General features: G+C 37.3%; 6 protein-coding genes and 2 long non-coding RNA genes across 20 annotated transcripts; 4 read left to right on the forward strand and 4 right to left on the reverse strand.

The window, feature by feature from the left end:
* Positions 1 to 33,452: 33,452 nt before the first annotated feature.
* On the forward strand, positions 33,453 to 251,164 carry RYR3 (ryanodine receptor 3). Of its 12 annotated transcripts, none has more exons than XM_061380161.1 (103): positions 33,453 to 33,708; positions 78,828 to 78,947; positions 82,698 to 82,805; positions 91,229 to 91,303; positions 92,098 to 92,176; positions 96,209 to 96,321; positions 96,796 to 96,895; positions 101,008 to 101,101; positions 103,207 to 103,284; positions 104,108 to 104,264; positions 109,320 to 109,493; positions 112,473 to 112,594; positions 114,733 to 114,901; positions 115,619 to 115,754; positions 117,312 to 117,407; positions 117,639 to 117,757; positions 120,226 to 120,359; positions 120,977 to 121,218; positions 124,962 to 125,154; positions 126,789 to 127,005; positions 127,215 to 127,319; positions 128,254 to 128,357; positions 128,807 to 128,890; positions 130,582 to 130,741; positions 131,020 to 131,167; positions 132,102 to 132,307; positions 133,016 to 133,190; positions 134,748 to 134,956; positions 136,244 to 136,428; positions 137,129 to 137,165; positions 137,540 to 137,700; positions 138,250 to 138,415; positions 141,230 to 141,316; positions 141,674 to 141,900; positions 142,759 to 143,560; positions 144,072 to 144,272; positions 144,830 to 144,932; positions 147,712 to 147,849; positions 153,173 to 153,446; positions 154,611 to 154,725; positions 158,071 to 158,203; positions 161,081 to 161,184; positions 164,498 to 164,633; positions 169,214 to 169,394; positions 169,851 to 169,959; positions 171,103 to 171,223; positions 174,315 to 174,484; positions 175,188 to 175,408; positions 176,633 to 176,723; positions 177,335 to 177,475; positions 179,086 to 179,267; positions 180,252 to 180,330; positions 181,689 to 181,778; positions 183,219 to 183,368; positions 184,715 to 184,777; positions 185,322 to 185,397; positions 185,583 to 185,706; positions 189,101 to 189,216; positions 189,499 to 189,566; positions 190,378 to 190,499; positions 192,472 to 192,521; positions 193,217 to 193,277; positions 194,314 to 194,552; positions 195,430 to 195,511; positions 199,748 to 199,878; positions 201,263 to 201,583; positions 203,131 to 203,371; positions 204,803 to 204,890; positions 204,996 to 205,088; positions 212,656 to 212,826; positions 213,277 to 213,336; positions 214,481 to 214,612; positions 216,131 to 216,243; positions 218,699 to 218,798; positions 221,532 to 221,641; positions 222,485 to 222,536; positions 223,211 to 223,264; positions 223,538 to 223,637; positions 223,877 to 223,956; positions 224,204 to 224,280; positions 225,756 to 225,829; positions 226,072 to 226,089; positions 226,571 to 226,651; positions 227,073 to 227,161; positions 227,557 to 227,685; positions 228,047 to 228,151; positions 229,293 to 229,374; positions 229,691 to 231,015; positions 233,070 to 233,125; positions 235,006 to 235,174; positions 235,817 to 235,903; positions 237,223 to 237,420; positions 237,967 to 238,097; positions 240,255 to 240,297; positions 240,873 to 241,000; positions 241,951 to 242,011; positions 243,025 to 243,171; positions 244,656 to 244,790; positions 246,203 to 246,359; positions 247,470 to 247,534; positions 247,646 to 247,746; positions 249,343 to 249,394; positions 250,220 to 251,164. In XM_061380161.1, exons 1-103 carry the CDS (start codon positions 33,658 to 33,660, stop codon positions 250,313 to 250,315), a joined length of 14,625 nt encoding a protein of 4,874 aa, XP_061236145.1. In that variant the 5' UTR covers positions 33,453 to 33,657; the 3' UTR covers positions 250,316 to 251,164. The 12 variants fall into 12 exon arrangements, with proteins under 12 accessions (XP_061236145.1, XP_061236146.1, XP_061236149.1 ...); XM_061380162.1 differs by lacking the exon at positions 218,699 to 218,798 and adding an exon at positions 219,866 to 219,962; XM_061380165.1 differs by having other exon boundaries at positions 179,104 to 179,267.
* A 77-nt stretch (positions 251,165 to 251,241) lies between these two features.
* On the reverse strand, positions 251,242 to 348,937 carry AVEN (apoptosis and caspase activation inhibitor). The gene is made up of 6 exons (XM_061380175.1): positions 348,589 to 348,937; positions 327,815 to 327,995; positions 258,083 to 258,153; positions 254,819 to 254,914; positions 252,448 to 252,802; positions 251,242 to 251,700 (listed from the first exon to the last, which is right to left on the reverse strand). The coding sequence occupies exons 1-6, from the start codon at positions 348,829 to 348,831 to the stop codon at positions 251,582 to 251,584; spliced, it is 1,065 nt and encodes a 354-aa protein (XP_061236159.1). The 5' UTR covers positions 348,832 to 348,937; the 3' UTR covers positions 251,242 to 251,581.
* Positions 282,054 to 370,978, forward strand: LOC133226519 (uncharacterized). The gene is made up of 2 exons (XR_009729529.1): positions 282,054 to 282,124; positions 368,674 to 370,978. It is a non-coding gene; the product is annotated as an uncharacterized LOC133226519 (long non-coding RNA).
* CHRM5 (cholinergic receptor muscarinic 5) lies at positions 308,818 to 355,075 on the forward strand. Its single transcript, XM_061380173.1, has 3 exons — positions 308,818 to 309,281; positions 309,394 to 309,630; positions 352,260 to 355,075. Exon 3 carries the CDS (start codon positions 352,343 to 352,345, stop codon positions 353,924 to 353,926), a length of 1,584 nt encoding a protein of 527 aa, XP_061236157.1. The 5' UTR covers positions 308,818 to 309,281; positions 309,394 to 309,630; positions 352,260 to 352,342; the 3' UTR covers positions 353,927 to 355,075.
* LOC133226517 (fibrinogen-like protein 1-like protein) lies at positions 360,276 to 366,188 on the reverse strand. The gene is made up of 2 exons (XM_061380177.1): positions 365,538 to 366,188; positions 360,276 to 360,976 (listed from the first exon to the last, which is right to left on the reverse strand). Exons 1-2 carry the CDS (start codon positions 365,683 to 365,685, stop codon positions 360,276 to 360,278), a joined length of 849 nt encoding a protein of 282 aa, XP_061236161.1. The 5' UTR covers positions 365,686 to 366,188.
* Positions 370,979 to 384,958: 13,980 nt separating the features above from the next.
* Positions 384,959 to 393,445, reverse strand: EMC7 (ER membrane protein complex subunit 7). Its single transcript, XM_061380178.1, has 5 exons — positions 393,198 to 393,445; positions 390,318 to 390,437; positions 388,122 to 388,260; positions 387,505 to 387,585; positions 384,959 to 385,423 (listed from the first exon to the last, which is right to left on the reverse strand). Exons 1-5 carry the CDS (start codon positions 393,431 to 393,433, stop codon positions 385,271 to 385,273), a joined length of 729 nt encoding a protein of 242 aa, XP_061236162.1. The 5' UTR covers positions 393,434 to 393,445; the 3' UTR covers positions 384,959 to 385,270.
* Positions 393,446 to 410,583: 17,138 nt separating this feature from the next.
* KATNBL1 (katanin regulatory subunit B1 like 1) lies at positions 410,584 to 428,592 on the reverse strand. The gene is made up of 10 exons (XM_061380176.1): positions 428,347 to 428,592; positions 420,364 to 420,491; positions 416,776 to 416,816; positions 416,135 to 416,414; positions 414,630 to 414,748; positions 414,396 to 414,446; positions 414,220 to 414,309; positions 413,575 to 413,664; positions 413,081 to 413,174; positions 410,584 to 411,493 (listed from the first exon to the last, which is right to left on the reverse strand). Exons 2-10 carry the CDS (start codon positions 420,475 to 420,477, stop codon positions 411,461 to 411,463), a joined length of 912 nt encoding a protein of 303 aa, XP_061236160.1. The 5' UTR covers positions 420,478 to 420,491; positions 428,347 to 428,592; the 3' UTR covers positions 410,584 to 411,460.
* Positions 428,593 to 429,150: 558 nt separating this feature from the next.
* On the forward strand, positions 429,151 to 432,548 carry LOC133226550 (uncharacterized). Of its 2 annotated transcripts, none has more exons than XR_009729548.1 (3): positions 429,151 to 429,221; positions 430,165 to 430,260; positions 432,377 to 432,548. It is a non-coding gene; the product is annotated as an uncharacterized LOC133226550 (long non-coding RNA). The 2 variants fall into 2 exon arrangements; XR_009729547.1 differs by having other exon boundaries at positions 429,157 to 429,350.
* Positions 432,549 to 576,716: the final 144,168 nt, after the last annotated feature.

Raw genomic sequence — 576,716 nt, forward strand, 5'->3', positions numbered from 1 at the left:
CAACTTAAAATTAATACTCTGAATTCTGAAGAAATTCAACAATTCATTGTCTATTCATATTTGCATGGCCAGTTTTGAGCCCAAAAGAACTGATTTTTTTTTTTCCCTGACTTGTTTAGATACATGAATTGAATCTGTTTATGGCACAATATATATGCCCAGATCCCCCCAGCTCTGTATTCTTCAAATCCAACTCCCACACTCCCTCAGATCCCCCTTGTGTCATCATCCCATATTCTTTAATCCACACTGCCCTATGCCTTGGAACAGCAGTGCTTATTAGCTTCATAATTCCAGAGATTCCATGCTCTAATTGCTACTTAAGATCATGATGCCTTCTCTGTCCCCCCACCAGTTTTCTTCTCATGTCTCAAGCTTAGTAGAAATTCTTCTCAATAATACTGAGAATAAATTGTGACATTTTATGGAGTCCTTAACAGGATCAATTACAATGCTGGTTTAATTGATAGACAAAAAAAAGAAATCACCTAGTTAAGTGTTAAGACACCAACTGTTTCCTGGAATATTATTAAAATAAGTAAAAATTGACCTGTAGGACCTACATTGTGTCTTCATGTAGAAAAAAAAGTCAATAGCACTACTTATGAACAACCTGAATGCAAATATATGATCAGGGCACTGGAGCACCTCCCATATGAAGACAGGCTGAGAAAGTTGGGGTTGTTCAGCCTGGAGAAGAGAAGGCTGCATGGAGACCTCATAGCAGCCTTCCAGTATCTGAAGGGGGCCTATAAGGATGCTGGGGAGGGACTATTCATTAGGGACTGTAGTGACAGGACAAGGGGTAACAGGTTGAAACTTAAACAGGAGAAGTTTAGATTGGATATAAGGAGGAAGTTCTTTACCGTAAGGGTGGTGAGGCACTGGAATGGGTTGCCCAGGGAAGTTGTGAATGCTCCATCCCTGGCAGTGTTCAAGGCCAGGTTGGAGAGAGCCTTGGGTGGCATGGTTTAATGTGAGGTGTCCCTGCCCATGGCAGGGGGGTTGGAACTTGATGATCTTAAGGTCCTTTCCAACCGTAACTATTCTACGATACTATGATTCTATATTAGAATGTGTTTATAAAATTGATTGGATGGAGTTTTTTTGAGCAGAGTGGGGGTTTTGTCTCTGCAACATGTATTATACCACATTGTGTTAATTTGGTTTATACATAAATCTTGACCTCAAAAAAGCTGATACAGTTTACATTAGCAATCCATTTGTCATACATCAATATAAAATATTTTATTTTAATCAGAAATACAAATTTGCCAGCTTCAAATTTTACCAAGTCTAATTTTTCAGTTCACCCAAACAATGAACTTTGGCCAAAATAGCTTTCTGTCTGATTAAATAATACAGAACTTCAAAGGGCATGGAGAAGCTTTGTAATTTTCAAAATTCTGAATGCATAAAGCTTCACAGTGCTGCCAACTCTTGCTATTAAATGACCTGATTTTCAACAGGAAGGAAGCTAATCTTACAACAAAAGTGTGTGTTAAGCACATTTCTGAGAACAGGGTGAAAAATTACTTATCTTTAGGAGAAGGGAACGTGATCAGGACTCTTGCAAAAAGCAGACAAGGTGTTACAAAAAAATTAGTGCAGATGATCTCTCTGGAAATGAACATGCATTTACATGACTTAAACACTGCTAATGCTAAGGGTGTTAGTAGGATCAGTTTTGTCAGTATGTTGAAACTGGGGTTCTCTTTCAGGCTGGAGTACAAGAAGGGAATTAAAGAAGCTCTGGCAATTAAAATTTGAAAATAAGGAATACAAAGAAAAATATCACTTGATTCACATACTGTAGTATGAAAACACGAACATGCATATTTCAAGCATTCTCCAATGCTTATAAATACAGACCATTTATTTGTGATGATATTTTAAAAAGTTTACTGTTTGGCATATACTACATGTTAACAGATTTATGTGAAGCTATTACACCACCAAGCCCTTATGAAGAAAATAAAATTAGCATGACTGCTTATGCAAGCTAAACATTCAGATTGTGAGAAGAGTGTGTGCGTGTATGGTATTAAATACTATTATAAGACTAATAACAACTGTAGATACAGCCATTTATTTAAGTGAGGCTACTAGTAGAGTGCTGTGACAAAAAAAAAAAAAAAAGTAATGTCCTGGGTTTAGCAGTAGCAGTCTTTTTCTCTTTCTTGGTAGCTGGTGCAGTGCTGTGTTTTGACTCTTGGCCTGGGAACAGAGCTGAAAACAATGATGTTTTGGTTTGACCAAGGACTTCGTGAGCCTCATGCTCTGACAGGGAGGAGGGAAGCCGGGAGGTAGCAGAGACAGGACACCTGACCCAAACTGACCAAAGAGGTATTCCATACCACAGCACGTTATGCCCAGGAGGTAACTGGGAGTTACCCGGAAGGACAGGAGGTCTGCTGGGTTGGAGGAGGTATCAGTCGGTGCTTGGTTGGGCTGGGGGGGGGCGAGTTATCGGTTGGCAGGTGGTAAGGTGTTGTATTCTCTTCCCTTGTTATTTCCTTCATCATTACTATTATTGGTGGTAGCAGTAGTGATTTGTGTTATATCTTAGTTACTAAACTGTTCTTATCTCAACCCGTGGGAGTTGCATTCTTTTCGATTCTCCTCTCCATCCCTCCGGGAGTAGGGGGAGGGCAAGAAGCGGGGGGGTGTGTGGGGTGTGTGGGGGTGTGTGAGTGAACAAGCTGTCTGGCTGGGTTTAAACCATGACAAGTATATAATGACATGATGTATGTATCTGTATATAACAGTTATACAGGGTGAAAGATTGCAGAGACACTGAATGCATACCTGAAGAATCAAAATAAACAGTTACTAGCAGATGCACTGCTTCTATAGGCAGACAGAACCCCTTCGAAGTCAAGAGAGCTTAGCCCTCACACAGTATGTTTCCAATACTTAGCCAAATTATTCCACCAACACACCATCAAAGACACTGTGCATAAGACTACTGCCTCTGCATGCCTGTGGTTGTTTCTCTTTGGCTCATCAGCCTGCCAGAATGATAGAGCTTCAGATAAGAAATTTCAGAGAGCTCAGAATTTTCTCCTGCTTTGTACAACAGCTATTTGCAGCCACAATTAACTCATTTTCATTTTATGCCACACCATTATTCATAAAATCACTTGTTACAACCAACACTCAACAATTGTGTGGACAGTGTTTTTCTATTTTTTCTTTCAATCTCATTGTGCCCTCAGAAATTATTTTAAGTTAAAAAGAAAGGTCTTAGGACAGCAGAAACTCAACACCACTCCTACCTCTTTTACCTCTCTTTCTTTCAGATACATTTGCTATTTTGCAGCCTTAGTCAATAAAGAATCAAACATTACAGGTGAATTTCCCGAAGAAGAAATGGATTCAGTCTGCATAGAGATGTTTAAAAAAAGGGTATAACTAAAAGCCCATTTATTGTGTACATTCAAAATAAAGGCTAAATGAAAAACAGTGCAGAACACTGATGGAGTGTGTCTTGGTTTCCATGTCACTTTCAGCATACTAAACTACATACAGATAAAAGTAGCTATAAAGCAGTCCAGACGTCTGTCTCCATTATGCCACTGTAGCATTTTTGTACTTGATGTATATGCTAAAGTTTAATATTTAAAAAGTCAAGAGAGGATCTAAAGAGACTAAAATAACAAAAGAATACTCAATAGATATATTGTCACAAATGCTTGCTTAAGAAAAAACCAAAACCAACCTCAATGAAACAATGTTAATACCAAACAGCAGCAGTTCTTCATAATAAATAAAAATATGGGAAAACATGTCATATTCTTTCTACCTGTATCAAAGGTTTTAAGCACATTTTAATCAAATGCAGTTTAGCAACAGTCACAATTAAGTAGAATTAACTAGATGTAAAACTAGTATTTCTCAGAGCTAGCAGTCTGAAATAAAAGGCGGGGGAGAAGAAGAAAAGTAATACATGAAAAAAAAAAAAACAACAACAAAAAAAAAAAAAAACAACAACCAACCAACCAAACAGTTGCAGCTTTTCAAACTGTTTTGGTTTCGGATTTTTTTGGTTGTTTGGTTTTTTTTCCTTCAATTTATTCTGATTATAAAAAAGAAATCACACATTCAGCTGTTCTGCAAACACTATAAATATTTGGAAGGGGAAAAACACAGATTTAATCACATGAGCTGCTTCATAAATTGATCATGTGTATTTGACATATTTCTTTTAAGGACAGCTAGCTAGAATAAAAGTCGCTTTATTTACTGAAAGTTACTAAGAAATATTTTATTGACAACAAACATTTATGCAACCTCACCAAAATAAAATCTCAGTTCAAACTCTTCAGATGTTGAACAACAGTATTTCTTAAAATTCTGTCCCTATCTAACTTGAACTTCTTGTAATTGCCTGATGCTGGCCAGACTTGGCATCTACACTGTCTACAAAACAGCAGAGCATGTCAAGTCTAAGACAACCAAAAGGAAAGCAGTTAATACTCCCAGTTGTTCCAGAAAGAAGACTGATATTTAACAGTGGTACAAGAATCAGAAATACTGTTTTACCTTCAAATTCTAAGCAGTAGGAAGCTTTATAATCCTAACATTGACCATAACAGATTTTAATTCAGTGGTCACTACATTAAATAGGATAATCATCTGATTAGTCATCAGACTGACTTTGTTAAAAATGTAAATTGAACTTTAGTTTGTTGCTGTCATATAGGCTGATACTATATGATCGCTCTTCTGCTGATTGTGGTAAACCTAGCTCCATTTTATCTATTTTAAACCTACCTCAGTTTTTAGTTAGCCTCAAGGGAAGCTATTCAAGACCTTCACTGGTGTCAAGGCCCAAATTATTTTCACCTTTGGCATAGCATTTTGTTCCAGAGTGCAGAAAAATTTTACACACCCCAAGAAGAGACAGCTTCGTTTCTGTTTTCAAGACGAAAGATAGTTAACATTCACTAAACTTTCTTCTGTAGGAATGTGATTGCTCCTGATTTCAAAACGTGCTGATGTTGTGAAGTACTAAACATATCACTTTTCTGGGAGATGGCAAAGCAGTTGATTCTGAAAAAAAATGGTAAAAAGATGTAGTCCTGGGTTTAGCAGTAGCCTTCATTTTCCTCCTTCCTAGTAGCTGGTGCAGGGCTGTGCTTTTGACTTTCAGCCTGGGAACAGCGCTCACAACACCGATGCTTTTAGAATCATGGAACAGAATCATAGAATAGTTAGGGTTAGAAACGACCTTAAGATCATCAAGTTCCAACCGCCCTGCCATGGGCAGAGACACCTTGCTCTAAACCATATCACCCAAGGCCTTGTCCAGCCTGGCCTTGAACACTGCCAGGGATGAAGCATTCACAACCTCCTTAGGCAACATATTCCAGTGCCTCACCACCCTAACAGGAAAGAATTTCCTCCTTATATCCAATCTAAACTTCCCCTGTTTAAGTTTTAACCTGTTGCCCCTTTGTCCTATCACTACAGTCCTTAATGAATAGTCCATCCCCAGCACCCCTATAGGCCCCCTTCAGATACTGGAAGGCTGCTATGAGGTCTCCACGCAGCCTTTTAGTTGCTGCTCAGTAATGTACACTCTGACCAAGGACTTTCTTGAGTCTCATGCTCTGCCAGGAAGGAGGGGAAGCTGAGAGGAAACAGGGACAAGACACCTGACCCAAACTAGCCAAAGGGGTATTCCATACCACAGCACATCATGCCCAGTATAGAAACTGGGGGGAGTTACCTGGCACAGCTAGATCACTGCTTGGGTAGGGCTGGGTATCGGGCAGCAAGTGGTGAGCGGTTGTATTCTCTTCCCTTGTTATTTCCCTTATTATTATTATTGGTGTTAGCAGCAGTGATTTGTGTTATACCTTAGTTACTGGACTGTTCTTATCTGAACCCGTGGGAGTTACATTCTTTTGATTCTCCTTCCCATCCCTCTGGGAGCAGGGTAAGGAAGGAGGGGAGTGAGCAAGTGGCTGCATGGGTCTGGGTTGCAGGCTGGGCTTAAACTACGACAGTTCTTTTTGGTGCCCAGTGTGGGGCATGAAGGGTTGACATACTGCCCAATCTTGTCCGATTTTGGAAGCTAAGCAGGGTCTGGCTTGAGTCTTGTCTAGGATTAGATGATGATATCGGATGACCACCAAGAGATTTTCCCCAAGGATGGACAGCCATGAGTGGCATGGCATGTAGGACAGTATGGGCAAGTATCTAGTTCAGTGGGTCCCTCCAGTGTTTTGGAAGTGTCAGAGATGGAAAGCAGCTGTATGGAGTCCCCAGTGACAAGTTGCAGAAACTGCTGAAGGAGAGGGTGAATCAAGTCAGTTTGATGAGGTGAAAGCCATCCAGCTGGCCTTGGACATTGCTGAACGAGAAAAGTGGCCAGTAATTTATCTCTACACTGACTCATGGATGGTGGCAAATGCCCTGTGGGGGTGGTTGCAGCAATGGAAGCAGAGCAACTGGCAACACAGAGGTAAACTCGTCTGGGCTTTGCACTGTGCAAGATATTTCTGCCCAGGTGCAGAACCTGGTGGTGAAGGTACACCATGTAGATGCTCATGTACCCAGGAGTCGGGCCACTGAGCAACACCAGAATAACCAACAAGTGGATAAAGCTGCTAAGACTGAGGTGGCTCAGATGGACTTAGATTTGCAACATAAGGGTGAATTATTTTTGGTCTGGTGGGCCCATGACACTTCAGGCCATCAGGGCAGAGATGCAGCATACAGATGGGCTCGTGATGGAGGGGTGGATTTAACAATGGACACTATCACCCAGGTTATTCACGAGTGTGAAACATGTGCTGCAATTAAGCAAGCTAAACAGTTAAAGCCTCTTTGGTATGGAGGACGATGGCTGAAGTACGCATATGGGGAGGCCTGGTAGATTGATTATACCACACTCCCACCAACCTGCCAGGGCAAGCACCATGTGCTTACCATGGTGGAAGCAACCACCGTATGGCTGGAAACATGCGCTGTGCCCCACGCCACTGCCCAGAACACTATCCTGGGCCTTGAGAAACATATTTTATGGTGACACAGCATCCCAGAGAGAACTGAGTCAGACAATGGGACTCATTTCTGGAACAACCTTATAGACACTGGGGCCAAAAAGCATGGCATTGAGTGGGTATATCACATCCCCTACCATGCACCAGCCTCTGGGAAAATCGAACAGTACAATGGGCTGTTAAAAACTACACTGAGAGCAATGGGTGGTGGGACTTTCAAACATTGGGATACACACTTACCAAAAGCCACCTGGTTGGTCAACACCAGAGGACTTGCCAACAGGGCTGGCCCAGCCCAGTCAGAACTTTTACATACTGTAGAAGGGGATAAAGTTCTGGTGGTACACATAATGAATTTGCTGGGGAAGACAGTCTGGGTTATTCCTGCTTCAGGTAAAGGCAAACCCACTCGTGGGATTGCTTTTGCTCAAGGACCCGTATATACATGGTGGGTAATGCAAGAAGATGAGGAAGTCTGATGTGTATCTCAAGGGGATTTGATTTTAAGGGAAAACAGCCAATGAACTGAACTGTATGTTGTTGCCTGCTGTGTAGCACTTTTATAGCCCACCAACTAGATGTCTTCAGGTCACCAGCAACTGGCCCTGACTTCCCTCCGACCATCATTCCAATAAAGAATGAACTTTGATGAAACCAGACAAGCTCAGCAGTGACCAGATGAGTTCTGCAGTGTCATCAGCAGGCAACAATCCAGCACTGCACACTGTCTCCTGCTCTGGAAGACTGTTACAAGAGATGGAGCCCGACATCATGGATCGGATGAACTCAGCAGCTTTATAGGGATTGATCCATGCACTAAGGAATAATATCCCTCTCTTTGTGTGTGTATGTATACACGAGACAAGAGTGATGGTGTATTGAAAAATGTGGGATCTGAGGAAGAAGTGAATGCCTGTACACCAATGCACGCAGCATGGGGAATAAACAGGAGGAGTTAGAAGTCTGTGTGCAGTCTAAAGGCTATGATCTAGTGGCAATTACAGAGACATGGTGGGACAGCTCACATGACTGGAATGTGATCATGGATGGCTATGTCCTTTTTAGGAAAGATAGGTCAGCAAAGCGAGGTGGTGGAGTTGCTCTTTATGTGAGAGAGCAACTAGATTGTATTGAGTTCTGCCCGGGGCCAGATGAGGAGCAAGTGGAATGTCTGTGGGTACGAATTAAGGGACAGACTAGTACGGGTGATACAGTTCTGGGGGTCTATTATAGATCTCCTGATCAGGATGAAGGAGTTGATGAGGCTTTGTATAGGCAACTGGAAGTAGCCTCGCGACTACATGCCTTAGTCCTCATGGGGGATTTTAACTATCCCGATATTTGCTGGAAGACTCACAGAGCCAATCATTCACAGTCTAGGAGGTTCCTCCAGTGCATTGATGATAACTTCTTAATGCAAATGGTGGACAAACCAACTAGGAAAGGAGCACTGCTAGATTTAGTACTCACCAGCAAGGAGGGTTTGGTTGAAGGGGTGGTGATCAATGGCAGCCTTGGCTGCAGTGACCATGAGATGGTGGAGTTTAGGATCCTGTGTGGGAGGAATAGAATACCTAGCAAGGCCACAGTTCTGGATTTCCGAAGGGCCAACTTTGGCCTGTTCAATCAACTGCTAAGAGAAGTCTCATGGGAAAGGGTACTAGGCTGTAAAGGGGCTCAAGATATTTGGTCAGTATTCAAGGACCGCTTCTTCCAAGCTCAGGATCTGAGCGTCCCAATGGTCAGGAAATCAAGTAAGGGAGCTAGGAGACCAGCGTGGTTAAACAAGGAGCTGCTGGGCAAACTCAAGCAGAAAAGGAGAATCTATGGATTATGGAAAGAGGGGCTGGCCACTTGGGAGGAATATAGAACAGTTGTTAGAGGATGTAGGGAGGCAATTAGGACAGCTAAGGCCTCCTTGGAACTTAATCTTCCTAGTCGGGTTAAGGACAATAGAAAGGGCTTCTTCAAATACATAGCAAATAAAACTAACACAAGAGGCAATATAGGCCCACTGCTGAACGAGGTGGGTGTCCTGGAGACAGAGGATATAAAGAAGGCAAAGGTGCTGAATGACTTCTTTGCCTCTGTCTTTACTCCTGCAGACTCTCCCCGGGGGCCCCAGATTCCTATTGCCCCAGAAGGAGTCAGGACAAAGGAGGAGTTTGCTTTGGTAGATGAGGATTGGGTTAGGGATCAGCTATGCAATCTGGACATCTATAAATCGATGGGTCCGGATGGAATACACCCACGGATTCTGAGGGAGCTGGTGGAGGTCATTGCTCAGCCACTCTCCATCATCTTTGGTAAGTCATGGGAAATGGGAGAGGTGCCTGAGGATTGGAGGATGGCAAATGTCACACCGGTCTATAAGAAGGGTAAGAAGGAGGACCCGGGTAATTATAGACCGGTCAGCCTTACCTCCGTCCCTGGAAAGGTGATGGAACAACTTATTCTTGACTCCATTTCTAGGCATATCGAGGATGAGGGGGTTATTAAGAGCAGCCAACATGGTTTTATGAGGGGGAAGTCATGTTTGACCAACCTTATAGCCTTCTATGAGGAAGTGACTAGGTGGAGGGATGATGGTAGAGCAGTAGATGTGGTTTTTCTTGATTTCAGTAAGGCATTTGATACTGTCTCCCACAGCATTCTCATAGATAAGCTAAGGAAGTGTGGGATTGACGATCAGGTAGTGAGGTGGATCAAGAACTGGTTGGAAGGAAGAAGGCAGAGAGTTGTGGTCAATGGTGCAGAATCTAGCTGGAGGTCTGTGACTAGTGGAGTGCCTCAGGGGTCGGTGCTGGGACCAGTGCTGTTTAATATTTTCATCAACGACCTGGATGAGGGAACTGAGTGTACTCTCAGCAAGTTCGCTGATGACACTAAACTGGGAGGAATGGCTGACACACCAGAAGGCTGTGCTGCCATTCAGCGAGACCTGGACAAGCTGGAGAGTTGGGCGGGGAGAAGTTTGATGAAATTCAACAAGGGCAAGTGTAGAGTCTTGCATCTGGGGAAGAACAACCCCATGTACCAGTACAGGTTGGGGACTGACCTGCTGGAAAGTAGCAAAGGGGAAAGGGACCTGGGGGTCCTGGTGGATAGAAAGATGAACATGAGCCAGCAGTGTGCCCTTGTGGCCAAGAAGGCAAATGGCATCCTGGGGTGCATTAGAAAGGGTGTGGTTAGTAGGTCAAGAGAGGTTCTCCCCCTCTATTCTGCCTTGGTTAGGCCGCATCTGGAATATTGCGTCCAGTTCTGGGCCCCTCAGTTCAAGAAGGACAGGGAGCTGCTTGAAAGAGTCCAGCGCAGAGCCACAAAGATGATTAAGGGAGTGGAACACCTCCCTTATGAGGAGAGGCTGAAAGAGCTGGGTCTCTTCAGCTTGGAGAAGAGGAGACTGAGGGGTGACCTCATCAGTGTTTACCAATATGCAACGGGTGGGTGTCAGGATGATGGAGCTAGGCTTTTTTCAGTGATATCCAGTGACAGGACAAGGGGCAATGGGTGTAAACTGGAGCATAGAAGGTTCCACGTTAACATCAGGAAGAACTTCTTTACTGTGAGAGTGACAGAGCACTGGAACAGGTTGCCCAGGGGGGTTGTGGAGTCTCCCACATTGAAGATATTCAAGGCCCGCCTGGACAAGTTCCTGTGTGATGTACTCTAGGTTACCCTGCTCTTGCAGGGGAGTTGGACCAGATGATCTCTTGAGGTCCCTTCCAACCCTTGGGATTCTGTGATTCTGTGGTATGGAATAAGGGGTTAATACTGCCCTGGGTTCAGCAGTAGCAGTAATTTTTCTCCTTTTTAGTAGCTGGTTCAGTGCTGTGTCTTTGACTTTCAGCCTGAGCACATCACTGATAACAGCGATGTTTTTAGTTGTTACTGTGGTGGTTTAAGCTCAACCATAAATCACACAGTTGCTCTCACTCCCTCCCCTTTCCTTACCCCTCTGCCAGAGGGATGGGGAGGAGAATTGAAAGAATGCAACTTCCACGGGTTGAGATAAGAACAGTCCAGTAACTAAGGTATAACACAAACCACTGCTGCTACCACCAGTCATAATAATGATAAGGGAAATAACAAGGGAAGAGAATACAACCACTCACCACCTGCTGACCAATAATACCCAGCCTGACCTCGGCAGTGATCTAGCCCTTCTGGGTAACTGACCCCAGTTTCTATACTGGGCATGATGTGCTGTGGTATGGAATATCTCTTTGGTCAGTTTGGGTCAGGTGTCCTGCCTCTGCTTCCTCTCGGTTTCCCCTCCTTCCTGGCAGAGCATGAGACTCAGAAAGTCTTTGGTCAGAGTAAACATTACTGAGCAACCACTAAAAACATCGGTGTTATCAATGTTGCGCCCAGGCTGAAAGTCAAAAGCACAGCACTGTACTATCTACTAAGAGAAAAATGACTGCTACTGCTGAATCCAGGACAGTTATTAAGTAATATACACTCTGACCAAAGACTTGCTTGAGTCTCATGCTCTGCCAGGGAGGAGGGGAATCTGGAAGGAAGCAGAGACAGGACAACTGACCCAAACTAGCCAAAGGGGTATTCCATACCACAGCACATCATGCCCCGTATATAAACTGGGGGGCAGTTACCCAGAATGGCCAGATCGCTGCTTGGGTCTGGCTGTGTATCTGTCAGTGAGTGGTGAGCAGTTGTATTCTCTTCCCTTGTTATTTCCCTTATCCGTATTATTATTATTGGTGGTAGCAGCAGTGGTTTGTGCTATACCTTAGTTACTGGACTGTTCTTATCTCAACTCGTGGGAGTTACGTTCTTTTGATTCTCCTCCCTATCCCTCAGGGAGCAGGGTGAGGAAGGATGGGAGTGAGCAAATAGCTGTGTGGTTCTGGGTTGCTGGCTGGGCTTAGACTATGACAGATGTTGGATGTTTTCATAGAATCATAGAATGCCTTGGGTTGGAAGGGACCTTAAGGATCACCTAGTTCAAACTCCCCTGCTATGGCCAGGGACACCTTCCCCTCGACTGGGTTGCTGAAAGCCCCATCCAGCCTGGACTTGAACATGGATGGGAGGGGGCATCCAAAGCTTCTCAGGACAACCTTTCCAGTGCCTCACCACCCTCACAGTAAAGAACTTCTTCCCTGTATCTGATCTAAATCTATAATTTTTCAGTTTAAAGCCATTTCCCCTTTTCGTATCACTACTTGCCCTTGTGAAAAGTCCCTCTCCAGATTTCTTGTAGGCCCCTTTTCGGTACTGGAATACTGATCCTCCTGGATCCTTCTCTCGTGCAGGCTGAAAAACCCAAACTCTTTTGGTCTGTCTTCATAGGAGAGGTGCTCCAGATCATGTTTGTGGCCCTCCTCTGGACTTGCTCAAGCAGGTCCACATGATCCTTATGTTGGAGGCCCCAGAGCTGGACAGAGGTGCGGTCTCACAAGAGTGGAGTAGAGGGGCAGAATCACTTCCCTCAACCTGCTGGTCATCCTCTTTTGATGCAACTCAGCATATGATTTGATTTCTGGGTCACGTTGAGCTTCTCATCAATCAATACCCCTTCTACAGCCTTTTCCTCAAGGCTGCTCTCAATCCAGCCTCTGCCCAGCCTGTATGATGTTTGTATGGGCCCATCTCTCAAGCCTGCCAAGGTCCCTCTGGATGGCATCCCTTCCCTTCAGTGTGTTGACCACACCACACAGCTTGGTGTTGTCGGCAAACTTGCTGAGGGTGCATTCAACCTCACTGTCACCGATAAAGATGTTTAACAGCGTTGGTCCCAGTACTGCCTCCTGAGGGACACCGCTTGCCACTGATCTCCATGTGGACACTGAGCCGTAGACCATCCAACCAATTCCGTATGCACTGAGTGGGCCATCTATCAAAACCATGCCTCTCCAATTTAGAGACTAGGATGTCATGAGGGACAGTGTCAAATGCCTTGGAAATTGCCCTTCCAATAACATTAACAAAAAAGCAATCTAAATATTTCACTTGCCAGAAAAGCCTATGTCTACCTGGAGAAGAGAAGGCTCCGTGAAGACTTCATAGCAGCCTTTCCAGTATCTGAAGGGAGCCTACATGGATGCTGGAGAGGGACTCTTCATTAGGGACTGCAGTGATAGGACAAGGGGTAAAGGGTTCAAACTTAAACGGGGGAAGTTCAGGTTAGATACAAGGAAGAAGTTCTTTACTGTAAGGGTGGTGAGGCACTGGAACAGGTTGCCCAAAGAAGTTGTGAATGCTCTATCCCTGGCAGTGTTCAAGGGCAGGTTCGATGGAGCCTTGAGTGACACAGTTTAGTGTGTGGTGTCCCTGCCTATGGCAGGGGGGTTGGAACTAAATGATCTTAAGGTCCTTTCCAACCCTAACTACTCTATGATTCTATGAATGAATTAGTTTGCAAGAAAGAGGAATATAATGTCTCAGTAAGCTGCAAAATTTCAGTGTATATATTTATTACACTCCACACTTTGCTATAGTGTTTTCTTCCTTCATAATGAAGTGAAAAAAGTGTGGATTTTTTAAAGTCAAGGAAATTCTTTCCAAAATAACTTTATTACTACCTTTAATTACATTCTGTTTGAGTGACAAAGCATGTGAGTCCATGCTACAAGAAATGCTAGAATCTGAAACAGATTTTAATTGTTCTACAGTTCAAATGTTTCACAGATGGATCACACATTAGTCACTGAAGCTACTAACGAATCTGAATACCTATAATTTTCCAACACTGCTCTACAATTGAATAACCCATTTCATTCCATTATATCAGCTACATCTACAATTCTTTTATCTGTATGCCAAGATGGATGCCAACAACAGAGCATTCCAGTTCTAATGAATATTTCTAATGAAATCTTAATTTGGTGGTATTAATAATTTCCTAATTATTATGTGGAAAAAATGTTTGGTAGTATAAAATTTCCTGATTATTATGTGCATAAAAAATGTTTGGTAGCATTAATTAGATATTTTTAAAATAAGCAACTTTCTAATTTCTATTATTTCAATCTAGACTAATTTTACAATATGTTTTAATCTGAGTAATGTAAGCTGTATGGCATCCTTTCAGGACATTAAAAACAAAAAGAGCATATGTCTTCACAATGTCATTATTTCATTATGCTACTGTCAATTGCATTGATCAAGAACAGACTAACAGGTTGTGGGTTTTTTTTTGTAGCAAGTTCTTCATATTTGTTGGATTTTTCAGTTTAAAAAGAAAATGGCAAAACTATCATTAGCTGACAATAACTAACTGCATCAAGAGTAAAAGACCTGATGTACAATGTACATTTTATAAACTACTAATATTCTTCTTCCAAAACATCTTCAGATTTTCCTAAAGCAGACTGACTTTGAATACATTGTCACCAGCTGTTCAGTGTAAAGCATGACAATTTAATATGAAAATTTTGCTCTGCAGTCTGTAGCCACTTCAGGTACTTGTGTGCAGATGCAGCAAGAGAAGTATGAACTGCCTTGTGTTTGGAACACTACTCTCAAAATATTATCCTTAACTTGTGAAAGGCAATGTTCTGTAGAGACAATGGTCTGGCCTCTCCATTCCATGGAAAGCTTTCTGTTCCTCAGTGGAAATTAACAAAATGGATTATCCCACACTCCTTGTGCTCTTTGATGCTGGACAATCGTATTAATTATTTTCCATTCCCTTAGTTATTCCTTTAAATCTTTCTTTGATGCTTTTCTTCATAGAATCATAGTATAGTTTGGGTTGGAAGGGGCCTTCAAAGGTCATCTAGCTCAACACCCCTGCAATGAGCAGAGACATCTTCAATGAGATCAGATTGCCCAGATCCACTTCCAGCTCGGTCTTGAATGCCTTTTTAAAAGCTTGTTCTATTTCTTAGCCCATTTATCCCACTTAATATCTGCAACTACTAAACTGCATCTGCTGTTCTAATTTTATCCAAAATAGCTATTTCGGAATTCTCTTCGTATAAACAGATTTTCTCATCTTACACACAGCCTTAGCAGTTTCTATGTTTTCCTCAGGGAAAATAATTTAAAATTTAAAATTTAGTTTTAATATATTTCTGTTAATGCCATGCATGATGCCAGTGCCTTGATGTCCTATCATCATAAGGAGTTATGATCTGAAGTATGTGTCATAATCAGATTTATAGAATTTACCTACTACTTCTATTGTTTGTGGCACCTTCACTTTCCAAGTAGTAGTGAATAAATGAAATAATATAGTGGAAAATAGAAATGAAAACCCGATAACTAGTTTAAAGTACATTCCCTTTAAAGGAAGGCTGAGCATAGAGCTCAGATGACATACTGGGTTTTTAACACTTATTCCCATTCCCTGTTTTATTGTAAGAAATATTTCTACTAAGCAGAAGATAAATAGTTAAAAATAACCCATCTTTTAAAAGGAAGGAATTATAAAGTATAAAACACAAACTTGCCTGTGCAAGGGATTTCAGCATTTGCAAATCATTCTATTATACATAGAATCCTAACATCATAGAATGCTTTCGGTTAGAAAGGACTTTAAAGATCATTTTGTTCCAACTCCCCTGCATGGGCAGGGACACCTTCCACTAGACCAGGTTGCTTAAAGCCCCACCCAACCTGGCCTTGAACATTTCCAGGTATTCTATGATTATAGCATACCCTTATCGACAGGCATAGAATAATCCTGAAAAAATAATAAAATTTATTTCAGTTTAAGATATTAGGTCATCACCTTTTTTCATCTGACATGCAAATCTGGATATCAGACCTTCTACAGCATTGTCTCATATATTAAAAGTTCCATAGGGAAAGTATAGCAAATATAACCTTCCAATAGCCTTCTATTATATAAAGTATGATGGATCTAATTCCAGTAGCACTGATAATTCTATTGAGCAAGAGGTAATGACTAATATCTAGGTCTTCAGTCATTTAGGATTTTATGGATTAAAACTAACTGCATAAGCTCAGCCATAACTGATACAGGAAACAAGTGCAGATGGTGTACTACTCAGGCTGTAAACCTGTTAGAAAGTGGGTATTTACCACAATATCTCTTATTCAAATGATGTACTGAAGGGTATTGTAAAAGAACTAGATGTACAGAGACATAAATATTACTTACTCTTTCATTTGTTGTGGGACAGATTTGTTAATAAATTGCTGTAGGTAGAAATGAGGTATCCTGTTCATATAACTATTTCTAATGATCCATGACCTTGGAAGAACTTTAACATGTAAGAAAAGCAATACTAAGCAGGTGGTGCTGTCAGTGTCAGAACAGAATAATTACAGTCAGTCTCACTTTATCTCCTGCCTTGTCTGGAAGGTAAAAAGACGCAATTCCACTCTAATAGTTTTGCCAATTACCATTATAAATCAGTATTCTGGGGTCAAAGTTAACAGATTCCAGAAAGTGAGATGGCTAAAATATGAGAGAAAGCAAAACAGAGAAATGGAGAAACCACCATGATAGATTCCCATGTGGTAGCTCGTACACCTAACTACTTTTCTCAATTTGTTAATGTAGTACGGAATTTCTTAATAGGTAGCTGTGGAATGCAGATAGGTTAAAATAATAATATTAATCTGTTAAAATAATTATTCAGTAAGTCTTTATTCTTGTATAAGCTATATTTCAGTGCAACTGGCCACCAAGGTATAAATTCTATAAATAAAGATGTACTGTAACAAAAAACTAACTGAAAACTTGTAATTGAAATGGAAACATTTTCAAATTACACTTGTTCAAATTTCCTTGAGAAACACAGGTCACAGGTGTCAACACTAGCAATTTTGGAGTAATTAGTAATATTCAACAATATTGCAGTTTAAAATGTAGTTTGATAGGGCCAAGGTAGATTTTATTTTTGATTGTTTCTAAATTGGGTGGGGGGGGATATTTTTACAGTATAAGGGGCTAAAACTTTCAATCTTTTATAAAAATAAATTTGAAATTATCACGCAATATGAAGCAGGGATATCAATGTAGAAATGGGGAAATGAAAACAAATCAGTCTTAGGCCATTAATTAAAAAACATATCATGGTGCTAAACTGAAATACGTATAAATCTAGCATCAATGTAATCAAGAAAAGAAAAAAAAGCAAGTATTAATATTAGGATATATTAGACAAAGGCAAAACAGTATAAATGCAGAAATCTTGATGTTCAAATTCACAGCTTCATGTGTATGTAATGTCACCAAAACATGCCAAAAGTTCTCAGATGGTTTGTAAATTTCAAGAGATATGCATATTCAGGTCAAGAAGCAACAAGATGATGTCTGCATTTTTTAAAATTCAAGTCTCTTGAACATAGATATTGAAAAATTAATAATTAAAAATATTAGGACCAATACTTTGTGGCTCTTTCTTTCACTGGGGACTTAATGAGGTTCAAATGACAGTTTACAGTATTTAGCCATCACTTTAATTAACTCAAGAATGAAATTAATGTTTAATGTCTAGGTAAAACATTATCCTTTTTTACTACTGTGGCGTTTTTTTGCTTTTGAAGAAACCTGCTACTGATTTCCCTTTCTCAAGTTTTATCCTTTCACAGCATGTTTTTAACCACCCACCATACTTCAAATGGTATGATAATTTGAACTACGAGGAAAAAAGGCAATAGGACTGTAAAATTTTCCTAATATTTATGAAGTAGTTTTTTATGACTACGCTTGCTATCAATTGACTACCATCAGACTCCTAATTGTTTGAATTCTGTGGTTAACTTCCTTTCACCAGAAAACAGAATTCTTGTTTGTTACTGCCTTGTGAAGCATTGAAGTGCTAATTGCATTAGAACAGATACACAGCTGGGATTAATTTTTTTTTCAGAACTTGTAGCTGGAAGCAAGTGCTTTCACCATTTAATAGAACGTTTAATGAATTTCATTGTAACTGCTTTCCTTTCTAGAGTCATACTATGTTTACACTTGGAATATTTTTTTTGTACATTTTTTAGAATTATTTGTTGGAAACACTGTCTAGGGAAGAAAAGGTATTTATTATAAAGTTCTACCCACACTTTACAGCATCATGACTCATACACAATTCATAAAAAACCACAAGATTAACTCAGTACTAGTTTGTAGAATTTCATGTAACTTCAGTACCTGCTAGTTAAGGTACTGAAGTGCTATGAAGGTAAACACAGAGCTATAAAATTAATTCTTCAAGCCTAATCACTCAATCACTCATCTTAAATAATTTCCTTATTTTACATATGAAGGAGGCCAGTCCATAATAACTTTAAAAAATGCAAATCAAGTTCAATCAAAATTTAGAATAATATTCTCATTCCTTAACTTACATTATAATAAGCCTTAACATATTTTTTTTGCAAAAGAAGTTATAAAATATTTGTGTTAATGACTGCTGTTATCTGCTGTGTATATCCTTTATGAAGACTCTACTTTGAAGACATACCAATAACCTTACTGCTACTCACACCTTTCCAGAAGTTATGTCAAAAGTAATAATTTATCTTTAATTTGCTCTTTCTCCTTAAGGTCCTCCTCTCTAAATGGACTGTTTAGCAGTGGAAAATACATTCTTGTGCCTCCATCAGCCTCCTGTTCTCCTGTTTTATTTTCATTTAATAACAATAAATATTTATTGTCAGCGTTTCATGGGACACTGAAGATTCAAGACAGGCCTGCAAGAGCTTGCCATCTTAAGGTTTGGTTTTTTTTCACTTTCCTAGTAAGAAGACACTCTGTACTAAGAAGGTTTAATACTGAGAGTGACACCTTACAATCACAATTTTCTGGACAGGAAGGTATATATGAATAGTGGACATGGAGGCTCTATGATACCAGAAGGAAACAGTGTACCTTTGCTAGTACAAAGTACAGATATGTTCAGATTTCACAGTGATTAGACACCTTATTCATATAATCAAGATCCACACAACAGAAATATGTAGCTACATTTTGCTTCTACTTTGTATGATATATTCACATAGAAAATTATTATGTGTTTTTCAGTGATAGCACATGCTTTATAATAGGGTTCTTGGCAATGCAAGACCAAATGAGAACAATCAGGTAAAAAAGACCTCTTTTACCTAAAGGTACAAAGTTATCTCAGTTTCATACACAATTACATATTAAATAAAAGGTTTCAAAATCAACCGGCTGAGAGTTTGTTTTGGTTGCATCCAAAGCAAAGGGCAATTTGTCAAATCAAGTGGGCCATTCAAAATCCACATATTTTGGGAGAAAATTCCATTTGAACCGCTCTAAGCAGGGTTCAGAAGGACTCTGAAGCAAATTTGAAAAGAGTGAGGACTTCTGTCCACTAAGGCCTAAATTTGCTTCCTATGTTCCCTTAGACAATTTACTGGGGAGGTACTTGGTCTGCGTGGCAAGTTTTTGGTAGCAGGGAACTACAGATGTGGCTTTTGTGAGAAGCTTCTAGAAGCTTCCTCTATGTCCAACAGAGCTAATGCTGGCCATCTCCAAGATGCCGCCCACCACTGACCAAGACTGAGCCCATCAGCGATGGTATTATCACCCCTGGGATAACATATCTAAGAAGGAGAAAAAAACCCAGTGCAATGGCAACTGCAGCCAGAGAGGAGTGAGACCATGTGAGGGAATCAACTCTGTAGACAACACGGTGAGTGCAGAAGGAGAGGAGAAGGTGCTCCAGGTGCCAGAGCAGGGTGTGGTGCAGCCTGTGGTGCAGACCATAGTGGGTCAGGCTGGCCCCCTACAGCCCATGGAGGTCCACAGTGGAGCAGATGTCAATCTGCAGCCCGTGGAGGACCCCATTCCAGAGTAGAGGGGTGCCCCAAGGAGGTCCACAGTGGGGTAGATCTCCACCTGCAGTCCATGAAGGACCCCATACCAAAGCAGGGGGATGCCCAATAAGGCTGTGATTCTGTGGGAAGCCCGCTCTGGAGCAGGCTGCTGGAAGGACTTGTGGCCCCATGAAGAATGGAGCCTGCACTGGAGCAGGTTTGCTGCAGGACTTGTGACCCCATGGGGGACCCACGCTGGAAGAGTGTGAGGAGTTCCCTTCCTGCAGAAGAAGGAGCAGCAGAGACAATGTGTGTTGAATTGACTGCAACCCCCATTCCTCATTCCCTGAACTTGGGGGAAGAAGGTAAAGAACTTGGGAGTGAAGTTAAGCACAGGAAGAAGGGAGTGATGAGAAGTGTGGGTTTTTTTTTTCCTTAAGATTTGGTTTTATTTCTCATTATCCTACTTCTGAACTGACTGGTAATAAATTAAATTAATTTTCCCAAGTTGAGTCTGTTTTGCCCATGACAGTAGTTGCCAAGTGATCCCTCCCCATCCTTATCTTGACACACGAGCTTTTTGTCATCTTTTCTCCCCCCTGTCCAGCTGAGGAGGGGGAGTGATAAAGCAGCTTGGTGAGCATCTGGTGTCTAGCCAAGGTCAACCCAGCACAGTGGCATTTAAATATTCTCATACGAGTGAAGTGAGCAAGAATTTTTTTGTTTGTTTGTTTTACTATTAAACATTTGTGGATGGCAGGTCAGGATACCTCCTGTGAAGCCACAGTGCCTGGACCAGTTTGGCCTGGCAGTCTTTCCTTCAGCAAGTGGAGCCTGCCTGGCTCTGCAGCTGGGAGGTCACCCACAGAATGGGACCCCGCCAGCACCACTGCTGGACCTCTGACAGCCCAGAACACCATTATTGTTTCTCTGTGCAATTAGGACTAAGTTGGCAACAGCAAGGCTGTCTAATAGCAAAGAGACTTCACAAACGTTAATTTAATTGCGTATATGCTTCTTAAGTATTTCTTCAGGGACCCGTTTGGACCTGCCTGTGGCCAGTGCAGCCACCACTGGCAGCCTCGCCTTGTGCTGGGTAGAGTAGGATGATCCTGAGCCTCCTTAAATCCTGCCGGCCCATCAGAGCACTCTGGCCAGCAGCTGCTGTCTCTCTGTGGCAGTGGAGTCAGGGGAGAGCAAGACCAGGCTCTCGGCTCCCTCGACACCTCTGCCACTCTGTTCCCGGGAAAGTGCTGTGCCTTCCCTCTTGACTCCTTCCTTTGAAACCCTTTCTGCTTGGGCAAGGGGATGGGATCTCTGTGTGCTTGATCTAGGATTTGTGGGTGATTCTGCTTTCCTGGAAAGAAGCAGAGGAGAAGAAAAAATACAGGGCAGTTTCTTTCAGCAGTGCCACAAGTCTCATTACTCTGTTCAGATCACTGGAGTATCCATGCAGTTCCCTCTGCATGACCACTGCAAAACCAGTTGGTTATGTTTGCTTGTAACTCACTACAGGACCTGCTGAAATCGAGGGAAACAGAAAAGCAGAACAAAGTTCAGCTGTTGAAGCTGTGGGAGTTAAAGGGCAGGTAGTGTGCAGGAAGGCTGTGTTCTGTACTTATGAATGTCTTCTTAAAACAAATAAATACATATATAAGCTTCTTAAAACAGGCTTCTTCAAGGGTCATATAAGAGCACTATGCGTTTCATGAGGAGAGACAAAAATGAACTAGAAAATGTAGCAAAGGAAAGGTGTGTGCAGTACTGAAACAGAAGTTGCAGACCTATGCAGAGCTCAGGGTCTCCAAAAACGCAGAGAAAAGGTGGGGAGAAAAGCAATCAAAGTTTGCCTATACTATTTAGAAAAATAACCTCTTGGCTGTTATGTTTTTTTCTGTGAGTCACTAGATTTAGGTAATAATACTGTAAAGTTAGGTGAGATTATTTCACTTACATGTCTCATATCCAATATATGAGTGCAAATAAGCAAAGTACACATTTGGACCTAAACTAATCCCAAATAGTTGATGAAAGTAGATTTATTTTTATTTTATTTATTTTTTTTTAGCATCTTTATGTCTGATCTTGAATCCTGTATCTCAGGAATATTTGGAAGAGTTAATTGCATAATTGGCTTCTATACTTTCCCAAGAGGTCCTATCAAATACTGTCAGAATCTTGTTAGAAAAGTTAATTAAAGAATCTCCAGCACATTATCATTTGCTGCAATGGAAGTAAGATTAATACATTTAAAATGTCTAAGATACAGCTGACAAAACAAATGATTAACAACTTGTGACTAAAGCTTTATATTTGGCTATTAAACCATCTACTTAACGCTGTAGAAAATTAACAAAACTTGAAAATAAACCCAAGTAAACAAAAGAGGTGACATAAATTGGAATATGTGAAGAGAAGTGAGAAAGATTACTTTATAAAATACGCATCAAAAGTTTGTGCTGCACCAAAAGGCACTCAGTATAACACAAGTCACTTTCTCTATGGGAGAAACTTTTTAGGTTCTTGGTTTTTATAAATAAGGTATGAGGGAGAGTTTCCATGAACACTTTACAGGTAATATATAATTGAAGTAAAGGAAAGCATGGAAGAAGCACAGCAATTTTGGATTAAAATAGTTAGGAAATGTTATTACAAAATTGGTTTGTTTGTTTTTTTTTTTGGTTGGTTGTTTTTTGTTTTGTTTTGTTTTTTAAGGAGAAAGAATGGGAAAAAAATAGACACAAGGATTAATTTGTTCTTAAAGGAGCTGTAAAACACAATCAGGATTTTGCATTCATTAATAAATTTTTTCTCTGCCACATATTTTAACTTTTTGTATTTGCTGAGCAGAATCTATGAGGCCTGCACAGATCAAATAGTGTAACTATGGGGTTTTTTTTGTACAACTGAAGTAAGAAGAAGAATCTGCGCAGGCAGTTCAAAGCTTGTATGCACTTGTTGAAGAAATGTTGCCAGCAGAGAGATCCTTTCATATGTAATTATGGAAATACAAGACATGTAGAGGAGACCTCTGGTGGAGGAAAAATACTGAAGAACAGGTTTCTTGCACTGGAAAATAAGGAGATGAAAAACAATAACGTAGGAGAAGCTGGATATTTTACAAGCCACAGATATCACTAATTTCAAAATGCAGCTTTTAATCTTAGCTCCGATTAGCATTCCCTGAGCTACCGTCAAGCTTACCGTGTTTTTGTTGCTCTCTTGAAATGAAACTGTCAAGAATTCTGATCCTGGAAGTCCAGAACAAGTTGAGACATGGAAGAAAAGTATGCTTAGGAGACAAATTTGGTTTAGATAGTATTACTATAAGGCTTCATAATACTGAGACCTAAATATGAATTCATTTAAATTTCTTTACCAGTATTATCATATTATTTGCAATTCTTTTCTCAAATGCCAGGTCAAGTCATTTGTTACGTAGACATACATTTGCTGCTGGCAATTTGACCAGTATGTGGAGATTTGTAGTGTAAATAAATGAAAATGTTTGAAGGCACAGGAAGAAATGGCAAAACAAGGTTAAAACAATGGCCTGAAATAATAATAATACAACAGTAGTAAGGAACACTGTTCCCAGTGGTCCACTGATTTCAGAATAGAATTTTGTATCAAGACCAGAAAATCTGCTTTCTTGTAAAAGAAAGTTTTGCCAGCAGGACCCTGCAGTCTAACAAGAGGGGCATGGTAACAAGGTTGCAAAATAAAGCATATATTCCTCCTTGTTCTGTTTGCCTACCAGGAAAACAGACATTCAAACCCTCTTTCCAGACAAACAGAAGAAAACACATAATAAGAAGCAATCTCGCTTAAAATTCAGAATCTACAGCATTGTTGATGATAAAGAACTTCAGGGATGTGATGGAGACTCGACAACTGGCATCTCTCGTACTCAGCTATGTATGTAACCCCAGGCTGCATGTGCACACTCACCTTTGAGCTTGTGTGTGAGTGTGGGTGAATGAAACCTACAAGAGAATAAGTGTGAGTTTATGAAAGAAACTCTACAGATTGCTGTAAATAAATAACACTAAGTGAAAACTTGCCCTGAATGTCGTTACACATTTTTTTCTGTGAGGTAGACAACCTCAAACCATTAGCACAAATATGAAGTGAATAGGAAATGGTTCAAAAATTGTGTATCATAACTACATTTACTATTTTTACAAAACTTCTCCTTTAGAAATATTAGGGTTCCTATGTCTTGTGAATGATGGTTGGTTGTAAAATTATTAATTCACACAGTCATTTTCATCCTTAACACCTGAATGGTCACCCCATTCAGATTCTTCAATTAAGATCTCCCCAGTTAAGGTACAAATAGAAACAGGTTTGCTGTTTAACAAAGACAGAAGGAGTGTCGCGCAGAATGCCCAATACTTCTAGCTGCATTTCCAGTCTCTGCTACTGCCTCACACATATGTAGTGTGCATTCCCAGTGTTAGAAAATAGCTTGCGGAAAGAAGCATAATACTGTTGAATCATCACGACAACTGGTGGGTGCAAACAGACTTCCACTCTGTGACTACACTTTTAGAATTTATCATGAATGCTCTATCTGATTAGCAGTGCCAGTGGGGTCTAACTTCTTTGATGGAAGTCCATCTCTAAATTGTAAAAATAGCAAAGCTGGGTGTTTATGCGAAGCTTCGTAAAGAAATGCGACGGCATGTGTAAAAGTACCCCTTATTTCTAAGGGTAACATTTTTACAAACAAGCATTGTATCTTTCAGGAGCTATTCTGTAACCTTTGCATGTATATTCAGCGTGTGTGTGAAGTGGGCCATAAATACCCCGATAATTTTAACCTAGCTCCTAACTCCTCGGCCTGCGTATCCCGACCTGCTGCAGCTGGAGACGGGCGTTCCCTCAATTTGGGTGGGTTTGCAATCGGACTTTCAGGTACACTACCTCGAAAGTAGCGGCTTTGCTTAAGACATCTCATTTCCCTACGCACCTGGGTACAAACCTGAGAACACTCTTAGAAACAAACGCAAGATGAGGGAGTAACCCTCCCTGCAGCACAGCACTGGGGTGGTTTTTCCCGTTTCTCCTATGTAGAAAAGTTCGGAGGAGCGGCCGCTGAACGCAGGTGCTCAAGATGGCTGCCAGGTTTGCACCGGCCACACGGAGCGGCGTGAGGCTGCTCCGCCGGCAGGGGCCCTCGGCGCTGCTCGGCCGCAGGGGGGCCGCCGAGGAGGTAGCGGTGCTGGGTTGGACAGCGGGAGTCGTGGCACGTCTCCAAACACGATGTAAACTGAAGGAAAGGGAAGGTGATACAGCGAGGAAGGTGAGTAGGAGATGGCGGGAACAGCTGAGGCACACGAGGCAGGGGCTGGCTGACTTGTGCTGGCTGGGGCAAGTGGCAGAGGGGAGCTGCGCACAAATACGGGCTTGCCACGTGAAAGTCACAAGAGAAAAGATCAAGTGTGGAAGTGAAGGGCTGTGCAGGCTCACAGGTGCTACAAACTTCCACTTGGTTTTGGAAAACAAAAATGGCAAAAGGAGGCTCGGAGAAGTTTGTGTTGATGCCTCATAGGTGTACCATGTCTGTTCTGCCAGTTAGTAGCTAGCAATTCAGTGTATCCTGTGAGAACAGATATGAGATCCTTTGCATCCCAGAAAGCCAGCTGTATCCTGGGCTGCATCAAAAGGAGTGTGACCAGCAGGTCGAAGGAGGAGATCCTGCCCCTCTACTCTGCTTTTGTGAGACCTCACCTGGAGTATTGTGTGCAGTTCTGGTGTCCTCAACATAAAAAGGACATGAAACTGTTGGAACAAGTCCAGAGGAGGGCCACGAGGAGAATGATCAGGGGACTGGAGCACCTCCTGTATGAAGACAGCCGTAGAAAAGTGGGACTGTTCAGCCTGGAGAAGGCTGCGTGGAGACCTCATAGCAGCCTTCCAGTATCTGAAGGGGGCCTATAGGGATGCTGGGGAGGGACTCTTCATTAGGGACTGTAGCAATAGAACAAGGGTTAACAGGTTCAAATTTAAACAGGGGAAGTTTAGATTGGATATAAGGAAGAAGTTCTTTACTGTGAGGGTGGTGAGGCACTGGAATGGGTTGCCCATGGAAGGTGTGAATGCTCCATCCCTGGTGGTATTCAAGGCCAGGTTGGAGAGAGCCTTGGGTGACATTGTTTAGTGTGAGGTGTCCCTGCCCATGGCAAGGGGGTTGGAACTAGGTGACCTTAAGTTCCTTTCCAACTCTAATTATGCTGTGATTCTATGAACAGGCTCAGGACCTGGAAACAAGGGCATGTGAAAATAGCAGAAAATGAGATTTGGGGTGGAATTGCTGATGAATTAGGTAAGCCAGAGTAGGTAGTAAATGGATTACCGACAGTTGTGTGAGGGTGGGGAGAGGAGAGTGGGTGTTACACCTCAAACTAGCTTCACAGCACTTGTAATGCTGAAGGGGTGCAATGGTGGAGAAGAGGTATTACTCCCTTATGGGAATGAAGAGGTGGGAAAAAAGAAAGTTTGAGCAAGGTTGGATTGGGAGTGTGATAGTTTCAGCTGGGTTAATTTTCTTCATGGTATCTAGTATGGGGCAGTGTTTTGGATTGATGCTGAAAACAATGTTGATGATTGAGATGTTCTCCTTACTGCTGAGCAGTTGCTTACACAGGGTCAGGGCTTTTTCTGTTCTGTACTCCACCCCACTAGCAAGTAGGCTAGGAGTGCACAAGAGATTGGGATGGGACACAGTGGGGATAGTTGACCTCAAATGACTGAGGAGATATTACATACTATGATGCATCATGGTCATCTTATAAATCTGGGGGAAGAAAAAGGAATGGGGTGGGGGGATGTTTGGAGTGATGCTGTTTGTCTTCACAATTAACCATTATGCAGATGGAGCCCTGCTTTCCTGGAGATGGGAGGTGCTGAATTAGTTCCTTGTTTTGTTTTGCTGACATGCACAGCTTTTGCTGTACCTATTAACCTGTCTTCATCTCAACCCATGAGTTTTCTCACTTTTATCCTTCTGATTCTCTCCCCCATCTTGATACAGAGGGAGGGAGTGAATGGCTGTGTGTGGGGTAGTTGCTGGCTGGCTTTAAACCACACAACAAAGGGTGTGGGTTAGTGGGAACTAAAAGCCCTTGTTTGTGGGTTGGGAAATTTATCTAAAAAGGGAAAGTAATCAGGAGAATAGAGTGTTTATGTTAGTTCACAAATGAAGGAGAATGATACTTCAAAAATTACGGGAAGCTTCCATGTGGATGATGTTGAAGACCTGGTTATGTAAAGTTTACGTGTATACTGTATTACTATGTATAGTACTTTATGCCATTTCCTTAGAATAACTCTATAGTACTTGAATTTAATTGCAGACATGTAGTAAGATTAAAAATACTGCACCATGGCTTTAGAAGAAATAATTTACTGCACCAAACTTAAAATCACAATCCTTTAGTGCCCTGTGTGTAAAGTATTTTTTGAAGTCACGGTGTTGTATAACAGTTGGTTTAGTTCAGTTGTTTTTTATAGGCAATGCTGTATGAATTCTTATTTATTTTATTATAGGTTGTTTTACTCGTGCATGTTAAAGATGTGTTTTTTAATTCGGCGTCTTAAAAGGTAGAATGTGGAATTCTGTATTGAAGATATAAGTTTTGCTAAATTTATTTATGTATTTTAACATCTTTATTAGTAATGCCAAATTTGAAAAGACTGGCTGCTTTCTACAACTGAATGTTGTTCAGATGTTCAAATACAACTTTCAGGTTTTGAAATCCCATATTTGTAGCTTAGCAGGAAGTGTAAGATTTTGTGAGGAGACTATTACAGCAGATTTACTCTGTTTTATTACTTTCTTTCTGAAGTATTCACAAATGAGAAGTGCCAGAAACAGACAGCTGGGCTAAACTGCTCTTTAACTTGACTTAGTGCTTATGTAACTTTCTAATTTTATTTGCAAATGTAATGTAAATGTTTATATACATTTTGAAACTATGTAGCTGTCCAATTTGAGTTTAGTCTTACTAGAACTGGCAAGATAAAGACTGTAATGGTTTGAATAAATAATGGTTGTATGTTTCCTATTCCCAGAAGTTATACTTTTTATGTATTGTGCAGTCCAATTACTATATGCCTAATAAGCAGAAGTGAGGTTATGGACACTTTGTAAGACCCTACTGTCAGCAAGATATATAAGGCAATCTTGGTTCTATAGTAATACTCAGGATCTTTCTGACAGGAATGAGAGTTCAATATCCCATATATTCAAAATTGGTTCTGACTGTTAGTCTCTTCCTATGACCTTCCTGAAGAACCACTGAACAAAGCTGGTGAATTGTCATTCACAGACATTTTTCATTTTAAAATTACACATAGGTGATTTTAATTCACTTTGGGACCTGGTTCCAGAAAAGTAAATTAATCTGACCTTGGAGTAATGGTATGTCAGTTTGGCCTAACTTCAGTCATTGATTTTAGCATTTGTTATATAAATGAACACTGAGAATGCAGTCTTGCAGCTGGCTGCTTTCTGAAACATGCTTTTTTTTTTTTTTTTTTTTTTAATTACTGAAAATGTATTTTTTTCATGTAATTTCCTTTAATATTTATGCGTCAGTTACTGTGTCCATCAGTACCAGCTCATAATCATCCAAATCTGTGGTAGTTTAATCAAATGTGAAAATAATTTAAACAGTAAGAATTCTGAGGCCACTTTTACAGAATTTTGCTATTGATATCAAGGTTTTCATTATTGTAGAAGGTGCTGTGCTTACTGAGTGTATCTACAGCTTATTTTGGGCTTGTGTGTCTGTTGCATGATTGTTTGCAGTTATGGTGAACTTGACTTCATAAGCGTAAAAGCACACCTCCCTTTATATTTAAGCAATTTATTTAGCATGGTTTGGGTCAGAGCAACTTATCTGCAGTGATGTGTGGTTCTAGGATATCTTATGGGTGAGTGGACAGGTTTTTTTTTCTTTGTTTTAACCCCCTCACAGCATCCCATCCAGTAAAATTGTCTGATGACAAAATAGATATTGTGAGTGCTACTGGTGACAGGCTGTATAGTTAGTATTCTCCTTGTTTTTAAGAATTTAAATCTAGGGTGGGTTTTTTTTTTGATGCAAAATGTTTTCCTTCCAGATACTCTGTCACTCTGCTTTATAAAATAAGGATGATACTTTTTCCATTTTTCTTTTTTAATTTAAGTAAGATTTTGTAGGTAAGGAGTAATGTTTTTGGAGCTATCTTTACTTGGAGTTTCTGGAAAATTAAAACAGAAAAAGCTTTTGATAGTTATCAAATAATGCCTTGTGCATATTTTTCTACTGTAGATAAGATTTTCTTCAGAAATATTCTTCTTCAGTGTGTATTGCTGTTTACAAAAAAGTGAAGTCTTGTGCTTTTCAATAAATGACCATAAGTCATAGTCTCTAAGAGTATTTATTGTTATTAATACTGTTTTTGTCTTTAAAGAATTATTGAGTATTAAAATATCCTGTGGAGTTGAACACTAATTTCAATATCTCCAATAATTTTTATATCATCATTTTATATACAGTAATTCAGTATTTATGTAGGAAGGCACTGCGAAAAGGAAGGTATATCAGAAACCATGGTAAGTGCAAGGGTGAGTTCTTGCACAGTTTCTCAGAGGAGGTCCAAAACTGGTATTGGGAGATTTACTTTACCAGTCATAACTGAACAACACAGCTGAATACAAAGCGCTGTGCATTTACAACCTATTAACATTTGGCCATCTGAATTGGAATATTGACAGCAAATACAATGGTTTTGAAGGTAGTTAGCAGCTACAAATCATTGAGAGTTGTAGAGAAATCAAAGTTATTTTTATAGTAGTTGCTCTATAACTAGCTGGTATGGTCTTGGCATTTTTTTGGTGATAATTCTTCAGCTATGTGTTAGTTGCAAGAGAAAGTTAAGTACATGCTAACTCTTAATTCTGTCATGTTTTGATAATTTATTGTTTGACTTACATCAGTACTCTGTGTTTAGGATAGTCAGCTACTCAACATTGATACTTTAGAACTTCTTTTTGTCTCAGTTCTTCTGAAATGGTTAGTCACACTTTTATTGCCACCAAACTGAATTAGTGCAATTCTCTGTTGGCTGGTAGGCTGATTCTTTTTGCATAAACTTCAGGTTGTTCGTGATGTGTTGCCATAGGCAATTCTTTGAAACCATAATTTAGTTTCAGTGGACTCTTTTGAAAACATTGAAAATCCCTCATTACAATTTCCTAATTGCTCATAAAGGCAATCTATATTCAGATACTTACAGGAGGTTAGTGCTAAACTGTCACGCTTGATCTCTGCCAGATAGAAAAGATTTTGTGAATATATGACAGAAAAATTCAGTCATTTAAAGAAAAAAGGAAGCTTGAAAATACAACTTTGTCCATATAATATAGACAGAAAAAGCTTGGTAGTTTGGAGCAGAGATAGTAAATTCAGTATTAGTGTCATTCTTAGATTAGGAATGGCTTTTGTTTTCTCAGACATAACCTCATAATATCTTGTAACTTTTTATAAGATACAGAGCCAGCATTTGTTCTTACTCAGTCTGAATAAATTCTTATTTTGCTTAACCAGAATTCACTATCCTGGTGTCTTCCACCATGTAAGTTCTAATTTATTTGCTCTTCCAAATGGTGGCTTGAAGGACCTAGTCCGAATTAAAACTACGACCTTCAAGTGAAGTATATGTTCCTGCTCATACGCTGAGTCCCAGTTTCAAAGAGAAATACACTGCGCTGAAAGAGTTTGTTTTTTTTCAAGTGTTGTTATTTGGTGTGGGAATAGTGCCTTGTGTACAAAAATGTGGTGGTGTATTATAATGGGGAACAGAGTTGGAAATTATGAGCAAACAGTGAAATATGCCTGCTAGTGTTTGTGAACTCTGCCTGGGTCATCTAAAACTGGAGATTTAGATGCAGAAAATCTTTGTTTTGGCAAATTTAAGTCACTGGTATTGGAGTCACTGTGTTTTTGGAAGCAAGAGAAAGCCCTACTCCTGTAACAGTGTTCTGGTTTAGGAAGAAACTTGTTAGCTTTTTGTTGTTGCTGAAATGTCAAAGTTCATAGCACTGTAGACTATAGAAAAAATGTGTTAAATAATCTATACTGAAATTGGAAACGAAACTCGCATCTTAAGCGAAAATAATGTGAATCACGCCTACCAAGGTCACAGATTTTGTTTGTTTCTAACTTATACCACCAGATGGCAATCTAGCATATACTTTTGGTCACTGGTGAAAGTGAATTTCGAGCATGTTATATTGTCCTTTCCTCATTTTGAATTAAATAGTGTTGAAGTTGCTTGGAACGTCACTGATTTGGGCCTTACGAGCAGTACTTATGATATGCAAGGGATTCTACAATGCTGTAATAAACTTTCTTTTCTGTATTCATAAAGACTTGCATCAAATATTGCCTCAACTTTTAAAAACAAAATGAAACTTTCTGGTATGTAACAAATCATTGCCATAGGCTATGTGTAAAACCCCAGTAAAAGTAATTTTTAAAATGTCAGGAAGAAATTTTGATGAAAATTTATTATATGTATTTCCAAACCATTCTCTGTTTTAAATAAGTAGTATTCCGATGGAGGTTTTCTTCATCTTGAGTAAGATCCTACATTTTCAACTGTAAATTGTAATGGGATTCCTCTAGAATAAATAAATAAATGAAAACCCCAACCCAAACAGAATAAAACTTGATTTTAAATTCACAGGAGTCCTTTTCTGTGAATGGAATGTTAACTTGTGCTAAGTGCCTAGTGTTTGTAAACTAGGCAGGTAGTTGACTGACTTAATGTAGGGCTGAAAATATCCAGTTTGGATAATTTTGTGAAGTTTTTGTTAAGGAAGCAATGTGTTTCTTTCAGTGGCTTTTTAAAAACTTTATATACACATTTTTTGTACTTCAGTGGAAAATAGGAATGCAGAGGCATGTCCATCTTTTAAGCCACATCTAAGTTTTAGTATTTAAGCCTGTAGTTATCCCTGGAGAATAACATTTTGACTCCTTACCCAACAGACACTTAGGTCATTGTTATTGCCCATGCTTTTGAAACTGGTGGCATGCGTTTACCATTACAGGCTTTGTAGACATCTTCTACTAGGTATTTGATCTATCTCTGGTGGTGTAAGTCTAGCTTCAGAAAGGTAAAATACCCACATCAAAAAGTGGTTTAGATTTAGATTTTTTTTTTTTTTTTTTTTTTTTTTACAGCAGGATGATTATTTAGTTCCTTCTGTAAAATTCATGTTATTATTTTATTGCCAGGCTGCTACCACTATAAAAATTCTGAGTTATTGTTTGGCAGCAGCAGCTGTGAAGCCTGCCAAAAGCTAACCTAGAATCAAGAACTCATGTCAGCCTGAATCCTTTAGTAAGAGGGAAGAGCTTATTTTGGAGAATAAGCAAGTATCATCTTGTTTGTGCTAAAAGCAGAAAAGTTTTCCTTATATTGAATTTGTAGACAAATTCTTTTGATACCTTTAAAATACCAGAGTCTGTCTAGAATGTATTTAGAAGCAAAAGCATAAAATTGTAGATTTACGATTAAGTGGCTTGAATAGGGTTTCATAAAACACATAGTGGTCCCAATTCAGATTATTTGAGCTGTGCGACTCTCACAGCAAGATGCTGCACCTTGCAGTCATCTCCAGTAAAGCAGAGTCACGTGTGTGTATATATACACTGTGTGTTGTATGTGATCATTTTGGATAGATTTACTGCAGTGACCTGATGTCATTTTCTTTCAATCATAGATTAAGTAAATTAAAAAAAAAAAAAATCAAGACAGCTTTGTGTTAAAAAATTAGAAATACAAGGCATTAAACTTTGTGTAGATGAAACTTTTGATTAAGCGTGGTTCCATAAACAGCCAAATCTTGATCTTGGAGCAGTGAGGGAGTCCTGGAAAAAACCTAGCTATGTCCTGAGAAGATATTCATTTCATTATGCTGTAGCAGTTAAATATGTTTCTCATTAAATATATGGGCATAATACCTAGCAAAGCAAAACTCTAAGGTATAGAAGTGCTATGAAAAGGTGTTGCAAGTTCGCTTGACAATTTAAAAAGATGAACTCTAACTAAAATATTTTGCTTATTAGGGAAGGGAACTGTGTCCCAAAACAATGCACAGGCTACTTTGTAAAGCTGAATATCAAACAAAGAAAAATGGAGAGACTTACAGGTGCAGTTCTAAAAAGGTACAAATGAAAGCCCTGCAGTCCTTAGCATATATATATATATATATATATATATATATAACATTTATAAAAGGATAGCAGAAATAACTATACATAGTAGGTTCAGATGACTAAGTCATCTTGGAAATCAGATTTGCAGCTGCTTATGCAGAGAAGCAAGCAATGGAAGTTATTGTAAGCAGGCTGAAAATATCTTCTGACAGAATCAGCTTGTTCTGTGATCATCTGATTTACATCCCCCTGCTGCACAAATCAGGAGGTTCAGAGTTGCTGAATTTGATACATTTCAGTGCAAAATTGGGTACCTTGATCTGTGAAAATGGAAGTGGGAGCTCCGTTTTCATTAACACTTCACCACTATTGCTGTTTTGACGAGACAGTATCTGGGGAAAAATCAACACCTAGTGATGCATATAATGCTTCCTGCAGTACCTTAACAGTAGGGTTTTTTTTGCCTCCAGGATAGAGAGAAAAGGAAAAGAATTGCTTCTTAGGAGCCTGGAAAGCAGCGCAGTTGGCTCTGGCAGTGAGGGGGTTGACTGACAGTCTGCAGTGCAGTGGAGTTAGCTGAGCTCCCTATATGGCTGTGGATTAGCTATATGCTAATACTGATAGGAGAAGAGGAGCTGTACAGAGCGCAGTGAGCTGACGGTGGAGGCGATCAGAGTCACAGCAGAGCTGACTCCTCAAGAGCCATGGCTGAAGGGGGTGAAGGAGGAGAGGATGAAATACAGTTCCTACGAACTGTAAGTATCTGCTTTTTATAGGTCATGTTATACATGATTTTATGTCTCATGTCTATTCCTTTCCTGTTGTATTAAAAATGAAGTGTTATTTCTGTGCTGAGCTTTGCCAAATGGGAGAATTGATTTAGTCAGTGGGAAAAAATAAGCAAGAATATGAGCTTTAATAGCATCAAGCAGTCTCAGTGTGTTCTTCCCTGAATTTGCTCAATAGCCAGTTTGGTATAAGGAGACCTATTTCCGCTGTAATCCCTTGTGTTTGAAGCGTCCTCGTCAACTTTGTACTTGGGTTTCTAAATGTAGCATGCCAAATATCTGACCTCTGAAACTTCTGTCTAGGTTAGATTTCACTGGCATTAACAGAAGCTTTGCAGATAGGAGTGCCTTAAAATGATGAATAAACCAAGCAAGCCTTTGATGACCTCTTCTGATAAACACAGAATGCACACTTGTGTGTAGGGAATACCAACAGATGTTGAAATTGAGGCTTTGCAAATGTTTGGGGTCTCTTCTGTGCTTAAAAGAAGCTCATTTTAAAAGGAGATGAGGATTTCTTTGGGAGGGGGTGTTAATTAGTGAAATAGTCTTTGCCTAGTGTAACTTGCTATAAAGAGCCCTCGCACCATTCTTTCCTAAAGCTTCACGCAAATCTAGTATAACAACTGATTTGGACTTTTAAGCAAGTAGTGGTCATGCATTAATTTTTGGGAAGAGGATAAGATCTTTTTCATCTTGTGTCTCTCATTATTTTTACCCTGCATGACTAAGAGTTTGTTGTTGTGTAACTAGCATGAAAAATCTGCTGATGTGTGTATTCCATGCTCTTTCCATGCTACCTTTACTTTTCATTTATTACAAATAATGTTCCAGAAGCAGAATTCTCTAGAGTTGATACAAGTTCAAAAGGATGAGTCTCTAAAATACAACATGCTAAGTATCCAAAATAGAAAATTACAAGGCTCATTTCTGGAAGGCTGGGAGTATATATTTCTGGGAATTAAAGGTTAGAGAGTGGTGATGGTTGCTGCTGCTTATGTAGATTATTTAGGTGTGATGAAGTGTCATTAGCACCTTTAAGCCTAGGAGAATTTCAGGGAGGGGAGAGAAATGGATAATTACAACAAAGTGTTCTTTCCAACATTCCTTAACTTCACTTTTTAGAGGTACCTGTCTTACATAATTTAGTAGGTTACTCAGCCTTTAGGAGGCAAGAGCTTTAAATGTCCTTCATCCTTTCACTTTTTAAGATTTGCCTTGACTGAACAGTATTCCTCGGTGATGAAGGGATAAGCTTTGCCTATTTGTAGATAGCCTGTGTGTGCTACATGAGATGGCAATTTCTGCTGCTGTGACCCATTCTTTCTAGAAGAACTCTATAGCACTTCTTCCCAATGGGTGAAATAAAGCGCTAAATAAGAGGGGATCAAACATGGGAACAGCAAAAGTGAGACTATGCAGATGTGTTCCTTCTACTTGGGGCTAGCAAATCTTTTAGAGGGGAAAAAAAATGACTAGATTTCTGTCACTGAAGTCCCAACTTCTCCTTCCTGTGAACAATCATATCAATTACTGCTGTCTCTTTCCCATTATAAGTTCTTTCACCTTTGTGAAGAAGGGATCAATTGTTGTTCTGCAAAATATGGAGAAAGGAATGATTTATTAGGTCTTGAGAACTACAGTGATGTTAAACTTTCAGTAATTAGTACTTAGAGCTTTTATTGTTGCTTAAAAAGTTTGTACATACAAATATGAAGTACAGTATATTTTTATATCTTTACAACTTTTTCAGTGAAATTGTTGATCAGTCAGGATCTTCTCCAGATAAAATGTTTCCTGGGAATTTGGCTTGCTAGTGAATGTGTCCCAGACTTGTGTAGGAGAATATTCCTTTGAAATTGTTGATCTCCATACTCCTTATTTGTGTGTGTGTAGACTGAAGATTGTTTTAGGCTCTTAGAGATAACTCTTTCTTGGTGAGATATAAAATAAGATCCAAAAATATCCTTCAGTATTTTTTGAAGGAGCAAGACAATTAACTCTTAAAAGCCTAGTAAAATTAATTTTTGCTTCCTTAAAGGGAAACTGCATTTGTCCCCCATTTTTTGTTGGTTATGAAGTGTTTTTTCTTCTGGATTTAAATTGCTATTTGGTTTTGTACATCATTTTTAGGCTCTCTGCTTATATAGAAAGGCCGGAAGCTCAGCAGTGCATGAAAGTGGTACCTGTATTTGCTTTTAGGAAGCAGCAAACTATAAACTGATGGAAGGCTTTTCACTATATCACTGTCTGTTCCCAAGGCATTCCTCACATTTGATTAATTTGGCAGCAATGAAAAATACAAAGACCTTAAGAATGAATTACTGAGAGAAGACACCACTTCCATTGTCATCATTTTTGTAGTAGTAGTATGTCTTCAGTGATCATTTCAAGTAAGTCTTAGTTCTTGTGTGAAGTCTTTATGAACAATGATAGCATTTAAAAGGTGTTACTAATGAAGTGTAATTTCCTTTATTAATTTTTACCTGACTTTGTAAGTTCAGCATGAATACAAATAAACAGTTTTTACTTACAGCTACCTTGCTGCTGTGTCTTAGTTATGAAATCTTGATTATTTTGTTTCTGTGGTAATGTTTGAATTGTTTCTCTATTTTTTTGGTTGATGGTTTTCATTTGGATTCGACCCTGGATATTCAGTGTATGTGTTCCCACTTGCATATTGTGTATGGAAGGGAGAAGCAAAGCACTTGTTATATGCGTGTAATATGCACTACTGTTATCTTTTATTTCCTGCCCTGGTAATGTTTCTTGTACTTTTAGTAATCGGCTACTTCGCCCTATCATTTGTTTGTTACCCCTTCCTAAGGTATGAATACATGAGAAATTAATGAAGGTAATGTTTATGCAGATTCAGGTGAGAACACGTAAGTTAACCTTTGCTGTTTTGAGATAACATGTTGAGGGATATAGAGAGGGCCCTGTTACCCTTGGCAATGTGGCTATATGAGTGTAAAGCATTCTCATTCAAGCCTTTCCTAGCTACTGGGACTCTACTACTGGGACGAGTTGACAAAGTCCTTGTCTCTCTGGAACTTATTCCCAAGACCTCTGTCATTCTGACTACTGCTGAATTAATAAAAAATTAGGCAATGCCTTAGAGCAGATAGCTTTTGTCTTCCTTCATCAGAAATACCTATATATTCACTTGCTATTAGAGAGCATGAATGGAGGCCGGGGGAGGTCACACCCAGCTCAAAGCATGGAATCAGTTTAAATGTTCTTGTAAGAAAGCATGTCAAAGTTGTTTACCATCTTAAGAGTCCAAATTATGATGGTAACGTTAGTTAATAGGTGTATTGCTTTGCTACTTTTTTTGAAATGTATTGTATTAATGGAAAGTATTTCCACTTATTTTAATACTTTTTTTTTTTGAGATGGCTCATAACACATTAGTCAAAGTTTTGTCTTGTTTTCTATGGATCTGAACAGCGTGTGTTGGTGTGCATGGGTATTAGTGTGTGTGAGCATGTGTCTGTATGACTCCCCAGCTGGTTACAAATTCATTTCCCTGAATGCCAAAGGCCTCTAACAATTGATTCTTCTTTGACTTTTGCTCATTTAACTCACTGGTGGTGTATCCCTAGTGACATAACAAAGAATGTGTGAAGTGGAGACATTAACATAAGTAGCCCTTAGTAGTCCAACTTAATATCTAATAGTTATGCAACTAACTGCACACTGATATTCTGTAGCAGAGATCTTTACGGCTTGATTCAGTAAAGTCCAAATATCTGCTAAGTAATGCTCACCAGATAAAATACTTGAGAACAATTACATTGGACAAATGTCCAAATGTCAGAAAATAATGGATGATATTTTGAGGAAGAAGGTTTTAGCTGTAGTAAATTAAAACCTGGGAAAGTATGGAAAATGTTCTCAGTGAGTTGTGTATGAGATTATATAAAGAGATACAGAAATTTGTATATAGTGAAAGTCACAAAGGCTGAGGAATGCCTTAAGATTAAATGAGTGGAATTTTCCTGAAGCCTCTTTTAAGGGAGCTGGCACAAGTTCTTCATGCTTCTTGAACAGCTGAGTGTGATCCATGGTATTGTTTTCAAATTAATTAGGACATTTTGTCTTTTGTTACTGAAATGACTGTATCATGAAATTCATGATACAGTAGTTGTACATTAGTCAGTGAATTTCTTTTAGGAAAAGGGTAAAAATAAAGGAAGAATAATGTTATATAAAACTTGAGTTGCTTCTGAGAACTGGTTGTACTGGGAGTTGATTAAGTGTTGATTTTTATGTATTTTTTTAATTTATTAAATGTTTATCTGTGTATCGTATGATGCACTAGAAAATTTGAGATATTGTAAATCTAATTTAGAATATTACACAGACCTTCAGCAGGGAAGTAGTCCTAGGCAAAGTCTGAGCATGAGCTCCCTGTTTTGCGTGTAGTGACAAACTGGGCAAACCTATTCACAAAGTTGAGAACACATGCAGGGAGTAAAAGCTGGCAATACAATGGGTGAAATGAAATAAAGCAACGTTATTTACAAAAAAGGACACTACAAGTTCTAAGCAACTTACAATAAATTCATAAAATTAAGTATGACTTACATGGTAGAAACTGAAGGGTAATAAGGCACAAAGTGCTATATATTAAAAAGTAGCTATATACTAAAAAGACTGGGAAAAAAGCATTTGCTAGGTGATAGTGTCTTGAAAGGCTATATCAGGTAAGGGTGGCAGAAAGGAGAAAAGACAAATAGAGTTTTACAGGTATAGCAGGTGGACAGTGAAGACTTAAATCATTATTAGTCAGAGGAGAAAGCTGATTTCTCCCTATCAAAATGGAGATAGCTGACTTAGGGACGCACTTCTAAAGGTCTTGACATTATAGGCTGCTGCTGTTGGAGATCATATGTTGTTTGGGCTGTTTCCGTGATACCTTCCTTACGTTTTGTAAGGAATGGTATTCCTTACGCATGGATTTATAGAATAAACTGTAGATCTATTTTTTTCCTTCAAGGACACAGAGCATGTTCATAGATACATTGTACAACATTGTATGTTGTATTATAGCTAATGATAGTACATATATATGATGTATGTACAAACATATATACATATACATGAGGTATATACAAGACATGTGATTATATGTAATGAGTTCTGTTTTTGCAAGCTGCTTCATATTAGCCCAGTCTACACCAGTTATACAAAGCAACATGGCACTACATGAACTCAGCATCGTGCTTTACCCCTGTTTCTTTCTAGAGTTTAAACTAAAAAAAAAAAAAAAAAAAAAAGCTATTTCAGAAAGAAATCACGGCATGTATCACAATAGTATACTGTGTATTGTTACAAAACAATTGCAAGATTGAATATAGTCATGATCCCTTTAACTAGTAAAATAGGTATAACTAACTCTTTGTCAGTTTATTTTTCTTTATTTTTTCTTTTTCATTTTTGGGGTTTTTTTGGTTATTGGTGTCAGTGCAGGTCTGGTGAAATAATATCAAATTTGTTACAATCAAGCAAAGTACTTCAAGTCTTCAACCTTTTTAATAGGATTTGAGATCAAGCAATAATAATACAAGCATACATTTCCCTGTTTTCTCTTAGCCCTACTGGTGGCTGTTGTGGGGATCCGTCCTCTGCTCAAGCTCTGCCTTGTGGTGTCTGAAGAGGGATTAGTATCTTTGGTAATAAACAGCAAGTTTGCTAGTAATGTTCCAACATTTTTGTGGAATGCAGCAAGCGGGTTGCCTGATCTCTGTGCCTTATTTCTAATCCCCTGCCATGCTAACTGGGTATGATTCATATTGAAATCCAGCTGTGAATATTGCTGCTTTTTCAGTTCCCATGGCAGTGCTGTGACCAGAGAGCCAAATGTGGCCAGGTGCATTAGATACAGATTCCAAAAACTAAAACAGAGTGGTGGGCAGAGAGGATAAGAAAAGGAAATTTGCTATGCAGTTATTTAGAATATATTTAATTCAATCACAGGACACTAATTTTAAAGTCATATGTTTATTGACCTCTTTCATGAAATAAGGACTTTGCAAATGGCACTTCATAATAGTGCAGATATATAATAAACACAGACTTCTGTAGACCGTAAAATTATCATCTCAGTGGCTGTGCTTGTCAGCCATTGTGCACCTGCTGTCAGTCAAGCTCTGTCTTAACAGATGTGGTTCAGCTGTAAATAGGAGCTGACGGCCAGTCTGTCAGTCAGGCAAGCTCAAGTTTCCAGTGCCCTTTTCTGGCACTTCATGTCTGTAGTGGGGGGTGGCAGGTTCAGTCAGTACAAGCAATGGCAGAGACAACAACAACATAAGGTGAAAGATTCAGTAGTAACATCAGGTTTGCTCCTTCTACTGGGCTTTTATCCAAATAAGCAAGTGCTAGTTCCTCAGTAAGATGAGTAGTCAGCACACGCCTGAGCTGTTTTTAGTCCACAGCAAACATCTCTGTCAGTCTTGAGCATTTCAGCTACTTTGGCATTTAACTGGGTTCTCCAATACCTTGTACCAGAAAATCAACTTCCCTTTACCCAACTGAAACAGCTTTAATTCTCTCCAATAACAATATAAGATGAAAGAACTGTAACTGAAATAAAATCCTTTATAAATCATTTGTACAAACAATAGAGTTTCACCTTGGTGACTTTAAACAACTGTTTAACAGCAGATGCAGAACTAATTTAAACACTAAAGATTTAACATGCTTTCAAATTGCATCAGCAGTACCATGTACAAGCAGGAGTGCAAGGATAATCAAGCTTAGAATATACACTAAAATGCCTTTGATGAGTCACTAAAATGCTTAAGGCCAAATGACTTCCACCTCCCAAGACTCCTCCTGAAGTTCACCTGTATGTCTCATCTTTTCTGCATATAGAGGATGCCCAGAAGACCTATACACGGCACATATAAGGATATTTAATGTCAGTAGAATTCAGAAGCTGTTTGATAGTGTGTAAAAAAACAAACAAACAAACGAACAAAACGTTGATACAGTCAGTGCAGTCACTTAACATTTTGATTAAAAAAAAAAACTAAAAAAGAAAAACCAAACCAACCAACCAGTTAAACAAAAATCCTTCCCAAGCTGTCAGTATTACATACTCCATGCTACTAGCATAACCTTCTTCTGAAATGCATATCCATTTCTATTGCAGTTTCCAAAAGATCAAAATCAATAGACTTTATAGTTCATGTGTAGCCAAAGGTGGAAAAGGTAGACTGTACAGTTTGGAAGACCTCGGTCTGGTCATGCATGACATGCCTGCATTTGTTGCCATCAGAAAAATTTTTTGTGAAGAACGTTTACAGGACGAAAGATTCTTTGCTGCATATATGTTGACCATCACAGGATAAAGTGTTAATGGGGATTAATAAGATTTGATTTCCTGATCAGTTACTATGTATGGGAAGTGATTCTATTTATAATGTATGTCAAACCTTCGTTTAAAATTTTGCATTTTTATCTTATGTGCATTTATGTACATTGCAATTAATAAGGAGTGTGTTTTTTAAAATGCATAGAATAATAGTAACTTTCAAATTTGCAGACCCTAAACATTTTCTGTGTGAGTTGCCATAGACTGTATTTGAAGCTCCTTTATTGCTTTCCTTTTAAGGTTGTGCAGATCTCTTGGAAATAGTCCTGCCTGAATAATTTATAGTTCATCCTTCATCATCTTCATTTATTTTAGTTACTTTATTACTATCCCTAGAAATAGCTGTAGGTAATGTGGTATAGGTGAAATTACAGGGAATGGCTCATGGTGACTAGTGCTTCTGATAGCTGAATAGCTAAGGTGTTTCAACTACATACATGCATATTTATCTATTTATTTATTTTTACACAATAACAAAAAATGAGCTTTCAAAAATGTTGAGAGTTTACTTACTATACTGCATTTATACATGTCTGTTTATAATGGTTGTACTTCTAGCACTTCTTAAAACTCTTCAATACTTCGATTTTTATACAGATGGAAGATTTGGTTGCCTTTTACATACATAATGAAATCAACTATGATAGGACATACACAAAGAAGTTTCAGTAATATGTGTTAATATAATGTGTTTTACAAGAGAAGGAAAATTCAGCAACTACTATAGGACTGATTTTCTACTCTTGTAGTTTTGAAGCAGCACTTGTATGCAGCACTGAAAAGATAAACTTATGGGGCTGGCCAAAGTTTGTTTCATAGAAGTGAATATAATGGTATTACTGGAGAAGGGTGTAGGATGTGTGATTATATAATTTTTACCAGTGATGTGAACATTCTCCCATCATTACTTCAGTTTAATGTGTGAAATAGTAAGAGCTTAGTATATCAAACTTGGCTTGTTGAAGAGCTTCTTTACTTCACTCGTGCAAATCAGCCTGAGTTTCAGAATTGTTTCAGTTAGGTATTTTGGCCCTGTTCTCCTCTATGCGCAGGTCTTCTCTATGGTATGCTCTTAGGATTGTTTAAGAGTAGCACATAGCAGCTACTAAACCAGCTAGACAGAAACTAATGGTGAGGTCTAAAACAACTTGGTGTGTTGTTTGTTGTAAATATTGCTTAAACAGCCAGATTGTTCTTCCAGGATAAAACACATTCTAATCATTAAGTTGTTACAAAATCTGGAGTTTCCTCGAGGTAAAAAGTAAATTATCACCTGCAAATATAGGTTTCCACCTAAGAAATTATACTGATCATGTTAAATATTTTCCTTTATTAAGGAAGAGAATTTTATCAGAAGATGAAATAGTTTTCTTATTCTGGCTTTTAGTCAATTTTGCTTTGAAACGCCACAGTTTGATGAGTCATGTGAATGCCCTAGGTAGACTAACTGAAGGTAAGTTACAGAAGCTGTCATTAATGACCTTTTAATGTTAACCAGAGTATAGTTCCTATTTCTTGTCATACAGCTGCATAAGCAATAAGCTGTAAAGCTGTATCCACTGGTGCCTTGTTGAGAAAACTCCTTTGAGAGCAGCTGAAATAGGAAGTACAGTCTTTGTGATTAAAGTGAAATTCAAGAAGCTTGATGGTACGGAAGATTCTAGATTCATTTTGAGCATCTAATTTTCATTTCATGATCAAAGTTTGGTTTTGTTAGAAAGACTTACATATTTTTATTTGCTAGGGAACTTCCCAAGTCAGCCTCTCTCAAGGTTGACCTTAGGCTTAAATAACATCATTGTCTAAATAGGGGCCTGTATATAAGGCTTAACTTGCCAATTAGAGTGGTAATATGACCTTTCCTGTCCTTGCCAATATGAAGAACATTTAGAATCATAAATCGGAACAGTCTAAAAAGGTGAAATATGTCCACTACAACATTAAAAAAAGGCTGGGGGGGGGGGGGGAAGGGTCCCAAAATCTTCAAGGAAAAAAAATGGCCAAAAGATGGTAGTGGTGGTATCCTGTTATAGGTAATGTGTGACATCAGTAGAATTTTTCTAGTATTGTTTAGAAAATTAAACACACAATTGCATAACTGTGTCATGTGTTCATGAAGTCTAATTTTATCCTAATCCGTTGACTACTTTTATCTTTCACATCAGTTTTTCTTTTCTTTGATTATCTAAGAAAAACAGAGCAGTAATAACAGTAGCCAATAATAACATGGGAGCTGCTGGAAGATTATCTTGGACTTGGGCTACTTCCAGGCAACATAAGTTAGCAGTATCCTACCTCTTTATTTTTGTGCATCCCTTAAATCTTCAGCACCTATTGCTGTAGGGAAACACCCTATAAACTATCTGTGTAATTTAGCTGTCTCAAAACACCAGATACTGACTTCTGTGTACTGTTTTCATATAATTTCTTGAACCAGACATTTTCACAGTAAACTGGAGACTACAGTTTTTACAACAGGAGTTACTTAGCTATTCCTCTCAAGTGCAGCTGCAGAGGACAAAAGCAAAGACAAAGCTGTTATTTACTGAAAAGTAGGTATATTCTATAAGCAAAAGTATATGTGAGGTTTTAGCAGTGCTGAGTTGGCCCCCATCAGATCATGTTGCTGCCCAGGTGCTTTTTTCTTTGGTGGTTGTTGTGGCATCTCGAAGGTAACATATCCTTTTTTGTTCTAGCAGAATGAAATGCAGTCAGGGTTCTTAGTACACAACCTTCATTTGATTTCTTTAAATGGTTGTAGGTTCTGTACTTATACTGATCAGGTGCAAGGTTACTGGTTTGATTGTAGGATAACTGTGCATTGATTGTATAAGCATTCTGGGGGGATACACAAGGTGAAGAGTTACAATGCAGAAATGCTGTCTTATACAATGTTGGGCAATGTGCTGATGTCCTAAAATAGAGGTATGAAGCAATGGCAACACCTGCTTCTTCCCAAGTATTTCTTCTCCTGTTACAATATTATACGTGTATAGCAATTGCTGGTTACTTTCTGTCTAGTACATGCATGGTTTTCATGGCTCTTGAGATTACTAGGTGTGCTTGGATCTCTGGCTGCAGGCCTTGGCTTCAGTTATTTGTAAATTAGTGTAATAGTAGCCTGTAGAACTTGATAAAATGTTACAGCTATGTGTAAGGGTCAGTCCTTGGTAGGTACATGTGATGAAAGTGTACTGTTGCTAAACAGTACTTAGTTGGAAGGCAAATGTGCTAGATGTGAAAGCTTGCAAATTAAAAAAGGGGGAACTGACTTTGTTGAGCAACCAAAAGTAATCAGAAATTTAGTTTATATGTTTATAGCAATATTTGATTGTGAGAAAATGAAAGAACATTAATGAAGTAGAGCAACCACTTCTTATGTTACACTGAGCAGTATTAATTTCAGTCCAATGATCTAATGATGGCTGGACTTGAGAGAATTACCTCAGACCATCTCAAGTGAACTGTGATTAAAACCTGGGATTCAGCCTAAGCAATACACTCTGAAGGACTCTGTTGTGCTTACTTACATAAACATGACAGCTTGAAGAAGAACAGCTGCAAATGTTAATGTCTAGTACCTGTGACTGAACGGTGGTTGAGCATAAATATATAGACTATCGTGGCAACCAACTTTTTTTTTTTAATATATAAAAATATACATACATATATATATGTATTTGAATAATTTTCAGTTAAAAATTGGCAATACTGTTGCATCCAGGCAAGGGCTAGGGTTTACAAGGTGCTGTACAACAAACACAAGAAAACAGTACAGACAAAGAATCTTTATATTCATTCACTGTGACTGTGCATTAGCAGTAAATATTTACAAAGAGAGATTGGAAAGATGGAAAGAGAGAGAAGCTGAGACGCCAGTTTAATACTCCTTTCTGCTTCAGCTCTACTTGAAGCTGTAGAAGCCAGAGCGAGAACAGCTGTCCTCCTATCTCTTGTTCCTTGAGCACATAAAAACATTTAAAGAAATTGTAAGAAATGGCAAGATTTTCATTCATTTTGACAGGAATAACTTGCCAAAATTGAGGGTCTTAAAAGGCATTTGCTTGCTCTTGATGGAAAATTATATATAAGTAGGCGTTTTTTGTGGAAAAGAAAAACTTCAAAGTGGAATTTACATTAAAAAATGAGCAAGGCCCCATCTCCTTGATTACAGAAGAATGTAGCAAATGGATAAAGATACTTTGCTGAGAACACTGACATACTGTGTACAGTTCTGGTGTCCTCAACATAAAAAGGACAAGGATCTGTTGGAACAAGTCCAGAGGAGGGCCATGAGGATGATCAGGGGACTGGAGCACCTCCCATATGAAGATAGGCTGAGAAAGTTGGGGCTGTTGAGCCTGGAGAAGAGAAGGCTGCATGGAGACCTCATAGCAGCCTTCCAGTATCTGAAGGGGGCCTATAGGGATGCTGGGGATGGACTCTTCATTAGGGACTGTAGTGGTAGGACAATGGGAAATGGGTTAAAACTTAAACAGGGGAAGTTTAGATTGGATATGAGGAGGAAATTCTTTACTGTTAGGGTAGTGAGGCACTGGAATAGGTTGCCCAGGGAGGTTGTGAATGCTTCATCCCTGGCAGTGTTCAAGGCTAGGTTGGACGAGGCCTTGGGTAATATGGTTTAGAGCAAGGTGTCCCTGCCCGTGGCAGGGGGTTTGGAACTTGATGATCTTAAGGTCCTTTCCAACCCTAACTATTCTATGATTCTATGATTCTTCTGTCATTACTCCTCCAAGTTCATCTTCATAGGTTATTTTTCAGACTTGTGAAGTCACTAAGACTTTCCAGTCATTCTGTTTATTTGCTGTCTCTGCCTTATTTATACCTCACAGCATACATCTGAAATATCTTTGCTGATATTAGTCTTGCATTTGCTTTCATTTCATGTGGAAATATTTATTTATGTGTCACAGCAACATAGAACTGGAAAGAACTTTTAAAGTCATTGAATCATTTTGGACTGATGTTCAATTGAAAACCTAAATTGGCTACTGTTTTTGTCAAAGTACAAACCCATTGATCTAGTAATCTTTCTTCAATTTTTCATCTTTAATCTATTTATGTATTTCTAAGTTTATTTTTTTAATGTGTACAAACAGTATCACCTATCATTATAGCTACAAGAAAGAATTCTGTTCCCTCTCCAGTTTTGCCTTTTCTTAAATAAATAACCTGAGTTTGTTTAGATAAATATGACTGGATTTTTTATTTCCTCACAATTTTGTTTTTTCTTGTTTAGACTCCTGCTGATGAGTCTCCCTTACTCACAGGTGACAAACAGTTCTTGGACAGTGAACTGTTTTCCTACTGAAAACAGGAACTGAACAGGAATATTTTCCTATTTCCTTGGTCAGGACTTGCTCACCTTTCATAGCAAGGCCATACTGACATATTTTGAAGAATATAAATTCAACCTAGAAATCAACCTAAAAAGAGACAATATACACTTTTTAAAATCCTTTTCTGATAGCTGCAAAGTCTATGACTATGCTAGTAAATGGTATAGCTGCAGTCAATTCTCCAGCCTTGAGGCAAAGTGGAAGCATTCAGCTTTATGTGCATGTAACTCAACTAATTCCACAGGGTGACCTTATTTGTACTGCCTTTTGAGAACAGTCCCTAACTTTGGTACCCCAAGTCATGCAGTCACTCTCTGTACTGTTTTAGAGAAAGTAGTGAAATGTCACGTACCTAAGTAGTCATTAGTATATATATTGGTATGAGTTAGAGGTGCATCATACTGCTTTTGATTTTCTTATATGTATTCTTTTTTTATGGTTACATTTCTCTGCAGTATCACATTTTAGTTTTGAAGGAAGTAGAATTTTAATTGAGAAAGAAGGAATATCCTTATAACATCATAGAGAAGAAACATAGAAGCATTTAGGTTGGAAAAGACCTTTAAGTCTGTGCCCTTAACTGCCACATCTACACCTCTTAAATACATCCAGGGATGGCCACACAACTACTTCCCTGGGCATCCTGTTCCAATGCTTGACAACCCTTTCAGAGAAGAAATGTTTCCTAATATCCAGTCTAAGCCTTCCCCAGTAGAACTTGAGGCTGTTTTCTCTTGTCTTATCACTTGTTACTTAGGAGAAGAGACCAACAACCACTTTGCTACAACCTGTTGTAAACAGTAATAAGGTCTTCCCTGAGCTTCATTTTCTCCAGGCTGAACAGCTCCAGTCCTCTGAGATGCTCCTTGTAAAGCTTGTTCTCCAGACCCTTCACCAGCTTCTTTGCCATTCTTTGGACATGCTCCAGCACCTCAATGTTTCTCTTGTAGCAAGGGGCCCAGAACTGAACACAGTATTCTAGGTGCAACCTCACTAGTGCTGAGTATAAGGGGCACAATCACTTTCTTAGTCCTGCTGCCCATGCTATTTCTGATACAAGCCAGGATGCTGTTGGCCTTTTTGGCCACCTGGGAGCATTGCCAGCTCATATTCAGCTGGCTGTCAACCAGCACCCCCAGGTTCTTTTTCACTGGGCAGGTTTCCAGCCATTCTGTCCCAAGCCTGTAGTGTTGCATGGGGTTGTTGTGGACCAAGTGCACTTAGCCTTGTTGATCCTTATAAAACTAGCTCTGACCCATCAATCCACCCTGTCGTATCCTGCTCTAGAACCTTCCTATCCTCCAGCAGATCAACACTCCCACCCAACGTGGAGTTGTCTGCAAATTTAGTAAGGGTTAACTCAGTCCCGTCATCCAGATCATGGATAAGGATATCAAATGGGGCTGAGCCCTGGGAAACAACACTAGTGATCAGCCACCAACTGGATTTAACTCCATTCATCATGGCTCTTTGGGCTAAGTCATCCAGACAGTTTTTTACCCAGTTAAGTGTATACCAGTCCAGGCATGTACCAGTATACCCTCTGAGATTGAATTTGATGGCAGAAAGTCTTTAGTGACAAGTCAGGAAGAAGAATTTAGGAATAGTGCTGTAGCTTGACTGTAGGCTAGAACTCTCCAAATCAGACTTATAGTCTTAGCTGGATTTCTACCACTGAGAGTGCTGTCCTGAGGTAGAGCAGGAAGGGCATTCCCGACCATTGAGTATTTAGCATGGAGTCACAGAATAGTTAGGGTTGGAAAGGACCTTAAGATCATCAAGTTCCAACTCCCCTGCCTCACACTAAACCATGTCACTCAAGGCTCTGTCCAACCTGGCTTTGAATACTGCTAGGGATGGAGCATTCACAACTTCCCTGGTCAACCCATTTCAGTGTCTCACCACCCTCACAATAAAGAACTTCTTTATATCTAACCTAAAATTCCCCAGTTTCAGTTTTAACCGATTACCCCTTGTCCTGTCACTGCAGTCCCTAAGGAAGGGTCCCTCTCCAGCATCCTTATAGGCCCCCTTCAGATACTGGAAGGCTTCTATAAGGTCTCCATGCAGCCTTCTCTTCTCCAGGCTGAACAGCCCCAACTTTCTCAGCCTACCTTCGTATGGAAGGTGCTCCCCCCCTCTCCTCTGGACTTGTTCCAACAGTTCCATGTACTTCTTATGCTGAGGACACCAGAACTGCATACAATACTCCAAGTGAGGTCTCACAAGAGCGGATTAGAGGGGCAGGAACTCCTCCTTCAACCTGGTCACGCTCCTTTTGATGCAGCCCAGGATATGGTTGGCTTTCTGGGCTGCGAGCACACATTGAAGCCAGCTCATATTCATTTTCTCTTCAATCAACACCCCCAAGTCCTTCTCCTCCCAATCTGTAGCTGTGAATTAGAACTAGCAGAACTAGAGCTAACTGCTATACTGTTTTTTCCATGACTGATAGCTTTCTTCTGCAATTATAAAATAGGTTATACTAAAGATTTCCCAGAAAACTTGACTGTGTCCTTACCACCATGGCATTAGAGCTGACAAATCCTCATTTCTTGGAGTATGTATTAATGTTATGAATGAATACATTTTACGAAAGTGTCTTGCCCACCTACTGAGAAGTAATTTTTATAGCTGTAATTCTTTTGGGCATGGGATGCCATTCATATTACCAAATTCAACAGTACAAATGCAGTCCCTAAAATGAAGGGGAAAGATTGACGTCAGAGTTCCTTTGTCTTTCTTTGTTGTTTTTTTTTTTTTTTAAATATATTACAGTTAAACCATGCCCCTCAATTTACTTGGAACCATTGTTGACGTTAAGTAATTATGTTAATATTGTGAAGTCTTATATTGCACAAGAAACTTATCTGCAGTTCTCAGGCAAAGATTTCTAAATTAGAAAAGCTGTGGCTGGAATACTTGGTTAAAGCCTATAAAAATCCCTCCCCTGAGATTCCACTTAGAGGTAGAATTTAAGTGACCTAATAAAGCCTGAAAGTGGTGCAGTGTCATTTATTTGGCTGCCTGTGTGCTTCCAACAAATGTTTCAAAATGCTGTATTTTTTTTTTTTTTTCTGTGGGAGTCTTAGCTCCATGGTAACCATATCCAGTTTAACTCTTACAGAATCTTGTCACTGCAGAGAAACCCTCTTATCTAATGATTAAATGAACTCCAGTTTCCTTTCAACAGGCTGCCTTTCCTTCCCACCTTTTCCCCTAAGCAAAGTTTTGTCAAGTATGAATGCAAATGATACTCGATTTTATGATATTATCTTTTCAGAATAATTCTTCTCTTCCTGAACAAGCAGAGAAAAAATGGTGAGGACAAAGGAATGCTAAGATGATGAGTCAGACTGTATTCTCACAATTTGCAGGACCAGTACCATTGCCACGTTTGGAGGTCAGGACATAGGAAACAAAGTATAATGAGTATGGAAATGTTCTTGCATGAAATAATGCTGAAATAATTGTGACCTTTAGAAAAGAAACAGTGCTGTAACAGAGGTAATCTGTAAATTACATAGGATTACATTGGATCTGTTTCATAGCATAAGATAAATTTTGAAGGTGAAAGATGACAAATTCCATTCTAAAAATTGTATTGATTTTGAAGTCTCATGTTCAGAATGAATTAAACACTAGAGGATATGGGTTTTATATTAAGAAATGTACAAAGGTTTTGCAAGGAGTTCTGCACCCTAGTACACGAGAAATAAAGTAGCCTCTATACATTCGAAGATATAGGAGGAAGTTTCCAGAAGAATGTTTTTCAGATTTGCATGGTAATTTGTGGAGTGTACAAGGAAGGAGAAGGTTGTTTGTGAATGTTTTTTATGTCCCTCAGAACAGGGTTCAGAATTAGTGACATGGCAGTAGCTAGACCAGCAATCCAACTGCTGCTGAAATGATTTGATCCAAAACCTAATGATACATATTTTTGTGAATTTCAGTTATTTTCAGTTAGCTGTCTGTGTATAACCATGGAGAGAAAGTTGTGTGTGGTCTTGAAGTCTGATGCCTGGTGCATATTGAATAAAGATGTGATTTTTTTTTTTTCCTATATACCTCTTCTCTCATAAGCAGATAGCATTTTGGCAATCTACAAGGGCATTAAATTCTAATTGGTCCTTCTGTCTACACTTCCAGGTTACGATCATTGTCCTATTGCTTAGTCATAATGGAGCCATACTGAAATACTAATGACGTGCCTTGAGACCTTCTCGTCTGTGTCGAAATGAACTTATGTGCTACTGCTTTGATAGGAGTCACAATGGATATATTTTTTTTTTACTTTTTTTTTTTGTTGTTGTTATTCAGGTTTACTTTTTTTTTTCTGCTTAGTTGAAGGCATAGCTATGAAAACAATAGCACAGCTTGAAAACTATACGTTTTATTATAGCTGAAGTTGTTTTGTTACTTGCTTGTATCTTCAGAGAGTTTAATGGTACTACTACATATATTACTCTGCATCCAGCAATTCTAGGAATGTCTCATTTCTGTGGACCTGAATCTTACTAAACCCCAAAATTATTTCTTTAAATTATTGGTTGTCTTTGTCCCATGTTGCATGCACAATACTGTCAGAAATCATCGCTTCCCTTCTAGCTGAAATTTTTAGCTAGGAAAACGTGGTGTATAATTTCTACAATGGTAACATCATTCTGTCAGTAAAGTCAAATCAACGTAGCTTGTCTTGTAGGACTTGAAATAAACTGATGAACAGAGTAGGAGTCAGGAATAACACTTTTGAGGGAAGTTGTGGTTACAGCCTTAGGACCATGTGCATATGTTTTTCACACTTAACATATGAATTAAATTTATTCTATATTCTCTGTGGCTACCACTCGCCAAAAGTGTGCAGATTAACTTCACAGAAGCAAGCTATAGTTTATTTTTATTATTTTTGAAAATCTTGTAGGGTCTTGTGTTTCATTAACTAAATGAAAAAGTAATTTTATTAACTAAACCATTATTTTTTTAACTAAATATGTAGTTTTATTAACTAAAATATTTTTGTCCTAAATACTCGGAGTACACTCTCTAAAACAGGGGGAAGCACAATTTTAAAGGCTGGTAATGTTTGGAAAGGATCTATTTTCAGGTGATCCAAGAGAGTCTTTTTGTTGTTTTTATTATGCAGTTATGTGATAAATGCTAATTACTTTTTAAACAAAACAAAAAAAAAAGAAAGGAAAGAAAGTTTAATAGCTGTGATCTTTCTGTTTTTTAGCGTGCTAAATTGTTTTTTAAGCTATCCTTTCAGACCTTTTCAAAAACTTTTCTCTGGATTAAAATTTCAGTGTGACATGCAAAATCAAATTTCCCTACCTCTTTTAGGAAAACTTACTGTCATTTCTACTGATGATATACATTAGTTTGACTCTTTTTTTCATTTCTTTTTTATTTTTTGTGTAGTGTTGCTAATCAGAGTTCATTGGTTAAAAAATTAACATAATCAGAAATTTCTTCTGAGCCACTGTCTTTGTTCAGTCTTTTACCTGAGAGTGATGAGTTCTTCATGTTTTAATGTGTGTGAAAAAAAAATTATTAAAGCATCAAAGAAAAGGAGGAAAGAAAAGGAAAATATTAAGTCTTCTGAGTAATAATTTTTTAATTCCTGTTAAAAAAACCACAAACATGCCTTTAAGAGATTCTGCTTAAATAAGACAGCTTTGCTCAGTTTTTTTCTTTCACAATAACTGAAGCAATAACTAACTATCTAGCTACATATCTGGTTTTATAGAGATTAGTATTAGGTGATTTCTTCTTCTGTCTCAGATGACCCATAATCCACAACAGATTTGCAAGTCATATCACTTCCTGCCTCAACCCTAATTCACCAACTAATCTGTCTAATTCAGAACAGAAAATTCAGTTCATTTACAGATGTATTTTGTCCTGTGCTTATTTCTTCTTTCATGTTTGTTTTTCCATGTAATGGTATCAAAGAGTTATAGCCTTGAACCAACGTTTGATTATAGTTGGTGTGCTAGAATCTCAGACCGTGAAGGTGATCTTAATTCAGGTCACTAATCTCACATCTGTCTCATAAATAGTTCTTGTAACATTAATCAAACATTACATGATAACATTTAACATAATTCAAATAATACAATATCTTGATTATGAAATTGTATTGAATATTATCTGTTTTGTGCTTTATTTAGACAAGGAGTCTGAGGTCTAGGAAATACATCACTTAGAAGATAGGAAGCTGAAAAGAGTAGAACATTAACATCCTTGACCAGTTCAAATCTAGAAAAGAGTTTTATTAAGGAAAAGTACTGAATAAAAACATAGTTAAGAAAAAGCATTGAAATTAAAATATGAGATTAGCACTTAAACTGTGGAGAGACACAAAATTATGTACTTTCTGTTCAAAAAGCTGAAAAGTGCCAATCATGTCACTGAATTTGTGCTTAGGTAAATAAAAGTAATGTGTATTGGCAAGTTTCTCTGCAAGGAAGAAGACACAGAGAAACAAAAGCTTGTGGGAACAAGGGAGGCAGGAGTCTCTTCAAATGCAAACCAGTTCTGGCCTCTTTTTGCCAAGTTTGTTTGTCATATTGAGAATAGCCAGTTCAGTTTTGAGATGCTGAAGTTGAGGTGTTTAATCAAAACCATGAGGAGAAGCACTTCATTTGGGAGGTGGGCTTTATTTTAAGTTCTCAGCATATGTTATCCAGTGCAGGGTGAAATGCATCTTGGGAGAAAGCATTTTACACTTTTTTTTTTTTTAATGAAGAAAGATTAACAGGAAGGCAGCTAGAGTAATGAATGACTGATTCATCTGAATATGCTAAGATCTATTAAATGCACATTTTTCCCAGATGTAGGGTTTAGATGTAGCTTACGTGAGCAAAGTAGCTGTGAATGTTTATCTTAATAATCATATAATGTTCACCAGAGATACATATAGAATACTTGAACTGTAGATTGTGCTCATGCTAATGGTGTAATTAGTCTCCCAAAAGCATGCTATGCTACTGCAAGTGTTTAAATAAAATGTATAGCAAGGTCTCCTCAGCAATTTCAGGCTTCACAAATCTAAATGATGATTTTTCACTGTTGTCCTAAACTCTGTCCAGTTAATGTGATGCATTTAAAAATAAAACCCATTTTAGAAATTTGAGTTATTTATATAAATGACATAATCACCATGAAGTTGTAGTGCTAGCTATAGGCTCTATGGCCACAGGAGACCTTGTAGTTAGTTAATTTTTTCATATTTTTTCAATGCTGAGAGTTGTTCCTTTAATTTAAAATTAGTTTTGTTTGGAGTTATTAATTCTGAAATTATTATACTTAGAAAATACAACTTTTTCTAGTATGTTATAGAATCATCAAAGAGTCTTTTTACACTTGATGTTAAACAAGTGACAAGGTAGTCATGTGAAAAGAAATCTGATGTCCCAACTACTGTTACATGGAATTGGAAAGATCAGCAAGTCTCTGTAAGGAAGTTTTCTCAGGCTTGCATTAGAAGATTAGTCTAGATCTTTCCAACATTCACAGCTGCATTTTGTTTGTGCTGATTTTTACATGTTAATCCATGTCCAACCTTAATGGAACTTACAGAAGTATTTACACATTCTTAGTGTCTGAGTGGCTGTGTAACCCTTTACATTTTTCTGTGCATAAAGAATGGTTTATGTAATTCATTTAGTAAATTTTATTGCATTTTGACTCACAGTTGGCTAAAAAGCTTTAGCAGCAATTTAATGTTAACAATATTATTTTCTGCAGTAAACTTTTATTTGTACTTTACTATGTAATTTGGAGCATCATGTGCAGAACTGCTGCTTTCTGTACTTTGTTCTGATTTCTCTTGGTGGCTTACAAAAGCTAGTGCTAATAAAATTAGTTTGATGTGAAAATAATGCAACAGTGTATTAACTAATGGGTATCCTAGCTATTCTTGCGCTATAACCAGAAATGCTTGAGGGTTTTGTGTTTATATGCTGTATAGGATTTCTACTAAGGGTAGGGAAAAGACTCAATTTTGCACCAACTGATAATCATCAAGTCTGTGATTGGTTTCATTGTAAGCTAGCAATACATGTCCATCATATGATGAAGGTATATGATGTCTGGTCACCATATACCATAGTCTTTAGTGATAATATGCTATATGATGCAAAATTGTTATATACCATAGTGTTTCAGGGTGTCACAACTCAGCTATGGAGAAAACATTAAGAACTAGGAAGCTCTAATACAGTAGCATCTTAACAGTATTCCTTATTTCTACAGGTGGCTACAAATAAAATCTGCTGTTTTAGAGAGCTGGATTTGTTAACAATTTCAAAGATCATTATTTCAATGCAGGCTATTTGTACAGTTGTGTATAATCTTAAATTTATTATAATGCTATGTATAACAGCCTTCCTCAATTATTATTTATAATAAATTTTAAATGAGCCTACTGATAAACAATACAAGGCACTGATATTATGTGTGAGCTCTACTCTTCACTGTTTTGTGTGATTTGGGGAAAAAGTAAGTATATTTTGGGAGGTTAGTTTAGGTTTTTCAATAAGTTGCTCTAATGTTTTTGAGTGAGGATTTTGATACTGCCCCTATAATGTTCGGTCATATTCCAGTAGTCTTTTCACTTAGCAAGGTATTGTGTATGATATTCTGTAATCTGAGAGAAACATTTCATACTGTGTGGACCGTAAGACAGGAAGAGATAGTACTTACCTCTGAAATTAATGTGCAGAGTCTCACAGATATGCTAGAAGCTTTCTCTGGGAAATTTTCATATACTGACAAAAGAAGTATGATATCTGGTTTACTGCATAGGTGATGTGACTGCTAATATTTTCTGATGTCCTGCTAAGACTGGAAATGAGATCTCAATTATTTGTGCACTGGAAACGCATAGAATGAAAAAGTTTGGTGGTACAAACCCTCGCAATTTAGTTGAACCCCTTCTCTGTCCTATACATGTAGTGAAAAAACTACTTAAGAATACTTCTGTTTAATGACATGCTTTGTTGCCTATCAGGTTCTGTTATCTACTTTTCTGCTTCTTATTTCTCATAAGTTGAGGTGGAATTTTGTCTTTTCAGATTTTTTTTAGATGGAATAAATTGGAATCACAGAATGTTGAGGCAGGAGCTAATATCTTGGTAAAGTAGCAGGGTAGGAAGTGCTAGTGTGAGAAGTGACTTGATGAGGAAGGAGATAGTTACATAGCTTTTGAGATACAAAAACGAAGGCTGCTTCTCTCTTGTGAATAGATCATATTCACACATTTGTGCTTCCTGTTCAGAACTGGGAATATAAGAGAGATTGAAATAAAGATCCTGCTAAGCAGTAAGGGACTGTATAATATGGTAGACGGAGGAACATTGACATGTTAAGTAAACTGTGACATTTTCTTCTTCTTGTCATGCAAGGGGCGGTAAAAGTCCCTGACCTTCTTTGTCACTGTTGGCCATGAGAATACACAGGCTGTTTGTGTTTGGACGTATTTGTATGACATGGTGGTCTTTGATTGGTGTCTGCCTCTTAAAGAGATGTTCCCAGACTCTTGTAGGTGAACTGAGATAAGCTTGTGATAAACAAGTGTCTAACCTGTTGTACTGACCATAACAATCCATGATTGAACAGCTGTCTGTGTGGAGTGAACTTTGAATAGAATATTTATGATGGCATACCTCAAAGAAGAGACTTAGTTTAGGGATAGAGATATCTTTGTCTTATATTTAGGACTGCTTACAAATAAGGAACAGATTAATTCAAGTAATGGCACTACCTAGAACAGCACATAGTTACGTATTTCTCAGTAGAGACTCGGCTTAGAAACAGATCAGCATTTTTCCCCATGATTAAAAAAGTGTTTATAACTCTATTGTGTAAATTGTCCATATTATTTATATTCTGTACTGGGTTGGTTGGGAGATTTGGCAACAAAACAGTGATTTAGAGTTTGCAGCAACTTCTTTATGTACTTTAAAACAATTTGGCTGTGTGGTTTTTGTTTTGGAGGGGGGAGGTGGGGGGGAGGTTGTTGTTTCATGTTTTTTTTGGTTTTGGGTTATTTTTTGTTTGTTTTTTTCCTCCTGGGCATAAAATTATCATGCACAATGTGTCTTTTTACATCATGAAATACAACTTAAATTTTAAAAACAATGGTTGGGCATTTGCTGTGCCCATGAACATCAGAAGTAGCCAGAACTCTCCTTTAACTAAAATAGAAACATGAGGTGTGGGATGGAGCAGGCAAACAGAATAAAAAACCAGGGAGAAGCAGTTATAAGGTTGATGTAGAAAATGAATAGTGAAGAAAATCAATTTGTGACAAAGTCTGAGATGAGAGATGGTGCAAGGAATGGTCATGAGAGATGCACTGAGAAACTGAAAAAGAGGACTTGATGGCTAGGTTAGGTGGGTTCAACTTTTTGAAAGCTTGCTTTTAAGATCTTCATGTAGAAGAGCAGCTGTTAAAAACACATCTAAACCCATAAAGATTTTGCATATTTTGTAGAGAATATAATTTATAATAATATAGTATCAGATAGGTTACTGTGAATCTTTGGAGGCACCTTTTGAGTTCCCATTAAAACAAAGACCATGAAAAAGTGATGGGTATAGGCCCTAAGCTGATGTTCTGTGAGCTTTGCAACTGGTGATGTAACTTTTAGAAAGAGAAGGAATGGCTGAGGTTAGCAGTAATGCAGAAAACTTCATCTATAAATAAGAGGATACTTTAGAAGCTTTATAGTTCACATAAGCATATTTTTCTTTAGTGAACATGCTTGAAAATACAAGAACAGACTAATTTTATCGGAGCTTCAGACAGCTTTGAGCCCTGTACTAATGAACAGATACAAAACTAAATGTAGAAGTGAAGGTTTTGCTAAGTTTGCGAGTAGTAGGTTGTAGGTTTTCTATTATTCCAGCCAATTTTAGCTTGAACTAATAAAACTGTACTCTGTTGAAGATGGAGGAGAGGGTGAGAGAAAACTTGAACATGGCAGAGAGCCCTTTTCCACTGTGATGGCAATATAAAATGCTTCATAGTTAATATCATTGTTTTAATATCTGCCTTTCTGCAAGCATGTAACTCTTCATACTTCAGCATATCACATTTTAGGGGACTAAGACAATTAGGCTTCAAAAAGGTTAAAATAGTTGTACATGGGGCAGTGTTATTTGAAACAGCTTTTTCTCTGTTACTATAATTAAAATCTGCAGTTTCATCTGAATATCTAAAAAATATAGTGAATGGTGCCTTTGCAATTCAGTTGCTTTTTCCACATTATAATTGTGTGTAATTTATTTACAGTATGTCTACAAATAATACATTATCCAATTGCATTAATAAACTGCAGACGCCCTTAAAGTATGAGAAATGAAACCTTGTGATTTCTGACTTCTTTAGAAGAGGTGTTAGTTGGTAATTTAATTGTGCAGTAGATTTAGAAACTGCCTGACCATAAAATCTGATTTTATAGGTCAGTAATAACTGTTGAAACATCTCTGTATTATTTTAATTACAAAGTCAAATTTTTGTGCCTTTGCACAAAGAAAAAAGTTATATACTAATTTGGTTTTGAGATAGCATGGTGTTTGAAATAACACACCAATGTTTGAGTTGCAAATTTCTCAGCATTATTCTCAGACTAAAGCCAAAACACAGTGCTGCACCAACTAGTAGGATGAGAATGAACTGAATTTTGAATGAAATTATATGTTGCAGCTGAAACTAGGACTATGAGTATCTAAAAAACCTCAAAAAATTATGCGGCTGCAAACATTAGCTGGTGGTAAAGTGTAGGTCAGCATTGAATCTGTAGAACTGATACCAGAAGATATATGTGCAGGTCTTATTAAAAAAAATAAAAATAAAAATCTGATAATCTAATTTTGAAGATCCATGCTTTGTACTTCATGCTAATGATTTCTGGACTTTTACAAGAATTACAGTTACTCTTTTCACCTCTACTTTGTGATACCATTTTAAGTCATCTTCAACCTCCTCGTTTATTAATGGCTCTAGAGTAGTAATTTGAGATGATGTTTGTATGGAGATTATAATTTTTTAGCAGAGCCAGATTATTTGTTAATCAGGGAAAGATATGAAAGGAAGCGAGTACCAGATTTTACAGATGGGGGGAGGGGGTATCAGCTATGTTAGTTTGAAGAGATTTTTCTCTAAGTACTGTTATGTAATTGTCTTCATTGTTTAAGTCAGTGTCTTGAAGTCCTACTAGCTTGTTTGTGTTTAGGAAATTGTTGCGTTCTTTTTTGTGTAATTTCTCAACAAATGGATAATTTGTTTGTACTCAAGTTTTTTCCCCCTCAGTTCGTTCCCATTGCGTAAGGTCTCTGACAGATATTTTAAAGCACACTAATCTCTACATGAAATAGAAGCCCTAGAAATAGAAAAACAGTATCCAAGTATGTGTAGAAACACTGAGAGCAAAGCAGCTGTGATTTTTGCAGATTTCCGATCCTAGATTTAGTAACATCTCAGTGTTGCAAATGAGTCTCAAGTGAGAGAGCTCTCTCGAGAATCACACTAGTTGCAGTAGTTTTTTATTTCCAAGCTTAGTCTTGTCTGAACTCATACAAAAGTTGGTTCTCATCTATTCTGTTGATTTCAGACACCTGTTTTGTAACTGATTTTCAATCTGAAATGGGTAAAATTATTGTAATCAATGATCTGCTGCATGTTTCTCCACTAGCTTCCCTGATGTGAATCTTAAACAAGACTAGTAGCAAAACTGACTGTGCTAGCCCAGCTTTTTTAGAACATAGTTATTTTCTTAAAGCAATCTTTGATAGGCTGTATTTGTTCACAGTTATTTCCTGTTACAAGTGGCTGAGTTGGGCCTGAACTGGACAGACTGGGAAGGGATGGATGGTTTCTTTCCTGCTGCTGAGCTTGGGAGCAGTGCAGGCTGGGAAGATTCTATTGTGGTGTAGCAGTAAATTGGAGGTAACATGAAAGTGGGAGGCTACAGCCTCTGAAGACAGAAAGAATTTTATGGACAGTCTACATTTCCAATCAGCCAAAAAGTAATTGATCTTTGTAAAACCAAATTTTGAAGAAAGAACCTGTATGAGGGGGCAAAATGGGCAGTTTATGCTCCTCTGTTTATACTGTTGGATTTTCCCTCCTAACATTATTTTTTTCCTATTTAAACTAGAATATACTAGACTAGATCAGTTGGAAGGGACCTACAGTGATCATCTAGTCCAATTTCCTGACTATTTCAGGGCCAGCCAAAAGTTAAAACATGTTAAGGGTATTTTTCAAATGCCTCTTCTTAAAAACTGACAGGCCTGCGGCATTGACCACCTCTCTAGGAAGTCTGTTCCACTCTTTGATCACGCTCTCAGTAAAGACATATTCCTAATGTAAAGTCCGAACCTCCCCTGGCACAGCTTTGAACCATTCCCATGTGTCCTGTCACTGGATACCAGGGAGAAGAGATCAGTACCTCCCCCTCCTCAAGAAGATGTAGAGAAAAAAAGCAGCTGTATGGAGTCCCCAGTGACAAGTTGCAGAAACTTGCTGGAGGGTGAATCGAGTCAGTTTGCAGAGGTGAAAGCCATCCAGATGGCCTTGGACATTGCTGAATGAGAAAAGTGGCCAGTAATTTATCTCTACACTGACTCATGGATGGTGGCAAATGCCCTGTGGGGGTGGTTGCAGTAATGGAAGCAGAGCAACCGGCAACACAGAGGTAAACCCATCTGGGCTCTGCACTGTGCAAGATATTTCTGCCCAGGTGCAGAGCCTGGTGGTGAAGGTACACCATGTAGATGCTCATGTACCCAGGAGTCGGGCCACTAAGGAACACCAGAACAACCAACAAGTGGATAAAGCTGCTAAGATTGAAGTGTCTCAGATGGACTTAGATTTGCAGCATAAGGGTTGAATTATTTTTGGCCTGGTGGGCCCATGACACTTCAGGCCATCAGGGCAGAGATGCAGCATACAGATGGGCTCGTGATGGAGGGGTGGACTTAACAATGGACACTATCACCCAGGTTATTCACGAGTGTGAAACATGTGCTGCAATTAAGGAAGCTAAACAGTTAAAGCCTCTTTGGTATGGAGGACGATGGCTGAAGTACACATATGGGGAGGCCTGGTAGATTGATTATATCACACTCCCACCAACCTGCCAGGGCAAAGAGCACACTTGGGCCAAAGAGCATGGCATTGAGTGGGTATATCACATCCCCTACCATGCACCAGCCTCTGGGAAAATCGAACAGTACAATGGGCTGTTACAACTACACTGAGAGCAATGGGTGGTGGGATTTTCAAACATTGGGATTACTTCAGCCACCCTGACATCTGTTGGAATGACGGTACGGCCCGGCACAAGCAATCCAGGAGGTTCCTCGATTGTGTGGAAGACAACTTCTTTCTGCAAGTAATAGAGGAGCCTACAAGGAGAGGTGCTGTGCTTGACCTTGTGCTCACCAACAGGGAAGGGCTTGTTGGGAATGTGACGCCCCAGGGCAGACTTGGATGCAGCGACCACGAGATGGTGGAATCTGAGATCCTCAGGACAGTGAGAAGGGCAAACAGCATGCTCACTGCCCTGGACTTCAAGAGAGCAGACTCTGGCCTCTTCAGGAACCTGCTTAGTAAGGTTCCATGGGATATAGCCCTAGAGGGCAGGGGGCCCAAGACTGTTGGTTGATATTCAAAGATCACCTGCTACAAGCTCAGGAGTGTTGCATCCCAACTAGAAGGAAGTGCAGCAGGAGGGCCAGGAGACCTCCTTGGATAGATAAGGAGCTGCTGAGGAAAATTCAAATGGAAAAAGAGTCTTATAGAAAGTGGAAGCAAGGACAGGCAGCCTGGGAAGAGTACAGGGATGTTGTCTGGGAAGCTAGGGACCAGGTTAGGAAAGCTAAGGCCCAGTTAGAATTAAACTTGGCTAGGGATATTAAGGATAACAGGAAGGGATTCTACAGGTACATAGCAAATAAACAACAGACTAGGGAGAACGTAGGCCCCCTCAGGAAGCTCTTGGGAGAACTGGCTACACAGGATTTGGAGAAGGCTGAGGTTCTGAATGACTTCTTTGCCTCGGTCTTCTCTAGCAAAGGCTCTGACGGCACCACCCAAGTCTTGGAAGGCAGACGCAGGGGCTGTGAGAATGAAGACCCTAGGCCCACTGTAGGAGAGGAACAGGTTCGAGACCATCTTAAAAATCTGAATGTGCACAAGTCCATAGGTCCTCATGAAATCCATCCGTGGGTCCTGAAGGGGCTGGCAAATGGAGTTGCTAAGCCGCTGTCCATCGTATTTGAAAAATCATGGAAGTCAGGTGAAGTTCCTGATGACTGGAAAAAGGGAAATATAACCCCCATTTTCAAGAAGAGGAAAATGGATGACCCAGGCCATTACAGACCAGTCAGTCTCACCTCTGTGCCTGGCAAAATCTTGGAGCAGATTCTCCTGGAAGGCATGCTAAGGCACATGAAAATCAAGGTGCTTGGTGACAGCCAGCATGGCTTCACTAAGGGGAAATCCTGCCTGACCAATTTGGTGGCCTTTTATGGTGGGGCTACAGAACTGATGGACAGCGGTTGAGCAGTTGATGTCATCTCCCTCTGTTCGACCCTGTCCCACATGACATCCTTGTCTCTAAATTGGAGAGGCATCAATTTGATGAATGGACCACTCGGTGGATAAGGAGCTGGATGGATGGCTGCACAGAAAGAGTTGTGGTCAATGGCTCAATGTCTGGCTGGAGACCAGTTACAAGTGGTGTCCCTCAGGGATAGGTGTTGGGACTGGTCTGGTTTAAAATCTTCATCGCTGACATGGACAGTGGGATTGAGTGCACCCTCAGCAAGTTTGCTTATGACACCAAGCTGTGTGGTTCGGTTGATACGCTGGAGGGAAGGAATGCCATCCAGAGGGACCTTGACATGCTTGTGAGGTGGGCTGATGCCAACCTCATGAAGTTTAGCTGTGACAAGTGCAAGGTCCTACACCTGGGTCAGAGCAATCCCAGGCACAGCTACAGGTTGGGCAAGGAAGAGATTCAGAGCAGCCCTGCGGAGAAGGACTTGGGGGTGCTGGTCAATGAGAAAAAGAACATGACCTGGCTTCAGTGTGCGCTTGCAGCCCAGAAAGCCAACCGTATCCTGGGCTGCATCAAAAGGAGTGTGACCAGCAGGTCGAAGGAGGAGATCCTGCCCCTCTACTCTGCTCTTGTGAGACCTCACCTGGAGTATTGTGTGCAGTCCTGGTGTCCTCAACATAAAAAGGACATGGATCTGTTGGAACAAGTCCAGAGGAGGGCCATGAGGATGATCAGGCGATTGGAGTACCTCCCATATGAAGATAGGCTGAGAAAGTTGAATCTGTCCAGCCTGGAGAAGAGAAGGCTGCATGGAGACCTCCTAGCAGCCTTCCAGTATCTCAAGGGGGCATATAGGGATGCTGGGGAGGGACTCTTCATTAGGGACTGTAGTGATAGGACAATGGGTAATGGGTTAAAACTTAAACAGGGGAAGTTTAGATTGGATATAAGGAAGAAATTCTTTCCTGTTAGGATGGTGAGGTACTGGAATAGGTTGCTCAGGGAAGTTGTGAATGCTCCATCCCTCGCAGTGTTCATGACCAGGTTGAACGAAGCCTTGGGTGATATGATTTAGTGTGAGGTGTCCCAGCCCATGGCAGGGGGGTTGGAACTTGATGATCTTAAGGTCCTTTCCAACCCTAACTATTCTATGATTCTATACACATTTACTCGTGGGATTGCTTTTGCTCAGTGACCCGGATATACATGTTGGGTAATGCTGGAAGATGGGGAAGTCTGATGTGTACTTCAAGGGGATTTGATTTTAGGGGAAAATAGCCAGTGAACTCAATTGTATGCTGTTGCCTGCTGTGTAGCAATTTTGTAGCCCACAACCTAGGTCACCAGCAACTGGCCCTGACTTCCCTCCAACCATCATCCCAACAAAGAATGAACTTTGATAAAACCAGAGAAGCTCAGCAGTGTCCCAACGAGTTCTGCAGTGTCATCAGCAGGCAACAATCCAGCACTGCACACTGTCTCTCCTTCTCTTAAAGACCATTACAAGAGATGGAGACCGACATCATGGACTGGATGAACTCATCAGCATTATAGGGATTGGCCCATGCACTAAGGAATGATATTTCTCTCTTTGTGTGTGTGTGTGCATGTATATCTATATACCTCTCTATATATAGATATGTGTGTATATATATATGTGTATGAGACCAGAGTGATGGTGTATTGAAAAATGTGGGATCTGAGGAAGAAGTGAATGATATGGAGTAAGGGGTGGATACTGTCCTGGGTTCAGCGCTAGCAGTCGTTTTACTCCTTCTGAGTAGCTGGTGCAGTGCGGTACTTTTGACTTTCAGCCTGGGAAAACACTTATAACACCGATGTTTTTAGTTGTGGCTCAGTAATGTTCACTCTGGCCAAGGACTTTCTGAGTCTCATGTTCTGCCAGGGAGGAGGGGAAGCCAAGAGGAAGCAGAGACAGGACACCTGACCCAAACTAGCCAAAGAGGTATTCCATACCACAGCACATCGTGCCCAGTATATCAACTGGGGGGTAGTTACCCAGAAGGGCTAGGTCACTGCTTGGGTCAGGTTGGGTATCGATCAGCGGGTGATAAGCAGTTATATTTTCTTCCCTTGTTATTTCCCTTATTATTGTTATTGGTGGTAGCAGCAGTGGGTTTGCGTTATACCTTAGTTACTGGACTGTTCTTATCTCAGCCCGTGGGAGTTACATTCTTTCAATCCTCCTCCTCATCCCTCTGGAAGTGGGGGGAAAAAAGGGGAAGTGGTGGAGGGAGCAAGCAAGCAGCTGCATGGTTCTGAGTTGCCAGCTGAGCTTAAACAATGACAGGGAGGTGTTCCAGTGGCCTTCCTCTGGTCTTGTTCCAACAGTTCCATGTCCATTTTATGTTGAGGGCACCAGAACTGTACACAATACTTCAAGTGAGGTCTCGCAAGAGAGTAGAAATGAACAGAAAGCTATAGAATCTATATGAAGCAAAATGTGGATCTAGATTTGGAGTCATGGAATATATGAAGGGTCATACTCTAATTGTCTTGCCAAAAATGAATTTCATATACATTAGCATATTGACAGTATGGATGTCAAGCAGGAGTTTCTGTGGAAGAAACCAACAGTGGTAATATAACAGTTCCGCTGCAAGACAGTTTGAAGTGGTGATAGATTTTGTAGTTTCCTTTTTTTTCATATGTTAAGAAGGATACAAATCTAACTTAGCACATGCAAGTATAAAATCAGCCCCAGTATTCCTCATAAGAAAATCTAATTTAGTTCTCCAGTGATAAATAAGCTTTCATGGAAGCAGGTAGTATGATTGTGAATTTTGAAAGTTCAGGCACATATTAACTTGTAAACTTGAGGAAGAAATTTTGTAACTCTGAAACAGAAGAGTGTCTGCCTCTGAAATGGGATATCAAAAGTAAAGCTTTCTTCTGTTTTATCGCTTACAACTGTATGCTGCATTGTAGACTCACATTCTTTGTGCTTAGGATTGCCCTGGTCAATGTGTAGGACCTTGCAATTGGCTGTTTTGAACCTCATGAGGTTCACATAGACTCACTTCTCAAGCCTGTCAAGGTCCTTCTGCATGGCATCTCTTCCCTCCAGCATGCTGACAGCACCACACAGCTTAGTGTCCTTGGCAAACTTGCGGAGTGTGCGCTCAACCCCACTGTCCATGTCACTGACAAAGATGTTCTGGTACTGACCACTGAGGAACGCCACTTGTCACTGGTCTCCACATGACATTGAAGGGTCCATCTGTCATATCCATGCCTCTCCAGTTTAGAGACAAGGATGTCATGTGGGGCAATCTTAAATGCTTTGTGTAACATCAATTTGGTAGACACTGAGAAGTAATTATCTTAATTTTGTGGGAAATTATTCTCATTAATTGTAGTTGTTGTCAGTTTGTAGATCCAATGAAATGAGAGTATGGCTGAGATGGGTCATCTGTGGCAGACCTTTCAGGTAGCTCTCATATTCCCACTCAGTTTGCTTGAGGGTACTGATTGATATGTCACTTTTTAAAATACTGCTACTGCTTGCAGATTTGTGGGTATCTCCTACTGGAACAGCGATAACTGTAAGACACCTGTAAAATCACTGTGCAGGGAAAACTGCCATGCAACTGTTGAATTTTTCACTTTTGAAGATATATGTGGTAGATATGATTCATTTATGCTCTGTCAGTATTTATCCCTGCCAGTTCTTGTTGAAACCTGGAGTATATTCCACTGTCTGTAGTCCAGCTTGAGTAATATGTGTAAACACTTGATATGGGGTGGACAGCAGTTGAATATACTTCAATTTTCATGTTTTGTTTGTGTCATCTTTTCTTATTTATTCTAACCTTTTTCATATATTTTGTATGAAGGCTGTTAAAATATCTGCTGTGTTTTTCAAATCCTATTTGAAAGATTTCTGTGGGTATTTTCACTGCATTTGATGCCTTTTCTCTTTTAAACTGTAACATATGTGAATGATTTCTTAGTATAGGGAGCTTTTTGTTTTAAAGAATTGCTAAAAGTATCAGAGACCTTACTTCTGAAATAAATCTCCAGCAAGTCATAATTCAGGACTGTAACAGATAGTTAAGTTTAAATATATATGACAGTAATTTATGATTTTCAGACATTTTTATCAAAATAGGAGTGTAATTCATCTTAGCAAGCTCTTGTTTGAAGAGTTTTACTGATAGAAAACAGTAAACTAACAGGTATGTGTGTATACATAGTGCAATAACAGCATAGTAGAGTATGGACTAAGAAATGGAAGATGTAGCTGTTGTATGTATTATAGCTCCCTTTCAAAAGATTCTTTCAATTCTACAATAGAGGAGCACTGTGTATAAAAGCTCATTAATGTTTTCCACATCCCTTAATATATATACTTTGTCTGGATATACCCATATATACCTTAATATATCTGTGCATTCACTTGTATAGAATAACCATTCTTTCCTTTAGAATTGTTCTGCTTTATAGTTTATGATAATTTTGAGTAAATATGAACAATTGAGCCTGATTCATGCCTGTTCCTTTCTTAACCAACCCGTGCAAGCCTTATTGAACTATTATCTATTTGCAGGCCTGCTGTGGTTCTGAGACCTGGGTCAAAGACCCGAGTCTTGCAAGCACTCAGTAAATGTTTAAATGCTACTGCACATTTTTCTGTAGTGGTTCTGCCTATACCTGACAAGTACAGGACTTAAATTCAGGTGACTGTGACACCATAAAATCCTCTCTCAGAGTACTATTTTTAAAATATATTTAAAAAGGTTTCCCCTGTTTTCATGTAGAAAGCAGCTACCTTGTAACTTGATACACTGAGCTAATATCTGCTTTGTTTCATCTTTTTGTAGAACCTTTTCCAATTTGTTTTGAGTTCCTGAAACTTAAGATAGATAACAGTTTTTCCTGTTGTAAGTCCCTAATTTTCAAATCTGTACTCTTAAGTATCCCTCTTGCCAACAGTTGGTATAGTCAATGCATAAAACCCTGAATGGTATTGGGTACTTAAAGATCCACAGTTTTTGTCAAAGTTGCATTTAAGATTCCTAGCAAAAAACACTAGTCCAAAAGGGAAATCTTACATTCTTTCAGAAACCGCAATGTTAAATAAACATCTGAAATATTTATACTTGCTAATTCAGGGACTTAATCTTGTATACAGTATATATGATTGAAAAAATATGCTAAATACTTTGCACATTCATTCTTATTTGAAACAGATATGACCTAATGTCTGTTGCTATTGGTATCTTTACTAATCTGGTAGTGGGCATGCACTAGGATTCCAAAAGGCTGACAGCTTCTATTTGGATTACTTCTTGCTGTCATATGCCAAGATTTTTAAACTGGTTCATCTGTAATTGAGACAAGACACTGGCTATTCCATTAATATTTCTGCTCCTCTGTTAAGGAGTAAAAACTTATAAGTTAAACCATGCAGGTTGAGTTTATTATGCTAAAAATTTTCTCTTACATTTGTGAACTCCAGTTACCAGTTAATGACTAAAATGAAAATGAATTTGTTGTTATGGCTATCCTATATTATAGCTTTCTGTTGCTAACTGCTTGGTCTGCCAGTATATCCCTTGCATCAAATGTAAAAGAAATGAGGAAGCAAAAATATATGCAAGAATGTGTATATGTAGTAATGTTTTTTGCATTCATTTCTCTCTCCAAAAGGATGCTCCATTAAAGTGAACTATAATGGCCCCCTTTCCTAATAAATCTCATAATTTCTTCATTTCCTCATATAATTTTATGCCAGAAGTCATGAATGTCAGAGGTGCTTGCCAGTACTGACACCGCAATTCATAGAATCATAGAATGGTTTGGGCCGGAAGGGGACCTTTAAAGATCATGTAGTCCAACCCATGCTGCAGGCAGGGTCATTTTTCACTAGATCAGGTTGCTCAGAGCCCTGTCCAACCTGACTTTGAACAGTTCCAATGATGGGGCATCCACAGCTCTGGACAACATGTTCCAGTTACCATCTTCACACTAAAAAAGTTCTTCCTTGTGTCCAACCTAATTTTTCCCTCAGTCATTACAGGCCCTTGAAAAAGTCTCTCTCCACCTTTCTTATAAGCCCTCTTTAAGTATTCAAAGGCCCTAATAAGGTCTCCAGAGCCTTCTTTTCTCCAGGCTGAACTCCAACTCTCTCACTCTTTCACCATTTTCATGACAGTCCTTGGGACCCACTGTAACAGATTCATTCCGTAGGTAATGAAAAGTACTTATGTAGAATGCACCTTTCTTGGGTGATTCCACTTCCTTGATCAGCATGGGATATGTTTTGATTCTTTTAATCGATCTACCATTCTGAGAATCAACATGTGTACTTAAAGTCTCTTCATTTCTTCAAGCAAGACAGGACTTTCCCTGATTGGAGATGACATATTTATTTTGCCACTGGTATGCATCAAGCTGGTGTGTGTGGCTAGTTCAGCTCAGATCCGTGAATAACAGTAGGGTTAAAACTACCATTAAATATCAAAAAGCGAGATTGAAGTCTAGAGATAGGTTGCATTCACATGCTGGATCCTCAGTCTCATGTAATAATTCATCCTCAACTAGATTCTTCCCAGTTAGGAGATAAATTGCCTGAGATTCATGAGCTTGGTATGCTAATGGGATTGTATAAAATATGTGTGTACATTCAATCCTGACTGAAAAATACATGATTTTACTGACACTCATTTGTCAGAAACTATTAATCAGGAAGTTTCATCAAGGACTTGGAAATATCTAACGCCAGCCAAATTTTGGCCCAAGAGTATTTCTTATTTTCCAGTCCATGCTGGAGTGAAAGTTAAGATTTTCTCCTTCCTTACAGTTTGAAATCAAAGGAGTGATTTTAAAGAATATTTAGTACCCAGCTTTTCTAACAGATAATAAGTATTTTGGATGTTACTTTTGGTCTTGATATTTGGTGTTTGTTCTTTTGTTGTCACTATCTTATTTCCATAAAGGAATTGGGTGAGGAGGGAGGCAGAGAAAGCTATAATACAGAAAACAGCAGACTATGTTAATGCTTCAATGGCAAGCCTGCAGCCTGGAACCTCTATTGAAAAGAAGCAAAATGGTCAATATTGATATACTTACTTTCTGAAGTAATTTTTAATTCAGAAGTATTAATGTGTGTGAAAAGGACTGACTACATTTTGATACTGTCTAATGATTTGCTTATTCTGTCTTGCTGATGACCTGATATAAGATATGGAAGTATGTTCCAGAGTTGTGATTACACTTTGATTCAACCACTGCTGAAGGAGTAAACTGACAACAGAAACCCCAACTCTATTTTTAAAATCTGCTGAGAACTGTCAGATGGTGGTGTGTGAATTTCCATCAAATAACTCTGCTGTCATCGTAAGGATCCATTTGCAGGGAACTGGCTGTGTTTACTGGGAAAAATTTGTGTTCTTACTGAGGAAAGAAAGGCCTCAGTATGTTACTACCAAATAAATAAAGACTTTTAATTTATACAAAGATGTTAAAGATCTGCTCTGGATGTCATTTGTTTGTGGTTTTTTTGTTTATACAGCTGTGCTGCAGTACTATAAAGTTTATTTTAGGATGTCCACACAGAAGTGCACACTACACAAATATTTTGATCCCAAAATACAAACATCTCAGTCATGCAATTGAACTAGGAAGAGGTCACATGAATCTATCCTCTTATGCTTTCCTTTGCTTTAAATGTCTATAAATAAATCTTCTGGCAGGCAGTAAGTGTTAATTTCTAAAACAAAAGTGTGCTTAAACCCAACTGTCATGTTGTAAGTCATCATAAAACCCACAAACAAATGAAGGAAATGAATATCGAGAGCAGATCTTAAATCAGTGGTTGTAGTGGGAAGTGAATCCTCAGCAGATTTAGCTTTACTTTCATTACTTGTTATCAGGTGTTTTTTTTAAATCAAAAGCCAATAATAATTACTGAAGTAATGCTAATAGCAACATATGAGATTATAGGTTTGAAAAGTTTGTTCCTTTCAAATGTGGAAGTGGTGTTCTTTTAAAGTAGCTTTCTATGAAGCTTCTGGTATAGAATGAGTAGAATTAATTACTATATCCACTAAGAAGCTGGAAACAAAGTTAATTATGGACTCTTTTTTGTTTGTTTTAAAAAATGGATTATTTATTTAACAAACACATAAGTAACTCATTCTTATACTAGTATTTAGGAAGTCTTGGTACGCTTCACCAACTTGCTAACTTGAGTCACCTTTCTTCATCTTTCTTCTTTACTGTAGCAAACTGAGGGATGTGTTTCACAGTTTCAAATACATTGTTAGCCTTATACCAGAAGGTGTGAAAGTCAACTGCAGCAAAGTGTTTTATCACTCTCTGAAAAAGAAAAAGAGTTCTGTTAGATCAAGTGAAAAGTACTTTGACTACACTGTTTAGAAGTTTTATTAAAGATGATGTATTATCTATGATGAAGATGGATATTGACTATATCTGATAAGCTATACGATCTTCCTTTTTAATTAAAATCTGGCTAAGATACTTTGGATTTTTTTTGAAAATGATACTTAAATGTTTTATGTAATTTTAATGGGCATAATTCGTACTTTTTTAAACAGTTTTTCTATATTTAAGTGAACCTTCCATACATTTTCTAACAGAAAAAAAATACGGTTCCTCACATTAATTTTAACATTTATGATTTTACTGATTTAGGAGTTCTACATAGTTTTTAGTACTATCCATGAGACTAGAATTAGACTCAGTTTTTGCTTACCCAACTTTAGAAGGCTATAGTAAATCTATTTGAAAACAAATATATATTTTTTTATTCACAGTTATTTGCTATTTTATGGTCTTATAGGTGAAAAGTGCTGGGCAAAAAGTGTGTGTATATATATATTTTGCCTTATAGATCTTAAAATCTATAATCAGAATTGCAAAAGGACCTGAACAAAATATTTACACTTGTGAACATCAGAGTTAAGTTACCAGCAAATGTTTGACATGGAATACCTCTATGAACATACATTATTTTTTAATGTATATTTACTGTGTTTTAATTGTGGTGTTGCACTTAATTTCCTCGTTGGAATGAACAGTTGTCTTGGTTTGTTTTCCTAGACTTTGTCTTGTTCTGTTCAAGAAGTCACTTTCAGATTAGGGCTAGGTTTTGCTGCTAAAAGTGCTTTATGTGTAACAAAGAAGAAATTAAAAAAGATTTGTTATAAAGACATTCAAACCTTAGCATGTGCAAAGTTTTAAAGTAAAAACTTGAGTTTTGTATGCGCATTTTGTAATGGAGTATATAAAGCCAGGATGTTTGTTCTCTGGAACTTAACAGTATGAAATTAGTGTGATTTCTGTTTTGTTAGCATCCTGACTGACAGTAATAGAGAAGCTACTTGTGAGGTGTAATGGTAATCTTTTTGAGAATATTTATTATAATTTGATTGATAATTTGTTGGTGGATAAAAGAGTCTGAGCACTAATGACAAGGCAGTTAAATTTGGATGCCTTGTTTCTTGTGTGCTCAAGTATTGTAGGAATAAAATCATATAAATAAAACTTTCAGGAAAAGAAAGTGAGAAGACAGAACACTAAAGTACATTTCCTGTTCTAGTATCTTTCTTCAGGTTGTGCATTTCTTCTAATGAGACAAGACGAAAACATGTAGATAGAAAACAGAGTGCAACATTACCTTTTTGAGTCAGGTTCAACCCAGCATGAAGGTCTGTTGGAGAGCTAAGTTGTGGATACTCCAATGTATATTACAAATCATGTTCTAGCATACAGTAACCATTAAGGATTATGTATCAATTATGGGATCTTGAAAAAACAGAGATTTAAGTGACCTGATGGTCTCTTAATGAAACTGAATAAACCAGACAGTCACTGAGATTTGAAGTGATCTCTGGAGCAGGTTGCTTATGACATATTCCCATTGGGTTTTGAGGCCTCTAAAGATGGATACTCCACAACCCATCACTGTGTTTGACCATTATCATGGGGAGGTTGAAAGGGAGGGGGGAGATTGGGGTGGGGAAGAGAGACACAGAGAGAGCCAACCTTGAAAATGGGGTATGTAGGTAGAGCACTGATGGTAGGAGGTTTTTTAGGGTTGCAAGTATGTGAGCAAGCTGTGGACCATTGTAGAAGGGCCTTCTGAAATTAAGTAACTGCAGTAACTTAGTAAAATGGCAGATGAAATTCAGGCTAAATATGACATTATAGACATGAGGAAAGAATATAGAACTCCAGCTTCATGTTTAAAATGATTGGCTCAGAACCGAAAAGTAAGATCATGGTGTTACAATAGTTCAGTGAAAACACCCACCTGGTACTCATTCATGGCCTAAAATGGCAATCAAATGTTAGAAATTACTGAGAACGGAATAAAGAACACAACAGAGAACATCTTTTTGCTATTGCATAAATATGTAAAGTTTTTTATACTTTGAATAGTATGTGGAATTCTCGTTACCTCATTTCAAGAAGAAACCATTAGACCCAAAAATATTCAGGGAAAGGTCAGATGAGGATCAGGATTGTGATCAGATGAGGAACAACTTAGTGGTTCATGATGAGGATTGGCAGTAATCTTTACTGACGCTGTGATGCAGGAACTTGGAAATATTAAATGGAGCATGTGGAAAACAGGTTCAAGACAAACACAAGATTTGGTTTTCCTGTAGCTGAGCTTTATCAGTGAGGAGTGAAAGAGACTGGGTTAAAAATCTTAGCTGGATTCAAAAGGAAAATGGATGGGGAGGGGATGGATGGAAGGCATTTCCACTCCTTGTTTAAAAACTATGCCTGGATCTGAAAATTTCCTGATCTGAAAATAATGGTGCTTGTCCACCTTGAATGCTGGATAGCTGGGAAGAAATCATAGGCAGTGTAAGGAAGTCTCTTCTGTACTTTGAAGTCAAGATCTTTGCAGAGCTAAGTCACCAAATTAGCACATGTAAGACTCTGGCAAGGACTTGTGTGTTCGTCTACTATGATTTGCATCATACTCTCATATCCCACTTCAAATTTTTCTAATGGGCTCAGATTTAGGAGAGATTTATTTTTTTTTTCCCCCCTTAAAAGGAAGACTATCCAGTTCCATGTCCCAGGGAAGCACTTGGTCAAACTCCAGCTTTCAAGTAGAAATACTTTTCTATTTCTCAATTAAAAGACCATAGTATAATTTTAAAAATGGATCAAAGACTGTATGTTAGAAATGACTGAAAATATTTTGTGACATTATCCATGTCATAACCTGTGCATTTTTTAAAAATTCTGCAAAAATTGCAAGTACACTGCTTTGCAGAGACACCATTCCCCTTGTGAAGGAAAGTGATGGGAGCCCGCAAATTTACTGAAACAGTTGCTAGCTAGAGCATTGAAAATTCTGCCTAGAATTTCTTGTTTTGCTAAAAAGAATGCAGCCACTGTAGCAATTTCTGGTGAATTTTCACTTGTTCCCATGTTTTGTCCAAAAACCATGAAAGGAATACTGTCATGTGGAAGAATTGGTTTGTAGCTGGTGTTCAAATGCTAATAAAGATGTTTTCTTATGTTCTGTGCTTCGTGATACAGTAAGATACATGAGTGGGTTGTTGTCTATCAAAGAGTAAAGGTGGCTGTGGATTTTTACTTCCTTTGCAATGCTGATCTATATTCAGAAAGTGTCACAGTCTCACAGTAATTAGGCCTGTAAAGAGGATCAACTTGATACGCCTGCTTGTTTTGCCATCAAAAACAGGAGTTCTGAGTTTCTTTGTTTAGCTGATACACTCTGTTTTTTAAAAGTAAGATACATTTCTTCATGGAAGGGATATTTTATCAAATAAAACTTCTACTTTGTGTTGCATAAGTACACACTTTCAAAACAATTTTGTTGGTTTACATGAAAGTTATTCATGTGCAAGCACCCAGGTGCATGTTTATATGCAGTTGTAAAATATAAGCAAAATATGCACGCCTTTTTGAGGAAACAGATTCTGCTTATAATCTACAGATTTAATAACAAAGTGACTGATTTACTAAAACTGATTAAGTTTTGGTGTCATACTAATTTTATCAGTTCATTTTCAGTACTGAATATGATAGAGAATATAGAGATTTGGTAGATGATAAATTGATAGGTAACAAACAAAATCTAATGTGTCATTTTCCAGCTAATTTTGAATATTTTATATGTATGTTATAACAGTATTAGTGTATTGATGGTTTTGTACTTTTTAATATGAAACATATGGAAGCGTGTCTACTGCTGAATGCAACCTCTAAACAGAATTAAATGTATTGTATGAATGACTGTATTTCTGAATTCTGGGATATATATGCAACATAAATGAAGAAGGAGTTTCATTAGCTCTTGGAATTTCAGTATTCTGAAATTCTGAGTTGAGAAACTAGTGAGCTGAGCAGAAGCAAGTTCATATCTGCAATAAGTCAGTTCACCTTGGTAACTGACTCACCTTGCAGCAAGTCAAGTCATTGACTAATTAAAACCGATCTTGTTTTGGTTTATTACTCCATCACAGGAATTTCATTTTCAGTTCACCACATTTTATGAAACATATGAAACCTGAGGAGGAAGACAGTCTGAAGACCAAGGCTAAATACTGTCTGGTAATAAACCACTGAACTGTGGCTCATTAAAAACTTTTCAAAATTAGATAAACTTTTTAAATATTAGATAGTATGCTGCTTAATGCTATATGACTGAAGGCTAGAAATCACAGTTTTCAATGAAGGAATTTTTTTGTTGTTAGACATACTTTTGCAAAGAGCAATGTTCTATTTTGGTAACTTGTTCTGTCTTAAAAGAAGGTACTGAGTGAGTGACTTGTTTAGAAACACCTTTGTTTCTCAGCCTGTGCAAGTGTCACTGGAGAGTGCAATTCAGATTGCAGCTTCAGCTCTGGCCAAAGCAACAAAAAAGTTATGTTTACAGTACACACAGTTATGCATTTAACTTAAAAAAAAAAAAAAAAAGAAGAAAACAAATCTCCAAAGCTGTCCTTTTCTCTTTTTGCAGAGTCATGCATTCAAGTGGATAGATTCATATGGGACACTTAGTAGATTCTACAGGATTTCAGACCACCTGAAATACATTTTAGTAACATCTATGTGTTTCTGTGTATAAACATTCTTAGAATTGGGGTTGCAGTTATCCGGTCTGAGTCCTTTTGCTAAAGGGCTGATGTATGAATCCTAACCAGGTAAGAGATTCCTGGTCAGAAGAGGAGAATTTTCACTTGCTCTTCATTCAGGAAAAAAAGTGTAACACTGCTATTCATCTATATTTGCGAATAGATATCAATTATGATGGTACAAAATGGATCTCATGGTTAACTTTATGTACTTATTGATGGTGCTACTGGTGGAAACCAGATATTAGTAATTAACAGTTAGAATGTGTGTGCTTTTAGAAGTTAAGTAAATCGTGGAAGTATTTTGATCAACCTGAAATTATATCCTTGAAGCAAAATACTCACTGAAGCAAAACCTTGAAAAGTTTGATATGATTGTATCATATTACACTTTTGATCTGAAGAGATGTAATGTGTGGTGGAGACAGGTGTTAATCTGTAACAGTACTTCAAGCTGATAAGAAATTTGAAGTGGACTTTTTTCTTAAATTAAGCACATTAGATCATCTGAGAAACATGATCTAGATTAGCATTTCTCTAGTGAGGTGTCAGACCATTGCTTACAGAGGTCCTTTTCAGGCTGCTATTCCGTTCACTGTTAAACCTGTTCTATTGAAAAACAATAACAAAACCTACCAAAGCTAAACTGACAAGGTTAAATAAAATTTCTAATCAGGGAAATATCACATTTAAATACTTTAGATTTGCTACATTCTTCATTGGCAGACTGAATCTCAAGGAATTTGTGTGGTTTGTGGTGGTTTGTTTTGTTTTTTTTTTTTTGTTATCCTTAACAACTTGTCTCTGCTCATCAAGAGCCTCCACATCTCATTGGGCATGCAGCCTTCTCCTCATAGAATTATAGAATGCTAAATTTTAGCATCATGCTGAAAAAGGTATATGGAAGTAAATAGATGAAATTATGTGTAAGTGAAGATCAAGGTTAAGTAAGTTTTTGAATACCAGTATTTGTGTGACAAGACTCAAGAAAACAAGGTACTGTTGAGGCACGATCTGAAATTTCATTATAGAATATCAACTCCATAAAACCCATTTCTATTAGTGCCTTCAGGCCAGAAAAGGAATTTCAGACCTCAGCTAGAATGATCTTACTTCAGTAAATTCACTGTAATACTGAGTCATCTTAACAGCGAATTGTCTTATTTGCAGATTGTATGGCTTCCACTAGTTCCTTATGCTCAGTCCACCTACACCTGAATGATAAACTCTTTTACATGCTGAAATACACTATTATTGCCACTTTTTAGAAACTTTAGTAACATTGTTCATCCTATGTCGTACATACATAGTTTGTTAAATGTTGTAGCACAAATTAAAAGGGTACATTGGAAATTTAGGGGAATAATGTAAAACATCAATGTTGAGTGCTGTCCTCACTTAAGACATCAGCAGTGTTTGTACTTGGGGGTTATGGAATTTAATGATTGATAAAGACTTTGTGATTCCAGTGTATGTTCTAAAAAAAAATGCTGATTTTTTGAATTCTAGAAAATGAAAACATTCATTTCATTATGATAGCAACTGTAGGTCTTTTATGCATGTGGAAGTAAAAAGAAAATAGTTCATTTATTTGAGTAATTCTCATTTTAAGCAATTTTTATGTATGTTGTCATGCATAATTTTATTTCTTTGAAAACTGTGAAATACAATAGGTACTATGTATATGCTTCTGTGCAATGATCGATTCTTTAATGTAGTAAAGAGAATAAATATAATTTCAGCTATGTATAAGTAATCTAATGTAATCCACTGATAAATGCAAGATAAGTGGCAAATCTCTATTTTATTCTAAATCTTGGTATTTATAAATTCGTATTTCGGTATTTTAATCTTTTAAAATGTCTGAAATATATAAGTTCAAGGATTTATCCAGAAATCAGATGATAAAAAGTGTTTTAAAAATATTTAATTTTTATCTTACGTGCTCTGATTTATTTTTTTTGCCCCTTAATAAATATGCTTCTGATGCCAGAGGTTTTTTTAAATTCATTAACAGAGGGATATAGTAATGAGTGTTTCATTGTACTGTTTAGATTTTTCAACTTATTACACTGAAATTTAAGAAGTAGAAGTGTTTTTAACTAATGAGCTTGAAAGCTGAGTCTTTCAGAGACCATTTTACAGAAGCAGAGAAGATAAAGGAAAATTGTTTAGCATTAATTGGCTAATTCGGTTTACCTCCTAACTGACTGTACATTTTAGAATTGTTTATAAAATTTTTTTAAATTCCCATTCTGTACTGTTAAAAATGCTACTGGTTGTTATGCAAGGATAGATAAGGAAAATGCTGCCTGTAACTGCTGATTAGTCTGTGTCATGGGTGAATAGCTGTCCGTTTTTGCAGTAGCAGATAGGCAGCGAAATGTCAACTGAAAGAAAGGCATATAACTTGCACACATTTGCGCAATCACACAAGTGAGAAACCTGCTTTTGAATTCCCATTTTAAAAGACATGTTAAATAAAGTTAATCCCTTTGGTGAAAATCACATTGTCAATCCCAGCTTTTATTTCAAGCGCCTGTAACTGTCTACTGTCATAGTACTGCAGTTGCATAAGGGAACTGGAAAAAGCAGCACTGCTTTTAGAACATAATTGTTCAAGTGATCCGAGTTCAGTACAGGCAGCTGTTGTGTATCTTCTTTGACAATAATAATTGACACCAGTGTAACTTCATAGCTGGATGGGACACTGCCATATCATATTGCTCTTGTTTTATCAGCTTCTGCCCCCTAGGAAACTTCTATGGAAGGTCTTTTGGTGAACAGTTTACATACTTGTATAAAAATAAATTTTTCTGTGCGCTAGTCTGCAAGTGATGTTTTCCTTTGTTAGTGGACAAGTTTTGGAAGGTAAAACAACTTTTAATTCTGTATATACCTTTGACACAGTTGAGTACTAAAAATAATCTCTTTTGGCTCGCTTATATCAGCTTATATCACATGTTAAGAGGTGAATAAGTGCTTGGCACTTTATAAGTAAGTGTGTCTCTGGCATTGCATTATGTAACAATTTGTAAAAAAGCATTTAAAATAATTAGGATAACCAAACAATAGGGCTGTTTTATGTAACTTTTCCTGAATGTTCTTATTCTTGGAATATGTCTTTGGAGGAGTACTTATGAGTTACTTGAATCATTGCTTGAAAGTGACTTTTTGATCTTTGGTCATCATGTCAAAATTAAACAAGGTCTTAAAAGTGAAGATTGTGCATTCAGAGGACCTGTGATAAGGGCTTACTGTGCTAACAAAATTGTTTATATTTAGGTTACTGTTGTTTGCAAAATCACAGCAACAGGTTTTTATTATTAACTTTAAACATGTTTTACTGAGTAAAACTGAGTAACAACGTACCAACTGTTTTTATGGCATTGTACCAAGCCACTGCTAAGGAGCATACAGCACTTGTGAAAGTCCTGGAGACAGTACATAGTCTTTGACACTTTGATGTGGTCTATACATAAATATCTGTTCACATACACTTCAAAGGAATCTCTGCATGTGTACATGATATCAGCTGTAAAAGTATGTGTTCATTTTAAATGGATTCCATTTTCTAGAATTTCTGAGCATGATAATGTGTATGTAACTTCCAAATATTTACTTTTTTTTTTTTTGCTTGTACCTTGTTTTGTAACAGGATGACGAAGTAGTACTTCAGTGTGTTGCCAGTATCCACAAAGAACAAAGGAAGTTTTGCTTGGCAGCTGAGGGACTTGGGAATCGCCTGTGCTTTTTGGAACCAACATCAGAAGCTAAAGTAAGAAGTCAAGACTTCCAGCTGGTGTAATGAATCAGTGAAATTTAACCTACTTATTATTCACAAATACATTTAACTACAGATTCTTTAATGTGATGCTAAATGCACCTTCTGTATGCTTTTATTTTGTGACTGCAACATGAGATTTCTTGGAGATTCTAAGTATACTTTGAGATATACCTATTAATAGTCAAAAGCCACTATTCTTTATCTAAAATAATTCCTGTAACTGAAATACTTCATATTTTCAAGATAAGGTCTCCAGACTATTATTAAGTTCACAAAAAAACTTATTCCTATTACTGCTGTAGGTTCAAATATCTTGATATACTGGATTGATAATTTTAGCAGCATTGTCACCTATTAGTTTCTGGCTTTAAGCTTTTCTTCTGTGTTATTAATCAGAAAGTTGAGAGTACAGGGAACAGGATTATCAAGTAATTCATAAGCTTTAAAGAAAACTGGCCAATGGAAAAAAGAAGCTAGAGATCTGTGAAGAAAAAACTAAAACAGAGTAATAAGAGAAGCTTCAGAGAAGACATGAAACTTTAGACTCATGCTAGAGCAAAATATTAACGTGTAAATGCAGAGAAAGTCCTCTTCATTCTCTGTTTTCTCTGCATCATTTACTTCTCCTTTATATCTCTTTATGTCTTTTCTGATAAATTATTTCTTCTGTTTGTTTTTGTTTTTTTTTGGGGGGGGTGTTTTTTTTTGTTTGGTTGGTTGGTTTTTTAGTAGGGTCTTTCTATCTTTTCTTTTGAAATGTTGGTATGTGGTCCTATTTTTAGTCTGGATATTATGACCGTGCCACATCCACAGTTTTATTTATACAGTATGAGAGGTCCTTGTTTATCTCTAGGGTGAAAAATTATGCTGCACCTAAATTTGCATTTCTTTGCATTCCAAGAGTTCAGCCAGAGGAATGATATATATTACTGTAGAATGGCATAGATCTACTTACATTTCATAAATGTCTTAGATAGCACTACAGAAACTTCTGAAATTTGTTTACAATCAAGAAATTCAGAAAACTTGTATGTAACTGTTTTAAAAGAGCTTACAGTGAAGCTTTTTGAACTGCTGGTCTTGACTGAGAACAGTAAAGAATTTTGGAAAGGGCCATTTAAATACATCTGTATGAAGGGAAGTATATACAGTTAATCTGGATGATTAGAGAGTACAATACTTGCCAACAACCCTCAGTGATGACACTTACTTTCATTTAAATTTGGATGAAATTTTGGTTATGAAATAAAAAAGAGAAAACCAAAATGACACATATCCAGTGCAGTAAAATAAAGTTGTTGAATAGGTGTGGTTCTGATTAAATCCTACATGGTTATGCTCTCACTAGTATGCTATTGAGTATTTTTGTCAATTAAGACATCTTTTGAACTAACATATGCAATTTTTTCAGACGATAAAAACTGAGGAACTAGCAATTGGTGAAGTCATGCCACATGTGCAAGATCTGCAGTGCCTCATGTATTGTTAGAAAGTAGAGGTATATTTAAGGGCTGGCAGGCTAAATTCTAATAACTGAATGCATAAACATGCTTATAAAATGGAAAATTATTCTTGCCTCTTGTAAAGAATGTGGAGGTCATGATGGATGTTACACAGCCGTAGTTCACTGAATGCTTAATGATGATGTGCTCAAGAGATCTAGCGTAGTTTTTAGAATTACAATCAAAAGAATCTTACTAGGTGAAAGATAGTTATACTATCTCTGCATCTATCTATCTATCTATCTATCTATCTATCTATCTATCTACATACCTACCTACCTACCTACCTACCTACCTACCTACCTGTTTCCTGTGTGGCAATGCTGCTGAAATACAGGGTACAGTCATGGCATTCAAATTCATATTAATGTCAATAAAATTGAGATTGCTCCAGGAAGTGTTGTGAGAATAATGATTGGAGGAGGACACAGTCTGCTCAAACAAGGAAAGCTTCCTGCCTGTAAGCTTCCAAAATAGGAACATTGATAATAGAAGTCCTTTTATTTTACACAGCAGAACACTATCCTTCCTGTTACAATGGTATTTTTTACCTGAGATGGATTCCTTATGCCTTTCTGATCCCTGAGAATTACTTTCTACAGTTATATTTCTTCTTTTTATTAAGAAGAAATTGCATTGAAGAAGATTAAAGGTGTGTTTACCAAGAAAAGTCCACAGCAGAAAATCACAGTTACCTTCTACTGTCTTCCCCAGTTGATCACTTTACCAAAGCCAAAATCTGTTTGCAGATGTGACAGCTTCTACACTCATTGAACATTGGCTAAGTATTGTTAAATCAAGAAAGGAAATGTTTTTCCATTCAAGTAATTCTGGAAAACAGAAGGTAGACAAGAAATAACATATCTGTTCCTTCTAGAATGAAAAGATGTAACTTTAATTTTTTAATCTGAGCTCTCAGTAATCAGAAGATAGAAGTCGCTAAGAGTAAAGGGAGGCAAAAAAAGAGGACAAAAAATTTCATAGAACCTTACAGAGGAAAAAATGGGGTTTCTATGGTTAGCTGTTAGCTGATTTTGGTAATTTTTATGACATGCTGAAGGAAATAACAACTACAACATACTTCTGTTTGAATTTTAATATAGATCCATATGCAACTTGCATATTATTTCTTTACAGTAAAAACTATCGCAGTGTTGGTTAGCTAATAATTTATCTTTATTTTATTAATTCATTGCTGTTTTCTTTGTTTTTAAAGTGATGCTTTAAAAATTGATGTATTTCAAAGCTGATAGTCTAGTGCAGCAATGTTAACTTCTATTGATAACTAAGAAGAATATACCTCAAAAATAATAGCAATATACTAACATCAATTTTAGTAGCAGAATTGTCAAATAAACTCAAATGCCTGAAAAGAATTATAACTAACATAAGATTTCTGTCCTAAGGACAGAATGTAATCATTTACAGGTCTGGTAAAAGTAAAAAAAAAAAAACCAAACCAAAACTCTCACTGACTTTGAAGAACTATTCCAAATTTCTGCTTTCTTTTATTGTATAACATATCAGCTTATTAATTCTGCTACATAAATCTACTTACAGTGCTTTCCCCCTTTCACTGGGTACCACTGCACAGAGTCTGGCTTTTTCTTATTTATACTTTCCTGTCACATATTTATATACATTTATGATTCCCTTTGAGACTTTCTTCTTGGACACATCTTACTTTGACACGTGAATGCCAAGAAATAAAAAAAAAATAAAAAAAAAATCTGCTCTTGAAGTGGATGTAAGTTTTGTGTTTCAAATCTAGCAGATTGATCCAACAATTGAGAGGATGTAAAATAGTTAATATTGTTATATCTCAAGATTCTGAACCTTTGCTATTTAGTGACAGCTATAAATATGTTCAGAGTGTTGACCTGATATGTCACATAAGATCATATACCTTCTCTTCTGTTTTGTCAATGACACTGGCGAACAAATACAGTGTTAATGGTGTGATTCTAAAAGACAGGTAAGCAGTAATACGTACTTTTGGATCTGAAGATGTTTTGGTCTACTGTGAGAAATACAACTCTAGGAAAAATTGCACTGACAAGTTATGAAGAACGGATTTATATTATTTTGATAAAGGAATTAGCATGTATCTCAGTAGCAAAGGAGTGATCATTAAGTATGTTTTTTAAAATTAAATATAGGTATGTTCAAACACACTTTTCATCCTGCTCTGCTGATCAAAAGATCAGCACTTTTTATTTTAAACTTTTTGTTTTTACAGTATGTTCCTCCAGACCTTTGCGTCTGTAATTTTGTCCTTGAACAGTCCCTATCCGTCAGAGCCCTTCAAGAAATGCTGGCCAGCACAGGGGATAATGCTAGTGATGGGGTAAGTAAATTGACATCAAAGAATATTAAATTTCTGAATATGGATTGTTGTTCTCATTTCTTTCTTATCGCCAGAGTTTTCCAGGAGAGGGGCCTCATGTCATAGCAGATTCTTCATTTTTCTTGTTTTTCTGGGGCATTACTGCTCAACTACTGTAATCGTATCAATTTCTCTTTAGCATTGAGGGGCAGGTGCAATTAGTCTTTTGAAATATTTACAACAGCCAGAAACATCTTCAGATATCATTTATTACTGTCAGTTCTTACCTAGATACTGAGGAGTAAGAGAACCCTTGTCTGAGTTTGGCTTTTATGAACCTGAGGAGACTGTATGAGATTTTTTTTGTCTGGAACATATATACTTGCCATAAAAGCATTATTGTATTACAGTGCTCTTTATTAATGGAGAAAGCAAAATAATTTTCTCATCATGTAAGTATTCTATCTCACTTCACTGAGCTAAGAGAGTATTTCAGGTATTTGGGTTTACTTTGATTTATCCTCACATGAAGTTAACAGCTAGAAATTAAGTCCTGTCAATGAAATGAAGTGACAAATTTAAATCTATTTTAGTTCATATAGAAATATACATTTGTCTTTGTAGTTGCGTAACCAAATTGTTTCAGTATAATTTCAAGTTATTTAATCTGTGGTAGCAAGTAAGACTGCTGGATAGAAATAATTATTTCAAAATTCTCTTCTTTGGGTTTCTTAATCTTTTACTGTATTAGCACAAGCATAGTTACTGGAATGCTTACAATATGGTGTAATGTTGTAACTACACTTGCATTTCATATTACTAATGTTTCAATGGAATTATTTCAAATCTAAGATATATTAAGAATGACTGAAAAAGGACTTCCACACTAGAGTGATCAGGATGCCAAAAGGCTTTATTCTACATTATATATTATTGACCAGATTTCTTAAGAACTGTACTCTTCATAGAACTTTTGAGGTATTTGGCAAAAACGTGATGGTGTTGTAAGTAAAAATTAAGCCTAATCCAAACCCAAGATACAGATTTGCCTTTATTTTCAGTGGTCTGTATGAACAATGATAATTTTTCAGTGACTGGATGAACCTCATTGCTGGTGGTGGAGGTGAAACAGACTTAGCTCACATCTATGCATTAATACTTCTGGAAGTTTATAGGTAACACTTGTTGCATCTGTGAATGGCTTTCCAGAGGTAATTTAGGTAAATTATCTAGTTCTATATCCTTAGGTAGAGCTTGTGTTTCTCTAAAAGGAAATAAAATTGACCTATAATCCCCACTCCCATGGTCTTACTCTCAGTTGATTGCTGTTTTGTTATACTCGTGTGTAAATTTTAGGAATTTAAAATGTGACATCACCTTTATTGTTTTCTTCTATTCAATGAACAACTGAAATCTGAAATAAAAAAAAAAACCAAGCACCACCACTTCTTAATTCATTATTAGCAAATGAATAATAAGACTTTACAATGTTTATTTGCTATGACAGATTCCATATTTGCTATCTGGCACCATGAAAATGACAAAACTTGTATGAACAAAAATCCTTTGCATTTCACTCTCACTTAAATTACTTGTAGTTACATGTAGATCTCTTAAACTTAAGCCTTGACTTTGTTGTGTGCAACCTGAGTGAATCAATATTTACTGTACCTGTTAGATTTCTGCTTCCTGATCAGACCAGCTTCCTGTTATTTTCCATGATGCTGGACTTGAATTGATTTTCCAGCATAGTCCAAAAGCCTGGGTGGAAGACTTACCTTAATTTCTTGCTTTGACCCTAACTCTCCAATTTCGTCTGAACTGAATCAAATTTTTGCAGTCTTCTAAACCAAATATGACAAAACTCTATGGCTTTCCTTCTCTTATGAAATTAAATGGCAACTAATTATGATGCATATAGTCTGCAGAGCTGGAGAGTCTGTCAGTTTTCATTTTTATTTTATGTAGAACCAGAAAATTCCTATTTTCTCTTGAGCTGAAGTTTGATTTCTCTCTGGGATTCATACACTGTGCATTCTGTTTCAGTGTTTTCTTCCTTTTTGTAGTACAACCCTAGAAAATAATGTGTGGGAGGAGTGGAATTTTAGTAAATATCTTAGAATGGAGAATGAGAAGGGTGTTTTATTTACTTGAGGCTAATTTTTTGAATGTCATCTCCGTCTATGCAAAAGTGATACATTCAAAATGCGTTATTTTTCTAAAGATAAAAAATGTCTATAGTATCAATTTTTAATAATTCCTTTCTCTTTAAATTGCCAATCAGCCTGCAGTCTTTCATTGTTGCAGAGCAATTCACCAGTTTAAAACACTCATAAATTTTATTTATTTGTAAATAAAAAGCATTAAAGCACTGCTTAAGCATTTGTTACACAATAGTGAGTCTTGTTTTTTGCAGGAAATCCAAGTGTAACTCTAGCAATGACTGGCTGTGAATGCTCCATTCCCAGCAGTGTTCAAGGCAAGGTTGAACATGGCCTTGAGCAACCTGGTCTAGTGGGAGGTGGCCCTGTCCGTGGCTGGGGGATTGGAACTAGATGATCTGAAAGTCCTCTCCAACCCTAGCCATTCTATGATTATATGATTCCGTGATTGTTTGTTATATGCTTTAGATAATACCAAAGGAAGCAAATATTTTTTTATAAATGCTTTTGTTTTTCAAAAAGATAAGTGTTAAGATGGTCAAATATATCTCTTAATTTTTTAAATTTTCATTTAAAAACAAGTTGCCAAAGCTTTATATCATGCCAAAAAGTAAGGCACTAATGATCTAAATTAGTCTTTTTTGAAAAAATGAATGGCTGCAAGCAGCCAAATGGAACTGTGGAGTTTCTTACTATGGAGTGAAAGAACTTCTAGACTAAAACTCCTCATGACTTCATGCACATCTTAATGGCTCAAAGTTAGGATTTTTTTTTTTTAATCTGAATTTAAAAAAAGGGAACAGGTTGTAATTTAAAATTATTGACAGAGTGAAACTTTAGTTTTATGCTTTCACAATTTTATAATGCTAAGTAATAATACTGCAGTACCTACCTTTCATTCTATTAAAGAATATTCTTTTTTTTTCTCTTTGTAAGCTTGTTTCTGTTGTACTTAATGCATGGAAATCATATCAGTTCAGTTAGGAGAGAAATACATATTCAGGACATGTAACAGCAAGATATGTAAACCATATTCATATAGAAGTGTGTGTATGCACTCATATGGGGAGCATTGCTACTGTGTGGTTTATGCTTTTTTAATTCTCTAAGTTAGGTGTAGTTCCGCAGGCTAAAATATTGAGATGAATTTTGTATTTAATCTATGTATAGTGGCCATAGGTCTACAAGAGTAGTTTAGGATAAACTACAGACAGTGTCTTGAAACACCCTAAGGTATTATATAGATTGTGAACGCTGTTTGCATAGTACATTTGGTGGAATAAAGTAATTTCTAATGAGAAATCATCTTTCTTGTTGAGAGAATATCGTGGTTTAAGCCCAACTGGCAACTCAGAACCATGCAGCCGCTGGTTCACTCCCTCCCTTCTTCTTACCCTGTTTCTGGAGGGATGGGAGGGAGAATAGAAAGAATGTAACTACCACTGGTTGAGATAAGAACAGTCCAGTAACTAAGGTATAACACAAGCCACTGATGCTACCACCAATAATAATAATGATAAGGGAAATAACAAGGGAAGAGAATACAACTGCTCACCACCTGCTGACCGATACCCAGCCTGACCCAAGCAGTGGTCTAGCCCTTCTGGGTAACTACCCCCAGTTTATATACTGGTCATGACGTGCTGCTGCATGGAATGCCTCTTTGGCTAGTTTGGGTCAGGTGTCCTGTCTCTGCTTCCTCTTGGCTTCCCCTCCTCCCTGGCAGAAGATGAGACTCAGAAAGTCCTTGGTCAGAGTAAACATTACTGAGCAACAACTAAAAACATTGGTGTTATCAGTGCTGTTCACAGGCTGAAAGTCAATAACACAGCACTGCACCAGCTACTGAGAAGGAGAAAAATGACTGCTATGGCTGAACTCAGGACAGAGAATTATTGCAGATTCATACACTGACCTCATCTGCTATGACAAGGTGACCTGACTGCTTGATGAGGGAAAAGCTGTAGACATTGTCTATTTATACCTTAAAGAAGTGTTTTACACTGTCTCCCACAGTGTTGTCCTAGAGAAACTGGCTGCCTGTGGCCTGGAGAGATGGATTCTTCACTGGGATAAAAACTGGCTGCATGGTAGTGACCAAAGAGTGGTGGTAAATGGTGTCACATCTGGTTGCAACTGGTCACTGCTGGTGTCCCTCAGGGTTCAGTACTGGGGCTAGTCTTGATTCATATCTTTGTTGACGATCTGGATGAGTAGGTTGAGTGCAACCTCAGTAAATTTGCAGACAACACCAAATTGGATGGGAGTGCTGATGTGCTTGGGGGTAGGAAGGCTCTGCAGAGGGATCTGGACAGACTGGATTGATGGACTGAGGTCAACTGTATGAGGTTCAACAAGCCAAATTGCCAGGTCACGCAGTTGCGCCACAACAACCCCATGCAATGCCACAGGCTTGGGGAAGAGCGGCTGGAAAGCTGCTTGGTGGAAAGGACTGTGGAAAAGCTGATTGACAGCCAGCTGAACATGAGCCAGCTTGTGCCCAGGCAGTCAAGGTGGCCAATAGCATCCCACCCTCTATCAGAAATACTCAAATACTGTGTTCAGTTCTGGGCCCCTCATTACAAGAGAGATACTGAGTTGCTGGAGTGGGTCCAGAGAAGGACCAGAAGCTTAAAGCACAAGTCTTATGAGGAATGTCTGGAGAAGAGAAGGCCCAGTGGGGACCTTATCGCTTTCTACAACCATCTGAAAGGAAGATGGAGTGGGGAGGTGGCTGGTCTCTTCTCCCAAGTAACAAGTGACAGGACAAGAGTCAATAGCCTCAAGCTGTGCCAGGGGAAGTTCAGGTTTGGTAGTTGGAAATATTTCTTCACCAAAAGGGTAGTCAGGCATTGGTTCTACCAGTCTATCATTCGATTGGATTGCTTTCCATATTAAACTTAGTTTGGAAGAGTTCTGCTGTTTCAGATTTTTCTAGAGGAAGAATGTAGCTTATTAGATTTGGGGTTTTTGTTGTTGGGGTTTGTTACTTTGTTGTTGTTTTTTTGGTGTTTTTCTGTTTGGTTTTTGCTTGGTTTTTTTTTTTTTTTTTAGTGAGTCAGCCTTAAAAATACTAGTGGTTCACTTAAAAGCTTTCAGTAAAAAAAATAGCATGAGGTGCTTTATTGCTTGCTCTCAGTATGCCTATATTTGTTACATATTGAATACATGTAATTTTCTTCTGAGAACCTGTTTGTAATTACAGTTGATTTTGCTGTTAAGGTTTTCCTTATTGATTAAAAAAGTGTTGTAAGTTATGGAGAAGTATTGTATACTCTGTTACATAATGTTTTTCTGGTTTTCTTTCCCAAGCTGGGGTAAATTCCTGCAGGATATATTGTTAAAACAATTTTTTAATGGATGACATATTTTGGAGTAGCTTTTGGATTTTTTTTTATTTACTGTTTCTAATCAGCCTTTTACAAGCTCAGGAGTGTTGCATCCCAACTAGAAGGAAGTGCAGCAGGAGGGCCAGGAGACCTCCTTGGATGGATAAGGAGCTGCTGAGGAAAATTTGAGGGAAAAAAAGGCTTATAGAAGGTGGAAGCAAGGACAGGTGGCCTGGGAAGAATACAGGGATGTTGTCCGGGAAGCTAGGGACCCGGTTAGGAAAGCTGAGGCGCAACTGGAATTAAACTTGGCTAGGGATGTTAAGGATAACAGGAAGGGATTCTATAGGTACATAATGAATAAAAGACAGAGTAGGGACAATGTAGGCTCCCTCCAGAAGCTATTGGAAGAACTGGGTACCCTGGATTTGGAGAAGGCTGAGGTTCTTAATGGCTTCTTTACCTCAGTCTTCACTGGCAAATGCTCTAACCGTACCACTCAAGTCTCGGAAGGGAGACACAGGGACTGTGAGAATGAAGACCCTAGGCCCACTGTAGGAGAAGATCTGGTTCGAGACCATCTTAAAAATCTGAACGTGCACAAGTCCATGGGTCCTGATGAAATCCATCTGTGGGTCCTGAAGGAGCTGGCAGTTGTGGTTGCTCAGCCACTGTCCATCATATTTGAAAAATCATGGCAGTCAGGTGAAGTTCCCGACGAGTGGAAAAAGGGTAATATAACCCCCATTTTCAAGAAGGGGAAATGGATGACTCAGGGAATTACAGACCACTCAGTCTCACTTCTGTGCCTGACAAAATCTTGGAGCAGATTCTCCTGGAACGTATGGTAAAGCACATGAAAATCAACAAGGTGCTTGGTGACAGCCAGCATGGCTTCACTGAGGGGAAATCCTGCTTGACCAGTTGGGTGGCCTTTTATGATGGGGCTACAGAACTGATGGACAGGGGTAGAGGAGTTGATGTCATCTACCTGGATTTGTGTAAAGCTTTTGACACTGTCCTGCACAACATCCCTGTCTCTAAATTGAAGAGACATCAATTTGATGAATGCACCACTCGGTGGATAAGGAGCTGGATGGATGGCTGCACGCAAAGAGTTGTGGTCAATGGCTCAGTGTCCAGCTGGATGCCAGTAACGAGTGGTGTCCCTCAGGGATCGGTGTTGGGACCAGTCTTCTTCAACATCTTCATCACTGACATGGAGAGTGGGATTGAGTGCACCCTCAGCAAGTTTGCCGATGGCACTAAGCTGTGTGATTCGGTTGATACGCTGGAGGGAAGGAATGCCATTCAGAGGGACCTCGACACACTTGTGAGGTGGGCTGATGCCAACCTCATGAAGTTTAACCATGCCAAGTGCAAGGTCCTACACCTGGGTCGGAGCAATCCCAGAACAGCAACAGGTTGTGGAAAGATGAGATTCAGAGCAGCCCTGTGGAGAAGGACTTGGGGGTGTTAGTCGATGAGAAAATTAAGATGAGCCGGCTTCAGTGTGCATTCACAGCCCAGAAAGCCAACCATATCCTGGCCTGCATCAAAAGGAGCATGACCAGCAGGTCGAAGGAGGTGATCCTGCCCCTCTACTCTGCTCTTGTGAGACCTCACCTGGAGTATCGTGTGCAGTCCTGGTGTCCTCAACATAAAAAGGACATGGAACTGTTGGAACAAGTCCGGAGGAGGGCCATGAGGGTGATCAGGGGATTGAAGCACCTCCTGTATGAAGATAGGCTGAGAAAGTGCAGACTGGAGAAGAGAAGGCTGCATGGAGACCTCCTAGAGCAGCCTTCCAGTATCTGAAGGGGGCCTATAGGGATGCTGAGGAGGGACTCTTCATTAGGGACTGTAGTGATAGGATCAGGGGTAACAGGTTGAAACTTAAACAGGGGAAGTTTAGATTGGATACGAGGAGGAAATTCTTTATTGTGAGAGTGGTGAGGCAGTGGAATGTGTTGCCCAGGGAAGCTGTGAATGCTCCATCCCTGTCAGTGTTCAAGACCAGGTTGGATTAGGCTTTGTGTGATATGGTTTAGTGTGAGGTGTCCCTGCCCATGGCAGGGGGTTTGGAACTTGATGATCTTAAGGTCCTTTCCAACCCTAACTATTCTATGATTCTATGATTTAATTTCTTGGTCATATTGTTCATTTAAGTTTGAATGGGCTTTTTATGTATAAATAAGTAGGAAACAAGATAGTAGATGCAGAAAAAAGCTGAGAGATTCAGACTTGAAAAGGTGTAAAGCTTGTTGTCTGTTGTTCCATAGCTAACATTCTTGTTAAGATTCTTTCCTTGGGATTTATTTTCTTCTGGTCACCAAAAGGAACTGAAAAGATGGTGGCGAATTCTCTAAAGGAAGCATATGGAAAATCTAGTTTTGCCTCTCCCTGATCTAGTAATATATTGCCATATTCGAAACTATTAACTGTGCTTGGTTGAAATTATGGATGTAGTTGCTCTAATTAATCTGGCAAATGCTTAAGATAGCGTTAATCTTAGCAAGAAGATATCCTTCATATGTGCTAAAACTATTCTGGCCAGTGGGTGCTTTTTTCCTCTTTCAGATTTCAATTTGTGTATGTATGTATATTTATTTTGCTACTTTTCTTTTTTTAATGCCTCTGAGAAGTTTATAAGAAAGGTAAGTAGCATCTTTATTTGAATTTTTTTTTTTTTTTTAATGCTGTGGTTTTACTTATAGTAAAGATATAGGTCACAATAAGAGTCTTTGACCAAATATTTGCTCCCTTAGCAGATATTTGGCTAATGCTGTAGCTACTTCCTAATTATGTTTTTTTGCCCAGCATATCCATTTCATAATTTGCTTTATCTATTTGCAGTTATTACTTGAACTACGGTAGTTCCTTGTACTATTACGTAATTGTGATCATAGTCCACACAGTGCAGTGTTATGACATTTTCTGTCATGTTCTGTAGGCAGCTCAAGGGGGTGGACACAGAACCCTGCTGTATGGCCATGCTATACTACTTCGACATTCGTTTAGTGAAATGGTAAGTGAATGAACACTTGCAGAGAATGAGTAACATGAAATTTAAATAAACATATTTTTATCTATGTCAAAAATACATAAAATTTGGAAGAAAGTTGTTTCTAAGTTCTCTTCTGCACTAGATAAGAAAATAGGTTATTGTGTTTCAGCACAATGGAAGTAGCCCTCATATTTTAAATTCAGATTTTTCAATCCATTTCACACAGAAATCTAGCTGAAAAGCTCCTTTACCCAAGGATTATTTCTGTGTCATTAAAGAATCCATTTTAATGATAATTCCATAAGCAAATTGCTGCTATCACAAATGAATTCATTGCATTGTGTTATTTTTTCCATCATATTTTGTAAGTTGTTTCTTTTAACATCCCATAGTTCCCAGAGACTATGCCCACAAACGTGCTATCTTCAGGCTACTTTTATATAAATTTTGTTTCACTACGTTGTACAATGGGAAATTTTTTACTGTTGTGGACCTTCGACTTACTAGGGCCCATGTAATTATACCTAAGTGAAGTTTTCATGAAGAAAACCTATTACAGTAATTCTGAACTATTTGAAACTTTGGAAAGTAGAAGCTGAACTGCACAGAGAAATACTGCTGAAGAGGAAAAGTGTTTTGATGTTTTAAAGTAAGGAAGAGCTTATATATATTAAGCGTCATGCTTAATTTTAAAAAGTTGAGTACAGGCTGATCGTAAGATAGAGCCATGTGACTCCACGTGAATGTACTGATTTGGCATGTGCATTAGTGTATATTGATGGGGTTTTGTTTTCAATAATTTTACTCTTTTGCAGTATTTGACATGTTTAACATCATCAAGATCCCAGACAGATAAACTTGCATTTGATGTGGGACTGCGAGAAAATGCAGCAGGTATGGCAAGTTATTTTTGATGGAAAACGTGTCACACATTTCTTGTTTTAGAAGAGGTGTTGAAATTGGTGACACTGTAAGCTTATGAATGTCATGTCTGTGTTCATTAGAGAAAGTGATGACTGTTAATACTGATGACTTTTGATAATTTAACAGGGGAAGTTCAGGTTAGATATAAGGAAAAAGTCCTTTATTGTGAGGGTGGTGAGGCACTGGAATGGGTTGCCCAGGGAGGTTGTGAATGCTTCATCCCTGTCGGTGTTCAAGGCCAGGTTGGACAGTTCCTCGGGCAACACAGTTTAGTGTGAGGTGTCCCTGCCCATGGCAGGGGGGGTGGAACTTGATGATCTTAAGGTCCTTTCCAACCTTAACTATTCTATGATTCTATGAGTACTGACTTTGTGTAAGAATATGAGAGTCCCTTTGAGTTACCACAACTGGAATGATACTGGTGATAATGGTCAACGTAAAAAAATGCAATTGGATAAATTTGATGTGTTTGTTTTCTGATGTGTGTGGTTCAGCACTTTCAATATAATTAGAGTACGGAAAAGCCATATTTGGGTGCATTCAGCATGTATATGTAACCATACAGCAAAGGAAGTATGAAATTTAAAATGCAGGAAACCAGAAATAATGTAATCAACGCATTGCTAAAAAAGCTGAAGAAAAACAGAAGCATAAAATGGAGCAAAATAATAATGAGTCAGAGTGGAAGAGATACGTTACAAACAAGAAATGATGAGAAGGTTTTAAAATCTAATTAGTAGATTTCCAGGAGCACTGCCAGTAACAGTGCTGCTGACAGAAATATAGTAAAAATGATTGTGCATCCATGAAATCCCATATAAATTATGAGATGCCACTGGGAGCTATGTTAAATGAATTTAAACGCAACCCGGCCACAAAGAACGCAAATAGGTTTACATGCTGCTGTATATACATAGTGTTAATGGTTACTGAAAGAAATGGGTGCTCATCAGAAAGTGACAAGTTACCCTGTAGTACCCAGGCCTAGACATGTACCTTGAAGGGAAAATCTAAGTACCTGTATAGAGATCCCACTGTATACAGACTTCCAATAAAGAAATGCCAGTTGTATTAATATAAACTTGTGCTTTCAATTGCAATTCATTATTTTGAAAAGAAATTAAAATCAAAATAGACCAATGGATGATGAAAGGGTATTGCTAATGTAGGTGTCAAAATGTTTGTGGACCATGATTTTTGAAACTTTTCAGGTGGTTTTGACTATCTATATGACCTTCTGTTATGAATGAGTGAAATTTGTCTTTCAGTTATTTGTAGCCATAGATTATTATATTATATATGTCTCAGATCTTAGCAGCTTGTTACTTGACTATATCTTTAGTTGTTGCCTTAGATGGAGACAATTTTCTTTAGGCACATTGCTAAACGGAATGTATGTGTTCTGTTTCTCTGAGAATAGGTTCAGTGAAATCTGTCTTTATAATTTTATAGGGTTTTTTTCAGAGTTATTGTGCATGTGTCCAGAGGTTTTGTGATGAGTATCTGTAGTTGTCTCATATAGAATCATAGAATAGTTAGCTTTGGAAAGGACCTTAAGATCATCAAGTTCCAACCCCCCTGCCATGGGCAGGGACACCTCACACTGGACCATATCACACAAAGCCTAATCCAACCTGGTCTTGAACACTGACAGGGATGGAGCATTCACAGCTTCCCTGGGCAACACATTCCACTGCCTCACCACTCTCACAATAAAGAATTTCCTCCTCGTATCCAATCTAAACTTCCCCTGTTTAAGTTTCAACCCGTTACCTCTGATCCTATCACTACAGTCCCTAATGAAGAGTCCCTCCTCAGCATCCCTATAGGCCCCCTTCAGATACTGGAAGGCTGCTCTAGGAGGTCTCCACGCAGCCTTCTCTTCTCCAGTCTGCACTTTCTCAGCCTGTCTTCATAGAGGAGGTGCTTCAATCCCCTGATCACCCTCATGGCCCTCCTCCGGACTTGTTCCAACAGTTCCATGTCCTTTTTATGTTGAGGACACCAGAACTGCACACGATACTCCAGGTGAGGTCTCACAAGAGCAGAGTAGAGGGGCAGGATCACCTCCTTCGACCTGCTGGTCATGCTCCTTTTGATGCAGGCCAGGATATGGTTGGCTTTCTGGGCTGCGAGCACACAGTGAAGCCAGCTCATCTTAATTTTCTCATTGACCAACACCCCCAAGTCCTTTTCCCTAGGGCTGCTCTGAATCTCTTCTCTGCTCAACCTGTAGCTGTGTCTGGGATTGCTCTGACCCAGGTGTAGGACCTTGCACTTGGCATGGTTAAACTTCATGAGGTTGGCATCAGCCCACCTCACAAGTGTGTCGAGGTCCCTCTGAATGGCATTCCTTCCCTCCAGCGTATCAATCGAACCACACAGCTTAATGTCATCGGCAAACTTGCTGAGGGCGCACTCAATCCCACTGTACATGTCAGTGACAAAGATGTTGAAGAAGACCAGTCCCAGCACCGATCCCTGAGGGACACCACTCGTTACTGGCATCCAGCTGGACATTGAGCCATTGACCACAACTCTTTGTGTGCGGCCATCCATTCAGTTCTTTATCCACTGAGTGGTCCATCCATCAAATTGATATCTCTCCAATTTAGAGACAAGGATGTCGTGTGGGACAGCGTTGAACGGTTTACACAAATCCAGGTAGATGACATCAACTGCTCTACTGCTGTCCATCAGTTCTGTAGCCCCATCATAGAAGGCCACCCAACTGGTCAGGCAGGATTTCCCCTTAGTGAAGCCATGCTGGCTGGCACCAACCACCTTGTTGGTTTTTTTTTTACAGTTAAGCAGTTAAGCAAATATTGGCATTTGCTTAACTGTACATATACAAAAAAGCCTTGTACACATAGGTAAGATATGAAAAGCAACATATGAAAGGAATACTTAATTCTGGTTCTGTACAGAGGCTTTTGGTAACTACTGCATGCTTGTAAACTGAACACTATACAGTCACTTCCCCTTGCCCTACTTCCCCCACCATGAAACTGTCCTATTGAATCAATTTCAGCTGAAGGAGGTATTCTTCACCTAACAGGTGTTGAGTGAAAAGCCAGTAGATATTTAAAATTACTTTTTTTTAAAGATTTAGCACTTCATACTTAAGGGATGTAAAATTTATTTATTGTCTTCTTTATAATTAGGTTCATAACCTTCAAATTTTGAGAAGGTATTACATGAAATTTTTTAGTTGATCAAACAGATTTTTGTCTTATGCTACCAATTTTACCTTTTTTCATTTTCTCCCACTGCATTGCCCAGTAGGAAAGCTGTATTTAACTTTTCTTCAGGGTCTTAACTAAACCCTGAAGGGTGTGAAATTGTGGAATGAATTAGGTAATCTTCCCAGACGTGGTGTGTGCATGGGTGTATGTGTAAAGTAATCTGGAATGTTAAAGTTAATGTGTAAGAAATGTTCTGTGGTTATCACCCTTAGCTTTATCTATCCTGTAGTTATAAGGTCTCTATTGCTAATGGAACTGCTCCCAGAACTGATATTTGTAGTATAGTAATACTGTAAAGTTACGGAGTATTTGTTTCAAAATTCTGTATTCTACAGCATAAATGTAGCTTAGAGTGGAAATGATAAAGAAGATGCTGAATTAAATATGAACATTAAGCAAAAGATGAGATACAAGGTGATAATTAAGACTGAGGTAACTGTAAGCAATTTACTGGCAGTGAGAGCCTGGACGTGAGGGCAGTTCTGAGCAATGTTTTATAAGTGGTTAGTTGCTTTAAAAAAAAAAACATGCAAAGAGAAATATTAACTTCAATGATGGCAAAGAGTGGTTGACAGAATGTTTCAAGGAAAGAAAAAAAATAGTAATGGATTGAAAAGAGGAATGAGGTGGTATTAGAAGGTGAATGTCTTATAAAACAATTCTTTACTGCAGTATTTTAATGTTGTATAAAGATAGCCTTAAGTTTCCTGAGAGTTGTCTGTTTTGTATACACTCAGTAAGTATCTCTGTCCTTTAGGTGAGGCATGCTGGTGGACAATACACCCTGCTTCTAAACAAAGGTCAGAAGGAGAAAAAGTTCGAATAGGTGATGATCTTATCTTGGTCAGTGTGTCCTCGGAAAGATACCTGGTAGGTTTGTTCGTTTAGCAAGTGGACATGTGGTGGGAAGAAAGTGCTATGAGGAGTTGGGGAAAATTGTTGGGATTCCTATGAATGATATGTTTTTCTCATATGGGAAATAATGCCCAGTTGTAATGAGCGCATTTTTTAATTATTATTATTTATTTATTTATTTTTCCTGAGGGAAAGGTTTTCCCCTTCCCCAAAACAAGACTGCTTCCATGCCTTTACCCCAAGGCATACTTCAGCATTTTCTGTTTTGGGAAGTTTTTCCTTTCATAACTGTGGAAGATTTCTAAGATGCAGCTGGAGCCTGCTGGTTAGATTTAGAAGAGTTAATTTTAAGAGCAAGCGACTACTCTTTTTAAAGAATATTAGTATATTTACTTGATTATATATTTATATTTTGTTGAGAAATCAATATACTAAATATTTTTAAGTGAATAAATTTCACCATTTCTTGTTACTGTTGCCTTATTTCAGCATCTCTCTATATCAAATGGAAGTATTCAGGTTGATGCCTCCTTTATGCAGACGCTATGGAATGTACATCCTACATGCTCAGGAAGCAACATTACAGAAGGTTTGTCATTTTGCTTATTTAGAAATGTATTTTCTTTAGATTACTTTGTAGTGCTTTTCATAAGGAGTCATAATTAAAAAAACCAACCAAACAAAAGACAAAAAAACCCAAACCAAGCCAAAAAAACCTCCCCAAAAACACAACCAACCCACCAAAAAAACCCCAAAACCAGTACAAAAAAAAACCCTTAAAACTACAACACCCTTAAAATATCAAACCAGAGAGCTTAATGCAAATAAAATAAGCATTGGAGAATAATGAAAGGGAAAATGAAGAAATACAGCTACATCAGCCAAGTTAACTGTAGAAAAGCTAAATAAGTGCTGCAACTTTAGAATAGGAAAGGATAAAAAGCTGCATGAGAAATTAGGATGGAGAGTGCAACTGTGTTAGTGTGACCCTGGTTGGACCAGGTATCCACAAAAGCCATTCTGTCACTCTCCTGTTCAGCTGGTCAGGGGAGAGAAAATGTAACAAAAGGCAAAAGACTCGTGTGTTGAGGTAGGGATAGGGCAGACTTTCACCATTTACCATCATGAGTAAAACAGACTTGACTTGGCAAAATTAGCTTAATTTATTACCAGTCATATCTGACTAGAATAACAGGAAATAAACCCAATCTTAAAACACTTTCACCCCAGCCCTTCCTTCTTCCAGGGCTTAACTTCACGCATGTGTTGTCTCTCATCCCTGACAGTGCCTCAGGGGGATGGGGAACAGGAGTTATGGTCAGTTCACGGCACATTGTCTTTGCTGCTTCTTTCTCCTGAGGGGGAGAACTCACACTCTTCCATGCCTTCAGTGTGGGTCTCTCCAGTTGGGTGCAGTCCTTCAGGAACAGGCTGCTCCAGTGTGGGTTTCCTGTGGTGTCACAAGTCCTGCAGCAAACCTGCTCTAGTGCAGGCTCCATTCTTCATGGGGCCACAAGTCCTGCCAGGAGCTTGCTCCAGAGCGGGCTTCCCACAGAATCACAGCCTTATTTGGGCATCCCCCTGCTTTGGTATGGTGTCCTTCATGGACTGCAGGTGGAGATCTACTCCACTGTGGACCTCCATGGCTGCAGGGGCACAGCCTGCCTCACCACAGTCTGCACCACAGGCTGCAGGTGAATCTGTTCCAGCACCTGGAGAAGCTTCTCCTCTCCTTCACCGACTTTTGTGTCTGCAGAGCTGTTGCTCTCATTCTCATTCCTCTGGCTGCTGTTTCACAGCAGATTATTTCCGGTTCTTAAATATGTTATCCTACGGGTGCTTCCACCATTGCTGATGGACTCAGTCTTGGCCAGTGGCAGTTCTGTCTTGGAGCCAGCCAGCACTGGCTCTGTTGGACATAGGGGAAGCTTCTAGAAACTACTCATAGAAGCTACACCAGTAGCCCCCTCCTTCCCCTCTCTCCCCCCTGCAATCAAAACTTTGTCACACAAACCCTACACAGCAACAGATGACTTTATTCAGTTTAATTTTGGGGAGTAGGAGCTGCACAATAACTAAAGCCAAAAAATGTTGATTTTGTATAGTGTTAACAGTCAGTAGGCTTATGTGAGCTGTGGTTGGGTCCTTTTAACCCCAGGTGGTTTAAATCAGCATCCCACAGTATGTCTGTTCACTGGCCCATAAAAAAAATTGTCTCAAAGTGTTTGTAAGTTTTCATTTTAAAAGCGTATGTGATATGGTTTTTCCTTGTTATACTTTCTGATTGCTTCTGCAAGAACTGTGTTATGCTGGAGCTGTATATTTATAAATGGCTATCTGGTCCCCTGCCAGCATGCATCATAAATAGAGTAGAGGTTAACTCTGGAAAAGTCCTTCTATTCTCAGGTTTCACAGGCAAAAAAAAAAATAAAAAAATCAAGCAAATAGAAAATATAGTATAGTAAAATCTACAGTAAGTAATCTGATAGTGAAAATAAAAATTTGTAACAGGTGACAAGCATAATGAGCTACACAGAGGTTATGGAAGATCAGTGGTATATGTTAGATTTCTGTATCAGGAAGGATTTGGCAGCTAAATTTCATGATTACAGGATCACACAGTGGTTGAGGTTGGAAGGGACCTGCTCAAGCAGGGCCACCAGGAGCAAATTGTCCAGGGCTATGTCCAGGTAGCTTTTAAACACCTCTAAGGAGGGAGACTCCACAACCTCTCTGGGCAACCTGTGCCAGTGCCAAGCACCCTTGATAAAGTGGTTCCTGTTGTTCAGACAGACCCTCCTGTGTTTCAGTTTGTATCTGTGACCTCTTGGCCTGTCACTGGGCACCACTGAAGAGAGTCTGGCTCTCTTCTCTCTACAGGTCAAACAGTCCCAGTTCTCTAAGCCTATCCTCATGTGTGAGATGCCCAAGTCTCTTAATCATCATAGTGGTCCTTTGCTGTACTTGCAGCTCCTGTACTGTGTAGCTCACAATCAGAAACATAATTAAAAATTTCGTAATAATAATTAAAAAGAAAAAAAAGGTAGAGTGGGGTAAGCTGAGAATTAGGTCTTCGGTGTCAGTTTTTTTATCAAAGTAATACCTTATATCACAAGACTTAGTAGCCTATCTCAGGTTCAATGGACAGACAGAGAAAGTGGTATTTCCTGTCTAAAACTGGACTGGAAATTGGACAACATACTTTTTGTGTGTCAAGTACCTGTGATGGAAGAGTAAGATCAGAAATGTTTCTGTGGGGTTTTGTTGTTTTCTACATACTTTCATTGCTTTGACCTTTGTATTACTCACCAACAGGATAATTGCCAGTTACTGTTTTCCTAATTTACTAATTTATATTGAATCAGCCGTACAGTATGAAGTTTTCCTTCTACCCTTCCTCCTTTATGTGTGTTTGTTATTTTAAAAGGCATCAATTTCACTTACAAGGTCAGAACAATTTGGACTGAGGGGCTGATGAATCATTCTCCTCCTACACCATTTTTTTCTTTTCTTTTCCTTTTTTCTCTGATGCTAAGTGCCTGGTTTTGACCTGTAGTCATTGTGTTAAATGGATTGTAAAGTTTGCTTCCATTAAACTTCAGAACTGCTAAGTGATTTTTTGTCCTCTGTCTCCTGCCGCTGCTGCTGTGCAGTTTAAATTTTGACACAAATTATGAATGTCAGAACAAACCGATGAACTCACCAAATTACTTTGTATTGAGAACATTTAAATTGTATTAAGAGGGAGGAAACTGTAGTATACATTTGATTTAACTTTTACCTAAAGCATCCAGTTTTTTGTTGCAGAAGTTGCAGGAGTTTTTATTTTCTTTTTCTGTTCCAGAATCCTGATTTTAAAATGTTGAAGTAGAATCGTAGAATCATAGAATAGTTAGGGTTGGAAAGGACCTTAAGATCATCAAGTTCCAACTCCCCTGCCATGGGCAGGGACACCTTGCTCTAAACCACATCACCCAAGGCCTCATCCAACCTGGCCTTGAACACTGCCAGGGATGCAGCATTCATAGCTTCCCTGGGCAACCCATTCCAGTGCCTCACCACTCTCACAATAAAGAATTTCCTCCTTATATCCAATCTAAACTTCCCTTAAGTTTTAAGCCATTACCCCTGATCCTATCACTACAGTCCCTAATGAAGAGTTCCTCCCCAGCATCCCTATAGGCCCCCTTCAGATACTGGAAAGCTGCTATGAGGTCTCCACGCAGCCTTCCCTTCTCCAGGCTTAACAGCCCGCACTTTCTTAGCCTATCTTCATATGGGAGGTGCTCCATTCCCCTGATCATCCTCGTGGCCCTCCTCTGGACTTCTTCCAAAAGTTCCATGTCCTTTTTATGATGAGGACACCAGAACTGCACACAATACTCCAGGTGAGGTCTCACAAGAGCAGAGTAGAGGGGCAGGATCACCTCCTTCGACCTGCTGGTCATGCTCCTTTTGATGCAGCCCAGGATACGGTTGGCTTTCTTTTTGTTTTAATTTTCAGAAGTATTTTCAATTGGAAAAAATACTAAAAAATAGTTTTGTTATACTAAGATTTTTGTTCTTATTTAATTTCAGTTATGAGAGAAAATTCACAGTATAGATTTCACCTCAGCCTTTTGAGTTTTTTTTAATTTTTTGAGGGTGTTATTTTTATATTGTCAGTATCAAAGCTAATGAGTAAATGTGCTGCTTCTACAGGATATCTTCTTGGTGGGCATGTAGTACGTCTTTTCCATGGCCATGATGAGTGTTTGACTATTCCATCTACAGATCAGAATGATTCACAGCACAAGTAAGTAGTTGTGCAGTGATGCATTATTATACATTTCCTTCTCTCAAAAAAGTAGATTGTTGATTGTCAGTTGAATTTGAGATTAGATACATTAAACAGTCTTTACAGCTGTTTATAATTAGGCAGTGACATTGTTACAAGAAGTTGAGACCTACTAAGCAGAAAATTAGTCATGATTTCTTTTATTATTGAAATTCAAATAGTTGATTTCCAGTGAGATTTCAGCCTGTTATGTTATTTATCTTTAATGTGCACTACTGTAAGCAAGCATTAGCAGGGAAGGTGGCAATTAAATAAATAAATAAAAGGCCTAAGCAGTATTTTATATATTTTGCACCTTTTTGCAAGTTCTTGCTCTTTCAAATTTGTTTAATATGTGAAGATAATTAAATTACCTAGACTAAATCACTTCTGTGTTAAACTTAGGTCTACAGTCATTATATTTTATCATTTGAACTTAAATTTTCATTTTGCTGATAATCAAAAACACAACAAGATAATAATTTTGATACACAAAACCCCCAGCATTAAAAATCATATTCAACAAGTAAGATCATATTCAGCTGTACCACTTGTGGTAAAGAAGTGGTGCTTTAGTTAGTATGATAGCACAAGTAACATTCAGTTATGGGAAGTAAAGTTTTCAGCTCTAAATTTTCCATGTTTACGTTTCTGTAGTGCAAAAACGTCTCCAAAGCCAAAATAAAACCCAAACCGAATGTCAGAGAACTTCACTGGTGATTTTTTTCTTTTGCTGTTCTTTTCCATATGTGTATAGAAAAAAAGATAAAAAGTTTGTGCTGAATGTGAAAATGTGAACAGCAAGTATAAAAGTACTAGTGAAAGTATTAAGATCTAGATACCTTGTGTTGAATAGATTTCATATTCAAGAATATTATAAACAACCAGTCTTAATAAGGTTAAAACAGGTATTGATCCTTTTCAAAATACGTTCAGAAATGCTGTACCATGTTATTGCTGTTACTTATCTAGAAGTCAGCTAAAGTTAAAGCCAAAAACAGTTGTATACTCCTATTGCCTGTATGTTCTTTTAGATATATATTTAGTGTTACTGCCTTAAGCTCTGCTCTATGTTTTTAAAACTAAATACATAAAAGGGTAACATTAAAAAAGTTTATTTTTTCCTTAATGAAATCTATGTATTTATATTCCTAAAATAAGAAAATATGAATTCAGCATTTTCAAATACTCATTTGTTGCAGAAGTTGCAGGAGTTTTTATTTTCTTAGTGATAGTGATAACAGTGTGCTAAGATTAATGATTTGGAGTTGTAAGATCTTTTGGATTTGTGAGCTTCATAATATACATAAGACCAGCTTTGTACTGTATCATAGTCGTAGGAGTCACTCTCACATTATACAAACCAAGATGAATACATGAAAAAATAACATAGCAAAAGGAGCAGGACAAAGAGCTGTAGAAAATGGTTGTGTTTATTTCTATCTCTTTGTTTAATCAGTTCTATACATTCTATTAGGGTTATTAAATAAGCTAAGTAAGACAACAGTGATAGTTTCTCTGTTCTAGAACAGACATTTAATTTTCTGAAGGGTTTTGTAGAGAATAGTCCTTAACAACTCACACAAGAGAGTATTCTCTGTCAAGAATCTTAAGGTCTTTTTTTGTAGGTCAAGTGAAAATACAAAGGGTGGACTTACTGAACATCAAAAAGACAGGCTTGGCAAAAACTCAGAAAAAGATGGGTGTATTGATAGAATCAAGAAGAAGATGAAGAAAAATGTCACATGGATGCCATTGTGAATAAGCAGCAATTCTTTTACTTGCAGTTTCATTACTGTAAAAGCAGGTCACTAATGCTAGTACAGTGTTGCGTATAGAAAAGGGTTAGAGAATTTAGGTAGTACAGGAATTTAAGAAGTGTAAAAGGTGAACAGAGATCTAGCTATGGTATTCCTTCACAGAAGTAATGGTTGATTTGGGCCAAGGAGAAATGAAGGAGGTCAAATAGAGGAAATTAATTATTACTTTTGAGCCAGAGAGGAGTCCTACACAGTTTAAAGAGGTTTAAGTTTTAAATGTATGTAGCACAAATAAACACAAGATGATCTTTTAAATCTTTTCAGTAGGAAAGTACTTTATGAAACCGGAGGAGCTTGCATTCGAGCAAGGTCTTTGTGGAGAGTAGAACCCCTGCGAATAAGGTACTGATATTTTTTGAACTTTTTTGTTACCAACTCTTGCTGTGTTAACAGCAATTTGATTGCTACAGACCCATAAGGCAGGACATGAGTGATATGCTTGTCCTGTTATATATGTAGTATGCTCATGGTGAATAATGAAAAGTAATCTGTCATGATATAGTCATATGGGGAATGTCAGTATTTTAAGATTTCTCATCTGTGTCCCATATTAAAAGCAGTGATGCCTGTAAGATTCGTTTGCCTCAGACATTACTTCTGTCCAAAAGTAAAATGCTTTCCTAATTTTCACTTGGAATTTCAGAAGCATGGGTGGAAATTAGAACAGTAATATTCTATGTAGGTGTTTATTGTTTTTTGTGGGGTATTTTTAGACTTGTGTCTCCCTCTTGGGTGATCTGTTAACTCGTTGAAAGTGAAATTTCAATATACACAATAAGGTAAAATAGTTCTTTGGAATGTTCTCACTTAGGTTTAATTGGTTTATTTAGACAGTCAAATAAAATAACTGAAATATAGTAGTTAATTTACACGTCAGTATTTTTCAGAAACAAGTAGGATTTTTTTATGGATACCATAGGTAACACCCTACTAAAGCAGAGAGAGGGTATTTGAAACAAGAATATTAAAGCTATACTCCTTCCCAGAGTGCCTTTTGAAAATGTATTAACAGTTTTGCATCTGTTACACTGCAGATATTGAAAACAAAAGCAAAAAAGGGGAATGTATATAACACATTCTGTTTTCTGAATCTCCTTTTGGGCCCAAATAGAAATACTAGTTATGCTTATTTCATCAATTATGTTTTGATGTCTCATACATTTAGCTGGAGTGGAAGTAACATCAGATGGGGACAGCCTTTCCGCCTTCGACATATTACGACAGGAAAGTACTTGGCTTTGAGTGAAGATGAAGGACTTGCAATGTTAGACAGAGAAAAGTCGGACACAACGTCTACTGCCTTTTGTTTTAGAGTATCGAAGGTAAATAATGTCAATGCAAGTTTGTATTAAATGTGGAGGACTCAGATACTAGATCTGTATTTGTTCATCTGTTCAATGACTTTCTAAATTACTTTTAATTTCTAAATTGAAGTAATTGACAGGGATTATGTATTTAAATACAAAGATAAATAACCTGAATCAAGAGTAAGAGAGGTTTCCTTTAGAGAAAAAAGGGATAATGAATAAATTTTAGAGTAAACTAAACAGTTAACAGGTTAAAAAAACAAGATTGAGTACTAATACAATGCAAGATACAGTGGTTTAATATGAATGCTTTAATCACTACAGAACCATTTTAGTTGAAATGTCATTAGAATGTTATTCATTCCAGCTGTACCTGTCATAATTGAATTCAACTGAATTCAGTTCAATTGGACAAAACTCTGCCTTAGCTGTTCTTTGTGCAGTGTGCTGATAGGTGAATTGCAAGGAAAATTTATTCAGTGATTTCTAAGCCATATGTTTTTAGACTGTACTCCTTAGTGAGCTGCTAATTGCATGCTACTAGCTTTTTCATCATTTCCAGCTGAGAAAAACTGCAAGTGAGAGAGGATGAAGAATGATTATGGAGGTAGGCAAGCTTAATGACTTTTTTCCAAAAAATGAAAGGTTTTTACAACAAAGATGATGCAAATTTTTTACATGATTTCATATTACTTCTAAATAGTTGCCATAGCTGCTACAGTACGGGTTTTTATCAAGTATGAGAAGTTAAATGTTCCATGCAATTCTGAATGCTCTATGGTCCCTGAAAAGCAGTGAAAATGAATCTTTAAAGTTAGGTATATGGTAGGTAAGATTTAGTATTCAGAGTCTAAATCACCAAAATGCTTAAGGTGCCCTCACTAGCAATTAATTATGCAGAAATCAGTAATGACTGTGTAATGCATCATCTCTTCTACTGTGTTTGTACATAAAATAGTTGTTATACATTTTTATATGAAATGCGAATTCAGCACCTCTTCATCCTAGGACTTGTGCTATGAAATGCGAATTCAGCACCTCTTCATCCTAGGACTTGTGCTGTCCTCTATAGGAAAGAGTAATTTTTATCTCACAATAGGTTATAAACTTGCTTTTTCCTGTGCCAAGAATAAGAATAATTGCTTATTATCTGGGCAGGTGAGAGCTGCACAGGCCCATGAGTAGAAACGTTAGTGTTTCCAAAGTCGAGGTGAACAAGCAGTGATAACTCTTCCTGAAAAAACAAAGGTGGGGTTTTGGAAACAAAAGAACCTCAGAGGTTGATTTGGACTGTAAGAAGGAAATCAGTCTTAAAATCAAGTGCTGATTGTATACAGATTGTGAGGAAAAGAACTGTAGAACTGATAGCTAGGCTACATATATGCAAGTGTGATTATCTTAATTTCTGCATATTTGTACTTGTAAACCTTTGTTTTCTCCTCTTCATTTTTTCAATTAAGAAATGTTTTCGCTTTCCTGGACTTTAACATGGCATGAACTAAGGGGAATTTCAAGATAACTGTCTAATATCTTCCTATCCAGCTATGTACAAATCTTTAAAAATAGGGTTCTGGAATATGTGTCTGTTTACAGCACTCCCGTCCTTTATAATCATGGAATAATTCTGATTAGAAAGAAATCTTTCTAAACCTTGGGAATTCATCTAGTCCAGCCCCCAGGTGGGGTCAACACTGAATTCAGATAACTGTGAATATACATTGCTGTGGAGTATCCAAAAGGAAATGAAACATTTCGCCATTGAGGTATTCTCTCCAGTTTGGAAGCCAGCAAAAGGGGTTTTGTGGGAAAAAAAAAAAAAGAGAAAAAAAAAAGAAAAAAAAAAAAAGAAAGGCAAAGTATATGTGCCAGTAGGCAGAGCTATCTGGAGTATTCAGGAGCCTGTAACACATGACTTAAAGCCTTATTTTTCAAGTAGTTGTTACAGAGACTCCTTTTGTTGAAAAAAAAAATACATTCATTCTCAGCATTGTTGCATACCAGTTCAGCAGTTGATGTGTTCCTTGCATTTCAAAACCTGTGATTGCATTCCTATTGCATTTACTTTCACTGCTGTTTTTTGGTTTGGGTTTTTTTTCTTTCTTTTTACTGGGTAATACTAGAAATTGAAACAAATATTTTAAATTATGAAATTCAGATTAGTAATTTCCTTAATATATTCTTACACAAATAAAAGTAGAAGGGAGCTTTTAAAAAAGTGAAAGAGTATGCTAATGAACCCCCCAAATTATGCCTTTTGTTGGGTTTAATGTAGATCTTACTTTCCATAAAGTTTTAAAATGTTAACCTTTATATTTTAAGGCAGTGGTTCCATAATGCCTTGTGACCACAGAGGCAGCAGTTTCCCTACAGCAGATGGAATCCTGCTTTGAAATGGGGTGTTCTCATTCCAGCACAGTACTTGGCTCAGTATACTCTGCAGAACCTTGATTCTGCTTATAAATTTCTTGGGGAATAAATACAGTGAAAAACAAGAGCATATTTAAAAATACTTGTTTGGTTTTAAATTATTATAGCCTAGAATTAATATTTGAGGTTTCATATCTTATTTTCCTGATGGTATATACAATTGACAATGAAGAAGTTATTGCTGTAGTCTGAGTAAGTAACATTCTGACACATTGAAAAGTCACGGATGACTCATGCAGAAGGATTTGATATTTTAATATTACTGCCAGCATGTAGCTATCTTAGGGGCTCAACATGACATTAGGATGTCGTAATAGTTGAGTAGTAATCATAAAGTTTAATATTATAGATATTACAGAATCCTTCACTTACAATCGTCTCTAGCAGTTCAAGTATTTATTTGTAAGTTTATATTTTACAATTATCATTTCCCAGTAAGCACTGCATTTTAAACACAGTTTTAAAGCTTTCTTTCCCTACTTATTTTATATGGGAGGAGAATTGAGAAAGCAAAATCATATTTTCTTTTTTTTTTTTCCCTTGCCTACTGGTTGTAGAAGTGTATACAACAAAATACACAAAGTTTAGTAAGCCCACTATCAGGATAGGTAAATGTATTAGTCCTCTTCTCTTACATTTGTAGAACTTTTATCTTTTTTCTATTGTTAAATTGGGGTAGCTATGGCAGTACTTTTAATGCAATACCAGTGTGCAACACCAAAAGATACAATTTTAGTTAGCTCAGGTAGGTTAGATATAATAAGAGTTCAGCAGTTGGGTTGTCTTACTCTTCTTAGGGGTACATAGAAAACACTTGAGATTTCAAGAATTTTTACAAGAGGACCGTTGAAAAAATGTTATAAAGTTGGGTTTATTTGTCCTGTTCACACTGCTGTTCCTTACTTTCCTTCTATCACATAGGAATCTATGACTGTTAATTTTCTCATCTTCTAAAACTTGCCTGCCTTCTAGTACATTACCTTGGGAAATATGCAAGTTTTGACAGCTTTGACCTCAAGTTCCTGTATTCATTCCTTCTTCTGTGTTGTTTTGGGTTTTTTTTATTACTGTTATTTTTCGTTTGCCATCTTCCAGACCCAAGATGTGATTTGTTTTCTTTGAATTGATTAATTTTCTTCAACTTGATTCATCATGGCCTGAGGGAGTTAAACTGAGAATAGATTGTGAAGAGAGAGTTTTGAAGGAGAAAGTGTTTGGATATTTTGCTGCTAAAATATGTACAAATATCCAAATAACAGATTTTTTTTTTTCCTTCTCTGCTGATAATCTTTCGCTGATTATACTTCTCAGCTGTTTGAAAATACACCCTGTCTTTACACACTGCTATCAAATGACTTGGCTGAAATCCTAGACAAACTGGACAGAGTACAGGGAGCAGAACATCATGAAGAAGAATTTATGCTGTATTGCTTAAAGGGAAGACAGCCTTCAGGCTCCCAAAATAATTCTAAAATTTTGTTTCTGAAATTAAGATATCTTGGTTTTTCTTTGCTTAGTGTTGTCCAAAAGGGGCAGGGTGGCTCAGTTTTTTTAAACGTAACTTAGTTCGTATCACTTGTTGATTTCTTTCATTGAGATTTTCCTTCATGCTTGATTCTTGATGCAGATGTAATATTTCAGAAAACTGTTTTAATCTTCAGGGTGCTATGCAAACCCAAATAATTAATTGCTGTCAGTTAATGAGTTTTTATGCTATTTTATTGCATTTCATTTAACAGCTTCACAGTAAGTATGTATTGAAAGAGTTCATCCCTATCTGTATGTGATAGTGTAAATATGATTTCCCAATAGTCTTGATATTGTAATGGTATCCCCAAGGAATGTTTTGTAATTTCATTCTACTTCATCTTGACATTATAATGCTGTCTGTTTCAACTGTTAAAATGTGACAGCTACATTCCATATAAATGAAAGTAGATTAGTGTAGTTAAAATAGAACTTCTCTTTACTCCGCAGATGTTGAACATTCAGTAAACTGAAATGAAGTAAGAAAACCCATATAAAAATTTAAACTGTGTCTCAATGTCTATCACATTTTGTGTACTTAACAACAAATGAGCAACTACCAACACTTAAGTCCATCAGCATTTGAAATCATACAAAAAGATTTATAATCTAATTACTCAGAATTGTCAGCTTAATCACACATATGTGCATGCATCCATAATTTGCTATTACAGAAATTGCTGCATAATTCTGTTCTTATTCCTGAATTCAGTTTGGAAAGGAAAACTATTTTGCTAAAAAATAACCCCCAAAATGACAACTTGCTTTTGTGCTGGAGACTTAAGATCCTCTGGTTGTACATGATGAAGTATGGGATTAAGTAATAGATTGGGCTTAAAAATTTTACTGGATATTCCAGCTGAGCGTAGAGCAATGTCTTTAAAGATATTTGAAAGAATCTAATTCCTCTTAAAAATGGATACATGGAAAATAAAATACATAGGGAAATAAAAAGTTAAAATTAAAATAAATGTAAAAGCTAAACTGTATGTATTTAAAAAGCTTCATCTTTGTTGGTTGTTGCAATACAGAGGCATTATTCCTCTGTGTAGAATTCCATGGTTTATCCTGTTCTGGTACAGAAATTAAACGCCAGCTTTTATTTTATCTTTTTAGGAGCTAAAAGAAAAGCAGGACTCTAGTCTTAAACGTGACATTGATGGAATGGGAGTCCCAGAAATAAAGTATGGTGATTCAATCTGTTTTGTCCAACATGTGGCTAGTGCTTTATGGTTGACTTACAAAGCGCAAGATGCTAAATCAGCACGTTTAGGTCCCTTGAAAAGAAAGGTAACGTTTAAGGCTTTTTTTCAGTCACTTGTAAAATGAATGTTAGTTGCATAACATTTTCTGTCTGTCCTGTTTTTTACCATTCTACCAATATAGCAATTGTGGGTTTAATTGTTCTGTGCTTTATGGAAAATGGTGTATTGAGAATGGTGTAAATGTTTCCTTCTAAAATGATAAACAGTGGTGGCTATTAACATAGCTATGTAACTGAAGAAAAATTTTGCCAGTAAAAAATGCATCTATCTATTTATCTTGCCAGAAGAAATTATTAATTTGGGCTCAATTTTTATTTTTGATACTGCAGTAAAATACTGAAATTCCTGATTTGGATGGTGAAAATCATTGTTTTGAAAATCTGTACTGTTTAACAATGTAAACTTGTAAGTGATCTTATTTTCATTGGTATTTTAGATTTTTTTAATACAGTATACAGTATGAAGTAAGAATTGGAGGCTAGAACCTTCTCAAGTTTCTTAAGGGTGTATTAATGAAAAATTTCCTGTCAAAATGTTAGATAGAATTTTGTGGCATCAAGAAGGTCTTTTTCTCAGCCTTTTGATTATAAGGTATTAGTATATTTTGAATGTAATGTTATATTCTTAAGGATCATGTGGCCTGTTATCTCTTCAAATTATGTTTAAGTTTCATTCACTATTAGCAGGTTTAGTACTCCCTTTGCATAATTGCATCATTGCCAAATGATTGCTTATATACACAGATTTTTTTTCAATTTTAGTCTAACATTAGAACATGAAAAAGAAAAAAATTCATTACTGAACATGTCGGGACATTTTCTTTAATGGCTTGTATGTACATTGCCAAGAGGATACCTGTACACAAGCACTGTAATATTAAAAATGAGGTCCTCAGCACACTCCTGACACAATCTCATTTATTTGTGCAACACATGTGGTCATAAATGGGCAGTAAGTGTCTCTGTTAGCAACCTTGCTGTCAGAGAAGTTCTTCTTTGTCTGCCTGTCACTCAGTATTTTCTTCATAAGAGAATTACTCACACAAGGTTATCTCTTCCTTTCCCATGACAGTGTTGGGTATGGGATTCTGTTTCCTCAGAGGGTCTGATTTTCCTTCTTGAAAAGGCAGCATGTAGATTCTTCCTCTGTATTCAACTGAAGAATTTTATACTAGCTTCCTGTAAAGCTTAGGGTTTTTTTTTTTCCCCCAATTTTCTGCTCAACAGCAAAGGACTAAAACAACTTCCATGATTGCCTGTCACTTTTATTCTCCTTTCAAACTGTTTCATTCATGTTCAAAGATGCCAAATCTTTTGTTGCCCTCTCACCTGGACAATTGTCTCCTGTTAAGCACCTTCAAACAGAAGAAAACCCAAACCTTATTGCTTCCTGTAGTTGTATTTCCATGGAGGCAATAAATAGTTTTTTATCCTCTGCAAAATATAGTACTAGACTATAATTTTATAAAGAATTTGTACATCCCTTGGGGTAAAATGATGGGTCCTTCATCATCATTTTTGTCAGGAGATTTTTCACTTTCAGTCACTGTAATCCTTTTCAAGCTGACTGCAAAAGGGTCTGCCTTTGGTGGGGGTGGGGAGAGGGCTGGGGTTCCAGGTAAAAATTTCTGTTGATTGGCTTTGGTGTAGTTTCATGTATCTAGTTATTGTGTTATCTTTGCAAGACACAAATAGGTAAGAAATTCTGGCTTCATTTGTGAGGCTCATGTTGCACGATTTCTGCCAGAATTTTTATCTCTTGCATCTCTCTCTGAGATCGTGGTAACCAGGGGTTCAAGTCTTTGCCAGGTAGACCCATGGATCCTTCTGTATGTGGTATTTAAGCTGATGAAGTCATCCACAGTGTGACTCTATACAAAGTACTTGAACGAAGAGGAAAGATGAGAAATACGTAAACTGGTCTCCTTAAAGATAATATTATCAATACACTCATTCAGAAATGTCTTCCTAATCTTCTCTACCATATTTGTGTGGATTTTGGGGTTCGGATGAACTAATAGGGTGAAGTTTGTCTCTTTTAAAAGCACTACCTCAGCATGTTGGAAGGGACGGAGCACATGTGTACTTTGAATTCTTTCACATATAGAAAAACATAACTGTGTATATGCCTAATTGCCAGTATGTGAAAAAAGCTGTTGGTAAATAATCTTCCCACATGGGGCAGTAACAACTTGTATAGCATTATTAGTTTCTTTGTTAATTATTCAGTGCCTCCAGAATTCCTGAACTAATTGAGAAGTTGGGCAGAAAATTTTTACCATCTCAGACTTAAAAAAAATACATTCTTCAAGTGAAGGATTCAATAGATTACATATTGGGCAAAGAAACAGGATAACTCACACTTAATTCTTACAAAAAAGCTATAATATTTTAATGACTTGTTTCATGCTAGCTTTTGGTGAAATTCAGCTTTTATTTAAGGGGAAAAATTAAAACCCACTGAAGGATCTCTGTAATTGCTTGAGTTTCATATGATGTTCGCATATGGTTCTGATAAGAATCAAACATAATGTGCAGAGAATAGTTAAATGGTTCAGAAGTTGCTCGCAAATGTGGTTGCTCCTTTAGCTGCATTGTAATTTTTATAATGTTTGTTGTTCCTGCTTGATTTTCTTGTCAGTAGTCTTTTCATGCATGAATCTTTTGTAAAGTGTGCTTAAGATAGTGAAGATCCTCTTTACCTGACAGCCAGAATATAGAAAGAATGACAGTTTTTGTTTCAGTTGGAAAATATTTGATAAGCATGTTTAATGAATTATAAGAGAATAAAGGCACATTAAAATATGTCTCTGAATAACTTTTATGTAAGACTGGCAGATTTGTAATTAGTTCATAAACAAGTATCCAGATAAAGTGATAGACAGGTAGCAGCTCAGCCTGTATGCAGTCACTGTTTTCAGTGTGATATTGAACTAAGTTACAAAATACTGAAAAGCACACAAGTTATTAACATAACTATTCTGATAATTACTGACTTTTAATAGGTTATATTACACCAAGAAGGCCATATGGATGATGGTCTAACTTTACAAAGATGTCAGCATGAGGAATCCCAGGCTGCTCGAATCATTCGCAATACTACAAGCTTATTCAGCCAGTTTATAAGGTAGCTGTTACTATCTTTTATAATATCTTTTTTATACTTGGCTTTTGAAGTATTCTGAAATTATAAGAATTACCCTAACAGAATCCTTATTTCATGCTTTTTTTTTGTATTTAAAAGTTATTAGCCATATATTTTTACTGACTTAATTTTGCAATTTTGGTGAGTAATGCCATTAAGTAGATAACATAGCTTATTTAAGTTTATTTATGTGAAGCCAGAACAAACTGGACCATAATCCAGATTAAAGAAAACATGCTAAATGATTTTAGTGTTACACCATTAGTAAGTATTCCATAGTAGCTAGAACTTCACAGTATTCATAAAAGAAATCTTTTTCCTTTTTTGAGTGTGAAAGTTCCATGTTTACTTCACTAGAGCTCTTTCATGATATGTTTTTGCCAAATTTTACAGTAAAATACAGTTCTGTGTCAAAGCATATTCATTTATAGTTGTTGAGATCAACATATGAGTATGTATACACAGTGAAATTAGTAGTAATGTATATAGTACTGAAGAATTTTTTTTTCATAGGCTTGGCAGAAGTTTTATTAAGATGACAAGTGGCCATTCTTGTATTACTGCCTAATAGAATTAAAATAAAGAAAAATGAGTTTATAATTAAGACTTTGCTTTCAGGGAACCCACCATTGAAAACATTACTTCTTCAGTATGACAGTAGTATACACTGCTCGTTTGTATTTCTTGTGCTGAGGATATAAAACCAGAACCACTTCAGCCAGCAATCAGCTCCTCCTAGATTAAATTGTTTCTAATAGTGAGTCAGACTGAAAAATTCGGTTGTCACCCAAGACTGAGCAAATGTTGGGACAGGAAAGAGACATGCGCCTGGTCCTGCACCTGGTATCAATATGGGCTGGGGTATGGAGGGATTGAGAGTACCTCTGACGAGAAGGACATGGGGGTACTGGTGGATGAAAGATTGAATATAAGACAGCAATGTATGCTTGCATCCCAGAAGGCCAACTGTATCTTGGTCTGCTTCAAAGAAGTGTGTGCAGCAGGTCAAAACAGGTGATTCTGCCCCTCTGCTCTGGTGAGACCTTAGCTGGAGTACTGTGTCTGACTCTGGAGTCCTCAGTACAGGAAAGATACAGACCTATTGGAGTGTGTCCAGAGGAGGAACACAAAAATGATCAGAGGGATGGAGCATGTCTCCTGTGAGGAAGGGCCTAGAGTTGGGGAGAAGACTCCAGGGAGATCTTATTGCAGCCTTTCGGTACTTAAAAAAGGACCTATAAAAAAGATGGGAAGATACTTTTTAGCAGGGCCTGTTGCGATAGGATGAGGGGCAATGGTTTTAAATTAAAAGAAGGGAATTTCAGGCTGGACATGAAGATGACTTTTTTTTACAATGAGGGTAGTAACATACTGAAACAGGTTGCCCAGAGAGGTGGTAGATGCTTCAGTCCTGGAGGCATTCAAGGCCAGGCTGAATGTAGTTCTGAGCAACCTGTCCCTGCTTATTGCATGGGGGTTGGACTAGATGACCTTTAAAAGTCCCTTCCAACACAAACCGCTCTATGATTTTATGATTCTATGGCCCATTATGCTACTGATAACTGGGACCCGTTGAAATGCTTTATATTTTTAAATACACCCTTCTTCATTTCTTATATAGAGTTCATACAGTAGATGTAATTAAAGGTTAGAATTACCTGTTACTTTTGTGTTCTTTGTCTAGAAGACTGGGAGTGTACAGCCTCAATAACTGCTACGGTTTTAGTCCATCTGCATATTATACCTATATTATCAATAGGATTTAAAAGTATCTAAATTAATTACTGTCAGAAAGGACTTTGGTAGATCTTTCATCTCTGTTTCATTTTTTTTTTTTTTTTTTTTATCCATTTATTTTAGTCATTCTGTCTCTTTACATCAGTTCAGAAAGGGAAATGTGATTCCACTTCAGGATGTTGAAGTAGAATCTGAGCGTTGGACACCTAGACAATAGGTATTTGAATGATTTGCAATTCAGATCAGGCATTGATCATACACATATTTCATGTGTTAAACAAGACTTTATTTAGATGCCAACAGAATATAGGCTGCTTCATAATACTGTAAATTACAGTGGGAAAATGAATAATGCTGCCAGTCTTTCTCATTGTTTTCCATAGTGGAAACAACAGAACATTATCATCCACTGCCCTGCCTGTTGAGGAGATGGCTCAGACTCTGCAAGACCTGATTACTTATTTTAAGCTTCCCGAAGAAGACCTGGAACATGAAGATAAGCAAAACATGCTTCGGTCACTCAAAAACAGACAAAATCTGTTCAAAGAGGAGGTACAGAGAGAGGATTTGTCACATTATTTTAGTTTTAAGTTTATTGTGTCACAAACATTCAGAAGAACCTGTATATTATCATCTAGATGTATGCATATGATTTATAATGCAAAGTTCCACGGCTGGTTATATATAATTAATATAATATGTATGTTATATATAATAGACGAATGCAGTATGTTAACTTGCTGCTGCATATTTTTTGCTTTCACACTTGCCATAGGCTACAAGCTCTCTCAGAAAATTTGGTCTTAGTACTTCTGAGCATCTTTCAACAGATGTCATTTTTAAAAGAAACCATTGTGACAGGAAGTTTCTTTTTCTGTCTATGAAGTTTTACATTCTGGATACTCCAAACAAATACTAAAAAGATAGATGTTACTTCTGATGTAAAGATTTTATGTAAAAAACAGTCTGTTTACAAAAATTATAAAAGGCTTTATTGTTGTCTTCATTTATTCTTTACTTTCTATAATGCTCAGCTGAGTAAGGAAGTGTGTAGAATCATTTTATAAAATAGATGATTCTATGATATTGAAAAATACATATTCAAATCTTGTATGCACAATTATTTGGTTGGTTTTGTTGTTTTGGTTTGTTTTTTTTAATCTAAGATGATGCAACTTTTAAATATGTGCAGGAAGAAATCTTTTAAAAGGACAACAACAAATGCTCATTTATATGCAGTTCACTTTCCTTTCTGTCATATGTGCTTAGGGAATGCTGGCAATAGTTTTGAATTGCATTGATCGCTTAAATGACTACAACAGCGCAGCTCATTTTGCAGGATTTGCAAGAGAAGAACATGGTACAGCATGGAAAGAAATTTTGAATCTACTTTACAAATTATTAGGTAAGGTCTTCAGTAGTCTACTGATGCAAAAAGCAGGATATGTATTCTTATATTGAACTTCCTTCTTCACCACCAAAGAATACTTCAAATACTATTCATGCTGTCATGTAAATTACAGAATTTCTTCCATATTCTTACTGATAGTTATTGCAGAGAATAGAGTTTCTTGAACAGTGGTACAGAAGAAAAATAAATCTCAGCTAGGAAAATTATTGGTGAAGCCTGCAAGTGTGGTGTTTTGGTTTGTTTGCTTTGTTGGTTTTAATTTAAATGTACCTGTGGTATGCAAATAGGTGTGAATTATTATTTAAAAAAGCAGAAAAACTAGAAAGCTGTCTTTGAAGCTGAAGAGAAGCCTAAAAGCATTAATTGGAGCTTGCAGGTCTACTGAATCTGTTTGTCATCTGAGGCCCAGATTTAAATGTTAATAAAAATAATTATATAAATCAAAAGATTTTTTTCGATTTCAACACAATACTTCCTAGAGCAAACTGCTTCTGTGTTGTAGTAGGATCAAAATTATACAGTAGAAGTATGTATATATGTATTTCTTCAAACCATTGATTTGATACCCAAGTTGCATAATTATATAGAAGAATCTTGTCTTCTGATGGAGTTTAAATACATTCTGATGTCATTATAAAGAAAATTTGTCCTGAACCATAGTAATATATGCAAATTGAGAGTTAGAACAAGAATAAAACAAACTAGGGTGTGTACTTTGAAGAGTGAGGTTATTCACATAGCACAGACATGCAAATGATTCTGGTGGAATCTTCTCGCTTTAGAAAGTAATGAGATACCAATGCGTTACTGAAGTCTTCTGCGTTTAAAGGAAAGCAAGATGAAAAAACCCTCTTTAGTGATATTTAGGCCTTTTCAGATTTTGTCGTGATTTTCTTCTGCAGATACATCTTGAACACACTTGTTCTGATGTAATAAATATTAAGTTAATGTTTCATAATAAAAATCCTTGACAATTGTAAACAAAAGCTTTTTTTTATGATAAGTAATGACTTTTTTAACTTGAATGATGGTGAACTTTCAAAATGCAGTCAAATAACATTATGTTCTGTGCTGCTGAAGACTGCAAGCTATCCATTCTATAACATTCTACATATAAAAGTAGAGCTAAAGAGGAGTAAACCTGACCTGCACTTGAGCTTAAACTTCTGCATATGATCTTCTCACTCACTGTTGGAAGAGAAAAAGTATTTCAGTCTCTCTATTATGACGGTGCTTGACTTTTGCTTTAAACAAGGCTGGTAGATAGTTTCTATTTAAGTTTAACAATAAAATAAAACATAAATAAAATAATTTTTTTTCTTAACATTCTTGTTCATCCTGTAAACCCCTGTCAACTTCAAAACCAGCATGCTCTTCAGAAGTTATGTCAGTGGCTGATATTATTACCTTAACATATATATGTGTAGGATTTGCCTGCTTATTATTTTGTGAAGTTGTTATAAAAATGGTATTAAAATATATATGATTAACATTGGTGACTTAAAGAGGAAATATCCTGTTATAACATTGTACCTTGTGTTTTTTTTCCAGCTGCTCTTATTCGTGGCAACAGAAACAATTGTACCCAGTTTTCCAGTAACCTTGATTGGCTAATAAGTAAATTGGACAGATTAGAATCTTCCTCAGGTGAGATGCATTTAAATCAATATAAATTAATTATCAGCACACCACACCCAGCTGTTTTACCTTATAAATATCAGGGCAATTTTCCTTGAAACAGCATGTGTTAGAAATCAAAAGCTTTTTTTTTTTTTTTAGCAAAGTATTGCAGATACTCTGTAATTTATCAAGCTTTTAGATTGTGTCCAGTTGCACAGATGATTTAATGACAACATTATTTCTGTGGCCTTCATATAGGTATTTTGGAAGTGTTGCACTGTATCTTGATTGAAAGCCCAGAAGCTTTAAATGTAATAGCTGAGGATCACATCAAATCCATTATTTCACTGTTGGATAAGCATGGGCGCAATTACAAGGTATGTTTGGAAAAGCTGAGGATGTACTAATAACCTTACAGTGATTTCTGGAAAACAAACAAACAAAGCAACCAAAAACCAAAATCCCAACCCATAAAAACATAACCAAACCAAACAACAAAAAACCCCAACCAACCAACCAACAAACAAAGAAACCACCCACCCAAATAAACAAAAATCCCAACCCTGAAATTACATGATTCTAGTACTTTGAAAGGAATAAATAACCTTGAAGTACATCTGCAAAATTGCTTTGTTGAGATTAAAAAAATGTGTAATATACAATCGCTTTTCAGTTCCAAATACAACAAATAGGTAGGAAAAGCATAGTTGAGAAATACTGACATTATGAGCTTTGGATTTGCTGAGAAAATGAAGCATTCTGGTGGCTGTAAGCATGTGGACAGAGTAGCTTGGTTTTTGATGCAGGGTCTGCATTGTTATATCAGAAGACAGAACTGAATCCTGCAAACTCATTCCTAACTTGAGTAATAATAATAGTAGCAGAAAAGAACAAAATAAAGTGAGAAATCGGAAAAATAATCCAAATATCTGAAAACACAGGTGTTCAGAAGAAAGAAAAACCCCAGAGTTATACCAGAAGAAATAATGGTGGAAAGTAATTTAGACATCAATGTGCAATTTAATATGACAGAAGAAGGTGAACAGAGTTTCTGGCTGCAAGCAGGATGACATCACAACACAGAGGAGGATATAGTTTTATGTGTGATTTTCTGATGTGAGTTTCCTTCCTCAATTTAAATTTTATTTGAAAAACTGATAACCTGGAGGAAGAACAAAAAACATTTTAGTGAGCTGAAATTACTGATTTATAGGAAAAAGTAATATAGAGAACCTAACCAACTATAGATATTGTTTTTAATCATGGTTAAGGGGTACAAACTGATATAAGCAGGCATAAGAAAAAGGTTGAAATTACAGTGGGAAATTTAAGTTACTGTTTTAGCTGTTAGCAAGATTATTGTGCCATGCCAGTCACCTGCAAAGAGAACTTTTCAGCTGAGCATCTTAATGTAGACTTCATAGAACTTAAAGTAGAAATGTTGTACACACAAGAATTAGACTTGTTAATGTATTTGTGCATTTCCATCTGTTATATACTTGACTAAACATCATTAAGTAATGTGAATTAATTAATGTATTTGTAGCTCCAGAAACAGTATATCTTGTTCTCCTACTAGATTAGAAATTCTGTTGTGATTTAGGAAGTAAGAAACAGTAACATTATTAACCAAAACTGGTTTGGAAATTATTGATTTGATGGATTTTTAAAATGAAAAGCCTTGTGTCAGAAATATGGTCAGTGAGGGCATGCAGATTATTTAAACAGTTATATTTGAGGTTACTGATGATCGTTAATGTTACTAAGATGCTTTCCAGCTGACTACTGGTCAGAGTTTCTGCAGTTATTTAAGTTACTACCTCTATCCCTCTGCTGGAGGTTTCTGCCCAGCAGCAGAGATGATAGAAAAATGCACGGTCCTAGGTCATAGCGAAGTTTGCTGTATGTTTGCTTAAGCTGTTGTTGAGGGTAGTTTTCTGATCTCTGCATTGTAAAGGAGTTTCCAAAATGGTAATCAACAGTGTGAAAGTAGTTCTGTCTTGGAGACAGTCTGTAAGAGTTTAGACCGTTTGAGCTCATTGCTTTAATGATTGCTTGTCTGAGCTCAACTGCATCTTTAAGCTTCCCTGTTTTTTGCAAAAGTGTGCAGCTTCCTCCCTCAGCTTCAAACAGCACTGTATTACTGTGTTTTCTCTTCCAAAACCTTTTGCTCCAGTAATCTGTGGGAGAACTATGTCAATCTCTTTCAGTTTTCAGACTGGGGAGTGGGGGGGCGGGGGGGGGGGAAGGCAAGCTGAAATTTCAGAATCTTTCTGAAATTCTGTTTTGCTTTATAAGAAATTCTTTTAAATGTTTTTAAGTTTAAGAATAAATGACTTCTCTTATTGAAAATGTGCTTTCAGAACAGATTCATAAGAAGTCTGAGAATTGCATTTGAGATTTATCCTCTAATTTTGCCAGAAAGTTTCTTGGGCTGCAGTGAATTTCTCAAATTTCATTTTATATTTCAACTTTTTAATGAGATTCAATTAAAAAAGATATTAAAGATTTGGCATACAGCTGTTCTAGCTTTGCTTTTTTCCTAATCAAAATTGGAATAAGGAATCTTGGAGGAAGGGGTTTTGAGTAATTTTGCAAACTCTTTGTTCTGAATTTGTGGTCCATCTATGTTTGATATCCTCTTTCATTAGTACAGACTACACTGTTCCCTATATGTGAAAACTATTTAGAAAGCAATGATGGTAATGTGTACTATATTCCTTCCTTTAGATCTATTCTGACTGTAAATTAAGCAGACAACTTAATAATAGTATATGCCTTTACCTGAGTTTCTTCTGATATATGCCTTTACCTGAGTTTCTTCTGATATATATATTTTTTTAAGGTTCTTGATGTGCTTTGCTCTCTCTGTGTCTGTAACGGAGTTGCAGTTCGTGCCAATCAAAACCTGATTTGTGACAATCTACTGCCTAGAAGAGACTTACTCTTGCAAACACGCTTGATTAATGATGTGACAAGGTATAGTGACATCTTTTATTGTTATATTAGAAAAAATGGGACTTACGTGTCTTTAATAATTAATTGAAGAAAATACTGTAACCGAAGAGATCTTCCACAGCTTTCAATATTAAGACGTACACCTTAGGAATTATTTAACTATCAACTTCTGAAAAACTAATGCCATTTGTAATGGAAACTGTGCTCAGATAGTGCTACTATATAGTAATGTCTGTTCTGAAATGAAAGATGAAAGTTCTTTTTTTCTTATTCAAAATAGAACATGTTTTTACCTAATAATTATTATGGAGAATGTAAACATAATGTGAGGTACTTGCGTGTTTTAAGAGGGATTCGATTTCCTTACAACCTCACTCTGTTTTTTTTATTTTAGGGAATGATCCTGTTATTCCTCTTTTGACTATAAGGTTTCCAAAGCATGAAGCCTATACCTTAAAAGATGATTATACAGCAGATTTGTAAAGTTATAAAATGGCTCACTGTTTTAAATATTATAAGCAAAATGTGGACATCTATACTCTTACATATTTACAAAGTAAATTTGACAATTATACAGCAGTATAATTCATACGTTGCTTTTTATGTTTACACTAACTGATTTCCATTTTCTTTCTTAGCATAAGGCCAAATATATTTTTGGGTGTTGCTGAGGGCTCTGCACAATACAAGAAGTGGTACTTTGAGTTAATAATTGATCAGGTTGATCCATTCTTAACGGCAGAACCCACACATTTACGAGTTGGATGGGCCTCTACTTCAGGTTATGCCCCCTATCCTGGAGGTGGTGAAGGATGGGGAGGCAATGGTGTTGGTGATGACCTGTACTCTTATGGTTTTGATGGCCTTCATCTGTGGTCTGGTAGGTACTTTGTTCACTTCTCCTTATTCTTACATTTAGGAGTTACCTACCTTTACCTTCAGTACTTGTTTGTACATAGCATGCGTCTTTATAGTGAGGTACATTCAGAACTCTGGGATGTGGTGAAGTTATTTAGAATTTCAGATCAGATTTTAGTCGATATTGAATTATACTAATTAGGCTTTTCAGCAGATAGCTTCTGTTTTCATGATTTTGATCAACAAAAAAGGTATTTTCCAGATCTAGATGAATACTGGCTGAAGTCTATCTGTTAAAAATCACTGAATGCCTTGATCTCAGACAGATTAATCATATATGTATGTTAATATACATTTGTATTATTCTTTCCCCTGAGTATGTACAGGTGAAGTAAATTGTCATTATTATCCTCACATCTGTTGATAGATTTAATAAATTGAATAAATTGAATTTAAATTTTGATAGTTTTAGGCAACTGGAAGTAAGAATTGCTATGCTATTACCAACCTCTGTTGGTTTTAAAGCATAAATTTGTGTGGTGTGATAGCAAAATGAAAACCTGCAGTTGCTATGCTGTTTGAAAATATATTTTTCATATCATCTAAAATATGCTTAGCAGAAAAATTAGAATTTTTCTAAGAAGTGTGTCTAGTTATCTAAGAGACTGTCAATTAGTATTGCAGTGAAGTTCTTACACTTGCAGTTTATAAAGAAGGGAGTTAATGGATGCCAGCAAATGTGTATCTTGTGGTCAGTTAAGCATCAGTGATGGTAAATTTGTGGTATTATTAGCCATTCTTTGTTCAAGTGAATTGAAGATGTTAGTGGGCTAACAAAAAAGTGGATGTCACTGCCTATGCACTCTGTATATTTGAGTAAAGAGCTCTAGAAGAATAAAAGGAGTTTAAAGGAGGGCTCATCTGAAGTGTTGCAGTTCAAATAATTTTTGTAGTACTGTGTTACAAAGAATAACCACTGAAGAGAAAAGGAGAAAACAAGAATCTGCTTTGGGGAAGAATTAGGGAGAGCTCTCTGGGGTGCATAGTTAGCTGGAAAGTGGCTTTGAGCAAGGCTGTTGCGTTTTTGCATGGTTATACCTCACCCAATACTATATCCAGGGAATGGGAACTAGAAAGGGAAAACTGTCTGGTTTTGTAAACAGACAACTTTGTCACAACTGAAGACTTTTTGACCATGTCAATATATGTAGCTGTAGAAAAAAAACAGCAGTGTTATGGCAAATTGTAAGAATCAAATAGCATCACAGGAAATGCTGATGGTTGTTTTTGCCTTCCTAAAGTTCCTAAACACTCTCTAAATCAGGAACATTGCAGAGAAGAAATAATGCATAAAGCTATAAGATAAAATATTTCAGTAATTAGCTACATACCCTTAATTACATCATCTGATATTTTTGTAATATACTTAATTGAACTATTAATAAGGAATGAAGGAGAAAGAAAAGCAGTAGGAAACTAAACAGACGCTAAAATGTCTAGATTTTACATATGCATTATATTTTCATATTTAAAACAGAGGTCGGGCAATTAGGTTTTGTGCCTAAAATGTATAATGGTCTGCCTTAATTGGTAAAGGTCTTTTGTTCATATAGATATTTTTTTAAGAATATAAAGGATTGCTTTTTATTAACATGGTATTAATATTATCTAAAATTGTATTTTCTTTTGCTTACATCCTTGTTAATCATAAATTGTTTGAGAGCAAATTTTATTGGCTGGATCTCTGCCTCAAGGTAGAATTGAATTGAAAACTGAGTTAATTTTCCAGAATGAGATGTGGACTTTTTTTTTTTGTTGTTTTTCAAAGTTAGACAATTCTGCCTACCTTTCCTCTGAAATGTTCAAACACTGACTTGGAAGTGTAACATTTTGTAATAAAGGACATTTTGTAACAGTTTTTTTCACCAGAAATTTAGCTTTCTACATTTCCTGTGAAAGTCTTTTAAAGTTTGTTCAGAAGACTTGGAAAAAACTTCAGTATAGCACACTCTGTAGATCTGTCTATATTGAATGGGTTTGTTTCTTGGGTGTGTAGCCATTCATGAGCATTTAGAAGTTTGGAGGGAAAAAATAGACATTATGTTCTCTGTACAATATTTAATGATGAAGTAGCATGTATTTTTCCTTCCAGATCTCTCCTGCGTATACAGTAAATTATGGTTATTTTTTAAATTGACTTGTGGCTTGTGCTGTATTTACTGTATGCTATTCAAGGCTTGTAGGCAAAATCATTTATTTCCCCATATTTTTAGTGCCTTGAAATGCCATGTACAGACAATTTCTCTTTAATTGTTCAGAAAAGAATATGTGGACCATGCAGTTAAAAGGTGTGTCATAAATACAGTGTACATAACTATGCTGAATTTGATTTTTATGTCCTTAATTCTAACTTTTTCTAATTTGAGTGTGTTTGACTTTCAGTTATATTGGCATTGTTCTAGCACAGGATTTTGTATATCAAATATTTCTGTGTGTGTCTGCACATACATAGTTAAATTTATTTTTTTTTCAGCACTACTGAACAATTCCCAAATGATAGAAAAAATGATTTTTTGGGGCAGGTTGGGAGACAACTGTAACATACTCCATTAGAAAGAGGTGCATAAATCATTAATAAAAAAATAAACTAACTGAACATCAGAAATACAGTGCTGGAAGGTCTCTTAAAGCTCATATCCTGCAGTAAAGGAAAATTCAGAGTATTTAAACTGTCCTGAAACATTGACTTGATTTGTTCACAAGAAGTTCCAAACACAGTGATTTGGAATAGTGCATAACTGCTTTGTTAGGCTTGCTTTGCACTTAAAATACAATGTTTTCAATTGAATTGTTTTGAAAGGAATTCCGAAGAGATATTCCTTAACTAAAAATATAATCATACTCAAGTGCAATTGAAAAAACGCAGTTTTATGTAAATGTGTATAGTTATATTACTTCAGATGTATTATCTCTAGTTATCATTATTATTGCTGAGTGCTTTTAATGGCTGTCTGGTTCCACCTTCCCAGGTAGGGAAAATGAAACTCCCTCTGTTTAGTGAATGGCTTGTAGCTGAAAAAGAAAACCTGGCCCATTAAATTATTAATCTTTTTTTTTGATAATTCAGTATAATATTCTGCCTCTTCATACTGTATACCTCGATATTGGTTATAATCACAGCTCCAGCTAGAATTATAGAAGCATAGAATGGTTTGAGTTGGAAGGGATCTTTAAAGAACCTCTAGTCCAACCCCTGTGCTGTGGGCAGGGACACATTCCACTAGACTAGGATACTCAAAGCTCCATCCAGCCTGACCTTGAACAATTCCAGTGACAAGGCTTCCACAGCTTCTCTGGGAATCCTTTTCCAGTGTCTCACCACTGAATATTCACAGATATGTGACTCTGATATTTCACAAATAGCAACAACAACAAAAGGATATATCAATGTTAGCTTTATAAAGAGGACATCATTTACTGTCCCTCAGTACTCTTGCATCAGGCTACTGTGTGAACTTGTGTGATTTCCGCTGAGCACATTCTGTCTTGTGAACAGTGTCAGAGGTCTCAGTTTATGCACTTTTCTGCTCTATATCAGTTTGAAGAATGACTCATTGTCTTTAATAGCAGAATCATTCATAAAATAGACAAAGGTAAGATTATGTCTACATGACTGCAAACATAAAACTTGATGTTTTTGTGGAAATAATTTAAACTCATGAGAGTCTGCCTAAAGCTTCTGATTACTAAACATTTTTATTTCAGGTCGAGTACCCAGAGCTGTAGCATCTGTCAATCAGCATTTACTAGCATCTGATGATGTGGTTAGCTGCTGCTTGGACTTAGGTGTACCCAGCATTTCATTCCGTATTAATGGACAGCCTGTACAAGGAATGTTTGAGAACTTCAGCATAGAAGGGTTTTTCTTCCCGGTTGTAAGCTTATCAGCAGGTGTAAAGTAAGTAAAACTTAATTTTACTTGTTTTCTTTGCTGTCTTTTCACACAAAATATCATCAGGGAGACAGGAGACTACTGATTTCTTTAGTGATGACTTCATTTAAGGGTGAAACGTCAGCCTGTTAACAATTTGACCAAGTCACAGTGTCTGAAAATTACTATTTTAGTTGGTGACCTATGGGAAGTTGATTTTGTCTCATTCCAATTATCAGTGAAAAAAAACCCACATTAGGAACACAGCACCGTGTTTGGCACTAATTAAATTCTCACTGGCTGTCTCAGCAAGAAGTAAAATACTTGAGTCATCATGAAAACTGATACTTTATTCACAGTAGGAAACACAAAGGACTGATGAGAAGCAGTTTTGGAATCTTGTTACTAATATTGCCCATTTGTACCTGTTTTGCAGCTAAAATACTGAGATTAGAATTTACCATTTTCAAGCTTTGATTGTTCTCTTTAATTCATTCAGAAAAGCTTCTGCAAATGTGAATCTCCTTAAGTGACCAAAATACTTGTGTTAAGATTAGAAAGTCAACACAACAACAGACTCTTCGCTGTTGTTATGACGAGTTTCTGTTTAGTTCATCTTAGAGCATCTTCTTATTTCTAGTATTGACAGGTAACAATTTTAGGAAGAAAAGGCGTAAGAATAATTAAAGAAAATTATTCAGTAAGAATGGTTGAGTTTTTTGTTTTTTGTAGGCTGAGCATGATTTCTGCAAAAAATCTTGGAGAAGTATAAAATTTTTTCACTATGAAAAGACGTTAATAATCTAGATGTCAGTAGCTGCCAGAAACTGCCAAACTTAGAAGAAATAATCAGGATCTGAGTAAGAGATCGTGGTGAAGGAGTGAAAAAATGCCAAGGGCTGACTTTTATTTAAAGGAGTGTTTCTCTTATAAATGGTAATTTTTGAGAAATGAAGGTTTGATATGGCTAGAATAGCCAGTATACAGCTTTCATAAGTGAAAGAGAACTCAGGTTATAACCAGATCATATATTTAGCAATTGGGGAAAAAAGAAAAAGAAAGATTTCTTTCTTTCTCTGAGGCAAAGTAAATCAAATAATTGGTCGACTTTGAGCTCTTCCTTCTCTTACCAGTACATAAGTACTTTAAGCATCTCATGCTTAAGAGAACCTACCAGGTGAGAATACTAACAGAGACCAAACAGAATAAAAGAGGCTGGGGAAGGGCTTAATAAATCAATTTTCCTTTATTCTCTGAGAGTGTCCTTACTATGCAGCTGCATTTGTACAAGGGCTTTTGAAAATGTTCATTACCTTTTTCTGTAAAAAATATGTCTGAACTTGTGTAATTATTTTTCTTCATTCTTATTTGATGTTTGTGTATTTTGTGAGAAGATTTTCCCTTGTAATTAATAGTAGCTGATGGTAGTAGCAAGTTATAATGTCACCTTCTTTGTCTGAAACAGTGGATGTGGGTAGGTGATGGTGTTATTGATGTGCTGAACTGAATGCTTGGTAACACTTTGGTGTTTATCAATGCTTGAAATATGTATCTTTGTAAATGCTGTTGAAATAAATGTTTAATTTTCTAAACTATTTCTTTATAATGGCAGTATATGTTGACTATTTAAGAGTATAATTTCTTGGCTTGAAATTTCACAGAGTTCGTTTCTTATTTGGTGGGCGTCATGGAGAGTTTAAATTTCTGCCTCCTGCTGGTTATGCTCCCTGTTATGAAGCATTGCTTCCAAAAGAGAAGATGAAACTGGAACCAGTGAAAGAATATAAGAGAGATTCTGATGGAGTGAGGGATTTGCTGGGTACAACACAATTCCTCTCCCAGGCTTCATTTATCCCTTGTCCAATAGACACCAGTCAGGTATGTTAAATATGCAATAACAGGATTGTAAAATATGTCTTAACAAAATTTAAATAAAAAACATGAAATCTAAGCTTGCTTGCCCCCTTTCTAAGCAATTCTTTGTTTGTGTGTTGTGGTGTATTTAACTGAAGTAGTTGAACTTGGATCTATGAGGTTGGTAACTGGAACCTTTTCTTATTTGTGGAATTGTTATGCTTTTTCCTTAGATTGCTCTTCCTTTTCATCTTGAAAAGATCAGGGACAAACTAGCTGAAAATATTCATGAACTGTGGGGAATGAATAAAATAGAATTGGGCTGGACATATGGCAAGGTATGTTTTGGATGTCCTGTGTAGGTATAGTCACCTCTATTAGGTCGTCTCCTACTAGAAAACCTGGACTTGAAAGTTGAATGGACTATTTAAGGGTGGTCTACATGTTACTAACAAAAGGTGAACATGTAAGATAGCAGGAGACAATGATATTAACTAGTGATTAGAAGGCAAATATGGAATATAAATAAGGTACATATTTTAGCAGTATTTATAATTAACCATTTGAAAAAAATATCTTAATTGAAAACCATACTAGGTATACCAAGATGGAATTCTACTAAAAGTCATATGAACAGTGAGTAAACCCTCAACTACCTTTTTGGTTACTCTAGTACTGGGGATCAGAGTGATAACAAGCAAAAAGTCTGTTGTGGAAATTTGCTTGTGTTGATAAGAGAGGCAGGGTTTTGGTGACTTTAATAAACATTCAAATTCCTCAAAGCTTAAGTTTCTTACTTAATAAGTTACAGTTAAAGCTTATCGTTATGATGATCCCTTATAATATGGTATCACCTAACAGCTTGGAGAGTAAGTCCATGTAGTCAACTCAACATCATTTAAATGCATATCACAGGGCGTTCCCTTCCCATGGATGTCACCGAATGAAAAAAGTTAAAAGGCTAGGCCAAGAATATTAAATACAGAATACTATATTAAATTCAACAATTAAAGTTGGTATATAAAATTATGCAGAACACATGAAATAACTATGTTTTTTCTGACTTTACTGGTTATGAAGGAGCATTATGAAGTGCATTATAAATGAATCATGGGAAAGTTCATTTAGATAATGATGGTTAACTGTCAATGAGCAATATAAATTATATTATTTACAAGGTCCTCATAATTGCAAAATATAACTTATTTTTTAATGTGATTCTGGCTTCAATCTGATATAATTAAAGTACTCTTTTCTGTTCCTTTGTTGCAGATACGGGATGATAATAAAAGACATCATCCTTGTCTTGTGGAATTTTCAAAATTACCTGAGACAGAGAAGAATTATAATCTACAAATGTCAACTGAAACTCTAAAGTGAGCTTGAAATTTAAAAGAAAATAAAATTGTTGGGTTTTTTTTTTAATTATTATCTTTATTCAAGCACTTCATACTGTTGTAAGATATAAAAACATTAGAATATCTCTTTCAAATTGTGTTTTGCTAACTTTGCTAGAAGTTCCAGGGATACATTCAGAACAACTTAAGTCTTGTCTGTACAGAGACAGAAATGAAGAAACACCAAATCCTGTTGGTTTTAGTAGAGTGCAGTAACTCTGAAACCACAGATTTGCACCTTTTTAGACTTTGAAGGTTTTTATTTAGTATTGTTAATAAGTCAAAATATTTGGGCTTTGTAATTCCATTATTTTCAATTGCTTCCCTGGTTTTAAATATCTTTAGTTCTGTAAACCGAAAGAAATGTACAAAATTGGTGAGCACTCTAATGTTGTGTTTCACTACTGCCATTTTGTTTGTGTTAGCAGAACCCTGTTGGCCCTTGGATGTCACATTGTTCATGCTCATCCAGCAGCTGAAGAAGATCTTAAAAAAGTCAAACTTCCTAAAAAGTATGTACTTTACGATAACTATTATATATTTTTTGCAACTAAAGTATATTAATTAAACAAGAACATGGTAAGGTCATCTAAAAAATACTTGATATGAACCACATACTTCATACAGATTTACTGAACACATGGTTGGTCCATTACCTTGCCTGTGGTGACGGTCGACTGTGACTACTCTGCCTTAACATCACATGGAGTGATTCACAGAGACGCAAATAGTCATACACTTAAACCATATGTAAATATATCTGAGTTACATGATCTTAGAATATATACTGCAGAGTTAAAAGCAACATTTCTCTGCTTTTCTATCACTTAGCAAAGAACAGTACATGTATGAGATGGTAAATTGATCTACTTGAAAAAGGATATACCATTTTCCCATTGCTCCTTCTTTGCACCTCTTCTTACCACCTCTCCAAGAAAATGCTTGTCCAACATATACACATTTCCAGAGATATTATTGATGAATTTTTTAAAGATGAGAAAAAAAAACCTAAACCAAAACAAAAAAACTGTTCTTATAATGTTTCACATTTCTAGGAAATGTGCATAAGTAGATTATTGCATAAAATACAGTCGGGGTTTTGGTTTAATTTGGTAGCTAAACTATGGCTATTTACCTGTAAGCCAAATTAGGTGGATGATACTTTTCCTTTAAACATCTTTAAGTTATCAGTAATAATAATCCCCAAAGTGAGAAAGATTATTCAAGGATTACATTTGTATTTTTGTGTTTTCTGTGAGGATTCTGTGGTTTCCTTGGGACAGACTGAAGCCCTGTCCTGCAACAAAACTTGAAGACAGAAACAGTGATTTGGATATCTGCTATTTCACATCAGTTTATCAGCCCATAAGATGGATTTTTCCTGAAACAGCTTTATCCACAAGAAACAAAAGTTTCTAAAGAGAGCAGTAAAATAGATAGTTCTGTGATATGGAGATGCTAATCTTGATTCAGTTGATGACATTAAGAAAAAAAAAACAGGTCCATCATAATACTCTTTTGATACTATTGTCTTCAATAACAGAACAAGTCAATCTTCATTTCTGACTCTTGTTAAAATAGCTACTGCCCACATGAATCATCCTAACAAATGGAAATTATCTGTTTTGAGCAAGAGTCTGAATATGTAGTCTTAATACTATGTGAAAGTATTGTAGAGAGTAATACCTGCTAATGAAAAAATAACCAAACTTACTATTCAATGAAAAAGTAGGAAGAACAATAGTTAAAATGTTTTCTTCTGCTGGAAAAATGGTAAGCCAATTTTTATAGACTCATATATTGAAAATATCATACTTAAGAATGCATGTAAAATAATTTCATAAGAAGTCATCATGCAGATCTTTAAAATAGCTATTATTTGAAAGACTTAAAATGGCAAATACGAAATTAGAAAAAGAGTACTCAATTCATAAAAACCTGGATTCTTTGTAGCAACTGTTTGGAGATGCACATGCAGATCAGGGTCACATTTAATTAGATAGGATGCAAGCAGGTGGAAAATGAGTCTCTGCTAGAACACAATTTATCCTTGTCAATGACCAAAGACAAGGCAGGATTTTGCAAAGGAAAGGGAGAATAGGAGATTGAAAAGTGGAGAAAGTGAACCCTACGGATGCCACATAGAACACTTTAATGCCATCAGTGGAGTATCTTTACTCTGTTTTCCTTCGTTGACTTACAGTTACATGATGTCAAATGGATATAAACCTGCCCCTCTTGATCTTTCTGAAGTGAAATTGTTACCTTCTCAAGAATTTCTAGTTGACAAACTAGCAGAAAATGCACATAACGTCTGGGCAAAAGATAGAATAAAGCAAGGATGGACCTATGGCATACAGCAGGTAAGGACTTCTTTAGCTACATTGCATTAGTCTGGTACATTGTTGGACCTGCATGGCTGCAGCTGCAGGAATTATGACACCGTATTTCCATGCTTCTTTTTCATTCTTATCTTTAGATTTTTTATATTAACAATTTGGGCTTGCATTCGTAGAACTGTTATTCATCAATATTGTTTTTTTTCTCCTGCAATCTTAACATTATTTCAGAACATAATCTCTCATCATATGTGATGTTTAAACAGTTTTCTTCTTGTTCTTTTTTTAATAACTTCTTTTAGGATCTTAAGAACAAACGTAATCCTCGGCTAGTGCCATATGCGTTATTAGATGAACGTACTAAAAAATCAAACAGAGATAGCCTCCGTGAAGCTGTTAGAACATTTGCAGGCTATGGTTATAATATTGAACCACCTGACCAAGAGATAGGTAAGTATTTTCAATGAGAATCATGCCTTTTTTTTTTTTTTTGGCTCAGTGCTGGGAAAAAATAATAAACCACTGAAATAGGTGGGGAAAACATAAGATATGAATAAATAATACCATATTTTTGCAGTGGACTTTAATGAAAGGTACAAATATACTTTGTATTTTACTTGTATATTACTTAGATATATTTTTTAAAGGATAGATTGTAGTTAATGATATGGTAATTCTGATTTCCATGATTTTTAGATTGAAAAAAATCTGGAATGCGAGTGGACATAGTTTTTCATTGGATCTAAGAAAAGAAAGAAAAAAATGTGGGATTAATTTAAAACAATTTTTTATAGTGGTATGCGGATTCGGTTTGACTACTTCAAGTCAGACTCAGTTCTTAAGAAGTTATCAAAGAAGTACACCAGCTTCAAGAGTTTTTCTTTATTGATATCAGGAGTAGAAATTTGTTTAGACTTTTTTTTCATATTTGCTCTATACCACTGTAATTTTTGCCGAAAACACAAAATTGAAACAAAACTTACTTGATTTTTTTTTTTTTTTGTCTAAATGTATTAACTTGTGTAAAAGTATTTTGTTGTACTGGAATACTGCATTATTGCATTAGATTGTAATGCATGTAGTTGTCTTAAACTTCTATGGTTTTCTGTAGTTTGGAGCCCTGTGTTGAGTGATACTTTGAAATATTCTGATTCTAAATAGCAGAAAACCACCCATCCTGTATAGGATGTGCTAGCCTCTGTATTCTTATTACTGTTAATCCTTTTGTAGCATTTACTATGGAGTTTCTTAAACATGCAATGGTAGATAATGGCTGTTTTCAGAGATAGAAAATACTGAGTACAGATTAAAACCTGAACAGTGGCATTTATAGTTTCTTCTGATTATAAAAGGTGTGATTTTTTTTCTCTGTTTATTTTTGCAGCTGACCAAACGGTGGAAAAAGTCAGTATTGACAAGATACGATTTTTCAGAGTAGAACAGTCTTATGCAGTGAAGTCTGGAAAGTGGTACTTTGAATTTGAAGCTGTGACAGGTGGAGATATGCGTGTTGGCTGGGCCAGGCCAGGCTGTCGACCTGACGTTGAGTTGGGAGCTGATGACCAAGCATTCGTATTTGAAGGAAGCAAAGTCAGTACATCTCTACCTTTTTTGACCTATGAAAAGGCTAGGCAGAGAACTACAGTATAGGTTTTGTCTTATACTCCAGCTCAAATACTCAAATATTTCTGAGTTAAATAAATATGTCTGAGCTCTGTTTCATGCTGGATAGTATCTGCTTTTTTGTTTCAATCACTGAAATTATGCTGAAAGAGGTGGGTTGGTTTATATCTATCTTCCTAAGATATACCCAACCAAGTAAAGAATTCTGTTGTAAGCATAATCATGATGCATCATTCATTTCCTTTTTCTTTTTTATTCTTTTATTTTTTAATTTAAATGGTGTTTACAAAAATAAATCAATTTCTTCAATGACTGGAAGAGATAACTACAGTTCTGTATTCCCTTTTCTGTCTTTTCTGCTTTCTGCACATTCTTTCTTCCCGAGCGTGACTCCTAAAGGACTGGAAGGATGATAATGACATTGCGTGTGAGAAGTGGAATCCAGTGAATAGTGGTTATCATTCATGTTCTAAATTGCTCTTTGTATATTAGAGTGCCTTAGTCTTTCTATGTGAAATAACTAAGATAATTACCCTAAAGCCATGATCAGTACTTTTTGTATTACTTTGAGATCCAGGAAGGTGAAATATTTGTTTGACATTTTGTATTTTATTTTTTAATTTTAGCACAGTGTTTGTTTGCTATTTTATTTTATTTATTTATTTATTCCTTTAGGGCCAGCGTTGGCATCAAGGCAGTGGATTCTTTGGACGAAGCTGGCAATCGGGAGATGTGGTTGGTTGTATGATAAACTTGGATGACAAATCAATTATCTTTACTCTGAATGGAGAGTTGCTTATAACCAGTAAAGGTTCAGAGCTTGCGTTTGCTGACTTTGGAATAGAAAGTGGTAATTTTCTTGTTATACTTACACGGTTATGAGAAGACAAAGCAAATCAAAACACAGAAAAAACTAATCTCTCATGATGGTTTAGTGAACTGAGAAATAATATTTTACTGATGTAGTGCAGTCTGAAAGCTCACATTAACTTAAAAAAATATTTTAAAAGTGCTTGTGGCACAAATTACTTTTCTTTTTTTCCTTTAACCACAAGTAGATATGAATGGGATTTCAGCAATCAGAATCTTTGAGCCTTGCTAGGCTTATTCACAGGACTGAACTTCAGCATTAAGAAGTGGTAGTAAGAAGCACCTTGAAAAAATCCCAAAAGCTGAACATGTAGTCTCAGATTATTTTACTGGAGCATACACATATTATATTCTTGTCTGTGAAGGACAAAATTGAGTAGTATGTGGCAGCAGTCTGTACCAAAAGAATAAAACTTTGCAACATAAATTGAGCCTGATTTGTGACTTGTTTTGCTTGTTTGGTTTGATTTTTTTTTCTTTTTTCAAGAGTAATATCTACTTGACTGCATTGAAGGAGGCAGGGAATATTTTCAAGCTGCTTTATTTTTTAGTTGACATTTTCTTCTGAATCGTATTTCCTCCAACCAGTAGTATCTTCGTGCCCATCAGTAATTGTCAGAAGACTTTGCAATTTGTCTGACCACTGATACAGTTTTTCTAATGGTAGATACTGATGGACTGCCTTAAGGGAGTTTTTCTGAAGGACTGAAGTGTAGCAGAGAAAAAAATTTCTCCTTTAGAGGCTGAACTGTTGGCTTTTCCCTGAAGTTGCTCCAAGTTCCATTTCTAGAGAGACAGAAAATAATTAAACAGCCTGTCATCCCTGTGTATTGGCTGCTAAAGGTTTATGGAGACCAAAAAAGTTCAGTGATAAAAAATGCAGGCATTAAAAAAAGTGTGCATTTGTCCATCATGAATGATAGTAGGATAAAGGCTGGAAACAAATTTATAGTTACTGATGGCAAACTATGTTTTAAACAGATGTACTGAGATACCTGAACCTCCTTTTGAAATTTCAGTGTCCTCAGAGAGCATACTTAGTATTTGTTAATAATTTTAATCTAGCCAAGGATTTTTTCTAGCATCTAACTCAATGTATAAAGGCATGTTTAGTAGTCTAAAAATTAAGATAACTGATTCTTCTAGTACATAAATAACTGACTTGAGCAAAATCTTATTGTTTCAAATCTGATTGTCCACAAAACTACTTCTTGACTTGACTTTTTTTTTGTCTTCCACACAATTTCTACTACTAATTACTAATAACAGTTGTTAAACTGGTTTAATGTTTCAATAAATTGAATGGTATGTTTAATGTCCCTTCATTGCCTAAGTCCTCAGGGCTTTTTGTAGCAATTATATTTAACTTAGACATTAGTATTGAAGGTGGCTTTAAAACCTTGCTACTGTCATCACTTCATGTGCATTACTTGTAGGAGCTAAAGTTTAACTTGCATTAGATGGATCCAAAATAGAATGCTTATGTTCTCCAAATAAACTACTGTTGGGTTTTTTTTGTTGTTGTATTGTTTTTTAGGTTTTGTTCCAATTTGTGCACTGGGACTATCTCAGATTGGTCGTATGAACCTTGGAATGGATGCCAGTACATTCAAGTATTATACAATGTGTGGCCTTCAAGAAGGTTTTGAACCTTTTGCTGTCAACATGAACAGAGATGTTGCTATGTGGTTTAGTAAACGCTTACCAACATTTGTCAATGTGCCAAAAAATCATCCTCACATTGAGGTAACATTACATGTTAGGGAGACACCTGTTTGTCAACTGTTTGTTTAGCAAGCTGAGACATTAGACCCTTACTAATACTTACTGTCATCAGATAGTTTGTCATATAAATCTATTAAGTCATTCATAGATAATTCCAGATGATCTTGTCTATCTTCAACTTCATTTATGCTAGTACTAGTATCTATGTGGATATACCTATCCATTCTATTATGTCTTATTTATGTTGTGATTAGGTACTTGAAACATGCTGATTGTGATTTCTTTGAACCATTATTTATATTCTATCTTACATTTGCTTTCAGCTTTTAAACCTCCTCTATTATAAATTTTTTCTAAATATCTAAAAATTCTTCAACTGAATTCCACATCACTTAAAGTAATAGAAGTGTGAGCTAAACAGAGACTGATTTAGTCCACTTCTCTAAAATGAGGGACATTTAAGTATAACTGTGTTGTCCCTGAGTGATACCCGTTTCATTCATTCTTATGATGCAACAGTGATAGGAATTCCACAACTCCCTAACTAATCTACTTTAGAGCAGAATAATATAACCTAAGTTTTGTGTAAAATATTCTACATTGACATATTCCACAATTATATGTTTGAATTCCTGATCAGTTTTTATCTTTACTGTAATCCCTAGGCTATTTACTACAATTTAGGAGTTTAGCCAATTATTCCATAATACTTTGAACATTTCCTTCTCAAACAAAATACACTTCACTGAATTTCAACTAAATTATCTCAGGATTTTTCTCAGTTTATCAGGATCATTTCAACTGTATTTCTCCCTTTAAAAGTTTTTGAAATGTTCCTATCACTGAGATTAAAACATACTAAATTTTTCAGCACAAACAAACAAACAAAAAAAATATCAGCCTCAAACTTCATAACAATCATTTGAAGGATTAAAACTAATATTTCCTTTCATTGTAGTGGAAAAATGACTTGTTCATTTTTTTTCTGAAAAAACAAAACAAAACAAAACATTTTTTCAGTTATTTTTGCCCTCAGTGAATTAATAAATTCTGTGCTTTTTTTTTTTTTTAATGCTGTTTGGAACAACTTCCAGAGATTTACTGTAGACAGGAAGTACTGCATCTATTGCTTCCATTGCTCTTCAGGCTAGTTTCAATGTCAAAGAAGGAAGTTTGAAATAGCTTCATTGTGAAAAAATTGACAGTTTCAGTTGCCTCATCCTCTAGTTAATGAAAAAGTGCTTAATGAAAATTTTCAGCATTTTTCTTGGAATAGTATTATTTTAAAACTCTTTCTATTATTTTTAGGTATGGAGAATTGACGGAACCATTGAGAGTCCACCTCGGTTAAAAGTTATTCACAAAACATTTGGCACACAGAACAGCAATTCAGATATGATATATTGTCGTTTGAGTATGCCCATTGAGTTCCACTCATCATTCAACTTCAGCATGAGTGTGGAAAATGCCTCATCTGATATTTTCCAAAAACGGTTAGGCTTGGTTTTAGTTACCCCTATTTCCTGCTCTTGATGTAAATGTAAAATGTTCTATTATTGTACACTCAGGATTTCATATTTGGTTTTGCGCTAAGCAGACAGTAGCACAGAATGCATGTTACTGAGATTTTTTTTGTTCTTGGTGGTTTTAATAAATTTAGAGCTCTGCAGGATGCTATATGTAGATAATACAGAACCGTTTTCTGAAAAGGTACATCACAAAGTTTAGAGTTATTCATTGCTAGGGAGTTACCATCCTTTTAAAATCACTGGGACTTGTAAAGCTCTTCAGCCAGGCTGGAAAACCAGCTCAAGAGGTTTTGCCCACTGGATTAATGCTTATCTGCAGTATTTTCCAGTAGCTCATTGTTACCGGAAAAGTGACTAATTAATGCAAAGAAGAAAAGATGGTGGGACAGATTTTTCAAGTTACCAGGCACTACTAAGTTCAGCACCTTCCAATGTTGCCTGCATCTGAAGTGAATTGATATAAATTTCTTGTCACCATCTCTCTGCACTTTAACTGAAATCAGTTATGTTGGGTGTATATTTGTATCCTGTACAGTCTTTGTGTATTTAATTTACTAATGCATGGTCAGTACCCAGCAAGCATGTGTACACTCAGTTTAATATTGAGTACTTTTTCCACTACTATTTTTTTAAAACTAATTTACTGATGTTTCTTTATCTTTAGAAAACATAGCCAAGAAATTGCTGCTCCTTCTACTACAGTAAGTAAATACATTTTGATGGTTAGTTCTTCTTCCTTTATGAAGTAGGTTTAGTTGTGGCAACATGTTCATTAGAAAATGATCTGGTGAAAGAAGCCTTTTTAATAATTTGCAGTGAAATAACAATTTGTATAAATAAAAATTCCCAGAACTCTATGACTTGTGGCGTAAACCTCACAGTCTTAAACCACTAGTGTAGTTTTGTTGTTTTGTTTTTTTTTTTCATTTATAAGCATTTTAAATTACTTACTAAAAAAAGAGGTAATTTTTATTATTTTTCTGATATATAGAAGATATTTTTAATCAGTATTTGAGTATTCCTTGATACAGTAATTTAGATTTCCATTACTAATATGTTCTTTTCCTCTTTTCAGTATTTTTATTCACTACGGATATTTGCTGGCCAAGACCCATCCTCTGTCTGGGTTGGCTGGGTAACACCAGATTATCATTTTTACAGTGAGAATTTTGACCTAAATAAAAATTGTACAGTGACAGTTACTTTAGGTGATGAGAGAGGAAGGGTTCATGAAAGGTATGGGTTTATTTATCACTTACTAAGAATGTATTTACTACAGTTGTTTAAAAGTGAATTATTCACAAGCTTGATGATGTTTTAAACACTAATTTAAACTAATGAGAAAATTGATTATGGAGTAGGAGTGTTCTTTGCTCATTTATACATGAATGTGTTTTACATAGATTCATTAAAATGAGTATATTTATTATTAATGTTCTGTTTGAAATAATGATTTGTGTTGCTGCTTTCTTTTAACATACATATTTGGTAACTGTGGATGAACCTGTTACTTGTTTCAGTGTCTTTTATTAGCACATGTAAGCATGTCAAATTGTTCCATAAATATAAAAAGGAAACATAAATAAAAGTGCTCATAGTCTGATCCCTTACCCATGATGGTTACATTATTAAAAAAAAGGAGTTTGTTAATGAGGAAGCATAAAAATAATAGGGGCACAAGCACCTTTGAGGATGTCTACCTGCTATTCCATTCAAAAGTACATCTTTACTGAATACTTAGTCAAATTCAATATGACCTATGATTTGTTCTTGCTGTTCTTTCAGTGTGAAGCGCAACAATTGCTATATGGTTTGGGGAGGAGATGTAATTGCCAATTCCCAGAGATCAGGTCGCAGTAATGTTGATTTAGAAATTGGATGCTTTGTTGACCTGGCTACTGGAATGTTGTCGTTCACAGCCAATGGAAAAGAGCTTGGCACTTGTTATCAGGTATTATCGGATTTTCAGGAAGCTATCTACTAAGCTGGTCATTTTGATGCTGTTACAATTTTTTTTTTCTTGTTCAGAAATGTAACTGAGCATGGTTTATGTGACAATAACGTTTTACTTTTTTATCCTGTTTTATCCCCCCTTTTCTCTCTCTTTTTTATAAGGCTACATTTTTCTAACTTCTTACAGTTGTCTCAACTGTCAGGGGAGGACTATTGGTAGATCTGCTCAGAAAACTAGAACTAGATCATAGAATCATAGAATGATTTGAGTTGGGACCTTAAAAATTATTGAGTTCCACCCCCTGTGCCATGAGCAGGGACACTTTCCATTTGACCAGGTTGCTCAAAGCCCCATCCAGCCTGGCCCTGAACACTGCCGGTGATGGATCAGCCACAACTTTTCTGGGCAACCTGTTCCAGTGTCCCACTGATGTCACAGTAAATGTCACCCTCATAGTTCTAGGGCAACAACCCCCCACAAATCTGCAATGCAGATAAAACCTTAGTGTTATTTAACTGCATTTAATGGAACATTGTATACTAACTCTATTGAAAACTAACTGTTGAAAAAAAATATAGACAACACTTCATGTAAAGACTCAATGGTATATTGCAACAGGAGTGTTACATGAGTGGGTGAAATATTTCCCAACTTTTCATTATTTCAAGTAATTTAAATATTTTCTATGTTTTTCAGAGTAGTGAAAATAGTTTTTTTGTAGTTTTCATATGCATTTCTTGAATATTCTTACCATAAAATAAAATCTTTAAAATACCTAATCTCTTACCCAGAGTACACCAAACGACTGATATTTGGCTGGTAGAGGCTGAAAGATAATTGTTATAACCTCATAACCATTTGTACCTTTTTGTTTTCTTAACTGAAGTAGAGGGACAATGTTTGTATGCTGTTTTCATTCTAAAATGCCTACAGGTCAACATACTGAGGACAATAAATTTTGTGTAGTTCTTGATCTAACTATTGAATACTAAGGTGATATATGGAAAAAAAATTCAACCCCTCTATAATAGAAAAGTAAATGAAAGATAGTGTGTGTGTGTGTGTGTGTGTGTGTGTGTGTGTGTATATATATTTGAGATTTTGTCATTAATTGTCAGGGCAATGCTAAGGTATGTGTAGCAGAAAGGAGATACTAAATATTGTTTTGCAAGATGTTTGGTTTTATTCTGAGTTAGTAATGGTTTTCTGACCTTCAAACAAGATGAGAAATTACAAATTCTATTATTATTACTAGGAAATGTCTATCTTTGATCAGAGTCTGAGACTTACATTGTCTCAGTTCGGTAGTTTGAGGCTTTAATGAAATAAACCCCACATTTTATTAGTAGTGTCTTTCAGTCCAGGATACCTTTTGTTTCTGGGTTTGGGTTTTATTACTTGTAAAAAAAATAAATTAGAATGTACATACCTGTCCTTAAATTATTTTGTCTATCCTGATAGTCAAAGCTCTGAAAAATACACCCCAAACACCAAAAACAAGCAAACAAAAAAAAAAAACAAACCCAAAAACCACAAACCTATTCTGCATACATATTTTTTTGGTATGTGGTTTTATTTTATATTCATTTAAGTTATATTGTATTTTGGAGCTGTTTTCTCATCTAAAAGTTACAGATTTTTTTATTTCTTCTTCATGACTGTTTATTATTTTTCAATTCTTTTTAGTTTGCTGTCCTCAAAGTTAGAAGTTGCACTCCTTCAAAGCACAAGTATTGTAATTGTACTTAGTGTGCAGAATGTATATGCATAGTACACAAAAGACACAATGATATGAATAAAATATTTAATTGAACTCCTGAAATCCTGAATTGTTTGTATAGAATATACCTTTTTTTTTGCCACCCTGGAGCATTGAAATCTTTTTCACAGCATACCATTTTATAAGTATCTTTTTAATTCTTCTTTTCCTGGCAGTGGGGGGTGGGTGATCTTGTAGAGAATTCTTCAGAATAAACTGGTATTACTACTCTCATATGTACTTTGAGTCCAGCTATGGGAAAATCAGGATATAATAGGTGTCAAAAAAACCCCAAACTTGACCAGACACTTCAAAATGCAGCACAGTGATTCAGTGTGATTCACTGTAATTTTCCCAAGACTGGAGACAAATGATGAGCCTGAAAATAAAGAGATCTTTGAAAAATTTGCATGCTTGTACTTTTCGAATATGGATCAGAAGTTCACTTACCTTCATAGGAAGTAAAGATTTGCACTATCCTTACCAAATGATGCTCTCTCACGCTCATCTTACTCCCTTCTCATTCCATCTTTCAGATTATTTTTTTTTTATTACATTTTTTGGGGAGTGAAATATTTTGTCCAGCATAAAATGTAAAAAAAAAATCATCTAAATAATGTGTGTTGGTCTGAAAAGCTGTATTCTACTCTCAGGCCATGTTGAGGGTGCTTTTTCTATAAAAGAGTCAAAGGATGTAGCTGTAAAGTGGCTAGATTTTTAAGGAGCTTCTCTAGAGTTAGAATCAGTGTTGAGAGCACATAAAGCAGTAGGCACATGTGCCTGAAAGTTAGGTGAGCCTGTAAAGATAATTAAATGCAAGATAATTCAGCAAACGGTTTACTATATTAGAGGTGAGCAGGTAGATGCTAATCAGGTAGATGCTAATCAGATGCTAATACAGTAGATGGTAATCAACACTTTAATACAATGTCTGCAGTTACTTGATGCTGAAGTGTAAGCTGTGTAGTATTATATATCTCATAACATTCTGGGAGGAGATTCTTGTTGCTTTTTTTAATTTCTTAAATTTTTTAATCTCATTTCTCTTTTAGGTTGAACCAAACACAAAGCTTTTTCCAGCAACTTTTGTACAGCCCACAAGCACTAACTTGATTCAGTTTGAACTTGGTAAATTAAAGGTACAAAATATTTTCTATGAAGGTGCTTTTTTTAATGTTTATTTCCACAGAAATTCCTGTTCAGTTGAATTTGTTTAGGAAGGTTAGATCAAAGGTGTGACTTTTAATTTGACTTCTACATTTACTTGCATAAATGTAATTATTATATGAAATTAATTGCTCAACAAATCTAAACTGCATTTGTCAAACTAATGCTATTTGGGGAGAATGTTGTAAATGTCAGGTTTTTAACGGATTATTACAATAACATATTTCTATGAGTTCTTTGCTATCACTAAATTATACTTTCTTTGGGTATTATAGGTTTATTCATGATCAGATGTATGAAAATGATTTTAATACACTTGTTTGTTTCAGAATACCATGCCTTTATCAGCAGCAATTTTTAAAAGTGAAGAAAGAAATCCTGTTCCTCAGTGTCCCCCTCGTCTTGACGTGCAAACAATTACACCTGTTTTATGGAGCAGGATGCCAAACAGCTTTCTAAAAGTAGAAACTGAGCGTGTCAGTGAACGTCATGGGTGGGTTGTACAGTGTCTGGAACCTTTGCAGATGATGGCACTACATATCCCAGAAGAAAACAGGTACATTAGGAAGAAGCTACAGTGACTTGATGTGGACCAAATGTATTGAAAGCTGATATCTGGGTGTTAGTTAAGCCTGCCTTGGAGAGTATTTATGCTGGAGCTGATGAACATTTATCTGCTGTAATATCCTATTTGTGAAATTCAAGTACATACAGGAGACTGAATAACTCTAATGCCATGTGATAACGTTTGCATATACAAAATGACTGATTTTATTTACCTTATAAAATAATATTTTAAACCTCTAGGTTTTTAAACATACAGATTTTCTCAGCTTGAACCCCCCCCCCAATAAAAAGAACATGCGAGTACAGCTTTGCTGTTTATTTTTTCTGTAATAAAAACATGTAATCTGTTCCTGTTTCATCTTCTCTGAATTAACATGAACTAAGTTTTTATGTTCTTATTGACAAGATCCTGACTTTCTTAGACTTTCATTAGGTTTTATCCTCAGACTGAGGATAATAAAAATGTATCTAAATATCAAATATTGTAACCAGTGACAAATAAAGTATAAGCAAAATCATGGCAGAAAGGTAATTTATCTGCTATACTTTCATCAACTATTTACAAATATTTGGTACAAAACCAGGCCCTAATTTACCATAGCTTCCAAAGAAGCTTCTCTGTCTTACATTTTTCTTTTCTTTTTCTATAGAACACTAATTGTAGATAATCTCATCAAATTATTTCCACCATTTACTGTGGTTTAATGATGCACGTTAAGATTGTCGGTATCAACTTTAATGGTTTAAAGTGGAACTGACCAAAATGTGCAGACGTTATAAAACTTTTCTTTTACAAAACTGTTATTAATGGAATTGACTGGTGTTCTGTTTCTTTATTTCATAACAGATGTGTTGATATTTTGGAACTATGCGAACAAGAAGATTTGATGATGTTTCACTACCATACTTTAAAACTCTATTGTTCAGTTAGTGCTCTAGGTAACACTAGAGTTGCTTATGCACTTTGTAGCCATGTGGACATATCTCAGCTGTTTTATACAATAGATAATCAATACTTACCTGGACTCCTACGTTCTGGATTCTATGACTTGCTAATTAGTATTCATTTGGAGTACGCAAAGCAAGCCAAGCTTATGATGAACAATGAATTTATCATTCCAGTTACAGATGAAACTCGAACTATTAAATTATATCCTGATGAAACAAAGAAACACGGATTACCTGGAGTGGGACTTAGCACTTGTCTGAAACCAAGCTTTAATTTTTCTACTCCATGCTTTATTGTGACCACTGAAGAACGTCAGACATCCAGCCCAGAGATACCGCTTGATACACTCAAATCCAAGGCCATAAGTATGCTAACAGAGGCAGTACAATGTAGTGGTACTCATATACGAGATCCTGTTGGAGGACAGGTTGCATTCCAGTTCGTTCCTGTCCTTAAACTGATAGCAACGTTGCTCATAATGGGTGTTTTTGATGATGATGATGTGAAGCAGGTACTGCTCCTTATTGATCCCACTGTATTTGGAGATCACAAGGAACAAACAGAAGAGAGGACAGAGAAGGAAGAAGTTACACAAGTTGAAGAAAAAGCTGTAGAAGCTGGGGAGAAAGCAATGAAAGAAACAAAAGCTCCCATGAAGGGCTTATTGCAGACAAGATTGCCAGAATCTGTTAAGCTTCAGGTGACCATTTAATTAAATGTATCACAAATGTTCTACTGTTGATGAAAGAAAGGTAGTGCTTTCTGTCTGTACTATAGTTTGTTAAATTTGAAACCTGAAGATTTTTATTCCTCTTTGACTTGTTACCTAACATTAATAACGAATTTTTCTGTCAATGCAGTTCTTTCTATATGTATCTACACTCAAAATAGATATGCAAATACTTATTTTGTAGGTGTATTTTAAAAGAGGGAGGGTTGGACCAGGGGATCATTAATGGACCCTTCCAGCCCTAAATATTCTATGATTCTGTGAATTATACGTGTTTTGGAGTGAAAGACTGAATGCTATATAGCATTACTGATCAGATAAAAAAAACTGCATAAATTTGTCACCTTTACAGTGTTAAAAAAAAATGGGGAAAAAAAGTCGTCATTTTTGAAGTCTGTTGCAGTGTATATTATCCACTGCAGTTCTTCTTCAATTAGAGTTTGTTAAACTGTTGAACTTAAGTCTGTTTTTTCTATCCTAGATGTGTCATTTGCTCAATTATTTCTGTGACTGTGAGCTACAACACAGAGTGGAAGCAATTGTATCATTTGCAGACCGTTATGTATCAAAATTGCAATATAATCAAAAATTCAGGTACAATGAACTCATGCAAGCCTTGAACATGTCTGCTGCTTTGACTGCCAAGAAAACTAAAGAATTTCGGTCTCCTCCTCAAGAACAGGTAATATTAAACAAATGGTTAAGCTAAAGATTAAAGAAAATTCCTTGTGATGATAGTTCTGACTTCTGAGCTACCATTGGAACTGCTAGGGAACCAAAATTGATTGTGAAGTAAATTTATTAAGATGCCCCAAAATACTGAATGTCAGAATGCTTATACCTATACTCCAGAATTCAAGCTCTAAGATGACTTAGGATTTCCCGGCAGTATTACTGCCCAGTGCTGAGGAGCTGATATACATTCAGTTCTGCAAAACGATAATTTGATAAATTCGGTTGCTAAAGGTTAGCACAAAGTAGGTGTTGTGCTGACATCTGTATGATGAGAATAGTCTTTTCTACCTCCAGGAAATAGCTTTATTATTAAGTGTAACTGTATTTTGATGTTAAAGCTTACCAAGTACCATTGCTTTAGTATTTCCTTTAGTCTGTGTTAGAAAGCTGTGCTTTATTTCAATTTAACTATAAAATTGATCATAAATAGGTAAGGTATGGCTACATATTAGAATATGTCTTAGGCCATCTCAGTGTTTTAAGTATGTTTTAATTCCTTTAAAGATTAATATGTTGCTGAATTTTCAACTGGGAGAGGATTGTCCCTGTCCAGAGGAGATCCGGGATGAGTTATATGAATTTCATGATGATCTTCTAAGTCACTGTGGTGAGTAGCAAGCTTTTTGCTTTATCCAGTTCATGCAACTGCATTCTTTTAGTGACCTGTAATTAACAGCTTGTGGTTTGTGTTTGGGTTCATGGTGCTTCCGATATCGTCTTATGCTTGTATTGTTAAGGGTTCTGCTATCATCTTATGCTACTATTTCTGAGTACCCTATTAGAATCTCCAGCAGCTATCCAGCTTTGATTTTATAAGCCAGTTTTTAAACTTCCTTAAGGAAGTTTTTAACTTTCCTTAACCTTAGCTTCAGCCAAGGATGGGTTTCTGGGCGTGGTTCAGTGGGTCAGTGAGTATCTGGGTTGTGTGAGCAAGTATCATAAGTTCTTAAAATCAAGATTTGTATCAGTAAGGTTAGCTATGTTAAAGATGGTAATTTAGTTGTTTTAACATAATTTGGTGATGACAATCCTGTGTTGACTGTTATTCATCCTTGCTTCAGGTGCTCACCAATAACTTTTTTTCATTTCAGCATTTTTATTCCGTGCATTAAAGTGAATAGTTAACATTGTTGTATGTACTCCTCTTTCTCCCCATTTTAATTAAGAAAGATATCATCATCTCCATTGTTCAGTGACTTAACATTTGATCTGACCTCTGTTTTTCAAATATATTGCCTATTTGGCATTAGCGAGTTCTCTGAGACTCCAGGATGAAGATTATAGAAAACCTTCAGCTTGCTTGGAAATGTTGTAACTCTAAAATGTATTTATTTTACCTTGAAATCTTGTTGCTGCTATTATTGATTTGGCTTAGCTCCTTATCACTCTTCATCTTCTCTACTGATAGTGGTGGTGAGGTTTTTTTTGTCTTTTTAGTGGTGTACTTTTATTATTGTTTACTGCATTATAAATGTGTATGCTGAATAAGAGAAAGGATTGAAGATAGAGAAAGAACAGTCTCATGATTAAAATAGTTAGCCATCCTCTGGATTCTAAACAAATTCCTATTCATTATGTTGTACAGTTTTATTACTGGTGGCCACTGTGGATAAATGCTCCTCATTAGCTGTGTCCTGACATAGTCCTGAAAATCAGTACTAAGTGATCACAGCTGCAGTTAAAGTGAATAGGAGTTGTGCTTGGAATATTTAATCATCTTTTTAATACTAAGCATTCTTGGTGGTCTAAGTGGAAAAATATGTATGCAATCAAGTAATTAAAGGATGCTTCATAATGAATATAAGCAAATAGCCTGAATTAAAATTACTCAGGCAGCCTTAATCCTAGGATGTCCTAACTGTGAGTGGTTAATTTTGCCAGCAAATGGTAGTCCTTTATCATAATTTTTGTGTGTAATTTCTTAGTTGTAAACAAAACAAATTTTCAACAGATTTCATTGCATAATATCAAATTGACATTTATCTGGGTTGGAACCATCTGTTCCAGTGCACAGACCTCTGCCACTTGAATTAAGCAATTAGCCAATAGCAACATGAGACGGTCAGCTTCTGAATGAATTGCAACTCTGAGAGAATGCAGAATGAATAATAAACAATACGGAGCAGTCACAGACCCCATCTCCTCCAATTCAACACTGTCTTACCTCATCATTGGCCATTTCAGCCTCTTAAAAGTTCTCCCCCTTGCTGTCTCTCTTGCTTCTAGGTCCTAGCTTTTTTTTCCAATGCCAGGTATGATCTTGCTTTCTGTAACATCCTTGTCTGCTTTCTCTTTCCTCTCATAGGCTATATTTCCTGTTCTTACTTTATTTTATTTTGTCCAGCCAGTCTCACTTTTCCAATTCCTTAAATTACATATGTAGTCTTCAATTTCAGTTTCTAATTCACTCATTCTTTCCCTCTGAATTTTCTTCTTCCTAGTCAGTCACTCCTAGTCATAACTTTAGCTCTTTCCTCTTGGTAGCTGCCAGTGGCAAAGTTTCTCCAACTACATTATTTATTTTCCTTTCTTAGCTTTTTTTAAAATTCCAGTTTTAGCCTCTGCAATTTATAATTTTCCATCTGCTCCAGCTTGTATCTCTTCAGTATTCTGTCTGGAAATCTTTTCCTTTTTTCAGTTTCACTTTGACCGTCAGCCAAATAGCAAAAGCTTGCTTCTTAGCACAGCACAATTAGCTCTGTTCTGAAGAGACCCTACTTACATGTTCTGTACTTTTGCACATAACACACATGGTATCTGATCATCACTAAAAGGTGTGAAAAATCTGAAAATGCTTTAAATGGTTGTGAAGCAATGTAGTGAACTGAACTGTATTAAATGTAAACTAACATCCCATCTCATCATTTACATTTTCATGAATAACATATCACTGGTACAGTCTCTGAACATCTCCCTTCTTACAGTTTTAAATCCAGTTAATATATTTGTTTATGACTGCTAAATATCTCAACTGAAAAAATGTACTATTTTGTGAGATACAGCCATGCAGTTTTTTAGCTTACATTCTGCAATATGAAATCAAGGATCACATGTTTCATCAAATATGGCTTGAATCCAAATTAGTTGCCATACTAGAATCCTAGAAAAAACAAAACAAAACAAAACAAACCACCTCTCTGGTCATAATACTAGAAAAAATACTACAAGTCTGTATGTAAGAAGTATGTGTACTAAAATAAGCATAATTTGAGGTGCGCTACTGTAGCTAACATCTTAAAGCTACTGGCATTACTATAGACATTTTTTCTGTAGAAATTTGCTGGTCAAAAAAATTTTCCTGTAGATATTTAGTATTGGTTAAATATTGAAGGAGTTAATCTTCAAAGGTTTAGTTTTGTTTCTAAACAGTTTTATTATCTGCTAAGGTATACCACTAGAAGAGGAGGAAGAGGAAGAAGAAGATTCCTCCTTTACTGGAAAACTCCGTTCTTTAATGTACAAAATCAAAGGTCCACCAAAAGCAGAAAAAGTAGAACCTAAGGAAGAAGAAGAGAAATATCCTAGTAAGTTTTCTTTCAACATAAATACTTCCGTGATGCAAGTGTTAAAGATGTACTCTGTCAACAAGAGTGTATTTTCTGGTGAAACTTCATAGCAGACTGAAGGAGACCAACTGCTTAAGTTCCTTCTGCCTCTTAGAGCAATCATCCTACATACTGAACATAGATCCAATTGTTACAAAGAAGTTAAAATTGGTGGAAGATTTTGGATCCAGATCATTAACTCTGGGGTTGAAAATTTGCATATTCTTTACAAAGAAATGCAAAAAGTTATTTATGGCACAGTAATATAGACTCAACCATTCTGAACTTGAGAAGTTTCCATTTATATGGTTTGTTTTTTTCTAAATACAAAACTTTCTTCTTTACAGCTTTAGCCCCATTTCATTTTTCTTTGCTGCATGAGAAGCTTTATGCATCCCAGTACCAAGATATTTGTGACAAAATGGTTTTACAGTTCTGTGTTTTTTGTATTAAAAGGGATGGCTTTCATGTATGATAATGGTGACTATATGCATTCATTAAAACTAATAACTTGTTCTGATTTATCTCAGGCATCACATACGTGTACATATATATTCCATACCATATCCTTTCTGAATTTAATGAAATATTCAATCTCTTTCACTAATTAAACAAGGAAGTAATATATTTATTTTCACAAAGTACAAATTCTGTATTCCTAAATGCTTAACAGAATTTTCCAGAATTCAGTATTGACATTCTTTATTCTGCTCTTTGATTTTATAAATCTTTCAGATGTGTCTCTAAAGGGCAGAGAAAAATACTGATTAGATGTCATCAGTCTGCTTGAAAACTTTTCACTATAGTTTATAAATTTCATATCCCTTCACAGTGAGCTTTCCTGCTGCCTAAATATACATAAGGAGACTCAATTTATCATCATTTTTTTTTTTAATGTGCCTTTCTGCAGCAGAATATTATAGGGGAAGAGGACTGGAATATCACCATGTTTGCTGAGTAATACTAACATGTCTTTAAAGTAGAAATACGTCACTCAAAACATTTGAGAAGTTTGTGTATATGTTTTGAAAATAATGAGATGAGAGGCAATTTAATCCATAAAACTAAAAACAGGATATACATGGGATAATGTATTTTACATCAGTGAAAACAGTCCTTCCACCTTGCACAGCTGAGTAAACACAGCAGAGAACTGAGAACAACTGTTGAAACAATACAAGAATTTATTTAACATTAATTAGTTTAATAGTGTTTAAGAGTAAGCTGATAGAATGTTGCTATTCCTTTGTTTTCAGATCTGTACTGCCCTGAGGCAGTGATTTATAGAATCACGTAATGGCTAAATGGCTGAGGCTGGAAGGAACCTCTAGAGGTCATGCGGTCCAGTCTGCCTGCTCAAGCAGGGCCACCTAGAACAGGTTATATAGGACCATGTCCACACAACTTTTGAGTATCTCCAAGAGTGGAGAGTCCACTACCGATGGTCAGTGTGTGCCAGTGCTTAGTCACCCTCACAGCAAAAACATTCCTTTTGTTCAGCTGGACTGTCCTGTGTTTCAGAGTGTGCCCATTGCCTCTTGTCCTGTCACTGAACTCTGAAAAGAGACTGTCCCTGTTTTCTTTATACCTTCCATTCAGGTATTTATATAGATTGACAAGATTGCCCCTGAGCCTTCTTTTCTTTAGACCAAACAGTCCAAGCTCTGTCTTGGTTGATGCTGAGCAAATAGATTGATGAGCTTTCTGCTTAAAAAAGCCTGACACTCCATATCGCAAGGCACTGGCAGTTTGTTGGGTTTGATTTATATAATGTATGTATCATCTGATAACATGTATATCCATTTTGTATATTGTATTAAGATAAAGCTGTGCAAAGTTTGACAAGTGTTAATCAACGAAAGTGTTACTTTTGAATTAAAGTTAATTGTTGCAAGAAACAGATGTATGAATCCTCTGCACACAGAGGAATGATGGATAAACTTCACACTGTAAGTCAGTTTTTGTAATACAAATAGATGGAAAGTTTGTATTTTCTGTAGAAGAGTAAATTAAAGTTACATTTGCTTATATGCAAATGTGCTTGTGATATTTCACGTCTTCTTACTACTTTACCATGCCTAATGGTGTAAAGTAAGCAGAAGACTGAGAATTTGTTTCAGCATGTTTTCTTCATATTCCTACAACCATATTTAAAAACATTATCCAACAAGTATTTGAACACTTACAGGCTATAATATGTTTTGTTATATACCTTTATCCAGAGGAAATAAAATAAATTCTCCTTTCCTTTTTTTTTTTTTTTTTTACTGCATTCAATCAGTTTTAACTTGTAAGTACTACCAGAGCTTATAATGAATGTTATACTGTACGTGAACTATTTTTGGTTCTCTGAAATGCTGGATTTTTAGAGAAACCAGGCATGCTCATAACCACAGAAGGATGTCATATATAGCACCTGGTCATTTCTTCATAATGCTTTGAAGAATATTATTTAGTTGCTTAACCGATTTAAGAAATAATGCACATGCATTAAGTATTTGATAAGTGCATGTAGTCATTTTTGCAATGAAAGGTGAAAATACATAACTGCACGTATTACTGGTGTCTTGAAGATACACTAAGGAAGCATTGAAATAAAAATGTTACAGATACTTATATATAGTGTTTTTTATAGAGGTTCGTTCAACCCCTTTGCTGCTTGAGAGCAAATTAGACCTTGTTTGTAAATGGAAGTTATCTCAAGTTGTGTCTTCTTCGGTTGAGTAGCAATTTGTCATTATTATTTCATCTCTGCAATATTTCATGTTGCATTTTGAATGTATGTTGCTATTTTGGCTCTACTTTCTCCAATAAATTATTTACTGGTTCTCTTACCAGCAGGGAAAGGCTAGTAGCAAAACAAACCTTGTACAGGTCCAAAGCAGTTAATCTTATTTCAGATTTGATCATTTCATCAAGAGTTGTGTGAGATTAGACACTAATGCTATATTACGATTCAGGGCATTTCTTACATGATCTATTTGTTCTGTAGAGCACCAGAGAGGGTTTGTCCTGCCCTGAAAGCATATTTTGGTCTGTTAAGCTTGATATTAATTTTTAAATACATCAAGTCTTATAACAATCTCATGTGCTGCATGAAAAAGGGTTTTATTCCCCTGTGACTCATCTGTTAACATCTGATTTTGCTTTAATGGCAGTAGGATCTACTCTGTATCTGGGTAGTATCATTTCTTCTCTAAGGCTTCATGTGGGTTCTGTTGTCATGAGTCAGGAAACATTCACTCCTAACCCCTTGGGGCACACGATGTTTGGTCCTTGGAACAGAGCATTTTACATATTTCATATCCTGAAGCTTTGGGTCACAAGAAATGCAGGTTGGACAAGTTTCAACATGTCTGTTTTTCTAGAAATTTCAGATAAGTTTTCTGGCTTGGGCTTCTCCTTGGAGTGCTTTCTCCTTGAAATGAAGTAGTACAAATACGCATATGGATGAAGTCATTCAAAGAGCAATGAAAAATTATGTATTCTATTCTATTCTTGACCGTAGCTGGAGACTGTGATATGTAGTGCATATGTGCAGTTCCACTTTACCCCCAGGAATTCTGGAATTCAGAGAGTGAAAGGCAATGTATGCCTGAGGTACCTCCATCCTCTTATATCCATGAAGAGGGGTGGTGGTGTGCATGATATGTATTTATTGCCAAGACGAAAGTCTCTGGCCTCGATCATCTGGTTATACATACTCAGGCTGCGAATATCTGTAGGAAGGAACTATTTTCTACAAGGTAACCTTCCTTTCCTCTAAGCATGAGTTCATATTTATTAAAATGGACTTTTATCTTAGGAAAGGAATTTACACTAGTGCTAATGATGAATTGGTAGTTAAAAACGAATAAACAACCCCCCCAAGCCCCCCCCCCCAAAAAAAAAACAACAATAAACCACCAACAACAAAAAAGCACTGCAATTTCTTGTTAAAACTTGTTAAAATTAGCAACTATTTATTAGCAACTATTTTAGCTGGTTATTGATCACCATGCCCAGTATTCAGATTTCTCCTAGCTTCTGTTACAAGTTAATCTGCTGGCACTAACGCTACTCCTTAATGCATTTGCATCATCATACAATTCTGAGATACTTCCAGGTAAATCATATTTTCGAAGACAGTGTAGATCCTTTGTTTGAACAGCAAAATAGCTCAATATTCAGCAAGTGAGTAAGGAGCAAAAGCTGCTCAAATCACCCTGGCTAGGCCCTTAATTGGATATTTGGTTTAAAAAGGCTATCTCATCCTCCTTGCTGGCAGTTTTATAAGTTTAGAACAGATTTTTATTTCCTCCTCACCCTAACAAAACTGATTGGCAAGCTGAGCTCACATTCATGAATATTTCTGGGGTAACTGAACTCATCCTTAGCCAATAAACTGTTTACTGAAAACTTAATTAGCAATTTCTGTATTCCAAACCTAGGCTGATGATCATCAAAAACATGATATTTCTTTAGCATTATAAAATTATGTTTCTGTCTTTCCTAATGAACAGATGTTTGTGCTGCATGTAGTGTTATTTTATAAATCTTAATGTAGAAATGAAGGATAAATTAAAAGGTTAAATATAGCATTTAACTTACAAGGATGATTCTTAAAGTCATGATCAACTAAGAAGTCTTTATTGCCAAGTGTTGGTATTGACTTGAATGCTAAGTAGATGTTTCTTATTTTCCAGCTCTCAAGGATCACACTTACCTTGGAAGATCTAAAAATTAATTTTCCAGTTGAAAAACCCTGCACAGTCTGCTTGTGTTCTCTTGCTTTCTTACAACTGCCTCATAGAATCATAGAATAGTTAGGGTTGGAAAGGACCTTAAGATCATCTGGTTCTAGCCCCCCTGCCATGGGCAGGGACACCTCGCACTAAATCATCTCACCCAAGGCTCTGTCCAACCTGGCCTTGAACACTGCCAGGGATGGAGCATCCACAACTTCCCTGGGCAACCCGTTCCACTGCCTCACCACCCTAACAGGAAAGAATTTCTTCCTTATATCCAATCTAAACTTCCCCTGTTTAAGTTTTAACCCGTTACCCGTTGTCCTATCACTAGAGTCCCTTATGAAGAGTCCTTCCCCAGCATCCTTATAGAACCCCTTCAGATACTGGAAGGCTGCTATGAGGTCTCCATGCAGCCTTCTCTTCTCCAGGCTGAACAGCCCCAAATTTCTCAGCCTATCTTCATAGGGGAGGTGCTCCAATCCCCTGATCATCTGATATTTTACAATACATTTTACAAGACCTTTTTTGTTGTGGTAATAGATAGTAACATTTTATGTATTTTATTCTTCTAGCTACACTGAAAGAACTCATATCCCAGACTATGGTGCGCTGGTCCCAGGAAGATCAAATTCAAGATCCAGAATTAGTTCGGATTATGTACACCCTCCTTCGTAGACAATATGACAGCATTGGTGAGCTACTGCAAGCTCTGAGGAAAGCGTATACTATTAGTGCTGTCTCTGTGAAGGATACCATTAATCTGCTTGCAGCACTGGGCCAGATTCGTTCACTTCTCAGTGTCAGGATGGGAAAAGAGGAAGAATTGCTAATGATTAATGGATTAGGGTATGGAATTTGCTTTTTTTTTCTAAATTTGTGTAAAGTTTTTGTTCTGTTAGTAAATGCTTTCATTTTAGATCCTGGATGAAAATTACTGCGCTATTAAAATGCAGATATGTACCAGAAATTTTCATTTTCACAGGTATTTCCAAGATGGCTCCAATTGATCAGTTTCTGTCCTTTACAATGGTTGTAAGGAATCTCCATTATTCTTAATGTTTCACCATAAAAATACTTTTGTTTTTATAGAAATTCTGAAAACTAATCAGTTGAATTCAGCAAGTAATGGTTAATAAGTCATTAGTTAGTATGTGACTGTATTACTTTATTTGTCCCTGATGCTGGGTTTTTAAAGCTGTTGAGAATTCCAGGGAGGATAAAGAGTAGGTTTTGTCTAAACTCAGCATGTGTGTTAGCCACCTTCCTGGAGGTGCTGTGTTGAGAGTCATCTTCAATTCCCAACTTTCTGTACTTCTGTAAAGCAGGCAAGATGTCTGTTATATGCCATTTGTTTTTCAGGTTGACCTAAAATGGTAGAAATGACTGGATTCCCTATTGAAACACATGAAATGTTTTCTGGATTATGAAATGCAGCAAATTCTAGAACATGAGGAGGGTGGGCATAGTGAAAATGTTAAAATATTCCTATTTAAGAGGACTGTATGCCATTTTATATCTTCTGACAGATGGTCTTAATTCTGGAAATATTGATGAAGCACATTTAACAGATAACCTTGAATATTAAGTCTGTCTGTTGTCTTGTATGTTGTGAACTAAAAAAACATTAATTAAGGGATGTTACTGTACAGGCAACATTAGATTCAGATTTCTTGATCCCCATTCTACCTAAAACAACAGAATATATTCTTTTCCACTTAGATCATCATAGAATATATTTTTTCTTTAAACAGAACAGATGGTAAGAGTAATTTAAAGATGAAGAAATGCCTTTTTGAAATAATTTAAAAGTTTAGATTCTTAGTGAAATGACAGCATATTGAAATATGAAGCATTTAGTTGTTACGTGTTCTTGTATTATGCTGAAATCTAAGAATTTAAAATGATGTTACTACAGTGAATGCATATTTCTGACATCTCTAATAATGCACCATTGATTTAAATTAAAATGGAGTTTCTTAAAACACATGGTTGCCTTTTCTTTCATTTTAGGGATATAATGAACAACAAGGTGTTTTATCAGCATCCTAACTTAATGAGAGTCTTGGGCATGCATGAGACTGTTATGGATGTGATGGTGAATGTGCTTGGAGGAGATAAATCTCAGGTAATTCCACCATAATTTTATTGTGCATTTTGCATTTTGAACCTTTCTAAAAATATATTAGGATGTTTAAAAAGCATTCAAACAAAAATATACCTTTCTCATGTAAGATAGGTTTTGTCTACCCTAATTGAAATGATAATGTTAAAGGTAGAACAGTTTTTATAGTACTAGAGGGAAAAGCCCAGCATTCTAGGACTTAATTTTTTTAAAGTGAGTGAGAGGTTATAGGTGTTTCATTTGTCTTTTAATAGGACTTTAAAAGATTTTGTTCTTATTTTATATTAAATGTATATGTTAGCTGCATTTATGGGGTGTTATTACCAATAAACTATAATAAGAGACTAACACCAGCTCAATTTTGGAAATATTTTGAGCTTATTTTACTCTCTTGTGCTTATCTTGTCTCTGGCAACTTTTCATTATTTGAGCGCCTTCTATGTGCATTTCCACCCCTACTTTTTTGCCTCCTTGGTCACATAGCACATATACTTCTGTAAAATAGTTACACATTGTGTCTGGCTATACCATCACAGTGTTACAAAGTCTTCATATACAGGGTTTGGTTATTCTGTCATAATGCGCTCATATGTGAGTCCAAGCCAAGTTACAATTAATTATTAGATGATTAATATTTTGCTAATTTATAGGTGTTACAACCCTCAGTTTTGCTACAACATGTACATATAGTAAAAGTTGACAAAAAGAACACAGCCAAAACAACAACCCCACACTGCCTTTGAGTAAATATTTAAATGTTAAAAAATATTTTTCATACAAAATTTTTGTAACACAGGTACATGTTTGTGCATGCTGCAGATCTTTCACTCTGCCAGGTAAGGTGTTCTGAATAAAAAGGAGTAGGGCTGGAAATGGAGCATTCCTTGTCAGCTATGATTTTATGTACTCATGCCCAGTGAGTCGCTTATATACAGTTGAAGCGTAGCCATGGCATCAGCAACTAGAACACTGTTCTTCCTGCTCTCAGGCAAGGTCCTCACAGCTAGATTGTTCTATATTTCCTTTTTTTTTTTCTCTTTCCAGTTTGACTGACATTTCTTTCTGTACAATGTTATAGTTTCAAGACATGGAATGAGCAACTTGCAATGTAGTCTCTGATTTTAGGGATTGGCCATTTTCCTAGGTTGTGGCCACAGATATTTAAGCTAGATCACCAGCTTCTTGAATTAAGTGATTTTATTATGAGACTGTATTGAGAGATGTGGTAAGAGTGTTACAGCTCATACTTCTCTGAATGAATGGTAGGAAGGTAAAAACTTGGCAGTTCAAACTGAAGAAAACATATTTGGCTTCTTTCCAGCTGTGCTATTAATAAATGATTCAGAAACAGGTGAGAAGATCAGTGGAGTATGATGATGTGGCTGAAGGTATCGCACTACTTTAGGAGTATTTTGCTACTGCAGGCTTACAAAATCCTGAAAAGGCGCTTAATGGTGAAGTGTATATCCCAGAAAATAACTGGATCAGCTTTGAGCGTTTCCATAATAGTTAGGGTTTGGTATGTTATTTTCAAGACTAAAATAGTTATTTTAAGACTGTCTTTAGATCTTGTAATTCTGGAATCTCAATGTCATGTTGATTTCTGATGTTGGTTGTTCATCCATTTTCAGAGAATCCTGAACAATACCCTTTTTGGCTGTCAGAATTCAATCATTTTACTTAAAAATTGTTTCTTACTGATTGAAAGTTTTTAGAATTATGTATTCCTGATGAATTTCTAAAATGACAATTTTTAACAGAGTTGCTGTTACTGTAATTTTCTAAACAAATTATTTCATACATTCTGTGAAAATCCCCGTAAATTTAGGGGGGGTGTCAAAACTTTGTTAAATGTTTTCATGAATGAATGATTTATTTTTATTTTTTTTCAGTAAATCTCATCTACCCTATATTTAAGAACAGAAATAATATTTAATGCTGCTTGTACATAGTAGTTCCCTCATGACTGAAATAGACAAATGAGCTGCATATATTAGCAAGAAAACTGTCCCAAAAAACCCCAGAATTTAACCAAGTCTCTGAAAGTTAGTAGTGCACCTGATGTATTGAAAAGATAATACCATATAGCTTTTAATTAGGTAGTTACTTTTTTGTAAAGATTGTTGTCTCATAAGTGAAAAGCTTGCACTTCTCAGAATGAGTTAGAGTTGTGTTGATAATGAAGTGAGCATTTACTACACTTTGTTATAATAAAGTTATAAGCAATTTGAAAGATATGAAGTGAAGGAGGCAGGATGTCATAGGAAGAAGAAAATTAAAACCAACCGTGATATTGTGATTAAAATGCTCAGATATCACCTTGCATATTGTAGAATATGTATATATATTATATAGAATATGTATATATATTATATAGAATATATTCCTGCTTGTGCCTGAAGGGTCACAGACAGATTATTCAAAAAAATTTCTCCTTGATGGTAATGCATTTTCTTATTGATTTTATAAGTATCCTTAGGACATAGATCTGCAACTGAATTTGACACTTTTTAAAAAATCCTATTTAATGGTAAATTAAATAAATCAGATAGAAAAACCTTCAAACAAGCACTAAAAATCTGTCCCATAATTTTTTATCTTGTTCTTTCAGCTCATTTCAGTAATACGTGAGAATGACATAAGTTTTCTTCCCAGATGCTATGGATAATTTCAACTCATGAAACATTCTTTCATGAATGCTACAGATGAAAACATTTTATTTTCAGAGGAGAAATCCTTGCATGTAATGTGCAGCAATTGAAGTGTTGGATTTCTTTTTTTTTAGGGTTTTTTTTTTGGTGTTGTGTTTTGTTTTTTGTTTGCTTGTTTGTTTTAAAAGCATTGGATAGTTGCAATTTAAAGTTTTGGTTTGTTTTATCAGGCTTACGCATTATGCAACATAGGGGTCTGGTAGAAAAGTCTTACATGTGTATACCTATTACAAAATGGGAGAATAAACTAAAGCTCTTGAATCCTCTTTATGCTGTTATGACCTCATATTAGAGATTGAGCTTGTTATAATGCTGCTAAACCAGAGATTTTGTATAACTTCATTTTGTGGTCTGTAGATTGCTTTCTGAGAATTACTTCTCCATTTTTCCCCTTATATGACCCCTATAGTTCTCTGCAAAATGATTTTTTCAATGTTTGTGTAAACTAATGACCTAATGGATACAAAACTTAAAAGGAAACACAAGCCCTGTTTTCTTAAGTTAGAAGCAAAGCAACTGTTAGCTGCTCATCACCTTGGTAACTTCACTATAATTTCCTTGTTAGGCACACAGGAAGAAGAATTGGAACAGATTGGTAATTACCATATTTCACTGCTTTGTCAACTTTCTTCTTCAGCAGATCGTTTTTCCGAAGATGGTGGCAAGCTGTTGTCGATTCCTGTGCTACTTTTGTCGTATCAGTCGACAAAATCAAAAGGCCATGTTTGAGCATCTTAGTTACTTACTGGAAAACAGCAGTGTTGGACTGGGTACGTCATGTAACTATAACAGCTAAAAGCAAGACCAGGATATCACAAGACTAGTATACAATTTCTAAAGCAAGTTGAAGTATGTGATGAAGCCCCTCTGAATCTTAATCCACTTTGTTTTCATCTCTAACTCAAATTTGTTTTCCATTTTCCTTTCATCCTTATGTGTCTTTGAATTGTGTTAGAAACAGAATAGTCTAAGCCTGTGTTTTTAAATACCTTGAAAAATTTAGGATTAAACCCATAGTTTTGCATTCTTTCCATTCAAAATAGTTACGATTGAAGTGAGCTATAAACTTAAGGACCTGGGGGCAGGGTTCGAAGTGGCAATGCTCGCACCATCACATCCAACTGAGGAATAAGCCAGGCCAACCAGAGAAGTGATAAATGCTCCTTAGCTGCCCACCAAGAAGAGAACCAGAAGACCAACGACCTCACAAGTGTGTATGGATATGGTGAATCCTCTTGCACCTCTCTTGGGAGATCTGCATCCTTGATTACCTCTCTGAAATGCCTGTACAACAACATATACACTATGGGGAATGAATTGGAACAATTAGAGATATGTGTGTGTGGTCACAGGACCGTGATCTCATTGCAGTTACAGAGACACGATAGATCACCTGACCAGAATGCTCTCATGGATGGCTGCATACCTTTTAGGAAAGTCAGGCCAGTAAGGTGAGCTGGTGGAGCTGCTGTTTACATGAGAGAGCAACTAGAATGTATTGAGCTCTGCCTAGAGGAGGATGAAGAACAAGTTGAAAGCTTATGGGTAAGAATTAAGAAACATTCTAACATGGGTGACACTGTTGTGGGTGTTTACTACAGGCCACCTGATCAGGAGGAGCAAGTCAATGAGGCTTTCTACAGTCAGCTGGAAGTAGCCTCATTACCACAGGCCCTAGTTCTTGTAGGGGACTTGACCCACCCTGATACTTGCTGGAAAGACAACACAGCTAGGCACACACAGTGCAGAAGGCTCCTGCAAAGCACTGTTGATACCTTTTTGACACAAGTGGTGGAGGAGCCAAAAAGCAGAGGTGTGCTGTTGCACCTTCTGTTAAGAAACAAAGAAGCTTTGGTTGGAAATGTGAAGACTGGGGGCAGCCTTGGCTGCAGTGGCCGTGAGATGGTGGAGTTCATGGTCCTCTGTGGGGGAAGCTGGGCAATAAGTAGGTTTGCAACCCCAGTCTTTAGGAGAGCTAATTTTGTCCTCTTCAAGGACCTACTGAGGGGAATCCCATGGGTTAGGGCTCTGGAAGATGGGGGGAGTCAAAGACAACTGATGAATACTCAAGTATCACTTCCTCCAAGCTCATGATAAGTGCATCCATATGAGGAAGAGACCAAGCAAAGGAGGCAGGAGACTTGCACAGATGAGCAAGAGGCTTCTGGCAAAACTCAAACAAGCAAGTTTACAGAATGTGGAAAAAGGGACAAGCCACTTGGGAGGAATATAGCAATGCTGTCAGAGTATGCAGGGATGCTACAAGGAAGGCTAAGGTCCATTTGGAATTAAAACTGACAAGGGATGTCAAGGACAACAGGAAGGGCTAGTTCAAGTACATCAGCAGCAAAAGAAAGACTAGAGAAAATGTGGACCTGCTGCTGAATGAGGTGGCTGCCCTAGTGACAGAGGATGTAGAGAAGGTGGAGTTACAGAATCCCTTCTTTGCTTCAGTCTTTACTGCTGAGTCCAGTTCTGGGCTCCCCAGTTGAAGAAAGACGAAGAACTACTGGAGAGGATCCCGTGGAGGGCTATGAAGATGATCAGGGGATTGGAGCATCTGTCTCATGAGGAAAGGCTTAAAGAGCTGGTCCTATTTAGCATGGAGGAGAGATGATGAATACCTTAAGGAAGGAGGTCAAGAGGCAGGTATCAGACTCTTTACGTGGTGCCCAGCAACAGGATTAGGGGTAATGGGCACAAACTGAAACACAGGAAGTTCCATTTGAATGAGGAAAATCTTTACTTTGAGGGTGACAGAGCACTGGAACAGACTGCCCAGAGAGGTTGTGGAATCTCCTCTGGAGATATTAAAAAAATGGCTGGGTGTAATCCTGTGCAACCTGCTCTTTGGGAACCTGCTTTAGCAAGGGGGTTGGACTAAAAGGTCTCCAGAGGTCCCTTCGAACCCTAACCATTCTGTGATTCTGTGAAATCTAAGTTTAAATTAACCCTTTATGTTGGTTGTATGTTTTATCTGGCTTCACTTTTCTTTATTCTAATATTTAGGCCACTGATAGTAATTTCATATTTTTCCTTTAAAGCCTGAGTATATGCTTCTTTATGTGTGCACATTAGATTTTATAACAGAAGGAAAAATATCTTAGATAGATAGACAGTTATATTATTAAGGTATATCAAGGCAAGATAGCATGTGATTACACAGTGCTTTAGCTGTTCATTGAGATCATTTCAATGACTGCATTTGCCCATGTTGAACACAGAAGATGGGATAAGACTAGAAGAAAGAAAACAGGTGACACTGAAGCTTGAAAATGTCTCTTTTGGATGAATATTTTAAAATAAATTTTAAAACCCTGAATTGGTAAGGTTGTGCAGGATTACATAGTGAATATATTGCTCTGCTAAATAAATAGTATAATATCGCTCTGATTTTCTATGTTGCTGATACTGATTTCTTCTCTGCATTTAAAACCAGTGTGATTGAATAGACAAGTCAAATTAGGAAAACGAAATCAATCAGCAATTTATTTTAACATTGTTCAAAGCAGTTAACCATATTCTTGACTGCAAAACAGCCATACTATATTAATGTATTTATGTTCAAATCCCAGTGTGATTGCTGCCCTCTGCTGCATGACTGTAATTACTGCAAACTGTATTTAAGTACTAACTTTTTTCTGCAGCATTTCCTTCAATGAGAGGTTCAACACCACTAGATGTTGCAGCAGCCTCTGTAATGGACAACAATGAGCTTGCACTAGCACTGGAGGAGCCAGATCTCGATAAGGTAAACCACTCAGAGGTCTATTCACCTATTTATTAAATAATGTACTTGTGCTAGAAGGGAAAGTGTAAGTTTGATCATAGTAATTTTTTAATGATCTCCTCAGAAATACTTGCTCTAGGTATGTTCCTTCTCAAGGTAGGATTGACTGAGCAGTACTTTCCATGATTTGCTTTATGTTTAGTAGGAATCACAGCAAAAGAGCTTGATTTCTAGCTTCTGCATTCTTTCACTATTGTTATCAGGTAGAAAAGGATGACAAAAAAAAAAGGCATGTAACAGGAGAAAGGCATATCAAGAAACATTTTTTGGGGAAGAGCAAATTTGAGAACAAAGAGATGATTGTGAAGAAATTAAGCAGGTCTTTTGGCTTAAATAAAACAGAAAGATTGATGGGAATGTAGGTAAGAGCTAAGGGAATGGAATGGCAGGTATTTGAAAAGAGTTGGAACAGGAATTTAGGATAGTTGCAGTAGGAAACTGAATCCAGGTCTCAGATCATTGGCAATAGGAATAAAGGGAAGTATGAGGAGAGGCAGGATGAACTAGAAATTGTGGATAAAAGGATACAAAAAAAAAAAAAAAAAAAAAAAAAAAAAGAAGCATAAAAGTTCTTTGTATATCCTGGAAAGAAAACAGATTAAGAGATGGAAGATGGGTTCACAGTCAGAAGGAAAAGGGGGAAATCTGGGAATGGAAGTGATATGTGCTAGCACAGCATCTGAGGAACAGAAAATGAAAGGCAGGGTTTAATATGAATGGAAGGGAACAGGTAAGCACCTAAATGATAGCTTGGCACAGTGAAAGTCTCTGTGGAGTATGGGAAAATTCTGTGATGAGAGTGGAATGCGTTGTGGGGTGATTGTAATCAGCATATGCTGTGGGAGAGGAAAAGTTGGGAAATAAATGGGAGTGTGAAGGGGATAGCTGGAAGGCAGAGACAAGAATTTTAATGGGGAGGGTGTGAGAGAGCACAGGAACATACTAATTAGATAAAAGTATGTTAAGAACAATTACCAGTTTTGTATCACCTGCAAAATTGCTGAGAGTGCACTCTGTTCTGCCATTAATAAAGATATTAAACAGCACTGGCCCCAGTGTTAATCTTTGGGATACACCACTAGTGACTGGAATGCCACCAATGAGTGTCTTAAATTTTCATGAAAAGTAAATTACACATAGACAACTTCTGAACTTTTGTTACTGCAAATTTGATCGATCTCTCTTTACTGCAAATGCATGAATGTGTAGAAGGTAGAGGACTGGCCAGATGACATACTGCAGTAAACTGAATAGGATTAAAATTGTGGGATTTGGTGGAAAGATTATGAAATCTAAAAAAAGATATTGAGAAGAGATGTATTCTCATGATTTTCTTATATTTTATATGAGCTGTACCTCTAGACTCCTACAGACGTGTTCACTTACACCTTCTAAATGGACACTAGAAAGTTATCATGTCTGTTAGGCATTGTGTACTTTTCCCACCAAGTGGACTGAGTAATTTCCTTACTGTATACTGTAATAAGCAAATTTTTCACATCAGCCCATTTTTCTTCTGTTGCGGTCTTTTGGAGACAACTTACATACTGTATCAGCAGAAGCATAATTCCTCTTCGTGAATTCTTAACTAGTTTCTCTGTTAGGGCATTAGGTAATGATACTAAATGTGATCTCATGAATGGTGGAATTGCTATAGGGTGATTAAACAGAATAATGTACCTCCCTTTTCCAAATAGCAAAACTGATCTCCCTTTTGCCACCCATTTTTGACTGCCTTCCATTCTAAGAATTTATAATTTGCATCTCTTTTTACAGGTTCATGAAAGGTCCTGGTGTTCATTACCTATTGCAGAATATATTTAAGGACTATAATCATGTTCACATGTTGTCCTTTGTGTATTTTCAATAAAACCAAAAATCACGTTTGTGCAGTTATCTGCTAATTTTCATTTAAATGATTGAGAAAATATTCTGTAAATGATTGAGAAATTTAGTTTATTATAATTAATTAGATTTGTCATCATATTGCAAAGATTTCTCTTAGTTAAAGATATTTCTCTTAATAAGAAATGTTGTGTTAGGAATTTACATATTACCAAAAATGTTAGTCTTTTTAAATTTGAGAACTGAACACGAGCCGGCAGTGTGAACTCACAGCCCAGAAAGCCAACTGTATACTGGACTTCATCAAAACAAGCATGACCAGTAGGTCACATGAAATGATCCTGCCCCTCTACTCTGCTCTTCTGAGATCCCACTGAGAGTACTGTGTGCAGTTCTGGTGTCAATATAAGAACACGGAGCTGGTAGAGCAAGTCCAGAGGAGGGCCACAAGGAAGATCAGGGGGCTGGATCACCTCCCATATGAAGACAGGCTGAGAAAGTTGGAGCTGTTCAGCCTTTAGAAGAGAAGGCTGCATGGAGACCTCATAGCAGCCTTCCAGTATCTGAAGGGGGCCTACAAGGATGTTAGAGAAGGACACTTTATCGGGGATTGTAGTGATAGGACAAGGGCTAATGGGCTCAAACTTAAACAGGGAAAGTTTAAATATAAGGAAGAAGTTCTTTACTGTTAGGGTGGTGAGACACTGGAATGGGTTGCCCAGGGAAGTGGTAAATTCTCCATCCGTGGCAGTGTTCAAGGCCAGGTTGGACAGAGCCTTAGGTGACATGGTCTAGTGCGAGATGTCCCTGCCAACCTTAGGGGGGTTGGCACTAAATGATCTTAAGGTCCTTTCCAACCCTAACAATTATATGATTCTGTGATTCTATGATTCTATTTTCAGCCTCTTAAAACTGTTCACTGATACTTATCAGTCTTTGAAAAACGTATTTTTTTGCATATCTGTTGGAATTACAGTAAATAAACTTATAACACTATATTTATTGTTTATAGCAATTTAGCCATACATGGCTATAAATGTGTTTTTTGAAATTGCATTTTGACTGTTGTTTATGTAATGTAAAAAAAAAAAAATATATCAGAATTCCACAATATATTGTTCTGCTTTTCACGTTCCACATTTCGTCTTGCTCTTGTATTGTTGTGTCATCATATAATAAGGTAACTTCAGAAATGAAAGTGCTTGACTTTGACATCATCACCAAAAGCAAGAACTAGAAACTAAGACTGATGCAGTTATGAACTATGTTGGTAGTTTCTCAGGTGAAACACCTTCTATGTAAAAATCTTATATTAAAAAAATTACTATGTTCATTTTGTTATTGTTTTATATTTATTGTGATTGGTTTATATTTATGTTGAAAAATGTATTTCTAAGCTGATGAATAAGTCATTGCTTCTGTATTGTAGGTTGTTACCTACCTGGCGGGTTGTGGCCTGCAGAGTTGTCCAGTATTGCTCGCTAAAGGATATCCAGACATTGGATGGAATCCAATAGAGGGTGAACGTTACCTGTCATTCTTAAGATTTGCAGTTTTTGTTAATAGTAAGTGTGATTTCTCATCATCCAAATTCTATCAAAAGTTTTCCTTAAAATTACGTTTCTAACCAGAAAATATATTAATATATGGAGAGAGGTTAATGCATACTGTTCTCACTACAAATACAAGATTATTGGTATATGTTGCTTATTGTAATTTTTTGAATCTTCATAGTTGCATTTTTTCTTACTCTTTTTGCAACTTGCATAATTTAATAATCTGTTGAAGTAGCAAATGATATTAGGAATTAAATAAGTAAACTGTGGTATTTACATCTACTAGATATGTTGGTTATAAACATAACTGGTGAGCAGTAATTTTAGACCTTTCTTGGCCGCTTATAGCACTGGAAGATTTAGAGATTTGTAATTAAGCCATTTTGCACTGCAAAAAGCAAATTTCCAGTAGGTCCCATGTTTGCATAGTTGTGAGGGATTGGTGTTTGTAAAGCACCCTGACTGTGTACCTTTAATCTGATGTATTGAAAAAAAGATAAAAGTCTTCTCCTTTGATAACTGTCTTATACTCGCTTCTGTGGGCAATTTCCTTTTGAAATTTGTGAAATAAATACGCTAAAATCAAATTTAGGTTAATCTGAACGCCACTGAACAAAAAGCATTCTCCAATTTGTGTGGATTTTCTTTTCATCAAACTAGCTGTCATGGTTTAAGCCCAGCTGCCATGCAGCCGCTCGCTCACTCCACCCCCCTTCCTCCCTCTGCTCCCGGAGGGATGGGAAGGAGAATCAAAAGAATGTAACTTCCACGGGTTGAGATAAGAACATTCCAGTAACTAAGGTATAACACAAACCACTACTGCTACCACCAATAATAATAATGATAAGGGAAATAACAAGGAAAGAGAATATAACCGCTCACCACCCACTGACCGATACCCACCCCGACCCAGCAGTGATCTAGCCCTTCCGGGTAACTGCCCTCAGTTTATACACTGGGCATTATGTGCTGTGGTATGGAATATCTCTTTGGCTAGTTTGGGTCACGTGTCCTGTCTCTGCTTCTTCCCAGCTTCCCCTCTTTTCTGGCAGAGCATGAAATTCAGAAAGACCTTGGCCAGAGTAAACATTACTGAGCAACAACTAAAAACATCATTATCAGCGCTGTTCGCAGGCTGCAAGTCAAAACCACAGCACTGCACCAGCTACTATGAAGGAGAAAAATGACTGCTGCTGCTGAACCCAGGACACTAGTGATTTAGATTAGGGATTAGGTGAGATCAAATGATTTGCCTTCTCACTGCCCATCTGGTCTGCCAATATAGAAAGTGTTGGACAGCTAGAGACGGACAGAAGTGAAACAACTTTAAACAATCTAATTTTTAGATTTTGGCTGTTCGAGTCATATATAATTAGTCTGAAATTAGCAAATAATACCTTAAACAGAAACAATAAGTATGTTTACTGTTCAGTTTCTCAGTTGATAAGCCTTTAGCTATTGAATTGCTAAACTAAGTTGATAAATTGCTATAAGAAGTCTAGAACACATAACCATTGAGTTAATAAAGTGTGTGTTTCTCGTTGCTGATTTTCTAAATAAATGTCAACAGCACCCTGTAAAATTATATGAAGATAGCTTTGATCTTACTTGTAATAGTTTATGTTAGACTAGATATTAGGAAAATGTTCTGTACTGTGATAGTGGTGAGGCACCAGAATGAGTTGCCCAGAGAAGTGAATGCTCCATCCCTGGAATTGTTCAAGGCCAGGTTGGACAGGGCTTTGAGCAACCTGGTCTAGTGGAATGTGGCCCTGCCAGAGGACGCAAACCCCTGCAGGGTGTTGGAACTACATTATCTCTGTGGTCCCTTCTAAGCCAATCCATTCTATAACTCTATGGTGAATAAACTTTGATGGATGGTCCACTAGTAGAATGAAGTTTTAGTTTCAAGTGTTTCAGCTGCTTTTTATCTGAAAAACAGGTATGGTTGGGGTTTTGAATCTTATTACGACAGTTTTAGAGGCAGCAGTTTCAAAAATCAGGTGACTAATTTCTCTGCGTCTCCTGCTTTAGAGGACAATTACAAATATAGATTAGTAAAGATTAGTAAAATATTTGGGTTGTTGAGATAAAAGCAAACACACTTCTAAACAGATTAATGGATTTTGACTCTGGTCAATGTGTCCTTGGAATAAGCAAAACTTCTTGGCCTCTGAAGTACATTAGAGCAGGCTTCAGGATATTAAAGCTGTTTTCAGCAGTTCAGTATCCCATCAGAAGGGGCATGGAGAAGAAATACAAATATAGAGAAGGTCAGAATAAGATTCTAGTGGCAAATGCAGGGTACAAGAGATTGTAAACTGAAAATGTAGACTAATTCTTGATAAACTTCTGTTGACTTTAGTAGAGCAGCATTAAAGATTAATTTGATCTCTGCTTAAAAAAAGTTTCTTCCTGCACATTCTAAATTAAAACTATCTGCAAGGGGCTCATGCTGATATATGCTTTCTTTTACTCTAAATAGCACTCCTCACAAAGCATATTTTTCATGTGCCAAAAACTGCCCAAACTAAAATAAATTTTTACATCTAGATCTAAAATGTATTGGAAACGAACCACTCAAAACAATATTTGGTAGTGCTTTTATTAAACTAAAAATTAGTTGCATGATATAATTTTTATTTGTATTTGTTTGATTCTGCACTATGGATTCAAATGGCCCCTTACAATTTTTAAGGGCATTTTGTATTTGCCTCCTCAAAAGATATAGGAAACATGCAAGGATTCAGGAGCATCTGGTAGCTGTAGCTGAATGTTGTATATGTTTGGAAGATTGTTTGTAGAACTACAGAGGTATATGGTGAACTTTGAGATTATATTTTACTTACTGCATTGTTTTAAAAATCTTCATTTAAAAGGTTTTATCTAAATGAAAGTAAAATTGTCAAATTCAAGATTTAAAATCCTGCTTTTTCCCTGCTGTATGGAAGGAAGGTGAGTGAAAGAGAGTGAGGGGCGGAAAGAGTGCAAAGTCAGTAAGCAGGACACCAAATCACAGCATTATTTCTATTGGAAAAGACCCTTAAGATCATTGCATACATCCATACACACCATCAAGTTCACTACTAAGCCCTGTCCTTAAGTGCCACATCTACAAGTCTTCTCAAATACCTCCAGGGATGGTGGCTCAACCACTTCCCTGGGCAGCCTGTTCCAATGGCTGACAACCCTTTCAGTGAAGAAATTCTTCCTAGTATCCAGTCAACCTCCCCAGGCACACCTGAGGCTGTTTTCTCTCATCCTATGTTTCATATTAAGATTGTACCAGTGTTTTAACTGTGGAAAATACAAAGCTTTAGATATAAGTAAGTATTTAGCTGCTCTTTCTCGAGCCAGTCAGTCCCAGTTACCCCATCAGTCATTGCCTTCTGTTGATTGTGACTTCCTGGTAACACCACTGCTGCTCTAAGTTAAACCAGTTTCTCATGATACTTTTCTGGTGGCTGCTAAAACTGCAACATTCAGTTTAGTGTAAACTTACTAGTTGAGTTGGTTTAGTATTGTAACTTGCATGTAGAATATAGGTACTGATGATCTGAGCTACTGACAGCACAAGTTCATTGACTGAACTGTTTATTTTCCTGTAATTTGCTTTCTTCCTAACATCCCATTAATTTCATATGGATTATCAGTATTCTTATAAGGTACTCACTGAATTTCTGAACAGTTGTATTTAACCATAAGCTGCATTTGACCCTATTATTATTCCTGTCTTGCTTCCATGACACTTCCATGTGCCACTAACAGCAGCCCATGAAGCAGTTACATGAAAAGAGTTTATTTATATGAAGGTTCCTTTTCCTAAAGACTTTTATTCAGCAAGCATCTAGATCAAAACCTGTCTGCCTGTACTTATACAATAGTTAAACCCACTCTTTTCCCTTTTCAAATATACATACCTTTTTCCACACAAAGCTGTTATAAATTGTGTTGTTTCAGGCAAACCATGACCTTTAAACTATAAAACTATATAAACTATAGAAAAGATGAAGTATTCAATTTCAGGCATTAAATACCAAGCAGAGGGTTTAACAGGTATTTAAACATGAAGTAAAAAAACATCAGGAGATTTTAGTCTAGGTATATTTAACCTAAAATAGAATTTGGCATACTTTAGTTATATTGAGAAGATTAAACTCTGAGATGAGTTTTCTACTGATGAAGTACTAAGAACAGAATGTTAAACAACATTCCGTGCTTCAGCTGGCCCTTTAAAAGTCAAATAACTCTCATGCCCTGTACTAGGTCTGACTGGGATGGAGTTAAGCTTCTTCATAACAATCTGTATTGTCTCCCCATTCAGCTCCTTCTCCTCCTTCCTGGTCCAGGGTAGGAAAGAGGTTGGGAGGAGGCACAGCTAGGACAGCTGACCCCAAATGACCCAAGGGGTATTCCATATCATGATTTTGTGCTCAGCAATAAAAGCTCATGGAAACATTCTTGTTTTCAAAAATAAGGAGGGGGACTTTTTTTCTCCTTTCTAAAATTTAGGGGGAAAACATGGTTGTCTTCTGACTAAAGGATACCTTTCAGGAGAAAGTAAGTATAGTTCTTTTTTTGGTCCTCAGGTGAAAGTGTTGAGGAAAACGCAAGTGTTGTTGTGAAGCTCCTTATTCGACGTCCAGAGTGCTTTGGACCAGACCTTAGGGGAGAAGGAGGAAATGGTTTGCTGGCAGCTATGCAGGAAGCTATCAGGATCTCAGAAAATCCTTCTCGTGACCTTCCCTCTCAGGCATATAAAAGAGAAGGGTAAGTAAATGTGAATGCTTGTTTGGCAAATGATGATTTAATAGCTGTTTTACTCAAGCTTGGAATATATGGATAATAGGCTTTGTTATTCAATATTATACAAACATAGAGTATTAGAGATTTACACCCACAAGCAGTTGTCAGATGGAATTTGTAAAATGTGAGCTAGATAAAAGTGGAATAAGAGTTACAGAAGAAGCCTGAAGGGCAAAGCAAAGAAGAGAATGCTGTTGTGGAATGAAGCTAAGGTAAAGTGAAAGAGGAAGATAGAAGGCTCATGTGAAGTCATTTATTACTGTTCAATTGCATGCTTACTCTAAGGATACCCCTGTAATCCAGAGCCAGGGAAAATTAATATATCTAATTAATAGTCTCTGGATCATGAACATAGCTCCAGAGAGGAGCTATAAAATTTCATTAGCAAAAATGCTCTGGATTTTTTTGTTTATCTTTTAGGGATGATGATGATGATGAGGAGGAGGAGATTGTGCATATGGGCAATGCAATCATGTCATTTTACTCAGCTCTTATAGATTTACTTGGACGCTGTGCACCAGAATTGCATGTAAGCTCATTTTGTCACTTGCTCAGAAAATGTAGATTTGTAAACAGAACTGTACATGTCTAACTAAACTGTTCTCTGTTCAAAGGTATCTTCCCTTCAGAAGGTGGACTTTATTGCATTCCTCTCTGTATCTAGACAGATATGTTTCCTGCAAACTGTTTATAAGGAATCGTGGTCTTCTGATTACTTATGTTTTTATATATCTGAAATTTTGGGGACTTTTTATATGAATGTGGAATCAAAGCAAAGATGAACTACTAGTGTTGCACATTTACGCTACCATCAAAATTTCTGGAAGTCATAAAATACTTTTGTGATACAGACCAGCTTTTGTGTGCACTGATGAAATATGGTATCTGCACCGCATGGATGCACAGAAAAATATGTAAAATTACTGTTTTGACTGTAATGCCCATAACAGCAACATGCAAGACTTCGTTTTAAGTTAGACAGACTTCTGCTTGTCAGTATTTAAAATTTGTTATAGTATAAATCCAGCTGAAAATGCAGTATGTATCTCAAAACAAGAAGCAAGAAATTTGACTAACAGCTTCTGGCTACCTGTTAGCAAAGGTATTAGCTTTATTTTCTGTAAAGCTGTGTGTAGGAGTCTGTTGCCAGGTATAGCAGTTTCATGTTAAGAAAATTACTGGAAGAGATTTTCAGAGACAGAGGTTGTGAATATCTAATTTCTGCTAGAAGTTGAAAGGAGTTGGTCACCTCTTTGTTGTTAATGCCTTCTGAAATTTTCACGGCATAGAAATAATAGAAAAATGCATAGATGCATCAGACAGGTTTGCATCTGTAAGGTAGAGAGGCAAGCTCAAAACCCGGTACTATAGGTTCTGTAAGTAACAAGTCTTTCAAAAATTTCCAGTTTTATCACTTTGTCTGATTGCTTAAGGAATCTTATCCATATTTTGTGTGTTATTGGGAATTTATAATAATGTGAAATTAGCCAAATTAGGACAGATTCAAAATTAGGCTTAGGTGAAAATCAGCAACTGCTTTACAGTTCTGTGGGAAGTTAAATTTCTGTGCATTTTTTTTCACCAGTGTTTGAAAAAAGCATATTAAGATCTGTATTTTGATGACATTTTTCTGATGTAATAAATTTCTTAATTGATTAACTTTCTCTAACAGCTTATTCAAAGTGGAAAGGGGGAAGCTATTCGAATCAGGTCAATCCTTCGATCTCTAGTGCCAACTGAAGATTTGGTTGGGATTATAAGCATACCACTAAAGCTGTCAACAGTTAACAAAGGTAACTTTAGTACTTCTATTGGACGAGTTCACCTTATATAAAAATCTTCTGGCACATAAGACTTCTGGTGTAAAATAGAGAAGTTTTTTAGAGCTGAGTACAGACAGAGCACTTTTCTTCAGATTTTAATTAGATAGCTATCAGTTAGAGCAGCTTTAGTAGAACAAATACTCCTGTGGAGCACAGAATATAAGGACATAGTAATACTTTACAGGATTGCACTGTAATGGGCTGCCCATCTCAGTGCTTGGTCTCCAACAGTGGCTGTAGAGGTGCTATTTTTTTGGGTAGGATAAATAAGTCTGCACAGAGTTCCTTTGTACTTCCACATTATCCAGTTATTTGATTAGAAAGATTAGAGTGTACCTCCCTGCCCATTAGTATCTGCTTCTGGACCTGGTGTGCAAGAATGCATCTAATCCCTTTGGAATAATGTCTGTACCCACAAATTCCTGTGGCAGTAAGTTCCAGAAATTCACTATTTGCTACATGAAAAAGTGTTTTAAGCATTTCTGTCCATCATATTTGAAAAATCATGGCAGTCAGGTGAAGTTCCTGACGACTGGAAAAAGGGAAATATAACCCCCATTTTCAGAAGGGGAAAATGGATGACCCAGGGGATTACAGACCAGTCAGTCTCACCTCTGTGCCTGGCAAAATCTTGGAGCAGATTCTCCTGGAAGGCATACTAAGGCACATAAAAAAACCCGAGTTGGCTGGTGACATTCACTAAGGGGAAATCCTGTCTGACCAATTTGGTGGCCTTCTATGGTGGGATTACAGAACTGATGGAAAGGGGCAAAGCAGTTTACGTCATCCACCTGCACTTTTGCAAAGCTTTCGACACTGTCCTGCACAACATCCTTGTCTCTAAATTGGAGAGACATCAGTTTGATAGATGGACCACCCTGTGGATAAAGAACTGGATGGATAGCCGCATGCAAAGAGTTGTGGTCAATGGCTCAATGTCCAACTGGAGACCAGTAATGAGTGGTGTCCCTCAGGGATCAGTGTTTGGACCAGTCTTGTTCAACGTCTTTGTCCGTGACATAGACAGTGGGATTGAGTGCGCCCTCAGCAAGTTTGCCGATGACACCAAGCTGTGTGGTTCAGTTGATACACTGGAGGGAAGGAATGCCATCCAGAGGGACGTCAACACGCTTGTGAGGTGGGCTAACACCAGCCTTATGAAGTTCAACCAAGCCAAGTGCAAGGTGCTACACCTGGGTCGAAGCAGTCCCAGGCACAGCTACAGGTTGGGTGGAGAAGAGATTCAGAGCAGCCCTGTGGGGAAGGACTTGGGGGTGTCGGTTGATGAGAAACTTAACATGAGCTGGCTTCAGTATGTGCTGGCAGCCCAGAAATCCAACAGTCTCCTGGGCTGCATCAAAAGGAGTGTGACTAGCAGGTCGAAGGAGGTGACCTGCCCCTCTGCTCTTCTGAGACCTCACTTAGAGTATTGTGTACAGTTCTGCTGTCCTCAACATAAGAAGGACATGGAGCTGTTGGAAGTCCAGAGGAAGGCCACAAGGATGATCAGGGGACTGGATCACCTCTTGTATGAAGACAGGCTGAGAAAGTTTGGGCTTTCAGGGGAACAGCCTGGAGAAGAGCAGGCTGAGTGAAGACCTCAGAGCATCCTTCCAGTGTCTGAAGGGGGCCTATAAGAATGCTGGAGAGGGACTCTGTATAAGGGACTACAGTGATATAGGACAAGGGGCAATGGGTTCAAACTGAAACAGAAGTTTAGGTTAGGTATAAGGCAGAAGTTCTTCACTGTTAGTGTGGTGAGGCACTGGAATGGGTTGCCAAAGGAAGTTGTAAATGCTCCAGGTTGGGCAGAGCCTTGGATGACAAGGTTTAGTGTGAGGTGTCCCTTCCCATGGCATGGGAGCTGGATCTAGATGATCTTAAGGTCCTTTCCAACCCTAACTATTCTATGATTCTATGATTGTATTTTTTATTATGCTCAGCTGGTATTAATTAGGACCCTTGTATTGTAGTATTTTGCGATTTCTGGTATAGCAGTTCTTCATTCATCTTGTCAGCTATCTGTAATTTTTGACGTCCCATTCATATTCTTTCTCAGTCCTCATTTTGCCAAATTGAAGAATCTCAAGTTTTCTTAGTTTCTCATCATAAATACTCCATTAACTGAATCATTTTAGTTGCCCTTCTGTGTACCTTAGCTATCTCTATTCTGCACTCCCAAGAAACAGAAAACAGCTGTGGAATGCACACAAGACGCAAATATTTTTGTACTAGTAATGTGGGCACACCACATTACCAACTGAGTTCAGAGTGCAGAAGTGTATTGATCATTGTGTTCTTGCTTGTTGTGCAACTGTTGATTCTTTCCTTAAAGTAGTCAGTGTGGTTATCCAGGGTGGATTTATATCCACAAAATAACTTCCAAGATAACCATACAAATTGAAATTTTCTATGAAGCATAAACTCAACAGAGGATGACATTGTTATGGCTTATCATCTTCATGTTTCCTATTAATTTCTCCATATTTATGGGATATAAATTACCAGTCTGTCATTTTTTTATACGGCAAAATAATTTTAGCTTCCTTCCCCTCCTGTTGTACTTCCTGTTTAACAGGAATTGTCTATTCCACTTTACAGTCAGAGATGGTTTTTCTGATGCACAGTTAACTTCTGTGTAATTGTCGTCTTCCCCTTAGGTTCTATGCTTTTTTAGTCTAGCTTACATGAGACAAAAAAGAAAATTCTTAACATTTTTTGCCTTCACAGTTGCTATATATTTTTAATATTTGCAGTATTATTTATCTTTAATTATACCATATAAACATTCTCCATATTTCTAATGAAACAAGTAGATTACCAGTCATTCTTAAGCTTTCATTTAAGAGTGAAGTAACAGTAAATTGCAAAATAATAAGGTGTTTTGAAATAATAGAAACCTAGTAATCTTTTTCAGCACACAAGAAAACAGAACAATAATATAATTTTCATTGAACATGTGATTTTACACATTAAATGTAGTTTTAGTGTCTTTCACTGTGTTGCTTTTCCTTGTTTATCAGTTATCTACTATTAAAAATTAAATTATATATTTATGTAGATGGAACAGTAAATGAGCCAGATATGTCTGCAAATTTCTGTCCTGATCATAAAGCACCCATGGTACTCTTCTTGGACCGTGTCTATGGTATTAAGGACCAAAGTTTTCTCCTTCACCTACTGGAAGTTGGATTTTTACCAGATTTAAGAGCCTCTGCTTCTTTGGATACAGTAAGTATTTTACTATGGAGTTCAGGCGTAGTGGCTGAACACAGTGGCTTCATAAGTGTAAAAAATGGAATTTCAAGTCAAAACAGCTATTAAAAAAAAAAAAAGATAGTGTAGGCTCGCTGTAAAGACAACAGTAATAATTCTGTTACTATTAATTTAGGTTGTTTAATTACAACCTAATTAATAATTAAATAATGCTTATGATCTTAAGCATTCAGTGCCACTTTATGAATCAGTAGTGCAATATAGTTTAGAAACTTTTAATACAGGCTTACATTAATTATACGGTAAGTACATTTCGCATACTGTAATAGGTCTACTGATTACTTTTACTGTGTCCTTCCAAGAGTTACACTGAAAACTCATATATGTGTAGATACGAAGAAATTAAGTGAGGTCAAAGTGCTACTTAATGCTTTGTGGTTTTGTTAACCTGTTTAAAGAAAAAGATGCCTTTCTTTTTTTTTTTTTCCTCCTTTTGGTTCAGAGTACAGTGGGCCAAGAGATGGACGGCAAGTGGATTACTTGGATTTTATCAATTGAAAAAAAAGCGCTTTTGTCCTCATGTGTTATGAATGGATATAATTTTAGCACTCAGTCATTAAGGGGACTTAAGGAGTATTTAATTATTCTGTTTTATAGACTTCATATCTAGTAACCTTTATTCCATCTGATACTAACAGTCATTTACTACTTCACACAGGTTTCTCTAAGTACCACAGAGGCAGCTCTTGCGCTAAATAGATATATTTGCTCAGCTGTGTTTCCATTACTTAAGAGATGTGCTCCCCTCTTTTCTGGAACAGAGCATCACGCCTCTCTTGTTGACTCCATGCTTCACACAATATATAGGTTATCCAAAGGACGTTCCCTTACAAAAGCACAGAGAGACACTATTGAAGAATGCCTGCTTGCTATTTGCCAGTATGTATTATACCTTGTGTACAAATTGATTTCTTTTGTGCAGTATATGTATTTTAGGAATTTCTTACTTTGGTTATAAAGTAGAACTATGATTATTTTATTCTTGTGTGAAATAAATTGCCAGAATGCGTGATAAGATTTGTTTTTTCCTAAGAGAAAATAGATTTGATTTTTCCATTATGGGTACTGCATTACACAAACTGTCATGTTGATATGAGCTTTATGGTGATACAGGATAAATTCTGATTATTTGTAAAAACAACACCCCAGTAATACCAAAAGTGTTATTGCAAGTCTGACAGTAAGTATGTGTCAGGGAATTAAGGGATTGATGTCTGTGGTTCTGATTGGGGTGTGAAGAACCTTCACTGTAGTTGGAAAAAAAAAAAAAAAAAAGACAAAATTACCTCCCACTCTTCAAATCCTAAAACTGAACTGAGCACTGAAGACATACCAAGAATTGAAATGTCGATTTGCCAACTGAATCATAATTCTTGATCTTTGTTATAAACTGTAGTGCTACTTGTCTGGGCAGTGGACTGTGAAATTAGTAATGCAGTGTGCATTTTCAGTTTGTGCATAGCACAAAAAGAGGATAGAGTGGAAATGAAGATTTGGAAAAGCCAAAAGAAAAGGGATCAACATAAGGAATAATTTTGCTCTTTTGGAAACAGCTTAGGAGACCAGGAATCTTCAGCCTGAAAAAGTGATGACTGAAAGGGAGATATGAAAACAGTGTTTTTATCTTGATTTTGAGTCTATTGATCACTGAAATTAAATAGCTAGAAAAAAATGCTGAGTAATTTATTCAGTCTTCTAGTTGAGATTTATTTCTTACAAGAATAATCATAATGTATTTTCCTGATCAGTTAGGAATGTGTTGTTGCTTTTTTGTTTCATATCAGAAACCATTCTGTTAGGTCATATTCTGTTTCTTTTGCTCAGATTGTTCTCTCTGTGTATTCTGAAAAATATCCAGCACCCCTCCCTCTGCTGTTGTCTGATACAGTCATACACATTGTCTGTTCACCTAAGAGAGCTCACAAGTAACACATCTTTCTGTGCTACATTCTTCTATATGTAGATGAGGCATAAGGGTTCCTTAAGCACATACCATTGTTTTTTCAAAACACATTTATAGTGATTTGAACTCTAATATGCAAATTTTTACTGGACTGTATGAACTTCACAAAGAACTTATTTTTTTTTTTTTTTTAATTACAGCCACTTGCGTCCCTCTATGCTACAACAGCTGTTGAGAAGGCTAGTTTTTGATGTGCCCCTACTCAATGAATACTGTAAAATGCCTCTTAAGGTAAATGCTTTACTTTCTGTATATATAGTCCATGTAAAACTTACTTCATGATAATCTGCCATTGTTATGTTTTTAAAAACCAGAATGGGGTGGGGTGAAGCCCAGGTTTTTTCCAGAGAGAGATGGTTTAAAGGGTGTACTGCAGGTGACTTTTGCAATGTTTTGAATAATACTGAGGCCACCAACTACAAATGACAAAAATAAAATCAATTTGATTTTGTAAAAGGTTTTTTACCAGAATCTGTCATGTCCTGCTTTATACCTTTTCATTGACTCTGTTTTTATCCTCTGAGCTAATCTGTATTCACATGGTGACAATCCTGAAATATTGTAATTTTGCTACTCACTGTCATCTCTGAGAATCCCACAGCAGCAGCTGGGAATAATACACACTTTATATTTTCAGAGTATGGGCTCTACTGCTCTCCCAGAAAACAAAAGAAGAAAAAGAGACCATTTTTATGAGCCATTAGAAATGAAGAAACAGAAATAAATAATGATACTTGTGTAACTGTTTAAATAGATACTGGCAATTCGGAGTTCACTAACCAGTATGTTATTTTGTTAAGTACTGATGTTTTATGTGCATTTCTTTTTCTTGAAAATTCTAGCTTCTGACAAATCATTATGAGCAGTGCTGGAAATATTATTGTCTGCCTTCAGGAATGGGAAGCTATGGAATTGCAGCAGAGGAAGAATTACATTTAACTGAAAAATTATTCTGGGGAATATTTGATTCCTTGTCTCATAAGGTAATGACTTTAATACACATTACAGTATGGGGTGACTAAAAAAGCATTACAATGATAATTTGTTGTGACAAGTGCCTATTTATCAGTTCATTCACCTAATATAGGGCATATGGCAATTAATGTTTTTAATGAAATAACTTTCTAATGAAAAATTGAATGCTGAATCTTGAAAGATTCTCTCCAAACTAATGAAATATAACACATTTGTCTTGATGCACCCATATAGCTTTACACTAGTAATAAGGCAGATTGGTTTCTGCACTAACAAGTTGGTGATGTCACCTGTCCTGTTTTGGCTCTACTAAACTTTTAAAAATTCTTTTTACTGGCAGAAAATTAATTTTAAGAAATGTATGTATATGCTTGTCAAATAGTTGGTGTATGCACAGTAAATCTACATTGTTTGCAAACATAAACTTGTTTGGGATTTTTTGGGGGGGACTTGTTTTGTTTTTTGTGGGTTTTTTTTGTTCCTTTGTTTGCTTTCTGGGCTTTTTTTAAATTTAGTTTTCTGGTTATTGCCCAGCTTGCGAAATATAATGCAACATTCTTTGAAATATTTTTTTTTCCATTTTCCTGTTCCAGAGTGTGATCCTGGGATTATTTTTTTTACTTATTTTTGGTCTGAGTAATTCTAATAATGAAGCAAGAGAAATATTTTTGAAGTGGATTTGTTTGTTTGTTGTTTGCTTTCTAGAAATGGTTGGCGTCTGTGTTGTAACATCAAAAAGATGCCTGAGCTATCTGAGTAAAATTTATGAAAAAATTATAATAGCATCAAACTCTTGCACTTTAGTGTTCATCCGTAGCTCTTAAAGCCTTTTAAAACTATACCATTATGTGCATTTTACAGCTAGGGAATCTGAAAGATAGAGAAGTGATTTTTATTTATCCTAAGCATACAATAATGTTGTTTCAAAGCTGGAAGGAGAACCATGGCCTACTGTGATGTGCTGCCACTTCTTCTAGCACATGTTTTTTTATGATTTAGTGTGTAACAGTTTACCTTGAATATGTTTGATGGCGAGTTGCTAAAGATATTTTCTTCAAATGTAATTCTACCTCATATTTTTATATATCAAGTACATCTGTGCTTTCTAGAGCTAAAATGACTATTCAGAAGACCAAATGCACCTCTTAGCAGGACAATATTTGAAAAATAATGAACTGCCTTTGCTAAACACAACTTTCTTTAACCAATATGATTTAAACTGAAACAGATTACAGGAAAAGAGGGAGAAATTACAATGGCTTCTGCAGCTAACATAGCAATTAGTCATTTTAGAACTGAAGCTGTATTTCATAGATGGGTGTACTTCTATAACTAGGCAAACAGTAAGGCCCCTTACTAGCCCAAAGAAAGCTTAAGAGTCATACTTGTATGGTATATACTTATAAAAGTGCCAGCATCCTTTCATGTTAATTTGAGTAGTCTTTAAAATGTATCAAGTTAGCATCAAAAAAAATAGATGTCGTGCAGGAATAATTTTGCTCTATGCTTAATTTTTAAATGTGCTTTACAGTTTGTTTGCATCTTCTAATATTTGGACATATGGCTGCTTGGTTTTCACTAACATTTTGCATGTTTTTCTGTTGGATTTTCCAACCAGTTCCTATCTCTCCTGCAGAAGTATGATCCAGAGCTCTTTCGAATGGCTTTGCCTTGTCTAAGTGCTATTGCTGGTGCCTTGCCCCCTGATTATTTAGACACACGAATTAAATCAACTTTGGAAAAGCAGACTTCACTGGATCCAGAAGGAAATTTTGATCCCAAGCCTGTCAATACAGCAAAGTGAGTCATATAAATCATAGTAATATCCTTTCCTTAAATATTGTTGTACTATTCCTTATCAACAGTTTTTTTCTCCTGTGTAGGAAAAGTTGGCTAGTCACTGGCTTTTTAATGTTACTAGTACTTTTCAGAAGTAGTGTAGGGATTTTTGCTTCCTCCTGCCAAATACTTCACTGTGACATATTCTGTTTACTCGATATAAAACGTCTATAAAACGTCTTCTTCTCAGCACTGTATGGACATTAAGTATTTCCCTGTTATTAGGTGCAGACTACATAACAAATTCTATACTTCTTATCTACTTTATGCCTAATAATTCAAATGTTTGAGATATGTACACTTGTAATAGGTTTGATGTTATTATTTAGATTGTGTTTATGACAAATGGTACAAGATCACCCAAATCTGGTGATTCAGTTGGCCTATTGCCCAATTTTTATAAAATCCCCAGTTTTGAGAATTGATCTGATCTGATCTGATACAGAAAGGTAAGCAGGTTATGTGTGGTGATTTAATAGAGACTTGGCCTTCCTAGTAATCTTGTGCTTTTAAAAATCAGATTTCTTATAAGTTTATATTCAGGAACTGAGGTTCACTAGTTAATTCTTGCTATTAAAGTCTTGCCTTTGCATCATTATGCAATGTGAAACATCCATACAGGTATTATCTTGTATTAAGAATTGTCAAGAAAAATACCTGTAGGTTATGGTGAAGCAGTCTTTTTTTCTTGTGATTTCAGTGCAGCTAATTCTAATTCTACTTCTAATAAGTGCAGCTGTTACATATTTGAAGAATCCCTGTAAATGCCATTATAGCTCTTTGTTTTGCAGCATTTTTCTAAAGAAAATGAAATGGCAAAGCCAAATGTCTTGCCTTTGTGTGGAAGTGAAGCATTCTGATTAGTGCTATATTATACTGGCATTTTTTAATAAATCAGACTGCAGTGACTTATGATTGAATGACCATACTCTCCTTTGTTTACAGCCTTGTACTTCCTGAAAAGTTGGAGTACATTGTCAGCAAGTATGCTGAACATTCCCATGATAAATGGGCCTTTGATAAGGTAGGAATTATTTTAATACTGGCAACTGTCAGGAAAAGACTAGTTAATAATACCTGGTATGAATATTGTAAGAAAATGGGACAGTTTAACTGAGGGGCCCTTGGTCAGAATGCGTTAATGTCTGTGTATTTACGAGCATGTGGAAGAAATCTTTTGCTCAAGAAAAAGAACTGAAATTTATCAGTTTTTCAAAGTGAACAGAATTTATTAGACAAATATCTGAAGGAAATGAAAAGGGGCACTGGCTTTTGTTTTGTTTGCTTGTTTTTATTAATAAAATTGTATAGATCTTACCTTCATTTTGCTTGATAATGATATTTTTTGACTGGGAGGCAGAGAATCAATTTTACTGCAGCAGCTCTGTGATCTAATAGTGTATCTGGGAAGTCTAATGTCCTTCTTTTATTTCAGAAAATGCAGCTTTAAGAAGTCTCTTCCTCTAATTTTCCAAGTGCTCTGTTACTGTGTTGTGTTTTTGTTTCACTACTTCAAAATAGCTACAAGAGGAGACAATATATACTAAGTCATACATCTTTTTAATGTTTCAGTGTAACATTTAAAAAGGCCTTAATAATGTTACATTTGCAAATATATTTTATTGTTAATAAATATAACTTTCAGAGTTAAAGTTGAGCAACATGAAGTTTGGGGGAGTTGACAATTGTTTTTGATAACTGTGTTGGAAATTTTCTGACATTGAACTAATTAATTCAACCCAAGCAGGAATTTTAAATCTCTTTCATTCAAAGAAAAAAATAGAATTCGGGTTAAGTAACTTATTGTAACTATTAATAAAAAATTGATAACAATTTTATAGAACACTTACATAGAAATAACAATTCTATTGTTGTGTGGGGCCATGTATGCAAATTTGTAGAGAAAGATGTATATATACAGAAGGGTATAAATATGCACACATTTATCTCAACCCATAAATTTCAAGGAGTATTGTTTGAGGTAAAAGATTCATTAAAGTTACATTCTTTAGTGCTTGAGCTGTTAACGTTACATTTTCTTCTCTGTGTTGCTGACTTTAACCTCTCAGAGAACAGATGCTTTCTTTACCTTAGCTAGTACCGTCTTCACGCTTGAGTCCTTTTCAAAGAGGCTAGTGTGTATTGGGCTCAGACCTTGTTTCATGAGACCTACTACTTATAGGTGGCATCTAATTTGTCAGGACTATGTTTTACTCCAATGTATCTACAAATGGATGCACATTCTTATAACAGAAATTTCTGTGGCACTGAATAGCTATTAGAATAGCTTAGCAGTTCAATACAACAAAGTAAACTGGACAGTTTCCCATTACTCATCTATGTTGTTCTCATCTTATTTCAGTATATTTATTTTGATTTCAGACTAATAGTGGGTGGAAGTATGGTGTTTCACTTGATGAAAATATGAAGACACACCCATTAATAAGACCTTTCAAGACTTTAACTGAAAAGGTAATAGAGGAAATTTCAGCTGCATTAACAGAAAGTAGATTGATATATGTACTTTTTAAAGTCTATTTAAAATATATGCTGTAAGAGACAAATTAGAATTATTGCAAATTATTCTTACAAGAATTCATGGAATTCTTGTGGCTGTTAAGAACAGAAACTTTTATATGCTTAAGTAGTTGGCTGGATAATCTTACACAGAGTCTTGTATAATTTGCTTCTGTTACGGACTGTTCCTCAGCCTGAACCAATTTGTATTCAGAGTATCAATAGCACAGGATTTTCAGGTCTTTATGGATGAGGAATGACTGGCAGAAACTCCTGGGTTTTCAGATAAAAGTGTAATTTAACATAGCTGAAGGCAATTTTGTCTTCAAGAAAGATGGTAAAAAAATTTAAAGAAAGTATAGAAGATGCTTCAGTAGAAAATGGGGAAACTTATTCAAACTATTTTGAATAAACTTTCATTTGAATTTTTTTACTAGACATTAGTATCTTCTAGTTGTCAGAACAATGGACTGATTTGAATTCTGTTACATATTTTTCAGTGAAACCTCGGGTGAGTCATAAGTCAAATATTTGTCCCTTTTTACCAAACTTTTCCTGTTCAGAATATGAAAATGATAAAAAAAACAAGAGGGATTCAAAAGGTTTAATTTCCCAAGGTTTGTAAATTACTTTGAAGTCTTTGGAGAGGAGCTGAGGAATTGGTGGTTATTATTAAACCAGTTCAAAGAGATTGTTCTGAATTGTCTCAGATTAGACATTTTGAACATAAAAATCAGGTCTTTCCATGAAAAGTGTCATGTTAAGTAATTGTCATAAAAATTCTTATTCATGGTATGACCTGAAATACTTTTATTAGGTTGATTTGAGAGGTCTTAATATGACATATTCAGAATTTTCTTTGCCACAACTTTTCAGATTTTCTGTAACACCTTTACTTTTCAAAAGAATGTTGGAATAAAGGCTATTCCCTAACTTTTTATCAATGGCTGTATTTATATGAAAAGGTACATAGATCAGCGACATTCTATGAGTGGATATAAATATAGAAAGACTAAAAAAAGGCCTTGTGCTGATGCATTCAAATGTACATACTTGCCTAACTCTTTTCATAGTACTTGTAATGCCATCAATTTTATATTATTTTGGGCTAGAGGAATTAATGAAAAAGTTTCCAAATACAAACGACATCATGGCAGTAGAGCTCACTTGAATGCTGTTACTGTGTAACAGATATTCCAGAAATAAATGCTACTAGGAATAAAATGAACAAAAAAAGTAAGTATTTTAAAGTTTTTCTCATGTGTTCTCAGATATAATATTCAAATTTTGTTTGCCTTTGCGGCATGTGACAATTTATAAAGAAAGACAGAATATTTTTGTTGCGTGTTTGTTACTGGGTAAATACAGAGAAATTTTACATTATTTTCTTCAAAGGAAAAGGAAATTTATCGTTGGCCTGCCAGAGAATCACTGAAAACCATGTTGGCCATGGGATGGAGTCTAGAAAGGACCAAGGAAGGAGGAGAAGCAATAATACATCAGCGTGAAAATGAAAAGCTCCGCAGTATATCTCAGTCCAGCCAGGTAAGGTGGAATTGCTTAAATTTAGAAAGCAAAAGACTTGTTTGTTAATCTACTAAGAAATTATAAAAAACTAAGTTAATTTTATACACTTCTAATGAAAATAAACATTTAACGTTAGAATTCTGAGATTGGAAGTCATGTCACTGTAATAAAAACTGTGAAGCAACACTAAAGAGGGGATTGCAAAAAAGACAACTTTAAAATGATAAGGCTGTCACTGTATCCATTTTCTCAGAAGACATGGAGACAGTTTTCATATACTCATTTAATAACTGCATGCTGAGACTGCTGCTCACTATGTGTCTTGGAGGTGGGCAACTATTTAAAACTATGACGTGTTGGAGAATTTTTATTGTAGCCTTTGAGGTGAATTAAACATATATTTGTGCTCAAATATAGTAAGATTTAATGATAAATGCCTTGGAGCTCTACTACTTATGGTGGAAGGAGCACACAAAAGATGTGCCAGAAGCTGATCCCTTACATACACTTGCACCACCACTGATTCTCTGTGAGCATTAGGCACCTTAAGCATATCTTGGGTTCATTCCTCAGCAGCAGTTTTGCTCACCACAGTGGCCCCTGAGCATTCTTTTTACAAGACAGCATTTCTTATCTCTTCAGGAAACCTTACTCCTTACAGGGAGTCCTCCTGTTTCTGGTAATCATATTTCCAGCAAGCTGAGCCTTTTCTGCAGTGGGCCTTCTTGCCCAAGAAAATACATGATAAAGACATGACGAGTAGGGGATTTGAGCACATGTTTAACTTCAATACATTATTGGAATCACTGTTATATATGTGATCAGTTACATTTAACATAGTTAAATAATGCTTAATTTAAGCACTTAAGGCTTGTTGCACTGCAGCTCTCATACTTTAAGCATTTAAAGATTCCATAAATATACCACACTCCTCCTTTTTCTTAGTCTGTAAATTGCATGAGACAATAACCTATTTTAACTTTATGTTGTGATGTCTTGTCTTTAGTTCTTTCACAGTCTTGCCACACTGTTCTGTCATGTATTGAAGGCACATCTTGTATGCCTCATGATTGGTCTCCTCTCAGGCTGAAAAAGCATAGATCTTAGCAGGTTGCCATTTGTTGCAAATAGGGAGATCTAAGTATCTTCAGTAACCTTCTTATTTCTGCAGATGTATTCTGTTAATCATCCTGTGTATCTTCAGCACATTGCAAATAAAAGGTGAACACAGGTTCTACAAGAAAGTTAAAAAATGTGAATGGTGTTGCTCTAATCAGATCAACAACAGAGATGATGTATTTCAGTATTTGATTCTTTTATCTGAAATACTTTTACCTGAAAATAATTCCTTTTCTTTCCTGCAGGGAAATGGATATAGCCCAGCACCACTTGATCTCTCTAACGTGATGCTTTCTAGGGAGCTTCAGGTTTGTGTTTGTGTTTTGGATACATTGTGCTGAAAAGAATTAATATATTTGTTCTTTTATAACTAATGACTTGAATTTTGTCAGGTTTTATGAGCCTATGTGTCACTGTGTTTGTCATATGCTTTTATAAAAAGGTGCAAGCCATACTATTTATATATATATATATATATATATATAAGAAAGAGAGTTCTACTGTTGATGCTGTTGGTGCTTTCTGAGTTCATAGAAAAAGTTATCATGTAACTATGGAAGAGGCTGTAAGCAGCATGTGATATATCACACAGTATCACAGCATGCTAGAGATTGGAAGGGACTTCAAAAGATCATCTAGTCCAATCCCCCTGCCGGAGCAGGAACACCTAAATAAGCTTACACAGGAAGGATATATATGTACCCTGTGCCTATGCTGACTTCAAAGAACAGCTGAGTGTAGAAATGATACTTAACTGTGAAGTTTCTTTATCACAATAGTGTAAAATTACAAAAAATTGCAAGTTTTGTCACCTCCTAATTTTGCATCTTGTGTTTTCTGGTGGCAATGTAGGGAATGACTGAGGTAATGGCAGAAAACTACCATAATATATGGGCCAAAAAGAAGAAAATGGAGTTGGAAAGCAAAGGTAAGCCAGAATCCTGTAAACCACACACACAAAAAAAGACCAAAAAAAAAGGAAAAAAATGAGGGAGAAGAAACAGTCTGAAAGAAGACAGTGTAAGACAATCAAAATTGAATGATTCCCTTTTGTTCTTGAAGCAAAATAAATCTTACAGTAGAAAAACTTACAGTTCTTTCAACTTACTAAAGGTGGTGGTAGTCATCCTTTATTGGTACCTTACGACACATTGACAGCTAAGGAGAAATCGCGAGACCGTGAAAAGGCACAAGAGCTGTTTAAATTCCTTCAAGTCAATGGTATAATCATATCTCGGTAAGTTGCACTTTTTTTTTTTTTGAGATCCTTGCTTACATTCTGTGCAGGAATCATGATGATTGTCCTTATTTTACTGCAGTCTGTTAGTAACATAATTGCCATTTGACATATCTTACGTAAATCAGAATCTTTGTTATTTTTATGTTTAGAAAGTCCTTTCTGAAACAGTGTAGACAGGTAATATTTTTAATAAGTATGTGATCACAGTAGATACAAAATGCAACAGTAGTTTAATTAACCAAGCATATGACTGAAAACTTCCAAATTACCAGCCATCAGTGTCAGTAAGTGTAGTGGGAAAATAAATCTGAGGTCTGATACTGAAACACATCTATGTAAAAGTGCTTTTAAATCCAGTTTTTAAGAAAAATGTTGGTTTGAATTCTGTGGAGCAGTAAGACAAAGTGGCTATTTTATGGGCATTTCATACTTCTGCTCAAGCAGAACTGCAGACTTTTAAATTGAATTGCTGTGTCCGGAAGTCAGCTCTCCTGTGGGGACATACACTGTCAATGAAATTAAAATAACTTATTATACTGTATTTTTTGCTTTATATGATGGAATTGTAAGTTAATATACTGTAACTATCATCCTTTTTTTTCATGTGAAACACCTGAGGACTTAGGAAACTGCAGTTTTGCTGGCATTTTTGTAAAATAAACTATATTCATGAACAAATTTTTTCTGTATATGGAGAGTCAGATGATTTCATTTATTTCTGTTTTTCAAGTCTGTGTCTATAGTGAAAGTATACACTCAGAAATTTATACTAATTGATTATTAGGGTCTTCTAAAGGTAACTTTGTTGGCTTCAGCAATTAATAACATTTTTAAAGATATTAAAAGACAGCTCTAAATATATATTTATGCTTTACTAGAAGAAAAATTCCCTCCTGCCACATATGTAGGCTCTCATCCTGAAACCAAAATGTTGGTATGCTGGCAGACATTTTTATATCCTCTATAATTGCTTTAGAGCCATTGAATAGGAAAAGCAGGTTTAGTTCCTGTAAATGAGTGATCCTTTGAAATACCAATGGAATTGCTCAAATACAGGTTTTAATATCTTTGTGGCTGTATCTGTTCAGGTTAAGAAGTGTTTCCAGTGTTAACTAATTGAAAAAGCCTGCTCAAACTCCATATGGGGTAGGGGCTGAGAGTTTTCAGCAATTGTCTATATAAGGGTGAATCACAGTTATCATCTTCTCAGTGTTTTCTCATGATGACTATGTGAATATTTCAAATATATACAAATTTTCTTTTTTGAAGTACTGATTGTAATTATCACATTTCCAGAATGTCAGTCTTGAAAATGTTGGGCTAATCGTTAAAACATGGAAATTCTTTTTAACTGGAAACATATAGGCGGCATAGTGTGTGTACGTTACATACACCATCTGCCTCTGTTTTGATTTTTGCTTCTCTCTTTGTCAAGAATACTTTTGAACTACTTTCAGGTGCTTATGAGATACAGAGAAATCTCTCAGGCCTTAATCAAGTATAACTTAGAAAAAACATGGTATTCTGTTAAGCATTTTTATTTTAAATCTCTAAATCTCTTTTGATACCAGGTTTGTTATTTAACAGAGCTACCGATGTCTTTCAATTTTCAGGAAAGTACATGTAATCTCTCAGCTACCATGACTTATTATAAACAAATAAAGATAATATTTTCAGTGATCTCACTGAAAATACACATAAATGCTTAGATAAACTGTGCACTCCAAAAGTGAGGTAGCAGGAGATGCCAGCCAACCTGTTAATACCCCTGATTTTCCCTAATTTACTCCTATACCAGGATGTATGCTAAGGAATCTCAGGACAAATGATCATTTCCTCCGTAACACAACAATGAATCCAGCAACTTTCCTGTTTTCTTGTTCCTTTCTTGCTTTTGCCTCAGTGCCACACACTACCAGTTCCTCACTTAAGGTCATTTTGTCTAATTGAGAAAGGGAATTCCTATCTGCTATTTGAAGAGTCTGAAGTAGCAAATGAATTAGCCATTTTGGGTAACAAGGTTTCCCTTAATGTTAGTTCTGCACTTGGCAAGCCATTTAGATGTATCCTGGGCATAGGCTACCATATATGAACTGAAAGTTTCAAGTACAGTTTATTCTTTTTAATGTTGGAATAAAGAGACCATGAAAAAGTTGCAAATTAAACAAATATACAAGAAAGCTTCATGGAAATGAAGAAGAAAGAATTAATAACTTGTAACAACAAGTATGTTTGAAAGCAGACTAAATTCAAAATCTATGAAGTTATGTCACCAAGATGCTTCAGGGATTGGCATACATGTCATGCCAGGAGAGGCTCTGAGGAGAGGCTAGGTTTTTTCAGTATTAAAAGGCCACAATGAGGTTTTAATACTGTCTTCAAATACTTAATGCAAGGTTACAGAGATAAGGAAGTCAAACATTCTCTCTTCAAATTAACAAGTTGTTACAAGGGAAATTCCAGTTTGATGTAGAAAGGTATTTTGCCCTTATTTTTTTGCACAGTGAGGGTGGCCAAACATTACAGTAGGGTCTCCAGCATATATTATGAGATTTCAGTGCATGAAGATACTCTATGCATTGGACAGGGTTCTGAACAACCTCATCTAACTTTGGATTTAGCTTTGACTGAAGATGAGACTTGGATCAGATGACTTTCAGAGGTTCCTTCCAAGCTTTCTGTGATCCTAAAAAATTTTAGAATTTCAGTAGGTTTTATTTGTAGCTGAAGTAAAATCTAATATTTGAAATCTAGGCACAGCCAGCCATACATGTTTTTGTTTGTATTTTATATATTTGAACGTACTAGTCATGATTTAGGTCATTAATTTATCTCAAAGAATACATAATACATGCATCTTCCTAAAGTATCACATACCATTGCAATTTTTCAATTACTTTGAATAGTATAGTAGTTTGTTATTTACATTTGGGTTTTCGTTTAGTAGTTTAAGTCATTTTGACTTCACAAAATTCAAGGACAAAAATGTGAATAATGAAAGGAAGTGTAGTACTTAAACTGATTGTGTAAAAATGCAATTGCTGACTTCCTAAACATTTGGCACTTTGATTCGTGAGCAGTAGAAATTGAGTGGCCAGTGCATTGCTTTGTTGGATTAAAATGATGGCTTCATTTGTGCAATAAGGTAGCTCTCTGAAGTCCCTATTAGAAAACACATATATTTTGGAAATTTTAATCCAAAGCTGTTATTCCACTTAGAGAAACATGAACTTATTTTAACATTTCTGGCTATGTAGATGACAACTAAGAGTTGCTGTGGAAGGTCATTTTCTTCTTCTTTTGAAAATCTAACATCAAAAATAATAAGGAATGAAATGTTACATAGTACTGTCATCATCAATGCTACTTATCTTAATGTTTTCTAAAACAGGGGTCTGAATGACATGGAGTTGGATGCTTCATCCATGGAAAAGAGGTTTGCCTTTAAGTTCCTGAAGAAAATTTTAAAGTATGTTGATTCTGCTCAAGAGTTTATTGCACATTTGGGTAAGCCGCAGATTTTAATTTGAAAATAATTAAAACTGTTTATAGCTAAATATCTGGATATTGGTATGTTTAAATTTGTAGCAACCACTTCTTTCATTTAAGAAACTTAAATTATGTCTTTTAATTTGAAGATTAAATTCTTGGGCATCTTTAGCTAGCTAAACTGTTTCTGCTGTTTTATTTGTATTTTAGTAAATAAGATTGCAAGGTTATATCAAAGAGCTATTATGTTATTTATTTTTAGACAACTTATTTGTGTCTGCATTGATTGTGTCCTTGCAGAAGCTATTGTAACCAGTGGAAAAACTGAAAAATCTCCACATGACCAAGAAATAAAATTCTTTGCCAAAGTGAGTGATTCAGTATTTCAAGTAATGTACATATACATTCCATTATAGAGAACATGGAAATTTTTAACGTTAGACTGCTTTTCAGGTAATAGAAATATATCTATCCCATTTTTTTTCATGGTAAGTAATAAATTAAATGCTATCAAATATTTCAAAATACTTTCAAAATTATTTCAATGCATTTGGTAGATACAAATATTTCAAAATATCTGATTCAACACAAGAAGGAACATAGAAATTAAAAGGCAGCTTATTTATTATATGAAATTAAATACTCTCACTGAATATATAAATTATTTCTGAAAAATTTTGCCCTGGTATATCACTGAAGCGCATAGTATCATTTAATTAACATGAAGAAATACTTCTATGCATAGTGTTGTTATACACATTTGTGTACCTAGTAAGAAAATGTTGTCAATAATCAGATTTGAAGTAAGGAACACTCAGAATTTAATTTAGGCTCTTAAAAAGAAGAAAAGCCCTCTCCCTTTATATATGTACTGGAGATTTATGTAAATAGTGGAGAGGAAGGGTCCTCTTAGTTCAGTGTTACTTTATTGAATGTGAGAAGGTAAGCCTGCAGTATAGGATCCAAAATAGATTTGTGTAATTCTGTTTATTATTTATATCAATTTTAAGTAACATTTTAAGACTTAAGATTTTAATTTTTATATTTTGTGTCTGAAATGAGAAAATACAGCTGCTACAGAACTTGAAAATTCTTTGAATAAACTCACCAATCAGAGCATTGTTGCAACATTTACCATTTTGCTCTGTGAAAAATACATTTTGTATCTGTATTTCTTAGGTTCTTTTACCATTAGTTGATCAGTACTTTACAAATCACTGCCTCTACTTCCTGTCTTCTCCAACAAAAACACTCAGTAGCAGTGGATATGCATCAAATAAGGAAAAGGAAATGGTAGCAAGGTAAGTAGAAAATTAAGATGTATACAGGAGGGTTCTATACTGATAATTAAACAACTCTTAGATTAAAAGGAATGACAGTTCAAAAGCTCAGTTTCCTCAGATAGAAAGTAAATAAATTTATTCTCTATCAGAATGGCAGTGAGTGAATAGAATTCCTCATTTTAGTATTCTTAAATACATAATTAAAAAATTAAGTATGCGTAATAATACTAACAATACCTAATTGTCAATAATATCAAAACCAATGAATGGTTCTGTGAGCAACAGAACTAATAAAACTTAGTTTCTGATTGGTTTGCATGTCATTGTTGATGGCAGTTTCTGGTTGAAGCTTATCCCACAGTTATTTAAATAGATTCACATTTAAATTTTCAGATATAAAAAAATATGAAAATACCATGATGCAGCTTTTTAGGTGTCATTATGGATTCTCCCTTCTCTACAAATTTACTTCTGCCCCCAAAGAAAAATTGCTGGAATTTAATAACTTAGATGTCTGTACTGTTTTATATTTGACTCAAAGTCAGCCATTTGGCTCAAAGTTATTCTAGAAAACTCAATTAAAAAGAGACAGTTGCCTTTTAATTTATAATGTGTTGCCTTTACAAAAATATGGATTTCATTTTTCTGCAATTAACATTTAAAAATCAGTACTTAATTTATTTTTAGCGATGACTGTCATCTAATATTTTTGTTGCCAATTTTTTATTCCATTTAGGGTTATGGCACCAGTTATTTTGTTTAGGAAATTTTGTATCATAATCTCTGAAACTGTATTTTATGCTCATGCTTTCTCATATTAACTGTCAGATTCTTAAATTTATTTTGCTTTCCTTCACTAAGTTGAACAGAGTTTACTTTTCCAGTGGAAGACTAGATATAAAATTTTAAAGTAAAGGTAACTTACTTGTTGTTACATAACATCAGACCTAACACTGAACTTCCTAGATTCTGTTCTTCATTTTATCTTCCAGTGTCTCTTTGCATTTCTCTAAATTATTATTACCCTTTTGTTTCTATCTTCTAGATCGGCGGTAGTCATTATAAAGCAGTTGCCCATAAGAGTGAGTGGACATAATGTCCCTAAAATTCTGCTTTACTGAGCTTTCAGATATATTATATACAAATATACAAGATAGTCCCCCATTACCTGCGGAAGCCAGCTCAGGTTCAGGAGGATTGAAGCTTTGTTTATTTAATTTCATTTCATTTGAATTCAATTTCATACTCTCTTTCTGAATACTCCATTGCTTCGCTGAAGTCAGTCAGGTCAGCTTAATAAAGCTAGAAAGATGCTCACTGGTGCTGTACAAAACACCTTCACAAAAGCTCATACATGAAGGAAGTTAGACCTCTAGTCTGCGTATCTGCTATTATAAATTCAGAAATATAATTCTTTTTCCATTTGTCACTGAGCAAAGTGACTATCAGTTGTGTTCATCTTATAGGAAGTATAATATTTTCTTACTATTGTGAAGATAACAATGACAATCTCTTGTTAGTAGGACACCATAGCAATTCCTAAGGTATATTTTCTTCATTTTTTGTTGCACCCTAATTCCATTTGTAATGTATAGCACAGACAATAAAAAAGTTTGCCTATCTGTCTTTACTTTTCAGAAGTTGAAGTAGAGTTGGTGATTTTTGCTTTCTCTTAATTATCCTATTATTTTGACAAACAGGTTATATATGCAAGTTTCTGACATACTTGCCAGAAGCTCTTCTCATTTGTTTACATTTCAGGATTCATCTTATCAGCAATGGCTAAACACGGATTTATTTATTTACAAAGGATATCTTCACAAATTGCTTTAAATAGTGTGTTATCATCATGCATGATTCAGGATGTGCATATTCAGGAATTATGCTGTGTGTTCTCTTTCATATCCCTACTACTCTTTACCTCACATTCTAAACAAATCTTAATCTTTGTCTTGTCTTGTATTGCTCTTTCTGTTCTTTTCTACTTTAGCCTGTTCTGCAAACTAGCTGCTCTTGTTAGACATAGGATCTCGCTTTTTGGTAAGTTGCTAAGAAAGATCTTTATGATAAAGTTAAAAACATAAAGAATGCATAACCACTGCTTCTATCTTACCTCAACTTCTTCACAAGCTACAGGAAAAAAATCTAAAAAATGATGCATAAACTTCCAGTACAATTAGTGATTTCATTGAATGTGCCTCTGAAGCTAACAAATAACAGAATATGTAAAGTGTTGGAGAAGGCACAGATAGCAGCTTCTAGAATTTTCAGACTCCTTTTCAAAAATCTCATGCCTTTGCATTTACTTTTAGATTTTGAAAGCTATCTTACATCTTTTCGATTTCTGTCATCCAACTGTTGAATCCAATAGATAAATTTCTTAATATGCTAGGGGGGTGTAGAGAAAAAATCATACCTTTTTTCAAAGGTAAAGGTAAGAAAATTTAAAAAGAAATGTGGATACTACAAGATAGAAAGTTCAGAATGTTGCAGCATCAAGTAATGAAAATGAACCATAAGTAGCCACTAGTTATTCTTTTAAGCTGCTGCATGGAAACGGACTTAAGAAATTGAAAGTTAGTTCTAGAATGAGACCTAACTCTCCCTCCAGTGACTTAAGGTGGTAGACTTATGTCTTGTTTAACCTCTGCATCTCCAATAACAACATTTTGGATTGTTAGATTATCCTACATTTTCTATACTGTTGTGCTCTCATAGTATCCCTTTCTAACCAGGGAGTGATTCTGCTACAATGGTGAACTGCCTGCACATCTTAGCTCAGTCTCTTGACACACGGTAAGTTTGCAACACTTGTACCAGCTACAAAGCACATAGACGTCCCCAAGCTTTTCAGGGGCAGCTGGATTATTTCCATATTTTTTATTCCTTACTTTTAATTAATGATATCAGCAGTATCAGTAATTCAGATATTGACCTCCATATTAACAGATTTCATCTAAAGGGTTTCATCTCATTTTTCTGTTCAGTGCCTTTCGTTAAAACATCGAAATTTTTGTCACCATTTCCAAGGGCATTTGAAGACTTTATTGGGAGATATAAATAACACAAACTTTGTAACTGCAAGTATTGATACCTGTAGAGTATGTTGAGACCGTTTAGTACATACTGAAAAATTTGGCTTTAGAAGTGTGAAGAATGTTTTGATATTTGAGCACAGTTATATTTGCAGAATTCTACTGTTTACAACTGAAATACTTGAGTATGTTAAAACACAGGCTGGAATAGTTTTCTAACATGAACTGTTTTCTGGCCTAGTTATGTTATACAGGAGCCTGACAGTGAACTCATTGTGAATAATAACACTGGAAAGCTTCATTAAGGGCTTGGAGAAGAGTGCAAAAACATTAAAGAATGGGACGGTGATGGTGGTATTGCAGTAGTATTTTCTAGATTTAATGTGCTTTGAAGATGCATCTAAACATGCATCCTGACTTGCATATCTATTTGCTGTAGCTCCCATAAAAATTTAGGAATTAAGAGTTACTTTTCTTGAGCATATTGTACAGAGGAACTCTCTCACCACCTATGATGTCTGCTGAGAAGGCATTGTCTTATTGGAAAGCAGATAACAAAAACTGGAAAGCCAAGACTGAGAAGCAAGCTCTTTCTTCTTACTAATTTGTAGGAAATGCTCCAAGCTAATTGCTGCTTATACTACTATGTAGACATAACTGTCCTTGCAGTTCATAATGTAAAGTTCTTTGATATATGTGTATGTTTTCAAAGATTGATAGAATGTAACGTGCATACATATCTATAAAACTACTAAAGATCAATGCAGAGTTAATATTTTTCATTCATTATTTTTCAGAACTGTTATGAAATCAGGATCTGAGCTTGTTAAAGCTGGATTGCGTGCCTTTTTTGAAAATGCAGCTGAAGACCTGGAAAAAACTTCAGAAAATCTTAAGCTTGGAAAATTTACACATTCACGAACACAAATCAAGGGTGTTTCACAGAATATCAATTATACTACAGTAGCATTGTTACCCATTTTGACATCAATTTTTGAACATATTGCACAATATCAGTTTGGAATTGATTTACTTTGTAAGTTTTTTATTTCATTTTTGAAGTTTATTGTGTTATAATACAAATGCTTTTTAGTAATGATTGCATGAATTCAAAGGATGAAATTCTGTTTTCACTAACATGCGTATTTCCAGAATTAAATCACGTATTAGCTGCATAGTACCTTATTTCTATTTCATGTTTAAAAATAATACTTAGTAAGTTTCAAGTTACTTATGTACAATATTCTGCAAGCATTGAGAGAAAGAAATTAGTTTCCTCTAAATTGCTCTCTTACCAGCTGTGTGGATGAGACTAGTTTCCTACAGAAAATTAAATTATCCTTACTTTTGTTGCATATTTTTACGTCATTAGATTGAAGGAGACAACTCACTATTAATTTCTTGTATTTTTTTTCTTACAGTTGAAGACCACTGTAGATATTCTAATCTAAATTTTCTTTATTTTTAACATCATTCAGTTTAAAATTACTGAAATGCTTCAAGATTCAGCAATATGCTGTTCCAGCATTTTGTATATATTTGCATGATCACAGTTTCAAAGCAGAAGATAATTGAGAAAATGATAGCCCACTTTCTTTTAAAATGTGGGGAGCCTTTAGATCGTGTTCGTGGAAGTTAAACATACAGACTGATATTGTTTAGATTAAAACTGTACTCTGCAAGTGTGATAATCTGCAATATCTAATTAGCAAGTATTTGCTGGCCTCTTGAAACGTCTGCTCTGTTAGGTTTTGGCATGAATGTGTATTTAAGATAAATAACAACAGAATGTTCAGCCATACATACACTAGAAGTTTTAGACACTTTTTCAGATTATGTAAAACATTTTTTATATTTAGAAAGTAGTCTTTATTTGAATAAATATTAATAATCTACCTCTTGTTTTCCTCCAGTGGGTGATGTACAAGTTTCATGTTACAGAATTCTTTGTAGCCTGTATTCCCTTGGGACCGGGAAAAACATCTATGTTGAAAGGTATTGAATGAAAAACAGCATGTAAAATCTTTTCATTAGGAGTGTGTTGTTTAGGTAATAAAGCAATTCAAATGAAAGGTGAATTTGAAACAGTGCGAGCATGTTTAGAATATGCTTGAGCGTAGTTGCCTATACCTTAGAATTCAATTCCACTCCAGAAAAGAAAACAACAACCAAGCAAAAACCAGCCAAAACTAAATAAAAGCAAACAATTTGTCCTGCATATGGGAGCATATCTGCAGGGAGTTTGTTTTTCCCATAGGGAAAGCTAACTTTTTCCATGAGTTGCCAGCAAGCTTCTCAAATTTTGGCTACCACATGTTGCTGTGGTAAGCAGGCTGAGTACTAAGTTGGCTGTGTCTGTCTCACACCCAAGGCTACGCAGAGTTCTTAAAATAGTTGTCCCAAGCACAAAATCTTGAGCATATTTGGAGCATTCTAAGAGATTTTAACTCTATAAAGGAAAATGCCAGTTACTTGGAATTTAAAAAGAGTAGAGTCTACAATTCCTTTAAGCACTGGTTGCATCACCTTTTCCTACTGCAGTTGTCTTTTTTGAAGGGAAGAATGATCAGGTCAGATATAACCAGGGAAATGAATTAGTTGCCAAAGGCTCTGTGAGAAGTTTCCACCTGTGAATTTCAGTTAGTTTGATTTTCACTACTCTCATTCAGGCTGTTAGACTGTAGGTAGACATGCACTGTTCAGTTTTTCAGCAAAACTTAAATGTTTGAGCTGATGAGCAGTTATTCAAGTTAAACAGTGCTCAAATTTAGGATCAAAGTGCATTTTTTTTTTTCTCTCCTACTGAATTTTGGCAGGGATATTAAGATATTTTACCTTTCATTGCAGGATGGGTCATAGTTCATTATTCATAGGTGAATATCACTTTTCATGGCTGAAAGAGTTGAGATGATTCTACAAGCCTCCTGACTGCTGGGGCTCAGGACTAATACAAAGTTGGATTGCTGTTGCTGCCTTGTTGTGACAAACTTCTGTTGTGCAAGGTTTTTGTCCATTGTACAAAGAGTGCTTAGCTTGTTTAGGATATTGGATATATTTCTGCTTTCTCTGTGAACCTTTCTTCTCTAAACGTCTCTGTGGTTCATAAATGTTGAGAACCAGATGCAAAATATAGTAGTCCTTGACCTCTGAGGCCTAATGCTCTACTGGCAAGTGTGGTATTATTACTGTAGTCATTCTGACTATGAATTCTATACCTGGGTACCCATTTCACCGCATCAGGAATTTAGATTGTAAAGTTGAAAATTCCCTTTTCATATCCAATACCCAAAAGTTTTATGTCCCTTTATGGCATCTTGTTCTCTTCCTAGTTGGTTTATAGAAACATATTTCTGATGGATTTTTAGAACAACTGATGAAATATCTGTATCACTAATAAGAGATACAAACTTCTGCGCAAGTTAAGGAATCGTAGCACTTTAAAAAACAGCATGTAGTTTAATATGACATTAACTGCTGTATTTAGGCATACATACATATCCAGATTGTTCAGTTTAAGACTTCGTTTTGACCTGTTTGAGGCTTCTCAAAATGAAGAATGTGAAAGATGCAAGTCTGTTGTAACAATGGTGTAATAGTAAGTGCTTCTTCATGATTATTAGTCAGTGGTCTTTTATCCTGGTTGGTTTCTCAAAGACTAGATTGATTTCATTATATTTCAAGTGTTTTTCACTTCCTTCAAGACTTGCATTTCAGTCTCTGACAGTTTTTTCTCATTCTTTGGAGCAAATTTTTCCAGTTAGTTGTCTTCCTAAAATATTTTGTCTGAATGGTTAATTTGGCTTTAAGTATCTTTTACTCTGTTAAGTCTATTGAACCACTCAGTCTCCTAAGTGATTTATTTTACATTCATTGCTTTTTATGTCAGTGACTCTGAAATTATTTTTATCCTTTTTAGTTTCTGTCCTGCAAAATTATAGGCTTTTCCTCAATTTCTCATATTTAGGAAATTCATATGACATAAAGTAGCTGTGTACTTAAACAGTAATTTTCTTAGCCTTTTTGTGTAATTGTTCACCTTCTTTTGGCTTCTTGGAATCCTCTTTTCATATGGAAAGATGGGTGCGCATTATGACATTGTCATGCATGTGATTAAATAGCCTTAGTGAATTTGATGTTAGTCTTTTCAAATTACTTTTTAATATGTGTTTGTGTACATATATATTTATATGTGCACACACCCCCAAGTTTTTTCCTTGATCCAAAAGAAGGCAAAGATGTAATAATGTTTCCTTTTTAGGAAAATTTATGAAATCTCCTATATATATATATATATATATAACACTGTAACTTTCCACATGATTTAAATTGGAAGAGAACTTTGCTGTGCTTTTAAATTTAGTAGGAATTCTAAAATTATCAAAAATTTGATTTTTAATGAAATGTTCTGTGGTTGCTATGATACTAATGTATCATGTATTCTGTTGCAAAATGTACACAATACAAAAAACAAAACAAAACAACAACAAACCACCACACAAAAACAAAAAACAAAAAACAAAAAACACACCCAAACAAAAACAACACAAAACCCAAAACAAACCAAAAAACACCACCCAACCCAAACAAAAAAAGTAGAAACTTGCAAAACTTTTCACATCCCGGCATGGTTATGAAGTAAACATTGACATAGGCAGTTGAAGATGAGGTACTAGATGGAACACAATTTTTTTACTTTAGGTTATAAAATGAGGAAGGCTTTGTTGACACAAATGAATCTTAAAAATATTGTAGTTAGCCCTGAAAGCTGAATGATTATAGAATCATAGAATAGTTTGGGTTGGAAGGGACTTCTAAATGTTTGACTCCTCTCAATGAACAGGAACATCTTTAACTTGATCAGGTAGCTCAGAGCCTTGTCCAACCTGACCTTGAATGTTTCCAGGAATGAGGCATCTACCACCTCTCTGGGCAACCTGTTCCACTGTTTCACCACCCTCATTGTAAGAAAAATTCTTCCTTATATCTAGTTGAAATGCACCCTCTTTCAGTTTAAAACCATTACCACTTGTCCTATCACAGCAGGCCCTCCTGAAAAGTCTCCTCATCTTTTTTATATTTCCTCCAAGTACAGAAAGGCAACAATAATGTCTCCCTGGAGTCTTCTCCAGGCTGAACAATCCCAACTCTCTCAGCCCTTCTCCATAGGAGATGTGTTCCATCCCACTGATCTTTTCTGTGTCCCTTCTTTGGACCTGCTCCAACAGGTCCATGTCCATTCCAAAAAAAATGCCATGAAGCTTCAAGGGATGAAAGGTTGTACTATCTTTATCCAATCTGTTTCTCAAGCATAACAAAATCTGTGAGCCATCTTGTAGAAACAGTCTTCAGAAATTCGGAACTTCAGAAGGGTACCTTAGCCAGTGTGTGTCTAGTCTTATGCTGAAAGGGACTGTTTCAGAATCTCTTGCACCTTCATCTGTACATTTCCACCTCTTTTTATTTTACTTTTTTTCTGGTATGTAGTATGTATGCAGGCAGATGATAAGCACATTTTGTTGCTGTTGGTTTGGCTTGGTTAGGTTTCTTTTTATGGTGAGGTTGATTTTTGAGATCATTTCCTTCATCCAGCTTATCAAGATGCTGAGTTCTATTGCTAGTACAGAACAAATAGGAACATACAAAGGTTTGGGGGGGGAATGCTGTATTGCCTCTTTCAGAACATGCCACACAGAAACCCAGAAAGTCATAAAATCGGTTTTCAGTGAGTGGCAGTAGTGTTTCTCGTAATTTAACTATGTAAATGGTAAATGTGTGAAGCAAAATAAATATATATTTATATATATATGTATACATATATATAGAAAAGTAGTAAAATCTTGAAAAAGGGTATGACTGCCAAAACAAATTCTGTGCATTTGCTCCTTGTTCAGGCAAACTGCAGCTATAATAATATGCAGTTACTAATCTATTTTTTGTGCATATTCTAGATGTGTTTTGTGTTGTTTGTAGTTGCACAGTTGCACTATGAAGCAGTTTACCTTTTAACATGAAATTTTTGGTACAGGCTGATTTGTTTTAAAACTCTGTTTCTTATGCCAACATAATTTCCAGAAATTTTGTCATGTGAAAAATACAATTTTTCAAAAATGTCAAATAGTATTAAAAACATAAACTACATGAGAGTAAATATTGGTGCTTTATAATGCATGCTAGACATTGAAAGCCTGTGAAAGACTTTTCCTCTCAGGTAAATTTTGGTGTTTCATACAGGCAGCGTCCCGCACTTGGTGAGTGCTTAGCATCTCTTGCAGCAGCCATTCCAGTAGCATTCCTTGAACCTTCTCTCAACCATTACAACCCATTGTCTGTCTTCAACACAAAAAGTGCAAGAGAAAGAGCAAGTAAGTACTGTTCCTCATGAAAAAATGAAACAAAACAAAAACACACACCTGTTTGCTCCTCTCTAACTAATAGTAATAGAAATTGTAATGATGTAAAGGACCTGAATGTACACCTCAGTAGAGAACTCCTACTGTTGCTCTTTCATTACTTGTCATTTTAGCCTTGCTCTGCTTTATTGAGACTGTGTTAACATTTTTGTCTTTCTCCTAGCATATTTGGATTATTTGGATGTATTTCTGAATGTGGTGTTTGAATTCATTTCTGAAGCTGCATACTGTAGAACTTGAAGCTTAGTCAAAGATCATACCTACATTACAAAACTTCATAGCAGTTTGTATGCTTATCTTCTCACTAGCAACATGCAAGAGGTGCAATATCTTATTTGTGTGAACAGGGCGATTATCTATGTATTTGTTGTTGTCTTACCAGTACTCCACTGCATTTCAGTATAGGGAACTCCTGACAGAATATGACTTTGATTCCATGAAACTTTAATCAAAGGAACATGAGTCTTTTACATTGATTTTCTTCATTTGTTTCTCTCCCCCCTTACTCTTAATGGACTCAAAAGTTTTTCGTTTTTTTCCTCATTGATCCACTGTACGAGTCATTACATGCCAAAACCATTGTTCCTTTGTGGGAAAGGAGGGTGGAAGTAGGTAGATCAATTCCATATGCTTCCTTTTTTTTTTTTTTTATGTAAAAGCAGTTAATGAAAAGCTTGTGCTAGCTCTTTGTTCCTTTCAGCTTTACCTTATAGAAGCAACACTAGTGGAAGAAGAATTTTACTAGAGTGACTGGCATTAGGTCATGATGGGTTGTTAATTGCTGAATAAGCACTAAGCACCCTTCAATTTCTAATACAAGTGCCTGGCAAACTGAATTCTTTCCTGTCATTTTTGTTGGGAGATAGATGTGAGGAGTTTTTGAATTAGATACATTTTCATTTTAATCTCACCTATGATTTTGAGCTGCCTTTTTTCTCCTTTTCCCTGAAGTGGATTTAATCTTTTGCAAATTGACATGAAAGTTTTGAAAGGTTATGAAAACAATGGCCGGAGTTTACTCAATATAAGCTCTCAGTTCTGCACTTTTACATAGCTGGGCTTCCCACCAGATAATTGCAGGACACCCTATGGTAAAGCCGTATCTTTGTAGCATTGATTGCCTACATCAATGCTATATGCACATTATCAGAAAGGCATCATTTATGAGATGAGATCCTCATGTATGCTCCAAAGTTTTAATACATCTGCCCAAGATGGTGAAAGAAAAAAACCTGAGTGACAATGTAATTTGTACTTAGGGTTTAAACATAGATGAACATATATGTTCCCTTTTATTTTGTTAATTAATATTTTTCTTTTCTACCCTTACTTGCAGTTTTAGGTATGCCTGATACAGTGGAAGACATGTGTCCAGAAATCCCTCAGTTGGATGGACTAATAAAGGAAATTAATGATTTAGCAGAGTCTGGAGCAAGGTACACTGAAATGCCTCATGTAATTGAGGTTATCTTACCCATGCTATGCAACTATTTATCCTACTGGTGGGAAAGAGGGCCAGAGAATGTTCCTCAAAGCTCTGTGCCTTGCTGTACAATGATAACATCTGAGCATCTGAGCATCGTCCTTGGAAACATTCTGAAAATCATTAACAACAATCTGGGAATAGATGAAGCATCCTGGATGAAAAGAATTGCAGGTACTCTAAATATTTGTAAAGAGTAATTGTACCTAATCAATTCTTTGTTTTGCTACACTTTACCATATTAGTCAGTGATATCGTAATAATAAATTGTAATTCAAAAAAAACAGAAAGGAAAAATAAAGAATAGATAAATAACAATAAGAGAAAGATATTTTAATTTTTAAAAGTTTTTTTAATTTTTATTTTTATGCATGCATTGTAGTATCACTATAAGCAGAGTGCTTTCTGTACACCATAATAGACTCTTAAAATCTTACCTTCTCTATGCACTGTATAAGAGCCTTAGCATTTAATTTGGAGTTGGATCAATGGATCAAAATCCAATTATTTTCAAGACACCCAAGAACTGACTATTGTAGTAGGGGGTATAAATCTATTCATGAAGTATCAGGTCAAAAGGGAAAGAAAAAGTGTGAGGTGAAATAATCACAGAAGTAATCCAAGTTCAGAATTAGTTGCTTTGCCTAAGTAACTTCCAGCTATTAAATGAGCAGAAAGATTTCACAAAATGTCCTGTAACGTTTACTAGCTAGCTATCTAAAGAGATATACTCTATCCAGATTTTATCAGCTGTCTTAGAAACAAAGAAAATCTATGTAAAAGTAATAATTTCCTCTGAAATTGTAATGCCCATTGGCACTGGGTTTTCAGTATTATTTTGCATACTAAAAGTTCTTTAATAATAATAATGATTCCATTAAAATTTAGTAAGAGGTCTGCTTCTTAACTGTAGAGACCACTGCTTGTAGTTTTGTAGTGGCTGCTTATCTATGTAAGGAGGTTGTGAATGCTCCATCCCTGGCAGTGTTCAAGGCCAGGCTGGACAAGGCCTTGGGTGATATGGTTTAGAGCGAGGTGTCCCTGCCCATGGCAGGGGGGTTGGAACTTGATGATCTTAAGGTCCTTTCCAACCCTAACTATTCTATGATTCTATGATTCTAATGTACTAGTGAGGTTCTTACAAGGAATTTTGGCTTAAGTGATCTGCATTTTATCACAAATGCTTGTAGAAAATCATAGAATCATAGAATATAAATAGAATATATATATATATATATATCTACAAGCATTTGTGATGCCCAGAACACCATCTTATGACTATTTCTATGCATTTTAGCTTGCCCAAGGCAAAATAGGTACAGGAATTCTTCCAGAACACCATCTTCTGACTATTTTCTGACATGGTATACAAAAAAATCACACTCAAAACCCACCAAACAAACAAAAAATCCCAGTATTTTTTGAGGACTTTGTGTCTCAATTCCTGCATTGTGTATGTTCTGAGTTAGAGATGTGTGACTTGCCAAAACCATGGTAGTTTATTTGACTTACAACTGAAATACTTGCAATCTGAGGTCTCAGTAACTAGCTTTTAATCTCTTAATATACACAAAAGCTATATTTGCGGTTTTATTAATAATTTTATGATAGTCCAAAAATATGTGAAGTGTTATGACCTTTATGTTTTCTAGAACTCCAGAGTTCATATTAACATCAATTGCACATTAATCATAAGATTGTCTATATTTTTCTATGTATAGTTTATGCTCAACCCATCATCAGCAAAGCTAGGCCTGATCTGCTGAAAACTCACTTTATTCCAACACTGGAGAAATTGAAGAAGAAAGCTATAAAGATTGTGATGGAAGAGGAGCAACTGAGAGCAGATAGTAAAACTGACACCCAAGAAGCGGAGCTCCTCATTCTTGATGAGTTTGCTGTTCTTTGTAGAGACCTTTACGCCTTCTATCCAATGTTGATACGTTATGTAGACAACAACAGGTAAATAAAAAACAATAATTAAATTCATATTTATTAGTTAATGTACTGGACTCCATGATCAGATAATCAGAAATCTATTTAATGTTATGCTGAGAATCGGATACCCCGAGTATTTTAAGATTCTTAATTTATGGAATGATGTACTTGAATACACAACATTTTCTCATATGCATTAGGCTTATTTAGTTGTATTGTGACTACAGTATTAAGAATGCTTATCCTGACTAGACTTGCTACTGCAGTTCAGTGGCATTACAAATGAATATGCCTGTCACAAACTAAAAGATGGCTAAAACCCTTAACTATTAATGAAAGGGTAATAAACCATTTTGCCTCACTGAACCATTCTGTTTGTAGATAATACCACAAAGATGTTAATCCTTTGTGTTGTTTTTTTAAGATGGAAATAGAAAGTGGACAACATTATATTGCCTTTAGAATTACCAGAACTTTTTCTCCTCAACTATTTACAGAAGTATTATTCTGTGCCTACACTTTCCCTTTCTTTTGTCCCAGAACATGACCCAAAGATGCTCTTCTGAAGAGTATCAATAGCATATCAGTATCTACAATATCTTAATTATATCCTTAACAACATTGTTCTTTACACAGTCATTGTCCACGTACATCTTTTAGATGTTGGTACATACTGGGCTAGTTAGAAGCATTTTCATTGCATGCATGTGTCATGTGAACCAATTTATTGAGAATTATTTGCTTTTTCTAGATGAACTCAAGGCTTTACTATTTCATACCTTGTTGGCAAGGAAAAACTTCAAATTCTTTAAAACCACAGTTTTAACTGGGCTGTGGAGAAATCAAACTAGAGAGATAGAATTAATGCGCATAAGTTATAACATAGTAATTCCTTTCATGTCTGCATGGTCATATTAATGCATTTCAATTTGGACATCTTTAAGAGGGCTGCATCTGTTAGTCCATTTGCCCAAGTTTTCTGAGCATCCTTCTGCAGACAGACCCAGACAAAAATTGTATTAGGTCCTGGATTACGAAAATAAATCAAGTGAAGCACTCATACGTTATAGGTTTACCCACTCATTCATTTCCTTCACACCCTTACAGTGTTCTTTTTTAGATCAATAATTGGAGGGAAGGGGATAGAGAAATAGTCAGGGAAATATTTTTCCTTTTCAGCCAGGTCTGTATTTTAGTCTAGTTCACATAATAGGCACAAAACTGTGTGTAGATACCATGGGAAGTAGGAGCATGAAGAATTAAGGAGAGAAGAATTAGGAGTTTTGTTGGAGCCTAAACTGCCATGAAAAATGGTCTCTTTAACCATGGTCATGGAAAATTGAGGTGATTCTCATTCAATTCCAAGATTAACTACACAAATGAGACCTGATCTGTTAAATAGAGATTATTATATTTGGTTGTCTTACTTTAAATTTCTCTTGTTTTTGTAATTAGAGCAAATTGGCTAAAGAAACCAGATGCAGATTCCGATGAACTCTTTCGAATGGTAGCTGAAGTTTTTATCTTGTGGTGTAAATCACATGTAAGGCAATGTATACTTTTTATTCCATTTAATTCTATTTTTCAATTTAAATGTGGTAACTGCAGATGGATTAAACTTCTGGTGATTTCCCTCCCCCATTTTCAGAATTTCAAAAGAGAAGAACAAAATTTTGTGATTCAAAATGAAATCAACAATTTAGCGTTTTTAACAGGAGACACCAAGAGCAAGATGTCTAAAGTAAGTTAATAAAAATTTCTGGATCAATTAAGTCTTCAGCACGTGTTTAGTATGTTATGAAAAGGCTCTGAAAATCTACTCAGATTGCAGGTGTTGTGCTGTTAGAAGAAACTAAAAATAGTATTGTTTCTTGATGATAGACATGACAACTACTATACAAACTGTAGGCTATATACCTTAGAGTTACTTGTATAATGTCTGCTATGTAGTCAAAGAGAGAAGATTAAAATTAGAAAAAAAGTAATGTATAAGAAATTATGGGTTGTAACATATTGTTGATTTTTCAGAAAAAAAAAAAGAGAAGGGTAAATTCTTGTATAAAAGGTAGTGAAGAAACATTGGTGGCCTAATCTTTTTCTTGTCAAAGTCAATCAGTATTGTTCTGTCAACACTGATAGAGGAATACTGTCTTTGCATATGCCTCTTTATTCATATAGTGTGACACGTGCACTGTTTCTCTTGCTTCGTATTAATGATCACATTAATTTCTTTTTTGATTATTTTCAATATATAAGGTGCCAACATAATGTCTGGGAAGTACATTTGTTACCTGTATAATAGAGAAAATGCATGTTGTCAAGGTAAAAAAACGTCACTTTGACATTACCTGAGGAAGACTGCCTTACTCACCTAAACTAGATGAAGCCTAATTCCAAATTAGTGTTGGTGAATATAACAAAGAACCCTTTGTTTTATTCATATTTGTAATGTGTTTGGTGTAATCCTATTTTGAAAGTGTTCCAGAGAAGTGGTGGAGTTTACGCTTTTGTATTTCACTGTATTATGATTGTAACCTAGCTACTGTAAGTCCAGCTTTAGACAACATAGAAAATACGCTATTACATTTCTCAATTCTCTTAAAAAGCATTTGCTTAATTTCTGTTATATATTGTTGGTTCTGAAGTATAGTTAAGCCAGACCCTGATATTGGAAAGTTTACAAGCAAAAAATAACAGATTTTCTGCTTATCATTATTTCATGGCTGGTACTGAACAGCAATTCAGGCTATATAGAGAAAGGAAATTTTTAATGTGTTTTTTTGTTTTCAAGATGCACCTCCTTGAAATTGTGTGATAGAATTGAAATGTTTGCATAGTCCTCATTAGTGAGATGCGTAGTAGGCACAGTCCAGGCTGTTTGCTGATCACTGGCACTATAACAGTCTATCACGTAGTTCTGTACTTTTATCCTATTGCAATCGCTACACATACATTTAATTACATATACTTCAACTCCTATACATTAGAATTGGCCTGAGGAGGAAACAGTTAGGTGTACTTTATTTTCAAGCACGGTAGGTTAGAATCAGGTGATTCATGCTTAATCAAAATTGTGTCTCACTGCAGTGTTGATAAAGGGATAATCTGATATAAACTGCTAGTGTCAGTCAGTCTGGAATGACAGGAATGACAAAACAAGTCTTTACAAAATGAAGCTTAGGTATCCTTCATACTGCTCCAGTTATTACAAGATCACAGGAATTTAACATCAAGAATCTATATGCCCCAACTTTGAAAGAGTTTGGTTTTGAGATTGCATTTTCAAACTCCTGTTGTGCATATTTAAATATAGAGATCCATTTGTAAAAGTATTCATAGTGTATTTGTATATAACATGGGAGTAGATGCATCTGTAAATGTACTTTCCTTCATTTGGATATACAGTACATAACATTATATATAAAGATTAAACTTTTTTATATGCACATAAATTTTGTAAGCATATTAATAAAAACATAGTGCTTCAGGGCACTGTGCATGGTTATTGTTAATATAGGAAGAAATAAAAGATTTTTTAATGTATTTTTCATTACTATTTTATTAACACAACACAATTTTATTCACAACTTCCCTGAGGCACTGGAATGGGTTGCCCAGGGAGGTTGTGAATGCTCCATCCCTGGCAGTGTTCAAGACCAGGTTGGACAAGGCCTCGGGTGATATGGTTTAGTGTGAGGTGTCCTTGCCCATGGCAGGGGGGTTGGAACTTGATGATCTTAAGGTCCTTTCCAACCCTAACTATTCTATGATTCTAATATATTACGATACCTGCAGGAGTGATTGCAGAACAGCTGATAGTCATTTGTTTCATGATGAATTAAATATCGTGATACAATACATGAGACATCTTTTAGAAGCAGAGGGCATTACATCAGGGAATATTGTTTTTATAATTTCTTGCTTTAATATTAAGATTCAGCTCAGGCAGTAGTATGCTAACAGAATAATTAGCACTTTTCTGTTTATCACCACTTCCTCTATACTTGTATTACTTTTTTTGGAAGTAATCATATCCAATATTTATCCAGCATGAGATTGTGTAGATAACTGTGATTATGACCATTGCCTATGAACAGTTGGCCTGAGGCAGAACAGTCTGGGGTCTCTTAAAGGAGGAAGGCCCCATGCTGATCTTGGGCTGCTTTAGACAACTGTCTGTCTTAGAACAGACCGTTTTTCCTAAGATGCTAAATACTCTGATAGAACAAGTGTGTAAGGTGTGATATACCATGTTTTGTATCTTCACATGCCATATCCAGAGAAAAACCATGCAGAGGATGAAGGATTTTATTATTTATCAGTAACTAATAGTAGCGGTAACAAATGATTCATCATTACATTCAGTAAATTGATAACATACCCATTGTATTTGGATTATACAATATTACCATTGTTAATATTTTCTCAAATAAATGTATTAACAGCTGAGCAAGTTTTTAATTTTTCTTTTCTGAAAAAATGGCAGCAGATTGCTCGGAGGGGAACGGTAAGTTAGAGAACTGAGAGAGACTGGTAACTGAGATTGCACTGAAATAACAGATTTGTAATAGGAGTGTTGAAATGGAGAATTTAAACATATTCAACTTCACTGATCTGTCATTTTTGAACTTTTCATAGGTTTTTACTAAGATTCAGTGTTGTCTTATTGTAGTTTACAGTTAATTGATATAAAAGACTAAATATGTACATTCACATGTACATAATAAATGTCTAATACATATGTGGGCAATTTTTCTTGTGTAACTTTTGCATCTAAAGGAATGTACGGTTGGATATATAACCCCAGTTGCTAAAAATCTGCATAGCCTACTGAAGCTTATTTGACTGTCTCTCATTCTTAATTTTTTTCTAAATCTGTTTTTTAAAAGCATTTGGATAGACCTATTATAGAAGTTTGAGGCAGACGTAAGATCCAAGTTGTATTATAAAACTACATTGTGGCATGTGTCCATTTGCAATATGTAATGCATATTATTTGCAAATGTATGATAATTAGAGCATTTCATGTTAGTATTTTCTGCAAGAGGTTTAGATCTTTTCTTTGAGACTATTTCAATTGCATACAATAAGTTTCCTTTAGATATACTATTGTAAATCATGAGTGCATTACTTTTATGGCATCACCAATAGATGAAATATAATTAACATATCACCTTTACTTACCTTTGGTGCATATAAGCTGAGCCATGTCTGTGCAGCATTTGCATATTTCATGCAATTGAAATTTTCAATTAAAATTTGCTATTTGTCTGAGTAAGGTATTGAAGATTTTAAGATGCTAAACGCTTAATTTGATGATTAGTCTTTCAGTCTTTTTGTAGCTGGTTTACTTCACTATGTGATATAAATATAGTAGAATATAAAAAGATATTTTAATAATATCTTGGCTTTAACATTTTGAGGCTAATTCAAGCATCATAAGAAAACAAAGTTACTATTAGACCAATCAGAGAAGTGGGGGTTCTTGTGTTTCTGTTTTTTTGGTGGGTTTTGGTGTTGGGTTTTTTTTTTCTAATGTTTATTTTAAACCATCAGTTTTCTATAGTATTTTCCCATGCCTGGTCAAGGATTCCTATAAGTAGCAGTTGAACTTTTTTTGCTGTTTTACCATAACTATATGACTGAATTTATCTTCTTAAGATTGCCTGACACAATGATAATGTTGTGTTGACTATGGTATGCATGTTTATTTAAGTGTATTTATGGTATTAACATCATAAACAGGAATAAAAACTGTGTATGTATGAGAGTTCCAGTTGAGTATATAATAGTGGTCTCAGAATGGGTACTGCTGAGAGATAGGAGCTTTAAGTTTTCTCTCATGCTGTCTTCAAAATAGTAATGAGATATGCAATGGGAAAATACATCCATAAATGAAATGCATCTTCACAGTGGTAGTTCAATTTCCATTTCTAAACATAATTTTTTGCGATCATATTTTGTGGGGAAAAGAGGTAGAAAGAGCTATTTTCATGAAAATGTGAATATTTCTTATTATTGGACTATCCAGAGTTCCAGACACCTTTCTCTTTTTAATAATCTTGGGAAAAGATGCAGTAATTAATCATATTGATGTGCTTACTTATTAGATGTACTTTCTTGTGAGCTGAAGCAACAAATGGTAGTGCTGAATAGCAATAAATTTAGAAGTTCAATCATTTCATAAGGATTAAGCTGAATAATTTTTTTCACTAAAATATCATTTGATTATACACTTACAGGCTATTATTATAGCTAAAACTTATAATGTTTTAATAATTATCCTAGTAAAGCTGAGTCAGTTTATTACTAACTTGTAAAATTTTCATCTTTTCATCTCTTTTACTTATGATTTTTTCCCTTTATTTTTCTTTCATACAGGCCATGCAAGTAAAGGTACAGGTCAAAGTGCATGATGTGTCTTTGTTTTAGATTTAGAGATAATCAGGCTCCAAGCATTCTTTCCATTGATCATAGCAGTGGCGTCACAAAGTGAAAGCCCAGGTTCCACCTCCTATAAATTTTCTGCAAGTTAAAGGGGCACTATTTGACCAGAGCAGCTGAAATTCCCTTTCGAACTCCCACATGTTGCTTAATGTGCAAATGTTGTAAAGTTGTCTTTTATAATTATTTTAGGTGCATATTCTGCCTATGCTGTCTTTCTGCATTCTGAATTTTTTTGCTAATATATTAAAGCAGATGTAAAAGCAGTACCTAAGTAGAGTCATCAGAAACATGTATTTGGCTTCTGATATTCAAGAAAAGTGTGCGAGAGAAATGCATTAAAACCTGTACTCTGACAGTAAATGAATAAAGATTTTAATAGAACCAATAAGTTTAAATAAGATACAGAGTTCAAATCCCACCTTTTTACAAAATTAAAATAGTCTTTACTAAAGTTGCAAGGTGTGACAAAGCCTTTGAACAATTCTTGTTTCTTTAATGTTTCTTTTATTCAAAGCTTGCTTTGTCCCCAGTGAACCACAGTTCACCTTCTTTTCCATCATTCATATTATCTTTTTTTAATATGAACTTCTGATATAGATGAGTACTTCACAACCTATGGTATGTTCTTCACTGGTGAAGCAAAATGGAGTGTAAAATCCTTTCATCTTTCCCTTCACCCTGTGTGTGGAGCAGCTCCCAAGGTGATGTGAAGAATTTTTAATGAATTACATTGGAGGAATAAGTTAAAAAGTGAGCAGTTGTATTAATCGAATAGTTCTGATTTCATACTTTGCTACTGTCAAATTTCCCCAGGTATATAGAGTAGGATTTAACAAATGCTGTCTGGATAATCTCAGAGAATTGAAGGTTTAAGGAGGGTTTGGAGTACTACAAATACTAATTCCATCATATTAACTGGTTTTAGCTGATTTTTTAATAAATACTTTGTTTATGATTGTATTTTTAGATCCTCAAACAAGTAAGATCATTATTTGCTGTTAGACAACCAAATTATCTCATTCTTCCTGCCGAGGTCCTTTTAGCACAGTTAATTTTTTAGGCAAAATCTACCCACTTTAATGAAATCAAGTTATTGTATTTACTCCTAGAGTTGCTTATTAGAACTGCAAGAGACATAATTTGATGGCCATTTAGGTTTCTGTTCTGTGACTCTACTTATATATTTATCAGCAGGACTCGTGAATTCACAGGTAGAAGAATTTGATGGCAAAGGCAGAATGGTTCTTCTTTTCAGATTTTAAAACTGTTCAGGTTTTAAGGTTTACCTATCCTGTTCATACCTTGTTATTAATCTCAAATTTAAATAAAATTGGATGTGTAAAATGTCCTCAAGCCTGAAAGCATAAAGATGCAGAAAAGTAAATCAGTATCTCTCCTTTTCTTTTTTCTTTTTTCTTTTTTCTTTTTTCTTTTTTTAATATATTGATTATATATTTTGGCCTTCCTTATTTAAGATGCACAGTGACGCCACTGGAATACAGTGATACATTGTGGGATTTGTTTGTCTGCTGTCAATGTAGAGTACAAATAATATCATTATTATAGCCATTACATCACTGCTACTTCTAAGGCACTTCCAAAAGCAAAGCTTTGAGGCAAAGTACTCTCTTGCAATTGTTAGTTCCTTAAGAAAGGAAGCCACATCCATTGTGTGTTCCCTCTGACCTGCAAAATGCTCAACACTAGCTACATTCTCAGAGCTTCACCATCTAGAAAACTGAATTTGCCAAAATTTACCACTGAGCACAATATGTATGGCTGCCTTTTTTTTTCTTCCACTGATTACTGTGATAATTATGTGGTAGTAATTGGTAAATAATGAATTGCAGTGGATTCTGTTGCATCCTTATGTCACACTACACAATGTATTATAAAAGCAGTAGTCAGTCAAACTTTATTGACAGAGGGAAAAGGATGTGGAGGGTTAAATGCAAGCCTTTGCTGTTTTGTAGTGTTGTGTAAGTCTGGAGGCCTAGTCCTGAAATCTTATCTTAGGCAAAACTCTTCTTGAGTGTAGTAGGAGTTTAATCTAGATACAGAATTCAGAACTGGGCTACTTTTATGTTATTGTTTTTCATACGTTCATTAAATATATGGGTCTAGTCTAAAGATTTTGATTTGTTGTCTCATAAATGAAAAAGTGTGTGAAATACTGTTATACAGTGTGTCTTGTAAGATGATAGGGCAGATGTTATTCTGTTGTGCTGTTTACTTCTCTGTCTCTGTTTTCCTTTTCCTACTACTTATGATCTCCAAAGATGCAAAAGACTTAATTTTTCATCCCAGACTTGATTATATTAACCAAAGCCAATGGGCAAGTGGCTTTTTCCCAAAGGCACTAATTCATTAAATGCAATAAGATTGGCATTTTATTGCATTGAATAAGTCTTTTAGATGCTGGTATTTTTCAGTTGAGATAAATCAGACAATATTCATTCATTCAAACCCTGGATAACTCTGTAAGTTTCTAACAAAAACTAAACATCCTGAATTTTCCACTGCAACATGGAGAACTAATAGTGTCCCCTGAGACTGACTCAGCTTTGAACTTTAAGGTTGTTTCTCATTTGAGAGGCAGTATCCAGAAAACATAGGTTCCTATGTGTGAATGCACACTCAAGGATGTTACTGATATTAAAATATTAGTTATTACAATTTCTGCATTGGCACACACCAAATTATTCCTTTACATTTCCTGCATAAGACTGTACACCATTCCTTTAATGCAGCATTTTTCATTAGTTGTACAGGAACATAGTTTCCTTGGACCATTAGGGGAAGAGCATATTAGAAAAGTTTAAGAATTGCAGTAATTTACTTTTCTATTTTTTTAATTGTAGTCTGGAGGACAAGATCAAGAGAGAAAGAAATCAAAACGCAGAGGGGATTTGTACTCCATACAAACATCCTTGATTGTAGCTGCACTTAAAAAGATGCTTCCCATTGGTTTGAATATGTGTACTCCTGGAGATCAAGAACTCATCTCTCTGGCTAAGACTCGATACAGTCATGTAAGTGTACACTTTCTTGAAGTTTTTAATGCAAAATAAGCAGTACTTTATAAACTGAACTTTGAGGCAGAGATATCTAAGCAGTCAATATAATTGGATGTATCAATGTGCTGTAAGCAATTACAGCTGCTAATTGCGCTTTCACAAGAAAAAGTGCATCGACAGCTGCCATCATTTCCATGTCATTTTCCATTTGTATACAATGTACATTTTTACGTGTGCAATTTCATTTGGATCAAATACTGAAATAGCGTTAGTTAGCTTTAATTCTCTCTTCAAAGTTTAATCCTTGTTTTGTGGTCAAAATTTAAAAAGGCTCTTCTGTTAACCTTTAGTGTATTTGGAAAAGAAGACAGTTTAAGGTTCAATATGAAAATGATAGCTGCTCTAGGTTGTATGTGGTCTTATGAGTCATAATCTGAATTCAGACATATTTCTGCTTTTCTACAGAGGGATACTGATGATGAAGTCAAAGAACATTTACGTAACAACTTACATTTGCAGGAAAAGGTAATGTAAAAAAAAATCTGTCTTGAAGATGCTGGTGTGTACTTTTAAAACACAGAAGTCACAATTGTTTTATCATGAAATGTAAAAGTAATTTTTAAAAAGAATCTGAAAACTTATTAGAAAAATTGCCCCTTTTTCCCCATTTTCTTTCTGTAAGTATAATTGGTTTATTTGTAGCTTTGGCTGTTATTTTCAAATTTCAGGAATTCTTCTAGAGTGGAACAAGCGTAAAAAATTGAGATATTGGTAGTTTTAAACCTATAATTACTTAGAATCAACTTGATCTGAAAATAAAATAAAATTAAAACTACATTATTTAAGTTTATCTTCTTGAACTTAACTTGCAGTAATGCTTAAATACTATTTCTAAGAACAGATACATTTTAAAGTAACTATGATAAAATAAGAAACACGTCTGTCATCTTCAGATTTTTTTCAATATCATTTATGTTCCTACTATTTATATACCGAATACACTGTCAAAGGTGATATCCAAATGGAGTCCTCAGCATTCTGTAAATAGTAAATAATTTAGAGCATTGCCTACAGTCTTTGAACATAATAGGAGTAGCTCTTATCTGTCATGGGAGATGACTGTCTGGTTGCTGTAAGTCTGTACTTACATAATTTAAACTGGAGACAGTAAGTAATTCTACTGTGTTTTTTCTATTTCTGTCTTGCAAAAAAAACTAAACCTTTGGCTGCAATTTCAGCTACTGAAATTCCAGTTGTCTTTTATAGATTCCATTGAACAGCTTTCCACCTGTTAGTACAGAAGTTCAGCAAGGAGTTAAATTCAGTCCCAGTACTAAATGTTCTTATTCATTTTTAATGCTTTTGAATGGTATACAGATGTCCTGGTGTGCTTTATTTGGTCTCATTAAATAAAAACACAGAACCTTGCTTAAGGATTGAGTTCAGCTACCCAACAGTATACATATACTCTCATATATATATATATACACATATGAGAATCTAATGCCATTTTCCTGAGCAGCTAGCAGATATTAATTTTGACTAAAGGGGAACACATGAAGTGGGAATATCTGCAGCATTCTTTATTATACTATGAGAATAACAGTGGTGGTGATCAAATTCAGTATATTCATTCAGCAGCTTATGTACAAAATACGTTGATTTTTAGTCTGATGATCCAGCTGTGAAATGGCAGTTAAATTTATACAAAGACATTTTGAAGAGTGATGAACCTACTGACCCTGAGAGAAATGTGGAACGTGTGCAGAGGATATCAGCTGCTTTGTATCACCTGGAACAGGTAAAAAGTTAAATGTCTGTACTGTGTTGGTTTTAAAATAACTTTTTTTTCTTTTTTTACCTTCTAGAGATTATTTTGACTTCAGTGAGTACCGTTATTAAAGTTTCCAGATAAAAATTACTTTTGTGCATGCATGCAGACACACACACATACAGATGCATATATGCAGTTTTTAACATAATCTGCTGTGCCTCAATTTAGCTTCACAGAAAACTCAGGATATACTTGCCTCTGACTTTGTGAACAGCCATAAAAAGTATAGTATACAAATAGTCACCATTCAGTGGCTGAAAACTCTGTAACTTTAGGAAAATATGTTTGCAAGTGCACTTTCTGTTTCTGGGTTTAGCCTGTCTCCTGTATCTGCACCTGAGGATGCTGTAGCAGCTTTTGAATAGGTTGCCTGTCTATTGAAATGATGCGCTTTAATTACAAAAAGGTATTTGTACGCTTCCAAAATAAAGTTAATCCACCTCATTCACAAGTGCGATGGCACAGAAATTCGCTCACATAAAAAATTGAATATGCATAGTTAGAAACAGACAAAATAACCATTTTGGAGTTTTACTGTAGAGTCCCACATGAGGTACTCTGACATCTTGAGCTTTTATGTATAAACTGAGAGGTACTGTACATAAGACCTCCAGTATTTTTCCTTATAGAATCATAGAATAGTTACGGTTGGAAAGGACCTTGAGATTATGTAGTTCCAACCCCCCTGCCATGGGCACGGGCACCTCACACTAAACAATGTCACCCAAGGCTCTGTTCCAGCCTGGCCTTGAACACTGCTAGGGATGAAGCATTCACAACTTCCCTGGGCAACACATTCCACTGCCTCACCACAGTCGCAGTAAAGAACTTCTTCCTTATATTTAAATTTTCCCTGTTGAAGTTTGAGCCCATTACCCCCCTGTCCTGTCACTGCAGTCTCTAATGAGCAGTCCATCCCCAGCATTCCTGTAGGCCCCCTTCAGATACTGGAAGGCTCCTATGAGGTCTCCATGCAGCCTTCTCGTCTCCAGGCTGAACAGCCCCAACTTTCTCAGCCTATCTTCATATGGGAGGTGCTCCAGTCCACTGATCATTCTCGTGGCCCTCCTCTGGACTCTTTCCAACAGTTCCATGTCCTTTTTATGTTGAGGACACCAGAACTGCACACAATACTCCAAGTGAGGTCTCACAAGAGAAGAACAAAGGGGCAGGATCACCTCCTTCGACCTGCTGGTCACACTCCTTCTGATGCAGCCCAGGATATGGTTGGCTTTCTGGGCTGCAAGCACACACTGCCAGCTCATGTTCATTTTCTCATCGACCAACACCCCCAAGTCCTTCTCCGCAGGGCTGCTCTGAATCTCTTCTCTGCCCAGCCTGTAGCTGTGCCTGAGATTGCTTTTTTTCAGATGATGGGGAGCGTTTGTAACATTTTCTAACTACATTAACCACTAGCTAAACAGTAAAATTTGAATGAAAGTTGAAGAGTTTCCACTATATGTGCTAGAAGATATTTTTCCATAGGTTGAACAACCACTGAGATCAAAGAAAGCTGTTTGGCACAAGCTCCTGTCAAAACAACGCAAAAGGGCTGTTGTTGCATGTTTCCGAATGGCACCATTATACAACCTGCCAAGGTAAATGGCATAAAGGTGGTTTTGGTTTGGTGTTTTTTGTAACTTTTCTTTACATTTCTGAGTGGAAATATGACTTGTGTTTCTTGTGTGTATACATTCAAGTTTGTTGACTGTGATTTTGTTTAAGAGACTAAAGAATTGGTTGTCTGCTAATTCCTCGCAGCAACAAAATACTTGTCTCCTAACAAATAACCAGAGGGGAAAAAGACCATAGGAATTACATTGCTTCAAAACCAAAATGCTTCATTTTTGTCAGCTGTTACTCTGTATAGTTCCTCAAGTTATCTGTGTAAATTAAGATGTTGCTGTTTCTGTCCTCTTTTTGCCTCTGCTTGCCAGTTTTACTCTTTATTTTCCTGTGTTTGTATTCTTTTTTCTTTTTTAAACTTCATATGGCTATTCCTCTCCTACGGCATGAATGCTTCATTGTCTGAGACAACTTTTAGCTACTACAACTGAATGGTACATGCATTAGAGAGGCTAGTGGTGCAGAGCAGTGCAGAATTATATTATGTACTTGTGTTTTGCTCTACTTCTTACTACAGTTGCATGTAAATACCACAAAGTCTGAGATAAAGTGCATCCTGTGCTTGATTCTATCTCCTGCTCTAAACAGGGTATTAAGACCGTGAGGCACTGGGGTCATTTCCTTTATCTTGTTCTTTTTCAACATCTCTGCTTTTTATTCAGATACAGCCTACGTACATCTTTAAGTTTGCTTCTCACCTTCTGCATTTTTTCACCTTTCGTGTTTAATATATTTGTTCAGAGATTGTAAAGTATTTAACAGAAGAGTTGTATTGCATTTTTAAATGCCAGTCTACATGCTTAACGTTGACTTAAGGTCTCTAACTGTGCCACTAACATACAGGAAGAGTATTAGGTTTGTACAAGACAAAAAATCAGTTATAGCATAAAACCCGCAACCTTCTGTTACAAAAAGTAGTTGTTCTAGACTATAACTTCTCTAAGTTGTCATAGTACCTTCAGGCAACCTTCAAAGAACAAGAGTAATTTATATATATATATATAAAAATTTATAAATTTATTAATTAATAATTAAATTAATACATTTATGGATTTATAAAGTCTTAAAAATGTTAGGAATATATGTGAGCACCAAATTGATAAAAATTGTTTGTCCTATTGTTTTCCTTTTGATAAAAACACATTTATTACCTTTGAGGTTGGTGTAATACTTGTCAAAAGACAAAATGGGTTATGAATCTGTATTTTCATTTTCAATAAAATATGGAGTAATACTCATTGAAGTAGAACATTCATCTTTCATTTTCATTAAAAACCTTTCTGTGTTAAAAAGATTGATGTTGATTCATAAACTTTCTGGTAGATTTTTGAGGTGGGGTTTATTCCTAATATGAGTGTGAAGCAAATCTTTGCAGTTATCTCGTCTTGTAGATTTTCATCTTGTAGATTCTATAAATGAACTGTCATGAAACTGTTTTAGCCAATTAATTGTGGCATCGCAGGCAAGACTTAGAATTGTAAAATCAAAGTGGTTTGGGTCGGAAGGAACTTTTAAAGGTCATTTAGTCCAACCCCCCAGCAATGAGCAGAAACTTTTAGGTATATCACTCAATTGATAGGTACAGAGCAAAGTTTTAAAATTCACTAGTTTATGAACACACATTTTTTTCTAGTTTAATCATAGGAGTTATGACAGGAAAATAAGGCTGTCACTATTATGCACCTCTGTCTCCATCATTTAAATTGATTGTAGTGTTAAGACATCTCTGAACCCTAGGGAGATTATTTCAAGTGGGGTGTGATTAATTCTAGGAGCTATATAAATCCCTTTGAACCAGAGTTTAATTTTTCCTCATTTTAGTTGCAGCTTTCTGTTGGAAATTTGAAAATTTCTGGAGATTTAGTTGGCTTTAGTATAATTTAATGTTGATTTCATACTTTAATTTTCTTCAAACTTTATTCTTATATGTACCATTTTTTACTAATTCCAGGATAATACTTCAGGAATTAAAATGTTTATTGATGTACAGGTGTTTGTTAAATCGTAGAATATTTATGCTAGAAGTTAAAGTAATTTTTCTCAGTACTCCCTTTTCTAGAAGTGCCTGAAGAAACAAAATAAATAATTATATTTTAAAATATTTTTCTTTTTATCAAGAAAAAAAATCAGTTAAGTTAGGAAATACTAGTTCCTCATGTTCTGTGTTTAATTGATGTTATGTGGCTTTGAAAAAGTGTCTTATGTGATAAATGTTTTCTCTGAGATGTATGTATGTATGTTTGATGTTTTAAGGAAATTAATTTGTAAAAAAATTGTCTTACTGTCTGTCTTCTGTATATGCCCATAGATACAGCAAAGTTGTACATGGCAATTTTTCATACAGTTTACAAATTATATTCTTTCTGACTACTTTGTTGAATTTAACTTGTGCCTTTCTTCAATGAAAACCTATATGCTTTTCTTCAGACACAAAATTAGCAATTTCTTCCTGAGCACCTTTCAACGTGTTTGGCTGGAAAAAGTACATGAAAAAACTCAGTATGACAGGCTTATACTCAATTTAATGGTAATGTAACTTGTGGAGAGCCTCTTGCTTACGCACACACTTATTCCTTCCCAGCCATGATTTGATGTTATCATAAAACATGAATTTGTACAATTTTCAGAGGGATTCTGATTGGTCAGTTTTTGGAATTTCATAATAAAATGCCACCAGTAAAAATAAAATGCAGGAGAGCACAGAAGGTTGGCTCAGTAGCTATTCCATTATAAAATAGTATTTCATGTGCACAGTATTTCATGTGCACAGACAATTTGTACAGCTTTTCTTTGTGTTGCAGGATAAAAGTAAATGAAAAGGCTGCGTGAAACATCATTTGTAACTTCATGTACTGTGCCTCAAAACAGAATTGTCCCCTAAATGTAACATAAAGATGGAATGGTTTGGCCATTAATGTATGTAGCCTTATTGCCAGGAGCTGTATTTTCTGTGGATGTTAGTTAAATGGGTACTGTGTAGTAGTAATTAATACGCCTAGGAGTTTTCTAAAATTGGTCATTTTCTAGAACAGGTTTTGTTTATTTCTAATCAGTATCTTTGAGGACATATTAATACTGCCTTTATTTGGAACTGAAAGAAAAGGAGCTGAGGTTAGTCTTCTCTATGTGGAAGAAGGCAATGACTGTCTGCAGATAACATGCTGGAAAGCATTTGATACTTATTTTGTTGTTTGTGGCCAGCTTCTGCTCAGTGTCATAAATCTAGTAAACAAGATTTACATCTCCTAGGTGTAAATCCCATCCATCTTTAAATAAGTCTGTTCAAGTGTGTATTTTTCTCATGCTTGCATTAACGTTCCAGTCCTGCAGTTTCATATATAATGTATGTTAGCACTCTCAAAGCTTTAAAACCAAAAAGTAACATATATACACATGTATAGAAAAATAGTAAGAATATTCAAAGGTACATGCTGGTTTGTCACTAAATGTTAGTTATGTTTTGCATTTAGTTTCACTGACCAATCAGAGGATCAGAATTGTACAAATATGTATCCTTACTAATCATTAACCACCTGAGCTGTTATACTATGTTCTGTTACCCCTCTTGATCTCACTTTCACACCCCCCCCCCAGGCACCGTTCTATTAACCTCTTCCTCCATGGCTATCAGAACTATTGGATAGAAACAGAGGAATATTCATTTGAGGAGAAACTAGTTCAGGATTTGGCTGTAAGTACTGATATAATTGGGCATATTTTTCAGTGCCCACTTCAGTGTATATTTCATGTTTCTGTTATAACCTATATTTAATTTTTGTGTACTGTATGCATATAAATTAAAAAATATTGTTCCTTATGCTTCATGGCGTAAGGCAATTTTCTGCTGTGGTCAAAAAGGCATTCATCCTGTGATGCACACTGCATTAAGGTGGTTTATGCCTTCAGATGAACTATGTGATATTCGTTCTTGGGAAGAGAAATGGATTAGATGAACAGCCAGACTATTTTTGTCAGTATGGTAATTCCTATGTTCCTATATTTTATTTACTGTTTTTTTAAGCTTGACAAAGTTGATCCTTTTCCCCTTTCTAAATTTTCTGTTGATGCATAATATTTAATTTTAACATTTTCAGCTTTGATCCAAATTAATTTTGCTTTTTCCTTTTTGATACATCATAAGGAGAAGTAAACATATATAGCCGTATTCAGCAAAAATTTATTTATGTGTTTACTTGATACAAGTGATCAGTACATTTCAGCATTTTGTTACTGAATATTGATTCAGAAAGCCTACTACTTTTTTTCTCTTCCTCCTCTGTAGTTAGTTTGTCTAAAATACTTCCAAAGGGCCTATAGTATCTAAATACCATGAAAATGAATATATGGCTTCATGGATCATATGAAGACATACCAGGAGATGCTTCGGCATTAGCAAAACCAGTCATGTTGTGTTTATAAAGACCCATTGGTATAGATGGTTGTATGATATCTTAAAAATCAAAACTAATATATTCTTCTCATAGTCATGTGGTCAGTCTTTGTTGGTTTTTTTTTCCTAAAGGAAGAAATGAAGCCGTTAATCAAAACAGTGATTACAATTATTTGTAATTTTTTATTAATTAAAATTAAGATTTACTAAAGCAGTAAATTGAACTCCTGTAACCACAGTTATTACTATAATTGCAATAATTCCACAATAATTACAAACCTTGCAAAGGGGTGATACACAAGTAAGGTAAAGGTGATATGCTGTTCTTCTGCCTGGCTCTTTTATATATCAAACTGCCCCAAAATGTTCAAAATTGACAATAAAAGCAGTCATTACATTTGTTGAATCAATGTTACCTAAATATCATGTATGTAAGTACTGTAGCAAAGAGTAGTCTAATTAGGATGTATCTGATGATATTATTATAACAGTTCCATTTACCAGTAATACTTCTGCTAAATAATTGAGCTGGGATTTTCTTTCAAGTCTGGTCCAGTGGAAAGACATAATTTCTGCTGAATAAGGCTTCCCTAAGATTTTCACTGTCTCATTCTCAATACCTTGCAAATGAGAAACTTATAAAATTAGCATGAATTATGAATAGCAATCAGATATTCTTAACTCCTCCTGATACATACAGTCACATAATGTTGCAGGTTACGCTATAAGCTATTGAGTAAGATGAATACTGGAAGTTAATACAAATTGGAGAGAATAAAATTACTGAAATCCTTTCTCAGCTTAATTACTCAATTTTTTTTCTTACTCATGAAGCTTAATTTGTATGTTCTGATATAAATCTTGAGACAGACACTTCCAAAAAAAGATGAAGAGGAAGAGGAAGAGACTGAGAAAAAGCAGCCTGATCCACTTCATCAGATTATCCTCTATTTTAGTCACAGTGCTCTCACAGAGAGAAGGTAAAAAAAGCTGTCTTGAAAAGCACATTGAGTAAAAGCACCAGTAATTGAATTTCTAGTAACATTAAAGAAGTGATTTAGCACAACTTCAGTTCCTTAGTGTGCATGGTAAATACTTTTTTGCCTCTCAGTTTCATTAAAGTTTTCATGTATTTAAATTCGATATAACCTCTTTATTGAGATAAATATTGACTGGTTTTGAAATTTTAAAAGCTTGGTAAATACCCAATACAGAAATAACTGAGCCTGAGTTCTTATAAAAACATAAAGTCTACAGGAACTACTGGTTTATTCACAGTACCTTCCCCTGGTCTCTGCTGCTTATAGATGTGTGGTGATGGTGCTGGTATTCATTACATTTTATTAAGTATATCAGAAAAGGTTTCATTGATGATCAGCATGAATCTCTTTCAGCAACAGTTTCTGCTTTGAATTTAGACTATTGATTGGAATATGTATTTTTTATGAGTAGGGTACTTCATATGCTTTTTATGTATGGCTAATGTAATCTTGCCATCTGACTGTTATAATTACTCTAACTTATATCTCCATTATACTTTTCTGTGCCTACAACAGCCAGTCATCCTTACATATCCAACATAAGTCCAAAAGTCCATGATGTCCAAATATACCTCTAAACTGTTTAATTAAAAATTAGACTTCGTTTGAGATAAGAAAATGCATTCATAACATGATTTTCAAGTATAATTGTTTTCTAAGTAGATGTGTGTTTCTGTTTTAATAAAATACCCTTTAATAAAATGGCATTTGAATGTTAGTAGGAGTATGACTTCTTTTTTTACTATATAATAAATAATTTTGCTTATTCTTTACTCTTTATAGCAAACTAGAAGATGATCCTTTATACATTGCCTATTCTGCTATGATGGCAAAGGTAAATATAGTATTTCAAGCTCCAACCCTCACTCCTCTCAGGTGCTTCCTATTCATTTTAGATGCTTCCCTCTGTTTTAAGTGTAAATTCTACTTGTAATTTCTATATTTTTAATGAAGCAAATGCTGTTCAGTTATATATATATATAAAATGAGAAATTTCCTACATTAATAGTATAAAATACCAGTAGGTGCAATCCTATTGATATCACTTGGCACTTTGTCTTGTATGGGATTAACTCATGAGCAGTTGTAACATGTTGGTTATTTTTATTCTTTGGACAATTAATTGGAGTTAAAATTTTAAGTCTGTCAGAAATCAGTTGACAGGTTTTGCAACATACTGATCATAGCTGACACGTTAGGAGAGTTTGACTGTGAAGAAAAATATTATGGGTATAAATGGAGATATGAAATAAGAACACATAGCCTGCAGTTACAGGGTGTATGTGTAGTTGAATGAATACAGTGAAGTACTCACACATTAGGGAATATCAGTTCCTTACGTGGATGAGAACAAATATTTATAATTACAGGGATTTTAAATCTTCCTAGTGCCTATAATTGTTGCTTGAAAAAAGAATTATTTGGTCATATTTGTAGAAATACTATAGTAAAAATAGACATATTTTATAATAAGAAAAATCTTGTGCTTTCTCTTTCTAACATAAAAAGAGCTGTCAGGAAGCAGAAGAGGAGGAAGAAGAAGAAAAGGAAAAGACGTTTGAGGTAAGAGTTTAAATAACATTTCTTTCTCATTGCCTAATGTGCAAGTGTTTTGACTATTTCTTCTAGAATAAATGCAAGAATAACATAGTTGAGCTGATTTACTAGGTTGTTCGTATAAAACAAATACGGTGTGTTCTGAAGTTTTGGAATCAAACAATCCATATGGATTATGGAGGCAGATGGCCTTCAACAACTTCAGATTGCTTACAATTCTGTTTCTTTCTGAACCAGTTCCACTCTGTATTGTGTTCTCATTTTTATTTCCAAACCCAGGAGAAAGAAATGGAAAAACAGAGAACTCTCTATCAGCAAGCTCGCTTACATGATCGTGGAGCTGCTGAGATGGTCCTTCAGATGATTAGTGCAAGTAAAGGTAATATCCTGTGCAGCATTAAAAGTATACATGATCTACATATCATAGGTATAATGCTATACATATATAGAATGTATTATGTCATTATACCTATGATGTGTATGTCACATACAACTTGTATATGGCAATGAGGCAAAATAAATATCCATTGCAACGATACTAGGTAAAATATCCAGACTGCTTTTCTGGTTGAATAGTTCATAATTGCAAGTTCTAATGACTGCACCCTTGTTTGACAGGTCATACAGGACCCATGGTTATTGAAACCCTGAAACTTGGTATTGCTATTCTAAATGGTGGGAACACCATAGTTCAACAGGTAATGCTTTCCTAATGACTGTGAATCTTGCTTGTGGAAAGAAGCAAAGTAATTTTGAGAATTTTAGTGTGATAGTGCCTTTAATTTTAAGCTAAACAGTGAAGAAATATTAGGGTATTTTTAGTACAATAACAATGATACTATTGCTTGCCCATGACTTGAATTTCAAATGGTAATTCAGAAAGTTGTTATTTCATATAATTCTAATATAGATTTTATTTTTCCTCCCAAAATGTACACCTTCTAGAAAATGCTAGACTACCTGAAGGAGAAAAAGGATGCTGGATTTTTTCAGAGTCTCTCTGGCTTGATGCAGTCCTGCAGGTAAAAGCATAAATGATGTTACAGTTCCAGTTTTATTCAAGTTGGTGGCTTATCACTCAGTGCAGGTGGATTTGTTAGATTTAAATTACAGGAGTCACAGACTGTAGAATTCTTGTTGAAATTTTCTGTGAATAGAGGAATGGTATGTTAATCTTTTAGAGTATTCTTCCAAAGGAGAAAATAAAGCAAAGACTGTGTATGCCTTTGAAGGCTTAGTTTGGAGAGGCAGAAAAGTAAACTGTAAAGGCTCCTTTACTGGCCCAAGATCCATCAAATTTTCCACCTGGGTGGTTCTAAGGATAGAGAAAAGCCATGACTGAAGGAGAGACAGGCCAGTGGAGCTTTATCAAGCTTTCAGTTTCTCCACATCTCTGATGAGTTACATAATCTCTGTTTCTTCATTTGAATCCTTTCCAACTATATGTCAGGTTTGTTAGAAACGGCACATCACCAGTGAGACTACAGTAGCCCATTCCCTTGATAAACCAGAAGTTCAAGTTAGTTAAGCTGAAGGTCTCATATAAAGAATCTGGGAAACTGTTGGTGTTTCTGATTACACTTACAGTAGAGAACCTCCTTGTTTTAGTCTTTTAAAGCAACAGAAGAGTTCTGAAGTAGACTGGAAATTAGAATTGGAGGAGCTGTGTGGAAGGAATGTGGAAGGAATGGTGGCCTGCACTGCATAAATTATTGCTGAGTAGTTGCAACCTAATTAAATAACATCTGGCTTCTAATTTTTACATTTATATAGAACAATTTAGCAAGGATTTGCTCAAACAGGACCTACAGCAATCATATTACCAATTGTGTATGTGTACTCTTCAGGACCTCATTAAAAATGGTTTTGATCAAATGACTTGAACACTGACAAGAGAATGAAAATGATGCTTTAAAAATGCTTTTAGTTTTAATGATGTTGCTATATAGAAGAATATGTTGACTGCATTGCTTTTAACTGAAAAGAAAAATAGATAATCATAGAATTGTATTTGAACTATCTGAATGAAAGTATTCTGACTCAAGAGAGATTCCATATGTCTTCTGAATAACATAATAATGCATAATATATGCAGTAACAATATAATAGAAACAGTAGTGATAACTTAGTGGAAAAGAGTGTGATGAAGAAAAGTCCTTTTGGCAGGCAAGTTAAATCAATATAGAGAGTAATATTTCAGGTTCCTTTTCCACTTCTCATTTCTTTATGAAACCATGAATGACTGAAAGTGAGGTTAGGTAAGTTGTGAGACCTAACTTGAGACTCATTTCTTTCCAGAAATCAACAGTGGACCCTTATTTTCATCACAAGCTATTTTATTTAATGTTCATATTAAATAAAATAAGAGGCAATGCATGTCACAGTGGGTCAAAGCTAGTTGTTGAAGACCTCCAGAGATTTCCTAGATGAAAATAATTTTCAACTGTGTACTACAGTGGTTGTTTCTGTTTTTGTTTTTGCTTTTTTTCTATGAAAGTGTTCTGGACTTGAATGCGTTTGAGAGACAAAATAAAGCAGAAGGCCTGGGAATGGTTACTGAAGAAGGAACTCGTAAGTAGCATGAAATAGATTCCAGTAGTGCTTCAAACATTATTTGTGCTTCCTTCTTTAACTAGAACTGTTATTTACTGTGGCTTGAGTTTTCTGTTGATAAACTTACTTTAAGTAATTCTAGGCTTTGAGTTCTGAGTATGATTTATATTTACAACATCTTTAGCAATAATTTTTAAGAAAAACATTGTAACTTCCAATATTCTTATCTTGTATTCTTGTTATTTTTCTTTGATCCACAGTCATCGTTCGTGAGCGTGGTATGTTTGGGTTTACAGTTTTTGATACTATTGTTGCAAAACTGTGTTGCAAATACAGAGAGAAATATTTCATTGCATCTTCCAGATATATTTAGGTTTAGCTTTATGGTCTGCAGCAGGTTGTGTGCTCAGCTTGGATAAACAGTTTGATGCTTATTTAATAAATGTCATTCATATTTAAGGCATGATTTTAGTTATGACTAACAATTTATTTCTTAGATATATATCCTGTTGTGCTTTTTAAAATTATTTTTTAATTTTTTTAACCATGGATGCATTGGAGTGCTAAATATTTTGGCTTTGCTTTTTCTGTCTCAGTTTTTCTTTTCATTATTATCAGTTTGTTTCTTTCTAATTGCTTTACGCTTTTATGATACTGTCTTTTACGAGAATTCCAGTTGTAAAGGTTGCTGTAAGATTGTGTTCTGCATATGTAATCATAACAGTTGTCACATAATCATTGTACTTATATATTTTAAAGGTGAAAAAGTGTTGCAGCATCATGAATTTACTCGAGATCTATTTAGATTTTTACAACTCCTCTGTGAAGGGCATAACAATGGTAAGTGAACTGAATTAATTTTGGGGAAAATGTATGATGAGTCCCTGTTCTTCAACAGAGTTGAACAGAACTGAATAAATTCCAATGGCTTATTCCTTCTAACTCATTTAGTGTCCTGAGCGGAAACTGATATGCCAAGAACTTGAATTGTGGGATTCAGTTTGAATTTTTAAGTCTTAACATAGTTTCAGGTTTTAGGCCAATTATTAATAGTAAAGTTTTTTACAAGTCATGTGGGTAACAATTCTTCAGTTGCATTTACTTTATGATCTACTATACTTCAATTTCCACCAGATAAACATCTGTACCTAGAAAGCTACTTAAAAGTAATACATTCTGCATGTCTCCATGAGACCATGAAAACAACCTTGTATTTGTTAATTCCTATATATACTAACCAGTCACAAATCACTTATTTCAGATTTTCAAAATTACCTACGTACTCAGATGGGCAACACCACAACAGTGAATATCATCATTAGTACAGTTGACTACCTCTTGCGTCTTCAGGTGAGGCAAACCAGAGAAAAATGGAATACGACATATTTGCCTTTTCTTCGTTTTTCTAAAATCACATTTTACTAGAATCAAATGTGAAAATCCTCTCTTCATGTATATCTAAAATAAAGAATTCTGATTTAATTTATTTCATTTCTTGTTTCCTTTTAAAATAGATGAGCTTTCAGAATTCTGTGTGAAACCAGGTGTTTGTTAATTTACTTCATTTTTCACTTCTTCAAGGAGCAGTTAGATAAAAACCACAGAAAGTTATTTTCATAAGAAATATATCGATACAAAATGCTAAATTTCATCTGCTGCTGATTCAACTTTTGGTAATACAAATGCAAGCATACTACATATAGAATCCAAAATTAGACAATATATCATTGTTGATTTTTTCTTAGGAATCAATCAGCGACTTCTATTGGTACTATTCAGGAAAGGATGTTATTGATGAATCAGGACAACGTAACTTCTCTAAAGCTTTGGCTGTCACCAAACAAATATTCAATTCCCTTACAGAATATATCCAGGTAAACAAAATGTTTTACTCACAGTATCAACAATGAAGTTCTATGGCCTGATAACATCCTATCACAAATCTGTAAATACTTTGGCTTTATTTTTCTTAAATTTGATAAAGTTACATAGCATCACTGGTCCAGTGTAAAGTCAATACTAAAACATGTGAATGGCTACATATTTAATATGATACGATTGAGTATTCATACACCAGATAGCAGAGACCTTGGGAAGCTTTCTCTTGTAGCTTCATGGAAACCTGAAGTTTCTTTTTTTTTACTTTTTTTTTCAGGGAGAAATCTTATGGAATAATTAGTTTTATTTGTTTTTATTTATTTTATATAAATGTGCTTTTTTTCTTAAATTTTTCAGGGTCCTTGCATAGGTAATCAACAGAGTCTGGCTCATAGTAGGCTGTGGGATGCAGTTGTTGGCTTTCTTCATGTTTTTGCCAATATGCAGATGAAACTTTCACAGGTATTTTCAGTAGTCAAATAATCTCTTTCATATGTTAGTCAAGTGAATGTTGAATGCTGTAAAGCAGTTAATGTGCTGCTGCTCACTGGTTGTGCACGGGCTTAATGTAATGTAGAGGCCCAAGACTAAATATCAGGAGTCGCATCTTCATATCACTCCTTTCAACATTAATCATCACAGTGCACTCACTTTTTTGAATATCAAACTCACTGCTTTCAGCTCCATTATACCTTTCTGATAATGAATGTGGCAGTTTATTCAGTTACCAAAACCTGATGATCTGTCAGAGCAGAAACACAATAAAAGCATTTTAATAGGCTCCCATGCTACAGATAAGTAAGACAAGAGAAAAGCTGTGAAAAATTTAAAGAGGGAGGGAATATGGCCGGCAGTCCACTTGTCCCATTAATCCATCACAGGCATGGAGCAACAGGGCAATAAGCATTGTTCATTTCACTGTGCAGAGCATTGTGGAATCCCAGCCCTCCTCACAGTTTCAGGCTTCTGTGTCCTTTTGCAACTGCTGCTTAATGTACCCATACAGTCAGGCCACTGGGAACTGAAGGCAACAGTGCAGTAATTTTCCCACTCTTGTTCATTGCTCTGCGACACTCTTGACTTACTCATAAGATTCCTACCCACCTTACAGAAGTATATCTGAATTTTCAGGGTACTTAACAGTTTTAGGTCCTTCATCTTAGTCACAAACGCATGTTAGACTTACATTCTGTAGTTAAACTAAACAGTTGTAGTTCAGTTTGAGTGGTAATGCATCCTGCCACTAAATATTCCCTGTGAAGTGAGAAACGGTGACTTCTTTCTGAGATGAATACTGCCAGATGTGCTGAATAATCAATCTTCTGATTTTTTTGCTGTACCTTATCTGCCCTTTTGTACTCCTTAATGCTTTATTAAAGCTTATCTTTATGGTATTAATACCTCTGCTGTAGTGAATTACCCTCATATTATATAAGATCCCTGATAGTAATCATAATAAAATGACAGTGAAATCTTGAGGAATATGAACTACATTTAGATGATCATCCCGCATACTGCTTTTTTTCCAGATGTATTTAGTTTTCCAGATAAATGCAAATTAAAAACAACCTTATACTTTTGTTGGTTGTTTTTTTTTTTACAGGACTCTGCTCAGATTGAATTACTCAAAGAACTGTTAGATCTATTAAAGGATATGGTAGTGATGCTCTTGTCACTGCTTGAAGGTTGGACCTGTTTTTGTTTATGGTTGATTATGATTTTCCCAGCTTCATAATGTAAACTGTAATAGCTCTGTTAATCTTTCTACACTGTTTTTAAATTGCCTTTATGTAATGTCCAGAAAAAACTTATTTCACATTTATTTAATAATTATTGTGGAATATACTTAGTCTTGAAAAGAGGGCTGCTACAAAAAAGCATATAGAAAGAAACATTAAAACATTTGAGAACATTTTTGTTCTGTTCTCAGAATAAATATGAGAATTTTTTTTTTTAAATCTAGCTATGACAAATAACTCCCTGTTTTCACTCACTGTTTAGGCAATGTTGTAAATGGAACTATTGGAAAACAAATGGTTGACACACTTGTAGAATCATCTAGCAATGTAGAAATGATTTTGAAGTTCTTTGACATGTTCCTTAAGTTAAAAGATCTGACTAACTCAGATGCTTTCAAAGAGCACGACCCAGATGGTAAAGGCATCATTTCAAAGAAGGAATTTCAAAAATCAATGGAGGCTCAAAAACAATACATACAGTCAGAGATTGAATTCCTGCTGTCCTGTGCAGAAGCTGATGAAAATGATATGTTTAACTATGTTGATTTTGTGGAAAGATTCCATGAACCAGCTAAAGACATTGGATTTAATGTAGCTGTATTGCTAACAAACCTTTCGGAGCACATGCCTAATGACTCACGCCTTCAGAGCTTACTTGAACCTGCGGAAAGCGTTCTTAATTACTTTGAACCATACCTTGGCCGCATTGAAATAATAGGTGGAGCCAAGAAAATAGAAAGAGTTTACTTTGAAATCAGTGAGTCCAGTAGAATGCAGTGGGAGAAGCCACAGGTGAAGGAATCTAAAAGGCAGTTTATATTTGATGTTGTAAATGAAGGTGGAGAGCAAGAAAAAATGGAACTGTTTGTGAATTTCTGTGAAGATACAATCTTTGAAATGCAGTTAGCATCCCAGATCTCTGAAACGGATTCATCCGAGAGGCCTGAGGAAGAGGAAGAGACAGAGTCTTGTTATGTAATGGATATTGGAGATGATGAGGAAGAAGAAAAATCCCTGGAATCTGCTTCAGCTTTTGCAATGGCCTGTGTTGCGGTGAAGAAGAATGTTGCCAACTTTTTTAAAACAATCACTGTGAAGAACCTAAGGAAACAATACAGAAAAGTTAGAAAGATGACAGTAAAAGAGATGGTGAAACTGTTTTTCTCTTTTTTCTGGCTCCTATTTGTAGGGATGTTCCAGCTGTTCTTTACTTTAGTGTGGGGGATTTTCCAGATTCTTTGGAGCACTGTATTTGGGGGTGGCCTAGTTGAGGGAGCAAAAAATATTAAAGTGACTAAAATACTAGGGGACATGCCTGACCCAACACAGTTTGGAATTCATGATGATGTTATGGAAGCAGAAAAAGCTGAAGGTGCTGAGCATGGCATCAGAGCTGACCTTGTGCAGTTTGCAAAGGGTGAAAAGGGAGAAGCTGACATCATAACAGATATTTTTGGCATTCATACAAAGAAAGAAGGTGGCTCAAAACATGGTCATGATGCTGGGCTTGGAGATATTGCAGAAATCCTTGGTACTGATATCCAGTCATCTTTGGAAAACACAGTTCGTAAGAAAAAGGGACCACAGGTATGTTAAAGAGATTTTGTATTTCTTTGCAGAAAATAATAATAAGACCAATATATTACTGAATTTTCTATTAGTAACTGAATTATTTGGCAGTTAGCTTATTAATAAATGTTCTTGGTGAGTACATACTTTATAATCTGTATTCTTAAAAAAGTCTTACAAACAAGACAGCAGAGTTTACATGCCCAGTGTGTTTAGATTTCACTGCAGTAAATTGTTATTGTTCATTTGCATTCAAAACAAAAATTGCTAGCAGCTTTCTAGGCATGGATTTTGCTTTAAATGGGTTATAGTTTTGTTTATTTTGCATACCCCATTTTCCCACAGTATATTTCAATTATTTTTACAATCTGCTTTCTCAGTAATGCTTTGTCATTATCATCTTTCTTGTACACACTTTACTGGTCACTTTTTCCTATTATTTGAAATAATTTTTCCTGAATTTGTTGTTACTATGTTTACCATGTAATCATTCTTTCCTCATAATCTGCTGTATGAACAGTATATTTTGTTCTACTCAGCTGAGCTAAATATAACTTATCATTCTGTTTGAAAATGGATTGAACTGAATGTCAAAACCAAAATGCATTTGTCATATTTGGAAGGCATTATGTTTCACTCTACACTTTAGATCTGTTTCTACTTGTTATTCAAATATATCTTTCCTTTCATTAATCCACCTCTTTAAAGTATGCTTTCCAAATATTTTCAGGATGAGCCTGCATTGTAGAACTTTTTAGTTCATTATGTCCTCTTCATTTATATGCTTTTCTTCAAGCTTTATGCCTAGATCAGATTATATATGTCTATTTATTTTTATTATTTATTTATTTATTTATTTTTATGTGTGTACTTAAAAGTTACAGTCTTTTAAAAAAGGGATTTATTCATTTTTCTCCTACCCCTTTGAAGAACTAGGCATTATCAAACGATCACTGAATTACCCTCCACCAACTTGAGATCTTAGGGGAAACTATTTGGGGGAGTTACACATGCTTGCATCACATGTACTAGAGGAGGTTCCCAGATAAGAGGTGATATAAGGGAAGCAAGACTGATTTTTTGCAAATTCTTTCTCTATTTATGTGTGAGGCAGACATGCAGGTGATTAGTGGGGGAAAAGCACAGATAACTAACTTTAGAGTCCTTTGTGAATCTGGGACTTTGGGGCCTGCATGTTTTTCATTTCCAGTGAAGCTTAGTTATTCAAACTACATTTAAAAATGAGTTTACTTTGGTCTTGCAACACTAAGCCTAAGCATGTTTGAAATCCAGGCTCCGGCTTCTTTGCTGCAGTTAGCCATCTGTAAAACTGTATATTGTTTTTTCCTTATCTCAAGGGGCTGTTATAAACACACACTTAGGTGGTTTTGAGGGGTGCAGGTAAAGGTTTAATCAACCATCAACCTCCCTAAGACAAATAGTTTGAAGAAAATATTGCGTAAGTAAAAGTTGTTTAAGTAATTGTCTGGTTTCGGCTGGATCAGTTGATCTTGGCAAAATTATTGGGTTTTGTAGTATTTGATAATTACACAGGTCTTTTTCAGATTTTTTACGCTATCACTGGTACACTGTTCTTTGTTTTATATTTGGAATGTGGCAAACTGATGCTCATTTTCTGCATAATCAGTAACTGCAGTAACTGAGTCTTCATGAGTGAGTATTGTATTATGGTATGATCTAGAGGTAGTTAATTACCTTCATCCTCAACTGGTCACATGATCTGTCTGATAACGATGTATAATCGCTTTACATTCTTAAAGGTCTTTTCCACCTTAGTTGGTTCTATGATTCTAAGTTGTTCAGTCAACTGGGCTAGTTACAATAGTGATAACACTATGCTGAAAAAGCCTATCAGAACAATTTCTGTAATTTTCACTGTTTACATCCAGTCTGAGCTGTCTATTTTTTCAAATCAAATACTTTAAAAGTACAAACTGGTATAAAAAATATAATGTGGTAATTATTTTATTTGTATCTTAGAAAGCAATAACTAAAGTTACCAAAATTTTATTTGATTGGATCCATTTTGAGAGTTAAAATACTTTTTGCAGATATCTGAAATTGCAAAATCTGAAGCAGAAAGAAAAGCAGAAGCTGAGAAGGCTGAGTAAGTTATGCAATTCCTGTTTGATTCCTTGCTAATTCCTAATGCTAGATAATTTGTCCAGAAAGAATCCAAGCAATGCTCAGTATTCAAAGCACTTTATGTACACTTTGTCTCATCAGTATATTGAAAGCCAGTAGTCCCTAAGAGGTGGCAAAACCATCTCAATAGGCAACATTAGGTAATCTGATTTTTGTGGCCTTTGATAATTCTGCATACATAAACCTGTGGCCATTGTCTTTTTAAGGATTCCACTAACCACCTTTAAAAATGAGTACCAGTCTTGGAAAAAAATGCAACTTGTCATTGCTATTTACACTTCCACTACTACCCACTATAATTTTCAGGCAGTAGTAGTTTAAATACATATTATTAATGCTGTTTATCTGTTTTCAAGTCCCTTCTTGCATTTTATTGTTACAGAATTGTTTTGATATGATCTCTCTCTCTTCAATCCCTGCAGGGATGTTAAACATCGTTTTCACTGTTTAGAGCACTTCCAGTAATTAAAAAGTGCACTTCAAAACTTCTATGGCTTTTTTGGTACCATGTATCCAAAGAAACTGTTGATGAGTGCTACTCAGTATGAAGACAATAACTAAGATAATAAATAAGCAATTTCTGAAGCTGTTGTTTCATCTAGGGAGTGTTACATTATAATATTAAGTTGATTAATCTTTAAATTGCTCATCTTTTAAAAGTTTTGTTAAAAAGATATCACTGCTGGGCTTTTTTCTTTTTTGACTGATTTTGGTCTCCTGATTTAGACGCTTGTGGCATATTCAGCAGAGCTTCAGTGAAGCAATTTCTAAGTATCTAGGAATTTTCCCAAAATCTCCTGTGCCACTCATTTTTTCTTATTTTTGACTTGTTCACCTCTTTTTTTCATAAGCATGATCTCTTTCTATTTCTATTATTTTATTGGACTTGTTTTCCTGATTCCCCGTTGCCTTCTCTTGTCTGCCATGCTTAATTCTGCTCTCAAGTAATTTTGCAGCATATTCAAATTGCCTTCAGCTTAAAAATCTGAGTTTAATGGCTTACATTCTGAGGCCGCAAGAGAGACCTTTTTTGGCAGAAGATAAATACATTCTTGAACACCCATCATGACTCCTACTGCAGTGGTAGTGCGATAAGGTGAACTACATCCTGCATTTCTTTATCCTCACGCCTTAAAACTTTCAATCACCTCAGTGCCTCAGCATTATTTTACATATATGCAAATTCAGCTGGTTTTTTTCTTTTTATTTTTTTTAGTTCTGTAACTAAATTCCCCTATTACTATACACACTCTTGATACTTAATTTTCATAAAGGCAATTCAGTGTTACAGGAGGAATGATTGTAATCTACATACTTCGTAAGGTTTGACCTTCTGAAGTAAACTTCCTTCTTGTTAGTCATTCATCTCTGTAAGAACAGTGATGGCCTTGACTGAAATTAATTCATTTTATGATTACTGTGATTCAGCTATGATCCTGTGTACCAAATCCCAAAGACTTTATTTCTCTTTTTCAGCTGCAGGCTCAAAAATTACGTGTGAACTCTCAAATTTTTTATGTTACTTGTATTGGGTACATATGTACATCAATGGTTTTGGCAAACATTATCCACTTCACACTTGATGCAGTAATTTCTGTCTGGTTTTTGGCGGTTTACCACATTGATCTCTCCTCAACAATTCTATCTGTACATATCATTTGAAAGTAAGGTCACTTTTTTACTCTGGTTTACTCTCTACCTCAAATCTTAGAACCATTTTTCTCACAGTATCAAAACTAGCTTTCAAAGCCAAACTTTCTGAATTGGGATTCTTTCTAAAGGAATGCATTTAAAGTACAGAAGTTTGGCTAGGTATTTTTGTTTTGATTGCCTTTCTTCTAGCATGGAAGATGGTGAAAAACAAGACAAAGCAAAGGAAGTACAATCCGAGCAGCTAGAAGAGGGAAAAATAAAGAAAAAGAAGCGAAGGCATGGACAAAAGATTGAGAAACCAGAGGCTGTAATGGCTAACTTCTTCAAAGCCTTGGAAATCTATCAAACAAAAATGCTTGTAAGTTTTTCCTAAATTATTTTAGTCATTGAATTTTTATTTATGTACTATAGAACTCTGATATTGAAGGGAGAGACATCATCGTAAAAGGAACATTGGCATGAGTTTTCAAATGACTGGCTGTATTCAGTCAATTGTGATTTTTATAATACTTTAGAGAGTTATATACATAAAGTCTTTATGTGTGTGATATCCCTTATTTTAGTCTAACAGGACAGATTAACCTCCTGAGCTCGTTGTTGGGAACTCCCTATTTTCCCTAATCCAACTTCTAGAATCTGTAATTCTAATTTCTGCGAGATATTTCTTTATTCTTAATGAACTCTATGACATAATCTGTCTCACGTAGTTTATTGCAGTATTTCAGCATTCCTGTGCTGGACTTCCTTCTAGAAAGTTTTCCTTATTATCTCAGTATATCAGTCACCCCTGTTGCAATTGCAAGGTGCTTTTTAATCCCATTTACCATGAAATGGCAGAATAGGCTGCCAAGAAATTTCTTTCCTTGTTATAACTGGTGAATGAAGGCAACACAATTATGTGTTTATTTTCTTAGAAACTTTCTTACCTTGGTATTAGCTAAAGGCTGCTTCTAATTTTCTGTTTTTTTGTTTTTTTTTTTTTTTTTTTTTTTACTTTCAGCACTACTTGGCAAGAAATTTTTATAACTTAAGGTTTCTTGCTCTGTTTGTTGCATTTGCCATCAACTTTATTCTTCTATTTTACAAGGTAAGATTACACATTGTTCTTTAAATGTTTTTTTGTTACTTTCAGAGGCATATTTAGTGATGGTTTCAGCGCTTGTTTAATAAAGTCCTTCAACATGAACTAAAGCATTTAGATATGAAATAGTTAATATTTTAAATTTTTAAAATAAAATTTGTAATATTAAATCTCCTCAGTTTTTATTTTGTTCAGGCTAAATGAAAACATTTATTTCATTCCTCCATTATAGTTGAGCTTGTTTCTAGGCGTTTTTTTCATTTACTCACAGAGATCTGTTACTGTTTGAATTGTTAATCTTGTCATGGGAAATTTGAAATCCAACTAAAATAACTCAAACGCCAAAACTGTTGCATTTTTTTTTCTGTCATTTGTTTTAAAGATCCTGAGAGACTTCATCTGATTATTCTCAGTGGCTATATTTCTGCTTTTTCTTAAGAACCCTACTGACTTCAGTCGGGTTTGACTGATCAGAATAAGATTAACAACTCAGTTTAACTAGATCAGCTCATATGTTTTAGTCATACTTAATTATAATTTTTTTGTCATGTGTTTCAGGCTCAGGGGCATGTTTGCTTCGGTTTATTTTTCTGTGAATTTATAAACCCATAGTGAACATGAAATGTTTGGTTTTTTTTTGTTGTTGTTGTTGCCATATTCCCCCTTCTCCCATTTCCATGTGGGAGTATAATTCAGCTTTCATACTTATTTGTTCCATTTTCTTTGTTGTCATTGCCAGTATGGTTGTCAGTGACTTTTGATTATGGTATTTCTATACTGGGATTGAGACTTTAACTGATGGGTATGAGCAGGCACAACAAATGTAAACCAAGAGAGGCCTTTTCAGAGTGTTTTTTAATATCACCAATGAAGAAGGCTATATATCCATACTTTAAAATTAATCTCAGGTTTTTTTCCTGAATGTCATGAGTTGCTCCAGGTTCTGGTGTATAACCCAGTGATACAAAATAGAACATCTTTACTAATTTTATTACAGAATCTTCACAACCTCTGTCCGTGAAAAGGAGTAGAATTCACTAAACAGAACTCCCATCCATAAAAGCCTCAGGTTTCTTTCCTTTCCTTACACATTTGAAGTCCAAAAGAAAAGTCCTCTAAGCTAAATCATGAAATATATTACAGACAATATACATGTCAATATGAGAACTTGGTTAAATTTTAGACTCTAGTATTCAGGAACAGTATAGATTACAAAACACACCCTAAATTCAGTCATATTAGATAACCCTGTCATTGCCTGGTTCTTTGAAGAAAATATTTTGCATAACTTTTTCATTGGTGGTTTGTGCTTGAATTTCTCTCAGGTGACAGAAGAACCACTTGATGAAGTAGATGAAGACTCTAATCTCTGGAACTCTTTTGATGAAGAGGAGGAGGACGAGGGCATGGTGTTTTTTGTTTTAGAAGAAAGTACAGGTTACATGGCACCTGCTCTCAGAGCACTGGCAGTTATTCATACTATCATCTCGTTTGTCTGTGTGATTGGATACTATTGCTTAAAGGCAAGTTCTGAATCTTATTTTTCTAATGTATTATTTGTTGAGGAACATTGTCAATGTACTTAAGTGATTTTTGAGCTAATACTGGAATACCTGTTTGTACCTAGTTGTCTTACAAATGCTCACTATTCAATATGCAGTTGTTTGTTTTCCTTGTTTACTCAGTCTGGCAGAGACTTTAGAGTTAGCTTTCTTCATACCAGAGCATGTTTTGGATTTGTGGTTAAATCAGTGTTGCCGACACACCCACTTTTTGGTTATTACTGAACAGTGCTTGCACAGTGTGAAAGCTTTCTCCTCATTAGCCACTCTGTTCATCCTCCAGCAAGTACGCTGGGAGGAGGAAAAGGCGCTGGGGTTAGGGGGTTGACTTCCAATGTTGCCAGTGGTCAGAGACTCTCTAGGCCTTGATTTGCTTGCCTGTGGGAGATGTTAGTGTGATGTTTGGTCTTACATGGTATTATAAAGAGTATTTAATACTGTAGGTAGATACCATGGTTTCTAAAGATATGTAAGCCATGACAAAGGTGTCCACTGCCATTTTCATAGGTCCCGCTGGTTGTATTCAAGAGAGAAAAGGAGGTAGCTAGAAAGCTGGAATTTGACGGACTGTACATAACTGAACAGCCATCTGAAGATGATATTAAAGGACAGTGGGATCGCCTAGTTATAAATACTCCGTATGTAACATTAAATTGTTATATGTAAGCTGCTTATAAACATAGCTCATAAAGCCATTGATCTAGAACTTTTGCTGTCCACCTGTCACTTAGTTCATCTAAAAGAAAGGCATTTTTTACCTTAGTTTTGATGCTACAGCAGTAGATTCTGGTGTGAAATCCTGCATTATCTGTTTATTTAACAAATATCATCCTAGCATGTATATTCCACCTCCTTTTTAATTTTTCTAGGATTTGCAATGATTGTGCACCTTACCTTACGAGCTCTCTTCAAGACATTTCACATATTAGTCACTACTGAGAAAGCTTTAAGAAGATCACTTCCTTTTCAGTGACTCAAGTTCACGTTCATATTGTAGAGCAGCATTCTCCTGCTTTTCTTTCCCACTTATTTGTAACAAAATTTTTGGATGAAAAGAGAAATAACTAGTGGAAAATATCAATCACAGAATTTGAACAGGTCTGAAAGGAATTACTGTCAGGTTGTACACACAAGCGAGTACAGTAGCAGCTATACACTGATTCTAGGACACTCACCTGCTCTGTGAGTGAACGATCCAAGTATAGGCACAAAAAACATCAGTAAGCTCCAGCAGTCTGTAGAAGCAACACAGACAACTACAGCAACTCTCTTCTCTTGAAACAATGCCTTATCTACAGGCTATTTACCCTTTCAAAACAAACAGAATCACGTTTCGGTACCAGTATACCTAGGCTTAGATTACAGTCATTCCCTAGTAACTGGGTAACTGGAGAGCTTTGCTTCATTTCCAACTTGTTTCTTTAGTGATTAATGGCAAGCTATCTAACCATCCATTAAGTTTATTCTCAGCAAAACCAAGCGTGAATTAATGAGATATATTGTTAGCTTATCCCAAAGACATGCTGTACAGCTTGTTCTCCACTAATCAGACTAATCCTTTCTTCTCATGTGAACTGACTTGAGGTTCAGTGCAGGTATTGTACCATCAGGATAACAACTGCTGGGCAGTGCCCAGTACTGTGTATATACTGAAATGTGCATTCCAGAACTGAATAAAAGAAGTAATTAAAAAGGCAAAAGAGGTACCCTGATAAATGCAGCACCATTAAATGTTTTTGGTGAGAGAGATAGATGCAAGCTGGCTACATTAGAGACATATTTTGCTTAAAAGTCAGAGAAATGACGGAAGGAAATAACACAGATCATTGTACCAGGAAATACCATCTGAGTCACTGGAACCATTTGCCTTTATCTGGAGTATCTTCATTCAGAACTGAACTTTTTTATCCTTCTGCATATTTGCTGACCTTCGTGTTACATCTAGGAAGTAAGGAGAGAAAAACTTTAAATTTTGTAGTGTTTCTTGCTAATTGGCGTTCTTCAAAATGGACATGATATACAGTAAGACTGTCAGAATGAGGAATTCCTGGGAACTGCTGTTCATAAGACAGTTTAAGCAAAATGGTTTTTATGATCATGTTAAAGATCCGGGAAATGTCACTGACAAGAGAGAACACTATCTTTGTTCTTGCAGGTCAAAGCTGATGTATTTCCTAGTGCTGTTACTGTTAGCTCTACCTTGTCTTGTTCTGGGACATCAGGTCCAGTAATGACAACATGATACACCTGAATTACCGCTAACCCTGTGTTTGCCAAATGATCTTAGCAATTTTATAGAGTTATTTATTTAATTTTACTTTATGTTGGCAAACTATCTACTGGTTCCCAGGAGTTCAGCCTCTATTTGAAATGTAATCCAGTGAATTTAAGTTAGTTATGCTACAAGACTTTGCCTCCATATTGATTGTATTGCTAGAAGCAATGATGTGTTTATTTAGGAGATGAATTATATTACACTGACTACCCTGCTATTACGGAGTTGTTAGGCTCACTAGGTGATAATATTTAGCCTACTGTCCTCTTGTGGCCAGTTGTGTTTATGGACGGGAAAAAGAAAAGGAGATGTTAGGGGGAAGGATATTGCAGTAACTGGTAACTAGTAACAGCTGTTGTCCATGTAGAAAGAAATTGTTCTTGTAATTTGAAGCACAGTGTGTGAGTGAATGAAATTGTATCAGAATCTGCAGCAATCAGGGACATAGTGTTTTCTCTTTTTTGGGGGGTTGTTTTTCCTCTAACAAGTTAAATAACTTGAAATATCTTTGCCTGTGCAGGTCCTTTCCTAATAATTACTGGGACAAATTTGTAAAACGGAAGGTAGGTTTTTTGTATTTCTATTACGTTAATCATGGCAATAATCTATTATTCAGTTAGCTGAAATACCTATGTGTAATACACTTCTGTAAACATATATATACAAATAATTGAGAACTGAAATTTGTTTTATGGAATTCGTTGTGGTGGCAAATGTCTCAGTGAACAGGCAGCTGCAGCGTAGGTGGTAGGAGGGAGGAAGACAGAAGGCTGTGGTTTCCTTCCTAGACTCAGGCATTCAAAATAACTTTGTGCTGTCAGTCAGCCACACAGGTCTAATTTAAAGTCATTGTCATCTTTAGGATACAAAGCCTCCTCATCCCCCTGAAAAAAGAAAAACATGCCAGCTTAAATGATGGCAAATTATACATAAGCTTTCAGATAACAGCCTTTAATGCTTCTGTTTTTCTTTTGTATGCTCCCCTGCCTGGCTTCCCTGGAGTTCTGACTGTTCTAGTAGTTAATTGTGAAAGACTATTTTTTTTAATTATTTAATTTCTGATAACTGCTGGCTTAAAGCGGGGTGAATGTCACTGAGGACTTCCCCTAAGCAAAAGCTTCTCTTATTCCATTTTTAGGTTATTAACAAATATGGAGACTTATATGGAGCAGAGCGCATCGCAGAACTTCTGGGTTTGGAAAAAAGTGCCCTTGATTTTAGTCCAGTGGAAGAGAGCGAACCAGAAGAGGCATCTCTTGTGTCCTGGTATAATTTTTGAACTTTGCAGACGCATTCTGTGTTGGCACAACTTCCCTGTCAAAGATTTAAACCAGATTTTATATTGAAACTGTAGTGATGTTTTCCTTGGCATGGAAAATTCAAATGGACAAGTCTTCCTAGTGTGGAAGTAAAACAAAAAAGCTTTTTTGTTTGTTTGTTTGTTCTAAAATGTGTATACTTACTGATATAAGAGTTAGAAAAAAATCGTTAATATGATGCTGACTGATATAGTTGGCCAGTCTTTTAGTTTAAACAATAATCAGTGCAGTATTTAAAAGTTCCTTAGGTGTTAAAACAGAGTTAGTTTATAAATCAAAGGACTGGAAAAGTATTGATTAAAAAAAAATACCTCTATGCCAGGTATCTAGAAAAAAGGTTGAGAGATGTTTTCCTGAACAAATCCATGAGTGAAGATCAGAATTTGAAAGTATCCAAGTCCCAAATGAATTAGGCTTCTGCAAGAGTTTGATTTCCTCGATACTCAAGGCACACAAGAATAAAGATTTCCATTTGCATGCCATCTAATGGCTAATAAAATATTTAGAATTGTGCAGAAGGCATTACCTTTTCTCTTGGTAATTCTGGCAACATTTTACACTAGACAGATCACTTACCTCTTAAATTCAAACAAATCAGGCTCCACATTTCACTACTTTTAAGACACGTTTTAATTTTTGTAAGTGGAATACTGTAGTATTGCTCTACTGGAATTGTTCCACCAGTTTCAGTGGTTTAGAGACTGTGTATGGGTGCTCAGTCAATGAATACTCTCTGAAAAATGAAGTGCCTACATCCCTCGAAAAATAACAGCTAACGTATATCACTACCTTCAGCAAACAAATGTGACATGCCAAGGACAGTTTGTTGTTTATCCCTATAGAATTCAATACTTAATTTTAACATTGATGCGTATCAAAACCTTTGTTATTTCCTAGGTTAAGCTCCATTGATACAAAGTACCACATTTGGAAGCTCGGAGTTGTTTTCACTGATAATGTGAGTACGCTTTGATTTACTCTAAACATGATTGTGTCTTGCACCATCTGCTTTTATTTTAAACAAATATACACAAATAATACCGCATTACAGAGCCATTTTAAAATAGTGGTTTCTGTGTTGTAGCAAACTGCTTTAATTTATGCTATATTTTTCTTTTTTATTCAAATGGTATTAAGCACTTCCTCACCATTAATACAGTGTCACCATTCTGAAAGTTAATTGTACATTCATTTAATTTCATAGAAATCAATCTAGCAACCAAAGGTGCCTTTCCTAAATCAAGCACCATCTATAGGATTTATAGTCTTCAATCATCTGTTTGCTGTGGTTGGTTCTTTTCTTTCATACCTTCTCCTTTGGAAGGACCACACTTCAATTAAAATCCCCATTTTAAATGAACCCTCTTTTTGCATCCTCTTGAATATTCCAAAACAAACAAGAAGGCCAAGGTGAATCAAGAAAAGATGCATAAATTCACTGTGCACTAAAAGCACACTGAGCCATTGTCCTTCAGTAAAAGCTTTCACACCAAAGAGGCTTCAGGTTCATTGCTTGTTAAAACAATAAGCTGTATTATGTGCTTTAGGTTTTCTGGGTGTCTTGGTTGATGTGGTCTTGAGACTTAGAGTACAGTGTCTTATGAGTAATACAATGCATTTTCTCTCCTCCAGAATCAGTATTAAAAATTAAAGTTCTGTATAACAAGCTCCCCAACCAAAGTTTTAAGGTAGAGGATTCTGATGTTAATAACATACATACTGAAGACTGCATTTAAATATGAAAAGACAGAGGTCTCAGTTAAGCAATAAACACAGTGGAGATGGTAAGAGACACGAGTCAGACAGTGTTTTTGAACATGTAAAATAGAGGTATTACATTCAGACCATGATTCAAATCAGAATGATAATGGTGCTTTCTTTCATAAACTGAGTGACTAAAAGCAGTATTCTGCATCCAGTAATGCACATTAGGACCTGCTAACATTCTACTGCTTTTCACTTTCTCTGCAGTCATTTCTATACTTAGCTTGGTACACAACTATGTCTATCCTTGGGCACTACAACAACTTCTTCTTTGCTGCTCACCTGCTGGATATCGCTATGGGTTTCAAGACATTGCGTACCATTTTGTCTTCAGTTACTCACAATGGCAAACAGGTTGGTCCTACATGCAAAAGTCTGAAAATAAATGTTTTTGGTAACAGTACTGGAAAAAAAATCTTGTGGTACCTAGGAAATACTGGAATTTAATCCATATTAATCGTGATTGCATTAAAGAATGTATCCCATTATGTCTTGTGCAGCACACCTAATACATGTTAAATCTTATGAAATTATAATAATCTATACCCACGGAGTGCTGACAGCTAAAGAAGTTTTGTACACAATAGAGAAACGCATCATTTTAGAAAAATACAAGAGTATGAGTTAGTGTCTCCCCAGCTCCTTCTCTGTGCTCAGTGATGAACTGATTAGTGATAACTAATAAGAATTCACAATCTCTCCTTAGCTACAGCAGTAATAATGATCTGGGCACTGAGATTTCAATACTTAGCTAGTAAGAATGTACTTGCAGGCGGGGGCATTCTGCACTGTGGAATATATTTATATGTCACTTCATCATGCAAAAATCAGATTTTCCTTCAGCAGAAATGGAACAATGGAAGTTTCTTCCCTTATCAGGAAAGCAGTTTCTAAAATAGTGCATTTTTTGGATGGTTTTATCTCCTCTTTTTTGCTCCAGGATGGCCAAAAGTAGTATTATTTTAAATGTACTGATTTATATATTTGCTTTATGAATAAATGTAACACTCAAAACCTGGCATAATTGACAAAACTTTCAACTCAAGAGAGCTTTTAGTATACATTCTGAACAAGGTAAGATTAGTTTTTCTAATCCTGTTGCTTTTCTTGCTAGCAGATATAAACACTGAAAGCTGCAGATTTTTCAGTTGAAATGCTCACACTGGGAGCATACTGACAGATCTGCAGAAAGAGATAAACTGAGGTGTTCAATAACATTTCTTTTAAAGGAGTAATGGTAATTGTTGTATTTTTAAAAGATGTAGCCTTCATTAACTCCACTCCAGGGCTGCATCTTCTAATGCTGCATCATCTAACTTCAACAATAATCTAGTCTTATTAACTGCTAAACTTTTTCACCCAAGACTTTTATTTGCTTAAACTTAAATTACTTACTCTTTGGTTATCTAGTTTATTGATGGCTTAGCTAACCAGCTTTGGAATAGAAAATAGATGATGCATAATGTAAGTTAAAATTATTTATTGCTTATCAAATTAACTGAAGTTTTTTTCAAGCGAGTAGAATTTAACTCTTAAAGTAAGCAGTGGAAATATTGCTTCAGTGATACATAGTTTTTATGCATATAGCTCAGGAAGATGGAAACAACTTCAATTTCTTGATACAAAATCCCTTTGATTTTCATGTGAGAGCAGGGTAAAGTAACACACCTCCAAGCAACAGGGAGACCCCAAAGCTATTGTAACTCCGGTCTTTATAGTTTCCTTATTGGGAAAGGTACAATATGATACATTTTCAATACTTAAGGCAATAACTGAGCTAGCATATCTCTTCTGACAGAATGAAATTGAAACTAACATTGTCATATCTCCATACACAGCTTGTGCTTACTGTAGGACTCCTCGCTGTAGTAGTGTATCTTTACACTGTTGTGGCATTCAACTTCTTCCGCAAATTCTACAACAAAAGTGAAGATGAAGATGAACCAGACATGAAATGTGATGACATGATGACGGTAACTAAAATATTATTGGCATGCTTCAAATTTCATCCTGAATTTTCAAATGGATACTTAAGATAAAATGATAAGCAAGCAGGGATGCCTCTCATGTTAAATCCATGAGTTTGTTCTTCTAAACTCAGCAGTAGATAGGTGACACTTAAAAGCATAGGAAGATATTCTGGATTTTTGTCCCGTATTCTGTGGTCTATGATTTGCTGCAACACCTTCTACATTTGAAGACGGCAAATCCTTGAGGTACAGGGGAGAAATTTCATGACAAACTGGTCAACTCTGCAAGAAGAAGCTGTGTTGTACAGCACAAATAAACCCAATCTCTTCTTAATGTTTGCAAGTGTGCAAGCTCTTCCTATTCTTATTTCAGTTATATAAAGTATATGATGTTATTAGCACTAATTATAAAAGCCTGCTCCAAACCACTTACAACTAATAATTTAGTCAAGAAGTAAGAAGTCATGGGTGATTAGAGAAGGGAGAAATTAAAAGTTATTTATTACCACTGATAATATGATGCGAATAATTTCCCTTCTGGCTTCCACCTGTTACCACAATGTTATTTATGTCATATTAAGAGTTATTCTACAGATACATATTACAGTTTGAAGAGGTTTTGATTTTCTTACTGTCAACAGAAAACAGAACAAATTAGGTATTAAAAATGTAATATTCAGAGTTTGAGGCCAGCTAATTTCTTCCATGGAAAAGTCAATCTCTGCCCTGTGCTATAAGCCAAAGATAGAATAAAGCCCCTCAGAACAGAGGTGTGTCACAGACTTCACAGAATGATCTTCCCTATTCTTGGGCTTTCTTTCAAGCACTGAGTGCTAAGTCAGATGCGCAAACGAAAGAAATTATGAAAAATGCCCAATCAGTATTATTTAACCGGGCCCCTCCAAGTTGGATACAATCATCTGGTCATAAAATAAATGTAGGAGTATTTGGAATAATGAAACCTTATTACATCTATATTACATTTTAAACCACTCTACCAAGTGAGGTAAATAAATTCCAAGTTATGTTTTTAAATATGATTAAACTTGTAACAGCATCTTACATCAACACTAAAGTTGCATTATAGAAATGGATGTATACTTCTGTTTAGTGTTTGCTTAAGTAAGACCAGATTTCTGAGGTTTTATGCTGATTATTTAGTACCAGCACTGATTTCTAATGTGACTTCAGAACACAGGCTGGGCTTAAAGACTTCCTGTTGGTTTTAACTCACTGTGTGACTGAAGGTGGTTTACAAGATTCGGTAGCTGACTGATACATGAGGAATGATAGTATGTGTTCTTTTTTTACTGTAACTTGTGAAAAGACTCAGCAGAGCAGGATCATTTTTCAATAAGGAAACAAACAAAATCATTCACAGTAAATATATCTGTAATTTTCCTCTTTTTTTTTAGTGTTACCTGTTCCACATGTATGTGGGTGTAAGGGCTGGTGGTGGCATTGGAGATGAAATTGAGGATCCCGCAGGAGACCCTTATGAAATGTATCGAATTGTCTTTGACATCACATTTTTCTTCTTCGTCATTGTCATCCTACTGGCCATTATTCAAGGTACTGTCACTCTACCTTAGTAGAGACTGTTGGGATTTAGTTTCCTCAAGTTCTGCAATGTATTTAAACCATATTTGTGTTTGAGGTAAATTTATCAGTATATTGCTGTAAGGAGTTATTTCTGAGCTGATAAAATCATTAATTCTGAAAGTAATATTTTTTTACTTAATCCATAAATAATGCATTGTCTCAGGTTCTACAAAATGACAAAGCACAAGAAACATAACTCAACTGGGTTACAGTGTTTATGACCACTGTGACAGCTATCCAGAAGTGATGAAGTTTGTGCAGGATCACTGTTCTTCCATTGGTAATAACCATTTAAACTTGGAGAGCCTTTCTGTAGACACTCTTCAACACCTTTAGCTTGGAACCACTACAGCTGGCTGGGGAATGGAGACTTTTCCCTTGAAAAAGGGAAAGGACATGGAGAAAGTCACCATGGCCACATACCCATTTCCTCCTTTCTTTAGAGGACAATTTACAGTTTCAATTGGTTTGAAGCTGTGGTTTACAGAGAATGAGACCTTCCTTCAATGACTTTGGTATGCAACACTCATTGTATAACCTGACCTAAGGCTGCTCAGAAGAAACACCAGTTTATGGCTATCTGGTGGCAAAGAAAAATGCAATACATCAATACTGAGAAAAAATTAGGAATGTCACAGTTCCAAAATGATCCAACTCTATTCGTAGCATGTTGGAAGTGGCAGAATGCTGCTCTGAACTGGCTGTGGGGGGCTTGTGGGAGCAAAGTTTTGTGTGCAACAAAAGCTGAGAGACAAGAGTTCCAAGAGAAGGCGAATGAAAATTAAATTCTTTCATAGGAACAAAAGAGATGAGGTTATGGAAGCTTAAACTGACCAAAATGTAAGACCAGAAAAGCCTTTTCACTCTGAGTATTGTACCTCTATGTAAGAGAAATTGTTACTGCTAGGAGCATTGCATAAACACTTAAAATGTCTGGAAACTGATAATTGTACCTTGTACTTTTCAACATAGACATAAGTAGGCTAAACTCCAAAGACAATGGAGGATATCTGGCAGATGTTACTTGAAATATGAAAATTGCCAAGTGCTGAAGTGTTGCTACTTTTCTATTTGAAATAGGTCTGATCATTGATGCTTTTGGTGAATTAAGAGACCAGCAAGAACAAGTGAGGGAAGACATGGAGGTATGAGGACGCACCCTACAGTTGTCATTATTCTTACTCATCCAAATTGTAAATAGTTAAAATAGTGTCTTTGAGATAAAATTGATTTGTAACCACAACTTGTGTTTCTAGACCAAATGTTTTATTTGTGGAATCGGCAACGACTATTTTGACACAACCCCACATGGCTTTGAGACACATACTTTGCAGGAACACAACTTGGCAAACTATCTGTAAGTATATTTTACTACTGGAATTACAATAAGGAGACCTTTCAGCTCCAGAGTAATTTAGATGCATACATTGCTGCCAAAAAGACAGAATTCGGTAGAACTGGGGAGTATCTCCATTCTTTCCTGATCTCCCCTCCTCTACTCCATACCAATGATTACCTTAGACATGCTCCTCTTATACAAGTGTTGCCTTAGTGGAATGATGCCTGAAGGCACATTAACTCCTCATTCCTCTCAAAAGAAACCCAGGTATGTGGAATGACAGGGAACAAGAGTTTAATAATTTGGGTTAGTTTGGAACTGAGGACTTGGTAACATTGGTGACACCACTGAAAATAACTTCAATTTGACAGAAAGAAAACCCAAACAAAAGCATTTTGAGAAGATTCATGAAAGATAAGCTACAAAACAATGTATAAGTCTACCCTATAGTTCTTTAGTGATAGTGCACCTTTGTGAAACCCCTAAGCAATCAGGAGTTGTAGCTGATTAGACTATTGCCCAATCTCTCAACACAGTGATCTTCTACTTTCATTAGTAAATACAGAGCAGATCAAAGAGGATATTTAAAAAGTTAACTTGGTGGCATTAGTCATGCAACAATGCTAATTACATGAGCATTGTGCCAGCAGAACTGAAGGAGCTGAACTGGTTGTATCTTATAGACGTCTGGCTTTGGAAGGCTGCATTTGAACTTTTTAAATTAAAAAATAATAAAACCTACTTGAGCCTCCTGGCATGGAGGCTGCATTACTCCTTGCACAGCAGCTGACACTGCAAAAACCAATGTGCATTACTTTTGTGAGGCAAATTTCCATTAACATCCAGTTTTACCAGCCAACAACCTCCAAGCTTTTCTTACTATACTGAAATGGTTAATTGGTATATGGGAACCTGCAATTCACAGTAAATTAGAAATGGCCATTTCCTTAATATTATATATAGTGGATGATCTTTTTAACCAGGTTGCCCTTTAATTATACAAATGCTAGTCAGTGTACATTCCTTTCTTTACAACGAAAGCACATACCAAGTTTAACTAACTTGAAAGGCACGGCATGAAAAGTGGCCAGCTCCAAGTTTTGTTACGCAGAAACAGAGCATTGTTAGTACTCTGCAGCCTTCCTAATTAATTGAAGCTTTCTACATTTGAGTAAGCACAGGGATCTGAGATAGCCAGGTTCAGCTTATGAGCTGCATGGCCAGGTTGAGCTTACGAGCTGCATGGCATCAGTGTTTGGAAATCTTGGTGCAGCTGAGGATTTGCCACACTTCTAAACTTCTTGCATAGTAGCCAACTTCCAAAGTGAAATGGTGGAACATATGTGTATAGGAGTTGGTGTACGGCTAATTCAGGTATTGCATCTAGAACTGAGATGAAGAAAATGCTAAACCTCATTTTTCCACTTCTATATATTTTACATCTTTAGCACTTTTAAAAGGAGATGTGCTGGAGGATAGAATTTTCTCCTTTAGCATAAACAATATCATTACTTCACTGATAGGCATAATCTCCTTCACATACCACAGGCTAGGAAAGGTTAGGCAGAGATGTTTTCTGCATTAATACCTGCTTTTTTCATGTGCTTCTTTCAGATTCTTTTTCATGTACCTCATTAACAAGGATGAAACTGAGCATACTGGCCAGGTGAGTAGAAAAGAAATTACGCTGTAGCTTGTAGCAGCCTTGTAGCAGCCTTGTAGCAGCCTTGTAGCTCAGTACCACCAGGTGGAACTGATGTACCACCACGGAGTGGGGATGATGCCACCCTCCCTGATTGTTTTCTGCAAGTGAAATAAAAGGAAGGGTTAAAAAAAAAAAAAAAAAAAGAGGGTAGAGGAGAGGGCTGCAGCCCTGTGCTATTCTACCCAGCACTGTGGTAGCACTGACCCAGAACTGGGTCAGAACTCTACTAGTTACCTTACTGTCATCTTACCTCTGAAATGAAAGCCTGAAATACCCAGTTGTAATTTATCCCCAAAAGATTAAGTAGTTAAGTTACTATAGTCTAAATCAATCTATATGTATATATAGATAGGTACATGGATGTGTACATGTGTGTTCAGTGCTGTTAGGCCCTAAATGTAAATAAGAGATAATTAAATCCTATTTATTTTCTTGTTTATCTCAAATGAGAAGCTGTTTACGCAAACACTACAAATGAATTGTACACTTCAATGTTTTCCAAGCAAACTAAACCACATTCTGTCTATACAAATTGTGTGCAGGTTTGCTCTGGTATAACTAAAAATGATTAATTTACATGTATCCAGTTTTTTTCTAATAGGGCTTAAATTTCAGTAGTACTGAAGAGAAGTGCAGAACAATCCTTTTACAAAGATTTTTGATATACAAGTTTTGAGTTTTAATGTCTTCACAGTTCTACCCCATGGTCATAGGCATAGTACCTTCTTATTGTCAAACAGCACTAACTGCAGCAAGTCTGTTAAAACAAAAACTATCTTTTTTCAGGAGTCATTTGTGTGGAAGATGTACCAAGAAAGATGTTGGGATTTTTTCCCAGCAGGGGACTGCTTCCGGAAACAGTATGAGGATCAACTTGGCTAACATCACAAAACAAATTATTTATTCATTAGTTAAGATCCAAGATACAAAAAAAAAACCCTTATTTTCTTTTCATGATGTAATTTCACATCTTGTATTTACTTTAAATGCCTTTAAACTTCAAGACATACATAAAATGTGATACTACTTCATAGGCTTTTTGTACCTACCACATATGAAACAGGTCTTTTGTTGGAATTTTCACTGGAAGAGAGAAAGCTATGCCGAGTTAAGCCTTCCAGTTCAAACATGATCTGAAATCATAGCATTTTTTTAACCACGTCATTAACCTAATGCTTTGGCAGTGCAGTTGAAAGGGCTACAAGGTGTCTTAATTGCATATTTCACATTTAAGAACTTGAACACCAGAGGCCATGCCTCAGAAAAAAATACTAATTTTAACTAACTGCTGTCCATTTATTCCCCCCAGTATTTGCTAGCGAATGTATTTTAAGATACAGCTTGAAAAGCTTTAAGCAGTTAAAAAGAAAACATTTTCAAACACTTTGTCAACCTTGAAACATTAAGTGCCTTAAACCCTCTGTAGACATAGCTATGCAAACTTTTTATTTATGTTAGTGTTCTAGGTGAACAGATCCATTAACTGTATTGCTTTTCTGTCTTTCTGTATGAAATTGCACTTAAAGTTTGTTTATACACTACCTTCAATGACAGCTTATTAAATGCTGCTGTTAAAAGACATACACTGTATCACAATGAATACAATTTAAATCTTAGGCCAAAATAAAACAATGATCAATGGTCACCTGCAAGTAGAAGCTGCTAGAATTATGCATTTTTTTTCCTTCTAATAAAAAGTGCCCACTGCAATAAAGTATTATGAACCAAATACTATGTTTGCTATTGTCTTTCTCATTTCCGTACAATATGAAGATGTGAAGTGAGGATGGTGACTAAAAACACATGTATTCATTCATCATTCATAGTTTTATTTTTAAGGACTACATGGAGCGAGTACAAGCTGAAATAACTGTTCTCTTGGATATACCGTAGCCTGTCTCTTTAGCAAATCCTAATTTCATCACAAATTTTAGACCCTTCTAAGAATATTACACAATTTCCAATCACATCTAGATTAATTTTGGTTGCACAGAACTTAAGGTACCAGCAAAGAAAGCTGGACCTTTGGCAGACTGAAAAAAAAAAAAAAAAGCGAAACATAAAGGAAATAACAAGGAGATCAAAGAAGATTCAACTTTCTACCTAATGTTTGCTATATTCAGTTATTCACAGAAGAAAATCTGAGCTTCAGGAAATCATGCTGTCCAGCCACTCTTCAAGCTCTTCCTCAGTAACAGTTTTAGATGTACTTTGCTGTTGCTGTGATGCTGTACTCTTCTCTTCAGCCATATCTAGTTTTAAAGGGTCTAAAAAGTGAAAAGAACACACTTTAAAATCTGGAAGCAATTCCATACCAGCTCTTCATCCCAGATAATTTTGCTTTTTTAATGTTTTCAGTAACAGCGCTTGCTATATATCCTACATGTTCAGCCATCTTGGACTTAATTTTAAGATAGCAAGAATATCACACACAAAAAATCAAAGATGCTAAAGATTCTTTTAAAGCATGGTGGACTGGGGATGAGTAGTAAACCACCTCCATCAAAACAAACAGCAGTATAGCTTCCAACAATCCAAACAAAAGAAAGGGGTTGCTGATTTTTCTGAAATTGAAACTTTTGCATATGTTTTGTTTCCATACTAAACAATTTTATAAAATCGATGCTAGTACAGTTTGAAAAGAGCATTTATAACAAGCCATCAGAAATAGCTGTCAATTCTTCTGTATGCTAGCAGCGCAGTGAACCAAGGGCCGATAATGTTACAAAAAAGCTTTACCATCCTCTCATTAAAATTCTCTAGTAGTGCTTTATTTTTGTTTTTTTTTTATTTTAAATTTTTCTGATTCACAAGACCAGTGCTGCTCTGCAGAAGGAACTTTAGTGGAGAGATAGAATTCAAAAGAAACAAATGTGTCAGAACATATCCTCAGGTAAATGCAGTATGACAGAGATGATGACAGCAGTACTTTGGCCAATCACAAATTCAAAACATCCAAAAGAGAGAGCAATGGAAATTAAGTAAGGGCATGCTGAGGAGAAAAGATATCTTACCTTTTTCCTTACAATCCATTTTCAGATTTTTCTCAGTCGATACGTTGTAGGATAATGCTTCTGACACGGATCTGTTTTCTTTATCAATGGGGGCATCTAGATTCAGGAGAAGATCTAGTTCTTCATCCAAATGGTCAGTCTCTTGCTTTGATAGTGGATGACCCCTCTGAAAGGGTTCTGCAGTTGTCCTATGACCATTTTTACTTCCAGGCTCTGAAGGAGCATCAGAATTGCCAGTGGCATGGGACACCAACACTGTTTCACTTTGAGCTGGAGCCTGTCGGAACTGAAGCTCTTTCTTGCCATCTTTGATAATTTTAGATTTCATCTGTGGGAGCTCTTCAGGTGTTGATGCCTAAGAGTACAAGAAAGTACTTGAGTCTTCCTCATGATTAACTCCCTTTTTACTATTCTGCTTTGAAATGTAGTTCGTTCTTCCTCCATCTGACCCCTCACAAAGGTACAATGGATTTCAGCAAAATTGAATTCAGAAGTAAAATTACCTTGATGCTACTTTCACTAAAGCAATACAAACTCTTTTTATCACTCATATCGGAATATGAGATTGTATGCTAAATTAGCAACTTCTATAGTGTCACAAATAAATACTTCCTGGAGAGTTACTCTTTAATTCTTCTCTACTGAAATCCTATTGATACTCAGAGTTTGGCTAGAAATACTATCCTGTGTTAGGCCTTCCCTCCAAAATTCCAGTCTTGAAAGCAAACCATACTACAGGTTGCTGAAAATCATTTAGCAAAAGTCACAAGTTATAGCTGTGTATTTTTAAAATGAAACCAAATTACAAAACATTATCACATAGTGAAACAAGAAGTGGCAAGTCATCAAGAAGTGGCAAGTCATTATTTAACCATGGAACACAGATTCTGCTTTTATCAGGATGTCTTGGCATTAATAACACTGCGCTGTATCTCATGACCACATCACCAGTCACAATGCCAAGACAAAAGATAAATGTCATAGCACACACTTTATAACCCTGACAGGAGTCAAAAACAATGACCAGAACTCTTAAGAAGAAAACTGTATTTGAAAGTAGCATTTATTTGCAGATTCCCTTAGACATCACATCTGCAGATTTGTTTGAGCACCCTTAAGAAAAAGCACTGTTGTGCCAGTCACAGAAGCATTTCACGTAACTACAAACAAGCAAAATTTACTCTGTAAGGGTCACCTTGCTTGAGCAGACAGTTTTTTTGTTTTTTTTTTTTATAATAGGAATTTTGGTTTAATTTTGAAGTCTCATTGGTTCTCTGTCCTGGGTGCAGCAGTAGCAGTCATTTTTCTCCTTCTTAGTAGCTGGTGCAGTCCTGTTTCTGACTTTCAGTCTGGGAACAGCACTGATAACACCGATGTTTTTAGTTGCTGCTCAGTAATGTTCACTCTGACCAAGGACTTTCTGAGTCTCATGCTCTGCCAGGGAAGAGGGGAAGACAGGAGGAGGCAGAGATAGGATACCTGACCCAAACTAGTCAAAGAGGTATTCCATACCACAGCACATCACACCCAGTATATCAACTGGGGGCAGTTACCCGGAAGGTCTAGATCACTGCTGGGTTGGGCTGGGTATCGGTCAGTGGGTGGTGAGCAGTTGTATTCTCTCCCCTTGTTATTTCCCTTATCATTATCACTGGTGGTAGCAGCAGTGGTTTGTGTTATACCTTAGTTACTGGACTGTTCTTTTCTCAACCTGTGGGACTTACATTCTTTTGATTCTCCTCCGCATCCCTCTGGGAGTGGGGGTATTAAGGGGGGGAGTGAGTGAGCGGCTGCATGGTTCTGGGTTGCCGGTTGGGCTTAAACCACAACATTCTCTTATTTTTAGCTCACAGCCTGAAGAAACTTTTTCTCTTAATATTGTTGCTCATTTTTTCCACCAGAGCATAAATGACATTTTGTTCACCTGTTTGATTGACAGTTCTATCTACTCTAAGCCAGATGTAAGTTTGAATTTTGGAACAAACATGTATGTTGATATTAGCTGTGTAGAAGTGTAAATCACAAATAATTATGAGGAAAGAATATGAAAGCAATTTCAAAGTTTTGGTGCAAGGTTTTAACAGCTGCTAACAAAGGAAGCAAATAAAAAAACAGTGCAAACATTCCATGTCAAACACTCTAATACCTGGCTTCAAATCTAATGTGCTTCACATCAAAGCATTTTGTTTACACAAAGCATAAGCGCTGACAGAAGAGTAGCATGCATTACCTGCCATGTGACATGCCAGTCTTAATAAATGTACTTACTTATAAAACGCATTGTACTTATGTTTGAAGACAAGTTATCATTCTTGCACAGATTGTTTCACTTAAAATATTTACATTTTCTTGTGAAAATTCACAGTATTACCTGCACAAGTTCAGCAGCTACATTCAAACGCAGATGTAGAGGTAATTCCTGAAGGGCCTGGGCCAAAGACTGGCAGTCAACAGAAAGTGCCGATAACTGAAATATAATTAAACACATAGTATGGCTGTATTAAAATAAAAATGAACTAATAATGACTTAAATCATAGTTTTAAATGACACGTGTACCTAAATTACCATATAAACACCTACAATGAAAATAATCATTTAAAGGTATATATGGAATGCTCCTTGGGCAATGCTTCAAAATCCAAAGCAGGAAATAGTTCTGCAAGTTGACAGTGAAATAGGAGGCTTTTCCAGCTGAAACATCTTTTAATCTGTGAAGCTTGCTATACCATGGGAATCACCATTCTTTAATGAGTTGCTACTATTTTCCAAGCAATAGAACCATGTTACTTGTATGTAGCTCTACTGGTTTTACTGCCTAAACAATATGGCCCTTTTTGTACTTCCCCATCTTCTAAAATGTTTCAAAGCTTGAAAAAGCAACCAACTATAACTACATACACTTCTAAAATAGTATTCAAGACAGATGCTCTAATGCTGCCTGGTTTTGTACAGGTGGAAATGCTACTTACTAACATGACAGGTATTGAAGTTACTTGGTCTCTTGGCCCTTTTCTTTTTTGGCTGTAAAGTATTAAAAACAAATTTACAGAAAATGGATCAGCAGTATTTGAGGCTTTTAAAGGACACCTTGGACTTTGATAGGCTTAAATAGATTTCAAGCTCACATACAGCAGAACATTCTGAGCATGTTAACCATTAATGAAAAAGATCATTTGATATCCATTACATGTTTCAAAATCTGAAAACAAAATGCTCAAGTTCAGTCCATACTCTCATTTTCATGGAAGCAGGAAAGCTGCTACCAAATCTAAAGAGACAAAAAACTGTCCCTCTCAATATGGTATAGACTAGCACAGACATTCAGACTTCCAAATACTCATAAATTAGTAGAGAGTGTTTTGTGCCATATCCTAAGAGATTTGTCAAAGGAATTCACACTGCTCCTTCCCAAAGCCAGTCAACAGGATGCCTTCTGACACCTGTACGCACAGCAAGAATGAACATCAAAGACACAGTATGTTCTCATAGCATATTTACAAAGCTAAAAAATGACACAATGCAGTTGGTTTAACATTTCTTGTATGCAAATTCTGCTTCTGGCATCCAGTAATGGATAAAAGGTCCAAACAACTTAACTATCTGATGGTTAGAATTTTTTTCTTTCACAACTTTATTTTACAGTGGATATGTCAACACCATCAAAGATGATTCACTAGTACAAGTAACCTCAAAAACTCTTTAACAAGCAATTCTTGTTGCCCAGCAATGACCTTGAATTTCAGGAAAAAAACACCAGTTCTTTTGACAGATACTGAAGATCAAATATGGCTTCTACATATTTGCAAAGGGCAAGGATACTGTATGAACCCAGTAACATAAAAAAAACTGTAAATAGTCAAGTATCACTGAATAATATTTAAGTCCATTTGGGAAGAGCTAAGTATACTTGCCAAAAGATTAATGTGAATGAACATTGCGAGTGAAGGTGGAAACGAAGATGGGGGAAAGGAGGAAAGGGTGAGGATGAAGGTAAAGAGGAATTCTGAGAAATAACACAATGGAAGAAGAAATTCAATATCCAATTCATTAGAACTGGTGCTTCAATAAAAAGCAAACAAACAAATAAGAAATAAACCCCAAAGGGATCAAAGCAGCATTTAACAAATTATAAATGCTTCATGGCACATGTAATTACTTGTTCGAGAAAATAAGCAGAGGCATATTTTGTTGCTATAACTGTCATTTTCTTCTGAAAAATACAAATTACTATTACCTGATCGAGTTTTCATGGAAAAGAAAGATGGGGCAGAAAGAAAAAGGGGATAATAGGCTGATGATAAGAGACAATGTGAAAAAATAGTGTTACGAAATCATTTGTGCCAGGATTCTGATCTAACATAAGAAATCAAATGAAGGGTAATTGTGACTCGTGCAGTAAACTATTTCAAACTGGTGCAAGAACAGTGAAAGACATGAAACAGTTTGAAACAGTTAATTTGAATGGGGCAGGATAAGTAACACCAATTTGTTAGGGACAGACGCAGAAGAATGTGCCCACCACAGCACACTTCACAATGAGCCAGAGTGTGAGAACAGCTCCAGAACTGTGCAGTCTCATTAGTGGCAGCCAGAAAAACGTTGTGAAAACCATGGGCAATTTGCAACTTCACTCTGCTCACAATGGTGTTAGCCATTCAGAAATGAATTTATGAGTTCAAATCACTTAAATACTCTAATGCAAAGCCTATGAGGAAATTATGAAGAAATTAATATTCTGGACACTGACATCCTACATATGAAGAGCAGGAAGAACTGGGAAGAAAAAAAAACAAACCCCAGTCACTGAAAGACTGCATCCCACTGAACAAATACATGATGGTTTAAAAAACTGCATTTGGATTTTTTTCTTGATTTTAATTTGACTTTGTGACTTTAATGTACCTTTAAATATCACTTCCCAGGCAATAATTATTGTTAATATTTTAGGAAATAAATAGCAAACACTCAAGCACAGTTTTGCAGCAATTTTAAGAAAAGCTTGGAAGATAAAAGCATTTATCTTGCAATAATTTAGGTGACTTACATGAGGAAGGAAGCTGAAGAAATTAAGACACTTCCTAGTATCCTGATCTAGAAAACAGCTGACTCTCTTGCTTTGTCTCTTTTTTATTCCAACATAAATAATCTGCATCCAAATAATCTACAATACAGTTGCACCCATAGTAATTTTGGAGATTATGTTGCAACCAGAGGATATGAACTGTTAATTTCAAATAACTAGAAGAAGCTTCATAATCAAACATGACTACATTCATAGGTAATTTTTCTAAACCATTTTCTCTTTAATACCACTGAAAAAGGCAGGCTGACTTGATACATTAGTAAAGCAAAGCAAGTTCCTTATTCTCCTTTCATTGTATGGATTTGCTTCTTTTCCTCCAATGGCACTCAAAAACCTTGCCTGCTGCTTTGATTAGTCTTCAATAGGAAATAAATAAATAAATAAATAAATAAGGACAAGACCCAAGAGCCTCCAGCATCAGGGAAAAATTAATAAAAATATACAGACTGCTATTACTGTATTAAACTACTGGTTGCTGAAAACACAACTGCCTAGGTATTCTCTGCCAGGCGCCTATCCATACAAACTCATTCGAATGATAATTCTGTTACCTGCTTATGGCACATGCTTTCTCTATCCCATTCCTTCTCATCAGCGAATCGGAACTGTGAAAGGAAATTTCCTACAGAAAATAAATAAAACACACATTCACTTTTTTAATAACAAGTCTCTCCAAAGTTCCCAACCTTGCAGAAGTAAATTCAATCAATGTCTTGTCTTCAACAAATCGGCATATAATTTTCATGCTGCATGCATTCACAATATTAAGCTTCTTTAAGCCAAAATTCTGTAGAAAGATCTTTTCAACTCTTACTTGCAAAACAGTACTGAAAGGTGCAACAAGTTCAAAACTGAATGAGGAGACGCTAGATGTCATGTCAACAAGCAAGATTTTAATTGAAAAGTCCAATCTGGCAACATACTAGGAACACGTACAGTATTCACAAAGTGCATGTTTTAAGAATATCTTTGAAAGTGCTGTAGACAGGTTTTCACTTATCAACATGCAGATCTCTTTTAAAATTGATAAAAATTGTCCTAAAAATCAGTTTGTACACACCAAGTAAAGACTTCTTGTTGTCTGATAGCTAAATTCTCCAGACTCTCTCTTCCTTGAACTTGTCCCTACTCAGGCATGTCATCAAAAAAAAGGCACTGAACCCTGAACTCCAGCTCATATGCACAAGGGACTGAATTAAAAGACACCTTAGATAGGGCTAGTTAAGATACACATATAATCTTAGTTATAGGATCTCCTAACCTCTTACCACATTCCTCCAAGACAGTAGGAACTTCCTTTTACTACAGGGGAGCTTGGGTTATTATTCTGGCTTCGATGCAGTATTTCTATTGCAGTACCATGAGAGGTTGCAAAAGACAGTCCTATAAATTTATTCACTGAATAAAAAATGGACAAAAATTCTAGGAACTCAAAAAAGATAGTAAGGTCTGTGACAGAGGAAACATGGAAGATTAGTGTTGCAAGATAATGGCTAAAAATTGAGAGTAACAGAAAGCAAAGATGGTGCTGATGCAGAGTATGGGACATATATCTTCCTAGACTATGCAGTTCAAGAACAAACAAGTGTTTCAGTTCTATGGGAAAAACAAAATAAAAATAACAACAAACAAACCCCCTGTTGAATTTTTGCTTGAAGGAGATGAAATTTTATCCTGAGAATTGCAGCTCACCTATGAGTCAGTAGGATTTAGCCCAGCAGTTAGTTGAGAAACAACAGCTCATTTTTCCCAAGTTCTAACAGAGAATGAATGTGCTAGAGGAAGTTTTCAATGACATTAGCAACAACTGAGCATCTAACTTCCATTTAGCTCTCAACATTGAATTGCCATTCATAACTTCAGCAATTCCTGAATCATGCCCTTAATCCTGCATATGGAATTTGAACATGTAATGTGCTGTCCCCAAAATCGGCTTCTTTTCCACTGTTTGCCTGCCCCAAAACTTAACCACAATTCAGCCTTTCAACAATGTTAACTCAATAGCACAACCATCACCCAGCTTCTGTTTTGCAAACAGAATGAATAAGCAGCAAAAAGGCATAGAGATTTCCATATTTCTTTACCAACAATAAAAGAAGGGAAACTAACTATCCCCCAGCTGGCATGTAAAATCTACTGTCCACAGCTTTTTCTATATCTGAAGTGCTTTTCTAATTTATTGCATTTTATGTATGATCATGAGGTATGCAGTGTACTTGTATTCTAAGCACACTGTGTACCTGGCATGTCCATCACTGTCATCTTAAAAACCATTCCAGCAGAAGTTCTCAGTTGAGTATTTATATAGATATTTATGACCATTACCATGTCCAACTTGAATCTGCATCTCCCTGTCTTCGTTAGGTTTATCCAACATTGGCCAGCATTTATGGGTTGACATACAACCCTGCCTGGTCAGCGAGGCTTTAATTTACATTCAATACAGACAGATATTACTATTTTGAAAATAACCAGTATCAAACAGTACATATGCAAATAATTAATCACTGAAATTAACAATTAGATATCCAAGAAGACACCTAATTTTACAAATATTTAGCTCATATAATTCACAAACACCATGTTCCATGATAGCTAGCTCTGCTACAGAAAAATAAGATCCTGTCTTTATGTATCTATCTGAAGATGCAAAGACTTAACTTGAGCACTCACAGTTGACTCACTGCTGACAAAAGTGCCTCCCTCTTCATTGCACACAGCACAAGAAATAAATCCCTCTGTTTTATAATATCTAGAATACTAACAAGTAGTAACTAATGCTGAAAATTAAAAAAATTCATTATTCAGTCTCATGACTTTAAAATGGGTATGAAAATGTGGAAATTAATTTCTATCTTAACAGCTCATATTTTAAAGGCTCAATTTAGATACATATATAAAGAAGTTTTATTGAAAAATAGTGAAACCAAGTGATCCACAGAGTCTTCATACTATCAGAACAAAGGCGTAAGTATTTTCTTCTGATATCCCCAAGACTCCTTCAGTTCTTTCTCATGCTGAGTCACAGGGGAAATAAAGTTTCCTCTGTTCTTACAAAGGAGTAAAATTTAACTGAAGAATTAGTCAAATGCTCGCATTATCTGAGAATGACCAGATCTAAGGCAACTAAACAAACCTACTTCATCAGGAAAATCCAGTGGGATCAAGAACTGGTTTATGAATCTCCACACTCAAAAAGCTGGTAATAACAGATCCTCAATTTGATATTGTATTGCTGAATTAAAGGGTATTACTTAAATGTACTTTAACTGGGCTCTTTAAGTAAATTAACAAAGCATGCCTTTCAAATGGAAAAGCAATAACTACAATTCACAGAAGCACATTTAATGCAAATTAGGTTAATGAGAATGTTGGTCTAACCAATTATCTTTTCACAAATTCCTCTACCCTGAAAATAACTTCCTTTTATGCCATGAATACTAATCACATCTTGCGGTGACTACAGCTCCTTCCAGCATAAGAAAATACTGTGAATAGCTTTTGTTACTTACAAATATCACTTGGCCTTCAAATACAGAGCAGCTAAAAATAATGCATTTAAGTAAACCCCACACAGCGTCTTCAGTAACATTCACAGTAAGCCTTAATATTGTTTATTGTGTAAAATGTAACTTTATTATGAAGGAACAGCAGATCTAAACCACCATGCTTTCCTACCACTTCAATTTATTTTGAAGCTCAATTAATTTAAACAGAACATATTTCATAGTCTCAGTAGCAGAATTATCTCTTCATTTAAATATTCACTAAATAGCAGAATCAAACAAATCCTACCTGTAATTTAATCAAATCTAATCTGTGAAATTATGAGACTAAGAGTTGAACATTTTTAAGAAAAACTAATTTCAGTGGAAAAATTTACATATCAGTGGAATCATTTTGTTCATCTTAACTCTCTAATTCATTAAAAACAGAAGACATAAAACATTACTGGAGACAGACAAGAAGTATTCCGTATTCAGAAATTTTTCAAATTAGAGGGAGGGATCAATGTAACAGGATCCTTCTAAGACTACTGTGATTCTAAAGCAGCACTGAAAGGGCAAATATAAGACTCAAACCCAATTTTTTCAATCAGAATTTAAATTCTCCTAAATAAGCACCAATTATTTTGATAAATTTATTTGGGGTTTTCCAGCCTTTATTCACCTCTCATTGATTATATTTTGGGAGCTCAATCCTGTCTTCAAATGTGTTTAGTCAGCTAAACAAAATGCAGCAAATTTAAGACAGCATTATGCAGGTGAACCAAATAAACCACAATAGAAAACTACAACTTTGCTCTGTTTGAAAAATGACATAATATATCTCAAAAAGCACCCTCTACTACACTAGTCGAAGTTCTTCCGGAGCTACTAAATTGATAATATCCTCTCAAAGGAAGTCCATCTTCAGAACAGATCTTAAGTAACTTTGCAAGTTTTACTTGCAAGAGATCCTTTTTTCTCTATATTGATCCCCAATTCATCACTAATGATATAATATCAAAATAAGCTCTGACTCCACCAGTATTCATGGGTTGCAATAATGCAGGATGAAGTAGATGTTATTTTAAGGTGGGAAAAAAAAAGAACCAGATCTTCCAGTCTAACACTTTTCTGCAGGAAAAAACAATGAATTGCAGAATTTAGGCATGAATGAAGCTTGAAATCTGATCCAACATCACGGGTTCATAAAAGATTAATCAACTTCTCCTCAGAAATTGGAGGAAGATAAGCAGCATATTCTTTGCCTTTTAATAGTGCAAGACTTCATGCGGAAGGTCCAAGAGATGAGAGAAATCTATAGATACAAGAAAAGGTGGGCAACTACTAAGTCATGAATTTTGAGCTAAATTATGAGCACAAAAACTCATTAACAAGCCTTTGGGATTAATTAGGTATGAGTGAACCTTTCTCAAGCTAGAAGAAAAAGCATGAGGAAGAACTCTCACCCATCCATCCATCCATCCATCCACCCACCCACGCCTTGGCCTGCTCTAACTAGAAGATTCTAAAAGCAGCACACAAAGAGCAAGAACCACAGACTAGGCAATTTGGAACATCATCAGAATGAAAAGATTTCATTCTTCTTACACAGTGTTTCTACACAGTGCGATTTTCATATATATATTATAGGTATATTTATATTTTTATGTATATACATAAATTGTCTATCTAAAATTAATCCTAATTTCATATAAAAATCTCTTTGGATAAATTCTATGAAGACTTCCTTTTATAGGACACCTAATGGTTTTTCCTATTTTTCTCCAACAAAAGGAGACTTACATATATACAAATTCATAATATTCTTCCAACACTATGAATGTATGTTCTGCAAAAGTTTTATATGAATAATTTTATACACATAAACAGATAATCATCCACGTATGATCGTTTTCCCACAATGAGGTAACATACAGTATTGAAAACAGACTTCTCAAAGACACATAGCTTCCAAAGTCTGTTCATGCAAGTTCTAATAACATCACTAATTTTCTATTTCTGCTTTTAATTTCTCCACTAGAGCACACATTGTAACTATTGCCATTTACTGTGACTGAGAGTGCAATGTGCTACTTATGCATAGAGTAATAGCAATTTTCAGAATGTGAGAACACAAAAACTATAGATAAATACCCTGTAAGAACTCAACATTCATTAAGATTTCTTCAGAAGTTATTAAGATCTGTAATACTGCCTCTCACTGCAAAGTCCATCTTTTATATAAGAACATGACAAGTATTTCCAAGCAACATGCTTTCACCACAAATACAACCCGGTATTTTCCCTGGTTCTGCCATTTGCCAGTAGTGCACAGTCATGTGTTACAGACTCCAGAAGGCTTATGCAATGGCTCAGCATAAAAATTCTAACTACAAGCAGAATACATACCACAAAGAACATATTTTTAATAACATTCTTCTACTGTTACCAGCAGAAGTTTTTGAGCTCTCTGCAAACATACTGGTGTCAAGGATTTCTGTAGCCTTCACTGCAAAATATAAAGCGTATTTGTAACCAGATTCAGAAAGAAAAATATTCAAATTAATTCCCTGGCACAGCTACACAGTACTACAAGTCACAATTTAAAAAAAAATAATATGTAAATTTGACCTAAGAGCAGGCTCATCTGATCTAGGCTAAATGAGGTCCTCAAAATTTAACATGTCACAGATAAAGGAGTAAGGAGGAAGGGCCTTTGGAAACTAATGCTGCTTTGGGAACAGAGAGTGTCTATTCAGGAAGAACAGAACTACTTTAACATACAGTGAAACTGCAGCCTCTTGAAATCAAGGTTGGATGCCAGTTTTTCAAATGAAAAGGAGACTAAAGCCAACAAACTGCAAACACAAAAGTTTGGGAGGGAGAAAGGGGAAGAGAATAGGCAAAGCCAAAACAAAACAACAAAAAACCCAACACCTCTTTTTATTAAATGGGAGTGCAGAGGCTGACAAGAGTCAAAACAGGAAAACAGAACAAATAAAATGATATCCGAAAAGGTTCAGAAAAACAAACAGCTGTACACACGCTTCTGCATGAACACTAGGTGACTAAGAAGTAAGGTAGATGAAACTGGAATGCCTGTAAAGCATTCAAAAACTAAATGACAACACAAGAATACTGGAAGCAGTGAAAGGAAGACTGAGAAGGCCAGTGCAAAGGAAGCCAGAAATTTATATAAAAATCTTTCTGGATAAATGCTACTCAAACAAAACAGAAAGTGGCAAATTTGTAAGTTGAAGCTCGGTTGTGGAACTCCATGCTATCAGGAGGTGCAGATGTCACAAGTTTCCACAGATGCAAGGAGGCATATATCTATTGTTAACTACAAAGATTTTATACCTGACTCAGGAAGTGTCTGGGACATAAATTGGTGCAGGTTAAGAAAGTGTTTGGGAAAATAGCAGATGGGAAAGTTCTGTGTCATATCACATGCTCAGGTGCCTTACAAGAGGTATCTCTGGATGGACACTGGGTCTAATTAAATTGGGTTTTAATTCAAACCTTAAGTTTCAGCAAAAAGGTACTTTAAAAAATAATCACAACAAATAATTGTAAAACTCTACCTTTCTGTTAATAAGTTTTCTTTCTGCAGGAAAAACGGGAAGGAAAAGCAGATGATCTACAAATTTATTTTTAACCTGTAGCTATGTGTTCCTTCAAGACAATGCACATTTTAGATCTGCAGGGTGTATAAGCAGACAAGACAACACTGACATGGGAAACTATAAACAGCATCAGACTCTCTCTGCTTTCTAATTAACTTTTCCACATTTTCTTAAATGTATCACTATTTTTCATACAAAATTTTTATTAAATATTTAACAATTATAGCTTCTACAATGTTACCAAAAAAAAATCCCCAATATTAAAAAAAAAAAAAAAGAATTGAGCAAAAAAGTATATTTAAAATTTAACCTGATGTGGTTATTCATAAGTACCAACCCCGTCATCTCAGTCTTTCTCTTTTTTATTGAATAAACAGTAAAATGATATTTAAGTGTGAAGTTACTGATTTCCCCATAGGTTAAGCTTAAACCTTTCATTAAGTTTAAGGTAGTCACCTTAAATATTTATATTTTTTCCTGGTGCTTCATGACATTTCTAAGTGTCATTTTTTTTCAGGTCACTAATTTACAACATACTTGGTGATTCTTTAAATGTCACTGCAACCAGCCTGCTAGATTAGACAATGTATAAAAATCCACTGAGCTCACTGTGTTTTGAACAACACCATTCAAGAGAAAGGCTGAAAAAAAAGATCAGAGATTGCTGCATAACGTAATGAATAAATACTGAGGACTAAAGACTTTTTTTTGCATAGCGTCAGCATGACAGCAGGCAATAAAATCTGTGATTCTCCCCATTATACACCCATCCAAAAAATTTCTACTTAAAAAAAAAACACACCACAAAACATTATTTTAGAGCACGTGAAGAAACTTAAGAAATGCTTTGTTTTAAGCAGTTTGCTATCTGTATTCCAATAATAGCCGCTAAGTTGACACAAGAAAAAGGTCTATCTGTAGCTCTTACGTGCCACATACACACACAAGAAAACTTCCCTTTCTCCCACCCCCTTCCCTCCAATTTTCATAGCAGAGAAGTCATCACAGTTTACAATAGTTTTGACAGTTGTCTATTCAAGCTTCCATTTTAAGCATTTAAAGCCGGTCTTAATTTTAGATGATGGTACACACAGGATTTGACAGTCTTTGCACTATTAGAATTTTATAGCCCAAAAACCCCACCTAATTTTTTCTTAGTGCTACATTTTCATTCCTTACTCTGTATTGATAGAACACTTACAGCAAAGAATGAAGTTATGTAATCAATAAAGGGGTTTTTTTAATCCTGTTGTATTTTTAATATTATCACATCCAAATTAGTACCATTCTTCCTTAAAGCAGAATTCGCTATTCATGCAGTCAGTACCGTATGCCATGCCCATGGGACTATCTTTCATAAATGATCAATAAAGGTGCAGGCCTAAACATATTCAAGTGGTTTGATAAAGCGAGTACAGGGCTTGGCTTTCTTGCATTTATGAAGGGTTCTGGAAGATCTGACAAGTCACAGTACTAACACAAGCTTCTAAAATTTATTTTTTTTGTTTAATGTAATGACACAGAAGTACCTTCAGAAAACAAGACAAGATTATCTTCTGATATGTTAATAAAATAACAAGGATTATAATTAGCAAAGAGTAAATCTAGTAAAGCTCTAATTTTATAAGCATGCAAAAGTATTTCTTTGCATATGCAAGTTACTCATAAATCTCCAAAGACAGTAGTGTAATGGCTTATCAGTGAGTCTGAACATCAACTTAAAAGTTAACAACAGATTGGTAAGCATTCGTTTCAGATCAAAAATAGAAGCAAGTATATTCATTTTACCAAAGGCACAGAAAGCCACTACATTCTTGCCCAGTTTACATTTGTAAGAAAAAATAATCAATGAGCTGGAAGCTCATGATAATTTTTCAAGAAATGTGCTTCCTAAAAGGTTACAGTATCTAAAGTAGAGTTTTCCCATTGCTGCAATTAAATGATCAAGGCAAAGTTTCAAAACTTGTATTAACAGAAATTATAAAAGGAGAAAAAACCCACTTAGTATCTACAGTTATTTGGGTCATGTGAAAAAGCAAGTTGTAGCCGCATACAAGCTTCTGCTAATCTTTTGTATCAGGTACCTTGAGGGTTTTTTCTAACAAATTTATCATAAGTAAATCAAGTTCAGGTTAGCTCAAGTGAACAGTATCCCCTGTGTTGACCCCGTGCTTGCTCCTTTGGGATGAACACACTACAACATTCCACATTCTATACCTTACAATATCTCTTAGCAACACATCCTGCAGCCTTATTAACACAAGTTCTTCTTGCATGGTAGTGACAGCTCTTCCACAAGAATTACAGCTCTTCCACAAACTAAATTCTATGAAGAGATCATAGAAAATGAAGAATTACAGTTTTCTGTAGACAAACACCACCTGGACTATGTATTTACCACTGATACACAAGTGTTTTCCAGGTCTGAATGGTGCAAAAGTATTGATCTTTATTTAATTACCTTCTGAATTCAAACAGAACAGGAGTGGAATGTGCACTCTAGTGTTAATTTTTAAATATTGATTTTGATAATTTATTTTCTATCACAATATTGGCATACCATTAAATAGCATGATAGCAATATCAAAGTTCAGGTTTTAGATATTGAAGACAGTGACATTGGTAAAAATAAAAAGGCTAAAATGAAAAATCATCTATACCATGGCTATTCATTAGACAAATTTACTTCCTGTTGTTTACTTGTAGATTTTCTATGATCTTGCCCTCTATAGTCAAAAAAAAAAAAAAAAAAAAAAAGGCTCACACAATTTTGTTCCAGTGAGACGTTACTACACGGTGCATTTTAATGTTGTGCTAAAGCCTTCCCTGCCTCTCCATTCATTCATCACCCTGCTTGTCCTACCTCTGCTTATTAGGTTTATTTTAGCTTTTTACCTTGTTTGGAACAATTCTTTCAAATTTCTGACCATGATTATAGTACTTAAAGTCCCTCTAGCCTACTTAGAACATAATATGCAGGTGCTGATGAATGATTTATTTATTTGTTTGTTTATTTATTTATTCTGGCAGAATTTTTCTGAGCAGATCAAACTGATTCTTATCTACTGAAAGTTTATTTTAAAAGCAGCATCAAAGACACTGAGATTGTAGCAAGTTGTTAGTTTATCATTTCTATCTTCCATAAAATAAACAACTCCCCTTCTACAACCACTCTCCGGCAATCAAATAGGAATGGATTTCACAACACATCTTTCCCATTAAGCCAGCACACAGTGAAAACATGCTTAGAACAAGTAAAAGATTCTCGAGTTAACAGTTATAAATCTTAGTGTGAAAAGGAAAAATAATAGTCTTCATAGTATTATAAGAGAAAAAAAAGCGTTCACCAAGATGCTGCTCTGTAGATGAAAAATGGATGACCTCTAAACACACATTCAGGGTGGTTTTCAACAGCTTGTCTAGTTTTGGTCAGCGCTTTATCTTTTTTTTTTTTTTAATTAGTGTTTGTAAAAGTAACATTCATTTTGGTTTTAAGCTTCAGAGACTTAGAAAATAATCAGAATCTACCAAAAGTTTTAGGATGACAAGAAGGCAACCCATGATTCTACTGATAGCTTAATATCAGAGACACCATTTCTTCTTCTGAGCCAGATGATTTTGTTAACAGGCTGCAGTTGACAAACAGTTTTGTTGTACATCTGAAGGTCAACCCAAAAATGGAACACTCACTGGCAAGGAATGTAGTGGGAGAGGATGGAAGGGGAAAAAAACACCTCTCTCAATTGTTACAAAGAAAACAGTAACATGGTACTACAGTGCCAGTTTTCACATTTGTAAAATACAGCCTGTTCACAGACTTAAATTACTCTTTGTAATGCACCCTAAAATCTACACACAAGGGTAAGGTTAACACAGGTATTTTTTGCCAGTCCCACTACCATCAAAATAGCATCATCCTTCTACTGAAGCTTAGTTATAATTTCAAAATTACTTAAAAATTAAGATTATGGCTAATGCAGAAGCAAGAGAGATAAAATACTTGGGCAAATGACAATGTTAATAAACTAAAATAAATTAATCTGAAGAACAGTTAGTTAATAAACTAACCAAATTCTAACAAATGAAGCAACTGAACTCAACTTTAAAAACCTCTCTGCTTTTCTAGTATCCAACAGATCGCAATGGGGGGAAGTCAGCTCTGGTGGTTTTCACATCACATCACTTGCTTTTTGCTAAATGCAAATACACAATGCAGGTGTTCTACTAATGATTCCAATTTTTTCTAAAATTGAGTCTGAATAGCAAAACTAGGCTTTCAGGTCTTCTGGAAGTGAATTAAGAGACTGATCCTATCTTCAGATAAATGACAAACTACAGTATCTTCCAGAGTACTGCATACCACTGATTATCTCAGTTTTCAAGGGACAGGCTTCAAAGTATTCAGAGGTTCAACACAAATCTACAGTAATACCATGCAGAGGTTTACAGGAGAACCAGCCTCCAATGTGTATTCTCTTCCACATTACTTTTTTTAATGTGTTTTCAAAGTCACAAAAATGACAGTAAAACAAGCACTTCCCTTGCATACTTCTACAGATACTTCAATTTGAAAATACAAAACAACAGACATGAGAACCTGCAGAGTTAGGATTCTGAGCCTTCTCAGGAGAGAGCTCTTCCCCACACTGACTAGGAAATACTCAGAATACAGCAGAAGTTCAATTCATTAACCAAAAGTGACAAAGGTTAGAATGATACATCAATTATATATATAAAAGATTTAAACTTAAGAAAACAAAATGAAATTTCAGGGGCATCTAGGGTTCTCTGAAAGCCAAATTAAAAATACACTTGAATAGTAAAAGCTCACTTGCACTTTATTCATATATGGGTTGAGAGATGAACTGCACTAACCTGTCAGCTGCAGCTTCCTTACCTACATCAAACGAGTCATTGCAGAAACTATACTATGAGGCCAGTTTTGATGGATGACTTAGAACTAGGAATTGGCAGCCACTGGAGGGAAATGAAAACCAAGGGAAATTTGGGAAGCTCACGTATTTCTAGTCAAATACACATTTCAAACTGAAACTTAAATATCCCAATAATCCCAAATATCATGGTGGTGAAATCTCTCAAAGGATTCCTGGACTAAAGTTGGGAGGAAATACAGGACAATGGTTTGTCATCCTATTGTACTATAGCAAAAAAAGAATAGATTTCTGTGCTCTTATCTCTTCTGCATTATATTGTACAGAAGCACAACATCCAAGATTAGATTTATATTTTTTAATGATAAATAAATGTTAACATAAACACCCTTCAACACTGAAAAGCAATGCACGTCTCTGGTTCTACAGAGATTAAGACACAGCAGCTGAAAATGACTCACATTCAAAATACACTTACAGAAAACATTTGCAGCCTCAACTGAATTTATTAAGTTCAGAAAAATGAAAAACAGTTTGGCAATTGATAATCTTAGAAACAAGCTTTCTTTCTATGACTGTCAAAATGCACACCAGGAAATTTTGGGAAATGACACCAACTGAATTAATGAGCAATCTTTCTGTTTATCACATCTGCATTTCACTGTTAAGAGTTTCCAAGCTGGGTAATGAAAAAGAGTTGGAAGTCAACAGCCTACTGTGTAAATCTAGGCTTGCCCTCACTATTGGTTGAACCTGCAAATGGGAAAGCAGCAGCCACATCCATCGGCCTGAAGTACAGACACCCCTAGGGTCTCTGGGCTGAGCAGAAGGAACCCCCAGGAGCTGTTGGAGGTATGGCTGCTTGTAACACCCCTTAACAAAACAACAATCAAGGAACTCCTGCACAATATCCTTGTCTCTAAATTGGAGAGGCATGGATTTGATGGATGGAGCACTCAGTGGATAAGGAACTGGCTGGTTGCACTTAAATAGTTGCAGTCAACAGCTCAACATTCAAATAGAAACCAGTGACAAGTGGCATTCCTCAGAGGTTGGTATTAGGACCAGCACTGTTTAACATCTTGGTCAGCGACACAGAAAGGGGGAACAAGTGCACCTTCAGCAAGTCTGCCAATGACACAAAGCTGTATGGTGCAGTTGACATGCCATATTAAAGGGATGCCATCCAGAGGGACCTAAACAGGCTTGAGAGGTGGGCAAGCACAAACCTCATAAAGTTCAACAAGGCCAAATACAAGGTCCTGCACCTGGGTCAGAACAATCCCAAGCACAAATACAAGTGTGGCAAAGAACAGTTTAAGCACAGTACTGAGGAGAAGGCCTAGGGAGTGTTGGCTGATGGGAAGCTCAACACTATTCAGCAATGTGTGCCTGCAGTCCAGAAAGCTGACCACATGCTGAGCTCCACCAAAAGGAGCACATCCAGAAGGTTCAGTGAGGTGATTCTGCCCCTCTAACTCTACTCTCATGAGACGCCTGCCTGGAGTACTGCATTCAGCTCGGGCACCCAAAATAAGACAGATGTAGATCTGTTGGAGAAAATACAGAGGAGGGCCATGAAGATTACCCGAGGGCTGGAGCACCTCTCCTATGAAGACAGGCTGAGAGACTTGGGCTTAAGCCTGGAGAGAGCTATAGGGAGACCTTAGAGCAGCCTTCCAGGGAGGCTACAAAAAAAATGGAGAGGGACTTTATACAAGGGTGTGAGGGAGGAGAAGGGGTAATGGCTTTAAACTGGAAGAGGGTTTGCATTAGCTATTAGGAAGAAATCCTTTACTGTGAAGGTCGTGAAGCACCGGAACAGGTTGCCCAGGGAAATTCTGGATGTCCCATCCCTGGAAGTGTTCAAGGCATGGTAGTTGGACCTAAATGATCTTTAAGGTCCCTTCCAACCCAAACTCACTCTAAAATTTTTGTTCTGAATAAAAATGGCAAATCTCTTTGTAATCAGAACAGAATGGAAAAACCTAAGTTATAGCTCAGTAATTCCATAAACACTAATTTCTTTCAGTAGATGAGTTCACTGTGGTTGACAAAGATTTTCCCCCACCCAGCAACAGGGAAGGAAAACACCCTTCATGAAAAGGTGTGTAAGCAAACACGGCTACCAGATGAATGAGATGTCATTAGAAAAGAGATTCATGACTTCTATCACTTCGGTATAATGAGAAAAGTTATATATTCTGTACAATGTTGCTGTAAGTGGACATGAACATTTTAAGAGACTGTTACCTGGAGACTACTATACACACATGCTAGATGACAAACCGTAAAAGAGGTTCACCGACTACGTGGAGAAAGCATAATACAGTGTATTTGACACTGTTAAGTACAAAGAGAAATGTGATGCTGATTACATTATTATTTAAATCTTTTTATTTGAAAACATGTCTTCTTGCATGATTTCTGTGTACAATTGGAGAGATCAGTTTAAAAACTGCAATATAATCTTTCCAATTCAGACAGTCATTAACATTTTATTGGGTACAGTAAATCGACTTACTTCCCAGCTTTTGTCATCAGGTGTGTCCTGAGATTCAAGCATATAGATTATACATATTTCAAATAATTAGGAAAGACAAGACTGATAGGCCTAGTTGGAATTATTAGTTATTCTGTGTTACTTGACAGTAATAGCTCAAGGCAGAAAAGCATCAGCTGATTCCCTTGTAAAAACATGAATTTATTCTAAGACTATCTTCCAAAATTCTAGAAAGTTTTGCTCCCTCAAAAAAACCCAACCAAACTACACCACCACCACCACCAACACCACAAACAAGCAAACAAAAACTAAAACAAAAAACACCCCAAATCCCTCTACACAGTTTCTCTACGGTGCACTTATCTGGACTGTAGATTCATTTAGCTTCTTCCATGTCATAAATAAATAACAAAAAAAGCTATTTCATGAGGTGCTACATGTCTGTAAGAGATCACATGACCTAAAAGGTGAACAAGTTCATACTGGAAACTGCAAACTTGATTTCACAGTGCAAACTGGCATCCATTAACAGTGCATTTATTCACGCTTCTATGAGCCCAGAACCGTGACCCTAAATTTTACAGGGCAGACATAGTAAAAAGGTCTGTTGTGTACTTTTTCAGGGGTAAACTTCATAGGAGACTACTCAAAAAGAGAAGCCCTCTTCTTGAGCTACATATTGTTTGCAGGCTTCCTTTGACACCTTTCATATTCTTGCACCAGACCAATGACTGCGTCTTTGAATTTGTTCACAGGAAATGTCTTTCATAAGTCAGGTATGTTCATATATGAGCAGCTGCACAGCCTGGCAGCACACATAGGCCATTACCACTGCAGTGATTTCCTAAATGTTCCTGCTACTACTGAAAGTTCAAAGCAGCAGCCTTTACAGGTGCTTAATACAGGAATATAATATATTCCAAGTGAGGATCTCAGAAGCTTTATGTTGGCTGGTAGGTACCTTTGCCATTACTTTTAATCTGGTAATGGAAGTAAATCCCTATTTGAATACAACACAGCAGTTGAAATCATTCAATTCCCTCAGCAGAATTCACCTCCTTTCTTTTTTGGAAGCAGGAAGTAATAAAGTCTCCTCCTCTGCGATAACAAGATACAAATCCCATTCCTCCAGTGATAAGTGTCTGTTTGAATAGCTTTTCAATGAGACACATTCCTAAGAGTAGAAAAAGGACAGCTGGAAACAGACAGCATGTGCATTTTGTGGATTGTTTACCTCCTCGGTCTTCATCAGTGTTCTCTATGATACAAAAACTTAATAGAGGCACTTTTCTTATGAATAGAGGACTACGAAAACCAGATACAGTCAAGATCAAACATCCAGTCATGAAGTGTGCCTACTTGGGTGAACAATGTGTCAACTGATCTGCTGTCATCTTCCTGGGTTTCTTCATAGGTTTTAAACACTTACAGAACGTAGTCCCAAAAGTCTGATAATGAATGTCCCTGTAGTAAAGGATCATCAGCTAATTTTATACTGATACACTTTAAATTTGTTTCCCTGGACTGGTATTATTGAATTTTGGAGTTATGGGAGAGTGAGAAATACCACTGTTCTATCATAGCTTCCTACAAATATAATGCTTAAGATTTTAATAAGAGTAGCTAATGTTTTATTCCACCAACACCCGAATAAGACTTCTACATATACAGATGCTATAGTTTTGCAAAAATAGAAGGAACAATGGGCTGTGTAAATATTCTCAATGCATTTTTCATTCTATCAGTTGGTGAATGCAACATTAGTGGCTTCTGTTATACTGAAGAAAGACAGTGGTGGCTCTGTTTTACTGAAAAAATATTTCCGGCTGTTAAATAGATCCTGGTGGAATCAAAAGTTTTAATAGCATGTATTTCTATTTTTGAAGCATCTGACATCTAAGTGTAAGCTGTAACTTTCATCTAAATTCTAGCCATAACATAAAGAATTAGTGTATCTGGTAAAATAGGAGGTTTGATCTCAGGGTATCATGTCCTCAGAGAGGAACATGAAAAATGAAAGAGGGATCAGAGAATTTAGGTCACATGCTGTTGTCACTGAAGTAACAGGCAAAGAGAAGTTGATTTTCAGAAAGGAATCTGAACTTCATGGTCTGAGAATATGATAACTAACCATATGATGACACTTGGCTTCTTCTCCCTGAGGGCCACTAGCTCTTAGCTCCTAAGGTCTGACCCTCTAAGCAGCTATAAAAGGGGGTTTTATGTATGGAAAACATCACATAATATTCTAGTTCTTTCTTATAAGAGTTTTGAAAATCATCTAAGACAAAATGCAAACACAATTTCTTTTAAAGCCTGAAAAAAAAAAAAAGCTTTATTATTACATTCTCTTTAAAATACCTTGTACAGAAATCTAAGATCAATAAGTATGCATTAACCTATTTGGTAATGCGTACTTATTGGTACCCGTTTTTCTGCTGTAAACTACTACACTTTTTAGCAGATATTAAAAAAACAAAAAAAAAGGTATCCTTGAACTTATAAACAGACTAATGATGAAAGATGACACTAACTAGTCTTAATGGAAAACGTGACGATCCAAACCCAGAAGCTGTTGTGCTCTAATGTCTACTCCCAGAAAAGTACATACTTTCCTCTTCAAGTTTTCAGAGAAAAGGAAAATAATGGTCATACAGTGCACGAATGAAATCAAATCACAAGTTTTAAGCTTCCATAAGATGTTTTTTTAAAACAATCTCTTAAAACAAGATTCAATTATTACTGAAGACTTACGAAGTACAGACAAAGCAAAAGTATTCCCTGCACTCAGAACTTAAGGACCAGAGTAAAACTGTCAATTATATGCCAGAATCTTTTGACATTTCTCCCCTCTCCTTTCAACTCCTTATCTTGCAATACCTGGCTCAAATTAATATAAAAATGAAAACTTTTGCTAATATTCTTTTGTATCTTTTCAAACACCCACTTAACTGCAGAAGTAAATGAAAGTTTTAATGAAGGTTAAGGAACAACAAAACAGAAACAGAGAAACACATATAAAACAGAGACACAAAATAAAATCTGGAATTTAGAGTAACATTCCATACAAACACACTAGTTAAAAGCAAGAACAGACTGTTTCAGAAACTGCAATTAACAAACAATAAAAAAAAATCTTAACTTAAAATTAGATGTTTCTGCGAGACAGCTGCATTTAAAAGCACACAAAAATTTACAATTACCTACTTCCATTAAAACAGTACTCAATGAGTCCAGAAGTTTCACTTCCACAACTAAACAAATCCCTAACAATCTGTATTCTGACCAACTTCTACCCTTCATATCCATTACCTTTAGATAACATTCTGAGGCAGATAAAAAAGAAATGTGTTTAGCATAATATGAAGCAAGTAATCAGACAATACAAACTATTTAGGCAATTTTTGCTTCAAGCTACCAGCAAAAATCAGAACACTTCTAGGAAGTGTTCTCTTTCTATTCTAGAAGGACACAGTCGTATGTATAACTACATTTTCTGTCCTAAAAAATACCAGGTAACTCCCCATATCTCAAATATTTACTACGTGAAGTTTATAGATGGTAAAGAAGGACTCTCTAACTCCATTCAAGATCAGATCATGACTTGAGTCCCTACAATTGTATGCCTAAAACTGAAGAAATAAAATTGCAAAAAGCTCAGTTAGTTAGAAATGAATATAACATTAATTGCCAACATTAAAAAATCCATTTGCTTTGCAACTGAGCATGTTATTCAGAATGAAAAATATTTTCCCAAGAAAGTATGTACAATGTTTACAAAGCTGAAGATGTAACAGAAAAGCACAATAAATGGGCTTGCATATATCCTCCATGTGATGAAGTCAGCATAACACGTTTTGTTTAAAGGACACTCATGCATTTTAGCATGAAAATGCAGCATGTCTTTGCTAACAAAACTTTCAGGAAATCGCTTGGTTAGAGCCTTTTCATTTCTTTGCAAACTAGGATTATATAGTCACTGTATTACAGAAGATATAAATACATATCTGTGGTATCAGTTTGCTGCTAGGGAGATCTATACCGTAGAAAGAACAAAGAAAACACCTCTTAGTCTCACTAATGCTCATTTTCAATTTAAAGAATAAAACACTTTAACCCATGCAAAAATTACTTTGCAAAAAAGTGCTGTTCTGATGAATTTCAGATAAATGCACATACAACTTTTGTTTCCAGCACATGCGCAACTGATACGTATATGGAGCTAATGTCTGGAATGCCATCTAACTTGTTTTGCGTGTTAATCCTCCATTATGAAAAAATCTTTTTCCCTTTTCAATTAAACCTTCTCAACAGCTTTCTGTCCCCAAAACCAACTTAAGGAGCTCCATGGCTCAATCAAAACAATTAATTATTAAAGAACAACTATCTCATACTTTTTTAGAAATTCACCTAGAACACCCTCACTTTATTATTATTATCCTATCAAAAATCAATACTGATGAAGTATGTCTTATCTTTACAACTCAAAATACAGTAAAAGATCATCATATGAAAATGACTGGAACTCCCACATAAAGTCAGCAAAGTCATTAGTACACAGTTTAGAACTGAAACAGAAAACAATATTAAAAAGTTTACTATGAAACCTGAACTCTTTTGATATCTAGCAACTAAAAATCATTTCAAATATACTCCATCAATTGGTCTATCCTTCTGCAATTATCTTTATGATGCCTCCTACATTTTTATGATGCTAAACTGCTTAATTTTTTTTATTTATAAGAATTTTCCACTATAAAATAAAGCAATAAACTGCCAGTCACTATGAAAATAAATAATAAAAACCATTTAGGCAGGCATCCTAGTATAGTCAAGAGAATGTTATTTTTTAAAGAGAACCATCTTTTAAAAAATCCAGCTTGAAGTGTCAGGTAGGCTGAAAATCCACTTCTAGAAAAGGATAGATTTAAGCAAACTGTCTACATGTGGAAGAGTCATGCAGCTTTGGTTTAAAAATAATGCAGTCGAAGAGAGGAAACATCATATCCACAACTTGGTAACTAGCAAAAGTAGAGTAATTATAGGTAAGTTTCATACAAAACCAAAACAAAGCACAAACTTCCCGAGATATGCAAATAAATACATTAAACCTGTTGAAATGAGTACATCCTGAAACTGATAAGCAAGTACATGAGATTTGGAAACAGCATGCCTCCACCAATTTTTCTCACTAATAGTTTCTGTCTGTTAAGCTAAACACAGTAGAAATAAAAGGTTCATAACTTTCAAAACTTTACTAAGTTTTCTTCAGAAGTCTACAGTGAAGTACCATGAAGGGTTCTCTATGAAGAGGGGAATATTTTTAAACGGGGAAAAAAAGAAAAAAGTCTGCATTAACCAAACAATCATGTGGTATGAACCAAATCACAGTAAGGTGGAATGACAGTGAGATTCACTTCAAAACTGCATTTCTTTTCCCAGGCTAAACACCAGCACAGACCCTGTAAATAAGAGAGCTCAGAGATCTTTTTCTGCACATTTCTGCAGTAATGTAGTGTGATCATACGAACCCTCTCCACAGTATTAAAAAGCAGGTTTATCTTTTAAACTGAAATCATCTAAGTAAAACTCATTATCAAACATAATTTGGCTTTGTTTACTGTAGGTATTTTTATTTCTCTGTTATTCCTCTAATTTAACTCTCAGATTAAAATAAACAATCTATTAGATTCAGTGTTACCCGAAGTTAAAATTCAGATGAACAGTCAAGTACCAACAAAGTTGACAACAATGCAACAACATTCACAATGAACATAGGGTCAACATATTGCATTTGCTTACATGGCTTCTGAAGGGCAGCCGCCTCACACCTGTACCACTTGAAGCTTGTCCATAGGCAACTACATGGACAGGTGCAACCATCTCCAACACCTGCCTTTTCCTCTTGTTGCTTTAATTAAGATGCCTGCAGTTTACATGTTTCCTGCTTTGTATATATTAAGAGGTAGACTGCAATTCTACTTCACAAGAAGCACTGCTCTTGAAGTTAACAAGACTTAGACTTATGAAAGTACTCAACATTATTCTTTTAAGTACTTTACAGAGAAAAGTATTTTTATTTTCAAAATCTATGGGTCAAATTTGAGATTTAAATTGACATCCTAAAATAAGATGAAAGCTTATATATTTTGAGAAATACAAGGTGAATAAATTGTCTATCAAAAAACCCCCTGGCATTTTATATAATTTAATGAAGTAGAGAATCTTTCTAGTCTATTAAATTACAGCAGCCTTTCAATAATTGAACACTTTCCTTAATAGCATGAAGCAGAATGATTAAAAGGAAGTTTTTCATTTTAGTAAGAAATTAATCTATTTGTTTTAATGAGGGTTAAGCATGCTAGTTCTTATTTCAGAGCCAAAAGAGCCCCATGGGAGAAAGCAGTTATTAAACAGCTCTAAGTATCTGTGTGTAGGCTGGCATAGATACTTGTTCTAGAAGGAAAATACGTTCTAAAAAAACACTTTATACTGAAGACTTCAACTTCCATAGTACAAACACTCCATACCTGGAAAAATCAAAGGCCTTATTAAAATATGTTCTTTAGTAGGTAAATTAAATATCATTCTATCACCAATCGTGCTGAAGTTACATGGCTATGCATGCATAAAACTACTTATAACTCAAAGTACTGTAAAGCATTTGTGCTGTCACACAGTAGTTTTGCCCTAATACATACAAAGCCCAATGAATACAGGCTATAAGGCCTACCAAATCTTAAAATACCAGCAGCTCTATAAAACATCCCTCATTGCTGTATCCTCATTTGTTCTCCAGTAGTAACAAAACAACAAAAGCTTTTAGCAATTTAGAAATGTTATTCTATTAAATCATCAAAAGACAATCTTTTAAATGCCCTTCTAGTTCAGACAGAAAAATTCCAACACAGCCATTCATTTGGGGCCTTTTCCAAAGTTTTGTTTCCTTTCCTCTCTGCCCCAACGCCCCACATCTTCACTGGATGAATCAAGAGTAAGCCAGAAAAAAAGGAAGCCAGTCCAGCATTTGGACAGAACATGGCCATGATATGCAGATGCCTCATATAACATGGCTATCTCAGTATCTTGAGTCTTTGCAGAGAATTTCAATAAATGGGTTCTTTTCTCTCAGATGAGCCTGTGTATTATTTCTAGGGTGACTTACAGTAGCAGTCGTTTTTCTCCTTCTTAGTAGCTGGCGCAGTCCTGTGTTTCTGACTTTCAGCCTAGGAACAGCACTGATAACACCGATGTTTTTAGTTGTTGCTCAGTAATGCACACTCTGACCAAGGTCTTTCTGAGTCTCATGCTCTGCCAGGGAGGAGGGGAAGCCGGAAGGAAGCAGAGACAGGACACCTGACCCAAACTAGCCAAAGAGATATTCCATACCACAGCATGTCATGCCCATTATATAAACTGGGGGGTAGTTACCTGGCAGGGCTAGATCACTGCTTGGGTCCAGCTGGGCATCAGTCGGAAGGTGGTGAGTGGTTGCATTCTCTTCCCTTGTTATCTCCCTTATCATTATTATTACTGGTGGTAGCAGCAGTGGTTTGTGTTATACCTTAGTTACTGGACTGTTCCTACCTCAAACTGGGGGAGTTACATTCTTTCGATTCTCCTCCTCATACCTCTGGGAGTGAGGGAAGGGTGGGGAGTGAGTGAGCAGCTGCATGGTTCTGGGTTGCCAGATGGGCTCAAACCATGATAGTTCTTTTTGGTGCCCAACATGGGGCACGAAGGGTTAAGATAGTGACAATCTTACCAGAGTATGTCTAATCATATTTGTGGAGCATTTATTGTTTCAGATTAACAGTCACTCATCACAATGCTGATTTATTGGCTCTCAAAGTTGTTGCTCTTGATCTTGGAGTTTCAGCAGGTCGTACCTTACTTACAGTCGGTATTTCATGTGTTAGTGTTTATCGGCTGGGGTGCTTGGGCTAAAGCTCTTGTTTCACTGTACTTTATGGTATTGACTTGTAATACAATAGACTCATTGATCATGAAACTGATCTGGCTTACGTTCCCAGTGTGGTCACCATTTCTATACTTTGGGAGATACATAATAGAAGTGTATAGCAATTACACATCTTCTTTTTCCTCCTTGGGTGGTCAGCCTATAAGGGAGACATTCCCACACACGCTAGTGACAAGTACAGCAGCTACTCAAACTCTGTCTACAACAGACAACGCAGCTACTCCAACTCCAAGCACAGCAGCTACACCAACTCCAGCAACAAGTACAGCAGCTACTCAAACTCTGACTGCAGCAGACAGTGCAGCTATCCAGCCCCAGCGACAAGTACAGCAGCACCATTTGAGAGTTCTGAAGGTTTTGAATGCCTTTGGGTACCCTTGAGACCTGCCTGCTGATTGTGATGGGGATCACCATGTTGGCACACATACAGACTGTGTTTTATCCACAACCTTTTCCTCTGATCTTGAAAATTAAGTGAAGTCATGTTTGGGTCTTGTCCAGGATTAGATGACGATATAGGAGGACAAAAAGATTTCCCCAAGACTGGACAACCATGAGTGGCAGGGTGTGTGGGACAGTATGGGCAAATATCTAGTCCGCTGGGCCCCTCCATAGCTTTGGAAGCGTCAGAGATGGAAGGCAGCTGTATGGAGTCTCCAGTGACAAGTTGCAAAAACTGCTGAAGGGGAGGGTGAATTATTTTGAGTCTGGTGGGCCCATGACACCTCGGGCCACCAGGGCAGAGATGCAATATACAGATGGGCTCGTGATCGAGGGGTGGACTTAAGAAATGGACACTATTGCCCAGGTGATTCACAACTGTGAAACGTGCTGCAATTAAGCAAGCCAAGTGGTTAAAGCCTCTTTGGTATGGGGGACGATGGCCAAAGTACAAATTCTCACGCTCTGCCAGGGAAGAGGGGAAGCCAGGAGGAAGCAGAGACAGGACACCTGACCCAAACTATCCAAAGAGGTATTCCATACCACAGCACATCATGCCCAGTATATCAACTGGGGGCAGTTACCCAGAAGGACTAGATTATTGCTGGGTCGGGCTGGGTATCGGTTGGCGGGTGGTGAGCGGTTGTATTCTCTTCCCTTGTTATTTCCCTTATCATTATTATTACTGGGGGCAGCAGTAGTGGTTTGTGTTGTACCTTAGTTACTGGACTGTTCTTATCTCAACCCGTCGAAGTTATGTTCTTTTGATTCTCCTTTCCCACCCTCTGGGAGCAGGGAGAGGAAGGGGCAGGGGGGAGTGAGCGAGTGGCTGCGTGTTTATGGGTTACCAGCTGGGCTCAAACCACGACAATAAGTTAATGAGTGTGAAAAATACATATGACTGACATACTCCTAAGTTTATTCTCATATGAAAGAATGAAAAGAACCTTGGAATCTATAAGCAAACAGAAAAGTTGAAATTATTAAATAACTGAAGTGGAAAAAAGGGGGAGTATTTTCTACCAATCCCAGATAAAAGTACCTTTTGCTGTTATTAACTGCATACATGGCTGAAATAGCTCCCTCTACTAATTATACGATTAAGACCATACTCCCTACTATTCCTAAAATACTTGTGAATGTTTACTTCCTTAGAACCTCTGGGATAGATTAGGTAACTAAAGAATTCACACTGCCTTCAAAAAGCAATAAGCAATTTATACAAAGACTTCTTTTCAGAGGATACTGACCTTTCACCAAGAAATTGAAGGAATATGACAAATACCATACTAAAAATGTACATGCAATGTGTTTATCAACCACACAAAAATGTCACAGAAAAAAAACATCAGATGAATAAAAGCATACGCTCAGTTAGCTCATTTTGGGACATATTTAGTTACTTAAAATAATAATTCTTAAGGAAACATGTTTTTTAAATTATACCTTTTGTTACCCACCCATAACTTCTTAATCTTTTTAGCAAATTTCCACTAAATATGACAGCGGGTGAAGCTTTTGAACATATAAAGGTCCAAGTTTTGTCATCAACACTCATCAGTGTCCTGGGTTCAGCAGGTTCCCAGACTGGAAGTCAAAAACACAGCACTGAACCAGCTACCAAGGAGGAGAAAAATGACTGCTACTGCTGAACCCAGGACAGTCAGATAAAGAAGAGCCCTTGAATGTCTTGTCAAAGGAATGACAATTCAAGCTCATTTTCTTACTCATTCAAAAAAAAATGCACCAACCAGCAGGGTAGTCAGCAAATCTGTAAGTCTAAACCAGTAACAGCATGGACTGTTACTGGTTTAGTTGGTTTTGTTTTGTCCAGGCAAAAAAGCTAGGAACAGACAAAACAGCATACAGAAGCAAACTAAAAGAAAATAAACTTACTAATGCTCTTGCCCATCGGAAAACCTGCTTTTAAGGAAAGCTTTCAGAAAATACCTTTTTTGTTATCAGGGCATTATCTCATGGCGTTATTAAATATTTCCTTGTCACTGTCAAATCTTGGGCTGACTACACAGTCTTCTACTTACTGATTCCTGTTAATGATTTCCCACATTGAAATCATTAAGATATGACAGACAGAAGGCCATAACCTTCACAAAAAGAATCACTTAAATCACAAAAAAACAACTGAATTTTTCTGACACCTTAATGCCTGTTTACTTTCAAATTTAATTGTTATACTTTGTGTTTCCTAGTTATTAGCTGAGTTTGGTAGGAACTTTAACATAATACATTTCTGAAAACCTAAGTTTATAATGTCTTCAGAGAAAGGAATTTTATCTTCCAGTGAACTGTACTGTGAAGAATATGGATGTTACAGTAAAAAAATCATGAATAAAATATGGGGAGAAGGGCTACAAAATGTGTGGTTATCGCCTTGTCTGTTTTACAATGCATACCTGACTATTTAATAGCCCTCTTTTACCTCCTTCAGATTTTTTTAATTTTAAGGCTTTTTGACACACACAATGAAGAAACAGAGCATCTGTGGGGGAGAAAGAGAATGGGAGCAAGATGAAAGGCAATGTCATAAAATTAGATTATTGTATTTTCAAAGAAAAAGCTCTCCCATTAATTATACACAGCCACTTATATCAGAAAGCATAAAATGGTACAACATATTTAAAACTATACAACTAAATCCTATGGGAAACAAACAGTTCTGCTTCAGTGGATTCCTACCCTTACAGTATCTTATTAAAACCCAAAAGCATTGCTTCCAAAGTAGAGCATAACAATATATACAAAGGTGGCAGAATCTGTCCTTTTATCTATAGTGCTATTTAAATTATTATTTGTACTACTGCATCTACTAAATTAGTTTGCAAAATGCGTGATATAAACAAATTAGTGACATAGATTTTTCCTAAGCTTGTAAATGGGACAGAGGAAATAGCACTGATTATTTCCGCTATTACCATCATTAACATTGAAATTAATGGCTGCAGAAGGGAGCATTTCATTTATGTATCTCTAATTCAGTCTTTAAAAGGAGCCTCTGATAGATATAAGCCATCTTAGAAATAGAAAACTAAATCTATACCAGGGGAATTTCACTGATACCTGGTTAGACATAAAATATACCAAGTGCAAGTAATAAAAATTTGGACTGATAAGGAAACATTTTTAAAATAACACAGTAGCATAGACAAAGCTTGTTCTATGTTTATCTTTAGGATATAGTCATTCAAAAGCATGATCAGCCATGCAAAAATGTTCCAAAACCTGAAGTTAAAGCTAGCATTAAAAATTAATACCAGAACTACAATGTGAATTTCCTGTTTCTCCAGTTTCATTAAAATCAAAATTTCAGTTAACTGTTTACTTGAGTAAATATGACAACACTGAAACTAAACTGAGGAACTGAGGTAAGAAAAAGCCTGTATGTTCACTTCAGCCTCTCCCCTGCCTTCAGGCTAACTGCTCTTAACTCTGCTGAGTTAGCATTTTTTAAAGCAACATTCCGCTTCTGCTGTTGAAAACCACTGGAGGTAGCAGTTTGAGACCTCCAAGAACTGCAAAGTAAGGAACTGTAAATAAAATAAATTCAACTCAAGCTTTTGCACGGGTTTTCTCTTATTGCCGTTATTATACAGGCTTAACTTTGTTCCTTTAGAAAATCACACCTTTTTCTTGAGCAAATCCCCCTCAAAATTTAATATACCAATAGTATACTAGAATAGGATTAGTTTTAAGCAATCATTTTGTTTGTAATTGAATAAGCAACAGCAGTTAAAGAAGAGCAGATGTCAGTATATGTATAGATGGCCATAAAGACCAAATAGCCATAAAGATCAAATCAACACCTGCCTTCAGTTCCATCATTTAAGAAACATTCACGTTCCCTAATGGCCACTGAAAGTGACAGAAGAGAAATACTTGCAATTTTTGTAGAAATTTTCAACTATTGGACTTCATACTACTAAATTACTTTATGAACGAAGAGGATTCCAAAAGAAAAATGAGATTATTAATGTTTTAAGATTAAAAGTAACACAGCCTCTTCGGCATAATTTTTACATAGCCCATGATCCTGGGAAAAGAACATGCTCTCCATTACTGCTTCTTGTATTGGGGTGACAGGCAGTGGCAGCCAACGGCTTCTCTTCAGGCCTGCACGGAAACTACTGAAATACTTCCGATCTCCTCTGGAAAAACATACAAATTAAAGAATTTTTATTTTTTAAGCATCATCTTGAAACAGTTTGTGTCATCTGACATGCATATAAACACATCACAGGTTTGTAAACTGTTTATTTAGACTACCAGGGAAACCATCAGAAGCCAGTAACAAGAAACCCTCTGGTATGGAGAGACTTGGAAGATGACAGGATTCAAACTTGAAAGTGAAGGTTTCACCTCCAGATTTCTCATGACTCTAGATGCAAGACCAGACACCCCACAGCTGCAACCCAAATTCATACAAAAACATAAACTTAAAGCCAGAGGGTCCCGGTCCAATCCACAAGAAGACAACTCCAACACAGGAACAACCAAGCGACAGCTGTCAGTCTTACAATGAGACAGACCCTAGCAAAAAAGCTTACCTAAACTGAATAGTATTAGGAAGAGGCTGAATAACCTAACAACCTATGCTATAGCAAAATTCTGCTAGGTAACTGTCACATTACATGCACAAATCTGAAAGGAAAAGAAGTCACTTTATAAAAAAATTAATTACTTCACAAAGGAGAATTTTAAACATTAACCTGCATATTTATCTACATTAGGCTTCTATAGGTATGGCATTAACAAAAGACAGACTAGGAATAATGTGGGTCCTCTCCAGAAGGAGACAGGAGAACTGGCTAACCTGGACCTGGAGAAGGCTGAGGTTCTCAAGTTACTTCTTTGCCTCAGTCTTCACCAGCAAGTGCTCTGACCACACTGCTCAAGTCTCAGGAGGCAGATGCAGGGACTGAGAATGAAGACCTGAGGCCTACTGTAGGAGACGATCAGGTCCAAGACCATCTTAAGAACCTGAATGTGTGCAAGTCCATGGGACTTGCTGAAATCCATCTGTGGGTCCTGAAGGAGCTGGTGAATGAAATGGCTAAGCCACTGTCCATCATATTTGAAAATCCATCGTAGTGAGGTGAAGTTTCCAACAACTAGAAAAAAGGAAATATAACCCCATTTTCAAGAAGGAGAAATGGAAGACCTGGGAAACTAAAGACCAGACAGTCTCACCTCTGCGTCTGACAGGATCATGGAGCAGCTTCTCCTGGAAACCATGCTAAGGCACATGAAAAACAACAAGGTTGTTGGTGACAGCCAACATGGCTTCACTAAGAGCAAGTCATGCCTGACCGATTTTGTGGCCTTATACGATGAATAGGGGCAAAACAGCTGACATCATCCACCTGGACTTCTGCAAAGAATTCGACACTGTCCCACACAACATCCTTGTCTCTGGAGAGACATCAATTTGATGGATGGACCACCAGGTGGATAAAGAATTGGCTGGATGGCCATACACAGTTGCGGTCAACAGCTCAATGTTCAACTGGAGACAGGTAACAAGTGGTGTCCCGCAGGGGTTGCTTGCTGGGACCAACCCTGTTCAACATTCTTATCGGCAACATGGACAGTGGGATTAAGTGCACCCTCAGCAAGTTTCCCAACAACACCAAGCTGTGTGGTTCGGTTGATACGCTGGAGGGAAGGAATGCCATCCAGAGGGACCTTGACACACTTGAGAGGTGACCTAATGCCAACCTCATGAAGTTCAACCAAGCCAAGTGCAAGGTCCTACACCTTGGTAGGGGCAATCCCAGGCACAGGTACAGGTTGGGCAAAGAGATTCAGAGCAGCCCTGTGGAGAAGGCTATGTGGGTGTTGGCTGAAAAGAAACTTAACATGAGCCAGCTTCAGCCAAAAAAGCCAAATGTATACTGGGCTGCATAAAAAGGAGCATGACCAGCAGGTCAAAGGAGGTGATCCTGCCCCTCTACTCTTCTCTTGTGAGACTTCACTTAGAGTACTGTGTACAGTTCTGGTATCCTCAACATAAAAAGGACATGGAACTGTTGGAATAAGTCCAGAGAAGGGCCACGAGGATGATCAGTGGACTGGAGCACCTCCTGTATGAGGATAGGCTGAGAAAGTTGGGGCTGTTCAGCCTGGAGAAGAGAAGGCTATGTAGAGATCTCACAGCCGCTTTCCAGTATCTGAAGGGGGCCTACAAGGATGCTGGGGAGGGACTCTTAATTAGGGACTACATGACAGGACAAGGGGTAACGGGTTAAAACTTTAACAGGGGAAGTTCAGGGTGGATACAAGGAAGAAGTTCCTCACTGTGAGTGTGGTGAGGCACTGGAATAGGTTGCCCAAAGAAGTGGTAAATGCTTCATCCCTGGCAGTTTTCAAGGCCAGGTTGGACAGAGCCTTGGGTGACATGGTTTAGTGTGAGGTGTCCCTGCCTATGGGAGGAGAGTTGGAACTAGAAGATCTTAAGGTCCTTTCCAACACAGACCATTCTATGATCAGACTTTTCAGTGCTAGCATTAAAGCAGATGACTAATACATGGGGGGGGGTGGAAGTAGAAGGAACCAGAATCTGAACACCTGAACACCTAAACTCACTTTTTATTCTCTTTTTCTGAAAATATAATACCTAAATCTAAAACTGTCAGAGCTATCAATACAATTAATTTTATTGTTGCCTCATACGTACTGGGAAGAGTATTTTTTATTCAGTTTAATGTTTTAGTATGATGAAGAGGAATTAACAATATGAATAGTGTTTTTCAGAGTTACGTAATAGCCATCTTTTCAGTCTAAAAAATGTTCTACTGTCCTTTCCCCTAGAAGAAAGTCTAGAAAGGTACTTAGATACCATTTATATTTTAGATAATTTCTTAATTTTCATGATCAACTTTAAACAGAAAGAAGTTAACCTGCTGTGTTACATGGCAATGAAACTTCATAACCCCAAACCACTTGTGCATTCTATAATATCTGGTTTCTTGAATGCATACCATTTCTCAAAAAAAGATAAACAGAAGACCCAAGAAAAGAAGTTTGTCTGCTGGGCAAGCACTGTTTGTGATAAACTGTCTTCCATCCTAGAAGTCCTAAGCAGGGATTATTTTTCATGGTACTAGCCTAATACGTGTAACCAATAAGAAAAGTAGAACAGTGACAGTATATAAATTTAGGCTAAGAAAAATTAAAATTGTTTTAGCTGTTGACCATTTTTTCTTTCCAGGGAGAAAGAAGAAAAATGAAAGAAAACAGAAGAAGATGCACTTAATAGAAATTTCTTGTATTCTGTTTCTCCTAAAACGATTAGCAACCTATTGCAGACATTTTTTCAAGCACTTTACAGCTGCAGATTTTTTGCTGTCTAGTGTGTATTAAAGCATCCTGCAGATGTAGCAATAAGTGCACCTTTTCAGAAGATACTTTGAGAATTTGACAAGGTTTTTTTCCCTGCATTTGCCATTCCGCTGTCTTTAATTCAGTATCTCTAACTATTTAGGGGATGAAAGATGAGGGGAAACACACCTTTGAAAATGGTATTTGGAAAAGAAAAAAAAAAATTGGAGATGAGACTAATTTTTGAAAGCAGTGTCATAAACACATCTGCATTAAAACCTTCAAAAGAAGATCATTATGAAATTAGGGAGCTCTTAAAGCTTTTAAGTTGGAAAGAAAAATCACAGGTCTAATACCCATTGGCAAGTAAAGTGTTCAGCTTTTAAATATTTTTACATATACCCATGTGCATGTACATAATTTTAACTAGCTGTAGATAAATAAATAACGACATATAGTAACCTGCATTCTTTAACCTCTTACACTTAGAATCATAGAATTATAGAATAGTTTGGGTTGGAAGGGACCATCAAAAATCATCTAGTCTGACCCCCCTTCAAGCAATCAGGGACACCTTCAACTCGATCATGTTACCCAGAACCCCAGAACCACATCCAGCTTTCAATGTCTCCGGGGATGGCACATCCACCACCTCTGTGGGCAACCTGCTCCAGTATTTTAACACCTTTGTAAAGAATTTTTTCCTGACATCCAAACTGAGTATCTCCTCTTTCAGTTTAAAACTAAAACCCCTTATATACTACCGCAACAGGCTCTGCTAAAAAATCTCTCCCCATCTTTTTTACAGGCACCTTTTAAGAACTGAAAGGCCACAATAAGGTGTCCCTGTAGTCTTCTCTTCTTCAGGCTGAACAACCGCAGCTCTCTCTGCTTTTCCTCATAGAAGGGGTGTTTCAGCCCACTGATCATTTTTGTGGCCCTTCTCTGGACCCTCTCCAAGAGGTCCAAATCTTTCCTGTACTGAGGACTCCAGAGCTGGATGCAGTACTCCAGGTGGGGTCTCATCAAAGCAGAGCGAAGGGGCAGAACCACCTCCCTCAACCTGCTGGCCATGCTCCTTTGGATGCAGACCAAGATACAACTGGCCTTCTGGACTGCAAGCACATATTGCCAGCTCATATCCAATCTTTCATCCACCAGTACCCTCCCTCTGGGGTACACTCAGTTGAAAGCTAGAAAGCTAAGTATCATGGTGACAGATATGATAGAAACACCTAAAATACTACATGTCATTCTGTAGTGATCCTGACACTAACATTTACTACGGATAAGTTAGAGGAGGTGCCGCCATTAGAAAGGGTAATGATAACAGTTTACAGTAAGCAATTACAATTTTCAACTGCAACTGCTAAAGAATGGTTATAGGTAAAATAAAAGAAGGGTGCATAGGCTGCATCAGGATAGTTACAAGAAACGTAGTCAAATCTTTGCAAACAACAGAATTTCAAAAGCACAGAATCTCAATGTAGTTCTCTGCATAGCTTTTGAAGACTCTAGGACATGGGACATGACTCTGCAAACTTCTGGGCGTGATCCACCAAACCAGCAAATACTCCTAACTAGGAAATTAATGCAGTGTCTAGCCATCTTGCACAGATTCAACTCAGCACGAACATATGCTTTCAAACAAGCACAGAAATATGAAAGAGACAATCGTATTTGGATAGCACCTACTTCCTTCAGCTATTTAACACACCCAGAAAAAAGACATGCACCAAAACAAAAAAAGAGGGCAGAGGGCACAATATAACAGGATGGAGGGAGAAAATTATTTGTCTTTTCTGGTTGGTGTGTACATCTGAACAGAAAATAAGGCACACACATTTTAAAAGGGAAAAATAACATTTTACAGTATGAACACATTGTCAAATTGCTAAAAATTAATGGCTCTACCTCTGTCAATAAAAATTGGTGCAAAAATTGTAGCAACTTCGTTACATGATATGGATAAGTATTTTTCTGTACTTAAGTCAGGAGTAATCTACAAATAGAAAAGCAACTAACAAATTATAGTATTTTCTGAGATTAAAATCTGAAAGAACAGAATTCTCTTTTGACTGCCTAAATATATATAAAAAAAATGGCAATTTTAAGACTTTTTCTAGTTTTACTTTTTCACCATCTCCAACGTATTTTCTTATTTTTTTATGAAACACTAAAAAACTGAAATATTAGAAGTGATAACATGCTAAAGCACTCAGCTCCAATGTTTTCTTGGACTTTTAATAAAAACAAACAAACAGACACCCCCCCCAAAAAAAAAAAACACAACCAAAAACCACCAAATCCACCAAACCAAAATCCACCAAATCCACCAAACCAAATATTACCCAAAAACCACCCACCAAAAAAAGCCAAACAAAAAACCAAACCCAACAAGACTCATACATATATAGTGGAATAGCCTATCCTTCCATATGAAGTCAATAAACTAGGTATGATTATAATTACTTTAAAATTTTCTAGGACAATAAGCTACTTAACCCTTAATAGTTAGATACAGAGAAATAAAAATACGAATATCGATCATGTATCTTCTCATTAAGCCTCAAAGGGTGAAGAGAGAAGAATGAACTAATATCGTACATGCATGCATGCGTGGCCAAGTACTAGTAACCAAGCAACCAGCAGGAAACATGTCAGAGAGAAAAAGCATATTTACTGTCCTAACAGTCTCTCATTTATATACAGCCATAGATACCAGTTGCAAGAGGAGAGGATCAGAAAGCAACAGAAAGTAGTCACTACACCTTTTTTTTTTTTTTTTTTTTTTTTAATTTTGCTTAACCACAGATATCCTCTGGTTTTAATTGGATTAATCTCACGTCACAATAGCCGCCTTAATTACACATTTTATCCTAATAAGTAATATGCCTAAATTCTTCATTAATAGATGCACAAATACAGAATGCATCCTGAACTTACTTGCTCCTAGTATGTACATATAGCAAGATTATTCATTCAAAGACAATTATTCACATACACTGCATACTTACACTTAGCCTTTAAGCTCTTTAAGATTTAGTGCAAAATACAGAGCTTTATTAAAGCCTCAAAAGCAGAAATTATTTTTTATTTGTCCCCTTTAAACACAAATGGCAAACAGGAAGGTTTTCAAATATATTCATACCAAAGTGTTACTGAGAACCCAAGTATAGCAGAAGCAATGGCTATCAATGCTTTTTCAAACTAAAGGGTTCTCAACACTTTGAAAAACAAAACCTTGTATTGATTAACATTTATTTTGGAAGCAGAGGAAGGAATGGGGTGTTAAATGCATTGTTATTATTATGGTCCATTTCTATTATTTTGATATTGCTATCTAAGGTTTACTGAAACACAACCATTAATGCATGCATATTGATCAAGCAGTGAAAGCAGTAGCAAGCCTGGTCCTCAATACACCTAATATACATTTGCCAAACACACCGCAACACATACACACATAAGATAGATGTCTCTTGATTTGGGTTTAATTGGGCCTATGGGGGTACGAGAACTCTTTCCAGGGAAGATTTCTGCTTTCTCAGAGACTAACACCATGTTGAAGTACCACTCCTACACAGCAGGCATAATTTCTTGTTTTGATATAAATATTGATCTTGAATAATCTAAAGTCTATCACTTAAATTGACAAGATGGATTGCTCCTAATTTCTAATAAAGTTTTCTAATAAAATTTATTGTTTTGTAATCCAAATTTTAAAATACAGTAATTAAACAGTCATCTAGAAACCCAGTATATAATTTATAATTTATAATAAATTTTATTTTATTTGATCACCATGATATTTGTACTCTTTATTATAATTATGCATATAATTTAAATCGTGCTCACTGCATTACAGGTTATTAACTCAAAGAAGATTTAATAAGATGACAATATAACTAATCTGATTCTGAAATAAATCTTTAGGAAGCAGATCATGAAAAGAAACAGCAAAGAAGTGCAAGTGGTGATTTCTACGACTGCCAATGGCATCAGCTGTTTCTTCTTTCAACTATCAGTGACATGGTAAAACTTTATATACTATAATCAAGGAATAGTTTCTTAGAATCACAGAATTGGGTTGGAAGAGACCTTAATGATCACCTAGTTCCACACACCCCACCCCGCCCCCCCCCCCTCCCAACCAGGGACACCTTCCAATAGACCAGGTTGCTCAATGCCCCATCCAACCTGACCTTGAACACTTCCAGGGATGGGGAGACACAGCTTCTCTGGGCAAGCTGTACCAGTGTCTCAGCAGCCTCACAGTAGAGAGCTTCTTCCTTGTATCTAATCTAAATCTGCCTTCTCTCAGTTTAAAACCATTCCCCTTTGCCCTATCACTACATGCCTTTGTAAAAAGTCCCTCTCCGTATTTCTTATAGACCCCTTTAGGTACTGGAAAACTGTTAGGAAGTCTTCCCAAAGCTTTCTCTTCCCCAGACTGAACAAGCCCATAGCTGTCTTCATAGGAGTGGTACCCAGCCCTCGGACCATCTTTGTGTTACATATAAGAACAAGATTACAATAACCAAAGAAAAGTTGAAAACAACATCATTAACTGTGAGAAATATAAAAGGGTACTGCTAAACAAGTCTTGCATGAGAAATGAACATTAATACTTCATCAGTTCTAGATACATAGATTGAAATGGAATCAAGCCAGAAGAGAAATGGTGACACACATGCATGTGCTTTTTCTTCTGTTTTCATTTCTACAGCTTATGTTATGTAGGGCTATGCTCATTTATACACACATAACTATTTCATGTAATGTTAGCTCCAACAGCTACTAATATTCAGAAAGACAATGGGGTGAGAAGGGTGTATTCCTTTTCAGACAGGAAATTGCAGCACTCAAACAGGCCTCGAGTGATCATCTAGACCCTTTTCCTTCCCAAGCAGGCTCACTTATTCCTATGTTATTCCTGGAAGCTGTTTTTCTAACTTGTCATAAAAGATCTTCAGGGACAGATACTCCCCAGTGACTTTAGAGAGTTTACTCAAAATGTTTTGCTGTTCTTACATGAGAATTATTTTTTTCTTTCCCATGCTAAACCTAAAGCTGCTCTCACTGCAGAGTATTTGCTATGTTACCTATGATCTACACTATGAAGATGTGTCCAGGCTGCAACTGACTGGCTGCAACTGGGGCCTTGCCAGACAGCACTCTCCACAGGAGCCAGCAGTGCTCCCTCAGGCCTTGTCAGATCACACTAAGAATACCTCGCTGCTCTCTGGCTGAGGTTCCCAGTACAGGGACTGATAAACTGCAGGGAGTTCAGCAGAGAGCCACCAAGATGGCTGTGGGCTGGAGTACTTACCCTGTGAGGAGTGGCTGAAGGAACCAGCCTTATTCAGCCTGCACAAAAGATGGCTTTGGGGGGACTTAACAGCAGCCTGCTAGTGCCTACAGGGAGATTATCAAGGTGATGGAACCAGGCTGTTGAAATGTGCATGAGGAGAGGTCAAAAAGTAACTGGGATAAATTGAAATGAGAAGTTCAGACTGGATATGAAGAAAAACCTTTTCATCATGAATTGGGTAGTGGAGCAGGTTGTGCCACTGCCATCCTTTAGATTACTACTGGGTAAAGTCCTGAGCAACTACATCTGACCACAGCTGACCTTGCCTTGTTCAAGAGGCTGGACTAGAGTCCTGAGGACTCTGTGAACCTGAATTATCCTGTGATCCTATAACATCCATGGCTTCTATCTTTGAACATGCAAAGGCTAAGTGCCCCCTTTCATCTTGCTTTCTTTTACAACGTAATGGTCCATCACACGGTATCTCACCTCTATCAGCGGTCACAAGTAGCTGACTAGGGCAAAATAAAACAACAGAAGAAGGATACTCTTTCCTCCCTGGTACCTCAACTAAGTGGACTTTTGAGCCTGACGCTTCTAGAATTTTCTAACAGATCCTGCTTCCAAGTGCTGTCAAATATGTTAGTTATCCAGTCAGAGGGGATATAGTTAGTGTGGATTTACGCAAAAGATTACATTCAGAAGCTTCCATTTTACTGCTTTCAACTACTGACAACTTCCCTTTCTGCTCAGCAAGACAATTCCTTCCTTATTTTGTCATACTTGTTCAAAAGACTATGACACAACTAGCAGCAGAGATAACTAGAAAAGAATAGCATCTTTAATTACTCTTATGCTAGGGCCTTTGTATGCTTCCACTCTGCTTTTTTGACACACCCATGTCACCTCTTTTCTTCTACCCATATCCAAAGTATGTATGTATGTATGTATGTATCTATCTATCTATCTATCTATCTATCTATCTATCTATCTATGTACATGGTTTACAAACTGCTGAGTAATCTCTTTTTATCAGGCCACATTCAGGATTTTTGTAGCTTGGGGTTTTTTTTCTTGTTTGTTTTTTTTTAAAGTGTCCAGTTTCTTTTTCTATTTCTATTATTCTCCAGTCTTCTCTCTCTCTAATTATTTTCCTGGGTTTCCCACAAAAATAACAGTTATGGATAAGCAGTGCAAAACCTGAAAAATCAACATAATTGTGGCAAAACCCCTCCATCATCTGATTTTTCATCATGATTAACAGAATCAGAGTGTCTACCTGGACAATAAATTAATACATCCCATTTTTAAATACACAACGCCAATGAACTAGTATTTTACAACTTTATACATGCATTCTATAGCGGCCCACTTTTCTGTGCTGACTGCCAAAGTTTGAGTAAAAGATTGATTATTTGATCATAACTGTTGAAAAAACTCAGCATCAAAAAACCCAACATCCCCCCCCCCCACTACATCAAGTTACAGTTTGTTAGAACAGCGTGTTCCAATGTGGGCTTCAATAAACCGAAATTATACAATATGCGGTATCGTTTGAAGTATTTATAACTTTTAGTACACTGAAGTTGCCAAGAAACCCTGACAAGCAGATGGGCATTACTGCTGTTAAAATGAAACCAGTTACAAGAGAAAAGACTTGGGTCCATCATACTTACAGAAGAAATGTTTAATATTACAGCTTCCTATTATTTATTATTTTTATTAACAAAAAGCATAAATTAACTTCATTAAAAAAAAAATCCTTAGAAGATTCCACTAGTGGCTTAACTATTTTTATTCTATTTAAGAACATGATCATAAAAATAAGTAAATAAATAAACCACTCCCTTGGGTGACAGTCACATTCACAGAATTCCCAGCAGCAAACCAACTAAACCTCTGCCTCTATCTAAAGCTCTTCTTAATGAATGCCATAAAACAAAGCTTGACTAAAATCTTAATTTGTTTAAAGTAGTAGAAATAATAAAAAGAACCAGCTTCAAGACAAGAACTAAATGCTGGCGTTTACTTTTAGCTATCAAGACATTTCGTCTTTACATTTATCACTCATCATTATTCCTTAAAGAAGCAGCTCCAACTTCCACTATAAGGTTACAGTTCTTACACAAGTATAAATTCAAGTTACAAACTTTCTTAAAAATTTCTATTTCAGATCACAAAATATTATTTCAAAATTACTATTAGTAATATAAAATGAAGGCTTTTATGTTTGATTACTCCAATGTAATTTTTCTGAACATTGAGACAAGGGGGGCATAAAATCACAAAATGAAATATAAAAATCTTTAGAATTAGTTTTAAGTAATGTTAAGTTTGATGGCTTTGTAACAGTAGCAATGGAAAATTACTGAGGTGCATGATAAATAGAAAAGCAAATAAGAGTACAGCTAGAGAACATACAGAGAATTCTTGTACAAGAAAAATCATTAAAGTTGACATAGTTTTAAGAAAAACAGTCTAGAAGAACAGGACGCAGGGATAAGGAGTATCTGGGAATGGCAGGTGTCCAGGATGGGCTATAGTTAAACTAACTGGTAAGTAGGAGGATAGGAGGATTATTATGTCTCTGGTGCTAACAAACCAGTTAAGTTGGTATGAGCATCTACTGCACGTGCTTTGAAGGCTGACAGAAGTGATGAAGATTGTTGGAAGAAGCAAATGACCCCCAGAGACCACTACCACAATTTTACACATATGCGGGGAACTTTCTGGAAAATAATGTAATCCATACATAACCTCATGAATATGTATGCATGCCCAGTGACTATACAAGGGTGGCTTGTGTAGCAATACAGAGACACACATTAGGAGGAGCTATGCCCCGTGTCTCCCAGTGCCTCAATAAAGAATACCTGCTTGTCAGCTTGAAAACTTTGTTGGCAAGTTTGTTCCTGGAGTTTTCTCCGAATCCATATCATTACACCAAAGAAGGTGCTTGCTTCCAAATGGCCATGATGTTTGTTTCTACCCTGTATCCTATGGATTATCTCAAAATGCCATAATAGATGTTAAAGTTGTCCTATCAGCACGGTCCGCATAGAAGACTATAGTGATTTAGAACACACACAGGAAATAAATATCTAAATCAACATCCCCAACATACATTTTTAATGATTCTCATTCCAATTATACAACTATATTGTTATACCAACAGAACATTCATCATATCTTTTATTTTCAGAAGCAGATTGCCCGAATAAAAGAATACATGCTTTATAGCAGAAGGTACGTTTTGTACTGCCATCCTCATTTGGACTAGCTTCAAAGCTGAGATTATTCACCAAGGTGTTTCTACAGATAGCAGCATCTCTTAGGCTGCTGAAGGTAAATGTCATCTTTAATTAGTTAAACAAACAGCACTTCTTTTCTCCTAGACAGAACACTGTCAAGCAAAATATGTTTAAGATATTTTCTGCAGGTTTTGTTACTGAGAAAACAGAAAAATGGATGGAGAGGGAAGTCTCTGAAGCATGAATATCCCTCCATAGGTCCAATGAATGACAATATTTAATAAAAAAAAAGGCACTAAAATGTCTTTAGATGTCTCAACTAATACAAAAAATAGTTTTAAAATATTCTTTGTATCTCAAGGATGTAAAATTGTAAGCAATTGTTCTCATTCCTCCGACCTATTCTGAAAGGTACTGAAAGAGCAGATAGCTGTTTCATAGGTCCCATTAGCTTCTAGAAGGTGGTTCTTTTATTTCCTGGACCACCCAAATAAAAGTTGAAACACATAGGTTAACAGTCAACTTCTATGTTCTAAAATTTAATTTGTTACTTTTATGTCTCTCTGTTAAACTGTGCTTCATACTTTAATATCCTTCCTATTTTTTTAAAAGCCTCCTGGCTAGATATCCCCAAAAAACCCTGATTCAAACTGAAAAAAAAAACAGGTGACTGGGAAGATGAACCATCCTGGAAAGGCAGGTCAAAGAAACCTCCTAGAGAGACAAAGGATGGAACAACAAAATTGCCACCTGCTTATAAAACCAACTCCATCTGAGGGCAGAGCTTCATGGAACCCTTCTCCATTCAAATACCCATATCAGGAAGCAAAGTCTAACATTTCCAAAGGTACTTGAAGGCTTAGGATGAACAGAATCACAGCTTAACTTCCTGTTTCATCTCATCACACAATTGGTCATGTCTCCATCAGTGACATTTTATCTGAATAGATGCATTACTTTGCAAGTGTTGAATTTTAACGTTCAACTCTATTTTAAAGTGGCAATCAAGTAAACAGGCTTTCCCAAAAAAAAGCAGTTCTCTGAAACATATATGAAATGTAGAAGGTGCATGCAGGAGGCAAAACAGTGAGATGGGCAGTTCAGTTCAGTGACAATGCAGACATACATCTGTATCAGCTCACATAAGACGTGTGTCCCTGTCCTATAAGCACCACAACTGCAAGAAGTGGCGTGGGGCTTTCTCTGTGCTTTTGCACAGCCCTATTGCCTCTCACCCAGCTCATGATGCCCACAACTCTTTAGACTACAAATTTTTTGTTTTCTACCCAAATGTGGCAGAAAAGTATACCCAAGTATGATACCCTTCACACAAAGGGTACCAAGATACCAGTGTTCTGCTGCCACTGGACAGGATGCTTGCAGTGTGGCAGGAGACATGTGGTGAGTAACAGAAGCATGAGTCTTGTGCTCCCCTCTGAGACTTTACACTTGTGTAATTGAAAGAAAATATGAAGATTCTTTAAGTCTGAGATATGACATAAAACATGATATTCATAATCCAACTGAGAAATGCATTTGTACATTGAGTCACAAAAAAGCACATAATGAAAAGAGTCTAATATTTTCATAAATCCCCACCTGAACGGAAATGGAAGAGAATTACACTCAAGTACCATTTAAATAACCAGATAATTATTAAAAGTAATTGTTTCTTTCCTACTGTACATTCCCAGTCCAGGCACAGAAAGAAGCAATGGCCAGAAATCAACAGCTAAAGGAATAAGGAATGCTTTTTGATGTGTAGTTTCAGTAACAAAACCAGAGTTACATACCTAAATAGATGTCTGAAGATGCTATTTGCACTACCCCAGCACTACTCACCAAGAAGCTAATTCCAACCCTAGGACACCTTTATTGACAAATTATTAGAAATGCAATTAAAAAAAACCTGTAGCTGAGCATAACTATAACAGCATGTAAACAGGTAAGTAATGCATTATATACAGGTTAGTTGATCCTCCTTTGGCTTACTCAAATGCTGAAGGGTAGACAGTTACTTGATGCACTGTGTTGCAAGAATATGGAATCATAGAATACTTAGGGTTGGAAAGGACCTTAAGATCATCTAGTTCCAACCCCCCTGCCATGGGCAGGGGCACTTCACATTAGCCCATGTCTCCCCAAGGCTTTATCCAACCTGGCCTTGAACACTGCCAGGGATGGAGCATTTACCACTTCTTCAGGGAACCAATAAAAAACTTCTTCTTTGTATCTCACCTGAACTTCCCCTGTTTCAGTTTTAACCCGTTACCCCTTGTCCTATCACTGTAGTCCCTGATGAAGAGTCCCTCTCCAGTATCCTTGTAGGCCCCCTTCAGATAATGGAAGGCTGCTATGAGGTCTCCACACAGCCTTCTCCAGGCTGAACAGCCCCAACTTTCTCAGCCTGTTTTCATACAGGAGGTGTTCCAGCCCCCTGATCATTCTTGTGGCCCTCCTCTGGACTTGCTCCAACAGCTGCATGTCCTTCTTATGTTGAGGACACTAGAACTGCAAAGAGTCCTCCAACTGTGGTCTCATGTCCATTATAATCTATCTTTCCCCTCTCTCCCTTAGTTCCCCAAAATATAACATCCTTAAAATTGTAAAGATACATCCAGCACCAAAATATAATCTTTCTCAAAATTCTAAAATAATTTTAAAACAGTTCATAAATTGAAAGTTACAACATGGAATCCACCATAAATGGTTATAAAAGTATTCCACTTCTGGTTTTTTGTTTTTTTTTTGTGTGTTTTTTTTCTTTTTTCAGTTCCCAATTGGACAGCAATAAATCCCCAGGAGAAAACAAACAAACAAAAAAACCCTACAAAAATTATTTATTATATTTATTAATATATTTATTATTTATATAGATTACCTTAGAAGAGATATCTCTTCTGGTGTTTTTTGTTTTTTAACTCTTTCTGAGAAAGAATCCTGGAACCTCCTCCAGAAGTCAGCAAACATGATAAAGCTCAAATCACATTTTTTGTGTGCTGATTTCATTTCAGAATTGCCAGCCATATGAGTCTTTAGAAAATCCTGCATACAGCCTGAAATTAGGATGAAAGGATTTATTTTCCCACACAATAAATATATGAAAGCAGACATACAGCAAGAAGATCACAGAGGTTCTTGAACAAGACCCATTTTTCTACCTCTCCTGGAAAGTCTCAAGAAACCATTCCTCATTCACTGGGAAGCTGACAAATTTTGTTTGTGCCCTTTGCGTATTTGCAGAGTATAAATGTCTTTCATTGCCGCATGACAAGACAGAGAATGAGGACCACACAATATCACTATAAAAACCACCTGAATTATAGGAATGTGTTTTTCAGATGTGTGACTATGTGCTGGGTCAGACCTACACACGATTCACAAAGAACTTTCTTTACATCACAAAAACACAGGAAAAAAATAACCTTTCAGGTAAGGCTGAAACTTAACAAAACTTAAACCTAAGCTCAACTGAAGGCTGAACAATATAATTTCAGTAAGCTTACCTATTAGAAAGCAAAGACTTCAGATTCCATACTAGTGAACGTCCAAGAGATTTTTTTTAATCCCAGTAATTTTGCAACCATGTAATATTTTTGAAGGGAACTGTTTTCAGAATTAGGCAAGAGGTGAAGTGAAAAAAAGCTGATTGTTTAGTGGAAACAAGCTGCACCTAGGCATTTATGGATAATAACTTTAAAAATTTGCAAAGCATAGACTTAAACAAAACAACCAACTGCTTTCTGCAATTCCATTTAATTCTTCCCTTCATAAATGTGATACTTTCACTACCTAATCTGTAATCACTCAAAAGGTTGTGTTTGACGGCTCAATGTCCTGGTAGAGACCAGTGACAAGTCATGTTTCTCAAGGGTTGACAGTGGGACCAGTGCTGTTTAATGTCTTTGTTGATGACATGGACAGTGAGACCAAGTGCACTCTCAGCAAGTCTGTCAACAACACCAAATTGTGTGGTACATTTGACATGCTGTATGGAAGGGATGCCATCCAGAGGCCCCCTGAGAAGCTTGAGAGGTGGGCCCATGAAAACCTCTTCAAGTTTTAACAAGGCAAAGTACAAGGTCCTGCACATGGGTCAAGGCAATCGCAAGCACAAATACAGGCTCAGCGGAGAACAGATTTGAGAGCCGACCTGACGAGAAGGACTTGGGAGATAGTGGTCAATGTGAAGCTCAACATGACCTGCACTGTGTGCATGAAGCCCAGAAAGCCAACCATATCCTAGGCTGCATCAAAAGGAGCATGGCCAGCAGGTTGAGGGAGATGATTCTGCCCCTCTGCTCTCATGAGACCACACCTGCAGGTACTGCCTTCAGCTCTGGGGCACCACAGGGATGTGGACTTGCTCAAATGAGTCCAGAAGATGGTCACAAGATGATGACAGTGCTGGAGCACTTCTGTGAAGGCAGGCTGAAAGAGCTAGGGAGGAGCTGTTCTGCCTGGAGAAAAAGAAAGCTCTGGGGAGACCTTAAAGCAGCATTCCAGTATGTAAAGGGGGACTAAAAGAAATCTGGAGAGTGACAAGGTGCAATGGCTTTAAACTGAAAGAGGGTAGATTTAGATTATATATAAGGAAGTTATTCTTTACTCTGAAGGTCATGAGACACTGGAACAGGGTGTCCAGAGAAGATGCAGATGGCCCTTCCGTGGAAGTGTTCAAGGCCAGGCTGGATGGGGAACTGAGCACCCTGGTCTAGTGGCAGGAGTCCCTGCCCATGGCAGGGGAGCTGGTATTAGCTTCCCTTCCAACCCAAACCATTGTTCGATCAACACAGCACACATCTTTGAAAAATAATTTTAAGAGATTTTGGAACAACTTAGCCCAACAATCCAGACTTTATTAGTTCTATACCACTCTTCTAAAATGCAATTGACGTCAAACCTCACCTTTCAGCCCAATTTTCATTGACAGAAGAGAGGTAAAGAGACTCTTGCAAACCCTTTTAACTAATCTTCTTAATAGCTCCACAGAGTTGTATTACAAATTTCAAAATGAATGGAGGCAAACTATAGCTTACCCATAGACTGTAACATTATACTATTCCTTTCAATTCCTTTCTCTCTCATCTGAAGAGTACCATGAAGATCAGTACCACTTAAACTAGCATTCTCTTCTGATATTTACTCAAAAGAAAGAAGTTGCAGAGATAAGGCGCTATCACTTCTGATAACTATGAAACCTGCAAAGGATACAAATGTTTCCATGAACTCTTACTTATCAGAGAATTAAAATTAAAATCCAAACAGAACACAGAACCTACAAAACAACTAAGGTGAAAAACTATTCATGTTAAGGTAAAAATTAATCTTCAAGGTAAAAGAACTCTCTGAAATTCAAAGCTCCGTAATTTTGGAGCATAAATGGTGTTGGCTGAGGGAGTAAAAGTAAAAACTGTTAAAAGATGATAGGAGAACTAACAGATGTCTGTAAAACCTAGCAAGAGAGATGCAATTTGCAACTACCACCATGATGCAGGTTTCTAGAAGTACTTTATTTATTCAGGAGTTGTGTTTTTTTCTTTCAACATTTATATGCTGTTGGCTGCAATCAAGCAGTCACTTGGAAACAAAACTCTCCAGAAGTCAATTCCATGAATATGATTTCAAGAACGTAACAGAAAATGGCTAAAAAATAATCAGATGATTGGAAGGAAGGTGAAAATATATTAAAAAGTGAAACAATAAAAGGACAGTAAAATGCCTGGACACAGGAAATCCTGCTTGAATATTTCACTTGTCTGGAACTAAACAATGCCTGTGCCAAGGAATCAATGAGCTTTTAAAAAAAACTACTTGTAACTTTCAGTTGAGAAGTACCCACGATCTTTCTGCATTAAGCAAATAACTTCTAAATAGTATGATTAAATTAATATATTCAAAGTTTAAACTAGATTTTTCTTTAAAAAATAAAACCAAAGAAATTGGCCTTTGAAATGAATAGCTATGCTTATTACAGACCATTAAAATGAAACAAATCAAATTAGTGTTTCTTTTAGAATTATATGTGGTTGTTGAAGTTTTTCAAACAAATCAACCGAAGAGATACAAATGTCTAAATACCTGCAATTAGGTGTTATTACAATGAAGAAGTTACATAAATGAACTAAAAAAAACCCACATACTTATTTCACATTTAAGTGATTTTATGTAAACGAAGCCTTTACTTCTAAGTAAAATAAAAACAATAAGGGATTAAAAAGCAAAAGAAAGTTTGTTCCCTTCTGAGTAACAACAGAACAGAGCAGTTTTGAGTGCTGCATAACATACATCTTTGTGGTGTCTCCTACATCAAAGAAAACATTGCTTAGTTTTAAGACTATGGGTCTTGCACTGCATTTGATAATTAGCTAAAAAAGAAAAGGAGAGGGAGCAAACAAAAATTCCACAAGTCCTCACAAATATACAATTTGTAATTCTTCAGAGCATGTACATATACAGCAAGTCAGTGTTGTGCCTTGTAGATCTGCCTGAAACTACTATGTTAAAAATAAATAAATACATAAATACATAAATAAATAAATGATCCATTTGTGTCGAGGAAAGTCTTCGAACAATCCCCTTATCAAACTTGTAGCGGAGTCACTTGTTACAGAGCACAGAGCAGATCTTTGGCAAATTATATAACTCCTTCGATGGGTTTTCCAGGTTAAACAATCTCCAGATTTCAGAAAGTTGCATTAAAGTTATGCACAATTCCTCACTAAACTGTTCCTACAATGAATAACACTTTTCAATACTAGCTATCATTCATAGGCTCCTCTTCAATTTCTTGTATATCAAAAATCATCCACCATTGAATACAGCTAGTCCTTATTTAACATAAAATTCATTATAAAAGTTTTGCAGATGTGAAATACCTATTTCTCAATGAGGTATGAAATTTTCTTATTAAAGAGGTTATATTTTGTTTTACTTCCCAGAAAAGCACCATGTTCACGCTAACCTTTTAACTAACAAGAACAGATGGGTCTAACAGGATACAGGCGTGATGGAGCATTGTGGCAGAGCAAAAGAACATGTTGATTCTCATACCTCTGGCAGATGGGAACCAGTTAAAATTAATTTTAGATTAAAAATATTTTGCTACTTCTTGGTAAAAAAGAAAAAAACCCACCAAAAAAAAAAAAAGAAGCCCCCAACACACTTGAAACAATATGCTATTTTATACATGCCATTAGAGATCAGATAACAGCAGCTTTCAAAAAGTCAGTAGTGTACATTAAAACCAATTATATAGGCTTACTGTACTTCATTTTTAGGCCTGTGAATAAATTACAAATTCCTGAAAACAGTAGCTTATAATGAAAGTGCTGACACAATCTTAACTGTAGCAGCAAATGCACTGCTATTATGAAGTTGTTATGGCAACTAGAATGAACAAGCTGGGAGAGAAAGGGTGTGCATAAGCAAAACTTAAAAAATATTTGACACTCCCCTCTCCCTCCCTCTTCTAAAATTTGTGGCCACATCCTATCACTCCTTAGCTTTTTACAACAAAAAACTTAACTGCAAAACTTCCCTTTAACACAGGCAAGGGTGGAGAGGCTCCACATCAGCATAAAAAACTGAGACATTAAATGCAAGGTCATAATCCAACTGCTGAATGCACATATCAACACATTACAAAATTGAAAGACTTCAGGTAACCATCTGCTAAGCACATACTGATCAGATATCGCCAGTTAACAAACCACAATTATGCAAAACTGCTCAATCTTCAGTTTCAGAATTGGTTAGCAACCTGAATAGTTTAGTAACAGCACCCTGCTTTGACTAAATCAGACACCACATTCACAAGTACGAACCATTAATTAAAACACGATTAAAATATAATTGAAGCTCATATTTTATGAAACAGACATTGCTTATCTTTCCTAGTACTGTATTAGACAGAAGCATAAATCTTTGGGTATTTCTATTTCCAGTATTAAAATAATGGAGGAAAAAAACATATCAAGGCAGCCTCATTTTAATACACACAAAAATACAAAGTATAATTTATAAAACAAATTACTTAAAACCTGTGAGAGCATGGCAGTTACTTTTCTTAAAAGAAAAAAAAATTTGTGTCATTTAATTACAGGGGTTTTTTTCTAGCAAAATTTCATTGAATATAAATTTCCAACAAAATGTTAGTAGAAACAGTCCTAAAGCATTCTGTCCAAATGCGCTTACTAGCAATACTTCCACTGGAAAAGTAGAAAGTAAGTTGTCTTTCCTCTCAAAGGATTTTCTGTTAAAGCCACTTAGTCTCAAGTCTAAACTTGACTGCCATAACTAAAATCTAGAAAACACAAAAGCCTGCAGATGTCTGACATGAAAAGAGTTGTGCTAAGTACTTAACCCATTTCCTAGGTAACAAAAAAATTCTAAGCTATCTCAATCCATTTCTCTTTTGAGTTTGTTGTTCTAAACCAGTTTTCAGACTACAGGAAAGACCCATTTTATGAGAAATGGTCATATCTCAATAAACTACAATCTGTATTTTCACTGAGAGCTAGCAGATATTCCTGTTAAATTCAAAATAATTGCAAGATTCAGGCTGTCACATTTTTAGGTCACAAATTACTGAGTATTAGTCATCTGATTGATTTGAAAATTTTAAAACTGAAGACTGGTTTCATTTATATAGTCATTTATGGGCTTCGGGGTTTGTGATTTTGTTTTGGGGATTGGTTTTTCTGTTTTGTTTTGTTTTTTAAGAATCATACAATGTATTCTATATTAATCACTGAAAATGATGGTTTGCAGATTACTTTAGCTGAAAGATAATCACATATTCCAATGACAAACCTGGATTATTTAATCTGCAATAACAATTATTGATCTGAGGTCACAACAATACACACAGAAGCATAACCCCCCAAAAATAGGGCTGAAGGTAAGTAGGAAAATAATTATGTTCACAAAAGCAAGAACTACTCGCAGGCAACAAAAGCAGCAGCAGTAACAATGACATTTTCTTCAGAACATTAGCTCTTTGTCAATTTTAAAATTCAGATAAATACACCACTTTTCTCTGAAAAGCGACCACTGCAGTTATCAACTCACTTGAAGCGGGTAATCATGAAGATCTATAAAAGCTGAATACCAACATTCATTAAAAAGGTAAAAATGGGATTTCCATGTGTATAACTGTTTGATAATGATAAATGATAACTGTTTCGTTAAATTCTCAAACAGAAAAATGCTTAGAAGTGTTCTCTTAACACTATGGGGTTTGTTTGGTTTTTTGTGTTTGGTAGTTTTTTCTCAAATTTATTCACAGTTCTAACATTAGTGGTTACCACACACATTTACAATCTGTAGAAACATTTCACTGAGATGTGGTTTTACTGATCATTCAGTTTTACTAGAAAAAATGGTTTTCCCTGATATATTTGACAAATTACCTTCATACAGCAGGGGTAACTCTTGGCCTTTTAGATTTGAAGAATCCATAATTATTAATCATGAATGTACTAACACAGACAGTAGTACATGGTTTAATACTATTTGCAAAGCTATCAGCTTTGACACTGTAAATATCAAATCCCACTGAGACTGCAATGAAATTTCAGTGAGTTTTCACCTTGAATGCTCATGCACTTAAAACGTAAAGCATTTTTAAAGAAAGTTGCCTTCTGTTCTCACTTCTTATGCAACTTTTAGAAAGCAGTCTTCTTAAAACAGGAAGGTGCATGATTCACCCTAGATCTGATTTTCAGGTGCAGAGTTACGGTACATTGTTAGCCAAAGCTACATACTAGTTATTTTGAGGTTTGTAGCTATAAGATGTACATGCATAATACCATCCAAAAAACAGAGAGAATTGAAACAGAAGTCTGTCCGAGAAGTAAGGGACTTCTTCATCACTACAAATTAACTTGTTATCAGAAAGTAGTACATGAAACAACATAACGTTGCATAGTTTGGGTTGGAAGGGACCTTTAAAGATCTTCTAGGCCAACCCCCCTGTCATGGTCAGGAACACCTTCCACCCAACCAGGTTGCTCAAAGCCCCATGCAACGTGTCTGTGAACCAAATAAGGTAAAGCAGAGGGATGTATTCCTTACCCCTGGGTTAAAAGTATGAGAACTTCATGCCACCTGATGCTATTTACAGATATGGAATCCCTTATTACATCATTTTGTGAGTGCAAGACAACCAGACTCTACAAGAATTAACATCATTGTCACATTGTAGATACCCAGTCACAAAACAGACTATAGGACCTACAGAGTTCACAGTTGTGCATGCTTGAACCTTTTGCTACTTCAGATATACCAGCAACTTTCACCACTAGAGATATTATTAGAGATTTATATATGCAGCTTGTATATACACAGCTTATTCCTGTTGTAGCTTGAGCAACCAGAAAAGATTTTCAGAACACCATGCTAAAAATTCATCTCCTCTGTGTTACATTCAAGGTTGAAAATTTTAACCAGCTTTGTCTTCAGATTTTGAATTCTTAACACCAATCATCTCCTTATCTTCAACTGAAGTTGCACAGAAAGATGTCAGGATTGCTATCATCCCCTAACTTTCAGGTGCTGCTTTATCTAAGTTTAGTCTCATCTCCAAGCTTGAGACTGCAGAATACTTTTGATACTCATACGCAAATAGCTCAGCTTATCCAGTTCTAAATAGGGGGGGAAAGTGGGGTTTATACAAGTATCTATATGTGTGTGCTTGCACAAATGCATGTATTAAAAAATTCTCCATTTTATGCTTCAGGACTTCTTCTGGGGATAATCACAGAGGAGATATTCAAGTGCCCCATTTGGGGATTTGCAAGGCAGAAGCAGACTGGGACCACCGCTTGCTCTTTATCTCCCAAAAGATTATTTGAGAATACAAATTGTACACAGATGTCTTATTGCTGCACACAGGAAGATAGTGCCTTGTCAGACTCCAACTATTTCAAAGGGCTTCATAAGAATCAGCACCATTATGAAATATCTTAATAAATTTAGGACACTTTCAGTTCTGGCTAGGCTACCAATTCCACACATGCACTGTATACTTGAGGACAGGAATCATGAGACAGAAGTGTTAAGAAAATATGCCTCATTCCAGTACTTTCAGCATGGACTTTACATCATGTACCCATTGTATCCTTGGCAACTCAACTCCTTATCTAAAGAGACAACATTGACAACTTGGATTTAAAGTTACAGCCATCATATGCTACTAGGCCTGGATTTGGTCTGGAGCTATTTAGGATGGCAGCTAGAGGCCAAATATTCCAAAACTTATTTGATGTGATATAAATGCATAACTCTGTTCACCATTATTGACGTTATAAATCAAAAAAGCTTATCCAGATGCTCTCCACTGCTTTATAATAAGGAAAAAGAAGGTAACTTTGCTCTTTTAATGAAAGAAGACAAGGGCAAATTATGAGAGAGGTTCTTCATAATTACAACAAACCAGTACAAGCCTGTAGAAGTAGCTCCTTATCCCACCATTTTTTTTGGTTCATGTTTCACCCCAGTTCTAAAGTAAATTACACTATTTTCTTTCTCTCATCATTTTATCTCTTCTTCACCTTCAACATACAGAGGGCAAAAACGAGAAAAAAAAAACAAACCCAAAAATATTGTAAAGATTTTCTTGTCCATAAATTAAAAAGAAAAGCTACGGTAAATATGATTCTAATGGGGGGAAAAAAGAAGGAAACTATATTCTAAGGAAAAGTTCCAAATGTTTCATTTTTCTCCCCACAACCAGCACATGTTGCCCCTAACAACACTAGTACAGTGAATAAAGATTTTACCCATCATATTTTTAGGACAGATTTATGAAGGACTTATGCTACACTAAAGTGGGTTTTCTAATGTATATTATTTCCTACATATTAACCTCAAGAGAGCAGTTAATTAACATTAAATCAGACTATTTAAATTTCTAAAATTAATTAGAAATGGATTTGTGAGTCAGAAAGCCTTTGTTTCATACAAAGTGTATAATGAGTTTGAACACCATCTTCATACACAGAGTCCTTTGAAAAAGATTTTTTAAACATTAAGGTTTCTTTCTGCAGGAAAAAAAAAAGAAATAAAAGAAAAAAGAAAAAGACAAAACACCCATGAATGTGTAGGCTTAATCAGCACCTTAAATTATAAATGAAAAAACATAGGACTACAGCCAGGTTCCCCCAGTGAAAGGCTACATGAAGCAAAGCACAATCCACAATTTTTAAAGCCAATCTTCTGGAACATCTTTTTTGGTAAAAAGCAAGCTATGAATAGACCTTAACCTGAATGGAGTTTTTAACCCTATGTATAACATCTACCATGTCAAAACAACTCAGGTCCGTTTTATCTAATTATATCCTAAACCAGGATTTTTTTCCTGGATTCATTTCTTGATGACAAGCTGTTCAAACACAGAGCACCTATCAAACCTAGTATTATCATCTGCTGCTTTTTTCTTTTAGTAGACGTTGCTGTCCATCAGAAGAAATAATTAATGGGTCTATTATGTACGAAAGCGTCATCCTGTCAATTCAGTGACTGGTTTGAATATCTCATATCTGCTATTCATTGATGCCATGCGTGCTCACTGTCCTGAGAGATGACAAAACACTACACCCTTCGGGATTTTTTTTTCCTCCCTCTGTTCTAAATCAGCATTTCACATCTGTGTCTGACAGAAGCATAAGGATCTGAAAGCGACAGACCATCATTCTTCCGAGAATAATGTTGCATGGATTAAAAGTTAAGACCTGATGTCTACTGATCCTTCCTGCATATTTCCTACAAAAATCTAAAACTTGGAGGCTACCTAAATGTGTAGGAAAATAACTTTTCAGTTTTGGAATAGCTACAGAAAACAGATGGAATTTACTGGAAACTAAATCTTCACGATTTTTTTTTAATGGGTGCCAAATACTTGAGTTAACTGGGGTCAGTGCATTTACCTTTTGTTTGTCTTTTCCTTTTTTTTATTGGGGGGGGGGGGGTCGGGGCAGGAGGAAAGATACAAAGTTCACAGGTTCTTTTCTGTTACCCGATTAGGGCAGAATATACACAAATGCTGAATACGGAAGAAATCTGATATTGGAGATACCTGGAAATAAACTACTAACAACCAATACCATAAGACGAAGCAGCAGTGAATAACAAGACGCTGTGGAAAAAGAAATCACAAGACGAGAGTGCACAATGCATTTCAAATAGAAAAAAGCTTCCTATCTTCTGAGTGAGTCTCAGTATATTCTGACAGAGCACAGATAAAGATTCAATCAAGTATCTTCTAGGTAAGTTTTTATTTCATATTCTGCTTTGATTTTTATCACATCTATATATACTTTAATGTATGGACAATAAATGAATTTAAATTTTAAATTATAAAGAAATTTATAATGATTTATAATTTAAATTTCTTTATAATGACAATAACTCAATGAATTTAAATTTCTTTATAATAATGATATTGAAGTTGAAATCCTTCTATGACTAATATTTTACGTTTTTAGATTTCCTATACTGTTAAAATAGTAGCTCTCTGTTGATATTAAGGTTATTCAAAGGAAAAACATTAAATGCTTTCTCTCTTGACTTACACTGAAATAATTCCTAAGACTTAAATCCTTCAAAGTATTTTTAATATATATTTCCAATCATGGCTGTTTAAGGAAAGTATAAAGTAATAAAAAGCCATGCATCTGTTAATATTGCTAAAACACATTTACTGTACTTCATCACCTATTTAATCTGGCAAAGCAAAGAACATTTTGCACCACAGCAGTAAAAGGATATCTTTTATTATAGGACAATGAATTTTTGTTTATATAAAAGGATATTAAACAAAGCTAAAACTGTTGATTAGTTATTTATGAAAAATAAACTACAGTACACTAAGGAAACAGCATCATGTCAATACACCCTAAGGTACTGTGTACAGAGTTTCAATGAAACGACTGAACACCAGTGCCCCAGTAAAACTATAAAATAGAAGGTGCAGGTCATCTCAGTTACTTCACTCATTTGGAACATCCACTACATAAGTCACAGAGATGTGAATTCTACATGGAAATAACATGCAAAACATTTTAGAATGAGATTCTAACATCTAACAGGACTTGAAAAATAATATAAAAGTAACTCAAAAAATGCCTGTGCTCACACACACTAAATACCTCACAGTCCTTGAAACAGAAAAAGCAGTCATGTACTGTTTAAAACGCCATTTTATAGTATCATATTGATCAATTTTACATGTAATATTAGCTTTGAAAACCTACATCTTTGCTTTTACTGTCTTTTACTGATTTCACACCATTTTTTGTTTACTAAGACACACTATATCCTTTTCCAGAATCATTTTAAATAGCTTTCCTCTACAACTCTGTCTCACTTCCCTCATTTTTATTTAGCACATCTTTCTCATTTAATGTACCCAGCAATTCTTTTTCCTTTTTTTTTTTTTTCCTTTTCCCTTCTTTTATGTTTTGCTAACACACTAAAATAATCTCTCTCTCTCACCTGATGCTTGCTAAGGACAAATTTGCCATTCATAAACACCTCTTTTGAAACCTTCACTTATGAACAAAGAAAGGGTTTATGAATTCCATCAAATGCTAGCAGGTTAAACTTACTTGCCAAAGACTAACAGAATATCATAAGACTAAAAAACAAGAAGTTGATACTATGCTAACCCTTGTCTCACATCAAGAGTCAGCAACATACTTCCAAAATAATGGGATTCCTACCAGGAAAAATGTGTGAAAAAACTTCCACAGGAGAGGGGACATCTTGTGCATGTAACTGCACAATACTTTTTATATTTGAAATTCCTCCTACAAGATCCCACTCTTGACTGCCACGACTAAGGGGAAGGGGTGGAGGGGAGGGCGACTCAACACACAACACGTTCCATAGTCTCTAAAGTTTCATGCTTAAGTCTTCTGCTTAAAACAGGAAAGATTTCTCCATTATTCTTTTCCACTTTCCCAACTGCTGCATTTGATAAGAACTTAATGAGAATTTTTGATAGTGTACCTAGCCACTCAGCCATTTTGTTGCTGACAGGTTCCAGCACTCTCTAACATCTCCCCAGTTTCTGCCTCTTTCTTTACCAAGTATCTCCAACTGCTCTCTTCACAAATGCTCAAACACCTCTCAATCTTATTTTCCTTTGCCTCACTTCACATATTATATTGACCCAGTAAGAATTCTTCCTGCCTCCTCACTGCTCCTATAACATCATGCACTGATACTTTTATCTTTCACCTAACATCTCAGAGAAAAAAAAAAATAAAATCATCAGTTAAGTTGGTTCTGTACGATGCAAAACAAAACAATATCACCATAAGTTTCAATGGCACCAGTTCAAGATTGACATAACTTCAACCATTAAAACCTATTACAATTCAATTAACATTTCTAACAAGCAGCAGATGTAATATAGCTTTTGCCAGCTAATTTCAGAAGACTGCTGTGTATCTGTGCAATCTAGTTCAGAGTTGGAAGTAAAAGAAAGAGGAAAATAAGAATTGTAATTCAAGTTTTGATTGTCCAGTTACTGCTCTCACACTGGTGAAGTTTTCTTACCTTGGATGTTGGGTGTGAGTTTTTTGCTGCCTCTTTTGTGAAAGGTATTATTTATCCTGGCTTTAAAAAACCAAAAAAAACCCTCACTCAAAACAGCTAGCCAACGTGCCTGTTTAAGAAAAATCAGGTTATTATTCAATGAGGGTCTCAAAAAGCTTACTCAAAATTTAGTGTTTCAGAAAATTCTAAACTGAGAATTGCAGTTACAACTTTTAAAGCTGTTTCAAATACGAGAAGCCTAAGAACAAGTGGAAGGCTTGCCTGTAGGAAGGAGAACTGGATACAACTAATGTTTTTAAAAGACTACTTACAACTATGTAATATTTTTTAAAAGTGGATTATTTTTTTTCAGATGTTTTCATTAATCTCATTAATCTTCATTAAGTCATCAAGATAACTGTTATTTTTAAGTGCATGATTTCTCTCACTTATCTTCAAAGGATTCAGATGTATAGACATAAATAAACAGTTCATAATGAAGTTCCAAAATCTAAACTTCTGCACAACCAGAAATAAATACATCACAGAATGTCTTCCAAAATGTGTAATTATGTAAAATCACCTCACCTGAAAGCAGTGAGTCAATATTTATTATTGACCTTTATCATAATCAGTTGTTCAAGGATCGCTAGGCATCTGAGAAGTATATCTTTTCATTTCCTTTCTGTATTAAGCTGCTTGTCTACATGAAATGGGTAAACCACAACACAAAATAACTACAGTCAATTGCTGAAAGAGAGTACACCTGCTCAGCAAAACGGCACAAACAGTACATACAAATGGGACCACTTCCCAACTAATTCAGCAGGTAACAAACATTAAGTGGCATAGCATGGTCTAATAAACCTTTTAGAAATTATGCAAACGAAACACAGACTGTAAGTCCAACTGCCCCTTTTGGGTGGTTATAGCTAAAAGAAACCAACAAGTAGCAGCACATAACTTGTAAGTATACATATTCCTAAATTGTTGACCTATCTTTTGCATTCACTTTCACATCTACTCAAGACTATCATGCATACAGGTAAAACATGAGGTACTCCTAAACTTCTACCTTTTTGTTAAGAGATATAACTTACATAACCGAAAGCAAGGAGTGTAATCCACAATTTCTGCTCCTATAGTTAGATCACTGGCCTAGTATGTCCATTTCACCTTGAATTAGATGAACACAAAATTCACCACCGCCATTTGCATCTCTCTCAAGCCCTCTCATTAAATAATCCCCCACCTCCAAAAGTCACTGTAACAAGAAAAAAAGGCTCTAAACCACCTCAGGACCATTTGCACTGTAAATACATTCAGATAATATTACACAGTATTACCACACATAAAGAAGTATATTCCAGAAATCTGAACTGACCAATATTACTTACATTCATATCCTATGTCATTAAATAAACAGGCAGAGACGGGTCAGGCAAAACCAGTTTACAGCTACAGGAGAGAATGCAGAGTGACAGACACTCTCTCTCTAACATATGAACTCTGGCTTAAAACAAAAGCACAATGGCTTATATATATTTATGGCCGATAAAAACTGCTTTGTGAAGGGGCCTGATATGCCAAAGCAGCATCTGCATAGAAGAAAGGTTTGTTACAGCAGACATAACTGTGTGCTCCTGGTAGCTAAACCTGCTGTCTTGCAGTCTTGACTTGTAAATGTTCAGCTCACCCCTCTCTTTTGCTTGTGAGGCTGCTGGTCTTTAACAAACTTTTAGGTCCAACAAAGCCTGCCTCCATACTTTAAATCTTAATTAACCAAATTGTGTATCACCTTATCCATTCTTTTTTTCTAGGACTGATGTTAAGCTCATGGGCTTACATTCATCTAACTAATTCCATGCAACAGCATTTTTTTCAGTATTCAAGACAGACATCCTTTGTCTTCTTCAACGTTTCTGCAATTATGAGGCACTAAAAAAGCATCTATTTATTTAGTCTGCCCCACTGAGTGGTACTGATACTTTACAAGGAATTCAACTTGCTGCCCTACTATTATATACTTATATATCAACCCTTGATGAAGACAGCAATCTTGCTGAAAATACTAAAAATATAGAAAAGTGAATCCTTCACAGGACCTCAATCCCTTTGACACCATCTCAAACTTTAAATACTAATTTATCGATTCTAAAGATTATAAACAGCAAAGAAAGAAGCACTTGGGAAAGGTCACGCCACATTGAATCAGAGGTTCCATGTAACCTCAAATGCTGCACAACAGTGCCCAGTAGTTTAAGTCTAGGGAAGCCTGAGAACCAGGCACACACACACAGGGCCACTTCCTCAGAAATATTCTGCCAGCCTCTACCTATTTGTACTTCAGGGATTCCTTGAGCCAGAGATGGTGTCTTATTTATAAGATAACCTTCAAAGGATCTTTCCAGTTGTTTTTTGAACCTGCACAAAATTTAAGCTTCCACAAGATCCTGTGACAAACTTCCCTATTTGAGTTACATCAAAAAATACCTTCATTTGAATTTGCTGCCAGTCAGCTTCATTCAATACTTCCTACTTCTTGTGCCAAAAGAGACAATTTCGTATTTGCCATATCCATCCTTCCATGATTTTACAGCTACAGCATATTCTCACCCATCTCAGTCTTTGAGACCAAAGACCTCTACTCTGCTTTACTCATACCATCCCCAACGCCTCATATGTAAATTCTTCAATACTGTTAGTCATCCTGCTGCCCTTGATGTATGTTTTCAGTACTCCTGTTTGCTTGTGGAGCCCCTGGTGTCCAAATAAGAGTTACATGATATGTCTATGTCACTGGTTTATATAGTGACACCATGATGTTTTTTTATTTGTTCTCTGTTCTTTTACTAATTTCTAGGGTTCATTTGCTTTCAACTAATGAATAGCAACAATCACTTCAGATGTCTTTAAATGTGATTAAAAAAAAAGTTTACACACACACACACACACACACACACGTACCTCACTTCATCTGCACTGAGTTTAATCTATCATTTGTGTGCTTTTTCTGCAACTCTCTGCAGTCCTCAGGCTATCCAGAATTAGTGGGGAATCAAAATGCACACTTTTAAGAGTGAAGGCAACAGCACATCAGATCAATTCAAGAGCCCAATGGCACAACCTTTAAATAGCTCTGGGGAATTCTCTGACACTGAAATTGATTAAACCAAGACTGACAATAGCTTTTGACAGTCATCATACTATGAGACGTGCTGTAATCCAACCAATAACTAGTGCATAACTTACTTTGTTATGACTGCTCAAGTTACCTAGAAAAGTGCACCCAAGAACAGTTTATTTGGCTTTGTAATCTATGGATTTTATTGGCTATTCTGGGGATAGCCTTTCATATACAATTACTAGAGAGAGAACCTGGTCCACTGTTCTTCAAGCAGGGGATTTGAGTTAGGGAACGGAATAACAGCAAGTTTCACTTCCTCAAATTTGTCCCACACCTCACTGAACCAGATTTATTGTATTTGCTATTTCATACATTTGCAAGTTAAAAAGTGAAGGAACTGCAATACAAAGATGTTTGTTGGTAGTATTTTACATCTGTAACGTCTGAAAGCAAATAATGGCAAATATTGTGGCACCCAACTATTAAAATTCTATACATTATTAAGTGTTGCAAGAAGATGAGGAAATTGAACCAATTCTAAGTTTAGCAGTGCCAAGCTGTCAGAATGCATACAGAAAGAGACTCTAGAAAAAAATTAATTTTCTTAAACACCTATATACATTCTCCCTAACAGGTTGATCAAAAATTCTTTTACCTATTCTAATGTAAATTAGATAAATCATCCCTATAATGCCATTATGTGGACATCATCTTTCCAGATATCATAGGTGTATACTACCCCTGTCACCAGTATACCTTGTCCATGTTATAGCCTCCCTGGATTTATCTACTAATTTAATAATTTCATTATTAAATGAATTCTAGTCACATGAAATCACACTACCAGTGTAGTTGTTCAATGCTTCAATTTTCAAAAATGCATTACAGCAGCTTTTTACCATACAGTATTGCTTGCTCAGGGAGTTATTTCTGTAACAGAGCAAACTTCAGTAGTCTTTTTCAAATGAAATAATTTCAATTTACAACCAGTCAGGGAGATTTAGGGAAAAAAAACCCAAACAACAAACAAACAAAACAAAACCAACAAAACCAAACATTGTCTATCACATCTGTCATCACCGTTAAAGCATCTGCAATTGTGAGGTAAAAATAATTACACTACTCTGCAGACTTTTTAAATTAAAAATTGTCCCCTTTTATCAATGCTAAAATTTAGACCATAAATACTCTTTCACTCTATTAAACAAGTTTATAAACACAGGTCTTTAATTCATACTCCAGTTCTGCTTCCCAGAAGGGTTCCACGATCCACTCCCTCAGTTTCCTACAATCACTGCAGCAGCAGAAAATGTAGCATGTTACAATACTTTAAAAGTAGAAAGGTCTGCAAAATGATAACCCTTAATAACTATTACAGGGTTCCACTATTAATAAATAACAGCCACAAAAAACTAAAAAAAAACACAAAAAAAAAGAAAATGTTAAAGTTAAGATTAACAGACACAGAAAAACTATTTGAAGTACAGGCACCAAATAAATACAAATAATCACATGGGGGATTTTTGTTGTTGTTTTGTTGATTGGTTTTGGTGTTGGCTTTTTTTGGGGGGTGTTGGTGTTTTTTTTTAACATAAAGATAACACGACCAAATCAAACACTTTGGAGACTTTAAAATGCTTTGCCTCTAGTTAAATGTTACTTTACCCAGAGATATTTATAAAGACCAATTTTCTTTGACAAGCTGAAGTGTGCTTGTAAGTTACTGGCAAGAGATTTGATGCTTTCAGATTACAGTTCTACAAGTTAATTTAGTCATCTCAGACTTGTAGGCAATTTTGCTCTAAGCGACTAGATTGCTCTTCGCAAAGATTTCTACTCCTCCTTCTTTCTCTCCCTCCTCCTCCTTTTTCATACTCAAATACAACTTGGAGAAATAAAGTTGTGTGATAGAAAGAGGATATATAAAAACAAGAGTAAGTGAACACTTATTAAGGCATTATGAAATTAACAATAGAAAAACGTAAAAGAAGGGCAGACAGAATCATGTGGAGTTACAGAATAGGAAATTCAAAACAAGAGAGACTCTGGTCTCTTATTTGCATTAAAAAAAATTACTTGCTGTCAGTATTCTAACTACCAATGTATAAATCAGAATTAGGCATCTGGATTTAATCCAATACACATGCATGCTACCACCAAAAAAGGAGCTCTTGCTTCTTCCCTTACTACTATGAATACCAATCCTAGTGTTTCCCTGATTACCCAAGATCTTTCCCTTCTCACCAGCTGTTCCATTTCACATTCCTGCCAACTCTTTTGCACCATCATGCAGTCAAATCAGGCAACTAAACCCATATCTGGTGAGAGGCCAAATCCATACTGTCACTGAAGTGCCTTTCAAACATACTTCTTCATCAGGAGAGGCAAGATGATCTTATTATATTACCAAGAGCAGAAGCAAAATACAAAGCAACTTCAAATTCATTACATTTTTATTGATAAGACCTCCACAGCTGCACAAGAAACATAACAACAAAGCCAAACATTCCATAGAGGCAAGAGAAGTGGAGACATTCAAGAAACAAAATGCAAGACATGGACTAGGTACCTTCTCAAAATGTACAAATGGAAGAGAAAATCTTGAATAAATTATAGCTGCTTTCATCAGAATTCATGTTTTAGTAATGACTGACAAGATGGCTAAAGCAATTAATAGTTACATATAAAATTACTTAAGAGATGAAAAACATCAAATGAAGCCAATTCACAATGATTGGTAACAGCTACAGATTTCTTTCTCTGGTATTTAATGTGTAGGAGTAGGGGAAGCCAATACAAGTCCATATTTTGCAGCTGAAACAAGCAGTGTTAGCCAGCCTTTTTTTGGGCAAATTATTTTGTTACTTGGGGTAAAAGCCAGTTTCTCCACTTACATAGAAGCAATTTTCTGCATTTCAAGTGATAAGTGACACAGTAAGATGAAAAGGAACTTGCAAACACCTTCCATTTTCACTGTTGTGACAGTGAACTGTCCCTTCAAACACAGATTCAACAAAATGACTAGTAAGTGCAGGACAGAATTCCTTGTAAGTTTTTGTCCTAGGGGTAATGTAGTCTTGAAAGGGGCACCTGAAAGGTGCAGTAAATATATTGTTGTTTTCCTTAAAACAAAAACGAACAAACAGACAAAAAAACAACACCAAAACCCAAAACAAAAACACACACACACACACACACAAAAAAAAAAAAAGAAAAGCTTGCTTTTCAAGATAAGAAGGTAAAGTGTACAAAAATTAACCACGTACAAGGCAGAAAAAAATGAGAGAGAATGAATGTTCCAGGCCTTAAGAAAGACTTCAGAACAGTCAACCAGCACATACTACTTGCTTCCTGCATACAACAGGAGGTGACAAGGAGCAGGATTTGTTAATTTTTCAGGAGACAGATCAAGTTAGTAGTCTCTGAAGTAATGTGTAGAGACCTGTGACATTTGGCAATGCTGAAAGTCCCAGACTAAGTACTGTCTCAAAGGACCCTGTTTGCATTTTGGACTTTTTTTCCCCAGATTTGATGGATGACTTATTGCCCCAGAATGAAGCAGAGTATTATGTGGGAAACATGGATAATGAATGAAGGACAATAATAATGCCTTTAGACTAACCTAATTGTTCTTGTCCGCCCCTGGTCGCACAGACACATCATGACAAAGCCCTGCACAGACAGCAATATAGTGAAGTGAGATGTAGCAACCAGCTTTCAGAATGAGTCTGTCTTTCAATGGGTCAGATAGGGTAGCAACATGCATTAAGAAACATATCTACATGAGAAATTCAAAACATTTTTTTTAATGTTATTTGCCTTTGAAAGTTGTTTGCCTCTTCAGTTAAGCATAACTTCTGTCTGGACAGTTATTTCTGTGTCGAGAAGTGTGTTAGCCCAAAGCAAATCTTAGGTTAGAAAAGCCAATCAACATTTTTCATCTGTCATGCTGAACTCTATCTCCTAACAAGTTCAGAAACATAAAGTACACCTAGAGGGGAAAAAAAATAAAAATAACTCTGGCATGACTCCATCAGCAAAGAAGCCAGGGCTAAACTGCTGCTTTCCATAATAACCACTTTGGTAAACTTCCTTGAGTGTCAGAAAGGTGATGATAAAGACTGCAAACAGGGTCTCTTTTCCTGAAGAAGTACAAATCAGTACTTTTTCTCTGGGACTATTACTCTTGCAATCCTAGTACTTCATTTACTCAGAAAACTTTAACCCAGTTTACCTCCTATTAACACTGAACTGTCAATTCAAAATACTTAGCTTTCCAAGACCTCCATTCTGCCAGCATGTTCCTGGCATAAAGTTAACCATCTTGAATGAAAATTTCTGTGCTATAAATATATGTAATTTTGGCCTCTAACCTTTATGGCACAAAAATCAATAGAATGATATCATCCCATTAAAGCTATCCAATTTAGTTTTTCCACCTTGCCCCCTTTGGAGCTAGATGAATACACTTTTCAGTGACACATTTTTTTGCATGTGGATGCACATGTACATATTCAAGAAAAAAATACCACATTATCACAGGCTGTTTTCAATCAAGAACTTGAGAGAAATACAGAATGATCAGTCTCACAATCCAAATTATCTGCAGCAGATTCAGAAATACCACGCTTTATAAACTGAGATGACGAGTGTGTACTGTCAAAGGAAGGTCATCTGATTCATGTTCCAGAAAAGGTTGAAAATGAGTCAGAACCAGAGAAAACATAATTCCTCCCCAGTCACACCCTATTCTGTCCCTCAAGCACACTTTTTTTATTGACAGAATTTCTAGTTCAGAATTTTACACATGCAGAGGGGTTTGGTTTACAGGAAACAACAGGATGGAAGAGTTCCCTTGAGGCTGGAACACACAGTTAATAAAACTCTTATTTTGAAACAAAGACTTCGGCAAGGTTTAATATGCCTTTGACATTCTTCAAGAAAATTACCCAAAACTAGACAAAAAAATAAGGCCTTTGGGAAAGAAACAAATCTCTTTAAGTGCTCAGAAGCACCATCTTCCTATACAATAGCCAGAAACCCCAAAGATGCCACTCCCAGGAGAGCTGAGTGAACAATAGCAAAGAGAACACAAAACATATGAGAAGCCAACATGTGATTTGGACAGGTATGAAAATATAGGGTGGGGGAAGGATCAAAAGAAAGCATGGATTGGAAGTTGGATGTGGGAACTGGGAACTCTTCAGCAACAGTATGAGATCAGGGACAGAACAATGGCAAAATTAATAGGTGTGACTCAGAAAGCATTAAAAAGAAAAGGACTGGGAAAGCCCAAGCTATCAGTAGCCAACATGAAAAGGAATTGCAGCACCACAAATGGAGTAAGAATAAAAGAGGAGCTGCAACTGAGATTAAGGAAGAAACAGGCACTCTTTGTCCTTTAGAGCACTGCTTACATCACAGTAAGTTTTCACTCCAAACCCAACATTTAGAAACAGCACTGCTCCCTGTGAACAAGCTTCTTCGGAATCTTGCTAAAAGAATACCAGTAGCTTCTGTGGGTCTCTTCTGATGGTGCAGTTTGGTCACAACAACGCTTTGGAGCCTTCACCAATGAACAAGGAAATGTTCCTATCACAGTTACTTTGTCTCTAAACTGTTATCAGGAATACATCAATCCTTATGAGAAAAAGAACAGTAAATGAAGTCTGGCTTCTGCAATTAAACCAATCTTCTACATCTGATATTCCTATCATCCTTACCATAAACAAAAAATGCTGGTTTTATGGAATTTTAGAAAATTTCTATTTTATTGTTTCTTTCTTTAATGTAGGCTGCTGAGAGACAGCACAAAAATATTAGAATTAAAACCAAACACAGCTCCTCCGTATCAATCAACAACTTTGAATATTAACTTAGAAGTAATATCTACTAATGCCATCATTGGAAAAGAGCCAATAATTTACAGGCAAGCAGAAGAAAGTCTCTGCTCTATAAAGCTTACAGCCTAACTCAGATAATTTAACAGCTTAGGACATTGCTCTAAAAAGCTGAGTCTAATTCAGGTAATTTAACAGTGGTTCAGAATCAGAAGTGCTAAAAAGAATCTGACAGAAAAGATTAAAATCAATCAAACTGAAACAAAGAAAATCACAAAGTTCATGGAGTTAAAAGGAAAATTCGCAGGAAGGGAGAATGGCAGAAAGTAAGTAAAGAGAAGTAAAAATAGAAGAAAGTGAACAGGACTGTAGTAGGAACAACATGCTAAATTATTAAAGTGAAAACAGAAATACTAAACATACTGTCTGAGTACAGAAGTCAGAGTAATTTGGTTTTGATTAGGAGATTTCACTGGCAGGAAGATCAGAGATGATAATGTGGCAGAACCATGATGACCAACATGAGGCCTAGTTAAAGCTGGTTTTAGGGGTATTATAAAAACCAAAGGACATGATTAAACAAAAGAAACAGTGAATCAAGTGAGTAGACAATTTTTATCTAGCTCTCAAGCCTACAAACTCAAGTAGTGGAAATTACAACAGCAAGACGGGAATAAAGATAAATTGTTCCACATTCAAACTTACTGATTTGAGATTTCATAACAAAAAAACCCGTAAACACATTTCGGAAAAAATACTGTCAATATATAGCATCAGCAAAGGACTAAGACTCAAAATTACAGAAGGATGTTGGTCAGAAAACTTTTTAAATGCAGAAATCTGGAACTTGAAAAAATTAGTGAAATCAAGGTGTGAAAAACTAAAAGAATGGGGGAGAGCATACCACAGTTATTTTAATGGGAGCAAAATTTAACCCTTTTAGTCTATGAATCTTATTCTATTCAGTCTTAATTCTGGCTGAATTCTCCAGTAAAGCATATAAATCTCTGAAACACTGAAACCTTTTAGATTTTTCTTTTATTACTTACCATTAGTTTTGCAGTACTATCACTAACACATATGGCCACATAGTTCTAAGATAACAGAATTTAAATGCATTCAAATCATAGATCACATTATATTTCAATCATACAGCTTTTATTACATTTTAGATAAAACTTAGGAGGAAAAAAGGCACAAATATGAAAGCATATATAATAAGTACAGATTACCTGTTACAGGAAAATACATTTACCAAAAAAATGTAGTTAGTATTTAAAATCTTGCACTTCCTATTTTTAATTCAGAAATAAAATAAAAAGACAGCTTGCCTGATGAGAACAAAAAAGATGAATTTCTGTAATGCTAGGAAAAGTTCAGGAGGAAGCACTGAACAGATGGAGAACCAGCTTCCACTGATGCCAAGTCCTGTGAGATTTTACTGCAAATCTTTAACATGGATGGGTTTTTTCTGTTTGTTCGGAAAAGTTATTTTGGCTAGGGAAGGGAGAGAGAGGAGGGGAAGAGGTTACATTTTTATTCTTTTCAGATTCCTACAGGTATATAAACTATATAGATAGTAACTCTCAGGTCTATGAACAAGTCCAAAGATTGAGACTGCCCAGGGAATAACTGTCACAACTAAAACCTCTGCAAGTGGAAATGAGACCATTTGGATAAAGAGCCTCCATAGATGGGAAACGGTATCTACTACGTGATGATAAAGACGGAAAGTTCTGATGTGCTAGGATGGGGCTAGAAGGAGAAACAGGAGAGGAGAACATGTCAGGAAAGCTCAGAGATGGTTTATGGAATGAGGTAGCAAAAAAAAGGAGAGCATGAGAAAAGATGCATGTAAAGGACACAGCCTTAACTGCTTATTTCAGGAGCACATATGCTAGGAATGTTCAAGTGCCCTATTATCACAAAGCTTGTGTCACCTGATGAACAACAAAGACATGAATTTCTGCATCTGTTGAATTTCTGACCAAATAAGATACACTAGTTGAAAACACATCCACTCCACACATAGTCACAGACATGCAAAGGATAATGAAAAATTACTTCTCAGTTGCACAGAGTAATAATGTATTCAGAGTTGATAACCAATAATTCTTCATTAGTTTAGATATCTCAGTGGTTCAAAAAACAGAGTTACAAAAAACAGAGTTCTGTTGAGACCTATGGTCGTAAATAATTTCACAGAACAGACATACAAAATTACAAGACTGGTATATGGGATCCCTGATATATACAGTAATTCAAATCAACAGTAAGTTAGGCAGTTCTGTAAAGGAAACCGATTTTCAGCTATTCTCTAGAATTCTAAAACTGAAAGGACTGGTTTTTAGCACCCAAACTACACCCTGCCATTCCAATTCTTTTTCTTTGACAGAATTAGTGTCAGAAATAAGAAAACTCATTCAGTCATCACTCCTTTCCCTCCAAATCTTTGTAAGTATATACTACAGATAGAAAAGTTGAAGGAACACCCATTTTTAACACAAGCCTTGCTTCACTAGTGTATCTGCTCAGCTTTTCCAAGACAGCCAATAGTCTTCTGTACACTGTTAATTCTCATGTATGTATCACCCATGAAAATGACAAAAATGCGCAATATATTGCAATAGACGTATACAGAGGCCCCAAAGCAAGAGGTTAAAAAACCAAAACAGTTTTAGGGAACAGAAAGTAATCCTCTATTTACCATTCATTACTATTATGCTAAAGTGATTGCTCTTTTGATTTTTGTTCCATACTCCCTACTGTACTTGAGTTCTAGGTACCTACAGAAATTATACGAATTCTCACAATACCAAAACTATTCTCCCAGTTTTGTTTGAACTCCACAGCAGCTCTTTCTTACCCTTTAAGGCAATCAGAATTATTCAGCCATGGCCAAAAGACTAAATGAAAAAAAAAAAATATATGTCCAAAATTATTTTTTTTTCATCTTGATAATCATCACATCCTGCAACTCAGCACCCTGCTACAGAGGCACGTATGTTGGCAGCTTTTGGCTGTCAGTGTTTAAAGGAAAGTGATCCAGTCCCTGAACACATTTTGGTCAGCTCTATAAAGAGATTTTAAAAGCATATTTTTAAACCTAAAGCATCTATTCACAGCCAAAAACCTAACGAAGAACTGAAATCTATTTTGGGGTGTTTAACCATCAGCAGTCAAAAAATGAGGACAGCTCTTCAAACATGGCAAGATTCTTCTAGCAAAGTAAGGTTATCCTATCACTTCCACTTCTCTTGCTCTTTACGCTTCAACAGCATTTTCACTAAACTGATTCAAGACATATCCCCCAAAGGCTTCACAATGGACTTGTAGTTTACATCAGCTAGACACCAAAAACAATACAGAAAAATTTGCTATATTCAAGGTCAATTACAGAAAGAAAAAAAAATAGAAAGTTGTAAAAAGGAAAGAAATAGACTTAAAAAAAAAAAGTTATCATACTGCTTTACACACAAATACAGTAAGCCCTAGCAAAGAAGCTCTGTCAGGTTAGTGACATTAGCAGTTATCAAAGCCACCTGGCAGTTCTTACTTAAGACTATTTTCAGCCACTTTTTAACTATTCTGTCTGAAATCTTCCATGCCAGTTGTCTGCTTCAGGTAGTCTTTTTCTCACCCTCCCCTCACCACCACCTTTTCCAAAAAGGTCAGGGAATGGCTGGAACATTTTTCTACCACAAAAGGACCTGAGAATAAAGGCCCTGAAACACTGTAACCACTTTCCTGCCCTGAATCAGTAACTTCAAAACAGGCTGGACAATGGTTTTGTAGCAGAAAGGTACATTTTGCTCATTTTGTGAAAAATCTGACCCAATTTAGCCAAGCTACACACTTCTAGAAATCCGAGTTGGTATGTATTTTTTGGCAAGATCTGCTGGAGCTTAGCAATCAATCACCAAACAGTCCATCCTCAGTGATCTTATGTCATCTCCACAGGCAAGGCAATTGAAGTCAGTCTCCTCTAACGTTTGGTTATGAGTAAAGAGCCAGATTTTCACTGTAAGTGAAGTCTACATTTAAGAAGCACTAGGTACAACACTGAACAAAGTGTCACGTGTATTTCCTCAACCTCAACTATGCCAATACCCATACAACAGTTAAAAACAGTGGACTGTCATTTCACATTGTTGGGTAATTGAGTAGGATTTAATGTACACCGACAGAGTGTGGGGAGCGAAGAGGGAGGAAACAGCTTGTAGTAGAGATAAGAAATTGAAGCTTGAAAGAATAAACTGGGATGGACTAGACAAGGCAAAAAAACTAAGAGGAACATAAGAAGATGTGATAGTCAGTAAGAGAAAAATTGGGCCAAATAAGCAATCCCAGGCAGAACAACTCAGAACTGGGGATCAGGGGATAACCAGGACCAGACAGTGCGAGGGAAAATATAGCTGGATTTTAGTGAATATATGTGGAAGGGAAATGACTCAAAAGAAAAGTCTGAGAAAAGACCCACCACCAGCAAATCAAAAACAGACAAGAATAAAAATCAACAGAAGCAAGGGTGAGTGAGAAGGAGCAGGCAAGCAGAGACTGACAACAGAGGGATGAGGTGCAGTCTAAGGCAGTCTGGGACTAGTCAGGCCTAAATATTTTGATTCAAAAGACAGAATCAGTGATGCACTAGAGACTAGCTTGAGGCAGGGACAAGCTGGAAGCCTAGGAAAAAAAAGAAAACCAACCAAAAAAGTGTGTCTTCAGAAGTTATAAAAAAAGATAAAATAAAATACCCTAAGACTTATTGTCCTCTGCAAATGTCTGCAAACCTCTTCTTCTCAAAAAAAATAACCCACTTTACTACAGATAAAGCCCTGTCACTTTCTTAATTCAAACAGTAATGTTTATACACTAGATTTAAAAGCTCCAATCCTGCTAATTATCAACATGGCACGCATATGACAGTATATTAGCGTTCTCATTTTGCCATTTTTTTGTCGATATTAACTATAAAATAGCACAGAGAAGCACATTTACAAAATCTTAAACAAAACCAAGCTTGGAATTTTAGTTCCATAGGCACCAGGACTATTTTTTTTATGGTAGCTCATTCAATTAACAGAGTATTTGCTGGGAATAAATCCAAGTTGCATCTTGAAGGATGGCACTCTCTTTAAGACCCTGCTTTCAGTATTATGGAACTTAAAAGTTACATAGGATAACCCTATTTTTATCTAACCTTTTGCCAAAGGAGTCTTAACTGGCTGCATTAATTACACTGTTGCATATTAACAGTAAATTGCAAGAACTTTCTAAGCGTTTGAATTCATGAAAAATGGCACTGTAACTCCATTCCCTCTCCAGTACTCACCTCACTGCTTGTTGCAATTGAATTGAATCCAGTGTGCAACTTCAGAATGCTAAACAGCAATATGCTAACAGAAATCAAAATTATCAAATAAAGCATAGATGCAAGCTCTTTCTCAGACCACTAGAAATAAAGATTACTGAATTCTCAGTTTTTGCACATAAGCCAAAGAAATCATGCATACACCCCCAACAAACGCTGCTTTATGTGACTCCAAAAAATCAGCATTATTGTTTAGAAGGTACTTTTTTCTTCCTCTTAAAGAAAGTCCTTTATTTAGTTGCTGTTTCTTATCAATTTATTTTAATGTCAAGAACAGTCACAATATATCCTAAAATAAAGCACTCTTTAAACGAAAGATTCAGAATTAATAACTAGTAAGAATACTAACTAACAAGATTTTAATTGTAGGCACCCAGAGAATCTGCAGAGTAAAATAACTGGGTTCGTAATAACTGTATTGGAGTATAACTTAGCAAAAATACAAATTAGTAGAAATATGCAGTATTTCCTTATATACTCAATTCAAAAGTACTAATCATCAGAGCATTTTAAAGAGATTTTGAAGGCTAAGTATAAAATTAGAGGTACTAATGTTTAACAAGCTACGCCATGGCAACATGCAGCTCAGAGTAGATCTTTTGATTTAAAAAGTTTTCAGTCGTGATTATCTACTTTGCTTCCAGGCTATGTTACCTACCCAGCTCTGAGAACCATACCAGACATCCAGACTCCAACCATCCAGAAAAGTCAATACATACCTTGTGATTCTATGATTAAAACTTTCCAATTAGGCCAAATTCTGATATGTTCATGTAAAACTTTAGAAATTGATTCTAGTACAGAGAAAGAAAGGTCTGGGCCTTGTTTCTTTCCCACAGATAATTTCTAGCTACAGCCCGCCAAGCTGTGGCTGAAAAATCCAATTACTCAGATTTCAGAGTTTCAAAAAAAAAAACCTCCTACAATACACCATTTTCAGCTTTTTACTAAATGGTATTCCAACACAATGGCACATCAAGAGCTTATAAAATAATTGTAGGTAGCTGGTTTTTGTGCAACTACCCATACTATTCACATATAGATAAAAAATAACTACAGCCTATGCCTCAAACACCTCCTTTTATGATCTCCTTTAAAGAGGGGGGGAAAAAACTTATCTTTATTTTCAAGGAAAGTAACTTCTGCTATTCATGCACACATCTGTGCAGTGATGATTACAAATGTGTCAAACAACAGCAAGCACCTGCTTGACTGCTTAGCTGTTCAGCCATACTAACAACCTTTTCCAGAAAGCAACAAAATGACCAAGATCAGTAAGAAACTCATTGTCAATAAGAATAAGCCCAAAGTAACTCGATGCTGCACACACTCAGACCCATACATAGCTTCACTAGGAAGCTATAAATGCAGCAGCCCTCTCTTATTCTCCATCTGCCACGGCATGGTACAGCCTGTATGTTATAAGGCTGCTCACATGGGGATTTTGAGCACTCACAGCTACATCAATAGCAGACTTACTGAGGCAGATAGGAATGGTATTCTACGGTCCTGTTTTATCATCAAATACAATGGCCAGAACAGTAGTAACCTATAGAGTACAAAACACCTACCTGCTGAGCTAAGCAAAACACTGAAGTCTGTTCCTCTCTGGGTCTCCCCATGTTCATTCTGTCCCTCTTTTTCTGTATCCTCATAGCGGCTCCAGTTGGAAACTATTTTTCTTCTTGAATAGCTTTTCAGTTCTTCCTTCTCTTCTTCCTCTTGTGATTCAGTATCATCATTCTCCTCTACCTGTAACATGTAAATGGACAGTTAAGCCACTGCAACTCAAAAGCATATTGTTCTGTATTTAAATAGTCATTCATACAAACAACCACCACAGAATTAAAACCCAGAAAGACAAATGGGCCTGCATCTCCACCAAAATTTTAGATCAGGTGCTACCATCTTCCTGACATAGTTCCTCAACAGTATAATTAAAAACAGCTAATGAAGCTTCAGTTCTCACAGGGGTCAAGCAGTGACACTGTTGCTAGTTCATTCCTTTCTCTCCTATTCTGGAAGTCCTTAATGAGCAGCTTGTCTCTTGAACCTGAGAGCGATGTGCAGGGAGCAGATCTAAGAATTTAATTACAGTATCTCTGTCCAAGTGTTGCAGTGATACAGGTGACAATTGAAATAACTGATGTTTGTAGAGCAGAATAGGAAGATAATTCTGCAGAAAAACACCTGGAAAAGGGTGATCTATGTAAGAATTTCCACTACAACTAAATACAGGGTCTTAAGTAATATGGAATCATTAGTCAAATTAATTTCCATCATGAAAGCAGTTTTATGGAAATACATATGGAAAAATTAAATAGAATGCTGGCAGTCAATCTACTAGCCCAAGCCCTTAAAAAGCTCTAGGGTCAAAAACAGAACTCATCACAGAGATGAAAGCAAAACAAACATTTGCCACAAGTACTTAACAGCCATGGAAAACTCCCATCCCTCGAATCCTCTGTATCAACAGAGCTCTCCCAAAGCCTGGGGTTCAGCTGGAATGACTACCAGTTCACAAACAGAAAGACTTCCTGGAGGAAAGAGCACTCCCCAGGTGAGAGGAGAACTGAGAGCACCTAGGAAAGTTCTGTACAAGATACATTCTGCAGAAGTCTAAAGCTCTGAAGAAATGGAGTAGAGTCAAGAAAGAAGAGATTCCCACTGTGCCTGCTTCCAACCTTTCCTGCTGACAGCTTCAGACTCTCTTCTCTCCTTTACTCCAACTTTCCTTTCACAAACCACAGTGTGCTGCTGCTATACGTTTAAATTTTGCTCTCCCAATAATAAGTACGTTCTTCATGACTAGGACAGTAAAATTCAAGTTTATCTGCATTGTTGTAAAGCTTACAGCCATCTGCATTCAGCACAAAATAATTTAAAAAGCAAACTACTTTGGAATAAGCCATCCTACATCCACAAGCCAAAACACCCTTACAGCTCACCATCAGACACTGACTTTTAGTTTAAACTTAGACACTAGTTTAAACTAAATGTAATCCTGAAATAAATGTGAAGAGCAATTATTTATATTTTTTAAAAGTCCTTCAAGTGAAAAACTATAACATCTGGTCCAAAAAGATTACTGAAACCTTTAGTAGTTACCACATTTCTAAAACTACGTTAGTTATTTTAAGCACATATTGTGGACTTACATACTGGTACAACATTGGATCACCTGGGAAAAACAACTGCACAAAGCTACTACCAGGAGCAAATCACCATCACTTCATTAACTTGTTTTATTATCAATGAGTTACTTTAATAGCTGAAGAAAGGACAAAGAACAATGAAACACATGCTTTAGATTGAATTTAGAAATCCATCATGAAGAAAGCTGAACTGATCCATACAAACTTAAGTTACGCTCTGCCTCACCTACACAAGGACAAGCTGAGATTTTCATGTTCCTTTAGTGCCTGATTACACAACAGAAAACCTTCTGTCAGTGCCAAATAGGCCCGTTGCACACCAAATACTGTATTTATATATATCATAAAAAGACAGCAAGATACAGACAAAAAAGCTGTAAGTAGCATTTTGTGGACAACAGACCTTGTTAGTTCTTAGATCTGAAAATACATTGAAAGTTACCCAAAATAGCAAGGAAGCCTATTTCACGGCTTTTAAACAAATGTCCACTGAAAAGCATCTTCAACCACAGTTCTGAGATTTTCAATTCTCTCTTGTTTGATGTCTTAAAAACTAAAACTGACTTCCCAGCATATCATATAGTAGCAAAATCAGAATTCGAATAATGACTTCACATGAAAAACAGTCCACCACAAGCTTCTTTCACCATCATTTGAGAGATCTGGTTAAAATCATCAAAAAGCTTAAACACAGATTAAAAGCTGTCATAATTATACAAATATACTCCCAGTTGTCAAACAGCTGACAAGAAGTAAAATATTCTGAGCATTCTCACTGGTCCTGTGCAATTTTTAAGTAAATTCTCTTTTATTTCTGTTCATCAGATAAACACATTAAAGTGGTTGTTGTGGACATATGGTTGTTGCATGAGCAAGGGGATGAAGTCATAACGCTCTGGGGATTGATCCAGAGCTTCCAATTTCCACAGTCAAATCTACTTACATCAAGAAAAGAACCAACTTATTTCTCTTATGTTCTTCCCCTATAAATTGAATGATTTTCTATAATCCAGCAAACCTACTGAAATTCCAAAGGATCTGATACAATTCACAAGTCAAAGCAAGAATAGTGCCACACAGATATATCTATGTAATTACTTACTACAGACCTGTTTAAAGGATTCACTCCTTTCAGATGTCAACATAAACAAAACAGGACTATCACCTTCTTATTTTAACAAGCTTCCAACAAATAAATACAGATTCAAACATTTTCTCTTACACTGCACTAAATTCTTTTTTAGATTCTGTTATTAGCAATGCACAGCACACCTCAAGGAAATTTCATTTCTTAGACGTAAAACTGCTAACTTGAACTTTAGGAAATAAACCCCAAAGTCTCAGGAGGATTAACAGTAGTTGTGCAGCCTGGTTCCCCAAATACTGTGCTGAGGTTTACTTTTGACATGCTTACATTTCCAGTAAATATTTAATGGAAAATTTTACATGATGCACTGCCATCCTACAAGATAAAACTGAAAATAAACACATTTGAATATTCAACATACAAACAACTTAAAGATGTGTCTTCACCATTAATACAATCAAATACATCAGAACACTGATGGACGATGCTGCTTCAGAAAATAAGCTTCTACCATTTCATGAGACAGCTACCATCTAAAGTAGCAACCTCAGAAACACATAAACATAAATATTTATTACTTTCCTCTTAGCCGCCTATTGAGCTAGTCTATATGCTGATACCACTGTATTCATACATTACTGAAAATGATGCTTAATCAGTACACAGCAAACATCTGCCCTACGTGTAATGAAATATAATAGTTTTCCCTCCCACCCCATCCTCAAATAACAAATGATACAAGCTGAAACAAATTCTAGAAGCCAATTCAAATATAACCTTTAAACAATATTACTCAGGTAAGGAGAAAAACACCTTCTGCCACAGGAGGTATAACATTTATCTGCTGTGCCTCTATTTCAGATGGTATTACATGCATTACCATTTGCACACTTCATTGAAATTTTGAGAATGGAAAAAGTATGCAAAAGCCCAGTTGAACAAAACCAGGAAACCTTCAGATTGTTTTTCATATCAGAAACAAATATATACACAGTGTTCTGCATAAACATTTAAGTTCATCGAAGCCCTTCAAAGAACAGTTAAAGAGCCAAGCTCCCCTGCAGAGAAGCTTATATGATGTGGGGCCTTCCACCAAGAAATGGACTTTCATCCTTTACCAGAGCCTATGACTCCACTTTCCTTCTGAAGACAAGCAAAATGCACAGCACACATGACCGCAATCTACAGGCTCTACTACAGCAAAAAGATATTTTAGTACACTTTCATTTATGCACTAGTTTTGCATACAGGGTTGAAAAAAACAGCAAGCAGGCTTTCTGTTTGACTTTTCTCACAGATAAGAACATGTTGATGCACACGGTTCAGGAATGAAGGTGTCAAAATGAAGTAAACATTGTTCTGAGCAGATAATTTCCCCTGGCGTCGTCCTTCTGCACTTCACTGGAACCCAGAGTGGTTTCAGATCAAATCAAGGCTGAAGTACATACACAGTGGAGAAAGTGCAACAGTGACCTCTTCCATCCTGCTTCAATTACTCAATCGCTCTTCACTGTAAGGGCAGTCAGTCCTAGCATGTTAAGCACATGTGTTCAAACACTCAACAAGGCCTGTTGAGCTCACAGTCCTCTAAAAACACTAGAAGTGCATTAAAAGTCAGAGTTTCCATTATGACTTTCTAAACCTGTATGTATTACCCTTAGGAACCCACAGGAGTTACAGCCATCTTCCTATTCAGTTCTATTAACTCTGTAATAAAAGTTTAAAACATTCAGTCTTTGTCAGTACTTGGAATACTCTATGGTGACTGGGAGGAACACGGAAACAATGTATTTTCAGCTTGCCTTTCTTTGGGCCAACTGCCCTTCCCCACTATGTAGGTATCATGCATTATTAGATTTCCATTTTATTTATTTTGTAGTATTTCTCCCAGTTCTCTTTCCAAGAATGTAACTTTATGAAATACATGAAAACACAGTTTGAGCTTTTTTGTTAATCTGATACAAAGAGCACAGCTATTTCTCCCATTCACCTTCTTCACAAAGTTATACAATCTTTTCATTTTCTCTTTAGAAACCCTTCACAATTATACTGATAAGAGTGTTACTTTTCCCCTTTGCTACTGTAACTCCAGTATTACTGTTTTGAATGTTACACCTCTCAAAAACATACATATTTTCTTCTCTCCATTCCTTATTAGGGACACTTACCTGCAATACACGAGACATATTCCACTGCTATGCATATACATTTCCATGTTCATAGGCAGTGATAACCACTGTCTAATCCCTAAATTTGCTGCTCTCCCGAACAGCAACAGGACACACCAATTCCTCGAGTAAATTTCTACCTTGATTCCATCCTCCCTTCTTAGAAACTGCTGTAAAGCTGTGGCCAAGTGCAATGACATTCAGTCTCACCTGTCTCAATCCCAATTTCTCTTCTCATCAGAGGAAAAGACTAGCAAGACAAAATGAAAATATACTATGGGTTGAAGCTGACCTAAATTATCAGCTGCATCATGGATGGGCATATAGCTTTTCCTCATTTGCATTTACAATAGTAAGGTGTCTGTGCAGAGACAATTTCTCCTCTCCTCCCCAACTCAATCTGAGCAACATCTGTTACAGACAAAATCTCACAGATGGAATTTTTAAGTCATGGGGTCAGAAAACCACATATAACTAAGAAGCAAAACAGTTCGTGATCTCTTTGAATTGTTTTGCAGAGTAAAAGTCTCTACACTTGTATGAGTGACAATAAGTAAGGTAGCTCAGCTGATATTAACTACTGTTTCCTTCAGGCAGATATAAGTGGAAATGTCAAAGACATAACAGTTACTTTAATGACTTAAATTGCTCTTGGAAAGACATACCTGCTTTTAATTTCGTGGTTCAAAGTTATTGCTGGTGTAATCAAACAGGAGCAATGAGATTACACCAGCAATTATCTTAGCACAATACGAATACAACACAATCTCAAAAAGACTTTTTTTGTAATGGCGATCATTAAATGTGCCTTTTTTTTTTTTTTTAACCTTAATTCCAGAAAGGTACAGGAGAATCCCCTGACAGCTTAATTTTCTCTATCACAATGATTGATAGGCTTATACCTTATGATAGTTATATATAGTATAATAATCTTCAAAAAAGTTCTTCTGATTTTCCATATTTACCTAATAGCAACCCCTAGATATATGTCCCTCTTCTCTGTCTTGGAAGTAATTAGATTTATTAACATTATATCTAAAGTTGGCAAAGGAATACATTATCTGATTTATCACAGTAGAAATTTAAATAGGCTCTCTAAAATACAAACTGTGTAGGATATTAAAGAAAAAATACATATTCAGATTTATGGCAAATGAAAGCCAAACTGCATTTTTAAACACATTTCTTAGATTAATGCTATTATTTTACAAAAGACAAAGTACTAATGCAATTTCATACCAATGCGAGTTTGTAGGTGTTTAGAATCAACATGTCCTTACCTACCAGAAATAATATAGAAGTTACCTAGAGAGGCAGCTTCAATTCAGTGACAGAATTTGAAATACAATTCACAATGACACAGACATATGGGAATTTAGCTTTAAAAACAAACAAACAAAATTACCAATAGTGAAATAACAAGGTAAACATGTTTGTCAGCATGTTACATACATACACAACTATCTGGGAAAATACCATGAAGCATACCAATACATTACTCTGTCTACCTTTGAATGTTGATTATAAACTTCTATAGAGAGAAAAAAGAGAAAGTTTGAACAATAAAAAGGTCAGTACAAAGTAAGAGTAGAATACAATCCCCCAAACTGTTCTTATTTAATACTCTTACTCCAGATTTTAGAAAAGTGAATAAAAGGTAAGATTTATAAATTTGCCTGAAAAATAAGATGTTCCTAATGCGGTGACACCATAAGATACCATAGTTTCTTTCAGAGGCAGAATAGTTTGTAATGCTCAGCAACACCCGGCAAAAACTGTGAGCTGTTAGCTTATCTATACATAGTTGTTTTCAACAGACATCATATTCACAAGTCTGACCACAATAACAATGAAAAGGTAAATGTAATAAACTTGTTCACCAAATTATTTTGCTTCAAAGTTCCTGCTTATTCTATCTGTGAGATGCAAATAACAGAAACTGATTAGCTCCATGGTTGTTCAAATGGGTGGCTTACAGGGGCAGGATAAACCAACCTCTACTATGCACTTCTGAAGTTTTGTACTGCAGCTTCTAAAGACTGATTTTGAAAACTTCACTCATAGATAAAATAAACTTAATAACCATGCAACGTATGTTCACATTAAGAAAATCTCAAAAGCTCTATTCTCTAATATTAGCAGTAGACTTAGAAACTTGGTAGAGCCCATCAAGTAATTACTTCAGAAACTACTTTGCTCATTAGATACACGAATTTTCCAAACTACAAATCCATCAGCTAGAATTTAGCTCTACTAAGTTAGATTAAAACTCCAAACTAAAGAATATCTGATGGGGTTTGTTGCGAGAACAGTATCATAAATTCAGAACTCAGACTGCAATAATTGGGAAACTCAGCAGAGAATCAAGCTGCATTAACTACAGAAGCAGTCTTTGGCCTCCATTTCCCAAGGCTAAGCCGTACTGCAAGCAAAGAGCCTGTAGGAAGCTTGTCCAGCTGCTGTCTACAGATAAAGAGACTTCTGATTTTTCAAACTTTCCAAGCCAATACATTTCCACCAACAGAAAATCAACTGTATTTTTTTGCTTAATTCAGTGGAAATGATTATATGAAAGTTACTGGCAACTATGCAAACTCATCAAGCACAAAACCTGGTAGCCGTATTAATTTCAAATCATCAGCAACTTAAAAAAGCTGAATGTTTTCCTTACAAATATTCAGTCAAAAAAACCAGTGCAAAGACTAAATAGGAGCCTCTGTCTTGGTAGAAATAACAGGTTTCAAGAAAACCTTTCGAAGTAAATACATTGCGCCAAAGGTCATAGCTTTTTCTGTTACTGATTGTTCCTATGTATAGGCTGCATTTGCCAAAGTCAGAGTATTTATATATTGCATACATGTGAAAGTTGTATGTCGTATTCTAAAATCAAGTTATACTTAACATCCTGGATAGGTTAAGGAAAATTTCTACAGGAAGTTATTTGTTCTTACCAAATCTGCCGTTCCTGAATAGAAGTATCCTGAGCTGCATTAGTGACTGTATTCAGAAATGGATTCATTTCTTATGTGTTAATGTCACAGTATTATAGACCAGTCCAAGCCAAAAGCAATTGCAAGAGGTCATCTTGTCCAACAGCCTACTCTCTTAAAAGAAAGTCAAACTGAAATCAGACTAAGCAGGCTGGGACTTTGTCCATTCTGGGCTTGAAAGCCTACAATAGTATACCTAATTCTTAGTGTATTATTTTGTTGTTTTATTTTAGCACTTCTAAAATTGCAAAAGCAGTTGTATTAACAACTTGTAAAGAAAAAGCATGAAGAGTTCTGTAACATCAAGGAATCAAAGTTTATTGAGAGTATACATTAACTCCAACAGTTCAAACCCAGACTTTTTAAAATATTGCTATTTTGCTAGTCTTCACGAGTTAATGGGTAAGACAGCCTCACTCAGTAAACAGATCTGTTATAAACTGCTACACATTGAAAAGCTCTGTACTTTTGCAACCATATCAATGATGAAGTAAAAGTATGACAAATTATGCAAAAAGCTCACCAAAAGCAGCATCCATCTGGAGAACAGAGAAAAATTTGCATCTTGATTCTAATCCACAAAGGTTATTTCATAAACTTAACAAAATCTGCTCAAAAGAGTAAAGTTTAGAGAACACCTCAGTTACACAGACAAGTCTAATGTTTATTTAACACCCCCTACACACGCACAGTTTTAGAATAAAAACAACACAAATCCAGCAACTCCCTACCAAGTTCAAAACCAACATGTTGAAGAAGCTTCAGAGTTTCTCACGCAAAGAAAAATATGTGACAGTTTCTCAATACAACATTTTTTGCCACAATGAAAAAAAAAGGAAAAAAGCTTAAAAACAAGCTTTTGAAGGATTTCAGCTGTGCTATATTCAGAACAAAGCATTCTCCAAAACTTATCTTACATTTGAATAACAACATAACTATTTCTTACCTTTACATTCAAAAATATTTATAGGTTTCTTTAAATACACCTATTTTGAAAGCAAGAAAGCACATAAGGAATAAGACATTTTGAAATGCATAGAAAATAACATGAAAATAACTACTGACATTCACCCACAGTTACATTTTCAATTGGCACAGCATTAAAGAAAAAATTCTGAAAGACGCCAAACAGAACAGTATTCTTTGAAACTGTACACCTAAACAGGCAGAAAAATAATCTATAGTTTTCTTCTCTTTCCCACTGTTAACCTTCTGCCAGCTTAAGCTCCCTGTATCAGTTCACAGCAGAAGGAGACAAGCACAAATAACAGTCAGATAGGCTGGAAGCATGCCATAAAACATAGGATCTGGAAGCAGGTCCTTCTTTCATATCCAGCAGCAGTTATCCTCTAGACTAGCTAAGTGTATTGGTAAGACATCCTTAGCTTTAATCTCCTGCAGTGTTAAACTTGTTTTCCAAAGGCAATTTTGTGTTCTTTTTCTATTAAAGACTGGTAGATTCTCTAATACTATCCTTGCTACACATAATACACCTGGACACACAGGTGTTCTTTGTCAAATTCACATATTTTTAAAATAAACATTTTGTAAAACAGATACTTGCTACAAATCTTTATGTCAATTGGTGAAACTCTCAACTTGAGCTTTATAACATTTGCAATCATTTTCAGTCCCCACTTTAAGACAGTCACCAAGATGAACCTCTAAAATGATGTGGGTATTGATGTTTTGTTCAGCAGGAAGCTTTATCTTGACTTTAATTAAAACACCTAATATCTATTGCTTTTCAGATCAATTATCACATAGAAACAGTATGTGAAACAAAGATATTAACATAATGAAAATTAAAGCTGTAAATAAAGACACTCTACTAATTTGAAACACTAAAAAGGACTAAAGAGTATAGCATTCTGCTTTTTCCTCCCTTTCACTATGTCTTCAACACTGTCAACAGCATAGTTCCTAAGTTTTTCATCTTTCATTACTAGTATACTTCCATTTCCTAATTCTAATTTCACATGCCTCTGAAAAACCTCACATCTCTACTACCCTTCTATCAACAAACTGGCAGATCCGGCCACCATGCCTTTTGAAATTAAGTCGTGTTATGACATTTACAGTGGGGCATGACGAACCAATAAAGCTTCAGTTGCAAATAGCTTCATTTAATGGTATTTTCAGAAAGGGGGGATCAAAAAGGGATAATTTTTAGGACCAATACACAGCTACACAGTAAATCAATGAACAATAAATTATATAGAAGATAATACAGATATAAAGCAGATTGCCTAACATGTAAAATGCGTAACTACAAATGCAAAACCACATATCAAGCAACAAACAAGCAGGATATATAGACTGAATAACACTGATTAAAAAAATAATTTGGTCATACTAGGTAAAACAACAACATATTACAACAATGCTACATTAAAAAGGTACTATCCTCAAGTACCAGGGCTTTAAAAACAGCATTTCTGAGACCAATACTAAAATTAATTTATTTATGGAAAAACATAAAAGACACAGAGAATAGTAACTACCCACTTGATAAAGAGACACCAAAACCTCTCTTCTTCCTTGTCTTTTCAATGACATAAGAAACATATGGGCTGGTCAGTGAGGATGCCCAGTTTTTCTCCTTTCAATTTGCATAGATGTATGCATACCAGACAGTGAACACAGTGATGCAAGGAAAGGAGAAGTGAGAAAAAAGTAATGCATCAAGGATATACTTTTAAATTTAGAGGTTGCAATCCCTGTATCATAATTAAGGTAGGATTTCCCTGACAGCATACACAAGGGGTGCAAAAAAAGCAGCCACCCAAACCCTCCATTATCAACTTTCCAAGTACGCGTCAGTAGCCACCTTCCTAGCACAAAGTCAGCAAAAAAGAGGAAGTATCAGCTGGAGCTCCCTCAGGCACCATGCAAAGTGCTGTTCTATAATGAAGCAAACTACTGCCAAACACCTGATTTGTGGTGGGTTTGCCTCTAAGAGATAGGCTTGTGTTGAATCCACAGGCACTGCAATTCAAAATATGATAGATAATGTGTATCTATGATGCTCCTCCAAAACAAAAACAAAGCAACACATCACATCTCCCATTTCAAGCTCTTTTCGTAATATAGCTCAGAGATGGTATAAGCAGTAGTATAGCTCCCAGAGCAGTATTCCCTCCAACTGCTATACTACAGTTTGAGAAGCAATGATGAACATGCTTGGGAATCCTGTCTATATATCAAAATATTAATGTAACCCACATTAAAAAAGAAAAAAGAAAAAAAAAAGATTTAGAGACATCCCACTGCCCTGACTTAGGTAAGTCAGAAGGAGAATTTTTTATACCACCAATGTGTGGCATGCACTTGGTCTCAAAGCAGTTGCCCACTGCAGGCAACAGAAATGCAGTATTTATCAAAACCCTCTAATAACTTCTGTAACCACTGTACACTTTTAACAGAAATACAGAATTTTCTTGACCGAAAATAACTGTTTGTCCTGAAATAACCAAAGAGTAGATGGAGACTGTGGTGTAAGAGTGGAATGTCAAAATAAAGTATCTGAAAGTGACAGTGCAAATAAATACAACCCATGTTTACTTAGCTACTGCAGAACTACAGTTTTATCCAGAAAGTGGAAATAAATTCAATTACTTTCTCTGCACAAATGCATTTTAAGTTATACCTCCCACATCCCATGAATGACTAAATACTCTGAAACGGGTGATCTCACCTGTTTTCCCAGTCAGAACTACTTTGTACAGTAACCAGACACTCCTGGCAGGAGAAGCTCATGGCCTATGCATCAGGCAGATGCCCAACCACCATGCACACATGCACATACACACAAGAAAAAAACAAACGGAACATTTCACATTATTTGTTTCATGCCTGCTCTCTCTCTACAACAGTATCATGTTTTTACATGAAGTACAAAGGAACTGAAAAAAGGAACTGAGGGAAGTTCAGTTCAAAAAGTATCACCTCTCAGATAAATGAAAAAAATTTGACTGTATTTGAAACTGGGAAGAAAACAAACCAAATTTAAACTTTTTCCTTTTCTTCACATTCTTCAAATCCTTTACTTCATTACTCATTGCAGATCGAAATGTGGACTCTCTGTATCTAAAACAGGCTGTTGTGTCCACTGACTGCCTTTTTACAAAAAAAGGCATCAGTGCTAATGGCTCTCTAACCTTATGCACAAGCTGTTTCTAATGTAAACTGGCAGACACCAGGATGATTTTCCTACGTATTTTGAGAAACAGCTCAAATATATTACTTCACAGAGAACTTTTTTCTGCATCGTAAACAACATTTTTAATGGTTAACAAAGGATACAATAAGGCAAGAGAATAAGCAATTATTAACGAAAAGTGCATCACTCTGCTTTGCTGCCTCACTGAAAATTATTAAACCATTTCTCATTATACTTCCTCTTTAAGGGTTTCACATAATTTAAGTAAGAGTTTTCTTCCCCCTTCCAACTGTTCAACAGAAAACCAGCATTTGTAAAAGCCACTCAACAGCCAGGTATAGGTATTTGCAAGTCCTTTTGCTTTTACGCTGTATTTTTTCTGTACTATACCAAATGAAATGTAAAGACAAAAAGAAACCTTTAATTTTCTGTGCATTGTACTTCATGATTTTTCAACAGTATAAATAAGATTAAATATTGCCAGATGTTAAATCTATTCCATCACTACAGTGACACACATAGTAGAGCAAGTTAAAAATTATTTCTTCAAAGGTATTAATGGGGATGAAGTGTGACACTCTGACATACATGCCTGTGTGTTCATACTCTTCTTATATTGGCATATTTACGTACTGATGAATTTATAGTGAGCCTCCAGTGATTGTTTTAAGCACTGCATCTCATTAACAATTTATTTCCTTATTGCTCACCTAAACATCATGGCTCTTCCATAGTTCAGGTTTCTATTATAACATGATTATTCAACTTGAGGGGGAAAAGGAAAAACCTAAGGCTTCTTCTCCACCCCCACCCCTGCTTTAGACTAAGGAAGAGCCTTGACAGAGGTTCTTTCATGAAAAGAGAAAAAATATTCCTGCAAAGAGTAATCCTCTTCACTAGTCTGCTCTATTAGTGACCTTTACAATCTACCAAAGCTAAAGAGAAGCTTAATTTGAAGAAAGGGCACCCGAGAGAACAGGTTAACAAAAGCTTTTAGTCTTTATTGTACAGGATGAGAATTTTTGAAAGAGGGATGAAATCCTAAAACTGCTTCATAAATGTTAGATACTGGAACTCATCAGTTTGGGTTAGGTAAAGACAGAATTAGCCAAGAGAGACATCCTATTCTGAAACTTGTGTTTTGCATAACAGGAATGACACTCAGTTAAAGGGAAGAATATCTCATAAAGCACACAAGGAAAAGACTTGTTCTTGCAGTTTTTACATAAAACTGTTACTGCTCCAACACAAAGTATGGTTCTACAAGATGTCTTACTAACTCTAATTGCAAACAACATTTCTCTCCCCTTGATTTTTAAAATGCTTTATGGGTAATTCAAATCAATTAGTCATGTGACAGTGACCTGGTGTGAACTACATACTAAAGTATGTAACTTGTAGATAGAGTGCAACCAAAGTTTTCCCCCTGAAAGGCATCACTGCAGTTGTAGAAAATCAATCTGAAATAACAGAAGAAAAACAGATCCTGACAAGTTCTTGGGTTCAAACCTATTTACAGCTGAAGAAAGAAACATTACTCCTATCTAGACAGAATATCTGCAAAAAGCCTATTATTAAACAAGGCCCAAATAATTCTATACAAATGTAAACCTATCAAGTGCCCATGAAAAATTATACTGTATACTGTATCTCCATGTTTATCCTGTGATTATCAGCCTCTTGAGAGGCTCAAGAAGCAGTACTGTTGTTCTGCTTTTAAATTACCTTTATGAAATTATTTTATGACTACACCAGGGTGGTAAAGTGTTCGCATTCACTCAAAAATAAACCCAACCAAAAACCCCTTGCTATTTCTGTATCAAATCTGAATGCAACTTACTATAGACATTTTAGAGATCACCACTCAAACCTCAGACACCCATTCCCTATTAATCTCCAACTTTTTTTTTCACAGACAGAAAAGGGAAAACCCTCTGAAAGATATTTTTCCAGGGAGCTTTAAAGAATGTGCTACCCTAAACTGAACATGCAACATGAGATAAAGTAGTCAAGAATCACTGTCCAAGTTCCTCAATACCTAATGCCATACTTATAAAACCAAGATGTTAAAATGTCATTTTATTTTGCTATTGGTCAGAGTATAGTTATAAAATGCAAGAGCTATGCAAAATGATGCTCTGATCCTGCAGTTCACTCTACTGTGAAGAAGCTCTAAGAATAATTTAGAACTTGCTGGAAGTACAAACACACTCAAATTACCAACGATGTAAAGGAGGGCTGGGTTGTACTTGCTGGGATAACACAACCCCAGGGTTTTATATGCACATTACATCTTCACCTCCAACAGTTTGCACTGATTGCCAGCCCTAGGTGCATATGGAACACTAACTGCCAGAGAACTCTGCATCCATTTTGCATTGGTAAGCTCTAGGCAGTGCTCAACTGTCTAGACAATTAGTGGACAACTTCAGCTGCGGTTCCGTCAGTAGGGAAACCACTTTAAATCCACAAGTACTAACTACACTCGAGTATAACTCACAAGGCACATTTGCATCAAAAAAAAACCCCAACCTTGACAATAATTCAAACTAAGAAACAAAGAGCCATGCCAAAAATCCTGAAGGAACCATCTTTTCTCATTAGCACAATTCATTTTTTATTTTTGCTTCTACAAATAAATCTTTAGTCTTGAGAAAATAATCCTTTAACATCCTTGCTAAGAATTAGTGAAGTGGAAGGAAAAGAAATATGGAGTATGGGATCATTTGAGCTTCTGGTATTCCAAGTGCTGTTACAAACTAACAGGACCATAGTAAGTTATTGAAGGCAGCAAAGCAGTATCACCTGAGGAAATAGAGCCTGAAACAAAATACAGAAAGGAGGGTGGGAGGGAAGGACGGAGGGAGAGAGGGAGGGAAGGGAAAAAAAAAAAAAAAAAAAAAAGGAAGAAGAAAAAAAGAAACAAGCCTTGGTTTGTCAGGCAATCAGAAAAAGCTCAAGACCTCACAACATGCCAGTGCCAGAACAGTAGCGTAGGAGGAATTGTGGCCCAGAATCATCACTCTCGTTGTGTAGAAGACAGAGATTCTGGCTATTCCAGGGCTAAAGACAGAGTCTGTACAGTATGTAACTGTATGGTTATCCTCTGGGAAAAGTGAAGCAGGAATAGAAACAGGGCCTTAAGGCAAGGTTCTCACACACTCCAGTGGATTTACAGGTTTTCCCAGCAGGACATATTACTAAATCTACCTGCAGAAGCCTCTTTCCAAAGGAAGTTACAAAAAAAAGTCAGACATGATGCTGTTACACAGCAATGATGCTGCATGTTCACCTGTGTAACCTCTCAGTAAAAGTGTCTCAAGGTAAATCAGCAAGGCAGTTGGTTAAGTAAAATGAAGGAATAATGATAAATATTATTAAACCATTCTACCCTAAACAATCTGGGATTATTACAAAACATGACAGTCCCCAGTGCTGTGAAAAGCAGGTTTCTCTACTATCTAGAAACTGACAAGACTAAATTAACTTTGGCTGGATAAAGAGTATTTATCTTTTTCAATTGCAAAGAAAGTCTTAAAAAAATTAAATGGAAAAAAAATAAAAATAGGGCTGGGCAAGTGGTTACACAGCAGCTCGACCGACCGAGCACTCTCAGTAACCTTTACTACACTCTTAAAACCTCTGACAATATATTCCTGCACAGATCTCCATATACTTCTGACACAACACATTGCACTATCTACCCTTTCAATCACAATTTTTATTCTCAATGCCCAAACTAGAATTCCTCCTTCTTAGCAACAGTTTTCATCTTGTCCTGCTTAAAACAGATCTGTTTGCAGAAACCTTTCTACAGTAATCAATCGATACCCAGGTTTCCCTACAGTGTTCTCTTCACCAGACAAAAATTTAAGGGATGAGAGGGGGAGAGAGAGAGAGAGAGAATCAGGTCTTTTTCTCCTAGGTCACATCTGCCAAGCTTCACATATTTCTTCAGCCTCTCCCGATTAACTTTTCCAGCTGGTCCGAATCTTGCAGAAGTACAACCAGACCTTCTAGTGTGACTACTTCGCTAATTGCTGCTTTCTCATCCACTGAACAGCCAGTTCCAGTTTATGAAACTGCAGCTTAACCAGTCACACACCCCTGCAGGTTTTTCCTATGTAAATGTGTAACAATATAGCGTTACATTGGACCTTGAATTACATCTTAGTGTAGGCTGTTTCTCCCATTTGTTGAGACTGTGTTCTGTGTTCCACCCTCCTACCTACCCTTCCAGTTTAGCACTGTCTGCAAATTTTAACACTGTATGTTTTACTCCTTCATCAGAATTAGCAACAGAAACACTGAACGTGAGCAGATACAGAACGTAGGTCTTGTAGAATCCCATTTAACAAACACCAGTCTGACATTGAACTAACCCTAAAAAAGTTTGCAACCACTTATTCACACATTTTCCAAGAGTCTTAATCTAAATCAATACACTCAAAATAAAATAATCCACACTTCATTCACAGTTAGTGCCTCTTCACACCTTATCAAAGTGGAGAAACTTCCCAGAAGGGAAGCTCTTCACACCTCATTAGTAATTAAGTACAGCTCATGAACTGATATACGTTAATCTAAATGAGATTTTTCCTAGTTGTTTTGAGAACATTAACATCAAACCTCAAAAACGTGTGTTCAAGATCCAGAAATCTATTCTTCTATCTGCACAAGCTCTGTTAACAGTGTTCCAAAGGAAATTGAATGTATCTGTATTTGAAAAACTAAAGCTTTGGCTACCATGGCTGTAAACAGATCGCTTTTGCAGTTGCTTAGACTGTAAAGATTTAGCTCATACTAAACTAGGAAAAATTTATCTGATGCTGACAGCATCAGGTGTTCTCTTAGATCAATTCTACATTTGCATGGATTATAAGAAATTAAGATATACTAAACAATAAATAAATGAGATTTCATCTTGAAACTAACCAAAAGCAAGAAAGACTGCACTAAAATCTGTCAACCTCCATTCTGTAGTAATAAAATGTTAGAATAAAAGTGGGAGATAATATTGGGTCAATGCCAACTGGATCTTATACTCTAAGCATCATAATTCCGCATTATTTTACTAAAAAATAATTGCAAATGTGTTTTATTTATTTAACACAGAATAGGTGAGTTAAAGCAGACAAACAACAGGAAATTACTCAGGATGACAGATCTACAAGGAAATCTGGCATTTGTTAAACCAGCTGGTCATAATTAGAGTTGGATTCATTTTTAAAGGGAGGACACAAAATCTTCAGTAATCAAGCCTGTTAAACCAACATGCACACTAGTTACGAAAAGATGTAACAAGTGAGAGATCCTACTTCCTCTTCACCAGGATTAAGAACACTTCTCACAGCTTCTGAAACAACTCTATGTTTGAGAGGCAGCATCTTGTTTCAAGAGCAAAGCTGAGGAGTTCCTCAGAGAGCTATCTCTTCAACAGCTGACAGAAATCATGAAAGCTTTCATCTTTAAGACTCTGATCCACAGCTGGATCTACCATGCAGGGTATGAATAAGTCAATTATTTATAAACAACATCCTGATCTCCTTCTTCATTAGCACCCAGCAGAAGAGGAGAGAACTGACTCAGCAAGTACTGGGTCTTGACAGGCTTTGCAAAAAGCACAGCTGATCGCCCATTACTAAAACCAAAGAATTGCAGTACACTTACAGTAGTCTAAAGTCAAGTGGTGTCCAGCTTTCACTGGTCCACAAAAAAATTGAAAAGCAAATGTGCCACTACACTCAGAAAGGCAGTACAAGTCAGAAATAACATCCTCCTCTAGCTCCAAATTCAGGTTTAGGAATCATTAAATAAAAAAAAAAAAATCCAAACACAGCATTTGAAGATGAACAGTAGCTTTAAATGAATGCAACTGATTAACAAATATTTCTGCTAAAATATTATGCAATATAATGCCAATTTCTACTTCATTTTATAGTAAATAGTAAAAATTTATAGCAATAGTAAAAATTGCTAAGTATTTCCAATAGTTTTTAACAAACTTCGGGTTTACTAATAATCTTATTATGCTTCACTGAATCCATTCACCTATAATTTTACTTGCATTTTACTGCTCTGTCCATAGCACACTTGGCAAAACCAAATCCAGATTCTTTAATACAACTTCATGTAGGTTTTGTCATAAAGCTTTTCATAATTGAAGACACAATAAGACGCAAACTTCCCAAGCAACAGCCAATGCTCCAGCAATGAGGAATTAAATAGCCAGCTTAGCAGCAATATTTTAATAAACAAATGGGGTATAAAAAACTATATAATTATGAATTTATCACAGCTTTTAAACTACAGAAGAGCCTAGGCTTAAAATTATTCTCAGGAAATAATACCAGGTCACCTAAGTCCTGTGTTTATAAATTTCTATTATTAAATGTTATTATAAATTTAGTTTATAAAACGTTAGAATGATCCCAATCTAGTAAGAAAATTCATCCAAAATGTCAAGCTGACACCAGCAGTATGGAAAATGCAGAATGTAATCCACCACAACTTTTAGCCTAGAAAGCAGAAGGGCTAGAACTAATTGCCCTTGGAAATCCTATATTTTACAAAATTACAGATGAATGTCTCCAGGGAATTTCAAGGCCCATTTGCGAAAAAAAAAAAATGAAAATTTTCAGAGCAATGTGGTAAAACTACTCACATTCTCCACGTTATTATGCTGGCTCTGCGGGTTTGCAACCTACCCATCATCACTTGAGAAGCTCTGACCCCTGTTGGTGAAAGACAGCAACCGCTCTCTCACTGAGCTGGTGCACTTGTGTAAAACAAGTCCCTTTGCTGAACAGAGAATGCTAAAGAACTGTGAATAAAAGGGTGTAATTTCCTGCCAGGCAAGAGCTAAATCTGTTCAGAAAACATGGTCAAGCACACATCAAAGACAGTACAAGGGAGCTTGTCTGACCACACAGAGGGAAGGAGAAAGAAGGAGGTCCTCGCTGTTTCAGAAGTGGTAAATTGAGATTGGCTCAGAGGTAGCACTAGACAGCAGCAGCTGCAGGCTGGCACAGCTGTTGACACTACGGCTGGATTACTGGAAGCCAGCTCTGTCTAAGCTACTAAACATGAGATTTGTGGCAGGTGTGCTAAGAGACCATACAGTGCTTAACAGCAAAACCCTCCAGCATAGGAAGAGCAGTAAGAGCAGTAAGCTTACTCTTCAGTAAAAGTTCTGGGGAAACCTTAGCTACTGCTTCACTTAAAGGCCCAACCCATCTTATTAGCCTTATTCAAAAATAAACATAGTCACTGTGCTAGACTAAGATGATAAGTGTATCAAAGTCAGTAACACAGCGAACAAGCAAAACATATTGTAAACTGTCCCAAAAGAAAATGTTTTAACTGTTTCCTAAAATATTTCAAACAACAATCCAGACAAAAATGCACACATATAACACGATTCCCTTCCTGAGTGTGTCTTTTAAATTATGAAGAGGACCGTGCTGGGTCAACAATACCAGAAAAAACACAGATACAACTTAGTCAGAAATGGTTCAATGACTTTAAAAAAAGAAAAATAAAAAATCAGCTCAAGATAGAAGCTTCTTCAGCTAATACAGGTGCTAAATTTCCCCCCTATTTCTCTATGGCTTATGATGTAGCACTACTGTTCACATCTAGAATCCAAACCTGTCCACGCACATATGAACTCAACAGCTGATAATCACAAGTGAAACTACCAACCAGCACCTTAGGCAGCAGTACTGATCCAAGCTTTTATCTCCCCAAAATAGGAGTGCTAAAAAGTTTCTAAAGACAGTAACAAGAGGGATGAACATCTGACTTTTTTTTTTTTTAAATCCACCAGCAACCACAGGAGTTCTAATGCAGATAAAACACTGCTGGGTCCAGCTGAAGCCATGGCATCATAAAAGTCAAAGTGAATCTAATCAACATGATGCTGAAAATGGGGTAGCAGCTGGCCCATCTATTAGGACTCCCAGTGCTGCCAAAACTAATCAGTATTAGGTCATCATTGTAATCTTCTTCCAGTCCAGGGACAACCATGATTTCTATGTTGCAACAATATTAATGGAAGCAAAACAATCTGAATGTGGTACTGTCAATGCACTTATAAATGAAACTGGTTTTTAAGGCACAGTGTTGATCTCATACCTCGTTGGGCTATAGAAAGCATTTTAACATCTCTGCAGGAAACTGAAAGTAGTTGTGGTACACTTAGATGTATCTGTGCTACTTTTAAACTACTAAAACACTTTAAAATTGGCCAAAGCACAACTATCACCTTTTATTAATGACAAATATGTGTTCCAGTGAATCACACATACCAATGCAGTACAATTAGCCAGGTAACCACTTCATTGCTAGTATCACAGGGTGTACAAGACATGCTCATTTCAACTTCTAATAAGCTTTGCCGAATATACTTATAGCAGCACTCCACCTCTATTTACAGATGTATTTTTCAGATGCATTTATTCAAACGCCACTTATATTTCTCAGCACAAAAGCATAAACTTACTTCGGCCAAAAAAATCCCTATCTATGTTTTCACTAGAGCAAGTAGGTGATGGCTACTGCTGTTTCAGAAGTGCGCAGAGGGTGACGACAGACACCAAGCCCACACGCCAACATCCCCCTTTCCCACCACCTCCAACTCCCGGGAGTGGCCGCTGCCTGGCTCCACCCGGGAAGGGGTGGAGCAAGGGAGGAGAGGCAAAGGGTTGTACCCCGACACCTACTCCCACCCCGCGCTCCGGTTGTGTTCAGCTCCGCCTCTCTGGCTGTCTTCTCGTGCTTACCCGCTGGGGCCGCTGATACGCGGGCGGTGTTGCCCCACGACCTCGAGGTTCTCGCCTTCCCCGGCGCCCGCCTCCTCGGTGTCCGCGAGCACCGCCTCTTCCCCGGCTCTCGTTTCCGCCCTGGCAGTCTCGGCTACTTCCTTCGGTCGCCGCATCAGCTGCCTTCTCCGCGCCGCTGTGCCGCCGGCGGCCATGCCGGCCACTTTCCCTGCGGGGCAGGCCGCCGTCCCGCTCGGGCTGCATGGCCGGGTTACGTGCCTCCCAGGCGCCGCCGGAGGCTGGGCCGGCCTGTGCAGTGCCGGTCCCCGCCTACTCCCGGAAAGAGGCCGCCTGCGGAGGGCGAGAGGGAAATGGCGGCGCTGCGGGGCGCCAGCGCCTTCAGTAGCTCCCCCTGTCGGCGGCACCGGGGGCAGCGCGGCGGGGGTTCCGCGGCCGAGGTACGAGCGCCGCTGCGGGCCTGCTGTGCCGTTTTGGCGTTCCTGGCGGAGGAGACAATCGAGCGGCCCCACGCCTCCTGGGGCGAGCCGCTGGCCGGCGCCTGGGTATCGTTTTCCTGCATACCCTCTGCAAATAGCTTTCCAGGTGTATTTCAACCAGAACTGTGTTTAGTATTTAGAAAACAGCAGTCATAGCTAAAGCCTTTTAAACTATGGCCGCCTATTTAGATTGGAAAAGACCTTTAAGATCATCGAGTCCGACCATTAATCTGACACTGTCAAGTCCACCACTAAACCATGTCCCTGTGCACTACATCTATGCTGCTTTTAAATACTTCCAGGGATGGCCACTCAAACACTTCCCTGGGCAGCCTGTTCCAATGCCTTGACCAATGCCTTTCAGTGAAGAAATTTCTGCTCATATTCAGTCTAAACTTCCCCTGGCACAAACTGAGTCATTTTGTCCTGTCACTTGTGTGGGACAAAATACAACACCCCACGCACACTTACAACCTCCTTTCAGGTAGTTGTAGAGAGCAGGAAGATCTCCCTTAAGCCTTCTCCAGGCTGAACAACCCCAGTTCCCTCACCCATTCCTCATAAGACTTGTTCTCCAGACCCTTCCCCAGCTTCATTGCCCTTTTCTGGACCCACTCCAGCATCTAAACGTGTGCATTGTAGGGAGGGGCCCAGAACTGAACACAGTATTTGAGGTGCCGCCTCATCAGTGCTGAGAACAAGGGGATGATCACTGCCCTGGTCCTGCTGGCCAGAGTTTTTGGTACAGGCCAGGATGCTGTTGGCCTTCTTGGCTGCCTGGGCACAAGCTGGCTCATGTTCAGCCAGCTGTCAACCAGAACCTCCCAAGGTCTTTTTCTGCCAGGCAGTTCTCCAGCCACTCTTCTGCAGGCCTGTAGCAGTGCATGGGGTTCTTGTGACCCAAGCGCAGGATGCAAAGTTAGCTGTGTGCAGCAAATGAGGGAAAAAGTTACTTGAGTCCCAGCTGACAGGGTGTTGCACACAAGCCTGCATGAAATATGTGGCCTCTGCTGCCTCTTGAGGATCATCTTGCTCTGAGGACACAGCACAGGACATGAGAACACCTTTGTGCCGTAGAGGAAGGCCAGTTTATCCTCGTCTGCTTGAACTAGTCAGGCGCCTGTGCTGTCCTGAGGAAAGTTCAGTGATCGCTCTTGAGCATGCAGGCTGCCATTTGACAGCACACATTAAAACATGTCTGGTTTTGTAGGGTTTTTAAACCTAAGAAGTCCTTACAGCAAAATGTTACTGCAACTCCCATACTGTGAAATCATGAGCTGTCGCGTCTGTGCGCTACTGCCTGTGGCAAGGGCTTCTTAGTTCTGGGGCATACCATGCAGCAAATCAATACAACAGTTTAGCATGAGTCCAATGCAACACAAGCAAATAAATGAAGTAACAGGGAGCAGCACTGGCAAGCATGTTGCAAAGACATCTAAATGACTCCTTGTGCAGCCAGCACAGGTCTGGCAGACCCAGTGCTGAGCTATAGCTAATAAAACCTGGCCAACCCAAGCTGTGCCTGCATCTGTGGTGCAGTTACTCTGTGACACGAACAATCTGCCTGCAGATAACTGTAAGATGACTATATGTACAAATTTAACAACTCACTTTAGTTAATACTTACAGCTACATTGAAAAAAAAATCATTAATATTTAGCAACAAATAGCAAGTATCATTACAATTCACAAGTGTGAATTTCATGCACTGATGATGAGAGACAGCAAAGTCATGATACTGTACATGTGCATTTTGGTTTTGTAATTTGATTTTGATCTCCCTATTATTATCATCCCTTATGATTGATAATTAACATAAATTATGTTATCCTAGCACACAGAAGTCACATTTACAGCACTATTGCCCTGAGTGATACGCAAATAGAGTACTAAAGGCAACACTGCAAAATGTTAACACAGACCTATGAAACAAAAGATGATAGAATATAAAGAGATGACAAGAATGGCCAACATACCAAGAAGAGATCTTTGCACACTAGCAGCTTAGCTACTGTCAATTTTTATAGGCATCACAGTAAAACAGCTCATTAGGGAGGAAAGACTTTGCATGATGATAATGAGAGTACTTTCTGTTTAGAAATTAATTATAGTTTCTATGGTGTATTACCAGTGTTTCTCCTGCCCATGTCAGTTCAAACCAAAAACAATTGTGTCAGGACAGCAATAATTTCTGCTTATCCTGTGGCTCTGAAGTCTGCAGTCCACATGGGGTAGCTTCAGCAGTCTTTCCTCCTAAATTCTGATGTTAGAAAGGGACAAGAAAACAGCAGTGAAGAACATAGGAAGGGATGGACATCAGAGGCATGTGTGCATTAATAGAATGACAGTGGTGCCATTTCTACCTTTTGCTGGTTACACAAGTATTGAAAGTTACACAAGTTACACAAGTTACACAAGTTACACAAGTTACACAAGTTACACAAGTTTTTTGTGTTGCTTGTCATTGTGGTCAGTCATTGCTGCTTCCACTTCAGTTCACTACTTTCGGTCAACCCTGCCATCCAGCTACCCACACTACCCAAACTGCACTTCCACACCTGGCCCAATCAGTGTCCTCTGTCCTGAGATCTCTTAGTAAAGAGAAGTCTTTCCTGACCTATTTGTCAGAAAACATCTTGATGTTGCCTCCTTCCATAACTCAAGGATTCCTCCTCAATTGCCCCAAGCACTTCTAACACCAAATTGTTACCTGCTGCCACTATGCCATCATGGTTCCTAATTCCCCATGCATCCTCAGCTTCCTCTTAGTCTCTTTCTGTTGCTGGTGACTTCTCCAAATTTTCCAAAGACAATTTTTGAAATTTTGCATAGCACTGTTGGAAACAATACAGTGATTCACTGTCTTACTGCACTGCAAAACTTTGATGTCTGTCTTTACAAATATGTAGAGTGTCTCCTAAGGTGTTCAAAATACAAGAGCAGATGTGATTGACTGTCTTAAGAAACAATAGTTGTTTTGATTGCATTTAGAAATGTCTTAATATGACATTGCCCAAGAATGTATATTTGTGTGGTTTAGTTACGTTCATAATGGTAGCAACAATAATCAAAATGCAAAAAGAGAGCACAAACAATTTGAAGTATTATTTTACAAGTGTTTTATCATAATTCTAATGGAACTCTGCTATTTAATGAGCTCTTTTCTTTTTCTCTTTTTATCTTTCATGTTTACAGCTGTCTCCAAAAGAATATTTTTGAGTACAGTAAACAATATGCAGCAGTGCTAGGATCCTGATGACAGTATACCAAGAACAAGAATGGAAGTAAATTTATTCAGCAATTCCACTGTTGTAAACAGTTCCTCCATCAACCATAAGCAGTTAGAAGGGCATAGCCTCTGGGAAGTCATTACTATTGCCACTGTAACTGCAATTGTAAGCTTAATAACCATAGTGGGAAATATTCTTGTGATGATATCATTTAAGGTTAACAGTCAGCTCAAAACTGTCAACAATTATTACTTGCTCAGCCTTGCCTGTGCAGATCTCATCATTGGAATATTTTCCATGAACCTTTATACATCCTATATACTCATAGGCTATTGGTCTCTTGGAAGCCTTGCCTGTGACCTGTGGCTAGCACTGGACTATGTAGCTAGCAATGCTTCAGTAATGAACCTCCTCGTCATCAGTTTTGACAGATATTTTTCCATCACAAGACCTTTAACTTACAGAGCCAAACGCACACCCAAAAGAGCTGGCATCATGATTGGTCTGGCTTGGCTAATTTCCTTTGTGCTGTGGGCACCCGTGATCTTATGCTGGCAGTATTTCGTGGGTGAACGAACAGTACCACCTGAAGAGTGCCAGATACAGTTTTTATATGAGCCTATTATCACCTTTGGTACTGCAATTGCTGCTTTTTACATTCCAGTGTCCGTGATGACCATTTTGTATTGTCGCATCTATAAAGAGACAGAGAAACGCACCAAGGACCTTGCTGAACTGCAGGGTTCGGAGTCTGTGGCAGAGTTTGAGATGATAAAGCCTCGGAAAGCATTCCTGAAGTCTTGCTTCAGTTGCAAGCAACAAAACTCAGTCAAAAGAGAGAGGTGTCAGGCTTCCTGGTCTTCATCTAGTCGAAGTACATCAGCTACGGTGAAAGCCTCTCAGGCAGCAAGTACTTGCATCGATTGGGCTAAGGCTGACCAGTTAACCACCTGTAGCAGCTATGCATCTTCAGAAGAGGAGGATAAACTTGCCACAGATTCAGTTTTCCAAGTAACTTACAGAAGTCCATCTAAAGGTAAGGCAGAAGAGTTTAATGAGAGTACGGATGTTGTCAAACACCAGCCTGAAGAAAATGATTTTGAGAACCAGAAATACTTCTTGTCACCTGCCAAAGGCCACATACAAAAAAGCAAAAAATGTGTGGCCTATAAATTCCGGTTGGTGGTTAAGGCTGATGGCACCCAAGAAGCCAACAATGGTTGCCATAAAGTAAAAATAACCCCCTGTCCTGCTGCTCTGTCGAAGGATCCTTCCATCAAGAGCATGGATCCAAATATAAATAACCAAATCACCAAAAGGAAACGGATGGTTCTGATAAAGGAACGTAAAGCAGCACAGACTTTAAGTGCCATACTTTTGGCTTTTATTATCACATGGACTCCCTACAATATCATGGTTTTGATTTCCACATTCTGCTCTGACTGCATTCCCCTGACACTGTGGCACCTTGGATACTGGCTATGCTACGTGAACAGCACTGTTAATCCCATGTGTTATGCCCTCTGTAACAAAACTTTTAGGAAAACTTTTAAGATGCTGCTATTCTGCCAGTGGAAAAAGAAAAAAGTGGAAGAGAAACTATACTGGCAAGGCAATACCAGACTGCCATAATTTACTCCTGTGTAAGGGGTAAGGGGAGAAATAGATATCAATGTAACCTAGTAAATTGGGTCTAATTCTGTCCTTTCAAAATTGCTTTATATGTCTAAGGGTTAAAAAAAAAAAACCCTACCAAAAAAAATATTTTGCATTAAAGTAGTGTGCTTGGGATAAAGAAGTCAGTGGCTACTGTGAGCAGCACAGGGTGGTTTTGATTATGCAGTAGATCTGCATTAAAGTCATTATGCTTGGGGTCTTCTTTCTTTCAGTTTCTTTCAATCTGAGAATATACAGAGTAAATAATGAACTACTAGAAATTCAAGTGGGATGGTCATCCAGTCGTCAGGTCAGGTCATCCAGTCTATCTCCCTGTGGTACAGAACTGTTTCTTCCTACAGTTCCTTTCTAGTGTATTGTCTGCTTAGCTTTCAGTGTTCCAAGTCACCAAACAATGGAGCTCGGACTGTGGTTTTTGAGACTTTTCTACCTGCTGTTGGAATGAAACAAAGACTATTTAAAGGGGAAATGCTGTCATCCCCAATACTAAAATGGTTAGGGAGATTCATAGCACTCCAAATGAACACACATACTGTAGGAGAATGTAATACTGAGAAAATTTCCACTTTAAGGATGACTTTTGTGGAGACATAGTGTCCTGGGTTCAGCAGTAGCAGTTGTTTTTCTCCTTCTCAGTAGCTGGTGCAGTGCTGTGTTTTTGACTTGCAGCCTGTGAACAGCACTGATAACACCGATGTTTTTAGTTGTTGCTCAGTAATGTTTACTCTGGCCAAGGACTTTCTGAGTCTCATGCTCTCCCAGGGAGGAGGGGAAGCTGGAAGGAAGCAGAGACAGGACACCTGACCCAAACTAGCCAAAGAGGTATTCCATACCACAGCACATCATGCCCAGTATATAAACTGGGGGCAGTTACCCAAAAGAGCTAGGTCACTGCTGAGTCGGGCTGGGTATCAGTCGGCAGGTGGTGAGCGGTTGTATTCTCTTCCCTTGTTATTTCCCTTATTGTTATTATTGGTGGTAGCAGCAGTGGTTTGTGTTATACCTTAGTTACTGGACTGTTCTTATCTCAACCCGTGGGAGTTACATTCTTTTGATTCTCCTTCCCATCCCTCCAGGAGCAGGGGGAGGAAAGGGAGGGAGTGAGTGAGCCAGCTGCATGGTTCTGGGTTGCTGGCTGGGCTTAAACTACAACACATAGAAAGGGCTTGTAGTTGAGGAAATAGATGATCTATTTTGTATATGAAGAAGCCAGTTCCAATTTTAGTTCCGTTATGCAAGTCACTGTCACCCGTAAAAAATGGTGATGCTTAGCAGATACTTCCAAGTTTTTCCATTTCCCAATGAAATTTTAAAGTTTTGACGTGATAGTGTCAATTCAAATCAGAACTGACTGTAAAGCGTAATGGACATAGTCTATCTATTTTACAGCACAAGGAAAGTGTTTTTTTGCAATCTCCTTTGTTGCACTTCTCCTTGCTCCGATATTCCATTACTGATGGAATGATGCAAGAAGAGGAAAAAATATGTATTGATGCGCTGTGCATTTTTGTATGTGTTATGAAACTACTATAAACAGTGACAGAGTTGGCATCTCTGAAAGGAAAAAAAAAAAGGGTTTTTTTAGTAATTTTTTAATATTTCTATAAAACTATTAAGGAGATTTTGCACCTTCATAGCACTTTATATCTTCAAGTAGCTTTACAAATATTAGTCAATGTCAGGTGTTTGGAAACAGAAGTTATCTTCAGTCACTATCTTTTGGTCCAGCAGAACCGTATCTGCTGCTGTACTGGGGGCTGGAGTCAGCCCTTCTGCTGGCTGTGGCTTCTGGGACTGGGCTGTACTGGCCTAGATACAATGAGCTGAGACACTGTCCACTAGCTGAGGTCTGCAGGGGCTTGGGGTGTGCGGTGAGCACCCACCTGTGGCAGGGTTGAACAGCAGGTGCCTGTCTGATATCTGTGTTAAATTGTCAGGAGTCCTGCAGCATTGACTGAGCAGGAGGCCATTGGTGCAGAGCTGGTGCCCTGGCTCCTTGCAGTGGGAACAAAACATGAAGCCTCAGAAAAGGCCACGAGAAAACACAGTTAATGGTGACAGGAGTCATAAGGAGTGAAATGCTAAAGTAAACAAATATTTATGAAGTTCAGATTCAGTTCTAGCCTTTCTATCAAATTCTGAGAAGCCCTGGAATATTAGTTTGTGCTAGTCTTCCTATTATATCTAATACATGCTTTAGTGGGGCATTGCAGTGGTGACATGACCCAGTTGCACATTTCATGGATTGTATTAGTCATCCTGGATGTACCATTGCTTTCTGTGAAATCATTTATATTAATTTATTAAATTATTGTACCATCAAAACGTTGTTGTATATATAAATAATTATTCCATGTCAACAACCACAGTACAATTGATTAATATTTTATATCCCCGATCTCCAGAGGGGAAAATTGTGTCAGTGAAAGATTAGCAGTGTAGTAATGTAAAAATATGTTCTCTAAACTCAGATGATTGCTTCTGTAACAGACCATACTGTGCCTATTATTTTTGTGCATTAGCATATGATTGCTTATTAAAGGAAGTAAGGGTCTTTATACAAAGACCTGTTCACCAGCTTTCCTCTGTCACTATCCAGAGATTTTTCTGTGCACAGTAACTATGTACAAGTTGGTTATTATAGTGGGTTTATTTTATATTACACTGGATCAGATATTCAGTAAACTCTTTGATTTTTAGCAAATGAATGTGTCCCTGTGTGGCATAAGCTGTAGTTAAAGGCAGAATTTATGAGCTAGTGAGAGTTCCTGCTAGATACAGTGCTGTTGCTAAAGTAAAGCATTGGCTTCCACTGGAATTAAATGGGATACATTTTGTTGGCTTTGCCTTCTGTTGAACAACAGTGTTCTGTACATGTTTATGGACTGTGTGCTCAGTAAATGTATTAGAATACACAGTGATGGCTGCAACAAAGTTGGTTCAATGTATTTGTGAAATATGTGCTCAAACTATGCTGCTAGCACTTCACTATGTGAGATGTGGAGACATTACATGGCCTTACATGGCCAAACATGGGTACATTGTAAATACCTGGAATTCTGTAAAGAGGTGTGTGTTGCTCAAGTCTCATGTGGGATGTTTATTCTTAAAAAAAACCTCAAAATCACAAGGAGAAAAACGTGATCCTCATCAGACTGTCAGTACTTAATTATGTTTTGATTTCAAATTATATTTTGAACCTTTAAAAAGTGTTGCGGACTTTTATGTTGGAGAACAACCTTGTTATCTGTATTTCTGCCCTTTTAATGAACCTTATACTGATCCTATAATTGATTATGGTCATGGTCAGGGACTGGTGAAAATAACTTATTTGTAAAAGTACATTTTATTTATACATAATCACATACACATGGCACCTTTATATGGCACCTTTAATATTTTTGAATATTGAATTTTCTCAAACTGGGGTATCATTTTTGTGTCTCCCTTTTTATACATACCATACATATTCCAGATCTCCATAAATCATGAAGTAACATTCATTTTCTGTAAATATAATCTATGCTTGTAGATAAATACTTGGAAGAGTTCCCAGAATTTTTAAATGGGTATAGAACATCTAGTTACAGTTTTGCACCATCTGTGACTTGCTAGCACGGAGTGAAGATTTTTGCAGCGGACAGAAAGTCAAGATGATAGAATATAAATGCACAGGTTTTCCTTTATAGAAAAAGTCCTGTTGAACTGAGGAAGGATGAAATCAGAAGGGTTATAGAGAAAATACTGTAAGAACCTGTAAAATATGATAAAGTGTATTTTGACATTAATTATATAATTCAATTGCGAATTATGCTTATCCTACTCAACTATGCATGTGAATTAGTAACTGATATAAACTGTTGAGTTACTTTTACATGTGGATTTTTGTTCCTCATCTCTATTGTACTGATAATGGGACCTGTACTGGCATATATGGGCTTGAGGAGTCTAGATACAGAGAGAGTGATACATTTCAAGGCAAAATCCTTAATTGTACTTCCTTATCACCCTTTAGATATTGTTCCAGTTTTAGAGCTGAGGGTCATGAAAAGTCCCCATCTCTAATTTAATTATTTTGACTGTTATATCTCCCACAAAGGGCTTTTTTCAGAAATCTGTAACATTGCCTCCTTTTCATATTTGATAGGCGACCTGACCATTGTAATCAGGAATTCAGTAAGGTTTATTGAAACAGGAGCCATCACTGAGCAGGATCTGGAGAAGTACTTGTTGAGAAGAAAACTTTCTGAAGGATTTTAAATGTCTAGTTGTTTGAGGAAGACTGGCTTGTTTGATCAGCAGATACATGAGGAAATTAATGGCATTTAGTAGCTAATGGCCCATTACTCAATAATACTATTTACTCAATTTAGTATTGACTAAAAGGCAACATTTCTACTGAGACTAATAATAACTGAAGTTCCTGATCTGGTACATAGCCCAGCAGTGCCTAGTAAACGTTTACCAAAATGGAAAAAAAAATTGCAACACCCTCCCTTTCTGAAACCAGTAACAGTCAGAGATTATCTGGCTTCCAGTTTTGTGCTTCCATGTCAAGGTTATTGAAAATGTATTTTTGGAAGGTGTGTAAGAATCTGGCTATATGGCAAAGAATGAAAATAAAAGCTGTGGGAGACTGGCAGCACTTGGGTGATTTTCTTGTATTGTCATTACAACTTTGGAGGCAACTAGATAGAGTTACAGCAGAACCCACATTAAATTGACTCAATGACATAAACTCAATTTGGCCACTGTCTGTTTCTTCCCCTATTACACTTTTGTCTTTGAACACAATTTTAGAGGAGAAAAAAATCAGATGCTGCGAAATAGACGTATGCTATACTGGCCTCACCCACGTAACAGATCTGTAGCTCTTTCTGAAAACATTGCAGTGTATTGTAAAAAATAAAAATTCCTTTCTTGGCTTTTGTGCTGATTCTGGCAGTCTTGGACTTCTCAAAACACATTACAACTTTTTTTTTATGCAAAGTAATTATCATGGAAATTATGAGATTTCAGTTTTAAATTAAAAAGCAGGAGCTTGCCAGTATGTGTTGGTTGGCTTTCTGAATTGAAATATCTAAGAAAACATAAAAGATATTCTAATTATTATTCTGACCTTTATATCATGCAACAATGAAAACTTCAGTTGTTATTCAGCTTTTCCAGTCATACAGAAATGTGTGAAGTAACCCAAACAGCTGTAAGTGAAAACAAGGTCTTCAGGATTATCAAAACTGAAATCCTTTTATTTATTTTTTAAAAAAGGTGAATCTACCATGAAATTTAAAGATTCTCTCTTTATTGTATAATCAGAAAGAAGGCGCTGTTTAAAAAACCTTGAGTTTAAATTAAAAGTCAAGGTTGAGTGCCAAAACAATTAAAGCTAGCAAATATGAAATAAAGGCAACACTTTTATTTTCTCACAGTGATGCTGAAAAAAGAGAAAGCTGAAGCACATCATGGGAGAAGCAACAGTCGAAACATGGTAAATAAAATGCAGCAATATCCAGAAAAAAAAAAAAATGGAGCAGTAAGTAAACAATTGCAAAATGAATTTGAGCGTTTAAAAAATGTGTTCACTGAGTTTCTTGAAGAAAAATTCAGAGGAAATGTATGTTTTGGATTAGCAGCTTTCAATGGAAAAGCTGATTATTCCATTAGCTCTGGGTCTTTTAAAAAGAAGGAAGAAAAGAAAAGCCTATGCTGAATCTTCACTATGTATGCTATAATTAAAAAGCTGAGAAGAGTCAATGAAGGGGAAAAGAAGCCACTGGAGATGAGACTAATTCCGGTTTTATATATTAAAATACCTTTCACTAAAGATAAAAAAAGAAAGGGCTGATGCTGCCCTATAGTACACAATACTCTCCAATATGTGTTTTGTAAATGTAGGTACTTCACTGGAAATTTCCTTCCTGCACGATATGTGAAGATGTGCAAGTATAAGAGATCAACATTCATACTGGAGCAAAACTTCTGAAATGCATGTATGTTCATGTATATCTTGTACAAGACATAAAATCTTGGATTTCATCTGTGACTCCTGTTATGGCTAGAATATTATAAAATTAAATATTTAAATCTCCTAGTAGAGTCCTCAGTTTCTCACAGTGACTTCTCCCTTGTGTGGTTGGATGATGTCTATGTCCTGGTCTAGTCCTGGACAATATGCTGTCATAAAGCCCTTGCTAAGGTCCAAATTAATTTTTAATCATGGTTACTTAATGTGATCAGTCAGTGTGAGTTCCCTTCAGTTACTGGAGAAAAAATCCATGGGCCTTTCAAAGTACACATGGCTTATCTACAGTTCAACTTTCTGACACAGACAGGACTTGATTGGATATGACAGGCTATACTCAACGGGTTTGATCATCATCCAAGCAAACTTGCATATGCGTTGCTTGTTGCAGTCTTTTTGCCAGTAGATCACATTCCTACGGTTTAGATTTGCTCCAGCACACGCATCATACCACCAGCCTCCACCAGGAATGCCATTGTGTTCCAGTTTAGCACAATTCTGAAAATAATTGTCATTGTCTCTGTCTTTGGTGGTGAATTTCTGGTTGTCATGAAGATAAGCTTCTGTGTCCAAGCTTAGAGCATCAGTGGCATTGCCTTGGTATAGACCAACCCTGATTCGGTATTGAGACTCTTCATCTTCAATAAGGAATGGTTCATACTGTCCCCATTTAATTTCAGCATTTAGGTTTACAAGTTTAACTCCAAGCATATATCGCACGGAACTGCTTGTTAACTGATGCATATATTCATTTCCTAACCAGTGGTTGTCATGAACGGAACCAAATCCATATTTGTAATCCTGCCAAGTCCTGTCAAAGTCAACAGTACTATTGGCTGTAATGTGCTGGATTACTGTCCAACCACCATCTTGCATGTTACAGGAGACTACAATTGGGTCCTCCTTTGGCTGGATGATGTAAAGACCATCTCTGGAATTTCCTTTGGAATGCTGAAAAATCTCAAAACAATCCCTTGGATAGTCTTGAGTAGGGAAAAAAAAAAAAAAAAGGAACAAAGTAAATTTCTGTTCAAATAGTGAATTTTAGATATGAACTCGTTCCTTTAGAATGAATGAATGACTACACTCTGACCAGAAACTGACTCTGACGTCATACCAGGTAGTGGCCACCTGCTCAGCTAAAGGGGAAGATTGCAGAGCAGAACGTGCAGGAAATGTTCAGAAATTTTAAAATGGGTTTGTTAACCCTGTCATACAACATAAGTGTGATTTTGCATTTATGACAGTGACATGGTTGAAAAGCCAGAAGTTAGGTACAGACCATTCCTTTTCTTCCTGTGTTCTTCTAGTTTGAGTAGTCACCAACTTTTCAATTCCCTGTGCCGTGTGATAGACCACTGTGCTTAATTACAGGAGCTATCTTTATCCTCAAATAAATCTAATTTCTCTTTAACCAATTTGCACTTTGGGCATATGTAACATCTTTGCATTGATTTCTAAGTATGCCATGTGTTCAGTGGTGAAAGTGAGATAGTAAAGCATATTTCTTGCTAATATAAAACTTATAAACATCTAAGGCTTTTCTTAAGAACAGTTCATGTCACTCAAACTCCAGGCTAAATCTTACCATGGATTTACAAGCAGAACTACAGTGCTGTGCAGTGATAACACCAATACCAGGAAAATAGGTGAAAGTGCTTTTACAGTTTATCCAATAGACTCAGAGGTAACAAAAATGGCATGTAAGGCTTAGGATAACTCTCTTGATTGGGCTGAAATATATATACTGTGTTTTTTAAATGTAACTTGCTTCTAAGGTAACTTCTTGCTATAGTATAGTATCAAGCATCTCTGAGACTAAGGCACAATGCTCTGCTTTTTATAAATGGCTGTGAGACTTCTAAAAGCCAGAATATAACTTATTTAAATACACATTTCTGTATGTATGAATTCATATATAGAGAATCCCTTTTATAGAGAAGGATATTATTCAATGTCTGTTCTGTTTGTCAGAAACATGCTTATGAATTGAAATCATTCACTTCTCCATAGAGTTGAAAGGCATGTCATTACATCATTATACTATGGGATATTTGTAATTTATGTTTAATAAAAACTTAGTTAGTATCTATCAGAAAAGTTCCTACAAACCATCTATGATGTAAAATGAGAGCTCTTCAGACTTATGAAATCTTATGTTCTGTCCTGACAGTGACTGATAGGAATATAAATGCTGAATTTTGAATTTTATTTTTTTTTCTTCTGGGAAAACAGAATAATTGAGGATAAGTACGGCAACTGGTTTTTTTTTTTTCAATATTTACCAAAAAACAATGAAGGAAAAATATTTTCAAAATAAAAACTTTAAAATAAAAGCTCAGGAAAAACCTCTTCTCTGCCCAAATCACTGACCAGAGATCAGTGATCCTTCAATCCTTTTACTGAATACATTGTTTTTCTTTTCTTGAACAGAAGAACAGGGTCTGAAAAGAGTGAATCTCATTACATGGTCTTGTGACCAACAAATCAAAAGTACACTCAGTGATTTGGCTACTGTTACAAAAAAAAACAAAACAAAAACCAACCAAACAAAACAACACAAAACCCAAACAACTTTGTGGAAAGAGAAAGGCACCAGAAGTGACTATTTTATCTACCACTGGTCTTGCAGTGAATTATATCATACAGTCTTCTTCACAGAATTATTGAATTTCTTCTCTTCCAGCTGAAAAGCATTGTAGATTTCAATAACTGTCACTACTCTGTTAGAAATACTAATCTGGTTCCCAATCTAATTTTATTAATGTCCACCATCCACCTTTTTCTTTCTCGTATCAAGTTGTCCGTTAAATAGTGCTTCTTCCTGGGTAATAAGCCCCAGTGAGGACAACTATATTTTTATTCAGCCTTTGTTTTGTGAAGGTAGCATAAAGAAGTTCTTTTATTATTTAGTGTAAGATAAATCTTCTGTTCCTTAATTGTCTTAGTAGCTTTTCTGCACCTCTTCATTGCAAATTAATCTCTTAGAACATGGGTAAAATTTGCACACAGTATTGCAGACGGCCCTATGTAGTGCCACTGATTCTTCCCAGGTTTTATTAGAAACACCTTTGTTGATATATTCCAGGATTGAATTTGTATGGCTTAATTTCCTTTAATCTAGAGTTTGGTTTTGGGACTTTTGTAACTGGTGAGGTCCTCACCTTGCAGTAAAACCTAGGATCTTGTACTTCAGTTTTCAACCAAATGGCATTACTTAAGAACACCTGATTTTTTATTTTTTTTTTCCCTGTGTACTATTCTGATTTTTTGTATTGGCATTTCTCTATTTCATGTTATCATTAAATTTTATCATCATATGCCTGTTTTTGCATTGGTATACATAATCAGAATATGGAAAAGATTACCTATGAGCAAATACTTCCAAAGTCTCCTCTTGACTTTATGGTTTACTTTTCTAACCAAGTCATTGTCATTTTCTTTTCAATCTCTACTGAAACTATAATATAACCTTAACTTCCCTGATTTAATATTGCATGAAGTATTGTATTATAGGCTTTGTAGAAATCCGGATGGACTAAACCTGTTAAATACTATTTTTCATAGAATCATTATTGTGTTAAATATAGTCTTTTATATTTGATATTCAGAAGATTATTGGTACTTCCATGCCACTCAGGACAGATTTACAGGAATATATAGGGTTTCCAAGGTCTTACTTTTATGTCTTCCATTGCCTACTAGAATCTACAGCCATGAATAGAATACTTTATATCTCAATATTACCTGCATGCTGTTATTAAACATCCTGAAAGAGCAGAACTCTGTACATGACTCTGTACTCCAGTTGTTAGAACATTTGCCTGGTAGACATACCCTGACTCCAAACCCAATCCCATGATTTTATAGAATTACCATTATTTAAGTTATTATATAGTGATGTACACATCAGTGATATATACAATGACTCTTGTATTTGCCCTTCTCAGTGAATATTATTCAGGCAAAATACAACAATTTCTATAGACAGATAATGAGAAAATAATCTAGGCTGAATGTCACAGGATTCACTTGGAAAGTGGATTTTATAAAACCTCAAATGCCATCAGTCAAAGGAGTAAAATGAATCAGCCACCTACTCTTTTTATATACAATTTATATGGGATCTACTTTGGTAAATGTATCAGAAACCCTAACAAGCTGGACCTTGCAAGCTAGATAGGCAGAGAGATGCCTCAATTATAGGTTCCAATGGGATTTAGGTACTGAGGTGTATAATGTAATCTAGATATGATTGTCCAAAGAATAAGTCTTCAAATGAAAAAAAACCTGGTAATTTCTCTTGAATTAGATGGCAGCTGAGCAAGGGATTAAGGATGCTGGAGAGGGACTCTTCATCAAGGATGCAGCGATAAAACAAGGGGTAATGTGTTCAAACTAAAACAGGAGAAGTTCAGGTTAGATATAAGGAAGAAGTTCTTTACTGTGAGGGTGGTGAGGCACTGGAACAGATTGCCCAAAGAAGCAGTAAATGCTCCATCCCTGGCAGTGTTCAAGGCCAGGCTGGACAGAGCCTTGGGCAACATGATCTAGTGTGAGGCATCTCTGCCAATGGCAGGGGAGTTGGAACTAGATGATCTTAAGGTCCTTTCCAACCCAAACTATTCTATGATTCCATGACTTCAGGTCAGGACATGTTCATATTGCAAAACAGGCCAAGTGCAAGGTCTTGCACCTAGGTTGGGGCAATTCCAAGCACAGCTAGAGGCTGGGCAAAGAATTGATTGAGAGCAGCCCTGAGGAGGACTTCAGGGTGCTGGTTGATAAGAAGCTCAACATGACCCACCAATGTGCACTCACAGCCCAGAAAGCCTACCATATCCGAGGCTGCATCAAAAGGAGCATGGCCAGCAGGTTGAGGGAGATGATTCTACTCCTCTGCTCTCATGAGACCCCACCTGCAGTACTGCCTTCTGCTCTGGGGCACCCAACACCAGAGGGATGTGGACCTGCTCAAGTGAGTCCAGAGGATGGCCACAAGATGATCAGAGCACTGGAGCACCTTTCCTGTGAAGACAGGCTGAAAGAGCTGGGGTTGTTCTGCCTGTAGAAGAGAAAGCTCTGGGGAGACCTTAAAGTAGCATTCCAGTACATAAAAGGGAACTACAAGAAATCTGGAGAGGGACTTTTTACAAGGGCATCTAGTGACAGGACAAGGTGCAATGGCTTTAAACTGAAAAGGGGTAGAATTTTTATTAGATATAAGGAAGAATTTCTTTACTGTGAGGATGGTGAGACACTGGCACAAGTTGCTCAGAGAAGTTGTGGCTGACCCATGCCTGGAAGCATTCAAGGCCAGGTTGGATGGGGCATTGAGCAACCTGGTCTAGTGGAATGTGTCACTGCCCATGGCAGGGGAGTTAGAACCAGTTGATCTGTGAGGTCCCTTCCAACCCAAACCATTCTGTGGCTCTCTGATTTTTGCAGGGCTAACTTTCAAATACATTGGCTGAAAATGTTACAGCAACACAATAAACTAAAACACAGCATGCATCCAAATTACCCAACTCTCTTCATGAGTACCTTTTTCATTGCTGTTACCCAGTCTCTCATAGCCTCTTTGGGGAAGAAGGTGGGCATTAGCCAAGACCACTGCCTCTGTGGTGCTCATTGACAAAGTGCATTGAGAGAGCAAGAACAGAATAAATCCCACTGAGCTCGTCATCAACATCTTCCTTTCAGGTCAGTCCTTCTGCAGCAATACAGATCTGTAACACAGAGTGGATTAAAAAAGGAAAGATTTATGAATTCTAATAGGAAAGTCCTGAAGACAAAAGGTATTGAAATACTGAGCTTCAGTGTAGTAAGCCTCTGCCAAAATCAGCTTCTCCCATCTTTCAAGGACTTCTCCCTTTCCTAATGTCTTGCACCCTCTATCTGACTGGTCATTCCTCTGACACAGAGGATTAGACTCTTAGCTTACCTTGTACCATGCTGGGCAATGAAACAGAATGTAATTTTGTTGTGACAGAAAAGTAACAATGGAAGAAAAAGCACATCTTGCATTTATCAGAATTGAAATATTTCCTGAGTCCAAACTAGTGAAATAGAGCACCAATGGTCAACCTGGCAGAGACAGTAACAGTAGCTCTGCTGACTGTCTAGTTCAAACAGTACTCAAAGACATGGCTTTCTTAGTGCTGGCAATATTTCTATGCCCTGGATACCTCCAGCACATCTGGACTATCGTATTTATGAATTTCCATCTACACCTTTAAATAATAGGTCACAGGTTTAAATTAGATTAAAAAAAAAATTAAAAAAAAAATGAACAAAGAAAACAGAACTTTTCTTCAATCTCAAAACCCACAAGGGTTTAATATATTGTATCAAAACCTTTTTGATCTTGTCCTCCTTTTGGGGTTACACATCTAGTAACCCTCCATCCAACATAGCAAGAAGTCTTATGTTATTACCAGACTAAGTCCTAAGTCAGGCAAATCCCAGTTTGACTAAAGAGGATTTTTTGTTTCAACAGCAGCATAGGCTGAAGCAGGGTAACTAATGTTTCCCGTACTCTCAAAGGACACATTTGCTTAAGACTTGCTAAACGGGGGTGGTTTTTTTTGTTTTGGTTTGTTGTGGTTTTTAAGGAGAGCTCCCCCCAATGACTTTGGCAAAGGCAGCAAACAGATTTAGCAAACAGCTCTTTCATCAGAACTTATTTCCTGCCAGCGTCAGCATGGTCTACAGAGGCCAGTACCCTTCTCTACAGTGGTTTATGTTCCAGCAAAGCCACGTTCCTTATAAATGTAATGACTTAGCAGCAGATTCAGCAAACAGTATTCCATATAGAAAAAAATATTCACTCCATTTTAAAAAATATCCAAGACAAATCACAATAAGAGAGTTCAGGTATGAGAGTTAATTTTTATAGCTACCATGCAGAAAAAAAGCAAACCAGAATTTTCTACTCTACCTAAAGTGATTAAATAATAATTCTGATTTACTATTAATATACAATTGCTATTTCATGCAGGGTTGGTCATTTGACATTGAAATTGTAATAAACCGGGAAATTACCTCCCATTAAATTTGTCATAGGGATTCCCTTAAAGCATTTAAGTTGCACTCTACCTACATTTCCCACTGTCATGTATCCTTTTCCGTGAAAGCTTCTATTATTGTTTCTACTATTAAGTATTATGTTATAAATGACTTACTTAAAATAAAAACCTAACCCACAAGCATCACTAAACTTCAGGAAAACTGTACTTGGATCTGGAGTTATTATTTTAGAAGTTTTATTTTAATTTAGCATTTCTGAGTGAGTCTGTTTTTTCTTCCTTCATATTTACGCACTGAAATGATTTACAGATCCATTTAATTCTAAAATAGATCTTAGTATTATAAATTACTAATAAAGCAACTGAGGAAAACAGCACTAGGTAGGCACCTTACCTCTTTTAAGTGAAGCTTGGCAAAGAAAATCATGCAGAAATGAATAAGCTCATTCTGTACAGTTGTACTTTGCCTGACACTTAAGCCCAGGTGAATAAATCAGCTCCAACACACTATCTCAAATACAGCAAAACTGCATCTTCATTATTTCACACTGCGTGCTTACTCTGGTGGACTTTACTCTGACATATTACACTTGCAAGTATTTATGAATTATAAAGTACAAAGTCCTTCTGTAAAGATTAAAACAACACAGTAACTAATTAAATTTCCTTGATCAATAAATAGACACAGTGACAGGGAACCATGAAGAGGTTTTAGTTCTGAAAATTACTTATGTTGCTTAAATACACACAGACAGATGCTCAAATTTACTGTGTCATTTTGCATAGGTGAATTAACTCAAGGGCATACTGCTATTCACATTAGAATTGCATAGCAAGTTATTAGCTTATAAAAGTACTTATATTGCTTAAAAACACACTAGCAGATGCTCAAATTTACTGTGTCATTTTGCATAGGTGAATTAAAACTGCATAGAGACAACTTGATTTTTAAGCATTAGGAACAAAGGACCAAACCAACCATAACCCTTGTTACTTCATGTTATAACATGAATGAATGAGAAGCAGTGTCTCAGAGCTATAAAAATGGGGAAAAAAAACCAAACAACAAACCACCAAATCAGAACAGGCTGGTCAACAGAGTGCTGTTTTAGTTTATTTGAATTAACAAGAGTTAATTAACATTAATTCAGGTCAAACCTGTAATGAATTAGATTAATTATTTTTTTCCATGTATCTGGAAATTGCACTATCTTCATGGCCTTTAGATGATGTCTAATCTAGCATTTACCCCTTTTAATATGAGCCAACAGTTCAGTTTTTGTGCTTCTTGATCCAGCCTGCAACCCACTTTGATCAGATTCTATCCCTGAAACAAGCCACAATTAAAAGTGATGGAGCATTTACATCCTCTGCAAGCTCTCCTTGAGGATTTGTACTATGCATAATTTCTGTCCTTCAATAATTTATCCTCAGTGAAAGCACAACATGTGTGGATTTCTATTTCATGCACTATTAAATAAGTAAATGTAACAAATGTTTTAAGGAAGATTTTCTTGTAACATCTAAAACACAGTGATATTTCTCTTCATTTTTCAGGTACAAGCAGTGCTTTATTATAGATGAGAATGGCCACAAGGAGTCAGAACAGTATCTTTTCCAAAACACTGGGCAGTAGCAGAGCTTCAGGATAGTTTAAGAACACATTCTCTCCACTTCTACTGTTATGCAGCTCAGGGAATTTCTGGTATCAATATGTTTGACATATCTAATTTTTGGTTGGTACTAAGCTTTATAAACCTTGGCTAAGGCATGAAAATACCTTATGAAATAATTAAAGTGCTTTGAGCAGATACAGATCTTGCTGAAATGGTATGCTAAAAAGGTCAGAAGGTACTGCTCCATTCTGTCCATATTGATAAAATCTAGAAAACACCACTGACTTTAGTGGTATTTACTGACAGGTCTCGTGTTACCCTGGTTTAAATTGGGGTGCATTTTTGCTTTGTGCCTTTGATTCCTACATTTTCCATCACTGTTTATCTTCTACCCATCTTTTTTCTTTAATTTCTTGCTGTTTGCTTCTCTTTGTTATTTCCAAATTTTCATCTGAGCTGTCAGAGCAGAAGCAAAGTGGGAAGCATTTAATTAGAAGAGAGAGGAAAGGGCAGAAGTATTAATTCACTCGTGCTCAGAAAGGCATCTATTTCTGTAGATGAAAACTTTGAAAAATAATGAAAATTACTACATCTCTCTCTCTGATCTTGATGAAGTATTTAGAGAATAATTTTTCAGCCATGAAAATTACATAGTGATCTTAAGGTACTTTACATTGGTATGGTTTGGTCATATAAATTTCAAAATAATGCATTACTATAATGACTTATAGTTAGCCATGTTAATTAAGATAGTTAGTTTGTCTGTCCAATAACCAGGTCCTTCTCCACAATATGCTGAAGTTTTAATTATCCCTCTGATTCTGCTAACCTTTAACTGGCAAGCATTCATTTGAATTTTTTTCCAATGCATGCTGTCCTTTGTGGAAATTGTCTTTACAAGTTCTCAGTATTTTAACAATTCATGGTACAGCCTTGCAAAGGGAAGATTTGTCTCTGATCAATTTCATCAAGCTCTAAAGTAAGTTGCAAAGACAATCTAGCTCCTATTTTGCAACTAATCTGACTCTGTCTGTAAAGGATGTGAAAAATGTCCAAATCTAAGCCATACAATGAAGCCATCCATTCTAGCAATGGCAAAGTACTATTAATTTAATCTTAGTAGTCTGGATGATTGTGACAGCCAGTGGCAGTATTACACAGTGAAAGAACCATGAATCATTTTGGTTGGAAAAGACCTTTAAGATCATGAAGTCCAATCATTAACCTAACACAGCCAAGTCCACCACTAAACCATGTCCCTTTGCACCATATCTACACTTCTTTTAAATACTTCCAGGGATGGCCACTCAAACACTTCCCTGGGCAGCCTGTTCCAATGCCTTGACCAATGCCTTTCAGTGAAGAAATTTCTGCTTATATTCAGTCTAAACCTCCCCTGGGACAAACTGAGTCATTTTGTCCTATCGCTTGTGTGGCACAAAAGACCAACATCCCACACACACTACAACCTCCTTTCAGGTAGTTGTAGAGAACAGGAAGATCTCCCCTCAGAGTTCTCCAGGCTAAACAACCCCAGTTCCCTCAGCTGCTCCTCGTAAGTTCTCCAGACTCGTAAGTTTCTCTGGTTCTCCATACCCTTCCCCAGCTTTGTTGCCCTTCTCTGGACCTGCCCCAGCACCTCAATGTCCTTTTTGTAGTGAGGAGCCCAGAACTGAACACAGTATTCAAGGTGCAGCCTCACCAGCACCCAGTACAGGGGGGTGATCACTACCCTGGCCCTTCAGGCCACACTACTGCCGGTACAGGCCAGGGTGCTGTTGGCTTTCTTGGCCACCTGGGAACACTGCTGCTCATGTTCAGCCGGCACATGTGGATGGCCTGCTCTTTCAGATTTCCTTCTTGAAGCATGCCCAGCCTTCCTGGACTCCTTTGTCATTCAGGACTGCCTCCCAAAAGTGACTCTATCAACCAGTCTTCTAAATAGGCTCAAGTCTGCTCTCTGCAAGTACAAGGTAACTGTTCTGCTAACCTCTTACTTGCTTCTCCAAGAATCAAAAACTCTGTAATTTCGTGATCACTGTGCCCATGATGGACTCCATTATTAATGGGAAGGGCTTTGACAGGCTAGCAACTTGCGTACCCAGGGAATTCAAAAGACTTGAGCTGGGCAATTTATGGCTTTGTATTGTTGCCAGAAACCTGTAAAAATGCTAACTTTTATGCAGTAATCTTGTTCAGCATACTAAGGAGCTCAAAAGACAAAGTTCTAACAAGGGAAAACACATAAAACATAAAAAAAGGCTCACTAAGTGTCTTTCCTGAAAGAAGTTTTATGGCTGCACAGCATGAGTGGTTGCTTCAGGGAAAAACAAACCAACAATTCCACCCCACCCCCCCATCAACCAAACAAAAAACCCAGGGCATAGAAATACATCTGCTGCTTTGAGTGGCTTTGAATTGCTTTGCAACCTTGGCTAAATGCACTTTGGTATCTTTGTGTAGGAGCAGTTGAAAAAAATGAATGTTCATAACAGTTTTCACTTGTTCTTGAACTTCTGAGCTGGCAATGGCATGTGAAGTGTGTTTTGTCTGACAATGCAGAAAGCAGTTATTAACTGCTGAAACATATTGTGCAGGTTCTCAATCTCTTTTTACACCTTCATTATTTGTGAGATTTACCACTACTTTGGAAATGAACCAGGGTATATATTTTTTACTGAATGTAAAAGAAAACAAATGCTCTCCTCTCAGAAACATTTGACTTTTCAAATGTTCAGCAACCTTTTTTCTTTTTAGATTTCTTTATGAAAACATTCCAAGGTCTGAAGTAAACATTGAAAATGTATCTTCATGTATTCTGTTGAACCACAGACTAAATTCTAAAGGCACAGGAACTTAACTGAATTGAAAAGGGTTCACTTTCAACAAAAACACTGAATTAGGACCTAACTTGAAAAATACATCCACATCCACCATCATAGAAGATGCTAGAAAATAATTGTTTGATTAGGTGACAGACAGAACTAGAGGTAATGAAAAACTTAAGTTACTCAGCTAGCTTTGGAAAAGGGTATGATAGGACACATCTTGTGACTTTTCAATTCTAAAGGGGGCAGAAATTGCCAGATATAATCATTGAAGGTGAAAACTGATGGAGAGTTATTTGTTGGAGAGTGTGGAATGCAATATAAGTGGCACCTATCTTAATAGGGTAGAATTTGTGATTTTGAGGAAAGGAAATATATGTGCAATAGTATAATGACAATATATGTAAAAAAATAAATATATACATATAAAAAACAGACCAAGAAACTTAGGCAACCATTTTCTATCCTCACTTGCTAAGAGTCAGAGAGAGAAAGGCTCTTTAAGGGAGCTGGCAACTGATGAAAGCTGCTATAATAAGGGGGACATGACAAACTATTTCTTGTGAAGAAAGACAGGAACCATACTAAGAGCGCAAAAGGTCTGGGTCAAGAGTTCTTTAGAAATTTGAAAATCAGACTGAAGTTGTGCAAACAAGTGGAATAAAAGGACAAATTCCTAAGAGTGACTATACAGGAATAACAGAATAACAGACTAGGATAAAATCTGCGGTTAGTTACTGTTGGCAAGGAACATAAAAAATAGACAAATATTCTGTAACTGCATTGGAAATATAAAGAAATCAAAACTAAAAATCCATAACTTCTTTACTGTGAGAGTGACAGAGCACTGGAACAGGTTGCCCAGGGGCGTTGTGGAGTCTCCTACGCTGGAGATGTTCAAGGCCTGCCTGGACAAGTTCCTATGTGATGCACTCTAGGTTACCCTGCTCTTGCAGGCGGGTTGGACTAGATGATCTTTTGAGGTCCCTTCCAACCCTTGGGATTCTGTGATTACCTAATGAGGGAGAAGGACAAAAGGCACAGATTTGGTGACCTTTTTTGTTGCAGGCTTTATAAACAGTGATCAGATACTTAATGAAATTAATTTTAATGAAGGAGTAGGACTGGAGGCCAAATTAGGTGAAAAACATCTCAAAGGTACTGAAGTAGTTAGGTATTTTCAAAGTGGCAAGGACAAATTAAATTCTATGAGCAAAAGTCCTCTTTGAACCATTTACAATTACCTTTCAGAAGTCATGGAGGTCCCAGAGGACTTCAGTGGGCACAGTAGAGGCCTATCTTTTAGAAAGAGGAAAGACTAAGAGAAATAAAGAGAAAATAGCTAAAATAAAGTGAAATTCAGAAAATAACCTAAAAAAGTGGAATGATAAGGTGATGAAAAGTAGCCAGTGTAGACTGGTCAAGAGCCTTATTCCTCCATGCTACATGGATCACTCCCTTTCCCATCCTTTGGTCCTTTCTCTAAACATTCCACAGAAAGTTTCACACATTACCAGAGTCCTATTAAAAGCACCCCATGATAACCTTTAAACAAATCTGAAGTGCCCTTCCCCCTGCATGCCATTACAAGTCTCGTATAGGCAACACTTCAGCCTGCAAGGAGTTCTGGGAAAGTTTGTTTGGGTTTCAAACCAGGGACAATGGTCTAATAATTCCCTTTTGGTAGTCTTAGGAACAGTCAAGTCTGTTTTCCAGTTTTCACTGATTAGGTTAACTAGGATTCCTCTGCCTGTCACTGTGCATCTGAACCTCACCAGGCTTTTGTGTTTACCATGATTAATCACATAGTCCAACGATAACATGGTTCAGTAACCACAACCTGTGACTTGGAATGTTCAAATGCCACATCTGGGAAAGCTTGTTCATCAGGAGTAGTACCGTATGGGAACAGCTTTCCCAGGCTGGTTGTGAAATCTCCATGTTTGGAGGATTTAATACTGGCTAGACACAGCATGACTGAACTGGTGTTGGTGATAATCGTGCTCAAAGTGAGGTTGATGAGAGACCACCAAAACAACAAACACATCCATCATTGGCAGTCTGGACTTCAGAGCAAATAAACCTTAAAAGTGTCTAGCATTTGCGTTTGCTCCAGATATGGCATATTGCAAAATATGATTCAAACTCAGAGTCATATATAAAACATTACTTATCTAGGTATCAGTCAGGTTTCAGGATAACTTCTACTACAAACAAAGGGTATTTAGTAAAACCACTAAGATGAAAATATTTTCCATCTCAATGCACCAGTTTTACCTCATGTATCTGATTAAAAACAAATACCAAGAAATATTTGATAAGTACCTGCACAAATATTTGATTCAACAATTTTAGTTGATTATAAGCCCAGGTTTTTAACAAGCAATGTGTCTGAATCAATCATCAGCTACACGTTTAGTTTAAAACATTGTAGCCTAACCTTGTAACATAGGAGTCTAAAATCTATTTTCTCATCTGGGACAAGAAGCAGCTGGGAGCATTGTCATGGCAACCATCTTATTTCCAAAGAGAGATTCCATGACTTCTGTTGCTATCTAGCAACCTCACAGCTGAAGTATCTGCTACAAAATGCAAGGAAAAAGAAAAAAGGACTTTTCATATACAGCAATATACCATCATAAGAAAGGCTTGGAAGGAACATAAAAAGAATGCTTCAGAACATAAGGCAGGCTTTAAATAAACAAATTAAATTCTCAGTTTGATGATGAGCACAGGGAAGAAACTATACCAATCACAAACCACATATATCCTACCACACTAACATGTGTCTGTGCAGCTGACTGTGGGAATTATCTCTCCTGGAAGTGATGGTTATCACAGATCTCACTGTCTCACACTAACTACATGACTTAGTTTCTTGATCCTGCTGCTGTTTAAGGACAATCGATAGCAACATAAATAACACACAGGAGGTGGATAGGGTGGGAACAGCAAAATTTCTACCAAAACAAGACATTTTACTGCTCACAGTTCTCCCCAGGAGAGAGACTGGGATCATATCATAAGAATTAGTCAGATTGCTCAGTAACTACTAAAAGGTTTAAGGAACTGTAGCATTAGGAATCTATAGTCTAAGAACCTATACAGACTAGAAAACCTGCAATATCTCTTTAACACACAGTTTCTGAAACCCATCTTACAGAGTTTAGAAATTAAGGGAAGTTCATGCACAGGTGGTTTAAACTCTTGTTTACCTACCTGTGCTTCAGCTTGGTTAGCTGAATGGCCTTTCCTAACTGCTTAATTTTAAGCATTCCTGGTTATGGCATACTTTGGTTACTGAGAGGAGATTATCTGTAAGTGCTACAGCAGTACTAGTCTATACACATGTGAAAATTACATTCCTACAGCATAGGCTAGGAGTTTTTCATCACCTGCTATCTGCAGCCATCATATAGAATACCCATAATGCTGTGCTCAACAGCCAAGATCAATACCCCTTGCATTGGCTAGAGAAAGAATACTGAACTTCCCTTCAACAGTAACGATGTGTAGCAGAGCAAGATTTTCAGATGCATTTACATATTTTTCCACAGGTACTTATATGTATAAAGGTATAAATACCTTTTCCACAGGTATTTATATATTTATATAATATATATTTATATGGTAATTTTGGTCTGTATTTTGTTCATGAAGGAAGTAGCTGAAGCAAGTAGGCACTGCTAAAAATAGCAAACAGAACAGAGCCCATTTCATGGTTTGGACTTCTGTTGATAAACTCTGTTAATATTCCTGGTAAGGCACGTTGTTATTCCAAAAATACCTGCTTATTCTAACTCCTAACTTGGAACGTGAAATAATTATTAGGCCCTAAAAATATGTAAACAAAAATATATGTAAAATACTAAAATACATGAAAAAGAGTAGGCAATGTGAGCATCATTTAAAGAAAACCCACCAACAAATTGCTTAAATCAAGTTACAAATTTAAGCCTTTATAGCTGTAATCACTTCTTACGAAGAAGCACATTTCACAATGTGGAAGTTTACCTGGTTAAAAAAAAAAGGGCTATCAAATTTGAACAATGTACAAAAGACTAAAAAAGGCCAATAGAGTACTGCAAAGCTATAAAGGCACTTAATGTGCTTCAGAGGGCAGGTTTAGTCCATCATATATAAAGGATGCATAACCAGCTACAATGTATGAAGAGGAGCATACAGATTTTTTTTTTTGTCATATAGATTTAACATTGAAAGAGGCAGAATTCTTTAAGTGTGTTTCATTTCTATGTGATACTAATGGAGTGGGCTGAAAGAAGCTGATAACTTTCAGTGTTAGGCACTGTGATTTAAGTTGACATATTTCATGAAGGAACTACTTAGGTCCTCTGGACATGTTCTTCAATTTTATATTTACTCCCTCTCCTCTCCCAGGAAAAAACTGTAAACAGTACATTTTGTTAAGCTTCTGTGTTTTCACTGAACTGTGGGTCACTGCACACTCTTTCTGATATTATTCTCAGGGTACACTTAAAGGGTTTGTAAAAAAAATCTACAATAAAATAAACCTTAAACATATTACAAAGAAAAAACTGCAATTTGATCAGATCTTTCTAGGACAAATGACCTCTCCTACCATTAGCTAGCTACCTGGTGATAGAAATAATTGGTTGCTACCACTGAAATCCTTGAAAGCACAAGTGATGTATACAATTATTTCTGCCAGCATCAGGTGAATTGATTTTGCTACAGCAATTTCAACAAAACACTTGTTGTCTGCATGAAAATAAAGGGCAAATAGAAGTGAAAAAACTCTGTGTAATTAAGAGTAATAGCAGAAAAACAAACCAAAAGAGGGAGTATCAACACTACAATTTGAATAAAAAAAATGAGAGGATTAGAAGGTAAGGTTGCTCAAGGAGTCTCTATCAGCTGTCTATAGATTCACGTGCCTAACATGTGGGTGACCCTTACAAAGCTACAGGTAGAAGAATTATTTTTAAGAAAGACCACCTGGATCCTTTAATCACATACCTGGTAACAACACCATGGTTCAATTCTCATCATTTTTGGTAAACATGGTGATGGATGCTGCACTTACTCCACTGTAAACCTGTCTTTTAGCAACTGCTCCACCTCTTATCCGAGTTCCTCCTTTTTGTGTGAGATGTTTAGCACAGCAAAAACACAACCTCATTAGGAGGCTTAATCTTGATCTCCAATTTCTTTAAATACTCTTCACCTTCAGAGTGTTCTACTAGCACAGTCAAGAAATTAAATCTTTATTAATACAGTTTATACATTTCCCACCATCCAAGCTGAAGCGCACTGAACCATCTGTATAGATGGTTGAGAAAATGAACTGGTAGAGAAAGAAACACTCTTCCCTACTCCCAAAAGTTAGTTCGAAGTGTTATCCTGTTCTGATCCCAGGAATAGACAGTATTACTCTGAGTATTTAAATGGATTCTCCTTGCATCTGCATTGTAAACAGCAGTCCTGTGCCCTGCACACCAGCCTATGAGTTTGGGTGTCTTATTCTCCATTCTGAAACACAAAGGGTGTACCAGACAGCACAAAGATCCTTAAAAGAGTCCAGAGAGCTTCTAAGAGGAACTTTCTAGTATTTCAAACAGAAAATACTCCTTTAAAAAACTTTTTCATTTTTTACTTGCTCTGTTTTCAAATGAGTTTCACCACCTTCTATATTACTTACTGATTTGAATTCAGGTTTAAAGAATCCAGTTTTGGTCAAAAAATGCTATGAAAGTTTTTCTTTCTGTTGTATATTCACCACCATTTGCCCTTGACTGAATGACAGTCTTTAATTTTTATTCCTATCAGCCATGCAGAACCAAGTACATTATAAAAATGAGCTCAACTGTAATTTCTATGTATCATCAATAAAAGAGCTAAGTTCCACTTGCACAGAAAATTATATTGTCATTACATGTTCATAGACTTATCATAGAGTAGTTAGGGTCAGAAAGGAACTTAAGATCATCTAGTTCTAACCCCCCTGCCATGTGCAGGGACACCTAACATTAAACTGTATCATCCAAGGCTCCATCCAACCTGGCCTTGAACACTGCCAGGGATGGAGCATTTACGACTACCCTGGGCAACCCATTCCAGTGCCTCACCACCCTTACAGTAAAGAATTTCTTCCTTATATCCAGTATAAACTTCCCCTGTTTAAGTTTGAACCCATTACCCCTTGTCCTATCACTACAGTCCCTAATGAAGAGTCCCTCCCCAGCATCCTTATAGGCCCCCTTCAGATACTGAAAGGCTGCTACGAGGTCTCCACGCAGCCTTCTCTTCTCCAGGCTGAAAAGCCCCAACTTTGTCATCCTATCTTCATACAGGAGGTGCTCCAGGCCCCTGATCATTCTCCTCATGGCCCTCCTCTGGAATTGTTCCAACAGTTCCATGTCCTTTTTATGTTGAGGACACCAGAACTGTACACAATACTCCAAGTGAGGTCTCACAAGAGAAGAGTAGAGGGGCAGGATCACCTCCTTCGACCTGCTGGTCATGCTCCTCTTGATGCAACTCATGGCTTTCTGGGCTGCAAGCACACACTGAAGCCAGCTCATACTCATTTTCTCACCGACCAGCACCCCCAAGTCCTTCTCCACAGGGGTGCTCTGAATCTCTTCTCTGCCCAAGCTGTAGCTGTGCCTGGGATTGCTCTGACCCAGGCGTAGGACCTTGCACTTGGCATGGTTAAACTTCATGAGGTTGGCATCAGCCCACTTCACAAGCGTGTCAAGGTCCCTCTGGATGGCATTTCTTCCCTCCAGCGTATCAACCGAACCACACAGCTTGGTGTCATCAGCGAACTTGCTGAGGGCGCACTCAATCCCACTGTACATGTCAGCGACAAAGATGTTAAACGAGACCGGTCCCAACACTGATCCCTGAGGGACACCACTCGTAACTGGTCTCCAGCCGGACATTGAGCCATTGACCACAACTCTTTGTGTGCGGCCATCCACCGAGTGGTCCATTCATCAAATTGATGTCTCTCCAATTTAGAGACAAGGATGTCATGTGGGACAGTGTCGAAAACTTTGCAAAAGTCCAGGTAGATGACATCAACTGCTCTATCCCTGTCCATCAGTTCCATAGCCCCATCATAGAAGGCCACCAAATCAGTCAGGCATGACTTGCTCTTAGTGAAGCCATGTTGGCTGTCACCAACCACCTTGTTGTTTTTCATGTGCCTTAGCATGGTTTCCAGGAGAACCTGCTCTCGCTGTAGGAAAGGATGTGGTTCAAGATCATCTTAAAAATCTGAACATGCACAAGTCCTTGGGTCCTGATGAAATCCATCCGCGGGTCCTGAAGGAGCTGGCAAATGAAGCTGCTAAGGCGCTGACCATCATATTTGAAAAATTGCGGCAGTCAAGTGAAGTTCCTGACAACTGGAAAAAGGGAAATATAACCCCATTTTCAAGAAGGGGAAAATGGATGACCCAGGGGATTACAGACCAGTCAGTCTCACCTCTGTGCTTGGCAAAATCTTGGAGCAGATTCTCCTGGAAATCATGAGCTACAGGGAAACTAGAGGACTCCGCATAGTTTGGGCAGGGAGCAAGCATTCCTGCTTCCTCTCAGCTACCCTGACATCTTGTAGCCTATTAATAGCTTCCTGCAGCTCAGTCACCTGCTGCAGAACCTCCACCAGGGAGCACCGAGTGCAGCCCTGCCCATTGTGTACCTTTCCCTCACCAGCCCAGTGCAGGCACTCTCTACACACTGCAGTCTGCACTGCAGCCTCCCCTCTCATCGGCTCTGAGTGCCTACGTTGGCCACCGCAGGGGCAGCCAGAGAAGAACTCCCAGACCGGGCCCTGGTCATACGACGAGTGCTCACCATCCCGCTCGCCTGCCCGCGCGAACTGCCTCGACTCTTCCTGGTCACCCACACTCCTAATCGCTCGGGCTCCCTGGGGCAGCTTTTAAACCAGTTTTTACCCAGTCAGGGCTGGTGCCGCTCCTCCTGGCTCCGCCCCTGTGAGTCCCTGCTCGCGTCAGCTGAGCTGCCGGCTCCTGGGCAGGTCCTGTCGAGGACTTGAGGCTCCCTCGGTGGCTGTTGCCGCTCTGAGTTGAGGCTCCTGGACGCTGATCTGCCCCCGCTCCAGTATTGAAGGCGTCCTCTCTCGAGCTACTCACCTCAGCAATTGAAACAAACCATTCCACAAGGGTCACTGCCTAATAATCTGAACGAATAAGGAATAACCTTGTAATTTTAAAGGTAGACAGGTTTTCCTGAAGAATCAGCACTTATTCTGATGGAGGATTTAAATCCTTCATGGATTTTGAAACAAGAATAAAAAAACCTAAACACCTGTTTGTGACCTCAAGAAGCTTCCACTAGCTTAACCTGAAAGTAGACTGAAACTGTACTATTCCTACAGTCAATTTTGTGACTAAAAAGCTCCCTCAACGTTGTATTATTTTATAGTTTATGGGATGAATCACCAGATTTTACACATGGTATCAAGTTCAAAATAGTCATTAAGGCCCTGTCTTTACAAGACACAGAAGTGAGGAAAGAAGTAATTTTGAAAATCTGGGTATTTTTTCACAATTGCTTGCTTTTTGGCACTTAAAGTGTAACAATGTGTTTTGTATTTAGTTTGTCCATTGGCAGACTATCATACAGAATGAAGCCTGCACTGATAGTGGAGGAAAGGTGAATTACTGGATGGCTAGATTACACCATTTAAGGAAGAGCCTTAAATAGGGGCCGATTTTTTATATGGTGTCTGAGATAAAAACTGGTAAACTTGATGTCTTGAATGTTAAAGCAATGTACGTATGTGTTTTTTTCTAACCTTTCAGCATACTTTCTTCAGTAGATCTGCTTTTACACTAGCTTCGAGTTCAGAACTTTAAGCTCTGTATTCCATTAGCCCATCAACAGTGTACGTATACACTTCTCCTTCAGTTCATTAAATAAGTGTAATACATAGCCATACATGTTGGCTATTTTCCTAAAATAGGAAAATATGACACAAATGAAACAAAAAAATCATAGGAATACAAGTTCACTATATACTATCAATAGCAGCAGCATTAAGGTCACACATGATGTCCTAAAAATGAAAGTGAAAACCCTTTAGTACCTTGGCACTGCTATCACTGTTAGCCTGTAAAAATAGGGTACTTTTATCAAACTGTGAAACAAATGTTGTCCTCTTTGAGCTACTGATCACACACAACCTGTATGCAATTAAAGGTCCATTAACACCCAAGTAAAGATGTTTAAATGGATCTTAGTGATTTAATACACTTTTAACTAAATTGGAAAAGAATATATACTTAAATTGCCTAATTACTTTTGAAACCTCGACATGTGGTTACTTAAAAGGGCTGCTTTCATAAATATGTATGAAGAATTACATAAAAATGCTTAATGAAGGTGCTCGTTAAGATTACTTACTGTTTTTTTTCAATAAGCTCATAGCCAAACTATTTGATACCTGTTATTTATTACTAAATATATCCTTACAATTACTTTTGAAAGACAAAGTTCTCACTTTATAAATAAAAAATTGAAGTAGAAATCATAAATGATGTGCACAAAGCCTGACAGTTGCATCAAAATCCAAGGCAATTAACCTTAGAGTTCTAAGTTCTCTTCAGAAATACAAATCTTAACCTCAAGCCAACCTTCTTCTTGGAGGCTATATATACCCCATTTACACACAGCCATTATCATCCCCACTTCATCAAAACGATAGAGAGCACCAACAAATATTTTCTGCTTAAAACACTGAGGTATCTATACATGAAATTTCTTCTTTACATGTAAAGAAAGGCCACATCTTTGATGAACCAACTGATAAAATTATTTCAAACTGTTCTAAACACCTTCCAGGCCATCTTAAATGACTAATAGTTGAAACAGACTTCAGCAAAACATGTCTCCTCTCCCTTCTACACTACCTGTCATAAACTAAGGAGACTCATTCAGAACATGACTAATTCAGCTCTTGGGCTTTACATCCTTAAGATGCAGTGAGCTGATGGTATTACTCACACTCACTGCCAGAAACAAATAATAGTTCCTGCTTCTGACTGCATGCCTCTGGTGCTTAATTTCTGCTGGCACTGATACTTCTTTGATCCTTCTGTAAGCTCTCTCAAACTCTCCTGCAAGTTCTCAGAAATCTAGCAGAAAGATGGCCAAATTTCTTGTCAAGTCAACAAATGGCAAAGCCTGAGAATTACCAGAACTTGTAGCAGGATTACATAGTCCAACCTGAGGAAGCAAGTCTTCCTCCTTTTGGCAATGAGAAAATCAGATTGTCTATAGTCCACGCAGATTCTGTACATCTTTGTGTTCTGAGGTAACGGCTTCTTTGACTTACCATCTGCCTTATGTTTGGATTGTTCAGATAACAGGTATCTGTGAGTGGGGCAGGATTTTCTGTTGAGGAAGGGAAGAAAGCATCAGCACAGGGCACTGCACCCTATCCTGATGCACCAAAAAACTGCCTGGACCTCAATACATCAGTTCTGAGAGAAATGTTGACTATTCTATATGCTCCTTCGAAAGTTTTATTAGATCCTCACAACTCCTGTCATTTTTTTTTTACTCTGAACTCTCAAGAAAGGCTTTCATCTTTTTATGCCTTGAATTCTCCATTCTTTCTCAAAGACAGAACAAGACTGTGAACCGACACAATGAACAAAGGCACAAATACTGCTGTTCTTACCTTTGTAACAGGGAAAAATGTATCAGTATGATTAATTACCGAACAAACTGTGATTAAAACAAGTTAATGCAATTTAATTGTCATTCCAGGTACTGTGAAACAAAAGCAACTCATGGCTTGTACTTGTTAAGACAGCACAGTAACAAAGCTAGTTGCTCCATCTGCAAAGACCTGCTCCCAGTTTTTCCTATGAAATTTTTCAGTAAAATGCTGCTGGAAGACAATGGGTTTGTTGTTTTGTTTTCCCAAAGGCAACGTGGCACTCATTTCAGTAAGTCCTTCCATTAAGAATATCCAAATACTCTCTTGTCTCTTGGATATATTTTACTTAATATACAAAACAAAAAGACCATTCAAGCAGCTTCTTTTGTAAAGACTGAAATATTTCGTTGTCCAGAAAAACACTGATTCTCGAACACCTTAGAAGTTGACTCAATCCTATGAATGAGTACTACATCCTTTTGCAGTTTTTATGTTTCACAGCATACTTCTAAGTATGTATTATAAGACAATTTATAGCCCTCCTAAGTGTTTGGCAGAACAAATAAATGCACTAGAATAGTTTTTTCTTCAGGTGTATTTTCAGGAGAATGTTGAATACTGGTTTTGGAGTCAGATATACATTACCCATACTGCATGGATACTATTACCTAAGAAGTTAGTAATTTTAAAATTGAAAAAGAACATCATTTATGCTAATGGGGTTTGGCAGATATTGCTGTAATTTTAAATCACAAATGTTCATCTAGTGGAAAACAATGAATTTTTTTTCACCTTTTCTGTGAAGGTACTGGGTAGATTTAAAAGATATTCCAGTACAGACACACAGGCATGCTCAAAGAATGAAGTTTTGCCGGTTACTCAGCATATCTAGATAGTCATATATTTGTGCTGAAGTAGCTAGCAGGTGAGCTCGCCAAACCACTCTCTATTGTTTATCAACAGTTGTGGTCTAGTGGGCAGGTCCCTGAGGACCGGACATTGGCTGGCATGTTGAAGCCTCTCTACACAAAGGGCAAAAAGGAAGACCCTAGAAACTACAGGCCTGTCAGCCTGATCTCAGTGTCAGGGAAGGTCATGGAGCAGATGATCCTCAGTAAGTTCATAAGGCAGGTGCAGGAAAACTGGTATATCAGGCACAGTCATCATGGGTTCATGAACAGCAGGTCCTGCTTGACCAACCTGATCTCCTTTTATGACAAGGTGACATGCCTGGTTGATGAGGGAAAGGCTGTAGACATTGTCTATTTGGACTTTAGTAAAGCATCCAACAGTGTCTCCCACAGCATCCTCCTGGAGAAACTGGCTGCTCATGGCCTTGATAGCCAGATTCTTTGCTGGGCTGGAAACTGGCTTGATGGCAGAGCCCAAAGGGTAGTGGTCAATGGTGTCACATCTAGCTGGCAACCGGTCACTAGTGGTGTCCCTCAAGACTTGGTGTTAGGGCCAGGGTTAACATCTTCACTGATGATCTGGATGAGAGGATCAAACACACCCTCAGTAAATTTGCAGATGACCCCAGGTTGGGCGGGGTGTTGATCTTCTGAAGGGTAAGAAGGCTCTGCAGAGGGATCTGGACTGGCTGGATTGATAGGCTGTGGCCAATGGTATGAGGTTCAATAAGGTGAATTGCTGGGTCACGCACCTGGGCTACAACCACCCCAATGCAATGCTACAGGCTTGGGGAAGAGTGCCTGAAAAGCTAAAAGTACCTGAAAGGAGGTTGTGGTGAGGAAAGGGTCAGTCTCTTCTCCCAAGTAACAGGTGATAGGACAAGAGGTAACAGCCTAAAGCTGTGCCAGAAGAGGTTTAGATTAGATATTAGGAAAAATTTCTCCACCAAAATGGTGATCAGGTGTTGGAACAGGCTTCCCAGGGAAGTGGTGGAATCACTGTCCCTGGAAAGCGTGTAGACAAGGCCCCCAGTGACATGGTGAACTTGGCAGTCCTGGGATAAATGGACTTGATCTTAAAGGTCTTTTCCAACTTAGTTGATTCTATGATTTTTGAACATAATTTAAAAGACTAGTGAGACTTACCTTCCTAGTGTACTTCTAGATTTGATTGTTTAAATTTTATTTTGTATTTAACCTCAGATCATGCTACTGATAAGTGAACAGTATATGACAGATCATACCACTGATAAGCACATAGAAAACTGTTAAGAACCAAAAGTTTTGCAGAAGTCATAATACATGTGATTTAGAAAGGAAAGATCCAAGATAAATGTTCACCATGTCATACAGATACCTTAGATTCATAGCTAACCTGATAGAGATTAAGACTTTCTGATGCAGGATACTTTGTTTTCCCCTCCACCAAAGCGCTTTTAGCAGAAAGTAGATCAGAATTAAACTGGGTAATAAGAAGTGGAAAGTCCCTGAACTAAAGTGTACAGGCAGCAAACACTGTAAAATAAAATTATGTTATATGTTAACATACGAAAACCTGACACAGCAAATTACTCAGTAAACCCATGGCTCAATTTTGGAAGGATCTGTTAATTTCAGAAAGATGCAGCAAGTATAAAACATTAAAAGCAATCTTAAGACTAAACGGAGAGGAGATTTAGATTAGATATTAGGAAAACATGGTGAGATACTGGAACAGGATGCCCCATTCCTGCAAGTGCTCAAGGCTAGGCTGGAAGGGGCTTTGAGCAACCTGGTCTGGTGGAAAGTGTCCCTTCCGATGGCAGTGGGGCTCGAACTAAATAATCTTTACGGTCACTTCCCACCCAAATCATTCTGTGAGTCTATGATTCACTTCTATTATCTTAAAAAAAAATTATACAGTCTTATGATTAAGACATTTATTACTGTTTAGCACATCATATAATTTACAATAATTCTCTACAGAACAATATAGTTAATTCAGTGTCATCAATAACTTTATACAGATACAGTATTGAAGCCATGTCCTCTTGCTTACTGTGAAGTACAAAACAGCTTATATAGACTAAAAAAAGCTACACACCACAGTTGTAGCATACCATACTGTGTGCCTGATTGAAGTTTACAGTAGTGGTGTTTTGATCTTTCAACACAAATAAACACGATACCACATAACAAACAGTTGTGCAAACTCAGGCTCAGGATGAATACTGTAACTACCTCCTTTTTCCAGAACTACTTTTCCCTGTTTTACTGCTGCCACTACCAGACTTGCTGGAAGATTTTGAAGAAAAAAGTCTTGTCATGAATTCAGAGACATCTGGCAGCTCATGGTTGGAATTCAGCATGTTCATTGACTGCTCCATTTCCTGCATGCAAAGATTAGATTAGCTTGTAGCAGTTCTGTTTGTTTCTAAGGCATCGATTATAAGATCATATCAGGAAGATGTCAAATTTTCACAAATATCATTTTACTATCTGTTGATATCTAAGATACATATTGCTACATATTTTTATGCAACCACGACCAAATGCCCAGCTACATACACAAACACAAACCCCCAAAACTAAAAGCACTGCTGTATGGAAAAAGGTAACCATGTCTTAAGCAGTCTTACAGGGCAACCACCCAATTGAAAAAAAATTGAAAGGAAAAAATTACATTACTTATTTTTAGCATTACTTTCGTCCATCTTAAAATTTTAGCTTTTGTTAAGATTTTCACATCTGTGTTGTCATAATTTTCACATATTTTTGTGTATTCAAGTTAGCATTGTTTATGCTAAATTTAACAATTTTTTTAATCTGTTTGAAGGGATTAGATATTGTTATTGCCTTACTTTGTAACATCAAGCTGTTAGTGTTAGGTTTTCTTTTATTTCATAAAAGGAAGGATTTTAATGACACCATATACCCAGCCAAGCTTAATGTAACTTCAGAGTTTAACACAGTGGCTCTGTGAGACAAATTAGCACAGGTAAACCAAACCAATGGACCCTGAAGTACTTTTAATGCGTGCAACAGCTGAACTGCATATCCACAATGTGATAATGCTTATAGTAATTGCCAATTTCATGTGGGATTGTCACCGTGTTCTTCTAGTTACCATTCAGAATGATATAGCTTGAAGTGTTTTGAAGGTACAAATGAAGCAAGAGCTGTAGCCTTCGTTACTATTGCATCTAATACTATATCTGTACTTCATGCCTCTACAACAGGCACAGTTACTAAATCATTAACCTTCTATACATAAAATTCTGTGCTGATTCCATAAGGAAAAACAAGCTGAAAAATGTAATACATGCTCCATGCCCTCCACAGCAAAGTGAAGTTGGATATACACTTAAGAGTTTAATACCTGGTCATCTAGAGAATGCCATTACAAATGAGTTCTTAAAAAACTACCTTCCTCTACTCTTTAAAGATAATTTAAATTACAAGCAACTTAACTTCAACTTAAAATTTCTCCTTAACAAGTCGTATCAATCAGCTAAGAAGAACTGAATCATCAGACGTTTTGATGGCTTAGTATTAGAACAGCCTGTCTGTAAGCAGTGTCAGATCAGTTAAAAAAGTAAGAAATAAGTGATTTTTTTTTTTATTAAACTTTCAAAGTTCAGTTTGGTTTGAAGACCATGCCATGGTTATCAAACATATCTTTGTATCCATTTTTTAATCAAAATTAAAGCCAAAAGAGCATTTCAAAGCTCTGATATGCTTTTTATGGGTATTACTTTAAATTAAAAAAATAAAATACTCAAACACCTATAAAGTACTACTGAAGACAGTGGTCATTTAGAGGAAAAGGAACTTAAACTAACCAAACCCTCAAGAAGCAGCCACCCATGACAGCCAAGGTATACTTCCAAAAATAAGAGAAGATTTAGCAAACACCTTAAATCTCCATTTTGTCCTAGCCTTCTGCTATTCGGCATTTTGCATGATGAAAGGACAATAAATAAGACAATTTAATGACTACATTAAGACTCCATATCATATACACTGTTGTGACATCTGACTTTAACAGTCTATATACAGTTTAGGTTGATGGATATGAGAAGCCCACATCATACTCTTCTCCACACACAACATTTACGAAATGATGTCTAAAAATGAAGTGCTAGATTTCAACATAGTACAGAAATACACTGGAAATTTATAGAAAAAATAGTCTTTGAGGAATTGTACTTATCGCTCTGGAAAACATCATTCATACTGTGATGCTTTCAAAGCTATGCCAAACAATTTAATTCTGTGTTGTACTTTTTAACAGCCCATTCATGAGTCGAAAATGTTAGAATTCACTGTTAGAACAGCAACACTGTATTAATTGAATAAATTATGCCTATTAAGACTTCCTTAGAAGTCCAGGGGTTTTTTCATTGCCTTTCTGTACCTTAAAACCTCATTATCTTTGCTCTCTATGTCTGTATCAATTGAACACACTTACCCGTCTCATATCAGGATCACTGGTGTTGACAACTTTAGGCAACAGCACAAATATCAGTAACGGAAGAACCATCATCATCACCTACACAGAAAACAGCAAATCTTTCTTCAGCTTATTTATTGCTCAGATATTTTCAGACATACTGACATAAAGCTTTTAGCTAAACAGCCAAATTCTATCACTACTGCATTCTGAGTCAGTAACCCAGTAACAGTAATCCATTTGTCAGGAAAGAAACTTTATAAGGAAGTACTATGTTTTAAATAACAGATTTCAAAGTCAGATCATTAAAGTAAACGCCTGCTATCTCTTTCAACTGTTGTAATTAGAATCCTGCAACATGTTGATCTCCACACTATTAAAACAGTGTCATGCTGTCAAAGGAACAAGACTATGGGCTATTTTCAAGGACATACAGTAACAGAATAGGTATACAGGGGAGGAGAGATCATAGAAAAACTTTCTATTTGTAAGTAAGTAAAAACCAAGGGAGTAAAAAATTTCTTTCAGAAAAGTGTGCACATATTTTCTCAATTATTTTATTATCGGTATTCTGAAGAATAGCTATAGTTGCATCTTTAGCATACTTTTAACCTTTTTGTGTTGCCTGTACATACCATAGGGTTCATGAGGAAATCTGTCCATCCCCAAGATTCTCTCTTTATGAAGTATGAAGGAGGTCCAGAAGATTTCATCTGGAGGGGGTATGGCAGCCTGACAACTTCAGAGGGTTTGATGTAATTCACATATCTTGCTCTAATGAGCAAAATGTAAATAATTGTAAATACAGCCTTTAACAAAAAATAAATATTCTTTTTATAATATTCCAAACAAAGTTTCATCAACAGCCTACAAACAGAACTATCTGCTAGGCAGTGTCAGACAGGCTTCACTTTTCAGAAGCTAATTTCTCTTAGCAGCATACTGATATTTTACCTTTTTTCTAACCTAGTTATTAAGCAGGCTGAAACTTGATATGGAAAACTGAGACAAAGGGGCACAAAATCACAAAACGGAATATAGAAACCTTTAGAATTAGTTTTGAGTAATGTTAAGTTTGATGGCTGTGTATCAGAAACACGAGAACTATTTGTTTAGATGCAACTTCTGCAGAACGTCTTATCCCACCTTGGTAACAAGCAAGGAAAGGTACAGTATTAAATTACAGCTTTGAACAGTGTAGTGTAGCTCAAACAGAGTTTGCACAGGACAACAATTATTTATATATGAAGTTAATACTACCTTTTCCCTAAGTGACTTACTTTGCATTTATCAATACTGAATCTCAGTCTTTATTACTTTATAAGGTCTTTCCATAGTCCTTCAACAGTTCTCTTCACTTGGGCCCAGTACTTATTCAGTTACTTGGTACTACCATGTAACTTTGTCACTCTTCATCCACTTTTCACTATTTTTATTTACCTGCCTCATGCAATTCTTGGGATGACTTCTTCCCATTACAATTTCCTTCTGAAATTTTCACCAAGTATCCATCCACAGAATGTCTTTCCCTCCTACCTTATAACTATTATTTTCTTCAAAACTTGAGACTTTCAAGTATCCATACATATCCATTACTCACATGGTGTTTCTTCTTTCTAAGAATTCCAGTTTGATTCTTTTATTTTTAAGGCAGAACTTTCCTTAGAAAAGCACTGTGTATCACATTTTTTCGTGCACCTCCCAACAGTATTCCCCATTATACTTTCTACCTGTTTGTCTGGTAGAGATGTCAAGCCAACTAGTACTTTACTCTGCAGCTACATCCTAGTAATTTGCTTAACATCAAATTTGTTTACCTCTAGTTCTCAGCTACTAAAACAGTGCTAAGTTAGAGGATATACACACTATTGTGTCTGTTTCACCGAGTTCCTTCCATATTTATTACGTACCAATTTTTGCCACCAAGATACTGCCTTATAAAGTACAAAAACAAAGATTCCATAACATTTTGGGGAAAAAAAAAATCTAAGCAGAAATTGTGCTATTATTATTATTGCACTATTTGCACTGATTCAGTTTGAGATTCCCATTTTTAACCTCCCCTAAAAATACTGCTGCAGTGTTTATATTGATGTTTGTACTCCTAAATGTATCTTTTATAAGATACTGTAAAAGACAAACCTGAAGTTAAAACACTACATGTGTTCCCGTAAAAGAAAAATGAACTACAAACATTTTCATTTAAACACAATCACCTTATTAGATTGCTATTTTTCTGTATTACTTACTGAACAGTGTGCAGTTACAGATGCACACTTATAGTTGCTAGGGATAAAGTATCCATTTGTAGCATTAAAAAAAAAAAAGGCTAACATAGAAAGGTACAGAAATACTGCAGGTTGGCAACTACTAGCATTTGCCAGTAACTGTAAGGAGTATGTTATGGAGGTGTAACAGAAATATTTCAGAATTTAGAATTAGAATGAATTAAAATGTCATTATGCCAAGTCTTGACAGAACATTTACTAAAAAAAAAAAAAAAAAAAAGGAAAAAGGGAAGAAGGAAAAAAAAGGTGTTAGCAAAAGTAGTTAACTGATTTATGTCTAGATTCTTTTTCTGGATAGCTGTGTAAGAAAATAAAAGTAAACAAACACAACTCTTTTAAACCATTCCCTCTTATTTAAGGTCATAAATATGAAAGGAAAAAAGAAATCAAACCTTGGATTTTAAGAAATGTGAACCTAGAAGCAATGTTAAACGCTGAAGTATATTGTCTGAAATGAAACATCAGATCTGCACTACTGTTTACATACTGCGCTGTCACGTACACTTAATAGATTAATTCAAAATCAAATCAGGAAAGGCTCACCTCATTTTCCCTTTTGAAGTTATGTCAACTCGCACAGGCTCAAATTTGTGAGCTGGAGATATAACTTCCACTACGTAAGATCCTGAAGGTACATCATGAACCACAAAACTTCCATCTGTCCTGAAAAAAATGCAGACTGTTCCACTACATTTCAATATACTTTTATCACACTAGAAGATGCCTTTTTTTTTTTTTTTTTCTCCCAAGAAGGAAATGTAGTAGTATTATTTCATGTTATAAATCTTCATGTAACAACTACCAAAAGGAAAACTTAAATCTTTCAGCACTCATGTCAATCCCCTTAGGGTCATCAATGTGTGCCACAACAGTAGCCTAAATTACCAGTTATGTTAAGGATTTTCTTATGCTCTCAAGCTATTGTCCTGCTGGAGGAGTAATTTTATAACTTAAGTAATATTTGAAATGGTTGGATTTCAGGTACTCAGATGATGGCAGAATCTGGAATTCCTTCCTCCTTCCAGAATACATATAATGAAGGTTACTTTGCTTCAGTACTTCTGCTGGAAACATAAAAAATATCCCCAAACCAACCTAAAAACTGACATCCTCCACAGTGTGGGTAGATATTAGAGATGCCCTGCAATGCACAGAAATCGTGGTTTGTGCCTTTAATGCAACACAGAGGATTTTACTTTTAATTGCGCCCTTTAGGACCAGCCCACGCTAGAAAGCTCTATCACAACAATAAGGAAACTAAGAGCTCTGAAGATATATACAGAAGGGAATTTTAGACAGACTGCTTTTATGTTAAAATGTGAAGCTTTAATAGTGAAAAGATCAGTAAAAAGATAAAGCTTCAGCAGCAGTTGCCATGAAGTACAGAAGCATGTAGTTTTCCTCCTACATACTTCAAGAAGTTCCCAGGAAGAAAACTGTGTTCCCTTCCCCTTTAAAAGGTTAAGATAACTCCCTTAAAAGACGCAAATTTTAAACAAAAAAGTTGTTCAGAGGGGGCGGGGGGAAAGCAGTTAGACCTGATACATTCAAAACTTGCATCAGGAAAACAAATAATGAAGCCTCTTAACCACTGAACCCTCAAAAAGAATTTTATCCTCACGTCCTTCACACAACTCCTCTCTCATGAAGACCTTCCCACCACAAAACCAGAAGCATATGAACAGTACTGTGTAGGTGGGTTTCACTAATGATGTGAACACCTGAGAATGCTTACACTGTCTTGTATTGCACCTGCTGTAAGGATATTTCCCTGTAAATTCCCTTTTAATTTTTCATTCCTTACAGTATTATTTTGACAACATCCAGTTGGTTTGTTGTTTTTTATTTATTTCTATGACTAAGCAAATTCTCACTTTATATAAGTGTCTTCAATACTGCCTTTTAGAACAAAAAAGTTTCACTTTTATTAGTGCAGAAACTAATCAGATTTATAAAAATGCTTGTACTGGAGAACGACTTTTATCAAATGGCAACGTTGCTATGTCAAATGATCATTTTTCTCTTGATAACTGGAATGACATCTATGTAGCATATAATCAAAACCTGCCTGATAGCTCAATACATGGGACAAAAAATGCTACTGAACATTAAAGCATTTTTGCTAAAATGTGCCGTATTTATGGTAGCACAACATCTACAGGTATGATTATCAAACTCAACATATAATATTGCTTGGCTTTGAGTTATATCAATGTAATTTGATACACCCATAAACAGACATATCAAATTAATATGATCAACAGAGAATACCTAGATTACACTGTCATAAATATGGTATGCTCTTAACTAAGGGTATTTCCTCACATTTTAGACAACCTGAGCTCCAAGCATTAGAAAACTTACCAACCCAGTGGTATTTATTAAATCAGCTCCTAAATATGCTAGGCTCCCACAATTTGGTTGTACTAGTTTATGAGGTGCTACACTGACAAAACTCTTCCCAGTTTTGCACAGTAAAATCTGTTATATTAACCAACTGACAATTCCTAGAGCCAAAGTTCAGTTCAACTTTTATTGCAAACAACTGAAAATTAGTGGTACTGTCAGACAGTGTATCTTAAATCATCCTCTCACTTTAATACCTTTTCGGGAATTACCTTCTATTATTGAAACTATGATATTAGTTGAAATCTTAATTCTGGGGACATTTTCTGCCTTAATATCACTATACCCTTTGCTGATCTGAATACACCCACTACCACCTGAGACTGAATAAGCCAATGTGATTCTTTACAGCTTCCAAATGCATTTGCATGATCTTGTGTAAAACAGTATAGCCGTATGTCTCAAAATGGTTTCCACGGGTACAGTAAGTTTTTCACAGGTTCTGTAACAAGTAACTACAACTGTAACTTTCTGCCACAAATATTTCTCCAGAATGAATGCTTATCTAAGTGTGAGGATTTTAAAAAAGTAACAATTTGCACCCACAAAAGCCGAGGACACTGTACTACCGTACTTAATGCAAACGTGTGTTTGGTTTTTATTTTTTTTTTTTTACTTATAACTCAGTTCCAACTTTTTGACTGCTAAGCCAGAAGCTCTTGTCACCAATTTGGCTGCGTCTGGAGGAGCCTGACAATACGTACAGCACACCGGTTCCCACTACAGGCCTAGCTGCTTCTACCGCCTCACAATGTAAGACGCAAGTATATCAGTAAAGCCCAACTCGGAGGCTAAATGTGCATCTACACAGCTGCGCGCTGCTAGGTAGGACAGGCCCCTAACTCGTGTGGAGCTGGCCCGCTCTGCCACCGCTGGCCACCATCTTACAGCCGCGGCAACAGAAGTGGAGATTACCTCCGAGCGGCACCCGCAGACGGGAAGACACGGGCCCAAACCCGGCGGGGGAGACGCTCCCTCCCGCGGGGGACCGAACCCCCTGCCCCTCCCGCCGCTCACTTCAGGAAGCCGACGTGCTCCTCCCCGTCCACCAGAACCCGGGCCCCCGAGATCCAGTCCTGCGGCTTCACGCCGGGCACCACGGCCCGGCCCTCGATCTTAAACCGCTCCCCTGGGCCGGCACCGCCCGACGACTCCGCTGTCCCCACCGCCTCCGAGCAGCGGGCACCATCGGGCAGCGGCGAGGCAAAAAGACAGAGCAGCGCCAGGCACGCAACCCCGCGCCTCGCCGCCATCGCTCCGCCGCCTCCTGCCGGCCCTCCCGCATGCGCTGAGCGAAAGCCCCCGCGCAGGAGCAGCGCCGCAACCTTGCTGCGCCTGCGCGCCAGGCAGGGAGAGAACGGCGCGCACTCAGGTGACGTCAAGTGCACTGGCGAGCAGTGAGGGAGCTGCGCCGCGCGGTGGTGCCGCGGGGCGGAAGAGATCAAGAGGGGCGCTGCAAGCCCGAGCGCCCTCTGACCTCCTGTTCCTGCCCTGCCCTGTCCCTCCCCGCCCCGCCTTGGGGGCGGGGCCTCTGCCGGCTGGAGTTTACTCGTACGGCGGGGGGGGGGTGTTCTCCTCCAGCGCAGGCGTCTCGGCCTTGCGGGGTTGTGTTGCCCTGAGTGGGGCTGATACAGCTGCTCCGGGGCTGGCTGTCGTGCAGATAAGTTGCACCCGCGTCTGAGAAGGGGACTGGGTGGGGGTAGGGCTCCTTTGTTTTTCACTTGTGAGTAAAAATGAATGTTGAGGTAAGAAGTGACCTTAGCACTCCCTACAGCTGCCTGAAAGGAGGTTGTAGTGTGGTGTGGGTCAGGCTCTTCTCCCAAGTAACAAGGAATAGGACAAGAGGTAATGGCTTCAACCTGCACCAGGGGAGGTTTAGGTTGGATATTAGGAAAACTTTCCTCCCCAAAAGGGTGATCATGCATTGGAACAGGCTTCCCAGGGAAGCGGTGGAATTGCCATCCCTGGAAGTGTTCAAAAGCCATGTATATGAGGTCCATGAGTGTCATGATTTAGTGGTGGTCTTGGCAGTCCCGGGGTAAAGGCTGGGCTTGATGAACTTAAAGGTCTTTACCAAGCTATTTGATGCTAAGAATTGGCTACTTAAAATGTGGAAGGACACAGATGAACCAGAAGAATGTGAATGTGTGAGAAGCAGATGGATCTTCCTTGGTAAAAGGTGTATTCGCTTACAATTAAGACAGTTTTAAGTTAAATCTTAGTAGTTATAATTAAAAAAAGTAATGATCAAGCTTTTTCTAGGAGGTTACAAAAAAGCTCACAAAAGATTAAAATCAAAGCCTAAAGTATCTTAACCAATGATTTATAGCACTGCAGTTTCTGACTAATAACTAGAACTTATTGACAGTACAAGAACTAGCACGACAAGCTGCTACTAAGTAGGTAGGCACAGCTACAGCAGAAACCAAGAGGGCTGTAATACCTTTCCTACCCCTATTTTCCCATTACCAGCATACCCTGCTGTGTCATGCATATTCATTGTCACATTGTGGCTACACTTACTTCCTTTTTACCTCTCTTACGTCAGAATTAATTACTAAACATGTTGAAAACATTATTATTATGCATGACTATGTCAGAGACAATGAACCTGGTCATCAGCTGGCACTCAATAAAACTGTTACACTAGGATGACTTTTAAAGTGTGTGTCACCCCATGTGAGTGGAATAATGTGAATTATTTGTCTGCTAGTATTTTTCAGGAGTCTCTACGTAGGAGACAACCAGGAAGACAGATGACCCATGAGGTTCTGCTGCCATATAAACTCACAAAAGCAAGAAAATCCAGGAGGTTTGAGGGTGGAAGCCTAAATAATGCTGGAACTGAAGAGTGTTAGAAAGTAGCTTCTCTGAATTGAATAACTTTGAGCATTGCTTGGTTTTTTTTATGAAGCAAGTACTTAAACCAATCAGATCACTAGGCAGTAGGATTTATATTAAAGCCATACGCAACACCATTTCCAGTCTAACACAACAGAAAGACATCACCTTCATAGTAGTATCACATATTACTAGTTTTTATATACAGTTAGAGTAAAAATGCGATTTTTTTAAACATCCCCAGGGAACTGCTTTGGGATACTCCCACACCACATAGAATGGTTGTGCCCTCCTGTTTTAAGGATTTCCATAATCAAATAATTTATTTTTATAACATACATAATACAGTTACTTGACTTAAATACTTGTGAACACAAAAGAAGAAAACTTCGTTTGTTCTTTTAATCCAAGAAGCTTTTCTCTCTGTATGATCCTGCTAATAAACTGAGAATTTACTTAAACAGCCTCTTGGCTACAATCCCATCTTCGTGTAGAAACCCTGACTGTGGGTGCAGCTTTCATTGCAGAGGCATATCTTTATATATGCAAAGTTCTGAATAGTTGTATTGGCACACAACTTTTTTTTTTTGTTGTAGGCAAATGGTCACTTCTCTCACCGTATATCTTCTTTACATATTAACAGCTCAATTTCATACAAACATCAGTTAGCAAATTTTTAAGGGTACACAACTGAGAATTAATTTGGTTGATTGCTGTCTGTTTTAAGACTAGCTATAGTAGCATCTCATTTGAGTGGATTGCACAATGCTATTTGTGAGGTTTGATAGCATGCTGTGGGTGTTTGCCCTCTAGGTAAAAAGAAAAAATACCAGAACAAAAGTATTTCAAAAGTTAACAAAAGAAACCAAACAACCCCCCCCCAAAAAAAACCCCAAACAAAACAAAAACCCAAGGCTGTGCAGGTATGACTTTATCAGAATATAACCAGTGTTCATTGTCTTTGAACATCATCTGTGAGATGCTACCTGGGATTTTTTTCTGGGAGGAATTTTTACTGTTATCAAAGTTGAGTCTACAGCTTGATGTCAAGTGAATCCCTGATCAGGAGGTAGATAAAACTGCCAAGCAACAGCTTCAGTTCAGTTGAAGTAACCAAGCAATTCTATCAACCACCTGAAAGTGCAATCAAGGATGACCTTCATGTTCTATAACTGTCTCTTCACTGATGGATTCAGTCCTTCAGTAACACCTATGCAGAAATTTGCACATTTCTAAAAATTTGTGTTACTCAGAGGCAAATTCTCGGTTTTGTCCGAGTTACTTCAACCAGCTGTCACTAATGCAAAAGAACTGTTGGCCTGATGGATGAGAACGGACAGTCCCTAATGGGTTGAACAAAGAGGAGGTCTAGACTAATGTACTGCCATCACAGTGATAACACTGAAATCTGTATCTTCAGATTCTTGTCACTTTTGGTTTCAAGTACAAACTAAAAGAAGCAGAGAAGACTCACTAAATTCCTCCTAGCTCCCTGAATGCAACATCAAAATCCATGAGCATCATAGCATGTGATAAGACAAGGAGTAATGGCTTTACGCTGAAACAGGTTATCCAGAGAAGTTGTGGATGCCCTCTCACTGGGAAGTGTTCAAGGCTTGGTTGGATGGGGCTTTGAGCAACCTGGTATCCCTCCCCATGGCAAGCGGAGCTGGAACTAGATGATCTTTAAGGTCCCTTTCAATCCAAACCATAGCTGTTTACAGAGCTATCATGTGGTCTCTGATGCTGGTGGATGCTCTTAAGTAGGAAGAGAGGATTTTTCCCCGAGGGCAAAAGTTTACAGAAATGTAGCAGAACTTCTTTTTGTGCTGAATCCTTTTCACAGAATGCTAGCAAAACTGGCTACATACATTTCTTAAGTTTCACCATTAATAAAGTTTTAATTTAACATTTGGACAGTTCAGTGCAATTACTCCTAAAACTTCTCTTTCTGTAAAGCTGTTAGCACCTTGGCTAGTCTTTTAAGTATTTGCTTGTGAAAAACAGCATAATCCTGTCACTGATACTGGTTTAATACACTGCACGCACACTGGACCACAAACAGCAGCAGCCCACAATCTGTTTTGTGTGTAATTCAGGCCCTGATAGGCAGAGCTGTTGACTTTCAGCAGACAAGCAGAGAACAGCTTCAGCCATCTGCCTCTGATCTTACTGTATTCTTTAAGTCAGTCCCCCAGTGCACCAGGTGAGCAATGTGCATTCACAGACTTCAGTGGAAGCAAAGACACAGAGCTGGCTGATTATTACAAATAAATAAGAATGAGATGTGCATCAGAAAACTCATACGTACTTTTTTGTTATTGTTTTTTCAGAAACTAATTAAAAGCAAGAAGAAATCAAAATGCCCACCCAAGCAAGCAGATCTATGAGAATACATAAACTGAAGGTAGATGGAAGAATTCAGCACTAAAAGTACTGTGAAAGGCCACAGCGAAGTAACTCATTTACTGAGCTCACTCCTTCACAAGGAGCTTTGCTACGATTAAACACAGAAGTACCAAAAATTGTGCATTGTATTTCCTTCAGTGGGGATTTTCTTTTGCTTGTAGCATGGAATCATTATGCCATCTACTGGCAATTTACAGTGCTACACTAGAAACGTTTTAAGATAAGAGCATGGACAGAGAAGTTAGGATTGCAGCCTGCATTCAGTCACAGTCTTTGTGCTGTCCTGAATACAAGATGCCTTCAGAAGGTCCTACTTTTGACTTGGGGCAGAAGGGAACACAGGCTGCCGTCTTGACTTACCTCAAAGTACCAGTCTCCTTAGAAAAGGTTTATTGTACCCTGAAACTCTGCATTATCACTTGGGGTACTGTGTACAGTTCTGGTGTCCTCAACATAAAAAGGACATGGAACTGTTGGAACAAGTCCAGAGGAGGGCCATGAGGATGATCAGGGGACTGGAGCACCTCCTGTATGAAGACAGGATGAGAAAGTTGGGGCTGTTCAGCCTGGAGAAGAGAAGGCTGCGTGGAGACCCCATAGCAGCCTTCCAGTATCTGAAGGGGGCCTACAGGGATGCTGGGGAGGGACTCTTCATTAGGGACTGTAGTGAACAGGAGAAGGGGTAATGGGTTAAAACTTAAACAGGAGAAATTTAGATGGGATATAAGGAAGAAGTTGTTTAATGTGAGGGTGGTGAGGCACTGGAATGGGTTGCCCAGGGAAGTTGTGAATGCTCCATCCCTGGCAGTGTTCAAGGCCAGGTTGGACGGAGCCTTGGGTGATATTTTTTAGTGCAAGGTGTCCCTGGCCATGGCAGGGGGGGTTGGAACTTGATGATCTTAAGGTCCTTTCCAACCCTAAGCATTCTGTGGTTATCAAATCCCATACTGTACAGCTTTGTGAAGAAACCTTTTTGCCTGTTCCTGAAAGATGTTACTGCAGGGGTGGGCAGCACTGGATGACCCAGTGTTTCAGGACTCAGGATTGTCCTACTTTACTTTTGCAACAACAATTAAACTTCTCTTTCAGATTTATCTTATCTCCATTTTCTACTTACAACTTCAGGATTTTTTATATTTTTTTTTTCTCTAGGAATGAATTGTTTCCACTTTTCTAATATGTGCCCAAAACCATAAACAGGATACTTCTTTAGTATACGCTTCATGGGAGTTAGTAAATGCTGACATTGAGATTGCTAGATGATAGCTGGTTGTGTCTGGTTGCAGTTTGTTTAACTGATTGGTACTGAACTCAAGCTTTATTCAATAGTGGAAAAAATTAATTATTAGATTTAAGTGCAGGCAAAAGGTGCATGATTTTGCTGCTGTAATTCCCAGACCGCTACTGCGCACAGAACAAATACAGGTGTAACATGATGGTAGCCCAGAAGTTGGTTTTACAGTACTTTTGACTGCAGTTCTCGTTTGCTTCTGTTCACTCTAAAATTTGTCCCTACATCTCTGTTAAGCAACAATTGTGCATAAACAATGCAAGCAGCGTGTTTAAGAACCACAGCATTCAGTAAGATGACTATGTAAGAAGCAATGCCAAACAGAATGGTGCTGCACGCGTCCTCGGATTCCGGTGTTGTTGCCTGTACGGACACCACTTGTAATTAGTTGCGTGAGGCTAGAATGACACATCACTGTGACATTTGGTTTCCAAAATTATAAGCAGTTTAAAACCCCTGTTTCTTGGTATGCAGTCTAAATGCTGTGTTGTTTTTTACATCTACATTCTACTTCCATAGTGCCACAAGATGGCCTCCACATAACACAGCACTATTGCATCCTGTACAGAATGCCATACAAAAGTACTTTTTTCCCACTTTACTGCAGTATTGGTAATAGACCACCACAAAACAACATTCCTTTCTTTGAAGGAGCTCAAGAAGCTGCTCACATGCTGTGTAGAATAGGCTCACATCAGACAGGAGGTCAGAGCAACACAAAGCAGCTGCAAGTACTTTGGTGGGATGTTCTACCAGAAAGAATCCTGTTCGGGAACCAATTGACACATTCACAGTCAGAGCAGGTCTGTAAGCTGTCTGCCCTGCAGAGAGGCTGGGAAATCTTGTGTCTGACATGCAAAGGGCTGCTGTGATTTAGACAGCCTTAAATTGTTGCTTAAATTATGCTAGTTGCTTCTGTGCTAGAAATGCAGGCCAAAAGCAGCACAGAGCCTTCTTCTGGCTGGAAGCTCAGGCATTTCTGTCCCATACTGAAACTTCAGGCAGGTTTTCAATAGAATGATTGACCAAAGGCCATTAAAGATTTCTCTGTACCATTTCAAAGCCCCCCTTTTCTTAGCTTTTTGGGGGTCTTTACTTTACACAACTTACAGTGGCACCTAAAAGTGTAGTAAAACAATTGAAATTGGTGCAAGAATTTTCTAAACTATAACCTCTTCGGTGTATTAAATATGTTGCTACAAAAACAATTACAGTGTGTACTGCTAGCAAATCTGGATTCATATTAAATAGGAAGTAGTAAAGCCTAGGCACTTGCATTATTTTCAAAGCAAAACAAAGCTGTCCCATCAACTCCTCTTATTTGTAGAAAATTTGAATCGTCAAATAATTGACTTGTCAAATTATGGAATAATTGAATTAATTTGGCCAGTTCTTGATCTTAGAAATGAAGAAGTGTTTCTGCAGTGCCTTGGGTTTTATTCTGAAGCTTTAGCTACTCCTACTGCTTGTCATCTCCAGCAGAAGCTGTAGGTTGGGGCTTTTTGTTTTGTTTGGGGTTTTTTGTTTTTTAGATAAACACATTGTGGCTGTTCTTGAGAAACTGAAAACTGTAACTTCGCTTGGCTTTAAGTTCCTCTGTATGTACCTTTCTTGTACAAGACTGGTATTTGATATTTATATAACTTTACACTTACACAGCTGATACCTGAGGGAGTTTACCAGCTGGTGCTTCTTTGAAATTCAAAATTCAACACTTTGAAGAAGTGCCAAAAGCTTTTTCCTAATGTGCTGTTTCACTGTATTGGCCTGTGATTCTTCTGTAATTATTTCTAAGCTAGTCTTGAAATAAGCAATTTTTGTTGTTCTACCCTTGAATCTTCACCTTGTTTATCTGAATGAAATAATTTGGAGGTGCATTACACTTCTATTGCACCGTAAGCTAAATATGAATCCTGTTTTTATCTTTAAAATACAGTCCTATTTGTGTGGGCTTTTGTGCTGAATTAGACTGTGCGAGTAAAGATATGCCTTGATAAGCCTGAGTTAGTAATCCACAGAGAACTGCTCAAATGAACCACTGTGGTGAACTGCACATATTATCATGTATCAGTGGCAAACAAGCTGATTTTCTATGCCTTGTTACATTGCTATTCAATGTGTTAAACAGCTTCATTAAAGCAACATGATTAGCAACTTTACAATAAGTAGCAGTATTTCCTGTTTGACTCAAACAGTATCTTCGTCAGCCCTAGACTAGAGGTTAACAAATATCCCATGGGAGTGCAGTGATTCTTCATATATTCTATTCATAGGTTTTTTATTTCTTGGTGGGCTTCCCCCCCCTTCAGCCTGCCAAATCCTGGTGCAGCCTGAAGCAGGATTTGGTATTTCTCAGATAAGCGCTTAGCCGTTAAATTACATAATTGTTAGATTCTTAACACAAGCTTTATAATATATTTCCAGTTGCAACATGAAATCTTGTACTTTCCATATATTTCATGAGGTTGGATGCCTATTCCCCCCCCCCCCCCTTAGTTTTTTGATCTATGCAATAATGGGCCATTTTTACATTTCTCATGTAATAGTTTTAAGTTTTTTGGGGAAAAAAAAAAAAAAAGTGGCGTTAAGTCACCTTCAAAGACCTCTTCTCCCCCTCTAGCTACTTGCTTTCAGTATTTGTAAATGGATTTGATAGCAGGCTCCTTTGGGAAGCTCCATATAGTTCTGGTGAAATACAGGGCCTACTGGAGGCAGCAGCTTTGCCACAGAAAGCAGGGGTGCCGATTTTGCATTTAGCTTTTAGAACTTTTATAGCAAACTTTTAGACAAATAAAGTAACAACCAACATAAAAATTATTGCAAGATTTAATTTATAAACTTTTACTGTCTCCTTCAAACCTAAAGAACTCAGCAAAACATCTTAAAAGTAGTACTCACTCCAGATGGCAGACTAGTGTCTTGCTTAGAATTACTTTTTGCAAGGGTGAAGATGTGCTTTTAGATACTGACATGTCAAAATAAGAAATGGAAAGGGGAGGCAAAAAAACAAATCCCTGCTACTCTGTATTGATGCAAGAGCTAGGGGACAAAAGGGGGACGAAAATGTGCATGAACTCCAAAAAATATGTATCAACAAAGTGAGGCCCCAGGTAATACCTGCTTCAGAAAGAAGAGGAAAAGACCACCATCAAACAACAAACTCAATAAAACCCACTAACCTGCTCATCTCAAAAGGATAATCTTCTATATTACATCCCTTTCTCAGCATGATGCTGGATGAAAAAGCAGCTGGACCTTTTAATGGCTGTAATGCAAGTATCTGGAATAGAAACATTCTTCAGCAAAGCCACAGAGAGCTCAAGCTCAGGTGGACTACCGGCAAGTCCCACTGCAGACTTTTACACAGCCAGTTATCTGTCTGGACAGACTGTGTCAGACAAAACACAAAGAGATGAAAAAGTCTGAAGTTGTGCGTTTAAAATGAGAAGAATCTCATGGCATACAAAGGACACAGTGGCATCATGATCTAGAAGAGGCACATACAGAAAGAAAAACAGGTTCTTCTATAACTGAATCACAGACACAACTTTAGATGAGTTTGGAACATCTTCTAAGGGAAGCTCTGCTAAGAAAGAATCCTACTGAGGGTTCAGCAAAAGGGTCTCCTACTTTCTTGGCAGAGAAACCTGTGTCTGAAGCAGGATCTGGGAGCAGCAGATCATGGAGCAGTGCTGCAGCTGCTCCACAAGTGCTGCACCTCTGCATGACTGACTGCTGGTGGTGCCCTGAAGAGAAAAAGTGGTATCTCTGAGACAGCAGCTGTGGTTGAGGCTGGGTTCAAAAGCTGGTTTAGAGGAGTAATTACTGCTTATCTTCCTTTTATCTTGATGCTGGATGCAGAAGCAAAAGGTAGGGCTTGCTGGAACCATCCAACTCCATTTCTTCTCACACAGATCTGATTGTTGAGCGTAAAATTCAATTATACTGCTGCAAAGCCACTGCAAATTATACTTTCATCAAAAAGTACAAAAACTGTTTCAGACCATTACAATCAGTTCAAGTTCTGAATCAGATTGAGTTCTGAATGCTTCCTGCCAAAAGACAACATCAAATAAACATCAGAAAAATCTGACAGTTACACTGAACACCAGGAAACGTGGGCAGCAGTATCTTGGAGACACACCTCAGAGTTAAAATAACCTGGGCTGCATCAAGGAGTGTCACCAGCAGATCCACGGAGGGTATTCTAACCATCTACTCCACTGTCCTAAGACCCCACCTGCAGTGCTGCATCCAACTCTGCAGCCCCCAACACAAGAAGGATGGGGACCTGCTCAAACAAGTCCAGAGGAGGTGACAAAGGACTGGATATCCCTCCTATGAAGACAGGATGAAAGAGCTGGGTTGTTCTGCCTGGAGAAGGCTCTGGGGTGACCTTAAGAGCAGCATTCCAGTACCTGACGGGGAACTACAAGAAAGCTGGACAGGGATTTGTTACAAATAACTGTAGTGAAGGACAAGGAGTAATGGCTTTAAGCTGAAAAAAGGTAGGTTCAGATTAGACATTAGGAATAAATACTTTACTGTGAGGGTAGCTGTCCAGAGAAGTTGTGGCTGCTCCGTCCCTGGAAGTGTTCAAGGCCAGGTTGAACAAGGCTTTGAGCAACCTGGTCTGGTGGAAGTTGTCCCTGCCCATGGCAGGAAGGTTGGAACCAGTTGATTTTATGATAGAACCCACTTTAAGGTATGAAAACCAGCAGAAGGTTAATAGTGACAAATACTACACAGAAACCACAAAGCAATCCGTTTTGCAGGGAGGAAAAAAAAAAAAGTGTTAATAAGGGTGTCAAGAAATGTGGATAAACAGATTTCTCAATACAGAAGCCTATTATGATCAGGGTTTAGATTTAGTGAGGCTATGCAGGAAGAGAGAAGGTCTTGCAGTTCCTGTCACAGAAGCAGAATTCTTAGTATGAGAACCATTTAATCCAAACCAGACTTGTGTGAGTCACCAGAGGCTAAATTCTTATTTTCCAGAGCTCACAGAGAACTATTAAATGAGGAAGCATGTATCAGAACTGTGTATGCCAAAGCCTGCATAGAGAAACGCTGAAATATGCCTCACTAGTCCCCAGGGTAAAGGCTGATGTAGGCAAGCTGCCAGTTGTGGAGATGGCTCCAAGGGCGTTCTCTTATTTACAGCTCTTCAGAGTAAGGTGACTGAGGTCACGCACGAATATTCTGACAATCTAGAAGGTAAACTGTTAGATCACAATGCACTATTTCTTAAAAAAATAAAGCCATAACGTCAGAGACCTCTTGCTCAGAGACATTAATATGTCCCCTTTTTAGTGAAAAATGGACAGCAACATTTGTTTTTACCTGGCCACAGCACTACTTTATACTGGAGACAAAAATACTAGTTTTGTTTGGTAAGGTTTATTTGGTTTTAGCTTTTAATAGCAAGCTTATCTGTTCAGCTGGAAAGCAACTAATGCTGCTCTCTGAATCAAGAATTAAGAAATGGGAAGAATCCTTTTACAGATGTTCCGAGACATGCCACCAACAGAAGCCTAAGTGCACCAGGATGAAGAAGGAAGTGTAAAAATTATACTTCTGCACAGCAATGAGTGCATATGCATGCTTACACAGCATTGTGTCAACAAGACGTATCCTCACTCTGCGCACCTCCCCAGTCATTTTCTGTGGAGCGAGAAAACCCTAAAACGCATAAGCTTGCAAAAATTAAGAGTTCAAGAAGGCAGCGATACTTTTAAAGACCTGTACTCAGAGAGGGAGGCAGGATGGGTGAATAACAAGGAAAATAAACCCAACAAACCACTCACTTCTAGGCAGAAGGATTTCTCTCCAACTAGCCACCAGCCCACCATTTGTGAATGTTCAGAACTGTGGGCATTTTTAATTAATACTTGGTAGAATATTTATATTTAAAGCCCAGTTATATACATACATACAAACAGTCCTAACAGCATCATCTTAAATCTGGGGATTGAAATAGCCGTTAGTGTTTCATTCTGCTTCTCTAGTGTTAATGCAAGGTTTAAACAAAGTGGTAGCATCCACAGTTGCCATGTGTTATTCAGAGGTATAAGCCTGTAAGTTTTCACAGTTCCATGGCACTAAGCTGGTAATTTGGTTTGTAACGAGAACCTGGAAGACTTGAGGTACAAGACATCACTTGGGAAACCAGGTGTGCCAAATATGAAGGCGTTTCATTCTCACTTGGATAAGTGACAAGGTTGACATGGAGCTGGGATCTCAGCCAAGCAGATGTGCTCCAACACGTCAGAGGGGTGGGAAAGCAGCAACGGGGAGGAAACGTGACTGCTTTGCAAGCACCAAGTCTCCAGCCTTCCTTTGCAAAGTGTCTCACTGCTGTGGAATCAGGCACACAGGGCTGGAACGACTTCCTGTGTCACCAAACCTGAATCTCTGTCCATAGGCATCCCTCTCGCGTGATGGGAATTTTTGTACTGTATCTAAACCAAACAGTCATCTTCCCTAGTTTTCATTTTATGCAAGTCAATTCCCTACACCAATACACAACCAGGAATGCATACATTAGCCACAGTCTGATAACAGTTGGCCTGTGTTCAAGCCTTCAACCCCCTTGAATGATTATTGATGCCACCACTATTTTTAGAGGGACCCCTTGCAGCAGTACTCCATCATGCAATTAGGATAATGGTTCAGTCCATAACCAGCCACCCAGCTTATTCTTATGCTAATGCTGGCTGTTGGCACACAACTACTCCAGAATTAATACTTCTGTTGATCATCACTCATTCTGGTTGATTAAAAAGCATCAAGCTTTTAGACTTACCAGCGCACAGGGCAGAGAACAGAACTTACCAGTTACTCTTTAGTCCTGATCTACTAGTAATAGCCAGAAACTTACAAAGTTGAAAATAAAGTTTTACCAGTACTTTCACAATGATGGTTCATTATATTTTTAGAATTTTATTTACTTTCTTCTGCAGCTGGAACAGGGGTGGCACAGTCATCCAGAAATGAACTAACACAGCAAAGGTTTTTCTCCTTTTCAGTCAGAAACTTCATTGTTTTTAAAAAAACACACGTAAACGTCTATGCCTTTCAGCTTCAAAACGAAGTACTATTAACAGACACAGAAGATATTTCAGCCCTCCAAACCAAGCACATGACAAACAGTTCCTCTCTGCAGTCATTGAAGCAGTTTCATCAGCATGGAAATAGCATTTTTGGTTTCTTACAGCCAAGAGTTGTGAAGTCTTCAACTCCCCAATAATCCATCATTCCACTTTTATCTAATTAGATACTACCACAACTGATTCACATGCGATAAGAAAACTCAACAGTAATGAAATACACTCTCCCAACAGCTGGCTGTATTTATGCAACTTCTCCATTTGGAATCAAACACGCCACAGGCTTCTTGGATGTGGCAATCATCCTCTGAAAGTGTCACTAAAAATGATTTAAACTCTTGCAGAAAACAAGTTTGTCTCATGCAGAAGAGAGGCATAATGAAAGCCTGTTGACAAAAAAGACCAGCTATTTTTCTGAAGCTGAAATTGTACCAAGTCTTTCAATCAACTCAATTCAAAGACATACCAAGTCTTTCAATCCATCCTGAAACAAGAGTGAAAGTGGCAACTGCAAGTTGCAAACATAATTCAGACTTTCTGAAAGTGAAGCTCAGTAGATTAAATACAGCTTGAAAAAGAGCCATCAACCTAAATTACAAGAGCTATCTGAAACTGTCTGCAGGTCACTTTAAAGTATGATGCCAGGGTATGTATGTATTCCAACATTTACACCCACAAAAGCAGGCAGTCTTGGAATGTAACATTATCTTGATATTCAGATTCGTCTTAGTTGTTTCACAATACACATAGTGCTTACAAAAAAATTATTGTAAAGCTGTTTTCATCATGTGTTCATGTGGTCTGGAAGCTGTTACTTCCCAAAGGGAATTCAAATGGCTTTAAGCATCGAAATTAAGGGGAGTGGGGGTGGAAAACACAAACATGACATCCTTGTATTTTGTTACAGCAAAGTAAGATGTTGAAGACCCAAGTAATGACCAAGTGAACTGACGCAGTGATCCATACGAAACTGAAACGAGGTATCACATTCAATCCAAATAAGCAGACCTCATTTTATAGCAATGTGATCAGCAGCTACTATCTGCATAAAGAGATACACTACAAAAATTGAGTCAGTATGGAAACAAAATATTCTGCAACAGTTGAAGGCTGTGTGATTATTCTGTCGCATTAAGGCACAGTGCTACACCTCCTGCCTCCCATACAGCCGGTTTGTAACAGAGCCCAACTTGGTACTCCATAGAAGAAAAGTAATTCTGCAGCCAGGGTTATTCAGAGTGAGAGTATTTTTCCCAATCAAGTTCAAACTCAAACTTGCAGCCATGAGCAACCACTTCAGTTAGTAGGTTTTTACAAAATTGGTGTGAAAAGTTTTAGAGGGAAAAATGTTCACGATTGCTTTTCAAAGTGAATAATGTTAAATAGCTAGCCCTCAGGTTTATCAAGAATTTTCATCCTCCCCTCTTCTAACAATACTCACATTATGTTTCAACCAGAAGAGGAAGCAATCACATCATTAAGAACTGAAGAATGAAGGGAGGGAGAAAGTACATACTTAGTCTCAATCCTAATACACAAACCAAGCCATTTAGAGTAGTGTAATATAAGCACTATCAACACAAGCATGCTCTATCTATTCTCTCAGTGTATCTTTATCTGTAGCCTACAATGACTACTGTGTGTAGGAAGGTAGACAAATTAAACTACACTATCTGATCTTTACCAAGGCTATTAAAACCAGTTCCCCCCCCCGATGCAGCATCATTTCAACATAAAGTTCCTCACACAAGAGCTAAATGCTTTCATAAACTAATTTGCCTTATACAAAAGTTGGAATAATTTCACACCAGTAGCACGATTTGCATGGTTTTGCATTCTGAAATAGTTGACTATAAACCACCTGTTTTCCTTTGTACTAGCAAACTGGGCACAAAGTATAGCTGCAAATTTCCACACTGAGACAGACATTCGTTCTTCTGTAAAACTGGAAGATCTGGCAAGATGAACTGGCAAAAGCAATCACTTGCTAGTTGAAAAGCATAAGCTTTATGCAAAGACACTTTCAAGTTTCTACACACAAAAATGTCCACCATTTCAAGAAAATGCCCAACAAAAAATACCACAAATCATCACTTCAAACATTTCTTTAACGCAACATGCAAAGAGACCTGTAACCCCAAAACTGCCTACTTCATACACCTGAAAATGAAAATAGAGCCTGCTTTAACATAGATACAGCACAATGCAGTGGGACTAATCTCACTATATCAGTACTTTTTTGGTCCTTTCCTATTCTCTCATCCCTCCTGCACTCCATGTGTTAAAACTGCAGCCTCTGATAAAAATAAGGCAGCCGACAGAAAGCCGAAGATAATTTTAATTATACCTTACTGAAGAAAATAAGCTCCTGTAGGGCTGATGCTAATTTTTTTTTTTAACACCACCAATAATTTGTAATCACTATTAAGCAGCCTGGAACTGCAGCACCTGTGTGATACAAGGGTGTTCCATTGCAGAGTACTCTTCACTAAGAAACAGGCAGAACTCCTTAAAAATGGAGCTATACATAATCATCAAGACACACGAGCTTCTTTGTACTCAGCTAATTAATGGGATAGCTTTTTCCATTTCCACTCTTCAGCAAGCTATCAGCAATACCTAAACTCTGACTCTTACATCAACAGAACATTGGAGGGTTTTTTCACCTGTGTACAAAGAGGCAGTTTACCAGAAGGCTTCTTTAATTTCAGTTTAGGGGATGAGTAAGCCCCAGTTCATGCCTCAAATAAAAAATGCTTCAAATAAAAACCTTTTCAGGAAAACAGCCTCAAGTACTCTCAAGGAACATGGAGGCAAAAGACATACTGTTTTTCAAAGACATTAATTTCATATCATAACATGAACAGCTTTGCAGAGTCACCCTTCACCCTCAAGTATGTACATGCTCCTGCATCACAAAACCAGACAGGATAAAGGATTAATTGTTTCTGGATCTTTTGACACTCCTAGAAACAGCTTTTTAAGAAATTATCACATAAAAAATAGCATTTGTGCACATGACTGTTCATAAACTTAATTCTTGGATTCACTGAGACAACGGCATAGATTTCAAGGAGTTACACAGCTATTAAGACATTTTACTCATGTTACCATTGAGCAGCTATCATACACCTACATTCTATTACAACAAAACTGATTCCTAGCTATTTGAGAACTAAAGAGCATAAAGGCACCCAAGCTTGAATGTCAGTGTCACTAGTTTGAAATCAGTTCAAGATTATGACAGAAAAATCATTTCATAATGGAGACACAAGAATCCTGTTCTTATAAATCTAGTAACTGCCTGAAAACAGTAAGAAAATTTCTTTTGAAGTAAGGCACAGATACTAATGACTTAATGTTTAATACTGTATTATTTATGCTGTCAAAATACAACTTTTGGCAGTTATAAATAATGCATAATTTTATTAGATATTTCTCAAGAGTGATCCTCAAGTCAATCTTACCTTGCCACTACAAAAGCACCATCTACAGTTACAAGTTGATAAATCCATGGCCACATGAAGAATTCATTACAAGCCCATGTACTTCCATCTACAGTCAAGCTGGATTTTTGAATACCAGAGTATTTCACTTTAATCAATTAGAATGATTACTTATTATTACCAGAAATAAATGGCCATGAGTTACTTCATTGTATTAAAAAAAAAACAATCCCACCTCCCCCCCTCCAAAAAAAAAAACAACAAAACCCAACCAACAAACACAAGATCTGAATTTCATCACCTTTTAGATAATGGCACAAGAATACTGTAGAGATTCAGCAGCTGCTACCCAAATTATAAAACTAGTCTTTCTGTTACTTCTACATTTAAGTGCTCAACAGAACAGTAAATATGAGAATGGAATTATACTATAGTTCCTTTAAACTTTTAATTACCAGCAAGGACATTTGAAAAGCAGTAAGTTTTATCTCAAACTCCGAGTGTGAAATATCTCTAACGATACATTAAATTTCAAGCAAAGAGATTTGGCTGTGTGTATCTCAAGATTGTCCAGAGTTACCTGTTTTGGGATGTCCCAGAACTCTTCCCTGTAGCCAATTGCCCTGGGAAGTGCAAAACCTTTGGTGGTTTAAAGAACATTCAAATAATCAAAAGCACCAAATTCTGATATCTTTCTAGCTGGCCTTCAAAAGACAGCAATAATATGTAAATTAAATACAAAAAAAAGCAATAAGAGGCCTAAAGCTGTTGACCATTACACATCAGTTTAAAATTAATTTATTTCATCTGTAAAGCAAAAACCTCTTGGGGCTATCAAAAGACTTTTCTCTTGCTAGGTATGAAAACAACCCTTGTAAATACGTAGCTTTTTAAAAGAAGTAGACTGTTTGGTGATACATGCTTTGCATGTATTTATGTTTTAAGCGAACAGGTGGCACTTCATAAGTTTTAATCGGAAAAGCATGCTTTCTAGTCATAAAAGGCAACAGCAAGCCTAAATCAAAACTCCCTCAGAGCTATTAAGTGATAGCTTTTAAAATAGTGCAGGATAGCAAAAGAACAGTAGAAGAGTTTATAGCTGTATTTTCGATGCTATTGTTGGTATAAAATTGCCATCATTGCTCAGACTAAAACTTGATTAGTTTTGCAAAGCTCTCTGTCATTTTCTTAAAAGAGGTAGTATAAAAAGGGTGACTTGCAAAACATGGCCTCATCAGGCTGTAAACATTTCAAACAGACATAAATACCTATGATAAAAAGTACAGTGGAAGAGATTATTCTAGAAATTGTTTTATGAACTTGAAAAGAAAAAAACAGTAGATACATTTAATATATTTACTTATTTGCATGTACTTTAAATGATACAGAACAAGATTACTATGTTAGAAATTCACATACAATATAAAAACATTTGTTAGACAAAGTCACCATTCTGCTGAGATTTGCAATAACTGTTTATCCGAGCTTAACTTCAGGTATTTATAATATTTTTCATACATGAATCTTTGTATATGTGCAATGTTTCATTAACTACACAATGTGAAACCCTGATTTTTGTAATTTTTCATCACAATCTGAACATAACAGCTATCTGCATCTTAACACATTGGCTTTTGAAACACTAGTAATTAAGGCATCTTTGCTGTGTAGTTTCTCAATAGTGCAAACAAAAACTGTCCTTAATAATTTGATGAAAACATAGAAGTAATTGAATATTCTGAAGTTTTTTGTGGGTTTTTTTTAATGCAACTGGAAGATAGTTGTGCATTTTGGAGTTCTCTTGTGAAAGACAAATTTAAAAACTCTTAATGCTGATTGCTTTTGTTGGTTCCTTGTAACTGGTTCAGCTGTCTTGGTTTCATGACAGGATAATTCATCTTTTGTGGGATGTTGTAGTAAAACACAGTAGCATTTCAATGAATACCCAGTAACTAAGTGAATCCCAAATGCAGCAAAGGCATACAGTTTTCATAAGCGCACTTTCACCTCACTGAAGTAAAAGTTGCTCCTACAAGACATTTTTCCACTTCAATGTGAAGTAGACTGTTATGATGTTAGTGGTTTTATTCAACAGCTTGACAGTTCAGTTCTCTTCTGCGAGTATTTCTCAAAAGGCTTTCAGACATAGTACATATTTCACATAAGCTCAGTTTCCCAATTGTGTCAGTGCAGCTGTAATAAATAAGCATTTACATCCTAGAAGGGAAAAAAAAAAAAACAACAAAAAACAGGAGAAAGTGTTTGTCACATTACTTGTAGCTGTAATATTGACTGTATATCTGAGGCAGGGTAACCTATCAGGACATTAATACAACAGTAACTATATTTAGGCCAAATTTCAGAACAAGTTATCTTCAAGATTACTTTCAATTAATGCTTTTAATGGCATTTCTTTATGTAATGAAAAGTCTGCAGAACAGTGTGATTAGTTTCCAAAGCACCAATTCAGTTTTTCCTCTGCTGAGTGCATGCACAGAAAAAGAAGTCATTGTCATGAGATCATGTATTTGAAACATGTTTATTAAGAGTGATGTTCCTTCACCGCATCCCTCCAGCATACTTGTACTAGTCCTATTGCTCCTGTTCAGATCACAATCTATCCTGACATACATTAAGAAACAGACAAACAAACAGGAAGGGAAACAGAATCCCAGAGAAATCAACTGACACTGGCTGTAACTGCTATGTTGATCTAACAGAAGAACTAGGCAGTCTGTATTACAAGCTCCTGCTGCTCTACCATTTGGGGGTTAGAACTCAGTTCTGCATGCCTGCTGACTGAAGCTGTAAGATGTTTGTGATTTTCCTCACATAGAGACATCAAAATTGAAGTCAGAGGAGCAGTCACAGAAGAACAAGAAGTAACTTACTTTGTTGATACATCAAAGTGACAAATTCCGTAGCCATAGAATTGTATCTGAAGGATCTTTGCAGAATCTATAAGCATTCAATCTTTAAATCATTCTCAAGTTCACTCAAATCCTGCACATAACCAAGTGTCTGCTTTAAGTCCTTTCCCACTGTCTGCTTCATCAGGTCCCTCTATGTGGACAGGTTTCTTATTCTGTGCAATTCTTAGTGCCCAACCTCAGAAAGCCATGTTAATAGACAGGAGTATCCTGAGCAGCAAATCATACATCTACCAGACATCCTCATATTACTGATACCACAACATGTTTGCCTTGAGAAAAGGCAAATAAGGTTCACTTCAGATGAAGACACTTCTTTGCTATCTACAAACTCATTTAAGCATTAGGCCAGCAATAAGCTTTGAGATTTAGTATCTTGGCACTTGCCCCAGTCACTTGATGTGCAAATGCTAGCAGTGCTGGGCTAAGATTCTCCCTGCTGTATGACACTTACAACAATGGCTATAAAAATCACAGAATCAATTAGGTTGGAAAAGATCTTTAAGATCATCAAGTCCAACCCTTTATCCAAGGACTGCCAAGTCCAACATTAAACCATGTCACTAAGGGCCTCGTTTATGCAGTCTTTGAACACTTCCAGGGACAGCGATTCCACCACTTTCCTGGGCAGGCTGTTCTAATACCTGATCACCCTCTTGGTAAAGAAAGTTTTCCTAATACCCAGTCTAAACCAAACCTGGTGCAGCTTGAGGCTCTTTGCTCTTGTAAGAATTGTGCAACATGCTTGAGCATTAGTGGAAAATAAAGGTGTTTATATCCATCAATAGTTTAGCATAAATAACACCAAATGAGAGTAATACTGCAAGTGACGCAATTATATGTTCGTTAATAAACACGACTGGAAGTGGATTACCTTAGCTATGTTACCAGTATATCCTGGAACCAGTGTCAGATGATTCTGCTGTTCCCATAAACCACTTAATTCTTGTTTTAAAATATGAATATTTCTGAAAAAAGAATGACCACCACTTCATAACATACATACATTTCAGTACTTTCTGACTGAAACACAACTACTACATATAGACTTAGTCTATATGATATTGCCACAGTATCATAAAAAATTTGATCCAACTTCTATAGCATTTGTATTAACCCCTGATATGACTATATGCTAGATGTATTAAAACAATAAAAACAACCTCCCCCCAGAACCAAAACCCATCCCAAAACATGACAGTCCTGTATCTTAGGAGCATAACTTAAGTGCTTTTAAGCTTTTACTTTCAAATTATAGTATTTTTGTTTTGTAGACAAGGTGTGCTCCTACTGATCAAAGTTGAAACAGATTTTGAGATGGAATAAGTTACAAACCCACATTTAAATATTTCCCAAAACTATACTCACCCATCCTCTGCCTTTTCTGTATGTGCAGACAGTTCTGACCACCATCTTTTAATGACAGCCTGAAGCCAGTTTAAACCAACTATCACATATCTGTAACAACATGTTTTACATATTATGCTTTTCTCCCACTCTCCAGTACCTACAGGTCAGCTAAAGTGTTAAGACAAAATGGTAAGCAACTTAGAATGCAACATGTTTTCTATTCTGGAATATAAATCTAGACAGATTGGCAAGCTTGAAACTGAAGACATAGGCAAGTAATTAAAGTGCTAAACTGAAGCTCTTACTGAAAAGAAGAAATTCAAGTATTTTGCCTGAAACCTTTGCCTTGATTTCATGTTATAAAGCATATTAAGGCTTCAGTGCTATTCTGTTTTACTGTTTAGGTTAAATAAATTTGCCTAGGGGCAAAACCAGTCCCTGCCAGTACTTAGCCTTGCAGAAAGGGGTTTCTGCACCACCGGTTTGTTAAAGGAGAAAGTTTCACAGCAAAGAGTCCCTTCAGGTAGGCATTTCTTTAGAAAAACAGCTTTGGGAGAAGGGGCAGAGGGAACAAAAGTCAGAGGACTAAACACCATTAATGCCTAGGACAGTGCATAGCCAGGAAGTAGGAGTGTTTTGAAAACATCTGAAACTAATACTTACTCTTCGTATTTGCTTTTAAGCAGCGATTTCACTAAAGGCAAAAGATCTACACAGCAGCCAACTGAAATAAATGGTTTTTCTTCCTGTAAACTTAAAAAGCACAAGATGTCTCAGAAGTGTTTGAACGTCAGAGTGGTTATAGCAGATTCTTATCCCCCACTTCTTTTTGTTTGTACCTCTTTGTAAGCACAGGAAGGCAGTCTACTACTACTCCAAGATCCTGTATCCTAGAATCATTAAGAAAAAATATCAGAAATGTTACTGGTAAAACACAGGTTGAAGTATATGCTTCAACTATGATTTAAAGAATAAATATAATAAAGTTACAACATTTAAGGAACCCCTAAAAATACTGCAGCATATTTGGAATTGTTACTACTTTAAGAATATAGAAGAGACACCTAATTTACCTCACTAAGTAGGTGACCAGTTCGTTTATACTCCTTCTTCTCCAAAAGGTTAAAGCTACATTCAGCCTCAGATTCCTGCTGAAAAGAACTTGAGTCATAGTTTCATGGTCCTGAGAAACCTGTATATTTAGAAAATATAAAAGTTTACCACAAGTTTAGTAGCCAGCAACAACACAATAAGCTGCTCTAATATAGTAACTTAGTATATGAATATATACTTTCCTACCTGTATGCCTTTAGAAATGTAGCTAACAATGGCCTTAAACCCCACAAATTTCCCTTAGAAGGCAGCACAAATAGATAAAGACTACTTAACCCACAAGCTACAAGAATAAGGTTTCCAGACACCTAAAGAGAGGTATCCAATGATTCAATAGGGCATTCATGAGTATGAACCTATAATTCTCACCAACTTTAAGTACTTTTTATTTAGATGTTTACTAATTTTGACATTTCAGACATAAGTAATTATATGTATTCCTCTGTCCTTTCACAGAAAAGGTTCGTTTTTAAAAAAGCTCATTCTTGGAATGAAGTTTAGGTATTTTATTAAAATTCCTTTGACTGGAATAAACACTGCAGAGCCATCCACATCTCAGTCATCTGTGGCCAGTGATCTGGTCTTTAGTTTCTCAGAGGTTAAATCTTTCCCAGTCTTCATTTCTTTACCCTTCTTTTCTTATTCTAACTATTCTGCTCCTACTTCCTTGAAACCATCAATATAATGGAGTGCAGGAGTGCCAGATTTGTACCTCCAGCCCACTGGACTCTGAGCTGTCTCTTCATGACAGCCCATGTTTACAGTACTATGAAAAGGCAGCATGGTGATAGTCTTCAATCTGATCTTCCCTGCCATGCCTCACATTAAACACCCGCAAGCCACAATGGGTAACAAGCATCTAAGGTGACAGAAGTGGAAATTTCAACATTAAGGGACTTAAATGAACTACACTGTCACAACACCCATTTCATTTAAATATCTGACCTTTTAGCCAGTTTCAGAAGCCCCACAAACATTCACCGAGTTTCATCAAGCAACCTTAACAAGAAATACAGTCTCATACAAACTCCTAAGCTAGTTACATACACACTAAGCTGACACTGTTACTGAAGATGGTTTTATCCTACCTCACCAGTTTATTCCCATTCACACACCAGCACTTTCACACTTCCATAAACATGTGTGTGGCCATGCATCATGCCAGATGATGAAACCTAACTAGGTCCAAAGAACGTTTTCCTTTGGTGCTGGTGCAATTTTAACCCAGACTAGCCTGGGAGATCTGAGCTTCTGTGCTGATCCAAACATGGGGAAAAGCAGCAGTACTATTACTGTTGGCAATGGTATTATAATAAACTGACAGATAAAGATGTAAATAACAAGACCTGAGCCAATCTGTATGTTAAGAAAATTAGTATCATTGAAAAATTTCACAGCTAACGACACAAAGAAACTACCAGGAATACTTTTACTTTAAACTGAAGTTTTTTTAAACTCTACTTACCTCTGAAAAAAATCCACTATATTTGGATGAGGGGCCTTCTGTTTGAGATGAGCCAGAATCACTAGAATTCAGGAAGCACGTACGACTATTGTGCACTTTTGGTAGCAGATTCCCTGCACAAGCCAGTTCATTTTCTTTATTTGCCATGTCACAGTCCCTAGATTTAGGGAGCTGTTTCTTTCTGTAACAAGGCTTTGCAGTAGAGTAATGAACTTTTCTTTTACAATAAGCTACTTTGAAAAGAAAGAGGGGACTTGCCACCGTTTTTCCAACTGTTACTCTGCAACGATAAAGCAGTATTTTAGTGAAGGTTGCTGTAAACCTAAGCAATACTTTCTGTTAAGTTAAAATATATCACTATGAATTCAGTAGTGAACTTGAAGGTTACTTAGAACACTTCATCCCCAAGATACTTCTGATAACCCAAATAGTCATGAAAGTGTTAAGAGCTACCACCAACATTTTTTCTTGCTTTTATGAATGCAGAGACTTATTATGAAAGTAGACACAAGAATCAATTGTCAGTAAAATTAAGACCTATCTTTTATCTGTCTGTCTGGGTATTGTAATACATTTAAACTGCTTTTTCCTCTGTCTCCCTCACTTGAAACTCAAGACTCTTCACACCACTGCTCTCCTACCTGTTTGTGTATGAAGCCAGCTGTTTTGGAGATTTCTTACCCTGAGAGAAAGGGAACAGAGAAGAAAAAAATCTGCATTACTAAAAAGGATCAAACACTCCCACAATTTGTCATAAAGAAGTAGTCCTGCTCGACCATAACCTAAGTTTACTACAGATTCCCTCCCTTCCACCCACTCTTTCTATTCTGCAACTTAAGCACAGCTATGTTAACCTTCCAGTAATCTTCGAGTATTTCTGAGTGGCCTAAAGATGGACTCTCTCTGCCCCAGCTGTCCCGGCAGCACCATGATCAGCTGGAGGGTATCTTTGGCAAGAGGCGGGATTGTGACATCAGCAACGGATTCTTTAGTTATGAGCAAACTAAACGCCGACATATGAAAAGCCTACTGGAATCTGACGGCAAAACTGTGTTACTTTGTCTCATGTATATTTAAAGGCCCATAATATGATGCCTGTAAGATGCTAGTATTAGGAAGGATAATAGCAGAACATTTCCCCACCAAAGCACAAGGGAAAAAAAAAACCCACAAAAAAAAAAATCAAGACTGCTGTAGACAACATGAGCTTGATTATCCTGTATCCTTCATAGGAAACAGATTAACACCCTGACACCAGAAAGGCTGCATAAAACAGTGATATCCTACAGGAATAACAAAATTCATTCAAGGTTGTGCCACACCTCTGAAAATTAAGCAACACAATTTAAAGATGAATTTCTGAAGACTGTTTTTTATACAATAGTCTTCAGTGTTTTAGAGCTTCATGTAATGAAGATGAGCTTAATTGTGTCATTCTCTTTTTACTGGTAAAAAGAAAAAAGTACTAAGATGCTCAAGTTAGAAATATGTATTTTCACATGAACAGGTACTAAGCTCATATACTGCTGGCATTTGAACTTGAAAATATAAATAAAATCATAAAACAGTTAGAGTTGGAAAGGAATTTAAGATCATCTAGTTCCACCCCCCCTGCCATAGGCAGGGACACCTCATACAAAACAATGTCACCCAAGGCTTTGTCCAACTTGGCCTTGAACACTGCCAGGGATGGAGCATTTACGACTACCCTGGGCAACCCATTCCAGTGCCTCACCACCCTTACAGTAAAGAATTTCTTCCTTATATCCAGTATAAACTTCCCCTGTTTAAGTTTGAACCCATTACCCCTTGTCCTATCACTACAGTCCCTAATGAAGAGTCCCTCCCCAGCATCCTTATAGGCCCCCTTCAGATACTGGAAGGCTGCTACGAGGTCTCCACGCAGCCTTCTCTTCTCCAGGCTGAAAAGCCCCAACATTCTCATCCTATCTTCATACAGGAGGTGCTCCAGGCCCCTGATCATTCTCCTCATGGCCCTCCTCTGGAATTGTTCCAACAGTTCCATGTCCTTTTTATGTTGAGGACACCAGAACTGTACACAATACTCCAAGTGAGGTCTCACGAGAGCAAAGGGGCAGGATCACCTCCTTCGACCTGCTGGTCACACTCCTTTTGATGCAGCCCAGGATACAGTTGGCTTTCTGGGCTGCAAGCACACACTGCTGGCTCATGTTCATTTTCTCATCGACCAGCACCCCCAAGTCCTTCTCCACAGGGCTGCTCTGAATCTCTTCTCTGCCCAGCCTGTAGCTGTGCCTGGGATTGCTCCGACCCAGGTGTAGGACCTTGCACTTGGCATGGTTAAACTTCATGAGGTTGGCATCAGTCCACCTCACAAGCGTGTCATGGTCCCTCTGGATGGCATTCCTTCCCTCCAGCGTATCAACCAAACCACACAGCTTGGTGTCATCGGCAAATTTGCTGAGGGCACACTCAATCCCACTGTCCATGTCAGCGATGAAGATGTTAAACAAGACTGGTCCCAACACTGATCCCTAAGGGACACCACTCATTACAGGTCTCCAGCCGGACATTGAGCCATTGACCACAACTCTTTGTGTGCGGCCCTCCAGCCAGTTCTTTATCCACTGAGTGGTCCACCTATCGAATTGATGTCTCTCCAATTTAGAGATAAGGATGTCATACAGGACAGTGTCAAATGCTTTGCACAAGTCCAGGTAGATGACATCAACTGCTCTATCCCTGTCTATCAGTTCCGTAGCCCCATCATAGGCGGCCGCCAAATTGGTCAGGCAGGATTTCCCCTTACTGAAGCCATGCTGGGTATCACCAACCACCTTGTTTTTTCATGTGCCTTAACATGCCTTCCAGGAGAATCTGCTCCAAGATTTTGCCGGGCACAGAGGTGAGACTGACTGGTCTGTATGTAGTTCCCTGGGTCATCCATTTTCCCCTTCTTGAAAATGAGGGTTATATTTCCCTTTTTCCAGTCGTCCGGAGATTCACCTGACTGGCACAATTTTTCAAATATGATGGACAGTGGCTTAGCAGCTTCATTTGCTAGCTCGTTCAAGGACCCCTGGATGGATTTCATCAGGTCCCATGGACTTGTGTATGTTCAGGTTCTTAAGATGCTTTCAAACCAGATCCTCTCCTACAGTGGGCCTAAGGTCTTCATTCTCACAGTCCCTGCCTCTGCCTTCCAAGACTTGGGTGGAAGTATTCGTGGACATGATTCTTTATGCTGCGCACATCAGCAAAACAATGCTATGATGTTAACACCAACTCAAAATCATGTGGGTTTTAATACATAATTTCAATAAGCAAACAGAGGATATTGGCATATTTACCACTGTTTGAAGCAGTCTTGCAGTAAGTTTACGTCCCTAATGCTTCCTCCATGCTCTGCTGCCTTACTCTTCAGCCAGTAACACAGGTAAGAGGTTTAAGAAATTGCTTCTGAATAGCAATAATCCAGTGAGAGAGTACGTGTTACTAGACAATGTGGTAGATCCAGCTATACGATAATACAAAGACAGGTCCATTTCAATGCAGGTATTCCACCTAGCCCACCCCTTAACTGTGCCATGTAGCTCTTCTGGCAAGAGAGAACTTTTTGATGGTAGAATTCCTCTACTGTAACAGTTCTTAAACAGACTGCAGAGTAGGCATGAGTAACACCATATCAGCACCTACTGCTCACACGGATGATATGATGCCTGTAGTTATGTAGTCTGTGCAGTGATGGCCTATCATAGAATCTTAGAACAATTTGGGTTGGAATGGATCTTCAAAGGGCATCTAATCCAACCCTCCTGCAATAAGCAGGGACCTCTTCAACTAGATCAGGTTACCCAGAAACACATCCAGCCTGGCAATGTCTACAGAGGTGGCACATCCACCACCTCTCTGGGCAACCTGCGCCAGTATTTTATCATCCTCATTGTAAAGAATTTTTTCCTAACATCCAGCCTGAATCTCCCCTCTTTAAGTTTAAAACCAAAACCCCTTGCCGTATCACAACAGATCCTGCTGAAAAGTCTATGTATTATAATGCATAGTTTTCATAATATAACTGCTGTTAAAGCTAAAGTTCTATTGTACATCTAAACATGAAATACCTAATAATGCTGTGCTTCTAGTTTTAGACTGCTCAGAACCATGAACTTGTTTGAATGTTTACTTCAGTTTCATCTGAGGACATAAAAAAAACCAAAACAATAAACCCACAACCACAAAGAGCTTACCTCCTTCATGGTCTTTTTAGTGGAAGAAGAGATTCTTTTCCTGGGGAGATCAATGTGATGACCTTCGATATGCAATACTTTCTGTTTTCTAACATTGTGGGCTTCAGATGCCATAATCTCTCAAATCCCTGTTTTCAAGGGAAAGAAACTTAGTTATGCTTTCTAAAACTTTCAGTCAACTTTCTTCAAATACAGATGGCAAAACAGTTAAAAGAGTTCAACTATTCACAAGATGTTCCATCATCTAAATAACCTAAGACATCATCCTTCAGCAAACGGCAGCTAGATCATTAGCAATATGTCTATGAGCACTTCAAAATGCCTACTTAGTTTTCAGCCCTTCCCAAAGAAATAGAGATTCTGTTTTCAACCCAACTCAGTACACCTGCACTGAGGGGTGTCATGCAGAGAGGAATTCAAGTAAAGGAAAAGGCAATTTAGGAGACTCCTCCACATTCCACACTATGAATTTCATCTGCAACCTAGAGGGGAAAAAGATAAAAATCCCACAAATGCTTCCAAGTGGGAAAAGGCAGCTAAATAAAAATAATCCCTGGGTTTTTTGGGGGGAAGGCGGCAAAATTTATCAGAATACCAAAGGTTAAAAAAAATTGAAGTGAAAGACCTCCCTGTAATGTATTGGCAAATCCTCTCCCCTGCCCTTTTTTCTCAGCATATAACTGGCTATTTTTCATGTTTAAAAAAAAAAAAATCTTTATTCCACAGTTAACTGATACTAAAATGTCTAAGGGACTCTGCCTTGAAGTATGCAAATATTTCTATGACAATCAAACTCAAGACTGAGACACTTGTGCATATGTTTTTATAACTTTTTAAGTGATTCAGACAAGACACTGCTTGAGACTGGATTAAAGAACTACATCATGTTTTAGCATTAAAATATTTTAGCAAGACACACTACCTTGCTTTTAAAGGCCATCCCTTTTTTTATTGTTTTTTTCCCCCTAGGCGGGAAAACTGTGTCTCTGCATCAATGTCCCAATTTCTCCCCCTTCACCTTTAGTACCAACAGTCCTATCCTATTTCCTCTATGTAGCAGATTTAGTCCACATTAAGAACTTCAGTATATCAAAGACTAAGACACTTAACAGAGGAAAAAGCCAGATGGGAAACAGCTTACTAGCCACAGAAGACCTGTCAATGCAGTAGCTAAAGGCCATCAAATAAGACAAACAGGTGGCAGGCTCAAAACAAAGTAGAAGGTGTATTCTTCACATAATGCATATTTCATTCCATATTGCAGGATACAGTGGAAGCAAGGAAAACAAAAAGGAAAAAAAACCCAAACCAAACCCACTTTCAAACGCTTCAGCTCTGTTTAGAACTGGATCAGTTATAGAAGAACTATAGTATCATCTGAAACCCTTAACCTGCAAGATGGGAACATGGAGTCCTCAGGCCAAGCACTTCACGAATTGCAAATGGCAGCATTACTTAGGGCAAGACTTCTAACGGTTTGTGATCCATACTTCTGCAGATACAAAGCTGGCTTAAGACTAGTGCATTAACTTGACTGACTCTTTTCCTGCATACTGTGGGATGGTGAGCTCTCAATACTTCCAAGGCTTCCAGCCACCAGGCTTATAAATAAATAGTAATTTATTTTTTTTTTCCCTGGAGCTTAGAAGCAATTACAAGAATAAACCATTCCTCTGCTTATCGGACTCATAAAAAACATTATTTGGCCTCAAAATGGGCAGTACATTAAAATTTGAACTTAGAGAACAACACAAGGGCTAACAACCGAACTTTTAAAGAGAAGCCCACTGTAACAACCCTAAAATCCAAACAAATACAGCCTTATATTCAGTCTAATGCTGAAGGCAGAAAGCTAGGAGGACTTGGAAAAGAAACAGCTGAGGGGAAAGCAGCGAACTCCAGGAGAATAGCAAGGATAACATGCAAATCTGCAATGCAGTCACCAAAGCTAAACCCCACAGAATCATCCCATCAGATGCTAAAAACAAATAAATAAGTAAATTCCATGCTCTCTGTTCCTGAAGGATAACTTTCACAACTGATTCCATGACACACTAACAGCTTACAATTCTTCATGCAAAACCATGACCCTTCCTTATGTACTTGCTCAATAAATGATCTCAAGCTATCCTCCTCTTTCATGCTATGCAGTAAGCAAAAGTCTGATCTCCAATATACAAGACAGTGCTGTTAAACTAGAATGGTTTTTACTTAATAGAAGTTTAAAATTTCTGAAAGCTAGAAAAAAACGCCTTACCAAGGAAACTCAATTAGCATAGCAGTGTTTAATGCTGGGCTCTAAAGAGTCTAAGATGACATCTCAAAATACCCAAATTGGAGGTATCTGAACTATCCTGGAGGGAAAAAAGCACCCTACAAAGAGCTGAATGCGTTCAAGAGAAATGAAGATGAGGACACACTTTGCCAAATTTGATTTAAGAACATAATGCTGCCTAACTTCCCAGCTGAAACAGGAAAAGACAACAAAACTATCAATCCTTTCTTTAAAGACTGGGAACAGAAACCCAGAAGGTTAAGAGATAATCAGATATAAAGGAACATCAGATGAAGTAAAATCCTTATGTCTGTGTTCACTGTCCTACAGAGAGGTTTCCATAGCTTAAGCTGTTTTGTGAGGGTCTCTGATGATGCAGAAGCAACTGTGAATATAAGCAGGAATTAAATTGCTGCATTGTTAAGTAAGGTGCAGAATCTCTCAGAGCTGACAAAGCACCTAAAGAAAACATGTGTGGAAAATAGTAAAAACAGCATCAAGGAAGATCCAGAATGTCATCTCTGTTGTGCAAATTAGTAAACAATATAAATTAAGAATAGAATTACTGGAGACAAACAAATAACATATTGGGAAACATTCAACCTGGCCATTGTGAAGGCAAGTCATGCCCTTCAAAATTAGGTACAACATGGGCAAAGGACAACTAAATGACAAAAACCTACCTGGGAGTCCAAAAAGCTTTAAGAAGTCCCTCAGGTAAAACTCCTGAGGAAACTAAGCAACCAAGAGGGAAAGATTTTGCATGGACAAATAGTTAAGAAAGTCATAAACAACCTAAGCAGTTCCCACATTGAAGGAGGCCACAACAGGTATCCCACAGAAAATCTACATTGGTTTATGCTGTTCAATATATTCATAAATTACATCTCAAAGGGGATGAGTAACTGATGTTGACAATACAAAGTTATATTAGACACTGAAGATGAGGGCTAGCTGAAGAACTAAAGCACTGTGATTTACAATAGGGAGCAGCAATGATTATAGATGAATATAAAAAAAAGCCTGTGTGTCTGCAGGCACAGGAAATTCTGGGTTTTCATACAGAATCACAGGCTGTGAACTAATAATTGCCACCTACAATAAGATGCATGACAGTTTATTTTAGAGAATTTGGATTGCTCGGTGCACCATATGGATCAATAGAAAAATAAACCTAACTAATTTGTGCTTGTATTTCAAATACTAAGTGCAGGTTTAGTATTCTTCCCTTGATAAAATAAAAACACCCCAACCCACCAGAAGACAATAAAACAACTCCGAAGACTTTTAAGTAGAAAACAAGAAAAACCAAGCAAACAAATCACACCAAAAAACCCACAAAAAACCCAACCAACCAAACCCAAAAACCAAACAAAAAAAAAAAAACAACCAAAACACACACACAAACAAAAATATTAGACAATGTTAAAAGAAGTATGAAACACTTTCCATACAATCAACTGAATAGACCAGGACTTCCCAGTCTGGAAAGAAGGCTACCTATAGCAGAGAGGGGAAAGACGACAAAGGTCTATAAAAATGAATAGCTTGGAATAGTTGCATAGAAATCATTCACTGTTGTGCCCAATGTAAGAATGAAGGGTCAAAAGCTGAAGGCAGGTTCAAAACTTACAAAAGGGGGTGGATCTTCATGCATATTATAATCAACCTGAACCTGCCACATGATGCTGCAGACCCAACTGTTTACATAGGTTCTAGGGTAAACTGTGCAAATTCATTGAAAAAGATTAAAGATTGTGATAAAATACAGAAACACAACCTGGGTAGCCCAGAGACAGAGCAGAACACAAGCAAAACAACCTGGCAGATCTAAATATAATGCTGCTATTAAAAAACCTAGCCCATATCTCAAGAAACTTGCTTCCAAAGATTTAGTAACACAGGATAAAATGATAGCTGTCCAGGCACTTTACAGGGTTTTTCACAACTTTTATTTCCTGCCTGCTATAAGGTATCATCACCTACAGATAGCTAAGTAGACACTATCAGCCACTGTTATTATGGGATATATGCAGAGTATTTTTAAACTGCCATAAGATACTAATTTGTGCATGATCTAATACTCTACACTTTAACATCTTGCATTCTTTGATTATTCCCTTATGATAAGCACAGTTGGTTGTATTTGTTCAGAACAATATGTCATGCAGCTCATTCAGGCCAATGCAATCCCTTGCTTTACAAATTTTAAAAATAAGAGGATAGAATGCAAGTCCTTTCAGCTCTGCCTCAGCCCTTCATCACACAAGCCCAAACTGTTTTACAACTGTAACAAAGTACACTGCAATTATGAATGGAGACACACAATTTTATTAAGATGACAGATTAACATTCCATCAATTTCAGCCGTTCCATGGCTGACTTCTCATAGCAGATGCCAACCTCCTTCTTCCTCATTTTACTCTCTGCAATTTTCAGGAAACAGGCCTAGAGTAACAGCAGCCATATATCTTGGTAAGTAAGCTCATTTGTGCCCACGTCCAATAGACAGTACCTATACAAAGTTTTCTTTTTTCTTTTCTTCTGCTGTTTTCTCTGATCTCTCCCAGATGCAATACAACTACCAGAATCAAGCAAAGCAAGCCATACTAAAAGGCTTTCAAGTATGTACCTATCAAAGGCAAGTATTAACAACTCCACCACTCCCTCCCATCATCCTAAATTCTGGGCACGGCCCCCAGAAAGGGACAAACGTTTATTCACGTTACGTAATCTACACATGTATTAACATCTGTTTCTTACAGAACACACACCACAATACTGCAAGTTCAAGGATGACAATATTACACTCAGATGAGTTAACTGTTACTCTCTAAGAAGGGGAGTTCATACTTTGAAAGTATTCAAAGTACGTACACATCAGGGAACTAATAATGGTCAAGTAACTTTGTTAGTCATTATCAGATTTAAAATGTTTATGAGAAGCTTCCAATAATGGTTATTCCACATTTATTTCCAAAAGGGTAATCTGTCTACAAAAATAAACTAAAACTATGTCATGATGCAGAAGTGATTCTGTAAGCTTGGCATAATTTCCTTTCATTTTAACTCTGACAAATGTTAACAAAATCCATCTGTCTCTCACTTTTAGATGGCATCTACATCATCTGAATATGAAACAGTTTGAGTTAAAAAAAACACAAAAAAACTGAAAACCAAACAAAAAACCACGACCCATCTCCTTGTTTAGTAATTAAGCTGACAGTTCACTAGATGCAAAATACTGCATTCTCTTAAAAACAAACTGGAAGTAAAAATTCCAAAGTAAAACTGGAGGTAAAAATTCCAAGGAGCATGTTAATGCAAAAATTTTCTGCAACACTATAAAAAGTGTGTCTTCAGTGCCAGCAGGACACATTTTTTTGATGTGCTATACCTGTCAGGCCATTTGTTACAGTTAAAAGTTTCATGTGTGGCCCAAAATTAGAGGAATTGTATTGAATTTGCCTTAAAGACAAATCTTATATGAGCAACTAGTTATGGTAAGTTAGCTTATTCCTACAGTTTAAGCTAACTTTCCTATTACTCTTACATATGGAATTTGTACGTGTTCCTCTGGCACAAGCAATCATCAAGAAACTTTAAAAATGACAAGTCAGATTTGGTTAAGTTTCTTGAGTATGAATCCAGGTGTGAGTTAGTTCTCCTTGTGGGGTCAGCCTAAAGGTCTAATAAATTACCTTTATCCACCTCCTGGAAAAAAATTTTTGAAAAAAGTTAAATAAACAAGTATTCAGTTTTCTGTATCTGGATGTACCATTTACAGATATTTTAAGCTGCCATAAAGTAACATTAGTTGCCAGTGACTTAGTCTTTTCTGAAGTTATGCTTCACTAATGAAAAGATACTTCTGCCTGTGGATTTTCACTCATGAACACCCTACAAATAGTTAAATTGGAAAAATTCCATTACTGACATTATCTGATAGCTGTTATATAGGAAATAAAATTCCAATACACTGCAGCGTTCCCATTAGTATTTGACATCAGCTTTAAGAAACTACTCAATTTTTTTTTTTCCTATTCATTGCTCAAACCAAAGAGCTTCAAAAACCTACAACAAAATTTTTTAATTCAAACCTAGAGAAAGACATGTTGAAAAACCCCTTAAGTTCTAAACTAAGTGGAGGCATGGGTACCAACCTCATCCCGACCTGGCTGAACACTCTTTGTGACTACATCTGACATAGCTTGGGATCATACCACTTTCTAATGTTACCCTCAAATACAATGTGGTTCATTTACAGCATTTAAAAAGACTTCTTAATTCATACTCAACCTCCTTATCCTGGGACCAACATACAAAACTGTTAAAATTAAAAATATTCCAATGGAAATACATCAAAAAAAGAAGTACCATAACTGGGCAAAAGAGAATGTCCACAAAACTAGAATGACACGTATATATCAGTATAACCACGTGTAATTTTTTTATACATACAGAAATAATATTATGGTATTTTATATAAGATATTATAATAAAATTCTGAGTTATAAAGTTTAGAAACTCAAACCAATGGTAACTGGAGTTTGATGAAATATTACAGAAACTTTAAACAAAACTGTACGCACTGATAATAAGAAATTAAAGTGACAGGTTCTGACTGGAACAGTCTGTTCCTTCCAATCAGCAAGGCCAAAAGAGGCACTAACTTGCCCTCTCTTATGCTTTAATTCTACTAAACATGGCTAACTACCTTGTATTTCCTTCCCTGACTACAGCCCAAGAATAGACGGAACAAAAACACAGAGGAGTGGGAAAAGCTAAATTCATGTTCCAAGAGATGGAAGAACGCTGGTTTTAAGAAAACTGACTTATTTAATCTTGCTCCAAAGCACAATATGTTACAAAAACAGCAACAAAAAAATTCTAAAGCTACCTCCCAGTCTCTCTCCTTAACAGATCTCACTATTTAGAATTTCTTCATTTTAGTTCTACATTAAACAGCACGCCAACTACTCCAGCACAGCAGCTGAGAAAAAAAGCTTGAAGGCTTTTTAACAATGCAATTAATACAGAATCTGATCTTCAAGCGTCTGAAGACTTCCTCCCTCCTCTCCCCCCTCCCCGGAATCTGTCACGCCCAAAGAATAAAATCCCTGAGGAGGCCTCACACCCAGCTTGTTCTCCTCCCCTTCGGTAGCACTAGAACTTTTCCTGCTTTCCTTACACTCGCCCACCATTGCACCCACTTGCTTTTGAGTTGTGGCGAGTGACAACACTTCAATAAAAGACAGAATCACCAGAACTCGCCAGCTGGAGACGCAAGTGCCGAACAGCCGTGCTACAGGCCGGCCGGTGGGGCTGCAGGTGTCCCTGCACTGGCCAGTCGACACCCCCGCGGTACCAGCGGCGCAGGCAAGTGTGTCGGGTTAGGGTCGCCACAGCAGCGGGAAGCAGACCCGCTCCCCGGCAGCGGCCAGCCTGCAACCCCGAGCGCACACTCCAGGCGGGGCGCCCCGGAGCAGCATCTGCCTCGGCGAGGCAGACTGGGGCCTGGGCCGCCCCGTCCACCCCGCTGCCCCAGAGCCAGCGGGGAGGCGCAAGGCCTCGCCGAGGATTACCTCTCTCCCGGTTTCTCAGCGGCCGGAGACGCACCCCACGCTAGGAAGGGTCTATGCCCCTGTCCTGTTCCAAGCGCCAGCTCCTCGGCCGCTGCCCTGGGAGCTTCGCATCCCGTCACTCACCCGCTGCTCATCGTATCGAGCTGGCCCACGCCAAGTGGGAGAAGAAGCCACAAAACACTGCTACCACCACGAACCAACACCCAGAGCCTGCGCCATTCAAACAGCGCCGCGTTGCATGCTGGGCCGCGCCGCGCCACGCCCCGCCGCCCGCGCGGGCATGCGGCGCCCTCTGGCGACCACGCCGCCACCTCCCGGCAGCAGCCGGCACGGCCGGCGCCGCTGCCGCAGAGCCCGCCGCAGCGCGCGCCTCGCCTTGCCCCGCCCCGCCTCGCCCGGCCCCGCCCCGCCTCGCCCGGCCCCGCCCCGCCCGCCTCCTGAGGCGGTGCGCACGGTACGGTGGTTGGGTCCGCAGGCTCGGTGTGCGGCCAGGTGGTTCTTCAAGGCGGGCCCGCCTGCGCCCTGGCGCCCAGGCTGCCGCAGCTGCCTTTCCATGGGCGTCACCCGGCTCTCCCGCTTGGCGGCCTTCACTGGCTGTCTGCCGGCCCGAGCGCGCTCCGGGGCCGTCAGCGCGCTGAGCTGACCTGTGCCGGTCTGGTCCAGCTTCTCGTTGAAAAAAGCTGTTCACCTCCTGCAACCCGCCCGCGTGGAGCGGAGCCTCTTCAGGCCGCGGCGGTTCTTCGGCTGCCCCCTATCCCGCAGGGCTCCCGGTGCGGGAGCACCCGCCGCTGCTGAGCGCGGGGGAGCATTCCAGCTGGGTGCTGCGTACCGTACAGGAAATTTGCTGATGTCTGATTATCCCTGAATACTTACATTGTATCGAGCGAGCCCTCCCTCCACACCGTGCTTGTAGGCTGCTAATGACAAAAGCTCGGTTACGAGTGTGCGATGTTTCAACTGGCTGACAAACTCACTCTGGCTCCAGCTTATAGCTGAGCGTGAGCAGCTCTAGTATTCCTGAGGCCTGGGTGACACTAAAATTCTCTCCTTGATCTAGATTCACGTCTTAGAACACACCTAAAGCCAGAGAGAAGAATGGCTTGTTTTAGTGATAAATGGAGGGAAAGGTGAGGTTCATTACACGTCCCCTCACTTGGTGCCTCCTTCCCCTCCTATAGTATAATCTGAAGTGTGTTACTTTATTATACAATTTCACAGCATCCCTATAAAACAGAGGCTTCATCTGTTCATGTTACATTAAAGTTTTGGCTTGACTGAAATTTTGTGTAGTGTACGTTACTCTCAATTTTAGGGGAGAAGGGCAGGCTGTGACAAATTACATCCTTCTATAAGTTAACTGGGCATGACAATTTAAATTGTAACTTGGTTATGAAGATATTTCCTCAGTGTCTGAACAAGTCCAAGACTATCTGGATTTAATCAGAGTCTACATTACCACTTTTTGTGACCTGGTTTTCATGTCATGATATTATCAGACTTTAAAACAAGGTACCAGCTTATGACACAAGTCTGCTGTACAAAGAAGACATTTGATATCATTAAAAATGAGCTGCGAGTATATAATCAAGTCCTTAGGTCAGCCAATGTTTCATTTCAGAAGTTTCATAAGCATATTGATCTAAAAAGTCATTGGAGTCTTTCACCATAATCATTATCCTTTTGAACAAAAATGCCCTGGTGCTTAGGAATGCATTCTAATTTCCAGTCTAAATTTACTCATGTCCTGACTGTTCTAGTGCCGGTATTAACTGATAGTTTAAAGAACTCTCACCTTCTATGAAGTCTGTTTGCCATATGAGAATAATTTTTATCCTCTCAACAATTTCATTTTATTAGCCTAACAGACTTAGTCTGCTATGCCAGGATAACCTTTATGTTTGCATAATCATCCTAATGTCACTTTTACCGTCATTTTTGCAGATGCTGCAGTTTCAGTTCAAGCTGTCCTGTGTGCACTGTTTTTAATATATACACGGTTCTCTTACTCACCTGAGCACGTCAGCTGTGACTATCCAGGTCAGTAAGGGTTTTTAAACATTATTTTCTTTGAGCTGTGCATACTGACCCAAAAACAAACAAGCAAACAAATAATCAAAGGAAATGGATGATAATTTGCTTTAGAGAATGTGACAATTACCAGATGATGCACACTTAAAAATGCTCGAGCTTTCCAAACCAGACCTTGTGAAGTTCGTCAGGAGCACATGGTTAGATACCAAACCATTTTAAAAGATTGCTAGCTAAATGTGGCTAAGTTAGATGCTGACGCTAGACAGTAGCAGAAATGGCAGAAGAGCTTCTTATGTGATCTTACGTTTAGCTTTTAAAGGGCAGAGCAACTGGCTTGTTCAGCCAAGATGCCAAACAGAATTTTTTTTTCTTTTTTAATAATATTTTTTTGTTACCGGGCCTGGTTATTAAATACCTCTTCTGAAAAGAAGCTGTTCTGCAAGTCCAAGTAGGGGTCAGATTTTGTACTGTAATTTCTGTCAAAGGTCCAGTTCTATTTTCAGAATTGCAAAGCTACCTTGATTACTTAGCAATGACCATGGACCATCTGGCTGCTAATACTAACAGGTTAACCATCCTCAGACTCAGCTGCAATCATTTACATTAAGAATTCCCACTTCTTTCGTGTATCTTCCTTTGATTCTGTTTTTGATATGCATTCTCTGGTTTACATTACTATCTGGGCCTGAAAAAACAGTCTTCTTAGCTAAGCCATATATAACCCTAATACCTTTTCTAAGTATCTTCCTTAGTCTAGTTTAACTTACTTTTTGCTGCTGTCTTCCCTAAATAACACTGGGAGGTGTCCCTGCACATGGCAGGGGGGGTTGGAACTAGATGATCTTAAGGTCCTTTCAAACCCTAACTATTCGATGACTCTATGATTCTAAACTAAAGAAAAAGTCAGAGTTTCGTGCATTAACTGCAAAGTACTGAAAAATTATATTCTTTTTGAAACTTTTTTTTCCAATTCCATGTTCCTTTCAATGTTTCCTTTTTCTCTTTTTTTTTTTTTTTTTAATTCATGTAAATTTCACCAGTAGAGTAAAGATCTAATGTTGTTGCTTCTGTATACTGCTAATAGGGGAGTGCCAGTATACCATACTTGTAGGATACTTTTAATGTGTTTGAAGTTTGCATTAAGAAAATGCTATTTCTTTAACATCGCTTATTTTAGTTCTCTGGAGCCAGTTTTGCTACACTGGAATGAACAAGGGGTTTTCACAGAAAAGCTATATCAATCTTATTACTGAGATGAAAAAAGAGTATGTCACACTTTTAAAATAATTATTCTGAGAAATTCAAACCTCAAGACAATTTTAGCTGCAGTTCCAATATAGAAAAGTGTATACTTGAGGGATTTTTAGTATTCTAAATTTTTTGGCAAGGACTAATTATGTATTTTCAAGGAAAAAAAAAAGATCATAGGAAAAGAATCAGCATAAAGAATATGTCATTACTTTAGAACAATGTTTTCGCTACCATTACTGTGACACATAGCATGATGTAATAGGATGGTTTTATGGACAGAAGATGGGGTATTTTCAGTCCTTAGAGACATCATAGCTGTAAATGAATAAAGTAAATTGTCATAAATAAAACTTATGCTTACCAAGCACTTAATATACTGCACAACTTTCTATGCCTGCCGTGTCAAGCTGTATGAAACACAGAGTGAGGAATGAACACTAAGACATCTAAGGGAGCTATGCTTACACTTTTTTGTAGGGCACATTTTGTACAGTTACTTTGATGGTTCCTTTGTAAATGAGTTCTTTGTGCACTGCTCAACAGGTTTGAATAGTCAGATCTTCCAGATGGGTAAAAGAGTCTAACTATATAAAGTAATTATGGTGTAATAGGATTTTATTAGATCATGATACGTAATCTGAATAGTGTTTTTCTTCAGAACCGAAGGAATATAGATCCAAATATATGCAGATCTAATGCAGAGAAATGTAAACATCTACATATAAAAATAACCTACTAACTCCTTCCTCTTGTGTTCTCGTATTCTCAAAACACATATTGATATTAAACACATCTGCATTTTTAAAGAATTTCAGTGTTTGAGTCTGAATATAAAGAAGCTCAGGAATTCTTTGAATTGTTTCCTTTGCAGTTATCTGTAACTCCAAATTATATATTTTGTGCCATTTTCACAAATAGAACACTAGTTGCCCTGGCAAATTGTGGTGGAAAGTAGGAATTTTGATAGAGATTTTGGATGCAACACAGAATCCTAATGTATAAAAATGGAAATATTTAATGTGCAGCAAAACAGAGTACTTGTGCAAAGGCAAAGAAAATTGTAAGGATGGGATGAATGAATTCACTAAAAAAAAAGCTCTTAGTTCTACTGTTCAGAGCTGATTAAGGTGTTTGACTATTTTCTAACTGTATTTTCTATTTTTTCCCTGTAGCTTCTATTCTATTTTTCCTGATATTTTATTTGCAGTAAAGTTTTCCTTCCAGCTTTTGTATAAGTAGCACTATGCCAGTTGGTGGTGTTATTTTACCAGCCTGGCTTCTTTTTTATTCCTCCTTAGGTAGAATTTAAGTTCAGTAAAGTGTACTGACATTTATGGATGTCTTCTGAGATCTGCCCAATAGGAGCCTGGGATGGGTTGTAGATAGGATGTTTGAGGGGGTGGTAGTTACTTCAAGACTATTAACTGTCTTTAGCTTGCAGGTGTGAGACAGGATGGCTCAGGCAGTTGGTAATGGGATAAAGCTTTTCTCCCCTGAATTGCCAACTCCGGGCCAGATTAGTACGAACAGAGTATTTCCACCATCTGGTGTCTGGTCAGTGACCCGTATGAGAGAAATTGGTAGCCATCCCTGCTACTGGTGGTCAGCTTTACAATTAAAAAAAATCCCCAAACCCACTCTGAGAATGATTTAATCACTAACCGGCCCCAAATGAGCATGAGGACTAACAATGCCACTAGAAACCTAATTGTCAGGCCTCAGCACACTGAAGGGAGCATAGCAAAATTTGTCAGTGTGGGCTGTCAGGAGATGATTTTTTTCTAGAAAACAAACAACTGATAATTTTTTTGCTGAAAATGACAGCACCTTGTAAGAGAAGTGACTTGATTTTTTCAGTGATGCAGAAAAGTGGGTATCAACATTCTGCAGAATTCTACCACTCCTCAAAATGAGAATGTCCATCATTAATAAAAAAAATGATTAGTGTAGGATGGCAATATTTGATTAGAACATAGTTCAGCTGAAAGATATGCTCTATTCAAATATATAAAGTTTTGCCTTATTGCAATCTGAGACAGGTTAACTCAAGCTGACTGAATGAATAGTAAGTTACGAATCAGTATGACAAGTTGGGATTCTTTGTAACACACTGCTCCTGAGCACTGCATCCATTTCTATTGTAGAAATAAAGTCAGGTGTAATTACAGAATCTCTGAACTGGGCTAGTGTCTGAATTTCTGCAATCCTGTGAAACAATTTGCTATCTGACTGAAAAACCCAATTAAATAGCCACTTAAGAAAGAAAAACGCCCTACAGTAATATTCAAGAAAAGTGAATAAAAATTTGTAACTAGAATCTTTTATTTAATTGATAAATTAATACCGACCACTTTACAGCTTCATTTAATGTTCCTTAAGCAAAACTATGCTTTTAGGGTGATAATTTTGAGAGAAACTAAACATCCAGGCCTTAATAAAGACCTTTAAGAAAATGTATGAAGAATCTAGGATATGATTTTTGGGGCTGATAACACTACCTGGTTTTGTTTGAAGTGAGACATCTGAATGATAATTATCATAGTTTCAGACCCACAACTACTAACCTGATGAGGTAGTAAAACTGTGTGCATTCATCTTCGCATCAAAATTATGCTGTTCCGGTAAAAATGAATTAAAAATTAGTTATTTTTTCCTGCCTTCCAGCCGCTGACCAGAAGGTGGTGCCCACACACTGGACCTTGGTCAACTTTGGGTGAGCTGTCGTTAGGCTGAGCAGTGAAGTTGAGTCAAACGTGGTAATACTGTTGTGATAGTGGATGTCTTTAAAACGATGGAACAGCAAGAAACATAAATTTCGAAAATAAACGTTATGTTCGTTTGTTCTCTCTTGTCTGAGCTTTGTGTTTGGATCCTTTGTCTGGTTTATGCATCTACATACTGAACACTTTCCTCTTCATTTTACTTTCTTCCTCACGTACCTGATTCTTCTCCCTACTCCCCTTTATCATTTCGTCCTTTTTTTTAATCTCTTGAACTTCTCTCAGACATCCTTACTGAGATGCCCAGATGCTGTTTATTTCTAAACATTATAAAAAAAGGACAGGTGTCACCTGCTGAAGTAACTCCAACTAAAAGCTGGTATCTATTTTTCAAACCTTATTTACTCTCTTTGCCTAGCTGTGCTGAAATTGATATTCTTTTGCAATTATGAGTGACTGTTTCATAAAAAAAAAACAACAAAACCAAACCTTTATGTTTGGTGTTGTATATCTATGGTTATGTTGTGGTTTTATCTTCTGGTGACTTCTTGCTTCATGAGCTATGGATCAACCAGACATCATAACCCTTGAATAATTTTTCTCATCCACAACATTGGAGAAACAGAAGCTGTAGATCTTCTTGGGAGTAAATGCAGTGAGCTAATTCTCACTATTAATAGTTTATAAGGGCAGTAGGCATTTTCAAAAAAGAAAGCTTGGCAAGCTTTATGAAATGTTGTAACTTGGTGGCATAAGGTAAAGATTGGAATTTTCTGTGTGTATGTCAAGAATCTTCAGATTTCAGTAATAGGTATGGTGGGTGTGTTCTCACCTGCGGTTTGTATACCAGGCCTTCACTTTCATAGAAGCTACAGAATACATAATGACTGTACGTTCTGGGATACAAAGAGGTTGTTAAGAAATTTCACCTCAAATATGTGCTTGTTTTGTTAGGTCTTTAATCTCAGAAATATACAGATTTTTTTTTTTTTTGTTTCTTTCTGCAGATTCAGTTGCTGAATAGCAAACAAATAAAGCAATGTAACATTGCCTGCAATTGCAGCTAATTTATTTAACAATTCTTCTTTAAAAACCTTTACTGAATGTAATATAGTTTTTGTGCTGCCTTCTATATCTTTATTCTCTTAAATTTAATTTATTTATTTCTCCCTTTAATCCTTCCGTGTCCTTAAATCTTTTGGTTCAGCCTAATCCTTCAAATCCTGTAATTACTCTAACAAAGCATTTTAACCTTGTGGCCTTCCTGGACTCTTGCCTATTGCTTATGACGTGTAGGTCTCCCTTGACTAATGATGTTTACTGCTGGGTTTTCTTTCCTAGGATACTCATGGAAAATTTCATGCCACATGGCTCCTGTTTATAGCAGGGCTCAGTGTCACAGTATTACTATGGCCATTGTAAAAATTGTGGTGGCTGTTTTCTATTATTAGAACAAGTGCTTCTTTTAGTTAGAAGTTAATGGCTGACCTTGATGTAATCCCAAATAATAGAAACCCAAAGCTTAGATGTTGATTTCAAGTTAACTATTCTGAGGTTGTTTTGTCTATTCAGCAAGTGCTTTTTTACATACTGTGTAAGGTGTATAACCAGTTTAAATCAGGTATAGAAGATGACAACATGTGATGATAGTATATTGGGTTGCCTGAATATTTTTCTGAGCACTTCATAAACACATTCTATTAGTTTCCCTTAGGAAATTCTGAACATTAGGGTGAAGACACTGTTTTATAGTACTTAGATTTTTTCATGTCAGGTTCATTTGTAAAGAAGTAGTCAGAATTATTTAATTATTTTTATTTTATTTTATTTTATTTTAAACTTAATTTTTTGAAAGAGTAGGCCAGGTTCTGACTAAAATTAATCAGTGGTTTTGTTAATAGGAGTGATATTTAAAAGTATGATGAAGAACAATTTTATATAATGCTATTAAGGGGAAAAAGGTAATAAGTGTATGGCAGGTATTTTAGAAAATGATTATAAAGCTTAATGACACATGGTACTAAAAAACATTACTTGTTTGCAATGGTGAAATGAGACAATTTCGTTATTCCAACTAAAAATAAAAATCCTATTTTCAACATTAAGCATTTATGTTAGGGAAAAACTCTAAACTTCTTGTGTAGTGAGAAAGATACTTCTTTAAGGGTGATGGTAAACAGAAACCTCCATTTGTATTCTGTGTTCAGCTGTTCAGAAGCTGTGATGGAGAGCAAATACACATGGTTATACAGAGATGTACATATAGTTTGAATCATATAAACTTTAGAAGACTTGAGCAGAAGACTGTGCCTGTTACTGGTTTTATGATCTGTGAGCAAAATTCTCTAACAAATGTTTGAACCGTTCGTTGCTCTGGTACTGAACTCTGTGCTTTTATGTACAGTTTATATATCACGTATCTACCAGATGGGCATTGAGTGATTTTCTTCTACGATGCATGCATTACTTTGCCTAAACAAACTATGGAAGCATTTATAAAAATAAGCTGGGATGACTGTTAGGCACCAGAGCCTTGCACATCTGACCTGACACAGATTTATGGCCTTACCTTTTCCAACATGTCTTTGAGAGAGGTTCTGCCTAAGAAAATATGAGTTTGTATAAGGCACAAAGGCACACTAAGCCCAGCTGGAAACAACAGAATGCCTGGAACTTTTTTCTCAATACTGTTTCTTGCAAGATTAATTTTTCTTGGCTTGAGTAACTGAGCCTAAGCTACTGAAAATGAAAAGTTTGTAAATCATTTGTTAATCTTTTTTTCTTTTTCCTTTTTTTTTTTTTAATATATATTTGGGGTAACTGAAGAGTCTCCTAAACTAACTTTGCCATCCCGTCTTAAAGAGGACGTAATTGTAGGTACCGGAAGGGGGAACAAACATGAGAAGACATAGGATGTGGGAGGAAATGCATTTCCAGAGAAGAGATATTAAAAAGCCCTGGACTGTACAGTTTGTGGAGGAGATGTCATGAGCTTGCATTTCCTCCCTGTGAAGTCAATGGCAGCAGAGTTATCTCATGAAAAAGCTTGCTAATTAATGTAGAGCATTGAGAAAGGCACAGTACCCAGCATACATTTCTTGTAATCCTAAATACAGTGAGTAGATTAAAGAAACTGAAGCAGTAATTAAAATACAGATGCTGTGGCATAATATGTAGGTAGAAATACTCAGATTTTAAACCAAGCTAAAACAGCTGGAGAAGTGAGACTTCTTGAGACATACAATTTCTGTGTGTTTGAACCAAACAAACAAATGTCTGTATCAGCACAGTTTAACTAAGCAGTTGAGTTCACCTCTGCAGGATGTTAGTTAGACAAGCAGCATGATATGATGAAAAAAAAAATAAATGAAAACAGGATTTCAGTTAGACTAACATTAAAATGTTTCAAATACTGATAATTTAAGGGATAAGATTGTAATTGGTAGGAACATGGAAAAAATGGCACCATTGTAATACTGCTGCCAGACCCATTATTTTAACGTTTCCTTTAGCATTTGTCACTGCTGATAAAAATATCTTAGATTTACTGAAAATAACCTAGAGACTGCATTGCTTGACTGTTTAAGAGAACTCCTGGTGACTGCAATATCTTTGAGCTTGCCATTGCTTGCATGAAATTATTACAACTGTGAAGACAAGCTATAAGTGAATGAAACCAATTTAAGGACCAGCTGTACTTGTTCCTTGTTCACAATGAGCAGTAGTGAATCCCTGCAGCCTTTTTAGTAGTAATCACAATAGGCATTATGCACAATGAACAGCAGAAGTCCACCATTATTAGGGCAACAAAGCATCATTCTGCTTTCTTTGTTTCAGACCTGCTTCTTGCTGTTTATCAGGAGTAACTCATCAAGCGAGCAACAAGTTCTGGGATATTTTCCTCTTTCCACTAAATGTTAGCCGCCTTACCATGCAAAATCATCTGTGTCTATTCTACAGCTTATTCTTGTACAGATCCTATCCCTGTCTTCATAGCTTTTTCTTGTTGGTTAGTTACCATCTTCTTATCTTTGTTGAAGTCTGTCAAGACAAAAAAAAACTATAATCCTTCAGGGAGCTTTGATTTGACTAGTTTTTAAACTTTTACTTGGTTTCTGCAAGTGTTGGTTATGACATGATGAACATTTTGCCACTTTTCTAAATGGTATGGAAATAGTAAGTTTTATTTTTATTTTTATCCTTTTAAATCTGGCTCCATTTTTATCCTTTCTGTGTCTGTTTACTCTTCTGTATCTGTATTTTGCAATATTTCCTTTTTTGGCTACAGTTTATAAAATTTGAATTTAAAAAGATTGCATAGATAACTTGCAGGCTGAGCTTTTTTTTTTTCCTCTAAGTAAGGGAAATAAGCCTTTAAGCAATCTGATTTAGTATTTACACATTGTAGGCTATATATATACTGTTCGTTACATGCTTCACTTCTGAGAGATAGGTTTGGAAGATCCATAAATAAAATTAATCTGCCCCTGCCATCTCTGCCTGTTCCTATCCGCCATCCAGATTTTCCCCTCAAAAAGGGAGGGAGAGCTGTGAAGGGTGAAGGGCCTGTGTGGGAACCTCTACATTGTCTGCATCTTTTACAATCCTTCTATTTCAGTCTGTTGCTATGGGATTCTTTGCACCTCTCTGCACTTAATATGGAGAGTTGCCTCCTCACTATTCACGTTTTAATAGTGTGTCTTATGGTGTATTTAATGACAATGATATGAAACTGTCACATTACCGGATTTCAGACAATGCCTCCATTTTTATTTTTAATTACTTTTTCAATGCTGTCATTCTTAGAGGGTTTTTAAACATAAATTCTGTGGCTACTGATTGAGGAGAAGCTTTGTGGAGACTTTTAGAACTATTTCTGTTATTGTTTATTTAAAAACATAAGGAGTCAAAACAGTTTCTTCCAATCTTTGTTAAAGGTATAGGGTTTGTTTCCATACAGGGTTACCTACTTGATGCCCTGGGCTTCATAGGAGACAACTTGTTGTAACTTAAATAAAGCAACTATTCTCAAAATCAGATTCAAATAGATTACATAGGCTCCTTTTAAGATGCAGTAGAATTAAAATGTGAAGCACAACCTAAAATACTGTGGTTGAGACAGTCACCATTCAACAGTGAGTAAAAAGAGCATCCAGCTGTTAGGCTACAAATGTGTACCCAGGCCTGCAAGAAAGAACAAGGTGTGGAAATGTAATTTTAACTGCAGTACTGTAGAACCATATCCTAATAATCTCATCTCTAACAGTATAATTCTCTGTTCTCTTGCTCCTTGTTTCTCTCTTCCTTCAAAGTATAGAAAGTTTAATTCTGGGCCCAAATGATCTCAGACATTTCAAGAAGCCAGGTGTTTCTAGTTTTGCTCGTACTTTACTTCTAAGCCTGTTATTCTGCATCACTCCACATGGTGTCTTCATGGACTGTAAATCTCTACAACTAATTCAGAAGCCAGTTCCCTTTGAATCCAGACTTTCATTCTTCTCTCTTTTTCTCCTGTACACATATGTATTAACACACAGCTTGTGTTTACCTACTTGTGCACTTTACAAGATTTGAAGATATTGAATCTGAAGGATAGATTTTTTTTTTCTGTAGGAAATAAATGAATTCTAGTAAATGAATAATTTTAAATTGCTTTAGGGAGTTAAGGCTAAATCTCCTTAACTCCTATTAGGACAAGCTGATTCTATTTTTGAAGGCTTTGAAAGGATTCATCTTTATTTTCCAAATACATACATGCAGAAGCAATGTTGTTCGATATGCTACTGTAGGGAAGCTTCCCGAGTAAGTTGGTGGAAAGCAGTGGATGAAGAATTCCCCTAGAAGAAAGGTCAGAGGAATGGAGTTTATTCAACCAGCAGCGGAGAAGGCTTGGGGTAAACCAGTCAAGTCACAGTATTGCAGTACCTGAAAGGGTAGCTGTGGTGGAAAATGTTCTCTTCTCAGGCATGCACAGTGATGGAACAAGAGGCAACAAGCAAAAGTTCCTTCAGGGGTAACTCCCTATGCATATAGAAAAGATTTTCTTCATCATGAGAACAATTAAACCCTGGAATAGGTTGCTCAGGGAAGTCATGAAATGCCCCTCACAGGAATTACTCAAGACTTGGCTTGGCAGAGCCCTGAATAACATAATCTAAATCCCTGCTTTCAGGAGAAGTTTAGACTGGATCATGTCATGAGCTACCTTTCAACCTGGACTATGTTGTGATTGCATGATTCTTCTTGTTATCTATCTTGTAAAGTCAAAGGTCTGAAATAATCTGTCCTTAAGGCGAGAAATGCTGCTTTTAGTGTGCTGGTGAATTACTGTGATGAGGGCTTAAAACATTGTGGTATATGATATATAGAAAGACAGGTTGACATATAGAAAGACATAAGACATACAAAAAGAATGTAATGTATACAAAGTCATCCAGTCAGGCAAAGGCTTTCACAGGCTCCTTCTCCCATTTTGTGCTGCATCAGTTGCAGTGAATGTCTTAGTGAGACTGGTAGGAAATAAGCTCCTCAGACACTTCCCAGACTTTAGAAAGCCAGAGTAGCCACTGTTTTTATTGGTATTGGAGAAAGGTGTCAGTCCCTGTTTACATCACTGTTTCTGTTTTTTCTATTAAGCAAGCATTGACATTTAAAATGCAAATAAAAAGATTAAAGAGCAAAGCATAGAATCTCCCCCAGCTGAACTACCACTTTCATGATAGTTTTATCACCCTGTGAGTCTCGTGATTCCTGCATGGAATCTTGCCACAGCTCCAGCAGGAAGGGAGGATGTGGTAGTGTCTAACAGAAGGGGCAGATCTCTGAGTCAAAGACTGTAAATATTCTTATTAAGCTTGTGGATAGTTTTATAACATATACATAACTTACATGTAAGGCAGCAGCTTTTAAGGAGGGAGAGAGTTCTTACTTCAGGCCTTTGTTGGGATGCAAAACTAGGTCCTGCTGCTTATGATGAAAATGTTCCAGTTTTTTTAGAAACAAAAATTCTGTTAAATAAGTAAATAAAGTGAGTGATGAGTAAGGGTTTAATTACTGTAGTAGTCAATTTACATTTTAGTAAATTGCAAATGTGGTCAGGTTTTAAGAAAATTTTCACAGAAGACAAATTCTTATGAATCATAGTGTTGTTACAGTCCTTGATAAAATACAATAATCCTCATTCAGTGAGAATGAAGCAGTCCAGCACCACATATATTCCACATTATTCAAATTCTGTCTTTCACAGAAGTTGATTAATTTCATCATCCAACTTTTATTGCATCCATCAGTAATATTTCAGAAGTATACACATATTACTCATTTTACCACAACTCTGCAAAAGGAGATGTTATGAACCTTACTCAGCGAAGGGGAAACGAAGATTTAAAGGTCTGTGTTCTCACTATCTAGTGTTATCTCAATTCAAGATAACAGTGATTTAACCCAATCATTTTTCAGGGCTGCTAGACCCTGAATTTTGCCACCAAAGGAAGCTTATAGTGTCTATTTTGTGTTATGAATTGCACAGCAGGCTGGGGAACTTGTTTTAAGAAGTTGGAACACTGTTCAGAAAAATCGGGTAAAAATAAATGTAAATTTTGAGTATCTAGCTTGGGACATTTATGGTATGATTTCTTCACTGAACATGGCATTAAATTTTTCATATATTTAGATTTGCAGTATATTTTAGGTACCTTTGTAACTGATCAGTATTTTTGCACAGCAAGCTAAACAATAAATTTCTCATCTAGAAGCATACTCTACTTTCATTCTGTGAAACATTTAATTTATGTGATTTGTCGGCATTGCACAGGAATTCATAATGTGCAATATTGGATCAGAGGATCTGTGGAAAAAAGGCTATATAAGTCTGTATCATAACACAGTCAGAAATAATGATAACTTAAGCAGCTCCTAACTTCAAAGTGATTGATTCTACACTCATATATTATTTTCTTAACATATTTTTGTGTGGATAATTTCTTAGCTTAAAGAAATGGGAACTCAAAGGCCCCCATAATGTCCCTCACTGTGCATCACTAAGGTGAAGCACATCAGTGCTCTTAACAGAGAGATACAGTACAACAGAAGCTCTTCTTGGCTTGCCATGTGTCCTATACGCGTATCAAGATGAAGTATATGTGCCAGATACTAACAATAAATCCAAACAATTGTGGGATATAATAAGTTGTTGTTATTTTTAACAATTCCTTTATCTATGCTTTCACATTTGCACTTTATCTATGCACTCCAATTTTAATCTTTACTAATTGAATCTTATATATACTAATACCATCTTTATCTTTACTAACCCAATCAGACAATTTCTTTACTTACACAAGCGTTTCTACATTTATGACTTTTACAAAACTTATATATTGCTATTTATATTTTCTCTGTAATGATGTATCTGGTTGACTGTCAATGCCATTTTTTTAGAATGCTAGAGTAAATCCATGTCTAAAAGGAAAATGGAATTTCTTATTTTCAGGGTCATGACCAACAGTGTTAGAAACATGAAACTGATCACTGCTTTTACATTGCCTCTGTCCCCCATTAGTTTAGCTTGCTGCTAGCTTTAGGTAAGCAGAACATCCTGGGGAAGATCTCTCTTTTGTTGATACGAGGAATAAGCATTCCTAATGGTTATTAGAGAGGAAAGATTGTTTAAATAATATAAAACATCACAAGGCAGCAGTCTCTTAGGTCTGCTGCTTTCTCCTTTTCTTTTTAATTCACAGGTCAGAAAACTCCCAGAACTTCTGAAATGCCTGTGGTCAGTTTGGCATTTCCTTATAATTTGTGTTTTACAGATTACCTCTCCAACCCATGTGAGAGGTACCTCTTTGAATGAAAATAGACATCTGTATTGTGGGCAGTCATTTGGGACTTAAAAAAATATAAAATGCATTGATTTATAACGTTGTGTAAGTAAACTCTTCTTCCCAATAGTTTATTATACAGCTTAAACCAAAAGTGTTTGAAGCGGACCTAACCTCATACACTTTGGAAAAATTGAAGAATCATCATGGAGCTTTTCACACAGTGGTCAGAGAAGAAATTTAAGTAGTCTTCCTGTGTACTTAGGTCCATGCTTTTTCTTCCCCATGTCCCAGCATATATATATATATATATATATATATATATATATGTTCTCACGAAACAGTATGGTTTACAGAATAAAGGGATTAAGCTTTATAATAAATATTTTTATATTTTTGATGTTTTAAAATGGTTTTAGTTTACAAAGAAGGTACTGTGGTTTTGGTCTGTACAGCCTCTCAGCACAACCTGACATCTTACATGGTTAGCTTTTGGGAATAAAGCTTTAATTACTGTTTTGTTTTTATAAATACATACTAAGATTAAAGTACCACCAATCAATTGATGTATTTGAATGCTAAGTTAGGAATGAATCAAATTTGAGGAGGATTTTATGTATGAAATGCATCCAATCAACTTTATGAGAGAAGAATTTTACATTTAATGTAAAGATTTCTAGCTCTTCCCTTTCTCTCTTCCATCTCTCTTAGTTCTCTATTGTTTCTTTTGTGCTGACTTGCTTTCTTTTAAATTAACAGCTGTTCCAAGGTGGGTTATTTGGATGTCTGGCCAAGTGATTGCGCTTTGACTCCTCCCCTTGTAACTTGATATGATGTTTCTGTAAAGCAGACTACATATCTATGATATAATAAAGTGCACACAACATTTTAAAATTGGTTTAAATGCTGTAGCTTTTCTCATCCTTAAGTTTGCAAAATCCTTAAGGAATTTTTCTCTGTGAAACAGAAATTAAAGCAGTGATAAAGTATTTTTTGATGACATTTACTTTGGAAGTGAAGTAATAAACACTGTTGTTAAACTTGTCTGTTTTAGCACATTAATTCATATGGGATTCTTATTTTTAATTAATTTTTTTATTCCATGTGGCTGAAATAGTTTTTTTTTAATAACAATGAAAGTTAATTATAATTTGTTTTGTCTATGAAGTAACTGGCTATTTTTAGTGATGGTTTGCAGTTCAGATAAATTCTAGTGACTTGACACAGAAATTTTGAATGCCTCTTTTAAGGCTAAAATTATAGTAACCTTCCTGAAATAGTATTTGATATAAGTGATCTTTCCAGCAGTGACAGGTCAAAGTGACAAAAGAGGACTTTCTTCAGAGTAGTTAACAAGTCTTTTGCCATTCTGCTCTCATTTACACTCTGCCTGAAATTCTAGGAATCTTACCTGTTCAGCTACTGCTTTTTCTGCAAGAAAGCCCCCATGGCTATAATCAGCATGGGTTTTGTAAATCCCTTTCATAATGAGGTGTGTTGTGAAGTAGCAAAAATTTCTTTTATGAACTTAATGAACTTCTCTGCCAAACCCATAGAGAAAAGGCAGCAAACACAGGGAAAGAGCCAACACTTCTGACCCCATTCAGTTTCTTAGTTGATAATCTGCACAGGTTTTATGGGGATCATTGCATTTCTACTCATTAAATAAATCTTAGTGAAAATTGGAAGCTGTGATAAGTGTCCATTCAGACTTCCTACCATAATTTTCATTTCCCTAATTTGTACCTGCATGTAGGTCCATATACAGTGAGGAATAAAAGTACTATTTCACAGCTCCTAGGTACATTGTATTTTAGTTTTTACAAAAGCAAGGACAGTTTTCCTTCCCTGTGTGTTTTCCTCTTGTGTGAAACATAGCAAAAAAAGAGCATCTTTAATATCATGAGAGGGCTTGCACACAGATCTAGGTTAGATTTTTCATTCATACTAAATGGCTTTCATGATGGGCCTGATATGGTTGTTTAGTTAAATCTTCATTTATGTGGAAATATTGGTCAATACAGAAACCACTGGTAAAGTTGCTGTGAACACTTCTGTCTGCATATTTTGTAGAGTGTTTTGATACTTGATTTAGATGTGAAGGGATGCTGTTTTTTAAAAATCCTTGTTGTTCTGCCCCTTTCACGACCTTCAAAGACAGTCAAAGCTGTCTTCTTCCATTCTGGTGTTCTCTACCGCAAAACACAAATATTCTTTCCTGGAATGTTTCCTTCTAAGTAGCTGAGAGGACTAGCCTTCTTTCTAATAGCTCGTTTTACAGAGAGTACTTACAGGAAGGAGCATGTCTTCTTTCCATTTGATTTTTATTTCTGGAGCAAAGATTTTAGCCTCTTTATCTACTTCACTGCGTTTTCAGACAAGTAGAATGGTTCATTCTTTCTCCAAGACACCTTAACCTCATTGTTTTCAAGTGAAGTCAGCTGGTGTTTCAGCACTGAGGCTGAAGAATAAATTAAATCCTTTATACACCTTTTAAAATATGTGTTGCAATTCGTGTTTATGTATTGTATGCATCATTTTCCAACTGATTTGATAACTTACTGAAATATATGGTAGTTTTTAAAGGGAAGAAAAAATAAAAACATTTTTATTAAACTGAGAAAAGATGTATTCTTTAAATAGACATTATAATATCTACCACAGTGTATTTTGAGCAGAACTGTAATTTACAATTAATTTTTGGAGTAATTTTCCAGCACAAATTGCTACTGTCCTTAAAATTATCGATAAAACTGTCACATACATTAGTACAGGAAACTTACAAAAATATGTTTTTTTGTTTTAATACAGAAGCCTTTCATAAACCCCCTCTGTATTTATTATGTGTATAAGGATAAACTAAAAAAAAGAGCTCTTAACATTTTCCTAAATGTTACATGTAAGTTTTATAACTCTGGCAAACGTTCTATATTAGAAATTCCTGATGGACAAGGACTTCAGTGGTCTTACTTTAGTTTTATAACACCTGCCCTGTGAAGAGTTACTAAGTAAGCCAGATGTTGTCCTCTAGCTTATCAGTATGAAACAGTATTCTAAGGAATTGCATTATCTTTTCACATTCTTGTAGGGACCATGATTTTCAAATCTGTATTTGGAGAAATTGCATATATCATTTTGACATTCATTTACTGAAACTTTTCAGATAGTACCAAAACATCTTTTGTGAGCACACTGTGCTCATTTTGTACAGAGCGATGAGTCATTTTAGCCTACTGCAACTGTAAACAAGAAGAAATTGTTCTAAGAACACACATGCCTTTCTGCTACTGTTCATTTTAACGTTTAGGACAGGGTGGAGCAGCCACAGAATTTTCACTGATAAATCTTTTTAATTGCTGGAATTATGTCTTATTTTATATTGTTTTAATCCAAAATTTACACCTGTAAGTTAAACTGAGTTTTATAACAATATTATCCAAATATTATGTTCCAAATATTTTGTTCATCTTGTGTTTAAAGAAATAAAGATTGACCTTAGGAAGGAAAGTATATCTGAATCTGCACTAGCTGATTTAGGTAATAATTAGAACAGCTATGTTTCTATGCTGGGAATATCTTGATAATTTGCCTTTTGATGTTTTCATTTGGTAACAAAATAAAAAGAAATCAAAGGCAAGATTTAGTAAAGTTTGACACCGTAACACTTAGATTTTTAGGCACTTTACACCTGGATTATACTTCAGAACACAGTTTTTATTATTACACTCATTCAACAGTGGGCTTGAAGTGAAAGATTTGTAAAGGTCAACTGCTAAGAAGGAATCTAGGCTGATAGCTGAACTGAGCTGAGAAGAAATCTCAAATACCATTCTTCAGACTATTTCCTTCAGTCTACAGGAATACATCCACTTACATGGGAGCTGCAGTGCTAAGTTACCGCCTGGAGGTAGTCACTGGTGTAGTAGTCACTTTTTTTCATCATAGCACAGGTTAGGCTTATTCTTTTGTGAGTAGAGAATGGCAGCTGGAGCATATTCTGAATTTAATTCTCAGCTTTTCTAGAAGGTACTCACACCCACGTCCAGGAGAATTTCCTCATCAGAAGCCTAGAGATTTATGCCTGGGCACTTGCTAGTTCTCTTGGTGAAGCTGTGCAAAAAATTACCTGAGGTTAGTCATGGCCACTCAGCTGAGAGTATAACAGTATAACAATTGTACTTATTACAGTTTATTCCTCTTTGGACACCCAGCATTAGTCACACAACTCATTGCCACTTCAAAGGTACACAAATGTCACCATTTTCCCTATGAAAATTCAGAATAAAATTATCAGGCAGAGTTCCTCCAGAAACTTAAGGTAACAGCAACCTTTGCTTATGCTTGACTGGATTCAGTGCCTTAGGTTGTAAGGTCTTTTGTGGTGCAGATACCATTCGGGCAGAAGAGGCAGAGCAATAATAGGCTGGAGGCATATGGAGTCTGAAGGCATATTTTTCTTACTTCCCTCTAAATAATCTCCCAAAAATATATCATGATTCCAGTTGATATTTTCTTTCTCAGAAAATTTTATTTTGAGAATTATTAGAGAAGCACTGTCCAAGAAAAAATCCTGCTGCAAAGTTAGTGCTTTTTGTCAGGAGCCAAAGCTGTTGTGATGATTCAGTCTCTGCTCAGATGCAGTGTGATGGAGGGGACAGTCTGCTTTAGGTGATCTATGGATGTTTCTTGCTAGAGCTTCCCCCTGGAAATTTCACAGATGCAGATATAATACTGTTCTTTGGCTTCAGGGGAGGCTGGATTTTCACTGCTGCTAGTAAGAACAAATTTTGGGCTTGTGAGCGTGGCTGTGGTTACTTAGTGGGTAAGGTCAAGAGCTGTAGTGAGAATAACAATACAATGTTAGTCAAGCCTTTGATAAACCTGAGGTGGTTTTCATACTTTAGGTAAATGAGGTGCACAACTTACTTAGTAATTCTCCACTTTATGTCAAGAGCAAGATACACATAGAATCATAGAATCATAGGATAGTTAGGGTTGGAAAGGACCTTAAGATCATCAAGTTCCAACCCCCTGCCATGGGCAGGGACACCTCACACTAAACCATCTCACCCAAGGCTCTATCCAACCTGGCCTTGAACACTGCCAGGGATGGAGCATTCACAACCTCCCTGGGCAACCCATTCCTGTGCCTCACCACCCTCACAGGAAAGAATTTCTTCCTTATATCCAATCTAAACTTCCCCTGTTTAAGTTTCAGCCCGTTACCCCTTGTCCTATCACTACAGTCCCTAATGAAGAGTCCCTCCCCAGCATCCCTATAGGCCCCCTTCAGACACTGGAGGCTGCTATGAGGTCTCCACACAGCCTTCTCTTCTCCAGGCTGAACAGCCCCAACTTTCTCTTCCTATCTTCATACCTTCATATGTGCAGAATCAAGCTTTGGGGAAAGTAATAGATGGCCCAGGGAATTCTAGCATAATATAAAAGGAAGTGAAGACAGTGCCTGGAAAATGGTAAATAATTTAATATACATCTGTAAGCCATGCTTTCACTGCAGCCGATTTAGTCAGGACCTATTACAGTGACATGTATTCCAGTATCTGCCCACCCAAAAGTCAGACAAGTGATCAGTCATTTCAGGAGCAGCTGTTTTTCAGTATGCTTGTTTTTCTTTTTCTTGATGTGTTCTTAATCTTGGCAAATTTATTTAAGAGCAGAAGACAGTTCACGTAGCAGCCTGATTTTCCATAGCTTCCAATCTGCTTCGGGAATAAATGTGGGATTATTTAATTTACAGCTGAAAGTACCCAACCTCATATGCAAATGACACTGTTAAGAGGTATGAAGAAGCTGATTTAGTTATTTCTTCAAAATGCTTTAGTTTTGACATTTCCTACTGTAACAGTGAAATGCACAAACTTAGATCTTTTCAAGTACTTTGCCTTACAAGGACTGTGAATTGTGTACAACTCAGAGAAAGCATTTATTAGTTTTAAGAAGCACTACATGTATAGTAGATTTTTCTTTTTTTTTTTTTTTTCTCCTCAAGGAATATAGACTAAATCTCACCACTTGGAAAAGTCATACATTTAGAAAACATTGCCCATTTTAATATGAAAAAATCCTGATAATAAGCCAAATCTTACTAAATGTGAAGATCTAAGTAGTTAGATTGGATTTTTAAGATCTTCTGCACTGCAAGCAGTAATACTAAACAAATACCACTCTGTTGGAACATGACAGTTTTTATAGTATCATGTGAGCTGGAAGAGTCTTCTGGAGGTCATCTAGTCCAGTCTCCTCAAAGCCTCTCTAGAGTCCTTGGCTTTACTTCTCTTATTGCTTGTGGTATGAGAAGTGGTGGAGGTTCATGTGTACAATGTGTTATTTGTGTAATAACTTGGTAATAAGAAGAGCACATTTGTTCTTTAATTAGTCTTTGCATCTGTAGTTCCCATGGTCTTTTGAAGCTCTGGTGAGTAACCTGATGTATACCTATGATCTTGACCAATGTAATACAGAAAATAACCAGTTGAGTTGCATACAAAATTCAGAAAGCTGTCTCTATATCCTTTGCTCAAACCCTACTCTCTCTGGACTGCTTTGAAATTCTTATATGAGAAGATCCTTATGGAATTGTTTTTAAGACTTCTGCTGAGGCATCAAACAGGAAAAACTGTGTACCATGGAAATTGCTGCGTGATGGCACTGCCCCATATGCAGCAATATGTTCACCTCTGTACTTATCCATGGCATTCGTAAAACATGAAGAGATATTTTCTATTGTTCTACAATTGTTGGTGATATGGAAAAAATAAGTCAAATTAAAAATAGGTGATCCCATTTAGATATTGCTGTCTGATTTTGTTCCCAACACAGTACCCACAGTATTAATAAATGTTAATCTGAGCAAAGTTTTACATTGGCAGATGGTCAAAATGGAGGATTAACACTGCTCGCTCAACAGGTATTAGTTAGAATTAGTTTTATCATGTAGTAATTGGAGAAAAAAATTCTGATAGACTGAGGAAAGTTCACTTTTAGAACTTTCATTACACAAAAAAATAATTTCCTAAATGCTGCACTGAGTAGTTTGTTAGCTAACAGTTCAGCAATTTTATTGCTATTTGCAATGTTTGGTCACAAAGCATCTCCTGAAGAAAGGACATTCAGATAGTTTTTTTTCTGTTGGGTCTGCAGAAAAAGATCTGTGAGAGATGAGGGGTGGGTATGGATTAAGGGAGCAACAGCTTTCTCCTGACATTTGATGTAGTTGTGGGACATGCAGCTTACAAGGTTTCATTCGAGCTCCTGCATGGTGCTGGAAGGGTTGGCATCCAGTGTGGGTTGTTTATTTCTCAGGAATAATGCATACTATCACATTACAGGGTAGTGTATTTCAAGTGCTGTCCTTATTGACTGTTTTGTGAGAGGGTATTTGATAGTGAAAGCAAAGCTAAGACTAACGTACAAATCAACATTTCTATATAATCTTTATGCAGCACAAAATTTTACATGTTTATGAACAGTGATGACAATACAAGCTCCATACAAGCAAAGGCTGGATTAAATGTGTTCCTCTCCTGTGTGTTTGGTACACAGCAGTAGGAACCATGATAAAGGAACATGGCATTTCAACTTTTGATTACTGCCTCCTTTTGATGTGAATGGCGTCCCAATAATGGCTGAAATGTGGTATGATGCTATTCCAGTTAGGAGGAGAAACTAGTGGTGTAGTTAATACCATTAAAAGAAGGTTGAAATACACTAATAACTTTTATTTCCCTCACTTGGCCAGTAATAGATAAGAGGAAGACGTAATGAGTGAGAGTTGGCCAAAGCTCTATAACCTATTCAACCATCCTGAGCCATAAAAAACTTTCCCCATCTTTTTTCTTGGCACCATTCTATAGGTGCTTGTTCCTGGGATACCTTGCTGTTTCTGCTTTAAAGCCCCCCTGCAGTTATAATGCACGTAGTTGTTGATGGAGTAGGAAGAGGAAGTCAGCCTGCTTGTAAAAGTAAATGTGTACTGAGTTCAGTGGAACACATAGGATGTTCAGCTAGAGACTTAAAAGCCATACCAAAACAGACTTCCTTCACCACGTGAACCAGTGGAAACCAAGAAAAATTCAAGCAGTCCCTTTCCTTTTTGAATATATGCATCCTACTAATAATTACCAGGAAGGGTCTGTTTTTCTTTTAGAACATTTTCCTAAAAGGTCTTTTCAAGGTATCTCACCCTTAGCATAACATGTTCTTGCCTTTTGGGGGAAGTGGGAAAAACATTCACTATCAGGATTCTTTGCAAAATAGATCTAGACACCTGCTACTGTATGTGTACTTTTTAACTATTCTGTTTCTTTTGAGGAGATTCTTATGTGACGTATTGTACAGAAGGATGTTGTGAGGGCTCTACTTGATATAGGGAGCATGGTGAGCTCTTCACATTCCACAGTTTATATTTTCATAGTCTTTCATCTTTAGCCAAAGCCTGAAAGTTCTACTCACATTTCTTTTAAAAATTCTGGGAGGAGAGGTGGGCATAATTCCAGCATCCCTTCTGAGCATACCCCATGTAATCTCTGCGAACATCAAAGCACTTGGAGGATGATGACAGGAAAAAAAAAAAAGTCAGCTAAAGTTCAGTGTCTGAAGAGGCTGCATTTGCCTTTAGATTTGTGTGAGAGGAGTAAAGAGGTGGTGGTGCAAACTACTAGCATGAAAAGTTAGCATTTCCTGAAATTAAGTCTGTATATGTCTGGATACTGAACTGTTCATTAACTATTTGCCTCCAGTAATGTGATAAACATTTAATGCAGAAATTCAAGCTGGTGACTTTTATCCTTTAAATATCAAACACCTGAGTTTCATCTCTAGAAGCAATGTCTGACTTGCTATGTGGCAGTTTTAGACAAACCTGCAGCTGATAAATCACTTGAATTGCATCTCTACTTACAGAACTTCCCTGCTTCTGTATGGAGCCAAGTATAGGCTGTATATACTGAACTGATTTTCAGGATCAGAAAGAAACTGACACTGGATGTCATTTGCACTAACGTTTTGAAAAACAGTCACAAAACATTTATTATGTCCAGCTAGGGCAGGTAGGAAAGTACATTATCCCTCGCATAAAGCCGGTATGCTTAACTGAAATCCCTTTCAAGAAACACCCAATGAATGCTGAGACCATAAGAATATAGATTTCTCCCCACATCTGTTGTATTGATTTTAACTCCTGGTGAATTATTTGCACAAGTTCTGCTTGTTTTTGCAGAAAACTTATTAACAAAGTTATCATTTCTACCTCTTCAACTGCTGCAAAATATTTTCTGCTGATCATTTCTTGGGGTTTTGCTGCTTTCTTGGAAGGAACATGCCAATTAAAACATCATGAATGATAGCCTTGTAGGTCATAGGCCAACAAAGAGCTTTCTACCTTGGACTTTTCTCAAGTATCTCTTTATTATTACATCAGATGATCTTCCTTCACTGATGTATCCTGACCAATATTGCAGTGTTCCTGGACATCTGGTTACTCAAAGAAATGTTATTCATCACAGAAAAGGGCTCAGGTTCAAAAGAAAGATGTGCAAGGTGTCTTACTGTTGTTTTCTTCCCACTGTGGTACTTGCCAAATTCTGATCCTCCTGATGATAGTTAAACTTACGAAAATTTTTTGCCCTTTTCTCTGTACAAATCTCAGGCAGTGGAAAATATCTGGAATATCTGAGTAAGAATTAGTTTGGGTGCACTAAGAATGACATATTTTGCTCTCTATAAGCGTATTACTTTAGCAACTTATAGGAAGCTTTTCAGTATAGCAATTGAATGTAAATTTCTTGAAAAAAATCTGTCTGCACACCTTCACCAAGTTTTTGTTTCTTCAATGGAGTATCTGTGATTGAGCAAAAGTTAATAATTTCCTGTTTATCATTTACAGGTTCCTTTGCATGTATCCAAGTGCAAGCTACGTAGGAAGAAACTAGTCTTAATCACAGATATGAGGTGAACACAATGTTTTCTTTCCTCCCTAACTGCTTCTTATGGCAATTATTTTCTTGTAATTCTTGATGTTGTAACTTCATTTCCCTAAAAGTGCAGTGATTATGTCAGTTAACACAGGTGTGGTGGATTAAGACTAAATAGAATTTAACTTTAGGCCAAATGAAGGATATTGGAACTTTGAGCAAATCAAATAGAATTGTACCTTGTCTAATACATTCATAATTTTATAGACCTCATTGTAGCTCAGGGTATGGCTCCCTTTGTTGTTCTCATTACACCCTTATACAAATCATATGTCTCATTTAGCTTGATAATGCACAAGTACATACAAATGGGAGGTGGCTTCAAACACAGTGAAAGCTTTTCAAAGGGTATAAGCAGAGTTCTGTGGGGAAGTGAAAAGTGACCAAACATTTCAGTGCATAGATTTTTACTTATGCAGAGAAAGCACAAGCAAAAAGAAAGCAAATGACCCATGACATGCAAAGATTAATGTTTAAAACCAGATGAAGAAGCAGTGTAAAAACCTGAGAACAATGGAATAAATTCATTGAGTTCTCCCATTTATAATTTTTTAATAGCAGAGCAACACATGCTCAGTTAAACGAAAAGTTAGCTGATTAGAAAATTGAAAAGTAAAGGAATACGTAGGATCTAAAACTTATTCCAAGGTTTGTCATGGACAATTGAGAGATGAATAGGATGGCTAAAAAAAGAACAATATAGAGTTTAACAGAAAAAAAAAAGGAAAACACAAAGAAAAATGTGTTGATAGTTATAAAGCTATTTACTGTTGAGATTTAGAAGGAAGTTCATTTTTGGATATACTAAATATTTTCTAATTTATTTTACAATATCTAATGAATTTTACTAAAACTGTAGGGGTTTCTCCCTTCCTAACCATTGTTACATAGAAGCCACTGCTTTACATACATTACTTGTCTGACACCATGTGGAATTTCATATATTTATACATATGTGGATTGTACTTTATTGTCTAAATAAAAAATTGTGTTACACTTTTGTCTAAATAAAAAGTTGTGTTACAAGTCAGCTTCAAATTGGCTTTACAACTTATTTATGCTTTCAATTCTCAGCTTAAGTAGAGAAGATTTGTGAGAGCACAATGTTTTTCTTCTGTTTCTTGCAATTTAAAGGCATTTTGGTAAGCTTGGATTACTCTTAAGTGCTAAGAATCAAATGTGCAGCAAACCTGTGATAACTCATAGATTACAGTGGATATCAGAATGGCTGAAAGAATATGAATCCTATCCAAACAATCAGATTTAAATCCTCCTTTAACTATTTGATTTCTGTGTCATTGAAGTGCCATGGCATACTTTTAAGCAAACATTAGGCCAATTGGTGGTTATGGCTATAATGTACATTTAATATTCTAAGTCTTCAGTGATTGGCAGCTTCACTTGAAATAGATATTTGTGTAACAGCAAGGCAATTCAGTACTTTCCTTTTGCAAATAGCTTTTCCGTGTAATTGACGACGAGGAAACCAAGGCCCTCTGGAGCATTCCCTTATGGAAACAGTTATTTAGATTTCAGGGGTACAAAGTAGACAAAGGATAAGCTCTGAACCTACAACTTCCATTGCTTGAAGTCAATGCCTATATCCTGGTTTTACATGTTGTTTAATAGACTTAGTGTGCATTCATAAATGTTTACACTTGGTCACATACATGTAGACAATGTTAACAAAATTGGACATGGCCAGTTTTATCTTATTTTGTGTACTCTGAATAGTTTGAACTGAAGTCTTTTGGTTTTGTCAGTGAACATTAACTAATACTGGAATTGCTGGTATTCATCCTGGCATATACAAGGAAAGCCTATTTCAGACAGAAAAAAATATCTTCCTGAACTAAAATATTTAAAATAATAATTATTTTTTGGCAAAATCTGGAGCTTTTGTTAGGAAAGTGCACACTTCCAGGTCCAGGTGTTATAACATCTCTTGTGTTAGGAAAGTTGTAAACTTGTTGTATATACGTCTGTATTTCTGGTTTGGTCAAATTTCTATACTTTTTTGTCCCCAGGACTCAGATTCATTCTTGAAATAGTGGAATATTACATTATATGTATCCCATTCCTCAACTATATAACACATATGTATATTATGAGGAAGGCTTTGGGGCTTCTTGATGAACATCAGCCTTCTCAGCCAAAAGACAAATACAATCTTTTCATCTTAATAATAGGCTATAGGAGGCCATATCTTTCTTAAGGAAATCAGCAGTCCCCAATCTCCTATAGTCTGTTACCAACATAATAAAAACTTTGGAATTAAATGACCAAATAGAGATCCATATGAGATTATGAGGGGTTTTTACACTGCAGACAGAGAGAATTCAACAGCTGACCTCTTCTTTGCAGCCTTACAAAAGTCATTTCCAGTATTCTCAGGCTTGTAACAAGGAAAATTGAAAATCCAGGCTCGACAGATTAGTTGTTACCTTGGCTGTGGATACTACCTGTAGTCACTTAGACAATATATTAAGTAGACAATCTCTTAAAGAGACATAATGTCAACCCCACTGTTCATTCAAAATTTAAATGATGGATGAAAAATAATGGAGACTCATATCTCATAATTTTCTTTATATAACAACATTTGATTTATTTTAACAATGTAAATATATAAATATTTTAATATCAACTCATATGAACTGTAGTTTGAGGTAAACCTTGAAATTAGAGAAACCCAGAGGACTGAAACATAGATGTATGTAATAAAATATTTATGAATATGTATCAGTTTTTTGTAGCCCTCGCTCAGTTGAGTGAGGAAGAAATAGGAAAATATTTCTGAGGAAGAGATTAATAAATCTTGTTCACTCTGACTAGCTGTAAAAATCTGAGATCCTTTTGAAAGTTTGACACCATTTTTGAACGTGAGCTCACTTACATGTCCCCAAATTGCATTTTGTAGATGAAAATTGTTATTAAGTAATCCTGTAGTTCTCACAGCTTGTATATACTTTTGAAGTTCCCTTGGGCTCAAAAGACCTCAGAGTTTGGCCAACTGTATACCATCACTGGCCATTCCACTTCAGCAAAGGAAAGTGAAATATTAGGTTAAGATGGTGTGTTGGACAATAATGGCTCTAAGTAGAAAAGCACTCATTAACATCAGATTTTAAGAAGTATCAGAGTTGCAAGCTTGCAATCAAGTTTCTGGATTTCCAAGTTTTATAATAAAAAGAAGCTTAGGGAATAGAAAAACATTCTTGTTTACTACTCTTGTATTTGTCATGGGGGAATATGATTAACTTATAATACTATGAGTTTATTTCATAGGATCATAGAATAGTTAGGGTTGGAAAGGACCTTAAGATCACCTAGGTCCAACCACCCTGCCATGGGCAGGGACCCCCCCCCCACTAAACTATGTCACCCAAGACTCCATCTGACCTGGCCTTGAACACCGCCAGGGACATTCACAGCTTCCCTGGGCAACCCATTCCAGTGCCTCATCACCCTTACAGTAAAGAACTTCTATCTTATATCCAGTCCAAACTTCCCCTGTTTAACCTTTAACCCGTTACCCCTTGTCCTATCGCTACAGTCCCTAACAAAGAGTCTGTCCCCAGCATCCCTATAGGCTCCCTTCAGATAGTGGAAGGCTGCTACGAGGTCTCCACGCAGCTTTCTCTTCTCCAGGCTGAATAAAATGCTGTAAAAACCCACTGATATTCCAGATCTGTTAGACTTCAAAACCGAAGGTGTCCTTCCTTGTTGTTCTTTAAATGGACCCTTCCCAAACAAAGAGGCATTTGCTAACTTCAGTACTTTTTAGCAAAGATGTGTTGAATCCAAAAATCCTGTCCTGACACAAGGAGATGGTGTGAAAGTTTCGAAATTCCTTAATAGAATTCACAGGCCTAGTTTAAAGATATAAACTATTTTTTTCCTACAAGTCGGGGGGAGATCAGCGTTCAGGAGCCTCAACTCAGAGCGGCAACAGCCACCGAGGGAGCCTCAAGTCCTCGACAGGACCTGCCCAGGAGCCGGCAGCTCAGCTGACGCGAGCAGGGACTCACAGGGGCGGAGCCAGGAGGAGCGGCACCAGCCGTGAGCGGTTAAAAACCTGCCCCAGGGAGCGCGAGCGACCAGGAGCGGGGCAAACAGAGCGGGTGGAGGCAGTTCATGGGGGCAGGGGAGCGGGATGGTGAGCACTCGCCGTATGACCAGGGCCCGGTCTGGGAGCTCTGCTCTGGCTGCCCCGGCGGTGGCCTCTGTAGGCACTCAGACAGAGCCGGTGAGAGGGGAGGCTGCAGTGCAGACTTCGGGGTGTAGAGAGTGCCTGCACTGGTCTGGTGAGGGAAAGGTACACAATGGGCAGGGCTGCACTGGGTGCTCCCTGGTGGAGGTTCTCCTGCAGCAGGTGGCTGAGCTGCAGGAAGCTATTAATAGGCTACAAGATGTCAGGGTAGCTGAGAGGAAGCAGGAATGCTTGCTCCCTGCCCAAACTGTGCAGAGTCCTCAAGCTTCCCCTGTAGCTCATGGAGGAAAGAAGGAGGTTTTTAACTCTCGAAACTGGGAATGGGTGACAAAAAAAAAAAAAGAAAAAAAAAACACCAAAAACCAACTAACAAACAACAACAACAACAAAAAACAACAAAAAAATAAAAGGAGGAAAAGGGCAATTAAAAGCAAGTGGCTTCCTCCTAAACCTGTTGCCCCCATGCAGAACCGCTTTGCTGTCCTGCAGGGGGCTCATGAGGAAAGGCACTTCTGCCGGAAACAGCCGGCTGATGCACTGGTAAAGAAGATTTCTACTGGTGCTGCCAGGAAAAAGCGGCGGGTCGTAGTGGTAGGGGATTCTACTTTGAAAGGGACCGAGGCACCAGTCTGTCGGCCTGACCCGACTGCAAGGGAGGTGTGTTGCCTACCAGGGGCACGGATCAGGGATGTGGCAGAGATGCTGCCTGCTCTGGTAAGCCCCACTTCTGGTGATACATGTGGGTGCTAGGGATATAGATAGTAGTAGCCTGAGGAACATAAAGAAGGACTACAGAGCCCTGGGAGAAGTGGTTAAGGGCTCTGGAGCTCAGATATTCTTTTTGTCTCTTCTCCAGGATACAGGGGAGGACCTAAAAAAAGCTAGGAGGAATAGCCAGGTTAATAAATGGTTAAAAGGGTGGTGTCACAGTCAGGGGTTTGGGTGCCTTGAACATGGGACCCAAGTTTGTAGGCCAGGTCTAGCGGGGGCTGGTGGAGCTGGTCCGGTAACAGTTTTGGTAGGAGGTTTGCCAGACTGGTCAAGGAGGCTTTAAACTAGATGTGTTGGGGGAGGGGGGCATCATTCCATCCCAACACACCCAGTCAGTTGCCAGTGCCTATAATAAATGGTCGGAGCAATGGAGAGATATTCCGGCTGCTCCAGCCAATGAGCCGGCTTCATTTGGAGCTCGGCTCAGATGCCTCTATACAAACACCCGTAGCATGGGGAGCAAACAAGAAGAATTAGAGATGTGTGCTCGTCTACGGGGGTATGATATTATAGGCATCACCGAAACATGGGGGGATGGCTCCTATGACTGGAGTGTTGGAATGGAAGGTTACAGACTTTAGAAAAGACAGGCCTGGCAGGCACGGAGGGGGAGTTGCCCTTTATGTTAGGGATAGGCTGGGGAGTATGGAACTCTGTCTGGGGACAGGTGAGCAGTTAACAGAGAGCTTGTGGGTCAGGGTTAAAGGGAAAACAGCGATGGGAGACATTACTGTGGGGATCTGTTACAGACCACCTGATCAAGAGGAATCTGGGGATGAAGCACTCTATAGGCAGATAGGAAAAGACTCATGCTCACAGGCCCTCGTTCTCATGCGTGACTTCCACCACCCTGACATCTGTTGGAATGATGGTACGGCCCGGCACAAGCAATCCAGGAGGTTCCTCGATTGTGTGGAAGACAACTTCCTTCTGCAAGTAATAGAGGAACCGAAGAGGAGAGGTGCCATGCTTGACCCTGTGCTCACCAACAGGGAAGGGCTCGTTGGAAATGTGGCGCTCCAGGGCAGCCTTGGATGCAGCAATCACAGGATGGTTGAATTTGAGATCCTCAGGACAGTGAGAAGAGTGTGCAGCAAGCTCACTGCCCTGGACTTCAAAAGAGCAGCCTTTGGCCTCTTCAGCAACCTGCTTAGTAAGGTTCCGTGGGATATAGCCCTAGAGGGCAGGGGGGCCTAGGACTCTTGGTTGGTCTTCAAGGTCACCTGCTACAAGCTCAGGAGTGTTGCATCCCAACTAGAAGGAAGTGCAGCAGGAGGGCCAGGAGACCTCCTTGGATGGATAAGGAGCTGCTGAGGAAAATTCAAATGAAAAAAGAGTCTTATAGAAAGTGGAAGCAAGGACAGGTGGCCTGGGAAGAGCACAGGGATGTTGTCCGGGAAGCTAGGGACCAGGTTAGGAAAGCTAAGGCCCAGTTAGAATTAAACTTGGCTACGGATATTAAGGATAACAGGAAGGGATTCTACAGGTACATAGCAAATAAAAAACAGACTAGGGAGAACGTAGGCCCCCTCAGGAAGCTCTTCGGTGAACTGGCTACACAGGATTTGGAGAAAGCTCAGGTTCTGAATGACTTCTTTACCTCGGTCTTCACTGGCAAAGGCTCGACTGCACCACCCAAGTCTTGGAAGGCAGACACAGGGACTGTGAGAATGAAGACCTTGGGCCCACTGTAGGAGAGGAACTGGTTTGAGACCATCTTAAAAATCTGAATGTGCACAAGTCCATGGGTCCTGATGAAATCCATCCATGGGTCCTGAAGGGGCTGGCAAATGGAGTTGCTAAGCCACTGTCCATCATATTTGAAAAATCATGCAGTCAGGTGAAGTTCCCGATGACTGGAAAAAGAGAAATATAACCCCCATTTTCAAGAAGGGGGAAATGGATGACCCAGGGAATTACAGACCAGTCAGTCTCACCTCTGTGCCTGGCAAAATCTTGGAGCAGATTCTCCTGGAAGGCATGCTAAGGCACATGAAAAACAAGGTGCTTGGTGACAGCCAGCATGGCTTCATCAAGAGGAAATCCTGCCTGACCAATTTGGTGGCCTTTTATGATGAGGCTACAGAACTGATGGACAGCGGTAGAGCAGTTGTTGTCATCTACCTGGATTTGTGTAAAGCGTTCGACACTGTCCCACACGACATTCTTGTCTCTAAATTGGAGAGACATCAATTTGATGAATGGACCACTCGGTGGATAAAGAACTGGCTCGATGAACGCACACAAAGAGTTGTGGTCAATGGCTCAATGTCTGGCTGGAGATCTGTAACGAGTGGTGTCCCTCAGGGATCGGTGTTGGGACTGGTCTTGTTTAACATCTTCATCGCTGACATGGACAGTGGGATTGAGTGCGCCCTCAGCAAGTTTGCCGATGACACCAAGCTGTGTGGTTCGGTTGATATGCTGGAGGGAAGGAATGCCATCCAGAGGGACCTTGACACACTTGTGAGGAGGGCTAATGCCAACCTCATGAAGTTTAACCGTGCCAAGTGCAAGGTCCTACACCTGGGTCGGAGCAATCCCAGGCACAGCTACAGGCTGGGCAGAGAAGAGATTCACAGCAGCCCTGTGGAGAAGGACTTGGGGGTGCTGGTCGACGAGAAAAAGAACATGAGCTGGCTTCAGTGTGCGCTTGTAGCCCAGAAAGCCAACGGTATCCTGGGCTGCATCAAAAGGAGTGTGACCAGCAGGTCGAAGGAGGTGATCCTGCCCTTTTACTCTGCTCTCATGAGACCTCACTTGGAGTATTGTGTGCAGTTCTGGTGTCCTCAACATCAAAAGGACATGGAACTGTTGGAACAAGTCCAGAGGAGGGCCACGAGACTGATCAGGGGACTGGAGCACCTCCCATATGAAGATAGGCTGAGAAAGTTTGGACTGTTCAGCCTGGAGAAGAGAAGGCTGTGTGGAGACCTCATAGCAGCCTTCCAGTATCTGAAGGGGGCCTATAGGGATGCTGGGAATGGACTCTTCATTCGGGACTGTAGTGATAGGACAAGGGTTAATGGGTTAAAACTTAAACAGGGGAAGTTTAGGTTGGATATAAGGAGGAAATTCTTTCCTGCTAGGGTGGTGAGGCACTGGAATGGGTTGCCCAAGGAGGTTGTGAATGCTCCATCCCTGGCAGTGTTCAAGGCCAGGTTGGACAAGGCCTTGGGTGATACGGTTTAGAGTGAGGTATCCCTACGAATGGCAGGGGGGTTGGAGCTTGATGATCTTAAGGACCTTTCCAACCCTACTTATTCTATGATTCTATGATTTTAAGTCAAATTTAAATCCATGAGGAAAAAAGTTTAACTCCTGGGAAGCTGAACTTGTGCCTCAGGAGATGTAATTTGTACAGAATTTCTTAGTTTCTTTCCTCTTTTCTATACAACTAGATGATCATACCAACTTGTTCCAATGCTGATAGGAACTTCTTGATCTGGACTTTCTAGGACATAGCACAGTCTTATTCATCCTCATGGGTAAATACGTAATACTTGATAAGGCAGCATGCTTGAAGATATGGATTTATGAGGGAAGAATTTTTTTCATGTTAAATAGTTGTAGCAAAACAAACTCTGAGCCAATCTGGACAGTCTTCAAGCCCAACCAACATAACTGCACATTACCCTCAAAATCAGTATCAAGAAAAGTGGCTCTGTTGCTTGGGCAACAACATATTTTAATGCTGTGAAGGTGCTTTGAGTGTGAAAGTAAGTCTGTGGCTTTCACTGTATGTGCATAGCTGCTGGGCATCTGTCCAGCCATTTAATTCATGAAGTGGCTTCCCCTCTGCTTCAGGTGGGGAGCTCTAATGCCTTGGTTGGCACAGGATGCATGCAGTCCCAACCAAAAAATTCCAGCTGTCTGACAGTTGACTTTTTGCCTTTGAATAGCAGTTGAAACACATGTCCTATTAAACAGGCTTCTGTTCATTCCTTTTACCACAGTGATGTGTTATTGAATAAACCAAACCGGTGACATCACTTGGTGAGTTAAAGGTACTCAGTAAAAACCATTCAGGAAATACTCAGACTATTGCAGAATCAGGCCCCTAATTACAAACTTATGTGCAGTGTTCTGGTTCTTTTTTGCTACTGATTTCCCATTTCAGAGGCAATTTTTTTTTCTCAGTAATCCACCTCTGTGCTCTAAATATGCTCCAAGGATGAACAGGAATGTGTGCCAAGGTTCCATAGTTAAATTTGAGGCACAACTTACATTATGAGGGCATGGCAATGTCTGTCTTGTATATTTCTATTACTGTCTCTGTCAATTAGGATCAAAAGATTAAAACCTCGTTTTTATGCTAGCCCTCAGACTAATGGGTCTGACGGTGTGCAGATCAACAAAAACCTCTTGGGAGTTACTATACAGAAAGCAAGTTTTTTGACAGTTAGACACAGTATTATTTTCTTGACTAAACTTTTGGATAAAATAATTGCCAAATTGTTCATATTTTTACAAGACCATTTCTAGAAAGCATATGTAGAAATTGATTTGAAACTGTGCCTCTAGAGTGTCTACCCCAGAATCTGGAAACGCTGTGTAACTAAATAATATGAAGTTTATATTAGGTGACTAATGCATTAAAATTTTGGTGTAGAAAGACAGAAGGTTGGTCACCCATTACTATATTAGTTTCAAATTCATAAACACATATTCTCTGGCACCAGGCAGCAACTGGACTGTGATATTTTTGTTTTTTGAAAGGCCCTATCTCATACAGACTGGCATAACTGGTAGTCTATGCACCAAGGAGAAGAACAAGCAAAGGCCCTGCTCATTCTCCATACAGTCCTGCTCCTGTTTACTGACCACAGAGTTCTGTCTAACACTGAGTGATATAACTATAGATAAAGAGAACTGTGGCCTGGTGTAACTCTGCAGAGGTGAAAGAGGCTTGTCATGGAATGCCATGCTGGCCTCTACAGACCTGGCATTTACAGACCTTTTAAGGCTTTACCAGTCAGCAGAAATCTTTAGGTATCACTGAAGAACACATGGAGAGTCCATACATCTGTGTGATTGTACTCTGATATTTCTTAAACACACCAAATTCTTCGTTATAGCCCCCCCCCTTTTTTTTTAAGATTTGCCTGGTTTTATGTATGTATGTATTTATTTAATTTTCAAGGGCTTGCATAGTGTGGGCTTGATTGAGGTTGCAATGGATTCTGTTAATGTAAATAATAGAAACTAAGGGTTCTGCCAGCTAAAAGTAGTATTTGAACACTACATTCCTCCTCTCTTTTTTTATTTTTCTAGCTCTTCTGTAAGAACATATTTGGAAGTAGAACTCCTAATAATATATATTCCTGATACCCATTTTCTACTTACAGACAGAAACCAGGAAGTACTTAATTGAAAGACTTCAACTAAGATGGTGCAAATATTAATGCTTCAGCTCCCATTACATGGTAGTACTTATGGCTGTACATATATATTGAAGAACATATGGTTCTGATCGCATTTTACAGCAGCTGAGGAACAGCACGGCTTCAGGAGTGCTTTAGCCCAGTATGTCCTTTGACGTGATTCTTGAAGGGTGCACATGCACACAGGGAGTTTTTCAAAAAGTACTGCATTAAAATGCATTAAAACTTTGTCCTGAATCCTTTCCTTGACACTGATTCTTCAAGCTGCTTTTTAGAAACTGTTAGAAGTCCAAAATTTTATACTCTGTCTTCTGTGACATGTTATGCTGATACATTTCTATACACAAAGAGCAGAACACAGCTCTTCCTCTGGTTTGGTTTATCCACGCTGACTGTTTTGGGGAATGGAACACTTGCAGTTGGCAGTGTTGTATATTTTTATCATGTTATTATTTTAATCAGTATTTTTAGGGTATCTTAAGCCTAATCATATTCCTAAATCCAAGGAATTATTCTGCAAATGGGAAAATAAGTGGCAGAAACAAAAACCTGTTTTATGAAGCAGTCATCCCATTTTCATTCCAAAGTTCAAAGGACTGAAACTGTCAAGGAATAAAAATATGGAGAATATGTGGTATATAAAAATTGCTTCCGAGCAGAATGTTTTTTAGGAGAGGTCATCTGTTTTTTTAAATGATTGGGCAAGGGACAGCTGTAAACACTTGAACTGAAAGAAATATCTGATAGTAATTAAAAACATGTTTAGACAACCTTTTATTTAGAGGATTAGAAAGTGTTTCAAAGCAACCTTCTAATTCACGAGGCAAATCCATCTCTTTTTTCTTTGAGCCGTGAGTCTTGTCAATTCCTGCTACTGAAAGTAAACAGAGTAACTCCTAACAGCTTTTTCGTCTTCTGATAGGTTTCGTCTTCTGTTAGGTTTCCCAGAAAAAAGGTTTGTCTGGCTTCTGCCTCTTTATTCTCCGAGTTGTTTATCTGTCAGACTGAAATGACTTCATTTAGCTATATGACATTTTAAATCAAACACTGTGTCTAGTCACCTGGCAAATATCAGGTCAATTATTTTCCAGTGTGGAGTGTCTACTTGATATGCCTCTCTGTCCATTATCCTAGAAAAAACTTTTAATTTTAATTTGGGAACTCCGTATCTGAAAATATTACCCTGACTACTCACATTTATTAAAATTCCTTATCATCAGGGACATAGAACAGCCTTATTTCTTCCACAGTAGTTGCATTTCACTGGTGAGCAACCAGTAGGTATCACTTTATTTCTCTCATCTAAACTTCAGAGTTTTTCAAAATGAGCCATTTTATAAACATAATGGGAATAATGGACAAGATCATACTTATACATACATGAAGCTAAGCTTCCAGATTTACCTTTCTGCCCTAATAAATACTCCACCTATCTTCTATATGGGATTCTTGCTGTTATTCCGCTGATAACAAGCTACATTCCAAAAATATATCTTTTTTTTTATTGCCACAGAAGTGTGGCATTTAAATGCCAGTAAAATAGGAATCTACCTGTGGTAGAGGCTTCAGGTTTATTCACCTCAGTAATCAGCCTATGGGTTATTCTAAGTAAACTTTCAATTAAAAGTATTGAAAATGTATTTTTATCTGATAGGCTGTTATTTGATACATATAATGCTATATAATATGAGTGTAATTTAATACCATTAGATCTTGTTCCAGTTGCATGTCTCTACGTTCTGCTATGAACACACAGAAAAACTTAATTTACATTTTCTGGTTTTTCTTTGTTTTAAAGAAACAAAGAAAAAGTTTAAAAAGAAACTAGAATTTTTATTTAACCTACTTGGATCTTTTTGCACACAGATCAACAAGTTAATTTCTTAAGTTCTGCAGCCACATGTTAGTTCAAAACAAAACAGGCAAACGGTATCTTTGTCAAATTTAAATCACATGTAAGTCCTGCTAGTTTTTCTGGCTTGGTATTAAATAAATAGTGCTAGGGGGTTGCATTTCTACAGTGGCTTTCGTCCCAGAGGCATTAACAAAACTTGAATACACACTTGAATTTAGCGTCTGCTACTGACAGCTTGAGTAGTAGAGTATGAGTTACAGGACTAGGATTAGCTCCTGCACCAAATACAACATCCCTTTACAGACTGAACGTACAAAGATTCTAACACAGAAAGTATAACTAAAGATGCTGAATGCCATAATATTAGAGGACTTAATTTACCGAATATCCTTTGATGTGACTTGCCAGGTGTTAGATATTACATTCTGGATTGTATCCGCTGTAAAAATACACTTACTTCGAGTGATGTGTGTTATAACTGAGCTAAAACTCCTGATGTCCAAAATACAGAATCACAGAATGACCAATATGCAATTTTGGAAAAAGTATAGTCAGACTAGGAAGGGATGTTTGAAAAAAAAAAAGAACAATCTGGAACATAGGAATAAACAGATTCAGCAAAAACAATGAGAAAGTTCAGTATTTTTCTGAAGTGATGAGGCTGAAGGTCCAATGACCTCCCAAGCAGCTACTTGAACTTTGTGTTTGCAATGCATAGTCCACGTTTACCTAAATTCAGATCTGGGTTGTGATTTTCCATTATTAATCTTGCCTGGCTCACCCACATGTGAAAATAGGCAGATCCTAGGAGGCTCTTAGGACATTTTAGAGCATAAATAATATCTTTATCTGAAAATGATTCAACTTCAGACAGCTGTGTGTAGTTTCCCATCCTATTCCTGAGAGAGGAATAAAAGTGAGAGGAGTTCCTTGTGAATTACTGTTGTATGCTGTTAACAAATTTCAGGCCACAGCATAACAGGTAGTATATGTTTTAGCAGTTATGGGCTGGGGCACATGAATAAGAAAACTCTGTCCAGAGTGAAGCAGTAAACAGCTTTATTACAGCTCTGAATCTCATTCAGTGGTAGCTGACGTATGGCCACAGAAGTTGTTTTTAAGAGAGTGCTGGACAGGAGGTAGGAATTATCCTCGGCTGTTTTCAAGAAATTCCATGGCTGTTTGATTTCCATGTAAACAACTCATTAAAGATGAATTGCAAGACTGTTGCTTCTATGATACTATCAAGACTGACAAAATTCTAAGCCTTTGATGTCTATAGTGCACTTCTACTGGGACTAGCAAAAGCAGAAATGGGATTGAAAACATGGCATAGAATTAGATGAGGTAATATGCCTTAGCTTTACAGCAGTATATCTTTCCTGTAACCCCTGCAGACAATAGTAGCTATATTTTCTGTTGTTGCCCTTGCCTGACAGAGCAGAAACATCTAGGTAAGCATTACAGGGCAACCCAAAATGGTGCAAGGCTTCATTCTGAGCTTTGGGAATGAATCCATACATTCTGATTGTTGGAGAAAAATCGTGCCAACACATCTACGACAATAATCACTTTAGAAGAAACTCTGTTAGTCCCTTTATCTTCTAAATCTGATATGGGTGTCACAAACAAGTGGAAGGCCAATTTCCCACATTGTCTGGCCAGCACATCTATAAAGTGACTTGGAAATAGTATTTTAGTATTCCTTGTTCTCTCTGCAGAGGCTGCCAGCCAGTCTACAAGTAATGCCAGCTGAGGACACTCCATTTTTTATATTTTTTGCTTGTCTCTACAAACAAAAGTAATTGTGCATTGATTTGTTTATATTTTGCTATGTAAAATTTGTAACAAGCCATGTTATTGTAATGGAGTGGAGGCATCACCTTCATTTATCACCTACAGGCAGTCGCTGCCTTAGAAAAACAAGGCTTTCTGTTGCTTATGTTTTGTCCTAAATGATCTTAGGCTGAAAGGTTGCAATACAGGATGAAACCACATAACCCTTGTTTTCTGTTAAGAAAACGTTTCCATGAATAGATGAGACTCAAGCCTTCAAGGTCACTATTTTGGCAGAGAATGTTTTAAAGAAAATATGTGAGAAATGATGCTTATTCTAGAAGAAATTACAGGAAATGTATAACTTTATTATATTTCTTAAATACTGACATTTAAAAAACATAATAATTTAAAACTGAAGTTTAGGAATATCTTGGACTGGAAGAGAACTTAATCACAGATTTGGAGAAATGAAAAGCAAGGAGATTTGAACCACTAAAGTAGCAAGACACAAAAGGAGGCAAAACTATGAATAGCGTTGGCAGCACTCCACGTGCAGATTTCGTGGGGCCTCCTGATCACACCTTTTGGAAGGCAGCTGAAGCTGTTGTAACTTCCCAGCATTTGTCTTTTTGCTCAGAGATACTACAGAGCAGTCAAGAATTTCCTTTAGGACAGCCGCTGAACCAATTTGTTCTCTTTGTCTGCCACTGAAATTGTTGCTATATCTAGTCCGTACTGCCCTAGTTTGCTATTACATTTTTTACTTCTGAACTAGATTTTTCAGTCTGCAGTCTGATCACTTTAGCAGAGTTTATTTTGTGAAACTGGCATTTTTATACCTCTTTGGGCAGCAAAATTTTTCACTTCCTAGAGTCTGAAACTGCTTTCAAAGCTTCTTTCAAGTGTCCCTGGCAGTGAAAGCATAAGGATTAATTTATTAATTTTTGACTAATATTAAATACTCAACTTTATAGGAAATGTTTCAAATAAGTGAAAACATTTCTCTGTGACAGACTATATGAAAAAGAAATATTTCTATCCTTTTCCCAACCTTTCTGTACTTGTATTTTTGCCACATGTTTACCTAAGGACACGGACTGGCCATTCGTGAATTTCTGGAAAGAATCTAAAATATCACAGTTGTTGCTGAAAACAAGTCACTGTATAGCATCTATAGTACTGCTTTATTTCTTAAATAGAATCTTAGTCTCATATTTAAATTACTCATTATTAGTCTAGATAATTTTTATTTCCTTTTTGTTAGCTTTCTAATATTGCATTTTTTACATACATGTGTGTGTATGTGTGTGCATGCAAATGTGTATTTTTGTTTTTATACTAGTACGCAATACCAATATATTTATCATCTCTCCTTATGGTAAATTTCAAAGTGCATTACAAACTATAAAGCCTCTCCTTTTCTCTTGAAATCACTGCCTCACTAAAATGTTTAAGGACTAAAATGGTTAACAGTGTCTATAGAAGTAGAGTAAGGCAGAGCAGACAGTTTTGAAAGCACCACAACTTTATACTTACAACACTGTCAAACAAAAAATACAGCACATGAATGCATGTGCATTTCACACCTTACTGCCATGCAAACCATTTGACAATGCGTCTGTGGAGCAGATATGTCTATGGCAGTTCTTGGAGATTCTTCTTGCCTTTGAGACAACATTATGTATGACCTGTGGTTCATGTACTTTGCTTCCAAGGTTCTGCTTTTTAATTCTTTCAGAGATCATTAGTGCTTCTGTCAGATATTGAGATCAATTCTGTGCATGCTCGGAAGGCAAGATACTGGAACTGCAGTAGTCGTCCCTGAAAGGAGAATTTTATTTCAACTGAAGAACTTGTCAGCTGAAGTGAAGGAGATACATATATTGTGAAATAATATAACTTGTACCTATAGCTGTTCTTTCATAGTTAGAATGTAATTTAAACTGAAAGCAAGGTCAGAATTATCAGAGGCTTTTCTCTGCATCCATCAGCCAGGGACAGACTTATTCCTTCTAGGCAACTTCCTCTGTTTTGTTGGCTTTAGCCAGGTGTGTATGAAAGAGGTATTTAATCTTTTCAAGGTTGCCTGATTTATGAATGGGATAGGTTTTTTTTCCAAATCAATTCACTTGTAAAAAGGCAGTTTATTGTTGTTATAAACGTCCATCTAGAATCGCTACCTACAACAGAAAAATGATAACTCAGTTCCAAGTTGCCTTTGAGATAAAGCTTAGTGCTACTCCAGTCCCTTGTGTTATGTCTTCACTGAGTGTAAATAAGCATTACTAGATGATTTTGGCCAAAATGTGAAATTCTTTTACAGAATACACTAGTGTAATAGCTTTGCTAAAGTGACTTCCTGAAAATAATAAAGTTGTTTTTGATTTGTTGGTTGTGGTTTGTTTTGGGGTTTGTTTTTGTTTTGTTTTTTTTTTTAATTAGAAGCATGTAAAGTTATTTTATATGTATAAATTAAAAAAGTTAAGATTCTTGGTCACACTGGACAGTTTACTCATGTCTACCAAGTTACAATTCTACAAGACAGGTTTATCTGTGTCCATTTGTGCAAATTCAACTACACAAATCCACAAACAGTTCTCATAACAATCCTTTTTGATAAGCCATGTCCCACCTTCTCTAGGCCACATCTTGCTAACAATAGATAGGCATTCAGCTTTCGTTCTGCTTGCAATTTTATTACATGGTTATTATTAGCCAGATGTGGGCCCTTAGTTGATTCTGCTTGCCCTAGATGAGTCTCTTCATTTTCCTTCATGACACTTGAACTGTGTATTAAAAAACACCCAGTGAGGAACAATCTCTTTCCCTTCCACCTCCTTGAGTATTCAGCATTGTCGTGAATCCATCTGAGAAGCCCTGGTAATGGACATGTTAACAGAAACCAGACAGCAGTGTTTAGAGAGCTATTATGAAATTTAGCTTCTGTTCACAGTTCTCAGAAAAAACAAAACTTACAGTTGCTGAAACTGCAGTCTGAAGGGGGTCAATGTTTACCAGATTCTTTGTTGCCAGCCGGAGAATCCACAGAAAGCATATTCCGTCATATGTTTACATAGCAAATCACATCCACATACAAACTCTGCTTTCATCAGTTGAACTCCATTAGAGATGCTCAGCTGAAAAGGCTTGAAATAAAGCATATTGAAGTCAGTGGAAATTTTTGCATGGACTGCATCAGGCTTGCTTTCAATCAAGATTCTAGATCCATCTTTACCAGTTAAGCTGAAGAAATAAATCCGTAAGCCATAAGCTTGTAGCAGATTGTGATCTGGGCCAGACTCAGCCTTCTGACACGATTATCAAGCATTATGCTACAGTAAAAAATAGTGGATAATGCACATTTTCTGTAGATAAAATCTTATGACTGTTCCCTGTAGAATAAGCCTATGCATAATTAAACTACTCCATAGAGGTACTGGATCCTCTTAATATGCACCAGTTGTCCTGCTTAGAAAGGATCATTTGATTTGGCTTCATAGGACATACAGGTTATTAACCAGGCCTGTGGCAATTTCTTTCATAAAGATATATTTTTTGAAGTTCTATTCTACAAAGGCAAACAATGCAGAAACAATGCAGACTGTTAAGAGTATGGCTTGCAGTTCAGCCTCTGTGTATCTTCTGTTTTTCTTTTTGAGTCTGGTTTGGGATGGCAATTTGAACAGGAAAATTGCTTCGGCTGATAGCAAAAAGCAGCCTCTGTACAGTATTTTGCTGAGTTCCCGTGATCTGTACTTACTGCCTTTTTTTTGTAGTGGTCCTGGAAGGCATTTTTTTTTTTTGTCAGTTTGAGCCGTGAGTGTTTTACTACATGAAGATGGCAAAAGCCAAGTTTCCAGTAGTGAGTACTTTATTATTAGATGTGATTACTGAAGACTGATACTGTCAGTCAACAAATCATAGAATCACAGAATGGTTTGAGTTGGAAGGAACCTTTAAATATCATCTAGTCCAACCCCCTTACCATGGGCAGGGTCACCTTTCCCTAGACTAGGATGCTCAAAGCCTTGTGCAGCCTGGCCTTAATGCTTCCAGGGATGGGGCATCCACAACTCTTGTGGGCAACCTGTTCCAGTATATGTAATGCATATCCTTCTCTCTGATGACTGAATGGGTAAACAGATACTGTTTGGATACAAAGGTCGATGAATCTATGTAGACTTCAGGGGTAGTAAACAGAAAGTGCTGAGAGCTGCTGGGTGATCTGAGCAGTTAGGAGCATTATCACACATCCTCTATTCAAAAATTAGCACTGTGTTTCTCCATAGGAAATTCTTACCTTCATGCATATATAAAATGACATGTCAGGGCAATGCATGAAAAAATGGAGGTTCTTATGCAAAGGACTGGATCAGGGAAGACTGAGGAAGGCAATGGAAAACGCTTTTATTAAGAATTTGAGATTTTAAAGTTTTTATAACCATTGAAGGTTAACCATTGAAGGTTAGCAAAAGTCCATTGTGAGAACTTCTGAAAATAAAAAAATGTATGTTTTCGCAGCTAGCTCACATCAAAGGTGTTTCATTTAAACAGCTTATCTTCTGAATATAGGAGTAATTCAAATTTAGACAAAGTATAAATTAGTCACAGAATGTTTCTATCTATAAAATTGTTCTGAAACCTTTCAGGTATAAAAGACAGACATAGAACATTACTTCAGAAAAACAGTCTGCTAGCAATCTAGCTGGGGTTGAACTTTGCTCGCAGCATGCTCTAGGGAACTTGATGACATGCAGTGACCTTAGTCACAGAAAAACATAGAATGCATTTTTTCAAAACAAGAAATAGTGGTAGCTGTGCTGTCAGTTTCTATAAATCTGTGAACAGAAGCTGTGAACCAGCCTTCTGTCAAAATAATCTCCTCATAAACCACAATCTCCATGGTTTTTTTTTGTTTGTTGTTTTTTTGTTATTGAATTTTAAATATTCACTTAACTTTTTAGCTTCCCAAACTTGACACAGTACTTGGATTTTCTGTAGACCTCCATGTTCTGTGCCTTACCACTTTTCTTCAAAGCATGAACACTATATTTTGAATCTAAAGTTCTACCTCACGACTCAGATAAAATTAAGGATAGAAATGAATTCAAGACTTGGGATCCTACTCAAACTGAAATCTTAAAGTAAAAGCAGATTCAATGTTAGAGTATGGCTTTAGTTTTCCTTTAAACTAGGCTTTTTATTTTGGAATTTTTATTTTAAGTCAGGAGTGAGGTTGCTCACTGGATTTAAAAACTCAGTCCACATCTGAGTTTTGTCACTGCCCTAGCACAGGGTGGAATGTCAGTTTACATATTTCAGTCAGGTTCCCCTAGTTAGGTTCAGAGAGTTGTCTTAAAAATCTCTAATTCATGTCTTTTACACCCAGAGACCAGTTTAGTTATGAGATTGAGATTGCTCTCTAAAAACATGGTTGGGGAAACAAAACACATTGTATAACAGGATTAGGATCACTTTGAATGTTTGACCTGTTAGTGGTTACTTAAAAATAAACTTGTGGGCTTATAGTTCAAAATTTCAGTTTTATTTTTAACAGTAGGTGTTGCTGTAGGAAAAGAGAACAAAGCACACAAAGCTGAATGCTGAATTCATAGGAACAGCACATTAATGAAGTGAAAGGGCAGCCAGAATGCTTTACTCAGAACTATTTAAAAAAAGACTGATTACACTTTTTGTGATTGACAATCAGAGATTATGGCTTTTTCCAGTTAGTTCTGATTAATTGCTTGTTAAAAAATATTAGAAAATTTTGCATTTTGATTTTTTTTGTCTGATTACAAAATTACCAAGAAGAATGAACCTTTCTCATCTCAATAAAACCTACATTGATACTCTGCATGAAAACCAAATCACAGACATACTTGCAGTTTGCCTGCTGAACTGGCTGGTATTTCAACCTGATGATTGTTGGCAGATCAGAACAAAGGATAGGATCTATATTAAAAATTTATGGTACCTAGCTTATCTTTGTGTCTAACAGATAACAGATACTGCTGGCAAAACTCATAAAGTCCCTTTAGATACCCATTTGGCATGTTGAGTTAGGGGCTAGATACGGCAGGATGATGCCAGCACTTTCCAATACATTTGATATCATTTGCTTATTTGTGTTGCCATAGTTCCAGACCCTGAGCAGAGGGAACTCAGAGTACATATACTGTATACTGATGTCTGTCCTGTAAGCCTCTGCCCTTGATATTGAGGTACTGGATAGACACTTCAGTGTCTGAGGAGCAGCACAGCATGGAAGAAAGATACGAACATTTATGAAATATGAACTCTAAGAGCAAGTGGCTGGAGGGGTTGGTAGGAGACTGCTGGAAACCAGTTTGGTTGGACAAAGAGGAGAGAGAAAGCACAGCTGTGCTTATGCCAAGCATCACCTGGCATGAGAGTATGCTCTGCTCCAGACAGTGCTAATGGTGGGAGGACAGTCTCTCCTTTAATCTGGGCTTTTTTTAAAGTTTTTTTTTTCCCCCTTTCTCACTTAAAGTTCATAACTTCAGAAGAGAAAAACAGTTGCCTTCTGATGCTTAGCAGATTTGATTGAAGGATATGTGGTGTCAAACAGGTCTGTAGAGGAGGGCTGGGTGAGTGAGCACAAGCTGACAACCTAATGAAAGCCCAGGGGCTAGAGTTTCCTTGTACGTTGTGTTCAGCTTATAGTCTCACTAGTATTCCAGCTATCTGCCAACGGTGAAGGACAGAAAGCTGCTTCATTTCTTGCTCTGTTTCTGGAGGAATATAGAAGGCAGGATCTCAGCCGTTATTTCTTAGTTAACAACATTGTGTTGCTATCAGCAATGTGAGCTCTTGGCTTCCTGAGCATAAATAATTCACTGCAATATGAAAGCTTTATAGAAAAAGCTTCCTTTAAAAGAAAAAAGCCTTTCATATTGAAGGGAACCAAGGTGCCTTATAAGGACATCATTGTAAGCACCAGAGCCGCAGCCTGCTCCCAAATCACAGTACTAGATCTATCTGACTCTGCCAAACTGAAGCAATGACTCAGTAAAGCTATAGATTCCAAGGATTTCATCAAGCTAATAAAAAGTTAAGAATATAGCAGAAAGATGCCTTCTTTGATATATCTAATTGGAGATTTAAGCAGTGATATCTACTGAGGAGTAGTCAGAGGTGATGAAGTGAAAATTGCAATATAGTTCAGAAGTCATTTGAAGGTCTCTTTTTATGGCATGAAAGATTTTGCTATGCCGAGAAGTTACTAACGGAAGGTCATTTTTACCATTCCTAAGAGAAGCAAAATGGTTTGAGCTATGCTTAAAACCGTATAAAGTTTGTATATATGGCTTCCAGGGTCCAAAATAAGTGAGTGAATGAATTGGTTCACTGTTGTATGGAAATGCTTTCCAGTTGTCCCTAACCCATGCTGTGCAAATTTTAGAGAAGTGAGAGGATAAGCGTGGTTTAATTACAAATGCCCTTCTTTATAGTTTTGGTGCTATGAAGGTATGAATTATTGTCCTCAGAAGAAATTACAATACATATTTGCTAGAAAGAGATGAAAAGTATAATTTACTGGAAAGCAAAAGAGGGCCAAACCCAGGGAGCAGACTAATCTGACAGTAATAGCACTGGCAGATTAGCAATGAAATATCTCATCAGTTAAATTTGTAATAATGTTGATAGCAGAAAGGGTCAACAAGTATTGCAATACTAGTAAGTATTTTGGCTGAAGGGTTAAAGTTGTGAAGTGGGCTTGTGAATGGGATTGAATTCTTATTCTAACCTTTCATGGGTCTGTTCTTTCAGGGGTATCTTGGCACCCTCACGGTAGAGGAAATGAGATTTTTTCCTCAATTATATCTCTAGGTTACGCAACCGCCACCTACCTATAGCTCCTCAGAGCACCCACAGGTTGCCACTAGTTCCATACATGCAGCAGCATCATCCCACCTTGCACTCTGCTGAGGGAGGAGCACCTCTAGCTGAGGTGTAGGGAAGAGCTGCTTCTTGCTTCTCATCCATTTTGTTCAGGCAGTGCTAGGAGACCTGATGAAGTAGAAACATAATATAGAAAGGAGTGAAAAACTACCATCAAAGATCAGTTGTTAGCATAGTTTTTATTTGATTTTGCATACCTTTATATGCTACTTCTTCATTCTCTATAGGCTATACTCCATAATATCTTCTACCATAAAAGGTGTATAGATAGAATAAGAGTGAAACTTTATGTCAGTTAGGACACATGAATTGTTTTCAAGTGAAGTAATAGGATTTTTTTTTTTTTTTTCTTTTTACTGAAGTCATGAAGCCCTGATATTATTCTAAATTTTGGCTATACAGAAACATATACCAGAAAGACTCACTTTTCCGTAATGTAGGATAAATCAGAGTACATTCCCATGCTATGCTTGATTTTAGAAGCATAATGAAGACCTCTGTGCTGTGAGCTGTAAGATATGTTAGAGTAGGTTGCTCAAGGTTTGACTCCAGTATCTATGCTCTTCTGAATAAACAATCAGCTGAATAAATCCCATGATTAGTCTTCGTGTAAAATCATACACAAGGATATACATAGCATGTTTTACTCAGTATCTTGAAAGATGTAACTTCCTGTGAGAAGCAAGAAGTTGGACTTGATGATCCTTATGGGTCCCTGCCAACTTGAGATATTCTATGATTCTAATTCTTTGGAGTCCAAAGGACTGTGTTTGAAAAGAATTCTGAGGAACAGATTGTGAAGAGTATTTGTTTTCCTTGGTTTGTTTAGGCTTAATAAAATGGGAGAAGCAATATATTTATATATTCATATAGGTATAAAAAGCTGAAGGTGCTCTGCTCTTTGGCAAAGTGTAGTGTATCTTGCTAGCTCCCTGGCTTCCTTTTTATTCTACAGTACAGTGGTACGCTATGGAAGAGTCTTGAGTGGGTAGGAGGAGTGAGGAGTGTGCCTGGGGAGTGTAAGTGGTAAATTAAAGTGGCTGGATCCTATTAAGAAAAAAGGAGCAAGTCTGTGGGGAAACCAGAGGCTGCAACAGGTCATGCTAGCCTTCTAAAGAGAAGATGAAGGGAGCAGAGAGATATTTATCAGATCTCAACAGTTTCAGACTCATCTCTGTGCTAGAGTTCTGCATGAGACTGTGAGGAAAAATGTCTATTAGGACTGTTGTTCTGCTTTCTTCCTTGGCCCCTGAAGAAGTCTTCACTGCAGTTGTGCTTTATGGTGTGGACTTGGTAGGCAGTACTGAGCTGCTGTTTCTGCCACTGAAGGTCCCCAAGACAAATATTTAAGCAGGAGGAATGGGAAGGAAATGTATAACTTCCTGCTTGCTATGCATGAGGTCTTCCTCCATCAAGAAGATCTCACTGTATGGGAGTCCTTATTGCTCATGCTGTCTGTGCATATTGTTAAAGAAACCCTTCTCCCTTTCCAAAACTAGCAGTGGAAGTTAAAAAGGATGTGAGAAAAGAGGAAGAGTACAAAGATGTGTCCAGATTCCGAAAACAGACTAAAGACAAAGTAGAGAATATCTTGCTTTTCCCAAGGCTCTGTTATCGTTAACTCACAAATCCTCTCAAATGCCTCTATTCAGGCAGCAACAGAACCTAAAAAGAAGTAAAACTGCCAAGAGATTGAAAGCTTACCTTTGCAACAGTGCTCATGTCCCTTTATGAAAGGTACTGTATAAGAATATAAAGGGCTTAAACCTTTTTCGCACACTGATAATAGGAATTTGTGAATTTGAAAGAACTGTTTTTGTTAATTTATTTACTTGACCCTGTACCCAGTAAGACAAATTCAGAAGCATTTAAACTTCTTCCATACAAGGATTGAATTCCTTTGAAATTAAATGATATAAAAATATGAAAACAGTCTGAAGTTGAATCATTCCTACTTTTTTTTTAATATAGGTTTATTCAGCAAATTGGCTACCAGTTGAAGGCAATGGTTTCCATACTGCGATTTGTGGTGTATTTAAAACAGATGGAAGCAACTCAAAGCCTGCTTTGTCCAAAGCCAAGAACATTTTTTCAGCAAGAAGTCTGAACTTGTTGCCACATAAACAAAATGAGTGATTTAACTTAGTGTCTACATATTTTGGATTGGCAAAACTGCTGAAAAAAAAGCAAAGTCAGAGAGCAGACTCTATGAAAATAGGAGAAGATGGAGCAAGAGAAAGAGAGAGATACATGCACACATGCATGCACCACACACAGACACACCCTGGCAGCTGTTCAAACTGAAGTGTTTGTGTTGTGAAACTCTAAGCAAGCAGTAGGGTGTTTTGGTCCGTCTGGAAAATTTGTTACACTTTCTGTTCCATGAGTTTAGGCACCAGTCTAAATATTGAAGAAAGCATATATTTGGATGCTTTCTATTGGCTAGCCCCAATAATAAAATTAAGGCTTACCTTTACTTCAAGCTTGTTCATGAGGTACAGATTCAGTGAGATGCTTCCCAAAAATTTAAATGTGTTCTAGAACTGTAAAACGTGGAGAGGTAATGAAAGTAAATAATAACCTGAACAGCTGTAAAGGAGTATATTTGTGTGGAAGAGACCAAAGAGGCTTAAAAAAAGAGCATCTTTATGATAAAGTTTATTATTGTTCTCTTACTGTGCATGCCATAGAAGCCAATTTCATTTTGGACAGACCAATATTCATACACTGAGCTGATTGATTAGTTCTGAACTTTACCCACATGGTTTTGTTGTAGAGAGCATCATTGAGTATTTTCAAATCTGCAGTTTCTGGTGATACTGAAGTCTGTCCTGAAAGCACTCATGGATGTAGACTGAGCACGGGAGTAAACACAAGAAGTTGTGCATGAAGTCTGATTCTGTCACTGACAACCTTTGGCATTGATGTTGCTGAGCTGCATAGGTGTAATTGGCCACTTGTTTCCTTTCCTGGGGTAGAGCGAGTGGTTAAAGTGTATATTGGACTGTTTGCTCAAATGTACTTCTAACTTTGCTTAATTGCTCCTGCAGCAAAATCAAGGATGGTGACATTAAACGAGAAATTATTATGAAAAAGGTCAAGCATGGTATCAGAAACAAACTGAAGCATTATGTGACATTTTGAACACTATGTAATACAAGACTCAGGAATGGACTGAACAGGAAAGTGAGTTCCAAATGTCATTGACAAAAACATAATAAAATTCTGACTTAAAACAGCTAGGACAATCCAAGAGTGCTGCTGTTTGGTTGCACTATATTCTTAACTGCAGATTTTATTTTTTTTACTATATATCTCAGTTTGAGAACTGTGGGACACACAATGAAACTGTCAGTACATTTGTGAACAAGCAAAAAAGTTTGGTGTTTTTTTTTTCAGAGAATGAATAATTAAATCATGGAACTTATAAATACTTTGGAAGCAGCACTAGTCTGGATCCAGAAAAAGGACAGAAAAAGTAATTTCCCAGAGCAGATACTAAACACTGCAGGCCAGCAAAAGCAAAGTCCAATTTGGGCATCTTAATCAGACCAGGAATAGCATTTATCTGCACTGAGAACATGGTGTAAGATGATTCAGAACTGGCTTACTCATGCCAACCTTGATTCATTGGTCAAGACTATGTATTAGAGAGAAAGCTCAACGTTTGGTTTTCCTCAGAAGCAGAACCCCTAATGGTGCCATGAGTGTTAATTGAATTGCTGATGAGATTTTAGCGGAATGTGACAAATGGTCTCCAGCACAGGATCCGGCAGGGTCTGGCTGACCTCTGTAAGAGACAGAAGCTAGAGAGGTACTATGAAGGAGATCCAGGACTTCCTGCCATGCATTAAGGTGGTGATGGACACATGTCCAAGCAGCACTTTGATTCTGTGTTGGGGTCAGAAGCAGGTGCACATTCCATCAGTCACAGCCCCAAACTTCCTTCAGAATTAAATCTAGATGTGCAACAGAGAAAAGCTTCATTTTAGTCTGGATGGGTACCTGATTTGGACAGATGGGAAAGTGATATCCTGAGATACATGGCAGAGTGCCATTGCTCTGCATTTTAGATAGCCTATGAGAGGCAGAAATTGGAAGAAATAAAGCAATAAATCTTACAACTGAGAAAACTTCTGTCTAAGAAAAATCGAAGTGGGGCATGTATCTGGCATAACACCAATTATATATTGAATTTTTTTGTCAGTTATCAAGACTTCCTGTCAGACCCCTTTGTGATTGCTATATATAGCAAATTCTGCACCAAGATGTCTTCATGGATCTTTTACATGACTGAAATATATTTTCTGAGTGGATCAGGGTGTTGAGATGTAGTCACGATTATCCCACATCTTTCACTATTTCATACTTGTTGGCCCAGCAGCCCAGTAAATCACCACAAATACAGAAGACAAACTCAGACTGTGGGGTACAGTTTGCATCACTGATTTTTTTATCTTTTTTTTTTTTTCTCCATACAACCCTTCCTTTTCTCTGCTAGTCTTTTATTAGCAAAAATAGGCCATTTTCTTCTTTTGTGTACCTCCGTTAAAGTCAGTGAATTCAGAAACATGGACTTTGGTGTTTGCGCACATCTTTGAAATGTGCCAGATTATTAGAAAACTATCTTAATGAATATTATGGAATGAAAAAGAACTATCAAAACTCCCGGGTTTTCCATTTGGTTTGCCAAAAAGCATTCAACAAACATACAGTTGTGTCTTTATCAGTAATATATTTTCTTCTAACGTATAATATGACGAAACATATGCCAACAGATAATAAAGCACAAGGGCAATTTAAATGTGACTTTACGACTGAGAAAAATGGCACTTCAGGTCCAAAACAAACAGCTGAGGAAGCACAACATGAGCTCTAACCTCATATTTAAAAACTACTGTGCAGGGGTTTTTATATTTTAATTCTGGCTCAATTTCAATAAAATGTATAATGTGTAGTAAGAAGGATAGTAATTTCATTTTATTGAAATCCATTATTTTATTAAAGGCATTAGCTATAAACAGTAGTAAAATTTACAGCTCATTTAATGGATATGAAGTTAATAAATTCTTTAGACTACACCAAAGCTTTGAAGAGCTATGCCAGTACTTTCTGCAGAGAGAAGATGGAATCAAATAGATTCACAGATTCACAACTTTTTTTCCTTATGCCTGTATTTCTGATGTTCAAAATGATACTTGTGAGGTTGCTGCATATGAAGCTGGCATACGAAGACTTGTGATTTCAGGCTCCATTCAGTTCACATTAGGTGCTCTCGCTTACATATTTCTGCCATACTTAATTTTAAAATCGCTTTATTAATACTATATTTAAAACCAAAATCCAAAACAGCAGCCTTTTAAGGATTTTGTAGCTTTGTGCTCCTGGTTGGATTTTTGTGGTTAGAGATCCAAATTTTTGTTTCACATCCAACAGCTCTGTTATGAGAAAAAAGTAATGATGGGGAAAATGCTTGCTCAGTGATGATTCCTGGTGTGTGTCAAATGGCATAAATAGTGCTTATAGTGAAAAATGGCTTCTCTGATTCCAGGCTTTACATGCAGACTAAAATTGAGGATTTGTAATCTGAAAGAAGATAAACTATACTAACAGTAGGGATTTTCATACTGTATCATAGGAGAAGTACAGAATTACAAATGGTTTAACTCTGTGTAGGTGGTCCATGCTCATAAATTGTCTGCTTTAATTTTGCCGTAAGTCTCAAAGATGTGTCAGAGATCCCTGAATAGCAGTAAAGCCAGAGTCTATGATTGCAGCCAACTTAGGGAAAGGTGGAGGTAAGCAGTGAAGCAGATCAGCTTATTAGTTACCAAGACTTAGCACCTGGTGGTTTTCTTTGCATTGCTGCCAGTCCACCTTTAGGATTAAAAACATAGGCCTTTTGTAAGAGTAATGATTTTCTGACTAACCACTACTGGTCATTAGAAAATGTGATACCAAATCAGACCTGGCCCAATTCTTCAGCAGTGTATAAAACCATTAATTTTGCTGTTTCATCAGAGGGTCCCACCACAGGAAAAAGTGGGGAGCAACATATAGGTGGCCAGATACAAGTAAGAATCTTGGAGAGCAGAGGTGGCTGCTCCTACTGCCATGGGAAGGATAGTCTGACAGCTGCTGTTTGGAGAGACCTATCCACACCACAGAATGAGCTTATGTCAAACTCACACTGGTTCAGAAGAGCCAGATGGGTTTTCCAGACCTCAGGTGTGGGCAAAGGAAGCAACCAGGCCAAGGCTGTTGCTAACACACCAGTTTGCTGTGTTAGAAAACCTTCTGCTCTGCCTGAGCCTACAGGGAGCCTATACTGACCTGATACAATCAGTTACCAAGTGAATGAGACCTCCATTATTTCTTTAATAACTTCTCAGCATTTCAGTTTCTGATTACACAGTATTTCCTGTAACAAGCTTACTTTCATATCAGATTCTCCTTGAACATACCTGTGTGTTTGAATTTTACCTCTTTTCAGAAAGGACTACATTCCTGCAGGCCAAAAATGATCAAAGAGCAGATTGTCTGACAGATGACATATATTCCTATGTCTGCTTCTGTAGATAATGGATTTAATCTGCATGAACACTGGATTGAGTTTTTACCAACACCAAAAATCACCCTGTGAAAATTTGAAACACATAGATATCCAATGCATCAGAGACATTAGTAACAACACACATTTTGTAAAGTTTACATTTGCCTGCATGCTGTGGCTGTATGTACAAAGAGAACCTGTGTTTTATTATGCAGCTGAGAACCAGGAATTTCTGCTTCTTTTTATTTTAAGCTTGAAATATTGTCTTTGTGGTCTGAATAAGTACTTTTTAAAATTTTCTCCACCTTTTTCTAGTTCCACAGTAAGTCAGTCACTCATAAGACTGTGGCTACAATTTGTTGGTATGGGTAAATGCCGGTAAAAGGTTTTAAAAATAAAGCCTAATATAATTGCTACATTTTAGTGTCACAGAGCGCACCAGTTAAATATCGGTTTGTATTTCATGCTGGATGGCATGTTCATGGGTGATTACCTCTTCTCTCATAATACCATTTTTCCCATTCACTGAATACCAACTCTTCTGAGATGGAAAGAGCCCACCAGGTCAGTCAAAGGCATCTCAACATCCAGCCAGGACTAACAAACTGTCTGAGCTCTTCCTACACTAGATTTTGTGCTGTGTGTCTGTGCCTAATAGCATTTAATTTACTACAACTTCCCTTTGCAGTTACATGGGTTTGTGGGACTATCATTTTGGATAATAGACTGATAGAGCCAATTCTGAGAAGGGTTATAAGAAGTCCTGCTAATACCAGAATGCCTGGAAGAGTAGCTGGCTATGTAGGAGAAAAGAGTATTCTGGTTTGAACAGTCATAACTCTCTGAAAACTGAGAGTAAGATACCAGAATCCCTATTTCTTCACAAATTTCTTTTGATCACAAAAACGTGATCATTTTGCAAATTACATTTTCATAGCTGCAAATTGCTTGAAGAGAAGGATGTTGTAGAAGCTTATCTTTAAAATATATATTGAAATATACACTTTTAAGGTGCTAGCAAATATATTCTTTTCTGAAAGCATACTTACTTTAACAAAAATTTTAAAAATAACAATTGCAAAATTGTATTGTTAACTAATTGAGGTTTCTGTGTGAATAGACAGAGCTCAGCTGAGTCTTAAAATATGTCTAGGATTCTTAACCATAATAAGCGCTATCTTGATTATACTTCTGGGGATTTTGTGTCTGGTCTAGAATGCTAAATCTGAAAAATGTCTGGTTTATTTTAGCATGAGAAAGCTAGATGACTTAATTTAACTGTAATTTTTCAACTCAGCCCAAGCTTGACAAGTCTTGATTTTCCTTCCATCTCCTATGTTGCCTCCAGTTATGACAGTACAAAAGGAAGTAGCATCAGATAACCTATGCATGTCCTTTGAATCCTAGCAGTTCATACTGTAGTTGGCAACCACCAAATCTCTTTCCAAATTAAAGCTTTCAAGCAGGTAAATGGAATCAGATTTATTAGGCAGAGAAACATGCCATGCAAGCCCATTTTGAATTACAGATTTTCATACCTGAGACACTTCAGAAGTAAGCCCAGTTGGCTATATTGTCTATTAGCTTTGGTATAGTTTTTGTAGCCATAGTATAGTTTTGTAAAGACAAAGGAGGGTGTGCATGGTCTCTGAAAAGGAGTCCTTTTTATATACCAAGTTTCCAAACACTAAATCTCAGAAGAGAACCCCGGGACAAAAGGAGTCACCCTATGTTTAAGGAGAGATAGATACCATTTGGAAGTCATTTTCTCACTGAAGAGATAGAAGGGAGAAAACATCTGTTGACTCTGGGAGGCTTGCCAAGCAAAACATGAGTTGCGGTTGATAGGACATGCTAACAAATCCAAGGAAAGTATTATTTGTGTATAGAAGCATAGAAGACACATTCTACACATAGTTTTCAAAAGATAACCTTCAAACTAGCACAGCTGGATTTTCCCTGTGATCCAAATTTTACCTGTAGGCTGATTACCTACCTTTGCATTGCTTGAAGAAAGAAAATGAAGGCTAAACCAGTTTTTCTTAAATATTTTATATATGCACAGAAGACAGCTCACTTTGTCAGCTGTTCTTCAGCCTTTCAGATAATTTAGAAGATATATTTGTACTGAAACTAGGAGAGAAAAAACTGAGTGACATAAAAAAAAAAAAATACACCTGTATTTTACAAATTAAAATATGGCTTTATTACAATCTGTGATCAAGATTGAAGCCTCTCGTAACCTGTTAGTTTTCTTTAACTTTGAGAATAAACATCCTGGCATATATTAATTTAGAAATTTTATTCTAGGATGCTCCTGTGCCTTCCCTGTCATAAGTGACACTTTGATGCTCTCATGCAGGTCTTGGTAGCTATATTCCATGTATGCACAATCGTTAATTCAGTTTGTGCTGTTTGAAATTGATCTGATAGACTCCAGCTTAGGCCCTGCTTTTACCTGCCCTGTTGATTTTCAGAAGATGAATTAACTTGTAGATCAAGATGCCTTTGACAAGAAAAAGCACATCGTAGGATTATCTGTACCTGGTGATATTGTTATGAAGCAGATGTGCTTAGACATTTATTATTTTTTTTTAAATATCAGTTGAATTAAAGTATCCTGAAATATCAGAAGCTTTTAATCTCCATCATTGTAACAACATAAGTGACCAAGTAACCATCCATAGATAGGACTTTGTGAGAGCCTTGCAGGGTTCATTTCCATATTACTAGGCTTCCCAGAAAGTAAGAAGGGAATCACCCTGAAATGCAAATGAATCTCCTGTGCCAGTCTGTGAACTGTTTTGAATATATCCTGGCATAAATGAGAAGTGGCATGGCATAAGCAGCTTTTTCACTATTAAACAAAGCAGCCAGAACACGGAATGGTACCTATAGCCCCAAAACGTGTGCAGGGGTATTCACACCTCCATATCTCATGAACAGGCCTCTCTCTGGTCATCACGAAGTCAGATTTTGCACTGAATTGTGGGTTGTTGTCTTTAAATCCATAACATTTTGTCTGCAGCATTCGTAATTTTGAGCAAGAGTCTTAATTCTTGCCAGATATAAGCTTGTAGTTTTGTTCCTTTGACTGACAGTTCAGTTTAGTCAAAAAGAGTTTAAGGATGTTAAAAACCTTTCCTGGACTAAATTATTCACCAGGAGTCAATACAGAAAGGAATATTTCCAGGAACTCATGACATTGCTATTACAAGGGTCTCAGAGGCAATTAATTTTCCTTATGAATCAGGAAAAGGCTGAAGCAATGGGAACTGGAAGAAAGGAGGATAAAGTCAAGGAACAGACTCATTATCTACTGAGTGGTGAAATTGGGCAAGTTTTTCTGAGATAAGGTGAAATCAAGATTATTTGTGCTTGCAGTGTCTATACATATACTCCTTTTACTCATCCACTGTTGTGTGCATGAACTGAAGCCTGAAAAATGAGAAAAAGTAGCTCTAATTTCCTAAGGATATCTTAATAATTGCTATAAATGTGATAAGTTCCTTTGTCTTTCAGGAAATTACTCAGGACTGGGACTGGTTTCAATAGTTGGATAAATCTTTTGGTCAAAGAAGGCTAGGTAACCTATTCCTTCACCCTGTTGTTCGACTCTCTTATGGGCAATTATCAGAGAATATCTCAACGTGGCTACTATTACTGTTAGCTGTTTAGTTAAATTGAGTTAATTTAAAATAAAGACAGTGCTTGATGCCAAAAATGTAAAAGAAAAAGTAATGTTGGTGAGGTGTTGTGGAACAATTTAGAACTTGTTTGTCAAATCCTTTTTTATTTTTTGTTTCTTTCTTCATAGAATATTACCCAGCGTACTCTAAGGATTTCTGTCTCTTAAAAAAATCCTCAGGTTGCAGTATTTTGAGCTGGGGGAAAATAATCAGCATGAAATATAAGTATTAAAATGAATTAAACAAACTTGATGGAACCCCCAGTGCTGGGTAATATAATAACGCAACCTCAGAGCTAGGAAATGGGCTGCTGGCATATCTCTTTAATTATATCTGTCTGGTCATCTCATCAGTAGAAAACTCTTTCTTGCTTTATTTCATCACTCCACCTTTGGTCCCAGATGGTATCAGGAAATGCAGAAACACAGAAAAATGAAATCAGCAGAGTCTGTTAAGTAGACCAATGTGTCTGTTTAAGGATTTATGGCAGAGACAGAGAGGGTCTCCAAAAGGCAGAATCAGTCTCTCATAACTTTCCATGCAATCTCAAAAAAAAAAAAAAAAAAAAGATAGTGAACAAAAGGAAATTAAATATAATTTCCCATGAGCTTTAATATTGTTAAGATTTATTGCAAATCAGCAAGAGCTGAGAAATATGTCTTTAGTTCTTTGATGTTACTCCTTAATTTCTGATCTTCTGGAGCTCTCTTATGTTGGTAATGCTAAAGTCCATATAAGAAAAAAACTTCCTAGCTAACTGGAAAGAATTTTAATTAATTTTAAGTCTTTTAAGATTTTAAGTCTTCCTACTTTCACTTCAGAGGTCTTCTGAAGGTTTCTATTTCTTAAACTAGGTGTATTGGGGGAGGGGGGCGTCATTCCATCCCAACACACCCAGTCAGTTGCCAGTGCAAATGGTCGGAGCAATGCAGAGATATTCCGGCTGCTCCAGCCAATGAGCCGGCTTCATTTGGAGCTTGGCTCAGATGCCTCTATACAAACACCCGTAGCATGGGGAACAAACAAGAAGAATTAGAGATGTGTGCTCGTCTACAGGGGTATGATATAATAGGCATCACCGAAACATGGTGGGATGGCTCCTATGACTGGAGTGTTGGAATGGAATGTTACAGACTTTAGAAAAGACAGGCCTGGCAGGCGCGGAGGGGGAGTTGCCCTTTACGTTAGGGATAGGCTGGGGAGTATGGAACTCTGTCTGGGGACAGGTGAGCAGTTAACAGAGAGCTTGTGGGTCAGGGTTAAAGGGAAAACAGCGATGGGAGACATTACTGTGGGGATCTGTTACATACCACCTGATCAAGAGGAATCTGGGGATGAAGCACTCTATAGGCAGATAGGAAAAGACTCATGCTCACAGGCCCTCGTTCTCATGCGTGACTTCCACCACCCTGACATCTGTTGGAATGATGGTACGGCCCGGCACAAGCAATCCAGGAGGTTCCTCGATTGTGTGGAAGACAACTTCCTTCTGCAAGTAATAGAGGAACCGAAGAGGAGAGGTGCCATGCTTGACCCTGTGCTCACCAACAGGGAAGGGCTCGTTGGAAATGTGGCGCTCCAGGGCAGCCTTGGATGCAGCAATCACAGGATGGTTGAATTTGAGATCCTCAGGACAGTGAGAAGAGTGTGCAGCAAGCTCACTGCCCTGGACTTCAAAAGAGCAGCCTTTGGCCTCTTCAGCAACCTGCTTAGTAAGGTTCCGTGGGATATAGCCCTAGAGGGCAGGGGGGCCTAGGACTCTTGGTTGGTCTTCAAGGTCACCTGCTACAAGCTCAGGAGTGTTGCATCCCAACTAGAAGGAAGTGCAGCAGGAGGGCCAGGAGACCTCCTTGGATGGATAAGGAGCTGCTGAGGAAAATTCAAATGAAAAAAGAGTCTTATAGAAAGTGGAAGCAAGGACAGGTGGCCTGGGAAGAGCACAGGGATGTTGTCCGGGAAGCTAGGGACCAGGTTAGGAAAGCTAAGGCCCAGTTAGAATTAAACTTGGCTACGGATATTAAGGATAACAGGAAGGGATTCTACAGGTACATAGCAAATAAAAAACAGACTAGGGAGAACGTAGGCCCCCTCAGGAAGCTCTTCGGTGAACTGGCTACACAGGATTTGGAGAAAGCTCAGGTTCTGAATGACTTCTTTACCTCGGTCTTCACTGGCAAAGGCTCGACTGCACCACCCAAGTCTTGGAAGGCAGACACAGGGACTGTGAGAATGAAGACCTTGGGCCCACTGTAGGAGAGGAACTGGTTTGAGACCATCTTAAAAATCTGAATGTGCACAAGTCCATGGGTCCTGATGAAATCCATCCATGGGTCCTGAAGGAGCTGGCAGTTGTGGTTGCTCAGCCACTGTCCATCATATTTGAAAAATCATGGCAGTCAGGTGAAGTTCCCGATGACTGGAATAAGGGAAATATAACCCCCATTTTAAAGAAGGGGAAAATGGATGACCCAGGGAATTACAGACCAGTCAGTCTCACCTCTGTGCCTGGCAAAATCGAGCAGATACTCCTGGAAGGCATGCTAAGAGACATGAAAATCAACAAGGTGCTTGGTGACAGCCAGCATGGCTTCACTAAGGGGAAATCCTGCCTGACCAATTTGGTGGCCTTCTATGATGGGGCTATGGAACTGATGGACAGGGGTAGAGCAGTTGATGTCATCTACCTGGATTTGTGTAAAGCGCTCGACAGTGTCCCACACGACATCCTTGTGTCTAGATTGGAGAGACATCAATTTGATGAATGGACCACTCGGTGGATAAAGAACTGGCTGGATGGCCGCACACAAAGAGTTGTGGTCAATGGCTCAATGTCCGGCTGGAGACCAGTAACGAGTGGTGTCCCTCAGGGATCAGTGTTGGGACCGGTCTCGTTTAACATCTTTGTTGCTGACATGGACAGTGGGATTGAGTGCGCCCTCAGCAAGTTCGCTGATGACACCAAGCTGTGTGGTTCGGTTGGTACGCTGGAGGGAGGGGATGCCATCCAGAGGGATCTTGACACACTTGTGAGGTGCGCTGATGCCAACCTCGTGAAGTTTAACCATGCCAAGTGCAAGGTCCTACACCTGGGTCAGAGCAATCCCAGGCACAGCTACAGGCTGGGCAAAGAGATTCAGAGATTCAGAGCAGCCCTGCGGAGAAGGACTTGGTCGATGAGAAAATGAGCATGAGCCGACGGTGTACACTTGCAGCCCAGAAAGCCAACGGTATCCTGGGCTGCATCAAAAGAAGGTGATCCTGCCCCTTTACTCTGCTCTCGTGAGACCTCACTTGGAGTATTGTGTGCAGTTCTGGTGTCCTCAACATAAAAAGGATATGGATCTGTTGGAACAAGTCCAGAGGAGGGCCACGAGACTGATCAGGGGACTGGAGCACCTCCTGTATGAAGACAGGCTGAGAAAGTTGGGGCTGTTCAGCCTGGAGAAGAGAAGGCTGCGTAGAGACCTCATGGCAGCCTTCCAGTATCTGAAGGGGGCCTACAGGGATGGTGGGGAGGGACTCTTCATTAGGGACTGTAGTGATAGGACAAGGGGTAATGGGTTAAAACTTAAACAGGGGAAGTTTAGATTGGATATAAGGAGGAAATTCTTTACTGTGAGGGTGGTGAGGCACTGGAATGGGTTGCCCAGGGAGGTTGTGAATGCTCCATCCCTGGCAGTGTTCAAGGCCAGGTTGGATGAAGCCTTGGATGATACGGTTTAATGTGAGGTGTCCCTGCCCATGGCAGGGGGGTTGGAACTTGATGATCTTAAGGTCCTTTCCAACCCTATTCTATGATTCTGTATAAATATGCTTTTAATGGACCCCTTGCTATTTAAACTCTTATGATGATTGTGGCTAAATGGAAAGCTTAGGGAAGTCCACATTTTACAAAATCCCATAGATTTTGAGTGTTTTAATTTCAGTATTACTCTTTTGTCCCGGTAAGGGGGTATGTTGATCTCCATACCAGGGTCCATGGAGGACCTAATTATGTCACCAGCTTTACTTAAGGAGACTGCTAAAAAGAGATGTTGTGAAAGAAGGTGGCCCACAGAAATACATGGGCAGGCTAAGAAATACTTCAGAGAGGCTCTTACATGTGAGATCAAAGGGAGAAGGTGGGAATTCAGGCCAGCAAACATTATGGGGATGAAGATGGATCTAATTTTCCCTGTTTCTGAAGAAGAGAAGTGATAATCCTGAAGACAAGGAGCCAAGAACAAATGAATCCAGGTTTGACAGAGACCTAAGACTGATTCTATTATCCTCTGGATTTCAAGGAATGACTATGAACTCTTTGCTATGCATGAGAAAGGTGGGAACTTGAATTATCCCAAGTCCTTCGTGTGGACTTTCCTTTCCACTTGGTATCAATTAGAAGGAGGTTTTTGAGAAAATAACCCATCACTTAATTTTTATATGTCTCTCTAAATATTTATGATTTCATGTAAATACTAAATTTTACTGTTGCTGTTTTTATTTCTTCAGGATGAAACTCTTACCAAATGGTTTGCTTGCAAAACTTGTCATTAAACATAGCAGCATAAATAGCTATGGATAAGAGACCTTTGTGGTGTTTTGGGTTTGCAAATCCTCTAGAAATTTTTCTGCATTTCATAATCCTTTAAACTGGTGAAATGTGCCAAGTCTTTCTCCCCCTAATTTAATACTCTTGCTCAGCCAGTGTATTTGTAAGTGGGTGGAATTATGTGTTATTTAAATAATGACTCCTGTCTGAAAGTAATTTCTGCCCTGTTTGTGGAAGAACTGTGCACGCAAAAACAAAACCTGTGGCAGCTTAGGATTTCTGTTTGAAATCCTGAATGGAATAAAATGAGTGGAAATAAAGCCTCAAAATATTGTGTGTTGTAACTCCTTGTTCTGTTCTAAACATAGAAATCTGAACTATTAAGAGGTCCAAGTTCTGGTATAAACAATTTTCTCCTTCATTTTAATAATTGCCATGTAGCCAGACGTGGTGACAATAAACTTTGATCTTTACAGTAGTTTTTATAAATCTCCAAGTTGCATCTGGCTTGATACTAGTCAAACACATTAAAATAAGTAGTCGTTTGCTAGATATATGCAGATCTGTTATAAGAGTATCAAAATTTGAGTGCATTGTGTGTTGTCTCTTGTGAAGGATACTTGGGAGTATTAGAACCCTGGAAGATAAACCTTATGGTTGTCTTCATATCAACAGTGCAATAGAAAAGCACCAATATTCTTTTGATAATGAGAACAGAATGTGCCAAATAGCATGCAATCCTTAGCTCAACATGTTTTATTTAAATATTTGCAGTAAACTATTAATTCCAGATTTTCTATGACACACATGCATAAATGATATTTAAATATGTCCACGCGTATATCAGAATGCTAGAAAAAGTCATGTTTGTATAGACTTCTGTAATTTTCCCTAGAACATTTTTTTTTTCTTTATGCCTGCCCAGGTTTAGAACTGTCTCTGAAGTATTATCAAAGTAGTAAAGGAAATGGCTGAAATTCCGCTAAAGCAAGGTAAATATTGTTTTTAAACATTGGATTAGAGTAAATCTAATACAGCCTGCACAGTTAGGGATTCAGTGCTCTGCACAGCGCTACCTCAATTCCCAGAAAGAATGATTGTAAGCAGAAATATAATATTCTGCCAGGAAATCACTAGTTCCGAGTTATTAGATTCCAGCCCTAGTTTAGGCTGAGGCAAGGAGAGGGCGCAGGAAGCATTCAGAGTTCTTTGTAAGTGTGGCTCGACATTTTTTAAACAGTCTACTTTCAGAGGTAATGGAAATGATGGACTGCAGCAACTGAACTGCAGGTGTAGAGAGACCCTCCTGTAAACTGTGATTATTTATTCTTTTCCTGTTGGAAGGATAAGTTCAGTGTAAGCACAAGTATTTCATTCTGTTTCCTAGTGCTCAGACTTGAAGCATTTGTACCTTTTGCAGTCTGAAATAACTGTATCTATCTTTGCATGAATCCCTGTCTATGAGATGCAGGATGTCTGTTCTCTTTGTGCAAAACTGATGAAATTTCAGTCTTCACTAAACAACTTCAGTCTCAATCAGAATCTTGGACCAAAAACCCTCTAAGGTTACTGAAGTTGGCATTTGATGCCATACTCTTCTGTGCTAAGGAGCTTTACAGTACCCGTTAAGAGGATACTATTGCCTACATGTGTGAAGTAGGTAACTCAAACCAAATAGTCTGCCGTGAATTGATTATGAATTTTTTTTTTGTTTGTTTTTAATCAAGGGAATACTGGTATTTTATTTTCTTTTCCCTTTAATTTTAATGAATGTCTTTTGGAAAAAAGCATCTGTTTAGTGAGGGTCAAGAAAAACATTCTAATGATGGTCTTTTGTCATATGGGACCTGTTAGTTCAGGTATTTCATGTTCTTCTTACCTTCTCTCAGTTGGCTTTCCCAGCCAAACAATATCTACTCTTTTATTTTTCAGCACAAATACTTATTGATTCTTCTTGGGACAATTGTACTAGTTACATTTAACTCTTCCACTTAACAGATCAAATTCTTAACCGGTCAGCCTTAACTAGAATATTAAATACCACTGAAAGGCTGTTTACAGAGGTTATAAAAAGTAATAGATAAATAAATCTATGTCCAGTTAGAAGTGGGCAGCTATTGTTTACAATAAATCCCCATAACACGTTTCCTACCATAGCAAACATTTGTATTCTTAGTTTTAGCAGGGGTAAAAGACTGCATCTACTATGGAGGAATAATTAAGTTCCTTTCTTTGGGCTAACTATATAGTAACCCCCCCCCGTAATAATCTAGTTATTGATGCAAGCACACTCTGGACAGGTAACTCCAGGTAATGCAATCAGAGAACAAGCAGGGTCCTCTTAATATTCACTCTTTCATCTTGAATAACTATCCCTGAAATTGCTCTAATGATCATTACATTTACACTAATCAGAAGGATCTTAAACAGTATTTAGTTTGGCAAGTACAGGAAATTTGATATCTTTCATGGAAAACTCCAGGCAAGTCTGTGCCACTGTTCAGCAGGTCTGATTAATCTCTTAAAATGGGTGATTGAGAGCTTTTCACTAAATTTGCAGTTCAGTCCTTCTGGTACACTGAAATGTAAGTCTTGGGGTGCAAATAATAAGAGTGTGAATTCACACAGTAAATCCATGAAGATATTTTCAAAACCCCATGTAAACCAGAAGCACAGATTTCCATGATTTCTTTTTCTCCTCAGTGATTACTTCATTGGGTCCAATCACATTTCAGATCACAGTAACCATCAGCAGGAAGAATGATGAAATAACCACACAGATATAGTAGAAATAGAATAGCTTTCTGACTGATGCCCACGCTGTAATTTTCCACTAGAATACTTATCAGAAACTGTAAATCTAGCAAAGATAAAGTATTTTGCAGAGATGTTAATTCCTGTGAATATTGATTTCAAAAAACACTGGAAAAAAAGCATAGCTATAACTGTTATGTTGACCTACTGAGTTTTTAGCAAAAAGAACAGCTGGATAAACACTGTTTCTAAAGTTAATAATATGCTATTAGAGGTATGAGGTGCATCTCCAACGTAATCTTTGTGAAATAATCATGTTTTTTTCCTCAGTAATAAAACTCATGCTAAAATATTTGGGCTTGCCAGTCAAAGTAACAGAAAATAAAATAAGTCTATTTCGTTTTTCTTGGATCTTGTGGAAGGATATTACTTTTTAAATTGCAGCTCTGCTACCTCATCTGTCAGGTTAATTTCACCAATGTTTTCCATTTCCTTCTGTTGAAAACCATTAAAATTATGATATTTAATATGAAGCTTCATCTCAGTACACTGTTTATTTAAGACAATTGATGCGAGTGAAAGAATTTTGGTCTCTTTTTCAAAGGCTCCAGTATTTCCGCTGTCCAGATATAACCTTCCTAAAGTGAGCTGTTAATTAATTTTGGTTAACGTCATAAATCCTTCTAAAAATTTGCTTTAAGACTTGTTCATAGGCCTGGAGTAAAGACTCTAGGCTAATCCTGTCTGCGTATTCTCATTCCACACTCACTGATTGTAGGATGCTGCCTGCCCACTATCTCTGCCTCGCTGAAGTAGACAGTGTTATAAATGAGAATTTATTTCCCATAATTGTTCTGCTTGACTGATCTTTTTGTCAACATTAAGACATCGACAATCTGCCTGAATCTGAAAACTGGTGGTTGCCCTGGATGTTTTGCTGAACCAACGACAGAGTGAAAAACTGTGCCTTTCCAACAGCCAAGGGGTTGTGGTTATTACTAGCCTGGATTGGGTTTGATCTAGTAAATACAGGATGGCATGCCTTGTGCCCCATCAGGCAGCCTGGACAGTTTGGAAGGAGTGGAAGATCTAGACCATGTGAATGCTTGACTATTTTTAGTGCTTGAATTTCACTTTTTTTGTGGCTGATGTACTTAACCAGCTCAGAGACTGGAGGCTGAAGCCTGTCACTGGGTGGGTGCAAGGCCAGCCTGACCACTGCATCTCCTCTCAGAGTCCCTGTGGTTGAGGCAGGAGCAATCTTCCATATCTTTCACTGGCCAATTTTTCTCTGGTACTGCCAGGGCCAGTACAGCTGGGTGGTTTGGGGTACAGCCCTGACAGCACCCATCAGGTATTAAAGTGAGGCAGCACCTGCTGGTCCACTGATGCGTTTTATAAGACTGCAGTGGCATTCTCACCTCTCATTTGCAACAGCTTTACCCTGTACTTGGGGGGAAAAGTGTGTATTCGTATCTTTTAACCTGCTGTTGATGTGCAGGGACACCTTCCACTAGACCAGGTTGCCCAAAGACCTGTCCAGCCTAGCCTTGAACACTGCAAGGGATGGGGCAACCTGTTCCAATGCCTCACCACCCACATTTCGGGAGATTTTTTTCCTAATGTCTAATCTCTATCTCTCCTCTGTCAGTTTAAACCCATTCCCGTTTGTTCTGTCACTACACCCCACGTAAAAATCCCCTCTCCGCTCCCTCAGCTCCGCCGCTTCCCGTGCGCGGCCGTCAGGCAGAACAGCGGAGGGCGCTAGCGCCCCGCTGCTGCGCCGAAAGGGCAGGCGCCCGTCAGGCCTAGCGGGGGTGGGGGAACAGGGATCCGTGGTCCCCGAGGAGCAGCCGCCGCGGGGCTGGGGGGAAGGGGTTGCGTTCCGGCTGCACAACGGACGGAGTCGTTCTTCAGGTGTTCTGCCCGTGCCAGTCCGTCACCGGCAGTTCGCAGTGTTGCTAAAACAAAGATAAACTGCGCGAGGCACGTTTTAAACACCTTCCCTTTCACTCTGCCGCCCGAGAGGCAAATGGGAAACACTTGAAGTTAATAAGCTTCCAGAGTCTCGCCAGGTCGGCCAGCTGTGCTCCTGCGATGCGGGATGCGCTTCCCTGGTGCCTGGCCCTCGGCGCGGTCCCCCTTCGGACCGCTGTAGCCAGAGCACCTCTGTGCTCCCAGCTGCCTCTGCCCCCTCCCGGGATCCTCCGCGGGCGGAGCCTGCCCAAGTATTAAACTCCTGACAGAGCAGCTTTAAAAACCTTTCCAGGGTAATTTCAAAAGGTAGGAGGAAAAAAAACCCCTGCTCCGACTCTGTACAGGAAGATCGGTGTGGATACATGCGTTTATTTGAAGTGGATACAGTAAAAATGGTATCCATTTAAACCTAGCAGGAACAACGTTTCTGTTGATGTTGAGAGTTTTTCCACTGCTGCAGGGGTTTTGATACTGTTTTGCTTAGAGGTGTTGCTAGTTTTCAATGCAGAGCAAGGTCATGATGTGGCATTTCCAGTATCTTGAGAGAGACTCTCAAGGACAATAGCATATTCTTTGTCAAATGTGGGTACTTCACTTTCTTTTTCTTAGCTTTTAGTAAGAACTACACTTTTCAATGCCATTTTCTTTAGCAGCATGCCAGATAATTGATAGTCCTGGGAAGCTTTGGAGCAAAAAAAACTTATTTTTTAAGCTTTAAAGTATTATTCTGCTTCTGGGCAGGGTTAGTTCTCAGTGGGAATACTATCATCTGGTTTGGAAATAGAGATATGAGAGGTTTGTTATTGAGACATTAGAGGGAGAGGGAGATCTTGTGGTCTAAAACAAGTTTCAGGGCTCTAATTCCACATCCTCTGCAATATTTACAAGGCAGTTGGCACAGATGTAATCTGGCTTTACTCAGTGGAGTTCATCCTGATCTATACACTGCAGTAAAAATCAGAAACAGATACTCCACATCTGTTTCTGGTTTTCCACGTGGGAACCAAAACCTATAACATCTAAACCTCCATTCATACAATTTAATATTTTAACTGAGACATCTCTCCAGTAAGTTTGACTTAGGAGGGAAGGGCTGCTTGTGTTCAAGGCCAGGTTGGATGGGGCCTTGAGCAACCTGGTCTGGAAGGTGTTCCTGACCAGGACGGGGGGTTGGAACTAGATGATCTTTAAGGTCCCTTCCAGCCCTAACCATTCTGTGACTTTCCTGCTAAAGAGGTGACACAAGTTAATTAATTAGCATCTTTTGCAGGCGCATTTTAAAATGCACAGCACTAGAAGTACAGAGCCACCAGTTACTTAAATGCATCTCCAATTAGCAGTGCTTTTCTAACTTACCTCAGCAATCAGTTTTAAAAACTGTGTATTTTCTGTGATTCTGTCTTGAATGCAGGAAGGCAGCAGCACTGGCATTGAGACATACCACAGCAGGGTTTGTGGCCTTTCCCAATGACTAGGTGTTATCATGGTTATAGTTCTAGATGTTACTATATAGAATAAATGATAGGCCCTGAAGTAAAGTCCTGTAAACATTATGCACTGAAGGGATAATGACATCATAATCAACCAGAAGCACAAGGCTCCAGAGCTTGCTGTTGTCACCAGAACCTCCTGTAATTACAGATTTGTCCATGGGAGCTTCCTGTTTCACTTTTTTCCCTTTATAATTCAGAGAACCAGTAAGCATATTTAGTGGAAAACAGGTTGCTAGTAGAGGAATATAATCTGACAGCTAAAAAATTGTAACTATCAACACTGGTATTTTGCATAGCCTGTATTGTTATCAGCATCAAATGTACTTGACTGAATAGGACAGTTCAGTTAACAGGGGATTAATGCTCAGCAGAGGCTTTCTTTTCTGTCACAACTAGTTCTTACACAGAAGTTGGGGTGGACAGAGAAGGTAATTCAGGGTGTTTCAGTTGTCTCATTGAATGCTTCTCTTTGCAAAGAGGTGATGACTCTTTGGAATTTCAGGATGTAGTGTGCTCCCTGCCTTATGCACAGTAACACCTGAGTACATTTGCTGCATAAATAGAGAGCAGGGATGGGGCATAGCCAGATGTGCTGAAGTGAAAGAGTAATTTTGGAACTGTAGGTGTCTCAGAGCAGTTCTGTTGCTGGATGCTGACTCCCTGCATCTGGCCTTTAAGAAGTGTGTCTAATCATCTGTGCTTCTAATCGCTTCTAGATGTTTTGTGTCTTCTCACATGACTGCTTAAGTAATCTTTATCACAGGACTATGCCTTTCTAAAGCACAGTACTGTAATTACAGTGCTGCAATTACATTTGTCCATGATTTATGACACACTTTCAGTGAACAAAGAGTGAGCACTTGTCCTGGTTTCAACTGTAACAGTTTTTTTTTTTTTCCTTCTTAGTAGCTGGTGCAGTGCTGTGTTTTCAACTTTAGCCTGAGAACAATGCTGATAACACACCAGTGTTTTAGTTGTTGCTAAGTAATGGCTAAATCTGATCAAGGACTTTTCAGTCTCGTGCTCTGATGGTGAGGAGGGGCACAAGAAGCTGGGAGGAAGCAGAGACAGGACACCTGACCCAAACCAGCCAAAGAGGTATTCCATACCACAGCACATCATGCCCAATATGTAAACTGCAGGGAGTCACCTGGAAGGCCCAGATCACTGCTTAGGTCGGCTGGGTGTCAGTTGGCAGGGGGTGAGCAATTGTATTGTGCATCACATAGAATCATAAAATAGTTAGGGTTGGAAAGGACCTTAAGATCATCAAGTTCCAACCCCCCTGCCATGGGCAGGGACACCTCGCTCTAAACCATATCACCCAAGGCCTCGTCCAACCTGGCCTTGAACACTGCCACGGATGGAGCATTCACAACCTCCTGGGGCAACCTATTCCAGTGCTTCACCACCCTAACAGGAAAGAATTTCCTCCTTATATCCAATCTAAATTTCCCCTGTTTAAGTTTTAACCCATTACCCCTTGTCCTATCACTACAGTCCCTAATGAAGTGTCCATCCCCAGCGTCCCTATAGGCCCCCTTCTGATCACTTGTGTTTATTGTTTGGGTTTTTTTTTTTATCCTTCCCCTTTTAGTTTTATATTCTCTCCCCTTGTTATTTCCTTTATCATCAATATTATTATTAGTAGTAGTTTTGTATTGTACTTTAATTACTAGACTGTTCTTATCTCAACTCATGGGGTTTACATTCTTTTGATTCTCCTCCTCATCCTGCCAGGAGCTGGTGGGGGGGGAATAAGAGGAAGAGTGAGCAACCAGCTGCATGGTTCTGAGTTATCGGCTGGGCTTAACCACTGACAGTCCTTTTTGTTGCACACTGAGGGGCAACTGGTAATGACACAGATTGGTCCTTTGGTTCAGCTGCAGTGTCTGTCAGTGGGGTTGCAGTGGCTGCTGTACTCATTGCTGCCGATGGAGCAGCCACGTTGCCTGTTGCTTTGCTGTCAGATCCAGAGACATCTTTTTCTTGCTCCTTACAGAGCAGGGCTCTGTAGGTGTAGGCCAGTCTCCAGCAGGTTGCAGTGATTTGTCCTCTGGTGTTGCCAGGACCTCAACACACCTTGTCTAAATGCTTTACTATTTTTTTTTCAGATTTTGCACTTGTTCAGGCATGAAGTTCCAGAGCACTGGAGGTGCCAGTGGCCTGGGTACTTGTCCATACAATCCCACACACTCTGCCACTCATGACTTGCCAACCTCGGGGAATATCTCTTGGTGATATTCTTAGACAGTCGTTCAACCTTGGACAATACTGCAAAAAGTTATTTTAACAGGAGGTTTCATTCCCACGTAGTTGATGGTGTGTGTGTGTATGGGGGGGAAAAATGCAAGACATGATTGCTCATTGTTCGTAAAGGCCCACTGCTGATTTACGTCCATCCTCGTTTCATGTTTTTGGCATGATAAAGGTGGTACTGAATTTGTGCAAAATGCACTGAGAAATAAGCCACAAACTCCTGTGGCAATAGCCTTACTTCTTTATAGGGTCATTGAAATAGAAGGGCTGGGTGTGACCAGGAGAGATGAAGGTTTCAAGGTCCAAACTAATCACTATTACAAACTCCTGTTTATTTTAGTCCTGTTGTGTAAATAGGAAGGACTAAGTTGCTACTGAATGGCATGTTCAAAACAATCAGCTGCCACAGAGCTCCTTCCTGTGTCTGATATTTTGCAGTGTTTTATTATCAGGCTGCGTATTTGGTGAAATGTGGATACTTTCTTCACTTATTAGTAGCTGGAGTGGAAGTGTGCCCACGTTGTAAAGAAGTCTTACTGCACAGTGGCTTAATTCCATAATTGTAAACCAGTGGGTTTACTTCTACTTATTTATACAAGATCAAACCTTACAAGATGTTTTCTGTTTATTTGGTTTTGCTTGTTTTAAGAAAGCACTAAAATAAAGCAAAAGTATTTTGCTTTGTTAATGCATCACAAACATGTTTTAACCTTAAAGTTAGTACAGGACAATCCAGTTAATGCTATCTATTTTAATCCAGTAGTGGTTATGATTACTTACAATACTGTGGGCTTCCAAGGTTGATGTTCACCAGCCCACAGAGTGTCCTTTTGTCCAGGGTTGTACAGAACACTCAGGATTTTCCTGACTGGAAGGCAGACAGTGCAATCTTGAGGTGATAGCATTAAATTCACTAAATTTACTTTGTGTAAAATAATAATTAAATCAGGGACTGGGCTGTTTCCTACTGGTTATTAAGTACTTTCCTGCCTTCTGCCTCTAAGTAAATGAATATGCAAATACTGTTTTTCAAGGAGAACCGTTTCAGTGGAAGGTAAAATACATCCAATGGTATAAAAAAACCCAACAAAGTGAATTTGTTCAGACTCCTGGGGACTGTGAAAACAGCAGAAGATATGTGTTTTCTTAATTCTGAGTGTTTCAATTGCATAGTAGGTAAAAGAGAATTTTGCCTATTTCTTATTTCATAGCTTTGTTGCCTTGCATTTTTTTATTAGTATTTAGAAATACATCATTTTGGAAGGATTGAATCAGTTTGTTTTGCCCAGTCCCCAATATTTTCTTCACATTAATTTTTATTTTTACTTTTTTCCCCCCAACTTCCATTTCAGATCAAACCAAGTTTGGATTTTTCTGTTCAGTACTGCAGCTAAATTGGCAAGTTAGGTATTTCCAACTTCACAGTTACTCTTAACTTTTGTTTTTTTCTCAGATGCTTAAGCTTAAAACTGTGTTGCTGTGTTTCAAGCCTATGTTTCTAATAAACTTGTTGGAGTTTATTAAGTGAGCTTACAGCTGTGCTCTTTGCCTTGAAATTCTTTAATCTTGAAATTGACTTTCAAAAATTAAAAAAAAATACGATTTTATGATTAATTAGCCTTCATGTTTAATAATACAATGTTCTATTTGTGCCTCTGGACGTATCATAACTTATTCTTTCCAAGTGTAAGTATATATCAATTCCATCTCGCAGAGCATTTATAAGCTTATTGGTAAGGCCAAGTATTAACAGCAGAAAACCTCCCTGTAACTTAGAGGGGCTTGCCTTGTTTCCTGTCCAAGGGGCAACCTTTTACTTCTGTGAGGGCCCCTTTGCTCTTTTTGAATTAGGTTATGGCTTTGCACATTAGACAGTAATCTCACTTAGGAATTCTGGCAAGTGTTTTCTGAAAATCCAGGTGCACACTATCCACAGCATTCCCCATGTTTGTATTGGCAGCCACAGGCTTAAACAATTCCAGCAAGTAAGCGAGGCATTCCCTTCCCTTCCTGAGATCATGTTGGCTATCCTTGATTCAAGATGTGGTTTACTGACTGTTCTTCCATTTGCTCTAACAGCTCTTTCTAAGGCTTTCCGCAGAACCGATACAAAGCTACAGAAATGAGGCTGTACTTTCTTATCAATAGGTCCTAAAAATGGCCTTATTTTGGTGACTTGCCACACTCTCACTTCTTTTCAGTTCTTTTCAGTCTCTGTTCTCTGAGTTTCTTATCTTTGAGTTGAAAAAGTCATCATTTCCTATCAGGCTTTCTTTAGGATTAAGCTTTGTCAGAATTTGCTACCTGTAGCTGATAAATCGTAACAGCTTCAATGCAATAACCTGTGCCTATGAAATGGCAAAAAGAAAACAAAGAAGTTGAATAAGTGCTTGGTGTTTTGTTGTGGTTTTTTTTGTTGTTGTTGTTTTTCTTTTTCCTTGGATGGTGAAGAAATTATTCCTAGTAGAGCTTGACAAATTTCTAGACCTTATAATGAAAATTGGTACCTCTTTGGAGACTTTCATGTTCCAAATCATAGTCTTCCAGTTTCTTGCTTGTGTTGGAATTTGTGGGCTTTTTGCTTTCCCAATGGAATGATTTTTTTTGCAGCTCAAAATAAGTTTCAAAGTAAAAGACCATTCAGAACAAACAGAGTCAAAAACACTGTTTTTGACCCATCCTTCTATCACGTCTATTCATTATAAGAGGTTGCATATTATTAAATTAGAGTTGCTTTTTGGTTGAAAGTAAGTATTCCCAAAATATTTGCTTTTCAGTTACTGTATCAAAGCTCAATACTAGCCTTTTTCCTTTACTAAGTTGTCTTTTGGAGGGTTAGTTGTGGTTTGGTTTTGGTTTTGGTTTTTTTTTTATTTTTAATTATTTTATTTTCAGTGCATTACATGATGAACTTCAGAAGACAAACAGAAAAGAATAAAATGATGTGCTTTATCTACAAAAAAATTCTCAGATTCTTGCTATGACTGTCCATGTTATGATGTTATTGATTTCTGTAAATTCTAATTCTAATTCATATTACAAAGGATGGAATGCTAAAATAAAGAACATGTAGATAAATGTGTCTAAATAGTGGCTTGTATTCTAGTACTAGGTTCTGCCCACTGCTCGAAGAGAAAATGCTTTGACTTACCCATTCTTGGAATTGTTTTTATAATGGAACAAGTACAGTATTTAAAAATAAAAATTATGCTTGGCAACATAAAGTGATTAGAAAATTCCTGAAAAGGGAAGAAACTGTCACTTTTTTTTTTAGAGTAGAGGCAACCCACATGTCCCAAAACCTGGTCTTGAGTCCACTGTCATCTAGTCTTCAAATTCTTTGTTAAGGCCTGACCATTTTGCCAGCTGTGGGGAGGGGTGGGAACTATAGTGTCTTCTCTTCTGACAGACTTGGTTTGACAGGACATTCTTTTTTGTTCTTGCAAGTAATTTGTAAAGCATTATCATCACTAACAGTAAATAAACTAGGAAATTGAAGGTGACTATGTCTAGGTTGTTACTGACACCTCACAAGGAACTAGGAAGCTAAGCATTGATAAGGTCCAGGCTTGGACCTTATCAAGACCTTAAAGTCTTATCCTGAGACTTTAAGGCGATGTAGTCAAACTGTTATCAGGATCTACATCATGAGTTTGGTCTGCTCCATCTAAATGCTTCCCCACAATTTCTAGGCATGGTTTGGTTTATTTGTCTAGTTAGGCCAGTTGCTGTTTGATTCAGTGTTTTAGTCAGTTGTAACTTTGATAGTCCATTAACCTGAGAATATTTTATCTTATTAGTAATGGCATTAAGGCGGCCTGTATTCTAATCTACTGCTCTATTTCAGGGTGTTTCAAGGTAGAGCAAAACCTATGGGTACGTTCAAGAAGGTCTTGTGACTGCTCAAAATCTTTAGCATTTTGTCCTCAGAAGGATGTAATCTGTAGGAAAAAAAGGATCATAGCTTTAATTCATAAAAATGTGGTACGAATAAACTATCAAAAATGGTTTTCTTTCCTAGGCAATTATTTCCAAAGCTGGAGGTAAGCTAGTGCACTTGCAGCAAATTTCTTGATTAGGGAAAAAGGACAAGTTAACTCGAGTGGACTGTTAAATAGTAAGATCAATTGGCTGAACTTTCTGTGACAAGGAATGTGCATTTATGGCTAATAATGGATGGATAGGCTACTTTCTCCAAGTCTCTCTGTTACAGGGCTGTCCCGCTATTGATAAGTTACCTTCTAACAAAATGAATAACAGATATCTGGGAACACTCTCAGTATTATGCTATCAATTCTATGTTGCTTGAATAATACTTTGTAATAAAAAAAAAAATTGTTGGTACATTACATGCAGCATTTATTCAAATGAAAAGAACTTGACTGCAGTCGCAAAAAAAAAAAAAAGAAAAACAGATGAGAAAAATAGTTAAAATTTCACAAAGTAGAAAACATTTCATAATTTGCATGATAAATTGAACTAAACCTCGCAGTTTGTTTGCATTTTATTCACATAAGACCTTTTTTGGCCATCTGCTGTTGCTAAGTGCTAGGGAGCTACTTTAAATCTTTTAGCACTGGCCTGCCAAGTTATGTAAAGGAAATGTTTGTCCTAGAGCTTGTTTTTCCTGAACTATTTGGAATGCTGTGTTTCAGTTTCCTTTATTAGGGTCTATTCATTTTATAGAGGTTCTGTATTCTGTATTCTGTCCCTTTTGTTCATCTTCCAGTAAAAGCAAATGTCTTACAACCAGAAATCTTCAGTTGATGCAGATAGATCCCTCAGTTGCTTGATCCCTAATGCCCTTCATAGAACCTATGCCTGTCTTCCCTGTCAGGGAAAAGTCTTTAAGGAATCTTATTTTTCCATGCTGTTTACTTTCATCTTTTATCGGTTTTCCTTCCCTGACTCAATTTTTCTCTGTCCCCCTCATGTTACAGTGATAGAATACTTAAATGAGCAACAAAAAAGGGAATCAGAATTTACAGTGACAGGGAATCAACTGACTATTCAGAAAGGAGTCTGGATTGGCAGATTTAAAAATACACTTTTTCTGTCAAGACAAAGCTGGTAACTTCCCAGGGAGCCTTTCAGAGGTGGGTAAAATGTTCCTGTTATGTAGTAGCTGGTGAAGTATGGTCATGAAATGCTCTGTCTTTAAATGAAGAAGCAGAGAGTGACTGCCCTGACAGATCATCATTTTCAGAAGTGAAATGTGATGTAAATTGATTATGGAAATATGTGGTTTAATGTTACCTTGTCCAAATTGGTTCTTTGCTGCACACATCTAGCTAAATGGTTTGCTGCTTCTACATGGCTGTGTGTATATTCTGAATGGGAGAGATCACAAAATTAATTTATTCAGAGCCATCACCCATGGTAACAGGTGATGTTGTTAATTTCTATTCTCTGAAAAAAAGGAGTGATTCCACTAAATAATAATTTATGGTTGCTTGTTATGGTCCTGCTCTCAGTGAATTTAAGATTTGCACCAGTGCAGATGTGTGCATGTTTTTGCATGAGACCAATCATTATGTACTGCTGTGGCTTCATTTGGCAGCTGGAAATAAAAAAGAGTAAAAATTCCTGAGCTACACTGAGCAACTAATAAATAATTTAGCTATTGTGTTTAAAGGGCTTATTTCATAGTTTTTTTCCCTTAAGTTTTGAGTTTCCAAAAGAAACCCTTGTGGCTCTTGGACTTCAGCACATATGGGATCTGCACCTTTGTTGATGGCTCCTGCTTCTGTTTTAGAAGGTGGCAAGATAAACAGATGTGTGACAGGAGGTTGACTTATGACACAAATGTCCCAGAATTAAGGTACAGTTATATCTCTGTAAACCTAAGCATCACAACAATGTAAACATTGGTATGTGTGACTAACAGTGGAGCATTGTTGGGAACGTTTGTGCCAATTATATTATTAATGATGGAATTCCAGGCACGTGTTTGGATTACTTACTCATTTCAATCCTTTCCTGTTGTTGATTCTTTCTAGCAGTAATTTTTTCCAATTACAGGAATCGTATTTTTTCTTTTTTTTTCCTGGAGACACTAGGCCTTTAGTATAGGTAGGAAAAGAGACTGTAAGATGGTTTACATAGCCATATCCTCAAAGGGGCTGCTGCATAGTGTATCGTTCAAAGCTTAGCACAGCACATACCACAGCTAGAGGATGTAGAACATCTCAAGGGTCCCTGCGGCTGTTTAACTCTTTGAAATATACTGCTCCTTCCAGCGTGAGAAGGACAAAATACACATTTGCTTGCCAAAGCTGTGCAAACACATTCATCCAAATAACGCTGATCAATTATGTAAAAAAATGAGACATTTTAGGAGCAAGAGGTAGATGAAGGGAAAGAGGCACAGTTCATTTATTTAGAGATCGTTTTTGCTTAAAGTCACCCTATACAAAGAAAGAGCAGCTGCTAAAAGAGATATGCAGAGGAGGCTGTCTTTATTGTTTTGAGAAGCAGAAAGTGCAACGTTGAAAAACAGACCTATTTCGAGGAGCACACACCTCTTCCTTCGTTGGGGAAAGGTAGAAAGAAATATAGCGTGTTTTTAGTTAGAAATGTTGATCACACTGGCTGTGGAGTAAGGTGCCAATGCTATAAGAAATATTTACCCTAAATGTGAATGAAATTCCAGGTATCAAAGGAAATTCTCAGCAATCATGGCAGTTTGAATAAATACTATTCTGTTCCAAGCATATGATAGTCAGAACAGTATTAACTTGCATAAAGGTGGGATTTCATCCTTCACTATAGTAAAGGTGAAATCCACCTTGCTATGTTTAGCTGTAAACACTAAAACATTTGCATCATACCCATTCTGTGTGTGTGAAGTCTCATCTACTAGAGGACTGTGCATTTTGGTGAATAATTTTCCCCCTCAGGTATGTATGGGTTCATAATGCAATTTGAGCTCACTAAATATCTACCCTGGCTTTCTGCTGATGTAGGTGTCCTGCAGAAATTTTTTTTTAATAATCAGAGAAATTCATGTTGAAGATCTGTTGCAACAAATAGGGATGAAAGCTTCTATTTTTTTTAATGATGTCTTAGATAGCATTTGTATGCTTCTTTTTGTGTGTGATTGTGGTTAACCTGCTGATTGGTATTGCAGTTCTGAAAGGACAGTTTGGGCAGCGCCATCATTCCTTAAATGTAGTTAACCTTCTCCTATCTTCTACATGTCTAGAGGTAGCTCTGACCAATCAATACAATACAAAAAAGGCTGCATGCCTGTAGGTTTACACAAGCTTAGAATATATAGCAGCTCAGTAATACAGAGCATCCTCAAATCACTCTGTTCACTGGACATTGTGGAATCATATTCCTGGAAGACAGAGAATGTAGATACAGTTGAGGCTGTGGATACCGATTCTTCTTATTCCCAGCTGCATATGGAGGTGTAAAAAACCCCTCCTTTTTCATCATGTAAGTTCTAAGGGCCAAACTCCTACACACTTTCGCAGTTCTCCTGTATAGAATTTTGTGAGACATAGACTGTGACTTTCTCTCATCTTAAACAAAATTGAGGATGTGAACTTTTTAAACAAGGCTTTAAGCATGTAATGGTTTTGGGGTCACAGCTACGAACTCCAGTGCTGTTTCTATCTGTTGGTTTGTTTTCGATGTTTCAATTTTCAGTGCCCTAAAATGTCTCCTGATCATGAATGAGAGCTTGCTATGGGTAAACCTCAAGCAGTAGTAATTGCTGTATAATGAAGTCTTAAAGATGTCTGAATATCAGAATTGAAAAAAAAAACCCGAACAAAACATCCCCAACAAACCAAACTGAAACATTGTGAGCCTGGGTAGACAGTTTTGCTGGAAGGGGAAACCTGAATCTGTGTATATTGGCTAGATTGGAGTCTACTGAATGCAAGATAGACATAGAGAACCAGTTAGTCTTTTGCCTAAGGTGTCAGTTGATAATTCCTCACATAGTAGTCCCGGAAGAAAAATCCAGAGTCTTTAACCAGGATATCATCTAGCAATGTAGATGTCATACATATGGGTTGTATGATATGAGAAATTATTTACTACAGAAGTTTTTTGAGAGTCTGGGGCCTACCAGGCCTTTATAACAAGCTTTTGAAGAGTTTTGAGCCACTAAATGACTCACAATCATATTAAGATTTCAACTGACAGGATATTTTTATTTTTAAAAATGGGAAAAACCCCACACGTTATTATAAAAGAAGCGCATGTTACCTGAACCAGATAAGACAACAAGGAGACCTCTCATCTGGATGCTGCTTCTATATCTGCATGGAACACGTCATCGTCTAGGACTTTGTCTCAACAGGAGACAAACAATTTGAACAGTTACATGGGTAAAATCTCCTACACATTTATTAGAGGAGAAGTGCTTGCTTGCTTTAGCTTAGAACTCTCCATGTGACGCAAACAAACTTTAAAAAGTTTTGTGGTATTGGAATCAGAGCATCCTCATATAAGAATGTAACTGTATTACTTCAGACGTACAACATAACGGAACCAAACCAATTTTCTTGTGAGGATAAGGCTCAGTTCTGCAACCTCATATGCATGGTCAGCAAAAGGGAGTCATCGAAAAAGCTTGCTGTTCTCCACCAAATGAGTAGTTGGGAATGATGGATTTGAAAGAGCAATCTGCGGCTAAGAAAGAAAATCACTACCTAGTGGGCAGGAGGAATAAAGGTGTCAAATACAATTGTTTTCAACAGAAATAGCCCTATAATCACATCTTAGGTTTACAAGTCTATAGAAAAAGGAAGATCCATTTAATATGTAGACATTGCTTTCCTAAACCAAAGAAATAATGAAAAGAAATATACATAGCAAGCTGAAATTTCAGTGCTGAACATTGTGAAAGAAAAAAAAGGTTATTTAAACTCTCCCTACAGGTCTCCTTGCTCAGGATCCAGCCCTACTCTTTTTAGCAGTGTGCATTTTAGCTATCTGCATGTTAATGTAATGCACAGTAAATGCAAACTGCAATCAATTATATAGGTTTATGAACAAGTTAAAATAGCAAACAACAGTAATATTGCTATCAAGAATACTTTGCACCATTCTAATATTTTCCAAAATTGTGTGTGGGATGCCTTTGAGCAGGGACAGAACAGGCTGTATTGGTGCTTGTCTCGGTGCCAGTGTCAGCATGGAGTCATGACAGATTCTTTCCTGAGACCCTGTCAGCTATGGCCACAAAGACAGCTCTGTTGGAATATTGCCAACTGGTACAAATTAGAGCAGCCCTCAAGATGTTAAAATTTGTACTAAAAATTTAGCCAAGTTTGGCCTCAGACGAAGGAAGCAGAGAGGTAGCTTGACATCTCCTTTTGGATCCTTTTGTGTGGGCTAGTATAAGAGGGCCTATCTTCAGACTTCAGTAAACTTACACATTGCAAAAACAAGCAAAAATATCCATGTTTATGGATAAAATCACTTAGCTGGTTGTAAATATTTAGTCACAAAGTTCAGAAGATTTTGTGTGATGTTTCTTTTATAGTGGGTTTGTTCCTATGACAATTTTGGGTAAGTTATTTCTTGTTTTTCCCAATGGGATATCAGGAATGATTGTTTATTAAAATGGTGTTTGATAGCAATAGCTTTTATGTGGCTGCGTTGCTGTTATTTATGAATGAAAGGCTATCTATTTATTTGTTTTCCCCAGACTTTTGGATATTTTGGTCTTTTGCTTCTGGTGAGTGTTGTATGAAGTCACTGAATATGCCTGTCTGACACAACACTGGAGTGGTTACTGGAGTCCTAAAGGGGAGGTGTATCTGCATCCTGCGGTATCAATCTGTCTGGCAGATGGCAGAGAGCAATTATTAGTTCCTCCATGCCCGTAAGCTGAAGAGCTTTGTGGTTTTAGGATATTATCAAGCTATTGGATGGTATTTTGTTAATTTTAAATATCTGGTTTGTGGAGAAAATGAGAAAAGTGACAGGTGGTTATACTGAACAATAGTGACATGTATGATGTTCTTTAAAGAGCCGTGGAATATGAAACCATCTCTTGCAATGTCTCAACTTCACATTAAGTGTTGTGTTAATTTTGTTTTAACTAAACTAAGTCATCCTCCTTCTGCATTTCTTATGGCACTAGGTTGAATGTGGCTATATTCACTCCTGAGCAGCCATTTTGTTTATAGAAGTGTACAAATGAGCAAATTGGACAATGAAGCTGAATTTTATGTCTTTGCGTGACACTTAATCTTTACAGTTGATGCCTCCTTACAATGCTTCCTTTTTCTGAGGGTGCCTTGGTTCAACACAGGGTTTCAGCAGGATGCTGCTGACCAGCACCACCACAGGATGCTATTTAAGCATCTAAATAACAGTGACTGTGTTACACCATAACTAACTGCTGGTTTATTTTCTCCTCAAGTTTCAGAATCTTCAGTCATACAAAGAAACTGGAATGCCTTGTTTGCTTAAAAATACAACTATATGGTGTTTTCTCTTTCAGACTGAGAACCCAGAGGTTTGCTTGCACACAGATTGTCTCTCAAATGAGTTATGGCCAGGGATTTGCAAAATCGAGTGTCCCACTCTGTTGACAATTCTCCGTAATGAGCAGAGGAACTCTGAGATTATTTGATGTCAATTATCCATAAGGATTAGTTTATACACTTACACCAAAATGTATTACATATTTTAATTTCTTTCTTGTCTGTTGTTCTTCTGTATCAAATTCATAAGTTCTGAAGTATTTTTTCAGTAGCTAAACTATCAACTTTGCCTTGTATACTTAAGCAACTTACTTCAAAGTTCCCCTGTGACGCCTCTTGTAACATGTACCATGTTCACTGATTATCTGGATGAAGGGATTGAGTACACCCTCAGTGAATTTGCGGATGACACCAAATTGGGTGGGAGTGTTGATCTGCTGGAGGATAGGAAGGTTCTGCAGAGGCAAGTGGACAAGCTGGATTTGAGGGGCTGTGGCCAACGGTGTGAGGATCACCAAGGCAAAGTGCCGGGTCCTGCACTTGACCCACAACAACCCCATGCAATGCTACAGGCCTGGGGAGGAGTAGCCAGAAAGCTGCTCAGCAGAAAAGGACCTGGGGGTGCTGATAGATGGCTGAACATGAGCCAGCTTATGCCCAGGCAGTGAAGAAGGCCAACAGCATCCTAGCCTGTATCAGAAATAGTGTGGCCAGCAGTGCCAGGGCAGTGATCATCCCCTTGCACTTGGCCCTTGAAGCTGCAACTTGATTATTGTGTTCCGTTCTGGGCCCCTCACATGTACTCACCGAAGTACATGAGGTGCTGGAGCGGGTCTAGAAAACAGCAATGAAACTGGTGAAGGGTCTGGAGCACAAGTCTGATGAGGAGCGGCTGAGGGAACTGGGGTTGTTTGCTTTGGAGAAGAGAAGGCTCAGGGGGACCTTATTGCTCTCTACAACTGCCTGAAAGGAGGTTATGGTGAGGGGAGGGTCGGTCTCTTCTCCCGAGTAACAAGTGATAGGACAAGAGGTGACAGCATCAAGCTGTGCCAGGGGAAGTTTAGACTGAATATTAGTAAAAATGTCTTCACCAATGGGATGATCAGGTATTAGACGGGCTGCGCAGGGAAGTGGTTGCTCACCGTCCCTGGAAGTGTTCAACAAACTGTGGATGAGACAGACCCTCAGTGACATGGTTTAGTGGTGGTCTTGGCAGTCCTGGGGTAATGGTTTCACTTGATGATATTAAAGGTCTTTTCCAAGCTAATTGATTTGAGGGTTCTATGGATGAGATTAATTGCTATAAAAGGCATAATGAGCTTCCCTGCATGAAACCCCAGTATTTGTGTTCTCTGGGGAAACTGGGAGTGGAAGGGTAATATGATAGCCCATCCTGAGTCACTGTGCACTTCTTTTGATGTATTCAGCACTGGTGAGTTTTTCTGGCTGACCTCCATTTTCATGTTTTCTTTGTGGTTATCAAAGGCCTAAGGGGGGAAGTATTTTGGGTGATGGAGATCTGTTCAAACTGCTCCACTACTGCTTAACAGCAATGCCGACGTTAAGTGGTGGCAATACTCTTACTTTGTATCTTTTCAGCATAGTTTTACATCACCTTACTGTAGGAGAAAGTCTGCAGCAAAAATAAATGATGGCAGCCTTATTTAGACCCTGATCGAGAAGTCTACTAAAGTGCATGAATTGAAACATGTACTTAAGTGCTTTCCTGGATGCGGATATCAGTTTACATCTCTTCAAACAGGAAATTTATTAAACATGAGAAGAGGGAATATTTTACATGGAAACACATGGAAGTAATTTCTGGTTTGTATTAATGGATCTGGGTTTAATGTATGAAGATATGTAATGCTGTAATTGTTGGAAAGACAGATAGTGAAGATAGGTCTTTCAGCCAGGCCTCTACCGAAGATAAGATATTCTGTTCTATTCTCTTTGTATTTAGATGGCTTTTTGTTTCCCATATAGATGTGATTTTTTTTAATTTATGGCACAAATATTATGCAAAATTCAATAGAAAGCTGTAATGTTTCTTTTTATATTTTTATAGAAGTCTAGTGATAAAAACAAAAAAACTGCTGAAAAATCTTTTTCTACTCAGACCAATAAATTTTTAGAGTACCTATAAGATGCATTGCATTGACAATCTAGTATATTATATAAACCTTTTTAAAGCTACTTTGCAAGCTTGCAAATGTCCGGGATCCAAGCATGTGTTAAGAAATTAAATGCTTGCACCCAGCAAGCATTTGTGTGTCCTGGTGTCTAAAACCCTACAGTAGTAATTAAAATGAGTGTGATGCATTCACCTATGAAACACAATTTTGTTTGGAGAGCCACATGCCCCTTTACTGCAGTACATGGCCACAAGTCAGATGGGATACTGCCACACTGAATCTTTTCTCTGAGATAGGTCTGGCATCTTCTGAAGTTTGAGTGAGTAATGTAACCCTCTTAAGCAGTGTTCCTTCCCTGAGAGAGAGAGAGAGATGCTCTGTCCCGCCTGTATCTCTGGATTAATATGGGATTAAGACATCTTCTTCCTCCTCCTTTGAGAAACACCAGCTCCCTTTGATTTCTCAGAACAAGTAACTGCAAATGGAATATGACAGAATCTGTGTTTGGAAACAAAGATGCAAAAGGCAAGGCAGAAGTTTTTGGAGCTCTCATTTTGCATGCCAGCCACAGGGAGAGATTACATTCCATTTAATATATTGTAATAACACCTTGGAAACTTTGTTGTATGCAGTTGTGGTCATATGGGAGAGCTGTTTGTTTATACAAATTGCCAGATACTGATGCTTTTTTGGTGGTGGTGGTTTTGCTTGAAGTGTGTATTTTTTTTTTTTTAAAGTATGTTTTTTTAAATGCTGAAGTTTTAAAACTGAAATGCACTTGTTTCCATCTGGTCAACAAACAAGTGCTTGTTGATATCTTTGCTGAGCTGGCAGTCTGGCAGTCTTGTATAGTATCAGGAAAAGAAAACTCCACTTGTAATAACAGATTTAGTATGATCTCCCTTTAAAGCAAAAAGGAGGAACCATACTTCAGCTTAAAACAACCATCCATGTAATTACCATTCCAGCTGTAAATAAATATATCCCAGCAGTGGTTAGGAGAGGGTGTCTCATTGTACAGCCTGTATGTCCTCAAATCAAAATAGTAATGATGCTGAACATTCTTCCTATTGTCCATCACCTCCCCATAGAACCATCTAAGTGGAAGGTGGAAGTTGTCCTTAAATTGCAGTAATACTCTGTGCATTTGACATGATGGTGGTATCTAGCTGCTCTCAATGGCTTCCAGAACTGTTGCTCTGATTACAGGTCAGATAGGCAACATGAAACATTAAAAATGCAGAACTGAAATGATAATAAATTGGGATTATTTATTTATTTTGGAAATAATTTAAAAAGCTGTAATGGGATTTCGTGATAGGAAAGTGTCTCCTGTTCTCTAGGAAAACAATGTCCAGGTCACTGCCTACCATTTCAGTGGGGCTGTGTGGTGTTGGGGAAGATTGTTATCAGTATAGTGATACCAGTGGATGTTAATACTGTGATGCCAAAGGGAGTTAACAGAGATTTTATGTTAACAAATACTGCTTTCGTTTGAAATGCAAATAAAATCAAAATACCTGGGCCCAATTTTTTTATTTTTAATTGTTTTTTTTGGGGGGAAAGGATTTCAAAATATCTTATTCAGATCATTCTGTAGTGGCTGAACCAAATCCTTGATTGAAAAATCTCAGATGCTGGAATGTTACAAATCCTCATCTAAATTTGGATGCTTATATCAGCTCCTGTTCTAGATATAACTGAATGCTATCACAGTTCTCTAACTTAATCACATTTTAAATTGTTTTGTGTTCCCTTTGTGTTGAGATTTCTGCTAATTGAAACGCCGCAAATAATATTTGCAACTGAAGTAAATTTAAAGCAAAACAATAATTTGGAATTAAGAATTTTTAGTATACTTACCAGTCTTGCATTCATTCAGCTAAAGAATCCTGTCATGTGCACATCCAGTCATGTCCAGGAAGTGTATCTTTGATAACTATTGGTTATGATTCCCCAGGATTAGCTCAAAATCAATGCACAGTTTTATGATTATTGCATAAGAAATAGTTTTGTGAATAATTTAAAACTGTTATTTGAAATTATGATGATGACAATTCACAGCAGGAATAAAGCTGTCAAACATTTCCCTTACATTTTTCTGCCCAGCAACTTTTGTGCTTTAAAGAAGATGTCAGAAAGCTATCATCTGAGAAGGATCAGGAGGGTATGCTCTCCATCATCTCAACTCTTCAAAGCAAGTTCGGAGCCTGAAGGCCAGAAAGGGACTCCTTTGTTCTTTGGACAAATTGCTATCTTTTCACACTTTTAGAAAGAAATTAGTATTTTTCCTCAATCCCCATGCTATTCCAGTAAACACAAGATACAGTTGTGGGATGGTTGCTACCTGACTCAGAATCCTCTGTTTTGCAGCGGATCTGACTTCCGTTTCTGGTCCAAGATCGACTTGTATTCATTTTACATTGAAGAACTGGTGGTGGAGCTGTGGAGAAGCTGGCGGAACAGTGCAACACTTTTTACTTACTTTGCCTTAAGCTAGGTCTTACTGAAGGCTAGTATTGTGCTCTGAAAAGAGCTGCCTGGGAAATGTTCTGTGTAATGGAAGCTACGGAGTTTTTCCTAACCTTTCTACTCTTTATGGGACAAGTCTCTTGCAGTTTTTCTTTCCTTTAGACATATTTTTATGTATTTTGGATGAAATTCAGTGAAGGAGGATAACCACTCAGAGGACAGACAAATCTTACCTGCAACAGTCAGTAATTCAACATACAATACTAGGAAGTGGGAAATACAAGTGCAGTCCTTGTTTGTCTGATTTGATGCAAGGACAGAACACTTTAGTGTCGGCTGAATGTTGCAGCCAGGGTACAACTGGAGTTTCTAGCGGGAGGACTCTGATTTACATCCTGCATCTAAGAGACATTTCCTGGTGAAGTTGAATTTCCACAAAAAATTCCATTTGGTCAAGAATAGGCCCGCATGTGGCTTGCAAATTCTTCTCACTGATTATGACAAAACAGTCATTAAAAAGAAAGTTGTATGGACACAAATTGCATTCACCACCTTGAAACTTCACTGCTTTTCTTAATGTGGATAAAGAGGTGTAGAGAATTCTAGACAGTATGCAACTGCTCTGAAAGTTTCTTCTCAGGAAGCTACCTTAGCCAAATCTGTCCCATGCCATATGTCCCTTTTCTGAACCAGCTATAGTATCCATCACCAAAACTTGATTCGTTTGAAAACCAGTCACTCCTTCTAGGATAATTTTTTTTCTTTTCAAAAGACCATCAACCTGAGCTTTGTAGGTGTCCATGAAATACTGCACAATAGGTGTTTAAGTATCTCAATACATACACACAGACTGGTGCAGTAAGTCCAAATCCACGTACTAAGTACAGTTGCCACAAATCTCCAGTAAGTACATTGGTACTTTGGATTTAGCCAAGTGTCTGGTGGTTATATAAATTACAGAACTTTATTCTGTGTTTCCCTCTGACTGATATTGCAGCTCAGGTAGGAAAAATTCCCAAATCAACATATTGCTGAGAGTGGGGCTTCCAAGGGATCACACTGTTCACCTCTTAAAAACACACCAAAGTAATGATTCTAATTTATCAGTGAAGGATTCTGTAACTTAAGCTGACTATTGTCATGGTGCTAAGACAGTCTGGAATCTAATATTTCATATTTTGAGACATCTTGTATCTAGGGGTTGCTTTGATAAGCATGCACCCTGCTAATATCTAAATAACAGATGGGTCCTCAAGCAGAGGGGCTTTTCCTTCAGCAGTCTTGCTTCTTCACTTGACAGCTCAAGAAATGCTTCCCCAGATTAAATCTCTTGGAAATGTGTTGGATCTATCATTTAGATGTCAGTGACTGAAAAGTTTGATATACTCTGCATATGAAACTTTTTTAATCTTTATTCATGAGAAAACAGTGCGGAGACATCTGCTGAATTTAGTGTTAAAATTGTGATTTCTCTCAGAGATCACATCAGGTTCTGAAACAAATGTGTGCAGCTCCATATTTAATAGATAATATGACAGCTTAGAGTGCCAAGTCTATGAAAACAGACATACATATTTAATTAATTAATTTTGGTAGCCATTTGGCTCCTGTAATTTTTTTTTTTTTAATGACATTTTCAAAGGAGTGTGTTTGAATATTGTCCACTTACAAAACAACAGTGGGCTGGAGTTTTGATGCTTTCCTAAACAAGGGACATGGGAGACACAACATGGCAAATTGTTGCCAGACTGCCAGCCCTGTATTGTGATGAAGCCTAACAGCTCTGTCATAAATCAGGTACTCAGCAGATAAAGAGGAAAAGTTAACACATGCCAGTGTAAGGATTGAATCAAAGGAAAGACCTACTTTGGTAAATAAACAAATATTATAAAATGTTCTTTCCTCTGGGCAGGTTTTCAACGAACAGGAGATTCAGCACTTTCCTCAAACACTTCTTGACACCTGATGTCAGACACCAGACAGACAGTTTGCTAGAATATGGCTTGCTTCTAAAACTTCCCTTTAGCCCCAGTATCCTGAGAAGGCTGTAAAGGAAGGGCATTAAGGAGGATAGGCAGTGGAAACCTGAAAGCAAGCAACATTTAAATCAAGCATATAAATAAAGGGGTAGCAGAGTAATATTGCCTTTAAATACAAAAGTAAAAAGTAAAATCATGATTTTGGCTCCATCAAACAAAAAGAGCAGTGGGAAGTGACAAGCCTGCTAAGGGGCTATTCTTACTTTTACCTCTGCTTTCCCTTTAATACTTTTTCTTTCTTTCAGTGGAAAGTGTTGGCTTCTTTTTCCACCATGTTTATTTTTTCCCTTTTCTTTTGGTGAAAACATGTTTCCTTCCAGAAATCCACTTTGCCTTAATCCTGGCAGAAACTCCCACTGTCCTTAATATCCCCTCACACTTATAAAAAGAAGAGATAAAGAATGATTTTCTAGTTTGAGGCAAGACCTGTTCTCTAACTCTAGTGTGCCCGCACGCTTGTCAGTTATCCAAATGTCTGCTGAAGACCACTCCGTCCAAGTCCACAAAGATCTGATGGAATTATCTGGCTGAGTGTCACTCTTTAGAGGAAATAGTTATTTTGGATGATATACAGTGACTGCTTTTTTTGCTACTGCTTCAGTAATAAACACACTATTTTGATGACTCTTAGAAACAAATCTTTCAGTCCTCACTCAGCAAAACTCCTGTTGACTTCAATAAGCTTTCCTGAGCAAGTTTTGAAAACTGGCTGAAAATAAGCAACCTGAAATGTCTGTCTTTTTCATAACTTTAATAAAATGTTGATTTTATTTACTTTTTAAATGACATCTTTTATTAATTTTGCCAACAGCCCCTGAACCAAGAAAAAGCCTCATGATTGCTGGAACTTAATGTCCTTCAGGCGTTTGATTTTTCCCAAGAATGCCAGGACCAAAATTCCTTTCTCAAGTGTCTGTGAACTGGAAAAAATGTGTATTCTGGTTTCTGGCACATGCATATGCATAAATTGGCTACTTTTCCTCTGCATACTTTAATAATCATAATAGTTTTCCATTACTTGTTGATTCCTGTTAATAGTGTAGCATCAAGGGATCACAGTTAAAAGAAAGGTTGATAAAACTCTGACTCACTTGTAGCAAATGGAAATTTGGATGGGAGACTTGTATGGCTTAGCACAATGAAAGGCTCCTCTTGGTGGGTCAAGATATGTTACTGTAATAAACTCAGTAAATAGCAATGTGTGGCATTTTTACTACCATGAACATATACTCAAAGAGGAAGATAACATTTGCTAGATTCTGCTTCGGTTCTGATGCACCTGCTTCTTGTGAATGGCAGAAGGATGTTTGACAGCTGCTTATCTACTCATTCAGAACTGGAGATGGCTTCTACAGCTGGAGAAAGTAAAAGTGCTTTAGAAAAGCAGAGAAAGAGGTGGTCTAATTTTAGGGATAAGATTATTTTTCCGAGTCTGACATTGAAGTTCTTGATTAGTATTAAACAAAAGTGATTTTCTGGTGAATCCTTAACATTGCTGTAGGACACAAATAGGCACAGTCTTTCTGTCACACCAGACATAGTATTTTGGTGTGAAGGGAGAAGATGCAGGTAAAACAGCACATGAGCTGGAAATGAGATTTAAAGATTCTTGCTGTCTGGACCATGCTTTCTTCACCAGCACAGATCCTGATAAAGAGTTGTTTATCCACAGCTGACATTTCTGTCCCTATTGTATGGAAAACAAAAATTGCTAAAAATGATAGCTTATTTGGCTAGCTTGCAGAATAACTTCGGAAGTTAGGTTTCCGCTGGCAAACCATAGCATCTCAGTAGCCTAACCCAGAAAGGGACTTCTAACTTACACTGATCAGTGGATTATGCAAAAACTGTCAGGCAGGACAGGCTGTGGTGAATGCAGCAAGGCTTTTTTGGAACACATTTTTTTTTTCTTTCTTTCAGTTTTGCTCCTCATCCCACTGCTGCTGCTGAGCTTATTGCTCCTGTTTTCTTAAATCATCACTTGTAACTGAGATGCAATTTTGCACAGAAATAACCATATTACATTAAACTTCCTTCTTAAGTTTTCGTTTCTCTAAAGGGACTGACAAATGCAAATGTCTTTTCCTCCATACATTTTTCCTTATATAGTTTACGGTAAGGAGTGGAGGTGAGCGGAAACGATTTATCTTATGGTCGAAATTTTACTTGGATTTGAGTTTAAAATTATACTGACCATTTTGTAAACTGCTGTGTTCAGTAGAAACTTCAGAAGTTTCCCATTTTTTAAAGGTCTAATGATGCCATTCCCAACCAGGATTTTCAGGGATCTTTAATTCAGATACCTAGATAACATGCTTAAAATTTTTCTCTATTCCCCCATGAATGTTGCAATTAGACTTGAAGACTGAAACAATTCGGCATGAGCCTTCATGAAATGCTGCATATCTGGAATATTGAATGATCTATGTCATGTTTTCTATCACTAATAAATATAGAATTTCAACCATTTATTATGTTTAAATATGTCTTAGACTGCTTATTATTACAAGCAAAGTCACCTATTTAGCTATCACAGCTACAGAAGTATCAAGACATAAAAAAAAAAGAAAATTTGCTTTTTTTTTTCTGAATTAATTCTGTAAATTTTCTGGGTAAGTGATATTATTTTCTGGAACCTTTTGTTTGTCCAGTGTATCTAGTTTGTCAAGTTTAATTCATTATCCATTTGCTCTTTTTTTTTTTAATATATTACTGTATCTACCTTTGAAAGTAAAGAACTGTAAATTTAATTGCAAATTCTAAGGAGGGGCATGATGCCTTTAATGCCTGAACAGTATTTGAGCAAGAATGGTATGCTGAGAGACTGGCTGGTTCCTCCTGTCAGGTCCTACAGCTCCAATTCTCAGCTCTTCATAGGTAAAATGTTGGCTTTAATTATGCCTTTAATTTGAGCATGTCCAAGTTTTCAACTTACAAATCTGAAACTCATTTTATATCATAAATATCTTCTAGACAGCTCCATGGCATGAAGAAAGTACTGTTTTACTTCCACAGTGATTGATCTGAGCTTTTCCTTCTACTTTACAGCTTCTAGGAAGCAGCATGCCTGAAAGCACATGTGCCAGAGACCAAACATTCATCTTCATAATGCTACAGAGAACCTATTTGCCTTTAGGTAGAAATGTATAAACCTTTTTAATCAAGATTGGGCAATTGGATTGAAGTGACTTGAACCTTCAGAAAGGTTTGCAAGTTTTTAGGGGTTTGTTCTTTGACTTCCAAATATTTCATTTTGCTGTAATATTTCCCATTTCTGTCCGGAAGCAGAGGCACTGATACACTACATGAAACATGGCTCTTATGTATTTCTTAGCTTCAGTAGAAAAAATTTCCAAATATATATAATATTTTGTAATGGTATCTGAAATAGAGAGTACATTTGCAGATTATGTCATCTCTGTATCTCTAAACACTTGCCTACCACCTTTTTGTCTGAACTATGATGCTTGCCAGAGATTTTGTAGGGACTGGAATTTTGGTCTGGATTAAAAATACCCACTGTGTCTTTTGATCTGTGTCTCAGTGTAGCAATACATAAGAAAATAGTAATCTAAAAAGCTTTCATAGAAAATGAAATAGAATTAGCTATTGTGGCTCAGCATTTGTCAGATGTCCTAGCTCAGGCCTTGACAACACTGATGAGATTAGCTTGTCATTCCTGGTGTTGATTTGCAAATGGATGGGTTTGGCTTCTACTGGCCGTAGCTCCAAGGATAGGAGGAAAAACATTTATAAATTCTTCAGAGTTCTTTGGAGCCAAGAGCCACTTTTTCAGCTGGCTTTGCAAGTGATACTATTTAAAAGGTATTGGGACACAAGAGGATAAGTGAAGAGTAAAATAAGGAGTGAAAAATATTAAGAAGTTATTTCTCTTCTAGAATACCTGATAAAAACTGTATACATAAGTATCTCCAGCAATGTTTCTCATAACTCATAACCATTCTTTCTTTGCTGTAAGGGTAAGCGTTCTTCAGGCAGATCACTTATTGCCTCAGCTATATTTACCACTGTTTATTGCTCATTTTCTTGGAATATATTAATGAAAACTGGGCAATTGTATTTTACAAAGATTTATGGAGTTTTGGCCAATGAATTCCATTGGCTCATTTTCTTTTAAAATGTCCACATTGAAGTTGGCTGGTAAAATCAGACAACAAATGACAGGGTATTGTTCAGTACAAAAGAAGACACAACAATAAGTCAAATCAGGAAGCTTTTATTTGGGAGGGGGGAGTCAACACTTATTTTTCCTTAGTGAATGGAAACGCTTGAAGCTAGTGAGATACTGCAGAGCCATCATGGAGTATTCTCTCAGACTTTGTTTCCCTCTTACCTATCACAGGTGAAATTTAAATAAGGAATGCTCCAATTGGAAGACATTAACACTTACACAATGAACCTCAGAATGATTAGTAGTAGTGAGCTGTCTTTGAAAAATGTGGTTATGGTTCAGATTCTCTGAAGGTTTAGCTAGTGAAGAAGAAGGAGCTGGTGAAGAACAGCAGCCTTGAAGTTTAATTCTTATGTTTTTTTCAGATCATGGGCCAAATTTAGCTACAGACATAATTAATACTCGGCATCACCAGTTAAAATTGCAATTTGTTAGTCTCAAAAAGAGAAAAACAGTTATGTGAAAGAGGTTTTTTTTAATTTTTTTTTTGACATTTTCATGAGGCTGGAGAAGATCTAATGAGAGTCTTGTCGAAAGACTTGAGGGTAAGTGAGCTGGGAAAACACTATTTTGGAATTATGACCCAATAACAACATTTCAGCCTGCACACACTGATCTGCGGACCTAGAGTTGTGGGGAGCAGAAGCCAGGAAATGTAGTAGTCATGAAGACAGATACTGGCTGTAGTTGAGCAGTTCACAGCAGATATGAGAGGTCTCAGAATTAAAAAATTAGCTTAGTCACTCTTCTGCATAAATGAGACTAGACAGGGAAAAGCAACAATGACAGAGCTGCAGTGATGTGATTGTGAGAAAAATTACTGTCATGAATTTGGTATTTGCAGGTGGGCATTCTGATCCAGATCTTGGAAAATGTGTACCATGTCCTGCTGAAAAGAGCTCAGTATTCATGCCTGGATGCCAACTGAGTGTTAAGAAGTCTGAACCATGCTGTTGTCCCTTTCTTTGAAACTTGCTGGTATTCTTCCTGGAAGAAGAAATTTAGCCCTTGAACTGTTCTAGATGTATGCAGTAGACCAAAAAATTCTTTCAGCAAAAGAACTTAAAACTATTTGAGGGTTTTTTACCTGAAAGAGGGAGATACATGAAGTGGCAGGTATATCATTCTAAGCATTCTTTGTTTTTCTTTTTTTACTTCTGTTACTTTCTGCTACTGTCCTTGGGAAGACACAGGACCAGGTAGACTTTTGATCTTGCACAAAATGGGTAGTTAGTGCCTATAGCTTCCTAACTGTTTCCTTTTGCCATTGTTCAGAATATTTTTGAGTAAAATTCTTTCAGTGTAAATAAGCCTTTCTTTGGGAACATGATGTTTCACTTTCACTGGAGCAGTAGCTAGGGAATTGAGCAGGAATGATGACAGATCCTATTCAGGTTGACTTCCACCTGTTCCAGAATACTCTGGGATAAAAATTGTATTCTGACTCCCAGGCCCATAGTTTCAACACCCAGTCACCAGGATGCCTTTTGAATGGCAAAGTTTGGCTTCTTTGCACCAATTCCTTTCTGGCAATATTGTCAACAAAATTAAACATGTCGAAAACTTGCAAATTTCTATGAAAATAAATACATGCCCTGTAGACAGCCCTGCCTGTGCTTCAAGTTCCCTAAATAAGTAGTTCAAAAAGATTGCACAGTATTTAAGCTGTGTCAGATTAGTAGGCGAAAAAGGTTTTGATACTCTATGTGATTATTATTTATTTATTTTTATCAGGGGTCCCTAGAGAGTGAGAATAAATTTTGCTTTTAAATATGCCTGTAGATACATATGTACATGCAGTTTAAAAGCAAGTTTCCATGTGTTATGGAGCCAACATATTGTTTGATCTCCCAGTGCAAATATTTGAGTTTTCCTAAAAGACTTTAATCAGAAGTTGCTGTTCTAAGCACAGGACATGGGAACACCTTTTGACACTGGGATTTGGATCCACTCTGTGTACCAGCAGTACCTGCTTCGGCCTTTAAAAATGTCACATAACCACAGTCTGACTTAGAGCTATTGTGGGAGCTAAGAGGAAGTAAATACAGACATAGTTATGATTTTACATAAACGGAAGACCCTCTAGACAGAGCTTTGAGTCTCCAGGAAACTACAATGGTTATGAGAACAATTTTCTCACAGGAATTAAGCTAAAGTGGTTTAGGCTTTTTCATGTGTTATGACATTTTTACTCCATAACAAAGCTATTTTTTGCTGAAAATATTTAGATGCACTTACAGATAAGTAATGGATTACATTCCTCTTGGAATATGTTTGTGAGTGATTTAAGCATTATCTTGAGTTTATTGTAGAAAAAATAGAGAGCAGAGGATAATTCATTAGCTACATACTAATAGAGGGAAATACGGATACGATAACAAAAGTGGAGGCTATCTTAGACAAAACAATTTGTACAATGTGTCCAGTTAAAGAATACCAAATACTTATTCTAAAGATATTAGGATACTGACTTCCCAGGTCCTTGCTCACAGCCTTAATCTTATGCTAGCAAATTGTTTTATGTAATATTACTGGTTGGCCATTATCAAATTTGTGGATGATTGTATTCCAATTTCTTTTCATATATCTATACTCACAAGGTCACTATTATATCTGAACCTATCTGATGATTCTGCAGCAACGACAGTAGAGAATGAATTCTGTAAGAATGTAGAATAGTACAAGACTTGGCTAAATTAGAGTATTTCTGTGCAAGAAGAAGTAGAAAATCTGTTCACACTTAATATTTCAAATCAACCAGGACTTAATAGATTTTTCTTTTATTTAAAGATATATTCTTACTCTTTCTTGTTTTCTGTAGTTGTGTGCCACATAGATCCTCTTTGCAACTCCTCCAGAGCTATCCAGATTATCACAGAAAATTGATTTAATGGAGGTGTTCATTTCCTCTTGGTGAAGGGAAGAATAATTGGATAATAAGAACCATGATACATCCTGATTTGGACAGACATCTCTGAAAGGGTAGAATGAATAGCAAGTTAATTCAGTGCACTGAGAAGAATTAGAAAGCTAGAAAACATATTTTGGGAACTGAAAGCTACGTAGGCATTGACAATACATAGAAAACATGACTTTCTTTAGGCTGCGGGACTAGGTGGTTGCTTAGCTCATTTGCTGTTGTGCTTAGTAAATATCATTGCATATACTGTCCCAATTGTTTAGCAGGTGGATTAATGTTTCTTTGTGCTTAGGTAGGGCTTAAATTCAGAGAATCCCTGAATGCTGCTTCCAAAAGGCAATTTTTGAGCCCATTGAACTGCATTACCTGCAGCTGCTTTGCCATTTGCAATTAGTTATTCTACATAGCAGAGAAACTGCTATATAGTCTTACACTGTAATGTAGTCAGTGGTGGTGCCAATAATAAAATGAAGTTTCTGTTCTAAAGTGGCTTGAATTTGGGGTGCTTTTTTTTGGTCTAATACACAATTTCAATGCCTGTGGTACTTTCCCCCCCCCGCTTTAGCTTCATCATGTACAAAGGAAAACATGAAATGCCTGCTGCATGTTATTTTATGGGATCCATTCTCATCATCATTAAAGTCTCTTTCTCAAACTCTTTGACTTAAATGCAATTTCTGTAAGAGACTACATTTTTTGCTGCCAGAAATATGTTTTATATGCTACTTGTAGATCCAATTGGAAATCATGGTTTTTTCTTAAATATATATCAAACGGACCTATGCCACTGATGACCTGTAGGAGTTTTCTGTACTGCATGGGAAGAAGAAACTGACCAGTTTCCTTCCTTTAGTGTGCTGGTTTTGGACCATAAATTTCACCAAATAAACACACTATTATCTCTTCCTCCTCTTTCCTCCTCTTGCTTTGTGTTACCACTCCTCTTCCTCTTTTTCTTCCTCCTTTCATGTTACCACTCCTCTTCCTCCTTTTCGTCCTCCTCTTTCTTCATGTTGCCTTCTGTTGCCTCCTCTTGCCTCCCATTGCATTATTCTCCTTCTCTTGCTCTTCCTTTTGCCTTCTGGTCCTCCTGTTTCTTGCTCCTGTTGCCTCCTCTATCACATCCTACTGTTGCCTCCTCTTATTTCCTGTTAGACCTCTTCGTCTTCCTCCTCCATAAAGCAGATGAGGCAGCCTGAGGGTTATGACACTCCATCTCCTGTGAGTACATCGAGATCAAGAGTGGCAGCTAGAAACCACGCCATATAGGTGGAAAGGAAGAGTCTTGAAAGGGGACTGAAGAACAGCCCCTTCCTGCTGCCCTGTTGCGGATCACTTCTCTGTCCTTGGTCCCCTCAGTATCCAAGGCGGTACCAAGGTGCTGAAGTGCGCTGGTAGGGTGGGGCAAAAAAACAGGCAGTGACAGCCAGGAGGCAGATCCTTCTTTCAGTTGCATGGACACTCCTGGGTTTAGCAAAGTCACTGGGTTCCATCAGGACCAATGAACAGTTTGTGGTGCCAGGCAGGAGGAAAATAAACTAGTTGTCTCCTATCCTGCTCTAACCTTGCAGAGAGCTACAGAGGTGACAAACTTCTTGGCCTGGAATTGCCCAAAGAAAATGAATGTGGCTGGTGCTCCATCCGGGAACGCTGATGTACTGACAACCTAGAGGGAATTCTTTGGTAGCAGCCAGACTTACTCAGGTGGTTTTGATGAGCCAGAAGAAAACATATTAGGCTTCCCAGAATATTTCTGTGTTGGAGGTTAGAGCAGATTTTCTTGGGTGCTCCTGCACAAAACTTGGGCTTTAAAATATGCTTTTGTGCAACAATATCATCCCAGCTCTTTTCAAATGTCATTTCACTGCAGTACTGCCGAGGGAATGGCTCCACCACAAAGGATCCTCTTTCCCCCGGAGAAGTTCTGCATGGTTTGGCAGCAAAGACAAAAAGCTGGAGCGGGACTCCTCAACCTGCACTCTATGTGCTACCTCAACTCTGTCCTGCAGTGCCTGACATACACGCCGCCTCTTGCCAACTTGTGAGCACAGCCAGCTGTGTGAGTATTTCAGGAACATCTTGGAAATCCATCGGGTTCTTCCCAAGGATCCCCAGAATATGGAATTTGATTTAAGAGAAAAGCAGCCCTGTTTTGCCAGTCCCCCAGATTGGTATTCTTTGAACAGTCAAGCCTAGAAGCTTCTTGTCCTACCTAGGTGTGTATTTGCCTTCGGAAAAGCACCTCTTCATAGCACTGGGTCTTGGTCCCTATTCCTGCAAGTTAAACTCTTTGCTTATTTCAGAGAGAACTTCTGTCAATTTAGCAGCCCTCTGAAGAAAGTTTTCTATGTGCTAAATTATCCCTGCTGTGTTGCAACCTTGGCACCTTGAGAGGAGTAGAGAATCTTCATAGGACTTCAAGATCTCCATTAGGCTTCCCTTCACTACAGATAGTTTGTGAACCTGAGGAGCTTGCTTCCTTCCCTCCCAATTCAGGTTGTCGGCAAGGCTTCTGCATGATGTGCACAATGGAAGAGCATGTTAATGAGGTCCTGCATTCCTCAGCCATTGCCATCTATCCTAGTACTGTTGACAGTGTCCTCATAGGTAAGGTAAGCACTCATTTCAGGTGCTTTGAGAGGATTTTTTCCCTTGTTGCAGGAGAGAACTCTCCCCTTTTCTTTCTTAGGGATAGGAGAACATTTCAGGCAGGGGAGGCAGGAAGATGCCCACGAATTCTTACTCTGTACTGTCAGTGCCATGCAGGGTGCTTGCCTGAGTGGAAGCAGCAAGTAAGCACAAGCAGATTACCTTTTCAATGTTCCTGAGCCCTTTGGACTCCTTGATATACTCCCATCAAGGAAAGGCTATGCCCAGGGCATTCAGACAAAGCAAAACTCTTGGAGGAGATAACTCTCTGCCTTGCCATTGACTTCCAGCTTGGACATATCTTCTCAAGCAACTACCATCGTCCATCAGATATTTGGGTGTTTTCTGAGATCCAGAGGTACTTTTCCACCAGTATTGCTTTCTCCTTGGAATTGGCTATGCCGTTCTGCCTCCCTGTGATAAACAGCTGATGGTGTGAGTGGTGTAGTAGGTCTGGAGGATGTAAACTGGCACTGTCACTGAGCATTTCAATTTGCCTTTCAGTCAGCTGCTGGAGCTGCAAAAGAGTCTCTGATTCTTATGAGGAGTTCATGGGTGTCTCCTTGTATATAGAAGTACGGGAGTTTATAGTTGTGCTTCCAAGACATTGCAAGATCCCTGTAATTTTCCAGGATCAATGTATTTGGCTTCAAAATGTACACTGCAAACCCAAGAGTGCTTGGTGGTGGATGAGAAATGGAATCGTCTTTTGGGGGAGGCCATGGCAGTGGTCTCTCTGTAGGTGCTGGCTTTAAGCTGGACACTTAACAATTTATCCTCTCCACACCCTTGACGTACTCTCCTCCTCCTTCCTTTTACCCTCCATTAATCCCCTCCTGGCCCCCAGGGTGGTGGGTTGTTTCTATTATTGATGACCCTGCACACCATCGGTAGCCAGCCTGTGTGATGCCACAGAGAAGCATCTGTTGATAGTGCTGAGGATCCCTGGGAATGAGGGCTATGTTCAATATAATACTCAGTGCAGCGCTGTATAATGGGCTGTGGCAGGAAGGCGCTGCTCCAGCAGTGGGGAGAGGGTGCAACCCACAGGCTGTCTGCACAGGGCTTGGGTGTCACAGAAAGCCAAAGATCATCGTGCATCTCGTACCAGCATCCTTCGCTGGCCTGCAGAGAAAGGCAACATCATCTTTAGGTGAACTGCAGGGGTTTGGAACAAAAATGCAGACAGGACACCACTGCAGGGACAACACACCAACATAAATCAAAGCAAGCACATTCTCCCTGAGGACTGTGCTTACCAGGAGCACTTGCATCCCAGTTTTTCTTCACCAGCTCTGATTTTTATGCTGCTGGAAACAAAGTTGACAATTACCTTATAAAGCAGCAATAGTGTCCTAATATTTATTATTTCAATAATAACTGAAACCTTTGTGTACCACAATGGCATACGAGGAATGGAACAGTGGTTCTTCAGCTGCTTCAGTGGTTCTCCATCACTGAAGTGACAGAAAACTGTTCTTGGCCAAACCAGCTCTTGACACGCACAGCAGATGCCAATCTTCATAATGGAGCTTCCCTCTTGCTACTACTTTTCTTTCTGGAGCATATCTTCATATGCTTTTGCCATCCAGAGCTTCCCCCTCCGTTGCTGAGGGGAGTGTTGGTCATGATGTGGGCTGAATCCTGTGAGTAATAGCTTCAGCAATAGGCTTGGACTGAGTCACTGAAGACAAATGGATATGGCTGGTGCTTTATCCCAGAATGTTGATGTACTGACAACCTAGAGGGAATTCTGTATACCTTCAGTTTCATGGTAGCGGCCAGACTTATTCAAGTTTTTTGATGAGCGAGAGGAAAACATGTTAGGCTTCCCTGAATGTTTCTGGGTTGGAGGTTAGAGCTGTTTGTCCTGAGTGTTCCTGTACAAAATTTGGCCCTTAAAATATGCTTTTGTGCAGCGGTATCTTCCCAACTCTTCTCAATTGTCATTTCACTGCACTACTGCCAAGGGAACGGCTCCACCACAAAGGATTTTCTTTCCCCTGGAGAAGATCTGCATGAGCTGTCAGCAAAGACAAAAAGCTGGAGTGGGACTCCTCAACCTGCACTCTATGTGGTACCTCAACTCTGTCCTGCAGTGCTTGATATACACGCCACCTCTTTCCAGCTGCCTGCTCTCTTGTGAGCACAGCTGGTCGCGTATTTCAGGGACATCTTGCAAATCTGTTGGGCATTTCTGTGCCTCCCTGGAAGGACATGCTCCATTCCACTTGCCACCCATCACCAACCCCTGAGGAACATTGGGAACTGGGGTAACTGTTCAGGGTAATACTCTCTTTCTCTGTCCTGAAGGACAGTGCTTGCGGGTTTGTAGTGGGTCTCCTCAGCATCAGCTACCTGGGTCTTCTTGTCAGCTCCTAGGAAGTGTCTGGGTAAGGGCATTGCCCTGAGCTGAGTGTTCTCCTTTCTCTCTCCTCCAGGCAGACTCAACTGTCACCGGCAGCTCTTGAGGGCACTGCGAGACCTGAGCACCTGAGTGGTGAAAATGACTGTGCCACAATGGAGGCTGCAAGAAACAAGACCATCTTAAACAGAGATCACTGGGTTATTTTTTGGTTGGCTTTTTTTTGTTTGTTTGGTTGGTTGGTTTTGGTCTTTTTTTTTCTTTTTTTTTTTTTCCAAATGTTCTGATTTGGAAATTGGGGAAAGGGCTCCTTCGCTGGCACCATCGTATGCCCCTTCCTTCCTCAGTCAGCTGGATTCTGTGGGACCAAATGGTCTGCCTTGTAGGACTAAGATACCTGTGGGGATGTAGGTCAGGGCAGCAGATGGATGGCCAATTTCTTTCTGGGCTCTTGCAGCTAGGAACCAGGCCAAAGAACTGCAATGGAGGAGCTGGCTTTGTAAATGCCTAACTTCTTTATAATTGAGATTTTTCCATCGGTTCCTTTTCACAGGCATTACTGAAGGTACTTAATTAGATGTGCAGATACTTACAAACACCCTCTTCCTCTTGTGACCCTCTTGATTCTCTTGATTTCTTTATGCATGGACAAACCTTAAAGTGTCTTATTCCAAATGGACCTTTGTAATTTATTCTGTCCTATTGCTATTGGTTAATCTAAGAGAAAACTCCCCTTTACTTTTTTAGCTTTTAGAGCACTGGAAGTGGAAGTATTAGAAAATTTTATGAAACAAGTAGTTTTAGTTGCTCACAATATTTTTATTCTTTTGTTACTGCTGGAAATATGAGCCGTTATATATTTTTTATCTAATTATTCATGATTAGAAAGCTAATAAAACCTGGGATTATTTTGAATAGTTCAGAATGACAGATTTTTCAGGATAAAGAAGCAAACTTCTGCCTTATGAAGTGTCCAGAGAGAGTGCAGCTGACTTCTGCTTGCCTGAGCATGATCAATAAAACTCCTCTTAACTAATTTTGATAAAAAACTGTCTTGGTCCTTTTCTGAATGAGAATTGCAGGGAGTGAGAGCTCGCCCTGCACAGAACGTGGAATAATATGGGTCTAATATTGGGACTTATTTTTTTATCTTTCCAGAATTTTGTTGTCATAATAGAAAACAGTTAATTATTCTTGGGTGTGAAAGTTGCCCATGTCAGTCCAAACCAGAGCAGCCTCAGCCACGTGTCTTTATTTTGGTCTGACTTGCTCAAGAAGCCTCAGCACACCACACAAAGCCCCTCTGTCTCTATGTTGGGTAAGAGCTATATGATACTCCCAGGCATACCTTTCCTAGCCACATGACATATTGCCATTCCAAGTACTGAAAGACCGTATATTTCTCTTTCCTGTTATTATAAATTCCATGTAAAAATGGAACTTCAGAAATACAGTGTGGTATTTGACAGAGACTTGATCCCAGGAGAAAGAGTTTTTTTCTGGGATCTCTTCTGGCAGTTTGGACCTCTCCACACACTCAGGTTGCCCTCAGGGAATGTGTGGAGACTTACACTCAAAATGGGGGTGCAAGAAAAAGAGATGTTGCTATGGGTATAAGAAGTGGTGACCTGAGGTGGCCCCTGTAAATCAACCAAAATGTGCAAAAGCTTTTGGTTGCCTGAACAGAGAGCTTGAGTCATCTAGAAAAGCAGGGGGAAAAGAAACGTGTTAGATGGAAGACAGCAGGGACAGCGTGAGGAGAGTGGGAGAGGAAAAGCCCGAAATGGGAGCTGGGTGCAACAAGCTCCAAGAATGAGAGATGCCATGGAAAGAAGAAACGGGTGTGTGTAAATTCATGGCAGAATTTCCATTTGGATTTCTATTTAGGGAAAGCAAGGCAGCAAACTACTTGAGAGAGGTAAGAATAGAAGTGTAAATTAAAAAAAAAATAACCCCCAAACCACTAAAAAACTTCAAAAGTGTCCCTCAGCAAGATCTGACTTCGCTGCAAGAAAAGTAATGATATTGTGGAGGCAGGAGTAATCATACCTTTCAGATGAGAAGACAAATCCCTAGAAGCTTCTGAGACAAAATTAGCATAGAAGAAGGATCAGAAATTGTCCCAGAGCTGAGAGGGATATGAAATGCTGCTAATGTAAAATAGAGGGAATTATCCAGGGCAATTAATGTGTTCCTCGTGTGAGGGCAGGGAAAGGGATTTATCTGTCACAGAGTAGCCTTACCAGTGTAAATTAGTTTCATGTGCAGTTCTGTCGTGGTTTAAGCCCAACTGGTAATTCAGCCACACAGCCCCCTCGCTCTTCTTCAGCCCACTCTCCCCTCTTCCTCCCCCTGCTCCCAGAGGTGTGGGGAGGAGAATCGAAAGAATGGAACTTCCATGGGTTGAGATAAGAACAGTCCAGTAACTAATGTATAAGACAAACCACTACTGCTACCACCAGTGATAATAATGATAAGGGAAATAACAAGGGAAGAGAATACACCCGCTCACCACCCCCTGACCGATACCCAGCCCAATCCGAGCAGTGATCTCCCCTTCTGGGTAATTCCCTCCAGTTTATATAGTGGGCATGACATGCTGTGGTATGGAATACCTCTTTGGCTAGTTTGCTTCCTTCCACCTTCCCCTCTTTCCTGGCAGAGCTTGAGACTCAGAAAGACCTTGGCCAGAGTGAGCATTACTGAGCAACAATTAAAAACATTGGTGTTATCAGCGCTGTTCCCAGGCTGAAAGTCAAAACCACAGCACTGCACCAGCTACTAAGAAGGAGAAAAAAATTACTGCTACTGTTGAACCCAGGACAAGTTCTTAAGCTCCACTAATTACAGATGCCGTCCTCTGTGGCTCATCCTTACTGACATTGCCTCCTGTTTATGCCCCCAGCCCTTATGCCCGCTGCTGGGACATCAACCCATCTCTCTGAGTGGCAGCAAATGTCAGCTGCAGGCTTTAGGACTATGAAGAACCTCTTCCCATTTGTGCAGTTCTTGCTGTGACTATACAGTCTTACCTGAAATCTGGCACTGAAAGCAATATTTGATGTCAATGCTAGAGTTTAAAAGAACTCAGCAAAACCCCAACTGTACAGCAAGGTAGGAATATGCAGCCATTTCAAACAACCTCTAGACTGTCATTTCACTTACAGCCTGGTGGAAGGCTCAGAAGATTCTCATCTTCAGACACAGTCTACTTATCCATCATTCTTAATAAGGATTGATAACAGTTTTATGACCATTTGGTTGACTTGAGGGAAGAAATGTTAAATCAAGTGAGTAATGATCCCTGTCCATTCAAACTTCTTTGTACTCATCTGTATCTCAGCCATACAATAATTTGAGTAGATTGCACTTGAATGCTGACTTTCGTACACAGTATGGCAACTGCAAATTTCTTTACAGGAAATTATATTCCAAAAAGTAGTATTAAAAATTTGCCCTTCAACAGAGCAGAAGCAACCTTAAAGAGAGTAGGGTAAAACATCATTTTACAAGTGTGCAGATTCTTATGGGAAACATTCATTTCCTGTTTGGTTTTCTCTCTTCATTAGTCTATGAGAGCAGAGATATTGCACACAGTTTCTTCATAAAATGTGTTCACTAAACATCATTGAAATTATATATTGTGTAGGCACATGCTGAGTGCATACAGCTACACTGAGGGGGGTACAAAATTAACAAAATACTAAGTTTGTAGAGCCTGTTCTTTGGGATTTTCAATGTATGAGAAGTTTTAGAGAATGGATATCACTATTTCTCTTTTCTTAGAAATGGACTTAGGAAATAGTATCAGTTTCCAGATACAGTATTCTTCAAATGTATTGCATTAGTATGTGAGCATTTGATTTAATTCCAAGTCCAATTATGAGCCAGTGAGTCATTACTTTTATCTGAATCTTTCTTAGTGCAGTATGTACAATATTTTCTGTAAGAATACAGCTTTTCAAGATGATGGCTTCTGCTAAAGATTCCCCCTGAGCCTGGCCTGACTATCCCAAGCTCTACAGAGAAAGGAAGTGGGTGGAGATCATGATCTAAAACTAGATCAGTGGCCACATTTTGCAAGTGACCTCCCTCTGAAAAAAGACCTGGATGCCTCTAAACTTTGAAATGTTGGTTAATGACTGCTCATCCTTTCCTAAAAGCATAGGTCATCGCAGAAGCAAAATTCATCAAAAGTCTTGTTCAATAAGTTCATGTGGCAGGTACAGCACATGCCATTACCAGTCACAATCACTTCTAGTTCTAGTAAACAGAGTGCAGTCTCAAGACCTGAATTACTAACTTGGGATAGTTGCATAAATTTAAGTGGTGCTGCTTTGATTTATAGCAACAGGGACATGGTCCTCATTGCTTTGAATGAGAAAAATAACATATCTCATCTCCTGCATATAACAGGAGATTTTCCTGCATATAACATTTGTGATTACCTTATGTTCATTATTACTGAATAAGGGGTGGTAATCCAAAAACACAGCTTCTAAGGAGGCTGGGTTATTTTGCCAAGAACAACACCATATACCAGCTTTTACTTCAGGATGAATTCTGTTAAGTATCTAGATGTTTTGTTATTCATCAAAATAGAGTTAATATATGTGGCCCTTTAAAGGCTACATGGTTTCTGAAAAGGGTTCTTCTGGGATCAACTTGCATTCATTGCAAAACTTGATATGGAGATGGTGAAGCTCATTAAAAAGCTTTATGGCATGTAGTCAATGCCACTACTACCACAAGTCTACAGATTTTTTCCAAATGACAATTCCAGGCATATTTTGGTTTCTTCTGAGCAAAAACAAGTGACACTGTAGAAAACTATAGGCTAAGAAAAGAAGAAAATGGGATGTGTTTCTCCATTTGAGTTCCTTCTAGCTTGCAATAATATATTATCACTGTGAATATCATTGAAATGCCAGACCAAAACACAAAAGACAGTATTAGGCATAGCCTACCCAGTTTCAAAAAAGGGTTTAGATTCCAGTGACCTAACTCCATATCTGATTGACAACTTTTTTCACCAATTTCTGCTTTAAGAATGGTCAAGTCTTCTTTGTTTGTTTGTTTTTCCTTACAATACTTTATTGTGTTTAATTTGACATTCTTAATGGTGTACTTAGTCACAGTAAGTTTTAGTAAATGCTAAAACTTAGACACTGGAATTGGAACGTAAGAATTCAATAATCAAATTCAAAGCAGTTGTTTCCCAGTCTTCATTTAGTCAGTGTTATATAGTCATTCAGCTATCCATGTAATTTCCTTAATCTCCAGGTAATTAACTTTTTCTTCTGGACATGGACAGAAGCATTTCAGTTCTGGTTTGTCTGAGAATTTTGGCATCTATCACAAATGCTGGTAAGACTAGTAATTCCATATTTCAGTTGCTGCAATGAGATTATTTTTGTTTTACCTTCCAGAAAGGACTCCAGTTGTGAACTGAAGGTTGTAAGAATTGCAAAAACATACTTCTGGTAGTCTCACCTGCATTTTCGTGGCCTCCTAAATGTTGTGGAAGAAGTTGCCATTACTGAGAATTATTCTCTTATAATTCTTCTGCAGCTTCTGAGGTTTCTTAACCTTATAGCTACCCTGTTAATTCTTTTAGGAGCTCTCAAATTCTGTAACCCAATAGAGGTGAAGCTGCCACTGCTTCATCTTCCCAGGTGCAACCAGAGCATGCATTCACAATACAAACACAAATATGTATAAAAATATACATATATTTGTTGCTGCTCACACACAGGCAGTAAACTGCACTCACACAAATACAAACAGCACCAATGGCCTCCACCTCTTCCTCTGGCTGCTCAGGATGAAAGCCTATTAGTATAAAATACATAAGTACATATGTATATAAGCCAAAATGGATCCCTGTGTAGTAGCTGTTCTTAGCCATCCAGTCTAACCAGTAGCTGGCTCAGGATCCTGTGGTCTCCAATTGCTTCACACACAGACACACAGCTGTAGATGGGTCTCCCTAGTGGCTGGCCCAGAACTATGACCTTACCAGTAGCTGACCTGCAAGTCCCAAGGTCTCTCCAGTAGCTGCCTTGGATCTTTCAGTCATCCACTAACCAACTTTCAGACCCCACTTTTCCCCCCTGGTTACCTGGCCCAGACTTATGGCCACATCATTACTTGTCTCCTAAGCATGTTACTTGCCAGCTAGTCTGGCTTGATTTTCAGTAGTGTTTACACATTGACATACACACTCACATGAATGCACACTCTCTTGTCTCTCCTGTTGTTGCCACCCTGATGTTTGGGCCCTCATGTCTCATGGTTTGACTCCAGTTACTGCACTTGGACCTCCACATGCACACGGACCCAGGAAATAGAGAGCCTCTCACCTATGAGAAGGGTTGGAAATGGATTTTAATGAGAAGATAACTGTGCTGATCAGATGCAGGGCATGGACAGACAAATGTACTGGCCAAATGCCAGTTTATAGATGGCTTTTATACCTGTTTTCCTCTACTTTTTCACACTTGTTCCTCCCTTTCCCCATCTTTGTTACTTACCCTAAATGTCTTATAAGTCTCTTACAATCCCACAGTATTCATCCCCTGTATCCCGGAATGACTCCCTTACACATGGGCTAATGCCCCTCATTCTGAAAAGAGACCAAGAGAGCCTTTTCCACTGACTCACATATGAGGGTCACCTCTGGCCCATGGGGCCAAAGCTCCACTGCAACAGCTTCTTTCTCCAAGCATGTTACTGGAGTTACCCCATCTACTGTTGTGTTTCTCTGCTCCTTCATGCTCATGGAGATGAGCCTGTAATCATGTTACTTAAAAAATTCCTCCGTGTCTTAAGGTCTTTCAAAGATTTTTCTGAATGTCCTCTACAGATAACTGGAATGGAAGTGTGACAGGATGCTAACAGCTGGAGGAAGCAAAATACAATTCCATCTTCGTTAGTGCATTTTAGTTCTGTTTGGTGACCAAATTAGAGCAATATTTTCTTAATCTAAAAAGCACTTATAAAAGAGTAATGCTTTTAAGCTAAAATTACAGTTCTATTTATTCAGCCTGGAAAGATCTGATGAGTCAAGACAGTAGACATTGATAAATCAGAATATTTGAAAAAAATTAGAGGAAAAGAGAAGAAAAAGATTTTGAAAAAGTTTGTTTGCTTTGTATTGTTTTACCAGTGTAGTGGAATGGTGATGGAGGGCTGCAGAAGGGTGGTGTACTGTGGGTGGTGTATATTACAGCTGTCATTAGTTCAGACAGGATCTCTAGAACACGAATGAAATATCAGGAAATGCAGTATAACATTCCAAACTGTGTTTCCCTATGCATGTAAATTTGGATTTTATTTCTGAAATTCTGATCAGTGAAGGGTAATGTTATTTTTACCCTGGCCATGTTGTTATAATATGGGAGTAAGAGATGCTGACTTTCTTAGTAAGTGTCTGCTGCAAGCTGTGAAAAGTCATTGCCCAGCCTATGGGTTGCAACAGTAGCTCCGGTTATCTGAAAGCATAGTTTAGAGTTCAGGGCATTTTGTTTTCTTAGGAATGGCTTTCATGTTGTAGTGATAATGTTGGCACACATTGCTGAGAGTTCAGAAGATAAGGAGCACAGTTTATTTTAATTTGTTGGCTATGGGAACCTGGATGTTGAGGGAAGCTTTTAGAAATAACCTATGGACACAGCTGAGCCAGGACTCTTAAGTTCTAATTCTGGCTCTGTGGCTGAGTCCCCGGTAGGGTTATTAATAGATGCAGTTCAGTAGCAGCCTCGAAGGCCCGGCTTGTGGTGGCCTTTGTCCTGTAGGAGGTGGTGTCATGTCACTGGAATTCTCTGACTTCCAGACCTAGGCTAAATGCAGGCTGAGTGAACTCAGGTCTGCCTATGCCCAGCAGTGCAGAATGGCCCTTCATACCTTTACAATATTGTTGTCCCACTGACACTGCTTTTTGAAACCTGTGGATTTAAATATTGAGAGTTACTATATATAGGTGCAGTGCCAACATATGTAATACATATATAAAGGTTAAACTAAGCCTTAAGTTTGACCAACCTTTATGGGTTTAAATACAGCTAGGAACCTGGTTCTGAATTTTGCAGCTAGAAGCCGTATCTATTCTCTATGTAATTACTGTTGCATTTTATAGCTACACTGATTATGCAAAGAGATAAAAATAATTTTTGAAAATGGTGATATTGGTGACCATAAATTCAGTACTTTTGGTTTCCTGTAGGATGGTCTAGGACATGAAGCTCAAATTCTATGTAGGAAGCAGGTAAATGAAATACACAAATAATCTCATTACAAAACAAGACAAAAACCCCAAAACCACACAAACAAATGATGCCTCCTGAAATAATTATTCTGGGTTTTATGCTGTTATTGACTATGTAAGCAGAAAGAAGTTGCTAACCTGACTTTAAGTCCAATTCTGTTAAGAGCCATACAAACACACTGTAAGAGACAGCCCTTTTATTAAAGAATTTACAATCTTCAGTCACAAGTTTTATTAAGACCCCATTCTTCACATCATTTTTGAGACAGGGAGGAAGCCATCACTGTTACTGCAAATCTAAACACAGAATGCTTTATGAATAACTGCATTGAGAGCAAGGCTTCCGAAGGTGCAAGGCAGTGTTGAAAATTTAAAGAAAAAAAAAAAGGAAATTATAAACTACTTACATGTTTTAACCAAGGTTCTAATCCAAATTCATGGAGGAGTAAAAGCTGGGATGAAATGTTAAAGGCATGAAAAGCTTTGGAGTAACGAGTAAGGTGCTAAATAATAAATGAGAAAGGAGGGGGTGAGGGTGGAAGGAAGGGTAAGAAAGACTACATACTGTACATACTGCACTTTAAGTTGTATATTAACTATCTGTGGCAATTAGCAGGCAGGAAATTTTTGGCATCATTCAAATTAGAAAAGAATTCTTTGTTTAAATATTAAAATTTATAATCTCACCAGCATGCCAGCCTCAGAGTTGTTAAAGAGAGATGAGAAATGCATCTGTCGGTAATGCAGGTTTCTTACTAATGCAAGGCTTTTCCTTGTTTCATAGCATAATTAATGAATGCTAGACCCAGTCCTGTAAATAGATAAGATAAATGGGACTAGGGGAGCAGAGAACAGAGGTTTGGGTTTTTGATTTTAACAATTGTTCTTTTGAACTTCATTGCATTTGCCACTGATTTTCTGGATGAAATAATGATTCTCTTTCTCATGAAAAATATTTTTCCATTATGAGTTTTTTGAAAATAATTTTTTAGACATAAGTTTAAATACTTGAATACACTATCATATAAGTATACATTTGGTTCTTATTCTTAATACTTTTTATCTAGAGCTATATTGAAAAGAAGGATTAGTCAGAGAAGAAGAGAGAAAGACTGTGAGCATGCATGTGGCACATAAGAACTTACTTTTTGGAGCCTGACTTTGTGGCAAAAAGGTAGGTTCTCTGACCAAATCTGTAATCACAGAATTCCCACGCATGCTTGAGCTCTTCTGAGGCTGAAGGTTATCCAAAAGCAAGACAGCCATAACTGTCATGTATTCAAAAGGTAATTGGACAAACGAGCAGCATGGATGAGAGCTGAAGAAGTCTAGGTAGTTGGCTAAGGGGTGGGCAGAAAGTCTGGGTAAGACAGTCTAACAGTCCTCCTGCTTCCTTGCTGATCATGTTTAAATGTACTTTTCCTTTAGACACTCAGATTTTCCTTCCTTCTTTTTGACTTTAAAAGCCACCTCACCTTTGCTCAGTGCCCCATTTTCTAAGCCCTAGTACTCCTCCAAGGCAGAGCAGTGTAAATCAGAAGAAGCCAGTGGTACTGTTACCATACAATAGGAAAGGAAAGAAGAATCAGGATCATCCAGATTTTCAGAATCAGTCTGGTTAGTACACAGCTTCTTCAATGTGCCTCCTTCAATATAACTGATCAGACTCGGAGGAGAAAAATGCGTTATTTTTAATTGAGAATTGAGTCAAATTATTCCTTTATTTTTGCCAGCAAAATGTTTCCAACAGTCTCTTTTCCTTCACTTTATGCTTCGTTCCCAGCTATTGGCCTAGCCAACAAAATAAGATTTTTAAAAACTATGTGCAAAGTTCTTGATTTGAATGCTATTGTGCAAATCTATCTTGAAGTGTGTGAAAATGAGATGTTAGATGCTGATATTCAGTAGAGAAAAACAAAGAAAATGAAGGAGGTACCTGGATTTATTTTTTGTTTTCATTTGCTTGAATATTTAGCTAGACATCAGATAAGGTATGGGGGAGCAACATGGAAGTGGCTTAACTAATTTTGAAAATACATAAAAATTTAGATAAGAGACATAATATTCTTCACATTTAGATAAGATTGTACACCATTATTGTTTTCTGGGTTTACCTCAGACTGAATGACATTGGAGAAAATCCCTGTATCTCCTCTTGAAGAAATACTACATCTACTGTATTCTAGAGAAATGCCAGAGATTCCCTGTTTGCAGATTTCTTACGTCAGATGCTGACAAACAGAAGGCTGGTTTGGCCAGTGCCTATGCACAAAGACCGTTGACACTTACCGATTGCTTCTGCAATGGCATGGGAGATGGTTCAGAGAGACTCTGCAACAAGCATACATGGAATATAGGGATCCTCTACACACAGAGGATCCCTGTAGAGTTTATCTGCTGTGCACATGCAGTAGTTCTGATCCATTTGGTATTCAACCTATAGTACTGACAGGGGCCCACCTCTAAAATTACAGAAATAGAAAATTCAGTCCACATCTTCTTTTCAGATAGAGCCATTTTTTAATAGCTAGTAAAATTTACTAGTAAAGCTATCATAGCTAGTAAAATTTATCTAGGAAAAGGAACTTTCAATTTTCAGAGGAGTCTATAATATGACAGAGTTAATACTGCTTCTACAGTTCCCTCCTTGCTCTTTGCTCAGCTTAGAGGCTGTCCCAGCCTCTAAATCTCAGGGCTTAGACTGTGTGCTCAGGACTCTCTGCTATTGCACTTACTACTGGCATAATAATAGATATAAGCTGAGTGAAGAAGTGATTTTTGGCTTTACCTTAAGGATGTCGAGTTAAAAAAAATGAGTTGTGAAGATTTCACAACACACTGAAACAGGTCGACAAATTGGTGTTTACAAACTCCATCTGGAGTGTGAAGATGAAGACATGGGTATTTCTTACTACTACCTGGCCTTAACCACTTTATTATATATATTGACTTATTTTTCTAAAATCAAGGAATATATCTATGTAGGCTAGACCCTTAATAAACTGTCTTCCAGAAATGGAAGAATCTCCATTGTGATAAGAGACATACCACAGTTACTGTGCATGAACACTGGAAAATGACATTTCCATTCTTGAAATTTGGTAATATAAAATTTTTATGTTGAGCTTCCAGGACTGGAAGGGCATTTGTCATTTAAAAGCATATGGTTTCTCAGACAAGACTACACAGTAGTCTATTATGATCACCAGATCACTGACTAAATGCAGTGAATGTAAAATCTGAAAAGTAGTTATAAGGCTACAGTTGAATTGCCAATTTGGGAATTGAAATTTAGAGTCTAAAGTGGTTTCTACTTGGGTACCCTATTCTGCTGCCACTGGAAATGAATAACTGACAGTGACTTTTTAAAAGTTGCTTGTCTCTAAAATGGGAAAAAAAGGATTTTGTGTATACCACAAATCATATACATGCTCTGTTCTTTGTTTTCTCAAGCTTGCCATCTCATTCTTTAGCCATTCTATCCGTTCTGAGTTTTGTTTTGTTAATGCTGGATATTCATAGATAGAAATTCTTCTGCATGTGATGAATTTTGCAAGCGAAATTCTCATTCCCTGCCTAACTTCATAAGAAAATAAGCCTATAAGGATCTCCAGACAGAAGCAGAAGCCATTGAATTTAGTGCATGGTTATAACTAAATATAGTTAAACATATGCATATATAAGCACAATTTACATTGCCTTTTTCACTTTGTTTCTTGTTCAATATATTGTGTTCTAAATCAATAAAAGGATGGTGGTGGGAAAAATTGGTTTACAAATCAAAAATAAACATCATGATCTAGGAGACAGGAAGATGCAAAGTTGTATGAAGAGATGTAGAAAAAGGAGAAGAAAGAATGTAGGAATTTACGGTGTCCAAATGTATGAGACAAGTATTAGAAAAGCAGAATAATCTCAAGAAGACTGTAGGAATCAAAAGTAAAGTGATGAATGAGGCATTCTGTTATAGAATAGTGAAGATGTCATACCCTTAATGCATGTTTAACTAAAGATCAAATTATATGATCTTTTGCAATAAGGATAAAAGACCCTCAGATTCCACACAGAAAGGTTGTATCAGCAAAGTAGATAAATTAATGAACTGAGGAGGTTGATTAATCTTTAACTTTCATGACTGTGGTAAGGATCTGATAACAAGCCAAGAAAAGCAACGAAAATAGGGAGCTCCTGTTATGCTTTCTATCTGAGAAACGATGTTGAGGTTTCATTTTAATTAGGCTTGTGAGTGAAAGATAGCAGAAAGTAGCTTTCATATTTAAGAAGTGATGAGTATAAAACTTTCCATATTCGTTAGGAACAGAGTCTAGTATTACATCCCTTAAAATTTATCCATTTTCATTTTTATTGCTGATTTTTTTTTTTTTTGCACACTATGACTATGTTTTTGGATATTCATGAGACTACTATTTTAAACCTTAAAGAACAGAGAACAGTGTCTGAAAAGTGAGCATGAAGTACTCTTTTCCTAGTGACCAGAGAAATATAGCTTATCTGAGTTTAATGTTTGCAAGACTAATCCTAGATCAGATGCCTTAGTTATATAAATAATTATGTATAACTTTACTTGTAGCTTAAAAATCTAAAGAACTTAAAAAAAACTATAGATCTCTTAGGGAGCAGTATGTGAATACCAAGTCCTCCATTTACCCCTTGGTCAAATTATTAGTCCTGTGAAATATGGATATAGTGAAGTCCTATATGCAGTGCGTAATGCAATGCTGTATATTAACCACTAAGATTTGGTTACACTTCTTTGGACTAAGTAGCCCTGATGTAAATCTTTCCAACAGCTTGCTCTCCTTTAGCTGCTGGTGGATTCTCCAAAGCCTTATCACTGCTCTCTTTGTACTCTTGCCCTAAGGAAAGCTGCAGCAACCTTGACATAAAGTAGCTAGAAAAACATCTGCATGTCCATTACATTTACTTCTTTGGGTTCAGCTCATCTAATGAGCTGGCTGCTTCCATGTAGATCAAGTCAACCAAAAACAGTTAGTGCTTTCATCAGGTGAGCAGTGCTCCTGAGTCTCTTTGAAGGTGGGGCCACATTAAATGCAGTGGCTGCTGAATGCCGTCCATATAAACACCCCGTCTCAAAGATGTTGTTCTGTTTTTCAGACAGGCTTACAGTTGTTGAGAGGAAACATGCCACTGAGCCAGGTTCTAGAAGCCAGACGAATTTTACTTTGAATTGGGGGGGGGGGGAGGGAGAAAAAAACCACCCAACAAAAATCCCACAAGTGGTTTTGGAGGCATTAGCAAAACAGAAAACATGAAAAGCTGAGGTCACATCTGGGATTTATCACTGTATTTTGATAAACCATTGGGTTTAGCCAGGACTCTGTCCTGCACTGGGCATTCGGTTTAATTACAGCACACTTTCTCAACAGGATTTGTCAGATCAACTTTATACTTGCGTGTTTTTGACTGATTAATTACCAACATAGACAAGTGAGGAGTTCAGAGAAAGGTGACTTTTTCTTCTTAGGAAAATTCGGCATGGGAAGTATTACTAAGGAGTGTGACTGAAATTAGGACAGGAATTGTCAATTTGGTTACAATCCTAATTTAAAGGTAACTTCTGTATCTTATAAAGTAATAGATCCAATCTGCTTGATATAAAATCAGTATGTTGACATATTGCCAGCAATGGAGAGGTCCACAGAAAGATGCTTTTAAAATTACTTTCCAGGGCCTTTCATAATGCATGAGCTCTGAGGTGCCTAAGTTTGGGAAGTCAGCTGAATTTTCTGCTTGGAAAAGCCAGGGGAGAGTCCTGGTTAACAGGCTTTAGAATCATCATTCTTCTATTACTATATATTTCATTATATATGCAAATATTGTATTTTGCAATGATCTGTCGCCATTCAGAACCTTCTTAGAAATATCTGCACTGGAGGATGAGGATGAGTACAGTCGCAGGACTCACAGTTAACTAGCTTTTAACTGATTTTACATGTGTTTTGTTGATTCTGAATTTCTCTTAGAAGATTTAAATACTATATCAAACTGTGGGTCTCTAACACTATGTAGTTATAGGTTCTGTCTTAGATAGGGTTATAGTCACTGGCATTAACAGTGCTATTTCCTTTCACACTTTTTACTTATATGTCTCCTATCAAATATTAAAACGCACTTTTAAGATACCAAGCATACTTTTCCTTCCAGGGCTTCAGTTCACAAGCAGATTTTTCAAAACTGGGGTTTCTTCTTGTTTAGGTAAGAATAGCTAAGGGAACAAAAGGTAGTTAACATGGAAATACAGTCAGCTAAATTGCAGTTTTGGTGACAAATGTGTGATACACTCTGTATTTATCTAGTCCTGTTAGTGATGCACATCTTGGAGCAGATTCTCCTGGAAGGCACGCTGGGGCACATGAAAAACAAGGTGTTTGGTGACAGCCAGCATAGCTTCACTAAGGGGAAATCCTGCCTGACCAATTTGGTGGCCTTCTGTGATGTGGCAGGTAGAGCAGCTGCCGTCATCTACCTGGACTTGTGCAAAGCATTCGACACTGTCCCTCACAACATCCTTGTCTCTGGATTGGAGAGACATCAATTTGATGAATGGACCACTTGGTGGATAAAGAACTGGCTGGATGGCCACACACATAGAGTTGTGGTCAATGGCTCAATGTCCAGCTGGAGAACTGTAACGAGTGGTGTCCCTCAGGGATCGGTGTTGGGACCGGTCTTGTTCAAAATCTTTGTCGGTGACATGGACAGTGGGATTGAGTGCGCCCTCAGCAAGTTTGCCGATGACACCAAGCTGTGTGGTTCAGTTGATACGCTGATGACAACCAACCTTATGAAGTTTAACCATGCCAAGTGCAAGGTCCTACACCTGGGTTTAGCAATCCCAGGCACAGCTACAGGTTGGGCAAAAAAGAGACTCAGAGCAGCCCTGCGAAGCTGGGGTTGATGAGAAAATGAACATGAGCCAGCTTCAGTGTGCGCTCGCAGCCCAGAAAGCCAACCGTATCCTGGGCTGCATCAAAAGGAGTGTGACCAGCGGGTCGAAGGAGGTGATCCTGCCCCTTTACTCTGCTCCCATGAGACCTCACCTGGAATACTGTGTGCAGTTCTGGTGTCCTCAACATAAAAAGGACATGGAACTGTTGGAACAAGTCCAGAGGAAGGCCATGAGGATGATCAGGGGACTGGAGCACCTCCCCTATGAAGACAGGCTGAGAAAGTTGGGGCTGTTCAGCCTGGAGAAGAGAAGGCTGCATGGAGACCTCATAGCAGCCTTCCAGTATCTGAAGGGGTTCTATAAGGATGCTGGGGAGGGACTCTTCATTAGGGACTGTAGTGATAGGATAAGGGGTAAGGGGTACAAACTTTAACAGGGGAAGTTCAGGTCAGATATAAGGAAGAAGTTCTTGACTGTGAGGGTGGTGAGGCACTGGAATGGGTTGCCCAGGGAAGTTTTGAATGCTCCACCCCCATGGCGATGTTCAAGGCCAGGTTGGACAGAGCCTTGGGTGGCATGGTTTAGTGTGAGGTGTCGAAGGCGGGTTGGAACTTGATGATCTTAAGGTCCTTTCCAACCCTAACTATTCTATGATTCTATGATTCCATTATTTGCTATTTTGTTTTAGTAAGTGAAAGAGTATTTATGAATAAATTAAAAGGTGCCAGTGAATAATGTATTTAAAAGAAGTGAAAAATAGTGTACCTAAACATAAGTTCTTTGTAACTCCAGATCCCCTAACATCAGCTGCCTTGCGTGTGTCTGGCAAGCCAGGGGTAAGTGACAGAATACAATGAAATGTTAATTTAGCCTTTAAGGGGTTCCTAAGGACAGAGGATATATTTTATTTAAATAAAGTAACATTGTACCTCATGCCAAACTGAGGTAATTTCCTTCCACTTTCCATACTTCCTAGGTTTCCAAGTTTATAATTTTTATGGCATTTGCCAGAGCTCACTCACCTGAAGAAAGCATTACTCAAAGTCTAAAGGAAATATTTTTGTTTGAATCCAGACCCATAAAGAATAACTACTGTATGTGAAAGAAAAAACTGTAAGTTTACTACGAATTATGCATATAAGCCGAATAAATAGACCACTGTTGCTGTGTGTGAAAATTCACACATTGCTGCTTATAGTAATATATTGGGGTTGCTGTGTCTATCACTAACCCAGTTAAGGGATTTCTATCTCTATCACTAACCCAATTAAGGGATTTCTTACCATGTAAAGTTTGTCTTCCCTTGGAAGACAAAGTAGGTTGTGTGAAATCGAATATACACATGATCCAATGACTGAAGAATTATTATTTTGAGTGTATCTTTCAGTCAGTTATTCAAGAACTTGGCTATTTCTTGTTAGGAATAAAGGGGCTTTAGTTTAATTGAGTTTGCTTGAATGTATAATTCAGTGTTTCCAGATGGATTGTGCTGGCAAAAGCAATACTAATAAATTATTTCAAGGCCCAATGGCCCAAAATTTAACCAGTAGGGGTTGGACTTACAAGGGCATGTATGAGTGTAAATTTAGCAGTAAGATACCCTCTTTTAGTCACAAAACTATCAGGCATCTGCTGCTTAAAACTGTAAGAGCAAAAATTCCCCTGACACTCACTGTTCCACCAGTACAGCTTGTTCAGTGGCTCTATCTGTTGCAGAACCCTATAAGTCCTAGCAGCACACATGCTGACTAAATGGGTCAGGGACTTTAGTCCCTTTGTAGAGTGTGACTGGTTACCTCTAGTAGTGAGTAGAGAGCACTTCCCAGTCCTCTGGCTTCCCACGTGTCCAGCCATGCCAGTATCTCTGGAAAAAATGCATCATCTCATCTTACAAATCACAATAAGGTAAATACATAAATTATCAAAAACATAGATCAATGATGCAAAATAATTGAGGATATAAATGAAAAAATTGGATTATTTTTTTCTTTTTTTCCCCAAATAATGAGGGATTTAACCTGTGCAATGTCCTGAAGACCCTTACCAAAGAATGATTCAAGGAGGATGCTCATCCTCTTATTTCTCTGTGACAGAGAATGAACGTGGATTTTAGTACTCAAATGACAAGAAGAGAGGCCATAGCAATGCTTCTAGATACTTTGAAAAGCAACCTAAAAATTTAGTTAAATTTACATGCTTGGAAATGCAGTCTTGCTGAAAAGATTTATTTACCTGTTCCCAGGCAATAAGTGATCCCATCACTTGCATCGCTATATCTCTCATCACTTTTTTTTTTTTTAATCTGAGATCTCCTGTTGGAACTCTGAAGATGATCCAGCATTGTTGCTTATGCAGTCTGTACTTACGTTCTGAGCAGGTGGAGTATATAAACAAGGTATAATGCTATTTAAGACTATACATGCTGGCTGTGAATATACAGGCAGTTTCACCCATTCTTTGAAATAAAAGAGTCCAGCCAGCAATATTATTTGTTGCTGTTTCAAATCATACGGCTTGGTCAATATAGTAAAAGATGACACTCTATATCACATAAAAAAGCCGTAACTAAAAGCGTATTGTGAGAATTCACAGCACACATTACAAAAGACAGAGATTGAGTACTTTAAGTTCAGTCTTTCCTTTGCTTCATATTTTCCTTTTTTTAAAAAAAAGTAAGACTATCATGTCTAGTTATTTTGAGCCAAATTTTCTGTCTTCACTTTCCAAAAAAAAAGTTGTTAAACAGTAAATGAAATCATATCTTCATATATGTGTTTAAGACTCAAACTCCTTATTGCTAGAATGACATCTTTCTGGTCCTTCTGCTTGACAGAAAATCAAATCCAGATCTGAACTCCAAAGCTTTTTTCTCATGTTCTGTCATCTGCAGTAATTGTTTTCAAAGCAAAAATTGCTGGAGCTGGCAAATAAGGGCACCTCCTGTGTTCTGTTTATTTCGGAGAAGTGTACAAGTAGATTGGGCTGGTATCAAATGTTAGGTTATCTGGAAAAGGAAGTGTTTCAACATGTTTCATCCTGCTTGTGGCACTGTTGCAATGATTTTTGCTGGTTTGGTACCCACATATGATGAGGACTGAAGTTCAATACATTTCACATTCTTGACAGACTCAGTTATGTTGTAAAGGGTTTAAAAAGCATATGCCTATTGCCTAGCTAGTTCTATTGAATAATTATATGCCATAATCAAATAATTTATCTTTTTCAAGTAAAATTCCATTTTGAATCCATTCCAGTGACAGCTTCAGTCAGTAATAAAAATGCTGACTGGTCCTCAGAAGGACTTGAGTTTTCACTTGAATTTTTGTTTAAGTGGAGATAGCACTATGAATTCTGAGGTCTTCAGATTGCAGAGTCAATGGTTGTCATTTCCTGGGGTAATGTGAAACCTCTATATTCCACATCAAAGTCCAAAGTTAGCACATGATGAAAATGATAACAATCTTGATGATACATGAGCTCAATCCGGTTCCTATGTCACTTCAGATGACTTGAATGCAGAAAGGACAATCACTGCTGACCTAATTAGCATCCTTATTTTTTGTCTCAGGAGACGTCAAAGACTTAGTGTTCAAAGACAGGCCAAATATGAAGATCTGTACAGTCCATAGGTAGTGTTTGACTTCTATATTTAAGGAGGTGGGATGTGCAGACGGAAATGATATATTATTATAAACTTACCCATTGTTGATGTTGCTCAGATAGAAGGAATGGGAAATGATGAGGGGCTTCAGTGAACAACCTTCAAGTTTCTGTAAAATACCCTTGCTAAATCTTTTTTTGGCATTTGCCCCTGCTTGAATCACAAGCTTGGTTTAGCTGCAGGGAACCCTAATAGAATCATAGAATTATAGAATAGTTAGGGTTGGAAAGGACCTTAAGATCATCAAGTTCCTACCCCCCTACCATGGGCAGGGATAACTCGCTCTAAACCATATCACCCAAGGCCTCATCCAACCTGGCCTTGGACACTGCCAGGGATGGAGCATTCACAGCTTCCCTGGGCAACCCATTCCAGTGCGTCACCACTCTCACAGGAAAGAATTTCTTCCTTATATCCAATCTAAACTTCCCCTGTTTAAGTTTTAACCCATTACCCCTTGTCCTATCACTACAGTCCCTAATGAAGAGTCCATCCCCAGCATCCCTATAGGCCCCCTTCAGATACTGGAAGGCTGCTATGAGATCTCCACGCAGCCTTCTCTTCTCCAGACTGAACAGTCCCACCTTTCTCAGCCTGTCTTCATAGGGGAGGTGCTCCAGTCCCCTGATCATCCTCGTGGCCCTCCTCTGGACTTGTTCCAACAGTTCCATGACTATTTTATGCTGAGGACACCAGAACTGCACACAATACTCCAAGTGAGGTCTCACGAGAGCAGAATAAAGGGGCAGGATCACCTCCTTTGACCCGCTGGTCACACTCCTTTTGATGCAGCCCACGATACGTTTGGTTTTTTGGGCTGTGAGCGCACACTGAAGCCGACTCATGTTCATTTTCTCATCGACCAACACCCCGAAGTCCTTCTCTGCAGGGCTGCTCTGAATCTCTTCTCTAATAGAAAGGACTATTATAATACATGGAAGACATTTAGATTATATGTAAGATATATTTACTTTCAAAATTAGTTACTTTAAATCTATAAAACACCCTCACTTTGCCATTACTGAAACTGTTCCTTCATAGACGAGCTCCATCCATTCCAGTGACCACATTCTCATTGATTTTAGAGGTGTGGATTAAGACTTTTACTCCTTACTGTGTTGCTCAAAGTTATATTTTGCTTTGACACCGAAGTCTTCTTTTAGACAGTATTTATGTTTTTTCTATATTATTTTAAACAAATTCAAGGCAATGCTGGAAAAAAAGGTGAGTGGAGCACCTTATACTCCAGAGTCAGTTTCTAGATAGACTACAGACAGGCTTGGGTTGTTACAAAATGGAGGAGAAGCATGTTTTCTTATTAGCCACATTCTATATATTCAAGTTACAGATAATAGAATATTCTACCTGGCAAAATACCATTCTTAATGTTGAGATAAATCAAAATTATGAAGCTTATATTTATCATAAATCAGAAAAATGATTGCATGGATATAAAACAGCAAGAGGTATGTTAAACCTACTACATATTGCTTGCATTTTTCTGAGACTGAACCCAACCCACTATCTCAGGTAGTTAGGAAGAAACAGTAGAAAATTATGGATAAAGATGCATTTTGAAAGTGTAAATCTAATAAATTACTAATACTTGACTTCCAGTAGTTAGTGCTTTGTTGGGCCAGTATCTGCTCTCTATTTTAAAGCCTTGCCAAATTTATGGTGGTGTGTGTGAATCAGGGACTTCTTTCTACCTCAGCTGCATTCTTGCAAACTGTTTCAACCAGTGGAAATTGCTCTGCTGTGCTTACACAGGTGAAAAGGAGGAGAATTTTTACCACGTGGTAACAAGTAAGATATCTAAGTTCAATTTACAAATGCTCTGATAACCGGCAAGGTGATTACAGAATCACAGAATCACAGAATGGTTATGGTTAGAAGAGACATCTGAAGATCATCCAGTGCAACCCCCCTGCTAAAGCACATTCACCCTAAGCAAGTTGTACAGGATCATATCCAGGCATATTTTGAATACCTCCAGAGAAGGAGACACCATAGCCTCTCTAGGAAGCCTGTTCCAGTACCTTTCCACCATCAAAATAAAAAAAAAAATACAAATTCCTCATTCAAATGTAACTTCCTGTGTTTCGGTTTGTCCCCATTACCCCTAATCCTGTTTCTGGGCACCACGTAAAGAGTCTGACACCCAGCTCTTGACATCTGCCCTTAACATATTTATATACATTGATAAGATTCCCTCTCAGTCATCTCTCTTCCAAGCTAAACTGGCCTAGCTCCCACGGTCTCTCCTCATAAGAGAGATGCTCCAGTTCCCTGACCATCTTTGTAATCCTCCAGTGGACACCCTCGGGAGCTCCTTTTCTTTCTTGAACTGGGGAGCCCAGAATTGGACATGGTAGTCCAGATGCAGCCCCACCAGAACAGGGAATCACCTCCCGCAGTCTGCTTGCCACACTCTTCCTAAGGCGTTTTGGGGTACTACTGGCCTTTTTGGCCACAAGAGCACTTTGGCTTATGGCTAACTTCTCATCCACCAGGACTCTCAGGTCCGCAAAGTTGCTTTCTAGTAGATCAACCCGTAACTTCTATGGGTACTTGGGGTTATTCCTCCCTAGATACAGGACTCTACACTTGCCTTTGTGCTTTATTAAGTTCTTCCCTGCCCAACTCTCTAGCCTGTCCAGGTCTTGCTGTACCAGAAGGCATAGCCTTCTGGGATATCAGCCACTCCTCCCACTTTGGCATCCTCAGCAAACTTGCTGAGGGTACACTCTGTGCCTTCACCCAGGTCATTGAGGAATAAGGTTGAACAAGACTGGACCCATCACTGATGCCTGGAGAACCAGGGTCTGTAGAAAGCCACATCAACTTCCTTTTCCTGATCAGGAACCCTGCAGTAAACACCCACAACAGCATCACCTATGTTAGCCTTCCCCTTAACTTTTACTTCTCGACTTGTTCTTCATCCTCCCTTATGCAGAGCTCAATACATTCCAGTTGCTGTCTCACATAAAGAGCAACTCCACCAACTCACCTTTCTGGCCTGTCTTTCCTAAAAGATTCTAGCACGGCAGAAATCCTCAGGTTGTCAATAGCTCAAACTGTAAAAAAGTTATGATGGGCAAAAGCATTGCAATTACTACAGATTGTAGGCATCCATGTGTGTAACTCTTACGACTTTAATGCAGATACACCTACATATCAGCAATAAGTATGGCTTTCTGTGTCCATTATAAATATTAAGTGAGCAGTGACAATTTTGGTCTTCCATTTAACTTTGATTTTATTTGATTTTGATGAAGAAAATAAACACTAAATTGTTGTGAGATATTTAAATGAAAAACATAATAGAAAGAGTTATGTGTTACTAAACATTGTGCAGCTCAGAAGTAAGCTAATAAGTTGTCTCTTCTCTTGAAATAATGTTGGGAATAAAATTATAATGGTCTAACTACCCATATGTTAATATGACTGCATTGTGCAAGTGCTCAAGAATAAGTTCTTGAAGTATAGCTGCAATGAAGTTTGGACAAATGATAAACAACTGAGGAGTGATTTATTCTGGGGACTTTGGTTAAAAAGGTATTTCAGTAAAGTGGAAGGATTGGAGTTTAATAAATACATAGGTAGTATACATAAATACATCCACAAATGTTTGTCATGGAAGGGAAAATGATGAGATACTGGAAACCGATGTGTGTTTTTAACCTTCTCCCATTCCACTCCAGCAGTTTCACTTTCTAAGAGGCATGTTTGCACATCTGGATGGAGGATAGAGATTAGGTTGAAAGGACATCTCTCTAACCGTGACTGAGGGAAGAAAAACCAGAACACATTTCAAAAACATACTGAATAGATTAGCCACACGGTTTCAGTGTGTTTCATTCATTTTTACAGACAGAAAACAAAAACTTCTTTTGCAGGCCAACATTCAGCTCTGGGATTTAGAGACTGTAAGTGCAGAAATATCAAGACATGACAAAATACAAAGTATATGAGCTGGGTAGAATTGTCAGAACATGCTTGCTGACCACAGCACACCTGGCATTTAGACTCAGTATTCATTTTCCCTCTCTGGTCTTCCTTATCAAAATAGCCATTTTCCAAGGCATCATACTCTGCCCCATCACATTTGACAATGTATGCATGCATATAGCAATCTACGTGAGACTGTGACTCTTTCAACATAATCTGTTACAGTCTTTAACATAATTACCCTAAACAGTATCTTTAGATATTTCTTTAGACTGCTGAAGCATAAAATTGTAATTTGATTTTTTGTTTTAACTGATTCTGCCAGGCAATAATGTTTGGTTAGTATGCAGTCAGAATACAAAAAGTATTATGAATTTTGTTTTGTACAAAATCCTGGGAAAGGGGGATGTGGAACAAAGAGACATCAGCACAAAGAGGCAGAATGCTATTGAAATGTGGTTATCTAGGAACTTAAGAGAAACCAAGGACCATTCTGACCAGTGAAGGGAAGGTTTATACTCTGAATACATTCAGACATTCCACCTCACTCCGTTCCTTTATGATTCTTGTTATGTAGGCTTGTTGCATCTTACATTAAAGTTTTCTGTAAATTTTTGGGGGATATGGAATGTATCTTCCTGTGTGCTCTCTTAATTAAAATAGATGTAACTTATGCATACAGAAAAAAAAATATATGTATAGCTGCATAAGAAGGGCCAGAATGAAACAGTGAAGCTATCCCTATTCAGACTCTGGGCAGGCCCTCTTTCAGCTGGATATAACACCATGATTCACAGCTTGACTTGTTGGTCAGTTGGTGGCAGCCAGCAGTCTAAAGGATAGCGTAATGGTAAAGAGAGAATTCTCCTAGGAAAACCAATAAAGCAGTCCTGCTGCTGCCCCCTTCCTGCCTTGTTATGGAAAGGAGTAGCTAATGTAGATGTGGCTTCACCATTACCATGGTGGTTGAAGGCACGCTATCCATCATCCTCAGGTCTGACATGATATTTCAGGTTTGCTATTTTGACTTAAGGCTACTAAGTGATGGTGTTTGGTTTTGGAAAAGTCAGCATAGTTTTCAATGAATGTCAGAAATTCTTGTTTTCTAAAATCATTCCCAATGTTAAAACCAACTACTACCTCTTGGAGGCTAAATGCTACCCAGAATCATGTGGCCTTGTGTGAGTTAAAGGTTTTGAAAGAACCACATACTGGCCAGGGTGGTGCTAAAAGTGCAGCCTGAATTTAGGCTTGGTTTTAATTTGTGTGCCTGAACCATGAGAATATTGTTTTCTTTAAACATCAAGAAACAAAAAATAAAAAGTTCATTGCTGAAGTTTTACCTTTAGCCTGAGGAGATGTTGCATCCCAGGCATTGGGAGGCCCTGGACTACAGCAGGCATTGGAACATTTCTATAGGCTGTAAACAGATTCTTTCCTAAACATTGTAGGCAGAAATCTATTTAGAGGCAAAATATTTAACATTATTGTAATTTCAATTGTTTAGTAGCCCACCAAACTACAGGGCAATTGTCACCTATTTCCTAATGGACACAGGCATCCTTACTATTTTCAGAAGCATCTCTTAAATTTCATAGTAACTGGCAGTCTCAGATGTTGCCAAGGAAAGAATGATGGTAGAAACATAACTGTAATTTCATCCTTAGATCATACCTATTTGAAATCTGGAATTATAGTAATTTTTTCAAATTCTCTAATGTCATGTTTTAAATAACTTGTGGATGAGCTTTAATATTTGCCATTTTTATATTGTCTGTAAACAATTTCTAATTTTGATGAAGCAAGTGATGAAATAAAATTTTACAATTATACTTGACTTTCTAGTAGCCCATTAATTTTGCTTGGTAATTAGAATTCAGGCTCTTTTGATTGTATATGCACGATGTTATGCATATTTGAGCTTCCATACACAAATGTTAGCGAAAGAGTCCTGATATGCTTTCTTAACCTCTTGTCTCCTGAATAGTCAGAATAGGACTTAAACATTTGGAGTAACAATTGGAATAATTCATCCCCAGGAAGGTAAGTCTTCCAGAATCCTTTTTTTTTCTTTCACAGAAAGTGGATATTTTATACATTTTAGATGGTAATTTCTGACCTGTATCAGAATTAGCTTAGATACCTTTTATTTCTGTTTAAAGAAATACATGACCCTGTTATTGAAAAGTTTGGGGTGGTTCGTAAATCTCTTCTTTTAAATGTAACTGTGAAATTATCAATCAATCAATCACTATATAGTGTCAAAAGTCTTGCAATACAGCACTCAAACAACCCTTTATTTGTACAGCGCCCTTTCTGTGACAGTGCCTGAGGAGGTACAGTAAAGGAAACAGAAGGCTCCCTTCCTCATCTCTAATGTGTTTGACTGCAGACAGTGCTAGGTAAGATACCTTAAAATGGTGTGAGACACAGTGTGGCAGTTGTGTATATTTATGTAAGACTGTTTATTTTTAAAGCCTAAAGGAAAGGAGGTATAGGCTTCCTGTACTCCATAAATATAGCTAGGTCTCTGGATAGTATAACCTTGTGGTTGTCCAAGAGGAAATTCCATGTAGCTTTATGTGATTATTACACTCTGTCTCCCAGCTTGTTTTCATCATCTCCTGAAATGCTGTTAGGAGAAAAGTGAAAGGTTAAATAGAAGTTAGGGCTCAGTCTTGGAATGTACTGAATACTTCACATATCCCCCCTTCCTCCAGAGAAGTTAACGGAAAGTAAAGGTCAGCCCTTTGTAATAGTTGCTTTGCACCTCTGAAGATCACTGGTGTCTGCACCAGCAGCATTTCACTCCACTCTATGTGGTCTTCATGGCAAAAAGAAATTAAGAGGTGCTGTCTGATAATTACGGGATATACACTATGATATAGATGGAAGACCTCCATCGGACACTAGGGTGCTAAGGAAAATGGTTTGGATTATACAGTATGAAGTGCTCTTTCCTCTAAATAAATATAATCCAATATCCCAGCAGAGCATATCAAGACAAGGATCCTCATGGAATACTGCATTTTAGATAGAGTTGTCACTGAACATCCTTATCACTGGGAACAAATAAAGATGTGGTGGTTAGTTTTTGAAAATAAATTAGTCTAAAGGTCAACACATTGCCCGAAAACTGATATAGGAAAATTAATTCTGTGTTCATAAACTGCCATTCCAGGTTTATTTTGGAATATACACAATATTTGTTGGGCCTTATTCTGCCAACAGTTAAGGTTGCAGTTTTTAGCTTGTTAGTTTCATTTTGCAGCAGGTGTCAGGATGCTACTTCTTAGATTATGTTTAGACATTGGGGGAAATTTTCTTCTTATTGAAGTCAGGGGAAGTTCTGCTGTAAAAATTTGGTTGGTCCAGATTCTGTTCTCAGTGTTTTGAGCATCTTAACATTGGCTCAGGTTCTTTTTATAACAGCGAATGAAAAACATTGAGTGTACGTGATGTGTTTAGTCTATTTCCAGCACTACCATAAAATGACTTAGATGAATATTCAACAAAATGTATTTTATAGGTACTCTGCATTCAGATAATTGACATTCAATCTGTTCTGCCTGTCAGATATTTCAAAGTGTATCTATAACTTTTTTTTTTTTAGTTATTAGCATTATGTTTTTTATCAAAATAGTAGATAAACTGTCGTGGATGAGAGGAAAAAAACCCCAATGTTTTCCCTTTGGATGAAATATGCAGATTGTAGAGATGGGTTTCTTTTTTATATTAAAGGATGCAGTCCATTCCTTGTTCTTGAAGATTTTAGATTTCGTATATAGTAGGGGAAACCATCAAAATGTTTGGTAATAGACTTCCATTTAATCCATAAACTTTGTATTAATGCTGTGTTCAAAGGGAGGCAAAAACGGAGAGTAACTGCCCAAACCTTTCAAAGACCAGAAAACATGCGACAGGTCTATTGAACTCATTAGGATAACTTTTCATTTTACAAGTGAATAACTGAGCATATTCAAAATAAGTAATGATCTATCACAAACCCCCAACCCCCTACACAATTAATTATATGAACTAAATTTTATGCCACCTGTTTTAAAACCCAAGAGCATTAACTCAGGGAGGATTTGGATTTCTTTGAGGAATCTGACTCCTATATGCTGTTTAAACATGGAGCATATCTGTTGTTTGTCTGTTATGTTTTGCAATATTAGCCAAAAATTCCCTAATAATTTACATAACACAAGCAAAAAGTAAGACTGTAACACAGGAAGACCAACATTGTCTCTGTTTACAAGGCAAAAATAGTCTTTACTGAAAATACATTTAAATTATATACTGAAAGAGCCTGTAGCTGAGATTTCAGTTCAAAACTTACCCGTGCAGAGCACATTATACTTAGGGAAGTGACTTGAAATAAATATGCTATGGTTACCATTAAATGTTCCCATTTGCCAGCAGTTACCACATGAAACATCTGGGATCACAAGTGTTTCCCCTGCAATTAGAACAGGATATATATTTGTAGTAATTTTGTGGTAACCAATGAGGATGTTCTTTGTGTGTGATTTCTACAGTACTTGTGCAAATAGATTGGAAGAAACAAAACAAACCAGGGACGATACTTAAGATTTGATTGAAATAAATATAAAAAAATCTAATATGTACATTTACCAGATTGATAAGAAAAATACAGAGATTAAGACACTTTCCGCCTTTAGCTGTTCAATTTAACTTCAACTTTGTAAGAATAGAAATAGAGATTTCCAAGCAACACAAAATTAAAGGCAAATTATGAAAAATGCACTGTGGAAAAGTCACACACACTGTAAGCCCAAGAGATAATTCCAGGATTCATATGCACTGTGATAATAAGTCCCCTCATCAGTAAAACTGTCAAGAAGGTTCAGTAAAGAAATACTCTGTTTGCAGTGTGTGTCCATCAGGGAAGTAACTCTGTCCCTTGGCATTTAACCATGATTTTCATATGCTACCAGCAAAGATTTGTGTTCTGAGTGGCTGCATTTATCATGAGAAACAGCTCCACATTAGTTTTTTTGACTCAAAATATTGCTTTAGGCAACAAGCTGCTCTTTCCAGGTTACACTCTCATAAGGAAATAAAAAACAGCCCATGTTGTAATGAGAACAGGTTTCTGATGTTTTCATCTTTGTGTGTCCCAGAAATACAAGGGAATCAGACTCTCCAGAGGTAGGTACAGATGAAAACAGGAAAAAATGCTTAGTCCAAGGGGGGAGTAGAGCTTCGTTCAGTCTCAACCAGCTCAACAGTTGTTCCACAGTCTTTCTTCTTATCTTTCATTATTTTTCAGTCTTTTCATATGATTCTAAGATTTATTTTGCATCAGTACAAGCTTAACAGATGCACTGTAACAAATTCTCATTACAAATCATACTGAATATGAGAAATTATTTTAATTCACAATTTTGCTCTGAATTGAACCTAAATATCAAATAAAAATGTAAAAATACCCAAAGCATATAATTACATGACAAGCAACTACCAAATCATATGTAAATGACACAAAATATCTTCTGGGCAAAATGTATTGAGCTTTCAAGAAATGAAAAAGTTATGTATAGCTACTGGCTTCCACTCTGGGTCTAAAGGTCTTACTCACCTTAGACTTCAGTATTATAGTCCTGAATATTTCCTTTTCTTATACAGAAATTTCCTTCCCTTATGCAAAACCCAGCTACTACACAGATCCTCTGTACCCAGTTGGGCACGTTCTAACTTTGTTCCTGTTGAGGAATGACACAATTAAATATATAAAGTGATACTCATCATATGAGATGCTCCTGCTATTACCATGAGATGTGTTCTGAAGAACCTGCACACTTCCACCAAGGCATATCCAGGTGAGAGGGTGAAGCTGTACCAAGTATGTGCACAATTCCAGGGCTGTACTTTGGTTAGGAATGTTGTCTTGTACTTAACCATTCTGTCAGACATTTTTAAGATCTCATTAAAAGTTTTTAAAAATATGTCACTTCAGGAAAGCTTTATGGCTGGAATAACTTTGGAGGAATTTTACTAGCTTACATTGTGAAGTGTTGTCTCTTTCTGAAGTTCCGTCACTTTGGTAGGTGTATAACAGATGAACAAACTGTAGAGGAAGGACTAAGACTAAACTATGATTATCTGCTAGTGATTTTTTTTTTGTCATGTCCTGGAGATCTTCACCAGTGTCTCTTCCTCTAGATGACTGCAGAATATTATATAAACATAAATGGACATAGACTGGAAGCCATACAGGTTGTTTCATGATTCATATTATTTGGAAGATCTCCACTGGATGTAAGACCTCCAGGCAGCTTTTGTTCAAACCAATAACAAAATTGTAACTGCTGTAAAATATAATGGTTATTTTCACTAATAGATTTATTATTCTTGCATGCTGAAGTTTTCTATTTGTCTCCCAGCAGGATAAAATACACAGGAGTGGAATAACCACTCCCTTATCTTTAGTGCCAAGGAACATAATCTATATGTCCAATAAAGTGGCACCCTGCCTCTCTATGGGTCTGATGAATTATTTTGCTATGTTCATTGTTTTTACTGCAGATTAGACACATGGGTGTCATTAGCTTTACGCATAGATGTCCTAGCCAGGTATTCTGCTATTCAGGATCTGTACTCCTTTTAGGAAATTTAATACAAAGGGGAAATCTTTGGTTTTAAAGTATTGCTTTGGCCTTAAAGATCATCTTTGTAAAAACAATATTGTATGATCTGAATCCGTGTTTCAATAGTTTACATACAATGTTTTCTAGTTTATACATAAGAATCATCATCCCTGGGGCAAACTGGGTATAGCTAAACTTTCCTTGGGTGGTTGTTAGCAGGCCATATTCCAGATCAGATTCCTTGTACACATTGCACTTACATAAGACCAAATATATTTGACTGGGCCTTTGAATACATAGGAAATAGCAGGAAATTAACCTCTTTGGCAGTATTCTTGAAAGACAGCATAAAGATGTGATATATAAAAACACATTCCAGACTTTGCATGAAACTCTTTCTGTCCTTAAAATCCACAGCAAAACACCCCTGTTCCATTTGACATGTCTTTTCAGTGTTTTCTTCTGGAAATTTCAAACCAGTTACAAGAAATATTAAAAAGAAAGAGCCTTCTCCTTAAAGTAATAAATGTAAATAAACAAAAATGTGTCTGCTCTCTGAGTAACCCGTGAACATGCCTATTCTACTCTTAGAATAGTAGAATTATAGAATAGTTAGGGTTGGAAAGGACCTTAAGATCATCAAGTTCCAACCCCCCTGCCACGGGCAGGGACACCTCAAACTGAACTATGTCATCCAAGGCTCTGTCCAACCTGGCCTTGAACACTGCCAGGGATGGAGCATTCACAACCTCCTTGGGCAACCCATTCCAGTGCGTCACCACCCTCACAGGAAGGAATTTCTTCCTTATATCCAATCTAAACTTCCCCTGTTTAAGTTTTAACCCTTTACCCCTTGTCCTATCACTACAGTCCCTAATGAAGAGTCCCTCCCCGGCATCCCTATAGGCCCCCTTCAGATACTGGAAGGCTGCTATGAGGTCTCCATGCACCCTTCTGCAGCTGAGCAACCCCAGGTTTCTCAGCCTGTCTTCATAGGGGAGGTGGTCCAGTCCCTGATCATCCTCATGGCCCTCCTCTGGACTTGTTCCAACAGATCCATGTCCTTTTTATGTTGAGGACACCAGAACTGCACACAATATTCCAGGTGAGGTCTCATGGGAGCAGAGTAAAGGGGAAGGATCACCTCCTTTGATCTGGTAGTCACACTCCTTTTGATGCAGCCCAGGATACGGTTGGCTTTCTGGGCTGTGAGTGCACACTGAAGCCGGCTCATGTTCATTTTCTCATCAACCAACACCCACAAGTCCTTCTCCACAGGGCTGCTCTGAATGTCTTCTCCACCCACCCAATCTTCTAGTGTAGCAGCTGTAAGCCATGTCAAGAAGTCAACACAACAAAAATACAAAAGAATTAAAAAGTGTGTCACTGATTTCTCACCGCAATATTGTATTGGATGTATTAATTTCTGTGGATATGACTTAAAAATTTAACCAAAAAACCTACAACAATTCTGACCTATTGTTTGGTTTGAGGTGGATAGATACATGTCTTTTAAGATATATGACTGCAAAATAGATAATTCCTAGTAAAACCATTTGAAGATGTGAGTAGAGCATAAAAGTGTACTGAATTAAAAAAAAACAAACAGAAGTTTGGACAGGCCTTTAGGTACCAATCTAGTTATGGCATCAATGCAGTGATGGATACCAAGCTAAAGATTAAAGAAATGCTAAATGATCTGCAAAAGTATGCTTATTCTCTCTATTATTAAAAAAAAAAAAAAAAGATTTCACATAGTTTCTTGAATATGAAAGGGCAAACTTTGGTACTTAGCTCAGAAAAGTGGGCCACAGAGCTAAAGTACATCAGGACCTTAATAATGGTTGTCTGCAATAGGATGAGATCTCTCCTTCTGAGCAGACTAGTACATCAGAGATTCATACTGTGAGAAGAAACTCATGTATGCCAGGAGTTTCTGTATGGTTCTTGCTGTAAACAGAAACTAAAACTCTGGGTTTCCACCACATTTCCTCTAAAGTGGAATGTGCATCCTTTTTGGCTAGACATTTGAGATATCTAATCTCCATCAGAGTCCCCACTAGAATTGTTTTGGAGCATGATAACAATCTGACAGTTTGTGTTCTGTATACTTTGCATTTTGTGGGTGTCTAACAGCTAATGGCTTTGCCATCTAATCATCTTCCATTGAAAAAGAAATTCAAGTATGTTTTACAAAGCCTTCATAAAATAGTAGTTTGAAGAGAACGCAAAGGTACCTTCCCAAAGTGATAGAAATAAAATCTGTTTTTCCTTCAAAACTTATTCAAAACTTTACTACCAATGTTTGGTCAGGAAAAAATAGCTAACTGCAAAACTATCTTTTTGTTTTCAAGGAAGTCTGCTTTTATATGAATATGATAAACATACATCTGGGCCTTCACTTATGGGTAATTTAATGTAACCAGAATGACTGTTGCCTTGAAAGGCTGTCTGAGAAAGACATTTTGTCGAAACTTGTGGTTTGTTTCATGAAGAATACATTACACTCTTTTTTAAATTGAAACCCATGTTTTGTGTCTTACTCTATTCAAATTTTCTGCTTGACACTCTGAATATTTCTTTAGGCGTTTTAAATCAGTATGGCTTAGTTGGTGTGAAGCTAAAATTACAGCCCACTGCCTGTGAACTCTGCAATACTGCTGGATATAATCTAGCAAATGTAGTTGGAGTTATGTCCCACATTTCATTGCTCAAGGAAAATTTCTGGATTCAGCCATGTTTTGTTTACCTTCCTCTTCATTGTCATCAGTCAATGGAAGAGAATGATGAACTCTACATGCTGAATCTGTCTTACACAGCTTCTGTGAGCCATACTTTTTTTTGTGTCCTCTGATGCTTTACTGGGTTCAGCGGGTATGTTGCTATCTGTTGTTTGCCTTCATGGTCAAAGAATGCCAGTTTTGCAGATAAAAGTAGAATTTTTTATTAGACCAACTGTTATAGCTGGGTAAAGCAAACCGGTTTTCAAGCAGCTAAAATATTCAATCCAGAGACAGGTTCATCCACCTTTTCTAACTGTCTGTCAAAAGATACTATTTTAACTGCAGTTATTTTGTGATCTGCATGCAGAGCACTTGTAAAGGTTTCATAATCATCACACTTGGAATACTTTGTTTTAGCAGCTAAAAATCACCGTGAGCTCAAGTCAAGTAAAATATAAATAAAAGCATTCACTTATACTATCAAAATACACAACTCATTTGTTAATTTTTATTTTAAAAAAGAAAAAACAGAAGAAAAGCTATTTAACCTGCTTCACTGAAGTTAAAATTTAAAATGGCTCACTTTTTTTTTTTTTTGTAAGCCATTAGACTTGCCATCATTTGGCATACTTTATTCTTCAAATGGCAATCTCTACGTTAGGTAGAACATGATAGAACTATTGGTTTTAGAATACTGGTAAGGATCTAGTGAGATATAATGTTTATTTTGAATTATTTTTTTTTCTCCAAAAGGCCATTTACTTCTAGAATTAATTTATTTGAAGATAATAATCTCATTCTTATGTCTAAAATAACACAACACAAAATAGCTGTCAAACTACACCTTGTTTCTTAGTCCTGTTTTTGTACAAAGATGTGGGAACAAGCAATTAGTCAGCTTCTCACATTCTAAAATATGTCAGATTGGTCTTAAATTATTGGTGATTGAATCGTGATCAATATATTACTAGAAAATTACAGAAAAAGTGCCAGATAATGCAATGAGTTTGCCAAGTCTTAATCTTTTTGCCAATATATTTTCTATGACATCCTGACTGGCTGACCACTTTGATCAAGACTGTGGGAAAAACATGCAAGCCAACAAAAAAAGGCTTTCATAATGGGGTTAAGAAAGAAAAAACAAAACCCAAACCCCAAAAGATAAAAAAAAATAAAAGCAGAAAAATGCCCCCAAAACCTGCTAGAAAAAGGAAAATGCTCAAATTCTATTCTGTCCTTCAGCTCATGGTACCTGAAATATTGAAGAAAAACATTGTCTTATAGAAGAATCTGATTTCTCCTGCCTTGGCCACTGTTTTGTTCTTGCACTCTTCTTGATCTCATGTATGCCAGTCTATGTACCCCAGAGCACACCAGCATGGATATATGCAGTAAAGGACCAGTGCACACTTTTCAAGGATTCTACTACTGTCAAGTCACTGAGTATAATACTGAAAGGGGTTTTAATTCATCCAACCTTTTAGATTAGCAGCAATATTTAGATAAAGTGTATACAGAATGGGAATGTTTTCTCCGTACTGCAGCTGTAAATCCATTTTCCTTTTATCAAACCCTAGACAGCATAATTAAGTAAAGGGTTAATAGTTAATTACTTCTAGTTTTGTAATCATTGCTCAGTCTCCATGGTCTGTCTGATGACTCTGAATGCAAAGACAAACCCAGCTCTTGGCTTGAAATTCCCCCAAACTTAGTAGTATCAAACCTGTTGGCTTTTCTTTTTTTTTTTTTTTGTTAGTTTTTTTGGTTCTTTTTTGTTTGCTTTTGTCAGGATTATCTGTAATTTTGTTGTCATATAGCTATATTTTAAGATTTTTTGTTTGTTTGTTTTTTTTGTATAACCAGACCTGTACCTTGAGAGGTGCTTAGCAGGCAATGCCAGAAAATGCAGACCACAATGTTCATTTGTTCTATTCAGTGGTATAAACCTTCAATTAGAGACTAATAAGCTGTTACCTTATAAATGCCATCTTTAAATACCTGGTGTTTACAACATAGTACCTGTATACATATTTGTTTAAATAGTTTTATTAGGGAGCTTTATGCACCTTATAGCAGGCTCTGTTGTAGGCTAATATGGTAGAAGTAAAAGGAACTGAATAGTGTGTCCTTATTTCAAATGCCAGTAACAGCTTCAGACTTTAGGAGTGTGGAATTCATTCTGAGAAATACTGAGAATCATCCTGAACCAAAAATCTTGGTAAAATGCATGGCTAATCAATGCTTATTAGCTTGAAGGCAATTGCAAGAAGCTGAAATTGTGTCTGAAGTTTTTACTGTTGTTCAGGTGAAGTCAAGAGTCAAAGTAGCTTTTGGATTACAGTAGTTTACAGTTTAGGATTTCCATTTCTCACTTCTGGCTATAATCTCTGGGAGCGCAGTGTCGCACAAAGACCTGAAGTGGGTTGTAGAGGCCACCATGGTACTCCTGGGTATCCATAGACATTGGGCTTTGTTCTGTAGCTTTACTAAAAAGAATGTGATTTTATTGTAGCTGAACAGATGCTGTCTATGCTAAAACTCCTTTGTTTGATTCAGCCATAAAAGAACTCAGAGGAACTATGCACTTTAGAGCTCAAAGTGCTTTAATAGCATGGACTGTAAATTGATAGAAACCAGTTCTAAGTATGTGTTTTCCTTCCTTGCTCTTACTAATTGCATTTTTAAAATTATAGTGATTGGATTTGCTAATGTACCTTCTTCATCCATGTGTGTCTATGGGCATTTTGAGGGACTGAGATTTTAAAAAAAGATTTGCCATTCAGAAATCACTTAAAAGGTGAATTCCTGCAAAAAGCTTCATCTTTAAAAGAGTTTTAAAGCAAGAAAAATAATATCACCTCATAGCAGTAATTCATGTTTTGAAATACAAGCCATTTCAAGTCATTGAGCACACATGAAATTATAATCTTTAAGTATTTTAACTAGTCATTGCTTCCTGCCTTCTTTCCTTCCTTTCTCATATTCTGGAAACCAACTAACATTCTTCCTAAAAAATTACCTAAAAACTGTTCTTGGCTAGCCATTGTGTGTACCGAGGTTTTGATACTGAGAGCATGTTAATGGCCAAATTATAAACCCTTGAGAATTAGAATTCAGAAGACAAACATTAACAGACCCTTAACTGCAGTAGTGCAAACCAAGATACTATAAATTATGGGGTGGTGGTGTTAAAAGCACTGGCTTCCTGGTATCTGGCACCCAAAACATTTTCATTTGCGTATATATCAGGCTGCAGAGAGGTTGCCACTTGCCACTTGGACTTTGTTCAGCTGGCAGGGATGTTTGTTTAAAATTCAGGCCAATCGATGGCTCAGGCCTGTAACTAAATATTTTGTTGTTATGCCATGAGAAATATTTACCCTTCTCTGTTTTTTTCTCCTTGCTTCAGTCATTCACTCTTCTACCTAGGATTTCTACGTGAGACAATACTTGCCAGGTTTTTTAGCTATACGTATGAATGATTCTAGCATAGTGTTTTAATGAGCTAACTTCTGTCTTTATAAATGTACATGCAGTCAGGATAGCTTCATGGATTTCTCATGGATCATGCACATGTACTTGTGGCACACCTTCCTTTGCATAAGTGCGTGCTCTGTTTTATGCCAAGGTTAAAAGAGAGCTTTGAACATGGCCTTTTCAAAAACTTGCAGTTGCAGATATCATGAAGCTGAAATTGTCAGAAAAAGGTTTTTTTTTTGTTCTCTGTTTACCAACAGCCATGATGTGATACAACTCTGTTTGTTTATGCCTTGTACAACTATGACATAGAAAAAGTTTCACATCAGTGTTCCCATGTATTGTTGCTGTAAGGATAAAAAAGTCTGTCATAGAAACAACACAGAACATGGTCAGACAAGGCCTATGAATATACTGCATGACTACTCTGCAAAGTTCTGTGTTAATCTGAGGGGGAACTGTAGGTACTGATATAGTTAGAGAAACCTAACAGTCAAGAACACTAACCCCCGAGTCATTCTGTGTTTAGTCCTATGTTGTGTATCTGATAAGACATGTTACTTACTCCTAAATGTTGAAAGATTTGTTTGGAGTCTACTGTTCGTGTGCATAAAATCTTCCTCCAGCAAACTCTTATTTAGGTATTTTTAAATCATTTTGTTGACCTGAATATAATCAGCTGTGCTGTCAGGTAGCAGTGTTTTAAATAACGATGCACTGAAATCGATTCAGCAAGGTCAGTTGCTGAAAGGGCAACAAGTTACACTGAAGAATTGAGGACAGTAGCTTCTTAAGTCCCTTGGATGTCATCTTCTGGAGGACATCTGGATTCCATCCATGTAAACAGTAGTCTGATGAAAAGCCCTGTTCCAGGAATAGCCTGTCCTTAATTTAAGGGCTAGTAAAGCCCACAGAGAATTAAGTGTGATAAGCAGTTGCACTCTACATAGTCCCATGAGAAGCTGTAAAAGTAGTAGGTCAGATCTAATTCCTCACTCCAAAACATAATAATTACCTGTTACTGTTTGGTTGGTTGGTTGGTTGGTTTGCTTTGCTTTCAAAATTAGTGATATGCGGAACTACATCCTTTGTCTTTCATTAAGGAAAACATAAAGCTAAAATTTTGTATGATAATACTGTAAGAACATACAGGATAGCCTTACATATAGGGAATATCAGCTATTCTGTTCATTATTTGTAGAATGTGATATTCTCATCATGCGAACATAAAACATGGTAAGCATGCAAGGCATGCATTTAAAGATGATCCTTGTACGTGATATACTTGTATGTATGTTCACAGGGCAAGTAACCAGTGCTACTTGATGAAATGAAACAAATTTAGACTGCTTATAAGGAAAACATCATTTAATTGCATCAATCTAGACTATGAAATTGCTTCCCAAGGGAAAAACAGGAAGCTTATTATCTGAGTCATTTAAAAAGAACTTCCATAAAGTTCTGGAAAATATAGTGTAGAAACAATAACATTTTGGCAGAAGACAGAGCATTTTGCTTAACCTGTGTCTCTCTAATTTCTGTGCTTTTACAATTTCGAGTCAGACTCTAAAACTGAAAGTTAATATCCTCAGTCACAAAGATCTGTAAATTTGATCACAGTCTGATTCCAGTTTAGAACTGGAATCAGAAATTAGGAAGCCCATCAGTAAAAGAGGTTGCATCTTTTACGGGATAGCCCAAAGCCGAGGTTATAGAATCATAGAATCATAGAATAGTTAGTGTTGGAAAGGACCTTAAGATCATCAAGCTCCAACCCCCCTGCCATGGGCAGGGACACCTCACTCTAAACCATATCACCCAAGGCCTCATCCAACCTGGCCTTGAACACTGCTACGGATGGAGAATTCACAACCTCCCTGGGCAACCTATTCCAGTGCCTCGCCACCCTCACAGGAAGGAATTTCCTCCTTATACCAATCTAAACTTCCCCTGTTTAAGTTTTAACCCATTACCCCTTGTCCTATCACTACAGTCCCGAATGAAGAGTCCATCCCCAGCATCCCTATAGGCCCCCTTGAGATACTGGAAGGCTTCTATGAGGTCTCCACGCAGCCTTCTCCAGGCTGAGCAACCCCAACTTTCTCAGCCTGTCTTCATAGGGGAGGTGCTCCAGTCCCCTGATCATCCTCGTGGCCTTCCTCTGGACTTGTTCCAACAGTTCCATGTCCTTTTAATGTTGAGGACACCAGAACTGCACGCAATACTCCAAGTGAGGTCTCACAAGAGCAGAATAAAGGGGCAGAATCACCTCCTTCGACCTGCTGGTCACACTCCTTTTGATGCAGCCCAGGATATGGTTGGCTTTCTGGGCTGCAAGCGCACACTGAAGCTGGCTCATGTTCATTTTCTCATTGACCAGCACCCCTAAGTCCTTCTCCGCAGGGCTGCTCTGAATCTCTTCTCTGCCCAGTCTGTAGCTTTGTCTGGGATTGCTCCGACCCAGGTGTAGGACCTTGCACTTGGCATGGTTAAACTTCATGAGGTTGGCATCAGCCCACCTCACAAGCGTGTCAAGGTCCCTCTGGATGGCATTCCTTCCCTCCAGCGTATCAACCGAACCACACAGCTTGGTGTCACCGGCAAATTTGCTGAGGGCGCACTCAATCCCACTGTCTTAATTTGAAAAAAAATGGATCAGGTTCCTCTCTGGTACAGGTATATTTTGCAAACTTTTAAGAGCTGAATTGCATCACAAGTTGGTTAGGGGTGAAATTAGAGTTTTATGAATTTAGGTGAAAATCTGTCAAGCTCTAAAACCTGATTTGACCTGAGTGCTGGATAAATTCCACTCTTACCCTTTGATTTTGCTAAAAGTCAGTCCAAGGAATAAAAATATAGATGGACCAAAACTAGAACATAAACAAAAAACCTCGAAAAGGAAACCTATTGCATTTGTTCAGATGCACCAAATACTTGCATATAAACAGTACTATGGTTCCTTCTTCCCAGTAATTACAGACACAGTGGTAAGAAAAACATTCAGGGAACTGAGACACAGCACAAAACTCAAGTAGAGTTCATAAAAAGCCCTGGCATTTTGGTTCCTTTTACTCTTTAGAGCATAATCAATCATCTGCCTTTTTTTTTTTCTTTTTCCTGGTGATACCAATGGCTAAAAGAGCTAAACTTGAACAAAGTAACAGTCAGTGGTTAAAACTGAGAATTTCAAAGTATCAGAAAGGAATCTTTCCATCAAATTTCCAAACAAAATTTTAGAAAATAAGAATTATCCAATGCTTTAATATTGTTGCAGGATTACAAATCATTCTGGAAACTGCATCAGTAAGCTAAAAATATGACTACTTCCAAAGGGTTGCAGTCTAATTTATGCTACTAATTGAAGGAAAGTCAACAGAAAAATAAGGATAGGGATGGGACAGAAGAATTTTATGAGAAAAATTTGTCTCCTTTCTCGTGATAGATTTAGTACACAGTATGCTTTCTTTTTAACTCTACAAGCATTACATAACCATTGTTATATAGGTGGAGGTTTTTTCATTATTGCTTAGCTAAAACAGTAGAAAAGCCCAGATAAAATCTGTGGAGATGTTTTGGTTTTTGTTTAAAAATGCAGAAGATATTTTCTCCCTAAATTTACAAACAACCCTTATGCTGTAGTTTAATTTTTTTTTCATCTTTTTCTGAACGGTTGGCTGTTTTAGAAAGAAATTATTTTGAAAATTATTAACTATTCTGCACAGTTCCTTTGAACTTTTAATGCTGAACCTCTTAACTGTCTAGCATTAAGTACTGGTGATATTATCTGCAATAGAGGAGGAGTGCATTTAAAGTCACAAAATGCTTACTTTGGGTTTCCATCTCTTTTTTCATCAAGATATATAAAATTAAAATAAGTTAATTTGATAACTACACTTTGCAATAAAGATGGAACATTTTGCTAAAGAACAAGAAACTCACTTTAGTGTAAGGAAGTCGACATATGGAAGGAGTAGACAGTGTGTAGGAAAAACAGAAGAAAAGTTTTGCAATAAGAATTCTATTGTGGTCTCCATTTTTAATTTACATTTGGAAATAATAAGTGCCATCTCAAAATAGAGGTGTTAACATGCATTTCATGTTTTTGACAATTCCTGACTAACAGACTAAAATTTCAGGAAATCTCAAGTTAAGAGACTGCTTCCTTTCTTATCCGTTCTATTTCTGCCACTCCCATTTCACTCACATAGGACTAACATCTATTAAAAATAAAGATGAGTGCTAACAAAATGCAAATAGTATTTTGATCTCTGAACAGATAGGAGGAACATACACAACTGCAGGGAGCATGCTTGAAAAACTAAACAGAACTCTATTGGAATAAGATTGAAAACAAATGCTTCCACCAACTTTTCCTGGGCAGTGCTCTCTTTTCTCAACAGATTTCTTTAATTTCCCCTTTGCTGTTGGGCTTCTTTTTGCTGTCCAACAACTTATCTAATAATGCAAAAACAAATACCATCCCTTAAAAAAATATAACCGCATGTTTTCACATGGCTCTATATGAACTCAGAAAGCTGAACTCAGTTTTTCTCATGCATGCAAACAAAACATTGCTTTCCTATGATCTAGGAAAACATGGTTATCAGCTCTGCCTCCTTCCGTACATGCAGACTATGGTCTGGGTTACTCCAGCTAGTCTTGTAGTAGCAGTTGCTGAACTAGAAATAAGCTTGACTTTCAGTCTGTGAGGCTAGATTCAAAGAAAAAATAAAATCATCCCTCCTGATATGGAAGACTATAATTAAAGACTGAGAGTAGTACACAATCTTTTTCTATTTAAATATTAAAAATAGTCTCTTGATGTGTGTGGCTAGCACTGGTAATGCACAATTATCCTTTGATTTTGGGATGAGAAATGGGATTACAGAAGACCAAGAAAATGTGCATTAAACAGCATGGAAGTTCACCAGGCAGTAAAATTGGACTTTCAACAGCATGAGAATAATTTTTGTTGCATGTGGCTTGTCATCTCCCTTTCAGATCTCAGCAGGAAGATTTCAAGAAAAGCCTTTCAATGTTAACTGTGTTCTTTCAATCTCAATCAGAATCAGACCTAAAGGGAACCTAACTACAGGAAAGATAAAAGGTAGCCTAAAATTTCTGAACCCTGGAGAAAAAAATCTGTACTTGGAATATATGAAGGCAAGTGCTGTTGGGGAAATTTTCAGAGCTGATTTATCAAAACTTAAAGCACATACATGCTCAGTTGTGGTCTCTACTGAACATATTCTGATAGCATATTTATGATAATTGGCATTATTGTTATTCATAATTATGATAATGTCTAGTTTTAGAGCAGCAATGCTTACAGTACTTCATAGACTTACATAGGAAAAAGATCCTCCATCACGAACAGTTTACAATTCCAATAGCAATTATTGACAATAATAAATTACAATTTATCTTACTTCAGCTGGACTGGCCATTTTATGAGTAAAGTGTTTTTCTTTAATCATGAGGTATAAGCTCCTGGCTAGCTCTAAACCTTGCTTAAAGTTAGTAATGTCTTTAAATAGTCTGCTGAATACTAGCACTTAAATACTTTACTAAAGTAGGCTTTAGATTCAGCTGTTATTTGTGTTGACTTTTGTAAAAGAAATTAAACACAGAGTTTGAATTTGGAGAATATGATGGCTTAGGGACTGGATTTTGAAATGGAAGTTAAAGTACTTAGCTTTGTGGAAATCTCTGAAATGTAGATTTTAAAGCAAGCTGTTTTCATTTTAAAATATGTTTTATTTAGATATTTAAAATAAATCTCACAAGACCTTAGTCTGCACATAGAAATAATATTTAAATACATACATATTTATATGTATGACATATTTGAAAGGAGAGCAGGCATTAGGAATAGTATGCACTTACTGCCAAAAGCTGTCTGTTAGAGCAATTATTTGGTCCACCAGAAATGCTGTACTGCAAACAGAGCTACTTTGTGTTTGCGGAAAAGGAAGTGGCTGTGCTGGAAAAAAGTGGCAACTACTGAACAGCCTCTTCTCTGTATACTTTTGCCTAAACAAGGAAGATACCCAACAACATGTATAACAAAGAGGCTTCGGAGGAAAGGCTAGTCTGAACCTGGCACAAAAAGGGACAGACGAAAGACAATTTCTGACGTTATTTGTAGGTGACCACTTAGACTGGCAGATAGAATAATTACTTTGCAATTTTGAGTTTCCTACCTAAACTTTGGTCAGTTAAATATTGTATGAAAATAGTCAGCTCCACATAGTAATAGTGTAGTAGGTATTTGTTGACAATATATGGAGAACAACAATTATTTATGCATTGTAGTCAGAAGTTCTTGCATACAGGTCCAGATCCTGCTCTGCCTATTACAAAATGAAGATTTTACACTCAAGCAGGAAGATCAGAGATGATGCGTGCATACAGATAGATGGAACAGAAAAATAAGTACTCCATAAGCGTGGTAGTCAGCATTGCAGAAATTTCTTTGAAATCTCCCTTAGGATATAAAGTGTCATTGTAATTAGTCTGTGAAACATAGGATGGAGACAAATTTGTTATTCCAAGTGCCGTCTCTAATGTCTGAAGACATTACCTTGTACTTGAACAGATCATGCTCACAGACATTCTTGAATGTGTTGTTGGTTGAATGAAGCTAAAACGGTTTCTGAACCTTCATTTGCTGAATGAAAGTAGACTGAGAGACCCTTAGGGGCCTGTAGGGATGCTGGGGACTTCATTAGGGACTGTAGTGACAGAATAAGGGGCAATGGGTTAAAACTTAAACAGGGGAAGTTTAGATTGGATATAAGGAAGAAATTCTTTCCTGTTAGGGTGGTGAGGCACTGGAATAGGTTGCCCAGGGAAGCTGTGAATGCTCCATCCCTGGCAGTGTTCAAGGCCAGGTTGGACGAAGCCTTGGGTAGCATGGTTTAGAGTGAGGTGTCCCTTCCCATGGCAGGGGGGTTGGACCTTGATGATCTTAAGGTCCTTTCCAACCCTAACTATTCTATGATTCTATGACACTAAGTGTTTAAAACCCTTCCCACAGTGGTCTGTGCATCCTTCTAGCAGTTAACTGGCACTAGGGAATCACTTTTTAAACCTTACCTTTTTAGGCGTATTTGTCATACCAGTGCTGTAAACACTGTAAGATTTGGAAAGAAGTGAAAAAAGCCCCATGATGTAGTTGCTGTGCTATAATACTGAGTTTCTAAAACACAGCAGTACGTTTTTTCTGTGGTGCAACTCACTGCCAGGTTTCCATGATATCTTAGGGTAAAATGGCAATCATTTATGAGCTTGAGTTCTCAATACTGTAACTAATAAGGAGCTGCAGAACGCAGGAGGGTAGATCCACAGGATTCACCTATGGAGGAAAACGGGGAAGCTTCTGTGCACTCCAGCTTACAGACCAGAACTACTAAACTGGCTCTTTGTTTGGTCTTGACACAGTGCCTACTAGCATAGCAGTACAGCCTTAAGGAATGTTTTTGCTATCACATGCATAAAAGCATCCAACCAAAAATATAATTAATGCCTGCAATTTATATATAATTCACACATTTATATATACATGAGACTATATCCTATTTTTGTGACCAATTCACAGGCAGGAATGCAAACGTGTGCAAGCATATGTGCTGATTTGATGAAAATTTATGAAAAGGGCACTGTGGGAGAATTTTATTAACAGGTATTAAAATGGGGGACCCTCAGATGCTTCATACAAGTGTTTCACTTCATTTATACTCAATGGGACATTCAGAATATACAAATCTAACATAGCTCTTCACCACACATACTGTTGATATGTTGAGCTTTTAAGACAGTGTTTCTTTTCTTATTTGAAATTTTCATTCAGACTACTGATTTGGTTTTGTTTCGTATCACAGAACTGTGTGATACTTATCAAGAGCTCTGAATATTAGGATCTTCTTTCTTCTCATGTCCATTAAACACTCTGTTCCTTTCATTTTCCCTAGCCCAAAAACTGACATGCACCTGTGTAGCCTGCTGTAGCTGACCCTGCCTGGCAATGGAGTTGGACTAGATGATTTCCAGAGGTCCCTTCCAACCCTAAAAATTCTGTGATTCTGTGAATTTGCACTTTTGTTCTTGTTACTTCTTCTACTCATTAGTTTTATAATGAGAAGTAAAATTTTGAGCTGGCATAAAAAACTAATTGAGAGCTACATGAGTGGTTTGGGTCTAACCAAGCGACACACAAAACAGACATTTTTGTCTTTGCAACTGGTGAACTGCTTTGACCAACATAGAGAGAAAATCCTGAGACAAGAGAGAGCTACTAAAAAAAAACATTATTTAGCAGTCAGGCAATATGACAAAGAAAAGAGTATCACCCTTTGCAATATAGCTTAATGGAAAAACAGATCTGACCATACCAGTTGATGAGCAACTCTTCCTTTTTTCCAGTTTTCCATTGCTATACAACGCATATAACTTGTTTGTTTATAATTTTCAGTTAGAAAATATGAGATTCCCTGTATGTTTATGTTCTTGTAAAAGAATTATTACAGTATTCTGTCCTAAGAATATTTTACTTTTCTTAACACCAAGTGAAACATAAGAGAGGGGTTTTAGTCCAGATGCATTGCCCGCAGTCAGGAAACAAGTCAAGAAACATTCTTCCATTTTTGCTTGTATGAGTGAAGCCAAAAGTAATCTTATTTCTCTTGTAAATTGTTCTAACTTTTTTCATGACAACTGAAGAGCTGACTCAAGATGAGACATCCTTGTATTTCAAATAGATTGGATAAATAGCAGAAAACTTAAAGTGTGAGATGTACAACCAGACGGGTCATTTACAACGACAGACAGGAAACATCCAGAAAAACATGGGTGTTAAAGGAAGAAATGCTGGCAACTAAAGTGAGAACCAACCCAGTGTCTTTCATAACTGAAAAAAGTGGGTAAGCTTTTGAGTCCTTCTAGTCTGACACTAGAGCAACAAATCCCCTTGTAGACATGGCCCAGTCAAACAGAGGGATACAAAACTGACGATCTGTCCCTTGTGGCTTCAAAGGAATCCAAGGAATGTTCAGTAAGAGCACAGTGTTTAATCCTTGTTTGCCTTATAATTTCCAGTCATGGTCATTGGATTTAGCCTACCTAAATTAGTTAGATGTTTTCAATTGGTGAAAATTATCCTTCTCTTCATTTAATTAAAGAATTTCTGTTGTGGAAAAGTTATTTGGGAGAAGTTTTGCATCAAAAACGGCAGTATTTCAGGTGAAAGTGAGCTGCTTCACTTCAAAATACTTTTGAATCTTTGTGGATTACAGCTCCACATAGACATAGTAATAATAGAGAAATAAACCAGTTTAAAACTAATGCTAACTGCATTTTGAAAGCTCAAAACAGGCACAGATTCATCTGCTTTTTTATTTTCTGGCAATTTCTAAGGAATCCATTAAATATTCGATTTCAATTTTTTATTTTTTTTTTTCATTAAGTTCATTGCTGTTGCTGCCTCTGGATCATATACCTCAGAATTTTGCCATGGTTTTACTTCCTTCCTTTGGTCATTCGTTTTCAGAGTCACATTTCCAGCTATTTCCATGGTTGCCACACCTCAGGTATTATTAAAATTCTCAGTAAGACTTTGACAGAATGATATTTTTAATGACACAAAATGTGGGGAAAAATTATGCACTGATGAAGTCTATTAGTAGCACAGACAAAAGCCTTATTTGACTCTAAAGGTGGGCAGGATGAGCAGTTGGCTTGGAAGGAATCCCGGACTAGCCAAAGTGATTGCCTCTTACCCTGCTACACTAACACCAGGCATTTGAAAGTGGACATTGAAACACCCAATTGAACCTCACTGTGTGGCATCATGCTGAGACCTCCATTGATTACTATCAGGATAAAGGCTTTAGATTACATAGACCTTTACTACATAGACCTCCACCACTCAAATTAATAAGGAATGACTGACTAAAGTAGTAGGCTATCATTGTATTTGTGCAGTAGCATTGCAGACATGAATTTTTCAGCTGTATATTGAGAGCCAAAATGTATTTAGGTTCAGCGATTTTTGATTCATTTCCATGTTTTGCAAAGAAATAAGTAGCTGAGCCAAAACTTTCCTCCTCCTATGTCCTAGCCTGTCCACCAGGTTGCATCCCAAATTCATCTCTGCCTTCAGATTATTACCCTGGGCACTGACGTGAGAAGCCCTGGCACTTTCGGCTCCTGGGCCCAGGGAGCTACTGGACCCTACTGTGACCCAGCAGCATAGATAGTCCCCATAGGAGCTGGGAACCCCTCTTAAAAGGCTAAGATTTGCTCAGCTCAGGGCTACTGCATGTTCAGTGTAGGCAGAGACTTTAACATTTGCCAATCAGTAGGTAACTACTACGGTTTCTTGTACAAATCGTACCTTCTGAAATGTCTGTTGTTTTTCAAGGTATGATGGATTTTGCTTGGGTTTAGGAATGGGAAATCCTGCCCCAAATCATAAGACCCCTCCATTATCTTAAAGAGTGAAGGAATTCAGTACCCTGGATATAAAAAAAGCTTTTTCTTTTTTCTCCTCACTTGCCCTCAGAAATTGCTGAGCTGTTTTGACTGAAAATTCCCCAAATAGCTCAAATAGCAGATAACTGCCTGGAAGGTTTCTAGCTAAAATTAGAAAAAGTTCTGAACTGGAAGTTAGAATTTGGCAAAGTTATAACAAGTTATAACCAACCAGAAAGGGTCAAATCAACTTGAAGAATATAGGTGGTGCTCCCTGTCACACCTATAACTCATGCAGCCTATTTTTCTACAGCTAAATTCATCCATTGACAAATTTATGAGCTGCTGAGTGTTGTGTTGTGTCTGGGCTTCAGAGTACTTTGAATTAATACAGGAAAGCCTCTTCTACACTGGGCATGGGACATGTTTGAAATGCTGGCAATAACACATTTTACAAAAGTTGTTTAAAACAATATAGCCCCATAAACACTGGCTGACCATATTCAGGCTCACCTCACTTGCTTTTATAGACAACATCTCAAATAGCTTTCTAGTATAATGTTATAGACACTTAACAATGTTCAGGAGTAAGGAAAGTTAGATTATATGCTTTTTCTCTGCTAAAAAAAAACAAAAACAGTAGGTTGAGGCCTGAAACTTCAGATTTTCTGAGAATTACTTATGCTCCTGTTATTCACTGCAGCCATGGAACCAGCAGGATGGAAACTAATGCTTCCAGCCTCACACATTTTCCTCTCTTATCCCTGGGAGGCATAACTCCATATTTCGCTTTCTTCCTCAACCCATGAATCCTTCACTACTGAAAGGCCTCTTATACAGCTCCCTTTTCTGTAAATTAATATAAGCTTGAATTTTGGTAGATTAATCACCCATATCTTACATGAAGAAATTAGAAATTTCTTGGTCTTTGGCCAATTAGTTCAAATGAATAGTGCCCACACTTGCTGAGGGGATGTACACATGACCGGGTTGGTCACAGTTATGTTTCATAACACAGTTATGTTTCATAACCTGTTTAAAACTGACACAGCCTCCCCAAGTTTTACCCTAACCTGCTTAAACTGCTTCAAAATTTGAATATAGCCTGGTTTTCTATAGGATTAGGTATCTTATCTGTTTCAACCTGGTACAGAACTACAAATGCAAAGAGATACTTTGTTGTACCATGAACTAATTTAACCAAAAAAAATGTCCACATGCTGGTGTTTTTAGGCATAGGTGGTAGAAAGTGGGAAATCTTGCCAGAAAAGCACTGGACCCAAATTGGGCATATTCCCTTGTGACTAAATTCATTCTGTTTTCAAAGGTATTCTTACTTGGTTAGTGGTGTTCAGAATCTGGCCCACCATATGTAAACGCCTGAGAGCTGTAAATGTCCAAAGGGAAAAGGTAAGAGACTGCTGAAATTAAAGGCTAATGAAAGAAGTGTGAAAGGGCGTTATGGCCTTCCACAAACACTGAGCAACTGAAGAAGCAATGGAAGGGATTAGCTTGTACAGCAGAACAGTTTTGCCTGAGCTATGCCAGAGGTCTGAACTGCAGTGGAGGACAAAGAACAACATTCAGAACTCACTGGCTTACTGAGAGTATCCTTCGGACTTTGCTGCCTCTCACATTACATTGTGGACTGAAGAGTAAATCTGACGACTTACACATTTAGTGTCATTCTCAGTACAACCCCAAGTCAAAGTGTATCATTATTGATACCATTATCCAAGATTGAAGTCCTTTAGGAAATATTTTAATGCTTCTTTTTTCTTATAAAGAATGCTGTTGATTATCGTGGTAAAAACATACTTCTTTGTGCAGTAATTTGAGTACAAAAATGTAATTAATTTAATGTAAACCCCCAAAATCTTGACTTTGCTGGTCTCAGTCTTCTCTCTCTCCTCATCAAATGTAGTGAACTGTATTTCGATTGAGCCTTGGTTAGAAGTATGTTACGTAGGAATAATGTACCAGGGACTGAAGCAAGAGCTTCAGAAAGTTGCTTGAATGGCATAGCTGACATAAATGAGCAAAGAACTGGGACTAGTGATTAGTGAAAATCTAAGTGCTTTTTCAAATGAACTGCATTTAGTTAAGAATCACTGCTTTAGACTATTTCTTTTTTCTATTAATAGACATAAATTTACTACTGTATTTTGACAAATACCAAAAAAGCAAATCAAGATATGGAACAGAGGCTTGACTTTTTAGTTGTCATTCAGGCTGTATCTGTAAAGGCACAAATGAGCTGTTAAACACTAGAGAGGGGAAAAAAAAAAAAGATAATGTGCTTTTGTTACAGGAAACAGAATAAAGCAATTGCAGCTTTTAACTGTCCATAAAAGGCCAAAATTAACTCTGCCTTCAAAGGAAAACATTCATAATGAAATGAGTGAGATGCAGAAGAATTTTTATTTGTGTCTTTGGAATGCGTAACTGGAAATATTATGGGCGATTCCTTGACAGTTCATATTCTACTTAGAAAATATGCTAATAATTTGTACAGTCTTTTTAACCTGGCTCTTTATAAAGTCTTCCTGGGTGCTTTGAACAGAAATATATTCAGGACGAAATATTTGTTCTGTTGTATTGCTCATGCAGACTGGTTTACTATCACCATTTTATTAATGAGTTTTACATTGCTGATTTCTATTTTTTTTTTTTAGCTCAAAATTCTTCAAGCATTTGCTCAGAGAAAAAAAAACCCACAACAACCCAACATAAAAACCCACTTAAATTTTGCAAGTGAATATCAGTATTTATTCCCAGCTTGGAAATGGCTTCCTTCAAAATATTTATTTTCTAATATCCCAGAGGTACCACCACTATCATTGATGGGTGCAGCAGTGGGTCTCTCTTGGAGCTGGCTGGCGTTGGCTTTATTGGCATGGGGGAAGCTTTTGGTAGCTTCTCACAGATGCCACACCTGTAACATCCCTCTCTCCCTCCACCAAAACCTTGCCACACAAACCAAATATACGGAATTAAAATAACCATGAAAAGCACACATCTCTCTCCTGCTCATGATGGCCCACATGAAAAGGAAACAAATATCCCTTTTCATGAACTCCTCATGGAAAGGCCCACTGAAAGACTTCTAGAAAGGAGCACAAGGTTAGTATGACTGTAACAGTATCTCCACACATCATTCTTTTTTTGACAGTG

Source organism: Neopsephotus bourkii, unplaced genomic scaffold (genome assembly GCF_033783945.1).
Source record: "Neopsephotus bourkii isolate Nb327-2 ecotype Australia unplaced genomic scaffold, CSIRO-AGI_Nbou_v1 NB_1792, whole genome shotgun sequence".
NCBI lineage: Eukaryota > Metazoa > Chordata > Aves > Psittaciformes > Psittacidae > Neopsephotus > Neopsephotus bourkii.

Coding starts and splice junctions, on each gene's coding strand:
- RYR3 (XM_061380161.1), top strand. CDS start 33,658: ATGGCTGAAGGGGGTGAAGGAGGAGAGGATGAAATACAGTTCCTACGA. Junction 128,358..128,806: donor ATGTCAACTGAAACTCTAAA/GTGAGCTTGAAA, acceptor TTGTGTTAGCAG/AACCCTGTTGGCCCTTGGAT. Junction 240,298..240,872: donor ACAAATTTGTAAAACGGAAG/GTAGGTTTTTTG, acceptor TTCCATTTTTAG/GTTATTAACAAATATGGAGA.
- LOC133226517 (XM_061380177.1), bottom strand. CDS start 365,685: ATGTTGATGACGAGCTCAGTGGGATTTATTCTGTTCTTGCTCTCTCAA. Junction 360,977..365,537: donor GGGTAACAGCAATGAAAAAG/GTACTCATGAAG, acceptor TCCCTACTCAAG/ACTATCCAAGGGATTGTTTT.
- AVEN (XM_061380175.1), bottom strand. CDS start 348,831: ATGCAGCCCGAGCGGGACGGCGGCCTGCCCCGCAGGGAAAGTGGCCGG. Junction 258,154..327,814: donor TGTTTTGCTTAGCTCAGCAG/GTAGGTGTTTTG, acceptor TATTTTCTGTAG/GAAATTTCCTTTCACAGTTC. Junction 251,701..252,447: donor AATGGATTGTAAGGAAAAAG/GTAAGATATCTT, acceptor TTCACTTTTTAG/ACCCTTTAAAACTAGATATG.
- EMC7 (XM_061380178.1), bottom strand. CDS start 393,433: ATGGCGGCGAGGCGCGGGGTTGCGTGCCTGGCGCTGCTCTGTCTTTTT. Junction 390,438..393,197: donor GAGCACGTCGGCTTCCTGAA/GTGAGCGGCGGG, acceptor CATTTTTTTCAG/GACAGATGGAAGTTTTGTGG. Junction 388,261..390,317: donor ACTTCAAAAGGGAAAATGAG/GTGAGCCTTTCC, acceptor TTTGCTCATTAG/AGCAAGATATGTGAATTACA.
- CHRM5 (XM_061380173.1), top strand. CDS start 352,343: ATGGAAGTAAATTTATTCAGCAATTCCACTGTTGTAAACAGTTCCTCC.
- KATNBL1 (XM_061380176.1), bottom strand. CDS start 420,477: ATGGCATCTGAAGCCCACAATGTTAGAAAACAGAAAGTATTGCATATC. Junction 416,415..416,775: donor CTGGCTTCATACACAAACAG/GTAGGAGAGCAG, acceptor TTATCGTTGCAG/AGTAACAGTTGGAAAAACGG. Junction 414,749..416,134: donor ATAGTGGATTTTTTTCAGAG/GTAAGTAGAGTT, acceptor CTAAATATACAG/GTTTCTCAGGACCATGAAAC.